The 512,366-nt window shown below is 45.6% G+C and overlaps 3 protein-coding genes and 2 long non-coding RNA genes across 8 annotated transcripts; 3 read left to right on the top strand and 2 right to left on the bottom strand.

Moving 5' to 3' along the window:
- Positions 1-56,349: 56,349 nt before the first annotated feature.
- Positions 56,350-63,996, top strand: LOC126934359 (uncharacterized). Its single transcript, XR_007718926.1, has 3 exons — positions 56,350-56,440; positions 60,027-60,183; positions 63,378-63,996. It is a non-coding gene; the product is annotated as an uncharacterized LOC126934359 (long non-coding RNA).
- A 52,901-nt stretch (positions 63,997-116,897) lies between these two features.
- Positions 116,898-250,076, top strand: TBC1D8 (TBC1 domain family member 8). 2 transcript variants are annotated; one of them, XM_050755043.1, is made up of 20 exons: positions 116,898-117,156; positions 174,233-174,343; positions 199,693-199,811; positions 204,896-205,124; positions 208,899-209,139; positions 219,177-219,384; positions 221,223-221,417; positions 222,166-222,342; positions 223,684-223,834; positions 226,102-226,316; positions 227,449-227,566; positions 230,025-230,310; positions 231,374-231,503; positions 231,648-231,746; positions 232,343-232,411; positions 237,544-237,784; positions 238,323-238,388; positions 247,253-247,342; positions 247,769-247,866; positions 249,035-250,076. In XM_050755043.1, exons 1-20 carry the CDS (start codon positions 117,030-117,032, stop codon positions 249,485-249,487), a joined length of 3,423 nt encoding a protein of 1,140 aa, XP_050611000.1. In that variant the 5' UTR covers positions 116,898-117,029; the 3' UTR covers positions 249,488-250,076. The 2 variants fall into 2 exon arrangements, with proteins under 2 accessions (XP_050611000.1, XP_050610999.1); XM_050755042.1 differs by having other exon boundaries at positions 174,233-174,388.
- An 825-nt stretch (positions 250,077-250,901) lies between these two features.
- RPL31 (ribosomal protein L31) lies at positions 250,902-255,368 on the bottom strand. Of its 2 annotated transcripts, none has more exons than XM_050755178.1 (5): positions 255,204-255,368; positions 254,720-254,826; positions 253,314-253,439; positions 251,265-251,377; positions 250,902-250,973 (listed from the first exon to the last, which is right to left on the bottom strand). In XM_050755178.1, exons 2-5 carry the CDS (start codon positions 254,824-254,826, stop codon positions 250,942-250,944), a joined length of 378 nt encoding a protein of 125 aa, XP_050611135.1. In that variant the 5' UTR covers positions 255,204-255,368; the 3' UTR covers positions 250,902-250,941. The 2 variants fall into 2 exon arrangements, with proteins under 2 accessions (XP_050611135.1, XP_050611134.1); XM_050755177.1 differs by having other exon boundaries at positions 255,008-255,229.
- Positions 255,369-255,949: 581 nt separating this feature from the next.
- Positions 255,950-263,884, top strand: LOC126934358 (uncharacterized). Its single transcript, XR_007718925.1, has 2 exons — positions 255,950-256,437; positions 261,559-263,884. It is a non-coding gene; the product is annotated as an uncharacterized LOC126934358 (long non-coding RNA).
- Positions 260,747-436,251, bottom strand: NPAS2 (neuronal PAS domain protein 2). Of its 2 annotated transcripts, none has more exons than XM_050755087.1 (21): positions 436,185-436,251; positions 354,216-354,269; positions 333,238-333,386; positions 325,889-325,980; positions 321,085-321,174; positions 310,625-310,745; positions 309,504-309,617; positions 295,125-295,243; positions 294,360-294,442; positions 293,537-293,643; positions 291,192-291,339; positions 288,568-288,652; positions 284,658-284,799; positions 284,050-284,159; positions 281,817-281,906; positions 277,323-277,469; positions 271,023-271,220; positions 268,840-269,030; positions 268,419-268,511; positions 264,033-264,213; positions 260,747-262,168 (listed from the first exon to the last, which is right to left on the bottom strand). In XM_050755087.1, exons 2-21 carry the CDS (start codon positions 354,245-354,247, stop codon positions 261,986-261,988), a joined length of 2,475 nt encoding a protein of 824 aa, XP_050611044.1. In that variant the 5' UTR covers positions 354,248-354,269; positions 436,185-436,251; the 3' UTR covers positions 260,747-261,985. The 2 variants fall into 2 exon arrangements, with proteins under 2 accessions (XP_050611044.1, XP_050611045.1); XM_050755088.1 differs by having other exon boundaries at positions 260,747-261,772; positions 436,185-436,244.
- Positions 436,252-512,366: the final 76,115 nt, after the last annotated feature.

Here is a 512,366-nt window from a genome sequence, read left to right as displayed (position 1 = left end):
TTTGGTTACATGGATAAGTTTTGAGTAGTGATTTCCGAGATTTTCGTGCACCCGTCACCAGAGCAGTGTACACTGTACCTGTCAGGCCTCTGAGCCCAACCCTTCACATATACATCCAGATGGCCTGAAGTAACTGAAGAATCACAAAAGAAGTGAAAATGGCCGGTTCCTGCCTTAACTGATGACATTATCTTGTGAAATCCCTTCTCCTGGCTCAGAAGCTCCCCCACTGAGCACCTTATGGCCCCCACCCCTGCCGGCCAGAGAACAACCCGCTTTGACTGTAATTTTCCACTACTTTTATTGCTCACACAGCTTGTTTGGTGGTCTCTTCACGGACGCGCGTGACAATATCCAAAATGTAGTTTTTTTATCCCTCACACCCGTCCCACGTATCCCCCCTCCCGCCCCTGCGGACTCCTCAAAGTCCATTATATCATTCTTATGTCTTTGCATCCTCATAGCTTAGCTCCCACTTACAAGTGAGAAGTGTAGTATTTGGTTTGGCACCTCAATTCTTAAGAAAAATTTAAGGAAGAGAAATTGCTGGGTGAGCAGGTGTGATATCTACTGAATTTTAAAGGCTTCTTCAATTTACTGCTAAATTGCCCTTCAGAAAGATCCTTTCAATTAACGTTCCTAACAGCAGCAGATATAATGTGGTAACCTGAGGAACTGATTCAAATTAGCTCAAAAGTACTCTCATTAATTTTTTATTATAGGGGCTGGACATGGTGGCTCACGCCTGTAATCCCAGCATTTTGGGAGACCGAGATGGCTGGATCACTTGAGGCCAGGAGTTTGAGACCAGCCTGGCCATGGTGAAACCCTGTCTCTACTAAAAATACAAAAATAAGCTGGGCATGGCGGCTCCTGCCTGTAATCCCAGCTACTTGGGAGGATGAGGCAGAAGAATGGTTTGAACCTGGGAGGCGGAGGTTGCAGTGAGCCAAGATCTCACCACTGCTCCGTAGCCTGGGCGACAGAGCAAGACTGTCTCAAAAAAAAAAAAGTTATTATAATAAACTTTATTTTGTGCAAGCCATTTTACAATGGGTGGTCTGTGGGTCTATTATAGTAGTTTTCCTGCAGTGCTAATACTATTTAATAGTACTAATTATACCAATTGCCAATTATTAATGTAGTAATACTAATACTGTGTGAGTTTTTTCCAAGATGTTTCAAAAATATTTGAACAATATATTTTATCTTAAAAAAAATGACATGGGAAACCGAGGCGGGTGGATCATCTGAGGTCAGGAGTTCAAGACCAGCCTGACCAACATGGAGAAACCCGTCTCTACTAAAACTACAAAATTAGCTGGGGGTGGTGGTGGGTGCCTGTAATCTCAGCTAACTGGGAGGCTGAGACAGGAGAATCGCTTAAACCCTGGACGCAGAGGTTGCAGTGAGCTGAGATCACGATGCTGCACTCCAGCCTGGGTGACAGAGACTCTGTCTCAAAAAGAAAACTGGTTTTTGAGGTGTGCCATCTGCATAGAGTGTGAATCTCTGGCAGCCCCTGCCCCAGTCTTTTATTATGCAGGCAGGTAGCTATTCTTGTGACTGATCTCTTTCCTGCTGTGCACATGCTAACATAAAAGGGAAGGTAGAGCCCCCATGGTGGGCATGCATGGCCCCAGGTTGCCCTTTCTGTCTGTGCGGCTTCTGGCATCACCCTGTGCAAGCTTCCAGCTTCCTTATTTATGTTTGCAGCTCGATCTTTCAGGCTGCTCTTTGTTAGAAAAGAAGTGATTTCTTGGGCTGCTTTTTGTTAGAAGGGAAGTTCTGCCATTCTCTCTTCCCTTCATGACCATTTCCACGTAGGATATAAGGCTCTGGCTTGCCTCCTACCGCCTCCTACAGCCCCTCATTTCCTTCCCCATATTTGGCAACCGGACCAGCATCCCGGATGACATAAACTATGCCATTGGTGGTTAGAAGGCTTGGGACATTTCTCTCTTTGCCAGCCTCAGTTTAACCCAGGAGGCAAAGATTATTTTCCTTATTATCTCTTCTGCATAGGATCTGCACTCAGAACTATTGAACTTCTCCAATTGGACTGCCACTCATACCTATGGGAAAGGGTAATATAATAGATCGTTGGCTAAACAACAGGGAACCCTATTCATATGCTGGAAAATGGGGACAAAAGGCTTTGATATATAAAACATTATTTCTACCTTGGTCTAAAATCTCACTGCCACCTACCTTAAAGCTATTATGCTTAATTGCTACTTTTAGAGAATTTATTCTATTAGGACAATTCCAAGCTCAAAAATATGCTAACTGGTGCCTTGTTAGCCACACAGAATTGTACCCAAAAACTTTCCAGACCAACTCACTATACAATTAAATTTTCTTTAGGTGTCCACGCTGCCCCTAAGTCATGCCTGAAGCAGCCCTGAGAAATATCGCCCCACCCTAATAACCCCCAGGAAAAGCTTATATTTTCTTTATGTTTTCTTATAATCTTATTAGATTTACTTATATTTTATAAGTAAAAAGACAGGAATGTCAGGCCTCTGAGCTGAAGCTCAGCCATTGTAACCCCTGTGACCTGCACATATATGTCGAGACGGCCTGCAGGAGCCAAGAAGTCTGGAGCAGCCAAAAAACCACAAAAGAAGTGAACAGCCATTTCCTGCCTTAACTAATTAATCCACCTTACGACATTCTACCATTATGACTTGATCTCCTGCCCTGCCCCAACTGATGAATCGACCTTGTGACATTCTTCTTCTGAACAATGAGTCTTATGATCTCTCCACCATTGCACCTTGTGACCCCTCCTCTGCTGACAATACATATCCACCTTTAACTGTAACTTTCCACTGCCTACCCAAGCCTCATAAAGCTGCCCCTCTCTTGTCACCCTTCGCTGACTTTCCTTTCGGACTCAGCCCGCTTGCACCCAAGTGAATAAACAGCCTTGTTGTTTACACAAAGCCTGTTTAGGTGGTCTTCTATATGAACATGCGTGACACTAAGCAATTCTAGAAGTGTGAGACCCCTAGGGTTAAACGTGAATGGGAGGAAACTTGAAGTTTCTTCCAAAAGTTGTATTTATTTTTCTGTTTTTTCTGAATGCAATGGAAACTGCAACCTGACTTTTCACAGGCCCCAGGTCATCCCCTTGCATGAGTTCAATCACTGGATCTTGCTTTTCAAAATTAAATCATTGGATCTGGAGCAAAAAATACAGGCCCCTCAACCTTTTTCCTTAAATTATAACTGAAGCAAAACTGCTACTGCTATTAATTGTAATGATCACTCCTTTTTCCCCCCACAACTGTCCTCAAAGCATCTACTGGCCCTGCCTTTGCACACTGCCGTCTACATTCTCATTGCCCCATTTCTCAACTAACCCTCCCCATCATGTCCTTTTCTAAAGAGCCAAGCTGGGCCCAGTGCCTCACACCTGTAATTCCAGCACTCTGGGAGGCCGAGGTAGGTGGGTCACCTGAGGTCAGGAGTTTGAGACCAGCCTGGCCAATGTGGTGAAACCCTATTGCTACTAAAAAATACAAAAAATTAGCTGAGCGTAGTGGTGGGCACCTGTAATTTCAGCTACTCGGGAGGCTGAGGCAGGAGAATCGCTTGAACCCAGGAGTTGGAGGTTACAATGAGCCAAGATGGTGCCATTGCACTCCAGTCTGGGCAACAAGAGCAAAACTCCATCTCAAAAATAAATAAATACCACCCTGGCCAACATGGCAAAACCCCATCTCTACTAAAAATACAAAAATTAGCTGAGTGTGGTGGCACATGCCTGTAATCCCAGCTACTCAGGGGGCTGTGGCAGGAGAATCGCTTGAACCTGGGAGGCGGAGGTTGCAGTGAGCCAAGATCACACCACTGCACTCCAGCCTGGGTGACAGAGCAAGACTCCGTCTCAAAAATAAAATAAAAAAATAAAAATCTAGTAAAGGCTTCTAAATAACCTTTAACTGGTAACAAATCACTTGGTTTGGAGGTGACTAACAATAGTAAAAGTTCAGACCTCCCGACTGAGCTCAATTCCAAAAGATTGTTCTAGAATACCCTGCTGTTAAAAAGGGAGACAAAAATATTCCCTCAGCAGCATAAATAAGATACTGTCAGCCTGGGCAAGACCCCCATCTCTACAAAAAAATTAAAAAATGTAAAAACCACAAAATACTGTGCAAGCATCCCATTCTTACCTCATTCAAATCCTACTCATATTTTCTCACTGTGAAGCAGAGGCTTGGCAACTTATAACTTCTCTCCAATAACCCACAGAGATGCTGATTCGAATGTCAATTGAGGTTAATTTTATGAAATACAAGAGGAGAGTTTTCCACAAACCATGGGCTTTGCAGTCAGGCAGACCCAGGTTCAGATTCTAATTCTACCATTTATTAGCTATGTATCTTCAGGAACTTTGAATAAGCTCTCTGAGCCTTAGTTTCCTCATTTCTAAAATGAAAAGTAAAATCTTCATGTTCTGCAGGATTGGTCAATCACTAAAAAAAAGAACAAAAAAAAATCTCGCTCATGGAATCATCATAAAAATTAAGCAAGATACATAAGTAGAGTTGTACACATAGTGGGCACTCAGGGAATGTTATTTCCCATTTCCTCTTAGACATTCTGTGGCAGGCCAGGTCTCGCTAATGCAGGCCTCCAAAACAACTGTTTCAGGACTGACTGGTTAAGTTAAATTTTGTTTTTTGTTTTTTGTTTTTTGTTTTTTTGAGACGGAATCTCGCTTTGTCACCAGGCTGGAGTACAGTGGCACAATCTTGGCTCACTGCAACCTCCACCTCCCGGGTTCATGCAATTCTCCTGCCTCAGCCTCCCAAGTAGCTGGGACTATAGGCACACGCCACCACACCCCAGCTAATTTTTGTATTTTTAGTAGAGATGGGGTTTCACCATGTTGGCCAGGATGCTCTCGATCTCTTGACCTTCTGAACCACCCACCTTGGCCTCCCAAAGTGCTGGGATTATAGACATGAGCCACTATGCTGGCCCAGGACTAGACATTTTCAAGATGGCAGCTCCATCTTCCCTTCTCTTCCAGCCACGTGTACTTTAAAGGGGCAGACAAGACGCTCATCAACTGGAAAGTTTATTTGCATAAGAAGATTAGGGTGGGATGACAAGCCATCCCCACACACTATGTAAATATTAAAAGCTAAAAAAGCCAGTGCCCTTGTACAAAGGCTGGAATGTAACAAAAGCCCACCAAGAGTTTTGACTAGTCTTTCCTGAGTCTTAAAGCATGACAAAATAACCAAGGAATTCTTAACAGGACCCATTTAGGATTAAACAAATTTTTTGGGGGCAGTCTGAAGAAACTCCCCCAGTCCTCCACAGACAAGTTTATTGGGGGTCTGAAGGAACTCCCCAAACCTCCATGATTTAGCAGGAGACATGATAAGGGTAATCACCCCAATACCTAGACCCATTGAGATGAAGTAAATTTACTGAGGCCCCAGAGGAAGGTCTTCAGGACTCAGACCTTAGTTATAGATTAAAAGAAGTTAATCACTTACGTCATTAGATGAACGCACACTTACATGTAGACTTACAGCTTACAAGGTATATAAGCTCTAGAAAACTTGGTAATTTTGAGTGGGTCTGGTGATAATTTCCAGGCGTTCACCCTGTAACTGGATGCAGAAATAAAAACTGCCTTCCTACACAGTTCATCTGTGTCTCCTTATTGGGTCACAAGAAATAGCACCCTGACCCTCGGTTTGGCCCAGGAATGATTTGAACAGGTTTAACTAGCACTCTAAACTATTAAGTATGTTTTTTTGTTTTTCTTTTTTTGAGACCGTCTTGCTCTGTCACCCAGGCTGGAGTGTAGGGGTACCATCTCAGCTCACTGCAACCTCCGCTTTCCAGGTTCAAGCAATTCTCCTGCCTCAGCCTCCCAAGTAGCTGGGATTACAGATATGCACCACCATGCCTGGCTAATTTTTGTATTTTTAGTATAAGAGATGGGGTTTCACCGTATTGGCCAGGTGATTCACCTGCCTTGGCCTCCAAAAGTGCCAGAATTACAGACGTGATCCTGTACACCCAGCCTTAAACAGTTAAATATGTATCAATCCTTTGTATTAAATATCTTAATGGTAAAATGTTAAAATATTAATGTGAATAACAGCTGGCATTAAATATTGAAATTCACAGGAGAACTCCTTAATCATTTTAATTAACATCTATTTATTTAATTTGTGCCATGTGATAAAATAGCTTTTTATGAAACAGCATTTTTTCTTTTTTTTTTTTTTTTTTTGAGACGGAGTCTCACTCTGTCACCCAGGCTAGAGTGCAGTGGCGTCAGCTCACTGCAGCCTCCACCGCCCAGGTTTAAGCAATTCTCCTGCCTCAGCCTTCTGAGTAGCTGAGACTACAGGCGTGCACCATCGTGGATATTGCGGGATCTGGCCAGCAGCCTGCAATGCAACGGTGCTCTTTCTTTGTTTCCAGGTGGATTGGCAGGTTGAGAAATAATAGACACACACAAGATAGTGAAAGCTGGGTCCAGGGGTGTCACCGCCTTCTGGTCCGGCAATGCCGCCAATGCACTGGCATTTATTATTAAGTTTAGTGAGGGTGGGGGTAGGTTAGTGAGGGATTTAGGGTCGTTTGATTATGAGGTGAGATGGTCACATGGGAATGAAGTAATTCTTTAACATAACATCTGTATACAGAAGTACAGTATACGGAGATAAGAATTTACAAGATACTACACGCATCAGTAATTTCTAACAGAGCCTTAAAACAGAAACACAGTCTATCCATAACCTATGATTAGCAAGATATTAATCAGCAGGAACAGTTGCAGCAAAAGCTGGTTACAAACAATGCATAGAAATAGGACGTGAAGATAGACAACCAGTTAGACCAGAAATTCTCAGAAGGGAGTATGCCTTAACCCTAAAGAGGCCTAGAAGAGCCGTGGCAAGATGAGGGCATTTATAGCCCTATCTTATTCATACCATCCGAACAGGAGCCCCTCATGCGTCCGTTTATAGGTTCTCCACAAGGGTTGCATTCCATTCCCAGAGCTATGAACATCTGCTTTTCTGGGATAGGAATCTTGGTGATGTGAAACCTCCCTGACTGCACGTCCGTTCATAGACTCTCTACAGGGGGAAACACATCACGTGCTGTTGGCTCATTCTGGCAGTCCAACCTGGCATTGTCTTTATACAATCCTGCATGCAATTTTGTATTTACAATAATCAGGAGTATTTCATCTTTTATTCCGTAGTAATAGTTTCAGGGGGTCTCCCTACATCTCCCCCTTTTCTCTGATTTAAATGAACCATAGCAATCATAGCTTGGCACTGATCATGATTGGATTGAAGAATATTTTCTCCAATTTTACACATGAACAATAAACCAATATCACAAATTATACACAGAACAAAATTAACGATAGTGGATCCTCCCAGAGATTTTACCCATTGAATGGGGTTGAGATTAGATAACCCCTCAGATATACCGTCTAAAACTTCAGCACTGGGTAAAGAGTTAAGTGTGCTTGAGAGGCCTCAAAAATCTCTTCTTTTAGCTTGTTTATGTCTAAACTTAAATTATCTTCACTTCCTTGTAAATGGAGTTTTACTGATTCCCAATTGTGAACAGACTGATTATATTGGAACGGAGTTATACAAAAATCAGAAGTATTCCAATCACATTGCATTTATAATCTATGTTCGAAACTCATAATTCTATCTCCCATCCATATAACAGTTTGTCTTAGATCATTAATTTGATTGGCAAATTTTTGATCAATACCTGACTGAGAATTCCACGTTGGAGTAGAATTTTTTTTTGCCATTTATCCACAAAATGAACAGTTTGAATAGATTGATGTCATGAAACTCCAGCAGCAGCAGCAGTCACAGTAACAGCAATCAAGCCCATTATTAATGCAATTAATGTAAAAATAAATCGTTTACTCCTTTTAAGAATTTTTTTTTTTGTAAAATATGGTTAATAACAGGGATAGAAGTGGAAGATTCTCAAGGCCTGAGCCAAATACCTTCTCTGGCTCTGACTATTAAAATACTATGATATTGATTAAAGGATGAGTCAATACAAGTATACAAGTAACAATTAACACATGTAATTATGTTGGTTTTTGAACTAATATGGATCTTTCCTAATAATAACATATATGGTGGTTTAACACAACTTTTAAGTGGCATAGTTTTATTGGACTCCATAGAGATAGTATATATATTTTGGGATGATACTCTTTTGTGAAATGTGGGGTGGGGGCAATAGGTTGTATGAGAGGTGCTGGGGGGACATTAGCAACGGGAGGGCATGTAAGTCAGCATAATCTTTACTGTCCCATCTTTGAATTGACCTTTTGACGATTGCCAAAGTGATATTTTTGGCTGTGTGGAAATAGTAGTGTAAATCAATCTGTTGTCTTAGTTTTCCAGGTGACAAGGTGGATTTATAACACTTTCTCCAGCCCAAACTGTCATACCAGTCATAGCTATGGTTAATCTCCATAATTCTGAATTTTCAGGTCCTAAGTGGAGAAAAACGAGCCTTGGCTTTGGAGGGGCAACCCCTGCCCCTTTCCACTTAAAAAGAAAAAAGGAGTTAAATCTACAATATAATAGGGGAGGGTTGTCACTGCTTTTTTGATAAGTAATATCATAGAGAAAATGTTGACAATCTCTGTGACCTTGAGAGCAATCATTAGTAATATGACCTCTGGGAGCCCAATCAGCAATGGCGTAGTGAGAAGAATTAAATAGCACAGTTCCTTCTGGACTAACACAATCCTTCCACATTAATTTGTCAGCATTTGAAGACAAGTTGAGAGGACACACAGGTCCTAAAGGCTTATACTGGGATGTGTGAATATAATCAGTGATTCCTGTTTTGATCTGCCTTAGAGGTTTTAATGAGAGCTCTGATACCAAGTGTCCTAAAGGAGGGACAGAGTGAACAGATGGTAGTGTGACTGCCCAAGTTTGAATATCTAATGAGAGACATCCACTGGTGGGTCCCAGGCACAAAGGTGGATACCTAAAACCTACAGTGATATTGAAAAGGGTTCCTTCTTCTGAAGGTTGGGAAGGACAATGATCATCTACAGAACCACGCATCCAAATACTATCATTAACATAGACCTCGACAGGAGTACCCATCCGTGGCATGGCTCGAATAAGAGGAGGAAAAGGAATATAGGCCCAATATGTATAGTTTTTAACAGTCTGGAGTGACAGAGGGTAGAAGGATCAGTGTCATCAGGAGGAGGCAGAGATTGAGCTGGATCTGGATCAGTGGAGACAAGTTTTTCAGGATGGCTGACTGGATTGTCTGTTGTAAAGGAGTTAGCGTGGTTATTTTCTCTCTTTTTTTTTTTTTTTTTTCTTTGATGGTTGGATGTGTTAGTTGTTTTTTGCTGTGGGGTTTTCTTCAGCAAATTTCTCCATCTCGTTGTCACATGCATCTTCAGGACACAATTTCAGGTGTCTAGCAGGAATCCAAACAGGCTCACCTGGGGAAACACAAGCATAGCCTCTTCCCCACGTTAAAATAGAAACTTTTGACCATATATTAGTTTGAACATCTTTCCACCATACTTCCCTTCTTGGTTTACTGTGAGATGGTTACCAGAGAAAATGTTTTTCAGCAGCAGTAACATAACTAGATTTAGGAATATTATGAAAATTTAACGTGAGCAATTCCAAGTTTAGTTGTATGTGAGGGGTAGACAATTCCTTAGCCCCTCTTTTTGTTTAAGTAATTGTAATTTTAAAGTTCTGTTACTTCTTTCTACAATAGCTTGGCCTTGTGGGTTATAAGGAATACCAGTAATACATTTAATGTGCCACTGATCAAGAAAATTTTTAAAAGCTTTACTACAATAGGCTGGACCATTGTCTGTTTTGAGCTCACTAGGAATTCCCATAACTGCAAAACATGAAAACATATGTTTTTTAACGTGAGAAGTGGCTTATCCATTTTGACAGGTAGCCCAGATGAAATTGGAAAAGGTGTCTACTGTGACATGCACATAAGCTAATTTCCAAAAGAAGGAACATGAGTAACATCTATTTGCCAGATAGAATTAGGAGAAAGGCCTCGGGGATTAACTCTAGGAGATGATGTGGGTGAGACAGGAACCTGACATTGAGAACAGTGTTGTACAGTTTGTTTAGCTTGTTTCCAACTGAGAGAATATTTATGTTTAAGACCTGAGGCATTAGTATGAGTGAGTTGATGAAATTGTTCTGCATCTGTAATGGCTAGAGAAAGTAGAGTATCAACTTTGTGGTTACCACTGGATAAAGGTCCAGGCAAATTAGTATGAGAATGAATGTGAGTGATAAAAGAAAAAAAAGGGTGCTTTCGATTTCTGACAGTTTTTTGTAACAAAGAGAACAAGGAAAACAGATTAGTATCAGCAATATTTTTGATGGTAGCTATTTCTATTGCCTTAGTGGCATGGACTACATAAGCTGAGTCAGAGACAATATTAAGAGGCTGATCAAAATCTTGTAATGCGGAGATAAGAGCAAACAACTTGGCTTTTTGAGCAGAAGTGTATGGAGTAGAAATGACTTTATCTTTTGGTCCTACACACCCTGCCTCTCCATTACTGGATCCGTTGGTAAAAATGGTAACAGCTGCCTCTAGTGGTGATGAATGAGTAAGTTTTGGTAGACTCCAGGAAGTATTTCGTAGACATTGAAAGAATTTTGACTTACGCAAATGATTATCGATAGTGCCAGTGAAGTCAGCCAGATTAGTCTGCCAGCACAAGGATGTAGAAAAGGCATTTTTAACTTCATTTTTTGACAAAGGGACCACAATAATGTTTGAATCAAAGCTGGAAATTTTAGTGATACATTAACTTCCTAACCCAATTAAAGTGGCCATTTGATCAAGATATATTGAAAGAGTTTTAGAGACTGAGTTAGGAGGAAATACCCATTGAACTAGAGAATCACTTTGTACTATAAGTACTGTAGGAGAGTGGATGGAAGGAAAAACTAAAAATTGTAAAAGCAAATGTGGGTCAATACGAGAAACTTGTGCCTCTCTCACTCTTTGTTCTACAAAAGACAACTCTTGTTTTGCTGGTTCAGATAGGGAGCGAGGACTGTTTAAATCTGTATCTCCCGATAAAGTAGCAATTAGATGAGATAATGCATGAGTAGTGATGCCTAGGGTTGGTCTGAGATAATTGATGTCACCTAGTAATTTTTGAAAATCATTTAAGGTGTTTAAATTGTCAGTACAAAGTTGGACTTTTGGGGGCTTAATGGAGCGAGCTTCTAGCTGCATTCCTAAGTACAGAAAAGGAGTGGCTTGTTGAATTTTATCAGGAGCTATGTGGAGTCCTGCATTGGCAACAGCTAATTTTAAAGAGGTAAAATGGACCGGGCGCGGTGGCTCAAGCCTGTAATCCCAGCACTTTGGGAGGCCAAGACAGGCGGATCATGAGGTCAGGAGATCGAGACCATCCTGGCTAACACGGTGAAACCCCGTCTCTACTAAAAAATACAAAAAACTAGCTGGGCGAGGTGGCAGGCGCCTGTAGTCCTAGCTACTCGGGAGGCTGAGGCAGGAGAATGGCGTGAACCCGGGAGACGGAGCTTGCAGTGAGCTGAGATCGGGCCACTGCACTCCAGCCTGGGCGACAGAGCGAGACTCCGTCTCAAATAAATAAATAAATAAATAAATAAATAAAAATAAAGAGGTAAAACATTGAATTAATTCATCTTTAGTGGGAGCAGCAATCAGTATATCATCCATATAATGAAGAATGTAATTATTTTTAAAAGTCTGTCAGATAGGTTGTAACACAGTACCGATAAACAACTGACAAATAGTAAGACTGTTAATTATTCCTTGAGATAAAACTTTCCATTGATATCTAGCTGTGGAAGCTGAATTGTTAATGGAAGGTATAGTGAAAGCAAATTTATCACTGTCTGACTTGTCTAAAGGAATATGAAAAAAGCAGTCCTTAAGGTCAATGATAATTAAAGGCCATTCCTTAGGAATCATGGAGAGGGAGGGCATACCAGGTTGTAATGCCCCCATAGGTTTCATAACTGCATTAACAGCTCTTAAGTCTGTTACCATCCTCCATTTTCCTGACTTTTTTTGTACAACAAATACAGGCGAGTTCCATGGAGACAAGGAGGGCTCAATAGTGTTTGCTTGTAGTAAATCATTAACAATTTCAATTAAAGCCTCCAACTTGTGTTTGGAAAGTGGCCACTGCTGTACCCAAACAGGTGACTCACACATCTATGGTGCAGGGACAGAGGAAGAGAAGGAGAGTGAGGGTGCTGGGACGTGGACTGGGGGGAAGCAGGATTCCAAACCTCTGGAAGAAGGGGTCCTGGAGTGTCGAAAGAAGTAGTAGGCTTAGAAGAGGGGAGAGGTCCAAAAGGATGACAGGAACAAGAAACAGGCCATTCAGATGAATGCCACACATCCTCCTCTGGCAGAGGGGGCAACAGCTTAGTAGAGGAAGAGTTAACATATACAGGTTCCAAGATAGGAGGCAGAGGGAGGGGATCATCACTAGATTCCTCCTCTTGGGGAGAAAACAAGGAGAGATCGAATTCCTCCTCCTCATCAGAAGGAGGAATAGTAGGGGGGTCAGCTACCCAAGGTAAAGGGAGTGGCTTACCATCTGCATTAACTTGTGGCAGTTGGAGAGGATCAACAGACTGAAAAGGAAGTAACGCAACACGAATAAGAACCCAGTCAGCCCAAACAGAAATAGGAAGGGGTAGGTTAGTGAGGGATTTAGGTTAGTGAGGGATTTAGGGTCGTTTGATTATGAGGTGAGATGGTCACATGGGGATGAAGTAATTCTTTAACATAACATCTGTATGCAGAAGTACAGTGTACAGAGGTAAGAATTTACAATATAGTGTGTGCATCAGTAATTTCTAACAGATCCTTATAACAGAAACACAGTCTTTCCGTAACCTGTGATTAACAAGATATTAATCAGCAGTAACAGTTGCAGTAAAAGCTGTTTACAAACAATCCATAGAAACCGGACGTGAAGCTAGACAACCAGTTAGACCAGAAATTCTCAAAAGGGAGTATGCCTTAACCCTAAAGAGGCCCAGAAGAGCCATGGCAGGATGAGGGCATTTATAGCCCTATCTTACCCATATGAACAGGAGCCCCTCATGCATCCATTTATAGGCTCTCCACAAGGGTGCATTCCATTCCCAGAGCTATGAACATCTGCTTTTCTGGGTTAGGAATCTTGGTGATGTGAAGCCTCCCTGACTGCACGTCCGTTTATAGGCTCTCTTTAGGGGGAGCACATCACGCGCTGTTGGCTCATTCTGGCAGTCCAACCTGGCATTGTCTTTACACAATCCTGCCTGCAATTTTGCATTTATGATAATCAGGAGCATTTCGTCTTTTATTCCATAGCAATAATTTCAGGGGGTCTCCCTACACATGCCAAACTAATTTTTTGTATTTTTGGTAGAGACAGGGTTTCACCATGTTGGCCAGGCTGGTCTAGAACTCCTGACCTCAACTGATCTCACCTCAACTTCACAAAGTGCTGGGACTACAGGTGTGAGCCAGTGTACTTGGCCTGAAACAGCTTTTTTATTATTTATTTATTTATGAGACAGGGTATCCCTCTGTTGCCCAAGCTGGAGTGCAGTAGTGTAATCACAGCTCACTGTAGCCTCAATCTCCCAGGCTCAGGCAATGCTCCCACCTCAGCCTCCCAGGTAGCTGGAACTACAGGCACATACCACCATGCCTGGCTAATTCATATATATATGTATGTGTTTGTATAGAGATGGGGTTTCGCCATGATGCCCAAGCTGGTCTCAAACTCCTAGGCTCAAGCAATCCACCCACCTTGGCCTCCTAAAGTGGTTGGATTATAGGCATGAGCCACCATGCCCAGGGTTGGGGGAGCTTATAAATATTTTTCTTCCCCTCCTTCTTCTCCTTCTCCTCCTCCTTTCTCCTTCGTTCTTCCTTCTTCTTTTTCCTATTTCTACCTTTTTAAAATCTGAGACAGGATCTTACTTGTCACCCCAGGCTGGAGTGCAGTGGCACCATCTTGGCTCACTGCAGCCTCCACCTCCCAGGCTCAAGCAATCCTCCCACCTCAGCCTCCTGAGTACCTGGGACTATAGATGTGCACCACCACACTGGCTAATTTTTGTACTTTTGTGTCGAGACAGGGTTTCACCATGTTACTGTTACTGGAAAGGGTCCTCATTCAGACCCCTCAAGAGGGTTCCTGAGTCTCTTGCAAGAAAGAATTTTAGGCTGGCCGGACGCAGTGGCTCAAGCCTGTAATCCCAGCACTTTGGGAGGCCGAGACGGGCAGATCACGAGGTCAGGAGATTGAGACCATCCTGGCTAACACGGTGAAACCCCGTCTCTACTAAAAAATACATAAAACTAGCTGGGCGAGGTGGCGGGTGCCTGTAGTCCCAGCTACTCAGGAGGCCGAGGCAGGAGAATGGCGTAAACCTGGGAGGCAGAGCTTGCAGTGAGCTGAGATCCGGCCACTGCACTCCAGCCTGGGCGACAGAGCGAGGCTCTGTCTCAAAAAAAAAAAAAAGAAACAATTTTAGGCAAATCCATAAAGTGAAAGCAAGTTTATTAGGAAAGTAAAGGGATAAAGAATGGCTACTCCATAGGCAGAGCAGCTCTGAGGGCTGCTGGTGTACTATTTTTATGGTTATTTCTTGATTATATGCTAAACAAAGGGTGGATTATTCATGGGTTTTCCGGGGAAACAGGTGGGAAATTCTTAGAAGTAAGGGTTCCTCCCCTTTTTATACCTCATAGGGTAACTTCCTGATGTTGCCATGGCATCTGTAAACTGTCATGGCACTGGTGGGAGTGTATTTTAGCATGCTAATATATTATAATTAGCATATAATTGTGTCTGGAGTTGGTTCCTTCCAGTGGGTTCATGGTCTCCCTAACTTCTTGGAGCTATGGACCTTCGCGGTGAGTGTTACAGCTCTTAAAGATTGCACGGACTCAAAGAGTGAGCAGCAGCAAGATTTATTATCAAGAGTAAAAGAATAAAGCTTCCACAGCGTGGAAGGGGACCTGAGCAGGTTGCCTCTGCTGGCTGGGGTGACCAACTTTTATTCCCTTATTTGTCCCCGCCCATGTCCTGCTGATTGGTCCATTTTACAGAGTGCTGATTGGTCCATTTTAAAAACCTCTAGCTAGCCACAGAATGCTGATTGGTGCATTTTACAATCCTAGACACAGAGTGCTGATTGGTGCATTTTACAATCCTCTTATAAGACAGAAAAGTTCTCTAAGTCCCCACCCAACCCAGAAGTCCAGCTGGCTTCACTTCTCAATCCCCCCTCTAAACAGGACACCCCAACTCCTGTTGGGAATTAGGCAATGACCACTCTAGCTACTTCCTGCTGGATAGGGGCAAAGAAGGGGCCCTGCAGTGGTAGTGTCCTCCAGAGGGGAACTCTCTAGGCCAGCCAGAGGGTCAGTGGGTTGGTCCGGGGTCCTCGGTAGAAGTTGTTAGTTGATCTCATTTGGGGTTCCATTTCTAAGACCATCTGTAGCTTGATGGCATTGATCCTGGAGGAAACAAATTTGACAAACAGGTTAAAAACACTGGGCCCAAAGGTGAGTAATAGCAAGATGGCTGTTACGGGACCTAGAAAGGGGAGAAGCCACGTTGCCCAACTCCAGAGGTTGGTATAAGAGTTTGAAAGGCATTGTCTGTTTTCAGAAGCCTTTTCCTGTAAATGCCGGACAGCATCTCATACTATCCTCAACTGGTTAGTGTAAAAGCAACACTCTTCCCCTAAGAAGTTCCAAAGTCCTCCTTTCTCAGCAATGAGGAGGTCTAGTCCTTGGAGATTTTGGAGAGTTACTGCTGCCAAAGGGTCTACTTGGGATTGTAGAGTAAGGATAGATTTTGTTATTTCTTGCAAACTGTCTGAGAAATCCTTGGAGAGTGTGTGGTAGTAGGATAATGAAGTAGATAAACCTGCTATTCTGGTTTCTGTAGCAGTAGCCATTCCTAACCCTGTAAGTAGGGTTATTAGTTGCATGACCCTGTGCTGAGGGACTTGAGCTTTGAGGGGCACGGATAGGGTCTGATTTCCACAAGATTAGAAGTCAGGATAATACATGTTACATTGTTAACTTTTAGCAAACTTTACTTTTGTTGAAAACCTTGTAAGTTTGGGATTTCAGTTATTCTTTGCTATTAATACAACCTCGTCCAGTCCATATTAACTTAGAATTGGTATAGACGTCTCCTTCATGATTCCGTAAGTACTTTAAGGTTCAGCTGAGTGCAAACAGCTCCCATGTTTGAGCATACCAATGATTAGGTAATTTTCCTAACTCTGCTGCTACGAAAATTTCCTTATCACTTACTGAATACCCATTGTGTCTTTTTCCCTTAATCACCTGGGAGGAACCATCTATCATGCTGTCCTGAAGAGAGTTCCTCCTCGATCAGGTCAGACCTTTGCATGGTAATTAATTAAGATTTAGATCCCCTGTTAGGAAACCTGCTGGGTTAAGGATTTTTGATAGGAAAGCTATAAGTTCCACTGGCTTCACCTCTCATAATGAGCAGTGAGGGTGATCAGAGGTCATTCTCATCCTTGGTTTTGCTGGGTTTGGGCCGGCTTCTTTACTACATGTTGTTTTATCAGCAAGGTCTTTGTGACCTGTATCTTGTGCTGACCTCCTATTTCATCCTGTGGCTTACAATGCCTTGACCTCCTGGGAATGGAGTCCAATAGGTGTCAGGTTCATTTTACCCAGACTTTATTCAAGATGGGGTCGTTCTGGTTTGAATGCCTCTGACATTACCGAGGCTGGTTTCCACCTCCTGCTCCCAAGTGATCTGCTTGCCTAGGCCACCCAAAGAGCCAGGATTACAGACATCAGACACCACACCTGGCAAAGTCATGTGCTTTTTGAAAGCCGTTTAGGAGATAGATATTAATTTGATGGTTTAGAGATGCTATTCTCTCACTAAATGTGAGGAGAGAGGCCATTTCTCTTACTGTCTCCTGTCTCCAAAGAAAAGGACGAAGTAAAAACTGAAAAATAACAGACTGATTGGGGCCACTGGCCAGGCCTGTAGGCTAAAGATTAACCCCCACCCTAATCACTTGTGCTATCTATAGATCACAGACAATGGTATGGAGAAATACTTGCCTTGCTTACCCCCACCTACTCATGTACCCCATGCTTGCTCAATCTATTAGGACCCTGTCACGTGGACCCCTTAGAGCTATAAGCCCTTAAAAGGGCCAGGAACTCTTTCCTCAGGGAGCTCGGTTCTTGAGATGCAAGTCTGCTGATGCTCCTGGCCGAATAAAACCACTTCCTTCTTTAACCTGGTGTCTGAGGGGTTTTGTCCACGGCTTGTCCTGCTACAAATGAAGCCAGTAAAGCACAGAGAGCTTTGCTGTATGAAAAGTGACCTCTGGATTGCTATACCTTTTGAATTCTTATGTCTACCTTTTATAGTTTTTCTTGGTCTTTCATTCCTGTTAGGTTGTTGCAAACCTCGCAGTTTGCTCTTCAAAGCTGAGAGGGCTGAGCAGCTTACTTTTTAGGATATTGTTCAAACAAGAGTGATGAAGTCAGAAAAGACTCATGGTTGATGGAAACTTAATTTCGTGACACTCCTTTGGCTGCTTGAGAAACTTTCCTGCTCACTCGTTGACCCCTTCCCGAGTTGCAGGTAACTGAGGTTACCGGATATTTGGCTTTTATACTGATATAAGAGTTAAGAATAAATAACTTAGACAGATAGCAAGGGTATGGGAGTCCTCAGTGAGACTTTTTTGGAGTGCCGTGGCATGATGTCAGCTCACTGCAACCTCTGCCTCCCGGGTTCAAGCGATTTTCCTGCCTCCACCTCCAGAGTAGCTGGGATTACAGGCATGCACCACCATGCCCAGCTAATGTTTTGTATTTTAGTAGAGATGGGGTTTCACCATGTTGGTCAGGCTGGTCTTGAACTCCCAACCTCAGGTGATCCACCTGCCTTGGCCTCCCAAAGTGCTGGGATTACAGGCATGAGCCACCACACCTGGCCAAGCAGTCCCAAATCATTTTCTAACAAAGAGCAGCCTGCAAGCTGGGAGCTTGCACAGGTAAATGCTGGCAGGAACTAACGACTAGACATTTTCTTTTTTTTTTTTTTTTTTTTTTTTTTTTTATGAGAAGGAGTCTCACTCTGTCTCCAGGCTGGAGTGCAGTGGCATGATCTCGGCTCACTGCAACCTCCACCTCCTGTGTTCAAGCGATTCTCCTGCCTCAGCCTCCCAAGTAGCTGGGACAACAGCCGCGTGAAACCACGCCCAGCTAATTTTTTGTATTTTTAGTAGAGATGGGTTTTCACCATGTTGGCCAGGATGATCTCAATCTCTTGACCTCGTGATCTGCCTGCCTTGGCCTCCCAAAGTGCTGGGGTTACAGGCATGAACCACTATGCTGGCCCTGGACTAGACATTTTCAAGGTGGCAGCTCCATCTTCCCTTCTCTTCCAGCCACGTGTACTGTAAAGGGGCAGACAAGACACTGATCAACTGGAAAGTTTATTTGCATAAGAAGATTAGGGTGGGGCAACGACTCTTCCCCACACACTATGTAAATGTCATACCTGATTGACCCAATCTATGAACCCTATGTAAATCAGATACTGCCTCCTCAAACTGGACAATAAAACTCAGCGCATTCACTACCAGCCAGTCTTTTCCACTCCAAGACCATTTCCTCTACAGAGAAACCTGTTTCTTTTTCTCTTTTCTTCTACCTATTAAACCTCCGCTCCTAAACTCTGTGTGTGTGTTTGTGTCCTAAATTTTCCTGGCACGTGACAACGAACCCCAGGGTATATATCCCAAACAACGTAACCACTTCAGTACCTAAGCTATAATCTTGCCTGATGTTAGCTTCATTGTTCTGCTTTCACCGTTTTGTAGAAATTGTCATGCTTTTCTTCTAACATTTTCTTTCCCGGCCGTTACTAACAAGGGATTCCCCTTTCAAAGGTAGCTTGACATTTAAGCAATAACTTTGGTATGAGGCAAGGAAATGTTTCATTGTCCCTTCAATTGGCTGCAAGGATCCTGGGAAGCTCAAAACGAAAGTAAAAGAGACAATTGAACCTCGACTCTCACTCATACCTGATTTAGGTGATATTTAGGTGAGACTTTGAACTTGAAATTGATGCTGGAATAGGTTAACATTTTGGGCGCATTGGGGTGGGGGTAAATGTATTTTGCATGTGAGAAGGACATGAATTTTGGGGATACAGAGAATGGAGAGTCATGGACTGAATACGGATTCATTCACATAGCCACTAACTATTAATACTTTTTCTTCTTTTTTTTTTTTTGAGACGGAGTCTCGCTCTGTTGCCCAGGTTGGAGTGCAGTGGCCGGATCTCAGCTCACTGCAAGCTCCGCCTCCAGGGTCCCCTGCCAACGTTTGTAATTGGAACCCTCACCCCCTATACCACTGAATGTGACTGTTTTTGAAGATAAGGCCTTCAACTTAAATACCCAAAGAGGTATTTCAGTTCAAATGAGGCCATTGGTGGAGGTAGGCCCTATTCTTATCTGACTGGTGTCCTTGTAAGAAGAGCAGCTTAGAACACACAGAGAGATATCAGGGTCATGCATGCACAGAAGGAAGACCATGTGAGGACACAGTGAGAAGGCGGCTGTCTGCAAGCCAGGGAGAGAGGCCTCAGGAGAAACCAACCCTACCAACACCTTGATCTTGGACTCCCAGCCTCCAGAACTGTGACACAATACATTTCTCTTGTTTAAGTCGAAGAAAGAGAGAAAAAAGGAAGGAAGGAAAGAAAGAAGGAGAAGGAGGAGGAAGCAACTAAACAGACAGCTCATATCCAAAAGTTACACACTCCACGTGATGTTGGAGCCTGAGTCTGAAGTGATGCTGCCACAAGCCAGGGAACACCTGGGTTACAAGAAGCTGGAAAAGGCAAGGAAGGATCTTCCCCTAAAGGCCTATAGCATGACACTGACTACACCTTAATTTCAGACTTCTAGCCTGCAGAAGTGTGGGAGAATACTTTTTTTTTTTAAAGCCACCCAGTTCATGGCACAAAAGATTCAATAGTCCATTGTGTGAGTGAGTCTACAAGAATTTCTCTACCCACGTTATTATTGACGGGTATTTAGATAATTTTCAGTTTGGGGCTCTAATGAACAGAAGAGCCATGAATATTCAAGTAAAGCTCTTTTTCGTAGGCATAAGCATTTTTCTTGCTGGGAGTAGAATTGCTAGGTCATAGGACACTTGCATGTTCAGCTTAAGTAAGTACTGGCAAAGACTTTCCCAAGTGGTTGTACCAACTTATACTCCTCCCCACTCCTGGCAGTGTGTAAGAATACGGATTCATTCACATAGCCACTAACTATTAATACTTTTTCTTCTTTTTTTTTTTTTTGAGACAGAGTCTCGCTCTGTCGCCCAGGTTGGAGTGCAGTGGCCGGATCTCAGCTCACTGCAAGCTCCGCCTCCCGGGTTCACGCCATTCTCCTGCCTCAGCCTCCCGAGTAGCTGGGACTACAGGCGCCCGCCACCTCGCCCGGCTAGTTTTTTGTATTTTTTAGTAGAGACGGGGTTTCACCGTATTAACTACGATGGTCTCGATCTCCTGACCTCGTGATCCGCCCGTCTCGGCCTCCCAAAGTGCTGGGATTACAGGCTTGAGCCACCGCGCCTGGCCTACCTTTTCTTCTTAAGCATTCTGGTTGGCGTGTGGTGGTGTAGCATTGTGCTTTTAATTTTCACTTCTCTGATAACTAATGAAGTTGAGCACTTTTTCATGTTGTTGGACGTTTGGTATTCTCTTTTGCAGAGGTCCCACTGAAGTCTCTTCCCCATTTTTGTATTCGCTTTCTTACTGATTTGTAGGAATTCTTTATATGTTCTACGTATAACTCCTCTTTCAGATATAAGTACTATGAATATTTTCTCCCACTCTGTGAGTGCTTTATTAATAGTTTCCTGTAATTACATTCCTGATTTCTTGTGGCCACATTTGTTGAACCAATATCTACAGGGCTTTGTGAGATATATGTAACATGGTATAGAAGCCAGCCACTTAAAGGGACTGGGGCCACATCAGTTCAGAGTGTGGGTCCAAACAATGCTAAGCATGTCTGGTTGCTGATATTACAGCTAAATCCTTAACAGCCAGCTCATTTTTCCTGACTTGTAACCTTTGCTCACTGGAATCCACCAACAGAGCTGATTTCCAGTGAAGCATGTTGCTGCAACTTCTATCAACTGAACCATAAACCCTAACTCCTTATTTTCAATGTCCCCTTTCTAGGCCCTTGTGGACTTCTGGGGCTAAGAAGAGTAACACCCAACTCTGTTGAAAACCATTGCCTTGGCCGGGCGCGGTGGCTCAAGCCTGTAATCCCAGCACTTTGGGAGGCCGAGACGGGCGAATCACGAGGTCAGGAGATCGAGACCATCCTGGTTAACACGGTGAAACCTCGTCTCTACTAAAAATACAAAAAACTAGCCGGGCGAGGTGGCGGGCGCCTGTAGTCCCAGCTACTCGGGAGACTGAGGCAGGAGAATGGCGTAAACCTGGGAGGCGGAGCTTGCAGTGAGCTGAGATCCGGCCACTGTACTCCAACCTGGGCGGCAGAGCGAGACTCCGTCTCAAAAAAAAAAAAAAAAAAAAAAGAAAACCATTGCCTTCTTCAAGAAAAGATAGTACTGAGTCCAGTTCACTCCATTGGTCAAGGACCCTGATGAGTTTTCCAGGCTGTCTCAGGCTTGGCTCTGCATTATGGTTGCGTAGAGGGTTGGCCAATTTTCTCAGCTGGCTCCAGGTGCTAAAGCTACCAATATGTCCTGTGCTGAGCAGGGGACTGTTTATGACACTGGACAAATGCAGCTAAGACAGTAGAATTTTTGGCCAGAAGTTTTTAACTGCTCATACTAGAAAGAATGTCCGTGTCTATATTCAGAGATCTTTGTACTATGTGGATGAGATGACTTCAGGATTCAATTTTCACTCATGAGTTTAGCTGATTAATATCACTAACAATAAAAGAAAGGTTCCTAATTAGCTGATTTCACTTAAACTGCTGGTCAACCCTGAAGATGGATCTCCCAGGTAGGTGTTGCCATTGGGTGGGTTCTACATGTCAGTGGCCTGCACCAACCAGGCCAGTCACTGATCCTACTAGATCTGAACTCTTTTGACTCTCTCACTTTTCCTTCCTTTCTAGCAATGAACACCTTCTGTTATGGGCTGAATTGTGTTCCACCCAAAATGCAAATGTTAAAGTCCTAATGCCTGGTACCTACAAATGTGTTGTATTTGGTGATAGGGTCTTTAAGTTAAAATGAGACTTGAAGGTGGGTCATAATCCAATCTCACTAGTGTCGTAAGAAGAGGAGATTAGGACACACAGAGAGACGCAAGGGGAATTCATGCACTGATAGGGTTTGGCTGTGTCCTCAAATCTCATCTTGAATTGTAGTTCCCATAATTCCCATGTGTCATGGGAGGGATCGGGTAGAGATAATTGAATCATGGGGGCAGTTTTCCCCCATCCTGTTTTCATTATAGTGAGTGAGATCTCACAAGATCTGATGGTTTCATAAGGGGCTTCCGCTTTGCTTGGCACTCATTCTTCTCCTTCCTGCTATCATGTGAAGAAGGACATGTTTGCTTCCCCTTCCACCATGATTATAAGTTTCCTGAGGCTTCCCCAGCCATGTAGAACTCTGAGTCAATTAAACCTTTTTTCTTTATAAATGACCCAGTCATGTGTATTTCTTCATAGCAGCATGGGAATGGACTCATACATGCATGGAGGAACGTGGTATGAAAACAGAGGGAGGGCTGGGCTCGGAGGCTCATGCCTGTAATCCCAGCACTTTGGGAGGCCGAAGCGGGTGGATCATGAGGTCAAGAGATCAAGACCATCCTGGCTAACACGGTGAAATCCCATCTCTACTAAAAACTACAAAAAAAATTAGCCGGGCGTGGTGGCAGGCACCTGTAGTCCTCGCTACTCAGGAGGCTGAGGCAGGAGAATGGCATGAACCTGGGAGGTGGAGCTAGCAGTGAGCTGAGACTGCACCACTGCACTCCAGGCTGGGTGACAGAGCTAGACTCCATCAAAGAAAGAAAGAGAGAGAGAAAGAGAGAAAAGGAGAAAGAAGGGGAGAAAGAGAGAGAGAAGGAAAGAAAGTGAAAGAGAAAGAAGGAAGGAAGGAAGGAAGGAAGGAAGGAAGGAAGGAAGGAAGGAAAGAAGGAAGGAAGGAGAAAGGAAAAGAAAAGAAAGAGAGAAAGGGAGGAGGGGAGGGAGGAAGGAAGGAAGGAGAGAAAGAAAGAAAACACAGGGAGAAGGTGGGTATCTGCCAGACAGGTCTCAGAGGAATCAACCCCCACTGGCACCTTGATCTTGGACTTCCAGCTCCAGAACTGTGAGAACATAAATGTCTGTTGTATTAGCCTCCTGGTCTATGGTATTTTGTTATGGAAGCCCTAGCACAGACAGCCAACACAAATGCAGCCAGGAGACCACTATTGTACTGTGCATGTATGCCACAGTTTGCCTCCAATCATGTTGCTCACCAAGAGGGCAGCATGATTATCAAGTAACTTTAGATCATACATACCTAGACCAAGTACATCATGGGTATAACAAGGCTCATTAGTTTCTCCTATGGGTATTGAGTTGGCTTTTGCAGAAAGCAAGCTACATATTTATTATTCAGCTTGTATTATAATTTAGGAAAACTTCTTACCTCAGCCTCTATATTGCTGGTGGACCTATATACATTTGTACAATCTTTTGCAAAATTAATTTGGTAACAGGCATTAAGAGTCTGAAAATTGTCAATATCCTTAGTCTAAGTTATTCCACTTCTAAAAATCAATCTTAAAGAAATCAGAATCAGGAAACCCTTGTATACGCGGTTTTCAGTAGCATTTATTTTTACCAGCAACAATCTAAATGTCCAGCAATAATAGAATAGTTAGGAAACCGATGGCCTCTCCACCCATGGGAACATTATGCAATCATTAAAAATGTTGTTTACCAACTATTTAAGATAAATATTGTAAATCCATACCATAGAATACTACTCAACAACAAAAAAGGAATGGACCATTGATATATGTAACTTGGATGAGTCTCAAGGGATTATGCTGAGTGTAAAAAAGCCAATCTCAAAAGATCACCTACTATATTATTCCATCACTTAATATTCTTGAAATAACAAAAGTTTGGAAATGGAAAATAGATTCGTGGTTGGCAGAGGTTAGGGATGGTGGGGGGCCGAGAGGAAGTAGATGGCATGAGGGAGCCTTGGGGTGAGGGAGCAGTCCTGTATCTTGATTGTGATGGTGGCTACAGGGATGTACACATGTGCTACCGAGAATGGTATGCATACACTGTAACCCTGCCTGCTTCCTAGTTAAGACCGAACTGTAGTTCCACAAGATCTTACCATTGAGGGAGCTGGGTGCAGAGTACATGGGAACTTGCCATACATTTTAAAATTAAATTCCTGTGAATCTGTAATGACTTCAAGATAAAAAGTTAAAAAAATTAACATAGCAACATTCCTGTGGCATAATGCTACACGCAAAAAGTAAAATAGACCAGGTGAAGTGACTCACACCTGTAATCCCAGCATTTTGGGAGGCCAAGGTGAGAGGATCGCTTGAGGCCAGGAGTTCAAGACCAACCTGGGCAACATAGCGAGACTATGTGTCTACCAAAAAAAAAAAAAAAAAAAAAAAAAAAAGCTGGGCATGGTGGTGCATGCATGTAGTCCCAACTACTCAGGAACCCAAGGTGAGAGGATCGTTTGAACCCAGAAGGTCAAGGTTGCAGTGAGCCATGATTGCATCACTACACTCCAGCTTGGGTGACAGAAAAAGACCCTGTCTCAAAAATAAATAAATAAGTAAATAAGTAAAATATGTAATATTATATGTGTGTATACCATATGTATATACACACTTTATATATGTATTGTATAAACATGTATGCACACATACATACTTAAAATTGTTAATAATCGTCTTTAGGTACTTTTTTCTTTTTATGTCCATGTGATTTCCAAATGCACATATATTATTTTTAGAAGGAAAAAAAATTATTAAAAGAGGTAAAGCATCCATGTAAGTTTGTGACTGGAATTTGTTCTTTGTAACTCAGACATCTGCCTATGTGTTCTTTTCCGAAATTTCCCGCATTTCCCAAACTGAAAGAAATGCCAGATGGGCCGCAGCGTTCTCCCTTCTGAGATTCGAGCTCCCTCCCTTCTAGCTCATTGACACAAGTCAACAGCAGCTCCAGTCCACTCTCCATGTGTGGAACACCACGAAACACAAGGCCCAACATTCTCACGCTCCCCGTGGTGCTGTCTGATGGTTCTTGAGGTTGGTCTGTTTCTCATCCCTCCCAAGTGGTTCTTTCAGGAAAACTGGGAGAGGCAAAGAAGAATGAGGCAGCTTCAGTGGAAACATCTGGTTTTCTGCCACTGGAGGAGTGGCACGCCTTCCTGTGCAGATGTTGGCACCCCAAAGCTCTCTATTTCTCCCCAAGGCCCTCCCATATTCCTCACACAATTATCAATTGTCTGAGATTTCTCTTTCTTTCTTTCTCTTTTTCTTTCTTTCTTTCTTTCTTTTTCTTTCTTTTTCTTTCTTTCTTTCCTTCTTTCTTTCTTTCCTTCTTTCTTTCTTGACAGAGTCTCACTTTGTTTCCCAGGCTGGAGGGCAGTGGCGCAATCTCAGCTCACTGCAACCTCCGTTCCCGAGGTTCAAGAGATTCTCCTGCCTCAGCCTCCCAATTAGCAGGGATTACAGGCACCCGCCACTATGCTGGGCTAATTTTTTATTTTTAGTAGAGACAGGGTTTCACCATGTTGGCCAGGCTGGTCTTGAACTCCTAAACTCAGGTGATCTGCCCATCTCAGCCTCCCAAAGTGTCGAGATTACAGGCATGAGCCACCGTGCCCGGCCTGCGATTTCTTTAACTTCCCCATTCAAGGCATTCAAAAGACTTGTCCAACCCTGTCAGAGTATGAGGAAGCCAGGGAGGTAAGCACAGGCTTCCGAGTCAGACTCAGCTGGTTAGTATCCCTGGCCTGAGAGTTAGGTGCAGCTGAGCAGACACCTGCCAAGTCTCTTGCATGCTGGGCCTGCGCTGGCCCTGCCGATGCAAAGGGAAAGACAGCTTGTCCCTGCCCTCCAAGAGGGTTCAGACTGCATGAGGAGGAGCCTGCTTTGTAAATGTGGGCAAGTTGTGATAAAAGAAAAAGTTTAGCCAAATTATATTTAAAGGAGTTTAACTGAGCAAGGAACAATTCACGAGTCAGGCAGCCCCCAGAATCACAGCAGATTCACAGAGATTCCACTGCAGCCATGAGGTGGAAGAAGATTTGTAGACCAAAAAAGGGGAAATGACATACAGAAACTGGAAGTGAGGGCCAGACGCAGTGGCTCACACCTGTAATCCCAGCATTTTGGGAGGCCGAGACAGGTGGATCACCTGAGTTCAGGAGTTAGAAACCAGCTGGCCAACATAGTGAAACCCTGTCTCTACTAAAACTACAAAAAAATTAGCCGGGCATGGAGGCACGCACCTGTAATCCCAGCTACTCAGGAGGCTGAGGCAGGAGAATCCCATGAAGCCCAGGAGGCAAAGGTTGCAGTGAGGTGAGATCATGCCATTCCACTCCAGCCTGGGCAACAAGAGGAAAACTCCATCTCAAAACAAAAAAAAAGAAAAAAAAGAAAAGAAAGAAATTGGAAGTTAGGTACAGAATGGCTGGGTTGGTTACAGCTTGGGGTATGCCTTATTTGAACACAGTTTGAACACTCAGCAATGTGTGAATGGCTGAAGTATGGCCACTGGAACTGGCCAAGACTTAGCTACTGTTACAGGTACCTACTACTAAGTTAGGTTTTCACTTGTGACTGCCTATTAATCTAGGTTACAGTTCATCCACAAGGAATCAAATATGGAGTCCTTCTCAGGCCATATGTAGTTCGTTTCAACAGTTGTTGACTGAAACGGTTTGGCTTGTCCCTACCCAAATCTCATCTTGAATTGTAGCTCCCACAATACAATTCCCTCGTGTTGTGGGAGGGACCCGGTGGGAGGCAATTGAAATCATGGGGTCAGTCTTTCCCATGCCATTCTCATGAGAGTGAATAAGCCTCCCAAGATCTGATGGTTTTATAAGGGGAGTTTTCTGCACAAGTCCTCTTCTCTTGCCTGCCGCCGTGTGAGACCTGCCTTTCACTTTCTGCAATGATTAGGAGGCCTCCCCAGCCACGTGAAACTGTGTCTATTAAACCTCTTTCTTTTGTAAATTGCTGTCTCAGGTATGTCTTTATCAGTAACATGAAAATGGACTAATACATTGACCCTCCTCAGCTTTGGTGTCCTCGCCTGGGTTACAGAGAAAACCTTCTCTCTGTGGGCAGGAGATTGATAGCACAAGGAAGGGGGCCTTGCTTGGGAACCCTTGCCTCTTCTTAAATGTGTTGATAATGGGGAGAAAGGGGTTTTTTGTTTGTTTGTTGGTTTGGTTTGGTTTGTTTGTTTTCGGAGATGGAGTCTCACTCTGTTGTCCAGCCTTGAGTGTGATGGTGCCATCTTGGCTCACTGCAACCTCCACCTTCTGGGTTCAAGCAATTCTCCTGCCTCAGCCTCCTGAGTAGCTGGAATTATAGGCACCACCACGCCCAGCTAATTTTTGTATTTTTAGTAGAAAAGGAGTTCTGGTTGGTCAGGCTGGTCTCGAACTCCTGACCTCAAGTGATCCGCCTGCCTTGGCCTCCCAAAGTGCTGGGATTACAGGCATGAGGCACTGTGCCCAGGGGTTTCTTTTTTAAAGGATGAATCTTTCTTTTGTGGAGTTTTAGGCATAAAACTGGTTCTACCTTTCTTCTTCTTCAATAAAACTCTCATTCTAGCCTTTAGATTACTTCAACAGGATACACCTGACATAAAATTCGCTTCTAGCACTCCTAAATCTTTCCCATGAAAAAGACTAAACCTATGATCGTGGATATCTGTAAACGGCCGTCTTATTCACGCAGTGGGGAAAGACCCTGCTGAGGAGAACCCGGAGTGCCATCCAGGGCACTAAATGGCGATACAAGAACTGAAGGCAGCTGTCAGTTGTAACTTGTGAGTTATGAACTCTTAAGTGGGAAACTCATAAGGAACTAAGCGGTTACTTCCATTTTCCTGTTGGAGGGAATTGTGAATTCTTTGACCGTCCTTGTCTTCACTTGTGTTAGAACTCCTTCAGTATGACCAAGGATGACTGAGGAAGGGCTCAGTGCAGGTCCTTCGGCATTGGTAGGGTGATAAACAGTGAGGCAGGATCTTCATGAGCCATCTCAGTGTATTGGGGAATGGGTGTGTGTCCAGGGCAGGCTGAGCACGGTGAAGACACAGGATCTAAGGCTGCTGGCAGTCTTTGAGTCCCCGCTCCAGTTACTAGCTGCGTGAACTGAGATCTGTGTCTCACTTTCCTTTTTTGAGAGTGGCAAGTTAAATAGTACCAATGTCAGAGGGTCACTGAAACTAGATAACCACTATCAAGGCTTGGCACCATCCCTAGTAGTACACAAAACTCCAGCTCTAGTGATGTGCCAAATCATTTCCTGCCTGAAGGTTTGTGGTCTGTCCAGTGTCTCCATGTCCCAAGTGCCTTCTGAACGTCTAAAGTTGTAACCATAGAACCAGCTCAAACCAATTAACCATTGCTTCAGCTGCCGCTATCGTGCAGAGCCAAAATCTACTGACTCTGCCAACTTCCTACAAAGTCATGTAGACCAGGCATGTGCAATGGGAAAACGCTTCAACCTCCTGATTGTTAGCACCACCACCCTGGCAGACCGGCTGCAGTGGCATCACTTGGACCTAGTTAGAAATGTCATAAAAACTTGACCCCACTCCCCAGAGCAGGGAGACAGATTTGAGTGTTGTCTCCTGTCTCCTTCCTTGCCAGCCAACTCATCATAAAGTTTGTACTTTCCTCAAAAGCCAGTGCCATAGGATTGGCTTCTACGCATGTCAGAAAGTGAGCCCATTGCTCTGTAACAACGGCTTCCGCATTCCCTGTCTCAGATTGGAAGCTCTCAAATGAATTGGTCTCAGGAACCCTTTGTACCCTTAAAAATTACTGAGGCCCCCAAAGAGCTTTTCTTCTATGTGGGTTATATCTATCAAGACTTACCGTATTAAAATTAAACATGATAAAATGTTAAAATATTTATTCACTTAAAAATTACAGTGATGGGAGGATTGCTTGAGCCCAGGAAGTCAAGGCTATAGTGAGTTATGTGATCCACTGCACTCCAGCCTGGGAAACAGTGAGATCCTGTCTCAAAAACTAATAACAATGAAAATAGTAATATTTTCCCCAAACAAAACACACTTGGGGTCAGGCACAGTGGCCCATGCCTATAATCCCAGCACTTTGGGAGGCCGAAGCAGGCAGATCACTTGAGGTCAGGAGTTCGAGAACAGCCTGGCCAACATGGTGAAACCCCATCTTTACTAAAAATACAAAAATTACCCAAGCCTGGTGGCTCATGCCTGTAGTTCTAGCTACTTGGGAGGCCGAGGCATGAGAATCACTTGAACTCGGGTGGTGGATGTTCTGTGAGCTAAGATCATGCCACTGCAGTCCAGTCTGGGCAACAGAGTGAGACCTGGTCTTGGGAAAAAAAAAAACAAAAGCATGCTTGATAGGAAGGGTAGCATTGCTTTACATTTTTGCAGTTGTCTTTCATGTCTGGCTTAATCACATCCATTTCTGTATTTAATCTGTTGGAATATGTTGTTTTGGCTGATGTATATCAAGAAAATCCAGCCTCACTTAGATATGAAGTTAAAAAGGGAGAAGTATTTTAATAGTCTTTTTATATAATTGTGGCTATTCTTTGACACAACACTAAAACTCAACAAGTATTAGTTTCCTTTTTTTTTTTTTTTTTTTTTTTTTTTTTGAGACGGAGTCTCGCTCTGTCACCCAGGCTGGAGTGCAGTGGCTGATCTCAGCTCACTGCAAGCTCCGCCTCCCGGATTCACACCATTCTCCTGCCTCAGCCTCCGGAGTAGCTGGGACTACAGGCGCCACCACCTCGCCTGGCTAATTTTTTTTGCATTTTTTAGTAGAGACGGGGTTTCACCGTGTTATCTAGGATGGTCTCGATCTCCTGAGCTCGTGATCCACCCATCTCGGCCTCCCAAAGTGCTGGGATTACAGGCTTGAGCCACCGCGCCCCGCTTTTTTTTTTTTTTTGTGAGATAGAGTCTTGCTCTGTTGCCCAGGCTGGAGTGCAGTGGCATGATCTCAGCTCACTGCAACCTCTGCTTCCCAGGTTCAAGTGATTCTCATGCCTCAGCCTCCTGAGTAGCTGAATTACAGGCGTGCACCACCACACCCAGCTAATTTTTGTATTTTTAGTAGAGATGGAGTTTCTCCACATTGGCCAGGCTGGTCTCAAACTCCTGGCCTCAAGTGATCCGCCTGCCTTGGCTGGGATTACAGACCAAAGTGCTGGGATTACAGGTGTGAGCCACCACTGCTGTTCCAAGTAGTAGTTTCTTAAAGGTTCTTTCTAATGAGGAATCTGAAACCATATCAATGAATGTTCATAGTTGATTACATTAAAATCCATTGGTCTATCGTGCACATTGTAGAGATATTTTATCATGCATGTTTTGGGATTATCATACATTAGTATTTGGAAAATATTGACTGTGATATGCAGATCTTCCAAATGTTGACACATTTCATTATACGATATCAAAACTCACATTTACTAATATCATCACTGATCTCATCGGAAGCGTATTTTAAGTATTGAGAAGCTGTCAAGCTCACAGGGCAGACAAGTTTTCCAAAATTCTAATTTTCACATGAATGCCTAAATGTTGTCATTGGCATCAAATACTGTCAGTAGTTTTCCTTGAACTGTCAAGCTCACTTTATTCATTTTCAAGAAAATGTTTGTTCAAATACCGGTATCTAAATAGCCATAGTTTATCTGCCAACCCACCTCCAAATAAAAATGATGTTCCATGAAAAAGTGGCTAATTTAGTTCAAAATTCAAATAGTTGTCGAAGTGCCTTTCTTTGAGACAACTATGGATGCAGAAGGAGTGCTTTATACATATTTCTCATTTAGTCACACAGAATATTAAGAAAGCATGTGCTCAGCCAGGCACGATGGCTCATGACTGTAATCTCTGCACTTTGCGAGGCTGAGGTGGGCGGATCACCTGAGGTCAGGGGTTCAAGACCAGCCTGGTGAAATCCCGTCTCTACTAAAAATACAAAAATTAGCCAGGCATGGTGGCAGGCACCTGTAATGCCAGCTACTCGGGAGGCTAAGGCAGGAGAATCGCTTGAACCCAGGAGGCGGAGGTTGCAGTGAGCTGAGATCGTGCTATTGCACTCCAGCCTGGGTAACAAGAGTGAGACTTCATCTCAAAAAAATATATAAATAAATAAAAAGGAAAAAAAAAGAAAGCGTGTGTTGAAGGGATGAGTTTTTTTAAAAAATTAATTTCATTTTATTTTAAATTCTGGGATACATGTGCAGGACGTACAGGTTTGTTACATAGGTAAACGTGTGCCATGGTGGTTTGCTGCACCCATCAACCCATCATCGAGGTGTTAAGCCCAGCATGCATTGGTTATTTATCCTGATGCTCTCCCTCCACCTGTCCTCCCGCTCCGACAGGCCCCAGTGAGTGTCGTTCCCCTGCCTGTGTCCCTGTGTTCTCATTGGTCAGCTCCCACTTATAAGTGAGAACACACCGTGTTTGGTTTTCTGTTCCTGCCTTAGTTTTCTGAGGATAATGGCTTCCAGCTCCATCTATGTCCTTGCAAAGGACATGGTCTCATTTCAAGGGATGAGATTTAATAAAATTAATAATTTGTACTGCTTCATCAAGAACATTCTTCAGTGAAATCGGCCTTTTTCCTTTTTTTACTGGGAGTGTGTAAAGAATATAATTGCCAGAACAACTTGATCATGCTGCCTTGATTTATGCTAAAGTAGCAGCAGTTTTACCCACCATGGCCATTGCACCGTCAAATGACGACACAGTCAAAAAAGGCAAATAATGTCTTACTTTTATTAGAAAAATAATTTCAACCTTATAGGCCTCCTGAAAGGGTCTTGGGTACCCCCCCAACTCCCATGGACCACATTTTGAGAACTGCTGCCTTAGACCTGAGATCAGCCACCCTCTTCTGTAGAGAACCAGATGGTGAATATTTTCGGCTTTGGAGGCCAGACAGTCTGTCACAGCTACTCACCTCTGCAGCTGTCATGCAACAGCAGCCCTGGATAATGTGTAAATGGAGGGGTGTGACTGTGTTCCAATAAAACTTTATTTACAGGGGGCACAGTGGCTCACGCCTATAATCCCAGCATTTTGGGAGGCCAAGGTGGGCGGATCACCTGAGGTCAGGAGTTCGAGAGCAGCCTGACCAACAGGGTGAAACCCCGTCTCTACTAAAAATACTAAAATTAGCTGGGCGTGGTGGCACATGCCTGTAATCCCAGCTACTCAGGAGGCTGAGGCAGGAGAATCGCTTGAACCCGGGAGGTGGAGGTTGCAGTGAGCCAAGATTGCGCCATTGCACTCCAGCCTGGGCAACAGGAGCGAAACTCTGTCTCAAAAAACAACAAAACAAAAAAACAACTTTATTTACAAAAACAGCTAGATTTGGCCCAGGCATTAGTTTACCTACTCCTGCTTTTGACAATCCCAATTGCTCATGGCCTTTTTTTTTCTTTTCTTGAGACTGAGTCTCGCTCTATTGCCCAGGCTGGAGTGCAGTGTCGTGATCCTGGTTCACTGCAACCTCCACCTCCTGGGTTCAAGCAATTCTCGTGCCTCAGCCTCCCCAAGTAGCTGGGACTATAGGCGCCCGCCACCACACCCAGCTAATTTTTCTGTTTTTGGTAGAGACGGGGTTTCACCACATTGGCCAGGCCCGTCTCCGAACTCCTGGTCTCAAGTGATCTGCTCGCCTTGGCCTCGCAAAGTGCTAGAATTACAGGCGTGAGTCACCGCACCCGGCTTTGCTCGTGGACTTTTAAGCCACAAATTGACTATTAATGTAACCTTGGTCAATCAAATAAGGGCACAACAAATCTATCCCATCATTCTTGTCTCACACAACTTCCTGCGCACACCCTCATTACAAGACCTACCCTATGCAATGCTATGCTCTGTGCCTGTCCTGACATTGCACTTGTCAGAGTTGTTGGCGTCAAGGACCCAACAGGAAATAGGTGGCACGTTCAAACTGGATGACTCGCGGGGAGTGTGGTCGGGGGATTACAGGGAATGATGTGCTAACCCCTGGTCGGTTACCACCTCTGGGCCCAGAGAAATAAAGGGAGGGAGGGAGGGAGGGGTGTCAGAATCTGGAAGGAGTCACACAGGATCAGTGACCTCCATTTAAGCTAAGGAAATAAATACCCTAACTGACTGTCTTGGCTGCTCAGATCGGCCGGCAAAACCCGCGCGGAAGCCAGGGGCCTGGAGAGCCTGCTTATACGGTCCATGAAGGTCAACCTCCCATGGCAGAGGGCAGGGCGTAGAAAGGTGGAGGGGGGCTAGGAGCGGGGCGGATGAAACATCTGTGGCTCGGCCATGTCCTGTGAGTGCCCGCGGACCAGCCTGTGTCCTCAGCTAGCTGGCCCAATGTGAAGTCGGGCACATGCCCCTCCTTACTGTGGGATCTGCAGCTCTTTCCCAGTGCCTGGCCCACTGTGGGGTCAGTAAAGTTTCACTGACAAAGGATGCAGGAGAATCCTGATGATGTGACTAGAGGGTGGGCCACAGAGCCAAGGAACTCTCAGCCACTCATTTATCCATCATGGGATCCCTTGAGCCTGCCTGCAAAGGAGATCACAGCACCAAAACTCCAGGCACCTGACCTGCTATGGCTGCTGCTGAGCCAGTGTTGAGTGGATCAGTCTCCAGCCCCTCCTCCACACCTAGCACAACTTGTCCAAATAAAGAGCTCGGTGACTAGGCTGGGCGCGGCGGCTCGTGCCTGTAATCCCAGCACTTTGGGAGGCCGAGGCAGGCGGATCAGGAGGTCAGGAGATTGAGACCATCCTGGCTAACCCGGGAGGCGGAGCTTGCAGTGAGCGGAGATCGCGCCACTGCACTCCAGCCTGGGTGACAGAGAGAGACTCTGTCTCAAAAAAAAAAAAAAAAAAAAAAAAGAGCTCAGTGACTAGAGATGGTGCGAGTTGTGATTCTTTCTGAATTTAAGTGTAAAAGCCTTCCTCAAACAGAAGCCATGGCAGGACTTAAGACTCTGGCAGTGGTTTCCAGATTTTCTTTTACCAGCAGAGGTCCCCATTCATGAGAAATCCTGTAAAGAACAGGAATATGAGCTGGGCACGGTGGCACACACCTGTTGTCCCAGCTTCTCAGGAGGCTGAAGTAGGAAGATCCCTTGAGCTCAGGAATCTGAGACCAGCCTGGCAACACAGTAAGACCCCAGCTTGGAAAAAAGCATGTAAACCAGATGAAAGGAGAGCTATCCTGGTGGAAGAGGAGGTGCCCAGGACCCTACTTGCTTTGCCTCCCCTGGACGAAATCCTTCAGGTGGCTTGGAGATGTCTCCATCATCCCACAGCTCTGAGGAATACGAGCTGAAACCCACTGCCTTTTGCAAAAAGTGACTGATGTTGTAAATGAACCTAGGAAAACCCTTATGGATTTTTTTCAAGCCCATAAAAGTAAAAATAAAAAAGAAATAATAGCACTCAGAATAATTCAAGATATTTTATATCACAAATAAGTCCCACTAGTTTTCATTTGTCATCTTTGACATCCTAGAACATGTTTTGGATGCCTATCTTCCACCTCTTCTTAACACTTTTCTTTTCTTTGTTTTTTTTTGAAATGGAGTCTCACTCTGTTTCCCAGGATGGAGTGCAGTGGCGTGATCTCAGCTAACTGCAACTTCTGCCTCCCAGGTTCAAGCGATTCTCCTGCCTCAGCCTCCCTAGTAGCTGGGACCTACAGGCGCCCACCACCACGCCCGACTAATTTTTTGTATTTTTAGTAGAGACAGTGTTTCACCATGTTGGCCAGGCTGGTCTCCAACTCCTGACCTCAGGTGACCTGCCCACCTCGGCCTCCCAAAGTGCTGGGATTACAAACGTGAGCCACCGCGCCCGGCCTTAAATTCTTAATTGATTTTTATTTTTACTATCCTTTTATAATTTTTTAAAAATTAGTACGTTTTTATCATCCTCTTTTTAATTTATTAAGACTTTAATTTTTATTTTGCCAAACTGGTGCTTGCACAGGAGAGCAAATAGTTCTAACAGGCTTATAATGAAGAAACTGCTGTCTCCCGACTTACTCTTCCCTACATGTTTCTCTTCCAAAAGGTAACCATTTTGAACTCTTTTAGCTGTTTCTTCTGGTATTGAATAACCTCCATGTTATCTAAATAATATATTTAAGAGCTTCCAGATAGCTGAACACATGAAGGTGCCCAGGGAGAGCATGGAAACTCCATCCCCTGTTCCCCGTGACCTGCCCTATGCATGTCTTCTACCTAAGTGGTTTTTTTTTTCTTTCTTTTTTTTTGAGATGGAGTCTCACTCTGTTGCCCCGGCTGGATGCAATGGTGCAGTCTCAGCTCACTGCAACCTCCGTCTCCCAGATTCAAATGATTCTCCTGCCTCAGCCTCCCGAGTAGCTGGGATTACAGGCGTTTGCCACCACACCCAGCTAACTTTTTGTATTTTTAGTAAGGACGGGGTTTCACCATGTTGGCCAGGCTGGTCTCAAACTCCTGACCTCAGGTGATCCACCCGCCTTGGCCTCCCAAAGTGCTGGGATTACAGGCACGAGCCACCGCACCCAGCCCTGGCTGTTCAATGTTATTAAAAAATCCTTCTAGCTTGAATTCTCTCCTTACTTGAATATTCCCTCCCAGATTTTTCCCCTATGTTGTCTTCTTTTTTCCCCCACTCTGTCACCCAGGCTGGTACGCAATGGAATGCATAATCTTGGCTCACTGCAACCTCAAACTCCTGAGCTCAGGTGATCCTCCCGCCTCAGCCTCTCAACTATTTGGAACTACAGGTATGCACCACCGTGCCCAACTAATATTTATTTTTTAAATTATCATTATTTTTTGAGACAGCCTTTTTATATAATTGTGGTTATTCTTTGACACAACACCAAAACTTAACAACTAGTAGTTTCTCTTTTTTGGGGATGGAATCTCACTCTATTGCCCAGGCTGGAGTGCAGTGGTGCCATCTCGGCTCACTGCAACCTTCACCTCCCAGATTCAAGTGATCCTCCTGCCTCAGCCCCTGGGGAGCTGGGACTACAGGCATGCACCACCACACCTGGCTAATTTTTGTATTTTTAGTAGAGGTGAGGTTTCACCATGTTGGCTGGTCTCTGAACTCCTAACCTCAAGCGATCTGCACACCTTGGCCTCCCAGACTGCTGAGATTATAGGCATGAGCCACACCATGGCCAGCCCTATCTAATTTTTGGATTGTTTTTTAGAGACAGGGTCAGCTGGGTCTTGCTATGTTGCCTAGGCTGTTCTTATACTCCTGGCCTCAAGGAATCCTTCTGCTGTGGCTTCCCTGCAGGTGTGAGCAACCGCACCTAGCCTGCCCTATATAGTCTTCGTTTAGATTTTCTCACTCTATTTAGCTCTATTTATCACACCTGATTAGACCCTCACAGCTCCATCTGCTTGCCTATGAAAAGTTCTGGTCAGTCCAATCTTGAGGTGTCCTTCATACTTGCCAGAGAAACCGTTGTCTACTTTCCCTGCTTCTTTTCTCAACACCCCGCAGCACACAGTGTACTGTAAACGTAGCATTGTATATGAAAAAAAAAAAGTAATAGATACAGAATTCCTGTTAATCCCAAGAAATGTAGGCACTTGATTTGGCAGGAATCACACCAGAAGGGTGAAAATTTCTTGAATGTTTATCAAAATCACCTGGAAGCTTTTTAAAACAGATTCTTGGCTTTGATGCACAAAGTAAACAAATAAACAAACACTGTGTTTATACTGCCCTTTCTTGATTTATAACTTTTAGGTATTATCTATTGACTTATTTTTGGTAGTTGGGATTTTAGTATCTTTATATGCCCCCTTTCTCTTAACCTTCCCTCCCTGTTTTCCCAGTGAGGTTCTGTCACAACATTTAGTTAAATCAATCACCAGCATTTAGATAATGTGATATGGCTCACTGCCAAACCAGATGATATGCCAAAATTATGGGGTTTTTTTCCCTCCAATAACCTTGTGTTTTTCCTGAAGTTCATAAGTGCATTTATTTTTATGTGCTTCTTCCTATGTACTTATCGCTAATATTAATCCAAATACTCAGATCTATCTAATTTCCCCATAGCCCAAGCATGTCAATGACTGACAATTGTATTCGTCGTTGCTCCTGCCCCCCTGCGGAGTTCCAATATGTATTTTAGGACTTTTAGACCTGGTTGTTAGCTACTTTCCTGGGACCTCCTTTGCTATTCTCCTGTTCTGAACCCCATTTCCTAATCTCATGTGCTCTTCAACCTCAACTTACCTCCTCATTTTGCTAAAACACTTCCTCCAGGATCTTCCTGGGGCCTCCAAGTGTTCAGACTCCCAGCTGTTTTTCTCAACAAATTTGTTTACTTCACATGTATCTCCTTCTGTGGCTGCTTAGCTACAATTTCCCCTTTTCTACTAAATGAGTTGTCCTCCACTGGACTAGGCTACAGGCAAAGAGAAGTGCTGAGCAAAAGGAGGAAAAGGCCTTCATAAAACCATTAGATCTTGGCTGAGCACTCTGGCTCACGCCTGAAATCCCAGTACTTTGGGAGGCTGAGGCAGGCGGATCACTTGAGGTCAGGAGTTTGAGACCATCCTGGCCAACATGGTGAAACCCTGTCTCTACTAAAAATACAAAAATTAGCTGGGCGTGGTGGCACGTGCCTGTAGTCCCAGTTACTCGGGAGGCTGAGGTAGGAGAATTACTTGAACCCGGGAGGTGGAGGTTGCAGTGAGCCAAGATCATGCCACTGTACTCCAGCCTGGGCAAGAAGAGTGAAGCTCTGTCTCAAAAAAAAAAAGAAAAGAAAAGAAAAGAAAACCCAGTACCTGATGGTGTCACTGCTGAATTCTACTAAACATTTAAAGAAGAAGTAACACCAATTCTTCAAAAAATCAAAGAGGAAGGAGTACTTCTAAATTCATTTTATGAGGCTAACACTATCCAAATACCAAAACCAGACAAGGACACAAGAAAATAAAGAAAACTAGAGGCCAATATCTCTGATGAACATAGAGGTAAAAATCCCCAACAAAATACTAGAAAACCGAATTCAACACCACACTAAAAAGATCATTTACCATGATTAAGTGGGACTCATTCCAGGGATACAAGGATGATTCAACATATACAAACCAATAAACATGATGATTTACATTAACAGAATTACAAATAAAAACCATACGATCATTTCAATAGATGATAAAAAGCATTTGAGAAACTTCAACCTCACTTCATGATAAAAATTCTCAATAAACTGGGTATAGAAGGAACATTGTCAAAACAACATGGACCATGTATGACAAATATATGTTATTCTGAATGGGGGAAAATGGAAAGCCTGTCCTCTAAGATCTGGAACAAGGCAAGTCCGCCCACTTTCACCACTTTTATTCAGCGTAATACTAGAAATCCTAGCCAGGGCAGCTAGGCAAGAGAAAGAAATAAAGGGCATCCAAATAGGGAAGGAAAAAGTCAAATTATCCTTATTGCAGATGACATTATCTTATATTTAGAAAAGCTCTACCAACAGTCCGCCAGAACTGATAAACAAATTTCATAAAGTTGTGGTATACAAAATCAACATACAAAAAATCATTGCATTTCTAGAAATCAACGGCAAACAATCTGAAAAACAAACCAAGAGACCAATCGCATGTAGGTACCTACAAAAAATACCTAGAAATAAATGTAACCAAGTAAGTAAAATATCTGTACAATGAAAAGTATAAAACACTGATGGAGGAAGTTAAAGAGGACACTGTGTTAGCCCATTTTCATGCTGCTCATAAAGACCTACCCGAGACTGGGTAATTTATAAAGAAAAAGAAGTATAGTGGACTCACAGTTCCACATGGCTGGGGAGGCCTCATAATCATGGTGAAAGGCGAAAGGCATGTCTTACATGATGGCAGGTAAGAGAATGAGAACCAAGCAAAAGGGGTTTCCCCTAATAAAACCATCAGATCTCATGAGACTTATTCACTACCATGAGAACAGTACAGGGAAAACTGCCCTCATGATTCAATTATCTCCCACTGGGTCCCTCCCACAACACATGGGAATTATAGGAGCTATAAATCAAGATGAGATTTGGGTGGGGACATAGCCAAACCATATCGGACACATACACACAAAAATGGAAAGATAGCCCATGCTCATGGATTGAAAGGATATTGTTAAAATGTCCAAGGTACCCAATGCAATCTATAGATTCAATATGCTCCCTATCAAAATACCAATGCCATTCTTCACAGAAATAAGAAACATCCTGAAATTTATATGGAACCATGAAAGACACCAAATAGCCAAAGCAATCCTGAGCAAAAAGGATTGCTGTCCCTTGGGCCTGCTGTCCCTTGGGCTTGTGTGCCTCTTCCTTCTGCTTCCGTCTGTATTCTTTCTCTGCAGTAACCCATAACAAAACAAAGCTGAAGGCATCACACTCCCTAACTTCAAAATATACTAAAATGCTATAATAACCAAAACAGCATGGCCTGTGTATAAAACCATGACACATAACCAAATGGAATAGAATAGAAAACCCAGAAATAAATTCACACATTTGCAGTCAACTCGTTTTTGACAAAGGCTCTAAGAACATGTACTTGGGAAAGGAGAGTATCTTCAATAAATGGTGCTGGAAAAACTGAATATCTATATGCAGAAGAATAAAATTAGACCCCCTCTCTCTCACCATACACAAAAATCAAATAAAAATGGATTAAAGACTGATATGTAGGCTGGGTGCGGTGGCTCAAGCCTGTAATCCCAGCACTTTGGGAGGCCGAGACGGGTGGATCACGAGGTCAGGAGATCGAGACCATCCTGGCTAACACGGTGAAACCCCCTCTCTACTAAAAAATACAAAAAACTAGCCGGGCGAGGTTGCGGGCCCCTGTAGTCCCAGCTACTCGGGAGGCTGAGGCAGGAGAATGGCGTGAACCCGGGAGGCGGAGCTTGCAGCGAGCAGAGATCCGGCCACTGCACTCCAGCCTGGGCGACAGAGCGAGACTCCGTCTCAAAAAAAAAAAAAAAAAAAAAAAAGACTGATATGTAAGACTTGAAACTATAAAACTACTAAAAGAAAACATAGAGGAACCACCTTAGGACATTAATCTGGGCAAACATTTTATAGAGAAGAATTCAAAAGCACAGGCAACCAAAGGAAAAATAGATCAAAGGGATTACATCAAGCTAAAAAGCTTCTGCACAGTGAAGGAAATAACAGAGTGAAAAGACGACCTACAGAAAGGGAGAAAATATTTGCAAACTATGCATCTAAAGGTTATGCAAACCATTATTATATACCAGAATATATAAGGAACTCAAATAACTCAATGGCAAAAAGTCAAATAATTGGATTTAAAAGTTTGAATAGACATTTATCAAAAGAAGATATACAAATAGCCAACGGGTATATGAAAAAATGCTCAACATCACTAATTATCAGGGAAATGCAAGTCACAACCATGATGAGATACTATTTTACCTTAGTTAAAATGTCTATTATCAAAATGACCAAAAAAAAAAAAAAAAAAATAGCAGATAATGGCAAGGCTGTGGAAAGAGGATAACAGTGATACACTGTTGAGAGGAATGTATATTAATACAACCACTATGGAAAAGCAGTCTGAAGGTTCCTCAAAAAACTGAAAATAGAGCTACCATACGATCCAGCAATCCTGCTGCTGTGTCTATATCCAAAAGAAAGGAAATCACTATGTGGAAGAAATAGGTGCACTCCCGTGCGTATTGCAGCAAAACTCACAATAGCCAAGATGTGGAATCAACTGAAGTGGCAGTCAACAGATGAATGGGTAAAGAAAATGTGGTACCTATACACAGTGGAATATTATTCAGCCATAAGAAAAGGGATATCCTGTCATTTGCAGCAATATAGATGGAACTGGGGGTCATTATGTTAAGTGAAATAAGCCAGGCACAGAAAGACAAATATTGCATGTTCTCACTCATATGTGGGAACTTAAAAAATTGATCTCATGGAGGTAGAAAGTAGAAGAATGATTACCAGAGGCTAGGAAGAGGGCATGGATGAAGAGAGGTTGGTTAATGGGCATAAACATACAGTTAGATAGAAGGAATCCATTTTAGTGTTTGATAGCACAGTATGGTGACTAGTTAACAATAATTTAATGTGTATTTCAAAATAGCTAGAAGGAAAGATTTGGAATGTTCCCAACACAAAGAAATGCTAAACGTTTGAGGAGATGGATATCGTAATTACCCTGATTTGGTCATTACCTATTGTATGCTTGCATCAAAATATTGCATGTACTTCATAAATGTGTACAATTATGTATCCGTTTGTTACAGTTTGTTTTTTAAAGGTAGATTTCTCTGGAGTGCCAGTATCTGGACCACTGGGAGACACTGTTACCTCTGTAGAGAGAGTAGCGAGACGGGGCTTGGGTTCTGGAGCAGCCTCTGCCTTTGGTTAGCCATCTGTCTTTGAGCATGTCTTCTCTAGCCTTCTGTTTATTTCTAAGGTGAGAAAATTAGATACCATGTCCTCTGAGAAGCCATGCAGGGCTTAAATGTGATATTTCATGTCTAGCGCTTGTCACAGTACCTGGCACACAGTGAATGCTCCGGCAATGTCTGACAGCTGCAAGGATGGTATTATCATCAGTCCTCTCCCAGATAACTGCAGCACTTCCTCCCTGGTGTTGCTGTTTCCACTCTTGCTTCCGTTTTCCACATAGTAGCCAGAGTGACCTTTGAAAAAACATAAATGGAACAAATGATAAAGCTTCTTTAACATAAAATGTATGATCACAATTGTGCAGTGAAGGATTAACTGGCCAGGTGTGGTGGCTCAGGCCTGCAGTCCCAGCACTTTGGGAGGCTGAGGCAGGTGGATCACTTGAGGTCAGGAGTTCAAGACCAGCCTGGCCAGCATGGCAAAACCTCATCTCTACTAAAAATACAAAAAGTTAGCTGGGCGTGGTGGCGGGCACCTGTAGTCCCAGCTACTTGGGAGGCCGAGGCAGGAGAATTGCTTGAACCTGGGAGGCGGAGGTTGCAGTGAGCTCTAATCGTGCCACTACACTCTAGCCTGGGCGACACAGTGAGACTTTGTCTCAAAACAATAATAATAATAATAACTTTCCCCAAAGAAGTGTTTGGTGGTTGCTCAGCTCCTGGGTGGTAACCTCTAAGCCTGGAATGTCCTGCCTGATGAGATAAGGTGCCTTTGTTTATCTGGGGGCCTTGGGCTACCAAGATCGTGTATGCCAACTGATATGTGGCTTGGGGGACGATGGGCCACACAGTAGCAGCTCGACTTTTGGAGGGCCTGGAGACTAAGTTCAGCTACCTGGTCAATCAACCACACCCACACGACTGACTCCCAAGCAAAACCCAGACACCAAGGCTCACATGAGCTTCCCTGTCTGGCAGCAGTCCGTGTGTGTTGTCATGCATTGTGCTGGAACAGTTAAGCACTGTCCATGGAATTCCAGTGGGAGAGACTCCTGGAAGCTTGTGCCTACTGTCCCTTGGGCCTCTGTGCCTCTTCCCTCTGCGTCATTCTGTATTCTTTCTCTGCAACAAACCACAACCCCCAGCACTTTGGGAGGCCAAGGCAGGCAGATCGTTTGAGGTCAGGAATTCCAGACCAGCCTGGCCAACATGGTGAAGCCCCGTCTCTACTAAAAATGCAAAAAAAATTAGCCGGGCATGGTGGCTGTCACCTGTAATCCCAGTTACTCGGGAGGCTGAGGTAGGAGAATTGCTTGAACCTGGGAGGCAGCAGTTGCAGGGAGCTGAGGTCACGCCACTACACTGCAGTCTGGGCAACAGAGTGACTCCATCTCAAAAACAAAAAAAAAAAATAGCCATGAATATAATCACTTCTGAGTTCTGCAAGCCCTTCTAACAAATCATTGAACCTACAAGTGGCCGTGGGGACCCCTAAATTGCAATGCTTTTTATTTATTTATTTATTTATTTTTGAGAGGGAGTCTCGCTCTGCCGCCCAGGCTGGAGTGCAGTGGCCGGATCTCAGCTCACTGCAAGCTCCGCCTCCCGGGTTCACGCCATTCTCCTGCCTCAGCCTCCCGAGTAGCTGGGACTACAGGCGCCCGCCACCGCGCCCGGCTAGTTTTTTGTATTTTTTAGTAGAGACGGGGTTTCACCGTGTTAGCCAGGATGGTCTTGATCTCCTGACCTCGTGATCCGCCCGTCTCGGCCTCCCAAAGTGCTGGGATTACAGGCTTGAGCCACCGCGCCCGGCTGCAATGCTTTTTAAATTTTTCTTTTTTGTTTTTGAGATGGAGTTTCGCTCTTGTTGCCCAGGTTGGAGTGCAATAGCGTGATCTCGGCTCACCGCAACCTCTGCCTCCTGGGTTCAAGTGATTCTCCTGCTTCAGTCTCCTGAGTAGCTGGGATTACAGGCATGCGCCACCATGCCCGGCTAATTTTGTATTTTTAGTAGAGATGGGGTTTCTCCACGTTGGTCAGGCTGGTCTCGGACTCCTGACCTCAGGTGATCCGCCCACTTTAGCCTCCCAAAGTGCTGAGATTACAGTCGTGAGCCACCACGCCTGGCCTTGCAATACTTTTTTTAAGTTAAAAATCTAACAAAGACAGAGTACTCACCCTTAATAAACAACCAACATGCACCTAATGTCTACCTGTTGAGACAATCTTGAGTAAGATATCTTTTAGAAAAATCTGATGAAAAACTTCCATTTTACGATATGTGAAAGTGCTTTGCTTTAGTGAGTGCTGGCGTTCCCCCTATTTTAGACTTACAGATCGTTTACTACCCTGTTTAAAAGCCCAGTGGCTTCTTGGTACAGCTGGTATAAAATCCTAACTCCTTTTTGTAGTTTACAAAGTCCGAATGACCCTGCCCCTGCCCAACTCTCTGACCTTGTGTGGCATCACTTGCTCCTTTCCTCCATGCTCTGCCCACCTTGGCCTTTCTGCGGTTCTTTAGACAGGCCAAACTTCCTCCAGCCTTGGGGCCTTTGTGCGTGCTGTTTCCTCTGCAAGGAGAGCTGGCTCTGTGTTGTCCTTTCGTGCCCAGCTTCTCCCAGGAAGTTTCTGGCCTTGAGAAAAATAGCCATCCCAACAGTCTCTGTAACTTGGCACATGCCTCCATGGCCAGCTAATTTTTTGTATTTTGGTGGAGACAGGGTTTCACCATGTTGCCCATGGCTGGTCTCAAACTCCTGAACTCAGGCAATCCACCCGTCTGAGCCTCCCTGAGTGAGGATTACAGGTGTGAGCCACGGTACCCAGCCAATTTTTGTATTTTTAGTGGAGATGGGGTTTTGCCATTTTGGCCAGGCTGGTCTCGAACTCCTGACCTCGGGTGATCCGCCCGCTCGGCCTCCTAAAGTGCTGGGATTACAGGCGTGAGCCACCACACTCGGCCCATCAGTACTTTCCTGATCACTGAGGAGTTTTCAAGGCTGAGTCCTGGAGGCTGCTCCCAAAGATTGTATGTCATTAACACTAGATGGCGTCAGAAACTGATCCGATGCACCAGCCAAACCTTGAACTCCAGGTCCGGAGCTCATCAGGCCCAGAAACCATTTCCCTTACTTTTATTTTAAAATTAAGCAAAAACAGAGTATCAAATCTAAGTAACAGCTATGTAACCTCTTCCAATATATAAAATACTCCTTGGAGTTAATCTGATGAAGGAAATCTATGGTATGTGAAGTTATCTTTTTGAATGAATTTTAGCTATCTCTAATTTTTTTCTCTTAAAAAATATTTTTAGGCATATGAAAAAGTTTTACTATAAAAAGCACCTACATGCCCGTCCCCCAGGCTAAGAAATCAAGAATATAGGCTCATGCCTGTAATCCCAGCATTTTGGGAGGCCAAGGCGGGTGGATCACCTGAGGTCAGGAGTTCAAAACCAGCATGGCCAACATGGTAAAACCCTGTCTCTACTAAAAATACAAAAATTAGCTCAGCAAGGTGGTGTGCACCTGTAATCCCAGCTACTCGGGAGGCCAAGGCAGGAGAATCGCTTTAACCCAGGTGGTGGAGGTTGTAGTGAGCTGAGATCATGCCGCTGCACTCCAGCCTGGGCAACAGAGCAAGACTCTGTCTCAAAAAAAAAAAAAAAAAAAAAAAGAAAAGAAAAAGAAATCAAGAATATAAATATAGTAGTCATCCCCGTGGGTATGTTTTTCCTCTCAAATTTCTCTCTCTTCCTGTTCCACATTTCCTACTCTGAAAAGACTAACTCTGTGCATGTCCATTTATAGGATCCCTGAATAAATACCACAGATACACCAGAAACCCATTGTACTGCCATTGCCTCTCCACTGAGGGACAGACGTCAGGGGAGCCTCTCTTTTCAATGCATTCTCTCAGTACTATTTAAATCTTTTTCATTAAAAAAGTAATATCCTATTCAAAATAGTAAATATATAAGCTTTGAAAATTGCCAACCTGTATGTGGATTTTAAAGGGGGGGGTTCTTTTTTTTTTTTTTTTTTTTGAGACGGAGTCTCGCTCTGTTGCCCAGGCTGGAGTGCAGTGGCCAGATCTCAGCTCACTGCAAGCTCCGCCTCTGGGGTTCACGCCATTCTCCTGCCTCAGCCTCCCGAGTAGCTGGGACTACAGGCGCCCCCCACATCGTCCGGCTAGTTTTTTGTATTTTTTAGTAGAGACGGGGTTTCACCGTGTTAGCCAGGATGGTCTCAATCTCCTGACCTCGTGATCCGCCCGTCTCGGCCTCCCAAAGTGCTGGGATTACAGGCTTGAGCCACCGCGCCCGGCCTAAAGGGGAGTTTCTTAAACCAGGCGCAGTGGCTCACACCAATAATCTCATCACTTTGGGAGACCAAGGTGGGAGGATTTCTTGAGGCCAGAAATTTGAGACCAGCCTGGACAACATAGTAAGACTCTGTCTCTACCAAAAGTTTAAAACTTAGCCGGGTGTGGTGGTGCAAGCCTGTGCACTTGGGAGGTGCACAGGAATGGGAGGCTGAGGCAGGAGAGCTTGAGCACAGGAGTTCCAGGTTACAGTGAGCTGTGATGGTGCCACTGCACTCCAGCCTGGGCAACACAGCAAGACTCTATCTCAAAAAATAAATTATAAATAAATAAAAGAGTATTTCTTCTCTTTTTTACCATCTGAAACCTCACTTGGTTTAAAATCCTTTTTCTTAAAACAAACAAACAAAAAAAACAGCTTTACTGAGACAAAATTCAGACACTATACAATTCACCTATTTAAAATGTATGAGTTGATGGTTTTTAGTGTAAAATTCTCTCTATTAGGGCTCATTACTGTGAACCCTAAGGGATTCTGGGTTCTCCTCCACAAAGGCACTCTGGCCCCCTCGGCTGGGCGGGTGTGAAGCCTCCACCTGCTTCCCTGCTTCCGTGGTCTTCCTTTTGAGCCCTCAATCGTCTCCCTCACATGCACACTGTCCCCCTCCCCTGCTGTGCAGAAAGGTCTGATGAAATATTCAGCAAACCACCAGGTGCGGTGGCTCATGCCTGTAATCCCAGCACTTTGGGAGGCGAAGGTGGCCAGATCGCTTGAGCTCAGGAGTTTGAGACCAGCCTGGCCAAGATGGGGAAACCCCATGTCTACTAAATATACACAAAATTAGCTGGGGGTGATGGTATGTGCCTATCATCCCAGCTACTCGGGAGGCTGAGGCAGGAGAATTGCTTGAAACCTGGAGGCGGAGGTTGCAGTGAGGACAGTGAGACACCATCTCAAAAAAAAAAAAAAAAAGGCAAAAAAAAAAAAACCAGATTCAGCAAACCTAGGGGTGCTGTGAGGAACTCAGGTGTTATACTTAATAAGCTTCTGTATTGTTTGAAAATTCTACAAGTAGCATGTCTCCTATTTTAATTAAAAAATATATTTGAAGTCTTATCTCTTCCCAGCATTTGTCAGTTCTAATCTGCGTATATGAAAAATACCAGGAGGAGTCGGAGGAAAGTGGAGCACCCATGCTTCCTGGAGGGCAAGCCCTGTCTCTTATTCTTATTTTTATTTATTTATTTTCTTTGAGACAGGGTCTCGTTCTGTCACCCAGGCTGGAGTGCAGTGTCGTGGTCACAGCTCACTACAGCCTCAGGCCCCCAAGGCTCAAGAGATGCTCCCACCTCAGCCTCACAAAGTGCTGTGGAATTATAGGCATGAGCTACTGCACCTGGCCAGACCCTGTGCCTTAGGTCTTGAGTTTCCCAAATTTTCCTTTCTGCCTTCACTGGTAATGGAAGCCCTCTCCATGCAATCATGCCCAGCACTGGCTATAACCCTGGGAGGGGCGCAGAGGCAGCCCACAGTTCCAGGGGAGGGGGCAGGCCCTGCTGGACGGGAAAGTGACTTGTTCCAAGTCAGAGAACAGCAGAGCAAGTTTCTGCTCCAACGTGAGTGCCCTTGAGCGTGCCAAACAAGCTTTCCCTCACATCTGGGTGTTGAGCGCAGCCGTCATTTGGGGCGCCTCGGTGGGCAGCCACCTTTGACAGGTTGCAGCCCAGGCCAGAAGGCAGGAGAATGCCGGAGAGAAAACGTCAGAGAGGACGCCAGGCCAGCTGGAGTCCTGCCTGCCTGTGGCCTGTTCCCCACCTGGAGACCCTCCCAAGCACCTCACATCCATGCACACACAGGACCCTCTCTAACCATTTTTATCACCTATTTCTCACTTCCTTTTTCAGCATTACATTCCCAGTGGCTCTTATTGTCCTTCGCAACCCCACTTGATGTTGAAAAGCTTTAAATCCACGTTAATGAAGCATAATAGTGATCCTAGGCGCTCAGTAGGGAGTTATTGATTTGGGGTGTAAAATACTAACGTGTCTTTCAGGGCTATTTCTGTACGTCATTAGAACGCAGCTCACAGTGTTTCCTGATGTACCAACCACACCAAGACCTATTTTTCTTTCTGGGAAAACATTCGGTATTACCACTAGCATTACTTTTTTCCCCCTTTTTATTTATTTATTTATTTTTTTTGAGACGGAGTCTCTTCCGCCCGGGCTGGAGTGCAGTGGCCGGATCTCAGCTCACTGCAAGCTCCGCCTCCCGGGTTCACGCCATTCTCCTGCCTCAGCCTCCCGAGTAGCTGGGACTACAGGCGCCCGCCACCTCGCCCGGCTAGTTTTTTGTATTTTTTAGTAGAGACGGGGTTTCACTGTGTTAGCCAGGATGGTCTCGATCTCCTGACCTCGTGATCCGCCCGTCTCGGCCTCCCAAAGTGCTGGGATTACAGGCTTGAGCCACCGCGCCCGGCCCCCCTTTTTATTTTTGTTGCATGTCCAGACACTCGATAATAACTGATATAGGTTGGTCCTGTTAATGCATCAACTGTTTCCATTTTTTCAGAGATTTTCCTGGTCCGCACAGATAGAGAGCTGTATTCTCACATTAGTATTCCACTGGCATGATGGTCAGTGGTACAATCTAAAGCCATACACTCAATGGCTCCTGTCCAATTTTGTCTTTGATGAAATAGAAATGTAAAATGTTGGTGAAACCCCGTCTCTACTAAAAATACAAAAAACTAGCCGGGCGAGGTGGCGGGCGCCTGTAGTCCCAGCTACTGGGGAGGCTGAGGCAGGAGAATGGCGTAAACCCGGGAGGTGGAGCTTGCAGTGAGCTGAGATCTGGCCACTGCACTCCAGCCTGGGCAACAGAGCGAGACTCCGCCTCAAAAAAAAAAAGAAATGTAAAATGTTTTGGCATGTCATTTTCCAAGCGTTTCTCTTTTTTTTTTTTTTTTTTTTTTTTTTTTTTTTTTTTTTTTTTTTTTTTTTTTTTTGCAGAAATACATGTTATTGATAAGTGCAAGGTCAGAATAAGCAATATTCTCCCTGGCTTCCAGCACTCCCACCAGGGGGCATCCAGAAGAAAAGGTCACCGTGCTCTTGGGAGCTTCTCCATGTGATGTCAATCAGCATGCACGCCTACTCTGAAGCCACACAAGGCAGCCACAAAGCATGTATAGCTGGGACCCAAGATTGAGCCCAAAAGCATGTATAGCTGGGACCACCGTATGTGTCACCAAATCTTTTCCTCTAAGCACACAGAGAGACCATATTGCATCTAGAGAAATAAGAGATGTGGTCAAGCGCAGTGGCTCATGCCTGTAATCCCAGCACTTTGGGAAGCAGAGGCGGGTGAATCACTTGAGGTCGGGAGTTCGAGACCAGCCTGGCCAACATGGTGAAACCCCGTGTCTACTAAACATACAAAAATTAGCCGGGCGTGGTGGCACGCACCTGTAGTCCCAGCTACTTGGGAGGCTGAGGCAGGAGAATAGCTTGAACCTGGGAGACAGAGGTTGCAGTGAGCCGTGATCATGCCATTGCACTCTAACCTGGGTAACAAGAGCAAAACTCCATCTCAAAAAAAAAAAAAAAAAAAGAGAGAGAGAGAGAGAGAGAGAAATAAGAGAGGAGTTCTGGCCAAGGAAATGTGGACAGAAGAGTGTGGGTGATGATTAGGGCCGGCCCCCAAAAACCTCTCGTGTGAGCGAAAAGAACAAGGAGTTTCACTCTTTTCTGACGAGTCAGCTGTGTACTCATTCAAAAAGTGTTAAGTTCCTTGTTTGTATAGTGTCTTGCTCAATAATTTGAGAAACATTGGTTTAAACTTGTTTATTTGTTGCAGAACTTCTCAGAGACTTTATTTATTTATATTTTGATTGATTGATGATTGATTTTTTGACATGGATCTCACTCTGTTGTCCAGGCTGAAGTGCAGTGGGATGATATTGACTGGCTGCAGCTTCTGCATCCCGGGTTCAAGCAATTCTCCTGCCTCAGCTTTCCAAGTAGCTGCGACCATGCCTAGCTAATTTTTGTATTTTTAGGAGAGAGAGAGTTTCACCACGTTGGCCAGGCTGGTCTTGAACTCCTGACCTCAAACGATCTGCCTGCCTCAGGCTCCAAGAGTGCTGGGATTACAGACATGAGCCACTGTGCCCAGCAGGGGCATATTTTTGTAATAAATAGCCAGGTCTTAGCCCATCACAAACAGCCGAACTTCGGCTAAATCAAGGCAGCCAACTGATCACATCATGCTCAAATGAGGCAAGTGCCTAGCAGTAGCCAATCAGGTGATTTCTCTGCTTTGCTTCATGTTCAGTCTATAAAAGTTCACTGCTCACACTTACAGGTGGAGCCCTTGGAACCTCTTCTGCTTATGAGTAATGCCTGACTCATTAATTGTTAATTGTTCAAATCAACTGTTACATTTATTTTGTCTGCAGTTTTTCTTTTGACACATTGCATATTAGTATTTTCCAAAGCCTTCAAGGCCCTAGACTGAACCAGCTCAAGACTAGTGTTGGGCAGCTGACACTGTGGCACTAAGCTCCAAGTGGCACTAAAACAAGCAATCAAAGAAAAAATAGATAAACTGGACTTCATCAAAGTTTAAAATGTTTATACGTCAAAGAACACTATTAGGACAATAAAAAGACAACCCACAGCATGGGAGAAAATATTTGCAAGCCATCTCTCTGATAAGGGACTAGTATCCAGAATGTATAGAAGACTCTGACAGATCAGAAAAAAAAAGACAAATAACCCAATTAAGAAATAAAATCTGGCAGCAGCAGTGGCTCATGCCTGTAATCCCAGTACTTTGGGAGGCCGAGGTGGGTGAATCACTTGAGGTCAGGAGTTCAAGACCAGCCTGGCCAACATAGTGAAACCCCATCTCTACTAAAAATACCAAAATTAACTAGGCGTGGTTGTGGGTGCCTGTAATCCCAGCTGAGATTATAGGAGGTTGAGGCAGGAGAAACACTTGAACCTGGGAGCTGGAGGTTGCAGTGAACCGAGATCGTGCCTTTCCAGTCCAGCCTGGGCCACAGAGCAAGACTCCGTCTCAAAAAAAAAAAAAAGGAAAGGAAATAAAATCTTCATTGTCCAAAGAACATATACAAATGACCAAGAAGAACAGGAAAAGATGTTCAAGTCATTAGTCATTAGGGGAATGCTAATCAAGCCCACAATGAGATACTGCTTCACACCCGCTAGGATTGCTGCACTGAAAAAAATGGACAATAATATGTGCCAGCAAAGATGTGAAGAAATTGGAACCCTCATAAATTGCCATTGGGAATGTAAAATGATGCAGCTGCTTTTGAAGATTGTCAGTTCCTCAAAAAGTTAAACATAGAACTATCCTATGACCCAGCAATTCTCCTCCTAGGTATATAACCAAGAGAAATGAAAACATATGTCTATGCAAAAACATGTGTAGAAATGTCCATAACAGTATTGCTAGTCATAGCCAAAATGTAGAGACAGCCCAAATATCCATCAGTCGATGAATGGATAAACAAAATGTGGAACAGCCTTACAATGACCAATGATTTGGCAATAAAAAGGAATGAAGTACTGACACATGCTACAACATGTGAACCTCAGAACAATCCGCTAAGTGAAAGAAACCAGACACATACAAAAGGAAGACACATATTGTATGGTCTCATTTGTGTGAAATGTCCAGAATAACAAATCTGTAGAAATATAAAGTAGATTAATGATTGCTAGGAGCTGGGGAAAGAGGTGAATGGGGAGTGGCTGCTAATGGGTGCTTGGTTTCTTTTCGGGGTGACAAAAATATTCCGGAATTAGATAGTAGTGATGGTTGTACAACTTCGTGAACATACTAAAAACCACTGAATTGCATTTATGGCTGTAATTGTAAAAGGGTGAACTTAATGGTACATGAATCACATCTAAATGATGATAATTTTTAAAATCATTAGAATAAATGGGGCACCAGAGCCACTGCCCATTTATTCTAATGACTTTAATGATTTATGCCTGTAATCCCAGCATTTTGGGAGGCCAAGGTGGGAGGATTGCTTGAGGCCAAGAGTTAAAGACCAGCCTGGCAACATAGCAGGACTACATCTCTAAAAATAAAATTAAAATTTCAGGCTGGATACGGCAGCTCATGCCTATAATTCCAGCACTTTGGGAGGCTGAGGTGGGAGGATTGCTTGAGCCCAGGGATTGGAGGCCAGCCTGAGCAATGGCAAGACCCCATCTCTACAAAAAAATTTAAAAATTAGCTAGGTATGGTGATGCACTCCTGTGATCCCAGCTACTCAGGAGACTGGCTGCAGCAGGAGGCGGATCACTTGAGTCTAGGAGGCTTCAGTGAGCCTTGATTGTTCCACGGCACTCCACCCTGGGCGACAGAGTGAGACCTTGTCAAAAAAAAAAAAAAAGGAAGGAAGGAAAAAAGAAATAAATAATAAAATTTTAGCCAGAGGCAAGAGATTGAAAAAAAAATTAATAAAGTAAATGGCAAGTAGGATGGCCATTAACACTGGCTTGCACACAGGACTCTTCATATAACTGGCAAAATATAAAATGGCTTCGAGATGAAAAATCAAAGCAAAATCAAAGCACCATTGCTCCGCTGCACCAATTTTTATTTTTATTTATTTTTATTTTTATTTTTTTGAGATGGAGTCTCGCTCTGTCACCCAGGCTAGAGTGCAGTGGCGTGATTTCAGCTCACTGCAAGCTCCGCCTCCCGGGTTCACGCCATTCTCCTGTCTCAGCCTCCCAAGTAACTGGGACCACAGGCGCCCGCCACCACGCCCAGCTAATTTTTGTATTTTTAGTAGAGATGGGGTTTCACCATATTGGTCAGGCTGGTCTTGAACTCCTGACTTCAGGTGATCCACCTGCCTCGGCCTCCCAAAGTGCTGGGATTACAGGCATGAGCCACCGCGCCCAGCCTAATTTAAACTTTTATCTAAACTCTTTAATATTTTTGCTGTGAAATCGCTAGATTCAGAAAGTTAGTAAAGAAAACTGGAGAAGGAGAACTATAGAATAGTAGGGAAGTGTTTCCTCTATGCAAACCAGGAGAAAAAACACGTCAATTATTTCGAGCAGCTCTTTGGGAGCGTGTGCAACCTATACCGTTCAGCAATAAATTGTAGAAAAATGGTGACATGAAAGATAATTCTGAAAAATGCAAACGTTGTCATTTAGAGCCGGACAATGTTGACCATTATCTGAGACCCATGCTCATGGAAAAGAGCAACAGTGACAAGTCCACCACCCGTTTGTTTTCTGAAATCCCCCCACGCTTTTGTGTTCCAGTAAAGTGCCAACCCTAATCACCAAGAACAGTCCTTCCCCATATGCTTAGATAAGACTTGCTGTCTACTCTTTCTCATAATGCCGTGGGCCTCGTGGATTACTCTCAGGGCTACCTGCCTTTATAAAACCCAGACCCCTTGTCCACATTGAGGCATTCCTCATTAGTGAGTGACTCCATGTTGCAACAGCCTAAATAAAATCTTCTTAATTGTCCAGTGCATTTTGTCTTTCACCATCATGTAATACAATACATCCTTTATTTTGAACATAAAGAAAGAGGTGTACAGTTTTTCTTACTAGACAATCTGTTCTTTCTGTCCCCACAAAGAAAATATTGAAAAAATATTTTAAAAATGTCCCTTTGGAGGGATGCCAAATATTCACCAGCTGAGGGTACCCACAGCTGGAGATGCCCTGACCAGTTCTCTCAGATAAGAACTGTGCCACAGCCTTCTTTGAATGAAAATTCAACCCCTTGTGGTGACCAATCAAGGGAGTTTTTCTTTTATTTTTTAAAGCAAAACCTCTCCAAGGGCATGACAGTTTTACATTTCTAGAGAAACCATCATTAATCCAATGCCCAAAGCTGGTTCTTTTCTCCCAGAGCTCCTCAAATACCAAACATCTAGCTTTGTTCAGTTTTTTTGGATATTAAGTGGAAGTGTGCATGTGTAGAACCGGTTTTATGCCAGGTGATCAGCTTTTTCATATCATTAATACATCTGATTTCTGATTTATTTTAATACAGTGACCACTCTATGCGTGTCACTTCAAGCCATTATAATAAATCATGGATGGTAAAAATACTCTGAGATGATCACAATTGAATAGCACATTGAACTTTCTCAGCAGAAACACTGTGGATAATGCATGCTTCAGTCTGTCAATGGGGTACATCACTGAATTGTCTGATACTTTCATGTAGCTGTTCCATTCCGGGATTCTTCCATAATCTGCTGGGCAGCCTCAGGAGCTCAACCTCAGGATTTCTCAGAATCTTTTTTTTTTTTTTTTTTTTTTTGAGACAGAGTCTCGCTCTGTCGCCCAGGCTGGAGTGCAGTGGCCGGCTCTCAGCTCATTGCAAGCTCCGCCTCCTGGGTTTACGCCATTCTCCTGCCTCAGCCCCCCAAGTAGCTGGGATTACAGGCACCCGCCACCTCGCCTGGCTAGTTTTTTGTATTTTCAGTAGAGATAGGGTTTCACTGTGTTAGCCAGGATGGTCTTGATCTCCTGACCTCGTGATCCACCCGTCTCGGCCTCCCAAAGTGCTGGGATTACAGGCTGGAGCCACCGCGCCCGGCCCCCAGAATCATTTTTCTTTCCCCCATGCTGAATCACTGGGGTTTGGGGAGTACGAAATGCTACAATATTGTACATGCATGGCAAATTCTTCTGTTACCTGTCCAAAGGGGATCCAATGGCACCCTGGGCTGGGGCAAAGGGATTTGGAGGTTGAACTTTATCAAAGAAGCGGCTGAATCTGGAAAATCAGGGGCAAGAATAAAAGTGTGATTCATCCTGGAAACTGCCTGGGGTCCTCCCTCTTAGTGGGTACAGGATACAGCTTCAGGCTTGTCTAACAACACCTGTTCCAGTGGTCGGAGTAGACAGCACACTGACTGCCACAGTCCTGCGGTCTGAAGTTTCCATTTTGCTGGTACTTTGGGGCAGGAGAGCCAACTCCCTTAGCATCAAGTTACTGCATGCTTACTGTGGAATGTTTGTGCTGTTGCAGAGGGAAAAAGCGAACTTTGCCCAGTGTCTCACCTATGAGTGCTATGAATGAGACGTTGCTTGGTGTAGCAGGGAGATATCTGAGCTGAGAGAGCTCAGCTCTGGTCTTCAGCTGTCAGTTTGGGGTTGTGTATTATTCTGTTTTCATGCTGCTGATAAAGACATACCCGAGACTGAGCAACTTACGAAAGAAAGAGGTTTAATTGGACTTACGGTTTCACATGGCTGGGGAAACCTCACAATCATGGCAAAAGGAAAGGAGGAACAAGTCACATCTTATGTGCAGGCAAAAAATCAGAGAGCTTGTACAGGGAAATGCCACTTTTTAAAAACCATCAGATCTTGTGAGACTTATTCACTATCAAAGAAACAGCTGAATCTGGAAAATCGGGGCCAAGAATGAAAGTGTGATTCATCTCATGAGACTTATTCACTGTCAGGAGAATAGCTTGCCCCCATCTATCTCATCCCCATCTTGTCCCCACTATCAGAAAGGACTTGCCCCCATGATTCAATTACCTCCCACCAGGTCCCTTTCACAACATGTGGGAATTTAAGATGAGGTTTGGATGGGGACACAGCCAGACCATATCAGATTGGGAGACTTTGGACAAGTCATCCCTTTCCTTCCACCTGTCTTTCTTCATCTATAAAATAAAGGAACTGGATCAAATGAGCTAGGAAGCTCCTTCTAAACCTAGTGTTTTTTGTTTTTTGTTTTTTTTTTTTTGACAGAGACTCACTCTGTCGCCTGGGCTGGAGTGCAATGGCGTGATCTCGGCTCACTGCCAACCTCTACCTCCTGGGTTCAAGCAATTCTCCTGCCTCAGCCTCCTGAGTACCTGGGACTATAGGCGCGCACCACCACGCCTGGCTAATTTTTGTATTTTTAGTAGAGATGGCATTTCACCATGTTGGTCAGGCTGGTCTTGAACTCCTGACCTCAGGTGACCCACCTGCCTCGGCCTCCCAAAGTTCTGGGATCACAGGCGTGAGCCACTGCATCCCCCAGGCTAAATCTAGCTTTTGCTCATCCATCTTTTTGAAAATGATGCAAAAAGTTTAGTTGATAGTGAACTAACAGCATTCTGTCTTTTCTTTTCTTTTTTCACGGACAGGGTCCGTCTGGCTATGTTGTACAGGCTGGCCTCCAACTCCTGAGCTCAAGCCATCCTCCTGCCTCAGCCTTCTGAGTAGCTGAGACTACAGGTAACAGAGTTCTTTCTGATATTAGGGTTAATATTGGGCCTGGATGTTTCTAGTGAAACTGCTTATCATTTTTTCACAACATATATATTGAGCATCTACTAGGCACTTGATAAAACAGTGAGGAAAATAAAGATTCCTACCCCACGTGGAACTTACATTGTAGCAGAAAAATGCAGATGCTAAACAATAAACACCATAAAAACAAGCTTATATAATAGGCAACAGATAATTTGGATAATTTCAGCAAAAGTGCCTAGCCAAGTGGAAACCCCAAACCAGTCTACTATGGAAATTGATTTGAATGCTTTGAATATTTTCATTGCTTTCTTTAACCAACTAACCAGATTGCCCAGCTGTGGGAAGAGGATGGGGCTGGCCAAGAAGCTTGGATTCTTGCCTTAATTACGAGTTTAGTTTGTAAGTAAATAACCAAATCAAGCTGGGTTAAGCAAAAAGGGGGAATTTATGCTAAGAATCCAAGACTGAAAGCTGGACTCAGGACAGAGACTAGGATACCAGGGGTGCACACTTGTAGAAAGCACAACAGGTTTGTACAAGGGCAGGCCGACACCCAAGGGGAAGACATCAGTTCAGTGTTTAGGGGCTTCACCAGCCTGGTGGGCCCTCCACAGGGGCTGAAACAGCCCTGGACACCTCCAGGGGTCTGGGTGTCCTTCTTCTTCCCAGGCCAGGAGTCCTTCCACCACATCACACCAGGGACATTCAAGCAGCTGATATTCCACATTAAGTACATTTCACTATTTATTATTATTATTTTTGAGACAGAGTCTCACTCTATCACCCAGGCTGGAATGTAGTGGCACGATCTCCGCCCACTGCAACCTACGCCTCCCAGGTTCAAGCAGTTGTCCTGTCTCAGCCTCCCAAGTAGCTGAGATGACGTGTGCCACCATGCCTGGCTAATTTTTTGTGTTTTTAGTAGAGACGGGATTTCACCATATTGGTCAGGCTGGTCTCGAACTCCTGACCTCAAGTGATCCACCCACACTGGCCTCCCAGAGTGCTGGGATTACAGGCGTGAGCCACCAAACCCAGCCATTTCACTATTTTTAAGAAGTTAGAGCTGTTACTATTTGGTTTTATAAATGAATATTAATTTGACTTTGCCATTTTTCTCTTCATATTTGGGGGTCAAAAAATTTTATTTCCAGGATTCAAACATGGTTTCTTTTTTTTTTTTTTTTTAATAGGATCTCACTCTGTCACCTAGGCTGAAATGCAGTGGCATGACCATGCTCACTGCAGCCTCAATTTCCTGGGTTCAAGCAATCCTCCCTCCTCAGCCACCCAAGAAGCTGAGACCATAGGTACATGCCACCATGCCTGGCTTATTTGTAGAGATGGGGGGGGGTCTCACTACATTGCCCAGGCTGGTCTTGAACTCCTGGGCTCAAGCCTTCCTCCTGCCTCAGCTTCGCAGAGCGCTGGGATTACAGACATGAGCCACTGCGCCCAGCCTCAACCATTTTTGAGAGCCCTGGAACTCATACAGGCTCTGGGCCCAGTGTGGCTGGCTGCTCTGAACCTGCCTCTCTCCCAGAGCCTGGAGCTCAGCACACCTGAAACCTTCAACCAACTCATTCTGATTGCTTCCTGCACCGAAGGGCCTCAGCTGAAATCCATCTCACTGTGGTCTCCGATGGTCAGATTTGATAAAGGGGCCAGGTAGGAACCTGAGCCACCTGGGGGATGGTTGTGACTCTCAAAGCAGACACACGTTCTCCATTAGCGGCCCTCCGAGGAGCCCAATTTCAGCAGAATCATTAAAAGTTGATGATTCTGCAAACGTCTTTTTGTCTGCTTTGGGGTGGCAGAAGCAGGGAAGTGTAGTTTTCCTCTGAAATGATGAAGCCCTAGGCAAAGAAAGGCAGTAAGACAATTCCATACTTAACCTTAGAGTGACCATGAAATTCAACACTGAAGACTTTTAAGAGAGATTCAGGAGGAGAGGAGAGCTCGGGTCACCACTGAGATACTTAAAGGTCAAGAGCTGGGGGAAAAAACCATCAAGAACTGCATTCAAATTAAATCAGAAGGCTGGGTGCGGCGGCTCATGCCTGTAATCCCAGCACTTTGGGAGGACGAGGCGGGCGGATCAGGAGGTCGAGAGATCGAGACCATCCTAGCCAACATGGTGAAACCCCGTCTCTACTAAAAAAATACAAAAATTAGCTGGGCGTTGTGGCGAGTGCCTGTAATCCCAGCTACTTGGGAGACTGAGGCAGGAGGATTGCTTTAACCAGGGAGTTGGAGGTTGCAGTGAGCCAAGATCATACCACTGCATTCCAGCCTGGTGACAGAGCAAGACTCCATCTCAATAAATAAATAAATAAAATCAGAGTGCAGAAGACCAGGGCTTAGCAGCAGCATTATTATTTTTTTTCCTCAAGAATTGAACCAGTCTCACTGTTTAGGCTTTGAGAGTTGCTTTGAGACACTGAACAACATCATCCTGTGTGAGGGCATCCTTCTCATCCAGCCCTGGCTGGGCTGGGGTACAGCGTCTCCTCTCAGGAGGCCCTCGGCCCCACTTGGGGAGAACTACAAGCTGCAGAACTGCAAAGGGCCCTAGATACACAGATAAGTGAGCAACGCGACTGAGGGGCTGCGAGCCTCTTGTAGTCGGAATTGATGCTTAAGCTGAGCTGGAGCTCCTGTTTCCTGATCCCCACCTGAGCTTTGCACTGACCACCCAAAACATGCATGTAAGTTGATTCATTTGGGAAAACTAGAGGCTGGGCACGGTGTCTCATGTCTGTAACCCCAGCACTTTGGAAGGCTGAGCTGGGAGGATCTCTGGAGACCAGCCTGGGCAACATGGTGAGACCCGTCTCTACCAAAAAGTTTAAGAAATTAGCCTGGTGCAGTGGCAGGCACCTACAGTCTCAGCTATTCAGGAGGCTGAGGAAGAATTGCTTGAGCCCAGGAGGTGGAGGCTGCAGTGAGCCACAGCACTCCAACCTGGGTGACAGAGCAAGACCTTGTCTCAAAGAAAAAGAAACCAAAAGAAAAACCATAAGTCCTTTCTTTCTTTCCTTCTTTTCTTTCTTTCCTTCTTTTCTTTCTTTCCTTCTTCTCTTTCTTTCCTTCTTCTCTTTCTTTCTTTCCTTTCTTTCTTTTTTTGATGAGGTCGTGCTTTGTCTCCCAGGCTGGAGTGCAGTGATGCAATCACAGTATTGCACCCTTGAATACCTGGGTTCAAGCCATCCTTCTGCCTTGGTCTCCCTGAGTAGCTGGGACCACAGGTATGCGCCACCATGCCCAGCTAACTTTTTTTTTTCAGAGATGGGGTCTCACTATGTTGTCCAGGCTGGTCTCGAACTCCTAATCTCAAACAATCCTCCTTCCTTGGCCTCCCCAAAGTGCTGGAACTACAGGACGAGCCCAAACTAGAAGTGATTTCTAAATTCTGAATAATATTTCTACAATTAATTAATTTGCTAACACAAACACTAGTTTAGAAACATAGTACTTAAAGTTGACTGTTTTTCTTTTCCACAAAAGTACAGTTTATGCTCAGTGGGTTTTGCCTGTTGACCTATTTCTCTCTGGTTATTTGTCACAGACCCACAGTTGTTTAACGTCACCACCGGATCTGGGAAAAATGGCTTATGGGCAGTTTCACGTCATAAAATCTTCTTGCTATTATTAAACAGAAAAAAACGCCCGTGAGCTCAAAGAAGGAGAGTGCTGTTCATGAGGTTGGAGGCATTTTGCAATGGGTAGGTCATAGCCATATGAAATGTTTGCTTCCTCTGTTTCTCTTCAGCTCTTTCCCTGGGCAGTTCTGTGTGTGCCTCTCCTCCTAGGTGAGCCATGCTAATTGTCCTCCCCTGAGAGAAGAAGCTCTAGGGGTCAGGAATGTCTCAGCTTGACATGGGAGGTGTCAGAATAAGGCTGTTCTTGTCCTTCTCTGTGCCCTGAGCATGTGGCAGCATGCCCTCCTCTCTTTTATGGAGTAAAAGAGCTGCGTGTGTGGTGACAAGGACACCTTGGGAACAGGAGGCTTTGATTCCACTCTCTGTTCGCCACAGACCACCAGGTCACCTTGGCAACCCCCTTAGCTTGCATTACTGTTAACTCCGCAGAAGCTGGAAGTGAAGCCGAAGAGGTTCCTATTTCACACGCCAGCCGGCTCAGTGGGGGCGGGGGCGGGGGCGGGGGCGGGGGCGGGGGCGGGAGTAGGAGGAAAACCTGAGGTTTGACAGCTTCCCACGGTGGGAACCACCACCCCTGACAGGAATCTACCACACTGGAAAACACCTGTGTTCCAGCCCTTCCGTGGAGTCTGACTGCCCTTTCCTCCCTCCTATTTTTTTTTTTTTTTTTTTGAGGCGGAGTCTTCACTCTGTCGCCCAGGCTGGAGTGCAGTGGCACCATCTCGGCTCACTGCAAGCTCCGCCTCCCGGGTTCCCGCCATTCTCCTGCCTCAGCCTCCGGAGTAGCTGGGACTACAGGCGCCCGCCACCGCGCCCGGCTAATTTTTTGTATTTTAGTAGAGACGGGGTTTCACCGTGTTAGCCAGGATGGTCTCGATCTACTGACCTCGTGATCCGCCCGCCTCGGCCTCCCAAAGTGCAGGGATTACAGGCGTGAGCCACCGCGCCCGGCCCTATTTTTATTTTTTTTTAAGACGAGTATTGCTGTGTCGCCCAGGGTGGACTGAAGTGGTGCAGTCTCAGCTCACTGCAGCCTCTGCTTGCCAGGTTCAAGCAATTCTCCTGCCTCAGCCTCCTGAGTAGCTGGGACTACAGGCGTGTACCACCACACCCGGTTAATTTTTGTATTTTTAATAGAGATGGAGTTTTGCCATGTTGGCCAGACTGGTCTTGAACTCCTGACCTCAAGTGATCTACCCACTTCGGCCTCCCAAAGTGCCGGGATTACAGGCTGAACCACCGTGCTCAGCCCCCTCCTCCTATTTCTCTGAGTATAGAAACTGAGGGGACTGAGACTAGAGGGAAAAGGGATAACAGAATTTCAATGACTTAAAAGCTGTAACTCCTGTCTCCCTAAAACGCATAAAAGTAAACTGTAACCCGATTGCCTCAGAACCACTTATTCAAGGCTTCTTGGGTTCATTGTTCCTCCAGACTGTGGTCTTTCATATTGGCTCAGAATAAACCTCTTTAAAATATCTTACAGGATTTGGTTTTTCTCTTAACACAGGAGATAGCATCAGATCCCACAGGTTGAGGGCTCAGTCCCCAAAACTGCCCCCTCACCTTCAGACACCAGTTGCAAGTCCGAGCATCTGGAACTTCTCACCAACTGGCTTCAAGTTGGGGTTCCTGCAACCCTGTCTTTGAGTTCAATTAATTTAATAGAGTGGCTCACAGAACTCAGGGAAACACGTTTACTAGTTTATTATGAAGGATGTTACAAAGGATATAGATGAAGAGATGCATAGTACAAGGTATAAGGGAAGGGGCAAGGGGCTTCCATGCCCTCCCCAAGGCACCACCCTCCAGGAACCTTCATGTGTTCAACTTTCTGGAAACCCTCTGAACCCTGTCCTCCTGGGTTTTTATGGAGGCTTCATTACATAGGCATGATTGATTAAACCATTAGCCATTGATGATCAGCTTAACCTTCAGCCCCTCTCCCCTTCCTGGAGGTTAGAGGTAGGGCTGAAAGTCCCAACCCTCTAATCCTGCCTTGGTCTTTCCAATGACCAGCTCCATCCCTAATATTGAGCTGTCAGTCATCATTAACACACAAAAAGATAGCACTCAGGAGATTTCAAGGATTTTAGGAGTTGTATGCCAGAAAATGGGATGAAGGCCAAATATATATTTCACAATATCACAGAGAGTAAACAGTTAAAATGATTCATGTGATGTCAGTGACTCGGGTCGAAAGCTAAACTGCTGCAACCATCAAGCCTTAACATGTGATAGTTCAAGGCAGACACTTTGTTTCTCTCACTAATAGTCCAATGCAGGAGTTCTAGGTCAGCAGAACTCTGCTCCACACAGTCACTCAGGGGCCCAGGCTCCTGGTAGCCCTGCCATCTCTCCTACTTGGCATCTAGAGGGGCTCTGATTAGTACCATCCCTGCCAGAAGGAAGGCGGCAAAGGGCATGGAAAGGCTTTACACACATGAGGGGCTTTACACACCAGGCCGGGAATAGGGACCTATCTTTCATTTCTACTTCCACTGGCAAGCATTTGATCTCATGGCCACTCCAGACTACAAGGGAGGCTGGAAAATGGACTCCAGCCTTGAGTCCAGGTAGAAAAGAGGGCCAGTTTTGTTGGACAGCCAGCAGTCTCTGCCCTGATGGCTTTATCAAAATGGAAACATTTGAAAGGAAAACTAGATCTCAGAGTTCAGTTTAACTCTCACACGTCCAGGACCTCTCAGACTTCCCAAAGCTGCCAGTAGAGGGCCAGGCTTTCACTCTGAGGACCGTCCCCTCTCCCAGCTTCCACGGATTCTAGAGCAGGGAATCAGAAGCCATAGGACCACATTCGAGGTTTATTCTTTGGATCAAGTATGAGCATCTGTGGCTCTATTTTTAAAGCTAAGTACTTCTTTTTCCGGATGGGTATTGGGGTAAATTGTGCTAGATATGCAGTTAAAGAAAGTACACTCAAGAAATAGATTTCCAGCCAGGCGTGGTGGCTTGCGCCTATAATCCAAGCACTTTGGGAGACTGAGATGGGAGGATAGCTTGAAGCTGCGAGTTTGTGACCAGCCTGGGCAACATAGTAAGACCTCATCTTTACAAGAAATAAAAATATTAGCCAGGCATGGTGGCACACACCTGTAGTCCCAGCTACTGAGGAAGCTGAAGCAGGATGATCCCTTGAGCCCAGAAATTTGGGGCTGCAGTGAGCTAGGATTGCACCATGGCATGCTGGCAAAAAAAAAAAAAAAATTCCATTAATAATGTTAAATGTTTTTTTACAGTTGTTGTGGAAGATAAAGCGCAGCCTGGCATATGCTCTTTCAAAGGAAGTTCTCAGGAATATCCTGTATATGGCACCAGACCTCAGACAATTCAGGTAGACAAAAACCCTCATGTGTATCAACCTACATAATGCTAGAAAAAAATCTTGAATATTCAAGGTCAGAGTATTTTTTAGAGGGTTTCTGTTTTTCCCTTATTTACAAGTTTGGCTTTTTCCTGATGTTCTATCAGTGACTAGAAATTGTATTAGTCCCTTCTCATGCTGCTATAAGGACATACCCAAGACTGGGTAACTTATAAAGGAAAAAGGTTTAATTGGCTCACAGTTCTGCATGGCTCTGGAGGCCTCAGGAAACTTACAATCGTGGTGGAAGGGGAAGCAAACACGTCCTTCTTTTGTTTGTTTTGTTTGTTCTCTCGTGAGAACAAACTCAGTATCACAAGAACAGCATGGGGAAACCACCCCCATGATTCAAGTACCTCCACCATGTCTCTCCCATGACATGCAGGGATTATGGGATTACAATTCAAGATGAGATTTGGGTGGGGAGGCAGCCAAACCACATCAGAGATCAATTTTGACTGTTGGAATTTTGGTGACATAGCAGAAGAATGACACTTTTGGACAAGTCTGGGGTTACATCTAGATATTATTTCCAAATTGCACATTATTTCAGGGACTTGTGACCCCTAATATTTTGGCTTAAGATATGGTTAAGAAGTGGCTCAATTTATAGTACCATGCACTTGGCTTCTATCATAAAACTCCATTAAAACCACAGTCTTGACGATTTTCAACTAGTCAGCCTCCATATATCAGGGGATGGATTGCCCAGGCTGTGGGTTGTCTGACTTTTGAAAACTAAAAATAAAATTCTAAGTCCCCAGCCATCTGAATGGATCCTTCCTCTCGACGAAGGGCATTCCAGAGTTAACCTGAAAAACTAGTTCAGGCCATGATGGAAAGGAGGGGTCAGATATACCTCATTATACCCTCCTCCCTGATGGAGTTCAGGCACAGCTGACCAGCATTAGCACGAAAACAGATCCTAAGACTGACAAAACAGACTTTTTGTAGCGATAAGAGATATCAAATTCCAGCCTAACTCTAGTATAGCATCACAAGACAGATAAGAGGCCCTGAAAGAAATTGAAGTATTTTACCCCCAAATTATGTTTCTTTGCCATATCTTGAAATAATCCTGCAAAGCTGTCTCTTGTGGGGAAAATCTACATTCTGAAGAGAATCCCCTTTCTTTTCCAGGCCTCTTTCTTGATCCAGGAGAGAATCAACTCTGATAAGAAACATCTACAATCTTTTCTCTCTGAAGCCTGCTACCTGGAAGCTGCTTTTGTGTAAGGGGAACCTTGGTTCCCATTTAAGGGGAACCATTTAGGGGTCTCCACAACCCCTTATCTTAACCCAGACATTCCCTTCTATTGATTCTAGATTTTTAGATAACCTCTTTCTACCAATTGCCAATCAAAGTCTTTGAATCCCCCTGTGACCTGAAAGCCCCACCTTGCTTCGAGTTGTCCTGTCTTTCCAGACCAAATCAGTGTACATACTACATGTATTGATTGATGTCATATGTTTTCCTAAAATGTTTGAAACCAAGCTGTAGCCCGCCCACCTTGGGCATATGTCCTCAGGATCTCCTAAGGGCTGTGTGACAGGCTATTGATCACTCATATTTGGCTCAGAATAAATCCGCAAATATTTTACAGACTTTGACTCTTTTTGTCGACACTTTATTTCTCTACTTTTTCCCTGTGAGGCCATTTTGTGGTGTTTTTTTTTTGGTGTGCTTCACACCCATGGAGACCAGGAAAGGCAAGATTACAGAAAATCAGTTCCAACTAGAGGTGTTGCTCATCAGTGGTGAAACATGAGGACAAGGAGGCTGGATCTAATGCTTAAATCACATCCTTGCACTATCCTCTGCACCTGCAGTGTGCTCTAACTTGCGAGTTGCAGCTGTGGTCAGAGCAGCTGTTTTAGGTAAAGGAGTGAGTTTGCTCTGCCTGGTCAGATACTCTCCTGCCCTTTTATCTGTTGAAAAACGCTCTGGAGATCTCATGGGAGAGGTAAAAACACTCAGGTGTAAAAGATTTCTAAGGTTTACTAAATATAAGCCTTCTCAGAGCCAACTGCTTGTAATCCCTGATGCCTCAAGCAGAAGGAATCAACCTCTGTTCTGGAAGCTGGTGTCTGTAAGTACCAAACTCCTTCAGTTCAGGGAATAATTCATGAGTAGGTTGTTCCTTAAATGCATGAAAATGGGTCTTACAGTTGGCAGCTTTTTCGCCTGTGCCTGAGGTGGGCCTCAGCCACAATTAATCCAGCATAAATGCAAATTGCAGAAAGCTCTTGACTTCTGTAGGCATGTTTCTCTGTTTAGGCAATTTTTTTCGAGGAAGAAGCTTGGGATATAACATCTTACATGGTGCAGTTTGCATGCACAAGGCTAGATAAAAAATGCCTCAACTGTTAAGCAAACAAACAGTTGGTCTTCTTTATTCTCTTTCCCTTTTCCTTTGTTCACCTTAGGCCGCTTAGAGCTTGTCTATACATGTCTTAAGTGAGGGTATTAAGGCAAAGGTATGGGTAGAAAGAAAAGGAAAACATGAGCAAAGTGATGAAAAACCAATAGAAAAATTTTGTGGGGAAGTTTTAATGGTTGCCACTACAAGAAAATCACCTGTAAATCTCTAACTTTTAAAACTGTAACTCTGTTTCCCATAAACAGTTAACTAAATGTTAACTCCATTTTGGCTGGGTGTGGTAGCTTGTACCTGTAATCCCAGCACTTTAGGAGGCCAAGGTGGGATGATCCTTTGAGACCAGCCTGGGCAACATATGAGACCTCGTCTCTACAAAAACTTTTACAAAAACAAAATTAACTTCATTTAACAATGTTTAGGCAAATTCCACTTAGGATAGCATCAAAAATAATAAAATACTTTGGAATAAGCTTAACAAAAGAAGTATAAGATTTGTATGCTAAAAATGACAAAATGTTGAAAGAAATTAAAGTAGGCATAAATAAGTGAAAGGCATACATATGATCATAGACTATAAGAGTTAATATTATTAAAATGGCAATACTATTCAAAGGGATCTACAAATTCAGTGCAATTCCTTTCAAAATCCTACCTGCTTTTTTTTTTTTTATGGAAATTGACAAGCTGATCTCAAATTCCTATGGAAATGCAAGAAACTCAGAGTAGTGAAAACAATCTTGAAAAAGAACAAAGTTGGAGGACACACACTTTTTTTTTTTTTTTTTTGAGATGGAGTCTCGCTCTGTCGCCCAGGCTGGAGTGCATAGCACTATCTCGGCTCACTGCAAACTCTGCCTCCCAGGTTCACGCCATTCTCCTGCCACGGCCTCCTGAGTAGTTAGGACTACAGGCACCTGCCGCCACACCTGGCCAATGTTTTGTATTTTTATTACGGACAGGGTTTCACCGTGTTAGCCAGGATGGTCTCAATCTCCTGACCTTGTGATCCACCTGCCTCAGCCTCCCAAAGTGCTGGGATTACAGGCATGAGCCACTGCACCTGGCCAGGACTCACACTTTCTAATTACAAAACAAACATAGCTACAATAATCAAGACTATGTAATACCGACATAGGCATAGACATGTAGATCAATGGAATAGACTTGAAAGTCCAGAAATAAATGTTTACATTATAGTCAATTGATTTTCAGCAAATGTCCCAAGACATTTAATGGGGAAATAATCTTTTTAACAGGTCCCATTGGTTGTGGGACAATTGGATACTTACATGTAAACGAATGAAGTTGAACCCCCTACCTCAACCACATGAAAAATTAACTCAAAATGGGGGGGAAAAAAGCCCATAAATTTAAAAGTTAAAACTATAAATTATTAGATGCATACATAAGTGTACATCTGCATGACTTTAGGTTTCTTACATGTGGCATCAAAAGTACAAACAACAAAAAAATAGGTAAACTGAACATTATAAAAATTAAAAACATTTGCTCTTCAAAGGACACCATCAAGAAAGCGAAAAGACAATCCACATGGGAAGCAATTTTTTGAAATCATATCTGATAAGGAATTTTGTTATTAATGTAACTCCACAAATTCATAAATTGAAGCCCTTGCCCCTAATGTGATGATATTTGGAGTTAGGGCCTTTAACAAGGCAATTGAGGTTAAATGACATGATAAATGTTGGGTCCTAATTTAATAGGACTGGTGTGCTTATGAGACGAGGAAGAGGCCGGGCACAGTGGCTCATGCCTATAATCCCAGCACTTTCGGAGGCAAGGCGGGGAGTAGGGGGTGGATCACTTAAGGTCAGGACTTCAAGACCAGCCTGATCAACATGGTAAAACCCCATCTCTACTAAAAATGCAAAATAACCGGGCATGGTGGTACATCCCTGTAATCCCAGCTATTCGGGAGGCTGAGGCAGGAGAATTGCTTGAACCCGGGAGGCAGAGGTTGCAGTGAGCTGAGATCGCGCCATTGCACTCTAGCCTGGGCAACAAGAGTTAAACTCTGTCTCAAAAAAAAAAAAAAAAAGAGGAGGAGGAAGAGACACCAGGGGTGCTCAAGCACAGAGAAAAAGGAGGTAATTGTCTACAAACCAAAGAGAAAAGCCTCACGAGAAACAAACCCTGCTGGCACCTTGATCTTGGACTTCCAGACTCTAGAGCTATGCTGTGAGAAAATAAATGTCTTATGTTTGAGCTGTGGTATTTTGTTTTGGCAGCCTGAGCAAATGAGTACAGACTTGTATCTAGAATATATAAAGAACTATTACAGCTCAATAATAAAATGAAAACCCAATTTAAAAATGGGTAAAGGATCTGAATAGAGGGTGCTCCAAAGAAGATCTACCAATGACTAATAAACACTTGAAAAGATGCTCAACAACATTAGCTATTAAGAAAACCATAATGGGGTACCACTTCACATTGACTATAATGGCTATAATCAAAAAGACAATAATGACCAGGCACAGTGGCTCACGCCTGTAATCCCAGCATTTTGAGGGGCTGAAGCAGGAGGATTGCTTGAGCCCACGAGTTTAAGACCAGCCTAGACAACATATGGAGACCTTGTCTCTACAAAAAAGTTATTTACTTATTTATTTATAGACAAAGTCTATCTCTTTTGCCCAGGCTGGAGTGCAGTGGCACCATCTCAGCTCATTGCAACCTCCGCCCCCTGGAAGGTTGCAATGCGAATCTCCTCCTAAGGAGCGACTCCTTGAGTCGCTCAAGCGAATCTCCTGCCTCAGCCTCCTAAGTAGCTGGGACTACAGGTGTGTGCCACCACACCTGGCTAAATTTTGTACTTTTAGCAGAGATGAGGTTTCACCATGTTGGCCAGGCTGGTCTTGAACAACTGATCTCAAGTGACCCCGCATGCCTTGGTCTCCCAAAGTGCTGGGATTACAGGCATGAGCCACCACACTTGGCCTCTGCAGAAAATTTAAAAATTAGATGGGTGTGATGATGTGTGTCTATAGTCCTAGCTACTTGAGAGGCTGAGGCAGGAGGATCATTCAAGCTCAGGAGGTCGAGGCTACAGTGAGCCATGATCACACCACTGCACTCCAGCCTGGGTGACCCCCCCCCCAAAAAAAAAAAAAGGCAATAACTAATTTTAGTAAGGATATGGAGAAATTGGAAGCTTCATACATTGCTGGTAGAGATGTAAAATAATGCAACCACTATGGAGAACAGGGTGGTAGGTAGTTCTTCAAAAAGTTAAACATAGTTTCTATTTGACCTAACAATTCCACCCCAGGTATATATCTTAGAGTAGTGAAAACATATGTTCCCAAAATGCTTGTACATGAATGTTCATAGCAGTATGATGCATAATAGCCACAAAATGGGAACAATCTGATAGAGTTCGAATACATGTCCCTGCCAACTCTCATGTTGCATTGTAATCCCCCATGTTGAAGATATAACCTGGTAGGTGATTGGATCATGGGAGTGGAATACTCCTGAATGGTTTAGCACCATCCTCTTGGTGCTGTCCTCATGACAGTGAGTGAGTGCTTGAGAGATCTGGTCATTTAAAAGTTTGTGGCATCTCCCCCCACACTTTCTTGCTCCTGTTTTCACAATGTGACACACCTGCTCCCTCTGTGCCTTCCACCATTAGTAAAACCTTCCTGAGGCCACCTCTGAAGCCAAGAAGATGCCACTACCATGCTTGTACAGCTTGCAGAATGCCAATTAACCATGCTTTATAAATTACGTAGTCTCTTGTACCCAGCACTTGACGGGTGGAACTGTCGAGCCTAATTAAACCCCTTCTCTTTACAAAAAAACTAGCCGGGCGAGGGTGGCGGGCGCCTGTAGTCCCAGTACTCGGGAGGCTGAGGCAGAGAATGGCGTGAACCCGGGAGGCGGAGCTTGCAGTGAGCTGAGATCCGGCCACTGCAATGGGCAAGAATCCGTCTCTACTACAGGTGTCTCTTTATAGCAATGCAAGAATGGCCTACTACACCATCCAAATGCCCATCAACTGATGAATGGACAAACAACATATGACATATGCATACAATGGAATATTATTCAGCCACAGAAAAGAATAGAGTACTACATGCTACAACATGGATAAACCTTGAAAACTTTAAACTAGGTGAAAGAAGCCAGACAGAAAAGGCAACATATTGTATGATTCCATTTGTGTGAAATGTCCAGAATGGACAAATCTGTAGAAAGCAGAATGGAGGTTGCCAGAGGCTGAGGTCAATGGAGAATAGGAGTGACTATTAATGGATAGAGTTTCTTTTAAAATAGTTGATGAAAATAGTCTGGAATTAGTTGGGGTGATGGTTGTACAACTTTGTGAATATACTAAAAACCACTGGGTTGTATAGTTTAAAAGGGTGAATTTTATGATTTTGAGTTGTTTTTCAGTAAAGCTTTTATTTTTTTAAATCCTCAAAAAAAAAATTGAAAACATAAAATTAAAAGCCTTTTCTTTTCTTTTTTTTTTTTTTTTTTTTTTTGAGAGAGTCTTGCTCTGTCACCCAGGCTGGAGTGCAGTGGCGTGATCTTAGCTCACTGCAATCTCCACCTCCCAGGTTCAAGCAATTCTCCTGCCTCAGCCCCCTAAGTAGCTGGGACTACAGGAACATGTCACCAAGCCTGGCTAATTTTTGTCTTTTTAATAGAGATGGAGTTTCACCATGTTGGCCAGGCTGATCTTGAACTCCTGGCCTCGTGATCCATGCGCCTCAGCCTCCCAAAGTGCTGGGATTATAGGCTGGAGCCACTGCACCTGGTCAATAGTATTTTCAAAATGTAGATACAGTAACCGACATATTTTGCCCACTAGGTTAAAAGACTTTGGAAAGTCTCCAGGCCACTTAATTTGTTAGATTTTCTTCCCTGGTCTTTTCCCCTTTAAAAAGTGATGAATTATGCATGATGATGGTTCCTTTCCATTTTTCTCCTCTGCCTAGAGCTGTACCCAGGAAGTGTGTTCTCAGCAAACAGCAGACTCTCCTCTTTTTTTTTTTTTTTTTTTTTTTTTTTGAGACGGAGTCTTGCTCTGTCGCCGGGGCTGGAGCGCAGTGGCCGGATCTCAGCTCACTGCAAGCTCCCCCTCCCGGGTTTATGCCATTCTCCTGCCTCAGCCTCTCGAGTAGATACAGGCCTGCCAGAGTATTTTTTTAGTAGAGACGGGGTTTCACCGTGTTAGCCAGGATGGGGTGATCCACCCGTCTCTGCCTCCCAAAGTGCTGGGATTACAGGCTTGAGCCACCGCGCCCGGCCAGACTCTCCTCTTAACACTCCCTCGTTCTGTTCTGAGGATGGCAGAGATCAAGGGGAATATCGGTCTGTAAGGTCCAGGGCTCACTTCCCTCTGCAGGCCTGAACAAGACACACTGCTTTTTTTTTTTTTTTTTTTTTTTCCCCCCCAACGATTATACCACATGGTCTCAGCCTCAAAGTACTTACATTCCCAGGCATGTAAAATGTGAATGATAATGTGTATTTCAGGAGGTAGGACTGGAGGAGCAGTAGGTGGTAAATAGATTTTTCAATGTGCATCATTGTGTACTGTTTGCATTTTTACTGTGTGTTGTGGATAGAATTGTGCTGTTCCCCCCACCAACCTCACCCACTGCCCCACATTCATACTTTTGGGGTTTGTTTGTTTTTGTTTGTTTGTTTGAGACAGGGTCTCACGCTGTCACCCAGGCTGGAGTGCACTGGCACAATCACTGCTCACTGCAGCCTCTACCTCCTGGGCTCAAGTGATCCTCCTGCCTTAGCCTTCTCTGAGTAGGTGGCATTATAGGTGGCACCCCCATACCCAGCTAATTTTTTTATTTTGTAGAGATGGGGGTCTCACTCTGTTGCCCAGGTTGGTCTTGAACTCCTGAGCTCCAGCAATCTGCCTGCCTCAGCCTCCCAAAGTGCTGAGATTATAGGTGTGAGCCATCGTACCTGGCCACCAAATTCATTTAAGTCTTAATCTCTGGCACCATTCCAAATATTTGGAGATAGGGCCTTTGAGGAGGTGATTAAGGTTAAATATGGGTGGGCCTTGATCCAACAGGACTGGCTTTCACTCGCATCGTGTGAAGAGACCACCAAACAGGCTTTGTGTGAGCAACAAGGCTATTTATTTCACCTGGGTGCAGGCGTGCTGAGTCCAAAAAGAGAGTCAGCAAAGGGAGATAGAGGTGGGGCCGTTTTATAAGATTTGGGTAGGTAAAGGAAAATTACAGTCAAAGAGGGTTGTTCTCCAGCGGGCAGGGGTGGGGGTTACAAGGTGCTCAGTGGGGGAGCTTTCTGAGCCAGGATGAGCCAGGAGTAGGAAATTCACAAGGTAATGTCATCAGTTAAGGCAAGGAACAGGTCCTTTTTTTTTTTTTTTTTTTTTTTTTTTGAGGCGGAGTTTCACTCTTGTTGCCCAGGCTGGAGTGCAATGGCACGATCCCTGCGATCCCTGCTCACTGCAACCTCCGCCTCCCAGGTTCAAGCAATTCTCCTGCCTCAGCCTCCCTAGCAGCTGGGATTATAGGCATGTGCCACCAGGCCCAGCTAATTTGTATTTTTAGTAGAGACAGGGTTTCTCCATGTTGGTCAGGCTGGTTTTGAACTCCTGACCTCACGTGATCCACCCGCCTCAGCCTCCCAAAGTGCTGGGATTACAGGCGTGAGCCACTAGGCCCGGCCTCATTTTCACTCTTTTTTTTTTTTTTTTTTTTTTTTTTTTTTTTTTTTTTTTGAGACGGAGTCTCGCTCTGTCGCCCAGGCTGGAGTGCAGTGGCCGGATCTCAGCTCACTGCAAGCTCTGCCTCCCGGGTTCACGCCATTCTCCTGCCTCAGCCTCCCGAGTAGCAACAGGCGCCCGCCACCTTGCCCGGCTGTATTTTTTAGTAGAGGCGGGGATTAGCCAGGATGGTCTCGATCTCCTGACCTCGTGAGCCTCCCAAACTGGGATTAGGCTTGGCCACCGGCCCCTCATTTTCACTTCTTTTGTGGTGGAATGTCATCAGTTAAGGCAAAGAACAGGCCATTTTCACTTCTTCTGTGATTCTTCAGTTACTTCAGGCCATCTGGGCGTAAAAGTGCAGGTCACAGGGAATACGATGGCTTAGTTTGGGCTCAGAGGCGTGACATTCCTGCCTTCTTATGTTAATAAGAAAAATAACATAAAATAGTATTGAAGTGTTGGGGCAGCGAAAAAAATTTTTGGGGGGTGTGGCATGGAGAGATAATGCACCACGTTTCTCAGGGCTGCTTCGAGTGGGATTAGGGGCTGTGTGGGAACCTAGAGTGGGAAAGGTGAAGTTGAAGGAGGATTTTGTGATAAGGGGTGATATTGTGGGGTTGTTAGAAGGAGATTTGTCATATAGAATGATTGGTGATGGCCTGGGTACGGTTTTGGATGAATTGAGAAACTAAACGGAAGATACAAGATCCGAATAAAAGAAGGAGAAAAATAGGTATTAAAGGACTAAGAATTGGGAGGACCCAGGACATCCAATTAGAGAGTGCCCAAGCGGGTTCAGTATAATTATTTGCTTGGTTGGCAAGTTTTGGGGCTCTATCCTTGAGTTTTTTATGTGGTCATATACCAGGCCAGATTGATTTAGGTAAAAACAACACTCTTCATTTAAGAACGTACAGAGTCCTCCTTTTTCAGCAGTGAGTAAGTCAAGGCCTCGGTGGTTTTGAAGGACAACTACAGCTAAAGAGTCAACTTGGGCCTGGAGTGTCAGGCCTCTGAGCCCAAGCCAAGCCATCGCATCCCCTGTGACTTGCACATATACGCCCAGATGGCCTGAAGTAACTGAAGAATCACAAAAGAAGTGAAAATGCCCTGCCCCGCCTTAACTGATGACATTCCACCACAAAAGAAGTGAAAATGGCCGGTCCTTGCCTTAAGCGATGACATTACCTTGTGAAATTCCTTTTTCTGGCTCATCCTGGCTCAAAAAGCTCCCCCACTGAGCACCTTGTGACCCCCACTCCTGCCCGCCAGAGAACAACCCCCCTTTGACTGTAATTTTCCTTTACCTACCCAAATCTTATAAAACGGCCCCACCCTTATCTCCCTTCGCTGACTCTTTTTGGACTCAGCCCGCCTGCACCCAGGTGAAATAAACAGCCATGTTGCTCACACAAAGCCTATTTGGTGGTCTCTTCACATGGACATGCATGACATGGAGGACTGATAAAGTTTGTGATATGTCTGTGATGCTAGCAGAGAAGTCATTAGAGAGGGTACGGAAGGTCATGACAGAGGTTGAAATGCTCGCTATTCCAGTACCTACCGAGAGCAATAGTAGAGGCAGAAAGTCCTAAACCGACAAGCAAGGGAATTAGTGGAATAACTCTTCTTTGTCATGTCGGTGTCATGAGGGGAACAGGGAGCTCTTTGGTCCCATTTGCAAATCGAATTTTGGGAGTAAGGAAAACTAGTGTGCATGTGCCCATCGAATTAGCAGGTAGGCACATGTAGGTAGAGGATCCACAGAGGAAGAAGAGGCCTTGTGCGAGGAAAAACTGGAGATGCAAAGTAAAAAGATGAGAGGGAGTGCTGAAAGCGGTGTCTTGTACCCAGACTCCTAGGGATCCAGCTAGGGCGGCAGCCGTCAGAGGTTGTAATGGGGACTGATGAGGTAACTGCATAGAGGGGGAGGTTCGATTTTCATGGTGTATGAGAAAACGTTGAGTATCTACAAGCAACCTTTCACTGTTATTCACGAGGCTGGGTATAAGTAAACAAAAAGAGGGCCTGGGAGGAGAGTCTGATGAGCAAGGGGAAGGTAGCCAAGGATGGAGTGAAATACAGGGTAAGTATCTTCCTAAGCAATAATTACTGCTAATGTTTGCAAGTTTGCCAGTATTGACAGAGGGCTTATCTGTAATACGAAGCTGGAAGGCTCCAATTGTTTCAGTGATGTGTGTAGTTGGGCTTTGGTGATGAAGAGTAAATGAACATCGAGAAGGTGAAAGGTTACCTAGGGGAATTCCAGTGGATCTTTGCCAAGAGATACATGAAGGAGCGGCTACAGGAATAGTAGTTTGTGTTGTGAGAGGTCCAAATATGCGGGGAGCAGAGTTGATATAAGGAGAAAGGTTTTTAAAGTAAGTGCGGAGGAGGGCGGCAGCTTGCTGATGTGCAATGTCTGGGGAGGTCCTGCTGGACTTGTCTAGAAAGTAAATGAGTTCAGGGGGGCAAAGGGGAGGGCTGTTAAAGGAAGTTTGGAGGTGTAAGGAGACAGGAGATGTTGCTCAGTCTGCATGTAAGGCGAGGACAGCTGTGTAGGCGCTGGAAGAAAAAAATGCAAAGCCAGCAGTTGTTCACTAAGGAGGGATTAGAAATGGCTAGGAGAGAATGGGTAAGGTTGACAGTGTGGTGGAGATAGCTGGGGAGAGGTAGAGGGTGGCATAATAATGGGAATGAGAATAAGAGTGAGTATAAAGTAAAGAATAGAACTTCTTCAGGGGGAAAGTGTGGGAGGGTCCCCTGCCAGCAAAGGTCATCTGTCCAGTCTAAGAGGGAGTTAAGAGTGGCGGTTTGGGGATAGCACCAAGAGATATCAGCTGTGATGGCTTGGAGAAACACTGTAAACCAGCAGTGTAAACAAGAGAAGGGCATTTACAAGTAGTTGAGAACAGTGAATAGGAGTATGACTAGACAGAAGATAGTAGGGATGACTAGTTTTGGGGGCTCGGTCCAAGTAGTGGCGGTGACTTTGTAAAGCCCTGTTTCAAAAAGTAGGGTAAGGACGAACAGACCTAATAGAATGAAGGGATGTATTCGGCTCATAAGGGTTATTACTGTTCTTCAGAAATGGGAGTGAGTTTAAGGGAAGTAGAGGAGAGTACTTGTGACTTCCAGGAGGAAGAGGAAGGATTAGGCTGGCTGTCCGACGGACACAGCTTTATTCTGGACAGTGAACCCAGTGGGGAGGATCCTGCAGGCGGGTGGCAGTTGGGGTACTATAGATGACTAAGTAGGGTCCAGTCCATTGAGGTTGTAGAGTTTGAGGGGCCAGATTCTTGACAAGAACTGATCGTCCAGCTAGGGTGTCTTCATATGGCTGGGAATCTGGAGTGGGCAAGAGAAGATTAGCAGCCTGGTGAATTCCCTGTCTAGCCTGCTGGAGGACTGACAGATAGTTGTCTAGAGGGCTGGTGTCTGGGATGAGGTTGGGGCCGAGCAAGAAAGTGCGTCCATATAAAAGTTCAAATGGACTGTACCCTGTAGCATCTCAAGGACAGGCTCTAATTCTGAGAAGGGAAAGAGGTAAAAGTACTGTCCAGTCCTTTTTAAGTTGGAGGCTGAGCTTGGTGATGTGTGTCTTTAAAAGACCATTAGTCTGTTCTACCTTTCCTGAAGATTGAGGATGGTAAGGGATATGAAGTTTCCACCGAATACCAAGAGCCTGAGAAACTGCTTGGGCGATGTGACTACTAAAGGCCAGTGTGTTATCAGACTGCATAGAGGTGGGAAGGCCAAACCGAGGAATTATGTCTGACAGAAGGGAAGAAATGACCGCGGTGGCCTTCTCAGACCCTCTACCCATCCAGTGAAAGTGTCTACCCAGACCAAGAGGTATTTTAGTTTTCTGACTTGTGGCATGTGAGTAAAGTCAATTTGCCAGTCCTGGGCAGGGGCAAATCCTTGAGCTTGATGTGTAGGAAAGGGAGGGGGTCTGAACAATCCTTGAGGGGTAGTAGAATAGCAGATGGAACACTGAGAAGTGATTTCCTTGAGGACATATTTCCATGATGGAAAGGAAATGAGAGGTTCTAAGAGACGGGCTAGCGGCTTGTAACCTACATGGAAGAGATTATGAAATGATGACAGAATAGAATGGGCCTGTGAGGCTGGAAGGAGATATTTTCCTTGGTCTAAGAACCATTTGCCTTGTTTGGGAAGAGATTGATAGATGGAAGTTTCAGCGGGGGAGTAGGTGGGAGTGGCCGATGTGAAGGAGAAAAACTGGCCACTAGCTGCTTGTCTAGCCACTTTATCAGCATAAGCATTGCCTAGAGCAATGGGATCTGATGCCTTCTGATGGCCCTTGCAGTGGATGACTCCAGCTTCCTTTGGAAGTAAAGCAGCCTTGAGCAGAGTTTTTATTAAAGAGGAATTAATAATGGAAGACCCTTGCATAGTGAGGAAACCTCTTTCAGCCCATATAACAGCATGGTGGTGCAGCATATGGAAGGCATATTTAGAGTCAGTATAAATAATGACGCATGGTCCCTTTGCAAGAGTGAAGGCCCAAGTTAAGGCAACTAGTTCAGCTTGCTGAGAGGTAGTGGAGGGGGGCAGAGTGGTAGCCTCAATGATAGATGTGGAAGATACTATAACATAGCCTGCCTTTGCTGGTGAGTGGTGATTAGGCCTGGTGGAACTGCCATCAATAAACCAAATGTGATCAGGGTGAGGAACAGAAGAGAAGGAAATATGGGGAAACGGAGTGAATGTCAGGTGGATCACAGAGATACAGTCATGGGGGTCAGGTGTGGTATCTGGAATAATGTGGGGGGCCAGATTGAAGTCCAGGCCAGGAACAATGGTAATTGTGGGAGATTCAACAAAGAGTGAGTATAGCTGAAGGAGCCGGGGAACAGAAAGTATATGTGTCGGGTGTGAGGAAGAAAATAGATTTTGGAAGTTATGAGAGCTGTAGAGAGTGAGTTGAGCATAGTTTGTGATTTTTAGGGCCTCTAAAAGTATTAGGGCAGGTGCAGCCACTGCACAGAAACATCATGGCTAGCCTAAAACAGTAAGGTCAAGTTGTTTAGACAAAAACATTACAGGATGTGGTCCTGGCCCTTGTGTAAGAATTCCAACTGCACAGCCCTGCACTTCGGCTGTGTGTAATGAAAATGGTTGGGATGAGTCAGGGAGAGCTAGGGTGGGGGCAGTCTCTAAAGCTGTCTTCAAGGAATGGAAAGAGGAGTGGGGGAAGGATTTAGGATCTATGGGGTCAGCTAGGTTTCCTTTTGTGAGTTTATATAATGGTTTTGTTAGGATGGCAAAACCAGGTATCCAAAGGCAAAAATATCCAACCATGCCTAGGAAGGAAAGGAGTTGTTGTTTTGTAGAAGGTGTTGGGGTTTGAGAGATCACTCAGACACGATCGGCAGGGAAAGCACGTGTGTTTTTATGAAGAATTATGCCGAGGTGGGTAACAGATGAAGAAGAAATTTGAGCTTTGGAGGGAGATACCCGATATTCTTTGGAGAATAAATATTGAAGGAGCAGGAGGCTATCTTGAGAAGATTCAAAGGAGGGGCTACAAAGAAGGTCATCAATATATTGAATAAGGTGAGAAGTGGAGGAGTGGAAAGAAAATAAATCATGAGAAAGAGCTTGGCTGAAGTAATGAGGGCTGTTCGGCCTTGCGGCAGCACAGCCCAGGTAAGCTGCTGGGACTGATGGGTGTCAGGGTCAGTCCAGGTAAAAGCAAAGAGAGGATGGGATGAGGGGTGCAGGGGAATAGTGAAAAAAGCATCTTTAACATCAAGAACAGAATAGTGAGTGGTGGAGGAAGGTATTGAGGACAAAAGAGTGTACGGTTTGGGCACTACAGGGTGGATAGGCAAAGCAATTTGGTTGATAAGGTGCAGATCCTGAACTAACCTGTAAGGCTTGTCTGGTTTTTGGACAGGTAAAATGGGGGAATTGTAAGGAGAGTTTATAGGTTTCAGAAGCCTATGCTGTAACAGGCGAGTGATAACAGGATTTAATCCTTTTAAAGTGTGCTGTGGGATGGGATATTGGCGTTGAGTGGGGTAAGGGTGATTAGGTTTTAATGGCATGGTAATGGGCATGTGATCGGTTGCCAGGGAGGGTTGCCAGAGATGTCCCATACTTGTGGGTTAAGGTGGGGGGATACGAGAGGAAGACGCAAAGAAGGCTTTGGATTGGGAAGAAGGATGACAATGAGATGTCACTGTAGTCCAGGAATAGTCAGGGAAGCAGATAATTTGGTTAAAATGTCTCGGCCTAATAAGGGAACTGGGCAGGTGGGGATCACTGAAAAAGAGTGCATAAAAGAATATTGTCCAAGTTGGCACCAGAGTGGGGGAGTTTTAAGAGGTTTTGATGCTTGGCCATCAATACCTACAACAGTTATGGGGGCAAGGGAAACAGGCCCTTGAAAAGAAGGTAATGTGGAGTGGGTAGCCCCCGTATCAGTTAAACAGGGGACAGACTTACCCTCCACTGTAAGAGTTACCCAAAGCTCAGCGTCCGTGATAGTCCAGGGGGCTTCCGAGGCGATTGGGCAGTGTCAGTCTTCAGCTGCTAAGCTGAGGAGATCTGGGAAGGAGTCGGCCAAGGAACATTGGGTTTTGGCTCCAGGGGCTTTAGCAGTGGTGGCGATGTGAGTTGGACAGTCTGACCTCCAGTGGGTGCCCGCACAGAGAAGCCAGGGCTTAGGAGGAATCCCGGGCTGCAGGCATTCCTGGGCCCAGTGGCCAGGCCTTTGGCATTTGAAGCAAGGCCCACGAGGATGTTTTGAAGGAGCCCCTGGGATCTGTGGCTTGGATGTTCTGAAGTTTTTGTACACTGGAGATGTGGTTGTGGGTTGTCTTACAGCGGAGGCAAGTAGCTATAACTCAGAAATGCGTTGCTGTCTGGCTACCTCCTGTCTATTATTGTACACCTTGAAGGCGAGGTTAATTCCTGTTTTGGGGTTTGAGAGCCAGATTCTAATTTTTGAAGCTTTTTTCTAACATCAGGAGCTGAGTGGGTGATAAAATGCATATTAAGAATAAGGCAGCCTTCTAGCCCCTCTGGGTCTAGGGCGGTAAAGTGTCTAAGGGTTGGTACTTAGCAGGTCATGAACTGGGCTGGGTTTTCATTTTTACCTTGGGTAGTTTAAGTTTGTCATAATTAACAGCTTTGTAAGCTGCCTTTTTAACCCCTTCAATTAGGCAGGAAACCATGTAATTTTGCCTAGCTATACCTGGGGAATCTGCCTAATAGTTCCATTGGGGATCTTCTCGGGGAACTGCTCGAATGCCTTCTTGGTCTGGCTCATGGAGCTGGCGGTTGTCAGCGTGAGATTGGGCTAGAGAAAAAACTCTTTCCTATTCATCTGGGGAGAGGGTAGAAGTCAGGATGACATTTAAGTCACTCCAGGTTAAATTGTAGAACGGAGTTAGATATAGGAATTCCTGTATATATTTAGTGGGATCTGATGACAAAGAGCCTAAACACTGGCTGATCTGGGAGAGGTCTGATAGAGAAAAAGGTACATGTACCCTGACTGCCTTCAGCTCCAGCCACCTCTCTAAGAGGAAATTGTTGGGCAGGTGGGGAAGAGCTAGTCATGGAACTAAACTGTAAGATGGACTAGGTGTGAAGAGGGGAGGTGATAGAAGGATTATAGGGTGGAGGAGCGGAGGCTGAGGAAGAATTGGGACTGAGCTCGGCCTGGCGACAAGCAGCCTGGGGAGGAGGGGAGAGGTCAGAGGGGTCTGTAGAAAAGGAAGACTGGAAAGACTCAGCGATGCTTGGGGTTGGGACTGAGGGGACAGGCGGGAGGGAAAGAAGGAGGATTTGGGAGGAATCGCATTGGGAACAGAGACTAGGGAAGGAAGGAAGTGTGAAAAATGCCTGGATGTCAGGCACCTCAGACCATTTGCCCGTTTTTGGACAAAAATTGTCTTGGTCTCGTAGGATGGAGAAATCAAAAGTGCCGTTTTCTGGCCATTTGGAACCATGGTCGAGTTTGTATTGGGGCCAAGGGGTATTGCAAAAGAAAATAAGATGCTTAGATTTTAGGTCAGGCAAGAGTTGAAGAGGTTTTAAGTTCTTGAGAACACAGGTTAAGGGAGGAGGAGGAATGGAGGGTAGAAGGTTGCCCATAGCGAAGGAGGCACGTTTAAAGAGAAGGGGGGAGACAGAGAAGGGGGGTGGGAAGCAGCCCTGGGCTGCAATGTGGGTGAGCAGCCAAAGCAGGTGTCCCCGCAATTGACTTGCCACCAAGGGAATGTGGGTGAATGACCAAGGCAGGCATCCCCACAGAGATCAGACACCAGTGGAACATGGGTAAATAATCAGAGAGGCATCCCCGCGATGATTAAACACATGGGGGGAAGGCTGCCTTCCCGAGTCCGTGACCGGTGCCGGAGTTTTGGGTCCATGGATAAAATGTGTCTCCTTTGTCTCTATCAGAAAATGAAAGGAATTGAAATTAAGAGAAGGGAGAGATTGAAAAGCGGCGCGAAGATTGAAAGGAGAAATAGGTTGAGGGATAGTGAGAGAGGTTGGAGAAGAGAGTCAAAAAGAGGCTGCTTACCAGATTTAAAATTGGCGAGATGTTCTTTGGGCTGGTCTGTCTGAGGACCCAAGGTCCTAGGTGGATCTTTCTCATGGAGCAAAGTGCAGGAGGACAGGGGATTGATCTCCCAAGGAAGGTCCCCCGATACGAGTCACGGCACCAAAATTTCACTCGCGTCCGTGTGGAGAGACCACCAAACAGGTTTTGTGTGAGCAACGAGGCTGTTTATTTCACCTGGGTGCAGGCGGGCTGAGTCCAAAGAGAGTCAGCAAAGGGAGATAGAGGTGGGGCCGTTTTATAGGATTTGGGTAGGTAAAGGAAAATTACAGTCAAAGGGGGTTGTTCTCTGGCAGGCAGGAGTGGGGGTCACAAGGTGCTCAGTAGGGGAGTTTTTGAGCCAGGATGAGCCAGGAAAAGGACTTTCACAAGGTAATGTCATCAGTTAAGGCAAGGACTGGCCATTTTCACTTCTTTTGTGGTGGAATGTCATCAGTTAAGGCAAGGAACAGGCCATTTTCACTTCTTTTGTGATTCTTCAGTTACTTCAGGCCATCTGGGCGTATATGTGCAGGTCACAGGGGATGCGATGGCTTGGCTTGGGCTCAGAGGCCTGACACTGGCGTCCTTATAAGAAAAGAGACAGACACCGGGGATGGTGTATACAGAGGAATGCCCAAGTGAGGACACGGTGAGCAGGCAGCCATCTGCAAGCCGAGGAGAGAGGTCTCACCAGAAACCAAACCTGTGGCTGCTTTGATCCTCTACTTCTGTAGCAGGATGAGCCGCAGATCAAACTCCTCAGACAATGAGTTAAAGAAGGAAGGGGTTTATTTGGCTGGGGTCATTGGCACGACTCCTGTCTCAAGAGCTGAGCCCCCTGAATGAGCAATTCCTGTCCCTTTTAAGGGCTCACAACTCTAAGGGGGTGCATGTGAGGGGGTCGTGATTGATTGAGCTAGCAGAGGGTACGTGACTGGGGGCTGCATGCACTAGTAATTAGATCGGAACAAAACAGGATAGGGATTTTCACAGTGCGTTTCTATACAATGTCTGTAATCTATAGATAACAGAACCGATTAGGTCAGGGGTCTATATTTAACTACCAGGCCCAGGGTGCGGCACCGGGCTGTCTGCCTGTGGATTTCATTTCTGCCTTTTAGTTTTTACTTCTTCTTTCTTTGGAAGCAGAAATTGGGCATAAGATGATATGACGGGGTGGTCTCCTCCCTTATTCCCTGCTTTTGAGACTCTCACTCATTTTATTAGTGGGAGTTCTCACTTTCATTTTCACTACCCATGTCTTCGTGCAAGACAGATTGATAGTGATTCATATAGTACACTTGGGCTGAGGCATTTTGGTGAACTAAGGTAGTGATGAAGCTTTTTATCATTTGAAGAAGTATAGCTAGCAAACAAGGGAGCAGTAAGCAGGTTCCTATTATTATTATTATAACTCCTATTATAAGAGTTTTAAATCCTCCTAGCTCTGGGAACCATTTTCCAAACATGGCCCTAGGATCAAATCCATGCCACACTTGCATGGGCACATGTGCCAGTTTTGTCATATCTCTAACTATGTCTCCAACTACTTGCCCTTGATCATCTATTTGTAGACAGCAAATTGGTAAGGTTAAATTTCCCACAGACCCCTCCTTCAGCTGCTAGCAAGAAGTCGAGAGCCAATCTATTTTGATAGATAGCATTTCTCATCTGAGTTTCTTGCCGGGCCGGAATAGTCAAGGCTCTGCCGGTTTTATTAGTGATTATTTCTAAGACAGCTTGTAACCGTATGATTTGGTTGATCATGTAAGTGGGGGTCCAGTATCCCCATGAGCCGTCTTGTGCCCAAATAGCAGGCCCATGATATTGTATAATTCTCTCAGGGGGCCATTCATCATCTTTCCTATTTCCTATAGCTATGCTTCTCTTTCCAGGGGAAGCATAGACAAGGAAACCCAGGAGTTCACCTGTTTTCATGGGCAGTAAGAAGAAAGATGGTTTAAGAGTGCCAATAACACAACTACCTGCCCACTGGTCAGGTAATTTGGCATAAGCTTTATGCCCACATATCCAATATAATCCAGTGGGGGCTGTCTAGTCCCCCGGTGAGACCCCGGGTGGGTCCTCATGGCTTGCAACTTTGGGAATTTGCTAAATGGATTCCTCTCTGTTTGATTTGAACTCCACCAAGTGACTGTTTTTGTGGTACCATTATACAGTTTCTGTCCCAGACAACTAAGTCATCCTACGGGGTGAGTGAATTCTTTTCCTTCTCTAACTATGCAATATTGTCCAATAATTGAGGCTTTTAGGACCCAGAAATTATCAGGGTGATTCTTTTGAGCCAGGAATTCATTAGGAACTGGGTCTGTAGGTACTAATTCGTGGGCTTCCTATGGCCATTGATCTCCCATTATAGTTCCTCCGCATACATAACATGAAGTGACATTGAGAGACTGGGCTACATGCTCGGCTAATTGCAAAAATGAATTTCTTGTTTTTCCTGGAATTTCTGGTACTGGTACATTGAGTTCATCATAGAAAGTTTGAAACACTGGCTCAGGAGAGTGTTTGTAAACTTCTCCTCAAACCAAGATATTTACTCGGGATCCAATCCAGCCCCGTCGATTCCTAAGGTCACACGCTCCCCTTTTTTCCAGCAAGGATCCAAGGGGATTGGTTATTACTAGCTCTAAGGGGTTACATTGTCCTTTAGTGCAGGAAGGGCCATTTTTTCCATTCTGATGGTGGACTAGATCCTTTTCATTTTTTATCCAAGTGGCCCAAATGACACAAGACCAGTATCCACATTCATTTCCACACAGTCCTAATTCATGACAAATGTACTTATTTTCGGTCATATGGCCTTTTTTCCAACTAAAAGAGCCACATCCCCTTCCTAACTTACTGTTATTAATGACAGTACAGGCATCAGATTTCAAGATTATGCATTTGGGCCCCCCTTTTTCTTCTGTTCTGGCTAATACTTTACTTGTATCATTTATGAGTCCCCACCAGTCTTCAGTCCTTAATCTTATTTCAAAAACTGTGGACATGGGAGGCTCAGAGAGGTCATAACACACAGCTGGTCAGTTGTTTCCTGGGCTACATACCTTGTACTGAGTGTCCTTACATAAACATGTTCCTTTTAAAGTTCTTAGGCATTCATAGTAACTATAGAACAGAAATATTGTTTTAACTTGTTGCCCTACATCGGTAACCTGATGTGTACACTGAGAACAGTCTTCCATGTGGGGAAAATCAGTGGAAGTATTTACAAGTCCAAATTATGAGAAAAATGAGTCCCATGATGATTCTTCTCATGCTTCGGCCGTGCATAGACCAGTCAGCTTCCAGGTGTGACTGGAGCAGGGCTTGTCGTCCTCCTCAGAGTCACTTGCAGGGGTTGTCCGGGCTCAGTTTTGCCTCCCAGGTTTCATCGGCTGCAGGTTTCACACGCTGTGGTGGATCCAGGCTGGGATTCCTTCTACCTTTATAGCTGTGGGGGTGGTCAGGATGACGGTCTGAGGTCCTTTCCACCGTGGCTGCAAAGGGACTATGTTCCAGTCCTTGATCCACTCGAGATCACCTGGAGAGAAAGGGTGAACTGGGGAGAATAAGCTGATGGCACACCTCATTTACCCAAGTTGAGATTGTTTGTGTAATTTTTCCTAAAGCCTGTAGCTGTCCCTGTAATTCAATTTCACCTAACTCGAGGAGTGCCTGGAAGCTCCCATAGTATAAGAGGAGGCCTATGATACAATATTTCATAAGGGGAGTATCCTGTTTTCTTAGAAGGAGTGCATCTAATTTTAAACAATACCGTAGGAAGAGCCTGTATCCACTTTAATCCTGTTTCCTGACATACTTTCCCTAAACTATTTTTGACAGTCTGATTCATTCGCTCCACCTTTCCAGAACTCTGCGGTCGGTAGGCAGCATGTAGCCTACCTGGAATCAATTCCAGGTGATTCCTAATGCCTTTGCTGTCTTTTGTACTGAGTCAGCCACAAACGCCGGCCCGTTATCTGAGCCGATTCGTAGGGGCAGTCCAAACCTAGGAATGAGATCTCGGAGAAGCACACAGGTTACCTCGTAGGCCTTTTCAGTTCATGTTGGATAAGCCTCCACCCACCCAGAGTATGTATGCACAAGAACCAGCAAGTACTTGTTATCTCCACATTTTGGCATTTCTGTGAAATCTACCTGAAGATCCTCTAAAGAAGCCACTCCATAAGCTTGTATGCCGGGTGGAACAGTGGGGCCTTGCCTCATATTGTGCTGCACTCCCCTTTCTGAATAGTGAATCCCAGGTAGCATACCTGCTGTCTGCAGATCTGAGCTTTCTTCTTGGACACCTTATACTCACAGTCCTCCAGGTGCTGAAGCAGGGCATCAGTCCCTTTTGCACACCTGACTACTGTGGAGTGTCCTAGCAGAAGATCGTCCACGTACAGGAGCAAGGGACAGCCTAGGTCTTTAGCAGGAAACTTTTAAGGAACATTTTTTTTTTTTTTTTTTTTTAGAGACGGAGTCTCGCTCTGTTGCCCAGGCTGGAGTGCAGTGGCGCGATCTCGGCTCACTGCAAGCTCCGCCTCCCGGGTTCACGCCATTCTCCTGCCTCAGCCTCCCGAGTAGCTGGGACTACAGGCGCCCACAACCGCGCCCGGCTAATTTTTTGTATTTTTAGTAGAGACGGGGTTTCACCGTGGTCTCGATCTCCTGACCTTGTGATCTGCCCGCCTCGGCCTCCCAAAGTGCTGGGATTACAGGCGTGAGCCACCGCGCCCGGCTAAGGAACATGTTTATGTAAGGACACTCAGTACAAGGTATGTAGCCCAGGAAATGACCAACCAGATGTGTGTTATGACCCCTCTGAGCCTCCCATGTCCACAGTTTTTGAAATAAGATTAAGGACTGAAGACTGGTGGGGATTCATAAATGATACAAGTAAATGTCTTTTTCTTCCTTAGAATAGGTAGGTACCAGGTCAGGTGGTTGAGGGAGTAAGGGGGCTGCTACCGATGCCCGGTAAGGGTAGATGCTGCTTTCTGAGTTTCTGAATCAGCTCGAGAGTTTCCTAAGGCCACTGAGGTGGAGGCTCGCTGGTGTCCCCTGCGGTGCATGACTGCCACCCTCTGAGGTTCCCACATTGCCTCTAATAATTGCAGAATTTCTTGTTGATATTTTATGTCCTTTCTGCCAGAGTTTTAGAGACCCTTTTCCTTATACAATGCTCCATGCACTAGGAGGATTAGAAAGGCATATGGAGAGTCAGTGTAGATGTTTACAGTCTTACCTTCACTGAGTTCTAGAGCCCGAGTCAAAGCAATGAGCTCAGCCTTCTGGGCTAAAGTGTCCTGTGGCAACGGTTTGGCTTCAATGACAGCATCCAAAGTTACCACCGCATATCCTGCACATCCTTCTCCTTGTGGGTTAATGAAGCTGCTCCCATCCACATATAACTCCCAGTCTACTGATGCCCATGGCTGGTCCCGAAGGTCGGGTCTGCTAGAATAGACAGAGTCCAACACCTCTACGCAGTTTTGCTTGACCGGGCTCTCTGATACCGGGAGCAGGGTGGCGGGATTTAGGGTGTTACAGACTTCAATAATTATGCGGGCATTTTTACATAGCAAGCTTTGGTACTTGGTTAATCTAGCATTTGTTAGCCAATGATGTCCTTTGGTATGCATCAAAGTTACCACAGCACGGGGGTCCTTTATATTCAGGTTTTGCCCAAGGGTTAGTTTATCTGCTGCTTGTGCTAACTTGGCTATTGCTGCCAGGGCTGTTAGACATGGTGGCCAGCCTTTGGAAACCCTATCTAGTTTTGAGAGATAGGCCACTGGCCTTGGCCAGGACCCACAGTCTGGGTTAAACCTCCAACTGCCGTTTTTTCTCTTTCTGACACAGAGTGTAAAGGGCTTTGTCAAATCTTAGGGCTGGGGCCAACATAAGTTTTTCCTTTAATTTACAAAAGGCTTGCTGTTGTAGAGGCCCCCAATCAAAAGGCTCCAAGTCAGCCCCCTTTGTAACCCCGTACAAAGGTTTGGCTAGTACTACAAAGTTTGGAATCCATAATCTGCAAAACCCCACACCTCCTAGGAATTCCCTTACTTGCCTTCTGGTTTTAAGTTCTGGTAGGCTGCAGATGACCAGCTTTCTTTCTGACCCCAGGCTGTGCTCCCCTTTCTGAATAGTGAATCCCAGGTAGCGTACCTGCTGTCTGCAGATCTGAGCTTTCTTCTTGGACACCTTATACTCACAGTCCTCCAGGTGCCAAAGCAGGGCATCTGTCCCTTTTGCACACCCGACTGCCATGGAGTGTCCTAACAGAAGGTCGTCCACGTACAGGAGCAAGACGCAGCCTAGGTCTTTAGCAGGAAACTTTTGCAGGTCTCGAGCCAGGGCCTCCCCAAAGATAGTAGGTGAGTTCTTGAACCCTTGGGGAAACCGGGTCCAAATGTACTGAGTAGTGACACCTGACTCTGGATCTTCCCACTGAAAGGCAAACAGCTTCTGGCTCTCAGGAGCTATTCTGATGCTAAAGAAAGCATCTTTTAAGTCCAGAGAGGTAAACCAGCTGTCCTCAGCCGGCAGCAGCCCTAACAATGTGTAAGGGTTAGGAACTGTTGGGTGCAGAGTCACTGTAGCTTGGTTGACCAAGTGCAAGTCCTGTACTAGTCGGTAGTCCTTGGTCCCTGGCTTAGGGACAGGCAGGAGATAGGTGTTCCATGGAGAATGGCAAGGAACTATAATTCCATAGGCTTTCAAGCATCTGAGATGAACCTGGATTCCTTTGAGAGCTTCTCTGGGAACCGGATGCTGCTTTTGTCTAATTGATTGGGCCCCAGGCTTAACTTCTATGAGTACAGGGGCTTGGTTGACCGCCAGTCCTGGAGGATTATCCTCTGCCCATACTCGGGGCCATCACTTAGCTAGAGCTGGTTTTATCTCTTGGCCTGGTTCAGTTAGAAAAAGTCTGCATTCTTCTTCCCGGGGGACCATAAGGGCCATGATGGCTCCTGTTCCTGGTAACTTTAGCTGTAAAGAGCTCTGTTTTGTAAAGGAGACGGTGGCTCTCAGCTTGCTAAGCAAATCTCTTCCCAGCAAGGGCAAGGGACAGCCAGGCATGTACAAGAACTGGTGAACTATCTCATGTCCCCCCACTGAGCAGGTCCGTGGTAGATAGAAAGCCTTCTTAGTGGAAACTCCTGTTGCTCTGATTATATCAATGGCTTTCTTGGATAAGGGGGTGACCGGGGTGGTTACTACTGAATGTTCAGCACCAGTAATGACCAAAAACATAATGTTCTTGCCCCCAATTGTAATCCTAACCGTGGACTCCTTGGGGGCACTTGAGCCTGGTCCCCTTCAGTCCAGTAGCCCTTCAGCCAGATTGAACAAAGCTCCCTTGTCTTTATCTGAGGTCTTTTGTTCCAAACCACCTTGCTCTTCCTTCAGTTGGGGACACTTATCTTTCCAATGTCCTATTTCCTTACAATAGGCGCATTGGTTATGTTGCAAGCATGGGCGATTAGACTGGGTATTCTTCCCTGAACCCCCCTTTCCCTCTCCTTTTGGGGGAATTCCTTTAATGGCCATGGCCAGTAAGTCGGCATTTCGCCTAGCCTGGCATTCGCCTTCCTTACGGCTTTCTCTGTGGCTTGTTGCATCTCTATTCACAAACACTTGATGGGCTATTTCCAGTAACTATGAGGTATTCATACCTGCAAACCCAGCCTGTTTCTGTAATTTTCTTATATCTTCTGCGCTTTGACTAAGGCCATGTTAATCATGCACTGATTTTCATGGCTATCTGGATCAAAAGAAGTGTACATACAATAAGCCTCATATAGTCTTTCATAGAATTGGGCTGGACTCTCCTCTTTTCCTTGGGTGACCTCAGAGACCTTATTTACATTTGTGGCCTTTTGAGCCCCTTTCTTTAGACCTTCTATTAATGCCTCACGGTACCGTCTTAGCCTCTCCATGTCTGGTCCCTCGTTCGGGTCCCACTGGGGGTCTGTTCCTGGCAGTTGAATTCTTACATATTCTTGGGGGTTTTGGTAATTGGCTGGGACGTGCTCCTCTAGCCACTTAGTTACCACCTGGAGCACCCTTCGCCTTTCATCTGTATTAAAGAAGTACATGAGCAGCTGGTGACAATCAGCCCAAGTAGGATTATGATTCTGTATAATAGTTTGGAGCAAGTCAATTAAAGCTTGAGGCTTTTCATTGTAAGATGGAGTATTCTTTTTCCAATTGAGGAGGTCAGCAGAGGTGAAAGGTTGATACACAAAGGCACACCTTTCCACCATGTGTCTGTTCTCGTCTACCCCAGTATATCGCTGCTCTCTCAGGGGCATTTGAATTCTAGTCTTGGACCCTAAGCAAGCTGCCAAGGGAGGAGTTTCTCTCGCGGCTTCACTTCCTCTCTTGTCTACTCTGGGTGGTCTAGGGGTGTGGTCATCTGGTGGAGGTGTAGGTGCTGTGGGCTCAGGAGTAGGGAAAACTTCCTCCCGATAAGGAGCGGGTATTGGTGGTACCAGTTCCTGCCATGATTCTTCCGGTGTTGGGTCGGACAGGACTTTTGGTACCGACTTCCCTCGGCGGGTGGAGTGAGGACCTTCCTTAACTAACTGTCCCTTTGCTGCTAGTGCTGCTGCTGCCTGTCCCCTTAACCACTGTGGGGATCCAAAACTAGCTGTCACCAAGAATCTACATATGGGAACTGATCAGGGTACCCTGACTTACAGGTTACCCTGTGCCATACCTTCGAGACAAGGGACCTGTCCAGGCTTCCTTCTGATGGCCACCCCACCTCTACTGCTGGCCAGGCTATCTCACACAAAGTTCTAAGTTTTCCTGGTGTCATGGTGACTCCATAGTCTCTCTTAAATCCCTTTTTGAATTTTTTCAACATAGTTCCTAGTAGGGTGGGCTTACTTTGTGCCTGACCCATATTTCCTTGAGACAAAACACCACGCTCACACCACACGCACACCACAAAACAAAGAATGGGTAAAAAGGGCACACACACACTTTTACAGTTTATGCCAAACCAGAATCAAAGCCAAAATCAGAGTATCAAGAAATCTAAGCCAGATCAAAACCAAAACCAAAGTATCAAGCAATCCAAGTCAAGTCAAAAACAAAAACCACAGTGCTGGTACAGGCGCACCGTGGGTGATCAGACCACTCTTCCATTCAAATGGAGTGGGCAAGTTCTCAAGACTAGTCTTACCAAGTTTCAGATGTCTGGACTCTACGTACCAGTTCCTTCCCGGAGTTCAGCCACTACGTTGATCCTCCACAGGGGCCTGCCACACACTGCTGTGGCGGGGCGTCCCACGGGGGCAAATGCCTACCCGGGAGCGCTCTCAGGATCCGCCTCGCTCAGGCTGGTCAGAGTCCCCTGCAAGGATGTTCCACAGGGCAGGCTTAAGCCACCTAAGGAGATGCCTTGACCATTTGCCAATTACCTCACTTCCCGGTCAGGGAACCAAGAAATGTAGCAGGACAAGCTGCAGACAAAACTCCTCAGACACTCAGTTGAAGAAGGAAGGGGTTTATTCGGCCAGGGGCATCTCAAGAGCCGAGCCCCGAGTGAGCAATTCCTGTCTCTTTTAAGGGCTCACAACTCTCAGGGGGTGCGTGTGAGAGGGTCGTGATCGATTGAGCAAGCAGGGGGTACTGACTAGGGGCTGTATGCACCGGTAATTAGATCAGAACAAAACAGGATAGGGATTTTCACAGTGTATTCCTATACAATGTCTGTAATCTATAGATAACATAACCGATTAGGTCAGGGGTCGATCTTTAACTACCAGGCCCAGGGTGCGGCGCCGGGCTGTCTGCCTGTGGATTTCATTTCTGCCTTTTAGTTTTTACTTCTTCTTTCTTTGGAGGCAGAAATTGGGCATAAGACGATATGACGGGCGGTCTCCTCCCTTACTTCAGGACTCCAGAATAATGAGAAAACACAAGTCTGTTGTTTAAACCACCTCGTCTGTGATATTTTGTTCTGGTGATCCCCAGCAGAATTAACACACCATGTGAACATGTTTTGGCTTTGGTTTTTCCCCAGTGAGATTACAGTGATACAAAAGAATTTGGCAATCTAATTTTAAAACATGGGAAGACAATGAATGAGATGAGGTAATATATTGCTGATCATCAAATGGATGTAATAGCATGCAGTCTTTTTATTCCTGCTCTCAAGCACTCCCCCTCCAGGGGCCCTTTCTCAGCCAGGCCCCCTTGGTGTTGCTCGTTCCGTACCTCCCCCTTCCCTTGTCCCACCTTTGACACCTCAGCTTGGGGAGGACGCCTTTCCCACTGAAACCGACCCCACTGGGTTGATGAGAATTCCGTTCTGGTTTCTGGCCCACTTTCCTGTTGCTGAAAGTCATGCAGCACTAGATACTGACCAATTTGCATTTTCTTTGTAGTTGGGATTAGCATGTGAGCCACCACGCCCTGGTAATTTGCATCTCCATTGTACCTGCAGGTAGAATTTCTGACATTAGGGCTACAAGACTGTTTAGGAATTGATTTGCAGCCAGGCACAGAGGCTTACATCTATAATCCTAGCACTTTAGGAGGCTGAGGTGGGTGGATAGCTTGAGCCCAAGGAGTTTGAGACCAGCCTGAGCAACATGGCAAAACTGCCTTTTTACAAAATATACAAAAAATTAGCAGGGGGTGGTGGTGCACATCTGTAGTCCTAGCTACTCTGGAAGCTGAAGTGGGAGGATCAGGTGAGCCCCGGAGGTCAAGGTTGCAGTGAGCCAAAATTGCGCTACACTGTACTCCAGCCTGGGCTACAGAGTGAGAGCCTGTCTTTTTAAAAAAAAAAAAAAAAAAAAAAAGTACAGGTGCAGTGGCTCACGCCTGTAATCCCAGCACTTCGGGAGGCCGAGGTGGGCAGATCAACAGGTCAAGAGATCGAGACCATCTTGTCCAATATGGTGAAACCCCGTCTGTACCAAAAATACAAAAATTAGCTGGACATGGTGGTGCACACCTGTATTCCCAGCTACTCAGCAGGTTGGGGCAGGACAATCGCTTGAACCCTGGAGGCAGAGGTTTCAGTGAGCTGAGATCATGCCACTGCACTCCAGCCTGGCAACAGAGTGAGACTGTCTTAAAAAAAAAAAAAAAAAAAAAAAAAAAAAAAAAAAGGCCAGGTGTGGTGGTTCATTCCCGTAATCCCAGTACTTTGGGAGGCCAAGGGGGGTGGATCACGAGGTCAGGAGATGGAGACCATCCTGGCTAACACAGTGAAACCCTGTCTCTACTAAAAATACAAAAAAAAATTAGCTGGGCATGGTGGTGGGTGCCTGTAGTCCCAGCTATTTGGGAGGCTGAGGCAGGAGAATGGCGCGAACCCGGGAGGCAGAGCTTGCAGTGAGCTGAGATCTCGCCACTGCACTCCAGCCTGGGCAACAGAGAGAGACTCCATCTCAAAAAAAAAAAAAAAAGAAAAAACAATTGATTTGCATTTCTATTGTTCCTATAGATAGGATCTCTGACATTAGAATCATAGGCTTTTTTCTTTTGAGATAGGGTCTGCTCTGTTGCCAGGCTGTAGCGCAATGGCACAATCATAGCTTGCTGCAGCCTTAACCCCCAGGGCTCAAGCTATCCTCCCGCCTCAGCCTCCTGAGCAGCTGAGACTAGGAGTGTGTCAGGCCTCTGAGCCCAAGCTAAGCCATCATATCCCCTGTGACCTTCATTTATACATCCAGATGGCCTGAAGCAACTGAAGATCCACAAAAGAAGTGAAAATAGCCTTAACTGATGACGTTCCACCATTGTGATTTGTTTCTGTCCCACCCTAACTGATCAATGTACTTTGTAACCTCCCCCACCCTTAAGAAGGTTCTTTGTAATTCTCCCCACCCTTGAGAATGTACTTTGTGAGATCCACCCCCTATCTGCAAAACATTGCTCCTAACTCCACCACCTATCCCCAAACCCTATAAGAACTGATGATAATCCACCACCCTTTGCTGACTGTCTTTTTGGACTCAGCCTACCTGCACCTAGGTGATTAAAAAGCTTTATTGCTCACACAAAGTCTGTTTGGTGGTCTCTTCACTCGGACGCACGTGACAGTGTGCACTACCATGCCTGGCTAATTTTTAATTTTTTGTAGAGATGAGGGCTTGCTATGTGGAACAGGCTGGTCTGGAACTCCTGGCCTCAACCATTCCTCCCACCTCAGTCTCCCAAAGTGCTGAGATTATAGGCATGAGCCACTTAGCCTGGCCAGAATCATAAGGCTTTTGTTTAAGGATCATTTAAGATGTTTTTCAGACAGCAAATCTCGCAACCAGTTTGGAGAACCCCAATGCCCCCCAAGAGGAGCAGGATCAGCCTGAGAATACAGCTTCTTCTTCTCCCTGCCTCATGACTTCACCCTGTACTCTTCAACCAATCAACAATCTCCATACTTTGGGCCACTCCAAAACCCTTAAAAACTGTAGCCCCAAACTCCTCAGGGAGATGAATTTGAGGTTCCTCCCATCTCCTCATTTGGTGACCCTGTGATCAAACCTCTTTCTCTGTTGTAAACTGGTATCGCCGCATTTTGATTTGCTGTATGCATTGGGCGACAAACCTCTTACAGTTACACCACGCACCTGGAAGATGGTCTGGTCTTCCTCCAGAAGCTTAGAGAAATCACTGCTTCAAAGACGAATTTTAACACTGGGTCTTTCCTTTTTCTCATTTTTGTAAAGTTGGTGAAAATTGGGCCCATCTCATGGGTGTAGAGAGCTCTCCCAGGAAACCTTTTTGTTGTTATTTTTGTTGACTGATTGAGTCTAATTGTCAGAGGCATTTGAACCAGAGCCAGCCCCATTTTGAATAGGGGCTGAGTGAAATAAGGCTGAGACCTACTAGGCTGCATTCCCAGGAGGTTTAGGCATTCTTAGTCACAGGATGAGATAGGAGGTCGGCACAAGATATGGGTCACAAAGACTTTGCTGATATAACAGGTTTTGGTAAAGTTGCCAAAACCGGCCGGGAGCGGTGGCTCAAGCCTGTAATCCCAGCACTTTGGGAGGCCGAGGCGGGTGGATCACGAGGTCAGGAGATCGAGACTATCCTGGCTAACATGGTGAAACCCCGTCTCTACTAAAAATACAAAAAACTAGCCGGGCGTGGTGGCGGGCGCCTGTAGTCCCAGCTACTTGGGAGGCTGAGGCAGGAGAATGGCGTGAACCCAGGAGGCGGAGCTTGCAGTGAGCTGAGATCCGGCCACTGCACTCCAGCCTGGGAGACACAGCGAGACTCCGTCTCAAAAAAAAAAAAAAAAAAAAAAAAAAGTTGCCAAAACCAACAGTTCTCGGAATTGTCCATCTTTTTGCTGAAAAACTCATGAATAACCCAACCCTTACTTAGCATATAATCAAGAAATAACTATAAGTATACTCAATCAAGCAGCTCATGCTGCTGCTTTGCCCAGGCAGTAGCCATTCTTTTGTTTCTTGACTTCCCTGACAAACTTGCTTTCACTTTATGGATTCTCCTCGAATTCTTTCTTGTGCACGATCCAAGAACCCTCTCTTGGGGTCTGGATTGGGACCCGTTTCCTGTAACATAATTAGCATCTCCAACCAGAACAGGAAAGAAGATAAAACCCAATCTGTTTCTTCTACTTAGTTGGTTTGGTTAGAAAAAGAAAGTCAATTTCTGTAATTGTGTGTTTGAAAGGCTGGTTCCAATAATTAGAATTTTTAAAATGTTTATATCGATTTCATCTTAGTCATTGTTAAGGTATAATTTTCAGCCGGGCGCGGTGGCTCACGCCTGTAATCCCAGCACTTTGGGAGGCCGAGGCGGGCGGATCACAAGGTCAGGAGATCGAGACCACGGTGAAACCCCGTCTCTACTAAAAACACAAAAAATTAGCCGGTCGCGGTTGTGGGCGCCTGTAGTCCCAGCTACTCGGGAGGCTGAGGCAGGAGAATGGCGTGAACCCGGGAGGCGGAGCTTGCAGTGAGCTGAGATCGCGCCACTGCACTCCAGCCTGGGCCACAGAGGGAGACTCCGTCTCAAAAAAAAAAAAAAAAAGGTATAATTTTCAGAAAGGTAAAATCATGACTCTTATGCAGACACAAACTGAAAATATGTCAAAGATTTAGTTAACTCATTAATTATAAGGGCACATGTAAAATGTGGTAATTAATAAGATATTATAAGCATTAGAGAAACTAGTTCTAGATTGGCAATTTTATACATTGCTGGTACAGGTGTGGAACTGATTAATGTCCAACAGGGCCATAAACTATAACCTGTGGGATTATCTGTTCCACTGGACAGAAACTAGTTTGCATTCCCATGAGACAAAATTCTACAAGTTAATCATTGTCCCTACAGACTTGAAAAATAGCTCTGACAACGGAATGTTAAGCCCAACCTGCTGCAATGAGTGAATGCCTGGCATTTTAGTCTGTTCAGACTACTATAACAACATAGCTTAGACCAGGTAGCTCATAAGCAACTGATACTTATTTCTCACAGTTCTGGAGGCTGGAAAGCCAATGGTCAAGGTGCCAGCAGAGTCCACGTTTGCTGAGGTCCTGCTTCCTGATTCATGGATGCCCATCTTCTTCCTCTGTCCTCACCACATGGAAGGGGCCAGGGATCTCTCTGAGTGCCCCTTTTAAAAGGGCACTAAGGCGGGGCGTGGTGGCTTATGCCTGTAATCCCAGCACTTTGGGAGGTTGAGGCAGACGGATCACTTGAGGTCAGGAATTTGAGACTAGCCTGGCCAACACAGTGAAACCCCATCTTTACCTAAAATACAAAAATTAGCTAGGTGTGGGGGCGGGCACCTGTAATCTCAGCTACTCGGGAGACAAAGACACTAGAATCACTTGAACCTGGAAAGCGGAGGTTAGAGTGGAGACTGCACCACTGCACTCCAGCAGTGAGCAACAGAGCGAGACTCCATCTCAAGAAAAATAAATAAAATAATAAATAAAGGGCACTACTCCCATTCCCAAGGGGGCTACTTTCACGACCTAATTACCTCCCAAAGGCCCCACCTTCTAATACCATCTCATTGGGGATTAGGTTTCAACGTATGAATTTCGGGGGGGTCACACACACTAAAATTGTGATCTCTTTTGCCCATTCCCGAGTATCTAAAACAACGCTCAATCCGTTAGGACGGAGGTTTAAGGGTGTGCCAAACTGAGAAATAGGAGCTGGTGTCACCAGAAACCCAAACATTCATTGTAGTTATTAGGCAATGAGGAGGAATCTGTGAATGTTGATGACTCATTTTCCCTTGCCACCAGTAACTGAAATAGAAAATTCAATGTTGGCCATCTGTCGTCTTAGGAGTAAAGTGAGGAAATTATAGGCCACGGTCCTTGTTGGGAACAGGCCCCCCAAAATCTGGCCATAAACAAAATCTCTGCAGCACTGTGACATGTTCAGGATGGCCATAATGTCCATGCTGGAAGGTTGTCGGTTTACCGGAATGAGGGCCAGGAACACCTGGCCCACCCAGGGTGGAAAACCGCTTAAAGGCATTCTTAAACCACAAACAATAGCATGAGCAATCTGTGCCGCATGTTCCAGCTGCAGATGACTAGCCAGACCCACCCCTTTATTTCGGCCCATCCCTTTGTTTCCCATAAGGGATACTTTTAGTTAATCGAATATCTGTAGAAACAATGCTAATGACTGGCTTGCTGTTAATAAATACGAAGATAAATCTCTGTTCGGGCTCTCAGTTCTGAAGGCTGTGAGACCCTTGATTTCCCACTTCACATCTCTCTATTTCTGTATGTGTGTCTTTAATTCTTCTAGCACCACTGGGTTAGGGTCTCCCCTACTGAGCTAGTCTCGGCAGGTCCTCTGAAATAAAATTAATCATTCCTACCTCTAAACATTATTTTTTCCCTAAACGTATCCATTTCTAAAATTCCTTTTCATGATTTAAAATTCTTTAAAAATTTTACTTTTCTTGGCCCGGTATAGGGCTCATGCCTGTAATCCCAGAAATTTGGGAGGCCGAGACGAGTGGATCACTTGAGCCCCGGGAGTTTGAGATTGGCCTAGGCAACATGGTGAAACCCTGTCTCTACAAAAAAAATACAAAACTTAACCAGGCGTGGTGGTATGTGCCTATAGTCCCAGCTGCTCTGGAGGCTGAGGTGGGAGGATTCCTTGAGCCTGGGAGTTTGAGGCTGTGGTGAGCTGTGATCATGCCACTGCACTCCAGCCCTGGTCAGCGTGAGACCGTGTCTCAAAAAAAATTTTGTATTTCTTACAGTACATAATTTTATGACATATTGTTCTTTAAATGTATAATGAAAAACAACAGCCTCCTGCTTCGTTCCCTCCCACCTCATGCCTATGCCCTACAGCCAACCTCTTTCAACTTTTTTCTCAAACTGTCTGTCAGAACTTCAAGTTCTTCTGAACCCAGTTCCTCTCCATCAGAAAATCTCTCAAGTTACTAACTCCCCTGGTGCCCTGGGACTTCCTGCTTCACACCAGATCTGGAGCTTTCTGGCCTTTTGCAAGGCTGTTGTGCAGAGATTCACTCGCCTTGACCTTGTTGGGGGAATTCCCTTTGACTCTGTACTGTGTTGAGTCCTTTACTTTCTGGCTCCCATTTCCTTCCTTTTTTCTTGACTTACTCTCTTTTTTTCTTTTTATTTATTTATTATTATACTTTAAGTTCTAGGGTACATATACACAACGTGCAAGTTTGTTATGTATGTATACATGTGCCATGTTGGTGTGCTGCACCCATTAACTCGTCATTTACATTAGGTATATCTCCTAATGCTATCCCTTCCCTTCCTTCCACCCCACAACAGGCCCCATTGTGTGATGTTCCCCTTCCTGTGTCCAAGTGTTCTCATTGTTCAATTCCCACCTATGAGTGAGAACATGTGGTATTTGGTTTTCTGTTCTTGTGATAGTTTGCTGAGAATGATGGTTTCCAGCTGCATTCATGTCCCTACAAAGGACATGAACTCATCCTTTTTTATGGCTGCATAGTATTCCATGGTGTATATGTGCCACATTTTCTTAATCCAGTCTGTCACTGATGGACATTTGGGTTGGTTCCAAGTCTTTGCTATTGTGAATAGTGCCACAATAAACATACGTGTGCATGTGTCTTTATAGCAGCATGATTTATAATCCTTTGGGTATATACGCAGTAATGGAATGGCTGGGTCAAATGGTATTTCTAGTTCTAGATCCTTGAGGAATCACCACACTGTCTTCCACAATGGTTGAACCAGTTTACAGTCCCACCAACAGAGTAAAAGTGTTATTATTTCTCCACATCCTCCCCAGCATCTATTTTTTCCTGACATTTTAATGATCGCCATTCTAACTGGTGTGAGATGGTATCTCGTTGTGGTTTTGATTTATATTTCTCTGATGGCTAGTGATGATGAGTATTTTTTCATGTGTCTGTTGGCTGCATAAATGTCTTCTTTTGAGAAGTGTCTGTTCATATCCTTTGCCCGCTTTTTGATGGGGTTGTTTTTTTCTTGTAAATTTGTTTGAGTTCTTTGTAGGTTCTGGATATTAGCCCTTTGTCAGATGAGTAGATTGCAAAAAATTTTCTCCCATTCTGTAGGTTGCCTGTTCACTCTGATGGTAGTTTCTTTTGCTGTGCAGAAGCTCTTTAGTTTAATTAGATCCCATTTGTCAATTTTGGCTTTTGTTGCCATTGCTTTTGGTGTTTTAGACATGAAGTCCTTGCCCATGCCTATGTCCTGAATGGTATTGCCTAGGTTTTCTTCTAGGGTTTTTATGGTTTTAGGTCTAACATTTAAGTCTCTAATCCATCTTGAATTAATTTTTGTATAAGTTGTAAGGAAGGGATCCAGTTTCAGCTTTCTACATATGGCTAGCCAGTTTTCCCAGCACCATTTATTAAATAGGAAATCCTTTCCCCATTGCTTGTTTTTGTCAGGTTTGTCAAAGATCAGATGGTTGTAGATGTCTGGTATTATTTCTGAGGGCTCTGTTCTGTTCCATTGGTCTATATCTCTGTTTTGGTACCAGTACCTTGCTATTTTGGTTACTGTAGCCTTGTAGTATGGTTTGAAGTTAGGTAGTGTGATGCCTCCAGCTTTGTTCTTTTGGCTTAGGATTGTCTTGGCAATGCGGGCTCTTTTTTGGTTCCATATGAACTTTAGTTTTTTCCTATTCTATGAAGAAAGTCATTAGTAGCTTAATGGGGATGACATTGAATCTATAAATTACCTTGGGCAGTATGGCCATTTTCACAATTTTGATTCTTCTTATCCCTGAGCATGGAATGGTCCTCCATTTGTTTGTGTCCTCTTTTATTTCATTGAGCAGTGGTTTGTAGTTCTCCTTGAAGAGGTCCTTCACATCCCTTGTAAGTTGGATTCCCAGGTATTTTTGAAAGGAGCTGGGCACATTCCTCAGCCCCGGGCTAAAACTCCCTGAGCCCAGTACAAACACATCCCATCCTCCCATCCCACCACATATCACCATATATCTCTCAAACTCCCTGAGCCCAGTACAAACACATCCCATCCTCCCATCCCACCACATATCACCATATATCTCTCAAACTCCCTGAGCCCAGTACAAACACATCCCATCCTCCCATCCCACCACATATCGCCATATATCTCTCAAACTCCCTGAGCCCAGTACAAACACCACCTGGAAAGTCTCCCATAAGGAGACAGCCATTCAAGGTTTTACTGAAAGCGTGGGAACCAAAAGAATTCCTTTGTTCCCCTGTAACTCTCGGGCTATAAAAAGCAAACGCTCTCATTGTTCGGGGCCCTCTTTGTATACTGTGGAATGCAGGGACCAGGTTCGAACTTGTAGTAAAGATCCTTGCCCCGCTTGGCTTTGACACTGGACTCTGGGGGAACAAACGGTCTGGGCATAACATTTTATTCTATTTGAAGCAATTGTGAGTGGGAGTTCACTCATGATTTGGCGCTCTGTTTGTCTGTTGTTGGTGTATAAGAATGCTTGTGATTTTTGCACATTGATTTTGTATCCTGAGATTTTGCTGAAGTTGCTTATTGGCTTAAGGAGATTTTGGGCTGAGAAGATGGGGTTTTCTAAATATACAATCATGTCATCTGCAAACAGGTATAATTTGACTTCCTCTTTTCCTAATCGAATACCCTTTATTTCTTTCTCCTGCCTGATTGTCCTGGCCAGAACTTCCAACACTATGTTGAATAGGAGCGGAGAGAGAGGGCATCCCTGTCTTGTGCTAGTTTTCAAAGGGAATGCTTCCAGTTTTTGCCCATTCAGTATGATATTGCCTGTGCGTTTGTCATAAATACTCTTATTATTTTGAGATACATTCCATCAATACAGAATTTATTGAGTTTTTAGCATGAAGAGTTGTTGAATTTTGTTGGAGGCCTTCTCTGCATCTATTGAGATAATCATGTGGTTTTTGTCTTGGGTTCTGTTGATATGCTGGATTACGTTCACTAATTTGCATATGTTGAACTAGCCTTGCATCCCAGGGATGAAGCCCACTTAATCATGGTGGATAAGCTTTTTGATGTGCTGCTGGATTTGGTTTGCCAGTATTTTATTGAGGATTTTTGCATTGATGTTCATCAGGGATATTGGTCTAAAATTCTCTTTTTTTGTTGTGTCTCTGACTTGTTTTATTTTCTTCAGTATTTCCTGAGAAAGTACATTTGGTAAGTAAAGTTTTTAAGGTGTCTGGAATTGTCTTTATTTTACTCTCATATTTAATTAATAGTTTAGCTGGGTATAGAATTCCTAGTTTAAAATCACTATCCCTCAGACTTTTCTTTTTTGAGACACAGTCTTGTTCTGTTGCCTAGGATGAAGTGCAGAGGCACAATCAAAGCTCATTGCAGCCTCAAACTCTTGGGCTCAAAAGATCCTCCCCCCTTAGCCCCTCAAGTAGTTGGGATTGCAGGTGTGTGCCACCATGCTCAGCTAATTTTTAAAGTATTTTTTAGAGATGTGGTCTTGCTAAGTTGCCCAGACTCATCTTGAACTTCTGGGTTTAAGTGATCCTCTTACCTCAGCCTCCCAAAATACTGGGATTACAGGTGTGAGCCACTGAGCTTGGCCACCCTCAGATTTTTGAAAATTTTATTCCACTGTCTACAGTGGAATAAATTCTTCGGCCGGGCGCGGTGGCTCAAGCCTGTAATCCCAGCACTTTGGGAGGCCGAGATGGGCGGATCACGAGGTCAGGAGATCGAGACCAGCCTGGCTAACACGGTGAAACTCCGTCTCTACTAAAAAATACAAAAAACTAGCCAGGCGAGGTGGTGGGCGCCTGTAGTCCCAACTACTCGGGAGGCTGAGGCAGGAGAATGGCGTAAACCCGGGAGGCGGAGCTTGCAGTGAGGTGAGATCCGGCCACTGCACTCCAGCCTGGGGGACAGAGCGAGACTCCGTCTCAAAAAAAAAAAAAAAAAAAAAAAAAAAAAAATAAATAAATAAATAAATTCTTCAGTGTATTCCACTGTCTACAGTGAATACAATTCTGTAGACAGTGGAATACAATTCTTCAGTGTTTTACTGAGAATTGCAATATTGATTTGATTCCTAATCATCTGTTTGTGATCTTTTTCTTCTTTTTGGAAGGGTTTAGGATCTTTTTATCCTGGATGCTCTTCAATAACCCTGTCAAGAGTTTTTTTTTTTTTTTTTTGATAGGGTCTTGCTGTCACCCAGGCTGGAGTGCAGTGATGCAATCAGGGCTCACTGCAGCCTTGACCTCCCTGCTCAGGAGATCCTCTCACCTCAGCCCCCTAATTAGCTGGGACCATGATTGAGTACCACTAATAAACTTTTTTTTGTTTGTTTGTTTTTTTTTTTTTTTTTGGAGATGGGGAGTCTCACTCTGTCACCAGGCTGGAGTGCAGTGGTGCGATCTCAGCTCACCAAAACCTCTGCCTCCCAGGTTCAAGTGATTCTTCTGCCTCAGCCTCCCAAGTAGCTGGGATTACAGGCATGCAACACCACGCCCAGCTAATTTTATAATTTTAGTAGAGATGCGGTTTCTCCATGTTGGCCAGGATGGTCTCCAACTCCTGACCTCAGGTGATCCACCTGCCTGGGCCTTCCAAAGTGCTGGGATTACAGGCGTGAGCCACCGTGCCCAGCCTGTATCTTCTTTATAGATGTTCACACTAAGGAGAGCAATATAATTCAGTGAGGTGTTTGTCAAAGGAAACTTAAGAGGAAAAATAAATGTTTAACAGACATAATTGTATTTATCACAGAGTTATAATTGGTGAGTTTCAACTTTTATACTCTAGGGTTGCCGCCAGCCACAAGTGGTGATTAAGCAATTAAAATGTGTCCAGTGTGAATGAAAAATGAAATTTTATTTTGAAAAACACTTCATTACTTTACATTTAAATCTAGAGACATGCACAGTGGCTCACACCTGTAATCCCAGCACTTTGGGAGGCTGAGGTGGGCAGATCACCTGAGGTCAGGAGTTCAAGACTACACTAGCAACATGGTTCACTCCATCTCTACTAAACCAAAAATCATCTGGGAGTGGTGGTGGGTGCCTGTAATCCCAGCTACTCAGGAGGCTGAGGCACGAGAATTGCTTGAACCCAGGAGGCAGAGGCTGCAGTGAGCCAAAATGGTGCCATTGTACTCCAGCCTAGGGTGACAGAGCAAGACTCTGTCTCAAAAAAAAAAATAAATAAAAATAATAGATAAATAAATTTAAATCTAAATAGCCACACATGGCTAGTGGCTACCATATTGGACAGCAGAGTTCTAGAATCTCACAAATTTTCCTTTTCTTCATTTCATAGCATTTTCTGTAACATGAGGGGAATTAAACATTTGAGCTTTCACTGAAGCTATACACTAATGTGTCATCTTAGTCCACTAGTGTTGCTATAAAGAAATACTTGAGGCAGGGTAGACTGAGTGCGGTGGCTCATACCTGTAATCCCAGCACTTTGGGGGGGCCAAAGCAGGCGGAGCGCCTGAGCTCGGTAGTTCAAAACCAGCCTGGGCAACATGGCAAAATCCCATCTCTACTAAAAATACAGAAAATTAGCTGGGCATGGGCCGGGCACAATGGCTCATACCTGTAATCCCAGCACTTTGGGAGGCCAAGGTGGGCGGATCATGAGGTCAGGAGATCAAGACCATCCTGGCTAACATGGTGAAACCCCATCTCTACTAAATATACAAAAAATTAGCCAGGCGTGGTGGTGGGCACCTGTAGTCCCAGCTACTTGGGAGGCTGAGGCAGGAGAATGGCATGAACCTGGGAGGTGGAGCTTGCAGTGAGCCAAGATTGCACCACTGCACTCCAGCCTGGGTGACAGAGTGAGACTCCGTCTCAAAAAAAAAAAAAAAAAAAAAAAAGAAAATTAGCTGGGTGTAGTGGCAAGCACCTGTAATCCCAGCTACTTGGGAGGCTGAGGCAGGAAAATCACTTGAACCCAGGAGGTGGAGGTTGCAGTGAGCTGAGATCATGCCACCGCACTCCAGCCTAGATAACAGCAAGACTCTGTCTCAAAAAAAAAAATACTTGAAGCAGGGTAATTCATAAGGAAAAGAGGTTTATTTAGCTCACAGTTCTGTAGGTTGTACAGGAAGCATAGCACCAGTATCTGCTTGTGGTGAGGCCTCAGGAAGCTTCCACTCATGGGAGAAGGCAAAGAGGGAGCTGGCGTGTCACATGGTGATGGGGGGAAAGAGACAGAGGAGGAAGTGCCAGGCTCTTTTTTACAATCAGATCTTGTGGAAACTACTAGAGTAAGAATTCACTCATTACCAGGAGGACAGCACCAAGACATTCATGAGGCATCAGCCCTCATGACCCAAACACCTCCCACTTGGCCCTGCCTCCAACACTAGGGATCATATTGTTACTGAGAAATCAATAGGCTGACTGCCCAATATGCATTGGGGCCAATACCATGGCATTAGTTTTTGAGAAAAGAAAAGCTCTGGCTGGGTGCAGCAGTTCATGCCTGTAATCCTGGCACTTTGGCAGGCCAAGGTGTGTGGATTGCCTGAGTTCAGGAGTTTGAGACCAGCCTGGACAATGTGGTGAAACACCATTTCTACTAAAAATACAAAAAAAAATCAGCCAGGCATGGTGGTGCACGCCTGTAATCCCAGCAACTTGGGAGGCTGAGGCAGGAGAATTGCTTGAACCTGGGAGGTTGACGTTGCAGTGAGCTGAGATTGTGCCACTGCACTCCAGCCTGAGCGATAGAGTGAGACTCTGCATGGAAAAAAAGAAAAAGCTTTATTGCAATTCGACTGCCAAGGAGACAGGAGAAATGCTCAAATCTGTCTTGCCAAGCAGGGTTTGGGTTGGGTTTTATTTTTATTATTTATTTATTTATTTATTTATTTATTTTTGAGATGGAGTCTCACTCTGTCACCCAGGCTGGAGGGCAGTGGTGCCATCTCAGCTCACTGCAACCTCTGCCTCCCATATTCAAGCAATTCTCCTGCTTCAGCTTCATGAGTAGCTGGGATTACAGGGGCACACTGCCACGCTCGGCTAATTTTTGTATTTTTAGTAGAGATGGGGTTTCACCATGTTGGTCAGGCTGGTCTTGAACTCCTGACCTTGTGATCTGCCTGCCTCGGCCTCCCAAAGTGCTGGGATTATAGGTGTGAGCCACCGTGCCTGGCCTGGGTTGGGTTTTATAAGTATAGGGTAATGAAGTGTGATCTGATTAGATCTTGCAATGAGATGATGCCAGGAGGCATGATCTGACTGAATCCTGTCATGGGGTGATGGCAGAGCTCAGTCTGATTGGATCCTGGATTCTGCCGGGCAGCGTGGCTTCTTACTTTAGTCCCTATTCCTTTGAGCACTTAGGTTCCTCCTGGGGTTGCAAAGCTTGGTTCCTTTGGGCGTGCTCAGGTTACCTGTCCTTCAACCTGGGCGTCCACGGCAACTAATAAATAACTCAACTTTATTACATGATAGTTGAACCAGACTGCTCTGATGTGGTTACAAAATTTCAACCTGAGATATGGAGGAGACCAATATCCCAACTATATCATGTCCATAGACTACACATGTTATAACATAATTGGGACATGAATAGTTTTACAGAGATTTCGGTAATTAGGGGGTAGATTAAATAATACGATAATCAACACATACTTAAAATCTGGAAGAAAAAATATGTTAACATCAATAGGTGTGATGAAGTGAAAGAGGAAAGGACACAATATAGTTTGGTGAATAACAATCAGAAATCAGACAGGTAAGAGGATGTCCTGCTCTTACTGGTTCAGTGGTGGCTGAACATGCAAAGAAAACATTTTCAGGTCAAATCCTGGGTTCTCAGAAAGAACAGTGTAATTTGTACCTTGGGAAGATTCCAGTTTATGAAGGTCCTTTTAATTGATCAAAATTCTTTTCTTTCTGCTTAAGGAGCTTATGATTGAAATAGAATGCAGATTCTGTATCAGCTGAAGATTAGTAACCTTTCAGAACTAATTAGAGAACATTCCAAGGTTTTGTCCTTTGATTTAATACTATTATGGTGTAGGGGTTCTTAGTATAGGTTCTCTGAATTATAAAAAAATGAAACAAACTGGTTGTAAAATAGGGAAATAATTTGGAATAGGACAGGGCCATTTGTACATTCCCTACCGTAATTTTCCTTGGCACATGTGCAGACTCACAATCATTGCCATTTGTTATGATTTTTCAGATTCTAATGTGTGTGTGTTTTGAGATGCAAAAAGAGCTAAAAAGGAAACCTAAGATTTGCTTTTCCCTGCCTAGTTCCGCCCCCTCATCTCTTTTGGCCTCTCCTTGTCCTTGTTTCTCCAGAGAGGAGTGCCTGGCCTGGGTGCAGCCTGGAAAGTCTTGGGAAGGGTATTCTGAGGAGCTGGATGCTAGCTAGACTTTTGTTGGAGCCTTTCAAATATGTTGACATAATATAAGTACGGAGATAGGGAAATGCAAGCAGAGGTTGGGTGAACTGCCCTAGACGACAGACGGTTGGCTGTAATTTACTTTAAACTATGTTAGCGCCGGCTATCAAATGACATATATGTGCATGCTCACTGGTTTCAATCCACATTCTACAGACAGCATCAGATACCCTAATCCCAATAACGAATGCACACTCCTGAAGCCGTTAGAGCACATGTAATTAAATGCCTACACTTTTAGCAGGGGGTGGTGGTAGGCACCTGTAATCCCAACCACTCAGGAGGCTGAGGCAGGAGAATCACTTGAACCCTGGAGGCAGAGGTTGCAGTGACCCAAGATTGCGCCACTGCACTCCAGCCGGGGCGACAGAGCAGACCCTATCTCAAAAAAAGCAAAAATGCCTATACTCCAGCTGTCTTTCTCTCCAATCGATGACAAGGATTTTGTTAATTATCCCAAGGGATGTTGGAAGAGTAATTTTATTGGTGAAATTCATTGCATTCGAGAAGGTAGGTTGGATAAAATTGGTTGGTAGGCCGGGCATGGTGGCTCACACCTGCAATCCCAGCACTTTGGGAGTCCGAGATGGGTGGATCACCTGAGGTCAGCAGTTTGAGATCAGCCTGGCCAACATGTATTCTCTCCTAAAAATACAAAAATTAGCTGGGTGTGGTGGCAGGTGCCTATAATCCCAGCTACTTGGGAGGCTGAGAGAGGAGAATCACTTGAACTTAGGAGGTGGGGGTTGTAGTGAGCTGAGATCGCACTACTGTACTCCATCCTGGGCAACCGAGTAAGATTCTGTCTCAGAAAAAAAAAAAACAAAACAAAAACAAAAAAAACTGGCCAAGTACAGTGGGGTCACTCCTGTAATCCCAGCACTTTGGGATGCCGAGGCGGGTGGATCACGAGGTCAGGAGTTCAAGACCAGCCTGGCCAAGATGGTGAAACACCATCTCTACTAAAAATACAAAAATTAGCTGGGCATGGTGGTGGGCGCCTGTAATTCCAGCTACTCGGGAGGCTGAGGCAGAGAATTGTTTGAACTTGGGAGGTGGAGGTTGCAGTGAGCCAAGATCACGTCACTGCACTCCAGCCTGGGCAACAGAGTGAGACTCCGTCTCAAAAAACAAAACAAAAACCCAAAACACTGGTTAGTAGCAAGGCCTTTGTCCCTCCCCCTCCTGGAATGGTATTTGAGGCTTGACCTAAATGGGCCCATGTCCAGCTTCTGACTCAAAGCATTCTGGTTTCCTGGTGCCAACCATGAAGTTACTTCTAGGATACAGTCAAATTTTTACTTTGGCTAAACATTTAATGCAAGTTGTGGTCAACGACCTGAGACTTCAGGAGCTTACAGAACAGGATGTAGGGTTATCTTGGGCTCTCTTTCTAATAAATGAGTTAAAAAAATTTTTTTTTTAAATTTTTGGAGGTACATAGCAGGTGTATATATTTAGAGGGTACCTTTTTTTGGGACAGGGTCTCGCTTTGTCACCCTGGCTAGAATGCAGTGGAATGAACATGGCTCACTGAAGCCTTGACCTCCTATGCTCAAGTGACCATCTGGCCTCAGTCTCCAGAGTAGCTAGGACTATAGGCACACACCACCATGCCCAGCTAATTAAAAAACTTGTGTGTGTCTGTGTGTGTGTGTGTGTGGAGAAAGGGTCTTGCCATCTTGCTATGTTGCCCAGGCTGGCCTCAAACTCTTGGGCTCAAGTAATCCTCCCACCTCGACCTCCCAAAGTGCTGGGGTTACAGGTGTGAGCCACCATGCCCGGCCTCTAATACATGTTTAATACATGTTTGAGTGTGCTGCAAAATTTCAGAGACTTGCTTGCATTTTTTTTTTTTTTTTTTTTTTTTTTTGAGACGGAGTCTGGCTCTGTCACCCGGGCTGGAGTGCAGTGGCGCGATCTCGGCTCACTGCAAGCTCCGCCTCCCGGGTTTACGCCATTCTCCTGCCTCAGCCTCCCGAGTAGCTGGGACTACAGGCGCCCGCCGCCTCGCCTGGCTAGTTTTTTGTATTTTTTAGTAGAGACGGGGTTTCACCGTGTTAGCCAGGATGGTCTCGATCTCCTGACCTCGTGATCCGCCCGTCTCGGCCTCCCAAAGTGCTGGGATTACAGGCTTGAGCCACCGCGCCCGGCCAGACTTGCTTGCATTTTAACAAATGACCTATCTTGAGTATACGGTGGTGATGAAGGGGACATCTACACCCTCACTTATTTCAAACCAGTAGTGGCTACTGACATTTAGCAAAAAAACCCTAGTGGTTACACATAACCAAACTAACTGTTTGTTTGCAATAAAGATTGAATGTGGAGAGGTCATTATTTCTGAGTTGCTATTATCCTTTCCTGGGGTGCTTGACTCTCAATGTGCTTGCGAGAATGCTGGGGAAGGTCCTTCAGTCTGCAGGATACAAAAGTGATTTCAGAATTGCAGACAGAGGTGAGACATGTCACAGGTACACCCAGGGCTAGGGTTGGAATAACCCAGAGGTGATTAAAACAGTTGCTATTTAGAAGACATGCACAGGACAAGCCTGAGGTAGGTGTATGACTTAGGTTACTTTACTTAAGCCTTATAATATCTTAGTGAGACATAGGTATCCCTGTGAAGAAACTGAAATTGTAAGAGATTAAGGAACTTACCTGTGGTTGCACAGCTAGGAGCTAGGAAAAGGAGATTTTTGAATCCATATCTGCCTCCTTTGAAGCCCATGTTATTTGGATGATGGCTCTAATTTTTTTTTTTTTTTTTTGAGACGGAGTCTCGCTCTGTCGCCCAGCCTGGAGTGTAGTGACTGGATCTCAGCTCACTGCAAGCTCCGCCTCCCGGGTTCACGCCATTCTCCTGTCTCAGCCTCCCCAGTAGCTGGGACTACAGGCGCCTGCCACATCGCCCGGCTAGTTTTTTGTATTTTTTAGTAGAGACGGGGTTTCACCGTGTTAGCCAGGATGGTCTTAATCTCCTGACCTCGTGATCCGCCCGTCTCGGCCTCCCAAAATGCTGGGATTACAGGCTTGAGCCACCGCGCCCGGCCTATGGCTCTAATCTTTATTGAAAGTAATGCTAAGGAAAAATATAGATGCCACTCTGCTTCCATTAATAAGACTGAAACCAATTTAAACTGTTCATTAATGGAAAAAGCACTGGGCTGAGATTTGGAAAAGCCTAGCAGCAAATCCTGGTTCTGCCATGTAGGGGATATGTGATATTGGCAAGTTTCTAAACTTTTCTGTGGGCTGAGTGTTCTCATCTGTAAAATGGGACTAATTTTAACTTCCTTTTAGATTTATTGTGAGAAATAAGTGAGACATCTGTTGAAAGTACAAGCACAGAGCTTAGTATATAGTAGTCCTCCATCAGTGTTCTTTTCCCCTGGGGGAAACTCATCCTACTACGACATAAAGCCAGGAACCAGCATTTATTTATTTATTTTGAGACAGTCTCGTTCTGTCGCCCAGGCTGGAGAGCAGTCGCGTGATCTCGGCTCACTACAATCTCGACCTCCTGAGGTCAAGCAATTCTCATGCCTCAGCCTCTCGAGTAGCTGGGATTACAGGCGCCCGCTACCATGCCCGGCTAATTTTTGTATTTTCAGTAGAGACAGGGTTTCACTGTGTTGGCCAGGCTGGTCTCAAATTCATGACCTCAGGTGATCCACCCCACTTGGCCTTCCAAAGTGCTGGGTTTACAGGCGTGAGCCACTGCACCAGGCCTACAATTTTTTTTGAATCCCAGGAATCTCTCACAGTGCTGGTCTGTTTAACATATTCAATGGCTGTTTCTTGACTTTGCAAATCCCTTGAAACTTGTTAGCTTATTCCTGGGCTGCTTGTGACTCATTTTGAGTGTGTTTTGCACCCATTGGATGGAAGGCACTGTGGCAGAAGGTGTGAATACAACACCCAGGGCTCCTTCACTGCCTGTTACCTTACAACTGAGCTGTCAGAAGTGGGAGAGAACCTGCAGCCTGGGCCAATGATCTGCCCTTCACAGCATTCATGTTATAAGAGGAAATACAAAATCATGATTTAGACAAGCAGTCAAGCTAGAAATGTGAGCCAAAAGTCAACCAGGAAAATGTGATAGCAGTTTTCAAAAGGAAATCAATAATATCAAAAGCATACATTTAAAAAATTATTTTAAAGATTAAAAAAATTAAATCAATGAAAAACCAAAAACTACATTTAGTAGCTATCTGGACACTAATAGAAGCTTGTAGGTAACATAAGTGACAATTCTATTAAGAACTAAAGAGTATTAATTACGGGCCGGGTGTGGTGGCTCATGCCTGTAATCCCAGCACTTTGGAAGGTCGAGGCAAGAGATCACCTGAGGTCAGGAGTTTGAGACCAGCCTGGCCAACATGGTGAAACCCCATCTCTACTAAAAATACAAAAATTAGCTGGGTGTGGTGGTGCGGGCCTGTGGTCCCAGCTACTTGGAAGACTGAGCGTGGAGAATCGCTTGAAGCCAGGAGGCAGAGGTTGCAGTGAGCTGAGATCATGCCACTGTACTCCAGCCTGGGCGACAGAGAAACAGTCTCCAAATAATAATAATAATAATAATAAAATAAGAGTATTACTTGTGAAGGAAAACTAGAAATGCCTTATCATTGCTTTTTTGTATTGGGTCTAACATTTTCAGAATATTTACCTTTTCTTCCCCATTTCTCTCTCCTTTTCCTTCTTCCTCCTCTGCATGTAGGAAGGGAAGGGCAAGGGGCTGGTGATGCTGTCTGGAACAGCTGACATGGGCAGGCTGGGCTGCTAGGACAGAGACCTAGGAGCCAGGTCCTGGATCTAGGAAAAGAGGTCCTGGCCCAGCACCACCCCTCACCCCCAAGTGGAAGTCATCATCACATGGATAGGCTTTGTGTGTGCAGTTTCCTTCCCCTGCACAAGGGATTTTTGGTATTTCTCGCCAAACCAATGATGAGTTGGGCCAGTCACCTGCCAGTTGAGTTCATGTTAACTACAAGCAAGCGCTGACAGTGAAGTGTGGAATGAGTGGTGCGCTTTCATCTCTGAATGCTTGCCATCCCACGGCAGGACGTGCAGCGTGCTCGTCCTTCTATGACCTTTCTCAGTCTGCCAGTCGCCACGTGAGGGGGACCACAGCAGGCAGATGTCCCTGCGGTTTGGGTGCTCTCAGAGGAGGGAGGTGTCCTAGAGGTTGGGTCTACTTCTCAAGGTTTTGCCAAGGTCGAAGGGACTAGTATCTCTTCTCGGGGCCAGTGAGTATGTTTAGTGGGGTGTTTGTATCCTGGATAGGAGAGCGAAAGTAACTTTGAAGGTCATTTTCTCTGTATTTTATTTATTTATTTTTTGAGATGGAATCTCTGTTGCCACGCTGGAGTGCAGTGGCGTGATCTCAGCTCACTGCAACCTCTGCCTCCCGAGTTCAAACGATTCTCCTGCCTCAGCCTCCTGACTAGCTGGGACTATAGACGTGTGCCACCATGCCCAGCTAATTTTTGTATTTTTGTACAGATGAGGTTTCACTATGTTGGCCAGGCTGGTCTCAAACTCCTGACCTCGTGATCCGCCTGCCTTGTCCTCCCAAAGTGCTGGAATTACAGGCGTGAGTCACCACACCCCGCCTTGAGGGTCCTTTTCTCTTATCTCTCCTTTTTTTTTTTTTTTTTTTTTTTTTTTTTTTGGTAGAGATGGGGTCTCATTATGTTGCCCAGGCTAGGCTCAAACTCCTGGCCTCAAGTGATCCTCCTGCCTCAACCTCTCAAAATGCTGGGGTTACAGGTGTGAACCATTGTCCCTGGCTTCTCCTTTTTCCATCTTTCAACTACAACAAAATATTTTCAACACCCTACTAATCCTTTTCCCTGTCGTCTTACTGCTAAAGAATAATTTCCAAAAAGTTAAAAGTGTGAGTCTCATTGTAAATATAAAATGAACATGGATCAAAGATTTTATTCAACTCATTCATTAATGAGGCAATCAGTACAATGTTAAGATTAGTTCAAAGGAGAATTCGAAGAACAGATATATAGGTATAGACATGGGTATTAATCAGGAATGCCAAGTGAATTTGCTAGTGGACGCAAAACTAATTAATATTCTATAGGATATCTTTATGGACCAAAGTTTATTTGCATTGCTTTGGACAGGAGTCATGTGCATTATGATCTGTTTTCTACAAGTTACCTTTTAAGGTATTCAGCGTTTTCTGTATATTCATAGTATATTAAGAAACATTGGCTGGGTGCAGTGGCTCACACCTGTAATCCCAGAATTTTGGGAGGCCGAGGCAGGTGGATCACCTGAGGTTAGCCTCACCAACATGGCAAAACCGTCTTTACTAAAAATAAAAAAAAAAGTTAGCCAGGCGTGGTGGCGTGTGCCTGGAGTCTCAGCTACTCAGGAGGCTGAGGCACGAGAATTGCTTGAACCTGGGAGGTGGAAGTTGCAGCAAGCAGAGATCACACCACTGCACTCGAGCCTGGGCAACAGAACCAGACTCTGTCTCAATTAAAAAAAAAAACAGAAAAAGAAAAGAAACATCACCACATTTTCTAAAATATTTTAATCACTCCAATATATAACACACTAAATCATGAATCCCAAGTGAGTGTATGCATATTCATAAATTTTGCTGAATCTTTTTTTTTTTTTTTTTTTGAGACTCACTCTGTCACCCAGGCTGGAGTGCAGTGGCCGGATCTCAGCTCACTGCAAGCTCCGCCTCCCGGGTTTACGCCATTCTCCGGCCTCAGCCTCCCGAGTAGCTGGGACTACAGGCGCCCGCCACCTCGCCCGGCTAGTTTTTTGTATTTCTTAATAGAGACGGGGTTTCACCGTGTTAGCCAGGATGGTCTCGATCTCCTGACCTCGTGATCCGCCCGTCTCGGCCTCCCAAAGTGCTGGGATTACAGGCTTGAGCCACCGCGCCCGGCCGCTGAATCTTTCTTTATATATTTTTTTTATTCGAGACAGGGTCTTGCTCTGTCAGCAGGCTGGAGTGCAATGGTGCCATGATAGCTCTCTGCAGCTTAACCTCCTAGGTTCAAATGATCCTCCTACCTCAGCCTTTGAACAGCTGGGACCAGAGGCATGCGTGCACCACCACACGTGGCTAATTTTTAAATATTTTGTAGAGATGGTGTCTCTACACCACCTCGGTGTTACCGAGGCTGGTCTTGAACTCCTGGCCTCAAGCAATCCTCCTGTCTCTGCCTTCCAAAGTGCTGGGAATACAGGCGTGAGCCACCATGCCTGGCCTAACCTACTATTTCATCCTCCTTAGTCTAACACTTTAGAATCCATTCCCATACACAGTTCTCAGCTTCTTTGCAACACATATGGGCAAGATTTTTTTCCAGCTTTGGTGGTATATAATCTATTTCCATCCTCCCCTTCTCTGGCTGACCTTGCATTTATCTTTCTGGGCTCTGTAGGGAGTTTATTCTTGTTATGGTCCTGGAGTCAATGAGGTACATCAGGGGCAAGTCTGGAGGAGAAGAGGCATCCATGTGGGAGGCAAAGGCCCCAGTCAAGTCTTGAAAGGTCTTAATCTAAGTGAAGGCGAATTTCCTTTCACAGGGGAGGCAGGGCTGCTTCCGTACACAAGGGAGCTTTGGGATTTGGGAATTTGACTTTGTCTGTCCAAATGTTCCTATCACAAGTCTATGGTCCTACTCCTTCCCAATCAGTGTCCTAATCTTAGCAAGAGAACTTGCTGAGGTTGAGCACTTAACCTTTGCCACAATTCTGTAATCTGTACAATTATATTTAGTATCTGAAGATGAACTTAGTCTGTCCCGTGCCTACCCCAGATAAATGGTTCTTTGAATTTCAGCATATCTATCTTAAAATGAGAATTTAATACTTCATGCTTATCTTTTCCGTTGTTCAAAAACTCTCCAGAGCAGTCAGAAACATCCATTTCACTCTACAATCTTTATAATTATTACTGTTGCCATAGCAATCAAGTGCAACAGCAGCAAAAGCCCCCAAAGCTTTGTGGTCCATCTGCCCCTCACACTACTCCCAGTGCTAACTGGAGTAATCCTGCTGCCCCTGTATGCCATGGGTTACTAGCATCCGTTTTGTTCCCTATGCATGCATGAATCTGCGTGTAACCCAGCCAGAATCCCCGTTGAGAAACTGTTTCCTGGGGTCACTCCGCTAACAGACAGGGTCTTGGTAGGAAATGCAGTCCATCTCCGAAAGGTTGAAGAAACTTGCTGCTCAACAGCTGTGGGCAGAATTACAGAGGCAACTGCATTAATATGCTAGGACGGCTGTAACAAAGTACGAATAGTGAGGTAGCTTAAACAACAGAAATGTATTATCTCCCAGTTCTGGGAGCTAGACATCTGAGATCAAGGTTGTCGGCAGGGAAGGATCTGTTTCAGGCCTCTCTCCCGGCTTCTGGCAGTTCCTTGGCTCGCAGCAGCACAACTCTAATCTTCTCATGGTGTTCTCCTTGTGGATTTATCTTCCCAAATTTCCTCTTTTTATAAGGACACCGGTCATTATGGATTAGGGGCCGCCCTAATAACCTGATTTTAAGTAATTACATCCGTAATCATCCTTTTTTCAGATAAGGTCACATTCTGAGTTGCTGGGAGTTAGGACCTCGAATCTGGGGAGACAAGTCAACCTGGAACCCCATCAAGGGTGATGAGCACATAGAGATGAGCAACAGCGGGAAGTGGTTAGGGCTCTGCTGGACTTCTCCACCCGCTCCTCCAGATCCCCTCTTCATCCTCCTCCACCTTGTTGCGTGCCTGGGAGGCTGACTGCCACAGACTGCAGCCTGCGCTCCCTTGCCTCCTACTGGCTTCTATTTGACTTGGGTAATGGCACAGGCAGGAGGTGGGAGAGAGAGAATAGAAACACAGTCCCTCATAGTACCCTCCCATGCCTTCCCAATGACTTTCATATCCCTCTCCGTGCTTCTGTCATATTTAATATTTGGCAGATGAGAGCTGAATAATGTTTAAAATATGAGTGAGTGTGTGTGCACCGTTTCAGAAGTTTTTGAACATTTAATAATAATGGCTGATGTTGAGTACTTTGTACTTACTACAGCATGCTCTTGATAGTTCCTAAAAGGGAGGCACTCTGATTATCCTAATTTTAGAGTTGAGTAAACTGAGGCTCATTGAGATGGTATCTTGCCCAAGGTCAAGATCACACAGCTAAATTAGCAGCAGTTGCAGGATTCGATTTGGGGCTGTCAGCCACCAGAGGCTGCTCTAAACCACAAGGTCATCTGCAGTGATCCATTTACCAGACATGACCTCCCCTACTTGACCTCCTGTCAAAGTCATATTCATTTTCAAGTTCTAGTCTAGCAACAGCTGTTCTGTGGGACTTGCTCAACTCCCTCCCTGACCACGCGGTCTGCATACTGCTCTCTGCTCACTGCCCTCCCTTCGTTGCCTCCTGTTAGGAAACCTACCGCTCTTTCCTGACTCATTTTCCTACCTGTGAGTTCTTCAGGGCAGACAGGTCTCCCAGTTCATCTCTGCGATTCCCGGGCCTGGCAGTGTGTCTGCGCCGGAGGTGCCAGTAAATGTCTCTGGAAGGAATGTTTTCTTACCGTCCCTGACTGTTCCATACGCCCTGGTGCACCCTAATAGTCCCGGTTGCCACTGACTTCCTTCCTCAGTTTCATTCAGAGGCTATCTGTTAGTGGCTGCCAGTCCTGGACCATGTTCTCTCTCCTGGCCTCTGGGTGGGCGTTCCTGTCCCCCGCCCACAGGGTTCTTGTCCGCCAGCTCTGGTCAGGGTTTCTGAGCTGCTTCCTTCTGGGGGCGCTTCCCTCAGTTCCCAGGCGTCCTGGGGGTGGGGGTGGGGTTGTCAGGATTGACTTGACTTCCAGTTCAGTCACGTTCTGTCAGGGATGTTTTGATGGGGTCTTCTTTTGCCAGGTAGGGTGTTGAATGTAACTGCCTCCCTGTGGAGATCTTTGGAGGTCCCCCAGCCTGCTCCAGGCCAGCCACCTTGTGTCTGCTTCCACAGCATCCTTGAGGAAATACGCATTTAAAACCTGACCTCTACATTCCCTGTAGCTTCTCTTCACATCGCCTACTCCATGTTTTCCAGCTTTTCAATTTCTCTCGGAACAAAGGTTTTATTTCTAGGCAGGGCACCAACCGTGGTGGCCCTACTATCGGTACCACCAGGCCCCTCGAGGGACGTCCAGAGCTGAGTCCGGTCTGATGCTTTCTTTAGGATCCCAAACATCGCTGCCGCCTCCGCAGCGCCGTCGGATCCCTGGGGAGAGCATCCAAAATGTGAACCAAGTATTAAAAACATTGGAACATAACTGTTTTTAATTCTTACGCTATTTTTTGGTTATTTGTAATTTTTGTTGCTGTTGCTATTTTAAAAACCCAGCGCACTCAGGTTTTCTGGCGTGCATTCTGCCCCCCGCCCCCTATGAGAAATGCCCTCGGTGGGGCAACCTGCAGCTGCGAGAAGGCTTTTTCCCTGTTCCTCCTCCAGGTCTCAGGTCGAGGTCATGGACCGCGGCTCTCCCGAGTTCGCCTTGGGAGCGCGGCGGGGCGGGAGGGAGGGAGCCTGGCGCAGGATTGGACTTCCTCCCTCCACTCCGGAACTGCGCGCCCGAGCGCCTGGGACGCGGAAACCCGGGAGGCGCCGCGGGAGCCGCCGGGTGGGGGCGGTCGGGGGCGGGGCCGAAGGCTGGGGCGGGACCGGGGGCGGGCGCGGGGCGGGGCCACGTGAGGGCTGCGCTGGGTGCGCGGGGCGAGCTGCGCCGGCTGTGCTCCGCGGGCTCTCAGAGCGCTGGGCACCGGCCGGGCTGTGGTCCTCGCGCGCCGCCGCTGCCGCGTCTCGAGCGGGCTCGGCTCACAGCGACCGTCGGCCGGGGAGATGTGAGCCGGGGCCGGCGGGCGCGGCCGGACCGCCGCGATGTGGCTCAAGCCCGAGGAGGTGCTGCTGAAGAACGCTCTGAAGCTCTGGGTGACCCAGAAGAGCAGCTGCTACTTCATCCTGCAGCGGCGCCGCGGGCACGGCGAGGGGGGCGGCCGCCTCACCGGTAAGTGGCGCGCCGGGGCGGGCTTGGCGGCCGGGCCCGGGGCCTCGCACCCCGCCGGGCCCGCGGCCCCCAGTCCCGGGCTGCGTCGCCAGAGGTGATTTCTTGGGAGTCGCGGGGCCCGGACGGCCCTGCCGCGGGCTTGTTTTCCTTTTTTCTGCGTTTCTCCCGCGGGTTCCCGTCGAGGTCGTGTTAGAGGGGCTCCCGGGCGCGTGCGTTTTCCGGGCGAGGCAGGTGTCTTCGCCGCCTGGCCCGGTGAGCTGGAGGCCAGACTCGGCTTGGGAATCCAAGGAGAAACGCTGGCTGTAGCGGGGCCGCCCTGGAGCAACGCGGCTGCTGTGCGGGGCCAGGTGATAGGGGGGTGCGCCGGGCCGGCCCGGACTCGGCCATCTGGAGGCGCCGGAGGCTCCAGGTGGTGTCGCGGCTGGGGGCGCGCGGTGATGCGCGCCGGGCGCAGCTCTGGAGGCCGCGGTGAGCGGGAACTGTCTCCACGCCCGGAGGGGAAACCGAGGGTGGGCGAATCGCAAGCTCGTGATCTTAGAAAAATTGAACAGGTGAGTTTATTCCTGTCTTTCAGTGTCTTACAAGGAATGGTAGGAAAAAAAACTCAGGCTCGTAAAGTTGATGAAAAAGACAAAGCATTTGTTTTCAAAAAGTTATAATCCAAAGCTCTTTGAAATCTTGACGCTGGCTTACAGTAGCTAGGACACCTGTTTAAACAGGGCAGTGAAGGAATAGTTCGACTTTTTCATTTGTATCTAGGGGACTTATATGATTTTTCTTTACAATTTTGGAATCTGCATAACAGGGACCTTAGATCTCCTGTCTCATTCCTGTTCTACTGACAAGACAGAGACCGGAGAAGTCAAAGGACCTAGTCCCCGGGTTAGTGGTTGGCGGATTTTTCTGCTCTCAGACCACAGTAGGGAAGGCCCTTCTGAGGTTGATTCTGGTAGGAGATGTACGTACTAACACGCCTGGAAACCGCAGAACCAAGTGCAAAGGGACTGGCTTTTGCTGGACTTTAGCTTCTGAGAAAGCTGGCGGTTGGTTTTGTTAGAGGAGGGCCGACTTACACGGAGACCGGGTGAGTGGGTGGGAGTTGGCAGGACGCTGCATGGAGGGAGCTGTAGGCAGCTGAGGGTTCCCCATGGAAGGGGCAGAGGGTAGTTAGGATTCTGAATGGAGGCGGGTAGGTGTAGGGTGCTTTGGTAACCAGTGGTCCTGTTGAGTGGCAACAGGGACTCAACTTGGGCAACTTGCGCAGCACGTGGGCCTGCTCCAGGAGCTGTTTTGAGCTTTGGGGGAGGGAATTGTGCAGGAGGCAGGGGCCACAGTGGCCTTGTTGGGCCCCGTGAGGCACCATGGTGCTTAGTGCCCAGGCTCTCAGGAAATGGAGGTGGGTGGTGCCCTGGGAAGAGGCATCAGAGGCGAAGAGGCAGGAATTTGTCGTCCCTCCTTTTCTTTGAGGGCTGTGTATCTTTATTTGTGGTGCATTTAGCAGGGTTCCTGGTCTATAAATGTTTCATTTAGTAGAGAGTGAGGACAAGGCCTGAGGATTTGTGAAGCCAGAAGCATAAGGACAGTTTGTCCCATAAACACTCATTCATTCACTTAGTTATGTGCACATATGTAGAATACTCTGTTCGCTGCTCTGGAAAGAGGCCGGAGAGCAGGCGGTGAGGGCCGGCTGCCTTCCCGATTCACCATCTAGTTAGTGGGTGAGATGGGTCCAGATATGGAGGGCAGAGCTGGCCCTTAGGATGCCTGGTCTGGCTTCAAGCCCGCTTCCTGTCCAGAGGGTTTCTGACTCTGTTGTCCAGAGTCTCTCTGTGATGAACTCAGTGAATTCCCTCCCTGTTTCATTCCCAAATCAAGCAGGTCCCGTGTTTGTTACTATACCTGTGGCTTTGGCATTCCTTGGTATTTACTTTGGTTTGGACTTACTGTGAATGTGCAGAATTTTCTTATGCTTAAGGGCAACAAGATCAACCATAAAGGAGGAAAAGTCTACAAAAAGACAGAGGACACTTGATGTATTTCTTGGAGACCCTGTTGATTGGGAAAGGATGACATCTGCAGCCAGACACTTTACCTTTGAGCATTTAGCTGGGAAGCCAGTATGGATGAAGCAGTGCTGACCTGCCCCGTGTACTGTGGGGGGCTGGTCTTCATGGGGCCACTTAGAATGGTTGTTAAAGTCAAGACCCATGGAAAACAGGGCAGCTCTGTGGTGGTGGCGGGTTTTGGAAAATGTGGAATTCTGATGTGGCAGATGTTTAGCAATTTAAGAGTTTAAAACCTAGACTGAGTTTCAGAAAGGAATGGGGGCTACAGTGATACACATTCTGTGCGGTTGTAGACTTTTGTTTGGAGGGAAGCAGGCAGTGGTGGCCTAAGGGGGATTGGAAGTAAAATGTAAGAGAGCAGTGATCAATAAACGTCTCTTTTCCTTTATTGTGATGCTGAATTTGTATTAATAGGAGTCTAGGCAGAGGAGATCTGGTGGTTGAAGTAATCTGAATTGCCTAACTTCAGAAATACTATCCGCTTTTGTTTCCTTGAGGATTAAAATCGGCCCTCCTGCTTACATACATGCATATACATGCTCTCTCTCTCCCTCTCTCTTCACATCTCCAGGTTTATTTTTCTCCTTAGTTCCTTCTCACTTTCTCATACAATATACCACTTTATTTTTTTCATTGCTAAATTTCCTGTTCTATGAGGGCAGAGATTTCCCTGTGGTAGTGCTCAGTATATTTGCTCAGGACGAATGGATGGGTGACTATATGCATGGATGATGGATCCCACTTTTTTCTTAAAAGTTGGGTGGGAGTAGAAGCCCAGCGTTTTGGACTGATTGCCTGGAACAGGAACATCCCCTGTCTCTTCTCAGCTTCCTGTTTACCTGGCAGTCTGACCATTATGGAAAGCTGGAGGGGTGTGGGTGGGAAACACAGTAGTTTCCTCCAGTCTTTTTTTTTTGTAGCTCCCTCTTTTGAGGGGGACGGATCGTCACACTAACTTCTCTGGTGGCCAGAAAGGGCGGGTGCAGATGTGGCTGCCATTGTTAACCTCCTGGGCTCTGAGCATTGCTAGGAAGGTGCCCATCTTTTCCTCAGGTTAGAGCATAGCATGGCGGAATTCAGGATTATGAGATGTTTCCAAACTTCTGCTTGCAGAAGTGATTTTGCTACTCGGGAAAGGAAGTAAAGTTACAGTCTCCAGCCACTTGTAACAAGTTCAGCCAGCTCTGGGAAAACAAAGAGCTGGAGATGTTAGCATGTGGGAAAGAGACTGCAGAGAAAGAACACGCAATGTCGCTGCCCCCTCTCCCAGGGTCTCTGAAGCACTTCAAGTGAGTGGGGTAATAAGGAACTTAAATAGCTCAAAAGCCAAAAACCTAATAACCGGATTAAAAAATGAGCAGAAGACGTTAATAGACATTTTTCAGAAGAAGACGTACAAATGGCTAACAGGTACATCAAACATGCCCGGCATCACTAATCATCAGGAAAAGGCACATCAAAACCATGAGGAAATACCGCACTCCCGTTAGAATGTTTATTACTTGTTTATTTAATTAATGTTTTTCTTAGAAAGGCTATTATTGAAAAGACAAAGGAAAGGTGTTGGTGAGGACATGGAGAAAAGGGAACGCTCATTTGGTAGGATTGTAAGTTAATATAGCCACTATGGAGAACAGTATGGAGGATCTTCAAAAAACTGAAAATGGAACTGCTGCATGATCCTGCAGTCCCGCTACTGGGTATATATTCAAAGGAAATGGAATCGGTATGTTGAAGAGATACCTGCATTCCTGTGTTTACTGCATCACTATTTACAATACCCAAGATACAGAATCGACCTAAGTGTCCAACGAGATAAATAAAGAAAATGTGAGATATATACAACAGAACACTATTCAACTATGCGAAAGAATGAAATCCTATCATTTGTGACAACATGGTCTCAAACTCTTGACCTTAAGCAGTCCTCCCTCCTCGGTCTTGGCCTCTCAAAGCACTGGGATTATAGGTGTGAGCCACCGTGCCTGGCACATTTGCAACAACATGGATGAACCTGGAGGAGGACATCGTGTTAAGTGAAATAAGCCAGGCACAGAAAGACAGATACTGTATGATCCCACTTATATGTGTAATCTTAAAAAAAAAAGTTGGTGTTATAAAAGCAGAGAGTAGAACAGTGATTACCAGGATGGGAGAAGATGGATGGGGAGAGGTTGGTCAACAGGTACAGAGTTGTAGTTAGATAGGAGAAGTAAGTTCTGCTGTTTTTTTGCACAGTAGGGTGACTGTAGTGGTACTGTATATTACAGGATAGCTGTGAGAATGAGAAACTTTTGAATGTTCTCACCACGAAGAAATGATAACTGTATGAGGTGATGGATATGCTAACTACCCGAATTGGATAATTATATAACATATGTGAGTATTGAAACATCAAATTGTACCCCATAAATATGTACAGTTACAGTGTGACGATTGAAAAATATGATGGGGCCGGGCGCGGTGGAGTAATCCCAGCACTTTGGGAGGCCGAGACGGGCGGAACAGGTTAGGAGATCGAGAATCCTGGCTAACACGGTGAAACCCCGTCCTACTAAAAAATAAATAGTCCCAGTACAGTTGGCGGGAACAGTGTGAGATCCGGCCACCGCACTCCAGCCTGGGCGGCAGAGCGACTCCGTTGAAAAATAGTGAGTGGGATAAACCTTACTCTAAAGACCAAATAGCATTAGGAGATATACCTAATGTAAATGATGAGTTAATGGGTGCAGCACACCAACATGGCACATGTATACATATGTAACAAACCTGCACGTTGTGCACACGTACCCTAGGACTTAAAGTACAATACAAAAATAAAAGAAGAAAAAGACCAAATATGACCACCCAGCTGTGTCCTCTGAAGGATTTGATTTTTCAGTGTTTTATTGCATGTATTCCTGTATAATCTTGCAATTCTTTTCCTAAATTGACTGACAATTTAAAAGTTGTAATTTGAAAAAGTATTGATGTTTTCTGCTTTGCAACGTGGTTACCTTAAGCCCCCGTTCCTGTCATTGCATTTGTAGTAGTGATAGGCTAATTCCCTAAACAGTTAGAGTGAAGGGAGGAAGTATGGTATAGTGGAAAATAGTGTAAAATACAACCTTTGGAGTCAGGGTAAGTAAGTCTGTTGATTAAGAATCTGGACTGAAAGGCTTTTTAGTTTATCCAGTTTCTTTAAGCCTTACTTATAACTCAACCTTAAGAAAGGGACAATAATGAATCTTACTTTGGAGGGTTAGAAACTGTTTTCCACAGCAGCTATAGCATTTTTCATTCCCACCAGCAATGCACAATGCTTATGATTAAAATAAGGCTTAGAATGAAAATTAACAGTATACCTCAAGGGCTTAATTGTGCTTGGCACCTAGTAGGTTTGAAAGAAGAAAAGCAAAGTACAATTTGAAAAACTGAATAATGAAGGCTTCTGAGAATAAAGGTGTAAACACATTTGCATTGTAGTAAAGGACATAAGAAATATTCACTTATCTGTTAGTGCAGCATTTAATATGTATAATTAAAAGATGGAATATTTAACAGCTTGGGCTGAGTATTGCTCAAGAGGAAGGTGTTTTTGTAGAATTTGGGCACACGGCTACTCTGCCCACATTAAATCAAATCTTAGTAAAGGGAGCTTCACCTTGTTTCAAATGTTGATGTGAATGCTCATGCTGTGCCTCCAGTAAGTCACCTACTGCCTTTGGAAGAGTGTCCTAATGACTGGGGGAGGAGAAACTGACAGGCTAAGGATTCACGTGGGGTTACAAGGCTTGCTCAGAAGGACTCTGTCAGAAGGTTGGAAACTGATGAAACCCAGCATGGATGTTGCATTTCTTGGCTAGTCTGTCTAAGGTTGGCTGGAGTCCTGCTCATGTAGCTGAATTTGTTGGCGAATTTTGTCTCCTCCAACAGTGAAAGTCTTTGACTCAACAGGGCAGCCTGTTATATTCTATAGCAGTCCTAGATGTTGGCTCTAGAGTCTTACGTGCAGTGGTCTTTTTTTTCTTAAAAGCACAATAGGGAAGAAACCACAAAGAAAGGAAGTAGTTCGATTTTAGAAGCATAAATCTGAAAAATTAAGTTAAATAACTGATGTATCTTTAGGGGCTGATAATCTATTAATAAAAGCCTTGAGGTTTCCAAGAGTTGCATTTAGTGAGAGCATAATAAGGGCAATGTATTTGTAATTAGATAATCAAACAAGGCACGGATTGTGTCACTCCAGGAAATAATATAAGGTACAAATTGTGCAGGCGGTGGGATACTGGAGGGTGGCCTTTTCCGCCTAATTGGAACTCCTTAGGAAGAGCTGACAATTATTGAGAGGCTGGTAGCTTGTAAAGAATTCATTTACTAGCAGTGAAGGCAGAAGGATTTTCCGATCTGGACTCCACATTCTAGGTGGCATTGGATAAAGGAGAAATTTATTTTATTTTTATTTTTATTTTTGGAGATGGAGTCTCGCTCTGTTGCCCAGGCTGGAGTGCATTGGTGTGATCTTGGTTCACTGCAACCTCTGCCTCCTGGGTTCAAGGGATTCTCCTGCCTCAGCCTCCCCAGTAGGACTACAGGTATGCGCCACCACACCCGGCTAATTTTTTGTATTTTAGTAGAGACAGGGTTTCACCATTGTTGCCCAGGCTGGTCTCAAACTCCTGAGCTCAGGCAACGCACCCGCCTGGCCTCCCAAAGTGCTAGGATTACAGGCGTGAGCCACCGCGCCCGGCCAAGAGGAATTTATTTAAAATGAAAGTAAATCTGGTAGTTTTTTCAGCATGGATTTTTTTCCCCTGTTTTTAAAAACTTGTATCCATGGTATTAAAAAGCAGCCGTGAGCATATTTTAATCACTGCCGGGGGTTGCAGGAGCTGCCCCTGAACCACCTCTTGGTTTGCTTCTCTTCCACCTTCTCTTAAGCACAGACCCCGCAGCATGTTGGCACTTGTCTCTCCAAGGCCCCTCATGCTGGTCTCCTCCCCCATCCCCAAGCATCTGGCTAATTCTTGTGAACCTCTGGGGCTCAGTCTGAGCTCCACTTCCTGGAGATGTACCTGAGCCTTCCCCTACTCCCACCACTGTAGTCATGAAGAGGCTCTTTGAGGCTCTATCTGTTTACGGTGAACCAGATCCTGAGCTCCAGGAGGGAAGTCACAGGTCTGTGCCCCTCTCTGCCGTGCCTTTAGTGCTGATGATTCTTGTCACCAGAGCACTCTTGATAAATATTTGTTGAATACATGGATGTAGACATCAAGTAGTACAATCTTAAGTAGATCAAGTACAAACTTCATGTAGATGTCATGTAGGAGATATCAAGTTGTACATACCAAGTAAAATGGATAGATGTGAGCCTATGCAGTTGAGAAGCGTTTTGTATGTATCATCCTGGAAATGGAAATTATGTAGAATGCAGGAATAAATCAGAGTGTTGTTCTTAATTGTCTTACGTCAGCGCTGTGTGCTGTAAGGACTAGCAGTAGTTTGTGGCTGAACCAGCCCAGCTGTTAGGACTACCTATTGATGCCGCGAGGGGGCTCACGCCTGTAATCCTAGCACTTTGGGAGCCAAGGTGGGTGGATTGCTTGAGCCCAGGAGTTTAAGACCAGCTTGGGCAACATAACGAAATTCTGTCTCTACAAAAAAATACAGAAAATTAGCAGAGCATGGTGGCGCGTGCCTGTAGTCCCAGCTACTTGGGAGGCTGAGGTGAGAGAATCACCTGAGCCTTGGAGGTTGAGGCTGCAGTGAGCTGTGATCACACCACTGCACTCCAGCCTGGGCATTGAAATGAGACCCTCTCTTGGTGGGCGGTGGGGTGGGGGTGGTGGTGAAATAACTACCTATTGGTAACCTTGATGTAAGTGATTCCATGCAGAACCAGATTTATTCCTCTAGTGTATCACCAGCCAGCAAACACGTATGTATGAATTTGAGTCATCCATATAACATTTGGTGAGTCTTTCATTCTACTGGATTTTATTATTTTCCTGCTTCCTGCTTTTTACTTAAAAAAAAAAAAAAAAAAAAAAAAAAAGGAAAGGTGGCTGGGTGCGGTGGCTCATGTCTGTAATCCCAGGACTTTGGGAGGCCAAGGTGGGTGGATCACAAGGTCAGGAGTTCGAGACCAGCCTGGCCAACATGGTGAAACCCTGTCTCTACTAAAAATACAAAACTGAGCTGGGTGTGGTGGCAGGCGCCTGTAATCCCAGCCACTTGGGAGGCTGAGGCAGGAGAACCATTTGAACCTGGGAGGCAGAGGTTGCAGTGAGCCGAGATCTCGCCATTGCACTCTACTCAGGCTGACAGGGCGAGACTCTGTCTCAAGGAAAAAAAAAAAAAAAAAAAAAAAAAAAAAAAAGGAAGGAAAGATCAACAATAAAATAGTGCGTTAATAAGTTATCCTTATCCTTATGAAAAGGTACTGCATTTTGTGGTTTTTTAGTTATGAGCTTTTCAGTGTGTATAAGCGTATTTAAGGTAAGTTGTAGGTAATGGAGCAAACCCTATATATATACCACCTGTAACTAAAAAAATAAGAGTATATCCTATGCCTGAGAAGATCCCTTTTGTGTTTTCCTGATTACATCTCCCTCCCTTCCTTGCGCGCACCGCTACCCTGAATTATGTGTTAATACTGACTTGCTTTTCTTTATAGTTTTAACACATTTATATGTATTCCTAATCAATACATAGTTTAGTTTTGTGTATTTTTGTAACTTTATTACAAAATATACTTTTATTCATACTTTATGTATTTTTCTGTCACTTGATCACCCTGCTCCCTGCATTGTTTTTCTCCCTTTGAACCACGGTAGCCACCATAGTTCATTCATTTTCATGGGTGTGTAGTAATCCACTGAGTGAATATATTATTATTTATTCATTCTCCTGTCCGTGGATATTTGGTGGGATACTTGGGAGTTGTCTGGAAAGGCCTATAGATCTAGTTGTTTTAGTAGATAAAGCTGCTGTGAACATTTTTCTATTGTGTTCACACAGATAAAACATTTCTTTTTTTTTTTTTTTTTTTGAGACGGAGTCTCGCTCTGCCGCCCAGGCTGGAGTGCAGTGGCCGGATCTCAGCTCACTGCAAGCTCCGCCTCCCGGGTTCACGCCATTCTCCTGCCTCAGCCTCCCGAGTAGTTGGGACTACATTTGCCACCGCGCCCGGCTAGTTTTTTGTATTTTTTAGTAGAGACGGGGTTTCACCGTGTTAGCCAGGATGGTCTCGATCTCCTGGCCTCGTGATCCGCCCGTCTCGGCCTCCCAAAGTGCTGGGATTACAGGCTTGAAGATATACATTTCTGTAGAGAATATTTCTGAGTGACCTTGTTGGGTGTATCTATCAGGATGAGTTAGGTTATGCTGCAGTAACAAATACCCCGACACATAAATTTATTTCTCCATCATGCTGTATATTCAATGTGAGTCAGCATGGGTCTCCTCTGAGGGAGAACTGGGACATTTGTGAACAGCCCTAATACTGAGTCATAGCAATGTGCATTTTCAACCTTTCTAGATAATTCCAAATGGTTTCCAAGCAGAGCATGGTGGTGCACGCTTATAATCCCATCTACTTAGGAGGCTGAGGCAGGTGGATTGCTTGAACCCAGGAGTTTTAAGTTCAGCCTGGGCAACATAGTGAGACCACTGTCTCTAAGAAAAAACTTCCTGCAGTGGTACATCCTTGCTAGTGCTTGCTATTGTAAGAGATATTACTTTTTGCCAATCTGGTAGGTATTTACATAGTATCTTAGAACCACTAAGATGCTATTTCTCATTATTACTAATTGGGATGAGAATTTTTTATGTATTCATTGAGTATGTGTTTTTCCTTCTGAGATATACTTGAGTCGTTTGCTCATTTTTTTCTGTTGGGTTATCTTTTTCTTTAGTGTTTTTTTTTTTATGAGCCTTGTGTGTGTGTGCCTTCATGTGTAGTTTTTCTGTATTCTTTTTCAATTATATGTATTTTTTTTTAAGTCAGGCTTTTATTTTCCTTGTAGGTTTTTTGAAGAACTCACATTTGTTAATTTTCATGCAGTCAGATGTGTCAGTCTTTTCCCTTTTGTTTTTTTTTTTTTTTTTTTGAGACGGAGTCTCGCTCTGTCGCCCAAGCTGGAGTGCAGTGGCTGGGTCTCAGCTCACTGCAAGCTCCGCCTCCCGGGTTCAGGCCATTCTCCTGCCTCAGCCTCCCGAGTAGCTGGGACTACAGGCGCCGCCACCTCGCCCGGCTAGTTTTTTGTTTTTTTTTTAGTAGAGACGGGGTTTCATTGTGTTAGCCAGGATGGTCTCGATCTCCTGACCTCGTGATCCGCCCGTCTCGGCCTCCCAAAGTGCTGGGATTACAGGCTTGAGCCACAGCGCCCGGCCTCCCTTTTGTTTTAATTAATTAATTTACCTAGACCTTTTCTGGCAAGATCTTTTTCCTTCAGAGTTTGTTCTTTTTGTTACGTGTTTAAGAAGAGCTGCTTGGAGGGGAATCTCTAAGATGATGGTGAAGGGAAATCCTGGGACGTCAGTGAGAACCTCCCTCCTTCCCTCCCCCAACCCAGCGTTCAGTCTAGATTGGAGCCTGGCAGGAGGCTGCAGGACAACTTCTAGGAGAAAAGAAAGTGATAGACTGTGCAGTGTGTTTGCATGTATTGAATGAAGATCCGCACATCAGGGGAGAATTTGTGGATAGATTATCCATAGATGGAAAGCTGAGTAAGCCAGAAATTCTGGGATAGTTGTTAAATCTAGGGAAAATAAAAAGTTGTGTAGGGTAGAAAAAGTATTGTAGTTTTACTGCAAAACTCAGCTCTTGCTAGTGTTTTTGTGGTTATAATAATGTAAATATTGACTCATGATGTAACCAAAATTATTGCATAACTGGAGTGTGAGTGTTGGGTGGCGGGTGGTAGTCAATGAAAGGGAGCTAAAGCCTCCACTTCTGAAAGTTGACAGCTAATGCCTACACTAAATATCCAAGAAGTAGGCCAGGCGCGGTGGCTCACGCCTGTAATCCTGGCGCTTTGGGAGACTGAGGTGGGTGAATCATCTGAGGTCGGAGGTTTGAGACCAGCCTGGCCAACGTGGTGAAATCCTGTCTTTACTAAAAATACAAAAATTAGCCCGGCATGGTGGCATGTCCCTGTAATCCCAGCTACTTGGGAGGCTGAGGCAGGAGAATTGCTTGAACCTGGGAGATGGAGGTTGCAGTGAGCCGAGATTGTGCCATTGCACTGCAGCCTGGGGGACAAGAGTGAAACTCTGTCTCAAAAAAAAAAAAATGTAGTAATATAGATATGTTATTTGGAGATGTGAAGGTGGATACAAAAATAATCCATTAAGAGATGGAAGAGGTTGCCTTTGGGGAGTTGGTAAGTGGAAGCAGCAAGGGATAGATAAGGGGGCTGTTTGTGTGTTTCATGAGCCTTGCAGAATTATATCCTAATTGACATGCACCTGTACCGTTGGTATAATGCAGACAGAATCTAAACTCAGGGAGACCTTGGCATTTTTTCCTGGTTGGCAACTCTATTTGGGTAGTGGCGATCATGAAGGCATTGAAGCTGTGTCCCCTCATTACCTAAGGGCTGTGATTTTCCCCGGACGCCTGTGTGTCAGCTATTTGTCCTCTCAGTGTGCTATATTTAGCCTTCAAAATGTCTAGCATGCGTGGGGTGTGTCATTTCACAGAAGCTTTTAAAACTATTTTCAGAAACGCATCTAATTTAGGTACTTTTATTTGAAATTAAAGGTATCTATTCTGGATTTTATTCCCCCTCTCAATAGAGAAAATAGGTTTAGAGTTGTAAGCTCCTGATCTGTCTTCTTTCTCAACTTTAAAGAGGGGTTCTGTGACCATAACCCACTCTTTATAGGGTCTCAGTTTATTAACCTCAGTTGATTAACAATAGCAATGATTGCAATAAAAATAATAAAAGTTTTTGCTGTAGGGGAGGTTTTATGCTTCAAACTGTTATGTTTTCTAGGTATGTTGGTTAAATCAATGAAATTACTGGTAGATAAAGCAGCAGAAAGAAACCCAAAGAGCGTTTTATTCCGCAGTGCCAGGCCCGGTGCTGTCATGCAGCTTATAATCTGGAGAGGTGGAGTTTGTAGTCGTGGGGGTGGAGTGATACTAAGCCACGAAACACTGAGTTACCAATGGCGGTGAGTGCCAGCAGATGCGAGAGAGAATAAGAAGGAAATGAATTTGGGTTGGAACATCAGGGAGCTGTCTCTGAGGAGCCATGATCTCCACTGAGACCTGCATGGTGTGCAGGAGGGTGGTAGCTGGTGAGAAGTTGGGAAAAGAGCCCTCTGAGCAGAGGAAATGGCATGTGCAAAGGTCCTGAGGCCTCCGAGAGTCTGTTTTGGACGAGTTAAGTCTGGAATACCTGGGAGTTGTCTAGAAAGGCTTATAGAGGAGGAAAGGGCAGAGGGGACTGAGGCACGGACAAGGGGCAGGAGGGCCTCAGCAGTGTATTTTCCCTAAAGCCAGGAGGAAGTGTATGTGAGGAGGAGGGGAGGGGTCTGCTCTGCATTGCAGTATGGAAAAGGCTAGGAAGACCTTGGAGACCTCAGCCACGGCAGCTTGGGTGCAGGGAGATGTGGCATGGGAGCGGGCTGGAGACCGGAGGGTGGATTGGAAGTAGGGATGGCGGATGAAGGCAACTCTCTCAAGGTGGGATGTGGTGGTGGTTTTTTTTTTGATATGTATTTATTATTTGTCAATGAATGGAGTCTCTGTTGAATGCTGGATCCACAAGTGTAGATTTGGGGCCGAGCTGCTGGGTCTTGAGACGGGCCGGGGAGAGATTTGAATAGGTCGAGGGAGTAGATCAGGCCTCTAGGTGAGGGAACCTCAGGAGCCAGTTCCTGAGGAATGTAGTTTTAGAAATGAGGTTAGTACTCACTACTGCAAAAAACAAACAAACAAACAAACAAACAAAAAAACGTGAAAGATTCTGTCTCTGACTACCTGTGACATATTAAGAAATGTGTTTCTCATTTGGCCTCTGCTTCTTCCTCCTGGCACAGAGCTCCTAATCCTTTGGAATTTCTTGGGTGATGGGAGCATCTTTTGTTCTAATGAGGTGACTCTTGGTGGGCTCCTGGGTGGAGACTGGTCACCAGCAAGAATGGATTTGAGGCCAGGCGCGGTGGCTCATGCCTGTAATCCCAGCACTTTGGGAGGCCGAGGCGGGCGGATCACAAGGTCAGGAGATCGAGACCACGGTGAAACCCCGTCTCTACTAAAAATACAAAAAATTAGCCGGGCGCGGTTGTGGGCGCCTGTAGTCCCAGCTACTCGGGAGGCTGAGGCAGGAGAATGGCGTGAACCCGGGAGGCGGAGCTTGCAGTGAGCAGAGATCGCGCCACTGCACTCCAGCCTGGGCGACAGAGCGAGACTCCGTCTCAAAAAGAATGGATTTGAAGCTTGGGGATTTAAGACCCACCTCCATCCTCTGGGAAGGGGCAGGGGCTAGAGATTAATGATGAGTCATGCTCAGGTGGTGGTAGTGACGCCTCCTTAAGAATCCCTGGACTCTAGGGTTTGGGGAGCTCCAGGGCTGCTGAACACATGGAGGGTGTTCACCACCTGGGTGGTGTACTGTGCCACCCAGAGAGGGCACAGAAGTGCCGCGTCCCCTCTAATACACCTCGCCCTGTGTATCTCTTCATCTGGCTGTCCTCTGTGTCCTTGATCATATTCTTCATGACATAATAAGCTGGGAAATGTGTTTCTGTGAGTCATCCCAGCAAATTATCAAACCTGAGGAGGGGGTTATGGGAACCCCTGACTTGTAGCTGGTTGTTCAGAAGTGCAGGTGACACCCTTGGGCTGGTGATTGAAATGGGGCCAGTCTTGTGGGACCGAACACCCTGCACTCATTCCAGGTAGTTAGTGTCAGAATTGAATGGAATTGTACAACACCCGAGTGGCGTCTAGAGAGCTGGAGAATTGGTTGGTATGGGGAAAACCCCCCATCTATTTGGTGTCACAAATGTGAATAGTAAAGGATAATGTTTTTTCTTTTACCACCAAAACAGTTAACTAAGTGGAACCTGATATGATTTGGTTCTGGGTCCCCACCCAATTCTCATGTCGAATTGTAATCCCCAGTGTTGGAAGTGGGGCCTGGTGGGAGGTGACTGGATCATGAGGGTGGATTTTCCCGTTGGTGCTGTTCTCATGGTAAGAGTTCTTCCAAGGTCTGGTTCTTTAAAGGTGTATGGCACCTTCCCCCTCTCCCTGTTCCTCCTGCTCCGGTCATGTGAAGATGCCTGCTCTCACTTTGCCTTCCTCCAGGAGTAAACACTCCCTGAGACCTCTCCAGCCATGCTTCCCGTACAGCCTGTGGAACCGTGAGCCAATTAAACTTCTTTTATTTATAAATTACCCAGTCTTAGGTATTTCTTTATAGCAGTGAGAGAATGAACTCATACAGAACCCAGGCCTGTTGGCTTAGCACTAGACAGTGATGTTTTCACCTGGCAAAAAGAGTTCTTTGAGGAGACTGTGGCAACTTAAAAATGTAATGTTACTTGTTTGGCATTTCATGTCACATGGAGCCTGCATGTAGGATGCCCCTATACTGTCTTGTCCGGGGTAAATGCTGGTAGGAATCTGATGTGGCTCCACTCAGTATGTTTCTCAGCTTAGATGTATTTAGTATTTTGTTAGAAATGATACTCTCAGGATTCAAAAAATATCTGTTTCCAGAAGGACAATACAGGTTAAAAGTCATTTCAAATCTCAGCACTTGGGGAGGCAGAGGTGGGCGGATCACGAGGTCAGGAGATCGAGACCATCCTGGCTAACACGGTGAAACCCCGTCTCTACTAAAAATACAAAAAATTAGCTGGGCGTGGTGGTGGGTACCTGTAGTCCCAGCTACTTGGTAGGCTGAGGCAGGAGAATGGAGTGAACCCAGGAGGCAGAGCTTGCAGTGAGCGAAGATGGCGCCACTGCACTCCAGCCTGGGCGACAGAGCGAGACTCTGTCTCAAAAAAGTCATTTCAGTGAATTACATAGGCTGACCAGGAAGTTGGGCTATCCTGAATTATTGGATAACTTTCACAGGATTTGAGATAAATTTGTGGCTCATTGGTTGGGATGTTGGGAAGTTTTAATAAAGAAATGTAGTGGCATTCTTAAAATGGGATTTTCTGTCTGGTGTTGTGGCTCACTGCTGTAATCCCAGCACTTTGGGAGGCTCAGGTGGGTGGATCCCTGGAGGTCAGGAGTTCGACACCAGCCTGACCAACATGGTGGAACCCCGTCTCTACTAAAAATACAAAAATTAGCTGGGTGTGGTGGCACACACCTGTAATCCCAGCTACTTGGGAGGCTGAGGCAGGAGAATCACTTGAACCTGGGAAGCGGAGGTTGTGATGAGCCGAGATCGCGCCATTGCATTCCAGCCTGGGCGACAAAAGCCAAACGGTCTCAAAAAAAAAAAAAAAAAAAAAAAAAGAAAGAAAAAAGGGATTTGCCTAGTGATGAATGGTTTAGAAGCAGCTTCTGGGCTTTCTCACTTCAAAAACAGTGTTTGCATGACAGAAACACTTTAAAAAGACAAACAGCATTGCACAGCCTCAGATGGAGATGTAGGTATTTTACCCACCACGGGAGCACATAGAGTTAAATGGGTTCTGAGTGTCTGTTATATTGCTGTTTCGTTATTATAATTAAAAATAAATGTGAAATGTAAGCAAGGCATTAAGATTGCTTACAAAATACGTAGTTCGTGACCGTCCATCATCAAGGATGATGGCAAGGGTTTGATGACCGTCCATCATCAAGCCATGGCAAGGGTTTGGCTGGAGTGAAGGTTCAGACTAGATCTTGGTAAATCCAGTGTCCCAAAACTGTATGTGTGCACAAATGTGCATACTTGTATCTTTTTATTTTAACCTGTAGCTTCCCTTAGATTTTTTTTTTTTCCTTTGAGATAGCCTTGCTTTGTTGCCCAAGCTGGAGTGCAGTGGTGCGATCTCGGCTCACTGCAAGCTCTGCCTTCTGGGTTCACACCATTCTCCTGCCTCAGCCTCCCAAGTAGCTGGGACTACAGGTGCCCGCCACCACACCTGCTAATTTTTTTGTATTTTTAGTAGAGACGGGGTTTCACTGTGTTAGCCAGGATGGTCTCGAGCTCCTGACTTCATGATCCATCCGCCTCGGCCTCCCAAAGTGCTGGAATTACAGGCATGAGCCACCGCGCCCAGCCGCTTCCCTTAGACTTTTGAGGTAAAGGAAGGCTTTGATGCTCACTAAGGTTCCAAATTTGGACCATGTTTAATCCCAGTATAATGTAGCTGCCTGTTAATATGGGGATTTGGTTCTCTCTCAGTCCTTTAGAACACCTGAGGCGGGATAATTTATAAAGAAAATCATTTTGCTTGGTTTGCAGGTCTACAGGCTGTACAGGAATCATGGTTCTGGCATCTGCTTCTGGTGAGCCCTCAGGAAGCTTCCACTCATGATGGAAGGTGAAGGGGAGCCGCTGTGTACACAGATCACATGGTGAGGGTGGGGGGAGGTGCTAGGCTGTTTTTAACAATCAGTTCTTGTAGGAACTAATAGAGTGAAAATTCACTCGTTACCTCCAAGACAGCATCAAGCCTTTTGTGAAGGATCAGCCCCCATGGCCCAAACACCTCCCACCAGGCTCCACCTCCAGCACTGGAGATCAAATTTCATCATGAGTCCAGGCCAGTGGCTCATGCTGTAATCTCAGCGCTTTGGGAGGCAGAGGCTGCCCGATCACTTGAGTCCAGGAGTTGCAGACCAGCCAAGGCAACATGGTGAAACCCTCTCTCTACGAAAAAATACAAAAATTAGCCAGGTGTGGTGGTGCCTGCCTGTCGTCCCAGCTACTTGGGAGGCTGAGCTTGGAGGATCACTTGAGCCCTGGAGGCAGAGGTTGCAGTGAACCAAGCCAGGGTGACAGTGAGACCCTTCTCAAAAACACAAAAACCAAAAAACCAAATCTCAACAGGAAACCTGTATGAGACGAACATCCAAACAAAATCAGGTTCCAAAATCTACATGAAGAACAGACATTGCTTGAGGGAAAAACGGCAGCAGAAATCCGCAAGCTGCCCGTCTTTTTGCAATCTGCTCATGTTATCAGGAGGGCCTGGGAAGTGAGGATCCCTAGAGAGCTGGGAAATTCCAGCCCTTCCCTGAACTCAGGCCAGGGCCTGTGCTCCCAGATGGCGGGCAGTTGGCTTGAATTGTTCCCCGCTCTGTGTTTGGCCAGTGCATACGGCTGAATGTGATGAATTCACGCGACCTGCTCCTTACTGCCACCTGCGCCTCCACGTAGAGCATCTGAGGTGGCTTCACAGCCAGGTGAGGCCAGCAGTGATCACGCCTACATTTGGTATATTACATGGGGGATTACTGTTAATTGAGGTTGGTGGTGGCATTTTTTTTTTTTTATTAGTTGAGCTACAATTCTGTTTTCTGTTATTCAGATGGCTTGTAACAAAAAGGTCTGTACTGAGGAGATGTTGTTTTGTCTTTCAGCCTTTTGGTTGTCTTCATTTAGCCAATAAAACATTTAAATTTGAGGAGAAGAGGGGTTGGAGAGCCTCTTGTAGAACTGGAAGGTTCTATTTGACAAGATGTGTATCTCACTGTAATAACGGCTTTTTCTTTTTTCTTCTTTTTTTTTTTTTTTGAGTCGGGGTCTTGCTCTGTTCCCCAGGCTGGAGTGCAGTGGTGCGATCTCGGCTCACTGCAAGCTCTGCCTCCCGGGTTCCCGCCATTCTTCTCCTGCCTCAGCCTCCCGAGTAGCTGGCACTATAGGCGCCGCCACCATGCCCGGCTAATTTTTGTGTTTTTAGTAGAGACGGAGTTTCACTGTGTTGGCCAGGCTGGTCTTGAACTCCTGACCTCGTGATCCAACCGTCTCGGCCTCCCAAAGTGGTGAGATTACAGGCATGAGCCACTGTGCCTGGCCAAAAACGACTTTTTCTGTTTGGTTTTAACTTCATGTGCAACCTGGAAAGCCAGATTTCAACATTCTGTGTTAATAGCAAAAGTTAAGTTATGTTGTGGACTGAATGTGTCCCCCTGTCCCCTAACTTACTGTGTTGAAGCTGTGACCTCCATTGTGACTATATTTGAAGATAGTACCTGCAGAGAGGTAACTAAGGTTAACTGAAGCCATAAGGGCAGGCCCTGATCCTATAGGGCTGTTCCTTTTATAAGAAGAGGGACAGTCACCAGAGAGCTTACTCTCTCTGCCATGTCTGCAAGCCAAGAAGAGAACCCTCACTAGACATCACATTTGCTAGCCCCTTGATTTTGGACTTCCAGCCTCCAGAGCCATGAGAAGAACTTCTGCAGGTTAAGCCACTCAGTCTGTGGTATTTTGTTATAGCAGCCTGAGCTAAGACAAGTTAGAATCATAAAATGTAATATAAATTTGTTTACTTTCTTTGAATTACAATTTATAAAGACTCTAACTTAGGCAAAGCCAGAGATCAGATTAGTATTGATGGTGCCTGAAATCATACTACTAAGACTCAAGACCAGATAGAGGACCCAGAAGTTAGCATCCATTTATACCAGACAGATCATTAGAAAGTCTCTGTGTGGGCCGGGCGCGGTGGCTCACGCCTGTAATCCCAGCACTTTGGGAGGCTGAGGCGGGCGGATCACAAGGTCAGGAGATCGAGACCACGGTGAAACCCCGTCTCTACTAAAAATACAAAAAATTAGCCGGGCGCGGTAGTGGGCGCCTGTAGTCCCCAGCTACTCGGGAGGCTGAGGCAGGAGAATGGCGTGAACCCGGGAGGCGGAGCTTGCAGTGAGCTGAGATCGCGCCACTGCACTCCAGCCTGGGCGACAGAGCGAGACTCCATCTCAAAAAAAAAAAAAAAAAAAAAAAAAAAGAAAGTCTCTGTGTGTGTGTGTCTGTGTGTGTGTGACAGAGAAAAAGAGAGAGAATAGAGAGAGGGAGTGCTATGGGGTGAATATTTATGTCCCCGCTCCAAATTCATTGTTGAAATTCTAACCCTGATATGATTTGGCCCTGTGTCCCCACACAAATCTCATCTCAAATCGTAATCCCCACGTGTCGAGGGAGGGAGGTGATTGGATCATGGGGGTGGTTTTCCTCCATGCTGTTCTTGTGATAGTGAGTGAGTTCTCACGACATCTGATGGTTTTAGAAGTGTTAGATAGTTCCTCTTTCACACACTCTGTCTATCCTGCTGTCTTGTGAGGAAGGTACCTGTTTCCCCTTAGCCTTCCACCATGATTGTTAAGTCTCCTGCAGCCTCCCCAGCCATGCAGAGCCGTGAGTCAGTTAAATCTCTATCCTTTATTAATTGCCCAGTCTCAAGGAAGTTCTTTATATTAATAGCAGAGTGAAAATGGACTCATACAACACCCTAAGGTGATATTACTGGAGGTAGATTCCTGGGAGGTGATTAGGTTGTGAGGGTGGAGCTTTCCTGACTGTGATTCGTGCCCTTAGAAAGAGACCCCAGAGAGCTCCCTCTCCCTATCCACCTTGTGAAGACGCCATCTGTGAACCCCCCTCCCCAGACACCAAGTCTGCTGATGCCTTGATCTTGGATTTCCCAGCTTCCAGAACTGTGGGACGTAATTTTATGTTATTTATAAGCTATTAGGCAGTGGAGATTTTGTTACAGCATCCCAAATGGACTAAGATAGGGAGAGAGAGGGGAAGGGAGCGAATATCTTAGAGACTTGAATGGCAAGTGGACTCACACAAAAAGAGATCATGATCCCAGAAGCATTTGGCAGTGCTCATTCTAATATGCTGTATGATTAATATATTTCTATATGCATTTCTGAAAAGTTTTATTTAGAATCAGAATTGTCTAAGTTAGATAATTTTCTTACTGCTTACATTTTCAGAGAGATGTACTTTTTTTTTTTTTTTTTTTTTTGGAGATGGAATCTCGCACTGTCACCCAGGCTGAACTACAGTGGCTCAATCTCAGCTCACTGCAGCCTCCGCCTCCTGGCTTCAAGCGATTCTCCTGCCTTACTCTCCCGAGTAGCTGGGATTACAGGCGCCTGCCACCACACCCAGCTAATTTGAGATGTACATTTAAGTAAAAACAAACTTAAAAATTTATAGAAACATCTATAAATTTGAATAAGATAGTAGTATTGCAGATATAAGAATATTTTTATTGCAAAGTAAAGACAGAGATAGTGGCTCATGCCTGTAATCCCAGTACTTTGGGAGGCTGAAGCAGGAGAATCACTTGGGCCCAGGAGTTCAAGACCAGCCTGGGCAACATAGGGAGACTCCATCTACAAAAAATGGAAAAACAAAAAATAAATTAGCTGGGCGTGGTGGCATATCCCCATAGTCCGAATTACTTGGGAGGCCAAGGCGGGAAGATCGCTTGAGCCCAAGAGGTCAAGGCTGCAGTGAACTATGTTTATGCCACTGCACTCCAGCCTGGGCTGCAGAGTGAGACCCTATCTCAAACAAAACAACTTGGTCAAAATTGTCAAACACAAAACAGGGAGGGGATGGGGATTTATGTCTTCAAAAATGTCAAAGTCATAAAAGAGAGAGACAGGTTGTGTTTGGAAGAGTTCTTTATTAAAGGAGACTAAAGAGACCTGGTAGCTCAATGTAATACGCAACCACAGAATACATACTGTCCTGGAGGGAGCAGGTGCTATAAAAGACATCATGGAGTCACCCGGCAGCATGGAGATATGAGGGGCAGATACAGGTATACACGTGTAAGATCCACTGGAGTTGACGACTGCTCTTTTGTGTAGGACAGTGTCCCCATTCATAGGAATAGGCTTCTCCTCAAATGATTTAGAAAAGATGTGTGTGTGTGTGTAATTATATCATATATCATATTGTATCATTATTTTGAGAGGAAGAAATACAAAAAGAAAAATAGCAAATGATAGAGTGAATGGGGTAAACTGTTCACAGTAAGATGAATCTGAGGCAGAGAAGGGATGAGTGTTCTCTGTCTTACTTTAGTTCTTCTAGTTTTCCTTTAAGTTTGACTTTATTTCCAAATAAAAAGTGAAATGAACATGCAAATCCAGTTTAAGTGTGAATCCGGAAGCACCCATCCACTTTGATTGAAGTATTTTTAGTCTGTATTAACAAAATGTAAAATACACCTATGACAATTTTAAAAAAAACCTTTAGGAAATTTCTGCAGAAAAATAACTTTATTGTAAGTCTGAAACTAACCACTCCCAGCTTTTCTTGTTGAACAATTATATTTGGAACCTTGTTTTTTTTTTTTTTTTTTTTTTTTTTTTTTTGAGACAGAGTCTTGCTCTGTCACCCAGGCTGGAGTGCCTTGGCAGGAAATCGGCTCACTGCAAGCTCTGCCTCCTGGTTCATGCCATTCTCCTGCCTCAGCCTCCTGAGTAGCTGGGACTACAGGCACCTGCCACCTCGCCTGGCTAATTTTTTTGTATTTTTATTAGAGACAGGGTTTCACCGTGTTAGCCAGGATGGTCTAGGTCTCCTGACCTCATGATCTGCCCACCTCGGCCTCCCCAAGTGCTGGGATTACAGGCGTGAGCCACCACACCTGGCCAGAACCTTTTTTTTTTTTTTTTTTTTTTTTTGAGATAGAGTCTCACTCTTGTTGCCCAGGCTAGACTGCGATAGCACGCTGGGCTCACCACAACCTCCGCCTCACCTCCCGGGTTCAAGTGATTCTCCTGTCTCAGCCTCCCGAGTAGCTGGGATTACACCATGGCCTCCCAAAGTGCTGGAATTACAGGCATGAGCCACCGTGCCTGGCCTGGAACCTTGTTTTTAAAGAGGTAAGGGAGCCAGGCTCAGTGACTCGTGCCCATCGTCTCAGCTACTTGGGAGGCTGAGGTGGAAGGATCCCTTAAGCCCAGGAATTCAAGACCAGCCTGGACAACATAGCAAGACCCCATCTTTCTAAAAAAAAATAAAGAGGTGAGGTTTCCCCAGGGGTCCTGGGTGCCACACCCAGCAGGGCAGGTTGTGTATTATTTCATGTGTATGTAGGTATTTTATCTAACCCCTTCCTAAAATTAAGTGACTTTAACACAGGAGTTTTTGATACGATGTTTATGCATTTTTGCAGTGTTAGGTTGGGGCTTGATTGCCGTCAATAACAGTTAGATGTTAAGAGAATGAAGATCTTGGAAAAGAAGGCCATTCAACAGGTGTTTACTGTGTGCTGCTGGGCGCCTGGCTCTTTCCCAGGCATCTGGATGTAGCAGTGAACGAAACTAGATCCTACCCTCACGGAGCTTGAAGATTACTCTAGTGATTAATCTGGGATTGGAATTCTCAAATATCCACCACTAGTCCTCCTAAATGTGTCAGCCTGGGCATCATTTTAAACTTATTTCGTTAAAACAGTTAGGGCTGTTTTCACTGAACCACAAAAGATTGACTTTTGTAGCTCTTGCCTTTGAACATGGAAATATCTAGTCAAGGGGGTTAGGGCCTTTGAGCCCTGTCTTTTAGTTTCCTGCCTTCTTTAGCTGTGTCATCTGCAAGCTCTGTGACAGGGCCAAAAGCATTGGGACGAGGAACTTCTGCCCCTGGAAGTCTTTCTGGCCCCTTCTCACCACGGTCCGACGTAGTGAGGGGAAGCACAGCTTGGCTTAGCCCTCTGGGATCCTGCAGTGGGCCTCGGGGTGCGGGCACCTGTCTTGCAGGCCGGCCCTGCTAAGCCACTGAAGTGTCAGCACAGCTGGCCCGGCGGACGCTCTCAGGCCTCCCCGGCTCTCACTCCCTTTTAGGAGGCAGCTCAGCAGCCTTCCGGAGGCGACTGGAATGAAGTGGACTCATTTTCTTAGTTAAAAATAACCCCAGCAGTTGTGGGTTCAAGTACCCCAATGGTAAGACTGGCCCTCGACTCATCGTTGGGACGCCTGGTCATCGTGGCTCTGAGGGTCATGGCCGGATGAACGTCGTTGCTGGGATCTTGGAGCCCACCAGCTCGTACCCCTTTTTACAGATGAACAAGCTGGGGCCCAGGAAAAGGTCCAGTGACCGATCTGAGGGAGGATGCTCTTGCTTGATTTCACTTACTTGACTTGGGCTAGCCCTTTCTAGCAAAACTAGAAACCCCTGAAACGTGGGTGCCTCTGGCTGCCTTCTTCCAGCCCACCTTGGCTCCTCCAGACCTCTCCAGCTACTTTTGTTCTGGGCAGGAGACTGTTGAAACCTTTGTTTGTTTAATGGTTTAAGTAACAGATACTTGAAAAAATTGTGGTCAGGGCCAGACAACGTGGCTTATGTCTGTAATCTCAACACTTTGGGAGGCCAAGGCCGGCAGTTTACCTGACGTTAGGAGTTCAAGAACAGCCTGGCCAACATGGCGAAACCCCGTCTCTACTAAAAACACAAAAAAATTAGCCGGGTGTGGTGGCGTGTGCCTGGAGTCCCAGCTACTCTGGAGGCTGAGGCATAAGAATTGCTTTTATCTGGGCGGCAGCGGTTGGCAGTGAGCCAAGATCGCGCCACTGTACTCCAACCTGGGCGATAGAGCAAGACTCTCTCTCAAAAAAAGAAAAACAACTGAAACAAAATAGAAAAAACCACATAAAAACTGTGGTAAATATACATAACATAAAATTTACCATTTTAACCATTTTTAAGTGGCATTGCATACATTCACAGTGTTGTGCACCCATCACCACTAATTTCCAGAACTTTTTATCTTCTCCAAATGAAACTCAGAGCCCATTAAATAGGTAACTCCCCCTGCTCCCTCCCCCTATGGTAACCACCATTCTACTTTCTGTCTTTATGAATTTGACTATCCCAAGTTCCTCATATAATTAGAATCATACAGTATTTGTCTTTCTGTGTCAGGCTTATTTCACTTCGCATAATGTTACCAAGGTTCTCAAGATTCTCGGGGAATATTATTTGAGGCTAAGGATATTCTATTGTACATGTATGCCACATTTAAAGAATTCATTGATTCATGTGAGGGACCCCTGGGCTACTACTTCTGCCTTTTTGTTATTGCAAATAATGCTGCTGTGAAAACAGGTGTACAAGTATTTGTTTGAGACCCTGCTCTCACTTTTGGGTGTAGACCCAGAAGTGGAATTGCTGGATCACATGGTGATTCTGTTCTTTTTTGAGACAGTCCTAGACTTTTGCACTTGATTCTTTGTCTCTCCTGGCCTCTGAGGACTTGACTGCCCAGCTAGCATTGTACTGAATTTGCTGGGCCTGAGGCCCTTGTCAGGGGCCCCTGGCTTCCTGAGTACCCTAAGCCTAGCTCTGAGACCCTCATTCCTTTCCCAGGAAGCTTGAGTGGATAATTGAAGGAGAGCCGAAGCTTGTTTAGAGGTGCATTGCAATTGACTTAAAAACAAAGAATAAGAATTAGAATTTGATTTGGGGCATTTTCAGGTTTACTGTTCAGTCATTTGTTTTGGATTTCATGTAGTTTTGTTTTCCATAACTAAGATATGGAGTGGAATGCTTAATCTGTATTTGGTAGATTTTTCTAACATGTTCTCAGTTACATGTATACCTAAGGGTTATTGGGGGGAAAGAATAGGACTCTTAGGAGGTGGAAAAGAAAAGAAATCTTGTCCTTATTACCTGAATGACCTTGGGCCTTGGTTTCTTATTTTGTGAAAGGGAGTTAATAATATGTAACTAATGAGAATGTTGTGAGTAATTGGGGAAAAAATGGATCTGAAGTATCTGGGACAGTGCTTAACAGCCAGTGTGCTCAGTTAACATCAGTCTATCCTTACCTGTTTGTGGTTCTGGAATCATTATGTAAGCTGTGTGTGTGGTCCTAGGCTCCCGAAGGGTGGAGCAGCAACAATGGGAAGAGCTTGGAGCAGGACTCAGGAGCTGCAACCCTCACATGCTCCACCAACTTCCTCCAGGCTCAGGTTCCTCACCTATCCAATGAGGAGGTTGGACTCATCTCTCTGATTTCTCATGGCGCTAAAAGGTCAACAAGGCTGGGTGTGGTCACTAAGCTTATAATCCCAGCACTTTGGGAGGCTGAGGTGGGAGGATCCCTTGAGCCCAAGAGTTTGAGGCTGTAGTGAGCTGTGATTGTGCTGCTGCACTCCATCCTGGGCAACAGAATGATACCCTGTCCCAAAAAAAGTGTTAGATTTGTGTGTAGCCTTCTTTTGATTGCAGAGTGCTTTCTTTTCTACATGCTGATGTCTGTTCTCTACACACGGTAGACCCATCTCCTCAGCAGTGTATGAAGTGAGTTGAGAGATGGAAAAGCCCAGACGTGGAGTTTTTGTCATTCTAAGATCTGCTGCTTTAGGGCCACATGGAGATTGACTTTCTTTCTTTTTTTTTTTTTGAGATGGAGTCTTGCACTGTCACCCGGGCTGGAGTGCAATGTCGGGATCTTGGCTCACGGCAACCTCCGCCTCCGGGGTTCAAGCCATTCTCCTGCCTCATCTTCCCGAGTAGCTGGGATTACAGGTGCCCGCCACCACGCCTGGCTAATTTTTTGAATTTTTAGTAGAGATGGGGTTTCACTATGTTGGCCAGGCTGGTCTCAAACGCCTGACCTCGTGATCCACCCGCCTCAGCCTCCCAGAGTGCTGGGATTACAGGCGTGAGCCACTGCACCTGGCCAGGGGCCTCAATTTCTTAACAGCTTGTTCTCTGGCTCTAGCCCAGAATTCCAATACCTGTGAGGAGTCAACCCCCAAGCCCTTGTGACCTGGCGCCATCCACATCTGCCAAGGAGATGAGAAGGTGGAAGGGACATTGGATGTGATTTTTGATTGCTCAGAAATAGAATTAAACTGTCTTCGAAGAATTGGACAGAAACTCTTGTTCCACTCCAAGACCTGGCCGTTTTCTACAATTGACCTTGTGTGTCTTTATTACTTAGTTACCAATCTTCATTTTCTCCAAGGAAGAACAGCCAGGTTAGCTTGTAATGTCTCCTTCTTCCAGTCTTCCTATTTTTGAGAAACGTTTATTGCTTATTAACATTGCGGTAATAATACCATATGTTTTCATATTGCATTACATTTTTCACAGGGCTTTCACCTACTTTACCTCTCACTCTATATAATCAAGATTTATCTAGGCCACCTGGTTACCCCATTTTGCAATTTGAGATCCAGTGTGGTCATCTGATTTGCCAGGCTGTTGGTAGCAGGGCCCTGGTATCTGTCTTTTCTTTCTGTGATGCTGGTTAGTCACCAGTGGTCGCTCAAGAAGTATTTATGGCAAGGACATATGTACCCAGCAGAGATGCTTGTGGTAGAGAATTCTTACCCTCAAGGCATTTGCTATGGTTCGGATATGGTTTGTGTGGCCTCACCAAGTTTCATGATGGGATTTGATGCCCACCCAGTACTGGAGGGTGGGGCCTGGTGGGAGGTTTTTGGGTTGTGGGAGTGGATCCCTTACGAATGTCTTGGTGCCGTACTCACGAGAGTGAATTCCTGCAAGAACTGGTTGTTGAAAAGAGCCTGGCACCATCTGCTCTCTCTTGGCTTTCTCTCCTGCCGTGTGCTCTCTGTATATGCCAGCTCCGTTCATCTTCCACCGTGAGTGAAGCTTCCTGAGGCTTCATCAGATGCAGATACTGGTGCCATGCTTCTTGTACAGCCTGCAGACCTGTGAGCCAAGGAAAGCTCTTTTCCTTACACATGGCTCAGCCTCAGGTGTTCCTTTATAGCAACACAAATGGACGAAGACAGCATTATAACCTAATAGGGACTCAAGGGGAAGGAGAATGGAGTTCAAGTGTGTTCCTCTCGGTAATGCTAATAGTTTTAAAATATCTGGTGGATGGAGGAAGAGCTGAGAACTCAAATGAAGTTTGGGAATGTTTCTGAATTTAATGTATGGATATTGGTTACCCTGCCTCACCGTGGCATTGAGGAAAGGTAATGGTTTTTAAACAATGCATGTAGCTATCCCTAAGTCTCTGATCTCTACATTGTATTGCTGCACTGTAAAGGTGCGTCTGTACCTCATCTCTGCTAGCTATTTCACACTATTGTTAGGTGTAGAAAAACAGGAAACATTGCCTAACATGCGTTATTTCTAATCTTGAATGCTTGTGGTTTGTAGCTTGGTTTTTCAGAGGATCATTGATAGTAAGGGCACGGGGCTGACCCAGGACTTTCTTTGGAACAGAAATAAGGATTTTTAAAATAAGTGACATTCTAATAAGTTACACGATACTGTGCTTTGTGGAAATAAAATTTCTGGAAGGAGGCCTGTGTGTGTCTGTGTGTGAGTGAATGTCTGTGTGTATCATTTTCTCAGATTCCTGACTTTGCAAGTGTTTCATACATCTGTAAGTATTTTATTCATATCTGCCTGCACCAGACCTGGAAAATGTGATTTTCTTTTTTTTTTTTTTTAACCATTTTTCTTGTGTACTCTTAGAAGGGAGTGGCTATGAATAGCAGGTTCAGGAATGTGGGATTGTGTTGTCAGAATCTGAACCCTGGCCCCGGCTGCCCCCTGGGCTCTGTAGGTGCTGCTTTGCCAGACTGCTCTTGTTGGCTGGAAGTGATGTTGGCTGGAGGAGTGGCCGGAGGCTGCTTGATTGTTTGGATGATTTGTCTCCCATTTGTCATGGGAGACTGCTTGTTTTTCAAACAGGCATAAAAATATCATTTGCTCAGAGGAAATGGATTCACACACAAATGTCACGAACCTTGGTGATCTTAGATTGTTTATCCGTGGGATAGTTTGGTTGTTGAAGAGCTTATTTCTAAGGCACATGGGAAGGTAAGGGCTCTGACTCACTTGGTGGGTACTTGGCCTCCTATTCTGTTGTTGTAGGAAGCCCTATCACATCTCCAGATGCTTCGAAAGAGGATTCCTGGCCACCCAGCCTCTTCATCACTCTCTGATTGTAGTATTTTTTCGACAGCTTCCTAAGTAATGAACTGCAAGTACTTCTGGCAGCTGATAGACCTGGGCTGTGTACCAGTACAGGGACCGCGTCCCTTGGGGAACAAAGTCACATTTGTTCTGGTCCCTGAGTTCCGGGTTGGCTTATGGTGGGCTTCAGAGATGATGTTCTCTGCTCTTGGGGGATAACCCTAACTGACCTCATCATTTCAGCTGAGGGTTTACTTAGATTCCTTGCCACATCTTCTCAGCCAGCTGAGTGTACTGTATTCACAGCAGGTTTTTTTCTCAAATTTGAAGTGTTGTTTTTTAGTGTTGGCATTTTTGGATTTGGAGACTAGAAATGTGGTAGTTTTCATCTTGGTTAGCCTGCAAGCAACCCTTATAGAGCTGTCTACTTATAGCTGTCTCCAGCAGTGATTTTTAGGAAATCTGAAGCAGTTATTATAGAGCCTTGAAATAGGAAGTGAGCTTGTCTTAGTCACCCACTGCTTAGATGCCCTGTGTAATGATGACACTTTTTTTATACATGTGTGTACAGAAAGAGAAGAGGTTTGAATTCTTTTTCTGTTGGAGATTGTAATGAATCCTCCACCTCCTCTCTTCTGCTGTTTCTGGAGGCCTCTGACCGTGAGTTTGTGTCGGAGATCCAGTGGCAGTGGGAGGGAAGCGCTCACTGGTTGGCAGGAGGGTTTATGGCTTCAGTTCTTGCTCCAGGATCCTCTTGCTGAATCTAAACAACCAGCTGTCTATCAACGAATCCAGGGACAGGACAGCACAGCAGAGGGTGGAGATTGAGTCCAAGCACCAAGCCCATGGCCGACGTTTAATCACTCGTGCCTACATAATAAAACTCTGGTGAGTCTCATTACTCTAAACACCGAGGTTTAGTGTAGCTTCTTGGTTGGTTGGTGAGTATGCTGATGTGCCAGGAGGGGGATGCCCCCTGACCCACAGGGGGAGGCCATGGAAGCTCCCTGTCGGGGACTCTGCGGACCTTTATGTGTTTTCTGCATGTGACTGTTCCTGAGTTGTATCTTTGATCATAAAACTGTACCTGTAAGTATATATAGCCCCCAAAAAACAAACAACTGACTCCTCTTTTTTTTTTTTTTGTAAGGTAGACCTACATCTGTGACAGTATACTGGTCTTTAAAGTGATTTGTTCCAGTGTGTGGGAAGCACATTCTGTCTTTGGAGTAGTGGTGAGACTCAATCACAGGGTGTAACAGCCCAAGAACACAGCTTACACAGATTGTCGCGGGGGCAGGTGAGATCAGGTACACGACTTAGCCATGCACACTGGTTTGGAGCCTGCTTGAGAAGTTGCATCTTGGGGCAGTGGCTCCACAATATTTTTGTGGTTGTGGCCTACTCTGAATACTGCTAGAACTGTCGCTAAGCAAATTAGCCACAGTGCTAATTTGCACCATATACAACCACTGAATACTGCTGGAAGTCCTTGCCAGAGCACCCGGGCAAGAGAAAGAAATAAAAGGCATCCACATTGGAAAAGAGCAAGTCCAAGTGTTCCTGTTGGCTGACAATGTGATCTTCTATCTAGAAAAGCCTAAAGACTCCACCAGGCTGGTCACGATGACTGTTGCCCAGGCTGGAGTGCAGTGGTGACCATAGCTCACTGTGGACTGGAACTCCTAGGCTCAAGTGACCTTCCTGCCTCAGCCTCCTGAGTGGCTTGGACTACAGGTGTGCACCGCCATGCCCAGTTTCCTGCTCTGTTTTATGTATATATTCCTAAGACTTTTACCTGCGTGTTTTGGTAAACACAGGCACTGGCTTGACACTGTGCCATGCCTTTCGCCTTTGATTGGCAGCTGCTTACATACCCACATCACATTGCTGTGCCACCTGCTGGACCTGATTTTTTTTCTCCAACAAATATCACCATACAAGTCTATATTCCCGGCCGTGGCAAAGCACATTTTACACCTTGATCAGTGTTTGACACCAATGTGAAGGGCTCACAGTGGTGTTGCTCTGAACTCTGCACACTGTTGAAAAACACAAGTGGATCTGTCTTCAAAATTTGGGGGAACTGTTTTGTTTAAAAATTTATTTTACAGCCTTTAATTGAAAACTCAAATAGTCGAAGAGTTCATTTTGGTTTCATGCACAGTATTACATTTATGCAACCAAGCTATCAAAAGGACTGGCTGTCCTTGGGAATGAAACTTAACAAAACCGTCAATAGAGTATTATTTGAAAAGATTGTTTTCAGTCATGAACTAGCTATTTAAATGAGAAAACAAATGTAATGATGCTTTCTGTCATGATTTTATAAATAAATGTCAATTGTAGGAAATTGGAAAAATAAAGGAAAAAGAAAAACTCATAATCCCACAGTTAACCTTTTTGTATTGATTTCCTGGCATTATCCATGCCTTTTTTTTTTGAAATGGAGTCTTGGCTGGGCATGGTGGCTCATGTCTATAATCCCAGCACTTTGGGAGGCCAGGGCGGGTGGATCACGAGGTCAGGAGTTCGAGACCAGCCTGGCCAGTATAGTGAAACCCCGTCTCTACTAAAAAATACAAAAATTAGCTGGATGTGGTGGCGCATGCCTGTACTGTAGTCCCAGCTTCTTGGGAGGCTGAGGCAGGAGAATCACTTGAACCCAGGAAGCAGAGGTTGCAGTGAGCCGAGATCATGCCATTGCACTCCAGTCTGGTGGCAGAGCAAGACTCCATCTTGGGGGCGGGGGGGAAAGAAAAGAAATGGAGTCTCGTTGCGATGCCCAGGCTGGAGTGCAGTGGCGTGATCTTAGCCCACTGCAACCTCCACCTCCCGGGTTCAAGCGATTCTCTTGCCCCAGCCTTCCAAGTAGCTGGGACTACAAGCGCCTGTCACCACACCTGGCTGATTTTTGTATTTTTGGTAGAGATGGGGTTTCACCATATTGGCCAAGCTGGTCTGGAACTCTTGACCTCAGGTGATCCACCTGCCTTGGCCTCCCAAAGTGCTGGGATTATAGGCATGAGCCACTGCCCCTGGCTGCATTTTGTTTATATAATTGAACTCTGTATATCAGTCCTGTGTCTTTTCACTTACTGGAATAATAGCCTTATGCTATGGTCTAAATGTTTGTGTCCCTCCCACATCCATATGTTGAAACAGAATCACTGACAGGATGGTATTAGCAGCTGGGGCCTTTGAGAAGTGATTACGTCTTGAAGGTGGAGCACTTAAGATGGGATTAGTGCCCTTACAAATGAGACCTCAGAGCGCTCTCGATCCTTTCACCATCCTGGGACACAGCTCTAGAAGGCACCATCTTTAAACCAGGAAACGGGCCGTCACCAGACACTGCATCTGGGATGTGAGTGCCCATCCCTCTCCCACTCTCTGCTGTGTGACCTTGTAGCAGCTACAGAGCCTCCCTGAGCCCTGGGAATAGGACTGTGTCCACCTCTAGTGTGGCTTTAAACAGAGGCAATGAGTGGGTGGAGCTTGTCGCAGTCCCTGGCACGTGTCATATGTCTGATACGTGTTAATGATGGGAGGGACTGAAATGACATGTTCAAACAGGCACAACTGATAACAACCTTATAAAGGGTAGAATAGAGTATTACTTTATAGTTTTGTCAACAAAGTCCTTTGGAATTCTTTTTCTCTGACTTATTTTTTTCTATTCCTCAAAAGAGCTCTTTAGTGATATGAGATACTGTAATATGTTTTCTTAGGAAAGAGGGAGGTTTGCCCGTTCATAGGATCTGTTAGGTTAGGCTCTTCAATGTTATCATGCTGCTTGTGAGTTCAGTATTTCTAGGCAGCTGAATTTAATAGGGCTAAGGAGTTTAAAAAAAAAGAACATAAAGACACCCTGTAATGATTGCTGCACATCCAGCTGTAGTATAGGCATCGGCTCTCAGCTTTCAGGTGTCATTGCCCCACTCAGACGTGCTTCTGGGCGTGAGAGTGTGCATGTGTACATGTGCCGTGCCTTCTGAGTACTTTCTCTCGAATGGCCTTATGTCCCTAGCCCGTGGTTGTGAGCCAGCTGTTGTTAAGGCCAGACATGAGTCACTGCCCATGGGACCCTTGGCTCTGTTCAGAACTTCCTGGGACTTTGTATCCTACCCAGTGTTTCTGCCACCAGGTTGAAACTGAGATCGACGTCTTTGCCTGGGCCTTCTATCCTTTTGCATTTAGCTATTTGATGAATGACACTGACAGGTAGTTTCTACCTAAACGTAGGCTGGCTTTTTCCTGCCTGTACTTTATTTTCTCCTAGGCAGATTTTAGCGGGCCAATGTATCGGATAACAAAGGCCCCTGCTTAGTTGTACAAATAATAGGATAGACACAGTTGTTCGTACCCTTGGCCGCACAGGTGAGAGCCTGGAGAACTGTCAGTAGCCCAGGCCGGACCACAGACCGCTAGCATCTCTGACATTGGGATTTCAGAAACTCTCCAGGGGATTCCAGAGCTCAGGCAGGATTGAGAACCAGTGGAGCAACCCACAGCGCAGCCTAAGATGTGTTGGACACCAGGAAGGGCGGGCACCAGGAAAGCCGGGCACATGAGAGATGGTGTGAGTTGGGAGTGGTGGCCAAAGAGGCAGAAGGATCAGGATGACCCTCCAGCGTGTTGTGGGCAAGTTATGAAGGGGGTCTTCATGCTGCCCTCTGTCCTGGTCTGAGGAGCTGGGTTTTGAATGATGGAGTGTCCTTGTTGCCACCCCCACCTCGGTGTTGCTGGTGGTGGAGTCGGGGACCCTCTCTGCACTGTGGAGAATGGACCTGGGGTGACGGCGTGAGGGAGATCTAGCTTTCTTGGGCCCCTAGGTCACTTGGATTATTTTGCCTGTTCCGTGGAGGGAGCATCTTCAAATTCATCACTTTTATCAGCAGGAGAGACTATTACCTTCATGTTGCAGATAAGAGAGCTAAGGCTGGAATATTTGATTGGTGTCCCTTCAAGGACCTGCTGTAGAAGAATTGTCTGGATGGGGGCTGGATGCAGTGGATAAAGAAGAAAGGGGCAGCAGGTGCCTTCTGCTTCTCTGTAGTTTTCAAGGTGAAAGTCACTAGAGAAGTGAAATTGCAGCTTAAGGGCAGACACAGTGGCAGAGTCAAGAGCCTGAGGGAAGAGGGAACAAGAGAAGATCCTAGAACAGTGGTCCTGGTCTTGGCTGCACAGTGAGTCATGGAGGATCCTGTGACAATGCCCGTGCCCAGGCAGCACCCCAAACCAATGGCATCAGACGCGAGTGGGGCCCAGGCCGACTCTGCATTGCAGCCAAAGGTTGAGAACCCCTGCTCTAGAAGGAAATCCAGGGAGTTAATGCAACCACATCTAGAAGGAAAGGAGTCAGAGGTGTTCTTATCTCTTCTGAGCCTGGTGGGAGGGGAAGTAAAGGAGTAGAGATGGGACACTTATAGCAGGGAGGTGGGTACCAGGTAAAGTGTGGAGCCATCCGTAACTAGGGTGGTTTGTATCTCACTCATATTGTTCCCCTGTTGGCTGGAGGGGGCTTCATGTTGGGGAGACATGGAGGGCCAGGGGGACTTAGTTGTAGGTTCATGTGGAATAGCTACTGGAAAACATGCATTGCCCATGGTTCTCCATATGGGAACTGCCTGAGGAGCCCTAAAAATTCTGAGGCCTTCTTGATTTCATTCTCAGCTAGATTGTTATTGGTGTGTAGAAATGCTGTGATTTTTATATGATGACTTTGTAGCCTGAAACTTTACTGAATTCATTTATCAAATCTGAGAGTCTTTTGGTGGAGTCCTTTTTTGGGGTGGGGTGGCGGAGACAGGGTCTCAGTCTGTCATCCAGGCTGGATTGTAATGATGTGGTCACAACCTCCGCCTCAACCTCCGCCTCCCAGGCTTGAGTGACCCTCCCACCTCAGCCTCTCAGGTAGGTGGGATCATAGGCCGTGTGCCACCACACTCAGCTAATTTTTGTATGTTCTTGGTAGAGACGGGGTTTCACCATGTTGCCTGGGCTGGTCTTGAACTCGTAGACTCAAGCAATCTGATGGCCTCGGCCTCTCAGAGTGCTGGGATTACAGGCGTGAGCCACTGTGCCCAGCCTGGTGGAGTCTTTTTTTTTTTTTTTTTTTTTTTTTTTTTGAGACTGAGTCTCACTGTGTCACCCAGGCTGGAGTGCAGTGGCGTGATCTGTGCTCACTGCAAGCTCCGCCTCCCGGGTTCATGCCATTCTCCTGCCTCAGCCTCCCAAGTAGCTGGGACTACAGGGGCCCGCCACCACGCCCGGCTAGTTTTTTTGTATTTTTAGTAGAGCCGCAGTTTCACCATGTTAGCCAGGATGGTCTCAATCTCCTGACCTCACGATCCACCCGCCTTGGCCTCCCAAAGTGCTGGGATTACAGGCATGAGCCACTGCGCCCGGCTACCTGGAGTCTTTAGGCTTTTCTAGATAGAAGATCATATTGTCAGCCAACAGGTATAATTGGACTTGCTGTTTTCCAATTTGGATGCCTTTTATTCCTTTCTCTTGCCCAGTGGCTCCGGCTAGGACTTCCAGCACTACATACAATTGCATTTGGACCCCCAAAATTTATACAAATGAAAAAAAAAAAAGTGCTGAAATCCAGGCCCCAACCTGGCCCATTAGAACCCAGGGCTCTGGAGATAGGGCCTAGGGTACGTGGCAGTCTGGGTGTGTTGCCAGGCACTCCCCTCCCCACGTTGAAGGGAGCTCAGTCCTCACTCATTCGTGACTTTGTGGTTGATGATGAATGTGATACGAGTGGCATTTGCTATTTCAGGAACTTCAGCAAACCAGCATTGTATTCATGTCAAGGAGAAGGAAGTTACTGAGAGAAGACTTTCCAGTGTCCCTGCAAGAGGCTGTCCTCCCACCCCCTTCCGTATGGAGAAATTAGAAGGAGGTCACCCTTTTTAAAGGTTAAAAAAAAAAAAAAAAAAGGGCTGGGCACTGTGGCTCACGCCTGTAATCCCAACACTTTGGGAGGCTGAGGTGGGTGCGGATCACGAGGTCAGGAGATCGAGACCATCCTAGCTAACATGGTGAAACCCCGTCTCTACTAAAAATCCAAAAAAAATTAGCCGAGAGTGGTGACGGGCACCTGTAATCCCAGCTACTCGGGAGGCTGAGGCAGGAGAATGGCATGAACCCAGGAGGCAGAGCTCGCAGGGAGCCAAGATGGCGCCACTGCACTCCAGCCTGGGTGACAGAGTGAGACTCTGTCTCAAAAAAAAAAAAAAGTTCTGCCACCTAACCAACTGTCATAGGCTTTGAACATATGGGTGCCTCCCAGCTGAATCTGCCCTTTATTGGACTCAGATTATTGACAGATCAGGGCAATAGGTAAAGTAAATAGCAATGTTAATGGCTAGTAAATAGAAATTGGTTATGAAATCCACTTTGGGTCCAGAAAGATGGGCTGGGTGAGATGGTCAGTCTATTGTGGGAGGCTTTGGAGAGCCATCACGTTGTATATTTAAAGCTCTCTCACTCTCTGTGTGGAAAAGAGCCAGGCCCTGAGTTGGGCATTGTCTCAGTTTCTGAGGGCTGATTCCCCAACTAGGTGGCTTAAAACAACAGAACCACAGCTCTGGTGTCCAGAAGTCCAAAGTCAGCTTGTCCACCATGCTCCCTCTGAAACATGTAGGGGAGTTCTTCCTTGCCTTTCCCGGGGCTCTGGGGGTTGACTGGCATGCTTTGGGGTTCCTCACAGCTGCATGGCTCCATCCCTGCCTCGGTCATCACATAGTGCTCTCCCCGTGTGTCTGTGTCTTCAGTGGCTGCTTGTGACAACACCAATCACATTGGATTAAAGGCCTGCCTTCTCCAGTATGACCTCATCTTAAATAACATTAAATTTCACTTCTCGGCTGGGCGTGGTGGTGCACATCTGTAATTTCAGCACTTTGGGAGGCTGAGGCAGGTGGATCACTTGAGACCAGGAGTTTGAGACCAGCCTAGCCAACATGGCAAAACTCCATCTCTACTACAGATACAAAAATTAGTTGCGGTTGGGCGCGGTGGCTCAAGCCTGTAATCCCAGCACTTTGGGAGGCTGAGACGGGCGGATCACGAGGTCAGGAGATCGAGACCATCCTGGCTAACACAGTGAAACCCCGTCTCTACTAAAAATACAAAAAACTAGCCGGGCGAGGTGGCGGGCGCCTGTAGTCCCAGCTACTCGGGAGGCTGAGGCAGGAGAATGGCGTAAACCCGAGAGGCAGAGCTTGCAGTGAGCTGAGATCCGGCCACTGCACTCCAGCCCCAGCAGCAGAGCGAGACTCTGTCTCAAAAAAAAAAAAAAAAAAAAAAAAAAAAAAAAATTAGTTGGGCATGGTGGTGTGCGCCTGTAATCCCAGCTGCTGGGGAGGCTGAGGCAGGGAGAATTGCTTGAGTCCAGGAGGCAGAAGCTGCAGTGAGCTGAGATTGCATCACTGTACTCCAGCCTGGGGGACAGAGGGAGACTCTGTCTCAAAAAAAAAATTCACTTCTTTTAATTAATATTAGCTGACATCACACCTGCAATGTGGCCCTATTTTAAAATAAGGTAACATTCTGAGGTATGGGGGATTAGGATTTCAACTATCTTTTTTGGAAGGGGCGAGTTGGCACCTTCCAAAATTCAGCCTGTAAGAGGCAAGTGGGCCCAAGGACTTTGCACCTGCTTGTTTAATCTCCACGCAGACCAATGTGGTGGGGATGGTCCCCGTTGGACCCACAAGGAAACAGACTGAGAGAGGTGAGGCTGCTTACCCAAGCCACACAGCTGATACAGAGCAGAATGAGGATTGTGACTCTAGAGCAGTGTACAACTTCTGTAGGTTAGACCAAACATAGGTTCTTTTGTGACTTCCTTGGACTGGAGTCCATATGTCTTTTGGGCATTCTCAGGGCCCTTGTGGACATTACACATCTGAGTGCAACCAGTCAAATACTAAGATAGTACTTCCCTGCCTCCTCACCCGTTACGAGAAGGAAACTTGGAAACATGAAGTTGGTCTGATTTGTTGAAGAGGGTAAGATTTGTGGAGATTTTTCTTATATTCATTTTTGTTTCCATTCTGATAGCTATAACAACTTAAGCATATTTTAAATGGAATCAAGAGGAGGTTTTTAGAGCTTTGGTAATAATCAGCACCCTGCCGAATGCTGCTGGTCTCCTGGAATCCTTTTATGTTGTCGGTCTTACCGGATGAAGACTTGCCCCGTCTCTCCTGGTGGCTGGCCTCACTGGCGTGTGCGTGAGATCCAGGTCATGGAATGTCCGGGGTCCTGGTGGTGATGGCCCAGTTCTATCACCACCACTGTTCCTGTTCCTGCAGAATAAACGTCAGAGCATTTTGCAAACAAGTACTGTGTACTGGTTTGTCTCAAGGATCCAGAATCTTTTTTTTTTTTCTCTGAGGTCTTGCTTTGTCACCTAGGGTCTGGGGTGCAGTGGTACAATCTCGGCTCATTGCATCCTCTGCCTCATGGGTTCAAGCAATTCTTGTGCCTCGGCCTCCCAAGTAGCTGGAATTATAGGCATGGACTACCACCCCCAGCTAATTTCTACATTTTTAGTAGAGACGGAGTTTCAGTGTGTTGGCCAGGCTGGTCTTGAACTCCTGGCCTCAAAGATCCACCCGCCTCAGCCTCCCAAAGTGCTGGGATTACAGGCATGAGCCACTGCTCCTGGCCGAGATTCAGAATCTTGAAGGCTGCAACTTCCCCTAAATGGAAGGCATTGAACAATCAGATTTCAAGATCAGAATTCCCAGTAGAAAACTCCTCCTAATAAAGAGACGTCCATGAGTCTGAGGAAGTAAATTGCTCCCGCTAAGGCTCCTCCACTCCATCTTATTAAATTTTAATTTCGTTTGTTTTTTCTAATGACTGGCTCCATGTCTGTTTTTCCCACAGGTTATCTGTTTGTGGATGTTGGTGGAGATGCATCTTGGGGTCAAAAGGACAGATCTTCTAAAGATAGATTGGGTGACCGCCGTCTGTCATAATGTGTGATAGCCTTAGAGACAGAGTGAGCTGTCATTTTATCCTTACTCTTCCCTTTTTTCCTTGTCTCTACCTTGGATACTGTCGGGATCCACACGTGGCTGAGACCCGATCCAAAGCTTTCTTGGTAGCTGGAGAAAGCGACAGGTTCTGTGAAACAGCCCAGTTGGCAGTGTTTTACAGACTAGCTCTATGTATTGTCACTGTATGGGGAAGTCAGACCAGGGACCGTGGGGCCAACTGACTTCCTTATTTCCATGGGGTGGGACCCCTGTTCTGAGTGTTTGCCTTCCTTACCTCTAGCTTGCCCTACTCTCCTACTTTCTCTGCTTTTTAGAATTAGTGTTTAAATTCCCATATGTCTGACCCTACAGAAGAGAAGACAGTGTCTGAGAGTGCACTTTTAGTACCTGCTGAAATGTCTGCACTAAGTCCTTTTTAAAACCAGAACAAAGTAAAAACAAAAAGAAACCGTTTAATCCCTGATACAAATTTAGTTACTGACACAGTGTCTTCTGCCCAGTCCAGGATGAGATTAGTAGGGTACTGTAACAGAACCATGTAACTGTTGTGTTGCAAATTACTGAAAGAGAGTGGCGTATGGCTGGCTTTGAGTCATCGGATTTCAAGATCAGAATCCACAGTGAACAAAATTCCAGGTACTTGGAGCATACGGAAAAAGTTTCCTGTGAGTTTAAACAACTGGGTTCTTTGAATTTATTCTACTGAAAGGGCTAATTAAACAAATATTTATTGAGGGCAGAGCAGGAACCAGGTATGCCAGGTGCTGGGAAAGATAAAGGATCTCAGCCCTTACCCTTGTACCCCCTTATATGTGCACTTATGAAAGCTTCTGTAGTTTGTAAACATCTGACATTTAGTTGTAGCAAAATAGGTATTTTATGCCTCTGTTGTTAAAGATAGAAATGTTGACATAAAAATCAATTAAGTATGAGCTTTACAGCAAAGGTTGTAAAGGGTGTTGGAAACAGTCGTGCCAAACACTTTTGTGCTAAGCCTGACTGCTTTTGGTATACCTGCACACTTTCAAGATGAATGGAACCCACTGTGGCCTCACTGGCTGCAGTTTGCAAATGATTCATCCTTCCCCCAGGGGAGGATTAATCAACTAGAGTGTCCTGAGCACATAGTGGGTGTTCGATAGTTGTTTGTTTTAGGAATTGCACGAGAGTTGCTGTCTTGAAATGCATGTAGCTTGGTGAGCCTGATGAAGCAGGCAGACTCGTTCCTTTTCAAGATTTGTTTGCAGTTTTACAGGCTCCCTAGGGAGCTCTTTTCCACGGGAGGAGCCGGAATCCACTGCAGAGCACCGTTTTTTATTTTGATCTTGAGCTTATGGAGTTGTCTTCCTTCAGTGACCCCTTTGCCTCTCCTATTGATTTCCATTTTGCAAAGGAGGCACTCTGGCCTTGTCTTATTTATAGGTTTTTCTCTGATCCATGAGTGCCTTCAAGCTCCATTTCCTGCCTTTTATTATGTACAGGGCCATTAAACAAGAGTGTGGTTTGCAAGGTGGAGGCAGAATTGTGCCTGGAACAGCATACAGGGCTGTCAGGCAGCAGGCGGTATTTGTGATTAAATCTGGCTGGGAAACTGATTTGTGCATCATGGGCTGTGAGTCTCACTGAACGAGTTTAACAGCCTTTCTGCAACTGTCTCTGAGCATGAAACAAGAAATCTTAGTATTTCATGTTCAGTCTTGTATGTGTTTTGTTGATTTTTTTTTTTTTTTTTTTTTTTTTTTTTAACTTCCAATTCTGAGTATCCTGTGTGGGAACTGAATTGTCTAAATTTATGGCTAGTAAGGAAAGAGGCTAGAAGGACACATACCAGTTGGTTATTGCTGAGTGGCAAGATGAGCGATTAAGCTTAGTTTTCTTCTTTGTGGTTTTATATGTTTTCCAAAATTCTTTAATAAAGATGGATTAATTTTGGAATCCGGGAAAAATTGCTTTTAGGAGGACAAATTGAGATTAGACTTTATTAGGGCGGGTTTTTGGAAAAAATATTCTTTATAACTGGTTCTGTTGATGTGATTTTGGGAGTACAGGTAATACCTGTTGGGCTTGTTAAAATGGGGTGTCGAAAGTGATACGTTATTCAGACTCAAATGGGAAGTCTTGTGTTACAGCCTGCACGGGTATCAGAGCTCACTGGGCTGTTAAAGTACTTGACCCAAGGCAGATACTGTCTCAATGAAATGGAGAAGTAGTCAGAAATGTTTCAGCAAGGGTTCTCTTGACATAACAGAAACTGGCAAGAGAGTGCTGCCTGTGACACAATATAACAACATAGTGTCATATTGTTCTAGTCTAATTGCGTTAGGGGCCACTGGTCTCTAAGGGAGGAAGGTTTGGGATTAAAATGGGCTTGTCTGCAAAGAGCCCAACAGAAAGGTAAGGGTGGGTTACACAAGGTTGGAACTGTCAGGACCGTGAGTGGCCAGTACCGTGAGCAGTCACGCCTCCATTCATGGCCTCTGGGAGACTGAGAGTGGCACCTCAGTGTCCAGGGAAGAGCTATGGGTAATCCTGGATTGTCCTGCGTTTGGCAGCGGAGGTGGAACAGGCTGTTCCAGTCTAACCCTGATGTCTCTGGCACCTGGCATTTCATTTGAAGACTGTATCAGATCTGAAAGCCAAGCTCTTTGTGACATCTTGATTTTCCTTCTCCCATTATGGCCCTAGCCTTTCATTTTATAGACTTGAATCATCTGTTCACAACGAGAAGTGGAATCTTAATTGCTCTTCAGAACCATCATGGCGGGAGACCACCTTAGATCAATGGATGGCCAAGTGGATAGATGCGCTGGGGGTGTTTTCACAGAACTGTATTCCTTAATGCCACAGCAACAAGTGTGAGAAAGACACAGCAGTGACTGGGTTTGGAACTGGCTGCTGTGTTGCTAAGGATTCTTGCTGTCATGTGTTTGAGCATGATATCACCCTGCTTGGAGGCCCAATACAACAGGACCCCTACGTTCGGTCTGAGGCAAAGCAGATGACTTGGTCCCCATCCAGGCGTTATTTATGGAGCAGCTGGAAGACTGTGTCAGGGGTGAGCAGTGAGGACCCAGAGCACATGTATGTTCAGATGGATTTAGGATTCATTGCTTGGGGGATGAGGTTAGGAAAAGTTGTTTTTCTATTTACATTAGAAGCCCAACTGCAGAAATCTCTGACCACTAGAATTTCACAGGTTTTTTTTTTTTTTTTTTTTTAAACAAAACAAAACAAAAAACTGTGGTCAAGTACACAACATTTGACCATTGTAACGATTGTTAAATGTACACTTTGGTGGCATTGTGTGCATTTGCATTGTTGTGCCACCGTCACCACCAGACATCTTCGGGATTCTTTTCATCCTGCAAAACTGACTCTCTGCACCCAATAATTTTCAGGTTCTGAATGAAGACTCAAACCAATTTCTCCCTCCTTTAATTCAGTGTGAATCGGACAGTCAGTCCAGGCAACGTAACTCGCCCTGGACACCTGAGGCTAGCAGCCACACCCATTGTTCTCTCTTGGTTTCCTGAGAAAGCAAAGGACCCTTGTGTGGATGTCGTCATTCCCACGTATCTGGGGGCACCATGTGCAGGTGACTGCTCGTTCTGCTCTTAAGAATGAGGGCCAGCATCCTTCCCTTGCAGTACCCTTGAAATGCTCCTCCGGACCTGCACTCGCGCACACACTTAGGCATTCGTGTTGTGGATTCGGCAGGCTTGTTCCACCAGCCATGATGGGCACAGGACCACCCATGGTGTCTGTTTAGTTATAAACAATGAACTCGTCAGGTTGCCACTGCTGGAGCATCCTGCATGGTATGGTTGCCCTGCGGCTTTGCCCGCTGCTCTGCTGCACTCCCTGAAAATAGCAGTCGTTTCTTGGTTTAGTGGGAATTTGTGGGGATCATAAGAGTTCTCATTAAGAGTGATACTGAATTATAAAATGCTTTGTAAAAACAAAATTCAAAAGTTGGGTAATTTGGATTATTAATTTTACTTTGAATAGGTAGATTTCTCATGTTGACAATGCAAATTTCCCCAGCATTTTTCTTTTCTTTTTACTAGTCGTTAGAAAGGACGTCATATGGTCTTTTTTGGTTATTTGTGACTTTTCATGAATAAAAGTTTTCCCTTTGTTCTGGTTCTTTTTTTTTTTTTTTGAGATGGAGTTTCGCCCTTGTTGGTTGCCCAGGTTGGAGTGCAGTGGTGTGATCTTGGCTCACTGCAACCTCCACCTCCTGGGTTCAAGTGATTCTCCTACCTCAGCTTCCCAAGTAGCCAGGATTACAGGTGTGTACCACCACGCCTGGCTAATTTTTTTTGTATTTTTAGTAGAGATGGGGTTTTACCGTATTGGCCAGGCTGGTGTTGAATTTCTGACTTCAGGTGATCCACCTGCCTCGGCCTCCCAAAGTACTGGGATTACAGACGTGATCCACTGCGTCCGGCCTGTTCTGGTTCTTTATTTGCTTTTCTCTCCAACCCTCAAAAACAGTGACAGCAGCCAAAGCAAACAGCCCTAGCATGAAGACAGCTATCTAGTGCAGATGGTTTCCCCACAGTGGCTTGTGGTGCACTGTGAAGGTGCTGTCACAGTTTAATGGCTTGTGTATAGTAAGAAGTCCTTCTATTACTCCAGGAATAACGTTTTCCATCATTGAGCTGCTCAGATGTACTTCTTCTGGGCCCAAAGCTGTTAGGGAAGGCATACTTTAATGTGGGTGGGAGTGGGGCGGGGAAGAGGGAAGGGTGTTACTGTTTTTTTAAGAATGGGTTTTATTATGCTATGGTGCTATTATTGGTAAGAGCAGAGCACTCGGCCACCACTGCCTGTGGTTAGCACAAGGCCCAACACAGTAGTTATAAAAACCATTAAGCCATGGGAAGGCTTCTCTGAGTACCCCTGTTTGCCCTGAATCAGTAGCTGTCATTTCGTCTCAGACTTAGTACCATCCCTGTGCATCAGATCCAGCCAGAATGAAAGAATTGCCGTACTATTGCTTAGAAGCAAATTATTAGTAGGCCTCTATTTGGGCCCTAATTATAAAACTTGTCACTCGACATCTATCTCAGCCAGAGTTGTTATTCTAAGAGCCTAAAAATAGGAGTGTTGTGCTCGCGGAGACGCGAGGAGGATTTTCCTGTAGCGCCAGACAAGCCATATGGAACTGCTGCGGAAGGGAAAGCAGGATGCACGAGGCAGTGGCCCCGCAGCCCTTGAGTGGGGCCTCGTTCCTGGAGATGCAGCAGAGAATTTGCCGGTTCGGGTTTGTGGAGGGAAAGTCAGTCTGAATGTAGATAGAACGAGGTTTGTAGATGATGTAGTAGTTCTAAAAATAAGTGATTGCCTGTCTCTAACCAGTCCTCACCCAGTGGGCTCTGAAGCCAGGGCAGGGGAGGCCCGGCATCATCTCTCAGTGCTCAGGGCCTCAGCTGCCTCATCCCATTGGCAGAAAGGTGGTGGGAGGATCAGATGAGAAAACATGCACGTGGGGTAGGAAGGACAGCAGTATTTTTTTTTTTGTAATGACCCTGCTCATAAGTATTGCCCAAAGGCCTCCTTGTGAGTTACCTTCAGCTTCCTTATAAAAGGACAGACTAAGTAGGGCTGTACCCTGTTGTGGGAGCATGCATTAACATTTTGCCACATAGTTGCTTTCTCTATGTGTATATATGTATATATTTTTGTCTTTGACCCGTTTGAAATTTGCAGACATGTTATCCAAATTTCTGATAATGTTGAAGGCATTCTTTGCCATGTTAACCTTTTTTTGTTTGCCCATCCAGCAGAAACTTAACGGGTAATCCTTTCTTTCTGAGTTTTCTTTTCTCACCCCTGTCTTCCCCTTGTCTGCAGAGTTGTGCCAGGGCCTCTCACTGCCCTGCCTCCCAGCTTTGCATCTCCTCTATGGTGCTGGTCCTTGGTACCGTGGGTGGTTCCACCCTTAGTGCTCTAGTTTACCCCCTGGTTTCATGCCTCTCCACCGCCCCAACCTTGGGTTCCTATGGTGGCAGTTTGCATTTGCACAGATGTGGGGGGTTACTCTGCCCCATTTCTCTGCAGGTGGGCACTGATTGGCTTGAGTTTCCTTGACAATTTTTAAAGAAATCAACTTTATTTTTTAGAACAGTTTTAGATTTGCAGAAAAATCGTGAGGATAGTACAGAGGGTTCTGGTATACCCCATACCTGGTTTTGGCTTCTGTGCTATTGACAACTTGTATTGGTATGGTATATTTGTTACAGTTAATGAACTGATATTGTTACATTATTGTGGTAGGCTGAATAAAGTCTCCATCCTGTGAATGTTAGGCCCCCTGTGACAAGGGAGCATTAAGCTAGTAGATGGAATTAAGGTTGCTAATCAGCTGACCTTAAAAAGGGGAGATTATCCTGGAGTAATGGTGGGCGGCGGGGTGGGGCGCCAATGTGATCGCAAGGGTTCTTATAACTGGGTGAGGGGATCCGAAGAGAGGACCAAAGAGTTGGTAGCGTGGGAAGAACTTGGCCTGATGTTGCTGGTCTTGGAGATGGAGCAAGGGGCCCTGAGCCAAGTAAAGTTGTGGGTCTCAGAAGCTGGAAAGGGCAAGCAGACGGAGACTTGCACCTGTCACCACCTCGACCCTAGCTCAGTGCGTTCTGTATCAGACTCATACATTTGTTTTGTTTGAAGCTATTATGGTTGTGGTAGCTTGTTATGGCAGTGGTAGAAAATGAATACAATTATTATTAACCAGAGTCCGTGTCTTATTCAGATTTCCCTCGTCTTGTGTTCCAGGATTCCATTCAGGACATCACATTACATTTAGTTGTCAACGTGGCGGGGACAGTTTCTCAGACTTTCCCTGTTTTGAATGACCTTCACAGTTTTGAGAAAATGCTGGTCCTGTGTTTTGTAGAACGTCCCTCAGTTGGGATTTATCTGATGTTTTTCTCGTGGTAGATGAGGGTGATTGGCTTTGGGAGACGAAGACCACAGAGATAAAGTGCCATTCTCATCAATTCATACCGAGGGGACATTCTCCCCTCCCCTCTTTTTCTTTCTCTTGTTTTATTTTTTGAGACAGAGCCTTGCTGTCTCGCCCAAGCTGGAAATGCAGTGATGATCATAGCTCACTACAACCTCAAACTTTTGGCTCAGGTCATCCTCCCACCTCAGCCTGCTGAGTAGCTAGGACTACAGGCACCTGCTATCATGCCAGGCTCAAGGGTACCTTCTGTCAACATGACTTACCTTTATGGATGCTGTCGTCAGTCACCTGGCTGAGGTGTAGTACTTGTCAGGTTTCTTCAATGTAAAGTTACTTCCCCCACTTTTCATACTGTGGATTGTGTGTGGTTAGCATTCCTTACTTTCTGACACTGTAAATGGTTCCAGGCTCATCTTGTATATTTCCTGCTCCAGTTCCAGAAGCAGCCATGTCTCCAAGGAGCCCTGGTTCCTTTTATTGGAGCATGGAAGTAGAAACCAAATCTGCACCCTACATGTGCTCATTGCTTCTAGACCCTCTCAGAGGGCAAGGAATTTTTTTTCCTGACAGAGCAAGGAAATACATCTGTGTGAGTTTACTTTTGTATATATGCATCTCTATAGATATTTCTCCATGCAACTGTATTAGGATTCTCCAGGGAGACAGAACCTCTAGGATATATATCTTTCTCTGCCTTTTTTTCCCTGTCTCAGCCCTCAGCCAGTTGGATAGTGCCTGCCCACAGGGAGACTGGATCTTCTATACTTAGTCCACGGATTCAAATGCTTGTCTCTTTTGGAAACACCCTCACAGATATCCCCAGAAATAATGCTTTACCAGTGACTGGGGTATCTCTCAGCCTAGTCAAGTTGACACCTACAATTAACCATCACAGTAACCCTTTGTATCTATAGTGAGCTGAACCTGAGTTCACACCTGTCTCTGACTCTAGTTCATTACCATCTGGATCATTCTTGCCTCTTTCCCTTGCCTGTCTGTAAGCTCCTACTGCACAAGTGAGAAACCTGGCTCTCACGCTCTGCCTATCCCTTTTCTTAAGGGTTCGTTTACAATATACCGATGCTCCTTAGCTTATGATGGGGTTACATGCCAATAAACTCATCCTAGGTTGAAAATATCATAGTAAAAAATGCGTGGAATACACCTGACCCTCCAAACATTGTAGCTTAGCCTCACCCACCTTAAACGTTCTCAGAACACTTAACATGAGCTTACAGTTAGGCAAAGTCTTCTAACACAAAGCATATTTGATAACAAAGTGTGAATATCTCATGTAATATATTGAATACAGTGCACTGTAGAGCACAGTACCGGTTGTTTATCTTTGTGATCACGGGGCTTACTGGAACCTGCAGCTCACAGCTGCTGCCCAGCATCACGAGAGAGTGCCGTGCCTTGCACCACTAGCCTGGGAAAAGGTGAAAGTTCAAAATTCAAAGGATGGTTTCTACCGAATGTGTATGGCTTTCATACCATTGTAAAGCCAAAAAAAACCGTAAGTGGAACCATTGTTAGGCGGGGACCATCTGTGCATGCGAAGTAGTTTCAGGGTTGTTAACCTGTGGCCCATGGAGTCCTGTACTTGTGTATGGTTCTTTGCCTTCCTTTCCACAGACTCCACTTATTTCCACAATTACTTAGGGCTGTCCCCTATTTCCCTCACTCCTCGCACTGAGGCTGTTTCATACATGTGTAGTACAGTCAGGTTGCTGGGTCACGTCCTGCATTAAATCCAGGGGTCCCCCTGACCTCCTAAAGGATTTATTTTTAAAACTTGCAAACATTAGGGTTTACTCTTTGTCCTGTAAAGTTCTGTGGGTTTTGACAAACACAGTGTCATGCATCCCCAGTCACAATATTATACAGAATAGTTTTCATTGCCCTAAAATTCCCTGAGGTTTGACTAATTTAACTTTTTCCCTCTAGCAACCACCTGTCTTTCTACTCTTGCTATAGTTTTACCTTTTCCTTTTTCTGGAATAAGTGGAATCATACAGTATGTAGCTTTCTTAGGAGGGCGTCTGTCCCTTAACAATATGCTTTTAAGTTTGCTGTGTGTGAAAAGTCATGGCTTGATAGATTTTTTTTTTAAAATCACAGGATAATACTCTACTGAATGGATCTAACCACAGTTTGGTTATCCATTCACCTATTGAAGGACATCTTGGTTGCATCCAGTTTTAGGTAATTATGAATAAAGCTGCCATAAACATTCATATGCAGGTTTTTCTGTAGACAAATGTTTTTACGTCAGTTGGGTAAATACCTAGGCACGTGATTGCAGGGATCATACGATAAGGCTGTGTTTAGTTTTGTACAAAACTATCAAATGATCTTCTAGGTGGCTGTGCATTTTGTATTACCCTCAGCAACGAATGAGTCCCTGTTGCTACACATCCTCACAACTGGTGTCATCAGTTTCTTGGATTTTAGCCATTCTATGAAGTATATAATGGTATCTTGTTTTAATTTGCAATTTCCTAGTGACAAAAGATGTTGGACATTATATATATATATATATATAAATTTTTTTTTTTTTTTAATTTGAGTCAGAGTCTGGTCTGTCGTCCAGGCTGGAGTGTAGTGGCACAATCTAGGCTCACTGCAACCTCCGCCTCCCTGGTTCAAGCGATTCTCCTGCTTCAGCCTCCCAAGTAACTGGGATTACAGGCATGTGTGCCACCACGCCCAGCTGAGTTTTGTATTTTTAGTACAAACAGGGTTTCGCCATGTTGGCCAGGGTGGTTGCAAAACATTTCATACGTTATTTGTCATCTATATATCTTCTGTGGTGAGATATCTATTCAGACTTTTTTGCCTATTTTTAATTGGGTCATTTGTTTTCTTATTGTTGAGCTTTAAGCATTCTTCGTATGTTTTGGATATAAGTCCTTTATCAGACGTGTTTTGCAAGTACTTTCTCTCAGTCAGTGGCTTGTCTTTTGGTACTCAAGTGTCCTTTGCAGAGCAAAAGTTTTAAAATAAATTCCAATATCAAATTTTCCCCACAGATTGTGCTTTTGGTGTTATCTCTACAGAGTCATCGCCATACTCAAAGTCATCTAGGCCTTCTCCTACGTTATGTTGTAGAATATATATATATATATTTTTTGAGATAGAGTTTTGCTCTTGTTGCCCAGGCTGGAGTGCAATGGTGCGATCTCGGCTTACTGCAGCCTCCACCTCCCGGGTTCAAGCGATTCTCCTGTCTCAGCCTCCTTAGTCTCAGCGCATGCCACCATGCCCGGCTAATTTTTGTGTTTTTTGTAGAGACGGTTTCATCATATTGGTCAGGCAGGTCTTGAATGCCTGACCTCAGGTGATCCTCCCGACTCAGCCTCCTAAAGTGCTGGGATTACAGGCATGAGCCACTGCGCCTGGCCAGTGTTGTAGAAGTTTTATAGTTTTGTGTTTTACATGTAGGTTTATGAGCCATTTCGAATTACTTTTTGTGAAAGATGTAAGGTCTGTGTCTGGGTTCATTTCTTTGCATATGGATGTCTAGTGGTTTAACACTATTTGTTGAAAAAATTATCCTTTTCCACTGAACTACCTTTGCTTTTTGTCAACGGTAAGTATTTAGTAAGTATTGACTTACATATCTGATCTATTGCCAGTATCACAACACTGTCTTGATTACTGTAGCTTTTTAGCAAGTCTTGAAATGGCAAAGTGTGAGTCCTCCAACTTTGTTCTTCTTCTCCAGTATTGTGTTGGCTTGTCTGTATCTTGACATTTTTGTATCAACTTTAGAATCAGTTATCAATATTTACAAAATAGTGTGTGGGATTTCTATTGGGATTGCATTGAATCTGTAGATCAAATTGGGAGGAATTACATCTTAACAGTATTAAATCTTCTAAACCATGAACATGGAATATCTATCTGTTTAGATCATTGATTTCTTTCATCAGAGTTTTGTAGTTTAACACAAATAAAGCCTGTGCATATTTAGTTAGGCTTATGCCTAACAAAAATACCTTTTACTGTTGTCAGTGGTAATTTTTTTTCCCAAATTCCAGTTGTTCCAATTCCAGTTGTTCTAGTTGCTGGTATGTAGGAGAGAGGTTATCATATTAACCTTGAATCCTGCAGCCTTGTTCTACTTGCTTTTAGTTCCTTTAGATTTTCTTGCTGATTCTGAGATTTTTCTACAAAGACAGGCATATCATCTGTGAACAAAATTTTGTTTTTTTCTTCTCTCTCTCTCTATATATATACATATCTTTTATTTTCACTTTTTATCTTACTGCATTAACTAGAACTTTTAGTATGATGTTGAATAGGAGTGATGCAAGAAGACATTCTTGTCTTGTTCCTGGTTTTAGTGGGGAAGTATCTAGTTTCTTATCATTAAGTATGATGTTAACTGTAGGGAGTTTTTCTGTAACTGTTTTGTCTTAATTGCTTCTTTCTTTCTCTTTCCCTCTCCCTCCCCTCCCGTCCCCTCCGCTTTCTCTTGTCAAGAAAACAAAAAACAAAACAAAAAAACAAAAAAAAAAAAAAAAACCAACCAAACAAACAGGATGCATGTGCAGAATGTGCAGGTTTGTTACATAGGTATGCGTGTGCCATGGTGGTTTGCTGTACCTATTGACCCATCCTCTAAATTCCTTCCACTCACCCCCGACCCCCCAACAGGGCCCCTCTCTGTGTCCATGTGTTCTCATTGCTCAACTCCCACTTACAAGTGAGAACATGAGATGTTTGGTTTTCTGTTCCTGCATTAGTTCGCTGAGGATCATGGCTTCCAGCTTCATCTATCCCTGCAAAGGACATGATCTCATTCCTTTTTATGGCTGCATAGTATTACATAGTGTATATGTACCACATTTTCTTTATCCTATCTATCATTGATGGGCATTTGGGTTCGTTCCATGTCTTTGCTGTTATAAATAGTGCTGCGATAAACATACATGTGCATGTATCTTTATAGGAGAATGATTTATATTCCTTTAGGTATGTATGCAGTAATGGAATTGCTGGGTCAAATGGTATTTCTGATTCTAGATCCTTGAGGAATTGCCATACTGTCTTCCATAAAGGTTGAAGTAATTTACATTCCCACCAACAATGTAAAAAGCATTCCTATTTCTTCACAGCCCCGCCAGCATCTGTTGTTTCCTGACTTTTTAATAATTGCCGTTCTGACTGGCATGAGATGGTATCTCATTGTGGTTTTGATTTGCATTTCTCTGATGATCAGTGATGTTGAGCTTTTATTCATGTTTGTTGGCTGCGTAAATGTTTTCTTAGAAGTATCTGTTCATATCCTTTAGCCACTTTTTGATGGAGTTATTTAGTTTTTTCTTGTAAATATGTTTAAGTTCTTTGTAAATTTTGGACATTAGATCTTTGTCGGATGAATAGATTGCAAAAATTTTCTCCCATCTGTAGGTTGCCTCTTCACTCTGATACTAATTTCTTTTGCTGTGCAGAAGAGCTTTAGTTTAAAATTAGATCATATCTGTCAATTTTGACTTATGTTGCAGTTGCTTTTGGCATTTTAGTCATGAAGTCTACGCCCATGCCTGTGTCCTGGATGGTATTGCCTAGGTTTTCTTCTAGGGTTTTTATGGTTTTGGGTTTTACATTTTAGTCTTTAATCCACCTTGAGTTAATTTTTGTATAAGGTGTAAGGAAGGGGTCCAGTTTCAGTTTTCTGCGTATAGCTAGCCAGTTTTCCCAGCACAATTTACTGAGTAGGAGATTCTTTCCCTATTGCTTGTTTTTGTCATGTTTGTTGAAGATCAGGTGGTTGTAGATGTGTGGTGTTATTTCTAAGGTTCTGCTCCATTGGTCTATATGCCTGCTTTGGTACCAGTACCATGCCATTTTGGTTATTGTAGCTTTGTAGTATAGTTTGAAATCAGGTAGTATGTACTAAAAATAAATACATTTTTAGTAGTATTTTCAGCTTTGTTCTTTTTGTTTAGGATTGTCTTGGCTATATGGGGTGGTCTTTGATTCCATATGAAATTTAAAATACTTTTTTTCTAATACTGTGAAGAATGTCAATGGTAGTTTAATGGGAATAGCATTGAATCTATGACTTTCTTTGGGCAGTATGGCCATTTTCACAATATTGATTCTTCCTATCCATGAGGATGGAATGTTTTTCCATTTGTTTGTGTCCTCTCTCGTTTCCTTGAGCAGTGGTTTGTAGTTCTCTTTGAAGAGATCCTTCACATGCCTTGTTAGCTGTATTCCAAGGTATTTTATTCTCTTTGTAGTGATAGTGGGAGTTCATTCATGATTTGGCTCTCTGCTTGTCTATTGTTGGTGTATAGGAATGCTTGTGATTTTTGCACATTGGTTTTGTATCCTGAGACTTTACTGATGTTACCTCTCAGTTCAAGAAGTTTTTGGGCTGAGATGGTGGGGTTTTCTGAATATAAAATTATGTCATCTGTAAACAGAGACAACTTGATTTCCTCTCTTCCTATTTGAATTGGCCAGAACTTCCAATACTATGTTGAATAGGAGTGATGAGAGAGGGCATCCTTGTCTTATACTGGTTTTCAATGAAAATGCTTCCAGCTTTTGCCCATTCAGTGCGATATTGACTGTGGGTTTGTCATAAGTAGCTCTTATTATTTTGAGTTATATTCCATCAATACCTAGTTTATTGAGAATTTTTAACATGAAGGGATATTGAATTTTATCAAAGGCCTTTTCTGCATCTGTTGAGATAATCAGGTGGTTTTTGTCTTTGGTTCTGTTCATGTGACAGATTGTTTATTGATTTGCATATTTTGAAGCAACCTTGGATCCCAGGGGTGAAGCTGACTTAATCATGGTGGATATGTGTTTTGCTCTGCTGCTGGATTCGGTTTGCCAGTATCTTATTGAGGATTTTCACATCGATGCTCATCAGGGATATTGGTCTGAAGTTTTCTTTTTTTGTGTGTGTCTCTTCCCAGTTTTGGTATCAGTATGATGCTGGCCTCATAAAATGAGTTAGGGAGGAGTCCCTCCTTTTCAATTGTTTGGAATAGTTTCAGAAGGAATGGTACCAGCTACTCTTTGTATTTCTGGTAGAATTCAGCTGTGAATCCATCTGGTCCTGGGCATTTTTTGGTTGGTAGGCTATTAATTACTGCCTCAATTTCGGAGCTTGTTATTGGTTTATTCAGGGATTCGACTTCTTCCTGGTTTAGTCTTGGTAGGGTGTATGCGTCCAGGGATTTATCCATTTCTTCTAGATTTTCTAGTTTATTTATGTAGAACTATTTATAGTATTCTCTGATGGCAGTTTGTATTTTTGTGATGTCAATGGTGATATCCCCTTTATCATTTTTATCCCCTTTATCATTTTTCATTGTGTCTATTTGATTCTTCTCTCTCTTCTTTATTAGTCTAGCTAGCAGTCTACCTATTTTGTTAATTTTTTCAAAAACCATCTCCTGGATTCATTGATTTTTGTTTGTTTGTTTGTTTTGGAGGGTTTTTCGTGTGCCTATCTCCTTCAATTCTTCTCTGATCTTAGTTATTTCTTGTCTTCTGCTAGCTTTTTGGATTAGTTTGCTCTTGCTTCTTTAGCTCTTTTAATTGTGATGTTACGGTATTGATTTGAGATCTTTCTAGCTTTCTGATGTGGGGTTTAAGTGCTGTAAATTTCCCTCTTAACACTGCTTTAGCTGTGTCCCAGAGATTCTGGTACGTTGTCTTTTTGTTCTCATTGGTTTCAAATAACTTCTTGATTTCTGCCATAGTTTCATAATTTACCCAGGAGTCTTTCAGGAACAGGTTGTTCAATTTCGATGAAATTGTATGGTTTTGATTAATTAATTAATTATTATTATTATTATTATTATTATTTGAGACGGAGTCTCACTCTGTCGCCCAGGCTGGAGTGCAGTGGTGCAATCTCAGCTCACTGAAACCTCTGCCTCCCGGGTTCACGCCATTCTCCTGCCTCTCAGCCTCCCGAGTAGCTGGGACCACGGGCGCCTGCTACCACTTCTGGCTAATTTTTTATATTTTTAGTAGAGACGGAGTTTCACCATGTTAGCTAGGATGGTATCAATCTCCTGACCTCGTGATCCGCCCGCTTCGGCCTCCCAAAGTGCTGGGATTACAGGCGTGAGCCACCACGCCTGGCTTGATTGATTTTCTTGATCCTGAGTTCTAGTTTGATTGCACTGAGAGACTGTTTGTTATGATTTCAGTTCTTTTGTATTTGCTGAGGAGTGTTTTACTTCCAGTTATGTGTTCGATTTTAGAACAAGTGCCATGTGCCACTGAGAAGAATGTATACGCTGTTGATTTGGGGTAGAGAGTTCTGGAGACGTCTACTAGGTCCGCTTGACAGAGCTGAGTTCAAGTCCTGAATATCCTTGTTAATTTTCTGTCTCATTGATCTGTCTAATACTGACAGTGGGGTGTTGTAATCTCCCACTGTTGTTTGGGAGTGTAAGTCTCTCTTTTTTTTTTTTGAGACAGAGGTTCACTCTTGTTGCCCAGGCTGGAAAGCAGTGGCGTAATCTCAGCTCACTGCAACATCCGTCCTTGGTTTCAAGCGATTCTCCTGTCTCAGCCTCCTGAGTAGCCCCCGCCACCACGCCTGGCTGATGTTGTATTTTTAGTAGAGGCAGGGTTTCACTATGTTGGTCAAGCTGGTCTTGAACTCCTGCCCTCATGTTGGGGTCCGCGTGTTTCCTAAACAAAGGAATGAACACACAAGACAAGACAAACATGGCGGCCGCCTCGAATGGCGCGCTCTGCTTTATTTTATACAGTCGTTTGTGGAATGTTGCCAAGTCACAAGACACATTGTTGTTTTTCTGACCTTTCCCTGACTTTCTGGATTTTCAAGATGTTTACACATAAACAAGCACCCAACGCCCTGCTTCGTTCGCGAGAGCAGGACTCATGGGGAACACCCTGTTTGCGAGCACGTAGTCCTCTACACCTCAGGTAATCCGCCCGCCTCAGTCAAAAGTCCTCACATATAACTTTGGATCCCTAAAAATGTAACTGCTAATAACTTACTGTTAACTAGAAGCCTCACTGATAAAACAGTTGGTTAACACATTTTTGTGTGCTGTGTGTATTGTATGCTGTGTTCTTACAATAAAGTAGAGAAAAGGTTAAGAAAATTATAATGAACAGAAAATATATTTACTCTTCAGTAAGTGGAAGGGATCATCATAAAGGTCTTCATCCTCATCATCTTTATATTGAGTAGTCTGAAGAGGAGGAGGGGGTTGGCCTTGCTGGCTCGGGGTGGCAGAGGCAAAAGAGATTCCACAGGTTAGTGGACTCATACAGTTCAAACCTGTGTTGTTCAGGGGTCAGCTGTACACACATGTACATGTACAGACGTGTATTTCCTGGCTGTGTACACTGAGGGGACCTGGAGGCACCCCATTTGCAATAAGCACACCTGGCTTCCACATACTGGCTTTTAAATCCCATTCTTCACTAAAGAAACCAGAGTTTCTTGGAGAAATGGTGGCTGAGAGTAGTGAAAGTACAAGATGAAGCTGGAATTTTTTGTTGTTCCAGAAAATATGAAGAACGATGGGGACATATCCAAAGGACACAAAAACCTGCTTGAAGGGGTTCCCACTGGCCAAACCTGGGACAATCAGAGCATCAGAATATATAATAGTAATAGATTATAACCCATTGAAAAAAGGAGAAAAACATGAGGCCATACTGATATAATTAAGTGAATAATGAAATATTTGATGAGGAATAGGAAATTGCGTGGCTTCAGAATACTTCTCCACAGAATGCTTGGTAATTACAAAGGAAAAAGGAGTAATTTTATAGTGCAGAAGCCTGGCAGCCCGTATGTGAGTGAAGTGATCAAAGCGAACATTACCAAGAATGGGACAAGTAGAGGTCGTCTGCTACCTGATAGGATGTGGTGAAAAGAACACAGCATCACTTATGATTCTTGCCGAAAATATATAACCTGAATCTAATCATGACCAGGCCTCAGACAGACCCAGACTTTGGGACATGCTACAAGAAAAACTGGCCTATAGGCCGGGCACGGTGGCTCAAGCCTGTAATCCCAGCACTTTGGGAGGCCGAGACGGGGCGGATCACGAGGTCAGGAGATCGAGACTATCCTGACTAACACGGTGAAACCCCGTCTCCACTAAAAAATACAAAAAACTAGCCGGGCGTGGTGGCGGTGCCTGTAGTCCCAGCTACTCGGGAGGCTGAGGCAGGAGAATGACGTAAACCCGGGAGGCGGAGCTTGCAGTGAGCTGAGATCAGGCCACTGCACTCCAGCCTGGGCGACACAGCGAGACTCCGTCTCAAAAAAAAACAAAAAACAAAACTGGCCTACAAAGCTTCAAAAGTGTCAAGGTCATGAGAGTCAGTGAAAGACTTCTCCAGATCCACGTAGTCCAAAGAGACTTGACAACTGAATGTGATTCTGAACGGAATCCATTGTAGCAAAAGGACGTTATTGGGACATTTGGCAACATGTGAATGGGTCTTATGATTAGATGGCGGGACCATATCAATATTAATGTTCTGAATTTGATGGTTGTGCTGTGGTTATATAGGAGGATGCTGTGTTTGTACTAAATATATGACGGGGTGTTAGGTAAGTAACTTGCCCCCAGTGATTCAGTTTTTCTTTACACTTGAAGTTGTTAAACTATATAAAAATAGACATAGTAATTGCTCATGCAGCTGTGGCCCTTATTCAGGGCCTATTAGTTAAGGGTAATGTGTAAAGTAAATTGAGGACCTAATCTTCTCAGCCATCTTAGCCATCTAGATTCCCAGGCAATTGAGGATCAGGATGCCTTTTTTTTTTTTTTTTTTTTTTTTTTAAAACCAAGATCCTGCTCTGTCTCCCAGGGTAGGGCGCACCGGCATCATCACTGCTCACTGCAGCCTTGAACTCCCTAAGCTGAAGCTATCCTCCCACCTCAGCCTCCTGAGTAGCTGGGAATACGGGCACTCGCCACCATGCCCAGCTAATTCTTTAATCTTTGTAGAGATGAGATCTCACTGGATTGCCCAGGCTGGTCTTAAGCTCCTGGGCTGAAGTTATCCATCTGCCTCGGCCTCTCAAAGTGCTGGGAGTACAGGCATGAGCCACTGCACCCAGCTTGGGATGCCTTTTTTGTTTGTTTTGTTGTTGTTGTTTTTTGCCTGACATTGATTTCTGATGCCACTCATTACAGCAAAATGCTAATCCTGCACTCACATTTCATGCTTTATGGTCTATAAAAGACTTTGATAGGTTTTCTTTTCTTCTTTTCTTTTTTTTTGAGTTGGAGTTTCGCTGTTGTTGCCCAGGCTGGAGTGCAATGGTGTGATCTCAGCTTGCTGCAACCTCCACCCCCTGGGATCAAGCAATTCTCTTGCCTCAGCCTCCTTAGTAGCTGGGATTACAAGTGCCCGCCACCACGCCCATCTAATTTTTTTGTATTTTTGGTAGAGATAGGGTTTCACCACGTTGGCCAGGCTGGTCTAGAACTCCTGACCTCAGGTGATTTGGCCTCCCAAAGTGCTGGGATTACAGGTGTGAGCCACCATTCCCAACCGGTTTTCTTATTTACATCCCACAGTACCCTGGAGCAGGCAGGGATTATTCTGCCATATTGGAGAGGAGGATAATGATGATAAAATAATAATACTGGGTGACATAGAGTACTTTTTATGGGCTTGTAATAATTTAAGCACTTTGACTATTGGATACTTTAACTCATTTAATTATCCCAATTACCTTACGAAGTAGGTAGCCTGTGCTTATTTTATTTCAACAAGAAATCCAGGGCACAGACAAGTTAAGTGATTTGCTAAGGCCCCACAGATTGAAAGTGGTGGAGCCAGGGTTTGCATCAGGCAGTCTGAGTCCAGAGCCCCTGCTTATTTATGTGCTGGGTCAAAGCGCCTTGGCTAGGCTGGGTGACTGGTTTGGGGCCCTTCGTTCACTTCTTCATTGATTCAGCAAAGGAGTGCTGAGTGCCTGTCAGGGGCAGGTCCTGCTGCAGATGCAGACAGAGCCCTTGGCTCCATGGAGCTCAGGCTTTGTGAGGCGAGTCGAAGAACTGGACATGAAACTGTCTCTGCCAGCCCAGCATGGAGTCCAGACAGCGACCACATGCCTCGCACACGAGGAGCTGGCCAGCCCCGTGCTCACAGGTGCACTTTCTTCTCTTCTCTTCTCTTTTGAAGGTCGCCTGGTCGGCGCTCTGGATGCAGTGTTGGATTCCAATGCACGGGTCGCTCCATTTCGAATTCTGCTTCAAGTTCCCGGCTCCCAGGTTTACTCTCCCATAGCATGTGGTGAGTTACTGACTGGATCAGACGTTTACTGGGCCATAGCCACTGGTGAGTTTTGTTCCAGTTGGAATGTTCCAAACCTTAAGGTGTAAGCATGCTGAGTATCTGCATGTCGGTGAAGCTTGAAGGTAACACCTTTGGATAACTCCCTCATCTGCTTTCAGGAACTTAACTCCCCTCCCCTCCACTCCCCTTCCTTCCCCTTCCCTCCTCTCCCTTGCCCTCCTCTTCTTTCCTCTCCTCTTCCTTCCTCTCCCCTTCTTCTCCTCCCCTCTCCTTTCCGCCCCTCCCTCTCAACCTTTGCTTTGCCCTCCCATCTTTTTTTTTTTTTTTAAAACCATCAAAAGTACATAAAGGCTGTAATCTTGGGCAGCATAGCTTGGGCATGCCAGGCTTTCGATTGGTGTGTTTCTTGGTGCTCATATATTGTTGATAACGAATCGAGCCATTTTCTTCTTAATATTGTTTCTGACTTAACACATGTGCTCCTGAATGCATACACACATTGTGATGGTGTGGGCAGATTCTGAGGGCTGTGTCTGACTCAGGGCAGTCTTCTCCTATTGTGATGGTGTGGGCAGATTCTGAAGGCTGTGTCTGACTCAGGGCAGTCTTCTATTGTGATGGTGTGGGCACATTCTGAGGGCTGTGTCTGACCTAGGGCACTCTTGACCCCATGTTCCACCTTTGCACTGAGGGAATGAGTCACTGGACAGCTGGGGGCTGAGAGACGGTGGAAACCACCTGCTCATCTTCTCCCTCTGGAGTTTCTGTTCCTATCACAGGCATTACCTGGTGCTCTATCTAACCACTCAGGTTCCTCTTGGGCCAGGAGTCATCACTTGAGAAGACCCTTTTATTAAAAAACAAAACCAAAATGTCTTTTTAAAAAAAAAAAAAAAAAAAAACCAAAAGTAATAAATGCTCATCTTCCAGAAATGAAAAAGTAGATAAGAAAGAAGGAAAAAATAATCACCTGCAACCCTTTATCCATAGCTCATCTTCTTTCTGCATATATACGTGGTGTGGTTTTTTAGTTTTGTATCTTCTCATAGCACCTTATTAGTTACTTAAACTTTCAAAATCACCTCTACATGTTCTCTAGCAACATTTAAATTAAAAAAAAAATTAAATTTCATTTTATTGAGATGGAGTCTCACTATGTTGGCCAGGATGGTGGTCTTGAACTCCTGATCTTCAGTAATCAGCCTGCCTTGGCCTTCCAGAGTTGCTGGGATTACAGGCATGAGCCACCACGCCTGACCAACATTGGAATTCTTTTTCCTTGAAAGTACAAGAAAGTGTGAAGAGAATTCACATTCATATCCCATGGATCCAATGCTAATCACTGTTAACATCTTGGCATTTTTTTTTCCAGTTTGTTTTGTTTTTTAATTAAGACAGATCGTTCTGTATATGCATAAAATGACAAAGATGATGCATGCTCGGTAGAAAGAAATCAGACTGGGAATGGTGGCTCATGCCTGTAATCACAGCACTTTGGGAGGCCAAGGAAGGAGGATCGCTGGAATTCAGGAGTTCAAGACCAGCCTGGGCGACAAAGTGAGACATGCATCTCTGCAAAAAATTTAAAAATTAGCTAGGCCTGGTGGCATGTACCTGTAGTCTCAATTACTAGGAAGGCTGAGGATTGCTTGAACCCAAGAGTTCGAGACCACAGTGAGCTATGATGGTGCCACTGCACTCCAGCCCTGGGTGATAGAGGGAGAGCCCGTTTCTTAAAAAAAGAGGCTGGGTGCGGTGGCTCACGCCTGTAATTCCAACACTTTGTGAGGCCCAGGCGGGTGGATCATGAGGTCAGGAGTTCAAGACCAGCCTGGCCAAGATGGTGAAGCCCCATCTCTAGTAAAAATACAAAAATTAGCCGGGCATGTTGATGGGTGCCTATAATCCCAGCTACTTGGGAGGCTGAGGCAGGAGAATTGCTTGAACCCGGGAGGGGGAGGTAGCAGTGAGCCGAGATTATGCCAGTGCACTCCAGCCTGGGCGACAGAGTGAGACTCTGTCTCAAAAGAAAAAAAAAAAAAAAAAAGAGAGTGTGTCAAAGAAATCAGCTAACTGAAAAATACAAAAAAGGTATCTATCTCCTCAAATCCCAGCCACCCAAATTAACCTCTAGTTTCATGAGGTGAACATCAGCCCAGATAACTTTCTGAGACATTTGGACACACAGGGATAGTGGAGAAGATGGACAGAAGGACTTTTATAAAAATGCAACTCATGTGTCAGTGTTTTTATAACAAAAGTACTACATTTACTTGATTTCAATAAAAGGAAGTAAACTGAAATGAAACCAAAGATATGTTAAACTTCAAATAAATGTTTCTTTAGTGCAAGAGAGATTATTTTCTAAAAGGTTCAAGTAAGGTTAAGGGAAGAGATTTTTGAAAGCATTAAAAGGTTAGAATTGTGGCTTTTGAAAAACAATGTTTTAAGTCTGATAGTGTTCACTGGCTCCCCACCCTCTGAGTCAAGGGTGCCAGCATTCTTATTATCCTCCCTGCTTTCCCAATCTCATTTAAAAAAATTTTATTATTAGTTTTACATTGTACTTTCCATTCTATCATGTAAACTTACTTTATTGTTTAGCTCAGTTCTCACTTATACATTGATTTAATGCTTTTACTCAGGTATGGATTTCCCAATCTGGATTTTTTTTTTTTTTTTTTTTTTTCCGAGACAGAGTCTTGCTCTTGTTGCCCAGACTAGAGTGCAATACTATAATCTCAGCTCACTGTAACCTCCACCTCCTGGGTTCAAATGATTCTTCTGCCTCAGCCTCCCAAGTAGCTGGGATTACATGCATGTGCCGCCACGCCCAGCTGATTTTTTGTATTTTTAGTAGACGGGATTTCACTATGTTAGCCAGGGTGGTCTGGATCTCATGACCTTGTGATCCGCCTGCCTTGGCCTCCCAAAGTGCTGGGATTACAGGCACGAGCCACCGCGCCCGGCCTGTGGTCAAGTTGTTTTGATCCTCATTTCATTTTGTTAGGTTCCCAACATCCTTTTAACCTGTTATCCATTAGCTCATCTGTGAGTGCTTGTTTTATTGAACCCATGTTCTTCAGTTGTTGGGGAGCATGAAGCACTCGTGAAAATTTTCTTTTCTTCCTTGAATGTTCCATTCTCGTCTTGCATAGAATCTCTTCTTTGGAACCTTCTGTTCTCATCTGTTCATTTTCTTTTGCAGTCGAGTGTTTGCTTGTTTGCAGGGCTCTTTCTCCTCGTCTTGCTCATGCTTGGGCATTGTTATCCCAGACGTTATATTGGCACTAACGTAGTGTGACTTTAACTCGTGTTACGGGAACAGGGCAAGGAGGACTGGCATCTCGCTAGACGAGACATGGTGGGTGAGGGAGTAGGATCCTCTTTTTCACATTTCTTGCAGATTTGGAGCTTTTGATATGAGTATTTTCTCCCAGCTATGTTGGCTTCTGAGGAGTTATCAGGGTGGGGAGTTGCCCACATTTCTGCCCTGTTCCTGAATCCATGCCCTTTGTAACCACAGCCGTACCACATTCTTTTTTTTTTTTTTTTTTTTTTTTTTTTTTTGAGATGGAGTCTCGCTGTGTCGCCCAGGCTGGAGTGCAGTGGCCGGATCTCAGCTCACTGCAAGCTCTGCCTCCCAGGTTTTTACGCCATTCTCCTGCCTCAGCCTCCCGAGTAGCCGGGACTACAGGCGCCCGCCACCTCGCCCGGCTAGTTTTTTTTTTGTATTTTTTAGTAGAGACGGGGTTTCACCGTGTTAGCCAGGATGGTCTCGATCTCCTGACCTCGTGATCCGCCCGTCTCGGCCTCCCAAAGTGCTGGGATTACAGGCTTGAGCCACCGCGCCTGGCCCATACCACATTCTTAATGGCCACACAGCATTCAACTCTGTGGCTGTAGCTCAATTTACTCATCCAATCCTTTATTGGATACTTAATTGGCCCTGATTTTTTAATAGTTTAAAAGCATTTAAACTATTATAGTTTAATAGCGAATACCCATTCACGTCCACTTTTTTCAGGACACTTCACAGTCCCTAAAGTCCATTTATTTGAAATGTTTGTTGCCTGCCGTGTACCAGACACACGCTTGATGTCGGGGATTCTGCACCGAGTGTGTGAGGGGCAGTCTCCCTGCACCCAGCTTTTCAGGACCTGGGGGAAGGCAGATAGCAACATGAATGACAGGTGCAGGTGGGCAGAGGGCTAGGGAGACCGGAGAGGAAAGCGCCCTTGCAGAGCACATCCTGAGGAGTGGCTGCACGGAAGGGATGTGTGTGTTTCTTATTTTTGAGACAGAGTCTCACTTTGTCACCCAGGCTGGGGTGCAGTCATGCGATCTCGGCTCACTGCGACCTCCACCTCCAGGGTTTAAGCGATTCTCCTGCCTCAGCCTCCTGAGTAGCTAGGATTACAGGCGCATGCACCACCATGCCTGGCAAATTTTTAAATTTTTAGTGGAGACGGGTTTTCACCATGTTGGCTAGGCTGGCCTTGAACTTCTGACCTCAGGTGATCCTCCCACTTCTGCCTCCCAAAGTGCTGGGATTACAGGTGTGAGCCATCGTGCGTGGCAAGATGTCTGTTCCTAATGCGTTCTGTGTTTATTGCCAGATTGCCTACCATGATGTTTGCGCCAGCTTCCCTGGGTCCTCCCCTTCCAGCAGTGCAGGAGTCCTGAGCAGATTAACTCCTAGAACCTCCTTCTGTTGAGCTGAGATCGGCTTCTTTTAGTTCCCCCTGGGCACAATTTCTGCCTCAGGCCTGACCCGGGCCAGGCCTGCAGATGCGTCACTTTCTGCTGCCATCTTGCCCACAGAACATCTCCTGAGTAAGAATTTATTCTTTCAGTGCACTTTTCTTGAGTTAAGGAAGAGAGAATTGTTGAGTGTATTTCTGTCATGGACCTGGGGTATCAATTTAGATCCTTAAGCCTCTTCTGGGAGTTCCTTGGGCATCTTGCACTGTGTTATTGACTCACCATAGTTAATATTTTATTGTGTCTTGAGCATTGAGCCAAGGCCCCTGCCCAGGGCTACAAGTCTCAGATAAAGCATAAACAAAAACTGTAGGAAGGGCCTGGGTGGCCCCAGGACACGGGTGGGAACAGGAAGAGTGGCCTGCACGAGTGATTTATATGTCCACTTGAGTTTGGCTGCTTGCACAGCAGGATGGGGAGACATAGGGAGGGCCTTTGGGGATAAGTTTTTTTCCTTTTTTTCTAAGCAGAGATAGGTAGATACCTTCATGGGTGAACTACATTATTATTTGGCAGAAGCTACCTGTGGCTGACTGTGGTTGGAAGGAGAGATGAATTGCTCTTATTTTTAACATGGACCAGGGAATCCCAAGGCTTTGTGAAGATCACCGGCTTCAGTGGGTGGAGACATCCTAGGAGGCAGTGGTTGTGAGTTGTTTGGGAGGTTGTGGGCGGTGTGATTCGGATGAGAGCTGAGACGTCCCCTCCCCGACTGCCTGTCACCTGCGTCCTCCATCCCGGCACTCATCACCAGCTCTCCTCTGACTTGATTTTTGTCTGCCTTTTCCTTCATGGAAGTAAAGGTTCTCCGAGAGTCATACTTGGGACCTTCTGATGCCTAGGACAGAGCTTGACATGTCGTGAATGCTCAGTAAACCATGAGTGGGTGAATAAGCGGGGAAGTATGGGAGAGAAGGAGAGGAGTCTCAGCAGTTAAGCCTTCTGTATATAAAGAGAGTGAAGGTAAGGGATGCAGTGACAGGTGAGACTCCTTGGGCGCTTTCTGCGGAGCCAGGCCAGGGATATTCCAGGCAAGGCATGGGCCTGCTCACCACCCACATGCAACGGAAGAATCTGAAAAACAGGGATTTTCTTAATTTCTTTAAAAAACAAATGTTTGTGTTATAAAATACATATAACAAAATCGACCATCTTAACCATTTTTAAGCGTCCAGTTTGATGGCATGAAGGACATTTGCCATATGATACAACGGTCACCACCATCCGTCTCCAGAACTTTTTTCATTTTCCCAAACTGAAACTCTACCCGTTAAACACTCACTCCTCACTCTGCTCTCCCCAAGTCCCAGGCAGCCCGGATGGGATCCACGTTCTGTCTGTGGGAATTTGCCTACTCGGGCACCTCCTGTTAATGGGCTCGAGCAGTGTTGGTCCTTTGGTGACCACTCATTACAGTCAGCATCCTGCCTTCACGGGTCCCGCCTATTGCAGCAGGTGTCAGAAAGTCCTTCCTTTTTACAGCTGAATAATATTCCATTGTAAGTCGGCTTTCTTTTAGAAGTCAGCTCTCTCAAATGATTGGGGTAAGTAGAAACAAGGACGTGTTGTGTGGAACCAGGAGAGCAGAATCCTAGGAGCTAATTCCTAGTCAGGTCATGGGGAGCAGGAGTGCTGGGAGGGCCCGGTTGCCCAGCCTGGAGGAGGGCCGGTTTTTGGCTGAATTGATACCTATCTTGTGCAGAGCCCTCCGGGTCCCTGGATGAACAAGGAGACTTCGTTGCCATTTCTGTGTGTCTGATAGTCTTAGTCATGGCTCTGTCCTGTGCTTGAAAAGTCCAGGCTGTTGGAGGCTGAAAGTTACCTATCATGTTCCTATGTGAGATGTCAATGTCTTGTGTTCTTTTTGGTAGGTAGTTCCCAAGGTTACCAACTGCATTATTCACACATACTTTTTTGTTTGTTTGTTTTTGAGACAGAGTCTCTGTTGCCCAGGCTGGAGTGCAATGGTGTGATACTGGTTAACTGCAACCTCCGCCTCCTGGGCTTGAGCAATTCTCCTGCCTCAGCCTCCTGAGTAGCTGGGGTTATAGGCACCTGCCACCACACCGGGCTAATTTTTATATTTTTAGTAGAGACAGGGTTTTATCATGTTCGTCAGACTGGTCTCGGACTTCTGACCTCAAGTGATCCACCTGCCCTGGCCTCCCAAAGTGCTGGGATTACAGGCACGAGCCACCACGCAGGCCACACATTTTATTCTTTACCATGACCCTGTGCATTGAGTGCATTGTTCTTGCCCAGTTTTCAGGAAGCAAAAAGAAATTACAGGCAAGAACTGCAGGACTTTGAATTATCTGCCTAGATCATTCTAAGAATTGAATTGGTTATGCAATAATTGGACTCCTTTTCCTGTAGATTGAGGCACGAGGTGGACCGTCTCCTCTGGTTACTGGAAGAGGACTTCCTGATTGCCTTGCTTTGAGGCAGCTAGGGTGGGGGTCCTCCTGAGAGCATGGGGCGGGTCCCAGGGGGCCCACTTCAGGGTTGCCTTTCGTGAAAAACTCGTCAAACCTTTGTACAGATGGCCTTTTAATAACACTCACGGCTTTGCAGATCCGAGTTTGGACTCTGGGTTGCTCCAGTAGTTTGTTGGCTCTGTTTTTGGTAGCTTAAGTGCAAGGTTTTTACGTAGCCAGTAAGGTCTGTCCCATGGTCTTGAGTGAAATGGGGAGCAGGAAAACAGAAAAGAAGGAAAGGTGCCACATTGTAGCGGGGGCGGGGGAGGGTCAAGAGACCACCTTATCTGGGCATCGTTGGGGGGGGCCAAGGGTTCCAGCAGAGCAGGAGCTTACCTGGTGGGCAGGGGCACTGCCACATCTTGGGAGGGAGTATGTGTGTAGTTTGAAAAAACTTACTTAATAGTTTAGATTTGGAAAATGGAAAAAACATCCTTTTGAAATGTTAAAGATCATTAAAGCAATTTGTGATATTTTCATAAATCAAAATGTGGCATATGTTTTAAAAAATGGAGAATAGCCGGACACAGTGGCTTGCTCCTATAATCCCAGTACTTTGGGAGGCTGAGGTGGGAGGGTTGCTTCGGGCCGGGAGTTCAAGACCAGCCTGGACAACATAGCGAGACCCCGTTTCTACAAAAAAATTTAAGAAATTAGCTGGACCTGTTAGTGCTCCTGTGGTCCCAGCTACCCCGGAGGCTGAGATGGGACAGGGACTGGAGAGTTGAGACTGCAGTGATCTGGGATTACGCTGCTGCACTTCAGCCTGGGCAACAGAGCAAGACCCTGTCTCAAAAAAAAAAAAAAATTGGGCTTTCCAGTTTAAACAATCCTTTCCTTTCCCATAGTTTCTTCATTTGTTCCTCTCAACATTATATTGGTGCTTTGACTCTGACTCTGAAGAGGGAAGGAGCAAGCCACAGGGAGTTCAGGGACTTGCCAGGGCTGCTTCAGGCATCGGCGACACCGCGGGTGTATCAGGTGCTGGCCCTGACAGAATGTTCTTTCAGAGCGTTCTTTCTGACGCACACTCTCTTATCCCTGCCCTTGACCGTAGCTGGCATCTTGGTTTTCTTGCAGTCGGCATCACTGTTTGCTTTGTCTTTGGAGAGAGAATTTTATTGAGGGAGGAAATGTTCCAGGGTGGATCAGATTAGCATCTCTGTGAACTTTGTACCAGGGTACTGAAGGAAGTGCCAACCCCATCTTTTTTTTAAGAACAGAACCCCCTGGGTGCTTCAAGGAAAGTCCTGGAAGCAACCTAGCGGGAGGGAAGACAGTGCTTTTCTCTGGGTCCCCCGCCCTGAGGTCAGGCGGTGCGAGTTGTCACACTTGTTTTCGGTCACGCTCGGGGTGCTGCGGCTCACATTTGTTTTCTGTTATGGAGTTACTGTCACCAGGCTCTTACTGTTTTAAATAAAGTCATTTTGCTTATGCTCAAATAATTACACTCACCCAAGGCATTCTTCCCTTAGGGTTGTTCTTTATAGTTATTTAAAAAGCAGGGACATGCTGAGTCTAACTTGTAGATCTAGTAAATGCTGACATTAAAAATGATGTTAAAAACTATTTTTAAGACTGGACCTGGTTGGGGCTGGGCACGGTGGCTCACGCCTGTAATACCAGCACTTTGGGAGGCCAAGGCAGGTGGATCACGAGGTCAGGAGATCGAGACCATCCTGGCTAACACAGTGAAACCTCGTCTCTACTAAAAATAAAAAAAAATTAGGCGAGGTGGTGGGCGCCTGTAGTCCCAGCTACTTGGGAGGCTGAGGCAGGAGAATGGCGTGAACCCGGGAGGCTGAGCTTGCAGTGAGCCGAGATTGTGCCACTGCAGTCCAGCCTGGGCGACAGAGCGAGACTCCGTCTCAAAAAAACTAAAAAAAAAAAAAACAAAAAAAACAAAAAAAACAAACAAAAAAAAAACCAGACTGGACCCAGTGACTCAAATGCCTTTAATTCCAGCACTTTGGGAGGCTGAGGTGGGAGGATCACTTGAGGCCAAGAGTTTCAGACCAACCTGGGTGGCATAGCAAGACCCTGTTTCTACAGAAAAAAAAAAAAAAAAAAAAAAATCAGCCAGGCGTGGTGGAGTGCACCTGTAGTCCTAACTACTCAAGAGGCCAAGGCAGGAAGATAGCTCAGGCCTGGGAGTTCAAGGCAGCAGTGAGCTGTGATGGCATTCCAGCCTGAGTGACAGATGAGACTGTGCCTTTAAATAAACAGATGAATAAACCCCCCAAAACAAAAAACTGGTTTTTAAGCCTGGAATCAGACTCTTCTCTAGTATCTTACAGGTTACAGAACCGGTTGCTAACTTCTGCATAAAGCAGGACTCGATTAACAAGGAAACCGTCTGGAGAGGATCTTAGCAGGCGTCTGTCTAGTTTAATCCCTTTCATTTTTAGTAGATGAAGAGACATTGACTGAGGCTGTGGGTTTCAAAAGGAGATGACTCTGGCAAATGACTTTTTATTAAATGATTCTTTAATGATTTAAAAAAAAAAATCACAGGGAATGAACACGGAGGCACCACTGTGCTGCCTGGAGCCCTCCTTCTCGGCCAGTTTTGCTGGTCTGACCCCAGTGGGTGTGCCTGCCTGCCTACTCTGGTCTCTCCCATTCTGTGAGGTCCCTGGGGGCCCACTTCAGGGTTGCCTTTCTCTGACTTCTGTGACATGTGCTAGAGCCTTGTATATCTGAATTGCCTGGGGCTGGGAGTGATCCTGATCAAAAAAATAATAAGGAAATTCAGGGAGTACTTCTGCCCTCTTTTCTGGCCCCGCATTTTCACTTCTGATTATATTTTCCTCATTGGTAATAGTTAGTTATCCATATTTCTTCCTTTTTTTTTTTTTTTTCCTTAGAAAGGTTTGTTTTTCATCTTTCTTTTTTTTTGTTGTGAAGATTTTCAAACATGTTTCAAAGTAGGGAGGAGAGTGTAAGGAAACCTGCAGAAACCTCATTGTGTACATGCATGAGAATTGAAGTTTTGCCCTTCTTGAGTTATTTCTTCATTGTTACTGGGTTGTCATTGCCTCTAAGGCTTTTCAAGTAAGTGTGAACATAGAAAGTATGTGTGATGATAAAGAGAAATAAATAATGAGTTCATATTTACTTTTCCAGTTCAATTGTAAAACTAGCTATAACTTTGATTTTGTATTTGTTTTTCTCTTCTCTTATACTGAAAATCTTGATTTCTAACAATGTTCACATAATCGTTTGTGTATCTAGTATATGTACACACACACCATATCTAAATAATACCAATATTGCTGTTAAGAATGGTTGAATGAGATCTTAAGGTTTTGCAGCTCTATATGGTGTTAGAAAACATTTAACTATAGGTTACTTCCTTTTATTGTGTTTCACTTTGGTGTACTTGGAAGATACTGCATGTTTTACAGATTTAAGGTTTGTAGTAACCCTGAACTGAGGAAGTCTGTTAGCACCATTTTCCCAACAGCATGTGTTCACTTTGTATCTCTGTCACAGTGTGTAATATTTTCAGTCGTTCAGACGTCTCATTATTATTACGTCCGTTAATGGTGATCTGTTATCAGTGATCTTTGTTGTTACTATTGTAATTGTTTTGGGGTGCCATGAACCATATAAGATGATGAACTTAATTGATAAATGTGTGTTCTGACTGCTCCACCCACTGGCCCACCCTCTTCTTGGGCATCCCTATTTCCTGAGACACAAAAGCACTGAAATGAAGCTGGGCGCAGTGGCTCATGCCTGTAATCTCAGTGCTTCGGGAGGCTGAGGCGGGCAGATCGCCTAAGGTCAGGAGTTCGAGACTAGCCTGACCATCTTGGAGAAACCTTGTCTCTACTAAAAATACAAAAGTAGCCGTGCCTGGTGGCACACGCCTGTAATCCCAGCTACTCGGGAGGCTGAGGCAGGAGAATCGCTTGAACCCGGGAGGCGGAGGTTGCAGTGAACTGAGATGGCGCCATTGCACTCCAGCTTGGGCAACAAGAGCGAAACTCCATCTCAAAAACAAAAACAAAAACAAAAAAACTGAAATTAGAGTAATTAATCACTCTCCAATGGCCTCTAGTGCTCAAGTGAAAGAAAATGTCTCACGTCTTTCACTTTATATCAAAAGCTAGAAATGATGAAGCTTAATGAGAAAGGCATATAAAAATTGAGACAGGCTGAAAGCTAGGCCTCTTGGGCCAAACAGTTAAAGTCGTAAATGCAAAGGTAAAGTTCTTGAAAGAAATCAGAACTGCTACTGCAGTGAACATGTGAATGATAAGAAAGCAAAACAGAGTTAGTGCTTCTATGGAGAAAGTTTTTGTGGTCTATCTAGACGATCAAACAAGCCACAGCATCCCTTTTAGCCAAAGCCTAATCCATGCAAGAGCCCTGACTTTCTTACATTCTGTGAAGGTTGAGAGATGTGAGGAAGCTGCAGAAGAAAAGTTTGAAGCTAGCAGATGTTGGTTCGTCAGGTTTAAGGAAAGCAGCCATCTCCGTAACAAAAGTACACGGTGAAGCAGCAAGTACTGATGGAGAAGCCGCAGTGAGTTATAATATCTGGAAGATCTAGCAGAGCTCACTGATGAAGGTGGGCCATGCTACACAACCGACAACCGATTTCAAAACAATGTAGATGAAAGCGCCTTCTGTTGGAAGACGATGCTATCTAGGAATTCTATAGCTGGAGAGGAAAAGTTAGTGCCTGGCTTCACAGCTCCTCTTGATAGGGGCTAACGTGCCTGGTGACTTCAAGCTGAAGCCAGTGCTCATGGACCATTCTGAAAATCCTGGGGCCCTTGAGAACTATGGTAAATGTATTCTGCCTGTGCTTTATAAATGGAACAGCAGAGCCTGCATGACAGCACATCTGTTGTTAGCATAGTTTACTGAATATCTGAAGCCTACTGATATGATTTGGGTACTTCGTCCCCTCTGAATCTCATGTTGAAATGTGACCTCCAGCATCGGAGGTAGGCCTGGTGGGAAGTGTTTGGGTCATGGGGGCAGATCCCTCACGAATGGCTTAGTGCATAGGTCCCCAACCCACAGGCTGCAGATCAGTACCAATTTGGTACCAATTTGTGGCTTGTTAGGAACTGGGCCGCATGGGAGGAGGTGAGCGGCAGGCAGGCGCACATTCCTGCCTGAGCTCTGCCTCCTGTCATATCAATGATGGCATTAGACTCTCATAGGAGTGTGACCCCCTGTTGTGAACTGTGCATGCGAGGCATCTGGGTCTAGTGCTTCTTATGGGAATCTAATCAATGCCTGATGAGGATCTGAGATGAACAATTTCATCCCGAAACCATCCCCCATGGTCTGTGGAAACATTGTTTTCCACAAAATCGGTCTCTGGTGCCAAAAAGTTTGGGGATTGCTGGCTTAGTGCCATCCCTGGTGGTGAGTGAGTTCTTGCTCAGTTCACAAGAGATTTGGTTGGCTAAGAGAGCTTGGGGCCTCTCCTTTCTCTGTCTTGTGCACTTTATCTCCCTCCCTCCTTCTCTCCCTCCTTCTCTCTCTCTCTCTCTCTCTCTCTCCCCTACTCTCTCCCCCCCCACCCACCGTCTCGCCCTCTCTCCCTCACTCGTTTTGACACACCTGTTCCCCCTTTGCCTTCTGCCATGATTGAGGCCTCTGCTTCTTCCTGAGGCCTCACCAGGAGCAGATGCTGGTGCAGTGTTTTCCATACAGCCTGCAGAACTGTGAGCCAAATAAACCTCTTTCCTTTATAAATTACCCAGCCTCAGGTATTCCTTTATAGCAATGCAAACAGACTTAACACACGTATTGTTGAGACCTAATGCTCAGGAAAAAAAGATTCCTTTCAAAGTATTACTGCTCATTGACAGTGCACCTGGTTACCCAAGAGCTTGATGGAGAGGTACAAGGAGATTAATGTTGCTTTCATGCCTGCTAATACAACGTCCATTCTGCAGCCCATGGGTCAAAGAGTAATTTTGACTTTCAAGTCTTATTATTTATGAAATACATTTCATAAGGGCTATAGTTGCATAGATAGTGATTCCTCTGATTCATCTGGGCAAAGTAAATTGAAAACCTTCTGGGAAGAATTCACCATTTTATTTTATTTTTTGGTTTTTAAAATTTGTAGTCCCTTTATTTTAGGTCTTTAAAAACACTTTTAAATTTCACACAGCAAATTTTAAATCATATAAGGAAGCATATCTGAACTTAGTGAATTTAATCTGTGTTCTTTGAAAACTTTTTTTTTCCCTGCAAACTTTTAAAATGAGACTACAGTAGTAAATTACTTAAAATTAAACTGGGGAAAAGCACATGCACACTTTTCTCCATTGTTTACTGCTCTGATCTAGACCTTAATTAAATTTCTAAAATATGTAATACCTTTCATCAACTTAAATTCTATTACCAAATATAATGGTTAGTGTTATAGAAAGTTATTCTCCAAATACCCAAAGCTTTACATTTACTTAATATCTGAGAAAATATCACCTACCAATCAATAACAATTAACTAAAGAATGATCAAATTTCTAGTCTCCTTTACAGGACCTAATAACTCAACCAGGCCTTAAGGCCTATGCTAATTTAAATTTCCTATTATTGACTGAGACAAACCCCCAAGAATTATATTCAGAATTTACAAAGATATTCTTAGCAATGTATCTATTACAGGCTTAAGTGCAGTCTTTTAGAATTAAAAATCCAAATTTAATATGTATATTTACCTCCTGGGGTCTTTCAAGTCCGTATTATTTAGGCTTATATAGATAATTATGGTAACCATTTTTAGGTTTGTAATTGTTTGATACCTGGATGATAAAGGCAGAAATGTAATTCTCAAGTCCTTGAAATTAATGTAATTAAAAGCTTAGCTGACTACAGAATAGGTGAGGGTTTCTTAAAAATCGGATTTGTTGACTGGGCATGGTGGCTCACGCCTGTAATCCCAGCACTTTGGGAGGCTGATGCAGGCAGATCACCTGACGTCAGGAGTTCGAGACTAACCTGGCCAACATTGTGAAACCCCCATCTCTACTAAAACTGCAAAACTTAGCAGGGCGTGGTAGTGGTCACCTGTAATCCTAGCTCCTGGGGAGACTGAGGCAGAATTGCTTGAACCTGAGAGGCGGAGTTTGCAGTGAGCTGAGATGGCGCTGCTATACTCCAGCCTGGGTGACAGAGCGAGACTCCATCTCAAAAAAAAAAAAAAAATAAAATCAGATTTGTTTTAAGACAGTTTTCTCATTACTGGTAGGATCGGTTGGTCACACAAGATATTTAATAGTATTTAACATAACCTGGCATAGAAAATTGGTTAAAACAATTTTTTTTAATTAGGTAATATAAAAACCCAACATGAACTTTATGCAAGATTGGAATGTATCTTCAAATTCAGGCTTTTCATAAAATTGTAGGCCGGGCGCAGTGGCTCATGCCTGTAATCCCAACACTTTGGGAGGCTGAGGTGGGTAGATCAGCTGAGGTCAGGAGTTCAAGACCAGCCTGGCCAACATGGTGAAACCCCATCTCTGCTAAAAATACTAAAAATTAGCCGGGCGTCGTGGTGGGTGCCTGTAATCCCAGCTACTCAGGAGACTGAGGCAGGAGAATCGCTTGAACCGGTAGGTGGAGGTTGCAGTGAGCCGAGATCACGCCATTGCACTCCAGCCTGGGCAACGAGCAAAACTCTGTCTTAAAAAAAAAAAAAAGTAAACATGCTCTGTATATAAATGATGTATTTAGTTCCTTGTGTCCAAGAATGTTATCTATAAAATGGAAAGCAATAAGAATAGTGAATGATAATTTAATTTGCAATTCTAAAAACATGACTTGAGAAAAAAAATCCCATAAAACTTGGTTCAAAGTTTAACTGCGTATGTTTAATACAAATCAGAGTGTTTAAATTCACAATACAAGTTCTATCAATCTTGGCATTTTTATATTATTTGTATGAATATTATCAATTTTATTGATATTATTAACAAATACTACTTTCAGTGTACAGATGCACCTTATTTTCTAGTTATTTGTTTGTTTGTTTTTTTGGGACGGAGTCTTGCTCTTGTTGCCCAGGCTGGAGTGTAATGGCGCGATCTTCGCTCACTGCAGCCTCTGCCTCCCAGGTTCAAGCGATTCTCCTGCCTCAGCCTCCTGAGTAGCTGGGATTACAGGCACCCACCACCACACTCAACTAATTTTTGTATTTTTAGTAGAGACAGGGTTTCACCATGTTGGCCAGGCTGGTGTCAAACTCCTGACCTCAGGTAATCTGCCTGCCTTGGCCTCCCAAAGTGCTGGGATTACAGGCGTGAGCCACCGTGCCCAGCCAAGTTATTGTTAAATAGTAGATAAGGTAGATTGTTCCCTGAAGTGCTAAGTTATCATCCAGTGGGTTTATTTGCCGTTGTTCCTTTTCTGCCTTTTCTTGTTGGCAAAACATATCCTGTGCTGCTTGGTGCATTTTCTCTAGTTTTACCAGAGTCAGAGATTTTACGGGTAAAAGTTTGAGTTTACATACCACCACTGTAGTTACATCTTCCAGAGACGACTACCTTTGTTTTGGAAGATATTCCTGGAACATGGACTTTACTTCCACCATATCTGAATTGCTAGATACAGTAAGTTTTTTCCTGAAAGTTCTGGTCTTTTTTCTGCAACTTTGGACATCCAACCCATTATTACCAAGATGACCGAGAGTTCTTGACTTAAGCCTACAGAATTAGATGCATCCCTTCGCAGGTGTCTCAGCTGCTGCTGTAGGTCATAGTCAGGATTTGCCATCTTAGATGCCTGAGGCACATTTGTGATTCTTGGAAGGAGGTCAAAATACCAACATTAGTAGGAGTTTGGAAGAAGTTGATTCTCATCCTCATGGATGACTTTGAGGGCTTCAGGGGTTCAAGGCTTCAGTGGAGGGAGTCACTGCAGATGTGATGGAAACAGAAAGAGAACAGGAATTAGAAGTGGAGCCTGAAGATGGGACTGAATTGCTGCACTCTCATTAAACTTGAATGAGTGAGGATTTGCTCCTTATCGATGAGCAAAGAGAGTGACTTCTTGAGAGGGAAACTTCTGGTGAAGAGGCTGTTGAAACGTTGTTGAATGCTTCATACATCACTGAAATAACAACAAAGGATTTAGAATATTTCATAAACCTTAGTTCATAAAGCAGCAGTTTGAGAGAATTGACTCCAAATTTGAAAGAAGTTTTACTGTGGGCAAAATGCTATCAACAGCATCTTCGTGAAAGGGAGAGTCAATCGTGCAAGAAACTTCATTGTTGTCTTATGTTGAGAAATTGTCACAGCCACCCCAACTTTCAGCAACCAGCACACTGATGAGTCAGCAGCCATCAACATTGAGGCAAGACCCTCCACCAGCAAAAAGATTGACTTGCTAAAGGCTCAGATAATCATGAACATTTTTTTAAAGCCATAAAGTATTCTGTAGGTAAGGCATGTACTTCTTTTTTTTTTTTTTGAGACGGAGTCTCGCTCTGTCGCCCAGGCTGGAGTGCAGTGGCGCAATCTCGGCTCACTGCAAGCTCCGCCTCCCGGGTTCACGCCATTCTCCTGCCTCAGCCTCCCGAGTAGCTGGGACTACAGGCGCCCGCCCCTGCGCCCGGCTAATTTTTTCTATTTTTAGTAGAGACGGGGTTTCACCATGGTCTCGATCTCCTGACCTTGTGATCCGCCCACCTCGGCCTCCCAAAGTGCTGGGATTACAGGCGTGAGCCACCACGCCCGGCCGGCATGTACTTCTTAAAAGACATAATGCTTTCACACACTTAATAGTCTACGGCGTGCCGTGAACATAATTTTTTATGCATTGGGAAATTTAAAAACCTGTGAGTGACTCACTTGTGATACTTGCTTTATTGTGGTGGTCTAGAACCAAACCCACAATATCTCCAAAGTATACCTCTCCTTAATCTCAATGTCCCCCACGACACTCTGTGAAAACTGTGTTCTTCAAGCTTGTTCCTCTGTGATTGTCACCACTGTTCTCGAAGAGAGAACATTTTACTCTTCCCATGCAGTATTTGGAACAAAATGCCTTAAAGGCCAGCACAGGACATTGTCATGGCTGTATGTCTACTTATAAGAGAGGAGGATTCATTATTTTAATAGACAGCTGGTTGTTTAGCTTTAGCAAGGTGCGTTTGGTGTAAGAACGAAGTCGTAAACACTCTGCCAGCCACAAAGCACCTTCCTCCCAAAGCCACTGGCTGTATCTCCAACACCACACAAATACATGGTCAGAGGCCACCAGAAACAGCAGGAGAGAGGAGATGGAGGATTCATAATTATGCAATTGCACACTTAATAGACTACAGTATAGTGTCAATATAACTTTTTTTTTTTTTTTTTTTTTTTTTTTTGAGATAGTCTCGCTCTGTCGCCCAGGCTGGAGTGCAGCGGCACTCGATCTCCGCTCTCTGCAACTTCTGCCTCCCGGATTCAAGAAATTATCTGCCTCAGCCTCCCGAGTAGCTGAGATTACAGGTGCACGCCACCACACCTGGTTAATTTTTGTATTTTTAGTGGAGACTGGGTTTCACCATGTTGGCCAGGCTGGTCTCAAACTCCTGACCTTGTGATCTGACCACCTTGGCCTCCCAGTGTGCTGAGGTTACAGGCATGAGCCACTGCACCAGGCCAGTATATGCACTGGGAAGCCAAAAAATTTGTGTGACTTGGTCTATTGTGATATTTGCTTAATTTCATGGGTCTGGAACTGAACCCACAATATTTTTGAGGTATTCCTGTACCTATGTGTAATCAAAACACTGTTTAATTGGTTATTTTTTCTGTGCAATTATTTTAATAACCCAATAGTTAACTTTGTCCATTTTTTTAAGAATTGATTTTTCCCCCATCTCGATTTAATCTAATTTAAATACCATATTTTTCATTCCTAAAGATTTGAGTTGAGTCTTTTTAAATGTCGTCCATTTGATTTGGCTTCTTAACAGGCTTGTGCCGCCTTCTACGATTTGAACATGTGGAGTATATTTATTTTTATTTTATTTTATTTTTTTATGTTTTATGTTATTTTTGAGACATAGTCTTGCTCTTTTGCCCAGTGCTGTGATCTCGTCTCACTGCAACCTCCACCTCCCGGGTTCAAGCAATTCTCTTGCCTCAACCTCCGAGTAGCTGGGACTACCGGCGCCCGCCACCACACCCAACTAATTTTTGTATTTTTAGTAGAGATGGGGTTTCACCATGTTGGCCAGGCTGGTCTCAAACTCCTGACCTCAGGTGATCTGCCTGCCTCGGCCTCACAAAGTGTTGGGATTATAGGCATGAGCCACTGTGCCTGGCCTTAGAGTGTAGCTGTTTTATGTCTTGGTCTACTGACTGTATTTTTTGTGTCATTTCTGACTCTGTTTCTACTTACTGATTTTTCATTTGATCATAGATCATGTTTTTCCTGTGTCTTCTATTCCTGCTTTTATTTCTGAAAAGTGTGTCTACTGGTACTAATACAAGGACATTTAAATGACCATTTCAGTTATAAATTAAAAGGCTATTTTACTTTTACTGTCAGAGATTAAGTTTGTCTGTTTTTCACTTTTAGGACTCTTTAATTTCACTTGAAGGCAAAAAAAAAAGCCAAGGACATTTTGTAAAAAGAAACATTTAAAGCTTATTTTCTTTTTTTTTTTTTTTTTTTTTTTTTTTTTGAGACGGAGTCTCGCTCTGCCGCCCAGGCTGGAGTGCAGTGGCCGGATCTCAGCTCACTGCAAGCTCCGCCTCCCGGGTTCACGCCATTCTCCTGCCTCAGCCTCCCAAGTAGTTGGGACTACAGGCGCCCGCCACCGCGCCCGGCTAGTTTTTTGTATTTTTTAGTAGAGACGGGGTTTCACCGTGTTAGCCAGGATGGTCTCGATCTCCTGACCTCGTGATCCGCCCGTCTCGGCCTCCCAAAGTGCTGGGATTACAGGCTTGAGCCACCGCGCCCGGCCAAAGCTTATTTTCTTAAACTGTATAGTGAAAAATATAACTGACTAAAAACCTTGTAAATCATTATGATGGGATGATCATTGAACTTTTTATATGTTCTTGTAAAGATACTGCTTTCGACTTACAGATTAGATGTTACCATATCCACTTGAAGAATGTCAGCTTTCTGAAAATCAAAGGCTTTTTGTTCTAACCCTTTCCTTCCTTCATTTTTAATTTTTGCTTGAATTCTTTGATCCTGAGTTGCCCTGCACAGGGTGAGTGTTGAGTGAGATTTGGGAATGACACTGCCATGGCAGTTGACTTTTAACTAGCTCTTTTGTAGTCTGTATGGCTTTTAGCCCAGGCATTTAGACAGTAGATGGTTAGTGTTTGGCCTGTAGAGAAGTGTCCTGTCATTTCAGAGGAACAGATCTGAACTAAGCACACAGAATGCCCGTTTCATTGTTGATTAAGACTTAGGTGGCGGAGAAGGCACTTAATTCAGTTGGATATTGACTGTGCAGAGAGAAGCAGCTGCTTTTGAAAACAAGCTTGGATCAAGTTCTTTGTGGCAGTGTCCATGCAGAAGCTGTGGGCATAGACAATGAGATGCTTGTTTTATTTCCTGAAAATACCTCTGGGAAAAACCTAAGAGAATAAACATTGTGTGTGCGTTTCAGTGTGACTCAGCCACTGGGAGCTTCCATCCATGACGCTGTCACAGGCAGAGCCAGGCCCGAGTCAGATGAACTGGCTTTCGGGTTGGTTATTTTCTTCACTTTGCTATTCTCACCTAGACAATTAAAATACTGGCAGTTACCTTGTAATATTTTATGGAGGTAAATGACATTATGTGTATGGTATATGGAACAAAATTCCTGACACTGTCAGGCATCCAGAAAATGTCCTCTGTTGACCTTCTCTGGTTGTTCCTAAGTCATCAGTGTTGTTCGTTTTGTGGTCTTACCTGAGGTTCCTAATACTGAATTTTAGTTTTGCAGAGGGATTTATAACTCTGACTTTTGACTTCTTATGTGGGTGAAGTTTAAGATCCACTGGACTTCCATTTTCTTAGACAATGAAAAAGTATTTTTTTGAAAAATTGGGGGTCTTAATAAGACAGGCATAATTTTGCTAATTGGATTTCCATGACAGTCCACAATCTTCCCATACATTTTGGTTTTAGACAGCTGCGTTAGCTTGCTAGTGCTGCTCGTCACCTCTACCTCCCGCCCCCTACACACATACACTGAGTGGCTTAAAAAACAAGCATTTATTTCTCACAGTTCTGGAGACTGGGAAGTCCGGCCTCAAGGTGCCAGCAGGGTTGGCTTCTGGTGAGGTCTCCTCTCTCCTTGGATTGCAGACAGCAGCCTTCTCTCTGTATCCTCACGTGGCCTTTTCTCTGTGGATGCACTAACCTGGTGTCTCTCCTTACAAGGACACCAGGCATGCCAAACTAGTAATGACCTTATTTAACCTTATACCTCCTTAAAAGTGCTATCTCCAAACATACTCCCATTGGGAGCTGGGGCTTCAACATGAATTTTGGAGAGACAAAATTCAGGCCACAATAGCAGCTCTCCTCTGTCTTGGTTTTGGAAAGTCAGCAGAAGCCGCAGTGAGAACATTGCTGTGGTACTGGGTTAATTTGTAGGCTTTTTATCATCCTGCGTCTTCAATGGATGACACATTCTCACTTTCTTGTTTTCTCTTCTCTACCCTTTGCACTGCTTGTATGTCTACAATGCAGTGGCTTTCAATCTTCTTTTGACCATGACCTACAGACAGAAATATATTCACATGGGTGTGCATAACTCGAACATATTTTACAAATCAGTAGCTCTCCTTAGGAGTTTGCATGTATTCTGTTTTGTACTATTACGATTTTTTTTTTTTTTTTTTGAAGAAAGGTATTTTGAGATGTGCTACTTTATGTAGTTTGAAAACCGCTGCTGTAGTGTAGTTTCAGGACCGTGGTATGTGACATCTATTGAAGGACTTTCCCTTTTAATCTTTTGCGGTCACGGACGTGTGGTCGGCTTGCATTGATTTGTGGAATTCGTGGAACCCATCGTAAGACTTTCCTGTAGAGGAAATTACAGTCTGGAAAATGTCCCTGCCATTTGGCAGCTTCTGTAGGAAATAGAAGCCAGTAGGGTGGAAAGGTTTCATCAGATTGATTGTCTTTGCTGGGAGAAGCATACAATTATGTCTTATATTCAGGAGCAGGGTAGATTGGAACAAAACCTCACTATGACTCAGTGATAGATTTTTTTATTGTGTGGTTTTTTTCTCTTTGAAGGTGTCGGTTGGTTTTTGTTTTAGAATTATCTTTCTCTATGATAAGCTCCTTCCCAGTAGGTAGAATGAATTTTTTAAAGAATAAAAGTCTAGTTTTTTGATGACGTTGTCCCAAATCTTAATTCCATAGGGATATATTATGTTGGGGCTTGATGATAATTTATTCATGTTATCTAAAGTTATCAGTTGAGGAAGACACATGCGGTTAGCTGGGTTAGCTGTTACCAGTTAATGGTGTTAGCCTCTGTGAGCTTAATAGCAGGATAAATGATCAACTGTATCAGGTCGCCTGAAAGGATGCATTTAGGAGGATGGGAGTGGAGGGAGAGAGCTTGCTGTAAGTGGAAGCACAGAGTATCTCTTTTAATGCCCAGCCATAGCAAGAACTAGGTCTGGGGATGATGTAAATGATACTTAAAAATTCAAAATTCAAATGTGGCCGGGCGCGGTGGCTCACGCCTGTAATCCCAGCACTTTGGGAGGCCGAGGCAGGCAAATCACAAGGTCAGGAGTTTGAGACCATCCTGGCTAACACGGTGAAACCCCGTCTCTACTAAAAATACAAAAATTAGCGGGCGTGGTGGCGGGCACCTGTAGTCCCAGCTGCTGGGGAGACTGAGGCAAGAGAATGGAGTGAACCTGGGAGGTGGAGCTTGCAGTAAGCCAAGATCGCGCCACTGCATTCCAGCCTGGGCGACAGAATGAGACTCTATCTCAAAAAAAAAAAAAAAAAAATGAAATGTAGCAGGGCCAGGTGCGGTGGCTCACGCCTGTAATCCCAGCACTTTGTGGGGCCAAGGCAGACAGATCACGAGGTCAGGAGTTCAAGACCAGCCTGACCAACATGGTGAAACCCTAGCTCTACTAAAAATACAAAAATTAGCCAGGCGAGGTGGTGTGCGCCTGTGGTCCCAGCTATTTGGGAGGCTGAGGTGGGAGAATCTCTTGAACCCAGGAGGCAGGGTTACAGTGAGTGGAGATTGCACCACTGCACTGCAGCCTGGGCGACACAGAGAGACTCTATCTCCAAAAAAAAAAAAAAAAAAAAAAAAAATTCAAATATAGCTTTTTATAGAAGGACCCCAGAGTACTTGCAGGTTGTAGAGAGTCATTTCATGCCCTGGTTTGCCCTTCATTTGACATGATTTTGGACAAATACTTGAGCCTCCATTTCCTCGCTCAGTCTTCATCACACATCAGTGAGGCAGCATCTGGAACAGACCAGCACCACAAAGGCGAATCTTCCCCCCGCTTTAGTTCGTCTTTGTTCCTGCAGCTCTTGGTTCTCTCTTCTTCTGGATCAGTGAGAGGGCCCATGAAAACAAACAGCAAAAAATCGAGGTCCCATAAAGTGCTCGCTTTTCAGCTTATTCTTCACTTGTTTTTTTTTTTCTTCAGTGTTCTGAGTAATGGGTTTTATTGTAATAATAAAGGATAAAAGACTTAGAAAGAAAAGGTCTTAAAGTGCCAAGGAAAAGCAGAGCCCTGGGCTACCCCAGGTGCTTGTGCAAGATGATCAGCGTGGGTTGAACCCAACTTAGTGATGCGATAGAGAAGACACCATTGTTGACCCACTGGATTTAGAGAAGGGTGTTCTTGTGGCTGACACCTACACCCCTGCCACCTGGGGACACTGAACAGGGCAGGGAGACTTAAGCCAGCGGCAGGTAAACCAGATGTACCCCTAAGTCGGGTCAGCGTGGCATGTGTTATAACCAGCTGAGGAGCCAAGCAGACGCCCTGGGCCTCAGTGCAGGTGGGGAAAGGTCAGAAGCTTCGAGAGAGTCATGCTGGGGAGCCTGGAGTAGCTGGGTTTGATTTTGTTTTAAAACAAGCTTTCCCAGTTGTAAGAGGGATGGGGAGCCTGAAGGGCCAGGGGTTTCGTGATACCGCGGGAACCCTCCCAGACGGCAGGAAGAGGAGAGCAAGAGGACCGGGACCCTCACCTCAGAGGAAGCTTCTGCACCTGAGTGGGCTGCTCCTTGGGCTTCTGTGATCCTTGGAGAGCAGGACACAGGAGGTGGGGCTGAGGGGCAGTAGGGCAGGGTCACTGGCCAAGGGCTCTTGGTGCAGGGACAGGGGAGTCATGGCCTGTGAAGAGAGACCTCGGGCAGAGAGAAGCGTGGGCCCTCCCAGCTCTAATGGGAACACTGGCTTTAGTGATGACTGAAGGATACTGCTTTGGCCAATGCCTTGCCCCAAAATGGGGAAAATTCAAAATAAGCACTATTATTTTAAACTTTCATTATTCCTTATGAACTATTCTATTAGATACTTCTTTTTATTCCTTCCCTAAGTGTCTGCTCAGAACAACAGTCCTCCTACAGATAGATGTTTTTCATTCCATGGACCCCAATGCAGCCACAAGTCCAGAGCCAGTCCCCTGGCACCTTCTTGTGTGGGGTGTTTATGTTTACATTCCAGGGAGAGAAAGGCTGCACATAACATGCGGAGAGAAAGATGACTGAGCAAAATGCATGCCTGGCTTTTTTTTGTGTGTGTGTGTGTGAGACAGAGTCTCGCTCTGTCACCCAGGCTGGATTGCAGTGGCGTGGTCTCGGCTTACTGCAGCCTCCTCCTCCCAGGTTTGAGTGATTCTCCTGACCTAGCCTCCCAAGTAGCTGGGGTTAGGGGCGCCTACCACCACGCCTGGCTAATTTTTGTATTTTTAGTAGAGATGGGGTTTCATCATGTTGGCCAGGCTGGTCTCAAACTCCTGTCCTCAAGTGATCCACTCACCTCGGCCTCCCAAAGTGCTGGGATTACAGGCGTGAGCCACTGTGCCTGGTCCATATCTGGCTTTTGGGTAAGTGGTGGGTGGCTCTGGGCACCATATCCCTCTCACACTGGCTAGATGATTCAGCTCTGTTGTTTGTCTCATTTCTTCGAGGTTGGAATATCTCCTGCTTCCCATTTTGGAAACCTGCCTACACTAGAAACACCTGATGCCCACGTGTTTTTGTTGTCCAGGACCGTGTGTGCTTCTAGTCGGTGGACCTTGTTGAGCATCTGCCGTGTGCCAGGCCCTTCATGAGGAGCTGGGAACAGTCCCTGTGTCAAAGTGCCTGTTATCCAGTAGAGATGATGAGAATAGAGAGGAAATACAGACAACTAAAATGACTAAGCTTTTTGCTTAATGCTTTAATAATGTGATGATTAGAAAACATTGTCATCGAAAGAAATGAATTTACGCCTATGATTTAATGCCTTTGTGTTTCTGTTTTAACATGTACTGTCAGACCTCTTTTTATGTATGTTTTTCACGGCCACTGCTGTAAATGCTGTGAAGTACACATTTGTAAGCTGTAAATTTCCTAGGCCCTTGCTTGTTGTGTTGCAGCAATGTTGGGTGCAAGTGGCAGCCCCTGGGGCCTTCAGCAGAGCCCTGGCAAGAGGCTCTTTCCTCCATGGACTTGGGCTTCGGCACCTCTTGAAGCGACTCTTCTTTTCATGGGAGAACTTTGCAAGGCCGCTCAGGATCGGTCTGCTGTTCTGGGCTTGTTCCATGCTGGAGTAGCTGAATAATTAGAAATGTTTCTGTCGTTTGAGTGGAGATGGTCGGACTTCTGTGCGTTAGTAGGGTGGGTAGGATGGTCACAGAACCGTCCCAGCAGTAACTCACTTGGCCACCTGGCCCATCCGTGTGGCAGTGGGAGTGATGCTTGCACATCCCACTGCGACGGGGAGGGGCACCACAGCCCCAGTGGGGGTGCCTTCCATTTCATTTGGCAAACTGTGGCCCAGGGTATGAGAGCCCAGATGTTTTAATAACATCAACACGGGGATACACACAATATTTAGAAAATGAGTTCATGTTCTAGGAATTACTTCGATTGCATTTTTTAAGCTCTGTATCTTTTTCTATTCGAATCCAGGTGCAACATTAGAGGAAATCAACCAGCACTGGGACTGGCTGGAACAAAATCTCCTTCACACCTTGTCCGTCTTTGATAATAAAGATGACATTGCCAGTTTTGTCAAAGGGAAGGTAAAGGTAGGTGCCTTGAGTTTAACGTTTCTCCCCATCTTTCCATCTTTTTTCCTTAAGACATTTCGAACACTGTGGCATACTAACAGTGTTTTCTGCTAACTGAACTTCTTGGCTTAATACGTAAAGCCAGATAAGTTTCATTTATCACCTGTCTTAACTTTGTAGTCAGTCTAGCAAAATACACGTGACATGTTAAAAAAAAGACTTGGCCGGGCGCTGTGGCTCACTCCTGTAATCCCAGCACTTTGGGAGGCCATGGCGGGTGGATCACGAGGTCAGGAGATCGAGACCATCCTGGCTAACACGGTGAAACCCCATCTCTACTAAAAAATCCAAAAAAATTAGTTGGGCGAGGTGGCGGGCGCCTGTAGTCCCAGCTACTCGGGAGGCTGAGGCAAGAGAATGGCGTGAACCCGGGAGGCGGAGCTTGCAGTGAGCCAAGATTGCACCACTGCACTCCAGCCTGGGGGACAGAGCGAGACTCCGTTTCAAAAAAAAAAAAAAAAAAGACTTTATTCTCAGGCTTAGTTTTTGTTATCCTTTACAGGAGTGAAGGCCCTTTTTTATCGCCGGAAAAAAAAATAATGTTCAGATTTATGTTTTTGCAGAGCAACACATTATTTGACTTCTGAAATCACCATTTTTTTTTTTTTTTTTTTTTTTTTTTGCAGTTGTGACATCTTGTCACACTATTCTGTTGGATCTACCACTTTCCTCCTGCTAGAATGGATGTTTATTCTTAAAATATGTAAATTAAATGTAATGAAAGCCAATTAAGTTTTGAGTGGGCAAGAGAGGAGTATTTTGGGAGGTATCTGTGATACTTCCTGTGAGTTACAGTCTTATATAACTGGCGTCCCTGCAATAACATGATGGGTAATAGGTGCTTTCAAAGCCCCATTGGCCTGGGAGAGATAGTTTCTCATTCTAAATTTAACTCTCTCATTAAATACTTTAACACATTAGCGTGTGATACACTTTACCTTCCTTAGGGTAAAACCTCCTAGCCCTTCGATTTTGTTTTCTGCAAAAAGCTTGGCTTTCTAATACCTCCAGTGCCATGGCTTTTCGTAAAGGGTGTCAAAGCAGATTTTTGATTTTGGAGGAACAAAATCTTTTCCTTCGGGGACTGGGGGATACTTACGGGATCTGGTGAAAGGGAAGGCATCCCAAGTCCAGCCAGCTTGACAATGTCTTCTTGGAGTTATACCTGGCCAGTGGGGTTAGCGGGTGGACTGGGCCATGGTGGGCTTGGGTCGGCCCTCATCCTGGCCCAGCCAACTGTGGCTCACTTTCCTGGGTCATATCACACTTGGGTAGCTACAGAAAGGCCCCATTCAGAGCTATTTTTCACATTTACCCCCACCTGTCTTGGTCTAATGCAAGTTGTAGTGGTTCTTTGATTTAGGTATTGCTCTTCTTAATTTGCAGGAAGAAAATTAACTCTTGCTACAGTGATTTTTAAACAGTTTCTATAGAATAAGAAAACTTGTCCTTGACTCTCCTAGATATCATGGCTGGGATCCTGGAAATTACACTGACAAAAGATGAACAAGAGAAAAACAGAGTTTATTTTTGTTGGTTGTTCTTTTGAGACAGGGTCTTGCTCTGTCACTCAGGCTGGAGTGCAGTGGTGCAATCGTGGCTTACATCAGCCTTGACCTCCCAGGCTCAAGTGATCCTCCTGCCTCAGCCTCCCATGTAGCTGGGGCTGCAAGCACACACCACCACACCTGGCTGTTTTTATTTTTTGTAGAGACGAGGTCTCATTATGTTGCCCAAGCTGGTATCGAGCTCCTGGGCTCAAGTAGTCCTCCTGCCTTGGCTTCCCAAAGTGCTAGGATTACAGATGTGAGCCACCACGCCCAGCCAAACTGACTTTATTTGAACACAGAAGCATGCATATGTGTAACAGAAGCTCAGTGATGAGTAACTCACAGGGGTGGTTAGCACTTGGGCTTACATAGCATCTCAGTGAAGAACAGTGCATTTGTAGAAAGGCGACAAGACTAGAAAAGAGGCCTTTAGGCTTTTGGGGCAGCGTTCTGTGTGGGAAACGCGTGGAAGCTAAGGATTAGTTGAGTGAGGTTACGTAGATTCCTCTCAGGGCTGTGTCTGGACTTGGGAGGGTCGAGAGCTGTTTCTGGTGACTGAGAGTCAAAGTCCTCTTTCTGGTACAGGAGCAGGACACACCTTGACTAATGGACCTTTAAAAACAGGTCCTGTTTTGAGGCAGATGTCGGGGGGGAAGACAGCCTTTTTGGTGTTTGCTGTTTCTCAGTTTTCTTCAGCTCAAAATAATCCTTATGCCAAAGTGGCATATTTTGGGGTGATATATTCTGGTCCCTGACACTTTGAAGCTAAAATGCTTTGAAAAGTAAGTCCTGAGGAGGCAGGGCTGGGGAGTGAGGGGCCTGCCTGGCCTGAGCCTGGGAGCACAGCGTGACATTTGATCTCCCTTTCCTCTGGCCAAATCCTAAGGATCTGGGAATGGAGGCCTTCCTACTCATATCCTGAACCTTTGACTCTAGAAAACTTTGAAAAATCCCTGTTTCAAGCTGTGCCTGTAACCAGAAGCCATACTTCAAGGAAGGCAAGGGTCAGCATGGCCACCCTCACGCCTTCACCGGGAGCCCTTGGGTCCCACCCTGCAGCTGTGCCTGCTGCCTGTCTGCTCCGGAGCCTTCATAAAGACCCCTCCACGCTCACTTCCAGGGCAAGGGGAGAGCTCAGCACTCATTATATATTAGATATGCTTTTCAAAAACACTCATCTCTCTTAACTAGTACTTCATTCGTGTATAATGTCGTGTTAAATAAAATGTGGGAAACAGAGAAAAACATAATGAAGAAAATGAAAATCACTTGAAATTTCATCAGCCTCCAGATTTCTTTTAAAAATAATTTTAGGCCAGGCACGGTGGCTCACGCCTGTAATCCCTGCACTTTGGGAGGCTGAGGCGGGCGGATCAATGAGGTCAGGAGATCAAGACCATCCGGGCTAATACGGTGAAACCCCCTCTCTACTAAAAATACAAAACATTTAGCCGGGCGTGCTGACGGGCACCTGTAGTCCCAGCTACGCGGGAGGCTGAGGCAGGAGAATGGCATGAACCCAGGAGGCGGAGCTTGCAGTGAGCCAAGATCGCACCACTGCACTCCAGCCTGGGCGACAGAGCGAGACTCCGTCTCAGAATAAATAAATAAAAATAAATAATAGTTTCAAATTACATTGTTATGTTAACGTCAATGCTCAGGTTTCAGTTTGAAAATAGCTTATGTAATAGTGCAGGGTTTGACAAAAATACCCAAAAAGTAGTCTTGTCTTGAGGGACATCGCTTTTCATGAGACATACCTACCTACCTAAAAAAAAAAAAAAGAGGGGGGAATGTTAATAAACATAAATGATAGAAGTGTGTGTGTGTATATATATGTATTTTTAGAGATGGGGTCTTGCTGTGTTGCCCAGGCTGGAGTGCAGTGGCTGCTCACAGGTGCCGCCATAGTGCGCTGTAACCTCAAACTTTTGGGCTTACATGATTCTCCTGCCTCAGCCTCCTGAGTAGCTGGAATTTGAATCCTAAATGTGTTTTTACAATCAGGTAGCATATGTGAGGCTTGGGGCCCGCCCAGGAGTTCCTAAACAGCTGCTCATGTGAAGGTAACAAGAAGATATTCTCAGGGAAGGATTTTGCAGCAAGCTCCCAGGGATGGGAAATCAGATTTCTGATGGTAGCAATGAGTTGTCAATTAGGAACAAATAGGCCACAAGCGTGAATTCTAGGCCCTTCTACCACCACCCCAGATTATGAAGGACACTAATTGTTACTCATTTTTGGCAAAAAAATCGTAGATTTAGATGCCTTGTTTTCCCATAAACCCAAGTACTTTGGAGGTTATTTATGACCTTGGGAACCTTGGCCAATATCCATTTAAGACTGCAGAGTGAGCCACATGGTCAGGCCGGTAGTAGCCTTAAATACCAACATTTTTGAACCTAATGAGGAAGATCTTCATGAGTTTTTCCTCAAAAGAGTAACTTTTTTTTTTTTTTTTTTTTTTGAGGCAAGATCTCACTCTGTCATCCAGGTTGGAGTGCAGTGGCACAATCTCGGCTCACTACAACCTCTGCCTCCGGGGTTCAAGAGATTCTTGTGCCTCAGCCTCCCACGTAGCTGGGATTACAGGTGCACATCACCACACCTGGCTAATTTTTGTGTTTTTAGTAGAGATGGGGTTTTACCATGTTGACCAGGCTGGTCTCGAACTCCTGGCCTAAAGTCATCTGCTCACCTCAGTTCCCCAAAGTGCTGGGATTACAGGTGTGAACCACCGCACCTGCATGCTCATAGGACTAACTTTTATCTCAAAGTTGGGTAGTTCTTTGGGATTGATGCCGAGTTCATGGGCCTGAGGCAGTCCTTTTATCCTCATATGCCTGTAGGGAAAATTTAGAAAATGATGTTTGCGGCAGGGTGCAGTGGCTCACACCTGTAATCCCAGCACTTTGGGAGGCTGAGGCGGGTGGATCACTTGAGGTCGGGAGTTCGAGACCAGCCTGACCAACATGGAGAGAAGCTCTATCTCTACTAAAAATACAAAATTAGCCGGGCATGGTGGCACATGTCTGTAATCCCAGCTACTCGGGAGACTGAGGCAGGAGAATCGCTTGAACCCAGGAGGCGGAAGTTGTGGTGAGTTGAGATTGCGCCATTGCACCCCAGCCTGGGCAACAAGAGCAAAAATCTCCAAAAAGGGGAAAAAAAAAATCATTTGTTTGAGAACTGGGCTTAGAAGTCAAATGCTTCACCCAGAGCCTCATGATCGGTAAGTGGCTGAGTGAGAAACTGGTTCTTGGGTTTTCTGACCCCGACTGCCATTCCTTTTTTTTCTGCTGTAGCTGTGTGTCTGGGTGGCTGATGGATGACACAGCTGAGCCAGTCTCCTCGTCAGGTGTGTCTGCCATTAAAGCAGCGCATGCTTCTCGGGGGCCTGTGCGTCTCAGTCCCTCCTGCTTCAGATCCCTTGCAGCCCCTGCCTTCCCATTGCCGGCTCACTGAGCAGGGACTGTCATCTCTGTGTGTCAGGCTCTGATAGCCGAGGAGACCAGCAGCAGGCTCGCCGAGCAGGAGGAAGAACCCGAGAAATTCCGAGAAGCCCTGGTGAAGTTTGAGGCCAGGTTCAACTTCCCCGAGGCAGAGAAGCTGGTCACCTACTACTCCTGCTGCTGTTGGAAGGGCAGGGTGCCCCGCCAGGGCTGGCTGTACCTCAGCATCAACCACCTCTGCTTCTACTCCTTCTTCCTGGGCAAGGAACGTAAGTGAGGCCTGGCAGGCTCTTCCCAGATAAAGTTGGCCCTCGGGACTCAGCGCTGCTCCCAGGAAGGGCCATTAATAGGAAGAGTTGGACAGATTTAAATAAATGGTGGAGATGACACCGGGTGACACTTGATTACTTATATATGCTACTACTAGCAGGGGATTACATCTGGAGAATTCACTTTTTCTACTGCCTTAAGAAACATTCTGTATAGTTCACTTTACATAGCCACTAAGGGGTTTTTACTTCTGTAAGTTTAGAAAACATAGTGTTATCACTGATGGCTTAATATTTCTCAAAGTGTAGAACGTATTCTTGCTTTTTTTTTTTTTTTTGAGGCGGAGTCTCACTCTGTCACCCAGGCTGGAGTGCAGTGGCGCCATCTCGGCTCACTACAAGCTCTGCCTCCCGGGTTCACGCCTTTATCCTGCCTCAGCCTCCCGAGTAGCTGGGACTACAGGCGCCCACCACCTCGCCCGGCTAATTTTTTGTAATTTTAGTAGAGACGAGGTTTCACCGTGTTTGCCAGGATGGTCTTGATCTCCTGAGCTTGTGATCCGCCCGCCTCGGCCTCCCAAAGTGCAGGGATTACAGGCGTGAGCCACTGCACCCGGCCATATTCCTGCTTTTTAACAAAGCAGGCCATTAAAAAAATTCCTGGCGCTGAAGGTCAGGACTGCCCCTTGGAAGACTGGCTGGATATGCAGTCGCTTCCAGAAGGGGAATTCTTCACTGTCTCCTTGAGATTCATGCACTGATTGACGGCTCACGTATTTATCCAGTGGCAGGAGCTGTCCTAGGCAATGGGATTCGCAGGTGAAAAAGCGAAGCCACAAGTGTCAGTTGTATATTGAATGTTTAAAAAGTCGTTCCCACGGAAACTTCTTCCAGAACCAGATACTGTTGTAAGTGCTCATGTCGGGTAGTATGGAAGCTGCATACGTGAGTGTGTAATTTTGGTTTCTTTCTTGATTTACATTTCAAGTTGAACCAGTGAGAGGAGCTTCTCTTGGGGGGTCTGCTGTGGCTGGCTTCTGGCACGTGGCGTTCCGTTCCCAGCTCGCCAGCGTTGGTTCTGATGCTCTAGGATACACACCCTATCCGCACAGCCCTTCCGCACCCTCGGGGTGTGCCCTGACCTAACCTTAGCCACCCTGTCTTCCTTCTCTTCCTTCTCTTTGAAATGCTTTTCAAAGTCCACCTGGCTTTCTTTCCTTTCTCTGTACTTAGCCTGTTGGAAACTCCTATTCATCCTTAATCCTTCAAAATTCAGTTCGGATTTTGTCACCTCCAGAAAGCCTTCCCTGGTCCCCATATTGTTTGTACCGTATTTGCATTTTTATGCTCAGTCCCAGCAAGTCAGTGGTCGCTTACTCATATGCACGTCTGTTTTCTCTTTGTGAACAAGCTCCTTCAGTGCAGGGTGGGTTCTCCACAAAGGAGATGCTTAATGAATGAAAGTTGGTGGCATAGGTGGAGCATATATACCTGTGTATAAAAGAGCTTTTATGAAACCTGGTAGAAGTAGCTGGAGAAGTTTATTGTCAAGCCTGATGCAGAAATATGGCCTTTAAAATTATTAAAGCGCTGAAAGTGGTATTGCAAGATAAACGGAAAGAAATGGTAAAAATAAGAACGTCATTCTCTATTTGAAAAGGAAAATGAATTGTTTTCTGACACTTATTAGTGATTGTCACTAAACCTTTTTGTGTTAGGAGGGTACAATTTGGAAAAAATGGGGCACGGTGGAAAACCCCGCCTCTACTAAAAATACAAAAATTAGCCAGCCATGGTGGTGCATGCAGTCCCAGTTACTTGGGAGGCTGAGGCACAAGAATCGCTTGAACCCCAGAGGCGGAGGTTGCAGTGAGCCGAGATCACACCAGTGCACGCCAGCCTGGGTGACAAAGCAAGACTCCGCCTCAAACAAACAAACAAAAAGATTTAGGAAAAATAAATGATCCCTCATATGTGGTGACATTTCTGATTTTCAGGTGTTGTGCATGCCTCTCTGATGACAGCAGGCCGCCAGATGTTTAGACTTTCTGTTCTCTTTGCTGACTCTGTATTGCCAGCCCTGGCTACCGCTGTTAGAAACATTTCTGAGACTAGACCAGGTGTTTCTAAAATGTACCGTTTGTACTATGTTACTTTTTTAAAGTTTCATAAAAACTGCTTATACTCTGTCTTGTAAGACTCTTGCAACTGTTATTGACAACAGGCTAAACGTTACGTCCATTTCTCTCAAGGAGATCATGAATGATCCTCATTTACACACCTCTTTTTCCCATGGCTTACACTGTGAATGCTGTTTTTGAAGGAATTTATGTAGATTCAGAAACTTATGCATAACTATTGAAGTTTAAATATTCTTGAGAAGGGTAAACGTTGTTAACTTGGTTTTTCAGAATAGTGTTCCTTTGAAACATGCGGCAGCCTTCAGCTTGGGAAGTTTTACTTAAATCTTTAAGAAAACCATTAGAACACGAGTTGGGTTTTGACCAACAGCTGTCAGGTGGTCTGTGCTCTTCTTTCCTGCTCTGGTTTAAAGGTATTTACACCAGCAGTGTATAAGCGTTTCCTTTTCTCCACAACCTCCCCAGCATCTGTTATTTTTTGACTTTTTAATAATAGCCATTCTGGCTGGTATGAGGTAGCATCTCATTATGGTTTTGATTTGCATTTCTCTGATGATGAGTGATGTTGAGCTTTTTTTCCCATATGCTTGTTGGCCGCATGTATGTCTTCTTTTGAAAAGTGTCTGTGTCCTTTGCCCACTTTTTAATGGGGTGGTCTGTTTTTTACTTGTAAATTTGTTTAAGTTCCTGATAGTTGCTATCTCACAAGGATATTAGACCTTGTGAGATGCATAGTTTACAAAAAATTTCCCCTATTCTGTAGGTTCTCTGTTTACTCTGTTGATAGTTTCTTTTGCTGTGCAGAAGCTCTTTCATGTAATTAGATCCCATTTGTCAATTTCTGCTTCTGTCGCAATTGCTTTTTGGCATCTTCATCATATAATCTTTGCCTGTTCCCATGTCCAGAATGGTATTGCTGGTGTAAATTAGTTCAACCATTGTGGAAAGCAGTGTGGTGATTCTTCAAAGAACTAAAAATAGAACTGCCATTCAGTCCAGCGTTACCATTACTAGGTGTATATCCAAAGGAATATAAATCGCTCAACCATAAAGACACATGCATGCATATGTTCACTGCAGCACTATTCACAATAGGAAAGACATGGAACCAACCTAAATGTCCATCATTGGTAGACTAGATAAAGAAAATGTGGTACATATACACCATGGAATACTATGCAGCCATAAAAAAGAATGAGATCACGTCCTTTGCAGGAACATGGACTGAGCTGGAGGCCATTATGCTTAGAAAACTAACGCAGGAACAGAAAACCACATACTGCATGTTCCCACTTACAAGTGGGAGCTAAATGTTGAGAACCCATGGACACATAGAGGGAAAGAACTGACACAGGCACCTACTTGAGGGTGGAGGGTGAGAGGAGGGAGAAGATGAGAAAAAATAACTAATGGGTACCAGGCTTCACACCTGGGTGATGAAATAATCTGTACAACAAATCCCCATGACATGAGTTTACCTATATTACAAACGTGTATCCCTGAACTTAAAAAATTTTTTTAAAAGGCATTTACACATTGGCCTAAGGAGAGCTTTGGATAGTTGCTTGCTGACACACTCAAGTTTGGCTCCAATTTCGTGGTATGATATGTATTTCACCCTTTTCTCTTACAGTTAAACTTGTAGTTCCGTGGGTTGATATCCAGAAATTAGAAAGAACGTCCAATGTCTTTCTGACGGATACCATCCGAATCACCACGCAGAATAAGGAGCGTGACTTCTCCATGTTCCTGAACCTGGATGAGGTGTTTAAGGTCATGGAGCAGCTGGCCGATGTGACGCTGCGAAGGCTGCTGGATAATGAAGTCTTTGACCTTGACCCGGATCTGCAGGAGCCAAGTCAGATCACCAAGAGGTGAGAGCGTCCGTTGTAGTGTCTCCCACCCGCACAGGGGACCCACAAGCCGTGCCCAGCCCTTCTGTGCACGTGCTTTTGTTAGCCTTGGTTATGTTAGATTTAAATTTCCCTTGTGGCTTAATCCAGATTTTCCTGTGTCGTTCATCTCGACAGAGACATGACAGAAATGATGATTACTCATTTACGTAGTGGACTTCGAGTTTTCAGATATTATTTCAAAATTGATTTTCATAAAGAATGCTTTTAGAAATGTAGTGTGGGTAGGGCCGGGCACGGCGGTTCACGCCTGTAGTCCCAGCACTTTGGGAGGCCAAGATGGTAGATCACGAGGTCAGGAGATCAAGACCATCCTGGCTAACACAGTGAAACCCCATCTCTACTAAAAATACAAAAAATTGGCCGGGCGTGGTGGCGGGCGCCTGTAGTCTCGGCTACTCGGGAGGCTGAGGCAGGAGAACAGCGTGAACCCGGGAGGCGGAGCTTGCAGTGAGCTGAGATCTCGCCACTACATTCCAGCCTGGGGGACAGAGCCAGACTCAGTCTGAAAAAAAAAAAAAATGTAGTATGGGTAGCTGCTTAATAGAAATCTGTGGAGCACTGTGCTTTGCTAGTGAACATTAAGACATTTTGTCTTTTTTCTTTCCTTTTTTTTTTTTTTTTGAGATGGAGTCTCTTTCGCCCAGGCTGGAGTACAATGGTGCTATCTCAGCTCACTGCAACCTCCGCCTCCCAGGTTCAAATGATTCTCCTGCCTCAGCCTCCCGAGTAGCTGGGATTACAGGTGCCCACCACCCGCCCAGCTAATTTTTGTATTTTTAGTAGAGACAGAGTTTTAAACATGTTGGCCAGGCTTGTCTTGAACTCCTGACCTCATGATCTGTCTGCCTTGGCCCCCCAAAGTGCTGGGATTACAGGTGCGAGCCACTGTGCCCAGCTGACATTTTGTCTTTTCACAGGAAATTACTTTGTAGAAAACATTTTCAGGACAGCTGGACCTATTTTTGGTGCCACTTTGTCATCAGAAATATGCCTCTCTAATAGTGTCAGTACGCTGCGTGGTTTATTTGCCACAAATTGATACTAATCCTAGAGACTTGTGAGGTAGTTGTTTGAATTGTTTGTTGCTTTAAGGAAGTTCAACTTTAGTATCCAAAGTTTTTATTTTGAATTTTTAAAGAACCACTAGTTATTTTTTATTATCTTGGTGCAAAAGTAATTAAAAGTAGAGTGATCTTAGTGTCTAGCAATTCCAGTTCTGGGTATGTACACTAAAGAACTGAAAGCAGGGGCTCGGAGCTCTTTGTATGCCCATGTTTGCAGCAGCATTATTCACAATCACCAAAAGGTAGAAGCAGCCTGAGTGTCCAGCAAGAGATGAAAGCCATCAGCAAAATGTGAGCTGCACAATGGAATATTACTCAGCCTTGAAAAGGAAGGAAATCCTGACACACGCTACCACATGGATGAACCTTGAGGACATTATGTTGAGTGAAATAAGTTGCAAAAAGACCAATACTGATATTAAAACGTGATTTTTCTGAGCTTTAGTCTTCCATACTTGGCCTGGATGATATGCTGCTAAGTTCCTTCAAAGCTCTAAAGTTAGTGTCCAGTAATAATATAAAGAAAGTGTTTTTTTTTAAAAGACTGATTATTCTTTAAATCCATACACTGTCCTCTGTCTTTTCTCAATGTGTGGGGTAGAGAGTGTCCCTTCATTCGTGGCCTGTCATGGCGGCATGCTGAGGGTTTGATGTGTTCTGAAAGAATTCAAAGCCCCTTCCTGCTGTGTCCATTTGTTTTAAACAGATCACGTGTAGTCATGAGTGAGGTAAAATCAAACACAAGTGCTCTTGATTTTTTAGGTTAAGATTCCAAGGAATTTCCCATGGTTTTGTGTCACCTCTGATAATCTGAGATGGAGGGTGAGGGGGTGCTTGTTGCCCCCTGTGAAAGGACACGCTTGGGGCCGTGTCCTTTGGGGTTTGGACTCTGTACCTCTCAGCCCCAGGCCCCGTGATGGTCTCTCTGGCTCCATCTTAGGAGCATCTGTTTTAAAAGCAAGACAGTCCAGTACAGTAGGTGCCCTGCCCTCCTGTATTTCTTCAAATGCCTCTGCAGTCGTTGGTATCTGAGTTCTTTTAGTGCAGCTTACAAAGATATCTTAAAAATGGAAAAGTCACAGTTGCAGGAAGCCCCAAAGCAACAAGCCTGGGTTGCATGAGTTGCTAGAGGGCTCACAGGAGCGCCATGTAAAGCTCCTCCCCGTCTCCCTGTGTGTGCGGGGCGTGTGGGCGTGTGAGTGCAGCCGTGTAGTTGCAGGAGTCGGAGGCCTGCTAGCAGCTCGTCTGGCCAGCCCCACGGCGCTGGGATTTCAAGTGGTCCCTCACAAATCTGCTGATATCCCAGTACAGCTCCACTTCCCGGTGTGGTGGTTTTGGTTTTGGGTAGAAGGGAGGCAAGAATACATTGAAGGTCTGTAGCACCAAATCCCTTGTGGTACGAGAACCGGTTTTGGAGAAAAGCTATCAGTTGGCAGCCTTCATTTACATTCCAGAATTCAGGGAGATTCTCCAAGACATTCCCCGTCTGTCTTCTGCCCTGGGAAGTATCAGAAAGAAGAGGGGACAGGAAAGGCTAAAAAGGGCCTGGTGTTGGCCAGCGCCGAGCTGCCAGGGTTCCTGCAGGTGCGTGGGGTTGGCCCTGTGGTGGGGCTGCAGGCTTCTGGGCCAAACTGTTGACTGCAGGTTCAGCAGCTTTCTCAAAAAGTGAAAGGCATGTACCTTGCCTCCCAACTCCTGGCCAGTTCTCGTTTGTAGCGTTTGTCATGGAGATGTGGGCCTGCGGGTATAAACAGGTAATGACTCAGTCTTCTTGAAGCCCTGCCAGGAGAGCCCAGGTTTGGAAGCTGAGGAAAACAGTCTCTTCACGCTTGCTCCCTGGCTCTCTCTGGTTGGTCCTTCCTCCCCTCCCCTCCCCTCCCCTCCCCTTCCCTTCCCTTCCCTTCCCTTCCCTTCCCAGATAATGGCTGCAGAAAGGTGCCCTTGGGGTCACGAGCTGGGTGAGCCTCAGGTTGCCAGTTAGTCACGATCGCCATGTGTGGCCACTCCAGCAGGACTTACGGCCCCAGTGCGGAGCTGCTTGTAGCTCCCCTGGGAGCAGGAAGGGTCAGGGTGCATTGTTACCCCCGGTTGACTGGGCTGGTTGGAGTTGCCAGGCGTGGGAGTCACCCGGCTCAGCCCTCACAGGACGCAGGGCAGGCCCTGGGCCAGGGATCCCCACATCATAGCCGCAGAGTCCAAGAGGGCAGAGTGACTGAGGAGCTGCCCACAGAGGGAACAGAGGGAGGGAAGTGGAAAGGAAAAAAGGTGATAGATCCTGAAATCTCAAAACAGAAGAGATGCATCCCGAAGTTGGAAATGGTGGGGTGAAAAAAAGTGTATTCAGCTATTTTTTGTCGGGGAGGGTGGTTGGAGAGTGATGGGCTTCATTAAATCGAATTGCAGTCTGTTTCGACTGGCTGGAGATGCTGGAGGAGAGCTGAATTAAAGCAGTGTAGTAAATGGAAACTGTTTCCCACGAGGCGGGCTGTTTCTGCTGGTCTATAAAGATGAATAGCGGCTGCACAGAGGCAGGTGTCCTCAGCAGGGAACCCTGGTCCCCCATGGCTTGTCTGGTTCTGAACTTCTTGGTCTGGCTGGATTTGCAGACCCTCTTTGGCCTTCCCCTTTTCCCCCCTCCCCCCACTCTCCCTTTTCCTGCTCTTCTCCCTCAGCTCCCACTAGGACCACTTCTGTGTAATTTATTTGACTTATCATCCCTCTGATTCTAGCTCGAGTCCTCCTCTGCCTCAGAGTCCTCTTGGCCCACTTAGGACATCTCCCAGGGGCTCCTGCAGCCTGACACCCCCACCTTAAAAAAGAAGGCCCACGTCTCACCCTCTACAACCCCAGTCCCCAAGCTGCTCTGTGGTTGTCAGTGGGCTGGCTTAGGTGCTTCTGTCTAGAACAGGATGGGAGGAAGAGGACGGAGGGAGGAGCCTTTTTCTGAGGGTCAGAGAGCCTTACAGATGCTGTGTGTTGTCAGGGTCCTGGTCTCTTAGGGGCTCAGTGCAGACACATTTCCAAAGGAGTGAGGGGCCGTTCGTACCATCCGCCTGTGCTGGCGCCTGACAGGTGAGCCTAGTGGCCGTGGGCTGCCGTGTGCCTTAGCAGCCACATGGCAGCTTCATCCACATTTCCTTAGGACTCCTGAGGGGTCACAGAAGAAAGGTATTCTGAGTGAACACACATTTGAGAAATGAAATGTTTTGTATACAGACTTGGGCTTTGAGAAAAAGCACATGGATCTGGCCTCATTTTTAGATTCAAGAAATTCTTGAATCTTGAAAGCTTGATATTTTCCTGATGTGATTTAATTAATTAATTAATTGGAGGGGGATGTGGAGTACAGTGGCGTGATTTCAGCTCACTGTAGCCTCCACACCCCAGGTTCAAGCGATTCTCCTGCCTCAGCCTCCTTTGTAGCTGGGATTATAAGTGCGCACGACCACGCTGGCTAATTTTTGTATTTTTAGTAGAAATGGGGTTTTGCCATGTTGGCCAGGCTGGTCTCGAACTCCTGGTTTCAAGTGATCCTCTCACCTCGGCCTCCCAAAGTGCTGGGATTACAGGCGGGAGCCACCTCCCGGCCATGGGTCTCTGGGCAGGGGAACGGGGGGACGCATCACGTAGAGCCACTGGAAATCCTTGTGTGCTCCTTTATGAGGCAAACTTACCATAGAGGACCAAGTTGGCCCTCCCTTACCCAAGAAAGCAGGAGCCATGGCTCTTGGCTTTCTGTCTGGTGCACACATGGGAAGTCTCTGCATGCTGAGCATGGGAGAGCCAAGCTGCCCCGGCCTGTCACGCAGCCTGAGTTTGGGGAAGTGTTAAGCCTGGAAGTAAAGTTAAGCCTGCTGACACACAGTAGGCTCTCACATGCGGGCTGAATGACCAGAGGGAGCGAGAGGTGGCATGTAACTCAGACAGGGTTCTTCCCAAAGCATTCTAGTGGGTGGATGGGGGGGGAGAGAGAGAGAGAAAGGGAAACCTATTTTGCTACATCTTTACCAAAAGTAGGAGAGACAAATATAATTCTGGATTTGCAGAGAAATAAAACAATATACCTTCTTGGGTCCTCTTAGGGATTAAGCTGAATTTTTTAAAGAATGTGTAACTAGTCTCGAATCTTCTGCATAGTTGTCATGCATTATTGCACATATTAATTTTAGCTTCAACAACAAATCTGATGTTTGTTGTTCCAGAGTCGGGTTGACCCCTATTTATTCCCTGCTTATTTACAGTCTCATCAATGGCATGTGTTAAGATAGGGTGGTTGGGCCACGCGTGGTGGCTCACGCCTGTAATCCCAGCACTTTGGGAGGCCGAGGCAGGTGGATCACGAGGTCAGGAGTTCGAGACCAGCCTGGCCAATATGGCGAAACCCCATCTCTACTAAAAATACAAAACTTAGCTGGGCATGATGGTGGGCACCTGTAATCCCAGCTACCTGGGAGGCTGAGACAAGAGAATCCCATGAACCCAGGATGCAGAGGTTTCAGTGAGCTAAGATTACACCACAGCACTCCACAGAGTGGAGAGCACAGCACAAAACAGAGTGCAATTGTGTCTCAAAAAGAAAAAAGGTGATTGGTGGCACCTTTTCTGGCTAGTCTTAGCTGTAGCTCTCTCTTAGAGTGATTGCTGTGGCCTCTGTGTGCAGGCACTGGAGGGTAGATGTAGCTGGGGTAGCTAGGATAGTCTCCATCCTCATAGGGGTGCTTCTGCAGTGACCTACAGGCTTGTGTGGCCACCTTCTGAATGTCAGATCGTCACCATTGTCTGTTCTTTTCTATGGAGGAAAAGTGAAGGCACTTAGGAAGTACTGGAAAGTCTGAGAAGCACGCTGTGACCAGTGGCTTTGTTTTTGATGTTGTTCAGTAAAAGGAGTTGATATATTTAGCATCAACACTAACATCTGCTTTGAAACAGACCTAAAGGATAGGATGGTCTTGTTCTGAACTTCATAAAGAACTGATTTCTCATCTTTTCAAAGTCACTATATCTTCATCTCAGTTATGCTGGAAATTTAACTATCTTGTATGTAACACATATTTAACGAATGGTGAAATTGGAAGACAACTTTCTAGTAGGGAGGAAGGAAACTAACTCAGATCTTAGGAAAGTCCCCCCTGCTACTTACTTTTTCGTAACTTGAGGTTTCTGGTCTCTGGCTACCCAAATGTGCAAAAGACAGATGTCTACATGGAAAGCTAGGAAAGCCCTGAAAGGGGAATGGAGACTGTGTGCAGTGTGCCCAGGCTGCTCCGAAGCCACAGAGAGAGAAGCCGATTGAACTGAGGGAGCAGCAGGTGCACTGTGTAGAACAAAATGGTTTAGTTGCCTCAGATACCGGAACACCTTTCTTCTTCTTCTTCTTCTTTTTTTTTTTTTGAGACAGAGTTTCGTTCTTGTTGCCCAGGCTGGAGTGCAGTGGCGTGATCTTGGCTCACTGCAACCTCCGCCTCCCGGGTTTAAGCGATTCTCCTGCTTCAGCCTCCCGAGTGGCTGGGATTACAGGCGCCGCCACCACGCCCAGCTAATGTTTGTATTTTTAGTAGAGACGGGGTTTCACCATGTTGGCCAGGCTGGTCTCAAACTCCTGACCTCGTGATCTGCCCAGCTCGGCCTCCCAAAGTGCTGGGATTACAGATGTGAACCACCATGCTCAGCCTGAAACACCTTATTCTTAATTTGAGGGATTCGGTGCAAAATAAATGTAAATATAAGTCCTCCCACACTTCTGGTGGCTCAGTGCAAGCTTCTGTGATTTGAATACTCCCCATGTGTTCACTTTGACTTCAACCATGTCCTAAGGGGAAAGAGATGCCCTGCTAGAAAGGAAGGCTGACAGGTGAACTCACTGGCGACTAGAACCACGTTTGTGAGATACTTGCAGGGAGTAAGGGTTGATTTTATTTTCATCAAAGCCAACATGGGCAGCATGCTCTGAGGACAAGGGTGGAAGTTTTCCAATTTAAATGCATGGGACATAGTCAGCTTAGGGAACTTGGGGTCCTCTTGAGGGGCCTTGCCTTCCATTCTTGCAGTGTGTGAACTGGTAGAGCGTTCATAGTGCCTTTCCTGTGTTCTCCCAGCTCCTCTCTGGAGCAGCTCAGGCGCCCATGGGAACAGTAGTCCATGTTGTATCGGGCACTTAAGGAACTGCAGCTTTGGCCCCAGGAACTGGACCCATTGTGGTCTGTAGAATTTAATTTCTCTGTGTGTCCAGAGGACTTTCTGGGCATGTATGTGTCTTCTCTTTTTGAGGGCTTGATAGTAAATTCCATGGATTGTGCCATCTCTGTGTGACAGCTGCTGCTTGTAAAGCAGATGTGTGATGGTGGACATGAGAACTAGAAGGGGCTGCAGAAAACGCATGTGTCTGGGAGCCCAGCCTGGCCATGGTTGAGGTGAGATCATATCTCCGGGGCCTCACAACCAGATCGTGCCTGAAAAGCTCACTTGAGCTGTGTGTAGCCAATTCCAGAGTTGAGAGTTTACTATCTTGCATTTATGGCATTTATGTAACATTTTAAAAAGTTGTACTTTCCCCTAAAGAAAATAGCTAAAGTTGTTTTTTAAAGCTAATATGGTAGTCATGTAGAAAATGTCAGCAAAATAAAATTGGAAAGTGGAAGTCCCACTACACAAAGACAGTCACTATTAACACTTGAGATAAAGTCCTTGTACACATCCCTGTCTGGAAATTTTAAGGTATTTATGTAAAGTTAGGATCATACTGTAGGTACTATGCCTAATTTTTCTTTTACTATGTTGTGGGCATCATTTTAGATTCACAGGGATCCCTTGAAGCAGAGAATTCAGACATTATTCCCATTTTGTAGCAATCAAAATGAGATACAGAGAGTCTCATTCGGGGTTACAGAGTACATAAGCAAGCCAAGAATTCGTATTCCTGACTTCAAGCGAGTGCTAATTTCATCCTTATATTTATAAGGAACTTTATAAAGTGCAAGAGAAAAATCTTTCCCTCTCTCTGTTGGAATTCCCCCTTACTAGAATTTTGCAGTATGACGTAAATTGATCAGTATTTCCAAACATTGTGATTTGGCTGCTTTCTTTACTGGTTTTAGAGCCAGAAATCAGGATGTGTGGAGTTGCCTGGGGGTTAGGATCCTGCTTTCCTCATCAGCATTCTCTCTTGTCAATACTGATGTGATGCATGAGCCACTGCACCCGACCTGGATTCTTAAAATATATTTTTAAAAAAGATAATAACTCATGTTTATTGATTACTTACTGTGTGTCAGATACGCATCTAAACATTTTTTTCTTTTTTTTTTTTTCAGTCGGGGTCTCACTCTGTCACCCAGGCTAGAGTGCAGTGGCGCGATCTCGGCTCACTGCAACCTCTTATCCCCTGGGCTCAAGTGATGCTTTCATCTCGGCCACTGGGGTAGCTGGGACTACAGGTGTGAACCAACACACCCAGCTAATGTTTGTATTTTTTTGTAGAGACGGGGTTTTGCCATGTTGTCCAGGCTGGTCTCAAACTCCTAAGCTCAAGTGATCCACCTGCCACGGCCTCCCAAAGTGCTGAGATTACAGACATGAGCCACCGTGCCTGGCCGCATTAAATTTTTTAATTATTTTTTTGAGATTTAATTTATATACCATGTAATTGTTATACATCCTTTGAAAGTGTACCATTCAGTGGTTTTTACGATATTCACAGAGTTGTGCAACTATCACCACAATCAATTTTAGAACATTTCATCACCCCAAAAAGAAACCATGTACCCAGGAGCAGTCACTTCCCGTTTCTCTCTCTTCCCCCAAGCCCTGAGCAATCACTAATCTATTTTCTGTCTCTAGAGATTTTGCTTATTCTGGATATTTCATTTAAATGGAATCAGGCAGTATGTCGTCTTTTTGTGTCTGGTTTATTTCACTCAGTATGATATGTTTAAGGTTCATCTCTGTTGTGGCACACATGAGTACTTCATTTTTTACGGCTGAACAATACTTGATTGTATGGATACGCTACATTGTGATTATCCATTTATCAGTTAATGGACATTTGGGTTATTTCTACCTTTTGGTTATAAACAATGCTGCTAAGAACATTCGTGTGCAAGGCATACATTTTCAATTGGGTATATCTGCCTAGGAGTGGAATTTCTTGGTCAAGTGTTAAGTCTGCTTTTAGCCTTTTGCGGAGCTTCCAGAGTGTTTACCAACATGACTGCACCATGTTAATTCCCATCAGCAGTGCAGTAGGGTTCCAGTTTCCCCACATCCTCCTCACCACTTGTTATCAAACTTTTTGAAACTTGGATTCTTAAGCAATTGTTTTTCTGGTAATTCTCAGAGTTACTCAAACCAGGAAGGAATGCTTATTTGGCCTGTGAGTTTATTAAATTACTTCTGTGCAGAGGCAACACGTCTGCTCTGTGTCCTTGTTCTGAAGGTTGGCCGTGCAGTTAGAATGTGGGATGCCCACGTGCACCAGCACAGGACGTGCATGGTGCCTTTTTGTATTCACTTAAATACAAATTGTGCCAGTGGCTTTAAAAGTATTTTCTTGGCTGGGCGCGGTGGGTCACGCCTGTAATCCCAGCCCTTTGGGAGGCTGAGGTGGGCGGATCACCTGAGCTCAGGAGTTTGAGACCAGTCTGAGCAAGATGGCAAACCCCATCTTTACTATAAATACAAAAATTAGCTGGGCATGGTGGCGCGTGCCTGTAATCCCAGCTACTCGGGAGGCTGAGGCAGGACAATCACTTGTACCAGTGAGGTGGAGGTTGTAGTGAGCCGAGATCGTGCCACTGCACTCCATCCTGGGTGACAGAGAGAGACTGTCTCAAAAATAAAATGAAACAAAAAAGTAGAAGTGTTTTCTTTGGTAATCTTAGATGTCCATTTACCTTTCCTATCTCTTCTTCTTCTTCTCTCCCTGTCCTTTCGCAGGGATCTGGAAGCCAGAGCACAGAATGAGTTCTTCCGGGCTTTCTTCAGGTTGCCGAGGAAGGAGAAGCTGCACGCGGTTGTGGACTGCTCGCTCTGGACGCCGTTCAGTCGCTGTCACACCGCGGGGCGGATGTTCACCTCTGACAGCTACATCTGCTTTGCCAGCAGAGAAGACGGCTGCTGTAAGATCGTCCTGCCACTCAGAGAGGTAGACCGGCCCTACTGTCTGCTTCCTGAAGCGGCCTTTTGTTGTTTGAACCCAAGGTTGCTCGCTGTGAGATGGAGTGTGGGAGGGGAAGTTCACACGGCACGGCTTTGCCATCTACAGATGGATGACTACAAGGCTGGGCTTTTTTTTTTTTTTTTTTTTTTTGAGACGGAGTCTCGCTCTGTCACCCAGTCTGGAGTGCAGTGGCCGGATCTCAGCTCACTGCAAGCTCCGCCTCCCGGGTTTACGCCATTCTCCCGCCTCAGCCTCCCGAGTAGCTGGGACTACAGGCGCCTGCCACCTCGCCCGGCTAAGTTTTTGTATTTTTAGTAGAGACGGGGTTTCACTGTGTTAGCCAGGATGGTCTCGATCTCCTGACCTCGTGATCCGCCTGTCTCGGCCTCCCAAAGTGCTGGGATTACAGGCTTGAGCCACCGCGCCTGGCAAGGCTGGGCTTCTTGAGGGAGGCATGGCCTGAACTGGACCATTACCCATTCGGCCGTTACTTTTTCTGCTGTTGCTATGGCATCCTGAAATTTGCTAACAAGTGACTGCTGAAAACAAGGGACTCTAACCTCTACATTATTGATAGAGCTATTATTAAAAAGTGCGTGCCTGGCAATTAAAGATTTTTCCAGCAGCTCCTAGGAATGAATCCTCCCCTTTCACTCACCAAAAAAAAAAGAAAGGGAAAAAAAAAGCAACCTACAAAAAGCATCACCTTTTAAAAATAAATGGTAAATTGACTGGCTTTTATATGCTCCTGGAACTTCAGTTAAAAATTCTAAAATGCTTCCTTTGACAGGGATCAGGTCCCTTCTTCCTATAAAATACTGCAGTTCTCTTTCCGGAAATGGGGGCTCAGATTATGTTCAGACTGAACAGCTCAGTCCTTTGGCTTCAGGGCAGCAACTCTGGTGAGATGGTACCCACAACTCTGTTTACACGTCAGGACCTCCAGATTCTTCTTTCTGATAAAAAACGTTCTGAGCATTATTCTTTGGAAAAACTCAAAACTCTTATTTTTTTCTTTTTCTTAGAGAGGAGGGTCTCACTGTATTGTCCAGGCCGGTCTCGAACTCCTGGGCTCAATCGATCCTCCCACTTGGCCTCTGACAATGCTGGGATTACTCCTTGTGGTCTCCTGCCTCCATGTTATTATTCTGTAGTAGATGTCTTCATTTTACAAATATTTTTACTTATTAATGGAGCAAGAAATCTAGAGGCCAATTTACGTGCTTCAAAAATTTATTTTGGTAATGTGTACCTAACCAGAAATGACATTTTAACCATTTTAAGTGTATGGCTCAGTGGCATTAAGTACGTTCACATTGTTGTGCAACCATCAGCACCATCCATCTCCAGAACTCTTTCATCACTGACAACGGAAACACTGTCCCCATAAAACAACTCCCCTCTTCCCCTTCCCTCAGCGCCTAGCAACCATCCTTCGACTTCCCATCTCTATGAATTTCACTCCTCCGGGTACCTCATACAAGTGGATTCATACAGGATTTGTGACTGGCCTTGTTCACTTAGCATAATGCCCTCGGGGCTCATCCATACCAGAGCCTCTGTCTGAATCCCCCTCCTCTTCAAGGCTGGGTCATACTCCGTTGTGTGGATAGACCACACTTTGTTATCCAGTCGCCCCTTGATGCAGCCTTGCACAGCCTCCCCTTGTGGCGGGGGTGAGCAGTGCCACTTTCTCACCTTTGCATCATCTCCTTTCTGCAGTCATTGTGCCTTGCCCTGTGTTTCGGGACATCTTCTGCATATGTAATAACATGCCTGCCTTCCTCCCTCCCTGCTGTCCCTGCATGTTGCCTCTGGCGCAGGTGGTGAGCATCGAGAAGATGGAGGACACGAGCCTGCTGCCGCACCCCATCATCGTCAGCATCAGAAGCAAGGTGGCCTTCCAGTTCATCGAACTCCGGGACCGAGACAGCCTGGTGGAGGCGTTGCTTGTGAGGTTGAAGCAGGTCCATGCCAACCACCCCGTGCACTACGACACCTCTGTGGATGATGACATGGTATGGTCTCTCCGGACCCTGATGATCCCCTTCTTCATGTCTCAGGCCGTGGTCTCCAAAGGGGAGTACACATGAGGAGACCCATGTGGGGACGAGAAGAATGTGGGGCCTGTGCGTGGTCTGCTGTCATTTCTGATGTGCCGGGCGTCCTGAGAGGGTGTGGGGAATTGCCCCACAGCTTGGAGGGGGTGACGGGGACACCACTCACAGGTGAGAAGGGTTGCTATCCCTGCTCCTGAGGTTCAAGGACGGCCTGATTAGAGGCACATGTAACCTGCTAAAAGAGGAGCTTCGTCGGCCCTGAGGTTGGGAAGCTGCACAGGTGGCCCCGGGGTGACTGGGGCCTGGTCTCCTTTCTTCATGTATCTTCTTTTTCTCAACCTCTTTTCACCCAAAGTAGTGATGGGGAGAAAAGGAGGTGCAGCCTCTCTCTACCCCAGGGCTCTTTTCTCAGAATGGCCATCCTCCTGTCCATAAGCTGAGGGGAGGCTGGGCTGCCCATTAGGAACTGCATATGGACCCAGATACGGACCCGGGCTCTGGGGACAGGGACAGCCTCCCCCGGAGCATGAGGTGGGACTGTGTCTTCCTAGGAACCTGTCTGGTCTGGTGTCAGTCTCTCTTCCCCTTGAGTCACTGAAGTCTGCTATGCCCATGCATCTAAAGGCAACACAAAGACTGTCCCCTCGACTAAAGCCATGATTTTCTCCTCTTTTCTCTCTGTCTCTCTATCTCTTTTGCTGTGCAGGCATCACCCGTGTTTCATTCAACAAGCATGTGTGGTGATCACAGGTTTGGGGATCTTGAAATGGTGTCTTCTCAAAGTAGCGAGGAGAGTGAAAAAGAGAAGAGCCCGCTGCTGCACCCCGATGCCCTGGTCACTGCCTTCCAGCAGTCAGGCAGCCAGAGCCCCGACTCCCAAATGGTGGGTGACGCCTGGTGCCCAGGCTGGACCACAGAGCTGAGCCGTGGGCTTGGGGGGTTGCCCAGCTGTTTAAGTCACCATGGAACCTGACACCTGACCTTGGGAAGCTAGCGCTGCTCCTCCCTCTTGTTCTCATGGGTGAAAAGTGAAGAGGGGTCCACTGAGGTGGTCAGAGGACTGAGGGACAGCTCTCCCACCCACCCTTTGGTAACCCTCGGGCAGCTCTCCGCTGTGGGGCCTGGGGAGCTGCCCGCGCCGCCCCTTGGGGGTCCCTCTCCTTCCAGCCAGTGCTGTCTGTGTGCCCCTCATTCCAGCTTTCCTTTTTTTTTTTGTCTTCTGGGAGAAGGGGTCACCAGTCTTTAGTTTTACTAAACTGGAAGTATTTCTGCTATATTTACTTACAGATTTCCTCTTTGTAGGGAGAACTTGAGGGAAATGTCACGTATAGTCTGGTAAAGATACTGCAAGTTGTGCTTTGAAGTGGGGCCACGGCAGGCAGGGTGCTGCACTGAACCACGAGCACCCGGCAGTGGCCGTGAACCTGTTACCCCGAGCTGATTTTTGGTCACTTAATGGCTCCTGTAAAATCTGTTGTTGGTTTTATTTATCCAAAACTGAGCCTTCTCAAAGTCTTTACACCCGGATCCTTAATTAACTTTTGTTGACAAAACATATGAGAATGTTAAATATATGTATTTATTTCTGCCGTTACTGGAGAATACAGATAATCAAAAGCAAATATAAATACCTTGTTTAAAAGGCACTAAACGTTCCTGCCACCTAGGGGCAATTTCAAGTATTTTCAGTTGCCTAGGGAAATGGTATCTTTCTCATTCCTGTTAATGAGAACAATGCAGTTTTTTTCAGGTTTCGGTTTTCCCTCTGGCTGTCAGGAAGCTCAGGGGAAGTTGTGATACCCCTGCACTCCCCTTTGCCCTCCGAGCTGACCAGTGTCTTTTCGGCAGATGCAACATCCTGAGAAAGCTTCCCCCAGTGTCTCCTTACCCACCCCTCCCTCCCATCTGATTTGGGCTACTTTAATACTTGGATTTACATATCCTTGTTATCAACCTTGCTAAGGAAATTGTATTTTATTTGTATAAATGCTCCCCTGGGCTCTGAGTTCCTGCAGGGCCGTCCTCTGTGTTACTCATCTCTGCGTCCTCTGTGCCCCTGGTAGAGGTTCAGAAATATTTGCGGCTTGAATACAAGTATCCTTGCCCGTTGCTGTTGGCCCCTCGGTGAGCAGAGGCAGTACTTCCTCCACCACCAGTGGTGCCTCGGTGGGCGGGGGTGGTGAGGATGGACCTCTTCCTACATTAAGAACATTCCCATTTCCAGTCCAGAGAACAGATAAAAATAAGCCTGTGGAATGACCACTTTGTGGAATACGGCAGAACCGTGTGTATGTTTCGCACAGAGAAGATTCGGAAGCTCGTAGCCATGGGCATCCCTGAATCGTTGCGTGGGAGACTTTGGCTCCTCTTCTCAGGTAAGCGCTCTTGGTGTCTCTAAGCTACTTGTTCTTTTTGCCATGGACACAGGAACAGCCCGCCCAGCCCGGAGCAGCGCATGTGTTTATGTGCAGATGACATGGTTCTGTCCTTGGGTCATTCCTGTGATTTCCCAGCTGAGGACTTCCACCTGCTGTTGTGTCAGCTGTGGGACCTGGGTCAGGCTGCCTGGGCCTCTGGGCTGTGGCGTCCAACTGGGTTAATGTGAGGTCTGGGCACAGTGACGGCCACTCCTTTAAAAATGCCTTCACGAGGCTCTACATAGTGCTGAGAATTCGATTCAGAACCCCCTAGAAGTGAAGTGTCTGTAGTGTGTGAGCTCTGAAGTAGATGAAACAAAAAGTCCTCACCCACTGTCAACTGGCTGGGCTGCTGAAACACATCCCTCAGAGTCTGGCTACCATGGGTCCCTCCTCCAGTGAAGACACGTAGCGGGCACCAGAGGCAAAAGTGCAGATTTCCCTTCTGTTCCATTTCTTCTGTTCTGCTGGACCTATTCAGGGAGGGCCTCTTTTAGCCTCAGAACCCTGGGGCCTCTCCCTGCACCTATTGGAGAACGCCTGGGAACCCTCATCAGGACATTTAATGGTAGATGGGCTGAGCCTGGGACCAAAGTTCCCCAGGGACATACTGGGTAGGCATTTGTCTGTCCCTCCATATCAGCTGTGAGCCACTTGCTCCTTGGGGCAAAGGAGCTTGGGCCCGAGGGCAGGAAGGGAAGGCCCTGCCATTGGAGTGTGCCTTTGCTGCTCCTCAGGGTGCTGTGGGAGGCCAGGTGAGAGGGTCCGTTCCCCAGATGACCTCATTGGCGCTCTTGTCAGCATGGAGGCGCCTGGAGGCTGGGCTGGGTACCTGTGCCCTGCTCCGTCACTCTTCCTGGGACTGGAAGCATCCCTTGTCCTACTTCACCATCAGCCTCTTACTGGTTCCTTATCTACCCCCCAACTTTGTCCCTCACTTTCCTCTTCCCTGTCTCCTCGCAGCCCCCAACCTCCTGCCTGAGATGCCCGGACACAGCCCTCATGCTTCCTGGCACACTCACTGTGTTGGGTGTGGTCGGTGTTCACTGATGCTGCCTGCACCACTGCGCCCCTCGTCTCCCTCCTGCCTCCAGGCCTCTGTAGCTAACTTCCAGAGGCGCAGCATTGAAACACCTCCTTTTAAAAGTGAAAAATGTCTTCTGTATTTTTGTATATAAAAATAACAACATCCATTCATAGTTGAAAAATAAAGGCATGGAGGAGCAAGCAAAGACAGTGCTTCCTTCCTCAGAATCGTACCACCTGAAGGTGAGGCCTGTCACTGCCCAAGGCCTGCATTCTCCTAGGTCTCTTTAACGCATATGTGCGCACACACACATGCATGCACAGACACACGTGCACACACATGGATATGCACACACTTTTCATAAGGAACGCATTCATCCCTCCATCTTGCCCGCCGGTGAGGCCTGGGCTGTAGCTCTGGCTGTGGGTGGCTGGCGCAGGAGTTTTCTGGGCTCCGTCCTGCTGCTGCAGTTTGTGCATCTCAGATGTGACTTCGGAGTTTGATGTGGGCGCTGTGCTGCTGGCCCCTTCACTTCCTCATAGCTGCGCCCCCTCATGTGCCTCACGCATCGGTGCTCAGTGTCATTTCTTGTTGAATTAATGCATGAAATGTGCGTGTGCGTGTGCATGCACGTGCTCGCACACTCCTGTTACTAGGGAATACAATGTGTTAGAAGTATATTAATACAGTTATTTCTGTTATGAGCTTTCTCCCCTTTGCTCTGTAAGGTTATTCTTAGAAAAGCCATACTATTTTTTTTAATTTCTGTTTTTTGGACTAGGCTACATGGCAGAAATGAAGTCCTTACTCTGTCGCCCAGGCTGGAGTGCAGTGGTGTGATCTCGGCTCACTGCAGCCTCTGCCTCCTGAGTTCAAGGGATTCTCCTGCCTCAGCCTCCTGAGTAGCTAGGATTATAGGCACCCGCCACCACGCCTGGCTGATTTTTGTATTTTTAGTAGAGATGAGATTTTACCATGTTGGCCAGTCTGGTCTTGAACTCCTGACCTCAAGTGATCCACCTGCCTCGGCCTCCCAAATTGCTGGGATTACAGGCGTGAGCCGCCGCGCCCAGCCAATATTTTGTTCCTCAGTAAGTAACGAGATCCCACTGGGGTCCCCTGATGGGACCAGCGTCCTCTTCATCATGACACCATCCTAGTAATCATTCCCCCTTGAAACATTGCTTTTAAAACTCAGATGCTGTGACGGACCTCGCCTCACACCCTGGTTACTACGGGAATCTGGTGGAGGAGTCCCTGGGGAAATGCTGCCTGGTAACAGAGGAGATAGAACGAGACCTGCACCGCTCCCTGCCAGAGCACCCCGCCTTCCAGAACGAAACGGGGATCGCTGCTTTGAGGAGAGTCTTGACGGCCTACGCCCACCGGAACCCCAAGATTGGATACTGCCAGGTGAAAGGGGTGTGCTCTGGGGCGCCGAGAGTCTTTAGTTGGTGTCTCACATTGACCTTCCCAGGGTTTCATTTCCATTCCCAGTCATCCGGTCCTGAGTGTTGTCATGTGAAGGCACTGTACTCAGTCCCTTTCCGTAAAGAAAGTATCAAATGAGGGCCAGAGGGACTCATCTTCTTATAATCAGCGAATCATGAGGTCAGGAGATCGAGACCATCCTGGCCAACATGGTGAAACCCCGTTTACTAAAAATACAAAAATTAGCTGGGCATGGTGGCGTGTGCCTGTAATCCCAGCTACTCAGGAGGCTGAGGCAGGAGAATCACTTGCACCCGGGAGTCGGAGGTTGCGGTGAGCCGAGATCGCGCCACTGTACTCCAGCCTGGCGACAGAGCGAGAGTCTGTCTCAAAAAAAAAAAAAAAGTGTACCGAGTTCCTGAAAAGAGGAGCATGCATGTGTTGTGGTTGTTGGTGGCAGAGCAGATTTGGTCTTTGACGCCCCTCTTGAGCTCAGACATAGGAGGGCATTAATAGAATTTCTAGACCTCTACAGAAATTACAGGAATTATTTAAAATGGCAGCACTATTTGGGGAGAAAGAAGATGATCAGGGCAGATCCCCTTCCTTTAGGACACACGAGTGGAGGTGAGATGTCTGCTGAGCTTTCCCGAGCTAAGGGTGTGGTCCGCAGGCACAAAAGGAAAATCAGTCCATTAAAGCAGCAGCCAAACCCAGCACAAGCCGGGATTAGTGAAGCTCTTGACATTTAAACATTTAAGATTTCAAACTTTGTTTTCCTGTGAATAAGCAAAGTCAATGAGCGAATTAAGTTGTGTGTGTGTCTGTTTGAAAAAACAGAGAACAACCCTAAGACTTGCACCACAGCAAGATTCCACATTGCTAGATGGGGACCGGACCTGAGTGGTGGCTGATGGCTCAGCTGGGTGTGTCCTGTGAGGACAGTGTTGATATCATGGTCATTCCACTGCACAGTGTCAGTGTGGCTGGTGTACACTGGATCTCTCACCTATGAAATCTTTACTTCTGTGGGTTGGTTGGGCTTGGATGCTTGTAACATCTCTGTGGCATCATGTGGGCTGGTCAGTAACTGCCCTCCTTGACTCTCGAGCAGTCCATGAACATCCTGACCTCCGTGCTGCTGCTGTACGCCAAGGAGGAGGAAGCCTTCTGGCTGCTGGTTGCCGTGTGTGAGCGGATGCTGCCTGATTACTTCAACCACCGAGTGATCGGTAAACAGACCCCCTCCTCCTCCTGTGTACCTGGGGAAGAGTGACAGAGCCTGGGCAGGATGTTTCTCATCGGTCCTGTTTACAGAGTCTGTCAGTACCACTCCGCTAGTCTGTTTGCAAACACAGTTTGACTCCTGAATTTGCAAAACGAACTCGGGAAGTTCTCTGCACAGTTCTGACAATGTAGTGGAATAAAGACCTATAGAGTTGGGATTAAAACAAACACGTGATTTTAGATGGATAGCTGAACTTACAAGAAGGGAAGAAAGATCCAAGGCCCAAGAAACGAGTCAGAAAGTGAAAACCAGGGTGGTTTTCCACGGATGCCATGGGCTGGAAAGGGAGGGTGGGGGTGTGGGGGGATGCCTCTCGGTAGCCCAGGGAGCTTGTTCAGAGAGGAGACCCTTGGTTCCCCTAGAGAGAGGAGGTAGGTGGGACGGAACTAGAGACCCTCAAGGCCCTTGTGGTCAGTTAAAGGGCAAACTTGGAAAAGTCCCCCACTTCCATAAGGACATCCTAAGAAAGCTCGTTGGCTGCTGTCTGGACTCTGGGTAACCTGTGGTCTTGCAAAACTCCTGTGCTGGGTACCTGACTTTCATGTGGTTGAGATTTAAATGTGTGCTGTCTCTCTGGTCCGGCAACCTCCTAGTAAACAATACAAAAACGGCTTTGGACTGGTGATACTCTTAAGGACCCTTCCTAGTAATTCAGATGAGAGATAGAGCTGGCCTAAAATTAGGGTGGCAGCCCTGGGAACAGAACCAACTTCAGACAGAATTTAGCAACTGAGTGGATGTAGGAGCAAGGCAGGAGGAAGGCGCCTTCGAAGACTCTGCCCTCAGGACTGAAGGGTGAACCCTAGGAATAAGGAGGGGCAGGTGGGTGGTGTGGTCAGCTGGGAAGGCGGTGATGGCTCTGTGCCTTCTGGCCCAGGTGTGCCGTTCCCTGAGCCTTCGGCCGTGCACACCAGCTCCTCCGTGTGCCTGAGTGGCTAGCTGGCTTGCTTCCCTTGTTACTTTGTGTTGTGGGAAGCGGCATAAGGAACAGAGCAGCAAGGAGTAATTAAAACCTCGGCGTCATTGAGAGACATGCTGTCAAAGCCACTGTTGATGATTGTTGCTATGTGACAGCTCATATGCAACAGTGCCAACTAGACCGTCTGCGAGAGTGCACGTGCCTGTGTGGACACTGCCCCAAGACAGGAGGGGACCTTTGGAACACATGCATTACCCCAGCAAGTTCTCTTCTGCACCCTTCAGTACCATAGGCAACAGCTGGTACTGAGTTCTGTCAGCACGAATTAATTTGGCCTACTCTTGAACCTTGTATAAATGTAATCATGGAGGACGGGGTCTTCTGTGTCTGGCTTCCATCACACAGCAGAGTGTCTGTAAGAGGCAGCCATGTTGTTGGTGTGTTTGTAGAGCTTGCCCCTCTTTGTTGCTGAGTAGGATTTCACTGGTGTGCTTGTCCAGTCACCTGCTGATGTGCATTTGAGTTGTTTCCAGTCTTGGAATATGATAAATAAAGTAGCAGTGAGCAGTCATATAAGTCTTTTTATGAATATATACTCTCATTTTTCTTGGGTATTTACCTAGGAGAAGAATTGAGGGGTCATAGGTTAGATGTATGACTTACTAAGAAACGCAGTGTTCCAGAGTGGATGTAACATGTTCATTTGTCTCATACCAGCACTGTAGGAGAGTTCGGCTTGCTCCACATCCTTGCTAACACTTGGTATTGTCCATCTTTTTAATTTTAGGCATCTAGTGGGTAAGAAGTAGTATAATTATGGTGGTTTTAATTTGCATTTCTCTGATGATTAATGATGTCTCTTTGCTTACTGACCATTTGTTTATTGACTCTTCTGAGTGTTCAAATCTTTAGCCTCTTTAAAAAAGGTTGGTTGTTACCTTCTAAGTTGCAAGAGTTCTTTCTTTTGAATATAAGACCTCTGTCAGGCATATGGATTGCAAATATTTTCTCAAAGTTTGAAGCTTGCATTTTCATTTTATTAATGGTGTCTTTTGTAGAATAGCAGTTTTAATTTTGACGAAGTCCAGTTTACAATTTTTTCTATGGTTAGTACTTTTTATGTCATAAGAAATGTATTTTTCTTAAATTTTCTTCTAAAAATTTTACAGTATTAACTTTTATATGTAGGTCTATGGTCTATTTCAGATGTGTTTTTCTGTATGGTGTGAGGTAGGGGCTAGTGTTCCTTTATTTCCCCCATGCCAGTGTCCAGCTGATCAAGCAGTATTTTTTTTTTAAGGCTATTTTTTACCCATTGAATTACCTTGGTCTAAATGTCAGAATCAATGAACTAAGCATGGATGCTTTTCTGGACTCAAATTCCATCTCTTTGTTCTGGTTACCTCAGAGTGATTTTAATTTCAGACTGACCTTAGAGAGTGAGTCTCACCCCAGCTAGAGCCCTGTGGCCTTCCTTTTCCAGGGGCACAAGTGGACCAGTCTGTCTTTGAGGAGCTCATCAAGGGTCACCTCCCAGAACTGGCGGAGCACATGAACGACCTCTCAGCCCTGGCATCCGTCTCTCTCTCGTGGTTCCTGACCCTGTTCCTCAGCATCATGCCTCTAGAGAGTGCGGTGAATGTGGTAGATTGCTTCTTCTATGATGGCATCAAAGCCATCTTCCAACTGGGACTGGCTGTGCTTGAGGCCAATGCTGAGGACCTGTGCAGCAGCAAGGACGATGGCCAGGCCTTGATGATCCTCAGCAGGTGGGCCCCGCTGCGCCTCTGTGGCCAACCAGAGATGGAGGAGGCAGCAGCACATGCCCAGTAGGGCTATCCGTGGGGAAGTTGTTTTTTTTTCTATCGAGACAGAGTTTCACTCTGTTGCCCAGGCTGGAGTGCAGTGGCACAATCTGCTCACTACAACCTCCGCCTCCCAGCTTCAAATGATTTTCCTGCCTCAGTCTCCCAAGTAGCTGGGACTACAGGAACCCACCACCACGCTCGGCTAACTTTTGTAATTGTAGTAGAGACAGGGTTTCACCATGTTGGCCAGGCTGGTCTTGAATTCCTGGCCTCAAGTGATCCACCCACCTCGGCCTCACAAAGTATTGGGATTACAGGCGTGAGTCACCGCCTGGCCCCTATGGAGGTTTTCTGTTCCACTCTGCCTCTTGACATTCTGTGGTCTCCCCGAGCCAGTTTGCCAGTTTGCCATGTGGCACTGTCCCAGGCATGGGGTGAAGGGTGACATCGTCCCTCACTCCTTTCCACAGTGAGAGAGTCCAGGAAGAGCAGGGCCGTAAATGCTTTTCTTTAAGAAGATTAAATGTCTTGCATTTACATGGACTCAACAGTGGCCTTGAACAGGGCTTGGGGGGCACCAGGCATCATGGGCGTCAGGCAGCCAGCTAGAGGATGCAGACATTTTCTGCGTAAGGCTAGTGAGCAGCAGTGAGGGAAAAGGCCCACTAGGATGAGCACCAGAGCTGGGCTTTCTAGGAGCTGAGGGCAAGTCAGATGACATTGAAAGAGGGGGTTCTTTTTCAGAGCATGATGGAAGCTTAACCTTGCATGTATGCGCATAATGTTGGGCTTACTTCACTGGAGAGTTTTAGGCCTGGAAAGCCACCTGTGGAGCCCGATGCACAAGCCGGGCTTCATGGCTGCCTCCCGCTTCTCTAAAACAAGCGGAGCAGCTGCAGCCTTGCCCTCCTCCCAGGTGTTGGTGTTTGAAGTGCCCTGGCACGTCTGACACTGTGAGGGCAGCACGTGTTGTGTGGTACCCGAACGAGGATGGACTTGGGTGTTGACGGGGCGGTGTGTTCAGGTTTCTAGATCACATTAAGAATGAGGACAGCCCAGGGCCCCCAGTTGGCAGCCACCATGCCTTTTTCTCCGACGACCAGGAGCCCTACCCTGTGACTGACATTTCAGACCTGATCCGGGATTCCTATGAGGTAACGGGAACCCCCGTCCCATGCCCTGTTGTAGTCCCCAACCCCCTGGGAATCATGACAGGGGGGAGGTTCCTGGGCCACTTCCTGTTTCCACACTTTGGATGAGCATGGGACTGAGCCAAGTGGTCCCTTGTTCCTCTGCAGAAATTTGGAGACCAGTCTGTGGAGCAGATCGAACACCTGCGTTACAAGCACAGGATCAGGGTTCTCCAAGGCCACGAGGACACCACAAAGCAGAACGTGGTGGGTAGCAGACGCCTCACGCTGGTGCTCACGGTATTGGGGAGCCAACCTGGAAGTGTGTGTCCTTTTTGGTCACGTCATTAGAATGCCAGCTTTGAAAAATGAATTTTGTTTTTTGCATTATATTAACAATGTAGGGGTGAAGTAGTGTAGAAACAATGTGGGCTTTGGAGCCAGGTGGTGTACTCAACACTGTGAGCCTGTTTCCCCCATGTAAAATGGGGATAACAGTGCCTGCTGCGCAGTTAAATGAGGTTGGGGTCTATAGTGCCTAGCACAGGGGGCCCGCAGGGGCATTAGCTGGCGCTCAGAAGGCTCCTCCTGCTCGTGCTGTTTCTCTGCTAGCTTCCTGGCTTCCATTAGAGCTCAGTAGGTTTGTCCTTAGGCACTGATGTGTGAACTGGAAAGAAAGTGAGGATGAAACACCTGGGAAAGATACCTGGAAGTGATCTTTATGTCAGAAAAGAGCCTTTGCAGGAGGGAAGCTGGTGCATGGGCCCCTTAGGTCCCTTTCAGGAGGAAGAGTCCCCTCCTGCCCTGACTCCCGGGGGTGCAGGCCTAGACGTCATGCCATTGCTGTTTATTCTTTCCTCAAGCTTCGAGTCGTTATCCCGGAAGTCTCAATTCTTCCTGAAGACCTGGAGGAGCTCTATGACTTATTCAAGGTATGCAGCTCTGGGAGGATGAGGGGTTCCAGGCCCTGAGCTGGCCCGAGCTGTGGTGTCCAGCCTGCCCAGGGGCCAACATGCAGCTGCTTGCAGGGCTCTGCGGAACAGAGGCTGGAGCTGCCCCCCTTGAAGCTGTCTTAGCCTGCCTACTCACTTTTACCCAGAAACCTCTCTCCCCACCCTCCGCCCTGGAACGTGGGAGGAGGGAGCCGGGGTGCTCTTTGGGCAGCCCGGCAGGCCTGGCCTCGCACTGAAGCAGCTGCACTCTGCTGGGAGGGCTTCGTTGCTGTGATCTACTCTGCTCGCTGCTGCTCTGAGTGCAGGCTCTGGGTCCTAGTCCGCAGGAGATGAAACGGTGACCCTTACTGAAATCATCACCTGATACACTTTTTAATTACTTGTGACCCCACCCCACAGTACATGCGTGCATATTTTCATATTTGTGTGGCAGGTATGCATGCAAGTTCATATTCTATTATTCCTTAACATTCTTCCATGTTGCTGTGTAGTCTTAATCATTTTAAATAACTCTACGATCTGTCATATAGCTAATACTTAATATAGTTAATGAGAATTTTAATATTTGGATATTTACCTGGAATCATCCTGCAAAGAACATCTTCAGGCATGTTTGCTAGAGTTTTCTTGCTGAAAACAGTGAATGGAAATGAGGAAGAGAGGCAGGCACGGTGGTGGACTCTTGCTACCCTGGCAGAGAAGGGGAGGAAGTGCAGTGGCAGAAAGCAAGCCTGGCAGGGAAAGGAGTGCGGCTGCCCCAGCTTGTCCTGGTGGGGGCTCCGTGCCCCTTTCCTTCCTGAGCTCAGGTTCCCGGCACGACTGAAATGAGTCAGCACAGTTCAGGGCTTCGGAGGCCATGGAGCAGGCCTTTCCCTGCAGTCACTGACGGGATTGTTGGGCTGGTTGGTAGGTTCCTGCGCTCCTCATTCCTAATGAGCAGGATATGTGGTGAGAATTAGCAGGCCGCTTTCTCCTGTAAACATCATGTTTGCACGTTTTATTGTTTCCTTTGATGTGTGAAGGCAAAATATGAAGTCACAGGTTACTTAGTATCCCAACCCCCCAGCCTTATTTTGGCTTTTGTCAAGGAAGGAAAACAGGGAATATTAGGAACATAAAAGTAGGCAAACAAATTATGTGAGTTTTGGCTTGTGTTTTTTGCCTTAAAAAGACTTTTACTTATTTAGGGCTAATTGTTCTCAAGTTGAGAGAGTAGGAACCTTCACATGCCGGAATTTATGTAATTTAAAGGATGGCTTTAAATTCGCAATAAAAACAAATTTCGTTAAGTACCAGCCACATCGTTCATGTTTCATAGGAAAGATTAAAGAAGGCCTTCAGAGCCAACCATGCTTGTTTCCTGTTTCTGTCCTTCCTATGAAGGATGAACAGTGTTGGTTGGTACTTGAGAAAATGTATTTTTATTGTTAGTTTAAAGCCATTCTTTAAATTACATAAATTCAGGTCTGTGATATCTCATTTTCTCTCAAATTGAGAACAGCTTCATTACTTTATCTCCGCAAGTAGGATGTGAACAGTATAAATACAGACTTGGTGCATAAGCTACTCCTGGAAGCATGGGACCTGAAACAGTGCCTTGTGTATTCCACAAACGCGTTCATACTGCTAAGCAGTGAAATTCACCCAATGTTGCTGGGTTATTGTGCTCTAGAGAGCATTTGGTCTCTTCAGTGTTATTTTGCTTCCTTTCATGTTCTGCATAAGACTTATTTTCAAAGTTTAATTGAAAGACACAAAGCTAAATAAAATAATACCTACTCTTACCATTGATAAAAGAAAAAGCTTCTAAGCAAGAAAGGAAAGTGGCTGGGTGCAGTGGCTCACACCTGTAATCCCAGCACTTTGGGAGGCCGAGGTGGGCAGATTACTTGAGGTCAGTAGTTCGAGACCAGCTTGGCCAACATCGTGAAAACCTGTCTGTACTAAAAATACAAAAATTAGCGGGGCGTGGTGACGCGCACCTGTAATCCCAGCTACTTAGGAAGCTGAGGCGGGAGAATTGCTTGAACGTGGGAGGTGGAGGTTGCAGTGAGCCAAGATTACAGCCACTGCACTCCAGCCCTGGAGACAACAGTGAAACTCTGTCTCAAAATAAATAAATAAAAAATTTGAAAAAAAAAGGAAAGGACCTATCGTGCCCCTATTGCCCTCCCTGTACAGGTAATTACAGTTAACAATTTGCATATCTTTCCAGAATTTTCCCTCTTATGTCTGTCTATACACACATGCCTACAATACATACACACACACTTTTTCTTTCCCACATAGAAGTGAAATTATGGTATATATAATGACCTGCAGGGTTTTTTTTTTTTTGTTTCAGTTGACCATATATCATGAACTTTGTTCTATATGAGAATCTATAGATCTTTTCTCATACTTTTTTAGTGATTGCAGTTTCCTTGTAGGGCCGAACTCTGATATATTTAATCATTCATCTCTTGAGTGACATTTGTGTTGCTTCCGGTTGTTGCTGCTTGACATTGAGCACCTGTGCATTTCCTGGACCCCAGTGCTGCTGATTCTGTAGAATGTGTTCCTTGAAGTGGAACTGTTGGCTCATGGGTGACGTATATATCCAACTTCAGTCAATACTGCTAAAGCATTTTTAATTTTTTCAAATGCTAGTTCCGGCTGGGCACAGTGGCTTATGTCTGTAATCCCAGCACTGTGGGAGGCCAGTGCAGGTGGATCACTTGAGTTCCAGAGTTTGAGACCGGCCTGACCAACATGGTGAAATCCCATCTCTACTAAAAATACAAAAATCAACCAGGTGTGGTGGCATGCACCTGTAATCCCAGCTACTCGGGAGGCTGAGGCAGGAGAATTGCTTGAACCTGGGAGGCAGAGGTTGCAGTGAGCCAAGATCACGCCACTGCACTCCAGCCTGGGCAACAAGAGTGAGACTCTGTCTTAAGAAAAAAAAAAAAAAAATTATAGTCCCACTGATGGTGTCTAAGAGGACTCATTTCCCCACACTCCACACCCACCCAGCATTTAATATCATGGATCTTTTAAAATTTTCTAGTCCAGTGGAAAATTGCATTTCATTTTAATTTAAACTTGTTTTCTCATTAATGAGGTAGAGTGCCAGTTCATGTTTATTGGCTAGTTGTGTACTCTTTGAATCACCTGTTCATATCCTTTGCCTATTTTTATAGTGGTTTGTTTTTCTGTGGGATTCTACGTAAACTAGTATTTGTCCTGGGCCTGTGCATTACAACCATTTCTTCTGCATTTTATGGGATGTTGATGTGACAGTCTACACGACTGTACATAGAAATTCATGGTGTGCCTTGGGTTTTAAGGAACAGAAATTTATGAGACCTTTATTTCACACTTAAAAGTTCTTGTGGTTATTTTCATGATTCTGTAATGACTGTTTAAATAACACGGCTGCAGTAAATATGACAGTAAAATGATAAATGGCATTTTGGTCTCTATTTGAGGATACGAGCTTGCAGACTATGGCATCTGACCTTGTTTTTGTCCCATCCTGTGGACAGAGGTCAAGAACCCTGCAGTTATTGGGAACTACTTCAGACTTGTGAATTGGGATGTCCAAAAAGACGATGTAGTCATTTAGTATGGGTGGAAATGATGCATTCTGAAGAGGATCACCTGGTCCTCAGTGACAGGGGTAGTTTTGTTAGTTTTCAGTCTGTTCCCAAGACTTCAACTCACCTTAAAAAAAAAAAAAAAACTTTAGGCCGGGAGCGGTGGCTCAAGCCTGTAATCCCAGCACTTTGGGAGGCCGAGACGGGCAGATCACGAGGTCAGGAGATCGAGACCATCCCGGCTAACGTAGTGAAACCCCATCTCTTTTAATACAAAAAAACTAGCCGGGCAAGGTGGCGGGCGCCTGTAGTCCCAGCTACTCGGGAGGCTGAGGCAGGAGAATGGCATCAACCCGGGAGGCGGAGCTTGCAGTGAGCTGAGATCCGGCCACTGCACTCCAGCCTGGGTGACAGAGCGAGACTCCGTCTCAGGAAAAAAAAAACTTTATTTAAAAAATTGTTAATGTATTCATGTGGTTCAGAATTCAGAAAGTATTAAAAATATGCAATAAAAAGTCTCATTTCCACCTTTGGGGTCCTCTCCACAGGTAGGCAGGGTTATTAGTTCCTTCTGTATCCTACAGATCTGGCTACTCCTTTTTGATTTTCAAATAATATGGTTTTGGGCCAGTTGCAGTGGCTCATGCCTGTAATCCCAGCACTTTGGGAGGCCAAGGTGAGTGGATCACCTGAGGCCAGGAGTTCGAGACCAGCCCGGCTAACACGGTGAAACCTTGTCTCTACTAAAAATACAAAAAAATTAGCTGGGTGTGGTGGCAGGCACCTGTAATCCCAGCTACTCGGGAGGCTGAATCGTTTGAACCTGGGAGGCAGAGGTTGCAGTGAGCTGAGATTGCGCCACCTGGGTGACCAGCCTGGGTGACCAAGAGAGACTCCATCTCAAGAAAAAAAAAAAAAAAAAGCGCTCTGGTTGCCCAGACTGGAGTGCAGTGGCACGATCTTGGTTCACTGCAACCTCTGCCTCCCAGGTTCAAGCGATTCTACTGTCTCAGCCTCCCGAGTAGCTGGGATTACAGGTGCACACCGCTACACCCAGCTAATTTTTTGTATTTTTTAGTAGAGACAGGGTTTCACCATGTTGCCCAGGCTGGTCACAAACTCCTGAGCTCAGGCAATCCACCCGCCTTGGCCTCCCAAAGTGCTGGGATTACAGGCGTGAGCCACTGCGCCCGGCCAAAAAAGTACAATTTTAAGTGAAAATATCAGAATAAAAACTGTGTGTCTTCTATAATGAAAACTATGTTAGCTGAACTGTACATTTAAAAAGTTAAATTGGTACATTTTACGTTATGTATAGTTTACCACAATGAGAAAAAAAAAAAACCAGAAAAAAGAAAAATAAACCAACGTCAAAATTACATGTTCATGTGGGCAAGGATGTCAGGGTAACAAGGGAACACTTTTACATACCCAGTTAGAGTGATGAGATTGTAGTAATTTATTATTTGTTTGTGTTACAATGTGGCTTGTTCAAAAAGTGGTAAGAGCTCCCTTTCCCCGTCTTGTCTGAAGAGAGAACACATGATGAGCTGTTACTGGGAGCAGCCCAGGCCCACGGCCTCACGCCACGACCCCAGCCGGCCCTATGCCGAGCAGTACCGCATAGACGCCCGGCAGTTTGCACACCTGTTTCAGCTAGTCTCGCCCTGGACCTGTGGGGCCCACACGGAGATCCTTGCTGAAAGGACGTTCAGGCTCTTGGATGACAACATGGACCAGCTCATCGAGTTCAAGGCGTTTGTGAGCTGCCTCGGTATGCCTCTGTGGGATTTCGCAGTGAGGTGCTTTGGGGGGTGGGTCTGTGAACAGAAGACAAAGTGGATCTTCGGAGCAGGCAGATGCACACAGTGTAACACTTTTGTGACTGGCCTGACACGAACTTAGGATTTTGAAATACCACTCATCAGGCTCCTCTCAGGATCTACTTTCTGAAGGGGGATGGGAGAGGGGCCCAGGCTTTCTACATACGGGGCTGTTTACCTTGCTTTCCTTGGCACCCACGATGTGGTGGTGGCTTGTTGGGAGCCATGTTCCTAACTTTAGTCCATAAAATTAAAATGTTTTGGAAGGTATGAGGCCAGACAACATTCCCAAAGTTCCTTAGAGCTCACACAGTCAGCAGCCCTGCCTTTAACACTTTCATTGCTGCCATGGTGTGTGTCTGGGGCAGGAGAGTTGCGGGTGGCAGGTGTTGACTTTCCCGACTGTTCTCTCCACAGTGAGTTTGTGTCCTGACAAATGGACTTTCAGCATTGGCATCAACTCACTCTCTCTTTTTAAAAATTTTGCAGATATTATGTATAATGGAGAAATGAATGAGAAAATTAAACTATTATACAGGCTTCATATCCCTCCAGGTAAGAAAGTCCAAGCAGCAAAATCAGACTGTGCTCTGCTTAAACACAGTACCAGCTTTGTGCATGATTCTGAAGCTCTTCTGTTTTTGAAGTTCACTTATGCTCGAGGCAACAGGTGTTTCTCGCTTGGGGTTTCAGGCCGCAGGTTTGAAGTTCTGTGCTGCACAGCTCTAGCAGGAGCTCCCAAACTTGAGTGTGCACCAGAATCCCCTGGAAGGCCTGTTTAAACCAAGTTCCTGGACCCCCGCGCTGGGTCTGAGGACACCTTCAGAACCGCTGGCCTGTGGAATGTGTGTGAGAGCCAGACTCTTTATTTTAGGCTACTGAATCTGAAGAACATTTCATGTTTCTAGTGCATCAGACCATGTTTTCTACAAATTTCAGCTCTAGTAACCAGGAAAAGGAAGCCATTTCGATATCTATGAGATCAGACTTGACGTTGACAGGAACAAGACCAAAGAAACCTAAAAGGTGTTCCTTGGATCTTAAAAACTAGTAGAGATGAATCAGAAATCCCAGAGGGCTCTGACCCCGCAGTGCTGTGGTTGTGGTTGTGGTTCTGGTGTTGGATGGTGCCTGGGGAGGCTGGTGGGTGCTGAGGGGGTTTCTAGGGCCATGATATCCTGGTGGCTTTTTCAGCTATTAATGCACATACACATTCCCCTTTATCCACTGTACATATGTCCCAAGCACCCCCGCAACTCCCTGTGGATGCCGGAAACTGTGGATAGTACCAAATCCTATATACACTAGATTTTTTCAATCTGATCACCGAGATGACTAATGAGTAACAGGCAGGTAGTGTAGACCTTGTGGAGATAGTGGTCAAAGGGAGGATTCACGTCTGACCTGGGATGGAGTGGAACAGCGCAAGATTTCAAAATGTTACTCAGAGCAGCGTGCAGTTTAACACTTTGGATGAGGGGGGACTATGGTACAAACATTGAGGATGCATCTGGACATTAGTTGTGGGCTTTCTGGGTCTACTTCCTGGATGCAGCCCTTACTGAACTGGCATCTGATACCTTAGGCATGCACGCTGTCCCCAGTGAGCATTCTGTGCTGGCCACACAGTCCCTCCTTGACCTCCCCATTGACAATGTGCACTATTATGACTTGAGTGCAAATTGTTTATTTTATTATTTATTTATTGTTTCCCTTTCTCTGTCAGCTGATCATAAATGCAAATTATTTAGCATCACTGATGTTTTCTGCCCTTTATGCCAATATACATTGAGTTTTAATTTATCCTTATTTTTCACAAATGTTTTTCTAGTAACATAAGAAGGCATGCGTAATTGTTGATCTTCATCATATCATCATCATCGTTATCTTTCTGTAATTGTCATTATCTGTATCTGGCATTCTTAAATAGAATATGATTGTTTTTATTTTACTCTATTATTTTATCTTGGTTTGGAAATAAACATTATTTTGGAATAATTTTAGATTTATAGAGAAGTTGCATAGATTAGTACAGATAGCATTTCACCCTGATACATTTTAAAATTTATAATTGGCTTTTGAATTATCTAAGATTGATTTTTGATTCTTCATCTAACTTTCTTTTTTCTTTTTTTTTTTTTTGAGACGGAGTCTCACTCTGTCGCCCAGGCTAGAGTGCAGTGGTGTGATCTCAGCTCACTGCAAGCTCCACCTCCCGGGTTCATGCCATTCTCCTGCCTCAGCCTCCCGAGTAGCTGGGACTAAAAGGCGCCCACCGCTACGCTCGGCTAATTTTTTGTATTTTTTAGTAGAGACGGGGTTTCACCATGTTAGCCAGGATGGTCTCGATCTCCTGACCTCGTGAGCCACCCGCCTCGGCCTCCCAAAGTGCTGGGATTACAGGTGTGAGCCACCACACCCAGCCTCTTCATCTAACTTTCTAATGAATTACTACTTGTTTCCAAGTAAGTTTATTTCTAAAAGACATTTTAATTACATTGATTTATTAAAAGCATTTGTACCTTCATGGTTTCAGAAAATCAATTGTTCAAACCTTTTTGAACATATCTGATTGTGATATTCATACTGTGTGACTCCGAATTTAAATCAAGTTCAATGGAAATTAAGACATGATGTATTTTAGTGTATGTTTCATATCTGAATTTTTGATGCAGTTAAAAAAGCCTTAAGAAAACGACAAAAAAGCCTTAAGAGTGCAGACAGCCTAAAATCTCTATTTTAAAACATCATTTTCCTGAGGCCATGCAGACTCATATCTAAGTTCTTATCATTTAAATAGACTTAATTCTAACAAATACTTACTTTCATAATGAAAAACTTTAAAGGTGGGACAGACATACTAGTTATGAAATGAAAGTTTACAATCACAGATCAGGAAGTATAATGAGATTACATCAAATGTGAATTTGTGTGCCTAAAGAATTCTCTTCACCTAAGTCTTACTATTTGCCTGTCGAAGAGGCAAGGGTAGAAAACGTCAGTACCTTGCTGAAACACCCGCCCGTGTAGAGCAGGCCCGGCCCTCTGCCAGGGTAACATAGGAGACGGGTGTCTCCTGTGAGCTTGGTTGTGAAGGCGTCTGCTGCAGCTCAGGAAGCAATGAAGAGCCGAGGCCCAAGGCCTCATCCATTTCCAGGAGGGCTCACTTTATGGGCTCTTGGCGATTGTAACACTATTTAGCACAGGAACTAGGAAGGAAATATTACAGATGTGATTTGGTACCATGTCAGGTAATACACAGATGAAGAGTATTCCAGAAGATGATGAAATCCAACAGTTTTCACTGCAGATCGATAAGCCCTATGGATATTGGTCATTTTGCTAAATTATACTAACTGGACTTTCAGAGGAGAACTTCCTGGGAGAACTTTATTTTCCTTGGAAAGAAACATGATAACAAACTTCTGAGAAAGTTAACATTGAAAATGGACACACAAAAATGAGACAATTTGGAGGTTCTTTTGTAAGTTTGTATACTGAGCAGGCCTATGAGTTCCTTCTGCGAACTCTGAGATTCAGGGAATATGCTCTTTTATTCACAGATAGGCTGAAAGGTTTGCCTGCTAGCATGAATCCACATTAAAGGATGTCCTTAAAATGTTGACTAATAAAATTGGAGCTGCTCCAGTCTTTGTGTTCAGCTTTCTGTGAAGGAATAGAGGTTTCCTTCTGAGGTCTTATACATAACCAAGTAATCTGCTGTCTAAAGGATGAGTTTTGTCAAGAAGTTGAGTTAAAAGGAGAAATCTTTTGAATAATTCCAATTTGCAGTTGGTTAAGGGTAATTATTGACTTTAAAAAAAGCATTTAAAACGTTGAAAACCTGAATGAACTTAATTGATAACTGAAAGAGCACATGACGTTATATTAACACATACTGAGAAAACAGGAATTCAAAGCAAAAACTGAACTTCGAGAAAAAGGAGGTCACAAATGCTTCATTAGTGATGTTGAGTCAGGGTTATAATTTGAGTTCTCAAACATAATTATAGATTAGTACAGCAATATTGGTGTATGAATGAGGGAAAGCTTTGTTCTGAAATACTTTATATGAAAAAGTATTGATTGGATTCCAAATCTAGTCCCATTAGCCAAAAAAATTGTCAACATTACATTTGTCAGTGAAAAAGGGGTTGATACATAGAATGAACATGTGCTTGAGGCAGAATTGTGAGCACTGGAGCCGTTCAGATCCTCTATAATGACTTTTTACCAAGTAGAAAAAAAATGCCATTTGCTCTCCGCTGCTTGTTCAGTTTCTCACTGATGGTGACAGTCTGTTTTGAAGAGATCATCGTTTTGAAGACCTAATTGGGGATTGCATGTAGCTGCTTCACTATTAGTATTAGGATGAAAACTAATATTAAAGAGTCCTGAGCGTGCCAAGATTTTGGTAACATCTTATCCTTTTTGTCACTTGACCCTATCTCGCCTGTGATAAGGTGATGTACCATGGATATCTGTTAGAATGGATCTGCTTTCCAAACCTATGTAGTACAATTGGAAATATACAAGATCTTTGCACAGCATGGTCTGCGTTGCCAAGGGTATCTACAGAGTAAATGGTAGGTACTGATAAATATATACTATTGTGTGCCACATAGGGACGTTCTAGGCAAGGATAGACAGCATGTATGATGGTGGTCCCACAGGATTACAACGAGACTGAAAAATTCTTAGCAGTTAGCAGAACACCATAGCAAAACACATGACTCATGTTCTTGTGATGATGCTGGTGTAAACACCTCTATTGCCATTGTATAAAAGTCTAGCATATAAAATTACATACAACACCTAAACTGGGTAATGATAATGAATGTTATTGGTTTATGTAATTACTATACTATTTATCATTATTTTAGCATGTATTCCTTCTACTTATTTTTTTAAAAAAAAAAGTAAACTGTAAAACAGCCTCACGCAGGTCCTTCAGGAGCTATTCCAGAAGGCACTGTTATCACAGGAGAGGACAGCTCTGTGTGTGTTACCGCCCATGAAGACCTTCAGCTGGGACAAGATGTGGATGTGGAAGACACTGATACTGACGATCCTGACCCTGTGTAGGCCTAGGCTCATGTGCGTGTTTGTCTTGGTTTTTATTTATTTATTTATTTATTTATTTTTTGAGACGGAGTCTCGCTCTGTCACTCAGGCTGGAGTGCAGTGGCCGGATCTCACCTCACTGCAAGCTCCGCCTCCCGGGTTGACGCCATTCTCCTGCCTCAGCCTCCGGAGTAGCTGGGACTAAAAGGCGCCCACAACCGCGCCCGGCTAGTTTTTCGTATTTCTTAGTAGAGACGGGGTTTCACGGTGTTAGCCAGGATGGTCTCGATCTCCTGACCTCGTGATCCGCCCGTCTCGGCCTCCCAAAGTGCTGGGATTACAGGCTTGAGCCACCGCGCCCGGCCTGTCTTGGTTTTTAACAAAAAAGTTAAAAAGATTTTTTTTTAATAAAAAGTTTATAGAATAAGAATATAAAGAATATAAAGAAAATATTTTTCACAGCTGTGTTTTAAGGCAAGTATTATTACAAAAGAGTCAAAAAGTTTATAAAGTAAAAAGTTACAGTAAGCTAAAGTTAATTGATTATTGAAGATCAAGAAGAATATTTGAAAAATGAACTCAGTGCAGTGTAAGCGTTTATAAAGTCTGTGGCAGATGTGCAGTAACGTCCTAGGCCTTCATATTCACTCACTACTCACTGATGTGTCCAGAACGGGTTCCAGCCCTGCAGCCTCCATTCATAGTAAGTGGCCTATATAGGTAGACCATTTTTTTCCTTTTATATCATATTTTTATAACACCTTTTCTACATTTAGATATGTTTAGCTACACAGCTACCATTGCGTTCCAGCTGCCTACAGTGTTCAGTACAGTAACATGCTGTACAGGTTTGTAGCCTAGGAACAATAGACTTTATAGGCTAGGTGTGTAGAAGGCTACACCATGTAGGTTTGTGTAAGTCCACTTGATGATGTTTGCACAATGACAAAATCACCTAAATGATGCATTTCTCAGAACGTATTCCTATCATTAAGTGACACATGACTATAAAATAATAGATTTCACAGAATATTTGCTGTGGAGAAAAACCTTACAAGCATTATGGAATGGGAGGTGTTTAAAATTAACATCAATAGGACCAAAGATAGAGAGCATGTAACTACTGGTTGCCTAAGAGAGAAGTTTGGCACTCAAGTTATACCCACTCTCTTGATTCTTCACTTTTTGGTCAGGCGTCTCTTATGACTATGCTAAGAAACAATACTGAAGATAACTCTGTAAGCTCTTGCTTTTAAGAATGTGCCAATATGTCAAGGTATCTGCTGGAACCCAAGAAACTGAGGGATGGTTACAGTGTTCTAAGGACCAAAATAATAATGGGAATGGCCCAAACGGCATAGGGGAAGAAGGCTCACCAGGTGAAATGGAAGCATTTTGGCTAAATGGTGAATCTAGCCAGGCTTAAGAGTCTCCCTCAGAGAAGTCATTCTAAAGACTTAGCTGGAAGAGATAATGATTTCAAAAATGGATGATGTGTTGAGGAAATTTGCAAAGGTCAGTGTCTCACAGGGCACAAAAAATGGTAGTTTACATTCCAGTTTAACAGTTAGGCAGTCCTGATATCAGCTACATCAGAAATTATCCCAGACATGTTTGATTCAATGATGGGCAGCTTGGGCTACATGAAACATCTGTTCTGGCTTTGGACTGGGATCCTGAGTTAAAATGCCATAGAAGATTTTGAAAAATATGGAAACATAGAATATAAACTTCCTTAAAAACAAACAAAAAACTTGTGAAATTAAAAGACTGCCTTAGATCCTTTTCAACAAAAGAAAACTAAGTGATAAAGATTCCTGGTATCCAAGTCATCAATAAGCCACTAAGAAATTGGATGTATGATCCCTGCCTCCAGTAGCTGTTGCATCTCAAGTGATTTTTCTTACAGTAGATCATTGAGAAACAAGTTAAGATACCTTAGTTGATTTTCCTATCAATGACTTGGCTGTATTGGAATTTCTAATTAATCCAAATGCAAGGCCTCGCTGCTATAATTTGATGGCTGTTTTCAACCACTATGGAGGGATGAGAGGAAGGCCCTATACTGCTTTTGCAAAATAGGCATGGTGGAGATGGGATTATTTTGATGATTACTGTAATGTCTCAGCTGCATCTGAAGGCTAGACTGTGTTCAAAGCCGTATGTGAACTCTTCTACTAGAGAGAAGACCCTTGTGGTGGAACTGGCTTTTCGCCTCCACAGGCATCCCATTTAGAAAGTGAGGAAGATGGCAGTGGCAATGACAATGATACAGAAAATGAAAACATACAGTATGTAATGAAGGTCCCTAAGTCCATAAAGGAGAGATCTTCCTGCTGGTGGTATCTGTTGGAGCAATGAAGTTACCTACTACCTTCACACAGAAGTCTGAGATGGGGGTTTCAGAGGACCAAATGTAAACCCTTTATCTGATTTTAACTTGTGTAGTACTTGAAGTGAGACACAATGAACACTTTAATAGAAATTGCCTCTCAATCCATTTATACTCTTGAATTACAGGTTACATATATATATATAGGAATGTAAAAATAAGGTCATGTTTAAACAGTCCAAATCTCCCATGTGAGAAGACTGAAAGGATCGTTAGATTGCATGTATTCTTAGTATTTACTGTTTCCCATAACGCATAGTATCCTATCCTTCTGATCATCAAAAGATCATGGAATGAGTATTTTCAGTGAGTTCCATGTCCAGGTGATGTTCTCTGCATATGCCGTGACGGCAGAGGTTGGGAGGCTCCGCTCTGGGAGTTTTTTGGCCCCTCAGCTCCTTGTCACTGTTAATACTTGCCTCCTTTCTGGACACTTGCCCAGCCCCTGGATTAACTGCTGCCTTTCTATGGCTCCCATCACATTTTGTTGGTGACTTGTATACACATTTCTACTTTGTGGTACGCCAAGCTCTTTGGCATCCCAGCACTGGTTCCTGGGAAATCCATTTCCATCCTGACTGCCCCAGGTACCATTCAGGGTTTTCACTTTTCCTCCTGTTGAGTTTGAGTGGATTCTTACACGTGCCACTGCACAGAATTCGTTTTGGGCAAAGTTGGGAAAAGTAAGGGTAGCTTTCTAAAGCTTTGCTGCCATCTTGTGGAAGCTTGTTGAATCACAGCTGAATTTTGCCTTTGATTTATTTTCAGTTAAATGGTTTACGAATAAGTTCCAAACCTTTTAAAATATGGGGAACCTTCCCTGTCATCCCCCTGATAATTGTTATTTTGTAGCAGCTTTATTGAGGTATATTCATGCACCATGCAAGTCACCCATTTAAAGTGTACAATTCAATGGGGTTTTTTTTTGTATATTCAGAGTTGTGCAACGATCACAATTTTAGACCATTTCATCACCCTAAAAATAAATCCATTTTCCCCAGCCCTAGGCAGCTTTCTGTAGATTTGCCTGTCCTGGACATTTCATATAAATGGAATTGCTGTATCATGTTCAACTTCTGTCACCTAGCATGATGTTTTCAAGACACATCCATGCTGTAGCATGTGTCAGTGCTTCATTCCTTTTAATGGCCAAATATTCCATTGTATGGGTATGCCACGATTTGTTTGTTCATCAATTCATTCAACATTTGGGGTTTTTTTTTTTTTTGGCTACTATGAACAATACTACTATGAACAATCTGTGTACAAGTTTGCATGTGAACACTTTCAGTTCTCTTGGGTGTATATGTAGAAGTGAGATTTCTGAGTCAAATGCTAACTTTAACTTTTAAAAAAACTGCCAGACTGTTCTAAAGTGGCTGAGCCAGTTTACATTCCCATCGTCAATACATGAGGGTTCCGGGAGTTTTATTTTTAACATCCTTAAAAACACTCCTAATACTAAGATGCAGATTTGAATTCACTGAAGCTTTTCTTCAACTTTTAAAAGAAATTGTGTAAGTACAGCAGTATGTGTTCATTATAGAGAAATACTACCTGAGAAGTTTAAAATCATTACCAATTATTCCACCATCCAGAGACTTAGTATTTCTAGAGTACTTTATATGTGCATGGATATATTTTAGTTTTACAAAATGGGATTTCACTATATATATTTTTTCCAAATTGGTATTACCAGTGCCCTATGAATGTGTATGTTGTTAATTACAACAGTCTTCACATACCTCTGGGAAAAGGCACACTTGGTATGGGGGACATTTTATTTTCTCTGGGTATCCAGAACAGTGCTTGGTGTGAGTTTGGGTTCATGGACCCTGCAAAAACTAGAGTCCACAGGCTGGGAGCTGCTGGCTTAGCGTTTAGTTGCCTAAAAAGCTACCTTGCTGTCAGTTTTGGTAAGGCACAAAATTTGTTTAATTTAACCTCTTTATCTTTTTTTAAGCACTCACTGAAAATGACCGAGACAGCCAGTCGCCATTGAAGAATCCTCTGTTGTCAACGTCAAGACCCCTGGTTTTCGGGAAACCCAATGGCACGTACCTCTTTTCATTGTTGCTTTCCTCTGGGCATACCACTGCAGTGGCAGGAGGCACGGAGGTTGCCCTCACCCCTCTTCTTGTAGCAGCCCTGTCTTTTCCCTTCATCCAGTGAATTACCACCAAACTCACTGCCTTTAGAGGCCAGAAGCGCTCTGAGTGGGGGTGTTGCTGGGTGGCTGCCCCTTGCCCCCACCACCAAGTTACTTCCTCCTGTTTGCTGTTTCATGCGTCCTCTTAGAGCAGAAGTCTCCCAATTACCACCAACTGGCTCTCCAGGGGAATCTCTTGCTTTCCAGTTTTGTACGGAATTCGCTTAGTGGAATTCCTCACCCCCTTGCTTCCCTCTCCTACATAGTTTCCTTTTTGCTTTCACTGAACTTATTTAAATTAAACTACATGTTGTTTTCCTTTGTTTCAAGGTGATGCAGTTGATTATCAGAAACAGCTGAAGCAAATGATTAAGGATTTAGCCAAAGAAAAAGATAAAACTGAGAAAGAATTGCCCAAAATGAGCCAGGTATGGACTTTCTTCAGTGCAGAGAATTAATTTTCTTTTAATTTTTTTTGAGACAGAGTCTCGCTCTGTTGCCCAGGCTGGACTGCAGTGGCCTGATCTCTGCTCACTGCAAGCTCCGCCTCCCGGGTTCATGCCATTCTCCTGCCTCAGCCTCCTGAGTGGCTGGGACTACAGGCACCCGCCACCTCACCCAGCTAGTTTTTTTGTATTTTTTAGTAGAGACGGGGTTTAGTCATATTAGCCAGGACGGTCTCGATCTCCTAACCTCGTGATCCACCCGCCTTGGCCTCCCAAAGTGCTGGGGTTACAGGCGTGAGTCACTGCGCACGGCCATACCCAACCATTTTTCTATTCTTGGAATGATTGTGTAGCTAGATTCCACCTGAAGCACCTGTCCTCACATTACATATTCTCCATTTCAGCAGCAGTGTCTCAGATTACACTGAGAAACCAGGCATTACTGTTCCATTTCATTTTACATTTAGATACTGCATGGCCTTCCCACCATAGGACACGCCCTAACTTTATAGCTTTCAGCTGTTCCCAGCATTTTCCTATTATAAACTCTAGCTTAAAGATCCCTACAGATAAATCTGTACATTACTGTGGTTTTTTTTTTTTTTTTTTTTTTGAGATGAAATTTCGCTCTTGTTGCCCAGGCTGGAGTGCAATGGTGCAATCTTGGCTCACCACAACCTCGGCCTCCTGGGTTTAAGCGATTCTCCTGGCTCAGCCTCCCAAGTAGCTGGGATTACAGGCATGTGCCACCACACCCGGCTAATTTTGTATTTTTAGTAGAGATGGGGTTTCTCTGTTGGTTGGGCTGGTCTCAGACTCCCAATCTCAGGTGATCCGCCCTCCTCAGCCTCCCACAGTGCTGGGATTACAGGCATGAGCCACCGTGCCTGGCCTGCTGTGGTTTCTTGAATTGCTTTGTTAAAGGGTGTGCACATCCTCTAGGAAGGTCTACCCATTTCCAAGTGTGTGCTGAAAGTCCCAGGAACCATCACCTTGTTTTCAGAGTGGAAGGGCAGAGACTACCTTTTCTTATATTGTGTGTCTTCAAAAGTACTGTCGTTTTCTCAAAGGTCGCAGGTATCATGTTAAAAAAAAAAAGGGACACTTCCACCCTGGTTCTGCTGCTACATAAGACTTATTTCAATTTCAGAGAGAATTTATCCAGTTCTGTAAAACTCTGTACAGTATGTTCCATGAAGATCCAGAAGAAAACGATTTGTACCAAGCCATCGCGACAGTCACCACGCTGCTGCTGCAGATCGGAGAGGTGGGGCAGCGAAGCAGCAGCTCTGGAAGCTGCTCCCAGGAGTGTGGGGAGGAGCTGCAGGCCTCAGCTCCTTCTCCTGAGGACTCGGTTTTTGCAGACACTGGGAAGACACCCCAGGACTCCCAGGCATTTCCAGAGGAGGCACAAGCGGACTGGACTGTCTCCCTTGAACATATTTTAGCTTCACTTCTGACTGAACAATCATTAGTAAACTTTTTTGAAAAGCCACTGGACATGAAATCCAAACTTGAAAATGCCAAGATCAATCAGTACAATCTCAAAACTTCTGAAATGAGCCACCAATCACAGTCTGAACTTAAGCTGAGTAACTTGTAGCAAGATAGCAGCTGCTATGCACACTGGAGTCTGCCATACCAAAGCACGGACCAGACTGTTTCTTGGGGTCAGCCCTAAACCGAGATTTCAGTCTACTTTACAAATGGGGCATCTGGATAAACAACCTGACAAACTGGCCAGGGGAACCGACACAACCCTCAAGCATTTCTATGTATTCTCTGAGAATTGTCAGCGCCCTAGGGTATCCATTGGTTCACTTGGTGCCAACTTGCAATTTTTACCAGATTGGCTGAAATGGGCACTTCTACTGTGATGCTAGTGTGATTTTGCTCAGATGAACACGATGTATCATACTAACCAAGAAGCTGAGAGAGCTCCATACTTTCATTTTTCACTTGGAATGATAATGGGAGAGGTCAGGAATCAAGTTCACGTTCAAGATCTAAGGGAGTCCACTATCTGTGCAATTGTATTTGGCTTTTTTTTGCACTGTTTCAATGCTGGTAATTGAAACCATTTTAATATATTTGGTTGTATTCACTTTATATGTCCTTCCAAAAATGTTGTGTACAAACCATGCTTTCAATGTTGGCCTCCAAGTTTTTTAATAAGAAACTTTTTGTATTTACTTGGTCCTTTTCTTTTACCTTGTAGTTAAGTGTCTTAAGCTGTAGATTGTGGCAGTGAATGAGTAAGCAGGAGACGTTGCTGCTGCCCATCCATGGTTTCTGGGTGGTGCAACACTAGGTACACTTCTCAGCCCCACCTTGGGGGTGCCCTCCATCACCAGTGGGGCTTCAGAGACCTCTTTATGGCAGCATTTAACATACAGCTTGCAAATGCTGGTGAAACAATCCCAGCAACACTGCTTTAGGACTGAACTATTAATACAAATTTTTGTTATTGATACCTTAAGGAACTTTACTTCTGAACCTTGGCTCCAGGTACAACAGGGCCATTACAAATGAGTTAAAATATGCATCTGGTTATCTCACCAAAAATCAATTATTTTAGAAGACAGCTATATTCAACATAGATGTAGGCAGAAACTTAAAAGACGTACTGCCACATTAATTTCATTAAATTTAAGATGCTACAAATAGTATGTCATTTTAAAGTTGTTTCCTAAAATGTTATGATGCCAATGGCAAATGGATTCTACATCCTGGTTTCTGGAAAAATGCTTATCTTTGAATTAGCAAAACATACAAGTAGAATCATTAACAATATGCCTTCAGTATCCCAACTACCCAGAACAGTGGTTCTAAAACTAGGTTGCAATTTGAAATCACCTTTAAAAACCTGCCTAGACCCTGTTCACAAATCCAACCCCAGGGGATGGGGAGAAAGCAACACAGGCAATCAATGTGGGAAAAGCTCTTCAAATGATCCCATAATTAGGATAGGATATACAAGCACATTATGCTGCAACTAAAAAGAACCAAAACAAAGTCAATTTTATAACTTTATTTGATGTATTTGATGATCAGCGATTAGTTCTCATCCACATTAACTGTCTGTAGATCTGTAAAGAAAATGACAGTCAACTTCCACACCCACATCACATTTCATATTTCAACTCTAAAAACCTTTTGTAGACGGGTCTGGGCGTGTAGCATTCTATTTTCCACAACCTTTTTACATCCCAGATATGGGCCAGTTCTGCATTCTTTAGCATCTTCCCACACCAACACACAATTTAAAAAGGGTACAATGATGTGTGTCACCCCTAGCTTAACAGATGAATTCACATTTTAACGGAGGTAAGGACATTTTTCTAATGAACTTAAATGGCTTTATGGGATGGAGAACTTACTTTTGAAAGTGGTAACAGGTACATAGGTAACCAAAGTATAGAGCTTATTTGGTGAATCTTCATCCTCATTACGTTTTCTGGACAGCCGCACACGGATTCGGTATGGGACATTCCTAATAAAAACATAATTGTGTTGCTAAAGTCAATGCCTCCTTTCAACCAAGCAGCCACTAGCTGTGTTCACATATCTCAGATCCCTGCTTTTTTTTTTTTTTTTTTTTTGAGACGGAGTCTCGCTCTGCGGCCCAGGCTGGAGTGCAGTGGCCGGATCTCAGCTCACTGCAAGCTCCGCCTCCCGGGTTCACGCCATTCTCCTGCCTCAGCCTCCCGAGTAGTTGGGACTACAGGCGCCCGCCACTGCGCCCGGCTAGTTTTTTGTATTTTTTAGTAGAGACGGGGTTTCACCGTGTTAGCCAGGATGGTCTCGCCCTCCCAAAGTGCTGGGATTACAGGCTTGAGCCACCGCGCCCGGCCAGATCCCTGCTTCTAATGCTGTCCTTTGCTCTACTCTGACCAACCTAGAACTTACCAGTTCCCTGGAAAATGAAACATAACCCCCAGATGAACATTAAATGCTGTTACCACAGGAGGGATGCCTGTTTGAAGATATGTTAAGGTAGCCACCATTGATATTCAACCAAATAATCCTACGCAGATATCTGGGTCCAAATGTGTTAGTCTTTTATCACCAGAAACTTGTTATGTGATTTTTGTTACATTAAATTGTGAAGGCCAGGCGCGGTGGCTTAAGCCTGTAATCCCAGCACTTTGGGAGGCTGAGGTGGGTGTATCATCTGAGGTCAAGAGTTTGAGACCACTCTGGCCAACATGGTAAAACCCCCATCTCCACTAAAAATACAAAAAATAAGAGCCAGGCGTGGTGGCTGCCTGTAATCCCAGCCACTTGGGAGGCTGAGGCAGGAAAACAGCTTGAACCCAGGAGCTGAACGTTGCAGTGAGCTGAGACTACACCACTGCACTTCAGCCTGGGCAACATTAACTCCATCTCAAAACAAAAAACACTGTTAAAAACTCTGCCACAGGCGCATATTCAGTTTATCTCCACATGCAATCCCCTTATCTCATCCTCTCTCTAGCATCACAGCTGATTCTCTTTCCTCTATTGATCTTAGGATGTGCCGGGTATTGTTCTAGGCCCCGGATTCCTATAAACTCAGGACCTCTTTTGGCTCCTGTAATCCCATTCCTCTTATCCCAAGGCAGGCATCAGAGGACACCTCTTCTGCTGCACCCTTAAATGTCCACCCACAGAAGAGCTAGGTCTCAGGTCCCTGTCTTGTTCATCTCACTTAATCCTAAGTTTTAAATACCACACAGATGGAGACAGTCCTCCCCGCACCCGTTTCCAGAATCAAGTAGTCCACACTGTCATCATTCCTCTAGCTGCCCTTCACTCCACTTCTGGCACCTCATGACATCCTTTAAAGCACAAGCCTCCCCTGCTTTCTGGTTCCACTTTAGAGCAGGGTCCCCCAACACCAGCACTAACACCTGGGCTAGGCAATTCTTTGAGGGAGCAGCCCCATGAATTGTAGGGTGTTTAGTGTCCCTGGCCCATAGTATCCCTCAGTAGTGACAACAAAAAACACTGCCCCTGCCACAACCCCGAGGAGGACAGGTAAACTGTCCCAGGCCAAGAACCACTTCTCTCATGGTGGACTTGCCTTGCTGTCTAGAGCTACCCTACATGGTCAGCCCTCACCCCTCCCTCCTCCTCCACTGGGCTCAGTCATTTATTCCACCCTACCTGCACTCACCACCCTGCTCCCAGATCCCACCAAGCTTCCTCTCTGTGCAATGCTCTTTCCCACCCTACACTGCTGGCTCCTTCACTTGGGTCTCAGTTCATAAGCCATTAAATTAAGGGCTTCCCTGCAGATACTACCCAACCTAAGTCACAGTCACAGTATTTTTTTTTATACTTCCACGTGCACTAACCAAATTACTGAACTGATACGGGCTCTTGTAGGGTAAGTGAAGCTGGTGTCATTGCAAAAGTTCACCTTCAAATACAGATAACTTTAGCACCTTATTCCTTTGGCCCAGACAGCTTTGTTGAGCCTGGTATCAATGCGCACATCTGGAGTTCCCATCTCCTTCATGGCAAATTTCCGAATCTCTTTGAGTGCCCGAGGGGCACGCTTCTTGAAGCCCCTACGATTCAAACATAAAGTGAACAAATTAAAGGAGCATGAAATTAGGTACATGTAAGAAATCCTCAATGTCGTTGATAGGCTCCTGGAAACTGGCCAGTGTGCTTCAAGCTCAGTGAGGACTTACTGTAGATGGTATGTCCTCCTAAAACCAGCCTAAACCAAACCTTCAACTAGGCAGTAACAAGCTTTTTTTCCCACCAGTGTGTAATGCCCAGCAACTAGCATAATACTTAGGACAAGAAGATGCATAATCCACTTTCTGAAATCCTCAAAATATTAAATTTGATTAAATGTCATGTCTTAAGACAGGACGTTTTTGGAACAGATCATTCAATGCTATTAACTTCATCTATGCTTAAAGAGCAGGGGCCTGAAATGTGCAGGCAGGTTTCTTCTTGAGTATGATGAGGGCAAGTTAACTCTATGAACGCATCAAGCAAGTTCACTTCACTTAAATACTTAAACATCCAGAAGTAAAAGGTAGTAGAAATAACAGCAGTTGGCAATCCGTTGTTCTTCACACAGCTTATGTAAGCAACCTATTGGTTACAGCTGACGGTATCTAGTACTACAGAGAAAAACCAGGGAAAAGAGAAAGCATTAGGGAAAGGGGCTGCAGGTTTCTCTAAGACGGCCAAGGTGGGCCAGGTGTGGTGGCGGGCTCCTGTAATCCCAGCTACTCCAGAGGCTAAGGCACGGAGGCGGAGGTTGCAGCGAGCCGAGATCGCGCCACTGCACTCCAGGTTGGGGACGGAGCAAGACTCCGTCTTAAAAAAAAAAAAAAAGGGTGACATTGGACTCAAGGTCTAAAGGCAACGAAGCATTTATTTGTGGAAAAAAAATTCAGGCATAGGGAAAAATAAAAGAGTAAAAATTCAACAAAGCAGCTACTTTGAAACAGAAGCATGCCCGGTATGATTAAGCGGGTCAGCCAATGTGGGATCATGGCAAGAACTCTTGATTTCTAACCTAAGATAGACCGATGCAGGATCTGAGAATAGATCCCTCCGCACGTCTGGGTAGGGAAGGGAACAGGAGCAGGGAGCTGCTACTGTCAACATTCCGGTAAGAATGGGGACGGTCAGAAAGACCAACGCAGCTGGTCAGACGGTGAATGTATTCGGAAAGCAGAGCCCACAGGATTTGTTAAATTGCCAATGAATGAAATAGGGAAGGCCACAAGAGGAAGAGATTGGGGTGGAGATGATTCGGCGCATCTCTGAGAGTGACAACCAGACGCATGAGTTCGAGCCCCAGGGCGGCTACAGGGATACTCACACTCCATGGATGCGCTTGTGAATGTTGATGGTGTATTCTCGGGTCACCACCTCGTTGATGGCAGAACGGCCCTTTTTCTTCTCGCCACCCTTCTTTGCGGGAGCCATCTAAATGCAGGCGACAAGGAGGCTCAGAGCAGAGTTGAACAAGCTCAAGCCAAGTCCTCCCTCCCAGCCTCACGCGGTCACTCTCGGGGCGCTTCCAGGTGCTGAGAGTCTGGCCAGGCTAAGTCGGTCACCCAGTGGCCTACGCACCCGCGCCCCTCAGACACCTCCGACCTGGAAATACCTGCCGCCCCGGCTCCCCTAAGCCCGGACACTTTCCTCCTCAGGCTTCGGGTGCCCTTAAACGCAGCGTGTATTCCCATTTCCCACAACCGGAGACCCGGGCTAGCTCGGGAGAGATTTTGCGGTCCCAGTTAACACAATCCCAAAGGAGGATGGGGCCGGATTCCAGAAGCCCAGACTCCGCCACCCATACTCACTCTGCCGGGTCCAAGCTGGAAAGGAAGAGCGCGAAGTATTGTGGGAGAAGCAAAGCCGCAGTTGCAAGTACAACTTCCGGGTCGCCAGGCAAGGGGGTGTGGCTAGGGAAGGGGAGAGACGAGGCTGTGACGTCAGCGGCGCGCGCAGAAGTGGGGACAGCGAAAGGGCGTCGGGGCGGGGCCGCGCCTTTGGGCCGCGAGCTCGAGTCCAGCTTCTCTCTGACGGAGTCCGTCTGGCTCCGCGGAGGAACTTGCGTCTCGTGTCTAAGTCTTCGGATAAAACCAAAACCCAGGCCTACAGATATATGGGAGCAGGGCCAGCGAGAGGGACTTTCGTTTGTTTTCCGCATTCATTCATGCATCCGACCAACACTGACTGAGCCTGAGTCGAGCGAGGTACCTGGCTGGCGGTCCCAGAGTCACTAAGACGCAGCCCGGCGTTGGAGGTGCTTGCGTCGAGCAGGGCCGGCACGGGATTGCCAGTCGTTGCTGTCAAGGGCGGTGGAGCCACAGGCCTGTCGCGTCGTCCGGGTGCATGGGTGACCGAGTGGGTTGGATATGACCCGAGAAATGACAGATGTGAGATGACACGACAGGGAGATCTGAGGAGGTCCCCAGAGAACGGGGAACTGCGTGTCACCAGCCTAGAGATTCGGAGACAGTCAGTTGGATCTGTGGACCCATGTCTTCCTTTTTCTTGACGAACTCCCTTCTTTCACAGGAGCGCACCATTTTTAGTGGTTTCGTAAGATGAGTACACAAGCTAAAAAGTTTCTGAGCCCTCAGATATCTGAGAATTTATTCAACCCTCAAATTTAAATTCTGGCTTATATGGAATTCTAAATTGAAAAGAATTTCTCCCCAGCATTTTGAAGGCAGGTTTCATTGTCTTCCATTTTTCGGTGTGGTTGAGAAGTGATGCGTTATTTTTTTCTCTCTGAAAGATTTTAGGATCTTCTCTTTAAAGCTGTGAAACTTCATGATGATGGTACCTTGAATTTAAGGGAAATTTCTCAGGACGAAAGAGCTTGATGTCCCAAGCTGAAAGGGTCCACTTAATGCCTGGCACTTTGGTGAACGGGAAAATGCCCGGACCAAGTCACCCCTAACCTACTAACAGAGTTTTCAGCAGTGGACATGTTTCAGGACCTCACAGACAAGACTGGAGGCAGGCAATTTCTGGGCTGGAACAGGGACTCTGATCTCATGAGGAATCTTTGCATCCTGTATCAAGGTAGATGTTGCACTTGCAGGTTTCCCAGCAGTCCTGAAAGGCAAGAGATGGTGTTGGACAAGCAAGCCTCCCCCTGTGCCTCTTATCAGACTCCAAAGGCCTTTCCAGAAACCTCCTGTAGCTTTCTGCCTGTCATTGGCTAGAACTAGGGACTCCATTTCAGTTAGGCTGGGAGAGCACATACCCGCCAAAAGCAAATGGGATTGTCATCATTACTTTGGCCTAATGATGAGTTGTGTATTTTTTGGGCTGGGCTAGACACATTGCTTTTTTTTTTTTTTTTTTTTTTTTTTTTTTCTCTGTGTGTGTGTGTTTTGAGATGGAGTCTCTCTCTGTCACCCAGGCTAGAGTGCTGTGGCGTGATCTTGGCTCACTGCAAGCTCCGCCTGCTGGGTTCACACCATTCTTCTGCCTCAGCCTCCCAAGTAGCTGGGACTACAAGGCACCTGCCACCACTCCTGGCTAATTTTTTGTATTTTTAGTGGAGACAGGTTTTCACCATGTTAGCCAGGATGGTCTCGATCTCCTGACCTTGTGATCCGCCCGCCTCGGCCTCCCAAAGTGCTAGGATTACAGGCTAGACACATTGCTTTTAATGCACGGAAGTGGGGTTCTGTTAACAAGGAAGAAAAGGGGCTAGCACAATTTGTTTCAACCGAATGGTGCTTGCTCTCATCTCCTTTCCGCCTCCTCTTCGTCTTGCTCAGGCACCCTAAAGCCTGCCTCAGGCCTTTCATACCTCAGGGCCCTTTTCAGATCATTGTTCTGATCCTGGCTCCCTGCAATCACTCTCTGAAGATGGGATCTTGCCCCTTCTATCCCAGCACCTAGAGAGGGATTAAGGGACAGCTTTCTAGGGTACCATCCGTTAGAGGTAATAAAAGTGTTACTGTAATAAATCAGAAGTCTAGTGCCAGCTGACTCAAGTTTCCGTATAACTGATAAAATGTGAGTAGATCCTACCTCTTGTTGAAATAAATAGACCCCTCCAGTGGGAATCTACAAAACGTCCCTCTAAGATGTCAACTCTCCTGCCTCACATAAAGGTTGAACAGAGGTATAAGAAGGACTGTTAGGTTTGAGGACTGAAAATCATTTGCCTGCCTGGAGTTCTGCAGACGCTTCCAGCTTCTCTTTCCCTCCTAAGCCCCAGGGACCAGGTCAGTGACTGCTGGGCCTCAAAGAGACCAGAACCACATAATATGAACTTTATAACTCTCTGGTGTTTGTTAGCTGGGCTAATCACTCACATGTTTTTACTTTTACTGATTAGCAGAGAATCCTTAAAATGAAACAAGATCTGAATGCTTCCCTGTGGGGGCAGCAAGAAAGTAGACAGGTTGCATTCCCGTCCACCAGCTTTAGGGGCGACAAATCTAAGGGGCTAGAGGAGTCCTCCTTGGCAGTTTCATGCTGGACTGAGCTCCAGAAAGGTCCAGTGGAACTTTCCAAGAAGCGCCGCCGAAAGATTTTTAAAAGGAAAGAGGCGTGGTGGTGAAGAGGTGCTAAAGAGGTAGTGTGGGTAGCCCAGGCCTGGGAGGTCAGTGTGGAGGCTGTTTCTGTGACCCAGCTTAAATGGGGCCCAAATGAGGCAGCAACTAATATGACAGAGAGGAGAGGAATGGCACAGGAGGTATTTGAAATTAAAATCAACAGTTCATAACTGACTTCATATGGAATGTCAGTTTAGGTGAAAATGCTGAACAAAATCACATTAGAAAAGTAGACTACAGTATAATATATATTACATTGCAGAAATCAATGTGATTTCATGACTGGAAATGTTTTCAGCTCCATCACAACAGGATGACCCAGTAATAGCAACAGAGGCAGCACTTGACCCAATACCAGCTCTTAGTCTTACTCTAGGCGTCTAGATTTTAATCTCTTTTTTTTTTTTTTAACTAAAAGGAATCAGGACTCCTTGGAGGTAGTTGTCTCCATGCTTTGAGATAGGAAAAATAAAAAAATCAATCAATCAGTATGGGCCTTGACTGTATTGTTCCCAGAAGGAAATCTGGAGTCTGATTTCTGACGGGCAATGCTACAAAGAGAAAAGAGCCAAACATAGGAGCCGGCTCTCGGCCGGGTTGTACCAATTTGAGCATGAAATAAATAACAATGGTCAATTAGAAAAGTTGAGTTCATAAAAGGCCATGAGTTCCTGTCTTCATGCTTAAAATAAAACATGACATATAAAAAAGGTAATTGTAATTTTAAAATGAGTCAATATCATAGATGTGCCTAAGTGTGGTTAGGCAAAAATTCTACAAGAGTTGTTTTCTTTTTTGTGTGTCCAATGAGCTTTTTTCTCCAGAAAAATAAAGCTGTTTGTATGCATAGTATGAAATTCATGCATGTCTGCCCAAAAAGCTGCTAACAGGTGTCCCTAGAGGATGCAAATTAGTTATTTCTCTGGGACAATAATGGCAGACTTGGAGACCTTCAGGCTGTGCCTACACAAAGTGAAGAGGGAAACCAAAGCAGTCTTGTACCAAAACAAATGTTACCAGATAATTTAGACAAGAGTGTGAAATGTCATGGCTTAGAACAGTTGGCTAGTTCCCCATGTTGCATGCACAAACAACATTTTAAAATTAATGTAATGAATTTTAGTTGAATTAGAGACAGTGGAGACATTTTAACTTAGTTGAAAAGACCATAAACAGTGTACTCCCAGTTCACATTTCAGTCATTTCACATGAGCCAAGACTTTATAGTTTTCCAAATAGGTCATGGTCTTTCTGGAAATAGGACAGGGTTGCAAAATAGCCTTTTAATGAGCAAACTTTAATGAATCAAAAGTTTAGGGATTAAAATTCCCATGATGAATGTGGGTTTAAAGAAATATTACACAATAAGAGTTTTCTGAGTTTATCCAAATTCTGAACACGTGTAAGATTTAAGCAAAGCTAAATCAAATTAGTAGCAAGGCACACTCTGCCCTTTTTAAATGACTTCCAGCTAGAAAATCCTAGGACGATAAATATGCTGTCCATTAAAAATATTGTTCTGCTTAAAAATATGCTGACAGCAAATTAAAATACAAATTCTTTTACAGACAAATCAGATCTAGAAACCTTTGCATTTATAAAACATGTAAAAATAGTGAATAAAGTTTCACAGCATTTTTAAGAAGCGGGTTCATTTCTGGTTCTTTTAAAGAGTAAGTGTTCTAGTGTGCGCAAAATATTTTCACTTACCTTTTTCTCAGGATTAGAACAATTGTATGCATAATAAAACTTTTTGGATGTACTTATACGGCACCATCTCTGCCATCCAAAACCGATCCTAGTCATAGAACTGGGAAGAGCCATCCGCATTCTACACGGGAGGAGTAGGAGCAGAGAGCCATAGCAATGCAGCAGGGAAAGAACTTTGCTCTCTTGGGCCAATGCTTTTGGAAAGGGCATTGCCATTGCAGTGGTTCTCAACCACAGTACACCAGGGTACCCTCCTTCAGCCCCATGAAGCCTCATGATGGGTTGGCTGTCTGTAGTTGGCAGAAATCTTCTAGATGCTGCGGCTATGCTCCCACTCTCAACATGGCATATGTGTACACATCTTATATTGAGACACACATATGCTGCCCACATCACTGATATCTAAATGTTGGTGGCGAAACCCCATGCAATTCCGGCTGAGTGAGTTTAATGATGGGCTATAAATGAGAGCTTTGGTGGAGAATGTCTTGGTCGCCTCCATGGATTTTACCTGTGTCAAGATTAAGATGTTGGCGGGGCATGGTGGCTCACGCCCGTAATCCCAGCATTTTGGTCGGCCGAGGTGGGCTGATCACTTGAGGTCTGAAGTTCGAGACCAGCCTGGCCAATATGGCGAAACCCCATCTCCACTAAAAACACAAAAATTAGCGGGGTATGGTGGTGGGTGCCTGTAATCCCAGTTACTCGGGGGGCTGAGGCAGGAGAATCACTTGAACCAGGAGGCAGAGGTTACATTGAGCTGAGATTGTGCCACTGCACTCCAGCCTGGGAAAGAGAGAGAGACTTTGTCTAAAAGAAAAAAGAAAAGATTGAGATGTTTCCAGAAACTTTTTTTCTGTTTTGTTTTGCTGTCACTTCTACAGTAAACCATTGTTTTTCTGGCACAAACTTTAATACAAAGATCAGAACCTGACAGGCCGATGCAAATACTGCAGCTCAAAAAGCTGAACGCCTCTGCCTGACTTACTGATTGCTTGCTTTCATCTTTTCCGTATCTTTGATTATCCTTGAAACATCTTGAAATTAGAAAAAAAGAATTACTGGTGAAAAGATGTAGGCAGGGATGTATAACAAGGGACAGAGGAAATTGTACAAATTTGTTAATTTATTACAAAATTTTCACTCACAGAAAAACACAAGAAAACTTTTATACTTTTATATTTGGGAAAGGAACTGGTATCTCAGATACAAAATAATTTACACATAAGCCATACAATTTTATTTTATATAGAAATAGGTCATTATTACAACGACTGTACAATTCACTACGCTTCATCTTATAATTACATAAAATCTTTTCTTTAGAAACATCTCAACAAAACATACAAAAAAAGCAAAGTGCATTTTGAAAAGGAAAATCCAATTCTCAGTATTCTCATGAAGATATGTAGAAAGATGCAGCATTCTCACTCAAAGGGCCAGCACATGGTGGGGTCTCCTTGGGGACTGCAGTCCCCCAGGCCTGTCTGGCTTGTGAAACCTCTCCCCTCACAGGCTTGGAGTTCTCAGCAGAATTCTGGAATGTTGGCTGGCATGATTGTGCTTTGCTTTGAGTCCACCTTTGTAGTTGCAATCAATGAAGTAAACAGGAAACAGTCCAGTGTTTTATTTAGGGGCTAAAAAATCACCACCAGCATGGCATGGGGTGAAAAGCCTCATCCCATTAGGGTTTAGGCCAGAAAGTGTGAATCTGTAGCTTGGTTAATAACAACCAGCTTCTCTGATTGGTGGGCTGTTGTTGTTACTGTGGTCTCTGAACGAAGCCATGAGACCTTATTATTTTTAAAAAAAACAGAAAGTGCCTAAGTTATTTCCTCTGTGCAGCTGTGCAAATTAAAACAAAAACAACCATTTAAAAATAATGAAAAATAATCTCTTTATTCTCTCTCTCCAACAGATCTCTGACCCAGTCCTTCTCCAATACAAAGGAAAGATGATCAAGAGAGTGAAGGCCAGCTAGCGCAGATGGGCGGGCCGCAGGTGGCTAGAGCAACCAGTGCACTCTTGGGGGATGCAGCGAGATGCGCCATCTCTGAAGGTAAACCGACCAACGATGCCTACACGGGGCACCTGGTTCCTGTCCAGTATGGCTATAGAGTGTGCCCAAGAACCTCGGAGGCAAGAGAAACACGGTCAGTATTCCTGATCATTTCCACTGCAGCAAGCACTGCGCTCCAGAGATGGTTACCATCCAGGAGTTCTGAAACATATGCAGTGTGCACAAAAGCCAGGGGTTTAGTTCAGACTCCTCTCCCCATCTCCTGTGGCCACCCCCCTCATCCATTGGTTAAAGCTGATTGTGTCCCGACTTCAGTGCCGGGGCACTATCGGGGCGGCTGCTGGAGGCCTGATGACTCAGACAGACTGCTGACCCTTCGGGGAGGACGTAGGGGCTGGGGCTGTGCTGGGGGTGGTTGGGGGTAGCCCAGGGTCCCTGGCTGTTGTGAGTAGGTGGAGAGAAGTAGTGAGTCCTGCTGCTCACTGTGCAAAGAGGTTGGTGCCTGTACCTAGAAAAAAAAGAACAAAGGGCTTCAGAGGTGGTTCTGATGTCTGCCCCTCAGCTGTCTTACAGGGCAGGGTGGGGCATGCTGCAGATTGAGTTAGACTATAGGGCTGTCTTTCTTGGGGGGTCATGTGGGGAGAGGTGGCTTTGGCAAGACCTGGGGGTGTGGTGGGGATGGGGACGAAAGGAACCTTAGGGTGAATTCTGAAGCTAACTTCTCCGCCAATAGCGGGGGCACCTTCTGGCCCAATCAGCCTAGGCCTGTGGCTGTGGGGAATGGTTTCATAAACACGTGCACATGATCTGCATTATAGCCAGAATGTTTCTGGATGATGGAGCCTGAGGCCACATGCAGATAGTTGACAGGGCAGAATCCAAACACACATACAATTTGCACAATTTTCACTGCTGGTCCCTGATACCGTAGCTACCTCCAGATTCACCAGCACCTACTAGGAGCATTTGATTGGAAGTTTAGAAGCTTCAACTGGCCAAAGCCTGACTTTGGAAACTTCAATCTTACCACCCACTATTCCCTTCCATGAAATCTCCTCCTGCAAGTAACCCAGCACCCCCCTGCTCTCAAAGCTGCCCAGGCACAGCTGCCCTGAACTTTTGCTCAGGCTGTCTGGCTGGAACACTGTCCCTTTATCTTCACCCTCTCCCACACTTCAGGCATTTCCTGGACATCAGACTCGGCAGTGGATGCCTTCTGAGCCCTCCCTCTTCTCAAGTCCCTTCCTCCATGGAGGCTTCCCCACCACAGCACTCCCACTCTTCCCAAATCCGAGCCTGACTGCACTCTGTGCTAACCCACCTTCTGCACCCCACCCCGAGGCCCCTAAGGGCAGTGAGTGGGCCGAAGAGCTCTCTGTATTCATAGCCTGCATCTTGTATGCAACAGGTGCGTGCAAACTTGTCTGTTGCTCATTTCCCATCCAAAATCACTTCTGGGTCTCGAGAACTGACAAGATCTGCAAAGCCAAAGTCTGAGCTGACTCCCACTATGCGTGGGGTCAGGGAGATCCGAAAATTACAGCACAGATGGCTTAGCAGCATTGGAATTAAACTACATTCTAGAACTTCAAGGACAGCTATCTTCATCGCTATCTACAGTACTCAAGAGGACTCAGCCTCTGCTCATTCTCCATGGCTTTGCAGGTGCAGGTGGAGCTGCAGGCCAGGGAGGAAGCCCCCTAGGACACAGAAGGGCTGGGTGAAAAGGGGCACCCTGCACATGGGCAAGGGAAGGCCAGGCCCTTCTGGAGCTTGGCAGACGCAGACGTGTGGCTCCCAAGTGAACCTGCAGACCAGTGGCTCTCACCCTCCCTGCTTTTGGCATACTTGGCACTTGCCTGAAGTGATTTTTGCCTTCTAAGTAGTGACCACATGTAAATGAGCTCCAAATTTTCCTGGCAAGCCCAATTTCACACATCACTGTATTTACTAAGGCAGGTTAGTGGATCTTTAACTAAATGTGATTTAACTTTATGTTTATATAGGACTTTATAAACACACTGAAAAGTCCAACATAGTCATCAATGTTTTTTGACTTCTGCTCTAAAAACTATGAACATGTCTAGATGCAAATCCTTGAGTAAAAACTACTTTTTTAAAAAGGAACCTTTTCAGCACATAATCACATAAGGCATAATAGCCGACTCGTAATTTCACATACTCCATAGATATAGACTTCATAACCTTTAAGCATGAAAAACAATCAAATGAGAATCTTTCTGGGGCTTACTTCTATACTAGGGATAGAACAACCTTGAAAGCAAGGGAATAAAATATCTTTGAGACTCGGGGTACGGAGTGTGGCCCGGCTCCCAGGCCTGCACGGGGGCCCCCTGGGCTTTGGCACCCACCTGCAGGTAGTGCTGTGGTGGCTGCTGCCGGGCCTGTGCGGGCTGCAGGGGTGACGGTTGGGAGGCGGGGAAGCTGGGGTGGAGCACTGCCTGCCCCATCAGCAGGACGGGCATCGGGGTGCTGCTGCTGTTGACAGGGTGTGCATCTGGATTTGGAAACACGGTCTGGCTCTGTGCGTACCTGTTTCATGTGGGAAGGAGAAAACAGGTCCTTTAAGAAAGCAGTATTGATATGACACCCAAAGCATGAGCAACAAAGAAAAAAACAAGTAAGTTGGACTTCATAGAAACTTTTGGCCAGGCACAGTGGTTCATGCCTGTAATCCCAGCACTTTGGGAGGCTGAGGCGGGAAGATCACAAGGTCAGGAGATCAAGACCAGCCTGACCAATATGGTGAAACACCGTCTCTACTAAAAATACAAAAATTAGCCAGGTGTGGTGGGTGTCTGTAGTCCCAGCTACTTGGGAGGCTGAGGCAAGAGAATAGCTTGAACCCGGGAGGTGGAGGTTGTGGTGAGCAGAGATCATGCCACGGCACTCCAGCCTGGGCAACAGAGTGAGACTCCATCTTAAAGAAAAAAAAAAGAAACTTTTTTGCATCAAAAGACACTATCAACACTATCAACAGAGGGAAGAGGCAGCCCACGGGGTGGGGGAAAACATTTGCATATCACATATCTAATAAGAGACGGATACCACAATATATAAAGAATGCCTACAACTGCACAACAAGAAACCCAAACAACCCAATCAAAAAACGGGCATGGGGCTGACATTTCTCCAAAGAGAAGCTAGAAATGGCCAACACACACATGAAAACATGCTCAGCATCACTAGCCATTAGGGCAAAGCAGATCAAAACCAAAATGAGATGTCCCTTCACACTCATTACAATGGTGATTATCAAAAAACCAGGAAGTAACAGGTGTTGCTGAGGATGCAGAGACATTGGAACTTTAGTGCTCTGTTACTGGGAATTGTCAAATGCTGCAGCCACTGTGTTAAATGTTGGCTCTGTGTCCCCACCCAAATCTCATGTTGAATTGTAATCCCTAGTGTTGGAGGTGTGGCCTGATGGGAGGTGATTGATCGTGGGTGGGGACTTCCCCCTTGCTGTTCTTGTGACAGAGTTCTCCCTAGATCTGTTTGTTTAAAAGTGCGTAGCCCCTCCCCCTCTTTCTCTCTCTCCTCCCGGCCATGTGAAGTTGTGCTTGCTTCCTCTTCACCTTCTGCCACGATTGTAAGTTTCCTGAGGCTTCCCAGAAGCAGAAGCCTGTACAGCCTGCACAATGGTGAACGAATTAAACCTCTTTTCTTTATACATTACTCAGGCTCATGCATGTCTTTATAGCAGTGTGAGAATGGACTAATATGAATGTATGGTAATTCTTCAAAAAATTAAACACACACAATGACCATTCTACCATATGATCCTGCAATTCCACTTCTGGGTATATACCCAAAAGAAGTAAAAGCAGGAACCTGAAAAAGATAATTGTACATCCATGGATGTGTATAATCATATTTTGGTTTATTGTGAATAAACCACTATATAATAAACAATTATTATAAACCATTATTCACAATAACCAAAAGGTAGAAACAATCCAAGGGTCCACTGAGAGAGGAATGGATTAAAAAAGTGGTTTGTCCATACAGTGGAATATTATTCAGCCTTGGAAAGGAAGGAAATTCTCACACATGCTACAACGTAAATGAACCTTGAAGACATTATGCAGAGTGAAATAAGCCTGTCACAAAATGACAAATGTTGTGTGATTCCTCTTATATGAGGGCTCTGGAGTTGTCAAATTCTTAGGGACAGAAAGTAGGATGGTGGCTGCCAGGGGCTAGGGGGAAGGGGTATTGGGGGTGGGTGTCTAATGGGTACAGGATTTCAGTTTGAAAAGGTGACGAAGTTCTGGAGCTGGATGGTGGCGATGGTCACACAACTGTGTGAATGTACTTAATGCCATGGAACTACACATTAAAAATGGTTAAAATAGTAAAATTATGTATATTTTGCCACAATAAAACATTCTTAGGCCAGGTGTGGTGGCTCATGCCTGTAGTCCCAGCACTTTGGGAGGCCAAGGCAGATGGATCACTTGACGTCAGGAGTTCAAGACCAGCTTGGCCAACATGGTGAAACCCCGTCTCTACTAAAAATACAAAAATTACCCAGGCATGGTGGCACATGCCTGTAATCCCAGCTTCTTGGGAGGCTGAGGCAGGAGAATTGCTTGAACCTGGGAGGCGGAGGTTGCAGTGAGCCAAGATCGCACCACTGCACTCCAGCCTGGATGACAGAGCAAGACTCCATCTCAAAAAACAAAACAAAACATCTTTTAAAAAAGAAAGAGATGGTGATGATAATGGTCCACTAACAAGGAGCAGAGAAAGGCCACTTAGGAACAATCTGGGGTTACGGACAGGAGCAAATGTCTAAAGAGACTGGAGAGAAGTCTGCTTTGCGTGATGTTTTTGGAGGTGTGATTTCGCTGCCTGGGGTCATCTGTGACAGGCAGTGGGGGTTCCAGACTTCCCCTGAGGAGGCAGCTGTGTGTGTGGGAGGCAGATCCTGACACGCCCTGGAGGGTGGACCGTTAGGTCATGTCTGGAAGAGACAGTCAGGGAGATGGGGAGGGTATACATTATCGATTTGACCAAAAATGGCAGTTAGAGTTCCCAGAGGAAAAACTTTCCATACTTGCCTAGTTCAGGGTGTTTTAAGCATCTCTGGAAAGTGATGTAACAAGAATTTTTGCTTCCATTTTCCTTCTTTTTTTTTTTTTGAGACAGTCTCGCTCTGTTGCCCAGGCTAGAGTGCAGTGGCACAATCTCGGCTCACTGCAACCTCCACCTCCCTGGTTCAAGTGATTCTCCTGCCTCAGCCTCCTGAGTAGCTGGGATTACAGGCACGTGCCATCATGCCTGGCTAATTTTTGTATTTATAGTAGAGATGGGGTTTCACCATGTTGGCCAGACTGGTCTTGAACTTCTGACCTCAGGTGATCCGCCCACCTTGGCCTCCCAAAGTGCTGGGATTACAGGCATGAGCCACTGCGCCCAGCCTATTTCCACTTATTTAGATCATTTAGGAAGAACAGGTAAAATCCGAAAGCAAAACCAGCCCACTTCCCCCCGCCTAATGATAGACATGAACGGAACTTTACAGACAGCTCCCCACCACCTGCAGGTCCCTCCTTACCGTCCTGTGACCAAAGGGAGGGTCAGAAAGTCTCAGGGGCAGAGGCTGCCTAGAAAGTTATCCTGAGGTGTGGGGAGATCCCAGACAGGGCCAACAAGGTGGACTTTGAAGATTCAGGGAGCCAAAGGGGCCTGTGGCCTGGAGTTAGCTGGCCTCCAGCCCCACCATCTGCACTGTGTGGCCTTCGAGAATGTAATCGAACCCCTTGAAAGCCCAGCCTCTTCACTGGTTTAAAAAAAACAAAAACAAAAAACAAGCATGTGCCTACACCCTAGGGATTTTATCGGGATGAAATGAAATAATGAACATACAGACCCTGACCCTCAGAAAGGCAGGAACCATCTGCCGTTCCTCTCAGTGCTGGCTGAAGGAGGGCACAGAAGAAGGACTTCCAGGGAGAGGGGCCTGGGGGTGCCTGCGAGCCCTCTACATGAGGGCATCCCAGGCCTGATCGGCTAGCACCGTCCTGGTGAGCTCTGGACACGAAGTCAGCCAGTGTTAATATGAAGCGGATGTCTGTGTGATAGCTCTATTTCGGCCTCATTCCCAAGGGCCAGAAACTGTTTTCCAGCAACTTTTAAACTATTCTCCCCGTGTCTCCAGTAACCGTTGTCCCCAGGAATTAAGTAGCTGAGTAAAGCTGCTCTGGTCCTGTGAGTGCTAGTGGAGAGGAGGGTGGAGAAGGGAGAGCCGGGGCTGCTCGTCTGGGAGGGAAGGGCCCAAGGACAGTGCCAGAAGCACAGAGCACCAAGTGTGCCTGCGGAATGTCAGCTGGAGCCTGGGGGAGGGTCCTTGGGAAGGGGGATGGCGATGTCAGCTGGAGCCCGGGGGAGGGTCCTTGGGAAGGGGGATGGCGCTACACCCTCCAGGGATGTCTCCAGGGGTGAGGGCTTCAGACCTGTAATGAAGTCGGAAGATGATGGCAAACGGCAGGGTGTGAATTGTTTCATTCAGTGCTGCTCTAAGCATGGAGCACGGAGTTTTTTTCTGCTTAAATGGGACACGGTAGAAGAAAAGCTGAGGGGCAGTGTCCCCTTCACAGCTGTGGGCACACTCAGACCCTGCCTTTAGTGCAAGGCTCATGTGAGTGCTGCTGGCCCAGGCGGGTGAGGCTGGCCAGCCTGGAACCATTCCGCCAGCGCTTGCCTCCTGCCTCCCGCCAGGGTCCACGTACTTGACTTGCCGTCCCGTCCTGCTGACCTCCGAGGGCTGCCTTGCGTCACAGGACCCGGGCATCATGGGCTGGATGGGCTGGCTCAGCAACAGCCTTTAAGCAGAGGTGGGGAAATAGGAAACTGATCAGCACCTGAACCACAGACCCACTGGTCGTGGCAGCACTTGCTCAGCCTGCCTGGACCCTTTATGGTTGACCCTAATCCCCACTCCCCTGGCTTCATTCTCAGAGGATGATGGACGCAGTGGGTAACTTCCCCTGGACCTCAGGACCCCAAGCCCTGTCCTCTGCTTCCTTCGCTGAGATCAACTGTGGACACTTTAGAATCTGTCTGAACTCTGCCTCCGTCTAAAGCAGAAAGCTGAAATGAATGGGGTAAAATGATGGCTGGGTTATCCTTCAAACAAGGGCAGTCTCGTACCTGAGCTGCCGATCATGGCTGAAGTCTGGGCTGGGCTGGCACTGGCTGGCATCCTGGGAGGTGGAAGCAGGTGTGGTCAGATTCAGACTTGGCGGGAGCACAGCTGTGGCGCTGCTGAACGGGGACACTAGGCTGTTCCCAGAGCGGCCGCTGCTCTGCATTAGCTGTGAGCTTCTCATTGGCTTTGGACCCTGGAGCATCATTTCAATGAGAAAGGTAAGACTTGGACGCAACCCTGGGGCCATCTCTCCAGGAGACCTCCCAGTGTCTCCTCCTTCTTCCTACCCTTGCCTTTCCTCTACATCAGAACCTCCCAGCTACTGAATTGCTTTGATCTTGTGACTGTCTTCCCCGTTGGACTGTATTTGAATCCCTTGGGCCTAGGACAATGCCGGACTCCAGGCAGGCAAGTAGCAAATGTGCCTCGAACTGATCTACTTTCTGCTTCAAATTCTACTGCAGACATGTGGTCCTCCTGGCTGTTTCTGCAGCTCACCAGGTCTACTCCTGCCCTGGGCCTTTGCACAAGCTGACAGCTCTGTGGAATGCTCTTCCCCTGACATTGACTGGCTCATTCTTTCACCCCCTCAGGTCTTGACTCAAATATCATCTTCTTCACGAGGCCTTACCTGGCTACCTCTTTACACCTCCAGCCCATTCCCGGCCCTCACCAGCATTCCTGTACCGTTGGACATACTCTAATTTTCATATGTTTGTCTCTTTCCTCACTTGGAACAGAGATTCTTTTTTTTTCTTTTCTTTTTTGTTCACTGCTTTCCCTCAGTGCTCAGAATTTCGTGCCTGGCACGCAGTGAGCTGAGTGAAGTAATAAAGGAGTGAGGAAGTGGGCCTGCACCTGCTTTGGGTTCTCTGTCTGTTTCACTGATTGTCCATTCATCTGATAACACAGTGCTCTCATTCTTAAAGTTTTTACAAAATTTTCCAATATCAGACAGTATAAATCCTTCCTCAGTTTTCTGTTTTCCAAATTTTCTTAGCTCTTCTCACCTATTTTTCTGATGACCTTTTAAATCAAAAGGCTGCATTTTCAAGCAAAACCCTTACATTTGAAGAAAGATGTCCTAAACACTTCCACATGTGTCCTTATCCGTATTGTGCTGCAGGTTATCTAAGTTCCCAGATTCTCTACTGAACTGCAAGCTCCTTGAGGCCCGGAGAGCTCTTGCTCATCCCTGTTCCCTGGGTCTTGGTGAACTCAGGAGCTCAGCTGACATTTACCAAAGCCACGAGGGCATGGGAATGTGAGGCTGGGGGAAAGGCTGCCTTCCCATCTGTCATCCTCCAGGAGCGCTGCTCCAGACTTCTCAATTCCATTCAGTTTGAGTGCCATTTATCTGCTGGCAATTTCGTCCAACTGCAAGGTCACTGGTGGCTTGGAATAGGTGGAAATGGCTGCAAGGGTTTGGCAAGTAGTCTGGGGGGCCTGGAGGAGCAGGGAGGCCTGGAGGGGCAGGGAGGCCTAGAGGGAGCAGTAGGGGCCTGGAGGAGCAGTGGGAGCCTGGAGGAGCAGGGAGGCCTAGAGGAAGCAGTGGGAGGCCTGGAGGAGCAGGGGATGCCTGGAGGATCAAGGGGCGCCTGGAGGAGCAGGGAGGCCTAGAGGGAGCAGTGGGAGGCCTAGAGGAGCAGGGAGGCCTAGAGGGAGCAGTGGGAGGCCTAGAGGAGCAGGGAGGCCTAGAGGGAGCAGTAGGGGCCTGCAGGAGCAGGGGGCACCTGGAGGAGCAGGGGGTGCCTGGGACAAGGGACAGTGAACAGCAGTGGCTGCTCACATGGGTAATGGTTAACACCAGAGTAGATGGCGAGGACTGTGGATGTTGAGTGTTGGGACATTCAGCTGCCAGTGGCTCTCTGGGATGGCCATATCTGCCTCCAACCCTAAGTCAGCATCAAAGGGGAACGTTTCAGCTGAATGATATCTTTAAGCACAAGAGCAAGGGACTGAGGTGGGCGTTTATAAGACACAGAAGGAAGCCAATACAACTTGGGGTTTCAAAGTGACTTTAACAGAAGAAGAAGAAGGCTCACTCCCAAATCCACCCGCAGTCCATAAGGGAACAGGGCAGCAGGCCTCAGTTCACGCAGGCTGCAGCAATCAAGTATGTCCCAAACTGCAAGAGGGTGTCTGCTCTAGAGGCAACGAGTGAAGCTGGCAAGGGCACATTTACCTGGGTTGATATCACACTTGATTCTCTGAGCAGGTGCTGGCTTGTGACCTGGGCAGAGGAGATCTGCCCTGGAAGTTGGGGGCCCGTCCCGAGCTGGGGCTGAGTCACTGCGGCTGACCTTTGCTGTAGCTGCTGCTGAGCCTCGGGTCGCTGGGTGCTACTGAAGCTCAGGGATACAGCTGGCTGCTGCAGGAACATCTGGGAGAACAGAAATGCTGGTGAAGTAGGGGTCATGGGTACCTCACCAGTGTGCACCTTCTTTGCATTCCCTGTGCCCAGTAAGAACTTTCTTGCTCTGAGCTGCCTAGAAATAGTTCATTTACTCCACTGGTGAACATGAAGCACCTGTGATGCCCCAAGCTCAGTGCAAGGCACTGGCCACAGAGCCAGGGGCTGGAGACACTCTCTGCCTTCATGAAGGTTACAGGCAAGTGACTGAGGCCTAACAGTGTGAAAGCTGTTTAGACCCAGATGTTCTCTAAATAATGTGATGTACTTGTTTAGAGTCTAGGTTGGCTTACCAGCTTCTTACTAGAAGGGAGCGATACCTGGTGAGTGGAATGCATGATGCAGTAATGATAACATTGCATCATGATAATAGGGGCAGGGGATGGCTCCCCTGTGGCCTGGGCCGCATTGTCCCCGCAGTACAACCAGGCTTTGTATTTGCCCTTCAATCTCTGACTAGTGACTAGTGTCTGTACCCACGCTGCTGTTGAGAATCTTCCACCCAGTGCTCTCAGCTGAGATGGCAGATCTCTCTCATTAATTAAGGGACCACATTCCCAGGCAGGCCAGTAAGCATGGATATGATCGCATAACATCAAGTCCGTGCACTTTAATACTATGTTCAAGTTTTATAATCATCATGATCATCTCTGTGTTTTGTTACCTAAGATGTCTCAGAGACATTTAAAAGTCCACGGTATATTAGCTTGGCGGTTTTAATTTGAAAGATTTAAGAGACTTTGGGGTGTTATTGAGAATCCCGATTTAGTTCAAATAAGTTTGGTGTATTTGATTTAAAACAGTTGTTTACGCCAGGCGCTGTGGCTCACGCCTGTATTACAGCATTTTTGGAGGCCAAGGCGGGCAGATCACTTGAGGCCAGGAGCTTGAGACCAGCCTGGCCAATGGTGAAACCCCATCTCTACTAAAAATACAAAAATTAGCCGGGCGTGGGGGTGCATGCCTGTAATCCCAGTTATTCAGGAGGCTGAGGCAGGAGAATCGCTTGAACCTGGCAGGGGGAGGTTGCAGTGAGCCGAGATTGCGCCTCCAGCCTGGGTGACAGAGAGAGACTCTGTCTCAAAAAATGAATAAATAAATAAAAGTAAAACAGTTGTTTAGGTGCTTAGAAAGATTTTACTTCTTAGGTTTGTAAGTCTGCCTTGTTAGCTACATAAAATGTTTGAAAGATTCAGATAAACTAAATGTGTAAATGAATAGCTTTGGTAGATAATGTTGATTATTCACAATCAACTTATCAACTCATTGAACATAAATAAAAATCTAGTGAAAGCATTGCTCTTTTTAGACCAAATTAGTACATTCATGAATAAAAGAGAATCTGTCAGTGGACTCCAAAGTTTTAAGAAAGACAGCTTTTGTAATTTTAATAATAATTTAACGAAAGACCTGAAACTGGCTTTTTAAACAAAAATACCTCTTGGGTATTAAAAACATCAGATGGCATTGTGTCTGTCATGATTCTCAACGTGCTGTTCCAGTCCATCAGGCCCTTAGCTTGCAGTTCTTTAGGGGGAAGGCTGTCTGGCTCCCAGCCTCTGATGTTTTTCACCCCATTCCTGTACTCAGTGCGGTCCCACCTCCTATGCAGTACAGGACCGACAGGCTGACATCTGCTGAGTGTCAGCGCAGGTTTGGAGAGGCAGGCGAGGATCCCGCCCTGCAGACGTGCTGGGGAGACTCATGGATCAGTTCGCTCACACGTCTGCTTCATGGGTGGGGTCGAGCCATTTACCAGAGGCCCGAGATGGGCAGATGGCTGAGCTGGGGCTGGGTTCTGATCTTTCTCCATCCCACGGGACCTCCCCAAACTCCTCTCATGCCCCACCCACCACAGAGAAGCCTGCAGTTTTGAAATGAGGACTCCTCGTCACTTTAGAAATTAAGAAGAATTTTCTGGGTATCCATCATTTTACACATTTTGAGGATTCATGTTTCATGCAGTCCCAGCTCCCTATTAAAACAAGACTTGTTTGGCCAGGCGCGGTGGCTCAAGCCTGTAATCCCAGCACTTTGGGAGGCCGAGACGGGCGGATCACGAGGTCAGGAGATCGAGACCATCCTGGCTAACACGGTGAAACCCCGTCTCTACTAAAAAATACAAAAAACTAGCCGGGCGCGGTGGCGGGCGCCTGTAGTCCCAGCTACTCGGGAGGCTGAGGCGGGAGAATGGCGTGAACCCGGGAGGCGGAGCTTGCAGTGAGCTGAGATCCGGCCACTGCACTCCAGCCTGGGCGGCAGAGCGAGACTCCGTCTCAAAAAAAAAAAAAAAAAAAAAAAAAAAAAAAACAAGACTTGTTTATAGCACATAGGGGAACATATACTTCATCACTTCAGCAAAAACCTAGTAGTCAAACCTAATTACCATGCGTTTTTCTGGTAGGAGACAATTTACCTTTTGATTAGATTTTGAATAAATTCAGCCTTTACTGATGACAGGCAGTATAATTTACCTTAAAGCAGACCTACCTTAGCTCAAATTCCCACCCTACCATTTACTAGCAGTATGGCCTTGGGCAATTTTAATAACTTTTCAAAGCCTTAGTTTCCTCATTAGTAAAATAGTGACATTAAGAGCACATACCTTATTAAGGACTAAATGAAGTTAATGCATATAAATGACCTGAGACATAGTAAGTACTGAATGAATGTCAGATACTAACATTCAAAATGAAAAAAGGAACTTTTTCCTCCTTTGCCTTTTTGGGCATATAAAAACTGTTTGATAAATGAATGAATGGAATAAATGCATGTATGAATGAATAAACATATGAAGAGCACTTTCACTCAGAGAAGGGCAAACTATGTCTGCTAGTGTTATTTATGTAACAGACTGTAACAGACAGGGGTGCTGCTCTGTCCCATCAATGCATATCCTCTGACAGTAGAAACCCTGTCCTGTTTATCTTTCTGTATCCTCACAGTGCTTAACCACATGCCTGGTAAATAAAGGGTGTCAGATGGATGGATAGATTAAAAGATGGATTGAAGGAAGAAAGGGTGGGCAGAAGGATGGATAGAAGGGAGCGTGGCTGAAAGAAAGGATGGACAGATGGTGGCTGGATGGAAGGATGGAAGGACGGACAGATGGTGGCTGGATGGAAGGAAGGATGGATGGATGGAAGGATGGACGGATGGTGGCTGGAGGGAAGGATGGATAGATGATGGCTGGATGGAAGGAAGGATGGATGGGAGGATGGGTAGATGATGGCTGGATGGAAGGAAGGATGGATAGATGGAAGGATGAACCAGTTGAGGAACACATTTGCCATTGCTACAGGTGTCCTTCTAGGTATTCCTTTGAGCAGCCAGCAGAGGGCGCACATGCTCTCAAAAAAAGCAAGAGGCAGCCTTGGAGGGGGCGATGGGCCTTTCAGCACAACAGCTCCTCCATGTAGCCCCATTCATCACCCCATCCAGGTGCAAACACCAACAGCCCTACAGGACTTCTTCCTCATAACCCAACGTTTTTTTGAAAAAAAAAAAATAGTAAGCATCACAGGCACATATAGCCTCGATGAAAGTTTTGAAGCAATGAAGTAAAAGCATCACAAGTCCACTGAGGTTGGGATAAAGGCCACTGGCGGGGGGACTGGTTCCTGGTTTGCTGCTGTGCACCATAGTTCTGTAAGGCCAGCCTCCTTCCCCAGAAAGGATTATCAACAATAAAGTTGATAAAATATCTGTTTATCAACAATAAAGTAGAATTTTATGGCTTAAGGGGATGGCATCTTAAAAGGGCTCTGAGGTCAACTTTATGGAAAACGTGGGGGAAAAAAAAAAAAAAAAAAAGTTCTCCAAGTGGGGAAAAGTTGTGGGAGAAAACAAACCAACAACTTCTAGTTTTCAAGAACAAACCAATCCTACACTCACAGATGATTTTTCATTAGTGTTATCTGCTATTTCTACAAATACTTGTCATTACAGTACATTTGAGAAGTATACGAAATAGACAAGTGATATAATGAAACCTTGGCATCATCATTAGGTTTCAAAAATCATCTATGTTTTGTCATTGTTATCTATCCCTCTACTTTTGGGGGTGGGCTGGAGTCATTTGTAGTTGCTTATTCTTCACGCTTGAATCGCACAGTTTAGTTTTAAAAAAAAAAAACAAATATCACACTTTGGAACATATTTCTTGAAGTCTTACAAAAAAACAAGGCAGACTCCTTGAGGAAACGTCCTCTGTCTTGACTATCTGTGTGGATTTCCATGATCTCTGGAAAATTCCACTGCAAAGATAAGGCCTCAGGAATGAACCCAGCGCAGGAAGGCACCGGAGGGCGCGATTCCCACGCCGGCCGCTCAGAACATCCCTCGGTGCACTCTGGCATAGGTACTTTAGGGTTAACCAAAGGCATGGGTCACAAGGAGGAAAAATACTTTGTTATAACAGGAGTGAAAGCAGTAACTTTGGTGCCTGTTATTTTAAAATTCAGCCTTAATGTTGAAAAGGCAGGAAGTAGAAAAACTCCAGGCACTGAGGGGGATGTTCATACGCCTACCTCAATTTTAGCAGTTTCTGGCTCGATTTCCCCCTTCCTGTTAGTGTAAAAATTCCATTAAAGTAATTGGAGTCAGGCAAGCGTTGGGCTCCCAGTCAGGCCCTGGATCAGTGAGAAAAATATTCCAGCTGGGAAGGCGTAAGGAAAAAGCCACTTTTTACCTATTCTGGTAAAAGGTGGAACGGCAGCTTGGTGACTCCATTTCTTTTCACAAGAAGGCTGAGCCTTTTCCTGGTCAATGTAAGGGTGCACCGAGGAGGCGGGGGAGCAGCAGGGCTCTGGCATGGCCCAGGCTGTCTGTGTGAAGCCTGCTCAAGGCGCACACACCACGTCTTGAGGGGAGCGGGCGGGGAGGTGGCCTGTCCAGGGCAGGGCTCTTTTCTTTAAGGTGGGCAGCCACCTCTGAAAGGCTTGTGCAGGGGCAGGAAGGGGAGGGACAGTGAGCCTCTAGAAAGCCACCATGAGTGCCCCTGAGGGCCAGGTGGAGCTGCTGGGACCTCAGCAAGGCAGGACAGCCAAATGAGCATCTCCCTAAGCCCCCAGACACCTGCACCAATGCGTGTTCATCTCAGCGTGCCCTGGCTCACCGCGCTGGGCCCCGACAGAACCCGCCTGTCTCCTGTGGTAGGTGTGGCTGCACTTCAAGAGCTGTGTGGCCAGGGGAGGGTCTGCGTACATGGGTGATGGGGGAAGCAACAGGGACAGTGCTCCGGCAGAGATGTTATTTCTGCTTCTTTCTGTCCCTTCTAAGGGTCTCCAAATGCTTAGCGCTCTCAGGGTGGACGCCAAGGTTAGCTAGAGTTACATTTACAATCAAAGGCTGGGTCAGAATCAGGCACTTCTGAAGATACACAGTCCTGGACTAATATAAGTAAAACATTATATATTATTAAAAGAGATCCAATATAAAAAGATTTTCCTCCAAAACAAAACAAAAACCAAAACATAGACCTCTCCAAACAATTCTAGTATCTGGGGGTCACAGTGAGAGCTGCTGCTGCTGGGGCTTGCGGAGCCTCCCTGCTGGCACACCACAAATGGGGTGCCACCCAGCTCCCTCTGCAGTCTCCAGTAGGCTGTGATATGGATATCATCGTCTCCCACATCTCCCTGGATGCCTGCGTTGGATGAGAAACAGCAGAGCTGCTTCCATCTCCTCCTGATGGCAGCCTGGGCTGGGAGCTAGGAAAGCAAAGTTACAGAGGCGCAGGGAGGTGCTACCCAGGACCGAGGCAGGCATCCATGCAGGGCGGTCCAGCGCCAAGTGCACAAGTGCAAATGCAGGTGGAGGCAGCGAGTACATGGGCCTGCCAGAGTGAGGGGCGAGGGAAGACGACATCAGGGGTGTGGGCTGGAGGCAGGGATGAGGACCGGGATTTGTTCCTTGTCCTTTACGGAGACTGCAGTATGCTTTCATAAGCAAATGGGGGCTTGGCAGGGCAGTGCACAGGGCTTGGGAGGAAGTCCTGGCTGCCTGGAAATGGTGGCAGGACCCCTCCCCACACGGCAGCAGGGACAGAGGCCAGTCTGGGAAGGGGATCACCTGGACGTTGGAGTCCTGGACCAGGCAGAGCTGCTCCTGGATCTTGTGGAGCTCTTCCTGTTGCCACCGGATATTGGCCTGCAGGATCCGTGTCCGCTGCTCTAGCTGGTCTTTGATGGTCTGGAACATGCTGAACTGTGCCGAAAACTTCAAGGTGGAGCCGAAAAACATAACCAGATGAAAGAGTTATTTCAGCCTTGCAGGCAGATCTTGCTGCTGCTCAGTCTGTACACTTCATTTCCGTCCCTTAGCCATCTTTCCCAGCGTCCCTAAGGAGCCCGTGGCTGGGTCCTGGGCAGTGAACAGGGGCTGCAGATGAGGTCTGGACATCCCCGGGGCCCCTGTGCCAGTCTTTCTCAGGCTGGCTATGACAGCAGGCCCGCCTGAATCTGCAGACCTGAGTTACTGCCCTGCAGTCTGGGAGGGCCATAGAATCGGGACAGGATTTTGTAAGCAATGTTTACAAACTGATATTCCAAATTTGGCGAGATGAACAAATGGTTTTGGAGATGAATGTCAAAAGCAGGGCATCAGACAGTCCCTTGTCCCCCTCATTTAGGGCATAGCAGTTTGTATGTGACAGCGTCACAGGCATTTTTGGGTCTGGTCATGATCCTAAATCTGATCCTGGCTCTCTCCAAACCAGCCTGGGATCATAAAGGACTTATTCCCCTCACCCTCCCCACTCCAGGCTTACTTGCTACTATGCACGTCTCCGAAATCTGTGCAAAAAAAGAACAAAACAATCCCCCGGTCTTTACCCCGAGGGTCCCCATCTCCAGTGTGACCTTGAGGTAAAGACAGGGTGATTGTTTTGGGCCTCCCCTTCCTTTGGACCCTTAATCCTTTCTGGGAAAGGAGGCTGGCCTTACGAAACTTGCAGGTGGTCTCTGCCTCCTGTCCCGTCTCTCTCAACACAGGCTCCTCTGCTTGCAGGAAACACTGGGAGGGATGGTAGGAGGGGCCTATAGCCCCTGCTCTGGGCTTTCTGGGGCTGTGACTCCCGTATCTTGAGGCAAATGAGTTTGCTAGATTCATTTTGTTTTACTCTCTCTCCCTTTTCACCATGACTTAGCCTCCACTCCCTCAATCTCTAGCCCACCAGTCTCCCTAGTCTGTTTCCTGCCCACTGTCTTTTGCAAATGCCCCCAGGGCCTCTCTCTTTTCCTCTGCCCTTTGACCTCCCAGGCACAGAGAAGCAAGGAGACCAGGAGAGTTGAGAAACAGATAGGATGAAATAACTGAAAGCATAGCTCCTGAGGCAGCGAAATCATAATAAAAAGAACCAACAAGAATAAGAATAGCAGGTGCTGACATTTGCAGAGACCCTCAGGTGCCAGCTGCTGCCCCAGGCAAGTAGAGGTATGTGTGTTACACTTCTTCACATGCCACCGCAGGAGGCTGCACCCTGCTGGAAGTCACACAGCGAGATGGTGGCAGCACCAACATGCAAATCCCAAGTCTTAGGAGCTAAGCGCGGCCAACAAGTTTTGCCTACAAGACATTCCCACCTTGACCAGAGCAGCTTTGACCTCAGACTTCCTTTAAAAGGAAGGTTCTGTTGCTATCCATGCATTTAAAAATACCTGCACTGGGCCGGGGGTGGTGACTCACGCCAGTAATCCCAGCATTTTGAGAGTCCGAGGTGGGCGGAATCACCTGAGGTCAGGAGTTGGAGACCAGCCTGGCCAACATGGCGAAACCCCATCTCTACTAAAAAATACACAAATTAGCCAGGCGTGGTGGTGGGCACCTGTAATCACAGCTACTCAGGAGGCTGAGGTAGGAGAATCGCTTGAACCCGGGATGCGGAGATTGCAGTAAGCCAAGATTGCACCACTGCACTCCAGCCTGGGCAATAGAGTGAAAAAAAAAAAAAATATATATATATATATATATAAATTTAAAAAAATACCTGCGCTATCCCAGACTCACAAAAATCCCAGTCAGATTGTGACTAATTAGACAACTCTGCGAGGATTTTGAGAGAGAATTCGATGGAGAAAGCAAACGAGCGATTGCAAGTATTTAACGAAACCCAAAAGCTTCTCTGGCGGGTTCTACAAAGTTGGGAAACTCAGGGTTGCCCCTTCCACCTGCAGTGGAGGCGGCTCATGGGGGCCGAGCTGGCTTGGAAAGGGAGCGGCGACGGGCTGCGTTAGGAGGTGGTAGCTGCCTCTCACGTTATTCTGATTTTTTCAAGGCCTGCCAGACACCCCATCACGGGGCCCTCCTTACCTTCTTGATGGTGATGTTTTTGATAAAGAGATCTACTCTAATTTAAAGACATTTTAGAACCACAGTATGAAGAAAGAGGCTTTTTGGAAAACCACCAGTGACCCAGATAACCACTCCTCAGATTTTGGATTTCATTTTTTCCCTCCTTTCCCTGAAGGGTGAGGGGAGTGAGAGGAAAAACCCCAGAATCTCATTGTTCCACACGCAGTGGGTATGGGAAGAACTGTGTGGCTTGGAAAGTCAGTATTATGCAGGGATGTCTTAAAGAATACAGTTACCGGCTGGGTGCCCTGGCGCACGCCTGTCATCCCAGCACTTTGGGAGGCCGAGGTGGGCGGATCACCTGAGGTCAGGAATTCAAGACCAGCCTGGCCAACATGGTGAAACCCCGTCTCTACAAAAAAATACAAAATTAGCCAGGCGTGGTGGCGCATTCCTGTAATTCCCAGCTACTTGGGAGGCTGAGGCAGGAGAATCGCTGGAACCCAGGAGGCGGAGGTTGCAGTGAGCCAAGATGCTGCCATTGTACTCCAGCCTGGGCGACAAGAGCGAAACTCCGTCTCAAAAATAAATAAATAAATAAATAAATAAATAAATAAAAGAATATAGTTATGATTAAATATAGTACATATGGCAGACTAAGAAGTTCAATAGATGAAAAATCAGAATTCCAAAAGGGACTGCACCACCCCCTTGTGTCTTATAAACACAGACATTCTTTATAATGCAAGACCCAGAAGTAAAGGCATCTTCATGTTATGCCCCCTTTGGATTAAAAAGTTACTGATTTCATACCAAATGTGTCTTGGACATGTAAAGAGACAAACATTATTCAGGGCTTTTTTTTTTTTGGCCTAATGAGGGTGAATATAGGCAGTTTGAATGAGTAGGTTCCAGAAGCCACTCCTCAAGCCTCACTCTAGCAAGCAGCACGCCTCAGCATGTGTCTTACTCCAGGAACGCATGAGAGAGCCCCGCTAAGAGGGCATATGTTCCAAAATAGTTTTCATCAGTGGTGACAGATGTGTGCCAAGACAGAGAGGGGCACCTGCTGCTGAACCGCCATCTGGGACGCAGCTCTAGCTTGTGGCCATGGTCTGGGTAGAGCTAAGTCTCCTATGAGGGAAGTGAAGTCAGAGCTCAGGCCTGGGCACGGTTTGTCACTCCCCGTGTTCATTACTCCCTGCTGAAGTACATCCCTGCTGTCCCCCTGCCGCACCATCTGGCAACCTCCTACCCACCTTTCAAGGCCAACTCAAGCGTCACCTCCTCCAGGAAGCCACGTCAGACTTCCCTGGGCAGAATATTTCCTTCGTGGTTCTATAAAAACGCATGCCCTGCCACGGCGGCGTCTCTGTTTACATGCCTGTCTCTCCCTTTAGTTCTGAGCACTAAAAGCAAGGGCTGACTTCCATCTTTACATCCCTAACACCTCGCTCACTGACTGACCCAAATAGTAACTCACCGAATGTTGTTGAAACAAGGATGGAATTACTCAGCAAAGCCGTAATCCCTTTCTTTTCTTTCTTTTTTTAAACAAATGTGATATTTATAGTGCTGGACTCACGGGTTTTAGATCCTTTCAGTCTTTCTGTGACATGCAGCCCAATTCAGACCTTTTCTAAAATACCATGGCCAATTTGGAGTCGTAAAGAACAAGAGGAATGTGGAAAAGTGGCAAAGAGGTGAACAGAGACTGTTAAAAGAATTAAAAAAACAAACCCTGGACTTTTGCAGCAACTTGGATGGAGCTGGAGGTCATTCTTCTAAGTGAAGCAACTCAGGAATGGAAAACCAAATATCATATGTTTTCACTTCTAAGTGGGAGCTAAACTATGAGGCTACAAAGGCGTAAGAATGAAATACTGGACTTTGGGGCTGGTGGGAGGAAGGGTGAGGGGCGTGAGGCATAAAGGACTACATATTGGGTGCAGTGTACACTACTCGGGTGACAGGTACACAAAATCTCAGAAATCACCCCTAAGGAACTTATCCATATAACCAAACACCACCTGTTCCCCCCAAACTACTGAAATTTAAAAAAAGAAAAACCCAGACACCGGAAAGAAGAACTTGGAGACGAGAGGGTGGGTGTGGGGGGAACCTCAGGGATGGACACACGCCACATGCACATCAGGAGGGACATTCCCCCACGTCAGGGCCTTGGTTGGTACCCAAGTATACAAGACCGTCAGCACAGCACACTGCGGGCTGCTGGCTTGAGAGCGGCTGCCCTGCTCTGGGTCCCAGACTCACCTGTGCCATGGGAGCGGGTGTGCTCTGGAGAACGGTCTGAGGCAGGAGCTGCTGTGTGAGGTCGCAGGACGATGGGGAAGGCAGAGGGGCCTGTGGGAGAGAAAGGGACTTTGTTACCACTGCTTCTGCCGTTCCAGGAGACAGGGATGCGGTCTCTTGGTCCAGTGGGTTCTCTGCGTTCCACACTGGGGTGAACAGCTGAAAGTCAAGACTTCTAGAAAGTATAGGTGTCTGTTCCCCGGCTGCACTGCTTCCCATGCAGGGCACACGGGCAGAGCCCCCGCACAACCGGTGCAGGCTCCCGCCCCACCACAGTGTGCTCTGCCAGGCTGCTGCTACCCGCCCAAGCCTGGTAGCTCAGCTCCATTTCCCTTCCCTTGCCTGCTGTCCTGGACTCCGCCCTGGGTGGATTTGGTTGCCCTCCTCCCAAATGGATTAATTCTTAGCGGTGTCATCAAGCAGGACGATGTGCGTGGACTGCTACCATGAGCTGGCCTGTGCGTCCGTATCTTTTCTGCTCAGTGCTGATGCAGATGGACAGACCATGCGTGTTTGTCCAAGAACTCATCCAGGCAGTGAGGACTGGGGCAATTTCACCAGCCTCTGTCCAGAACGTTTTGAGAGACTCCGGGGAAGCGAGCTGAGTCACATCTGTGTTCCCTGATCACTCGGGTGGGTGGGGGAGACAACGTATAGAAATAAGAAATGAAACGCTCTGCTTCACGAGCCAGTGGTTTTTTTTAAAAGAACAGTGAAAGGACTCGTCTGAAGTTATTCCGACACGGCCCCTAGTTGCTAGGGTCTATCCAAAAAAGCAGCTCAAATAGAAAGTGTCACCCAGGACAGCACTGGGAGGAAATGTTACCAGAAGACCTTGTTTCAGTGAGAAGTCCCAGGCACAGGGCTGAACCAGAAGCTGGTCTGGGCCCGGTTTCCCTGCACGGCTGGGAGGAGAAGGAAGCACTCTGGGCCTCCACTGTTGGCAGAGTGAGTCACACTGGACAGCAGAGTCTGGAAGAATGGCAGGCACAGCTTGCAAGCGCATCTGGAGGTGGCTGGAGAGCAAATAAGTGGTCTTTGCCATGTTCTACTTGAAAATGAAACGCACTGCCCAAGCTTGTCAAGCAGGGTGTGCAAAGCCTTCACGGAGACAGCAGGCAGGAAGGTGGCACGTTCACTCCATCTCCAAAGTGACAGTGAAGTGTGGGTGGGAGGGGCTTGGCAACTATCTGGAGGTGGCCCCTAAAATTCCTGGGTACTTCTCCCGTCTAGAAGTGGAGGTCTAGATTCCTCTCGATGGGTGAGGTCGGGACTGCTTTGACCAAGAGGTATGGCTGTGGTGACACTATGCTGACTTCCATGGCTAGGTCACAGAGGGCTGCATGGCTCCTGCCTGCCTCTCCAGATGTCTCCTCTTGGAACCCGGAGTCCACCACCATGCCAGGAGCAGCCTAAGGCTTGAGAGGCCTGTGCAAGTCGATGACAGAGGGCCTCGGATGAGCCCAGCTCTCAGCCACCCAGCCTGGGTGCCGGACATTCATGTGCAGACACCATCTGGAGGAGAGGGTTCTGTAGCCTAGGCCCATGAGACCCCCGACACCAAGGAGCAGGGAAGTGCCATCCCCATGATGCCCTTTCTGAATTCCTGACCCAGGCTCCACGAACTTGATACACGTGGTTGCTTTAGGCCACTAAGTTAGGTGTAGTTTGCTACCTGGCAATAGATGACCAGAGTGGTGCATGCCACCGACTTGACACATGGCCAGTGCACTTTCTCAGGGCCATGCATCCCCTGACGTTCTGGAAGGATCTGGCACACGTTGGGGTCGGGTCCCGCCTGATATGCGCAGAGGTATTTTTGTTGCCACTGAGCTGCTCAAACATTTACACCAGCATGAGAGGGGATTTGAAACAGAAGAATCCTAATTGTGTGGCCTCAGGGGCTCTAGGGGTATGACGGTATGACTCCGGGTTTGCAGTTTTGCCTTTTACCCTTAAAATTCACTTGGATTTTGTATTCTATGGATATGCATCCATGTTAATTTTGTCATGCAAATGTTTAAAATTAGTTGCCAATTAAATTACTCAACTTCCCACCCCCATCTGCCACCCTACACTCTCAATCCCTAAGTAAGAGGATCCTCTGGGGAGACGCAGCACCTCGCCTGGGGCTCTGCAGCCCCCACCACACTGTAGCATACTCCCCTGGAGGAGTCTGGGGTCACACACTTACCGGCATGGTGGCTGCCTGGCTGAGCCCGGGGACAGGTAGCTCTTGGGGCAGGGTGGCTGATCTTGGCAAAGCTGGGGTGCTGGCCTCTGCCATCAGCTTGGTGGGAGTGGCTGTAAGAAAGCAATGAATGACTTTCCTAACTTAGACGTACTTAGCATGCACTCATCCGAAGAGGACACCCATGACAGTGGTGTGCTAACACAAGAGCTCAGTTGGGATCGCTGATAAAGGAAGTCCACCATGCAGGTTTGAGGTGAACCACAGAAGCCCAGCCTGGCAGCAGGTGGGAGAAACCACAAACACTCCCCAAACTTCATTTCTGCCGCTTGGTCCAGTGAGCTGCCCGATCAGATGCCTCCCCAGAATTACTAAAAGCAGCCCAAGGATCAGATCTGTGCACCACCCACTCAAGGTCTTTGCTTGGCACTGAATGGATACCAGAGTGTGGAGACGTGATCAGAAGGCAGGAAGTCTGGGAAAGGAAAGGAGTATAAACTGCACGGCAACCTCTGTCGGAGGCACAGACTGCCCTGGGACCCTCTGTGGGGCTGTCCCTCTGGTCCGATGGGGTCCCCCGTCCCACTCCCCATCCATGGACTCGCACTCACAGGTGGGTTCTGACATGGCTGTGTGTGAGGATTTGTGGGAACTTCTTGAGGACGCTGATGGCGAATGACTGGTATTAAGGCCCGAGGCACCCACGTCGAGTGCGTTAAAGTGCTGCCGAGGTTCCAGGCTTGAGCCCTTGTCCTGAAACACACACATCAAACAGTCCTCATGTCAGCATCCAGAGGAAAGAATCACTGGGCGTGACTTTAGTTCTAAGTATGTTGACAACCTCAGAAGCTGCTGAGACAAATACCATAGTTGTTTAGGGACGATTCCAAAGACGCTTGGGTAGTGTATATACATACATGTAACCTAAAGCCCCAGAGAGGCTTGCAGCCGAAAAGCAGTGTTTATTACCCTTTCTTGCCTTTGGTTTTTATTGTTTATGTTTTCATAACTGACTTTGCATTTAATTTTGTCCTCAACATTGTCACCTCACCACCCAGCATCTTGACTTTCCAAGAAGAGGGAAAGAGTTCTAGAAATAAGGTTGCTGCTGGCAGTGGATTGTAAACTCATCCAGTGGGACAGGTGCCTTTGGACCTTCCTGGGTCCTTCCCACGCTTTCTCCTGTTACTCATTCTCTGCAGCCTCAGTGTCCCCTGGAGTGGAGAACCAGTGAGGGCAAGGGGTCTCCTGTCTTTCAACCTCTTGCTCCTGACTGACCCTGGCTCTCAGGATGTCTCTGCCTCAAATACAGTGTGACAAGAAAGCAGCTGTGACAGTCTGACTCCGAGGGACCGTTTTTCCATCCTCTGTGGCTTAGCTCTTATAGGCACATGAAAACGGGTTGTGTTGGGGCTGGGCGCGGTGGCTCATGCCTGTAATCCCAGCTCTTTGGGAGGCTGAGGCAGGCGGATCATTTGAGGTCAGGAGTTCGAGACCAGCCTGGGCAACATGGTGAAACACCGTCTTTACTAAAAATACAAAAATTAGCTGGATGTGGTAGCAGGCGCCTATAATCTCAGCTACTTGGGAGGCTGAGGCAGGAGAACAGCTTGAACTTTGGAGACAGAGGTTGCAGTGAGCTGAGATCATGCCACTGCACTCCAACCTGGGCACCTGGGCAACATAGTGAGACAAGGTCTAAAAAAATAATAATAAACAAAACAAAGGTTGGGATAATTTTTAAGCTAAAGAAGAAAACAAAACAGTGACTCCCCTCCTGAGCCGCATTCCTACCCAGTCTTAGAAGAATGGAAACTGCCAGCATCTCTGGGCTACGTCAACGGGCTGGTCTGTGTCCCACGGCCTTGGGTATGAAATCCCATGCGTGCGTCTGTGTGGCTGTTTTGTCTTTTGTGTCACGGCTGCAGTGGGGGTGGACGCTGTGCGCCTACAGTAGGGCTGAAGTGACTGACATGTGACCTACGGGCCTTTGTGCAAAACAGAAATACCACATGTGGCTGGATGTGCTGAGGTAAATGGCAATTTGGGGACCTCGCTGCTTGGTTACAGTTTCCCTTTGACCAGGCTCCTTAGAGCGGGGTCCCTGGACCACGGCTCTTTGTGAATTACGTGTTCCTAGTCAGCAGAGAAGTCGGTCCAGGAAGTGAGAATAAGCACGGAGGAACTTGGATGCCCATTTGGCGTCTCTGCACATCACATCCACACACAGGAATCTGCATTTTACAAATGCACTGGACAGTGACAGACAGCAAAGCTGTAAAAACCAAACTGGTTCAACATCACAGATAGTTTGGGAGCTCTGGTGGGAGCTTTTACTTTAAAGGGATTTCTTAACCCAGTGCCCAAGACTGTGTTTGTATTTTTATTATTATTTTTTTTGAGACCGCCTCTCACTCTGTTACCCAGGCTAGAGTGCAGTGGCACAGTCTTGGCTCACTGCAAGCTCTGCCTCCTGGGTTCAAGTGATTCTCCAGCCTCAGCCTCCTGAATAGCTGGGATTACAGGTGCGCACCACCACGCCCAGATAATTTTTGTATTTTTAGTGGAGACGGGGTTTCTCCATGTTGGTCAGGCTGGTCTCGAACTCCTGACCTTGTGATCTCCCCGCCTCAGCCTCCCAATGTGCTGGGATTACAGGCATGAGCCACCGCGCCCGGTGATTGTGTTTGTATCTTTACATATGTGCATTTTGATGAGAAGACATTCTTTCACAGGGCTCCAGGACTCCCCAAGGATCAGAAACCTCAATGATAAATTTCTGACTGGATGATACACACTACGCCTGTTCTTCAGCCATGATGTATGGTGTGTCTAACATCTGCCTATTAGCAGCTGAGTTCCCTCTATGACATGATACATAATGTATAGTGTGACAGGGCTGGGTAATAAACACTTCCATAAACAATGTCAGCTGCGTCCTATCAGCGCGCTGGTCATGAATCGCCATGGAACACGCCACCACACGACACAGCAGCCGGGGAGGCTCTGCCAAGGCACCCACTGCTCTCTGATCTTGAAAGGTGATTTCTCCTTCCTCCCAACTTGGCCCTTCAGGGGTAAGAGATGCTTCTGTTGGACCACAGACAGCCTGCAAGGCTGGACCACTGCTGTGGCACTGGCCTCTGGCCCAAGGCTCTGGATTTGGGGTCACTGGGCACCCTGGAAGTTGAGCTTCACCAGTTCTAAGAGGTACTCCCCTCTCCAGCACTCACATTTGAACACTTCTGAAATTAAGACGTGTCCTTCCCTTGATGAAAAGAAACTCTTGTTTCAGAGACTGGTTGGCAGCAATTTTTCTCTCAGTGGGAGAAAAAAATCACGTGGAGGCCAGGCACGGTGGCTCACGCCTGCAATCCCAGCACTGTGGGAAGCTGAGGCGGGAAGATCACTTGAGGTCAGGAGTTCGAGACCAGCCTGGCCAACACAGTGAAACCCTGTCTTTATGAAAGACACAAAAATTAGCCAGGTGTGGTGGCGGGCACCTGTAATCCCGGCTACTTGGGAGACTAAAGCATGAGAATTGCTTGATCCCGGAGGTGGAGGTTGCAGTGAGTCAAGATTGAGACTGCACCACTGCGCTCCAGCTGGGGCAACAAAGCGAGACTTTGTCTCAAAAAAAAAAAAAAAAAAGAAAGAAAAATTCATGTGGATCTTCCAGCTGACAGCTTCCTTAACTTTGATGAAATACAACACTCCCTCCCTTTCTTGCTTTTTTTCCTTTTCTCCCAACATTTATGTCTGCTTTAAGAATGGACTCTGAGGAACAGGGCTCTGGTCTACTTGCAGATGGTCCCCAAGGTTCCCAGGAGCTGTGGACCAGGAGCAGGGACAAGGAGACGTCTGGCTAGGCAGAGGGGAGCAGAGGGCTCAGTGTGGAAGGAAGGACAGAAGGGGCTCTGTGGAGGGAATGCCTTTCTAAAGCAGGGCTCCCTGACCCCGAGCTGGCTCCAGCATGATGTTCACCAAGACCCCTGAACACAGAAATAGAAAGCATAGGTGACGGGGGGATGGTGTGCGAGGGCAGCCTCCCCATAGGGTGCCTGCATCCTGGAGGCAGTGCCATGGCCCTCAAGCAAAGGAAGACCAGGGACTCTGGAATTCCTCCACAACCCAGCGGGGGAGGAAGGAACTCCCCCGTGTCTTATCTGTGGAGGAAATGCCGAGTGGACTCATTGGAGCCATGCTTGTAAGGCTGGAAAGTCGCCGAGCCATGCTTTGAGTCCAGGGGCTGTGTGTAACCCAGCTCTGCAGGCTCTTTTTTTTTTTTTTTTTTTTTGAGCTAGAGTCTTACTCTGTCATCCAGGCTGGAGTATGGTGGCACAATCATAGCTCACCACAGCCTCCATGTGATGGCCTCAAGGGACCCTCCTACCTCAGCCTCCTGCATAGCTTGGATGTGTCCTTCCATTGATGAAAATAAGCCCTTGTTTCAGACACTGGTTGACTGCATTTTCTCCCTAGCCAGCCTTGGCTGTATCCGTCTAGCGGGGATGGCCATACCTTCAGTGCTGAGGAGTGGAGGGCCTCGGATGGCGGGTCTTCCAGAGCCAGCTCCTGCCTCCTTTCCACCCGGACGTCTGCATAACTGCACAGGAAATTAAGAGACCACGGTGGAGATGGGGCATTCCAGGACGGGACGACACCCCCTGAACAGACTGCAAGGTACATCGAGGTTCTCTAGGTAACCCTTGCCCCCTACAACAGTCAACACAGAGAAGCCTGGCCTGCGACTTGTTGGAAGGAATGAGCGTCGTTCTCTGCCTTAAATTCCACCTGAGTGACTTACAATATGACGTTCAAAATCTTTTTATTTCCAGGATGTCTTTATTCCCCTCTCATTTACTATTCTTTTTACTTCCCTGAAATCTCCAATTGTAATTGTCTTTAAAAAACCCATTTTCGTCTATGGGATAAGCTTCTGCCTTTAAATAATTAGAAGCCTTTCTTAAAACCTGCTCAGTCTGGACCGTGCATATGGAAGAGTGACACAAAACTTTTTTAGTAGTTACATTTCTCAGAAAGTTTCCTCTCAAACAAACACAGGAATAGCCAAATCCAGACCGTAGATGAGCCCACAGGCCCACTTTTCAGGAGTGTGGGTAAATCCACTCAACACAGTGATGCCTAAGTGATCCCGTGGTACCTCTGCCCTGGGTGTGGAGACCCCGGGGTAAGAGGCCTTGGGAAGTGATGTGGCTCCTGGGCCTCCGGAATGCCTGCCACCTGATTCATTCACTCTGTTCTCTCCCTCCTTTCTCTGAGAGTTTCTTCCAAGGATTTGAGAGGTGGAGGATGGAGAAGAAGAGCTGGTAGAGGGCACAGCCTAAAGAGCGAGGGGTCAGAGCTGCCCAGCCTTCCCTGGGGGTAGGGGGCCCTCGGGCAGAGGACCAGGCTGGGTGGCAACAGGCGGCTGCCGTGGAGTCAGACACCACTGCTGCTGCACGCCCAGTGGCGGGCTGGGAATCCAAGATCAAGTCCCTGAGCAAGGGCACAAAGTGTGGTCAAGTGGGATCAGGGTCAGTGGCTGCTGAACGCTAGTGTTTCTCCCCGCTTCTGCATGTTAAGGAAGAATGCCTGGTTTGGTGACCTGATGTATGTATGGTGTGTGTGTGTGTGTGTGTGTGTGTGTGTGTGCATAGTGTCTGTTACATATATATAGTCATGTGCTTATGGGACATTAGTGGTTCCCAAAGACTGGAACGCCGTATTTGTACTGTACCTTTTCTGTGTTCAGATGCGTTCAGATGCACACTTACACCTGTGCTATGACTACCTGTAGTGTTCAGCACAATAGCATGCTGTACAGGCGTGTAGCCTAGGAACAATACACTATACGGTATAGCCAAGGTACCACATCATCTAGTGTGTCCAGTACACTCTATGATGTTTGCATGATGACAAAATCACCTAATGACACATTTCTCGAAACATCCATTATCAAGCAGCAAGTGACTTGTATAAGAAATGCATATGAAATTTAAAGTAGGTTTTTCTAATTTTATGGAATATTATGCAGCTATAAAAAAGAATGAGTTCATGTCCTTTGCAGGAACATGGATGAAGCTGGAAGCCATCATCCTCAGCAAACTAACACAGGAACAGAAAACCAAACACCACATGTTCTCACTCATAAGTGGGAGTTGAACAATGAGAACACATGGACACAGGGAGGGGAACATCATACACCAGGGCCTGTGGGTGGTGGGGGTGGTAGGGGACAAAAGGAGGGAGAGCATTAGGACAAATACCTAATGCATGTGGGGTTTAAAACCTAAATGATGGGTTGACAGGTGCGGCAAACCACCAAAGCACATGCATACCTGTGTAACAAACCTGCACATTCTGTACATGAATCCTAGAACTTAAAGTTTTTTTAAAAAAAAAAAAGGCATGCTGTCCTTCCAACTTTTCTTTCTTTGCCCTTCTCCAGGGCTTTTCTGGAGGCCAGCTTAAAACTAATTTACGTTCTTAAAATTTCTGTAGTGGGGGAGAGGACCATTTTCCCCTTCATCCTTGGGAGCAGAGACCCACAAAGGCGGCGTCTATGAAACCCTGGCCACGCTGCATCTCTTTGAAGTCCCGCTCACCCGCCCTGGGTGGAGGGCTCCCTGAGGCCAGCGGGGACCTCCCGGGAACCTGCGCCCACTGGCAGTCAGGCTGTTTTCCCAACACTGCCTCAGTTGCCAGCAGGGGTTTTTAAAGCATTAAAAATAAAGGGGAATATGTGTTTGAGTTATTTAGAGGTAAAATTTAAATTTTCTACTCAAAGCAGGAACAAGGGAAGGCTGTGGGTTGGATGGAGATGGGAAAATATGTAAGTAGGTCAGTGAAGCAGTCACTTACTAAGTAATATCCTGGCAGCCTGCGAGAGTCCATGAGGCGTTCAAAGGGGCCTGACTGAGAGCTTGAAAGGAGTCTCAGCCCTGGGAGGGCAGAGCCAGTGGTGCCCGGAAGCGAGCTGAGCCCTGGGAATTGTGCTGTTAACGGCAGGGGATGGCCTGGGCTTGATCCTCGAAATGGAGAACACCTGAGTGACTGCTGATCTGACTCGGCCATCAGGGGCCACCCTGTACCCCGCCGAGGTGTGGCAAGGACGCAGCCGCACCCCTGCCCGTGCACGGTACCTGACCACCGAGTGTGTGCACACGATGAACTCGGGCTTGGAGTTCCACTGGTGGTAGGTGATGTAGTAGTGAGTCTGCAGCCAAATCCACTGCTGACCTTTGGTCAGAAACCGGTAGCAACACGACTTCCCTTTGCCAAACTGCATCACTGTGAGTAGAAAGTGGATTCTGCATATAACCAATGTTAATATAAAAGTGATCCTTTCCCCCGGAGTTGTTAAGATCAGCTTTCAAAAGGACGGCACCAAACATGGCTCGTTTCCCCGGTTGCCCTGTATTTTAAGTAACTATCAGGATCATGGTACACTGCCATGAATTCTTAAAAACAGTAGAAGAGTGATCCATATACTTTCCCAAATGCTCAGAAGCTTAACGAGATCCTCAAATAAGGGCAGATGCAGACGGATTTTCAAACTGCAGGTTTAATGAAACAGAGGCCCAGGTTTGCCTGCTGCTCATCTTCCCGCTGTAGGCAGAGCTGTCTCTGGAGCTGCAGGAGCCCAGGGGAGAGCATCCAGAATTGGCCCGAAAACAGACCTGCCAGCCAGCAACCTCTGGACGGACTCTGGGGCTGTCAGTCAGCAGTTCATGCTCAGCTGACACGGTTCTCAAATAAAGAGTCGAGGACAGATGCCTCCACCCCAGGCTTCCTCCTTCCCCAGAGCCGCTTGGAGCCCCCCATCGTGATGTCTGCGGGTGGCTCCTCTAGGGGTGTCCGGAGCAGAATGGAGGCTGACGGTGTATCAAGCCTGGGCAGGGCAGAAAGATGGACTATGGATTCAAGGAAGAAGAATGATTTGGGTTTTATTGCCATAGTGCCTGGAATTTAGCACCTCTTTAGGTAAATGGTTAAGAGAAATCTCAACTAGGAAATTAATGCTACAGAAGGGCACTGCCTTGGAGAATGTGACTATCTGAAGAGGAGAGAAGCCCAGCAGATTGAGGGCGTGGCCTCCACAGAGCAAGGACCTCTTGCCCAAGCCATTGAGAAGCCTTTCAAATGCTGAATGTCATTCTTCACTTGGGGACCTGGTTAAAATAGACACCCTGGTTGAGTAGGCCTGATTCTACAAGTGTGGCATCCTTCCCATGATGCCTATGCAGCGTGGTCCTAGACCACACTCTTGAGGAGCAACGAGTTACAGTTTTAATGATTAGCTTTAAATTCTAACAGCCGATCCAGATGGAACTCAAGCCTATTCTTCCTTCCCTCTCCACAGAAGAGAAAGTTCTGGCCAGACACGGTGGCTCACGCCTGTAATCCAAGCATTTTGGGAGGCCGAGGTGAGCAGATCACTTGAAGTCAGGAGTTTGAGACCAGCCTGACCAACATGGTGAAACCCTATCTCTACTAAAAATACAAAAAATTAGCTGGGCGTGGTGGCATGTGCCTGTAATCCCAACTACTCCGGAGGCTGAGGCGGGAGAATCGCTGGAACCCGGGAGGCGAAGCTTGCAGTGAGCTGAGATTGCACCACTGCACTCCAGCCTGAGTGACAGAGCGAGAATCTGTCTCAAAAAAAAAGTTCTCATGGGTACTACGGTGAGGCATCTTTTAAAGCACAATGTTAGTGGTCAGTTCATGCATCAGGATCAACAGGTCAGTGTTCCTGTTTAACGTTAAGAGTTGGCACTGAAAATACAGCTTTAAGTGGTTCATTCTTGAAGCCACTTGCTAAGTGAGAACTTGGACAAGCTTGTAATTCTCACTCGCCCACATCATAAGTCCCATCTCCCATATATTTGCTAATGTGTTCCCCTCTTCTGTGGGAAAGAGCCTTCCCTGAACCCGAGCTGTGAGGGTCCTCTTGAGTCTCCCAATATGCTGTGTGCATCCCCTTCAGTGCACCAACCACATCCCACAAAGTCACCCATGGCTGGCTTTCCCAGCAGACCTGCCCTGTGGGACAGCAAGTAGGTACTGATCGCCCCCATCTGCCGGGCTACTCAGTATCCGGCCTACGGTTAGTGAGCAATACATATCTGCTGATGAAAGAACAGTTATGAGAACCCGGTATTTTATCTCTGAAATGCATTACTTAAAAAAAAGTCCCTGCATCACCTTAGTTTCTTAATTAGGGTTAAACAGGGCGCCTGTCTGGATGATAGTGGGAAGGTGCTAGGGTTTGGGGCCAAGTGAATTCCAGGTGAAAACCTGACATGGGGGTAGATGCAGATAAGGGGCCTCCACCATACCCCCAGATCATCTCAGAGAAAACCAAGTTCCCCACCTTAAAAAGAAACCAGGTAACGAGCAGAGATATCTGGAGTCCCAGAGCCCTGCTGCCGGGCCTCAGTGGAGTGAACACAAGGCCCCCATGCCTGGGCTGGGCAGTGGTACTCACGGTGCTGGTGGCACCTGGCCAGGAGCTCCAGGTCATCGATGTGGTAGTAGTCATAGCCCGAGGTTCCCAGCACTTCAAAAGGCAGGTATCCTATGATTGGAGGGGCTCTGCACAAGGACAAGGAGGACTTGTCATCAGGGAGGAGATACACCGCAGGACTCACCCTGGTGGCCATGCCTGTCCATACTGATCAACACGGAGGCCTCATTTCTCAAGAACGAGGGGAGAAACATAACTCTGCAATGGTCAAAACCAGAGAGGCTGTGTTTTCCAAGGGGCTCAGCTTTTTTTTTGGCCTATAGATACTCCTTTCCCTTGGCATAACTTGGCCCAGATAACAATAAGCTTTATCACTTCTGGGTAATTAAAAACAGCTACAGATTGGATCAGCCCAACACCAAAGTGTAATATAAAATTAAAGGGTGGGGAGGGGCGATTTGGAGTTCTTCAACTGCAAATAATGTTACAAAAGAAAAAGTAAATATTGGGCTCAAGGATCAAAGGAGGTTGGAAAAAATGAGATGAGAGATTTCTCTCACACTTGCTGCTGCCTTCCTGGGAGCTGGAAAGGGCCCCAAGGGAGGATCATCCCAAAGATGGCCCGGGGCTGAGGCATCAGACCCGAATACAGAACATATTCACGAAGGGGCAGATGCAGCTGGAGAGCATCCACCCACCCTTGGCAGGGACGACTGTTCCTAGCGCCAGAGAGTCCTTCTCCTTCAATGGACCAGGGCCGACTCTTCTCTCCCAAGGAGAGCCTGGCTCACGCAAACAAGACTTGAGAAGGGCCCAACCCAAATATGTTTTTCTTTTCTCAAACCTGTGATCCAGAAATAAAAATTTCCATTCCAAGCTATGCCTTGAAGTGAATTCCTCTAAAGGTTCGTCAACTATGCACATTTCCTGTATTGGAAGCAGAAAAAAAAAAAAAAAAAAAAAGTTGCTTGGGTGCCAGATGCTCACCCTAGGTTTGTTCAAGAGGAACGCATGGTGGGTAACAGAAGTTAAAATCGTTTTGAGCAAGTCTCCAAGTCGTGTTGGACTGAAACTCATCATCTGTAGCTAATTTCGGTATTAGCTGATACTAAATTTATTTCACAAGCTGGGGAAAAATACCTAGGAGCCAAAATGTCACACCATCCCTTCCCATTATCGAGAAGTGTGGCAAACATGTGGAAAATGGCTTTTCATCGGAATCTGAATTACTCATTTAACTCAAGAGTCATGCCATCGATGTTGAAGCAATCACAGACGAGAAAAGGCAGACAAACCCCCAATGCTCTGACACTCGGTTCTCACCCAGGCCTACCCCGGATGGTCTCAACGCCGGCGTGAAAGGTGGGAAGACGTACGGTTATCAAACAGCAGAACAGCAAGTGACACCGCCTTCACACAGAACCATTTGCAGGAAACAGGGCAGGGGAAAGGGCGTGTGTGCAGGCACAGAAGCCAGACACTTCGATTTTCAAAGCCAGTGACAACTTCCCTGCAATGTATTCCCTCCCCAAAGACCATTAATTACATACAACAAAATGTGAGTCAATCATAACAGCTCCGCACAATGAACCGCCTCTCAGATACTTGCCTTTAAGAATTGTGGTGTTGCCAGACGAACGGTGGCAATGAAGCAAACCTCCTTTCCTAGTGGCACCCGGCAAGGTCTTGAAAGGGTGTTGTCAAAACCGTTACAGGAGGGGCTAGGCACTGGGGGGTTGGGAAGAAGAGGACACACAGATTAGCCCTGTCTAGTGACATCAGCCAATTCCTAGCTGGCACTTAACCGTAAGCCAAGCGCTGCCCCCAGGGTTTATGTAGAGCATATTAACTCATTTCATTCTTACAACAACTGGACGAGGTCGGTCATACTATTATTCCCATTGCAAAATGAGGAAACCGAGGCACAGAAGGAAGTAACTGGTACAAGGCCAAAAAGCTTGCTGGAGCCCATGCCGGTCACCAGCACTCAGCACTGCCTCTCACTTCCACTAGCCCTATGGCTTATTATGCTGGGAAAAATAGTCTACAAAATGAGAAGACAGGCCGGGCACAGTGGCTTACGCCTGTAATCCCAGCACTTTGGGAGGCCGAGGAGGGAAGATCACTTGAGGCCAGAAGTTCGAGACCACCATGGCCAACAAGGTGAAACCCCCATCGCTACTAAAAAAACAAACAAACAAACAAAAAACAAAAATTAGCTGGGCATGGTGGTGTGTGCCTGTAATCCCAACTACTTGGGAGGCATGAGAATCACTTGAACCTGGGACGCGGCGGTTGCAGTGAGCCAAGATTGCACCACTGCACTCCAGCCTGGGTGACAGAGTAAGACTCTGTCTGCAAACAAAACAAACAAACAAACGAGAAGACAGCCTCGTTCTGCAGTAACGGTGTGAATACTCCAGCCAGTGTTTTCAGGTGAATTCCATAATCAATATTCCTGATACTGATGGTCCCAGGCAAAGTAGGGGTGTCTCAGCATCATTGACACCCCCTTCCCACCCCTGTCTTGGCTGGCGCACCTGGGGTTCAAGGGCCTCTGTCCTGAAACTCCCCCTTGGAAGCCCAGGCTGATACAGGGGCTGGGTCTGGGCCACTGAGGAGACGGGGCTCAGGATTTAGGGTCATCCCCAGAGGAACATAACGCCTACAATGAAACTTGCTAGTTTCCTAGCAGGGCCCAGGTGACAAAATCTGCTCTCACGCATCTTCTTTCGTCTTCTCACACATCTGGGAGGGCATTACTGTCCTAGGCCCAGAAAGGTTCTATAATTAACCCTAGGCACTCAGAAACAACAGCAGGGATGCCATCAAGGTTTTGGGCTCTAGGCCCAGGGTTCTAACAGGGCAGAGGGGGGATGGTTCGAGGCCCACACCCATGGGCGCCCATCATGACGACAGCCCACACCTCCAGTAGCCTCGGCAGAGTCTTCTTGGTGTGACTCGGTCCCTACCTCCAGGGCAACTGTGGAGAACCAACTGACCTTCTAGGCCAGAGAAAAAGTTAGCTACTTTCAGATGGAGTTTTCCAGGTGGGATAAAGAACCCTGTTAAATAGGAGAAAAGCCGATTTACTACGTACGTGGAATTCTGAAAGTTGGCCACGCGTGGGGTTCCCTTGGGACCCCGGGCACCGCTGCCTGGGCCCTAAACAGGTCAGCTAATTCAGAAACTCTGGGGTAAAGCCCAGGCACCGGCCTTCTCAAAGGCTCTGCAGGTTCGCCAGCGTGCAGCCAGGCTGAGGATCCCCCGGGCTGATAATCCATGCTGCATTTTTAACAATTATATCCTGCACATTCTGAACTGAAATATCATGATGTTCTCCAAGTTAACGAGGAACATATCGAGCATCAGAAAGCTAAATCATCATAAAATGAAATCTGCAAGATTTTCTTTGGATTTTAGCTTTCCAATCACTTTTTAAAATATATATATATATATATTTATAGGTTTCTAAAAGATTCTATAATGTGGTCTTCTCTCCACTAACATGAATAAATTCATTTTACCAAACATATTCTCTGAATTCATTCACATAAATACTAATGTTTCCAAACATGAATATAAAGTGGGCAAAATAAAAAGCAGTGGTCTCCGGAGAGCTTACATCTGTCACAAGTTGGCTTAGGCTATTGCAAATGAATTTGTAAGATGAGCCAAGAAACTTATCAAAGGGAAGGAAAACAATTCCACATAAGGGACGGGTCTACAGATGTGAACATCTGCATAATTGAAAAAAAGAGAGACATTTAAAAACTTCCCAGATGTGAAATCCTCTCTCTGCTTGAATCTAAGAGATGTTACCCAGCCAGATAATGACTAATAAAATTCTGACTCTTTCAGAATACCAAGACCTTCCAAGCAAACTTCTGAGGACCTCCCAGGAATTTCAGAGAAGGCCTCCCCCTTAATCTATCTCTAAACCATGCAACTTCTTTGTACGATCCTTTCAGCTGTTACATTTCTGTGCTCTGTCAGAAATGCCTTCCCCCGATTCACTGTGAGGAAGAGAAGGGGACAGAAAAATATTGTGAAGTGGGCAACGCCTGCCCCAAGACATCCTAGCCCTGGTTCCTTCTTCAAGGGCAGCAGCGACCTGGCCCATGGACATCAGGTGGATGTATCACAGAGCTTACTGTCGCCCTGGCTGCTCCCCAGTGCAGTTTTATCTGCTCTTTTACAGCATCTAAGTCTTTCAAGATAAAAATGCACCCCCAAAAGGGAAGTTTCATTATTGCTTGTAGCCTGCATTGGATAAGCTAGATATTTTACAGATGTCCAGAACGGAACAACTTCTCTCTTCAAGATGCCTTTTCCACCAAAAAACTTAAAAAACTGAGGGCATGATCAAGAGTGATAATACATCCAGGATGAATGTTTTAATATAGGCCAAGCAAGAAACCTTGGGGAAAACTAAGGCAAAGAAGATCCTTTGAACTTTTTGCCAGTTGCATTGGAAATAACTTTTCCCCGCAGTACGAGTCTTCCTGCGTATTCTGGAGGCAACACAGGCGCAAACTGCTGCCCGGGACTTCATAGTCATATTCAGCACTTAGAGCAACTTCTCTGGCGCTTTGAATCCCAAGGTACTTTAAAGACATTAATTAATGATTCAATTAGTTGTTTCAATCTAAGTAACAGAAAGAATATATCTAATTACAACTGCCTTCCTGAGACTCTCAGAAGGATTAACCACTAACTGCAGGAGCGGCCCTGTTTTCTCAGCTCTCTGACCACTCACAATACACAGAAAAGCAACTCATTCTTGCCACATTTTCCCCGCTAGGGTCGTCTTACTCAAAACTGACCTTACTCTTGCCAAAAGCTAAATATCTAGCCTTCCCCATGGCAGGAACTGGGGCTCTTTCCCTGTCTCCACCTCTGAGCAGGTGTCCTGCGCACAAGTGCTCAACATGTGTTTATCAGATGAATCTCCCATGAGATGGCCTGGCTCATCTCCAAACCCTAGCTTAAGGTCCAGTTCGGGAAGACGCCATCTCATCCTTGCCAGCAACTAGCACACAGGCCTTGGGACCCCAAGGTGGCTTCCCTTCTGCAGTGTGACCCACCTTGGTGCTGCTGGTGGCCTGTCTACTCTGCCAGGTGTAGGAGGTGCCCGTAGCACATGGCCTGGGTTCCACTGGCAGGCAGGTGAGCTCACTGCCTGACTGATACATTAACACTGGTCAGCAGGAGGCCAGGTCAGGGAAACTGCTGCAAATCAGCACATGGCAATCACCACTCTGTGATGGAAAACACAGCAGGTGCATGGCGTGGGCTTCTACTTGTGGAGACGCAGTGCTAGCTTGCTTTTTCAGACAGAGTCTTGCTCTGTGCCCCAGGCCTGTGCCACCAGGCCAGGCTAATTTTTGTATTTTTAGTAGAGACGCGGTTTCACCATGTTGGCCAGGCTGGTCTCGAACTCCTGACCTCAGGTGATCCACCTGCCTTAGCCTCCCAAGTGCTGGGATTACAGGCGTGAGCCACCGCACCTGGCCTCGTGCTTTCTTGATGGTCCTCCTATTAAAACAGTCCACAGGTTATCATGTCCTGAAACTTTCATTACACTCTCTTAACTTCAGAGACCCTGAAGAAGTTTTCTCTTGGGCTGGTATTCCTGGGATTCCAAAACCAGGAGAGTCCCAGGGACTCAGAATGAGTCATGTCTGCCTCATTTGGAAGCACCCAAAGTTGGCTTCCAACTCTGATGACAAAGGTGAGCTCCCAAATCAGCATGATGAGGAGAAAAAGATGACTACGAGGGCAGGAAGATCTCAGGTGGCAGAGAACTTTTTTCAGAAGGGCTCAGGAAGGAGCAAGGAAGATGCAGAAATGGTAATAGCATTAGTTAACAGCAAGGGAATATAAATAGAAAGAGCTGGAGAGAGATGTCTGGCTCTGTTCCACTGAGTTACCAGCTCAGTCATCAGCACAATTAAGTATTCTCATCGGAGATGACCTGCTTATGATAAATTAGTTGCAATGGCTGGAGGAAAACATACTAATCTTCCACAAGGAAGTGACAAATAGCTTTCTCGGCACTTCTCGAAACAAATGCAAAACAAGGCTGACAGGTGTCTGGGAAGAGACGAAACTATCAGTGATGAGGTTTCGCTCCAGGAAGAATAAAGTTGTTACGTCCCAATCGTGATAAACATCCAAAACATTCAGGCTATGGCTTCGGAACGCTGAGGGGAAAATAACTTTCTGCACATTCATGAGAAATCATCTCCCACTAATTAAGCACTATGTCCAGACTCTTATTTTTTTTCTCTTCAGTGTGCTTGACCCAATGTGTTCTGAATAGCCAGGTGACTAGGTTCTCAGGAGAGCAGCGTGATAATCCTGCTTACTTCTTGGCAGGGGCACTGCCTACCTTACCCAGGGCACATTTGATCCTTTCCTTTCTTTCAGTTCTGTTTTGCATAGAGAAGAGCAATGTTGGAGAAAAGGCAGGAAACACAAGAGAGAGCTGGGGCTTTGCGATTTTTTTTTTTTTTTGAGACAGGGTCTACCTCCTTTGCCCAGGCAGGAATGCAGTGGTGCAATCTAGGCTCACTGCAACCTGGACCTCCTGGGCTCATGTGATCCTCCCACCTCAGCCTCCTGAGTAGCTGGGACCACAGGTGTGAGCCATCACACCTGGTTTTTTTTTTTTTTTTTTTTTTGAGACAGGGTTTCACCATGTTGCCCAGGCTGGTCTCAAACTCCTGAGCTCCCATTATCTGCCCACCTAGCCTCTCAAAAGTGCTGGGATTACAGGAGCCACCGTGCCTGGCCTGGCTTTGCAATTTACTGGATTAAAAAATGACTCTAAAGGGAAACTACATGTCTTACTCAAATATTTCTTCTTCCCTCCAGCAATTATTAATGAAAATGAGTATTTTTAGGGGCCAGAAGGGTGTGATGGTGTTGAGAAATATCCACTAGATGGTTGGTGTGGATGGGCCAAATTATCTGTACGTTCGGGAAAGCGAACTTTCCTCATCCCTGTCTTCCGAGTGGATCTCTCACGCACATTTTTATCATGATTATGGGACAACTTGTATGAACGGTGCCCCCACTCCCAGACTGAAACGAGCAGAAAGCCTGCCCATTCCTCACTGTTCCATTTCAGTATGAAGCCTAGGTGTCTGTGTGGGATGATGCCCTCGGGGCACAATTTTTTTCATAGTGATTTTAACTCCTCTGCCATCTCTCTGGCATCACTGACCCCCGCAGGGGAAGGACGGCCTGATTCTTTGCTGGGTGGAGGGGACACTCTGCTTCCCACTCTTCGGGTCCTGAGTAGATGAGACACTCCTTCCATGAAGCCGTCCACACTCGCGTCTCCACTCCCCGTGAGGTCTGGCGTGCCTGCGCTTTGTTCTCTTTCCCGAGGCATCTCAATTAAGCTCAGCAAGGAAAAAATTCAAACCATCCCAAAGCCATAAAATGAGGCAACCTCCAGAAATCCCACGGAACATACAAAATCGAGTGTTGTAAGCTGCAAAGCCTCCACTTCTGCCAGTATTTCAAATCTGGTTGTGCGGTTAGAGGCGAGTAGGTAAAACGAGGGCAGGAAAACTTTTATACTCTGGTGTGTGGTTTCTGGAAAGCCCAGAGTGGAATGTTTGCCGAGGGTGACCTATTTGGAACCACACCAGCAACTTTTGAAATACTGCTTTCTGGATTTGTCAGACGCACATCTACATCCAAGTCTGGAGGAGGAGCAAAAAGGCTCAGAGAAAGGACTGCCTTCTTCTTGCATGAAGTTACCTTTCAGGATCTGGAAGCCTGCACATTAGGACCCCGGAAAGCAAAGACCTTTCCCCATGTCTTTGAAAATCACCCGTCCAGTTTCTTTCCACTAAGAGTGGTCGGGTGGGGCTACAGGACCTGGGTGCCTAGGGTTTGAGAAAGGAGACACTATTTTGCTGGCGAAGCAAGAGACGGAATGGTGTATTTGTCTGAAAGCATCTCTCTTTTGTTGTTGTTGTTATTGTTTAAAATATCTGTTACAAGCAAACATAGCCCTAAATAAAATCATCTCGTTAAGCTCTATTCTGGAAACAGTCGATGAGAGGAAGACAAGGGCTGCTCCTACCAGTGGTCCATGCCAGTGCTGCTGGCTGGCCAGGTCCAGCGTGGGCTTTTCATGGGAAGAGAATGGGACACGGGGTTACACATCCCAGCTCAGAGTCCTCCAAGAAGCTTTGCACAGACTGGGTTCGAAACTGTCCTCAAGTGAAACTCTTCTAAAAAAGACTACTTTCTTGTCCCGTTTCCTGACACATATTTCTTCACATTTATTAAAAATCTAGGTTAAAGATGTGAAGTCCTGTCTTCCCTCCCCTGCCCCCAGAACATCTGTGGCGAATGATGAAGTCCTAAGGAGTGACCAAAATGTGCAAACATTGAAGTAGGGGAAAATTCCACTTGGCTGAAGGACCCGAGCAATGGCTGGTGTGTTTACACTGCCAAAGTGAATGAGGGCAGAGGAGAGGGGGGCATCCTCCACTGGGGAATCTGGACATGTTCCGTTGAAGAGTGTAATGTCACCTCATTCACCAGAGCAAACGGGCTTTGTTCCTCCCTTCCCCTCAAATTCCTACGAACTCACCCCCTTAACGTTGTGTACAGAGCCTGACAAATCCCGGGTAGCCATGTGGGCGAGCAGACAACCAGATGGGATCCTCGTCTGTGTGCTTCAAGGCTCACCGAGAGCCCTCTCCGGCTCAGCCTCACCCTCTCTCCTCGCCCTGGAACCTACACATCTCTCTTTGGTTCGGGGCCTGAGGCTTCCTGTTGATGTGATTTTTGAGTGGTGGCCCAGGGACTCTCTCAGCCTTGGGCCAACTCAGTTGATCAGAGGAGCAAGAAGAGAGTGTTAGCCATGGAATACTATACAGCCATGAAAAGAATGAAAATATGTCCTTTGCGGCAACATGGATACAGCTAGAGGCCATTATCCTAAGTGAATTAACACAGGAACAGAAAACAAAATACCACATGCACTCACAAGTGGGAGCTAAATATTGAATACACGTGGACATAAAGATGGGAACAGTGGACGCTGGGGGCTGCTGGAGGCTGGAGGGAGGAGGGGAGGAGGGAAGGAGGGGGTGAAGGCTGAGGGGCTGCCTACTAGGTGCTGTGCTCACTGCTCAGGTGACAGGATTATCAGCGTCTGCGACTGCAAACCTCAGCGTCAGGCAGGGTTCCCATGTGACAGACCTGCACATGTACCCCCTGAATCTAAAATAAAAGTGAAGCTGGGTGCGTGGCTCATGCCTGTAATCCCAGCACTTTTAGAGGCCAAGGCGGGAGGATTGCTTGGGCTTAGAAGTTTGAGACCAGCCTGAGTAACACAGTGAGACCTCATCTCTACAATAAATAAAAGAATTAGCCGGGTGTTACAGCATGCGCCTATGGTCCCGGCTACTCGGGGGGCTGAGGTGGGAGAATCTCTTGAGCCCAGGAGGTGGTGGCTGCAGCGAACCATGATGGCGTTACTGCACTCTAGTCTGTGTGACAGAGTGAGACCCTGTCTCAAAAAAAAAAAAAAAAAAAAAAAAAAAGGCTGAAAATATTTTCAAAAGAGAGACAGGATGTCAAGAGCATGTGGCGGGCAGTCCTGGGTTGGGACATCAGGTAAGGGGGCTACTGGCCTCCAAACACCCAGGCAGCTGAGTTGAGATGGGGGCTTGAAGGTGGTGGCAGGCACAGAGTGGGGAGTGCACAGAGCCCACCGGTGAACGTCCCCAGCCACACACGGCTGCTTCAGAGGCCCTCAGTGTGGACAAATCACAAGGCACCAGAAGTGACACACTCCAGTTTACCCGGCGCGCACCCACCTGTGTTCAGTCTCCACTTTGGATTTAAGGCCGAAGAAGTGGCTGCAGCTCTTCTGCCTGTGAGTACCCTCTACGCCCAGAACGCACTGTGGAGCTGGTCGAGGAGACAGCTCTGTGAGCTCCTAGGGAAGCTCTCTAAGTCTCCAGTCTGGTCTGAACCCTGCTCTGCTCTCCACCAGCTGTGTCCCGGGGCCAAGATCAAGCCTCACTTTAGGTCAATCTATTTTTACCCGCTGCTTATTTAGGTGCTGGGTAAGGACTATGCTAGGCCCAGGAAGCGGGCACAGTGAGTAAGGGTTGCTGTCCTTCCCATTCCATTATTTATGCATAGATATAAAAAGGACAGGCATCAAATAAGAATGTACCACATAACACTCCACCAACTAAACTGCTCTGCAGAAATGCTGAGACTTTTCATGGTCACGGACCAAGGTGGGTTTCCTAAATAGTTCATTAAGGTGTGAGCAAGTGTCCTATAAAAAATACAACAGCTAGGCCGAGGCGGGTGGATCAACTGAGCTCAGGAGTTTGAGACCAGCCTGGCCCACATGACGAAACCCCGTCTCTACTAAAAATACAAAAATTAGCCAGGCATTGTGGCACATGCCTGTGATTCCAGCTACTTGGGAGGCTGAGGCAGGAGAATCGCTTGAACCCTGGAGGCAGAGGTTCCAGTGAGCCGAGATCGCGCCACTGCACTCCAGCCTGGGTGACACAGTGAGACTCCGTCTCAAAAAAAACCAAACCAAACCAAACCAAACCAAAACAAAAAAAAAAACCGATGTTAGTGGTCACTTTTCTTCTACACATATTACATATTAATATTACATATTATTTTTTCAACTTTTGCCACACCTGGGAACTTGGAGCTTGGATAAGTTGTATGGGGAAGCTTGTGTAATAGCTATGTTTTCTAGTTTCTTTTTCTTTTTTTTTTTTTTTTGAGACACAGTTTTACTGTGTCACCCAGGATGGGAGTGCAGTGGCACAATCTCTGCTCACTGCCACCTCCACCTCCCAGGCTCAAGCAATTCTTATGCCTCAGCCTCCTGAGTAGCTGGGATTACAGGTGTGTGCCACCACACTCAGCTAATTTTTGGATTATTACTAGAGACACGGTTTTGCCATGTTGGCCAGTCTGGTCTCAAACTCCTGACCTCAGGCAATGTGCCCGCCTCTGCCTCCGAAAGTGCCGAGATTACAGGTGTGAACCACCGCACCCGGCCCCCACTTTCTGGTTTCTGTATTTGATGCTTTGACATCTGGGGCCTTGCTGGTGCTGGAGGGACTACCTCTCCCAGGGTTAGCTAATTCCTAGGGAGGACAAAAATCACCTTCCAGGTACCTTTCATATGCAAAAAAACCCACCTAGAACCCACACCCCAACCAGGTCCTTCAGGCTCTCATGTTCTGAGCCCTGTCCCCTGCCTTAACCAACCCCACAGGCATCAGATAATTAGGGACAGCTCCTCCCTCCCAGAGCCCACTAAACTTATTCAAACTCACCAGTGCTAAGCCTGCCCACCCTCTCTCACCCATTCTTCCTCTTGGAAGCTACAGTAAAGGTTCCCTCGGCCTCCTGACCAACCCCGGTGCTTCTCTGTGTGGCCCTGCATGGTGGGCCGTGTGTGCCTCCTGTTCCCAGGGACCCGAGAGCGTGAACCTTTTCCTTCACGACAGTCATTTCCGTGACTGTGTGTCTTCGTGTTTCATTAAAACACATCTCAGGTGGCCTTCACACAGCCTGGCATGTAGGTGCAGGGCATCTGACATGCATAGGCACAGGCATCATAGGCATCGTGGACCAGCAGAATGCCAGGAGGCTGGAGCAGGCCTGTGTCTGTGTGTTTCATTCCAACACAGATGTGTGAAAGGGAGCAGACACTGGGCTCTGGGTTAGAGGGTCTGGGTGTGAATGTGGGCCCCCGACTTCCCACCCACACATCATAGATGCAACCCTTCTCCGTATCCATTTCCTCCTCTGTGAAGATGGGATGATGCCATAAACTACCTCAAAAGGCTGTGGCGAGGATTACATGATCAATGCAAAGCCTGAGCTCTGGGCCGGGTGCTTAGAAAGCATTCCTAGGGCGAGCTGTTTTTGTTACCTCGTTGTTCAATGTTTATTTAGAAGTAAACCTATGAAGTCAAATTTGAGTTCTTATTGTAAAGCATATCTCATAAGTCATGGTGGTTAAATATTGGCAATTTTATAGGGTGCTTTTGTTTTTTTTTTTTGAGATGGAGTTTCACTCTGTCATCCAGGCTGAAGTGCAGTGGCACGATCTCGGCTCACTATAACCTCCGCCTCCTGGGTTCAAGTCATTCTCCTGCCTCAGCCTCCTGAGTAGCTGGGATTGCAGGTGCCTGCCACTATGCCCAGCTAATTTTTGTATTTTCAGTAGAGACGGGGTTTCGCCATGTTGGCCAGGCTGGTCTCGAACTCCTGACCTCAGGTGATCCACCCGCCTCGGCCTTCCAAAGTGCTGGGATTACAGGCGTGAGCCACTGCAATCTGGTCTTTATAGGGTTTAATCTGAGAAATTCATTTGTCTCTGACAATTTTTGCTATCTATTTTAATCCCAGTTAGAATGATATTTCATGTACTCCACAGTTACACGGGGAACTCTTGTCTCAAGAAAGCCCCTTGAACGCTAGTTTGTAGAACAGGCTCTAGAAAGCCACTCTGCACTCTTGCTATCAAATTTTCCACATTCAGTGCTATGTGTTTATAGCAGTAATAGTTTCCACACACACAAAAAAAAAACCTCACACATAATTTCCACACATTCTTTCAGGCAAACAAACACTATCTCAACCCACAGTGAAAGCAGAGTCTTGCTAGTTAAAAAAAAAAGCCCCAGGTATTCAGAATGAAGCCTGCCTATTTCCTTGAAATCCTCTAAGATGTGGTAAATGACGGGATGCTTCAAAGGGATATTTGGCAGCATCTTAATGAGATCGTGGAAATGTAAATTCACAAAGGATACAACTGCTGCTCACCAGTCAATCACAGGCTGGTTTTCTGCATTTTTTTTGTTTTGTTTTGAGACAGAGTTTTACTCTTGTTGCCCAGGCAGAGTGCAAATGGCGCGATCTCGGCTCACTGCAACCTCTGCCTCCCAGGTTCAAGCAATTCTCCTGCCTCAGCCTCCCGAGTAGCTGTGATTATAGGCACCCGCCACCATGCCTGGCTAACTTTGTATTTTTAGTTGAGACAGGGTTTCTCCATGTTGGTCAGGCTGGTCTCGAACTCTTGACCTCAGGTGATCTGCCCGAAGTGTGTGCACTGTTGCCATGGGGCAAGAAGGGGCAGCATCCTATGATTCCCACAGTCTTGGTGCCCTGAGGGACAGGGTGCCTTTGCCCTTTGCCCTCTGTGCACGTGGCCATTGGGGTATGTTGCCATCGCAGTAGCTGCCATTATGGCCAAAGCACATCAGTTTGTAAAAATTGTGGTAAAACACATATAAAGTTTACCATCGTAACCATTTTTAAGTGTACAGTTCAGTAGGGCTAAGTACATTCGCATTGCTGTGCAACCATCCCCACCATCCACCTCAAGGACTCCTTTCATCTTGCAAAACTGAAACTCTGTCCCCATGTAGCAACTGCCATTTCCCCCTCCCTCCAGCCCCTGGCACCCACCATTTCTGTCTCTCTGAATTTGGCTATGGTTCCTCATATAAGTAAAATCATACAATATTTGTCCTTTGGTGGTTGGCTTATTTCACTCAGCGTAATGTCAAAGTTCTTCCATGTTGCAGAAAGTCAGAATTTCCTTTCTTTCTAAGGCTGAATAATATTCCAGTGCATGTATATACCACACTTTCTTCATCCATTCGTCCACTGATGGACACGTGCGTTGCTTCCACCTTTTGGCTATTGTGAATAATGCTGCTAAGAACACAGGTGTGCAAATATCTCCTCAAGTCTCTGTCTTCCCTTCTTTTGCGTACATACCCATATGTAGAATTGCTGGATCATATGCTAGTTCTATGTTGAATCTTTTGAGGAACCAGCACACACATGTAAAGCAAATTCCAAATCACTGTTTACATTAACTCAATGATAAAGTTGTCTGGGAGGAAGGCCACTGCATTCTCTACAGAATGGCACTGGTATCACACTAGGGCAGTGCTTTTCAAAGTCCATGGCCCCTGGAAGCAGAACCCCAGGGCACTCCCCAACTGCACATTCCTGGGCCCTACCCTCCGATCTCCTGAGCTAGACTCTTCAGGCCAAAGGCTGAGGATCTACCTCTTAACAAGTTGCCTCACCCAAAGAACCACTGCACCAGGGTTAGTATGATGCTGGGTTCTCTACAAGGATGCCTCTTAGGTCAGTTTCTTTAACTGAGTAGCCCAGCGAGCTTCCATTGACTCCTTTGTGTGGTTCATTAAACATTCATTTCAGCCGGGCGCGGTGGCTCAAGCCTGTAATCCCAGCACTTTGGGAGGCCGAGACGGGCGGATCACGAGGTCAGGAGATCGAGACCATCCTGGCTAACACGGTGAAACCCCGTCTCTACTAAAAAATACAAAAAACTAGCCGGGCGAGGTGGCGGGCGCCTGTAGTCCCAGCTACTCGGGAGGCTGAGGCAGGAGAATGGCATGACCCCGGGAGGCGGAGCTTGCAGTGAGCTGAGATCTGGCCACTGCACTCCAGCCTGGGCGACAGGGTGAGACTCCGTCTCAAAAAAAAAAAAAAATTCATTCCATGAAGTTTGGGCAAGCCCGTCAGATGTGTAGGATGAGGCATGGTTAGGCCTTGGCTTCATGTGACTTTGCCCACATGTAGGGGACCACTTGGGAGGATGGACCTCCCGCCACTTGCGAACACCTTAAGCCCTGGATGGGTCTGTTCCCAGAAGGGCCTCCCAGTTGGCCAAGGAGCCCACCATCCAGGCATAAGTCCTGCACCCTGGACCTGAAAATCATGCTGGCAGGATTACACTAAGTTTTAGCATCTAGTTGGAGCCTTTTGAACAAAGCATGTATATTTATGCAAATAACATACAACAGAGGACCATTTGAGGTGGAAGGAAAAATCCTGGTTAGCCTCAACGTGAGGACTTGGTGCCATTACTTTGGCTGTTCCTAATAGAAACCCTGGCACTCATTTGACTGAGGGGACAGACCCACCACGTCCAGAGTGAAACAGCGGTAAAGAACGCAGCAGAGTTAATGCTGTCATCTTCTGTTCTCTGCATCTCCCCCTCATTCCTGCAGCTCATCTTTCTGTTTTTGATTCCTTTGGTATTTTTCTCATTTCCTCTTTTTTCCCCCATTCCCTGTCAACACTTTTTTTTTTTTTTCCCATCTTTGCTGCTTTATGAAATGTTAGCTGTTTCAAAGTGACTTGTTTTGTATTGTTTGGAGGAGCCCAGAAAACAAAACGCAGGCCTTCGTGAGCTCAGCCCATAACCAAGTCAGCTCGGGACTCGGTTTCTGAATTCCTGGCCTCAGACCTGCATTCCCATTTTGCAGGGCTCAAAAGTGAAAATAAGTGTTCTAGTCTAGTTCAGAGTTGTTGTCTCTGCAGTCAGAGTTGAGACAATTAGGTATCCGGGTAATTTCAGAAAATAAGACTTTGCCGCTTGGCTTATCCTGTTTGATAATTCATCCAATGCAGATTGCTGGCTCATTGTCAAATGATCCCTTTGCCGTGCATCAGGGCCACAGTGAGCAGAAGAGCTACGGACCAGGTCTACTAAAACACGCTCACAGCAGTACCGGAGGGGAGGGAAAAAGTGCAGAAGGCAAGGTTATGGATCGTCAGGTCACCACGAAGGCCTGTTCGGCAGAGTATGTAGGCTGAGCCCGTTCTGTATTCACTGTACGTTGTTTCTCACAGTACAAAATGATTGCATCAGCCTGAAGATAAATAAACGAATAACGTGTGTTTCAGTGGGACCGTGTGCACCGGCACAAACAGGTGTGGGAGTGCGTTCCTCTTGAATGGGAGAGAACATCGATGAGCACAAAAACACATCCTGGGAACTTGAAAATTCAAAGGCAAATGTGAAAAGCACACGTTCTCCCTCCTCCTCCCTGGGCGATTCTTAATGCCCCCATGTGCACGTTTGCATGAGAAAAGACACTGTCACAATTATATGACAATTAAAGCTTACCATTGTTGTAAGAGCGAAAATTTCCTACAAATTTTATGTATTCATAAGTTGGAAATTCCTTTGGGTTCAAGCTGCCTCTGAGAAGATGGCAATAAAACTCTAAATCGCTGTCAGCTGGGCCGTTAAAGGAAGAAGAGGAGAAAAAGGGGTCGTGAGCATCGCACAGACTCTGAACAAGTAGCGTCTCTGTGAAAACTCTTATGGGATTTAGTCTACACATGGCCAGGCTAGTTCTCTCATTACAACTGACTTTTGGACCTGGTTTGTAACCCTTGCTGCCCAGGGGTTTCCTTCCATCGTTCATAGATATTTTGCATTCCATACATGGACCCAATTAGTCTTAATTTGCTCCCAGATGTCTGTGGTTGGTGATGTCAGCATTGATTAGTTCCGGCTGTTTTCATACGGTGTATTAAAATAAAGCAGCTCATATAGAGCTGCTCCCTTTAATTTAATCTTTTTGCTTTGAAGTAAAATCAGATGTACGACAGGACAGATTATTCATGGAAAATGGACTCAGGCTTGCACTGATGCAAGCAGCTTTGCTACCTCATGCAATTGTGTATGCTTCATTAAGCGACACGTGGTTCATGAGGCATCGAGGTTAGCCTTCTACCTAGGTTGCCAAATATTTTGATAAAAACTTCCAAATTCCACAGAACACAAAAATGTATATAAATAACCAGGTGAGAGCCTCAGGAGGACAGAATTTGCATTTTGGACCTAATGATTCAGTTTTCAGTTGGTTTCTTGATATTCTATGAATTTAGCATCACAGTATCCTCCACGATGAGCTGATTCCTCACCGATGTTTGCACTGTTTCTTACTAAAAGACTCTCATGTAAAAAAAAAGAGGAATCTTGTCATATACACAAAATAAATTATTATTCTTGAGTTCTCTGCTTTCAAATTTTCCACATAAAAGCCAAATGTCTTACATATTCCAAATTCCAGTTTTAGCTTTAAACCTAAAATATACCTCTAAGGATCTTGGAAATGTTCTGAGTCATGAGGAAAATTATTCTTAAAATTAGTTCTCCCTTCTTAATTCATTCTAACCTCCTTTCAAAAGCAAAATTCTCATCTTTCTAGCTTGTAAAACCACAAAAATTAAACTTACATTTTAAGTATTCTGGGGAGGGGGAATCCGTCACAAGCATATGGGAAGAAAGGATTTTATAAACTTCTGAATGTTCTTGTTCTGGGAGGAAATTTAACAAATTCTGATCCATGACATCCGACTGAAAAAGAAAATAAAGGACAAAGGTACACCCTCAACAAAGATGAAAAACAAAAGCAAAAACAAAAACTGAACATTCACAATGCAGAACTGGTTTCTGAAATGGAAAGTTCAATATCTGATTTTCTGTGGACACTCTCAGTTTATCACTCCCTTGTTTTAAACAGTTACCTAAAAGGTTGTATGTGTTCAAATGTGTATGTGCTGTTGTCTGTGGGCCCAGGAGGGAACTAAGAGTGAAGTCAGACAAATGTAGGAAGGACTGAGTCCTCCTCTCGCTTGAGAAGTGCTGTTTGCTGACACTCCTGTGCTTTGGCTCGGGTGCCATGGCCCCTGTGCACACCCGGTACGAGGCCAATCATTTATTTAAATGGCTCCAAAGAGCCCATGGCATTCCTTTCCTGACCCTTAGGGCAGCAAAGGGCTGCCTGTCTACTTCTTAAACGTCTTTAAGTTACGGAACTGCGCGTGTTTTTCTGAGTACCTTGGCACTGTAGCTACAAAATAAAGATAAGGTAAAGATTGAGTGCTGTCCAACAGAACTATCTGTGATGATGGAAATGGTCTGTCATCTGCGCTGCCTGTAACAGGAGCCACTAGCCACACAGTTACTGAGCACTTGAAACATGGCTAGTGAACAAGGGACTGAATTTCAAATTTCTTTTTTTTTTTTGAGACGGAGTGTTGCCCTTGTTGCGCAGGCTGGAGTGCAATGGTGCGATCTTGGCTCACTGCAACCTCCACATTCCGGGTTCAAGCGATTCTCCTGCCTCAGCCTCCCAAGCAGCTGAAATTACAGGCGTCTGCCACCATGCAAAGCTAATTTTTTGTATTTTTAGTAGAGATTGGTTTCACCGTGTTGGTCAGGCTGGTCTTGAACTCCTGACCTCAGGTGATCCACCTGCCTCAGCCTCCCAAAGTGTTGGGATTACAGGCGTGAGCCATCAAGCCTGGCCCATTTAATTTGAATTGAAATTTAAATAGCCACATGCAGCTAGTGGCTATCATATTAGATATGCAAGTAAGAGCTCCCAGTGGACAGAGGAGACAGGCACCTCTCTCTTCCTCAGTTTCCCTCAATAAACTCATCCACTCTCAGAGCTTCAAACACAATCTGCATACACTTTCAGATTTGAATATCCAGCCAACTCTCTCATGAGCCAGCCTCAACCTTCCAACAGTCACTCACATGCACCCTGGGGACCACAGATGCACACACGTCCCGAACATCAGCATTCTTTCCCACCCATACCATCTCCAACCCTTGTGTTCGCATCTCCATCAATGGTATCATCGGTTGGTCACCTGCCTGTCCCAGATACTCTGGTGGCATCTTTGTCTCCTCTCCTTCTCGTCCTTACCCTCAAACCAAACAGTGTCCAAATGCTGACCATTTTTCTCCCTCAAATTCTCTGCTCCACCCACTTCTATTTCTCCAGCCTCCACCCTAGTCCAGACCCCTATCCTCTCTTGCCTGGGAATGATTTGGCTAAACTGGTCTTACCACATCCACTTTGGTGCCTATCCAATTTGTTCTCCATCAGCAGTCAGAGAAGCTCACATCAGATCAAGTCCCAACTGTCCCTTGGCTTCCGACTGCTCCAGGAACAAAGCCTCAACTACCCAACACACTTTCACGGCTCTTCACAGCTTAGCCTCCGCCTGCTCCGGCTCCCAGCATTTCTCTAACCCTTCCGAGCCTTTTTCCTCCAGTTTGCTCTCTGTTCTCCCTCTGAGCCTCACCTGGGCTATTCCCTCAGGCAGGAAGATGCTACACCCTGCCGTTGTGTTTAACAAACCCCTGTGCAATCTTTAGGTCCCTGCTTTGAAGTCACTTCCTCTGAGAAAGACCCAGGTGACACCCTCCACCCCCACTGATGATTTCAGGGCCTCTGAGGGGACAATGACCGCCTTGATGGGACATCAGGTGACTAGCATCACGGCAAAGCAGGTGAGAGCTCAGAGCTCAGGCTCGAAAGCAGGTTCTGGCCCTCCATGCCGCATTTTCCTCAGTTGCAAGATGAGGAAACCATGAGGGTTCCATGAGCTCACTTGCCTCCACTGCTGATAAAACAGTACATGGCAGACATTCAATAAATGCCAAGAGTGATCAGGCACTGAATGACCAGTTACAGAATGACGACAGGGGCACCTGCACCACGGTGACATTTTCCTGTACAGCTATGTGCTGACTGGTGCGCTCTGCCTCCCTCCCTCCACCGGGAGCTTCAGGAGAGCAGGGCCCAGTGCCTTGTTCACCACCACATCCCCGATGTCCAGGACGGTGCCTGGCCTTCGATAAGACTGCACTGACCAGCTGAAAGAATGGCGTGGCCAGCACTATGACAGGTATTAAAACAAGGTGCCCAGGGAACACTGCGGATGGTGTGCTGCCTCCAAAATGACAGGGTAGAGGAGACTCCTGGGGAACAATTCCCAAAAGGAGGAATCCTTGAGTGGGAACCGGGGGACAAGACAGGGTCTGCCAGACACGGTGGGAAGGTGCGCCAGATAGGGGGTTCAGCGTGCACAGAGGCATGAGGTGGGCACCCTGACAGTACTGCAGGAAGGTGGGGAACGACAGGGAGGGTGAGAAGCCACGAAAGAGGAGGTCGCACAGGGAAGCAGGGCCCAGATGAGAGAGGCCGCAGAGGAGTCAGGGCTCGACCCTGTGCCAGGAGGAGCCACGAAGTACCCGAAGGAAGAGGGTGGCCAAACTGCTCGTGTATTTTAAGGAGATCCTGCTTGTGGTTTGGAGGGAGAGAGCACTGGAAGTCAGGCTGGAGACGGCCAGGGTCTCAATAGAGACAGGGGAAGGAGTGGAGAGGAGCAGACAGAGTCCCAGGCAACTCATCAGTATTGTAGTCTAACCAATGCTTGCTGAGAGCCACCACGTGCCAGCCGCCGTTGGGCACGGGGAAGACGCGTCGGGAAGCAGGCAGAACCCCTCGCTGCCTGCAGTCAGTGTTCCGGTGGGGGTGAGGACAGTGGACACGGCTTGGCGGCTGATCGGAGGACGGGAGGAGGGAAAGGAAGGACTCAGCGTGGCTTCCAGGCTCTGGCTCGGACCCACCGGCCTTTATCTTTATGGACTAAACTCTACCAGGATCGTCTCTCATCTATGCTACCATTTCTCATTCTGGCTTTCTCCAAGTTTCTTCGGATGTTCTGGTTTTATTTTAAGCCCATTCTCTCTAGTTTTTTTAGAAGATGACTCATGTTCACAGATGACAGTAGTCTTTCTTCTTAAAGATATTTCAACTACTTGAAAATGAAAACTAAGTGACTCCATGGCCTCTTCTTGGAGGGCTCCATCTGAAGCCACTTCCCCTGACACTGGGTGTGGCAGAGAGCAAGGCTGGGTGGCTGCCTGGCCGGGTCACTTGTGTGAGAGAACTTTACTGATATAGGTCCCAGGGCCAGTATCAGGCCACAGGTTCTGCACAGAATAAAGATGAATGCTGGATGCAAGTAGGGGCAGGTATGATATGTGGGAGGTTGCGAGGATGATGAATTAACACACAGAAAGGGCTCCAGACTGTGCTTGGCTCTTGTATGTATTTGCTAGTACGTTGCTATTACGCTATTTCCACATGCGGAAAACCAACACAAACAATGATCATTTGAAAGTTTAACCCTAGTGCTTACAGGAGAGAAGATGACATCTACAGTTGAATGATCCCCTGAATGAGCTGAGTTCTGTTTATTAAAATAATAGCAGTTACGGAGACAAGGGAGGGAATGCGCCATCCACAGCCGTCTTCACAGCTGAGTCCCACGATCGGGAAGGTCACCTGCCTGTGGAGGTGGGCGGTCCCCTCTCCCAACTGCCTGATGGGCCTTGAACCAGCAGCACCAGTGCAGTGACACCCAGCTGTGTTAAATGAGCCTGTACTAAAAGCACACTGAGGCTGGGCTGGAAGAGGGCTCGATGGACACTTCCTCCCAGAGTGTCCCTGAGGCACTCTGGCGGTTTTGGCTTGAGATCTGTGCTGGCTGCAGCGAGAAGAGGGAATGGTGAGCAGCCCTGGAGAAACTTCACCTTGAGAAAAGAAGGGCTTAAGGGAAGTCACTTGGGGCTCTGGTCTCCCTAAAGGACCGGGAAGTTGGAGGCATATTTGATCCACTTAGATTCAGTTTAGATTCAAAGTCAAATGGCCATACAGCTAAGCTTTCAGAAGGCATTGTAGAGAATGGCTTTGACTTTGTAATAGTAAGAATTAATTGCGATATAAAAGGTATGAATTATACAGAAAGAATCTCTGTTCATCAAAATGCCCTAAAAAGGGGGGAAAGGTAAGCCACAAAGTGAGACAGGATATTTGCAACACATACGTCTGTGGTATGGCCCAAAATTAAGGTTCTAAATTATATGCTGCCTTGGCATCTGGTAAAATTGGAAGGGCCTCAAATGGCCTAACTGCAGGCTCCCTCCCCACACAGATGAGGGCCCCCAGCCAAACCCCTTTCTTATCACGGCGGCAGGTACAGTTTCTGCTCATCCCTGAGTAGCAGGTTGTGGAATTATTCAAACAAGTGAATCACATCCTCTTGTGGGGACCGGGGGTCACCTCACCCTCTTGTTACTGCAGAGCCTGCCTCCCATAGCCTCTGCTGGTTCACTCTCTTCCCACGTGCAGCCCCCTGTGGCCCTGTGCGGTCCTCCTCTGGGCTGTGAGTACCTGTGACTAATTAACTGCTCTTGGCCTCATCCAGTGTCAGCTGTGGAGTGTTCAGACATCCCCATTACCCTAGAGTGGGGTGAATGAGAGGCAGTTAAAACAATACCTGCCCACAGCTTGTGTCCGGATCGCAGAAAGCAAGCCTACTCATAATTGCAAGAAAAAACCCAATCAAAGAGGAGGATGTCCAAATACCTGAGCAGGTAATTCAGAAAAGATGGAATCTAAATAGTTGACAAACATACAGACACTCAATCTCATTGGTAACTGAGAGAAAAGCAACGTAAAACTCCATGAGACACCTTCATGTACTAGACTGGCAAAAACAAGAAGTCTGACAATGCCAAGTTCTGATGCCACAGCACTGCGACGTCTCCACCTTGCTCGTGCAGGGCGAACTGGTGCCACCGCTAGGAATCATTCTGGCGTTATTTAGTCAAGGTGGAGGCAGAGCTTCCCTCAACCCAGCCATTCTCCGCCTAGTCAGTCCTCCAGGGATGCTTGCAAACGTTCATCAGGAAACACTACAGGATGTTCACGGAAGCACCTTCCAAGAATTCCTAACTGGGATGAATGCAGGAATTGCAGCACATTCCTACGATGGAACAGTACCCAGCAATAAGAAGAGCCCATAGCAGCTACATTTGCCAGTATGAGGCAGGCGCATCGCACAAACGATGCTGAGCAAAAGGAGAAGTCACAGGAGTCCATTTTCAATGATTCCATTTACATACAGCGAAACAAAAGGCGACACTAACTTAAGAGTTTAGCAGTGAAGTCAAAGTTGGTGAAACTACAAAGGAAAGCAAGCAAACAACGATCTTAAAAGTCAGGAAAATGGTTGCCTCCAAGTGGAAGGTGGGGGTGTGATGAAAAAGGGGCAGACAGGAGCTTCTGTGGTCTCAGCCGTGTTCTATTTCTTCACCTCAGTGACAGCTGCATGTATATTCACTTATCAATTTAATACTGCACGTATGTTTTATACACACATCTGTATTTATGGTATATAAAAATCAAAAGGCATTAAAAAAAATGTTAACTACAGGCCTGGAATCTTTTAATCCATGATCGACTCTAAGCTGCAGCCACACCTGTCAGGGCTCTGCTCCGACCCAGAGACACCTCTGACAAAATGACGTGGATCGGGTGGGAGCTTCCAGCAGGTGAGGGCAGGGTGGGGTGGGAAGGGCAGAGGGAGGCTTCCTGAAAAGCATGTCTCATGGTCTTGGCCTTGCTGCTGTGTTTTGTGGTAACACAGGCCAGGGGCTTTGGCTTTCCTTTTCTGGGACCTCCTCCTGCTGTGCCCCTTCCACAGGAACTTGGCTCCAAATCCCATTCTGGTTTTGTACTTTCTTCTCGCTGGGGCTTGTACCTGGCGAGCCAGCATGATATGGAGGTATTTTCTGGCCTGCAGATTTCTCCAGTTTTAGGAACACTTGTGCCTTATTTTCCTTGGGGAAGGTAGGGTTATCCATGCACATAGTTCTCACATCCAAGACACGCCCCACCCGTGGCAAGCTGCTTGCAGTTGCTCATAACCCCAGTTATGAATTCAGTCCCTCGTTCAATGAACACTTAGGCACATGGCAAATGTTCAGGGCTGGGGATATGATGTCTGCCTCAAGAGCTTAGCACAGTCCAGCTCATCAGACAACATCGCATTTATGAACAAATCAGAAAGTAACCAGGAAGCTAACTTTCAAAAAGTCAAAAAAAAAAAAAAAAAAGCACAAACAGGAAACACGGATTATGCCTACTTTTGGTCTCTCATTTGGTTCCCTCAGCCATACTCTTTCCCCATTCTGTCCAAGGCACGTGACTCATGCCCCTGGCATCTCTCCTGCAAGGTTTTCATTCCAGAAGCTCCCGTGAGCCCTTGGCCTCCATTGTATGCACGTCTGTCTTGCTCATGTTCCTTGCCTGTGTCAATTCTAGACACCAAAATGTGCCGGTGTTGCCACTACTGAAAAATTCTCATTGTTATTGTTATTTTGTTTTTGAGACAGGTCTCACTCTGTCACCCCAGCTGAGGTGCAGTGGCGTGATCTCGGCTCACTGCAACCCCCTCCTCCCAGGCTCAAGCAGTTTTTCCACGTCAGCCTCTCAAGCAGCTGGGACTACAGGCACACGCCACCATACCTGACCAATTTTTGGATTTTTCGTAGAGACAGGGTGTTGCTGTGTTACCTAGGCTGGTCTTGGACTCCTGACCTCAAGTGATCCACCCACCTCAGCCTCCCAAAGTGCTGAGATTACAGACGTGAGCCGCTATGCCTGCCAGTTCCCATCTTAAAATCACTTTGCTTTGAGCTATTTTATTCTCTTTTTTTCTCTGCCAATTTGGTAAAGAAAGTTCTAGGCTATGTCATCAGAAACTGCTGTACAAAAATCTATCACACGAGCTTCTGTTACCTCTGAGATGCTGGCAGTGTGAAGGAAACAGAGAGAGACTTGAAGCCCCACAGCCTGAGAAGTGGGAAGGAATTCTGGCTGCTCTTGTCCCCTTAGAATGGCTCTCCAATCCCCAGCCACACAAGGGGCGTGGGATGGGACCCTGGCAGGCCAGCCTGTGCTTGGTGTGACACCAAGAGGGGCACTGCTGCCGGGGTCCCCAGCCTCCTACCCTCTGCTACCCTGTGTCCCGATCTCCATGAAGAAGAGCCGCTTCTTCCTCGAGGACTGACCACCACCTCTCAGCTCCTCATTCTCCCTTTCGGAGCCCCACACCCTGAAAACATCCAGCTTTACTGTGTCCTGTACAGGATTCTGAGGAGTGGTTAAGGACCAAGCTCTGGAACCAAAGTGCCTGAGTTCAAATCCCAGCTCTTCCCTGGCTGGCTGTGGAACCTTGGGTACATTGTTTAACCGCTCTGTGCCTCAGTTTCATCATCTGTGAACTGGGTAGCTACGTACTTCATAGGATCCATAAGGATAAGGAGAGCAAACATAATACAGCCTCGCTCCGGGCTGGGCATGGTTCTGTGCGCCTACACATACCAACGCATGTGAGTGACTCTTAATGGGTGCCTGCTACACTGTAAGTGCTCAGTGTTAGTCACGCAAGGTTTAATGGGTGAAATCTCTCGACAAAATTGCAAACTCCAAAGGAAAGACAACCTCACAAGTTTTGAAATGTTGCATCATCTGTGGAAAGGACCTGCGCTCACAAGGAGTCATATTTAATCATTAAGTATGCATCTAAATAAACCAAACCAAAATCAGAATTCCTAAATGATGACCCAAATCCTGGGCACCAGAAAGACACCAGAGCAGAGTGGTGACCAAGCTGGGTTCTGTAGTCAGCTGCCCCCAGGGTAAGCCTCGCTCTGCGCCTCACTGCCTGGGTCACTGGGGCTTCCTCGCCATAGTGGAAGTCATGGAGGTCTCACTCCCAGATCCGCTCCTCTGCCCAACCAGCTGTATGCTGACTGCACCAGGGAAGTGTCCATCCTCAGCAGCCTTTGCCTACCCACTTGCAGAGGAGGATCCTGGTGAAAACTGGACAATGAAAGCTAAAAGTAAATTGCAGTTAAATGTGGGGGCTGCCCGGCCCAGGCTCACCTGCACCAGGGAATTGAGGGCTGACTCCGTGTCTGGGCATGGGTATAGACACAGACTCTTAGTTTGCATTCGAGTGGGTCCAGCATTGATAAATCAGAGTCGGGTCATTTTTGGCCCTTGTAGAGTTAGAAAATAACTTATGAAAGCGGTCCTAAATTGCTCCGTAATTTCAGGTCGGAAGAATTTGCCTCTTACTTTCTAAATCCTGTCCGCCACGTACAGCAACTGGGTCATCAGATAATTACAAGAGCGTAAAGCAGAACAGTGCAAATCCTGTTTACCCAAACAGCTCTGGCTCCTGTCTCTCATTCCCAGGTCAATAAGCAGGCCACGTGTGGTTGCTTTCAGTCAGTGCCTACCACTGCCGAACCCTTGCCATTCAATACAAAACACAAGCGCCCTCCAAAGAAGTACCCCAGCTCCTCTTCTGTCCTTAGACACGCTCAGATCAGCCCAGCTTCTCTGGGGTGATGATGGGGGTCATTTCTGTATTAATGGTGGCAGCCCTATCACTGGCCTCTTGGCCAGAGATGAAAATCAAGGTGCAGCTGCACCCCCAGCTTCCTCCTTCAGGCTGAGCGAGGATGAGCCTCTTCTGACAGCTATCGAGAAGAGAGAGCCCCCCTGCTCCCCGCCACCAGCCTGACGCACCCTTGTTTTAGGAAATGGGCTGGAACACAAAGGGGAGACAGATTAGGTTAGATGAGGGCCTAATGGGAAGGCATCTGCTTAGCAACATAAAAAATGCTTTTGCGGGCCACGGCTCAGTGAATGCAAAGAAAAATGTAGGCAGCGCTTTGATCTGCACACAGCATCGTTTGCAGAAACGGTGGGACGAGGGAGTGGCTTCCAGGGAAAGGTATGGCCCAGGATGATGTGGGCCCTGGGCCACCAGCAGGGCAGGGCTCATCACCCCAAGGCAGATGGAAGCCGCCCATGGAACAAGGCCACACTGCTCCCTGGGCAGGTGCAGCTAAGGAGAGGGAGCCACAGTCCTCCAGTATCATCCTGGCCCAAGCTTTCCTATGTGGGAACCCGGGGCACGCTTTCCCCTTTTCGTCACATAAACTGAGTGCCCATCCATGGATGAGCAGGTGCGGGGGGTGCTGGGGAAGGTCTGGGCTGGACAGAGGACAGAAGAGAGAGGACGTTTCGTTCTTGTCCATCACACTTGCTGTTCCTGGTACAGCTGTCATTCTCACTCAGGCTCTGTAGGAACAGGCAATGGTGTGGCAGGAGATGGGAGCCTGGTCAGATGCCCATGAAGGAGCCTCAAAGGTGGCTCCTCCACCAGCCAGGTACAGACCCATGAGTCACTGAGTCAGGGCTTACCAGAGAGCCAGCAAGGCTTATGCAGAGAGGAGGGAGGGAGGGGGGGAGGACAAAGGCAGAGGGAGGAGGGAAGAAGAAGGGAAGGAAAGGAGGGAAAGAGTGGGGAGGGACATCTGTCAAGGCCTGTGACCATACCACAACCCCTTCTGCCATCCTGGAGCATCCATCGTGCACTCCTGGAATGCAAAGCCGACCCTCTCCAGGTCCACCCGGACACTCCTCACTCCCCAAGGCCTTCCAAGACATCAGTCTTCCCAGAGCAGTTCAACCGCCAGGAACCAGCCGTGCTGCCGAACCCTGACCACCACTAAGTGTTGCTACCCACCTGCAACCTCAGACAGGTCCCAAGTAAGCCCCAAACCATGTTTCAACCCAAGTTATCTGTTGTCCTCTCCCTGGATCAGCTGTCAGGTGACCCTGGATGTCTGTCAGCCTCCATGATGGCTCTGAGCTCCACTAACAGTGCTGTGACTCTCTCATCAGTCCCCATTTCTGACCCAGGAAAAGAATCTGTAGCCACAACTCCCACTCCAGGCCTTGCCTATTCCAGGATGGCACACGTCTGCATCTGCCCTTTTCCTGGAAGGCTCCTGGGACCTTGACCTCGGCCTGGTCCTGTCCCCAAAACTCAGTAGTCCTTTACTCTCCACCCCCTTCTCACCTGCAGCCCCCTGACACCTGCACCACCTCCCATCTGAGATCTAATGACTCTCAACAGAAACATGATAATGTGAACCGGTAAAGGCCACTGGAGCAGAAACTCACCGGTAAATGCCCAAGGAGAGGCGTGATACTGTCAGAGACATAGATGATGCTGCCGTCTGTTGTCACCGCGATAATGAAGCCATCTAATGCCTGTGGAAAATGCAACATTTGAAAGCTCCTTAGCAATGCTTTTATGGAGCAGCATGTCACCGAAGCAGAGGACACTATTTCAGGACACTGGCTTTGTTTTATAATCCTCAGAATATTTCCATGAATAACCTCACGGCACTTCTTGGCCTTCCACGGAGGACAGCTTCTTACAGAGAATGTGTCTGGCCCAGGAGAAGCATTTGCAAAAGCACTACAGGATCAGTGAAAAATGTGACCTAGTGGCATAATAAAATAACATTTAGCCATGGAAATTCCCTAAGTAGGTTTAATGATAAGCACATTATTAGCCTGACTCAGAAATACCACCGTTGCCATTAGAAAACATCAGCCATAGCTGATGGTTCCCATCTCCCTACCCCTGCCATCACTGAGTTCAATGGTAAACATTTGCCCTGATAAAGACATCAGACCTAACAGATGCATGAAAAACAGAAAGTGTGCCTGTTGGCCGAGGTGGGCCTCTGCTCACATTCATTGCCACAAGAGAAATGCCCACTGAAGGAACTGCTTGTAAAGAACATTCACATGATTCTACAGGGCTGGGTGGGTGTGGGGGTTGTGTAACTCAACTGGATCCATAAGCATTTCAGAATGTCTGAAAAATTCATGCATTTGAAGTCTCTACTGAGTGCCTACTCTATGCTGGGTACACTGTCCTGGGTGCTTGTGATATAACAGGTTGAAGGGGGACAATGCTTTCTCATAAAGCAGACACTTTTGCTCGTTTTTTTTTTTTTTTTTTTTTTTTTTGAGATGGAGTCTCACTGTCGCCCAGGCTGGAGGGCAGTGGCATGATCTCGGCTCACTGCAACCTCCGCTTCCCAGGTTCAAGCGATTCTCCTGCCTCAGCCTCCCAAGTAGCTGGGACTACAGGCACACGCCACCATGCCCAGCTAATTTTTGTATTTTTAGTAGAGAGAGGGTTTCACCATGTTGGCCAGGCTGGTCTTGAACTCCTGTCCTCAAGAGATCCGCCTGCCTCAGCCTCCCAAAGTGCTGGGATGACAGGTGTGAGCCACTGCGCCCGGCCACTTTTGCTGGTTTTAGATTATTTACTGGGATTTATTTTGGTGTGGGTGCTTGTAATGCTTTCATAAGATGTATCTGAAAGTTGATTTCTAAAACAAAGACGACATAATTCAGCAGAGAATAGGATCATAGTGGCAACTGGCTGTCTAGGTGAAGGGGAGGAGTGCCAGTGAAGGGGAGGAGACTAGAAATGAAGCCTACCTCTCCAAGTCTTTAAGGGAATAATAGGGCCAGGGAGACTTTCACTGGAAACCTGTCACTGTCGATTCACTGACTTTTTCTTTGAAAGACTATCTTTCCCGAATCTGGAAATTTTTCCGCTTAGGAAAAAAAGTGAAATATGTGCTTAGAAAGCTCTGGAAACATGTTGCATGCACTCAACTAGATGGTCACATGATGTCTGAGAATCTGCGTGGACGAAAGGGCGTTCATTCTTTCACGTGAGGAGGGTGTGGTTAAGTGTGTGGCAGCAGGAACCCGGGAGAGGCCAGGAGCAGTGTGTGAAGGGTACCTTTGTAGCATATGCCGAAATGGGAAAGAGTTCTTTCAACCAGGAAAGTTAACACTAGACTCATTTATTATTTTACACTGACAGCTGGCAGGATTTAGACTGAAGAACAGATTCAAGTATGTTTCTTAAATGGACCTCATCCTCTTGGATGACATCAGTGGTTCTCAACTGGGAGCAATTTCGGTAATGTCTGGAGGCATTTTTGGTTGTCACCACTGGAGTGGGTGGTGTTGGCATCTAGTGCTGCCAAATATCCTGTAATACGCAGGACAGCCCCCACGACGAAGAACTACCAGGTCCAAAATCACCATAGGGCAAGATTGCGAAACGCTGGGTTAGATTTGTGAGTTACGGTAAACGAAGCAGTACATCCCAGGAACTTTTCCTTCCCAAGTATTTTTCTAAAAATGTTTTGAAGTCATCTTGGCAGCCCTCTAGGAGGTGAATTTTTTTAAGGGGTAAGGGTACTGTTGATGACATCAGTGAGACTTTTCTGGAAAAAGCAGATTGGAAAGCTGGGTAAAGCCAGGGCAGTGCAAATGGTCTTGCACAGTGAGCCCATGTCCCTCCTGAATGTCTAAAGCAAGCGGGTGTTAAAAAGCTGAAGGTATTTATAGACGGAAGATAACTTTCATCAGCTCATTGGCATTTCCATCAACTCTATGAGAGCTGCACTGAGTCACTGCTTTAAGAAAGCTTGCTATGGTTCTGGAAGTCCCATCAGTAGCATCTGAAAGGGATTCAACAGCAAGAGATTGCAAAGTGCTGTGCCTCTCTCCATGGAAGGGTGATTTTCACTGGGGTGTCTCCAAAGCAGCCATAATGGCTCAGAATTCGATACCCGCCCCACACTAGAGGGAAATGAAACCTTCCCTTTCTGCTAATTCCTGAATCAGCTGGAACATTTCTTGTGTTCTCTGGGACAACCTCTGGGCTAAGAGATTGCTTTTCTGATTAAAATTCAGAAATTCCACAAGCTCCCTATTCCCCGGGCCACAGGCACTTGGTCTCCTCTTGAGTGAAATTGTTCCAATGCTGGTAGCCACAGTCTTTGCCAGCTGATACCTTCCCAGCTCAGCTGGTCTGCAGCCAGGTCAATTTTGTTTTTTCAAACTTCACAGCTATGTGAGTCCCCCTGGAGTCTGGTTTTGTGCCTCTTTGAGAGAAGATGGAAGAAGATGGGAGTCACATCTGGAGGGCATTAGCAGTTCCCTAGAGACATGATGGATGGGTTCTCTCCTGGGCTCTGTCCTCATTTTAAAAAGGGAACATCCTGGCCACTAAGACATGGCACCTGGATTCTTCACAGTCTCTGAAAAAAACAGAGGGAGGTGCAGCTGGAGAGAGACCCATGCTATGGGAAGGTTGCACCGGACAATGATGACATCACCCTGGAGGCTCTCCGTCTCCCGCAACCACAGCTGGGGCTCAGGCCATCAGGAAGGAGATGCTAGAAGGCTCCAGTCACTCAGCACTAGGTCTGTGTCTACTGAAGAGCCACAGGTTGGAAGAGAAGCCTGACACAGTCAGGGTCAGCAGTACTAGTTGGTGGACTTCCCAGACCACTCACAGCTGCCATTCACCCAGAAGGCCTGCTGGTTGTGCAGCTTAATTTCAGATCCAATTCATTCATCTAGCATGATTTCCTTTCCACCGGCTTCTAGGAGTCCACACCGGGAGCAAGGAAAAGCGCATAAAGACTATACAAATATCAATCTTCCTTGTCTAGAAATTCCAGTCTCCTGAATCTCAGTCCTGTCTTCTAGCCCCAAAATGTATTCATTTTTAACTTTACAAAAGCCCTATTTCCTCAAATACTTTTGATAGTTTGAAACTCACTGGGAAAAAAAAAAAAAAAAAAGGTTGTGCTACAGGCTCTTAAAAAAAGGCTGCTGCTATAGGGTTATGTGTTTTAACTACTTTTCCATAAGAATTAAAAGATAAATCGATTTATGTAAATTAGCATAATGATACATTAATTCAACATTTCACAAGCTGCTTTAAATTTAACATACTTAAAAATGCATTGCTTCTGCAGAAAGTTCTGTATTTTCTTTAAATATAGTTCACATGTAGATTTAAGTATCTTTCATCTTATGCAAATGTTCATTAATGCGTTTACATTTCATAATATTTGGACATCTTCATTCTGGCATTTTCTTACTCCAGTACTTTCTGTTTTCTGCAAGTTAATCTATGTAAATTGAAGTTTACATCAGTCTTATATAGGCACATAAGATATGAGAGAGAAAGATTTATCCCCAGAAGCCACTCTCCAAACACCCTGCCAGGAACCACTGGTCACAGCCAGCATCTAACTTCCCTTTGCTGAGCTCATCTGTCCCAGTTCACCTCTTCTTGGTTGCAGGCCTGGATATGCCTCCCTGGAGCTTTTTCTGCTCCACTGCCATGTCCATATACTCCAAAACTTATCCCAGGTGAGAAGCCACAGCACCTTGGCAGCTGTTTCTGTAGAGGCTTATGCTCATCTGTACTGAGGAGTTTCACCCATATACAAAGATACGATGTTGAGATCAGCCAGGTTTTCACAAATACAGCCCTATAGATGAGTACGGGGCCTCTGACCCAGAGGGAGGAACATGAGCATCTCACTCAGCACAGAAAGGGCGTGAGCCGGATGGGGAGGCACGGGGTCCCTGTGGCTAACATCTGTACGCCATGTGGACGTAATATGAGTTCAAGTTCAAAGCATATCTTTAAAAGACAACTTTTAATTTCAAGACGTGTTTCTACTAAGAGAAAACGTATCATCATAGCAGTCTAAAGAGAAGACTCTGAGTCAAATGACAGTGTCAGCTGATTCATCTTCCCTCTGTCCTTCCCCTCTCTCTACCCACCTCGAACCCACCCTTCCTGACTCCCTAGCAAAGTGTCCTCTGGTTGTGACACCATCAAGGGGCTCATCCTGTGGTCACTGTAGTGAAAGCACGTGACCACATTCAATTTTGGGACTCTTGTTGACGTGGCCCACAGGCAACAGCAGGCAGAGAGCCTCAGGGAGGGCATCTGTTTCAAAGCCAAGTCTTCCCTGGATCAAGAACGGTAGTTTCCTTTGGGCACAGGGGCTTATCTGCAACAAGTAGCTACATTTTCACTGGCAACTGTTGAAGCGATTTTGAAAGTGCGTTTCACCTCCAACATCAGCTGGGTGAATTCTTCATTACTGAGGAATGAAGGCTTCCAGTCCTGCTGAATGTCACAGATTTCCGTTTGCGCTGAGACTTCTAAAAAAGAGACACAAATAAGCCTTTATAGTCAATGGCACCTAGAAGTTGGAATTAACAGATGAAGCACATGTTACTTCTGTGTAATTTTGTGTAAACTTCTGTGTAGTTTAATTTAAGAAGCCAGCATAAGGAAATATGTTACCCTGATTTCCAAGGACTGGGAGCTTTGAATGTTCTCACCTCCCTTAATGAGGCTTTAGGGAGGATCATCCCCCACCTTCTCTATGGCTGGGGTGCCTGCCCTTGCAGGTGGTACCACGGCCCTGAATGTCTACATGATGAACTCTATCGCCAACAGTTGGAATTAGGTAGTTGCCACCTATGAAGGCAACAGGAACAAACACTGGGATGGTTGTGACACCTTCCTAAGTGGCTTCTTCATGGTCCAGGTGAAGCAAAACACTTCACAGACCTGGGATTTAAAAAATTCCAGAAACATCTTAGGCATGTGGAAAATAACCCACTGTGTTATACAGAATGTACCATATTTTTCCGCACTTCCGTTACTGAAATACAGTGCGCTATACCCATACACAGAATGTACTCTCCTCAAAACTTTTAGGGGTTAATCTACAGTTCATCCATTTCATGCAACTGCCTTGTACTGAAGACATTATGCGCATTTATAAATTCAAATAGTCATTGGCCTACAAGGGGTTCCTTAAATATTTTAGTTCTGCATTTTTACAGAATGTTTTGTTCTATTATTAAATTATTTCTGATAAGATAATTACAGGTAGCTCAAATGCAATATCAAATACGTTTGTTTTTCCTTCTGTTTATCCTCCATCTTAAACCAACATTTTGCTCCATTTCATGTAGTAATAGGTTTCTTCAGAGACTATTTCCTCGGTGCTAAAGAACATAAGACTCGTATCTCAGAGAATAAAACTAACCGTTTAATAACTTCCTGGAGAATGCAAATGGTCCAGGCAGATAATCCATCAACTTTAAGCCAGGAGAAAGATTTCAAGGCTCTCTCTTTTGTGCTTGTGTTTTCGATAATCTCTTACATGGAGCATGAGGAATGCATTCTGCCATTTGAATGAATGAATCTGAGTGAATGCAGCAGCTACTCATGAACAAAGGATGTAAAGAACTGAGTTATGGCCGGGCGCGGTGGCTCACGCCTGTAATCCCAGCACTTTGGGAGGCAGAGGAGGGCAGATCACGAGGTCAGGAGATCGAGACCATCCTGGCTAACATGGTGAAATCCCGTCTCTACTAAAAATACAAAAAAAATTAGCCACGCGTGGTGGCGGGCGCCTGTACTCCCAGCTCCTCGGGAGAATGAGGCAGGAGACTGGCGTGAACCCAGGAGGCGGAGCTTGCAGTGAGCCGAGATCGAGCCACTGCACTCCAGCCTGGGCGACAGAGCCAGACTCCGTCTCAAAAAAAAAAAAAAAAGCTGAGTTGTGCACGTGACCCTGTAAACCCCCACTTGTTCTGAAATCCAACGTTCCCAGCAGTGCTCGGCTCCACCAGGAAGGTTCCTTCCTTCAAGATGTCAGACAGAACAAGTTGCTGCTGCTGTTATACAACGTTGGATTTTTGTCTTTGTGATTTTAAAGCGGCACAAGAGAGCCGCTGTGAGCCTTTGGTAACTGAACACTGGAAGAAACCCCGGAGAGGAAGCTGTGCTGGTGGTCAGGCAGCCAACGACACTGAGAGGGCCCCTGGAGGAAGGGCCGCACTGTGGGGACACACCCAGTGCCAGGTGTCGTACGTACATGGTGGAACGCAGCACGGGAAGTAGAGGCAGGTGCTACATGCACATCTTGGCCAGAATCTGTTCTGTGGTGCTGGCCGAGACGAGGAAGAGAGGGTGCAACTCCCACCTCTTCAAACAAATGGTTGCCACAGTTTGGCCACTTAGAAAAGAGAGGGACGGAAGATGTGCTACAATATTAACCTCACAAATGCCTTTCCTCTTCTCCCCAATATGCATACTCAACTGTCAGACTCTTTTGACCACGAGGATCAAATTGCAGATTACCTGTCTGTCTAGTAGAGGAGTCTTTGTGGCAGCCCAAATTTCATTTAGATAGAGATCCACTCAACGTAACGGTGAAGGAAAAGGAAAGACCCACTTCTTTAACCTCAGTAATTTTTAGATCATTCTGTATGACTGGGTATTTTGTCAACGCTAGCATAATAATACCGAAAGCAGCCATCTCATTCACTTTGTATTTCAACAATTGAATTAGTCTCCTTGGAAGTGAAGGTTCAGTTCATAGCATATTAAAAAAAATATGTTAGATACGATGTCTCAAATCAAGGAAAAAATGTTACACTGGGAAATAAAATTCAGTGTTACGGTCAAAGTGGTTTCCAAATTTCCAGGGAAACAAAACCACCTGAGAGCCACTTTTGTAGGAAAACATTGTGATTAAGAGCCAACCCCCAGAATTCTACTCCGGTATCACCTATAGCCATTTCCTAGCGTGCTCAATTCCCGACGGCTCCTGGTATATCTGAGTAATAAGCAGTATATGTTTGAGATGTATGTGCTCAAATAAAATCCTGGAAAATGGGGCAGAAATTCCACAGCTGTCCTGGGTAAATATTACCCTGTTCAACAGGGAAATTTCTCCTTATTCTACAGCTCTCCCCACCTCACCTTCCATCCATGAAGACAGACACATTAAAGAGGTGTGAATGAGGAATGGGATTTAATAGTAGGAGAAAATTTCATTAGGTCAGCTTGAGACTCACTCAGGAAGAGGATAACGCGTAGGCCAGCCTGACCCTGGAGAACATTTAGATGGATGTAGATAAGGATGTCCGATATGTCCTGCTATTTACAGACTTTAGGGATGTCTATCTTACAATAGCTACTGTTACAACATTTTGCTACAAAGAATCGTGATCAGATTCTCATTTTGATTTGTATTACTTGTACAGTCCAGGATTACAATTTATTTCCCAAGCTGAGAAAACAAACAATGCTGAAAGATTATTGGGGAAAGAGCTAAATAATTATAGCAACTACTTAGACCTAATCATCTGTCCTTACTTATCATGTGGTCTGCCTTTAGCATGAAGGCAGGAAGCATGTTGAAATTCATAGTTCTTAACCCTCACTGCACGCCGGAATCACCTGGGGAGCTTTAAAAATGCTGATGCCTGGGCTTTACCTGACCACCTGCTGGTGAAAGGCTCTCCACCCTCTACAACAAACAGCCCTGATTTGCAGTGTTTGCCCCTTTCTGTGGTGTAGATATGCCTACCATGGCTGATTTCAAGCTACCAACTTTGGCAAAACTCCTGAAAATTGAACAATCTTCTCTTGCAAGCTGGTATCCCAGTGTGGTCCCACCCCTAGAGATCGTGACATATTGGTCTGTGTGGGGTTACCTGGTAATATGTAGTTTTCAAAAGCTCTTCAGGTGATTCAAATATGCACACAAGGTTGAGAACCAGTAGTCTAAATGGACACACTCAGGAACAGCTGTAGTGCAGCTGTGGTATAAACAGCCACAAGAAGCCCTGCAGATCACCTCTCGTGGAGGAGCCATAGAATGTAGCGCTAAAAAGCTGGGGTCTGGAGACAGGCTGCTGGGTTTAGATTCCATGTTTTCCTGGCTGTCTGAGTTGGATGAGTGACTTGACCTTGTGTGCCTCATCTGTGTGATGGAACTAACTCGAAGTGCTGCCATGGGCCGGGCGCGGTGGCTCACGCCTGTGATCCCAGCACTTTGGGAGGCCAAGGCGGGCAAGATCACTTGAGGCCAGGAATTTGAGACCAGTCTGGCCAAAGTGGCAAAACCCCATCTCCACTAAAAATACAAAAAATTAGCCAGATGTGGTGGCACGTGTCTGTAATCCCAGCTACTTGGGAAGCTAAGGCAGGAGAATCGCTTGAACCTGGGAGGCGGAGGTTGCGGTGAGCCAAAATTGCCCCACTGCACTCCAGCCTGGGTGACAGACCAAGACTCTGTCGCAGAAAAAAAAAAAAAAAAAAAAAAAAAAAAGCGCTGCCACGAAGAGGAGCTTTATGTAGAGGAGTTCCTGTATGTAGAGCTCGTAGAATATTGCGCAGCTCACAGCAAGCCCTGCATGGATGCTTACGGTCAGTATTCTCTACTCTGTTGCAGATGTCTGCAGAGTTCATGTCCATTTGGATTGCAAGTAAAGTGATTGCTTTGCTTTTTTGCTTTAGTCCAAGTTTTGCTCTAACAACTCTATTTCCCCGAAAAATGTTCCATGAATTTTCTGCTTTCTTTTGAGCACGAAATCAGAGACGGGTGAGATCCTGGCATGATCCTGGTTGTGTTTAAGCGGGTTGTGAGGACTAGACCTTCGTCTTATGAAAAAGGCGAGCTGAAGCAGGGCTCTCCCGGTGTTTGGAGGCTGCATTTCTGCTGACTGATCCTTTCCAGGACCCAGATTTGACAATTCTGTCATTCCACAGTGGACAGAGCCCGGCATAAATGTCAGGCTGACGAACTTGATCCCAGCTGTCCTATTTAACAGCTGTCCTGCTTCTCAGTGGCACTGACCTAGTTTGAGTAATTTGCACAAAATATCTTGGCAATCAAACCAACCTGCTATTTCACTTGGCTAAATCATTATTTAGGAAATATAACCATTTTGATTAAATTATCAGGGCGATCAAATACTGCTGTAACACTTCATTCCAATCCTGCTTGATTGGTCTTCCCTGACTTTTAACAAAAGCAATTAACATGTTCTTTACTCTCTCCTGGGCAGCTTTGGAAAAAAATAATATGAGGATGTATCATTACTGTCACATTTTTAATAGGTAGATATGATCATCAAAGAAATAATAAAAGAATAAGAAGTATAATGAAACTTTCTGATGTCCCAGCCGCACCCTCTTTCATGAAATCATCTTGTCTAGGAAAATGTTCAGTGGAAGAGACACATCACTGCCTGTGTGGAAGAACTGTAATTATTTCCTCACGAAGTCTGACATTTCTGACTTATTATGTTTGGTGTCATGATTAAAGAGAAAAGAATTCTGCTCTTCCTGCTTGCTAATAGGTTCAGAGCCCTCTCCACTATTCTGTGACTTTTTGTAACATCCTGGGTGACTGGCAGGGTAGGTGCGATCACACTAACAGGTAAAAGGGTTTGAAGGAGAGGAAAAGGGAGAGAAAATGATTTGAGAAAGACGTGAGTTCAAGGATGGGTTCAAGCGGCATATGCAGGCAATCATGTGATGGAATATTATACACTAATGAAAGGAACCAGCAACAGCACTGGAAGAATGGGAGGAATCTCTAAACATCATGTGCATAATTCATGGTTCCATCTGAATAAGGCCCCAACAGACAAAACCAACCTATGGGGTTAGAAGTCAGCACAGAGGTTCCTTCTTTTGGGAAAGCAGAGGAAGACAGGAAGGGGCTTCTATTTCTTGATCTGAGTCGTTGGTTCCCTGGCTGTGTCTGCTTTGTGATAATTAATTCAACTGTATAGTTATGATATGTATAGTCTCTGTATGTGTTACTTTTATAAAGTATTACAAAGTTAGAAAAAGAATGGAGTGGCAGGATAACTGGAAATCCACATGCAAAAGGATGAATTTTCACAGCCTACCTTACAACATCTACAAAAACAAACACAAAATGGATCAAGTATCTATGCTTAACCTAGTTTAAAATTATAAACCTCTTGGAAGAAAACATAGATATAAATCCTTATTACCTTAGATTAGGCAATGGTTTCTTAGATAGGATGCCTCAAGCACAAGCAATCAAAAGAAAAAAATAAATTGGACATTAACAATTAAAATTTAAAACCTTCGTGTGTCAAAGAGTATCACTTGAAAAGTAAAAAGACAATCCACAGAATGGGGCAAGATACTTTCAAATTCTATACCAGATAAGGGTCTAGTATCCAGAATACATAAAGAACTCTTACCATTCAGGCATAAAAAGAAAAATCAATGATTTAAAAACGGGCCATGGATTTGGACATTTCTCCAAAGAAGATATATAAATGGCCAATAAACACATGAAAAGATCATGAAAAGGAAAACATCATTAGTCATTGGGAAATTCAAATCAAAGTCATATAAGATACCACTTCACACCCACTAGGGAGATGGTATTAATAATAGTTATAATAGAAAAAGACAGTAACAAGTGTTGGCAAGGATGTGGAGAAATTAGAACCCTCATACATTGCTGCTGGGAATATAAATTGGTACAAGCCACCTTGGAAAACAGTTTGGCAGTTCCTCAAAAAGTTAAACACTACCATTTAATGCAGCAATTCCCCTCCTAGGAATACAAACAAGAGAAGTGAAAAATATATATCAACTTACAGATTTGTACATGAATGTTCACAGCAGCATCATTCATAATTTCCAAAAATTGTAAACAACCCAAATATCCATCAACTGATGAATGGTTAATCAAAATATGGTATTAATATATCCATACAACGGAATACTGTTGGTCCATAAAATGGAATGAAGTACTCCTGAGTGCTAAAACACAGATGCTAAGTGAAAGAAGCCAGATACAAAAGACCACATACCGTATGATTCTATTTGTATAAAATGCCTAGAATAGGGGAATTGATAGAGACAGAAAATAGATTAGTGGTTGGCAGGATCTGGAGGGAGGGGGAAGAACGGGAAACGATCGCTAATGGATACAGGGTTTCTTTTCCGGCGTGATGAAATTAGATAGCGGTGACGGTTACATCACCTTGTGAATAAGCTAAAGACGCCTGCACTCTACACTTTAAAATGGTGAATTTTATGGGATGGAAATTATATCTCAATAAAAACACAATGAATGTGACATTAAGAAAATTCATTCTTTTCACTGTATTTTTTCATGATGTAGCTTCAAAGACCAAAGAGTTCGAGGGCAGTGGCAGAGAGGGACGAAAAGACCCACACGGTCTGATCCCACAGGAAGTGAGTACTCAGCCACCGCGTCTGTTCAGCATTGAATAAAAGACACTTATGCCAGGGAGTTTTGATCAAGATGTTGTCACTATGAATGCCACACTGCTTCGGCTGGGTGCTGCCTGTGAGGTTGTTTTGGATTCTCTCGTCTGGCTTATAATGCAATTGGGAGGTGTGTGCCCTCTCCCCACCTAGCCAGAGATGGGCTGATAGAGGGTGGAGTGCCTTTGAAATGGGAAGCCCTCAACTGGTAAGGCTGGGCCTGGCTGGGGAGACAAAACCAACCAGGCAGCCCAGATTGGTGAAGTCATCACCACATGGACAGGGCAGGGAGGAAGAAAAACAGAGAGAAGGGTGACCTTTACCATTGTGTTTCTGCAAAAATCCGATGACCTTTTCCAACACGGTGGTTTTGTCCATTTTCCGTGTGTTACCAGGCAGCATGGAACTGAGCTCTTTGATGAGAACATTGAACTGGTCCCGACGCTTCTTCTCAGACTTGTTTCGAGAAGCTCTGTAAACACAAAACGAGCAGGTTACTGGAACATTCCACGTCACAAAGGCTTTGCGATGAAACAGAAGCACTTTCTATTAGAGCACATTCTATTGTGATCATCTATCTTATCAAAAACCTCTTTCAAGAAGGTCACACTGGCCACATTTCCGAGGCAGGAGGATAGAAAATGTTTTGCTAGACTCTTGGCCACAAAGACAGACGGCATTAATAATCAGTGAGTTCTGACTCAGACGCAAAATCTTATACAGATTAACTCTGAGGCCGGATGCTGCTCACTCGGACTTCATAGAGCTTTCGCTTTCAGAGAGCAAAGGACACACTGCTGACTGAGATGGCTGCGCTCGGAGAGCCCTTCCTAAGACTCAAACCATGTCCCCTTCAATCCAGACCACCCAGCCCGGTTCCGGGGCCCAAGGGGTGGCCAGGTGTCCCATGTGCCACCAGCACATATGTCCTGGCCCCTGCTCCAAAGAGCTCATCGCCCTGTTCAGGGAGGCAAGACGCACCCTGCCCACAACAGCCAGGGCTGTGCAGACCCAGGGCGGACACATGACAGGTACTGCCCATGGCTGTCAAGCTGCTAAGAGGAGATGAACCCTTTTTAAAATGACATGGAGGAAAGTTAAATGCATATTACTAAGTTGGAGAAGCCGGTCTGAAAAAGCTACACACTGTATGATAGCAAGTATATGACATTCTGGAAAACGCAAAACTACAGAGACAACATAAAGCTCAGTGGTTGCTAGGGGCTAGAGAGGGAGGAAGAGAGGAGTTTTAGGGCAGTGAATCCACTCTGTATGACACCGTACTGGTGGATATGTGTCATTACACGTTTGTCTAGACTTGGGAGAATGTACAACACAAAAGTGCACCTTGATGTTAATTCTGGGTGGTAACAATGTGTCAGTGTGAGCTTATCAGCTATAACTAAGGCACCACTCTGGTGGGCGATGCTGACAATGGGGGAGGCTGAGTGTGTCTAGGGAGGGTCCAGGGGGACATGGGAACTCTCTGTGCCTTTCACTCAATTGGTCTGTGAGCCTAAAAATGCTCCAAAAAATAAAGTCTATTTTAAATAAGTGACACCCTGTGCTGCACACCTGTAGGAGAGATCAAAGTGAAGCTGCTTCGTTTGAGGGGAGGGGCCTCCTCCAAGCCACCCAAGCACCTCTGAGGACCCTGAGATCCTCAGGAACTTGAGTAGGGAGTCATGGCTGTCAGGGATGCTCTAATTAACAACCAGCAAGGAACACGTGACGCAGAAAGCCCTCCGGAGAAGTCCAGAAGCAGCGTTACTTGAGGGGCCTCCATCTTCAATGACATGCCACAGGCCCTTCATCAACAATCCATGTATTTGAAGGTGATGCAGGGCTGAGAAAGCTGGCTCACTCCTCCCCAGTTCACTGAAGACAGACTTGTTGCAGAAGTCCGCTCTCAGAGAGAGAACAGGGGCCCCAGAGGCCAGGCCCATAAAACACTGCTGCTTTTCCAGGCACCTGGGGCCCGGGATCATGGTTCCCAGGGGAGCAAATCCTTCACCGGGAGGCTCCTGGCCAATGTGTGGTCAGGACAGAGTGTGCTGCTGGATTCGGACGCACCTCCCTTGGAGCAGGTATAAGTATCTATAGGTAACAGTATCAATAAAGACTCTGCTTCCCAGGACAGCCCTTGGACATAAAGGGACGTATTTCTAAAACCCTTTCCCTAGACACCACGGGGACCCTAACCACTCAGTTTGCCCCTGCCTAATTGCACACAACCTGCCTTGATTTCAACACACACGTTCACAACCCATCTTTTACCTGTCCCATCTCAGTTTAGGCTGTTTCCTGATAACATGTGGGCAATTCTTCAAAGCTCAGCTAATGTGCGCGGTCACCACCCTTTACCTAGGGGTCTTTTCCTGCCTCTCCCCTCCTCCCTGTCTGTTCTTGGATTCTAGATTAAGGGACTTCTACAAAGGCCCTGTCCCTTGCCGAGCCATTCTCTTTACCTGCGCTCTCTCACATCACACACTAACTGCAGGCGTGGCGGCAAGATGTTGCGGCGTCTTGTTGCTAGTCCAGGCTAAAAGACCATGTTCAAACACACGGGAGAGAAGAAAGGAACCCTTTAACTTTCCAAGTGAGTGTCTATGCATTATAAATAATTTTTTGGCCTAGATTTTAAAGAGTGACATGCAACCTCCTTAGCCAAAAAAAGCTCTGTTCCTGTCCTAGTTTGCCCATTATAAATTATTTGTGAGCCGATAACACCCAGCTCATTACTGCTCTGTTCTCTTCTTCAACGGGTGTAATGACGACCAACACGGCCTGACAGCAACTCTGACGAAAGCTCCCATTGTTAGTGACAGAGACACAAGCTTGTTTCCATCCACCTCCGGCTGGGACACACTGTGGTGCCCACTGGAAACCGGTCGCTGTCAGCTGGTTCCGCTGCTCTCAGGCAAGAGAAAGAAAATGAGCCTGGAATGACCTTATTCCCAAAAAGAGGGTCCTCTCGGCAGGCCCTGAGACCACCACACACAGACACTGGGACGAAGGTTTTGAAAGACACCCCAACAACCAAGCTTTGGTTTTTGGTTTTTGAGAGAGAGTCTCACTCTTGTTGCCCAGGCTGGATTGTAGTACTGAGATCTCAGCTCACTACAACCTCCGCCTCCCAGTTCAAGTGATTCTCCTGCCTCAACCTCCCGAGTAGCTGGGATTACAGGCACGTGCCACCACACCTGGCTAATTTTTGTATTTTTTAGGAGAGATGGAGTTTCACCATGTTGACCAGGCTGGTCTCAAACTCCTGACCTCAGGTGATCCACCAGCCTCGGTCTCCAAATGTGCTGGGATTACAGGCATGAGGCACCATGCCTGGCCAGGCTTTGGGGATTTAAGGCATTTTTTAAATTCCATAAAATTCATCCATTTTAAGTGCATAGTTTGGTGTATTAATTGGGTGACTACCACCAAAATCAAGATAAACAACACTTCCCTCTTCCTAAAGAGGTTTCTCCTGTGTCTTTGTGATTGACCCGCCCACCCCCAGCCACAGCCACAGGCAACCACTGATCTGCGGGTAGTTTCACCTGGTCTAGAATTTAACAGCCCTGGAATCAGAGTATACAGTCTTTTACTTTGATTTAGCATGACGTTTTTGAGATGCATCGTGTTGCTACACATATTAACATCCCATTCCTTTTTCCTGCTGACTAGTATTCCTGTGTATGAATATGCCACAACATCTGGTTCATTTCCAGCTTGGAGGTAATAAGAATAATGCCATTCTGAATACTCTGGTACAGATCTTTGTATAGATAGAGGCATTCATTTCTCTTGGGTGAATACAGAGGCATGGAATTGCTGGGTCATCTGGTAAGCGTATGTTTAACCTGATAAGACAAGGCTGCACAAAGCTGGCTACACTGTCTCTGCTTTTCCACCAGCAATGTATGAAAGTCCCTGTTGCTGCAATCCCTGTCAACATTTGGTGTTATGAGTGGTTTTTTTTTTTTTTTTTTTTTTAACTTTAGCCATTGAAATGTTATGGCTTGGATCTGCATTTTTCTGGTGACGAGTGATGTTGGACATCTTTTTACATGCTTAATGGCCATTTATGTATCTTATTTTGTGAAGCATTTGTTCAAACCTTCTGCCTATTTTCCAATTGGGTTGTTTGTTATCTTCTTATTAAGAGAGAGAGAGAAATAATAAAAGATGAGAGAGAGAGAATGAGAGAGAGAGAAAGAGACAACAAGAGAGAGAGAGAGAATAAGAGAAAGAGAGAGAATAAGAGAGAGCAAGAGAGAGACCAAGGGAGGGAGGAAGGGAAGGTATGTGTGTGTTTTAAATATACATGGATATTGACTTTTGAATGCAGGGCCTTCTGTTATCTGTTCTGAAGCGTCCATCATCGGGCATCTTGGGAGTTTGGGTCGGGTTACACAGGTAACATTTGCTGGGCACTTACTATGTATGTAACGGGCACCATGTTAAGAGCTTTACATCCATTCATTCCTTCAATCCTCATGGCAACCCTTTAAGGCAGGTACTATTGCATTTCCATTCCAAGGGGAAGGAGCACGGCACTGAGAGGCCGTGTAACTCACCAACATCACAGGTCTGGGAAGTGGTGGCACAGGCTGCCCAGGGCCCACACTGTGAGGCTGTGCACCCTCCTGCCACTTCCTACAGCTCCCTCCAAATCACTGTGGCATGATCTGTTATGGACCTATGGACCCAGTGTTCTGGGAACACAGAACTGAGAGTGACTAATTCTGGCTGCTTGAGTTTATAGCACAAAAACTAAGCACACCATGCAGAGAAACAGTGCCACACACTAACAGGAGGCTGGTGTTTGCGTTCCCTCTTGGGGAAGATACTGCAGGAAATCAAGGGAAGACTGTGACCCTCACTTCCGCTCCTAGGAGGAGCGGCCTTTCCACACTGCGGTGGTCATCTGTGGTGGTAGGATTTCTGTTCACCAAATATTTCCAGTTTGTCTTCTAGACACAGTAGGATTGCGCTTCCCTGCCCCTTCGCTCGGCCAAGAACATGTAGGCACAAGTGCCATGTGTTGGTTCCCAGGGAGAAGCATGAAGAGTCAGTGCAAAATCTGCCTCATTCCTTTTTCCATTCACCTCCCTTGGTGATGGGAGGTGAAGCCTCTCTCAGCCTGGGTCCTTGGGTGAGGACACTTTTCAACAAGGGCCCAGCAGCTGTGTGATGAGCACATCGGCTTTAATGAGATTTGGGGATTGTGTGCCACACAGCACAACTAGCCTATCTGGATACACATAGTAGGGGATTGAGGCAGAAGGGCACCCATGGGTGGAACTCAAACATCCATTTATTAAATGCAATACAGACAGACCTCCAGGGAAGTGGGGGACAGGTTACCTTCCAGGACCCGTAATAACGGTACATGTTTATAGGGTACAATGCAATGTTTAGATGTATATATACACAACATGGAATGATTGAATTAAGCTAATTACCATATGTGTCACTTCACTTATTTGTGGTGAGACATCTGACATTTACTCTCCTTACAATTTTGAAATATACAACACTGTATGTTGTTATTAACTATAGTCACCCTGCTGTGCAACAGACTTCAAAACCTGATTCCTCCTGTCTAACCGAAGCTTTTTACCCTTTGACTAACATCTCCCCACTCCCTCCCCCTTTGACAGGGCCTCTTCCACTTCTGACTTGAGGGTTCTCTGGACCAGGGCAATGAGAGACAGGAAGAATATCCTTTGTTCTATATTCTCTGATTTGCACCTTCTGTGCACAAGGCGCTCCATCAAGCAATATAGAGGAGGCACCAGGAAAGAGGTCTTGGCCCTCAGCTAAAAGCAGCTCAGTGTCTAGAGGAAGAGACTGAACTCACTCCTCAGAAGCTGGTACAGGGTGTGCAATACACTACCGCCCGGTGAGAAGTTCCAACGAATTGTCAAGGGTGTTCACCAAGGAGGGAGCCCAGCCAGAGAGTCCCCAGAGGCAAGCATATGAGATAGCTTCGAGGGGTGCATGGTCAGGAGTGGAGAGGACAGCCCAGGGGAAAGCCAGGTGGTCAAGTTTGGCAGCAGAGTCGGGCTCAATTGGAGAAGGAAAGGATAGGGTGGGGAGGCAGGGGGAGGCTGATGACACAGCTGTGAATGGCAGACCAAGCAAACCTGGTCTGAGCTTTTGGATGAGTGGGGACAGGGAAAGGAAATGAAATGAGTCCTCAGAAAAGGATGAGGAACCCAACTTAATGGGAAGTGAGTAGAGACAGGAAGGGTCCAGCAGGTTCCTCCACCCCAAAGCACAGCACTGCACTGCTGCTCCCAGGCGACCACAGCAGGGGATGCAGGGAAAGAGCCAAGTGAGGTTCAGTCAAATTTCATTAGTCTCGAAAAAGTGACGCTGACGCTGGATGCTTTAAAACGTTTGTTTTTGGCCGGGCGCGGTGGCTCACGCCTGTAATCCCAGCACTTTGGGAGGCCGAGACGGGCGGATCACGAGGTCAGGAGATCGAGACCATCCTGGCTAACACGGTGAAACCCCGTCTCTACTAAAAAATACAAAAAACTAGCCGGGCGAGGTGGCGGGCGCCTGTAGTCCCAGCTACTCGGGAGGCTGAGGCAGGAGAATGGCGTGAACCCGGGAGGCGGAGCTTGCAGTGAGCTGAGATCCGGCCACCGCACTCCAGCCTGGGTGACAGAGCGAGACTCCGTCTCAAAAAAAAAAAAAAAAAAAAAAAAAAAAAAAAACACGTTTGTTTTTTGTTTTTCCTTAAAATTAACACACAGCGAGCCTTTTTCTTCAGGGGCACGGTTCTATGCGTTTTAGCACATGTATAAATGTGTGGAACAGTCATCACCATCAAGACACGAGACAGCTCTCTACAAAACTCTCTCAGCCCTCCCCTCCCCAAAAACCCTGGCCAGCTCTCCTCTGTTCTCCATCCCTATGCTCTCTTTTCGAGAATGTCATAAAAGTATAATCCTAGAGCATGTAACCTTCTGAGCCTGGCTGCTTCTACCCAGCATAATGCCTTTGAGATTTATCCAACTTGGGTCTGTCAATACCGTGTGCCTTCTCGTTGGTGAGTAGTTTTCTACTGTGTGGGTGTTCCACAGCCAGTTTATGCATTCACCCATTGAAGAAATTTGGATTGTTTCCAGTTTGGGTAATTATGAATAGAGCTGCTATGCCCATTGGTGTACAGGTTTTTCAGTGAATGTGTTTGTATTTTTCTGAAGAACCCAGGACTAGAACATCTGGGTCATATGGAAACTACATAAGAAACGACCTAACTGTTTTCCAGAGTGGCCATGCCATTCTACCTCTCTACCAGCAATGTAGGAATGATCCAGTGTTCTACAACCTTAAAGGGAATTAATACTATCAGTACTTTATATTTTAGCTAATCTAAGAAAGTTGAGGTGGTACATTATTAGCGGCTTAATTTGCATGTCTCTAATGGCTAATGGCAGTGGACATCTTTTCACTTTTTTTGACATCTGTAGACCCTCTTTGAGGAAGCATCTGTTCATATCTTTTGCCCATTTTAAAATTGGGTTGTCTACTTCCTTACTATTGAGTTTTGAGAGTTGCTTGTATTTTCTGGACACAAGTCTTTTGTCAGATATGTGATTTGTCAGTATTTTCTACCCAACTATTGCTTGCTTTTTCATTCTCTTAATAGTAACTTACAGAGTGAGTTTTTAATTTTGATGAGGTCCAGGTTAACAATTTTTTCTCTTATGAGTTGTACTTCTGGTGTTAGGTCTAGGAACTCTTTGTCTAATCTTATAGACTACAAAGACTATCTCCTATCTTTGTTTCTTATGATTTTATAGTTTTATGTATTTTACATTTAGATTTATAATCTATTTTAAGTATTGATTTTTATTTCATGAATAGATGTTGCATTTTGCCAAAGTCTTTTTCCTCATCAATTGATATAATCATGTGATTTTTCTTTTATAACTTCATAACATAGTGGATTACATTGATTTTTGAATTCTGAATAGCCTTGCATTTCCTAGATAAGCTCCACTTGATCATAATTTAAAAAATATATGTATATATAGTTGGATATAGTTTGCTAATGTTTTGTTGAGAAATTTTGTATCTACACTTATGAAAAATGCTGTTCTGCAGATTTCCTTTCTCATACTGTCTTTGGGTAATGCTGGTATCATAAAATAAATTGGAAAGTACTTCCTCATCTTCAACTTTCTGGAAGACTGTGAACAGAACTGGTGACATTTCTTCTTTTAATGTTTGGCAGAATTCACCAGTGAAATCATCTGGGTCTGGAGATTTCCTGTTCAGGTTTTCAAATACAAGTTCAATTTCTTAGTTATAGGACTCTAGGTTTTCTCTTTCATCTTTTGTGAGTTTGGTAGTTGTGGTTTTTAAGTAATTGGCCCATCTCATCTAAGTGGTTGGATTTTATGTGGATCTAATTGTTCATAGTATTTCCTTATGGCCCTTTGAATTTCTCAGAATATCTAATGATACCCCTTCTTATTCCTGCTATTGATAAATTGTGCCTTTTTCAATCCCTTGACAGACTTACCAATTTTATTGACTTTATATTATTTTTATTATTTTTTTTAGATGGAGTTTCGCTCTTGTCACCCAGGATGAAGTGCAATGGCATGATCTCGGCTCACTGCAACCTCAACCTCCCAGGTTCAAGCGATTCTCCTGCCTCAGCCTACCAAGTAGTTGGAATTACAGGCACCTGCCACCACGCCTAATTTTTGTATTTTTAGTAGAGACGGGGTTTCAGCATGGTGGTCAGGCTGGTCTCGAACTCCTGACCTCAAGTGATCCCCCCACCTCGGCCTCCCAAACTGCTGGGATTACAGGCATGAGCCACTGTGTCCGGCCAATCTTTTAAAAAGCCACCTTTTAGTTTAGTTGATTTTTCTGTATTGTTTTTCTGTTTTTAATTTTACTACTTTCTGTGTTTATATCTAATTTCCATCTTTCTTGCTGTGAGTTTATCTTACTTTTCTGTTTCTAGTTTCTTAGGGTAGAAGGTTACTTGTTGATTTGAGACCTTTCCTTTTTTTCTAATATGAGCATTTAATGTTGCAAGTTTCCCTCTAAGCATTGCTTTAGCGGCAACCCACTAATTTTGAAATGTTATATGTTCATTTCTATTCAACTAAAATATTTTCTAATATCGTTGAGACTTTCTCTTTGACCCATGGATTACTACAAAGTTCGTTGTTTAATTTCCAAGATGTGGAGATATTTTTCCTGCTATCTTTCTGTTTCTACTTTTTCATCTGAATTTATTTACATTTGTTTTATGAAGCAAGGTTTGGTCTACCTTGGTAAATGTTCAATATGTACTTGAAAATATGTGTATTCTGCTATTGTTGAGTGGAATGTTGTACAAATACTCATCAGATTCTGTTGGCTGATGGTATTTTTCAATTCTTCTATATCCTTGCTGAAGTTTACTCTACTAGTTCTATTCCTAAGAGGAGCATATTAAAGACTCATCTAACTTCTTCAGGTTGTGCTTCATGTACTTTGAAGCTTTGTTTTTAGGTGTATACATATTAGAATTGTTATCTGTTCTTGGTGAATTGATCCTTTATCATTATGTAATGTCACTCTTTATTCCTAGTAAATTTCATTGCTCTGAAATCTATTTCATTTAATATTAATAGAACCATTCTGGCTTTCTTTAATTAGTGTTTATGTGGTATGTCATTTTCCATAGTTTTACTTTTACCCTCTATCTATACCATCATATTTGAGTTAACTGTCTTGCGGACAGCATATATTTAGGTGTTTAGGTTATTGAAAAAAAAAATCATTGCAACAAAATCTGTTTTTTAGTTGGCATATTTAGACAATTTGTATTTAATGTAATCACTGATATGCTTGGATTTATATCTTCTGTTTTAACATGTTTTCTGTTTGTTCATTCTTTGTTTGGGTTATTTCCCCTTTCCTGATTTCTTTTGGATTATTTAAACATTTTTTAGTATTCCATTTTAATTTATCTATTTCTTTGCCCTCTACATTTCTTTGTATGACTTCTAGTAATAATTTTAGGGAGTGTAATATATAAACTTGTCTTTTCAAAGTCCACGTAGAATATTTTATTATTTCAAATGGAATCTAGAAACTTTTCACTATACAGCCCCCTCTACCTTCCCCCCTTTTTTATGCAGCAATCGTCTTATGTGCTGTCTATACATACACTGAATACCCTATCAGATTATGCTGTTTTTGTCAAATATTTACCATTTCTGTTATTCTTCCTTTATTCTTCCTATTCCAAGTTTCTATTTAGTGTCATTTCCTTTCTGCTGAAAAAACCTTTAGTAACTCTCTCAGAGCAGGTCTCTGGACAGGAAGTTTTCATTCATTTGAGGATATCTTCATTTTGCCTTCATTCCTGAAGGATATTTTCACTACATGTAGAATTCTGGATTAATAGCTCTTTTCTTTCAACATTTAAAAAATATTGTACTCCTATCAGAAGGCTTCCCTGGTTTCTGATGAGAAATCCATAGTGCTACTAAAATATGTTCCACATGGCCAGTCTTAGACCTTGGGTGGTGGTCTATTCTGAAGTTCAGACCTGAGGGTCTACGGTATGCTGCTTAAGATCAGATCCGTGCAGATTCAGCTCAGGGGTCAGCGCAGAAACTCACAACCAACTTTATAGAGTCACTTTCCTGAGCACCTCCCTCTCTGAAATCTGCCCAGTACCTTCTGGTTCCCAGGCTCCCTTTCTGTTCCATTGGCCAGAAAGCTGGCTCTATTTATCCTGCGCTGCCTCATACTACCTACATCTGCGCTTTCATCTGGGGCCAAGCAGTAGGAAGATAGACAGCAAGGGGGAAGAAAGCAGCAGGGTTTCATCCCACCCTCTTGGAAGTGTAGCTGCTCTGTCTGGAGAGAGGTTCCCCACCCTCTGCATAAAAGTTTTCATGTGGATTCTGATTGTCATTGCTGCTCCTGCTGTGCTGCTGTTGGAGGATTGCTTCCAGGATATAAGGAAATAGAGAAAAAAACAAAAAAAGGACAGATTTAACCTTGCACAATCTGAGCATTAGGAGACCTTGTTCCTGCTCCTTAAGCCAGTATTAGAGCTCTTGGTCCTCTCTCTGTCAGCAGAGGCCCACTTCTGGGTGTGGGGCATTGAGTCTATGCTAGGAGATATTACAGGGGAAAAAATGGTGAACTCGCTGCTGGTTTGGTAGTGCTTCCCCAATCTGCACCCTACTATTTACTCTTCAGGGTCCTCAAATAGCTGTTTCATGAATTGTGCTCAGGCTTTACAGCTGCATTCATTGTAATGGACAGGACGGAGTAGGCTAACTCCATCTTACCAAGATCCAAAACTCTCATGTATCTTTTCATATATTTTTTAGTGAGTTTGTAAAAGACCCATAGGAATCAAAGGGTGGGAACACAGAATATAAAAGCCTGGTGGCAGGGGCTGTTAATAAGATCCTTTTGCAGAAAAGCATATGGGGTGAGCTGGACTATAATTATAAGAGACTCTTGAAGAAACATATTTCTGGGTAGTTCTTGCAGAACAAAGAGAATGACAGATGAACTGGGCAGGCCCTTCTTCCCTTGGTATTAGTGTATCACTCTGGAATGAGCTAACATTAAAAAAGCATCAAAAGGAATCCGCCATTGCACATCAACATGGAGTTTTACTAACCCAATAAAACTACTGTCCTATGCTTCCCTACCCTCTGAGAGGAGATGTGCGCCTCAGGCGTAGCTCTCCAGAACTCTGGAATTCCAGAGGAGGGTTGTACTTGCAGCTCAGGATCCAAGTGAGTCCTAGCACAGCAGCCCCACACTCTTACAAAGGGGCTGTGTCTATGGTATTTCAGGAGGGCCGAAGGAAGAAGAGTCACCACATAGTGCAAGGCAGGAGAGGGCCATGGTTCCAAGGCAAAGCGCCATGCACACGCCCACACCCACACCCACACCCACAACCCCTCAGGTTTCTCCCACAGGTGGAACCTTGGAGGATTCCAAGGATCCCTTCTCTGAGAGGATTTCGTAAGACAGATGCATATTATATACACCATACTCAACGCTTCTCTCCCCTCCTTCTTGGTGAAGAGATGACACAGGTGTGCACACTAAGTGTGCAAGACTGGACTTCACACCCAGCTGCCCAAGAGGCATGACTGTGGCTGGGATGGGGATCAGGTCCTTCTGAGGGGCCTGTGGCACAGAGGAGGAAGGAAGATGCTCATTTCCCATCCTGCTGGGCGAGGCCCTGTGCCAAGAATAGTTTGAGCATGCAGGTGAATGTCAACATGCACCCCTAAGTTTGTGTCCTTGGCCCTCTCTCTTCCTTAAACTCACAAGAACATGCATAGTGGTCCAGGTGCATTTTATACATCACCAAAAGTCCTATGTTTCCCTTGGGAAAAAATAAAAAACCATTGAATTGGAATTCCTCATCTTTGAGCTGGATCAGGAATGAGGATAAAAAGCAGTAAAAAGAGAAAAGAGGGGGAAAAAAACTACCATTCCTAGCAGCCTCTTCCTTTTAATCCATTTCAAGTGTGGACTGCTCTGGCTGGCAATATCTTCAGCTTATGCATCTCTGGCATCCATTGGGAAACTATCCATAACATCTATGAGGCTTCCCTGCTACTAGGATGCTTTTCCTGGTGCCTCTTCCCAAGGATGCCATCTTTTAAACTGGCTCCACTAAGTCTAGTTCTGTTAACTGAGTTAACAGAGACATCCTGATGGGGGAATACAGAAGATGCTCTCTGAATCAAACACAGTTGATCAAATGGAGTGAAAGTTCATAAATTAAATGCTTTCCAATCGAGTTGGAAAGCTATGTTCAGAACTGCTGAAGGAAGCACCAGCAGGCTGCCTTGCTGCCAAAAAGAGCTGGTGTTTGAATAAGAGGCACAGTGGTAGCTATGCAAACAGATGTGCAGTTCTCTGAAGAGTGACTTCTTGTCCTTGGAGGGTCTCTATGGTGAGGAGCTAAAAGCATTCTATGAGGCATCCTATTTTCATGTTCCCAGTTCCGACCGGGAGATGAAGAGTGGTGGAGGGAACAGGAGAATCCAGACGATTTGGCTTGGCTGAGATGAGCATTAGACAGGCTTCAGAAGATGTGAGTTCTCATCCTCGTTCTGCATCTAAGCCAGGAGAGAGTAAGCAAGGCACTCCCAACCCCACAGACCTCAGTTTCCTCTTAAAAAACAGTGAGGACATTGATATGGTGATTCTGACATACAGCATTTTAAATTCTCGGAAGCTCTCTTATCAAAAGATGGGTTCTAATTCTCCTTCCCTTGAATATAGGCTGGCTTTGGCTATTGGCTCTTAATGAATAGATAGCAGCAGCAGTGACAATGTTTGACTTCCAAAGCCAGGGATTAAGAGGAGATGGAGCTTCCCTATGACACTCACCCTTGAATGCAACCACGTGTTGTGAGGAAGCCATATCTCCATAGGGAAAGCTACTTCTAGTGGACGTGCTGGTTGAAAGCCAACATCAACCAAAGGTGTAGGAGTGAGCGCATCTTCAGAGGGTTCTACCCACCATCTTTGAGCTACTCTGGCTGATACCACCTGGAACAAAACAGGCACTCCTCGCCAAGCCCTACCCTAGTTAAAGATCCATAAGCAAAATGAATGCCATTGCTTTAATCCCTCACACTTTGGGGTGGTTTGTTACATAGCAACAGAAACCCAGAATAGTTCATGCCTAAACCAAAGACTCACTGATACCCAGGTTTCTTCTAGATGGGGAAATCTGGCGTATCTTACCTGGGGTCACTAGCTCTGCATTATAGGATGGGACAGGAACTGAAAAGGGTGCAGGGCTAGGCTTCTCAAATCTGAGTTTTATAAACGGAGCAAACTGAACCTTTCTAGAAGGCATATCAGGACTAGGCCTTATCCTTCTTTTGTAGTCTCCACAGTGCCTAAGACTGAGATTGTAGAAGGAACACAAATTTCTGGTAGAACTGAAATATACCAAATAGGTGCTCACAGTTTTAAGAGGCAACTGCAGCATGTGATGCTCAGTGAAGACAGTGCTGACCATAAAAGGTGAACTTTTCTAAAGAATACATTAGAGCTGGTCATCCACATTAACAAAGAACATCTGTGAACATTCCTATTAAAACAGAATGGAAGCCGGGTGCTGTGGCTCACGCCTGTAATTCCAGCACTCTGGGAGGCCAAGGCTGGTGGATCACTTGAGGCCAGGAGTTTGAGACCAGCCTGGCCAACATGGTGAAACCCCATCTCTACTAAAAATACAAAAATTAGCCAGGCATGGTGGTGCATGCCTATAATCCCAGCTACTCGGAAGGCTGAGGCAGGAGGATGGCTTGAACCCGGGAGGTGGAGGTTGCAGTGAGCCGACATCGTGCCACTGCACCGCACTACAGCCTGGGCAGCAGAGCTAGACTCTGCCTCAAAAAAAAAGAAAAAAAAAAAAAGAAATTGAATGGAAAAGTATGGAAAAGGCTGATAGGGAATATGCTATAGTATTAACAGTGGCTATCTCCAGGTGCTCTGATTATAAATGATCTCTGTGGCTGGGCAGGAGAATCGCTTGAACCCGGGCAACGGAGGTTGCAGTGAGCCATGATTGCGCCACTGCACTCTAGCCTGGACAACAAGAACAAAACTCCATCTCGATAAATAAATAAATAAATAAATAAATAAATAAATAAATAATCTTTGCTTGCATCTTTAAACATTTCAGAATTTTTCAAATGTTGTTTTGGAACTTTTTATGTATAAGAAAATGTAAAATTATAATGGGAATACAGCTGACATATCTATTGCCTGAGATAGTGTTGGTCAATGGGTCTTCTGTGGAAAATCATGAAGAATTACTCGAAGAAAGGGGAAGGACCATGCCAGAGGAGGTTATTTCCTTGCTGCTATGTTTTTATTTTTCAAGATAATTTTTTAAATGCAGGATTGTATGATTTTTGGTTATTTGCTCATTGCAGTCTTAGCACCTTTAATATGCTGAGAAGCCCTGACATTCTCCACGAGGGAGAAACAGTAAACATACACTCCACGATTACTTTGGGGGCATTTCCTGGGATTAATATTCTCCAGAATATATTTTGGGTAACGTTGGCATAAAACAAGGTCCATCTAAGGTCAGTGCAGTCCCCCTCCTGTGCCCAGGCTTAGAGCCTGGAGACAGGTGCATAATTCCTCACTTCCATAACCCAGGCAGCATCCCTGCACACTGAGGCCACGGGGTTTGGAGGCATCACTGGGCTCAGAATCTCAAGAATTTTGGTGTAAGAAGAAGACATGAGGCTGGGCATGGTGGCTCACGCCTGTAATCCCAACATTTTGGGAGGCTGAGGCAGGTGGAACACTTGAGGTCAGGAGTTCAAGACCAGCCTGGCCAACATGGTGAAACCCAACTCTACTACAAATACAAAATTAGCCAGACATGGTGGCGGGTGCCTGTAATCCCAGCTACTTGGGAGGCTGTGGCAGGAGAATCACTTGAACCCAGGAGGCAGAGGTTGCAGTGAGCCGAGATCACACCATTGCACTCCAGCCTGGGCAACGGAGTGAGAGTCTCTGTCTCAAAAGAAAAAAAAAAAAAAAAAAAAGATGTCATCTGGCTATGTGGGGAGAAAAGTCACCCCAGCAGGGCGGGCTGATGCTATCCTCATCTCATGGAGAACTTGGGGAACTATTGCAGAGACTTAGCAAAGCGTCTGGGGGTGACTGAGAGCAGCTGAGGCTGTCTATTCTCCCGAGAAGCAATGGAACAGCTTTACTCTTAACCACAGTTAGCAGAAAGTGTCTGGGCCCAAATGGGAAGCTGGCCTAATTTCATAGTGACTCTTAGTTAACGGTAACACAGGCACCGTTTAATTGGAACATGATAGTTAGGAACTTGTCACCAAAATTCTAAAAAGAAACGTTTAGCCTTTTCTAAAGAAAGGCAGCATTTTCAAGTGGTGCATTCCTGATCATCTCTTTTCAATTTAAAATTTACTGAAATTATTGAAAAGGCTTCAGTAAACTGCCTTTTGCCTCAGATGCCCCCAGAGAGGTTCTGGATCTCCTTGAGCAAAGACATTTCCAAGTTTCTAAGCCTGCCAGGCACCACGCTTCTCTGACAACTCCTCTGAGCCAATCAAAGAATGCTAGCAGGGTAAAAGCCAAAAGCCCCCAGCAGAGGGAGGCCCCTTTTCCATTCCACCGTTTACTGGGCCACAGGAAGAATTAGCATTCTGCCTGCAAGCACAGTTCTACTTTCCCCTTTGTTTTGAGAACAGAATCACTCATCTGGAAATTACAAGGTAATATACACGAATCGCATGTCCTATTACCTCCTGCATTCTCAAGATGCCATTCTCGCGATGCCTGCTGCTGCCTTAACCATCAAACAAAACAAAGAGGAAGCCTCAGAGATGTGTTACTGCCATTTTTTCCCCCGTGTGGGAGCTTATGATGATGTAAGTAAAACCCTATCCAAAGCCTATGAAAGGAAATCACAGCAAAATTAGCACGACAGGCTCCAGCTGGGGGAGCATCAGCCCACTGTCCAATGCTGAGGGCCCGGGGTTCTCACTGCACTGTGCCTGCATGCAGGGGCACTCTCCGAGCGTGCACGGGGCTGGAGTCCTCCACAGGGGCTACAGCCTTTCTGGGCACAGCTTTGCTTTCAGACCCACAGAATTTATGTCCAAAGAAATGGTACAAATGAAATGAGAACAGTCTCTCTTCTTTGCCATATTCCTCTCCCTGAAAGAGCAACTGGCTGAAAGGGTTGAGCTTACAAATTTCGATCACCATCCTGTCTTGGCCTAAAACAGACTCGGCAGCAAGTGTTTTCTTTTTCTTCTTTACGCTTATTTTCATGAATGCATCTCTAACTCACCCAACAGCGCTCTGAGGGCGGGATAATGCTATGTATCCTCATCTGTAGCATCCACTTGCTCACCACATCACTTAGTTAACAGACACAGATGGGATGGTCTCAGCCATTCATTGGTCCATGTCATTAAACGACCCTATCCTTTTCCTCTACCCTGGGGGACCAGAAGAAATAACCAAACGTTCTGAAATATCTGCTTCTGCAAAATGGCACGCGCAGGCTTCTTGTTTGCTGTGTTTGAACTCTTTCCTCTCATCTGAACCACTTTGTTGACATTCAGACTAAGAATTAGAGTGAAAGAATCATAAAATTGTTCAGTTGATGCTTCAGAACCAGCATCTACTTTATTAAGAGCCCCAAGAATCAGTGAATCTGGCCTGACACTCTCGATTCTCACAAACAAAGGCAGCAGAGCCATAAACTCACCTTCTACTCTCCCTCTCTCAACCAAAGGTATAGGACTACGGAAACCACCTCACAGCTGACTGGAGAGAGGAGGTCATGGACTCATTTAACACTGGATTAAAGGAAGAGGTGAATATGAAGCAGTTTCTTCCTAGCCAACAGGTGCTCATTTCTGTCAAGAAATGGAGTAACTTTGCAATACTGCAAAGTTAGACAACTGCTCTCTTTGGAAAGCAAGAATTCCTATCAGAACTTACTGTCTTTACCCCTTGGGAAGGTGGTGACTCAAAAGGAGTGGCTTCAAAAGGAGTGACATTCCACAGAATGTCATAGACGCTGTTAGGAGCCCAGACTTTAGAAACAGATGCGCGCATTTGAATCCCTGCCTGCCGCCGACTGGCTGTGCGATCCCTGAGCCTCAGGTTTCTCAACTGTAAAATGGGGCTAAGAATAACCTAGTTTATGAGGAGGTGTTGTAAGGCTTGCAGAATGACTGCATGTAAAATGCTCCAGGCAGGCTGTGAGTGCTTTGCAAATTTTAGCTTTCCCTATCAGCACTGGGTACTGCACTGTGCCAGCAGGTTAGACGCAGCTGCATTTAATTTCTGCAATGAGTAGCTACTATTATCACCCCACTTGACAGAAGAAACTGAGGCTAAGAGAGATTTAGTGACTTGCCCAAGGACAGACAGTAAACAGTGGCAAGAGTCAAAGCCAGGCCTGTCTGATTCTAACCATGTGCACTTCCTGCTACCCCACACTGCTTCCTGGGTGACCATACATGCACGTGCACACATACACACACACACCCTACAATACTCTTTCACAGCAGAATTAGAAAGACATGCTTGTAACTGGAACACAGAAGAAGCTGTGAACTTCATTATCTAGGGATTACAAATATCTCTCAATCAAGCTGTTTTCTTCTTGAGTACAAGGACTATATTTTTGCATCTTCCCTAAAGAATAGAGCACTCAGTTCTGAACACACAATAGACACTCCATTAATACTCTCTGGATTTACACGGAAATTCACGGAAGAAAGTGGAACTGTGCCCTTGTTTGGAATACTTGATCAAACAACCCAAATATACCATGAATTCCCTAAAGCATCGAAAGCCTTGCCTAACACAAAGCATGTTTTCTGGAGACAATGAGAGTTTTGATCTCAAGCTAAACATTTCTAATCTCATCAAAAATAGTGGGTGAGTGAAAACAATTCATGCCAGGCCTCCAGGTGGGATTAGGGGAAGGGCCTCCCATGTTACTGCTATAAAAACTACTTTGAAAAGAACACAATCTTAGGGGGTGTGTGTGTGTGTGTGTGTGTGTGTTCCCAAGTGTTAGGAGGGGTACTGCATCCTTGCTATTTCTGGGTACCACCAAACGCTCTAAACCCCTTTTTCCATCTGAGGACAAGGGAGGAGTGTGGGCCCCAGCCTCACTACACAGGTCTCTGTGCAAAGATTTCCAAGCAGAGAAGTTTTGGGGTGGGGGAGGTATGCTAATGGCCCAAAGCAAATGGGGAGGGGAATGAATGAAAAGAAACTGCATACAAACTGATTTATTTCTAGGAACTTTTAGCCCAGATTTTTTTGGCATGTCTATATTTGCTGATTTCTGCGTATGGTAGAGCCTAAACATGCATTTTTATCTCTTCCTGATTTAGAGGTAAGCAGTGCAGGAGAGAAGCAGCGATAAGACTAGAAGGGGTTTGGAGGGTGATATTAAAGATGACGACAGCAAAAGTAAAACTCCTGTGGACTCCTTAGTCACGCTAGAATACAACTCTGTCTAGTCAGCCAGGTAGATTGGGTTTGGTCTTATATGAAGAGCCTCTTGTGGTGTGGGGATAAGAATAGAGTCTAAGCTCAAAGAAGTCTGTATTGAAGTTCTCATTCTGCCACTTCCTGGAACTTTCTGATCTCTGACAACGCACTCAACCTTGTTGAATTTTAGTCTTCTCACCTGTAAAATGGGAATAAGAATGACACACACTTCAAAGGAATGTTGAGAAGATAAAATGAGATGATGCACATAAGAGGACTTAGCTCAGTACTGTGGGCACCCAGAGAATGCTGGCTACCACTGCTGTTCTCTCCATCATTTCTAGTAAGAATGCCCTGCGCTTGAACCCAGGAGGGGGAGGTTGCAGTGAGCCAAGATCGTGCCACTACACTCCAGCCTGGGCAACAGAGTGAGACTCCATCACGCACAAAAAACATTGCCCTGTAAATGTGCTATTGCAAAGTGTGCTGCATATTCACACACATGTAACGATGAATACTTAAAAAGTGCTACTCAGTGTATTTTGTAGCTAATTTCCAAAATAACCAGTGAGGAAAGCAGGACAGACATTATGACCCTTGTGTTTGCAGGTGAGAAAACAGAGGCTTTGAGGGATGAGGGGTCAGTTGGAATTCATCAGCTAGCACAGGGCAGGCCAGGAATGCAGCTCACATCTGTCTCCAGTGCTGCATCCATAGCTACGCTGGAGGAAACCAAAACACCCCAGAGGGAGGAATTCTACTCTGATCTAGTCTATTCATCTGTTGCTTGGGACCCAAGTGGATTTTGCAACCCTTGTAGGTTGTGACCTACAGTTTGCAAAGCACCTGGGTCCAAATGCCAAGTGAAGGGCCCGTCACTTCAGCGGGGGAGTTCTTTGTACTGATGCTGGTGTGAATTTTTATTGCAGAAATTTTCAAACATATGCGAAAGTAGAGATAAGAGTACTATGAGTTCCCAGTGCCGATCTCCCAGATTCCTGAGATGAAGGCTGTTCTGCCTATACCTGTGGCCATCTCCTCTGCTCCCTGATTTAAAGGGAATATTGGGGGAGTTTAAAACAATCCAGACTCCCCCTATGCCTTGCAGGCTCAGGTCTGGCAGGTCTGGGGGTGGCCGGGGATTTGTGGTTCTCATGGCTGCCTCCCTAGGTGACATGGAAGGACAGCTACCCTGCAGCCACAGAGCTGGGTGGTACCTGGGGGCACTACCATTTGCAGGTGACAAGCAAGTAGTGGGTTCTGTGAAGGGAAGTGGGCAAACCCTTTAGCTCTGCAGGCTCATGAGGCTGTCACAGAGAACGGAGAGCCCTGCCGCACACACGTGGTGGCAGAGGCAGAAAGGGGTGAGATCACAGTGAGGAGGCTGGTCCAGTGGGGCTGCAATGAAGGGTGTCTCCAGAGAGGGTGTCCCCTGCTGCCGAGGCTCTGTGGCTGGGCCTCCACCCGAATGACCTGCAGTGAGCCACTGAGGAGCTTCCTGCTCACGGTTTTTTCCCCAGAGCATGGCACAGGGACTGCTGACTCAGGTGAATCGTGTGAAACTGATGACATTCGACTGTTCCTGACCCGCTCCACGTCACCGTTAGGATTTCACCGTTTAGGCATTCAATACATGTCCAATGAAGGAATCAACATAGACAGGTTATCAGTGGCTCTCACGTGCCAGCTGCCAAATTCATATTTCTAGTTGACCCAACCACAGTGCAAGGTGTCTATGACATCTCCAATCTACAGCTGAGGAAACTGAGCTAATCTACGTACACAAAAGTGCTTAGCACAGTGCTGGGTGATGACTGCGTGCTCACTGTGTGGCAATGATCATGATTATTATCCAAAGCCAGACAGAGCTCCGGCGACCGAGTTAGGACTTGAATCCAGGCCCGCTGGACTCCAGTCAGCCTGCCTTGTCCAGCAGTGTCTGTCCTGGAAAAGCAGTAACCAGAAGCCCTGAAAGATGACCAGTGTCAACAGGGGTACAAGGGAGCATGACAAAAACCCAGACCACTCAGCAAGTCCTAGACAATGTGTCATTTCACACTGAGGGGCAGGGCTGAGCGAGCAGTCTAGAAGGCTTCTCACGGAGCACTGCAATATGTCATGGAGACAGTGTGTCCTGTAGCTGCCTGTCTTGCTGGTGGCCTCACCTGCACAGAGTGAAAGCCGGCGAGATTCTGCCAGGCAGACCCTTGGGGGTCAGAGGGCTCTACTGAGGAGGGGGACGGCTGCATCTTACCTCTTGGCTCTGTCTTTCTCATCTTCATCCATGAGATTTTCTATGCAGTTTTTCCTGTAAAAAAAAAAAAAAAATTAATTAAAAAGAATGGATAATTACCGTCTGCTTCTAGATCTTTCTTAAAAGTCTTTCAGGTTGTCATCATTTCGGTCTTAGCCCAGCGGTTCTCAAACTTGTTGGTCCTGGCACCCCTTTACACTCTCAAAATGGACTGAGGTCTCCAAAGCACTCCTGTGTATGTGGGTTAAGGCTGAGAAATGTTTAAATGCACAGGCACTCATTTCATCGGGCATCGGAGCAATGAAGTCATCAGATGTCAAGCAACTTCTGGAAGAGTCAGAACACTCATGTTGCGTACACTCATGAGACAAGGAGAGCTCTTTTAAAAGGAGAAATAACGAGTTAATTATATTTTGAAAAAATGTCTTGACCTCAAGGACCCCAAGGGTCTCCAGACCACACTTTCAGAACTGCTGTCCAGACTTGCTCAGTGAAGCAGCATCTGTTCCTCTCAAGCCTTAGGTCACACGCACCTCCCAGCGGCCGCCTGGGATCCGTTAGTGACGCCACAGCAGGCATTGTTCACTCCTGCTTGCAGGACCCCAGTAGCCTATGACATCCTGAAGGAGAGGGTTTGTTTATCTGTCCATTCAAACCACACAAGCTCCTCTGACAGGCGGCCTGGAAGAATCAGCCCCAAAGGAGTGTCATCCGCAGTTCCTCCCTTAGGGCATTTACTCTCCTTGAGACAGCGAAGGTGCACAAAGGTGAAAGATTAAGTAACAATCCGGGAATGTTCTTCCTCACCGCCTGAGCCTCTATTCTCCCAGGCCACTGGCTTGATGCTTCTCAGGCCCACAGACCCAGCTTCCCCTCCTACCACACACAGGCCTGGGTTCCCTCCACCCCTCAGAGCTGCACAGCCCTGGTTCCTTCCTTCATTCACACGTTTCCCAGAGCCCCACCTGTCTGGGGTGCGCCCCCAAGCAGAACCATTCTCAGGGAGCTCGTGAGGTCGATGCCAGCTGTGGGGGGCTGAAGGCTGCGGTGGCTGGGAGGGCAAAGTGTGGTCGAGGTAAAGGTGGGGACCATGGAGAAGCTGAATCACCGTTGCCCACACGCTTCTCTGCTCAACACACAGGGTCCGCAGCCGGAACTCCCAAACCCACACTTCGCAAATGCACCACCAAGGACTCTTAAAATGTGAAGTTTCAGATAAAAGTTTTCAATGGAGTCAATCAATCTTTCTCTGAGCTCATTTAGCTTTGTGATTTTGGTCACCTACGTACACAAACATGGGTCTGAGCCAAAGCAAAGATGAATTCTGCAGCCACAGCCCCTGTTTACAAAATGCCCATGCACTCAACAGCAGGCGTATTCCACCATGGACTAGCAAGAAATGCTGCTTAGAAGTTAAAGCCTGCATCACAGTTCAGTCAGCGTTAACACATCTGCAAACAGGCCTGTGCTTAATGTTTTCCAGATGGAATCTGTTCAAAATTTTATGTCAATTCATCGAATGATGCCCTACCCCAAGCCTGTGCTTCCAAGGAGAATGGTGGCTGACCAAAGCCCCGGCCGCGCTGTGTTCTTTACCAGGGTCCCCTGGACAGAGCTTGTCCACAGGAGGGCTAGCTGCTGCTCCTCAGTCCACTCTCCTGAGCTCCTGGGATCCTGTTTGGATGACCAGGGTTGCTGAGTCATAAACTAAACATCTAAAAATGACTAACGGCTATTCTTTATCAACCACATCTTCTGTGATTTGTATGTTTATCCTGCAGACATTTCCTGAATCTACAAAACCTGGATGCTCTACACCCACTTCCTGTTCTTCAGCATCCCTCTCATTTCCCTGTCCCGTTCCTCTCACTTGACCCCTGGCTAAGCCATTCAGCTGAGCTGCACCCAGTGTGAGAGGGCCCCTAAGCTGAGTTCTCACTGCACCTGCCACAAAGGCTCCGTGCTGATATTTTTACTATTTTGTCACCTCTGCTGTCTACCATGTTATTTTTTAACTTAAAAAATTGCGATGAAATCCACCTCACAAATTTACCGTCTTAACCCCTGCTGAGTGCACAGCTCAGTGGCATTAAGCACACTCATACTGTTTTGCAACCATCACCACCATCCATTCCAGATCTCTTTGACCTTGCAAAGCATAAGCTATCCATTAAACAAGAAGTCCCCATTCCCCTCTCACTCCAGGCTTGGCAACTGCCCTTCTACTTTCTGTCTCTATAAATTTGACTATTCCAGGTCTGTCATGAAGGTGGAACCAGACAGTATTTGGCTTATTTCACACAGCATAATGCCCTCAGGGTTCATCCATGTCACTGCATGGGTCAGAATCTCCTTCCTTTTTAAGGCCGAGTGATATCCCATTGCATATGGAAATGCAGTGTTTTGCTTGCCCATTCATATGTCCATGGACATGGGCTACCTCCACCTCGGCTGCTGTGAGCGTGGGTGTCCATCCTCCCTTGCGTTTTAGAGTCATCCTTTTACTTAATAATAGGATCTGGAAACAGCTTGAAGGCAAACAAGGAACAGGATGGAAGGGAAGAAAACAAGTCCTCTGAGATCAGGTTAAAGGAATCACAGAGAAGTCTGGGGGTGACAATGACTCTTATCAGCCGTATAGTTTTCAGTGAGAAGGATTTTGAGCAGCTATTTTTTTTCCTTTTGATCACAGAGTGCCAGAAAACAGAAAAGGAGCTTAAATGAAAGCAGAGGAGATTTTGTTTGGAGCTGAGACATAATGGTTGAGGTGATTAACCCCCAGAGTGAACAATGGAGGGATGCCGTACAGCCTTTACCCCAGATAACCATGTGTCCTACGTGGCGTAGACAGTCACGAGGTGTGTGAATCAGGGTCCCAGTAGGAAAGCAGACGGCAGGTGGGAGCCTCTGAGGAGCGTTGATTTACAGGGGGGGCTCTTTGTAAAGGTGTGGGTGGGGAGTAGGGAACCAAGAGGGACAGTGTGGTTACCTGAGGTGGGGAACGGCAGAGCTGTGAATACCTCTGAGGGGAAGGGACAAGAGGGAAATCATTTCCCAAACTTGGAAGGAGTGTGTCCCATAGGAGGTGGCCTTCAGTGAAGGGACAAGAAGGGAGCCAAGGGAATAAACACCTCACTCTCATTCTCCACCCACCCTCTGATCTCCTGCTGCATCTCCTTTAGCCATGTCCACAGGATCCTCCGCACAGGGGAGCCTCAGGGAAGTGAGAAGGGAACACGCCCGGTAATATTCATCTCTCGGGGCTCTTCCAGTTCTGGGTTTCTTGGGTTTTCCTAGAACACAAACTCTCAGGAGTCTTTTTAAGCTTTGTAACATCCCCTCAAATTTGAAATCCAGGCATCTGCACCTAGCAACTGACCACACAAGAAATAATAATCAACAATAACAATAATTACAGGAGCCTGATGAAAAGAGAGGCTGAGAGGGGTTCCCAGGACAACCTGAGCAACAAAATAGGTGACAACCATATTGATCATAGCCTGTGCAACAAACTACTCATGAGTCTTATTTGTTTTATCATTCCCCACCTCAGGTAACCACTCTGTCCCTCTTGGTTCCCTACTCTCCACCCACACCTTTACAAAGAGCCCCCAAATAAATAAATGGGGAGGTAGGAGGAGGGAGGGAGACAGCTTCCTCTTACAGAAGATTCCAATTAATAAATGCAGAAGAACAATGGCAATAGAAAATCGCCATCATGCCCCATGCCTGTAATCCCACCCCTTAGGGAGGGAGAGTGGGGAGGATAGCCTGAGCCCAGGAGTCTGAGACCTGTCTGGGCAATATAGTGAGACACTGTTCTCCACAAAAAGGAAAAAGAAGAGAAGGGGAGGGAATGGGAGGGGAGGGGAGGGGAGGGGAGGGGAGGGGAGGGGAGAGGGAAGAGAAGAGAAGAGAAGAGAAGAGAAGAGAAGAGAAGAGAAGAGGAAAGAAAGGAAAAGAAAAGAAAGAAAAGAAAATCACCATCAGCATACCATAGTAATCATTGTTGCAGGCAAGATCCACCGATGGATGCTAAAATTAATGGGAAAAAGCTTGGGGAGAAACAGGATATTTGCAGAGTTTCAAAGTATTGCTCTCAAGATATTTATTAATTACAAAACAAAAACAATTTACAGGGAAGAAGGTTGGCAGACACCACTTTCACCTACTGGTCAGCATTAACATCACCAGTGTTAAGCCACATAGAAGTCTCTGTGGAAATAAGCACTCATTCCTCTTGGGTGTGTATATCTAGGAGTGTCATTCTTAGAACACACGGTAGCTGTATGCTTACTTTATTAAAAACTGCCAAGCTGTTTTCCAAAGTGAGTGTACAATTTTATATTTGCACTAGTAGTGTACAAGGAATTCCAGTGGCTCCATTCTAACATTTAATATTGTCTTAATTTTAGTAATTTACGTGGGTGTGTTATGAGATCTCATTGGGATTTGCATTTCCCTGAAGACTAATGATGCAGAGCACTTTTCACTGGCTATTTAGATATCTTCTTTTGTAAGATGTCTGATTCTTTTGCCTACTTAAAAAAAATTGGACTGTTAGTCTTCATCATACTGATCATAGATGTTTATCTCTTCTGGGTACAAGTACTTTGTCAGAAAATATGTATTGTGAACATTTTCTCCCAGGCTGTGGGTGGCCTTGGTTGCTTTTTGGATGGTGTCTTGTGATGAGCAGTTTTAAATTTTGGTAAAGTCTAATTTATCAACTTTTTATTTTATGGTTAATGATTTTTGTATTCTAAAATACATTTGCCACCTCAATGTTGTGAAGAATTATCCTATGTTTTCCTCTAGAAACTTCATCACATAGCTTTCACATTTTGATCCACAGTCCTTTGCAAATTAAATTTTATGTGTGTGTTGGACAGGGCTCAGACATTATTCACCACCTCCCACCCCCACCACGCCCCCAATATGGACATCCCTGTTCCTCCAGAATAGTTTGTTAAAAAGGCATTTATTCCCCTGTTGAATTGCATTAGCACTTTCATCAAATAGTGTGTGGTCTTATATGCATTATTTATGGACTATATTTAGCTTCATTTATCCTATGTGTCTCAACTCTGCAGGACACAGTCAGGATGTCTGCGGAGTGAAGACACATAAGATAAACTTAGTAAAAAATAAACTTCATTTTTAAGAACAACTTTAGATTTACAGAAAATGCAAACAGAGTAGAGAAAGTCCCCTTATCCCCACACCCAGCTTCCTGTTACTAACATTTGACATTGGTATGGCACATTTGTCACAATTAATGAACCAATACTGATACATTATTAAGAAAAGTCCAGGCTGGGTGCCAGTAGCTCACACCTGTAATCCCAGCACTTTGGGAAGCCAAGGCGGGTGGATCATCTGAGGTCAGGAGTTTGAAACCAGCCTGGGAAACATGGTGAAACCCTATCTCTACTAAAAGTACAAAAATCAGCCCATGTGATGGTACATGCCTGTAATCCCAGCTGTTCGGGAGGCTGAGGCAGGAGAATCGCTTGAGCCTGAGACGCAGAGGTTGCAGTGAACTGTGATCACGCCACTGCACTCCAGCCTGGGCGGCAGAGCCAGACTCTGTCTCAAAAAAAAAAGTCCATAAGTTTTAGACAAACTTGCGCTCAGATTTCCTCAGTTTTTACGTAACGTCTTTTTTCCACTCTAGCACTCCATCCAGGACACCACAGCACGCTTTGTCAGCATATCTCCTCGGACTCCCCTTGGCTCTGCGAGTTTCTCAGGCTTTCCTTGTTTTTGAAGACTTGACAATTTTGAGGAGTATCTGTAGAATGTTCTTCAGTTCGGGTTTGTCTGATGTTTTTCTCAAAGTCAGGCTCAGAATACAGGTTTCTGAGACGTAGGCCCAGGAAGTAAAGTATCCTCCTTATCACATCATGCCGTCAACATGGCTTGTCACTGTGGATGCCAGCCTTGGCCACCTGGCTGAGGTGGTGATAAACTCACTCATAAGACGTATGTTAGTTACATTTACATGTAATATGTACAAGGTGTTTTCCTTCAACTTTCAGATCTTTTTTATTTTTTAGGTGAAGAATGTCTAAATTTAAAGTGGTAGATTCTGTTATTAAGCTGAAAAATTTACATGATTTTCCCTGTACTTTTGGACTTAGATATATAATGACTGGATCTTTTATCAGATTAACAATTGGAGTCATTGCTTTACATTTAGAGGCCCTTCATCTGGAAACATATCGAGCATTTCATTTGAAAATATAACTGCTCTGTTGTTTAAACAAACTTAATTCTATGTTTCCCAATTCCACCACACCCTTTGTCTATTGTTATGGCAGTACCACATTATCTTAACTCCTAAAGTTGTGCAGTCATTACTGACATAAATGTAGGGTCGGCCTTCCAACTTTGTTCTTATTCAAGTTCGCCTTGGCCATTCTAGGTCTTTGCACAGCCACATAAATTTTAGAATTAGCTTGTCAATTTCTATAGAAATACCTGATGCAGCTGGGTGCAGTGGCTCATGCCTGTAATATCATTGCTTTGGGAGGTTGGGGCAGGAGGATTGCTTGGGAGCAGGAGGATTGCTTGAGGCCAGGAGTTGCCTGGGCAACATAGCAAGATCCCGTCTCTACAAAAAGTAAAAATTAGCTGGTCATGGTGGTGCATGTTAAATGCCTTTTTAACATCCCTACCTACTTGGGAGGATGAGGCAAGAACGCTGCTTGAGCCTGGAGTTCAAGGTTACAGTGAGCACTAGCCTAAACAACAGCATGAAACCCTGTCCCTCAAAAAAAAAAAAAAAAGAAAAAAAAGAAAAAAAAAGAAAAAAGTTTGATAGCTTGATGAGATTTTGATTGAGAATGAATTGAATTTGGAGATCAATTTTGGGAAAACTGACAACAATGTGCAGGTCTCTGATCCATGCACCATGTGTACCGTCTCCTTCTGTTTGCCTCTCCTCTTGGGCTCTGTGATGAGGCAGGAGAATGTATTTGCCAAAGCACAAATGTGCCATGTGCATATGATATACGGTGATTCAACAGATACTCCCTGAGTGCCTGTGCAAGGGGGAACACACTGTGAGCAAAGCTGGTACTCTCATGGTGCTTACACGAGGTGGGGGATGCATGGTCAGGGGAGTTGGGGAAAACTGCAAGCAAGCAAATAAGTAAACACAGAGCCTGTTCTTTGGTTATCACTGCAGTGCAGGAAAAGGTGAAACCTGGGTGGGACGGGGTTCGGGGAGTCCTGCTCTGATGTTTTAAGGAGTCTTGGAAGACCTTCTTGATGAGATGCTATGTGAACTGTGACCTGAAGGGAATGTGGGAGTCAGCAGTGAAGGTGCCTCCCCCAGACAGCAAGGAAAGCGAGGAGCAGCCAGAGGCCAGCCCAGGGATGGCGTTGGTGAGGGGAGGTGGAGCCAGGGGTTGAGGGGCATTGTGGCTTTTGCTCTATGTGAGATGGGAAGGCAGTGGAGGTTTTGAACATGAGTGACAGACACCTTTCTCAGAGGACAGCGCTGAAACTTAAATGAAGTTAAGTTTGCAAAGTCTGGCCTGCAGCAGACAGTCAAAAACAGGTTCTCTACTTTGATGGCAAGGATTAGGCAAACTGCATCTTCCCCCATTTCATGATGGTTCGCCCAGCCCTGGTATGGTTTGGCTGTGTCCTCAGCAAAATCTCATCTTGAATTGTAGTTCCCATAATCCCCACGTGTCCTGGGAGGTCATTGAATCATGGGGGTGGTTACCCTCATGCTATTCTCATGATAGCAGTGAGTGCTCATAAGATCTGACGGTTTTATAAGGGGCTTTTACCCCTTTTGCTCAGCACTTCTCCTTCCTGCCATCATGTGAAGAAGAACGTGTTTGCTTCCCCTTCCACCATGATTGTAAGTTTCCTGTGGCCTCCCCAGCCATGCGAACTGCGGGTCAATTAAACCTCTTTTCTTTATAAAGTACCAGTCTCAGGCAGTCCTTTATAGCAGCATGAGAATGGACTAATACAAGCTCCTTACCCATATTAGGTGCTCAATAAATGCATGAGGAATGAAGAAAAGGAAGGGAGGAAGGGAGGGAGGAAGGAAAGGAAGGACACAGCCAGGGCCAAACCCCTATCTGAATTCCTGTGCCACTACCTGACATTCACTCCCACAAACCTCTCCACGATCACAGTGGCTCCACAGTAATAGTGCTTACAAAATACATGTGAAGGTACAATTATATCCCAGTGACTAAAATTAAAAATAAAACTTCTGCATGTGCAGGAGCCACTGACTAAAGGGAAAATCCGCTCAGACAGCACTGACAGCCAGGGCTCTTTGGGAAGGCCCAATGGGTCCCTCACCAACCCTTGGCAGCTGCCAAGTTCTGAAAAAACATAATCTCATTTTGTCTCCGTCAGTTCTGTGGGTGGAATGGGCTGGCTATAGTTATCCTCCACTCATAAATCAGGCAGCACCACTCCCCAGCAAGGCTAAGTGGCCTGCCCACAGACACAGGCTTGGGGACAGAGCAGACCCTGGGCTCTGCCTCCTGGCACTGACTCAGGAAGCCTTTCTCCACCCACTGCTGCTCAGAATAGGGGGTTTCCGACTTCAGAGTCAGTCTGATTTAAATCTCCATTCCAACCTACTTGCTCTATGACCTTGAGCAGGCCCCTTAAACCTCATGAGCCCCTGTTCCCCTCATTCCTAACACAATGCAGCTAACACCCACCAGGCAGCGATTGTACAAGGTGCAAACGGGAGGCAGGTCGCAGGTCTGTGTGCAATAAAGGGCCCAGCATGATGCCTGGGGCACAGAAAGCTCTAGGTGAGTTCCATTCATCGCACACCTGCCTCACCTAACTGTCCTACCCCTTATGTTCACACTGTGGCCACTGAGCCCCTGCCAAGGGAGGTGACACTGAGCTTCAGCCTTTCTTATCTACTTTGAATGTCAATGAACACATTCTCTGCACAGTAAGGAGGTCACCAGGGGTGAAACAGACATGGACTCTGGGGTCACACACACCTAAGGTTTCAGAGAGAGGCTCCCGAACAGAGACAGAAAAGGCCATATTGGTAGGAAGAGTGCCTTACAGCCAAGAGACACCTGCAGGCGGGGGCTCCAGCTGAAGCCTGAACCTGCCCCACCCCTAGGGACTACCTGTGGCCGCTGCAAACAGGACTGCGAGGACCACTGAGCGGGAGCATGGGGGTAAGGAGCTCTGCCAGGCCCAGTAAACAGACCAGCTGGGAATCTAATCAAGCAAGGCCAGTGGAGCACTGAGTGTGGGAGCAGGGGGTCGCAGGGAGGAGGGCTGGAACTCCCAAGGGAATTGGCAGACAGCCACCCCTGCTGCTGGCAGGCAGAGCTAGTGGGGCACAGTGGGTGTCAGAGTTCCTGGGTCCAGCATCCACATCTGTGAAGGGGAGAACAGCAGTGGTGGCCTGCGGTCAGGTGACCCAAACTGAGACCGACCCAGGCTTTGCCCTTCAATATCTCTGTATAACCTTGGATAAGTGTGATGCTCCCAGCCCTAGCTCCCCAACAGCAAAGTGAGAGAACAGAAGGGCTTTTCTTACTGTGTGGCTGTGAGAAGGCATGAGAGAATCCAAAAGAAGCCCCCAGCACAGTCCCCGGCACAAAGAAATCATCACAAAATTGTAGCTGCAGAATTCTAATTACACTATCAATAATGATCATGAATTAAAGGGCTCACAGTAGAAATTGGTGCTTAAGCCCAACAAATGTCTTTGGGAGAAACAGGATAATCATTCCCTTCTACCAGTGTTGAAAACATGTGTGTGTATATGTGTGTACGCATGGTGGAAAGACAGACACACACACGCTATCTAGAATACTGGACTAGCTAGCGATGACCTGTATACAGCACCCTTGACCCAGTAACTCCATCTTAGAGAAAGACTCCAGCTTACATTTTAAAAGGTACCTTGCCAACAAGACTGGATGTTTGGCCTAATCAATGAAGACTGCTTCCAACAAGGACATAACCAAGCACACTCCTCCACTCAGTCCTCACCAGAGGACTCGACGGCCATAAGAGCAGGACTTTACCAGCTAGAAACGGCTGTCCCCATAGACCCTATCTTGCTGTCGCCTGTGATCAGCACCCAGCATCCACTGCCCAACGCTCTGCCCACGTCAAAGACTCTTCCCTGTGAGACCAATGGACTGCCCAGAACAGGCCAGGACATTCTTTTTTTTTTTCCCACGTTCCTTTTCCTGGACTGGTTCATTAACCCCTTTTCCTATCCCTTTTCTTTCAATGTTAAATGTTACTTCATTTATTGTGCAATGTTTAATCTATAACATTTATATATTGATTAAGTGTACTATTATGCATGGTTTAGCAATATTGACTGACCTGTGGAGTGGCTTGAGCCTGTGTGCCGGCGGCTCTGAACTCCTGAGTGAATGGGAAGTAGTAAGGGGAAGTTCCTCCTTGGGAACTCAATGGAGCTTCCAGCTTTTGTGATTGAAATCACATCAGTAAAAGTCTGACCTTGTGGAAAGACACAAACGTGCATGGACCTGGTTATCACTGACCCTGAGCCGCTCATAACTAAACAGCAAAGCAACTGACCACTGTGAGGTTGTGAGGTAGGAGAGAAGGGAATGGAATGACTATCAGGTGAAATGACTGGGGTTTTCCTTCACACAGCAGACCCTCAAAAAAATCTGTTGACTCTAATTGAAGCAAAGGACAAAAGTGAAGCCTGCAAATGACATCTATGCATCCGGGTGAAATTTCTGCCCCAAAGGCTTTAGAACATTCTTTCTCACAGCCATCTACCACAAAACTGATTAGAATTCTGGCCCCTGGCGAATGGGGGACCTGGAAATGGCAGCAGGATTATTTTGTCACACCATATCTGCCCTGGGTCCCAAGTGCGTCAGCAGTGAGACAGAAGACTAATGAGTCATACAAGTGACAGGCTCCCCCAGGGACTAGTAGCTCACCCCGGTTCCAGAGAGGAGGGCCTCATGCAGCATGCATGGAAAAACATGTTACTCCACTCATGCAGGAGGTGGCGACCCTTTTCGCTAAAGGGCCACCTGGTAACTATTTGAGATGTAGAGCATCCGCTCTTTGTTGCAACCACTCAACTCTGCCTTTACAGTGCAATGCAGCCATAGACAATATGTAAATGAGTGGGCATGGCTGTGTTTCAATAAAACTTTATTTACAAAAACAGGTTGTGGGCCAGATTTGGTCCCCAGATAGCAGTTTGCCAAACCATGTTAAAGAATCACTGGAATCACTACTAAACTTTCCTCTTCAGTGTCTTTTAATTTAGAATTTTTGTAAAGTCTTTATAGGCCCACTGGGTCACTCTGTATCATCATGAATTTTCCCTGAAATGACTACCCCGAGCCTGTTGGGTTGCAAGGCCTGTGTTTTTACAAACATAAAATCATGATGTTTTGAAATTGGCTGAGAAGTGGTTTGAATAACAGGTCCCAGGTTAGCTGGAAAATCCTAACGCTCCTCCCCACTATACCAACCAAGCCTGGTAGAATTTAATCAAAAGAAAAAAATACTGAAAACAAGAACAAGTTAAAATCATAAGAGGCAAAACCAAGCACACACATCTCCCCAATTGATGGGGGTTTATTTATTGCCGACAGAGTGTGCACCTTCTGTCCTCCCAGCCAGTCCCTGGTGAGCGGACCTCATGTCGTTTTTGGATTATCGTCTGTATCGCACACATGGGAGCTTGGTAATGATTTTTCCTCATTATGTTAAGGAATAAAAAGCCTTTGAGAAACAGTTGCTGATGAACTGCGACGCTCACTTATCTTCCTTTGTCATTTGGGGAAGCTAGGAAATAACTTCCATATTTTGATTCTTCCTCTCCAGGGAATAGTTTTTGGTGTTGCAATGATTCATTCAGTGGGAAAAGATACATTTCTAAGGCCAAGCGCAGTGTGGCTCACGCCTCTAATCCCAGGACTTTGGGGGGCTGAGGTGGGCGGATCACTTGAGGTCAAGAGTTCTAGACCAGCTGGCCAACATGGTGAAACCCTGTCTCTACTGAAAATACAAAAAATTAGCCGGGTGTGTTGGCACACGCCTGTAATCCCAGCTACTCAAGAAGCTGAGGCAGGAGAATTGCTTGAACCTGGGAGCTGGAGGCCACAGTGAGCCGAGATCAGGCCACTGCACTCCAACCTGGGCGACAGAGCGAGACTCCATCTCAAAAATAAATAAATAAAATAAAAAATAAATTTCTAAAGGAGATGGACAGTGAAAGCCTGACAGCCAGCAGCTCCTGCAATCCCAATTCCCCTCCAACTAAGTAGTTCTCATTGCATTCTGGCACATTCTTTGACCTGGAAATGGCAAGGCGGACAGATCCAATCCTAACAATAGCCCTCTCCAGCCTTGTCCCAAGGAGCCGGGTCTCATGGTGCTTGCTGGAGCCTCGTAGAGCCAGATTGCTAGAAGAAACCAAGACAAGACTCTCACGAGCATCATGACCATAGGCAAACACCACCACGAGCGTCTAAAAAGCCAAGCTGAAGCTTTATCTGCTTGTTACAACCATGGTTCCTCCTTCATGCTTTTCTTTTTCCAAGAATCTGATGATTCATTATTCAGAGAGAGGGTGACATATGCAATGAAGGAATGAAGAAAGTTGGAAAATTTGTTATTAAGTAAACATACAATAACATTGTTTGGTCAGCAACGAATTCTCAAGATAGAAACGAGCATGATATCTGGATGGAAGGGCCCTCCTAACACGCCATATTATTCTTGCAACCTTTGACATTTATGTTGCAATCGCTTCAGGTTCCTTTTAGGGCGCCTCTCTATCAAGAGTTCAGATGGCACAGTGTAAACCTGAGTCAACTGGAGACTCTGATGGGTGACAGTGTGTGGTCAGGGTGTGGACGATAGATGCCTAGAAAAATCAGCAAGAGGGGAAAAGGAGATTTATGAGTCATGCTTGGAGCTGAGTCAGTGAAAGCCTTTGTTGGAAACCGCTGTTCAGCTGCCACAGACAAACTGAAATGAATCCACAAAATACTGCTCCAACCGGCATCTCCCTCCACGGAACTGTTCCCCAAGTGCTCCTTTAGGTTCCCCAAGTGCTCCTTTAGGTTCAGAAACGCTCCTCTTCACTGTGCTCAAGTTTGCAAGGACAGCAAAAGTAGGTGCGCTTGAAACAAGAAGTCAAATTAGTTTTGGACACCTAGACTGTGGAATCTTGGGTTTAACATCAAGAGTTTCAAATAACATTTCATCAAAACGTAGGAGGTTTCATGTGAATTGCTAACCATAGGAGGCAGCAGAATGAGTTTGGGAACCAGCCAGATCTAGGTTGAAATGTCCTCAGTGCTCTTGCCTTCACTGGTATGGTGGCCTCGGAGCCTAGGCAGGATGACCTCATCTGTAACCTGAAGTGGAGAGATCCACTTTTCACAATCGATAGGAGAATCTATTGGGACGCTTCAACTGGTTAATTGCCTCCCCTTCCACAGCACAGTGGTCAGAAATGGTGACTTTAGAACGAGAATAGGCGGGACCTTCAGAGCCGCAGGTCATATGCTCACGCGTGTCCAGTGCTGCACACCTGGTTGGTAGGAAGCACCCTCATGTCGCACCATCTTCCTTCTCCTGTCATCCTCACTTTTTTTTTGAGGAGTCTCGCTTTGTCGCCCAGGCTGGAGTGCAGTGATGTGGTCTTGGCTCAATGCAAGCTCCGCCTCCCGGGTTCACGCCATTCTCCTGCCTCAGCCTCCTGAGTAGCTGGGACTACAGGCGCCCGCCACCACGCCTGGCTAATTTTTTGTATTTTTTAGTAGAGACGGGGGTTTCACCGTGTTAGCCAGGATGGTCTCGATCTCCTGACCTCGTGATCCACCCTCCTCAGCCTCCCAAAGTGCTGGGATTACAGGCGTTGAGCCACCGCCCCCAGCTCATCCTCACTTCTTTTACTTACAGTTTAAGCAGACAGTGCACTGCCGGCCCTCCCTGTGCAGCCAGGGACCTCCTGCCCACCACCCCTGCTGACTCAGCCAGGGCCAAGCCAAGCTCATGGACTACAAGGGGCCCCGCAGGGAGCAGCCAGCACAGCACCAGCAGCTAGGAGCGCTCTTCCTTCATGCCCAAGACTCTCTCATGATGTCACAGATTTAACATATTCACTGCTAAAGTATCTGTGATGTTAGATCCTCCTCCATTCTTTCCACTGTCACTATCATGCAGTTCAGCCGAACCTGGAAGAGGCACGCAGGCAGAAGGAATGGTTTGTTCAAAGGCCCCGGGGCATGAGAAACTGGGGCGTTTGGAGCCCCTCAAGTGGCTCTGAGTGGCTGGCTCCTCACTATATTTGGGCCTGATAATCTGAGGGTACAGGGACACCTGTGGTACTGCCCACAGCACCTGCACCTCTCCCTGCCCCGAGATTCCCCATAGGCTAGGGTCCCTGGGAAGGCCTGCACAATTTTGTGTGGAGGTGCATTCAGGGGTAGAAACTATCAAGGAGATCAATGTTACTAACTTTGCCACCCCTTCTCTGCACCCACCTGTCCCTATAGTCAGAGATGATGAGGGGCCTGGGCTGGGCCCTGAGGCCAGCTGAGAGCTCGCACTACCTCGGAGCTCGGACTGCTCCCTGGACACAGGCAGCCCACTGTAGGGGCCCGACATGCCTTGCAGAGGCGCTATACCAGGGCTGGAGCCTAACAACCCTCAGAGACGTGACCTTGTTAGCTGTCATCCCGGTGTGTCACGCTAAGACCTGGCAAAGCTACACACCTCATCAGTATGTGCACAGAAGCAGGAGGGTGCCCATCTCACTCCTGATGAACCAGGAACTCACCACTGCACACTGCCAGGAGGACGGTGTGCAGGCGAGGAAAACCTCCATAAACCTCGATCCTTCTAGTTGTTCTACATATCCCTCCCCGCCCCTGAACATGCCCACCCCAGGTTCTCAACCTCAGGGGACGTCTCCATAGCATCTACACAAATCTACACAATGATGCATTAATACGGAAAATGGCACTAATTCACCATTTTTAAAAAGTCAATTAAAAAGTGAAAAGCATTGAGATGTATCTGCTAGGTCACCAAACTGACAGGCTGTGGCTTCTCTTTTTAAAATCTGAGTTGTCTGAAAACCCTGGTTGGTTGGGTTTGATGCAGGTCCAGCTGGGAATTTGGGATCTATTGGTGATTGCCGCCCGGCGAGGCCTTTCTCCCACCACCTTGATACAACTAGACCCTAATCCACAGAGTGAACCAATCCTGGACATGCCTCTCCCAAAACCCCAACCAGCCCAACTTCAGGATATCCGGTCTGGTAAAAATGTGTGCGTGGATCAAATACACAGGAACAAAACCAATGTCAGGAAGACCAACCAGTAGGCAGAGAAGCTGGGATGTGGGGATCACAGGTCAGTAGGGAAAAAAAAACTGGTGAGGACAACTGGTCTCCTCGAATGTCACACGGCGAAGGGCATGTCTCTGCCTGTGCTAGAAGAGCCACTGGATACAGGGTGAACCTCGACAAACAGAGAGCCCCATGGCAAGCCCTTCACCAAGAGCTTACAGCTTTCCCTAGTGAGGAGCTTAGGCAATGTAGGGTTGAATATTTCCATTTTCCCTCTTCAAACACCAAGACTCAGAGTCCCATACAGGTATTCAATAAATGTTTGCTGAGTGTCTAAAGAAGAGCTACTGCCTTAATTGAGTGATCAACGTTACCATCACTGGTAACGGGACATGTAGAAATGACCAACTTTTATGTCATCTCTAGGTCATTTGGGTGTTGCCTCAGCAGGACTAGAAATCTCCAGTTTCTCAATGTCCATTCAGATATTCACGTTGTAAATTAAGGATGTTTTAGATCTCTCTCCTTACACCTGTCACTCTGCCTCTGAATAATGCTGAAGAAACTGCAAGAGAAATGAGAAGTACATATTTTTCTTTTTAAAGAGACTGAGTTCCTCCTTTTGCAAATGTCTAAAGTGGCCCCAGTTAAGGCACAATTCACCCACTGGCCCGACTCCTCCTCCAAAGCTCTGGGTGGTGGCTTCAGGGTGTCAAGGAGAGTCCAAGACACGTCCCCCTGAGTCAGAAGTCATGGCATCAGAATTAGAAGGCCCAGGCCCAGGATACAAGGCATGTTGCTACGCACAAAATCCATGAGCTGGAGAAATAAACTATGCATGAAGCTCTGGCTGGTGGTTTTCTTGTACATTAGCTTATTTAATCATGACAGAGTCTGATCTTAACTATTTTCCTCTGAACAACTCTAACAGACACTATCTTATGCCCACAGGCAGCAATATAGTAATATTTCAGCAAAGAATAAAAGCAGTAAATATGGGGTGGGGGGATAACGTGTACATCTACTAGCACTTCACATGGTTCCAAGTCCTAGCATTCAAACCCTCAGATGACAAGCTGCCAGTCTGTGACTTTAGCCCCATCCTTATCATGTCATCCCCCCTCCAACACCTTCTACCCTACTAGTGTATCTTCCTCCGCCCCCATGGCTCATTCCCATCCTCTTCTGTTTCTGCCTCACCTTGGCTTTTGCTGTTTTCAACCCTCCCCCACTGGATGGTAAACCCCTCAAGCACAGGCATGGGTCCCACCTTCCTGGCATCTCTGCAAGTGGCTGATGTTCTTCGGGCTTAGTATAGAACATGAAGAGCTTCCATTTAGGAATCTGTTTAAAGCTTGGAAAGAAGCTTGGCATTGGTTCCCGCAATAATTCATCTTAATGCAGGATCTCTTCAGGAGAGGCTGAATATGGGCTGCAGGATGCCCCTGTGCTTGGACCTGGGCTCAAGCCATCCTGGGTGCTGGGCCCCAACTCTGCAAACTAATGGCGAAAAGGGCAAACAGATTCAACCACACTCACTCAGAAGACTGCCATCTGTATGACTCGGAAAGCAACTTGTTCTGCCCAGCCCCTCTGGACAAGGCTAAACAGGCTTAGCCTGCTGTGGGCAAACAAGAAAAGTAGGTCAGCTTGACAGCCCAGTTCTTCCACGGTGATGAACTAATGATGCGAATGCAGGGCCCGTCCGCGGAGAGGGGCGGTGCCAGCACCAGCCCAGGCCCTCGGCCGATCCCAGACCCAGCCTGGGTGGATCATGCCAGCCTGTGGATGGCAGACAGAGGACCTGGGTAAGAGGAAAATCCAGAGAACACTTGGTAAGATGGCTTAAAAAAACAAAAAGAAAAAAACTGCAGAAAAACAACAGTGTAAATTGACACACTGCCATTTCCCTGTTATTGAAGAAGCATCAATTCATGTCTGTATGGTGCTGTAATACTTGCACAGGCTGCTGGGCCTGCACGGGTGCGTTCTGGTGATAATTTGCACGAACACTGCTGAGAAACTGTGGTGCTACCTCCCAGCTTGCCTGCATGACGTCCTCTTCCCTCACCTCTCTGTCAGCCACTGGCAATACCTAGAGGCTCACTGGGGCCGAGGACGGATTTGAGTCAGTGGTTGAGTGGTGCTGGGACTGCTGGGTACAAGGCCCCATGCTACGGAGGAGGCCCCTGCTCTGTTCCTGCTGTTCCTGGGCTGCAGCTGTCCAGATAGAAAGACTTCCACTTCTGGCCTCTCTGGCTGAGAAGCTGGATAAAATATGGAACACTTGGAGGGAATTTCCCTGAGTCTTGGGTGATCTACTTATAGGAGCTAGTGTCTGGATTGGGGTTGTCTCGGGAGGGCCCAGCCCAAACCTGGAGGCTAATGCTGGGGTCCTCAGGAGGCCAGGTCCTGCTCCCTAGAGCTCATATGAGGACAGGACCCTTTGCTCACTCCCCAAACAGCTCAGGAGCAACTGGGAGTTAGTCTAGGGGTCCCAGGGTAGTTTCCCAATGGAGTAGTAGCCTCGCAGCCCAGGCCAAGGAGGAAGCGAAGGACTCTGTTCAAATGCAGTTATGCATAATATTTACAGCCCTTTCTTGCAAAATGCTGGACATTCTTCCTCTTTATGTCATTTTATAACAAACGTATTAGAAGGTTCTGTCAATCAACATTTTAGAAACATTCAAATCTAAAAACTCATGACGCTGGGAATGTTTACCCCACCTCTTCCAGGAAATGACCTTGTCCGAAAGTTTTCTCTTTGGCATTTTTAAGAACCGAAGGACAGAGCCGACCATCCTTCCTTCCTTCTTTCTTTCTCCTGTTCCTTGGCCTTTGTTCATGAATTCATCCAGCAGCTGTTAAAGGAGATGGGCAATCTACCATTCATGAAGAGAGGCGAGGACTTGCGCATAACAGTCCTGAAAGATCTTGGCTTCTCATCATGACTGTTGCTTAACTAGCTTAGGTAAGTTCCTAACCCTCTCTCTGCCTCAGTTTCTCCCCTTCACAGGCCATCTGTGAGACCTGAGAACACAATCCCTTAAAGCAGCTAGAATGTGGGACAGTATAAAAACTCATTGAATTGTTAGCTCAGGTGGTGGCTATTCTCACAACGCAAAAAACAACTCCAAAGGCATATTTAAATGCTTCTACGTTTAAATAACAGATCCTAACCACGGACACCAACTATCTTCATATTTAAATTCCCAAGATATTCACCAGCTACCAGGGAGCCTGCAGAGCCAGTCCTGTTATGTGTGGACCTCGCGATCCAAAAGGTTGCCAGATAGGGGACCTCAGCTTGTGTAACAATATTTTCCTGAAGAGCTGACGACGAACAAACTTGGGTAAATTGAATCATACTTTAAATGTGCGAGCGGCTCAGGGCCCACTAATTGGAGGAGTGTGGATTCCCACCTACCCTCACTAACGAGCCTTCTGCAATGCAAAACTCCACGCTGCCAATTAGTGTGCTTAACAAAGTATCATACACCTGGTTTCCAGGCGACCACAACTCACTTTAATTTTGAAATTCGGGATAAAATAGGGAGAAGTTTGGATTTTTAAATTTTAAATAAATGATTTTACATGTCGAGCCAAATTTAACAAAGTTGAAAGTGAAATGCTGTTAAAATAAATTGGCTAGCCGGGCATGCCTGTAATCCCAGCACTTTGGGAGGCTGAGGCAGGCGGATCACCCGAGGTCGGGAGTTCGAGGCCAGCCTGGCCAACATGAGGAAACCCTGTCTCTACTAAAAATACGAAAATTAGCCAGATGCCTGTAATCCCAGCTACTCAGGCAGGAGAATCACTTGAACGTCGGAGGCGGAGGTTACAGTGAGCTGAGATCACACCATTGCATGCCAGTCTGGGTGACAGAGCGAGACTCCATCAAATAAATAAATAAATAAATAAATAAAAATAAATAAATAGGCTATACATTAGTCCTACGTACTATTCAAAGCATTTCTTGGAATGCAACAGCATTATCTCAAAGAACGTTCCATTCACTTGATTTACTTAAGTAAGCAACTCAGTATATTTAATAGTGTTATATTCCTATCTTTACCTAAATAAAGCACGAAGTTTTCAATTCCCAGAGTACACTAAATTATGGAGTTCATTTAAAAACTATCAGATTCTTTAGAACAGAACTAAATAATCATTCCAAGGCCACATATATACTCTTGCATGTTATAAATTTAAACAGAAATTTCATTTTTGCAACCTATTTGGAAGAAAAAAACAAGGAAATAAATTAAAAAGTATATGTCTGATTTAAATAAAAACATTAACAATTTTTCTGCTTTTGGAGAAGCAATACATATTCATTGTAATTCATTCCCTCTTTCATTAAGAATATAAAGGATCAGCTGGGCGTGGTGAATCACGCCTGTAATCCCAGCACTTTGGGAGGTCGAGGCAGGTGGAGCAGGAGGTCAGGAGATCGAGACCATCCTGGCTAACACGGTGAAACCCCGTCTCTACTAAAAATACAAAAAAAATTAGCTAGGTATGGTGGCGGGCACCTGTAGTTCCAGCTACTCAGGAGGCTGAGGCAGGAGAATGGCGTGAACCTGGGAGGCTGAGCTTGCAGTGAGCCGAGATCGCATCACTGCACTCCAGCCTGGGTGACAGAGCGAGACTCCATCTCAAAACAACAATAACAACAACAACAAATATATATATATATATATATAAATATATATATATATATAAAGGATCTTAGGCCATTTTCATTAAGGAGAGTCAAAATGTCTCTTTATTTATTAAAAAAAATATTTTAAAACAAAATGGCAGAAGTACTAAGTCCTTCTAACTCTCCTAGAAATATTAATATTTTCTCTTGTCTTTACCTATACTCTCACTAAATCACTCCTTTGAGCCTTTCCTCCTTCACATGGTTTAAACGGTGTATTCTGCCTTGCTCTGGAGTAACTATGTTCATGTCTATGTAAGAAGGACCCCAGGCAACTCCCTCTGAGGAATGCTCCATCTCTGACCCAAAGCTTGCGAACATTTTGAGGTCATAAAAACTTCTATTAACGATAACACCACCACAATCTTTCTCAGCCTTGATCACAAGCAGTGAAGTCTTAATAATGTGTGTATGTGAGCATGTATGTCACATGGCATCACAGCAGGATGTTATGGTAAGACAAGGGATACTTATCCAAGGGGCAGGAAGAACTGGTCCGTATCAGAGACGGTGGGGCTAGTGAACTGTACAAGGCATACACTGTCTCTTATCTTGGTTGTAGAAAAACAAATGCAATAATTTTTTTTTAATCTTCTGAACGTACTTTCTGAAGGTCTGCTTTCTGCTAAGTTCCTCAGTGCCCTTGAGACCTCCTATGTGGTCAACGGGAGGAGATGAGGGTGTGACTTGCATTTAGGCAAAGAGAAAGGAATTGAATTCAAGAACAGCCTCACAGAAACTTAAAATACTGACAAATATAGGGGTTTCACACAAAAGCAAGCAGCTTGCAAAATGCCCCACGGATCGCAGCCACAGCACTGAGTTTGGAAAACCCCATAATCCAGAATCAGGGTCAAGTTCTCTCGAGCACCTGCCCCCAGTTTTGGAGAGCATTTAAGGGACAGGACGTGAAGAGAGGAGTCTGGCTGTGCTCCCCACGGAAGCAGGAGCTGCTCCTCTCCTCTTTCTTCCCACAAACTCACCAGATGCTTCAGGGCCCTCTCCAGGGGTGAAACAGAAACACTTCTCTGTGTGGGCTGGGGCCTAACCAACAGGAAGGTGTAATGAGAAGATGGGAACTGTGGTGCTGATCCATCACTGACCAGGTAGGTGGCCTCGGGGGAGGCACCAAACTTTTTTGGACTGTGTTTTCTTCATTAGGTGGAATAAGAAGGAACTTTTGTAAACTATGAAACCTCATATAAATATGAGGTTTTATAACTGCCTGAAGATGGCTGTTTAGCTCATGTACTATTCTGGGAAAGAATGGCCTGCACAGGTGGCTGTACAGGTAAACATGGATGGGGAAGGGTGCTAAGAACCCATGGAGAATGGGAGCGCTGGTTACAACAGAGCATTCTCCATCTGTGACTGTGCCATGGTGACAGATCACAGCCATTCATGCCGGTCCTCTCGGCTGCAAGCAGCGGGCACATAAATCTGAAGCATCCCACAGCGTGTGGCTACCTGAAGTTCAGGTTTATGCTGCTACCGTGTGTGGCTCCGATATACAGCTCTGCAAATGAGTCAGCAGGTCGGGAACCTCATTGTCCCACTCCAGTCAGATGCTGATGTCCTCAGTTAGGAATCTCTGGGCTGTGAACCCGCCCTGAACCAGCAGCTTTGCTTGCACCATCTCCGACCCAGTTCACCGATAGCCTGGCATAAACCCAGTCACTGATGACAACATCTGGCCTTGGTGGATCTCAGCCAGACATCTGTACTTTGGACTAGGGTCAAAGATAATCATCCTTTTATTTAGAATTTAACACGAAAGAAGTAAAATAGCTACACTTGTGGGTCATCTGCTCCTGTGGTTTCTGGATGCAAATTCTTCCTCTCGCTCTGTAGATTCCAGTCCATGGTAGACAATGGCGTGGGGCTATGTTTCCAGCATGGGAGAGAAGTGATTTCAAGTGATTGCCTGCTGGTTAGGTCAGTTTCCTTTTCTTACAGATGAAAGCAACTTCCGCCCCGAAGACCATCTGACTGTGTCAGTTTCTCTTCTAAAAAGAAATTCAGGTGAAAGGAGTGGGCCCCTCCCCTAGCCCAGCCAAGGAGGAACAGGTCTGAGAACAGCCACCAAACAGTTTGAAGTCTTCCACAGAGAAAGTGCATGGCATGTGTGTGCATGCATGTGTGTGTGTGTGTGTGTGTGTGTGTGTGTGTGTGTGAGAGAGAGAGAGAGAGAGAGAGAGAGAGAGAGAGAGAGACACTTCACCCAGGCAAGGCAGAGGTCGTTGACCATACAACTCTAGCAGGCCACCTCGCTTTGTGATGCATAGCGGCTCGCTCTCTTGCCAGCAGGAAATCAGTCTTTATAAAGTGTGTTTGCGGGGACCCCACCTTTTTTTTAAGTCAAGGAAAGAAATGGTGGTGGTTACGCAAATCCACACATGTGGCAAATGACACAGAATTCTACATGTCCTTGTAGCAGTGCCGCCTTCCTGGGGGTGATATTGTGCTATAGTGATGTAAGATGTTGCCACTGGGGGAAACCAGGTGGTGGGTACACCGAACTTGAACCTCTTGGTGACTTCCTTTGAATCAATAATTATTTCAAAACAAAGAATAAAAAAAGAAAGGGAAAAGTGAATGACAGGCTGAGCCATGCAGTGAGGATTCCCACGGCATCAGGCTTCAAGCTGAGGCACGGGGTCTCCCCAACCCCAGCAGTTTCAGCACATCCAATGTTTACTCAGCCTGGGCTCTGGGCAGGGCACTGCGGGCACATGAGGGAGGTGGTGGATGTCACAGAGAGCTGAAGCAGGCCCTGGGCCTGGAGGAGAAGGCCCTGAATGGGGCACATGGGGGACCGGCACTGTCCGTGGCGTGTGGAGTGAGTGAAGCCCTCTGCGCCTGGACTTCCTCCCCTATCAAATGGCTGAACAAACCGGTGATTGTTCTGAAGATAAAATGAGGAAAAGCAGCTTGAAGTGTCTTGCAAATAAAGATCAACAGCAGCACCTTTTTTTTTTTTTTGAGATGAAGTCTCACTCTGTGGCCCAGGCTGGGGTGCAGTGGTGTGATCTCAGTTCACTGCAACCTCCACCTCCCAGGTTCAAGCGATTCTCCTGCCTCAGCCTCCTGAGTAGCTGGCACTACCAGAACCTGCCACCATGCCTGACTAATTTGTGTATTTTTAGTAGAGATGGGTTTTCGCCACGTTGGCCAGGCTGGTCTCAAACTCCTGGCCTCAAGTGATCCACCTGCCTTGGCCTCCCAAAGTGCTGGGATTACAGGCCTGAGCCCCCACGCCCTGGCCCATCAGCACTTCTGAAACTCAGATGGGCACACAGGTCCCCTGGGATCTTGCTAAAGTATGGATTCTGACCAGGCGGGGGTGGGGAGGGGAGACGCTGCATTCCCAGCCAGCTTCCAGGTGAGACAGATGCTGTGGGTACACCACTCACACTGAATGGTGAGGATCCTAGGCTCGCAGGCACCAGTCATTAAAACAGAAATCCCTGTTGGGGCCGAGGTGGGGTTGGAGGGACACAAAAGGTCATCTGTTTCCACCTAAAGCTGAGCCACCAGGGGCCTTTGTCCAGATGCCCAGTCCACACCTTAGGCCAACAGCATCAGCATCCCTGGGGTGGGGCCCAAGCGTGGCTTTCTTGTGCCACCAAGTGAACCCCACATGTCCCTGGGGTGAGAACTGCCGCTCTCAGGCTTGAGTGCGGTACCTGACAGGCGCTCTACAGTCTCCTGCACTTGCTGTTTTCTTGGGCGGCCTCTTCAACCTCCTACTAATTGTATTTATTAGTCAGTTTTTCCTGCTGACCAAAAATACTGCTCTCCCTCCTCCCTGCTGTGCTCCTGGAGCTTCTAGTCATTTCCTCTTGCCATATGTCCAGGGGTCACACAGAATGACAGCCCTCAGATTATTGTTTAAATTGAGGTAAAATTCACATAACATAGAATTAACCATTTTAAAATGTACAATTCAGTGGTATTCACTGCATTCATAATATTGTGCAACTACCACCTTTCTCCGGATTCAAAACCTTCTTATTTCCCCGGAGAAACAGCCCGTACCCACGGAGCCATGCTCTCACTCCCACCTCCCCTAATTCCCTGTCTCGAAGGATTTTCTGTTTCTGGATATTCAGAGAGAGGAGGGACTATATGACCTTTTGCCACGGCTTCTCTCATTTAGCATCATGCTTTCGAGGTCCCTCCACATTCGGGCATGTTTCAGAATTTGCTTGCTCTTTAAGACTGAATAATATTCCTATATATACATATGGTAGCACATTTTCTTCATTCATCCACTGATGGGTGCTTGGGCTGCTTCCATATTTTGGCTATTATGAATAACGCTGCTGTGAACATTGTTCATAAGTTAACATAAGTTTCTGTGGGGACATATGTTTTCATTTCTCTTGGGTATAGACCAAGGAGTGGAAGTGCTGGGTCATATGGTAATTCTATGTTTTAACGGTTTGAGGAGCCACCAAACTGTTTTCCACAGCGGCTGCACCAGTTTACATCCCTACCAGCCATGTACGAGTGTTCCAATTTCTCCATATGCTCACCAACACTTGTTATTTTCTATTTCAAAAAAATTTTTTTAAATTAAAGCCATCCGAGGGATGCAGTTGGCCCTCAGATACTGGAGCAGAGTGACGTTGTTCCCCCAGACGTCCCCCATTTTCAGACCAAATATCTTCAGTTGCTCCCCGCTTCTTGACTGTCAAAGACACCCTGAAATGTGGTCTTCAGAAGTGGGCCCGGTGTCCCTATGTGGAGGGACCAGTCCTCAGCCATACAGGCCACCAGTGGCCAACCCCAGAGCTGACTCTCCTGGCCACTGATTCGGGGTCTCTCTCCTTGAGTGACTGCTAGGACACACCTTGTTCCCTGTTGACGGTTGTTTTTTAACCTAAAAAAGGGAAACCGTTTTGCAAAGAACACACAGCACCATATCCAGCGTGAAGCACGATATTAAGTAAGGCCCAGCCACAGTGAGCACTGTGTCTAAAGAGGGAATCAGGAGGCTCTGCCATTTCCCACAACATGATTGGGCCTGGAGGACATTACGCTAAGCAAAATAAGTCAGACACAGAAAGAAAAATACTGCATGATCTCACTTACATGTGGAATAATAAAAAAAAAAAATAGAGATAAGAGAAGAAAATAATGGTTACCAGGGGTTTGGGATGGGTGGAAGAAGAGAGAAAAGGAGGAAGTAGAGTTCAAAAGATACAAAGTAGCAGATGAGTGGGCTAAGCAAGGCTAGAGGACCATGAGAATTGTAGTTAATAACATTGTAGGGCATTAGGAGCTGTTGTTAAATGAGTACATTTTAACCTCCTCTTGTCACACACAAAAGTAACTGTAACATGATGGATATGTTAATTTTCTTCACTATAGTAACCCTTTTCCTGTCTATACGTATCCCATAATATGTTGTAAACCCTAAATACAATAAAATTTATCTTAAAATACAATTATCAATGAAGCAAATGATTCATGTTTAGCAACATGTGCCCTGGAGATCTATTGCACCTTCATGAAAATATTTAGAAGGCTTTTTTTTTTTTTTTTTTTTTGAGACAGAGTCTTGCTCTGTCACCCAGGCTGGAGAGCACAGTGGGGTGATCTCGGCTCACTGCAACCTCCGCCTCCCAGGTTCAAGCGATTCTCCTGCTTCAGCCTACCAAGTAGCTGGGATTACACTGTGTGCCACCATGCCTGGCTAATTTTTGTATTTTTAGTAGAGATGGGGTTTCACCATGTTGGCCAGGCTAATCTTGAACTCCTGACCTCAAGTGATCCACCCACCTCGGCCTCCCAAAGTGCTGGGGTTACTGGCATGAACCACTGCGTCTGGCCAGAAGGCATTTTCTTTTAAATAATTTACGATGCCTTAAAAAAATTAGTGGTGAACATTTAAAACCCAGGTTATATTATTTGGACTCAGATGAATTTCAAACAAGTAAACATCTCCCCCTTATAGTTGGGTATCAGTGAGAATCTACAAAATCAATGCTACCAAAAGTAGAAAACTTTCTTTGCACACAAAACCGTGAAGTTACGTTGATTCTGTTAGCAGATAACTGAAGGTGTATATTCTTACTGAACCTAATGTACCACACAGGGCCATTTCAGCTGATGGTTCAGCAAAAGGAACCAGGTGATCCTCTGGAAGAACAAACAAAGTAGCCAAATCTCTGGGCGCCTTTTCTTCTTGCTTCAATGTCACAGAGGGAGCGATTCTTCTCCAGCTTGTTGCTGTGGGTCTTTCTCATGTCCTTGTCCAACACTGGAAAGAGGAACTGCTGGTTTTCCAGGTCCTCAGCTGTTTCCAAAGCAGGCCATTCCATTGTGGGTGACAGTCTCCTCCTGGCCTGCAGAGCCCTTGCTTAGGCAGAAATATCAGGGAACGCTGCTTGCCTCACTCCTGGCTCCTTCCCGAGTTCCTCGGAGAGTCCTCCATATTTTTTTGCCTTCTGCCCAGCTTTCCCTAGTGTCTGGAGCCAGGGCCACCGATCCTTGCACGGCCACACTCACGGACCTGGTCCCTGGAGGCTGTCCTCTGTGACAGGCAGCCTGTCTCAGCTGCTGCCAAAGCACCTTCCATGGACATTGGGCAACTCTGACTCGTCACCACTTTGTGCAATCAAGGCAGGAGTCCATGGGGCCTACAAAGAACCGTACTCTGGTCTTAGCTATACCACATGTAACTGATCAATTCTGCAGGCCCCAGACTGTAAGTTTCCAGCACTTTCCATGTAGTGTTTCAGCCATGTTTACTGTTTGATAATTTCATTTTCCTTGGTCCCTGGTATTGTACAAGGGAAGGTTCTTGGTATTCTTACAAGGCAGTACATGAAATGAAATAAAAAGGATGCATTGGCTGAAGACACAGCTGCACTTGAGCCAAACGATGGGATTCCCTAAGGGGGATGCCAAGACGAGCTGCTTGGGTGATGAGTCACGCCATATTCAATTGGCCAATGAAGGTTGGAACAGTAAGTCACAGGGTGCAAACATATCAGAAAAGGCGCATGGGGCTGTGTAAAATGGGTACTGTGACACTCACAGGATACTCGCAAGTGAGAAGGTCCCCTGTGAAAACCCTTGGGGCTGTGAGCCCACCTGAGGGGAGGGGAAGCTGAAGGCTGCTTGGCCAATGCTTGCATGGCTCCACTGTAAAGAAAAACAATCTTTAGAACCAACTCCTCTAGAAAGCTCTCTTATTTCAACCATTTCTTTTTTCCTTTTCTTTTTCTTTTGAGATGGAATCTCGCTCTGTTGCCTAGGCTGGAGTGCGGTGGCGCGATCTCGGCTCACTGCAAGCTCCACCTACCAGGTTCACGCCATTCTCCTGCCTCAGCCTCCTGAGTAGCTGGGACTACAGGCACCCGCCACCTCGCCTGGCTAGTTTTTTGTATTTTTAGTAGAGACGGGGTTTCACCGTGTTAGCCAGGATGGTCTCGATCTCCTGACCTCATGATCCACCTGCCTCAGCCTCCCAAAGTTCTGGGATTACAGGTGTGAACCACCACGCCCAGCCTATTTCAACCATTTCAAGTATAGCAATTCCCATGAGGATCTCACACTGCCCTGACTGCCTCAGCAGAGTTAACTGAACATAACCATAAGCTCTCCCAGGTGGCTCGGTCATCAGGAGGAACTTGATCCATGACGTTGATGGAGAGGGCCCCAAGGAGGGTGACTGTGGGCTCCAGAGTCAGATGCCCTGTGAAATACCAAACCTCTTTGGTTCTTCTACCAGCTTTCTATCATGTTTCTGTCCTTTCTCTGGTCCATGGGAGTCACCTGCATCTCCTGGTGGCTGCAGCTCTTGTTCTTTGCAGCATTTCTTGAACCCTGAGCACTGAAGGGCAGACGTCCACCTCTGCATGTCTGAGTTAAGAGTCGGGGAGTGCTCTCGGGGAGTGCTCTCTGCCTTCCTTAGGAGCTTGGTGTGGATGGCTCTGGGACCTGTTTTCCAGACAGGTGAGATGGCCAAAGACATGGGATTAGGCCTGAGCCACCATCACATGCACGCCCCTGCCATCAACAGCAACAAGCACAAGGGACCTGAAAGACTCCCTTTGCCACCAGCCACACACCAGGCCCACATCTAAGCTCTTCATGAGTTACCGCTGATGGGGAATCACTGATTTCAAGGCTATAGTCTCTAAATACAGCTGGGTAGCCGAATTACTTGGAGAACAACTAAAATACAGGTTCCTGGGCCCCTAGGGCAGCTGGAAACTCTGACATACAGCCACATGGAAAGGCCAGGTCCAAAAGGAACGCAGATACCTGATTCTGTGTTCTCCTGAAGCCCTCTTAGAAGATGTGGGAAGCAGCAGCACCGACAGTCACGAGGGTGACGGGGCCCTGAGTGGCAGGCGTGGGGACCAGGTCATCACTGCATTTCTCCACGCAATGTGTTCTGGCCCCACAAAATGACACCAGCCACACACCTTGGTTCAGGAGCTGTGAATACTCTGTTTACCCTGGAGAAAGGTTGCTAAGTGAATCTGTGGCTCCCAGGTGCCACTACAAATACCAGATAAGGGGAGGAGAGAAACAGCACCAGGGAGGTCCCAAAGCAGGTCTCTGTCTGATGTCAGCTGTCTCTGAGCAGGTCTGCTCTCATTTACTCAAACAACAAGAAATTAGAGTGGCAAAGGTACAGAAAAGCAAATAATTCCATCCGCTGGAGTGTAATGGGATAACAGGATTTATAGCGTTTTTGAGGCTAAAAATAGCTTAAGAGCCCTCACTTCAGAACTCTGAGCACTTCACACGGTTTTAACCCATCCTCCCATTTCCCTTCTGTGCTAATATCACGTGGCTTGAAGTTTGCTTTCTGCAGTATTTGATTCCATGTGGGTGTTTTTTCCTCATCCGTCTCCCCTTTTGTTACTTCAAGGGAAAAATAACCCTGGGGAAGCTTTCATGCCGTCTGCCATTGTTCTGCGTTTAAGGAAAAAAGTGCATGCTGCTTAATCTGGGCCTCGGGACCAAGCAGGCTGGCAAATTCCAGAAACTTTAAATCTTTGTTAAAAATGCCAAAGTAAACGACCTTCGGTCTACAAAGCTAAGGGAAGGCAGCCCTGCCTGCGCCTTTCAAGCCTGGACAAGCTGCGCGTCCAGGAGCCGCGCTGTGTAGGAAGCAGCTAAGGAAAGCGACTGTCTCATCCCTCCGAGAGGCCAACGCTGGGGCGTCATGCTCACATCCGTGTGATCCCTACATGCTCTGTGTGTGTGTGTGTGTGTGTGTGTGTGTGAGCTTTTAATTTTTAAAAATTTTATTTTTAAGATTGTGGTAAAATACACATAATTAAAAATTTGCCATTTTAACTGTCTTTAAATGCACAGTTCCATGGCATTAGGTCCATCTGCACTGTTGTGCAACCATCAGACAGAAACTGCACCCACTAAACGCTAACTCCCCATTGCCTGCTTTCCCCAGTGTTTGGTAACCACCATTCTGCTTTTTATCTCCAGGAATCTGACAACTCTAAGCGACTCAGGTAGGTGGAATCATGCAGCATTTGTCCTTCTGTGACTGGCTTATGTCACTTAGCATAACACCCTTAAGGTTCATGCATGTTGTAGCATGCGTCAGAATTTCCTTCCTTTTTAAGGCTAAGTAATATTCTACTGTATTGTATGGATAGAGCACATGCGCTTAAGCTTTTCATCCTAAAAATGATAAAATATCAACCTGTCATATGTCTTGGATTCCACACTCATTTTCAATAAATAGAAACTTAATAGATCCAGCATGAGGCCCACCAGATTCATCGGAGCCCATCCGCCTCCTTGGGTCCTTGGTGTGGGGCCTGGCATGAGAGGCCCTGGAATTCCAGGATAGGAGACAGCCTGGAGGAAACGGCCCCGGGTTCTGGGCATTCTCTGCCTTGGCCACACTTTGCAGGGCTGTGAGAAAACTGATGTTTACTTCATTTTATCTTTTTTTTTTTTTTTGAGATGGAGTTTCACTCTTGTCCCCCAGGCTGGAGTGCAAGTGCAATGGTGTGGATCTCAGCTCACAGCAACCTCTGCCTCCTGGGTTCAAGTGGTTCTCCTGCCCCAGCCTCCTGAGTAGCTGGGATTACAGGTATGCACTACCACACCTGGCTAATTTTTGTATTTTTAGTAGAGACAGAGTTTCACCATGTTGGTCAGGCTGGTCTCAAACTCCTGACCTCAAATGCTCTGTCGCCCTCAGCCTCCCAAAGTGCTAGGATTACAGGCGTGAGTCACTGCACCCAGCCCATTTTTATCTTTTTAAGTGGTAATTGCTATATGAGAATTCTCAGCTTCTTAGGTGAAGCAGAGACTATGCCTTCACCTTGTACAAGGCAATGTGGGGTGCTCAGCATATGGCAAAATCAAACATGACCAATCATTCCACTCCATCATGTGGGTTATACTCTATTACTTTCCTCTACTTGCTCAACAATTAAGAGTTGGTTATATACACTTTGGAAGGCCGAGGCAGGCGGATTGCTTGAGGTCATGAGTTCGAGACCAGCCTGGCCAACATGGCAAAATCCTGTCTCCACTAAAGATAAAAAAATTAGCCGGGTGTGTTAGCATGCACCTGTAGTCCCAGCTACTCAGGAGGCTAAGGCAGGAGAATCGCTTGAACCCAAGTGGTGAAGGTTGCAGTGAGCCGAGATCACGCCACTGCATTCCAACCTGGGCAACAAGAGCAAGACTCCATCTCAAAAAAAAAAAAAAAAAAAAAAAAAAAGTTGGTTATATATAAAACTGCCAGCTGAAGAAGGGCTTCTAGAAGCCCCTCTTATTTTTCAGGTTGACCAAAATGGAAAGACATTTCTGTCTTTAAGCCTTTAAAGCTATAGACAGTTATGATGGGGAGGAGCAGGGCAGGTATGACGCTCAGGTATGATTGTGGCTGGGATTTCCAAGCTTACTTGCGCATCCATTAAACCAGTGCAGCAGCCCTGCTCAACCTGCAATCCTAATCCACTCATAAATGAATCCCCTGCTCCATTATTATGATAGTAAACACTTTATAATATTCTAGTTATAAAATCTTTTTACAGAGAAGATAAAATGAAATGGCGTTTGAACAAAATGTAAAGGAGAAAATACAGAGGCTTAAAGGACTATATATGTAGCCGAGTTGGCATATATTTGGGGGTTTACTTTCTGGGCATATTTCCATTAACTGTGAAATTTGGAGACAGGTTAAAAAAAGGGATACAATATATAGTGCTCTTGTGAGATTCAGTATTGTTGTGTTGAGTAAATGAATCATACTGCAAACTTAAGAAAGGTAGCTTGTGTGTTTTCATATATATATTTGATATATATTTGAAAAAATGTATATAAATATATGTATATGTATATATATGTGTGGAGATATATATATATATTTTTTTATTTTTATTTTTTATTTTTTTTGAGATGGAGTCTCGCTCTGTTGCCCAGGCTGGAGTGCCAGTGGCACACTCTCGGCTCACTACAACCTTTTCTTCCCGGGTTCAAGCAATTTCTGGCTAATTTTTGTATTTTTAGTAGAGATGAGGTTTCACCATATTGGCTAGGCTGGTGTCAAACTTCTGACCTCAAGTGATCTGCCCACCTCAGCCTCCCAAAGTGCTAGGGTTACAGGCATGAGCCACTGCACCCAGCCAGTTTTCAAACAGATTTTACCTGGCATTCATTTATTCATTCATTGAACCAGGAAGTCTTTGGTACTTACTAGAACTTAGTCTGTTAGTCGCAATAGATATGCAGATGAATGACACCAGTCTCTGCTCCAGTAGACAAATAGGATCTCAGGATGCCACAGAAGCACCAAGGTGGTAGGGGGTTAGAGAATCAGGGAGGACTTCCTGGAGGTGGAGGCTCAGTCTTGGTAAACAGAGTTAGCAGACAAGAGACAAAACCTTTCTGGGCTTCTCATCTAGTGTTCAGCTCTAGAGTAAGGCAGTAAGAAGTTACCAAAGACCCACCATGCTGAGGATGGCCACTAGGTTCTAGACGTTTCTAGAAACCATTTCCTTTGAAAAAGGAATTTATAAATAGCCTTAGTAGGAAAAGGGAGACAGCGAACAAATACAAATGAAACCCCAGAAAATGGTATCTATCTACCATGTATTTGGCTCCTACAGTGTCCCCTGTTTTGGTGTTTTAGATCCATCATGGTTACTCCTTAAACAAAATAAAAGTTTGTTATTATGATTCCCATTTTACAGCAGGAAACACAAAGTCAGAAAGATTAAATAATATATTATGATAATGAATTACATTTGAAGACTTCCTAGGTTGCAGGCATGGTTCTAAGTCGTTTAAAATATATTATCTCAATTTGTCATGTTAGTAACCCCATAACCCCTTTGTCCAGATGAGGAAACTGAGGCACAGTGAAATTAAGTGACTTGCCAATGCCCATTGGTTAGTCTGTGAAGAGCAAGGATTCCCAACTAAGCAGTCTGACACCAAGTTGCACACTTCTGACCACAAGGTCATCAACAGCCCGTGCTCTTGCAGCCACAGAAAGCGTACTGGTGAACACTTATACAAAACACACTTGCTGGTGATGGCTTCCAGTACAAATTAATTCTTCACTGCTCAAGCTGCTGATGTAAAAGGAGAACTCCTCTAGTGCCATTAAACGCTATTTAACTTGCTGTGTTTCATGTTTGTTGTTGCTGTTGCATTTCCAAGACTACCTGCTGCTTGAAATGTGCATTTGGACTGAATGTGTAAATGGATGGAGTCAAGATATCTGCCTTCCCCCAAAGGGTCTGCAGCAGAAGATCTATGAAGAGTGGAGTGAGGTCCCGATGTGGAGTGGAGAGACTTTAAGTGTCTAACTAAATTAAGTAAGTGTTTCCAAGGGTAAGCTACTGCATTGTCTTTCAGCATGCAGAGCTGAATTTCTAGTGTTTCAAAGGGCAAATCATGAGCAGGCTGAAGACAGCAGGAAAAGTTCAGTGGAGCAAGGCTGGAGCTGGAAAGGTGAGGAGGGGAAGGCCTGGATACAGGATGCTCTAGAGAAGAGTTAAGAAGAGGTAGGCAGGCCGGGTGTGGTGGCTCATGCCTGTAATCCCAGCACTTTGGGAGGCTGAGGTGGGCAGATCACTTGAGGCCATGAGTTCAAGAACAACCTGGCCAACATGGAGAAACCTTGTCTCTACTAAAAATACAAAAATTAGCCAGGCATAGCAGCACGTGCCTGTGATTCCAGCTACTCAGAAGGCTGGGGAATCACTTGAACCTGGGAGGCAGAGGTTGCAGTGAGCAGAGATTGCATCACTGCACTTCAGCCTGGGTGACAGAGCAAGACTGTCAAAAAAAAAAAAAAAAAAAAGGAAGAAGAGGTGGGCAGCAAGCATCCTAGCTCAGGATCTTAAAGCTAGGCTGAAAAACTCTTTGCAAAGTCAGATATGGTAAATATTTTCAGTTTGATGGGCTACCACAGTGGGAAATTAGCCAAAGGTAATGTGAACGGGTGTGGCTGTGTTCCAATAAAACTTTATTTACAAAAATAAGCTATGGGTGAGATGTGGCCCACAGGCAATGGTTGGCCAACTCCTGCCTTAGAGCATGGCATTGAAGAGAAGGCAACAGGTTGCCCAGGGCAGTGTGATGGGACACCCAGGCCCAGATGGGAGAAGGCTGTCAGAACAGCATTAACAGGAAAGCCAGAAGTCACTGATCTTCTGAATGATAAAGAACTTGACTGGTCCAAAGTCCAAGGTGCCACTAGAGGCCACACAGCTGAATTCAGAGGTGAGGAAGTGGAAGCATTGACTCCCCACAGGAATCTTCATCTGGATGGGACTGAAGCATCAGCAGTTGCCACAAGCATATCTGTTGGTACATGCATAGCTCCTCACACCGTAGTGCTGGCTGGGGGTGTGTGCTCAACTACAGACAACATGGAAGAAGGGACCTGCGTATGCCACCCTTAGTAGAGGAACTAAGCAGGGAAGGCCGGGTGTGGTGACTCACACCTGTAATCCCAGTACTTTGGAGGCCAAGGTAGGAGGATTGCTTGAGCTCAGGAGTTCAAGACCAGCCTCGGCAACATGGCAAAACCCCATCTCTACAAAAACACAAAAATTCACCAGGCATGGTGGTGGGCACCTATAGTCCCAGCTACTCAGGAGGTGGAGGTAGGAGGATCACTTGAGCCTGGGAAGCAGAGGTTGCAGAGAGCCAAGATTGTGCCACTGCACTCCACCCTGGGCAACAGAGCAAGACCCTGTCTCAAAGAAAATGGGGCGTGGGGTGGGAAGTAAGCAGAGAAGTTGGTCCCTGTAAGAAAAAAGATGGGGCCCCTTGGCCTTAACAACACAGAACACTTAGAAACTGCATGTGATTCCAGCGTATACCCTGGACAGCCTCCTGCTGAAGTCAGCTAAAAAGGATAAGAGAATAGGAAACTTCTGAATAACTGTTGAGCTGATACGAAAGTCAGGACTCTGCGGGGGCCAAACACAGAGAGGAAGTGGGGTCCCGAGAGTAACAGGGTTGAACTAGCATGCTCATAGGAGGTGAGCCCTGGCTCAAGCCTTTGATGTTGTGTGGATGAGGCAGGAGGCCAGAGATGAAGCCCATCCTTGGAGGGGAGGGGTGTGCCTAAGAAGAGACCCTTGCATAAAGCTCGACCTCAAAGGAAGGCTGTGCTCAGTATTAATGGGCATGAGGAATAACCCCACCCACGCGGAAAGGACAGGAAGGGAAAGTGCCTTTTTCAATGCCAAGGAGAAAGATAGCCTCTCCCAAACAGTCCTCGCCCAAACTGACCTTCACATAAGGTTCAGGCCCAAATTCCCACCGTGTGGTTTGAAAATCCTTAAGAGATCACTTCGAGTGGTTTCAGGTTGACAGCCCGCAGGTGTGTCATAGAACAAACACAAATCCTCTACAGAGGAAAGTAGCTTTAACCCAGGCTTCAAAAAATTCTCACAGATCAAGTTCCAAGGATTAGAGCCCAGTCAAAATTCACCAAATGTACAAGGAAAATGGTCACCCTGGATGGGATCCAGTAGAAACAACAAAGAACAAAATCAGATTCACAATGACTTCAAATACTGGAGGATCATATGTCAGTTATAAAATAAGCATGTTTAGACCAAGCATGGAGGTTCACACCTGTAATCCCAACACTTTGGGAGGCTGAGGCAGGTGGATCACTTGAGGTCAGGAGTTTGAGACCAGCCTGGCCAACATGGTGAAACCCTGTCTCTACAAAAAATACAAAAATTAGCCGCGTGTGATGGTGCATGCCTATAATCCTAGCTACTCAGGAGGCTGAGGCACAAGAATCGCTTGAACCTGGGAGAAGGTTGCAATGAGCTGAGATTGCACCACTGCACTCCAGCCTGGGTGCAGAGTGAGATTCTGTCTCAAAAATAAAAAATAAAATAAGCATGTTTAATACGTTTAACGACATAAACATGAGGCTTGAAAATAAAAGCAAGGAAGAAGGGATTAATTTTAGAAAATCAAGACCAAGCAAACTTGAAATTTGAGAAAAGAGCCCGGGCGCGGTGGCTGATGCCTGTAATCCCAGCACTTTGGGAGGCCGAGATGGGCGGATCACGTGGTCAGGAGATGGAGACCATCCTGATCAACACGGTGAAACCCCGTCTCTACTAAAAATACAAAAACAATTAGCCGGGCGTGGTGGCGGGCGCGTGTAGTCCCAGCTACTCGGGAGGCTGAGGCAGGAGAATGGCATGAACCTGAGGGGGCGGAGCTTGCAGTGAGCCGAGATTGCGCCACTGCACTCCAGTCTGGGTGACAGAGCGAGAGTCTGTCTAAAAAAAAAAAAGAAATTTGAGAAAAGAAGAAAAGATAATTTCTGGAACAAGAATTTATTAATTTTTTAAAAAACCCAATAGACTGGTTAAAAAGAAGCTGAGACACAAGTAGAGTGAGAATTACTAAAGTTTAACACAGATCTGAAGGAATTATCCAGATTGCAGAATGCAGAGACAAAAGACAGAAAATATAAAAGGGAGAGTAAAATCAACAGACAGTGATCTAACATATGCAAAACTCAAGTTCTAGCAAGAGATATTCGAGGGAATGGGGTCTAGGAAATATTCAAAAGAAAATTTTCCAAAATTAATGAAAACCACCAATTCTTGGATTCAGAAAGCCTAACAACCCCAAGCAGAAGAATTTAAAATGTATCTATTCCTGGAGACAATCATCATGACACTGCAGATTACCAAAGTCAAGGAAATGATCTTAAATGCAGCCAGAGAAAACGCTGATCATCCAATAAGGAACAATAACTGGATAGGCAGCAGGACTTTCAAGACCAACCATGGAAACCAGACAACAAGAAAAGAATCCCTTCAATGTGCTGAGAGAACATCACCACCACCCTAGATTTGTATACCCTGCAAAACTATCTTTCAAGAATTAAGATAAAACAGAGATATTTTAGCTGATGAAAAAAGTTTGCTATTAACGAAATCTCACTAAAGTAAATCTAAATAATACCCTTGAGGCAAAAGGAAATTGTCCCAGATGGGAATTTTGAGAGGCAAGACAAAAAGGTGTGGAAATACAGTGTGCTTTATAGAAAATAATACTGGGTAACAATAACATGTAAGTAATAAATCATTCTAAGGTCTTCATATTTGGGAGGAGAAAAAATAATCACAATTTTTCATTAATTAAATTGAAATTTTAATTTGAAAGAAAGTTCAAATTAGTACAGGAAAAATGTGATAAAGGGAAAAAAGCAAAGGCAGAAAAAATGGGACAAATACCAAGTATAATATAAAATAGTTAAAAATAAACAAGTACTTTAGCTGAGCACAGTGGCTCATGTCTGTAATCCCAGCACTTTGGGAGACCTAGGTGGGAGGATCATTTGAGCCCAGGAGTTTGTGGGACTGGCCTGGGCAACAAAGTGAGACCTTGTCTACAAAACAAAAACAAAACAAAACCAAAAGTACTTTAGCAATCATAATAAACATACAATCTCTCCAGTTAAAAACATTAAAGGGTCATCACATAGGATTTTTTAAAACCCAGCAAACATTGTTCTCAAGAAACATATCTGAAATCTAAAAACAGAAAACCTAAGAGTCAAAGAACAAAAAACAAATACCAGGTAAATACTAACAAAAGGAATCTCCCATACATCTGTTAATATCAGACAGACTTTAAGGCAATAAACATAACTTACTAGCTTATAAGCATAACTTTGACATCGGAGAGGGTCACAAAATAAAGATAAAAAGTTTCCATTTACTTGGAAGAAATGATAATCCTAAACGTACATGCACCTAATAATATAGCCTCAAAATACATAAAGCAAAAAGTACCACACCTCAAAGAGAAACTGACAACTCTATCAGAGTCATAAATGTCTGACATATCTCATAAGTGATACATCAGGCAACACAACAATTAGGATAAATAAAATGGAGCAGCACAGATCTAATGGACAAATATGGAATATTTTACCCAATAATGGGAGAATAAACATTCTTTTCAAGCACACAACACACAAATATTGACCATTTAGGAAGAGGCTTTTTTAGGTCACAGTAGACTATGTTTCAGTCCTCCTAACAGGGGATTTGGACCATCCACTTCAAATTCAGCTATTTGTCAGGTGATCAAATATTACATTGGCTACAAAATAAATTAACCTGTAAATGACTGCTTTAAAATGGTGTGCTTTATGTCACCCCAAAGAACAAGAATTGTTTTCCCCAGTCACACACCTCACTGGACTGAGCAAATAAACAGCAAATCAGAAACAGAATAGAAGCTACAACCCCTAAAATGACCATTGGGAACCTAGATAAAAGATTCACTTCACCCCAAATCTTGGAGAATGATGATTTGTTACTTGCTAGAATGTCAGTAAAGTAAGAGCAGGAATCTTTGTTTTGTTCACAGATGTATCATCTAGTACGTAACAGCATTTTATAAATACTTCTGAATGATTGGTTGAATAAATGAATGAAGATCCTACACTACTACTAGATGTTCTTTGCCTTTCCCTGTGGCACTGTAATAATTCTGAATATTTTGTGATGTATACGCTATTTGGCAAGTGAGTGATCTAATCATCCCACATTCAGGTTCAGACACGGTATTTCGGAAAGAAAGCACCCAACATCTGCGTTTTTTTGGGTTCCTGATGCCAGGTTAACTCTGAGACTGCTGGACAAAGAAAAAGATGCCATGATGGACATATCTAGGCTTGCTCACGGCAGCAAAACCTGCTGGGAAAAGCCGAAAGAGGGTAGATAAAACAAAAATGAACTGAGCTCTACTTCTCTAGTATTTTTCTTACAGGGAGGGGAATAAAATCACACAGTCAACAAATGACTCATGAGTAGCCTGCTCTTGACAAACTGTGTCAGGAGTATCCGAGGAGAAAAGCAGAAGGTGAATAAGAATGCTTTACCCTGATCAACTGTTCTCTCCCCATCACCCCCCGGCCTCAACTCCTCTGTCACAGTGCTCACTCCACTTCCAATCTTTCAGGCCTCACTGATGGCACAGCTGAGGCCCCGCAGAGCGCGTGGCCAGACAGCTGCAGGGACCAGCACCAAGTGATGGGCAGAGCAACCGTCCATTCATAAACGGAAGAGCTGAGCATGAACATTGACTGAAGGGGGGCGGGTCACCCTGGGCTGTCAGGCTGAGGGTTGGGTCCTGGCTGGCGTCAAAGTCATTGAAGAGATGGGAATAAAGAGATATCAGGGCCAGGGTCTCGGCAAGCACTTGGGATTGGTAACAATGTTAGCTGGAGGTAGTTCAAGGTTTCCATCTGCAGTACTGCTTCAGGTGTGACCTTCTAGAACTTAGAGAGTTTGGTCCAAACAGGAGTCTGCTTGTTCCCAAAGTCAGCAGTTGTCCATCCTGGACAGAGCTCCCTGAGTTTCCAAGTCAAATGGAAGCATGACTTCCTGCATGTGTGTTGAAGATCCAGTCAGTAACACCAAGCACTTGGAATTGCCCCCTTTCCAAATTCTTCTCTGAAATGGGGTCAGAGGGTGGATTTTCGACGAGGGTTCTGAGTGTTTAAGAGCTTACCTTCTTATTTTAACTAGAAGTCAGGATGGTGATTGGTGTGGCCAGGTTACCCGACTTAAGCAAAGGTGTCCTACAAAGTAGAATATGTCAGCAGTCACTGGCCATGGAACCAGGTGAATCGTGTGAGCTTCCAAAAGGTCAACAGTGCAGGGAGCAGTAGTCTAAGAACACATAGCAGGTAAGCGGGGCCTCAGTTCCACACATGCAGACAGGAGTCCAGGTTACATTCCCAGTACAGAGGGAAGGTTGGACACGCATCCAGAGGAGCATGCTGGCTCAGGCGGCAGCACGACCTGCTTCCTCCCAAGGACTCCCAACATCGTGGAGAGAGAACAGATTCATAGTTGAGTTCAGGGTTCTTATGTTCAAGAATATTCCAGTTCAACTAATTACTCTGTATTAGCAGTTCTCAAAGTGTGGTCTGGTGACCCCTTGGGAGCTCATGATGTTTTAAGGGGATCCACAAAGTCTAAACTATTTTCATAATAATGCCAAGATATTATCTGTCTTTCTCAATCTCATTTTCTCACAAATGTACGGTGAAGGTTCCCAGAGGACACTGGCACATGATATTTGCCTTCTGTGAAGCTGGACATTGAAGAGATTTGCAAAAATTAAAACAGTGCTACTCTTCTCACTAAATTATACTGTTTGGGGAAACATAGTTACTATTTTTGTGTTAAAATGCAATGCACTTATTATTTTTAAATGAATTAATAAACATTTTTAAATGTTCTCAGTTTTCATTTATAAGGTGATAAATACTCATAGATAAACCCACATGAACAAAACCTCTTTGGGAATCTCAATAATTTTGAAGAATGTAAAGGAATCCTGAAATCAACAAGTTTGGGAAATGCTGCTCTAAATTTTCAACATAAATCCTTGGTTTCAAATGTTGACACTTACCAGAAACACTTAACAGTCACTTTAAAGACGAACGGAGTGTTGTGCCCTATTTTTTCTTTGTTATGTAGATATACAAGCAATATGAAAGACTTGGCAACCATTTTTCAATGCCATGCTCATTGGTGCCTCAGAAATGGCTCCACAGTTTCAAGGCAGACACTTCCCACGTGTCCCAAGGCACGGTTCTCATGGATTTTTTATTCCAAGGAGTTGTTGGCTGATCGAATGGAAACTTAATGCTGAATCCAGCACCATTAAATGTGGGAGAGGCTTTATTTATATCCAAATATTATTATATCACACAGTTTTGGAAGAGATCAGGGAAATTTGTGAGCAATTTAAATATACTAATATTTTATCCTGATGGACTACTCAGTCTAGAACTTAAGGTAATTTGGTAAACAACTAAAACAATAACCACAAAATGTTTTTCTGACATTCAGATGAGCCCTTTTCCTCTACACAACCAACACACAAAACAACAAGCCGAAAAGATAAAAGATATCCCACATGGGCTCTGAATTATGTATAACTCCCAAAGAAACAGGATGCTAATTCATAATAATGTAAGTCAACCAAATTCCCACCAAGCATCTAGCTACTGATAGCTCACTGCATATCCCATCTTCATGACGTCTCGGCATAATGCTTTCACAATTAGACCAGTCTCAATATGACAGAAATATTTTCATTCACATTTCAGGCAATTTCCAAGAGCTGAGTCGTGTTCAGCTTGGATTTGGCAGTGTGACAAATTAAGGTGTGCTTTAGGTCCAAAGCTTACATTCATGGAGGACACCGTCCGTGAGAGAGAGAAAAGGAGATCTGCAGCAATCCTCACACGACAAAGTGGAATGCAAGGAAGGCTATATAAATTATATACATATATACATTAGCGCTCACAGATGGAAAAAACTAAAATAAGAATGGTCAAAATGGCAAAGATGTAAAATATTTGCACAAAAAAACATGTCTTCACCATTGTGTGAAAATGGTCCAACTGTATTTAAGGATGCAACTCCTTAGCATTTATTTCCCATTCCTGTGCTTACACTTGTAGAAAGATAGAAAAGCTATTTAGAGTCATTCTCATGCCATTCTGACCCATTAGATATAATTCCCCATGAGCAGCTCAAGCTGGGCTTCACATCCCTCTAGTATGTTGAAAAAAGCAACCACTCCTCCAAACATGGGGTACAGATCTGTGGGCCCACGGGCTGTGTGGCCACTGATATGCACATCTTTCTATCTGTCAGGATCTCTTTCTCTAAGACACAAACAGCAACTCAGGAAAGGGCTCACAGGTAACTGCCTGTGGCTCCCATCAAACCAACCAACCAGCTAATCCACCAAGCAACCCACCATCAGAGTGGCGAAGAGGAAGCAGAGTCTGGCAGCCGTGGCCCTCTTTTGCTTGAATGGAACCAGGGTGACTGACCACCCATCTCCTACACCTGTGTGAGATGCTCCAGCACTCGGGATAAAGGGTCATTATGCTAAGTGCTACTAGCTGTAGACTAGCCCCTTCTGCTCTCGCTCTTATTTTAGGAAGCGAGAAGGTGGGGCTGTTGTTTCAAAGTAGGCTTTCAGAGGCGTCAGATTAACCAAGAGGACAGGTGACTGCCATGGTGGCACTGCTGTGCACGGGCTAAAGCTCTTGACACGGAAGTGAAGATACGTCCTTCCTCTCTAATACATCTCATTAGAGAGAACACAACCTTATAGCAAGGAGGAGCTTACTCCTTCCTGACCTGACACCACCATTTCACGAACAGCTCTGCACACAGCTGTTACTAATGCTGCCAAAAGGCAGGGTAAGAAGAGGGTCGCTCACATACGTCCCACTCACTGCCATGTCTAGTCTGGGGAGGACACAAAATGGGAGGCGTACACGAGCAACTTCCAGAAAAGGAAGAGCTCATTAAGAGGAAGTGGAGCACTGTCTGTCCCTTTCCACACAGAATCTAAAGCCAAACTATGTGCAAAAGCCAGGCCCAATGTGTGTTTCAGGTGCGAAAAAGGAACAGCAGTGTGCTGACTTGCTGGAGAAACTATACCATGGTACGTGTGGATAACCTGGGCAAACCTGAAAACCTCTTCTAGTCAGTCTACTGAGAGCTCAGGAAGGTTATGGTAAGGGAAGCTCTGGGCAGTGACCATCAGGCAGCCGCTGGATCACCATGCCCTGCACCTCCAGAGCTGACCACAGCCTCCTGCACTGCCAAGCTATGGTTAACACCAGCCCTTGATTTGAAATAAAAATTAAACTACGAGGCAATGAAATCTTCCAACTTTGCTTTTCAGACAAAAGCAGAAAAATAGCCCGATGAACATCAGCTGTTTCTGATTTAGAGGCAAAAAAAAACAAAACAAAAAACAGCAACCAACCCTCAGTAAACATTACCAAAAATGCCAAAACAAACAACATTTACATCTACAGAAATGACTGAACTTACTGCATAGAAGCCAGATCCCTTTCTGAGGTCTGTCTGAGGAGGAAGTTTTGGACAACAAAACCACTATGTGTTTGTGAACTACGCACCTACTTAGCAGCAGCTCTGACTCTAGCTTTCCTTGGTTGAGATGTATTCTTTTAATTTTTTTCCTTTTACCCATCCAATAGGTTGTGAGAATGCTATGATGATAGTTTCCTTATCATAAATTATTTATCCACAATCTATTTTTAATTACCCGTTATCAATTTTAATTTTGACATAATGTAGTTTTTGACAGCATTTTAAGTACTACATATATACATACATAGGTACATGTATGTGTATACACACATATACACACATTCTTTTAACACAGATCCCTTAATACAAAAAAAGTGACAATCTCTGTTGACATCTTCCCCAGTCCACTGGGTTGGTAGTCATAGGATGGTGCAGAGAGGTAATCTGTTTACACTTCTTTTTCTTGATACACATACCAACAGCCAGACCCAGAAAACATGCTAAAAAGCTTTCATATCTGTTGTGAAAATGCCAAGCATTGCAAAGTGAAAACAAGGCAGAGTATGAATTGCAGGACACACTCTTCTACCCAGGGCAGCCTTATTCAATACCTATAGAAGAGGCCCCCAGGCGTGTGATCAAATCTCGCCCTTCTCAGACATGCGTCTCCAGCCCAGGCCTCCCTCCTGTGTTCCAGAGCCCTGAGCCCACCTGCCCCTCACATGACTGCCTGGCTGACAAAGAACTCTCAAGCTGCACAGGCCCGAACCGGAACCTTCCATCTTCCCTGTCCAAGGCAGCTCCTCTCCTCCCCTTGTGTTTCTTATGTCAGAAAAGGAAACCTCTGTTCTCCCCGACATCCCACCCATCACAATTCTGTCAGTTCCAGCCTCAGAATCTACCTTAAATCCATCCCATTCTCTGTCTGTACTGTGAGTATCAAGCCCAAGCCAGCAGACTGAGCTACACCCCAAAGTTTTCCAAGTGTTCTCCCTGATTTGTCTCCTGCTTCTCTCTTCAATGTGTTCCTCAAGGGTAGACACAGTTATATTTTAGAAATGCCAATCAGATCAGGCCGCTGAGCAGCTCCAAACCCTTCAGTGCCTCACTCTTCACGAAAAGAGTCAGGCTGGGCCAGGCATGGTGGCTCACAGCTGTAATCCCAGTGTTTTGGGAGGCTGAGATGGGAGGATCTCTTGAGGCCAGGTGCTCCAGACCAGCCTGGGCAACAAAGTGAGACCTCGTCTTCAAAAACAAAATAAAAAAATTAGCTGGGGTTGGTGGTGTGTACCTGTAGGGAAGCTGAGATGAGAGGATCGCTTGAGCCCTGGAGTTCCAGGCTGCAATGAGCCACTGTACTCCAGCTTGGGCAACAGAGCGAGACCCTGTCTCAAAACACAAAACAAAACAAACAAACAACAACAACAAACAACAAAAGAACCATGCTAAGTCCAAGGGGGAGGAAGGAAAGTAAAGGACAAGCCTGGAAAGTCAGAAGAGCTCAAAGAATGATGGGGACACATCAGAAGCTAGCCGGAAAGAGCTCTCCCCGCCCAAATCTGGAACAATCTGAGAACCCAAACTGTAACTATAATCCACTGAATAAAAGAAATCTACAAACCCATACTGATGCAGAGAATAAAGAAAGAATGAATGGATGGAGGAGAAGGAAAGCTCCTCCTTCAAGGAGACTGCCAACTAACACACTTAGAAGGGAGGATGGAATTAGAAACTTACCATTTGGCAACCCCCATAGTAATGTTTCAAGCAAGAAACATCAATGGATACAAAAATAGTGGGTGAGGCTTGAGGAGAAACAGTATATTTACATAGTCTCCGAATATCTCCCACAACATAATAAATAAAAGGAAAAATAGTTCAGTGGAGAAACCTGGCAGATACTGCCTTAATCAAGCGATCAAAGTTAACATCACCAGTCATGGGACTAATCAACGGCATGGTCGTCTGATACATTCCTCACTCCGATATTCCTGCCAAAAGTACCAAATCTGAATCTAATCATTAGAACACATCAGACAAACCCCAACTGAGGGTCATTCTATGAAATCAATGACCTGTAATCTTCCAAAACGTCTAGGTCACGAAAAACAAGTGAAGACTTAGAGAACCATCCCAGATGGAAGAGACTAAGTACCAGAAGACAACAAAATGCAATGTGTGACCCTGTATTGGATCCTGAATCTGTAGAGGACATTATTGGGACAATCTGTGGAATTCCAAAGGGGTCCCGGCATTAGAAAGAAATACTGTATCAGTGTTAATTGCCTTCTTTTGATGACTGAACCATGGATACATACACAGGAAGGTATCCTTAAGTCTCATATCTGCAATTTACCTTCAAACGGTTTAGTAAAAAACAGTAATATGTTTATAAATACAGAACATGATAGGCAACTGTCATCAAATGTTAACATTCTTAGCAAAGACTATAAGGAAGCTAGTGGCCCTATTCTTGCAACTTTTCTCTTAAGTTTGAAACGATTCTAAATAAAAAGTAAACACCAACCAACCCACTCACCCTTACCACTTTCCCGCTGCACTTTTGGCAAAATTACCAGGGCCTTGGTGATCTGCACCTATACCTCTAACCACCCCTCAAGGAACATTTCCCATCCTCTCCACCCAAGGTGTCCTTCTATGCTGTTCCCTCTACCTGAAAAGCTCTCCTTGCTCCCCTGGCATCACTGGTTCCTGCTCCCTTCCCACCATTCAGGTCTAAGTTCAAATCCATCCACTTCCTCGGAAGGGCCACCCCTGTCCCCAGAAAGGACCAAACTCCCCATCGCAAGGTGATAGTCTACACTGGTTTAGGTGATTATCCATTTAACGCCCATATACCCCACTACTCTATGAGCTCTGAGTTTGACTTGTTTTCCTCACTTTCAATTCCCAGGGCTGAAGCATAGTTTCTGGAATAAACGACTGAACAAAGGATCTTGACCACAGAGACTTGACCTGGCTTCCACTGTTAGAGGAAGTGGCCTTTCCATCACAAACGCATGCTTTTTTTTTTTTTTTTTTTTTTTTTTTTAGATGAAGTTTCACCCTATCACCCAGGCTGGAGCGCAGTTGCCTGATCTTGGCTCACTACAACCTCCACCGCCCCAGTTCAAGCAATTCTCATGCCTTTCAGCCACCTGAGCTGGGATCACAGGTGCGTGTTACCATGCATACCTGGCTAATTTTGTATTTTTTGTAGAGACAGAGTTTCGCCACGTTGGCCAGGCTGGTCTTGAACTCCTGACCTCAAGTGATCCACCCACCTTGGCCTCCCAAAGTGCTGGGATTACAGCCGTGAGCCACTGTGCCCGGACAAACGCATGCATTTTTATTATTTTACTCCAACAACTTATATTCTTGAGGCCTTGATTATGCAACCTTACTTAATTTTACTAAACATCTTATTGAACAGGAAAATTACCCCATGAAGGCAAGGGCTGCTATGTTTAAATCCAAATAAACAGGACAGGGCGTGCACACTGACGTGTAACATGATCACCCTTAATGACTTAAACAACTGATGTCGGTAATTAGGACTATTTTCAGAGTACAGAGAAGGTGATTAAAAAAATAAAGTAGGGAGTAATTAATTTCACATAATAGTCACACTGGGACCTTTTGTGAGATCTGACATTAATGATGTATTTCTTTTCTGTAATTAATTTTTATGTGCAGTCCTGGGAGCTCCCCGCCACCTTCTGAATTGCTCCTTGCTCAGCACCCCTAACTCTTCCAGCCCCACCAGGTCAGGCCAGCCTTCCCCATAAGGAAAGGGAACACAGAGACCACTGGAAACAGAGACCCTCGCAGCAGAAACTTTAGTGTGACAATGTTTTCTCTGCTCAGCGAGGAAATTAAAGTAACTAAAACAAGTGAAAGTGCATGCAGGAAGGAGTACGTTTTTCTCTGCAGTTTTTTAAGCATTAAAGCAGAGGACAAAGGGAGAGACAAGGGCAAGAGACTCGAATTTCAGTCTAACCATTACCACCGTCTACCAGCCTGGCAAATCACTTTCTTTCTCTACGTCTCACTGGTCATGGTTTTAAAATATGGATAGCATCCTCATCCCTGAAGGCAGAGGCTGAGTCAGATGGTCTGTAGCTTTCACAGTGAGAAGGAACTACAAATTACAGCAAAGTCCCTGATATGATGCAAAAGAGAGGCAATAAGACCTCTTTTCCATGACTTAACCCCTAACCTCTTTGTCTAGGCCTATCATGCAAACAAACTGCTTAACACTGAATCATGTTTTATAAAGAGCTGCATCATTTCTTTCTCTTGAGTACTGACTTTTTCTTCCAGATTCCTAAAGAAAAGGATGTTTTACAACCAGTTTTCCAACTTGCCTATAGCTGATGATGGCCAAATACATAAAATTAAGGCAATGTGCTTGTTCTTCAAAGCAAGGAGGCAGCTTGAGCTCTCCGAAGCAGATGTAAGAGAGACCAAGTGTTACAGATCACAAAATACATACGTGGTTGCTTCAGCGGGACAAAGAGTCACTTGGTGAGAACTGAAGGAAAGCGAAGTTCCAGAGTCAAGTGTGGCCTGCCTGTAGCAGACGCTGGGTGCACAGAAACACTTGCTGTGGCCACGCAGCCCGGGTTAACAGGAGCGTGTTTTCACGCCACCCATTTGCAAAGCCTTGGCTAGGCTCCCACTCTTGGAGGCAGCGGCCTTTCACAATTAGAACCCTCCTTGAAACACATGTCTAGTGACCTGTCCAATGGTTACCAAGTCACTGCAGTGGCCTGCTCTGGCCTGTTCCTGAATACGGACCCAGGAAGCCCCATGGTGACATCCAAGGGCAGCCATCACACTGAATGACAATCCACTGGGCTCCTCTCTCATTAGCCAGCTCCTTGACAGCAAGGACTGGGCTTTCTATGTCCATGTCCCTGCCATCTACTACATAGAAGGGCCCAGCAAATGTTTTCAACAAATGAAAGCTCAGGGGCGATCTCAGGGAATGATAATTTTTTTTTTTTTTAAAGGAGTTTCACTCTTGTCATCCACGCTGGAGTGCGATGGCGTGATCTCGGCTCACCTCAACCTCTGCCTCCTGGATTCAAGTGATTCTCCTGCCTCAGCATCACGAGTAGCTGGGATTACAGGTGCCCGCCACCACGCCTGGCTCATTTTTGTATTTTTAACAGAGATGGGGTTTCACCATATTGGCCAGGCTGGTCTCCAACTCCTGCTGTCAGGTGATCCGCCCGCCTCGGCCTCCCAAGTGCTGAGATTACAGGCGTGAGCCACCATGTCCGGCCAGAAATGACGACATCTTAAGCTTGTGCTTGGACAGCCTGTCCTATCTGTGCTGCACCAGCCGCTCTCAATTCTGGCAAACATGCACCCCCTACCACTCTCCATCACCTGCCCCGCTTCCTCAGCCAGGTGCTGTCTTACTGCCTGCTCTGAAATTTTTAAATGACTCATAACTTATCTGAAAAGGTCAGGGTGCAAGCAGAGTGGACATCTCTCTCTCTCTTCTCATGTTGGGGTCCTTCCCTGGCACCACAGGTGCTTCATTTTGATTCACATGGGTTATGATTCTGCTAAACACATGCCCCTGCCCCACCCCCGCCACACACATTCTCTCTACATCGCTTCCGATGTCCGAGCTGCTAAAGCAGATGCAGTGCACTTGCAGTGTGCCACATGGCTTGAATTCTGTGAGCATTATTTCCATTTCTTTTCTTTATAAACATCAAATTTTGAAAAATCAATTTCAAAGTCTGAATGAAAAATATTTGTTTTTTACCCTGAGTCTTTACTAATTTACTTCCAATTAGATCTAAATGAACATTTAAATGCTCATCAAAGAACACTTCTTCCACACCCAACCAACAGGTAACACAGGTGCACTCTAACTGGAGGTGCACAGAGGACCGGGGGCTTGTGAGAAAGCAGACAGCATTGGGAGCTTGTGCTCACAAATGCGGACAGAGATGTAATGAAAGACAGTTCTCAACCAAAATTAACTACACGTTTAACTCAGGAAAAGAAAGGTGACTAATTAGCAAGCAGAATTAAACATGTGACACTTAAATCCTAATGGATGGTCTTGTCTGATTTTTACTGGGCAGTTACATGCCACAGGGAGAGTTACCTGTAATTGCCAGACAGAGCTGGATCCATTTTTCTGTTTTGGTTTTGGATGGGTTTCTCTCAATATGTCAATTTTAGACAAAGCTCCTTAATTTTGCTTAAGTAGGGCTCTTAGCTCCAATCCCTCTAATAAAAATTTATTACTGGAAGACGTGATAAGCGGAATGTGTTTGGGGGGAGGGGGGTTATTTTGAGCAGGGGTTCTCAGAGGAGTCCTCGGGAGAAAGCAGCATGGACTCCAACCCTTACCCTAACCTTCACCTTACAAGCTGAGTGGGCTGAGACCCTCTATACTAGGCATTGTATACTTTTCCTCCAAGAGTTTTGGGGAAAGTTGGTTAAGAGCCAGTGATTCATCAGACATGCAGGAAAGTTGAAGCTGGTGCTACCATCTGCCAGCCCTGTGAATTTGGGGAATGGGCCTGGTTGCCTCACTGCTGAATTCAGCCCCGTGCCTGGCACATACTACGAGCTGTCACAACTTGATAAAAGAATGGATGAAAGGACAGATAGAAGGCTGAATGGAGGGAGATAAGCATGAGACTAACAAGAGGGCAAAGACTTTCCATTTTGATTAGGCTCTGAAGTGCTTTCTCACATCTGGATTGTGGAATAAATGCATGATGGGTCAACAAGGAGGTAAAAACAGAATCTGTAAGAACTAACACAAGCCAGTTGGAATGCTAGTGCTTTTCATGGAGACATGCAAACCTTCACAAATAGGATCCAAGAATGAGATTCCAAAAGTTGTGACATCTGTCACTCACTCTTTTCCCCCTGAATCTCAGGTGGTTCCAGCTTTACCCACAGTCGAGGCCTTCATAAGACAGGCTAATCAAGTTAGGAGGGCAATCACAAAGGGCAAACAATGACTCACTGAAACCCCCAACACTCAAACGGGGTGCGCATTGAAGTCTGAGGAGATAATGTCAGGGCAAACAAAAGTAGGGACCCAGTGGATAGTGAACTTAAGGATTAATACCCCCAAGGCAGAAATATGGACACAGCATTGTCAAGAGAAATACGAGCCACATATGTAATTTCAAATGCCTATGAGCCGCATTTTAAAAAGTAAAGCTATATGGGTGAGTATGATTTTGAAAATACATTTTATTTCACCTAATATACACAAAATGTTATTTCAACATATAATCAACATTAAAAAATAATAGCAGAGCTTGCATTCTTTTTTCCTACTAAATCTTTTAAATCCAGTATGCACTTTACACTGACAGCCCATCTCGCGCCACGTTTCCGGGTCTAGCAGTCAACATTTCAGGGTCTCGACAGTCACACTGTGCACAGCTGTAGAGAGAGGTGAATGCCTGCACCAACACTGGGTATCATCAAACGAAGCAGCAGGTTTGGAGTGTACCCCCTTTGTGGGGCTTCACTTATTTTGGTCTGCGTTTATTTCCTGTGGATTCCTGCCATCCAGTTTTAACAAGGCTGTCACTCATAGTACTTGTCACCTCACTCCCAGGGTGAGCACCTGACCCTGGCCTCCTACTCATAATTCAGGCTTATGCTGGAGTCTAAGAGAAGGGCCTTGTGACCAGGCAAGGTCAATTCGAATCTTTCCCGAGGACTGACATATGAAAGCAGTGGGGGGAAAACGCTTTCTCTGTCCCCTGGTGTTGCTAGGATAGATTCTAGGTCTCTCCCTATCATAGAGACCTAGAATCATAGTCCGTCTCAGGATGGGGTCACGAAAAGGCAAAGAGGCCCTGGTTCAGGTCTCTCTCTCTCTTGCTTGGATTCAGCCACCTACTCCACTTCCTTCCCAGTAGTTGCTCTCAATTCCTTAAGCCACTTAGGGTTGGGTTTCAGCCACTCCCACAATTCCAGCCCATGGCCATGCCCTCCCACTCCACACCTAGGAGCCTAGCTCTAAGGCTACATGCCAGGCCACAGAGAGGTCACCAGCCAGACTTAAAGGCAGGACTTCATTTTATTTTTTTTGCAACAGGCTGTGTCCAAAAGCCTGTTGTCCAGGCTGTGTCCAAAAGCCTGTTGTCCAGGCTGTTGTCCAGGCTGCAGTGCAGTGGTGCAATCTCTGCTCATTGCAGCCTTGACCTCCCAGGCTCAGTTGATCTCCCAACCTCAGCCTCCCGAGTAGCTGAGACTAGAGGCACATGCCACCACACCCTGCTAATTTTGTGTGTTTTTTTTTTTGTAGTGGGCTGAAGCCATCTGCCCACCTCGGCCTCCCAAAGTGTTGGAATTACAGGCGTGAGCCACCGCGCCAGGCCCAGGACTTCATGTTTTAAGTTTCATCAATGCTGCGCAGCGCTTGTTCCCTCCCTGGGTTACCGCTTGGTTTTTCAGATCTGCGCCCTCACACCTCCACCCAGCCAACAGATGTGAGCCAGAAGGCTGAACGGCTCCACCTGGCTGCAGACGCCCCTGGGGCTCCCCTTTGTTCTCCTCCATGTGTCCACTATCTTACTTCACTTGCCCCTCCAGCATCCTGCCTTGAGAAGCAGAAGGGTGCCATGAGTTTGCCTTTTCACTACAGGATCTAACTGGCCTCCTTGTGAACCATGTGAAAAGCCTATTCTGAAACACTGACCTTTTAGAATCAAGTGAACACAAAAAGAGACTGTTCCAGGCTGGAGGTTACAAACATAAAGATGATCATATCCTCTGTCCATGCATGAGATTCTCACTGGTATTCCCAGCATGACAGCAAATATGTACTACGTTCACCCAGGAAAGAGCCACTTAGGACACTGGTGAGCTACTCCTTAGGGGGTCGTGGAAATAAAGCCCAATCTGGCCTTGACTCCATCGTAGAGCACGATTTACTGAGCGAATTCTAATAAATGTAAATTTAAATTTACACACAATGCTGTTCTTTTCAGAACCAAGATTCATTAGCCTAATACTTATCAACTCTTCCTCCTGTTTAGGTCTCGTTCTCTCCTATACAAGATTCCGACAGAAGCTGAGAGGTGCCTTCTGGTGTTTGATCCATACATTCCCTTGACAACGGTTTATTCACTGTAGTTACAATGGATAGTCTTATGAAATCTTAAATAGCTGCCTTGAAAGTCCACAGGGGTGTAGACCGGGCTCTTCACTCTACCTCACGTGATAGAAGTTTATAAGATAGGGAATTAAAATCCACCGTTCAAATTATTCTTGCTCCTCTTAGGAAGTTCAGCATGCTAATTTAATGCTTAATTTTTTCAGGGCTATGGGAAGATAATAGTGAAATTCATATTGAGCCATTAGCGGGTTTTTTTGTCTTTTTTTTTTTTTAAGAAACCACTGAACACCCCTGCAGAAACTAGTGCTAACCTACCCAGTCTAGTGCCTGTGCAGGGGGCAGGCAGAAGGGGTCCATAGTTGCTATTTTGCTTATTTTCCTCCTGTAGCTCTGGACGGTGCAGGACACCAGGGCAGGGAGCAGGGCCTGCCATCTCTCTCTTGAAATGCAGACGCAGGGACTCCGCTGTGAGTGCAGGAATCCCCTCCTGCAGTGCTCCATCACAAGCGGTCTCATTGTCTCCCTTCTTCTCCACTCTAGCTAGACAAGGACAGGTTCATGGGGCCAAAAGGGATATGCTGTGCTAGCCAGGGGTCCCTGCATTGACAGACGCAGATATCTGTAAAACGTAAAACGAGGTCCTGTTCTTATGCCAGTGAGCAGAGTTCCATGGGGGAAAATTCTTGCCTCAAAATGGCCGGACACCCATTCCTGGAGGCTTTCAAAAACTTTTTTATTTTTTATTTTTTTTTGAGATGGAGTCTCGCTCTGTTGCCCAGGCTGGAGTGCAGTGGCATGATCTCGGCTCACTGCAAGCTCCGCCTCCCGGGTTCACGCCATTCTCCTGCCTCAGCCTCCGGAGTAGCTGGGACTACAGGAGCCTGTTACCACGCCCAGCTAATTTTTTGTATTTTTTAGTAGAGACGGGGTTTCACCGTGTGAGCCAGGATGGTCTTGATCTCCTGACCTTGTGATCCGCCCGCCTCAGCCTCCCAAAGTGCTGGGATTACAGGCTTGAGCCACTGCGCCCAGCCAAAAACTTTTATTTGCTAAACCCAAGGCAAATTATCTAACCTGCTGGAATCTCACTTTCTTCTGTTCAAAATGGGAGCACAACCCCAGCGGCCTGATTTGGTTATTGCAAGAACCATGTAGCTAACGTGAGACTCCCTGAACAGCCTCCTCCACCAGGGTCTACCTGTAGCAGCCAATTGCTTTCCTTTCTTTTCCTTCACTAAAGACCATTTTTGACTGTGTTCCCATCTACCACACACCTTCCCGATATAAACAAGACCACTCACTCATTCAAAAACCCAGAAGACCCAGACAAGTAAAAACTAAAAATGTTAAATCTTCCATGGACTCATGACCCCAGACAACCACTATTAATATTTTGTGTTTTCATTCCTGGGCATGGGAGCATTTGACATAGTTGAGATCATGCTGTAGATATAATCTGGCATATTCTCCTTTTCACGGAACATTCTATGCATTTCCGCATGTCACTCTGTAGTCTCCAGAAACTACGCTTTCCATAGCTGCATGTGATTCCAGTCAGTGGGTGCTCAGGGTTTATTTAACCACACCAAGCTTTTCAGGAGTCTTGGCTTCCAACGTTTTGCTAACATGAACAACGCTGGTTAGTAAAGCCTTTCCTTGAGTTGGGTTTATTCCCTTGGGAGCAGTCCCCAAAGCAGAATGATGGCGTTCAGGAGTGAACACGTCAAGGGCCTTGATGTACGCTGCAGAAGGCTTTCCCTGTGCTCATACCATACGTAATGCTGCGGAAAGCCCATTGCACATCCCTAGAAAGTACCTTTCAGGATTTTTGATTTTTTAAAATTGTGGTTAAAAGACATACAACGCAGAATTTACCATGTTAACCATTTTTAAGTGTACAGCTCAGTATTGTTCACACTGTTGTGTAAGCTATGTCCAGAACTTCTAATCTTGCAAAACTTAAACTTCATTCCTATTAAATGATATCGCTCCATTCCTCCCTCTCTCCAGCCTCCACAACTCCCACTCTACTTCCCGTCTCTGGATTTGACTATTCTGAGTACCTCATCTAGGTGGAATCACACAGTGTTTGTCCTTTGGGACTGGCTTATTTCACTTAGCATAGTGTCTTCAGCATTCATTCACGTGGTAGCATGGGTCAGAATGTCCTTTTTTTTTTTTTTTTTTGAGACAGAGTTTCACTCTTGTTGCCCAGGCTGGAGTACAATGGTACGATCTTGGCTCACTGCAACCTCCACTCCCTAGGTTCAACTGATTCTCCTGCCTCAGCCTCCCGAGTAGCTGGGATTACAGGCACCCGCCACCACGCCTGGCTAACTTTTGTATTTTTTGTAGAGATGGGGTTTCACCATGTTGGCCAGGCTGGTCTCGAATGCCTGACCTCAAGTGATCCTCCCACCTCAGTCTCCCAAAGTGCTGGGATTATAGGTATGAGCCACTGCACCTGGCCTGTCTTTCCTTTTTAAGGCTGAAGGATATTCCACTGTATCTATAAACCATATTTTGTTTATCCATTCATCCAGTGATAGACACACTGGTTGCTTGCATCTTTTGGTGACTGTGAATAATGTTGATATGAACATGGATGTACAGCCCTGTAACATTTTTTTGGATACCTTGATTGATACAAAATGATCTCACCCTTTTTCTTTGCACATTCTTGACTTCCATTTTCCTGTTAACCATATATCATTCCTTCCTCTTTTGTACCCTCACATGAATGAATGCCCTCTGCCAGAGAAGAGAAAGGATCTCAACTTTTAGAGGCTGAAGACTTGGCAGAAGAGTTTGGCAGAGGACAGGAATCTACACTTGAAACTAAATTTGATGCAACCTATTCTTGGCCAGAATTTGAGAACTTGATTACAGTATTAGTTTTAAAATTTGTTTATTTTCCTTATACTGAAGATGTTAATTCTTTTCTGCAAATTCCTCTAAAGGTTAATGATCTTTACATTTTGATTACCTTTTTATGAAGTATATGAGTTTAACTCAAATCTGTCAGTATGTTCTTTAGTTATTTCATTGAATCAAAATTCCATACACTCTGAATTTCACAAATGTTTCTTTTTCTATTTTCTCTTGCTTTAAAAAAAAAGAGTTACTGTTAGATCTATCTGGAGTTTAAGTTGGCTATATAGGGTAAAGTGAGATGTAAAATTTTATATTTTGTTTTTGAAAAAGTCTAACCACTTTCCCTGACCATTACAGCATAATTTCTCCCTCGCCAGTGACTCATGATGCCTCTTTTAGCCAACATCAAATTCTTACAGACAATAGGACCCCTGTGGGACCAGAACCACGCTGTGTCCATTCCTCTCCTCCCCAACCTCTCTCCAGTTTTTCAGGATCTCTTTGTTACAGACTCTAGCCCTGAGAAATCTGCTGGTACCTGAAAACTTCCACAACCTTGCTTTAGAACAAAGTAAAGAATGTAACAATTCAAATTTCTTCCTACAGAGAGTGAGGAAATGCATTATGGCTTTTTGTAAATATAGAAAAGTCAAGCCTATCGTTTCATAATAATGTTGTGATTAGAATATGGTTGAGGCAGAGATTTTTCAAGCTGAAGGAAGCCCAGGATGATCTACCTGGAGTTCTGACCCTATGAAGAACCTGAAGACCCGGGAGGTGAAACCAGCTGTGCAAACGCTGCAGCTAATGGTGGCAGGGCTGGAACTCACAGCCCTCGTCTTTGCTCCAAGCCATGATCCTCCCACGGTGACCTGCTGCCACTGTCCTCCCCTTTCTTGGATTTATTGGTGCAACAAATAGGCAGGGAGATGACCATTTAGCTAAAGACTCTATTTAGGGTATCTTCATTACTTCCATTCACACACTCAGCTACACAAAACTAAAGCACACAACTATCACCCTAAACCAGAGAAGAGAGAGCTGACTTTAGACCGATGCACCACTCTGGTCAGAGAGATGCTTCCAGCGGAATGATCTAGATAAAAGGCATCTTGCTTGTGGAGCAACCTTTGAGAAAGGCAACCGATTGCCTTCCACTTCCCAGCAGTTCTATAAACTTGGGTTACACCTAGATTTAAGTGTGCAGGGAAACCTGTATTCCTGACATGAATGCACAGAAAAGGTGGCTGGATGACCTGCGGCAATCTGCCCTGTGCGCTGGCTGTCCTCCTGGCCCACGCATGACAGGCTGCGCCCCACGGCAGGGATTTGGGGACTCAAGGCAGAGAACATGTCAGGGCGATTTGGGACAAACCACCACAATATTTTCCCCAAATAGAATTATTTTAACCACCGTACAGCCTAAAATTAAGTAGAGAGAGTCTTACTGGACATAATGAAAAGTTTCTTGTCTACTTGAAAGTTAAAACTAAAGTAATTTCCAGCTGCAGATCCATGTATTCGTTGACTAGGGGGTAATGTCCTCTTTAAGCATCTCTAGCTCCTTATTGTTGAATTGTGCAAGTAATGCTCTCAAGCACCCACAAATGTATGCTGAAAAGATCACTTTTTCAACCTATGAGGGCACGTGTGTATTCCTCTCATTCAATGGGGTGCTTCAGAAAAATAATGTGTGCTCTAGATGCGGAAGTGATCATTCCATGCCAAACTGTGTGGTTCAATTCAAGGCTCTGGAAATTAAATTCTCTTTTCACTTCCCTTTCCTCCTCCTTTAAATCCTCCTTGTTTTATGAGTTTCCTTGGATCCCAGAAAGGCAAACACTCAAGGCTTCATCCAGATCTTGCCTGTAAGATTTGTGTCTATAAGAACTTCCCACTGACATTACCTCTCAAGTATGATACAGGAATTTCTTCTAGAATACTGTATGATCCTGGAAGATCACGCCCTAAGAAAACCGGGGCCTATGGGAAAAGCAGGGCTGGGCAGACGACTGAGGACCCATGGGACTTTGTAACCAGGGTCTTTGCAAAACTGAAAACAATCCCACTAAAAACATGAGTCCAGTCGAATCTCCCAGGCCCAGCCATGGCATCATGATGGCCCACCCAGTGCAGGCTCCTTCCCTGGGCCTCTGCTTCCTCCTTTAAAGGGAAAGTCCTTGAAAACATCCACTTCTAAATGACGCCAGATTTGTCAACACTAAAAATAAGGTCCAGGGGTCCCCCTCTGCATTAACTCTTTTCTTTCCTCTTCCTTTAAACACAGGAGGACATATTTTCACAGCGTCTTTATCTGTACTTGTAGCTTCCCCAAACATGGTAGAAACCAAAGTGGTTCTCGAGGCCACTAAATTAGCCACTTCTTGTACCAAAAGGCGGCCCTTCTACACTGTTCTTGGCTTTTTCCTAAAGGTCTTCATGTACTGTGAAGGCATTTTGATTACAAGTGTAATCAACACTGAACATTAACGTGCTAGGAGAAAAACCTCACTACAACCTTTGAGTCCTACAGACGTCACACCTGGCCGAGTTCCCCATCAGCTCACTGGATTTATAAAAAAAGTATTTATTTTCATTGTGGTAAAGTATACATAACCTAAAGTGCATAATTTTAACCATTTTAAGAGACAGTTCAGTGGCATTATTTTACCACAATGAAGAAATGGAACTCTGCTAAAAACTAAAAAAGAATTCCAAGATAAGAAGATAGTCATAAGTTATTTTTACTACCATCATCCCCCTTGTTTATTTTTAACCTGTCTTTTCTCAAATTTGGCTTTATAGATAGCAAATCAGTCCCAACAGTATCACCAACAGCTGAGAAGAAACTCCAGGAAAGAATGGAATGATTGTTGTTATTTCTCATACTCCAAAAGCTTGAAGGGTTCTGAGCTAAAAGCATATATAGTAAGTGGTTCTCTTCCAGTCCAGGTTTATGTTTTGGGGAGACACAAGAGAGAAACTAAGCGCCTTGACAGCATGCAATGGAATCTTCTATGGTTAAGGCAGGCTTTTGGTGGATGATTGATGGCCCAGGTCCAAACTGTGGCTGTGTGACCTCAGGCAGATGGCTGAACCTTTCTGGGCCTCAGTTTACAAGCTATAAACTGAGAACAGCATGAGTAGATGAGTTAACATATGTAAGGCATTTTCAACACTTTATGGCACATATAAGTCCTCATTAAATGATACCTAGTATTGTTGAAAGGCCAAGACCCTGCAACCAGGATATTTTAGTTGAAGGACCAACTAATATGGCATTTTTATTGTGTGCAGTTAAACATCAAAGTGTTTTAGAATTCATAAAAATATTTTAAATAACTTAAAGACATGAATAATTGTTCTTTCCGTGACAAAAATAAATATTCTTTTTTTAACTTAAAAAGAAGGCTTATTGTTATTCTCGGTAGTCAATGGCACAAGACTTGTTATTAGGAGAAAAAAATACTCTTGACAGCTTTGACTTAACTCCTACACACAGCGGATGTCATTTAATTTAAACATACAAACATACACAAAGACAAGAGAAGAAATGCTTTTTTAAAACCATCCCTTCTTCAAAAATTACAGATGTCTTTCAAAACCCCACATCACATTTTTAGAGTTTATTTATAAAACTTAAATACTTTAAACGCATTTTATGTAAAACTTAATGCCTTAAACTCTGGAAACTTTTTATTCGTATATTCTAGCAAAGTAAAAGATTCCAGTGTCTCCCTTGACTACCAATGATGTTACCACCCTAGAATTTTCCCTAAATGTTGGAGAAAACACACAAGAAACATATAAGCAGAAAACCATGGGGGAGGGGCACCACCTTCAGAAAACCACACGTGGGCCTGCAGGTGCTGAAACCATGGGCACCGAGGGCTGGTCCACATGGCCAAGCCATCTGGGCACTGCCTCCATTCACCTTGGGCCCCAACACAGCACCCAGGGCGGGGAAGCCACAGCACTGAACTTGCAGGAGTGGCAAGAAACTGACCGGAGGAGGGGTAGGTCCCTACAGAAATTCAAGAGTGGTTTGGAATAATCCATTCCTGGCCAGAAAACCCTCTGCCATGGTGAGGAACCAGGTCAGAGCTGAGAACAGGTGCATGATGACATGCAGGAGAATATTTTACTGTCGGGGAGTCCCTAGATGACAAAGACAGCTGGTCACTACCAAAAATGGGCTAAAATCTGGGCTAGAGCTTCCCGGTTCAATAAAACAACAGCATGCCTCTCAGAGAAGCAGTTCTCTGATGTGAATCCCAAATTGAAGGAAGGCAGTTAGGAGCTCACAGCACACAGACACTGCACTGTCAACAAGCCCCCTGCCCAAGTATGCAACTTCCCACCGGGGCTGACATTGGATGGCTGCAGTGTGGCCCCAGCTGGCGTCCACTGGAGCAGTGTGAGTGCCTGAGTGCATCTAGTTAGCTACCTGGCTGGGTGGCTCCCATGCTAACCTATGCCAACCAGTGTGCTGGGTCTGTTGTTTGTTCTTAGCCAGCGCTACACTGGCACTGAGAGACTGAACGTGCAAATGGACAATGGGCAGACCGTATGTTAAAAATAGAACCTGATCCCTGGCCTGCAGCAACCTGTACAGGAAGTTAGCCCCTCATCTACAATAATCAGCATGGAGCCAGCCTGCTCTAAGTCAGACTTGGAAGAAGTCAGACCTCTATCTCCAGCCGCCATCCAGGAAGCCAAACCGTAACAATCAGCCCCAACCGGCCAGGACTTGATTAATAAATGACAACTGTCTTAATTCCACCGCAATCCACTGCTTCCAACTTAGAACCAACCAGAGAGAGCCAAACATGCTCCCCTAACCGACCACACAGGAGGCCCCACTGCTAGTTAGCCACCTGCAGCTCCTCCACGCCAATAGCCTCCAATCAGGGCATGCCTGGAGCCTTCCCTCTTTCCACCGTGAGGCTTTCCCACCCCCTGCCCGCCTCTAAGTCTCTGCCAAGCACAAGTGCTGGTGGCCGACACCCTCACCAGTGCAAGCTCTGGATAAATGGCCTCTGTTCTCATTTGGGTGGTCTTTGCTTATTCCCACAGTACAACGTCTCTCATGCCTGCCTCACCCTTGACTCTCTCTCTTCTTCTCTAACGAAAGTGGCACAAGGAAAAGTAATTAATTTCAGTGAAAGAGTCAACTGTTCCTCTGGAAAGAGGTGCAACTAGACACGACCAGTATGAACGATCACAAAACACTCTCGTCTCACTTTCTCGTACTAAGGATGACTCATCTGGACAGCATCAATATGAAATACTCACTGATCTAGATTTCAAACAACCGAACGTTCCCCTATATTCATCTGGTGACATAGGAGCTAAATGGAAAAGAAAAATATGAAGGGTTTGTTTCAAAACGCACTCTGCAGTCGATGCGTATCAGTGTGGTACCCTACACCTTTCATAGCTGCAGAGTTGGTGGGGAATCATGCAGAAAACTGTTCAGAATCATGGGTCCCTCCTCCTCGGTACCACTGGAGGCTAACTGAGCAAAGAAAGGTGAACTTTTCTGTAGCATTTGAGTGTACTTATTTCTTCTAATCCTCTGAAAATTGGTGTTCCAAGTATAAAATATATGCTTAAGGAGATTTATCAAAACACTTGCTGATCAGAACCCCTGACTCTCCTAACATCCTGGGCAAGGGTCCTTAGGGTCCTTCCTAGCTCTGAGCCTCCCCCCAACCCCATAGAGTCCTCCTTCAGTGGTACCCCATATCCAGCACAGAGCTGAGCATGGTGGGAGCCTGGTACTTGCTGGGCAAATGCTCGGTAGATAAATCGCTTCACTAAGTATGGGGCTGATGACACAAACCCTATTCTTAATTGGGTCAGGATTGAAGGAGAAATCGGGTGGCCAGGCTGTGAGCCTGCAGACAGTGAGAGCTGACATGGCCCTGGGAGTCTGTGTACTATGGGTGACCCAGCCCTATCAGGGCAGTCATCTTCACCACCATTTCTCTTCTCATCTCCTCTTGGAGTATCTAATCCTCCTAATCTTCCATTTCTGTCTCCTTCTGAGCAAATGGAAGACATGCGAGCTGGAATTCCTTAGTTCTGGAATGGCTTATCAGGATACCATCTTCTCATTTTCCAAACCATCTGAACAACTGATTGATCGGTGAGATAAAGGACATTCTGAAAAGGAATTATTCCTTCCTGCCAGAGTCCTTTCTAAACCTCATTCATTTTCCTTTACAAAGAGATCCTTCAGATATCTTTATAAATATCATCTACTTCCTTGAGAGAAATGGAAATTTTTCTTAATCGAGAAAACGTTAAAGTGAATACTGAAGTTTGGAAAGCATTTTATGTTTCTTCTGCTTAACATAAGTGTTAAATAACAGAAAACAAGGATCAGAGCCATTTCAACAATGAGCAAATATCAGTATATAGGACAAACTATCTCAAAACATACTGAAAACTTACAGTGAAAATTTTTCTAAGCAGACTTTTACCTGAGACTATCAAAACATTTTCCCATAACGGAGGCTCTGATTCCCTGTTTATCTAAAAATGTGCTTTTTACCTGCCCCCTCAGCCTCCAAAACTGTATTGCTGTCTGGCTGTAATCTGATTTTAATGTGTGTGCAATGCTGGGGGCAGGGGAGGCTTTATAGCCAATGATTCAAGCTCAAGTAGAGACTCTGGACCTTGATCAGAAAATATATGAAATTCCCAGGTGAGGCTGATCAAAAGTGGGGACACCAGGGAACAGATACTAGCATTTTTTTTTTTTTTTTTTTGAGACATAGTCTTGCTCTGTCGCCAGGCTGGAGTGCAGTGGCGCAATCTCAGCTCACTGCAACCTCTGCCTCCCGGGTTCAAGCAATCCTCCTGCCTCAGCCTCCTGAGTAGCTGGGACTACAGGCATGCACTACCATGCCCAGCTAATTTTTGTATTTTTAGTAGAGACGGGGTTTCACCATGTTGGCCAGGATGGTCTCAGTCTCTCGACCTCATGATCGGCCCGCCTCAGACTCCCAAAGTGCTGGGATTACAGGTGTGAGCCACCGCGCCTGGCCGATCCCAGGATTTTCTGCTCCTCTCAGGAATAGCTTAGGACAGAGTTGCTTCATTATAATAGAACTGTACTTTTCTGTAAAAAGAATCCAGCTACAAAACTGGCTGTTGATGCACTGAATGTCTCTGCTGAAAGAGGGAACACTGGTGCGGCCACATGGAGCCTCCTGCTCTCAACCATGCACCTGTGGGCTGTGCTGACCTGTCGTCCGATTCCTCAAACACATCAACATATCCCAGAGACCAGGACATAGGTTTCTCTAGACCAGTGAAGAGCTCAGTTATACGGACCTGCTTTTGTGAAACTGTGCAGGGTCTGAGATGCTGCTCACCTTGCACGACTGAGGACTTTATATAAGTGAACACTGCAGAAAGAGGAGGCAGCCGGGTCAGGCAAAAGAGCCCTTTCTTTACTGACACTCACACCGTGACTAACGGCCAGAGTAACTGCAGCACCAGCCCCCACACTCAGACCACAGGCAAGGTGATGACAGTCGAAGGAAATTTTCTATGTGGGCGCAGGCGAAGTTCCCATTGACAAGGGATGGCACACAATGCATTCTGTCTACGTGCAGGAGTAGCTGCCTCCCTCCCCAAACATAAAGAAGGGAGAGAAACCTTTAGCTCCTTGGAGATGGGATGGAAAGGATCCTAGGTTCTTACCCCAACCTTTTAAAGTGTAAACAAAATATCTCCAGGGGTCAGAAAGCCTCATGAGTCTGGGCTTTTATGACCTAGAGTTGTCTATGTGATCTGGGCTTCATGAACCCTTTGGACATGTAAATACCTAGGAAGACATGCTCCAGTCTTCCTGGCACCTGGGGGCTTGTGTGTGTGTCTATGTGTGTGAACATGTATGTGTACGTGTATGGTGTGCATACATGCACGTATGTGTGTATATGTGTACTGTGTGAATGCATATGTGCATGTGAATATGCTATGCATGCATGTGTATATGTGTCTACATGTATTTATGTGTGCATACGCATGTGTGTGCATGTGTATGTGTACATGCACTTACGTATATAGTATGCATACATGTGCAGTTATATGTGTGCACTTTACATATATATTGTATACATGCATATATGTGCATGTGTATATGCTGTGCATGTATGTGCATATGTATGTGTCTTTCTGTGGCTGTATACACGTATTTGTGCATGTGTATGCATGTGTGCATATGTATATGTGTGCATGTGTGTATGCATGTGCGTGCAAATGTATATACACATATGCAGGTATGTATGCATGTGGTACGTGTATATGCATGTTTGTATATGTGTATGTGTAAATGTATTTTTGTGTGTGTAGATGGAATTCTGGAGGGTCAGTCTGGTTATTGAATGTTCTAACCTTTGGTCATTGGTCACATCAACAAGTCACCAGCCCCTCTGGCCCCTCTACACAGGGCCAGATCTTAGGCACACGCATAGGGATTATGCTTGATTTCTTCTTTTAACACTTTCTCCAAATTTTTCATAGGTATATTTGGCATGGGCATACATAGTCACTGTAGAAAATTCTCTTTTTTTTCTTTTGAGACAGAGTTTCACTTTTTCATCCAGGCTGGAGTGCAGAGGGGCAATCTCAGCTCACTGCAACCTCCGCCCCCTGGGTTCGTCAAGCAATTCTCCTGCTTCAGCCTCCAAAGTAGCTGGGATTATAGGCTCCCACCACTATGCCTGGCTAATTTTTTTGTATTTTTAGTAGAGACAGAGTTCTGCTATGTTGGCCAGCCTGTTCTTGAACTCCTGACCTCAGGTGATCCACCTGCCTCGGCCTCCCAAAGTGCTAGGATGACAGGTGTGAGTCATCGTGCCCAGTCTACAAAATTGAACAGTAACAAGTAATAAGCACTGTTTGCTTACTACATGCCAGGCACAACTGCAGGGCTTTGCATATGTTGTCTCCGTGAATCCTCAGAACATCCTGAAGCAGATCCTACAATTATCCCTATCATACAGAGGAGGAATGGAGAGCCTGGATTGAAGCCACTTTCCTAAGTTGCACAGTGAAGGAGAAGTGGAGCTGAGATGTAAACCCAGGCAGCCTGACTCCAAACTTGACTGGTAAGCACCGTGTTCTAGACTTCCTCATGCTTATATTTAGACAGATCATTCTTTTCACTTTTTCATTTTTTATTTTTAACTAAAATGGAATCAAATTGTTGTTTGCCCCTTGCTCTTTCTCTTCGCACACGTGACCTTCTCCGATGGAGATGGTTCTCAGGTTCCCTGCCCCACCACCATGAAACTGATGACTTCACAGGCATCTGATGTTCTCTGACAGATCGACTCTGGAATTCCAGATTCGAAACCCCAAAGCCTCAGGAACATGAGGTTGTTGTGGATTAAGATTTAAAAAAAAAAGTGGGGGCTGTGGAGAGAAGACTGTCTGGGGTATAAAGTGGCTACCAGAAGAGTGCATTAGAGGGCTGTGAGGAACCCGGGTCTGTGAATACAAGTGGATTTAATAAAATGGTGCATCTCAAGGACTTACAAATGAATAATTTTAAAAGGTTGGTCTCCGTTCAAATGAACAGAGGCTTCCTGTCCTTCAGTGCAGTTCAATAAACACGGATGGAGCAAGTCTACTCCACAGCAGCTCCTGAAAGACGGGAGAAAAAACAGGTGGTCCCTGCTCCTGGGAACTGACAGTCTTCACTGCAGTTAACTGAAGGAGAGAGCCACACTGGTAACCCTGGAACTGTAAAATCTAGATACTGCCATGTAACAGACACGCAGGAGGCTCTGTCGGAGCCCAGAGGACAGACATCCGACCCCTGTGGGCAGGCTCTTAGAAGCCAGAGCTGTCCGAAAGGGTGAACAAGGATTGGCAAGCAATGATGGAAGGAAGGGTGTTCCAGGGCAGCAGTAACAGTACGGGCAAAGGTCCCGGGGCCCGGAGAGGTGAACGGAGTAATGCCACTAACATCTGTTGTTCATGTAAAGCATAAAATTCCCTGAATATAGATGAGAAAAATCTGCCTTCACACACTCTGCATCTACTAACCATGAGCAATTTTCAAGTCAATCCTAAATTCCATCAAAAAGAAAAAAATGTTATTTAAACATAGAGTAGCTGTTTACGGTTCTAAGAGTGTCTATAGAAGAAGATGGACTTCAAAAGTGAAGCACAGGAGGGTGGATCACCTGAGGTCAGGAGTTCCAGACCAGCCTGGCCAACATGGAGAAACCTCATCTCTACTAAAAATACAAAAAAATTAGCTGGATGTGGTGGTGCATGCCTGTAATCCCAGGAGAATAGCTGGAACCCGGGAGGCGGAGGTTGCAGTGAGCTGAGATCGCACCATTGTACTTCAGCCTGGATGACAAGAGCGAAAATTCATCTCAAAAAAACAAAAGAAAAATGGAAATCTATAGTTAGGTATAACAGAGAATAAGATATTAGGATCAATATAGCCTTTTACAATCTAACTTTTAGACTGTCAGATCCATTTGGGGCCTCAAGTAATCTGGATGAATTATCTAATCTGCCTGAACTCAAGTGAATTCAGGCTTCTGCTTTAGCTGAAATAAAATCTCCTTGGGATGCTAGATCTGTCCTAGAACATTAATAACTCTGGAAGGATGGGGACCCGCTGCTGTATGGCTCTAGTGTCTGTAAGCGATGTAATTTACTGGAAATAGCAATGTGAGTGTGGCCACCAGATGAGCCACACTGAAGTGTTCAAAGGTATTCTTGGTTTTAGTTCTTGATCCTGAAAAATCTGCCCCAGAACTAAGAGGAGCACCTTGTTTCACAATTCACAGACCTCATCTCATGTTCTTTTCAAAGTTCTTTCATATTTCTGACCAAACATTTCCCCATCTGGGAAAATGGAGGAAAACCCCATTCCTCCCAAACCCTATATACCTCTTTCCTCCAACACTATACATGTGGCCTGGGGACTTGCCTTCATGACGGGGCAAAGCTGCAATGCCATAGAACCCAGGGAGGCATTGGAACCAAAATGCAAAAAAATTCCGTGTGTACGGAAAAAAGAAGAAGGGCATTCAACGGTAGAACCACCTCTGACCTGCATAATGGGAACTCGGAGGTACCCCTTGAATCGCTAACTCCTGACCCTGTTACTCCACGGCTGGTCTGACAACAGGTCATCCCAACCTCACCCTCCCCTACCATCACTGTCCCCAGGCGCAGGCGTGAGTGGCCATGTCTTCCAGCTGAAAAGCCTTCCGAAATCAGTTTCAGTATTGTTTCCTAGAACTCTCTGAAACGATATACAGCCCAGCATAATTCAGACAGGTGTTATTCAAGGATTCCAGGTGGGGAGAAGAAAACAAAACAGAAATGACTCGGGTCAGGGTAATATGCTTATTCTGAGAAGGCACTAGGTGGCTGTTCCCACCGCTCTGGTAGGGGGTGGTACACATCGAAGTAAGGTCTAGGGCAAATTTGATTTTGTGTGTCTATATGTATGTCGATCCAATTACTTTACTGATGTTTATGTTCAGATTTTGCTTCTGTTTTCATAAACGGTGGCAGCAGGAAGGTAGACAAAGCGAAAGTAACCTAACCCGGCTCCTCACTACCATCTCGCAAACAGCGCCTGGCATCCCTGCTTACAACCAAGGCCGGTGGCGGGAGTGGGGCTGGGATGCTCTGAACTGCCCTCAATTAGTTAAGTGGATCACTTTGGAGATACTCCCCAGCAGTCAAACTGAGCAACAATGACTTACAAAACCCTGTTATTCAAAAGTCTGTAATATCTTGCTTGCATGTATTTCCTTTATATTACGTTGAGTGCTGAGGTCTGTGCTTAGGTATGGATGGGAAAAGGGGCAGGAGGATATGTTTTGGGGTGATCCTGAATGACTTCTAGGAGGCTTCCCCATAAATTCAGTCCATCTTGGGTTTTCCAGGCGCAGAATGATGAGACCAAGGTGAAAAGGTGTTTTACAAATGTGGTCCAGGAGGCTGGCCCCTACCTTTCCCTGCTGGCTTCTAGGTTGAGCTCAGCTGAAGAAAGATGTACCTGACTCCAAAATGAGGAGAGACATAATGAGTGTCCTGATTTAACAATCCTTATTACAGCCAGAGAAACAATTTTGGAAAGCTGGTTCGCTACTAAAAGACAGCAAGGAACAGAATAATGATTTTGTCCTAAAAAAAGATTTTCCTGCAAGCGTTCCTCTTTTGTACCCTTTCACACACAGCCTCCTCCTCCAAAGGGTGGAGTCGAGCATGGACACCAAACAGGAGTGGTTTCCTACCCCGGCATGCACCCAGCCGCCGCACGGTGACCTCCTGCTCAAGAAAAAACTGCTGAAGCTCAAGAAGGCAGGCTCAGATGCTGGATTTGGTTTACACACATCCCATTTTCTTCAAAGCAACATTTCAGAAAAAGTAAATAAAAACGAGCTGTTCTATTTCAGGTTCTTCTCTGAACAGTGAAATTCAAGTTCCTGCTCTGACTGTCCTCATGCCAGTCATTTAACTCACCTGCGCCTCGGTGGCCTGTATGGAAAATGGGAATAGCACAGTGCTTCCCTCCAGTGACTGCTGTCAAAGCAGATGAGCAAACTCGTGTCTGTAACAATGACTGTCGAACACAGGGTTCCCCATTCCCAAATGATCCTTGGACCTGACGATATTTTTACTTTGCCTCAATCGTTATGGAAAAATGATAAAGTGGCCGGGCGTGGTGGTTCACGCCTGTAATCCCAGCACTTTGGGAGGCCAAGGCAGGCAGATCACTTGAGGTCAGGAGTTTGAGGCCAGCCTGGCCAACATAGTGAAATCCTGTCTCCACTAAAAATACAAAAAATATATATATATATTAGCTGGGCATGGTGGCGCATGCCTGTAATCCCAGTTACTTGGGAGGCTGAGGCAGGAGAATTGCTCAAACCTGGGAGGCAGAGGTTACAATGAGCCAATATCATATCACTGCACTCTAGGCTGGGCGACAGAGTGAGACTCCATCAGAAAGAAAGAAAGAAAGAAAGGAAGGAAGGAAGGAAGGAAGGAAGGAAGGAAGGAAGGAAGGGAGGGAGGGAGGAAGGAAGGAAGGAAGGAGGGAGGGAGGGAGGGAGGGGGAGGGAGGGAGGGAGGAAGGAAGGAAGGAAGGAAGGAAGGAAGGAAAGAAGGAAAGAAGGAAAGAAGGAAAGAAGGAAAGAAGGAAAGAAGGAAAGAAGGAAAGAAGGAAAGAAGGAAAGAAGGAAAAGAAAAATGATAAAGGGATAGCCAAGGATGGCAATGTTATGGGATTGAAAAGTGTGGGTGAGAAAATCCTGCAGTTGACCCTGACCCCGCCTGGCATACACAAGAAGCACTATTAAAAGTTGGTCAAGTAAGTAAGCAGTTTATTCTCCTTCATAGGCATGAATGAGCTCTGTGCGTTCAGTCTGTTTATCTGAAAAAAGTCAGATGTCCGTGCCTAAGAGAGTCAGCTGGTTCCCAGAACTTAAGTGGACGGTCCGTGTCCATCCTTGTCCTTGTTTCTCCCTATACCCAGCTGCCTCTAGCAACCAGCCTTCCTTATCTTATGCCACTCATGGCAGAGAGCAGATTGCGGAGAGCACACAGAGAGATAAGGCGATTCAGGCAGAGCGGGCAGTCGGCTGTGGCGTGACCCTCGTAAAACCTCTGGCTGGAGAGTGCGCCGGCTGAGCCCAGAAAGCCTGGTTCTTACGGACTCTCTGGAAGCAGGGCCTGAGAAACCCCTGATTCTCCAGGTGAGGAAGCCTCTCCAGGGCTCATCAGAGAAAGAGAAGCACTGAGCCACCAGGAAGGGGTCAGCAGGTCTGTTCGGTGCCAGGCAAGCTCCAGGACTCAGCAAAGGCCTCTTTGCTTTCGGAGCCTCTGGTTTTTATCTGGAGAAGGTACACCATGTTGTACCAGATGATCACTGGGGTTCTCTCCCTCCATCTCAAACCAACGTATTAACCAGAATTGGGAGTGTGTCTCCAATCTGAAGAGTAAACTCCCGGTTCCACTGAAAACCAGGCGATCCCTACTCTTTAGAGGATCCTGACATAGGAGACAAACAACAGGATCCTTTAAGAACTGCGGGAGCTGAGCCTCCATTCTGCAAGCCAAGCCTCTTTAGAAAAAAAACAAAAGGCCACACGAAGTAGCACACGTCACATTCATCATGGCAAAACAGCCCCACACATCCCATAAAAATCTCAGAATCCATGGGCTACACAGAGGCTATTTGATTTGGATTGAAATATCAGACACAAAAGGTTATCAGGGTACTTTGCTCTTAGAAATGGCAAAAGCCTTCAAAAGCACGCTGTGCAGCCCCAAGCAACTGCCAAGACATTCTGAGTGTTTGGCTTCTAGAGTTGAAGTATTTCACTTCCTCCACTTTATGTCAGCTCTCAAGAGAACACTGGGATATGTTGGGGTTTTAATTGCTAGAATGTACCTTGTCTGAAAAAACCAAGTACTTCATTCAAGAAGAAAACACCTTGAGGCTGGCATTTACCCAGCTGGGTGTGCAAGAGCTTGAGTGAACTGCACAGCACAAAATAAATCAATAGCAGTACTTTTCATTTTTATGAAACTCTAACAAGCATTCTCTCCTCTTGATTCTCATCCTCAGTATCAGTATCTCCCTTTCACAGATGAAGAAACTGAGTCATGGCGTTTATGCAACTTGCCAAGGTCACTTAGTCACAGTGACCATATCAGGGTGTCAAAGCTTTCTGCTATGGGTCACGTGCTGTCCTCGTTACACCATTTCAAAGTGCCCTGGCCCATACGGCGATGGTCACTCACACACGCTGTGATTTAAAATCTGGTCATAGGGTGCTGCTGGCACACCCATGGCGCAGGCTGAATGTTTTTATAGGTGTCTCATATAAACAGGCTGCAATAGATGCAAGAGCTGCCAAAGTCTGAGCTGTTAGACAACAGACATCGCCTCAGGGAAGCACATCCGAATGATACCACCCAAAGAAGTACCAAATGGGCAACGAAATGCCGTTGCTTCATAGAGATATGTGCTTAGACACATGGCACGAGGGAAACACAAGGAGATTTTGTACGAAGAGGTTAGATAGCTGACCACTTTGGACAGCTAACTTATGCAAACACAGTACAGCTTCCCAGAAACTGGGAGCCCAAGAATTAACTATTCCTTTTAAAATTTAAGTATGGTGTCTCCTGCACTAGGAACCTCCACTGTTGCCTGGGTCTTTGCCAGGCAGGGGCCAACCCAGGTCTCTTAAGCGGGCCAGCAGCAACGTTCTCGTGGTGAGAATGCTACTAGACCAGGCACGGCGAGAGGAGAGAAACCTATTGTGCAGTTGGAAGACTAACCAACAACTCCCACTGAGGGACTGTGTATATACCAAACAGCACAAAGCCAAACAGATGTGGAGCACACTGGAGTGCACCACCTTGCTGCCCAAGAAATCCCCATTTTTCACAGAGCACCAGGAACATGACTCCCTGAACTGGTACAGCAATAGCAGCAGGCCCTGGCTGAGGAGGAGCCAACAATTGCCAGGGCAGGTGCAGCATGGCAACTGCCAGGTAAGTGCTTAGAGCAGGTTTCTACAGAAATCAGGGGACAAGGATGATGAATGACCTGCCCAGGGCGGGAAGGCAGATACAGGTGGCTCAGGGTGCGGTGAGTTTCTTGAGACTCTCTTTGAGGGGCTCATATCTGTTGTCTGGCCGTCAGGAGCCAGCAGTTCTTCTCTCGTTCTCTCCATGGAATGGAGAGATGCAGGGGATTCAGCGGGGATCACAGGCCCAGGCAGAGCCCAGCTTGGTCATGAGAATCACACACACACACGGGGACAAGAGCAACGATGCCAGCAGCTGGAGCCTTGCCAGGAAGCACCCCAGGAATAACTGGAGAGCAAGTTAAGGACTTGGGGCCCTGTGAGCTGAGAATCAGCATGCTAGGGGGTAAATGACAGCAAACGAAGGCAAGAAGAGCATGGGTTTGCAGGTTTGAGAGAATGGAAAAGCCAGGAAGAAGACAAAATGCAGGATAGGGGCCTATTTTCATCAAGGCCACCTTGAACTCCAAATCCAGGGCTCCTGTGCTTCCCCTGGACAGAGTCTCCAAAAGTGGTGCCTTTTCAGATCAAATGAAAAAAGATTGTATTTTGCTTGAGAGATCATAAAACCTCAACAAAACTGCCATGCAAATTGGCTGTGAATGAATTTCTCTCTTCCACAATGCTACGAAGGGGAAAGGGGGGAGGCCATAAAAGGAAAATTCTCTCTGACCATTAAGGAGGCCTTGGAGAGGTCACATAAAAACTTCCATCTGTTTTTGGTCATTAGATGAGCTGAGATGACAGAGCTGCATAGCAATCGTTCTCAGCAAGGTTCCAGTTGACACATCCGCCCCCACCCTACCACACACCCCACAACTTGGGGTTTAATGTTTTCCTCATATTTGTTATTAGATCTTGATCTCCAGGGAATTAGGCATCTTTTGCAGCAACTGATGATACCGTATGCCATGTCTTTCGTAGACAACACAAACGGAATTGTTGACGTGGCAAACTAAGATCTATTTTTATATTATTTTTATTTATTTATTTATTTATTTATTTATTTATTTATTTATTTATTTTGAGACAGAGTCTCGCTTTGTCACCCAGGCTGGAGTGCAGTGGCGCAATCTCAGCCCACCACAACCTCTCCCTCCTGGGTTCAAGTGATCCTCCTGCCTCAGCCTCCCAAGTGGCTTGGATTACAGCTGTCACCTCACCTGGCTAATTTTTGTGTTTTTAGTAGAGAAGAGATTTCACCATGTTGCCCAGGCTGGTCTCGAACTCCTGATCTCAGGTGATCCACCTGCCTCAGCCTCCCAAAGTGTTAGGATTACAGGCATGAGCCACAGTGCCTGGCCCAAACATAATATTTGGTAGATCAATGTAGCAGACAGACTGGTTTCCCCTTGTCCTCACTCCAACCCACCTCCTCAAAAATCCTCTCTACCTACAAGATAATGTTTCCACCCCTCTCTTACTGTCAACACTCTGTCAACAGGCAGTGATCAGCCCTGTTTGCCCCGTGACCTATGTGGACCTATGATGCTGTCTGCTTCTAAAAGGTCTTTACCCTCCATGATAGAATAATGGAAAATTGAAGCCATCAGGTTCTGAGATTGAAAAAATAATGGACGGATGTTTCTATGTAACACTAAAGACAGATCTGACTTCTACTGATGGGGACTGTTTGTGAAAATACTCCAAAAGGACTCCAGTTCATGTCGGAGAATCATGACTAGCCGCTGGGTTGGATGAAGCTAGAAACCATCATTCTGAGCAAACTATCGCAAGGACAGAAAACCAAACACCGCATGTTCTCACTCATAGGCGGGAACTGAACAATGAGAACACTTGGACACGGGGCAGGGAACATCACACACCCGGGCCTGTCATGGGGTGGGGGGAGGAGGGAGAGTTAGCATTACGAGATATACCTAATGTAAATGACGAGTTAATGGGTGCAGCACACCAACATGGCATACACATACATATGTAACAAACCTGCATGTTGTGCACATGTACCCTAGAACTTACAGTATAATAATAAAATAAAATAAAAAGAAATGGAGTTAACCTGTCTGAATTAAGGAGAAAACAAATGTTTGCATTTGTATGCCAAAAATATAGACATTCATAAAAATTAATAAAAAATGGAGGCATTCTCATTTCTTGGTGATCTCGAAGTTTCTTCTACCATCTGTCATGTTACTGCATGTAGTTTGATGACTAATAATTCTATTCACGTTAGGATATTTGGGATGCCTCAATATATGCAACAAAGACCAAAGAGCTATGCTGGCTGCCTCATGATGTCCCTGGGAAGTCTACTGATAGGTTTTTTTTGTTTGTTTGTTTGTTTTTTTTTTTTTTTTTTTTTTTTTGCTTTCAAGGTATTTTTTTGTGTGTGGTCTCTATTGACTCTGAGAAGGTTTTTTCTTTTGTCATCTTGCCTTTTCCTTTCCTATTGGAGGACAGCAGGTGGTGGGTGTTCCTGGGCTATGCACTATCACTTAGGAGTGAAAAAGTAGAAGGATGATCAGAGGTCCATGACCAAGAGTGGTGCTTTTCAAATGTGCCCTTGCCTGAAGGGTGATTAACACTTCTTATGAGTTTTATCCATTTCATTTGCTTTCCTCTGTTCTCTAGCAGAAATGAAAAAAATTTAAGTGCATTCCCCTGGAGAACTGGAACAAGATGAGGATGCCCACTCTCACCACTTCTATTCAACGCAGTACTGGAAGTGCTAGTCACAGCAATCAGGCAACAGAAAGAAAGTAAAGGCATCCAAATAGGAAATGAAGAAGTCAGACTCTCTTTGCTGTTGATGTGATTCTATAGCTAGGAAACCCCAAAAAACTTCACCAAAAGTCTCCCAGAACTGACAAATGACTTCAATGAAGTTTCAGGATACAAAATCAATGTGCAAAAATTAGTAGCATTTCTATGTTATTTCACACCAATAATGTCCACGCTGAGAGCCAAATCAAGAACACTGTTCAGAAGCTCTCGGATCAGGCGAATGGACCACTTGAGGTCAGGAGCTCAAGACCAGCCTGGTCAACATGGCAAAACCTCGTCTCTATTAAAAATACAAAAATTAGCCAGGCATGGTGGTGCATGCCTGTAGTCCCCAGCTACTTGGGAGGCTGAGACAAGGAGAATCATTTGAACCTGGGAGGTGAAGGTTACAGTGAGCTGAGATTATGCCACTGCAATCCAGCCTGGGCAACAGAATAAGACTCTGTCTCACAAAAAACAAAAAAATCAGTTCCATTTGCAGCCAGTTGCAGTAGCCATTAAAATATAAAATACATAGGAATACAGTTAACTAAAGAGGTGAAAGATCTCTACAATGAGAACTATAAAACACTGCTGAAAGAAATCATAGATGACAGAAACAAATGCAGAAACATTCCATGCTCATGGATTGGAAGAATCAATATTATTAAAATGCCCATACTGCCCAAAGCAATCTACAGATTCAATGCTATTCCTATCAAACAACCAATGTCATTTTTCACAGAACTAGAAAAACCTCTTCTAAAATTCACAGGGAACCAAAAAAGAGCTTGAATACCAAAGCAATGCTAAGCAGAAAGAACAAAGTTGGAGACATCGTATTACCCAACTATACTATAAGGCTACAGTAACCAAAACAGCATGGTACTGGTACAAAAACAGGCACATAGACCAACAGAACAGAATAGAGAACTCAGAAATAAAGCCACACACCTACAGCCATCTGAGCATAAACAAAGTTGACAAAAATAAGCAATGGGGAACGGACTCTCTCTTTAGTAAATGGGGCTAGGTTAGCTAGCCATATGCAGAAGAATGAAACTGGACCCCTACCTTTCACCATATACAAAAATTAACTCAAGATGAATTAAGGATTTAAATATAAGGCTTCAATCATAAGAATCCTAGAGAAAAGCCTAGGAAACATCACTCTGGACACTGACCTTGGAAAAGAAAGTCCTCAAAAGCAATTGCAACTAAAACAAAAATTAACAAGTGGGACCTAATTAAACTAAAGAGATTCTACACAGAAAAAGAACCTATCAACAAAGTAAACAGACAATCTACATTAGTGGGAGAACATATTTGCAAACTATTCATTCAACAAAGGTCTAATATCCAGAATCCATAAGGAACTTAAACAACTGAACAAGCAAAAAAACAAAAACCATATTAAAAAATAGGCAAAAGACATGAACAGACACTTCTCAAAAGAAGACATACAAACATGAAAAAATGCTCCATATCAGTAATCATTAGATAAATGCAAATCAAAACCACAATGAGGTACCATCTCACACCAGCCAAAATGGCTATTACTAAAAAGTCAAAAAAAACACATGCTGGAGAGGCTGTGGAGACAAGAGAAAACTTATGCACTGTTGGTTGGAATGTAAATTAGTTCAGCCACTATGGAATGCAGTTTGGCGATTTCTCAAAGAACTTAATACAGAGCTACTAATTTGACCCAGCCATTCCACTACTGATAGTAGTATCTATCCAAAAGAAAACAAATCATTTTACCAAAAATATATATGCATTCACATGTTCATCACAGCACTATTCGCAATAGCAATTGTGATTCCATGTCCATGTCTACTGGACATGGAATCAAGCTAGATGCCCATCAATAGTAAACTGGATAAAGAAAATGTGTTACATATATACTATGGAATACTATGCAGCCATAAAAAGAATAAAGCCATGACCTTTACAGCAACATGGATGCCATTATTCTAAGTGAATTAACACAGAAATAGAAAACCAAATACTGCATGTTCTTGCTTATAAGTGGTAGCTAAACACTGGGTACTTGTGGACATAAAGATGGCAACAATAGATACTGAAGACTGCTAGAGGGAGCAGGGAGCCAGGAGATAAGGACTGAAAAACTAACTGTTGGGTACTACACTCAGTACCTGGGTGATAGGATCATTCATACCCCACACCTCAGTATCATGCAATATACTCAGGTAACAAACCTGCACATGTATCCCCTGAATCTAAAATAAAAGTTGAAAAAAAATTTGAAGAATACAGCAAATGCACTTCTCAGCTATGTCTCATGCAATGTACGAAGTGTTTACATAACTACTGTACGTTCAGAGAACTGAATTTACAACCTGTCTGACTGTAAATCTGATGGATTTTAAAAGCAACAAAGCTTCTTAGAACTGCTGGAGGCAGCCTACCATCTGACTGGATTGAGAAAGACCTGGAAGGCCATCTCCTCAGGGTTTTCTCGGAAACATATCACTGGAGGGGTGTGTCTCCCAACACCATTTCCAGAAAATCTTTCAGGTTTACTGCAAGGTCGATCATATCCACTTAATTTTCATAGACAACCTCTATTTCAAATATTTCCTTTGCATCTTCATGTACCATCGAAACACTCCAAAAACAAGTATAATTATTATGTAGCCAATAAAATTTAATTTAAATTTTTAATGTCATGGAAAAATGCTTACGTTCAGGTTAAGACAAACAACCAGAATAGAAAACTATAAACGGTATTACCTTAAACATGTAAAAATGCATTAAAAAAAGATTTAAAAGCTGGAAAATATCTTGTGTTAGTTAAGAAATGCAGACAAGGCACCCTTACACACTGTAGATGGGGCGGTTAACAGGCATAGCTTTTTTAGTCCCCAATTTGGCAGCATCTATCAATATTTCAAACAGATGTGCCTTTACCCAGGAATTCTAATAATCCTTGACCTAGAAAATCTTGAAATGTACACAAAGATATACAAATAAGGAAGTTAATACAAAAACTGTAATAGTGAAAAAGTGAGAACAAAATTCAATAGATTGTTTATTAATAGGGATGGGTTAAATAATGTCCTATTTGTACTTCTGAATAATACTCTGTAGCCTTTAAAAATAAAGAAGGTATGTCATAAAAAATCCATGCCACATTAAGTTGCTAAATAATATACATACAATGAGTTGTTTTTATTTTTTTATTTTATTTTTTTGAGACACAGTCTCGCTCTGTTGCCAGGCTGGAATGCAGTGGCAGGATCTCGGCCCACTGCAACCTCCGACTCCCTGGTTCAAGTGATTCTCCTGCCTCAGACTCCTTAGTAGCTAGGATTACAGGCATGTGCAACCACACCCAGCTAATTTTTGTATTTTTAGTAGAGACAGGGTTTCACCGTGTTGTCCAGGATGGTCTCGAACTCCTGACCTCATGATCCGCCTGCTCGGCCTCCCAAAGTTCCGGGATTACAGGCATGAGTCACCACACCCAGCCTTAGTTTTTAAAAGTGTATGTGTGTGTATACATAAATGCACCAAAAATGACTAGCAGAACATGCCCCATGGTTATCAGTCATTACCTCCTGAGAAGGGTGGAGAGTTATGGGATGCTTTTGGCTACAACAGAAAATCTAATTCACCTTGCTTCATCTGGTAATGGTTTCATGATCTCACAAGTGTTCGAAAACAGACTCTTCTTTGTGTAATTCAGAAGGTCAAGGGCACCACAGAGACCCCCCTGCTCCCTGCTCTTCTTCACCTTTGCATTCTTCCACAGGTCAGCTGAGACCTGGCCCAGCCCCTCTGATGGCTGATGGCTGCCCAGTTTGCAGGCATTACGGCCTCATATCACAGTAACCAGTGGAAGGAAAGAGCTGTTTCCTTCCTTGCCTCTTTTAAGACCAGGGAAACTTTCCCAGAAGCCTCCCAGTAGCCCACCCTCACATTTTATTGGCTAGAACAGGGTGCACATGCTCACCCTGAGCCAGTCACTGGCAAGGACAGCAGCCCCACCCTCACTTGCATGGCCAATGAGATAAACCTCCTGAGGCAGGTGTGGGTTTGCAGTCTACTGTACAAAATCCACTTTCTGCTAGGCAAATAAAAGCTGACGGAATGATTACTGGGTAGGCCATAGGACAAAGGGGATTTTTTTCTTTCTATTAGAAATGGTTCTGTAATATTTGAAAACTTTTACAAGATTATATCCATGTGCTTTTTAAGATAAACTATTATAAAAATATTTTAATACATCGAAAAAACACTGAACAGAAAATATATCTTGAAATTGTGGGGGGTTTTTTCCTTCTTTTTCATCTTTTCCAAAAACTATGTACTTTCACAAACAGAAAAACAATAAGTTTTTCAGATGACCTCGAGCTCTGAATATTTTACCACCAAGGAACTCAAATATCCTTCATAAAACTGTGCATGTCATTTTTGGCTCAAAAGAGGCTAGAAGAATCACACCACTAGGTTCTGTCACCTTGTCACCTGTCTGCCTTTAGATGGGCCTGTGTTTTCTGGACGCCTGGATGATTTTCAGTGGTCTGGAAACATTATCTGCCATGGCCTTCAGCAAAGCAGCAAAGTCCACAAATTGGGTCCTGGGGCCCAACCTCTCAGCTTCAGCCTCCATCACTACCCCATCCTGGTACTCCCACGCCTGATGCCTTCCTCTCCCTCTCTCCTCTCCATCCTCACCCAGGCCTGCCTTGGCTCCAGCGGTTCCTCTACTTTTCCTTCCCCCGAAACATCAAACTGCCATTGCCATTCTCTTAGAACTTGGTTTTCAAGATTTACTTTTAGGGAGCGTGGAAGGCAAATGGTAGCAGAGAAATCGTCTTTGCAAATAACACATGGAATCCCAAAATATATTTTAAAAAATCAGAGTGACGTTGGTTGAAGTGTTTTCAGGGCCACCCAGGTGACCCCTCCTAATATCAGGGTGAAGGACACCATTGCACTGAAATATCCATCTCTCCTAGACGGCAGGAGGAAGCAATTATCTCAGAGTGCGAAGCATAAAAGGCACCCCAGGTGAATTCCAACACGCCCGGCACTAGTTTCAAGTAACTCGTACTGTGGTCAAAAGATGGACCGATGGCTTTGATCCTAGAAAGTGACCCACCATGGAAGAGACCAATGCCCCTCAAAGGGGAGAGCTGTTTGTCCTCTCCACTACATTTTTAAAGAGCGCTAGATTGCCGCTAGCAGTCTTGATCAACAGAACCTACAGCTTAAGTACCAGGAACAGCTTCAGATGAAAATATCCTAGGAAGGGCTATCAACAAAGCAAACCAGAAGCCAGGGACTGCAGGAGAGGGTGGAGATAAGCATGCTCCCAATAATTCCATTTTGCCTCTGATTAGCTTCCACAGCTGCCTGCCCTCCGGCCCTGGCCCGGTTCTCCACGGCCGGCCTTGGGTTTGCTGGTTAACCAAACTGAATCTCTGATTGGTGAACTACATGGAACATATTTGAGTAACCTCCTCGTCCTCCTTGCTTTCCAGCCTCCTCTCTCCTGTCAACGGTAATAAAAGCAATCACTTTTGTTAGGCCTAACACACGTCCTTGACTGGTAATCCTACAAACTCGGCAAGGTTAGCATCATTCGCACTGTTTTTCTGACAAGGACTCTGAGTCTCAGGGTGGTTAAAAATTGCCATAGCTGAGCTGGGAGGCTACCCCAGGTCCGTCTGACTTCAAAATCTGCATTTTATTTCTTGCCAAGTCACAAGGCTCTCCATTCAAATATGACTACAGGTCAAGGTCAGCGATGTGGGAGCCCTACCAGCAACTCTCCTTTCCTGGGCCCCTTTCTGGCCACCACCCCGGAGAATGGCATCCCAGAACCTCATTTTCAGTTTATAATCCCTCTCTCTCTCCCCTGCACCTCATCTTGTTAGCTCCTCAAGGGCAGGTACACCCCATCTTCTTATTTTTGTATCATCTGGGCTCTCCATGTGGTATATGCTCAGTAAACATGCTGAACTGGATGGATTCAATGCATCTCAGAACCTTGCCGCGTGCAGCATCCGGCAGCTGTGAGAAATGCAGCTCAGGTCCTCTCCCAGGCATCCTGAGTTAGAATCTGCACTTGCCAAGGGCCCCAGGTGATTCCAGGGCACTGTGATATCCAGCATCCTCCATCTCCTTATACACAGATTTTTTTCATACCAGTGTAGAGGATCAACACTCTCCTTTCTATTCTGAACCATCAAATGGAACCACCCATTGTTTTAAGACTTACAAAAGTTCAAGTGGTCTCTGGGGGAACTTTACCTAAGAAATGACTCACAGTTAATTCAAGTGAGAAGCAGTAGTGCCTTAAAGACTGCATTAAAAATTCCCCCTTTAAACATACGCTCATATTTAATACATGTTTATTTAGTGCTCTGAGATACTATTAATCATCAACACCTTGAGATTTAAAATAGAATTACTCATGGTTAAGTACTCCATTAGCATTCAGAAATTTCTAACCTTTGGATAGTGATCACCAACAATTCAGCTCATTTCTCACACCTATTTACTGAGCATCTATTCTGAACAAGGCCCCATCGGGATGAGATGCTGTGGGGAATATGAAATGTGACAGTCCCTGACCTCACATCTTTGCTACAAATAGAACGAGGATCAGGAACATGCTAATCAGACATTTCTGTAAGCAAATAATGCACCAAGTACCACATCCACTATTTAAATGTGAAACTCAATTAGATGCTTGCTATGATGCAGCCAATTAAACCGTTGGCATAAAGCAGCCAAGAATACTGAGTCACTGGGCTATTTTCAACACCTCGAAATCTGACCTCTCTTGGGAAAGAGTTGCACCGTGCATGGAACCAGCATGGGACAGTGTCGTGATCACATTGGGAGAACCGACGGTTCATGTAAAGAACAAAACACATGCTCGTTTTAAAAATTAAGAAAGAAGACTTAGCCCTTTGGGTTCTTAAGGTTCAAAAGCAAGATTCTGAAAAAATGAACATGTAAAGATGGTTATATTAAAAAGTATATGCATGTCTTATTATTTTAATTTGAAGAAATTAACTTTCAGTCTTTAACCTAGTAAGTTGCAGTGTTGAGTGAGCTATAAAGACTACCAAGAGTTAAGAAAGATTGTTCAAAAAAAATAAGGTGAATTCAACTTAAACATGGCACACGTCAGGTGATATGTGTTATCTTTGACAATTTTCATCATTTGCATTATTAAACAGCCAGAAATTTTTAAAAGGGTCCGAACTGTTCTAAGAGAACCAAATGAGCTTAAAAACAATTGTTGTTTTCTATATAAAGATCAATTCTTCAGTCACCATCTGACCACTCTCTTATCAGACCACTAATTAGTAAAGCTTCACTTGGTTCTTTTTGGCGTGTTTAACTCTTTGGGAGGTAACGTTTTATTAATAACATATTTCCTCTAGAATGTATTTCCTTCTTTCACCTCCACAGGAGCCCCTCTGGGAAGCAGTGAGAATAAAACCGATTCTACATTTACGCACAGTGGGGCAGACCGGCAAATAAATAGAGGCATCGATTTCCAAGAAGCAAACGGCTAAAAGCAGCGCATTTACAATTCTTCTAAGCCACACTCCACATCTCCCTGTGAGATGGAAGATAATTACTGAATGTCTTTATGTTGCACACTTTATTTTTAACTAAATCTTTAAGGAGACTGCTGAGAGATACCAATACTTCTACTGGTCCTGGTTTAGCGCTGTAATGAAACACTGAATTTTTGCTTTTGTAAAATAGGGGCGCAGGTCAGGATAACTCTTTCAAACATTACACTATTTATTTGGGGGTTATTTTTGGCAAACTTTTTCCTTTAAGGACATCTTAGTGGCAGAAAGATGGAGCTAGTGTGTGCGCTTGATGTGAACAGTGCCTCCCAAGGAGGGCAGCTCTGTGTTTAATGCAAGCCATAATTAGTTGGTCAATTCACTGATGGGGACCAAGCTACAGTGAGAGTCACAGAGGTGCTGGCAGAGATTCTTGCTGGGAACTACTTTAGAACTAATTACCTGGGAAGTCCAAACAGGAAAAACCTTTCTATTAAGGAAAATAAGGTTTGGGTTCTAAACGATCAAGACGGTTTACCTCGTCTCTGCTGACTAAGTTAATTTAATAAGTGCTCAATGTTTTACCTGTGAGAAAACAGGCTAACCACTTTAATGAAGTTGGGGTGGATGCCAAAGCAACGGATAAAGACGAAACTCCTCTCCGGGACCCTCCTGAACACCTGTTGAACTCCAGGGCTTCTAACTTTCCTACGAACGCCTCCCGGATACAACCTCGGGAGTGCTTAGCCTTCGTGGACGTGCATGTGTATATTCAAGGTTTCCATCTTGCTTAATCAACAAAACTAGTTACTAATTATTTATGAATCACAGGGCTGAAACAAACTTTCTTACCTTGAGCAATTAAGGAGTGGCAAGCAGAGGAACGGGACTGGTTTTGAATTTAGCCCCGCGGTGCCTGTCCCTTCCCTGGTTACCGACCTGCCCAGCTCTTTAGAAAGGTCAAAGGTGCGTCCCTCCTCGGCTGGGAAAGGGGCACATCTCCCAACAAAACCACACGCAGACATCCAACCTGGGGAGCTCCGGGGTGGGGGTGGGGGGCAGCGATGCGAGGAGCCAGGCTGCACCCTCTCTGCGCGCACGGGGGTTTGGGGCACCGACTCCACACCCAATCCGGCCCGGAACCAATTCCGACCCAGGGACTCCGAGAGACCGCGGGCCCAGGGCGCGCATGCCACACTCTCCCGGGGTCCAGCACGCTTGACGTTTCGGAGGGTCGCGCGATGGGGCTCGAAGAGAACAGCGGGAAATCCCCAAAGCTGTGGCCCTGGGGCACGATCCCTGTCCACCCTGTCGGACACCCCGAGGACCCCTAAATTCCGAGGCTCGGGTGCCCAGTCCTCTGTCTTCTGCGTCGAGACGCGCCCGGAGCCCACCGGCCCAGCGGTTGCTACCTCCTGCAGGACGCGAAGCCTCTAGCGGCCTGACGGTGATGGGGGGGACCCACCTCTCCGCGCCCCCGCGTCCGGGGTCCCCGGCGCCGCGCAGCCTCGCGCCTGAGCGCCCCTCCGCCCCCGCGCGTCCTCCACGCTGGCAAGCAGGTGACCGAGTCCTGCGACCCCGCGCGCACGTACTCCCCACCCTGGGTCCCCCGCGCCTCTAGGCGCGGCCCCTTACCTCGGAGCGGGCCGGAGCGGCCCCGCGGGGCCGGGCGCGGACTGGGCCGGGGAGACGCGCCTCCCGCCGCCGCTGGGAGACGAGGCGGCGAGCGGGCGCGGCGAGCTCCTCCCGGGCGGCGGCGGGAGGCGCTGCTCTCGCTGCTGCCGCCGCCGCCGCCGCCGCCGCGGCTGCGGGTCTCCTAGCTCCGCGGCCGCCGCTCCTGGGCCGCAGCCGCGCGGGTCCCTCGGCTCCTGCGAGAGGCCGGCTGCTCGCGCGGCAAACTCTTCCGCACGCAGAGCCGGCGGGGAGAGCCGCCTCCGCCTCTGCCTCCTCCCCTGCCTCCTCCCTCCACCCTCCTCCCTCTCCACCTCCCCCTCCTCCCCCCCTCCTCCTCCTCCTTCCCCTCCTTCCCCTCCTTCCCTCGCCTGCCTCCGCCTGCGGGGTCTCTCCTGGCCCCGACCCAGCCTGGAACAAGCACCCCGCGCGCGCCGCAGGCAGACGGATCCCTGGACCCCTAGACCCCCAGCTTCCCTGGGCGGTGCAGACACCCTCGAGTCCCCAGGCCGCCGCCGCCGCCTCTGCTGGGCTGCAAGGGACGCGCAGCGGGGTCGGGCCTGGGGCGCAGGGTCGGGGTTGGGCGCCGGGGCTGGGGGAGTGAGGAGTTGTGCTTCCAGGTGAGCCGGCCGGGAGGAGAGGCAAGTGGAGTAGAGGCTGCCAGCCGAGGTCCCATTAAAGTTGTCACTCGGGGGGAACAAGGAATCTTCCGCCCCCGCCTAGTGTAGACCCTCGCAGTGCGGGCTGCCACCCTGCTGTCCCGCGCCGGGGGTGAGGGGGGACGAGCACGCGACTGTCACCCCCCCCCCACACACACACACTGTCCTCCAAAGGCAGGGCTGCGCGCGGGTCTCGACCCAGGACACAAAGCGCGTCTCTGCAGGGACCACTGCGATTTCTCAGTGAGCTGCGGGGGCAGGTAGGAGGCGGGGGGTCGGGGGAGATGCGGGCGAGCGGTGCTTGGCGGTCGGGGGAGATGCGGGCGAGCGGTGCTTGGTGGAGGACAGCAGCGACTGCTGGGGAGGAATAACCGGTGCCTGTCCTAAGGCGAACGTAGCTGGTCCGGAAAATGGGTCAAGGATGGAAAGGAACCGGCTAATTGCCCCCCTCTCCAGCAGGGGCACGTGGGGTGTGGGGCTGCGGCCAGCAGCGGGCACTCGGAGCTCCACTCTGCCTCTCCCTCCCCTCCTCCGCTGCCCTCCTCTCCTTTTGCACCAGTGCAGGAAATGTTCCACTGACCTACATATTTTTCCAAACATACGTGACCTTTTTTTTTTTTTTCCTCTGTGGGAGGAGACAGGCGAGAATCCAAGAAAAAGAAGCTGGAGAGAGTGGCGCGCGAGAGAAACAGGGAGGATTTTACCAAGGCTCCCGCAAACGCCAAGCGGAGGGGAGGCAGAGGTGCAGGAATAGTCCCCGGGTGCCGGGGCTGCTGTCTGGTACTCTTCGGGGCTCCAAGACAGAGCCGGGTGAAAACCGGAGACCGTGAGCCCCGCCGAGGTCCGGAAACGTGGCCAGTTTCCCCTTCACCCGGGCGGCGGCGTTCACAGCGGGGGGGCGCCAGGGTGGAAGCCCCGGAGAGGGAAAGGTCCCCTGCACGCCCCCACGAGGTCACCGCTTCCCTAGCCTTAGGTGCCTGGCCTGGCGCAGCGCTCTGAGCGAGGCAGCCTTTTCCGGACGTCTCTCAGTCCCTGGTACATTCCGGCAAGTGGCCCTGGAGGGAAAGCGCCCCCGCTGGCCCTTTTCTGTCATACTCGATTTTGTGGCCAAAAGGGGTCTCCAAAGCGCGCCAGGCCCCTGCGGTGGACTGGGGGTCGCCCCCGACGCGGTTCCTCTCGCTGTCTAGTCCTCTCCCTCGAGTTTGAGATGTGCCCTCTCCCGCGCAGATCCGACCAACAGCGCCTTATTTGGGCATGCAACCCCACACCGTCAATTAGATCAAAACGCTCACACAGAGCTCCTTTCTCCCCCCCGTAAAGTAGGTCATTCTCTTTATTTCCTACTTGTAAATTATTTGTGTCTAATTCTCCTCCTGAAAAATAATCAGCTGCAAGGAGCTTTGAGCATCCTAAGAGCAGCTGTTATTCTCAGGCTTGCTTCTGACTTGGAGGGCTTTTCAAGAAAGAGGAGGAGGCATTTGGCCCGTCATGGTTTTGAAGTCCCTCCGTTTCCAAAAGAAGAAACTTTTTTTTTTTTTTTGATGTATTTTATTTTGTTTTGTTTTTCTACCCCATCCTTTTCCTCCAGGCAAGTAGGTTTCACGCCGCCTTTAGAGCGTGGCCATGACTAATATTACTAAAGGATGAAATTGCGTACTTCTAACCGGGTTTAAAGCAGAATTTAAAGTCACCTCCCTTCCTTTTTTGCTTTGGAAGAGATTCCAACTCCCTTTTCCTACTCCCTTTTGGGAACATGTTGAACAAGCATTAAATGATCTTTTAGGAAACCTGGAATGTCCTGTAGTAATAACTCATCAAATAATTCTGCAGTGCAAGAAGTATTTTTGCTGTGGTCTCTTTTTCTCTGTTGTCCAGTAGATGCCCCTACTAAATGTGGTTTCTGCTTTTTTAGTCTTGGAGATGATATGTATGTGGTTGTCGTATTCCAAACTCCATCCCGTGTCCTAATGTTAATCCCACCCAGACGAGAAGGATACCTCTAAGATAGGCCACATATCCTATCTGACCATAAGGCAGAGTGGATTCTGCATCACAGAAGCCAGTTAGACTAGGCCCTTTCCCCGACATACAGAAGAGAGCTGCAGAGGAGAGTTGACCCCATGTTCATTCTATGCATTTGACAGTTCAGTTCCTTTTACTGACATCTGTTGAAGGCTTCCCATGAGTCAGGCTGGGCTTGGTCTGTGAAGGATCAAGGGAACATTAAGGTAGTTTCTATACACAAAGGGTTTACAATGTTGAGGCAGGCGTAAACATGAGCCAAATAGGGCTAGAACCAGAGAAGCCCTCCAAGTCAGGAGCAGATGCCCCATGGGTGCTGAGGAAGGACTCAGGATGAGCTTCCTGGAAGAGGTAGCATTGGTGCTTGGACTTTTCGTTAACCAAATAACAAAGCCAAGCTACAATAGATCATAATCCATGCATTGTTCAAAATGTGCAGCATGGAGCAAAAGAGCCATTTCAAAACTGCATTGCCAGTTTTAGGACATTCTCACTCGGTTCCAGTCATTGGGCCTTTAAAATAACATGGCTTTACAGATTGAATGTTGCCTTGATGTATTCAGGAACCCCAGATATTTTTCAAAGAATCCAAATGTATGGAAGGGAGGATCAAAAGTTTTTTGCAGTCAGTTATATCAGTCTTTAGAGATATCAGTGAAATAATTCAAAGTTCTCACAGTCAAATTGGATATTCTTTTCCATCATAGAAGTTGAATCTGTGGCACATCCTAATTTTAAATATGGATACATTAAATTTTCAAAATATGTATTGGGTGACTATGGGTGTTTACTTGTGGTATTACATAAGGGCAAGAATGTGTGGGCTGCTATACGAATTACGGCACTAGCCCAGGGCTTGGGACTCTTGTTGGGTGTATATGTTCAATGACTTCAGCACAAGCTTTGGAACAGACAATAAGAACAGGGTTCCATGCCAGATGTTAGCACGGTTTTTCTAGTTAATCACAAGGTGGGAAGGCCCTCTTTCTTCATGTGAATGTCCAGAAGCCCATTTGTGGGTTCTTACCTCTGATGATCAGTTTTCACTTCAAAACTCAAAAGAAAAAACACAATGCCACGCACCGTTGGATAGAATAACATTATGCTAGAGAAGAAAATTGTAGCAACCGAGGCAAAGGGAAGTTGGGTCAGTATAAACATGAAGAAGAGGACTTAGAACCCACTAATTGGAGAGTGACTCAGAGGCCAGGGCTTATGAAGAGTACCTTTGAAAGCAAGACTGAGGAACGCCTATCCTGTGTTTCAAATATCAAGATTAGGCCAGTTACAGTGGCTCATGTCTAATCCCCAGCACCTTGGGGGGCTGAGGTAGGCAAATTGCTTGAGCTCAGGAGTTCGAGACCAGCCTGGGCAACGTGGTGAAGCCCCGTCTCTCAAAAATAAATAAATAAATTTTAAAAAAGAACCAGTGTCAAGGTTAGCACCTTGATGTGCTGGTTCTGCATAAGCTTCATAGAATAGAACAGTGCAGGAGGCAGCAGGCTCTCACCCTCCCATCTGGGCCAGAGGATGCTACCAGGAGACAATCAAGGCCTTGTACAGCCTGCCTGGTGGGGTTAAGACTTGACTTGGCTTTTGTGCCTATTAGATCATGTGGTTGGCAAACTAAAGAATGAAGTAAGATTTCCTTACAAAGACCGTGTGGAGGAGCCAGGGAGGAAAACTGGGCTGGAGGAGTCTGGAGGTGACAAAGCCCTAAAGCCTTACCACAAACATATACACACACACGAATCTGAAAAAGAGGTGAGATTATTGCCAATACGGGCACTTAAGAATAATATTTCCTTATGCTTAGGCCCCCCCTGAGGAAGTTCTTTCGTGTCCATTTTCTCTAACAATAAAGTGTGATTTTAGATCCTGTCTACTTCTAAGAGGATTTTCATAAATAGACATTATTGTTTTGAGCCGCTTTTGACTCTAAAAAACTGAAAGGAAATACAGAAAGGTCCCATACACCCCCCGCTCTATGTACAGCCTCCCCGACTTTCAGCATCCCCTCCCTCAGCGCTAAGTTTGTTATATACATTGACACATCATAACCACCTAGAGTCCATAGTTGACACGAGGGTTCACTCTTGGTGTGTTTGGCCAAATGTGTTATGACACAAATCCACCATTATAGTGTAATAGTGTAATACAGAGTAGTTCCACTGCCCTAAAAATCCTCTATTCTCTGCCTATTCATCCCTTCCTCCCCACTAACTCCTGGCACCCACTGATCTTTTTATTGTCTCCATAGTTTTACCTTCTCTGGAATGTCATAGAGTTGGAATCACATGGTGTGTAGCCCTTTCAAATTGGCTCCTTTCAGTTAGTAGTATGCATTTAAGGTTCCTTCATGTCTTTTGTGGCTTGATAGCACTTTTTAAAAAAAGCATTGAATACTATTCCATCATCTGGATAAGAGAATTTTTAAATGATATTTTACTTAATAATATTTTCAGGAATAAAAGGTGACATTTATCTAATACTTATATGCCAGGTGTTTACATTACCTCATTTCATCTTCATAAGGTCCTATATAAAAAAGTGTTTATTTCCAGTTGGCAGATAAGGAATCTGACTTAGAGGCTCAAGGTGCCCTCAGTCCCTTGGCAAATGCGAGGCAGAGCAGGACTTGAACCTGACTCTGATGACTGCCAAGCCTGGACTTTCTCCCACCCAGCCCAGCACATCGCCACATCCAATGCCAACACAAAGATATTCACGGCGTCATTCACTCCCCGTGAGATCTTGCTGGGTAACGAACTGATACCAAAGCAGCGTTACACACTTCTTGTCTCTGTTTTCTTTCATCCTCCCCTCAATGCATCAGTTATTAATATCTTTACTCCATTCTTAAAGCGGCTGGCTTCCAAGTGCTTGAAATAGAATTCCAGGATAAAGGATGGGATTGGTAAAAGAGCAATACTAGGTCCTGATTCGTATAAGGAAATGAAGTCAGTGGGTCGATACATGGGTTATTGGCACACTGGCATCTCACCAAGGGCACTGTTTGGACTTTGGCAACACACTGGATGGGAGTGTTCTTTCGTAAACATACGCAATCTTCAAACCAGCTCTGGGCTTCGGGTTGGGAAAGGATGCAAGTTCCTCTCATTAAATGGAAAGTTTGGGTGCAGGTCAAGCATGCCCTAAAGCCTTAGCACAAACATACACGCACAAATCTGAAAAAGAGGTGAGATTATTGCCAATACGGGCACTTAAGAATAATATTTCCTTATGCTTAAGCCCCCATGAGGAAGTTCTTTCATGTCCATTTTCTCTAACAATAAAGTGTGATTTTAGATCTTATCTACTTCTAAGAGGATTTTCATAAATAGACATTATTGTTTTGAGCCGCTTTTGACTCTAAAAAACTGAAAGGAAATACAGAAAGGTCCCATACACCCCCCCGCCCCCCATGCACAGCCTCCCTCCTGGCCCAAAAGATTGGGACCAGTGCAGGTCAGCCCAAGGCAGGGGCTTTGCTCAGCTGTTACCTCTGGTCATCCTACTGGTTAAGGTAGTGGCTGGGGATGTAGCCTTTCTCACTGGAACAGGAGTTCCAGTGAGTTCCAGTGCTCAGCTCAAATTGTGAGCGCTCCAAGGAGGTATTTAAATGACCCCATCCCAGCCAAACAGCCATCACGAGGGAACCTACGGAAAGCAGAAGGGACACTGATTTCCGAGCATGCGGAAAATAGAATGAAGAAAAGTCTTTTGTGTACCAGGGTGCTGGGAGTTGTGGGGAGAGGAAGGTGCGAGGGCAGCAAATGTGGGGGAACTGTAAATGTACCAGAAGAATGGGAGGTGGTGTTTAGCTCCTGCAATTAGCTGAGAGGATTTCAGAAGTCACTGTGGAGTTGGAGCTAAAGTGCATTGAATGTAGAAAAATCCATTTCAGCTCTTTCAGGTGTTTGCCCCCGGCCCCCCTTGGTGGAGGCTCAAACAAACTTGAGATCTGCACTTTTCTAACAAGTGCAAGGAACGCCCTTTAAGAACAGGGCCGAGAAACAGCTGTGTGGAGGCTGAAGCAGCCATTGTCTTTAGTTGCTCTCAGCACCTGCCCGTTTAACTCAACTATGAAGAAGCAATTTAATGTGTTTGCACATATCTGTTTGTAAGAGCACATACACCCTAAGTGGGCACTTCCAGTCAGTTTCACAGTATGGTTTTCTTCTCTGTCTCGTTTAAAAATTCTCTGACTTCCATGCAATGCTGTTTGTTCAGTTTCTACATTAACAAATGCATAATCTGCCATTATACTTTGCCCAGGAAGAACATCTAGCGACATGAAATTCATTACACTAGTTCACTTGAAGTGAAAGCTAATTATAGAACAATGTTCTCCAAGGAGCTATTTATAGCCCCTCCCAAGTAGACAGCAGACAACGCATTTCCTGTATGGGTAAGGGTTGTTTTATTAGTATGTTTTGTTGAAAGATTTTGGTGAGAAAAAAGCTTTTCTCAGTGGCCCCAGTTGAGCACTTGTGTGGACAGTGAACACAATTCCATGATAAAGACAACCTCATTTGATGTTGTTAATCACATGTGCTATTACATGTTGCTTCAGATTTCTTCCTTTCCAGTCAAATAAAGGCTTTAAAAGACACTTTTATCATGGCAACTAGGCTTGATTGTATTTTTACATTCCAGACATTGGTAATTAAAGTCACCTTTCCTTTCTCTTCTTGAGTTCCCGATGGTTCAGGGTGCCTGTATCCGGGATCAGTTATTAGGGCTTTTATTTAAAGACTTGTCACTTGAGAATTTAAAATGCCAATAAGTGACATTTTGTTTTCTTGACTCTTCATAATTCAGAGTAGTGGTTTTCAAAGTATGTTCTTTGGAAGAACAGCATCGGGATCACCTGTGAACTTGTTAGAAAAAACAAATTTAGAAGCACCACCCTAGACCTGTGGAACCTGAAACCCTGGGGAACCAGCCCAGCAATCTCTGTCAAACAACCTTTCCGGAGAGTCTAATGCCTAGGAAGTTCATTCTAGATCCACTGGTTTATAGAGTTGGTGATGAGGCTAGTGGGGGTTATTCAACAACTCTCTCATGGTTTGCACTAATTGTATTGATCTTCCTGTGCCAGGCCCTGGGCTAAGAGCATTAACTTATTTAATCTTCACACCTACCCGCTGAGGGCAATTTTCTTATCATCCCATTTGACAGATGATGGCATGGAGGCCTAGAGGTGTGGAGTTACTTGCATAAGGCAACATGGCTGGTAGGGAGCAGAGCCAGGTTGGACACCTGGGCCTCTCTGCCACCCACACCTGTGCTTTGAGCAGTCCACAGTTATGCTAGCTTGAGGGGATACTTAGTTAAGTGATTGATAAGAATTTTAAATAAGCCTTCCTCAATTTTCTCCCCATTTCTCAATTCTCTGGTCCCTTCCCTTTCTCTCAGTATCTGTTGGTCATTTCTTCTCTCTCTTGCTCTCACTCTTTCCCCCTCCCTCCCTGATCCATTGACATAAGTACTTTAACATATGATCATCCTATCATTGATCTCTTTCTCATTAGCTTCTCATCACAGTCCAGAGTCTAGAACAGTGTTGAGCCACGACCTTCTGACTTCAGGGTGTGTGACAAACCAGTTGGCTTGATATGGCTGTGAGATAAGGGGAAGCTGGCAGGGTGGGACATTGAGTTACAGGCATCGTATAACTCCCTGTTACTGCCCCTGTAATGTAACTCCCCCTGAATTTACAGGGGATTTATGAACCACAGTGAGCTGTGCCTGCCACAGTGCAAAGCAAGTTCTGTGGGCATTGTTTGAACTCACTGGAGCTGGTAGTCTAAGGGAAATGACACTAACTTGGGTCACCAAGTCAAGAAGTAGATGTCTGTACTCTAACATAAAAACAAAAATATTGGTATAGGACATAGATGACAAGTGTAAAACATGAAGGAAATAGAATGAGAGCACAGAAATACACCCTTACATTTATGATCAATTGATTTTGACAAGAGTACCAAGACAATTCAACAGGGCAAAGAGTAGTCTTGTCTTGTCTTTTCTTTTCTTTTTTTCTTTTTTAGACAGAGTCTTGCTGTATTGTCCAGGCTGGAGTGCAATGGCGTGATCTCAGCTCACTGCGACCTCCACCTCCTGGGTTCAAGCAATTCTCCTGCCTCAGCCTCCCTAATAGCTGGAATTATAGGCGCACACCACCATGCCGGGCTAATTTTTGTATTTTTAGTAGAGATGGGGTTTCACCAAGTTGTCCAGGCTGGTTTCAAACTCCTGACCTCAGCTGATCCGCCTGCCTCAGCCTCCCAGAATACTGGGATTACAGGCGTGAGCCTCCACCCCCAGCCAAGAGTAGTCTTTCTAGCAAACAATAGTACTGGGACTGGATATCAAGACACAAATGAAGTTGGATCTCTACCTTGCATCATGTTCAAAAATTAACTCAAACGGATCAACTGCGTAAATATAAGAGTTAAAATGATAAAATCGTTAGAAAGAAAATGTAGGCAGTAAAGCATCATGACCTTGAATTTGGCAAAGGATTCTAAAATTGGCAAAGGACTCTTGTATAACACCAAAAGCACAAGCAACCAAAGAAAAAGATACATTAGACTTCATCAGAAGTGACAACTTGTGATGATACTCTCTAGAAAGTGAAAAGACAGCCCATGAAGTGGGAGAAAATATTTGCAAAGCATATATCTGATAAGGGACTTGTATCTGCAATTATAAAAAAAAAAAACACTCTTATAACTCAGTAATGAAAGACAAATAATCTCATTTTAAAATAGGCAAAAGATCTGAATAGACGTATCTATCGTGTATAGAAAGTGTACGCTTGTCCAAAAAGGACATGGAAAGGTGCTCAACATCATGAGTCATTAAGGAAATGTGAATTAAAACCAAGGTGAGATACCACTTCACATTCATTAGGTTAATAAATAAAAGAAAATTGAAAATGACAAGTGTTGACGAGGATGTTGAGAAATTAAAACCCTCATACACTGCTGGTAGGAGTGAAAAATGGTGCAGTCACTTGGAAAACCATAGGACACCTCTTCAAAAAGTTAAACATAGAGTTACTGTATGATTAGGCAATTCCAGTCCTAGATCTGTACCCAAAAGAAATGAAAACAAATGTTCACACAAAAACTTGTACAACTGTTCATAGCAGCATTATTTGTAATAGCCAAAAACTGGAAACAGCCCAAATGTCTGTCAGTTGATGAACAGATAAACAAAATGTGGTATATCTATACATTAGAATATTATTCGGCCATGAAAAGGAATGAAGTACTGATACATGTCACCACACAAATGGGTTTTGAAAACATTAAGTGAAAGAAGGCAGTCACAAAAGAAGACAAATTCAATAACTGAGGATTCCTTTTATATGAAAGTCGAGTAGGCGAATCTATAAAACAGAAAGTAGATTTTTGTTGCCTATTTCCTGGGACATGGGGACTTGGAATGTGATGGGTAAAGGGTATGGGGCTTTAGGGGGTAATGAAAATGTCCCAAAATTGATTGCAGTGAAGGTTGCATGACTGGGAACACGCTGAAAACCATTGGGTTGTACACTTTACATGGGTTCATTGTGTGGTATGTGAGTTATGTCTGAATAAGGTTATTAACAGACAAATGAAAAATATAACCAACTCTTCCTTCTTGAAGCTTTGTTCATCCTTCCAACGTCATGCTTCCTTCACGCCCAGGCCTGACCTATCCTTCTCCTCCTCCTCATGCCTCTCCCCTTCTTCTTTTGCTTCTTCCTGCTGCCCCATAAGTGAGCACGTCTCCAAGGTTCTATCTTTAGTCTCTTGCTCTTCTCTTTCTCTCTGGGGAGAGCCCAGCCCTGTGGTTCTTTTCCAAAGTCTCTCTCATCTGTACCTCTGATCCTGACAGCTTCCCTCAGCTCTACTCCCACACTCCCAACTGCCTGCTGATATTTCCATTTGGACGTCTCCAACTTATCTTGTCTAACACTACATCGATTCCTTTTTCCCCCTTCTCCCGACCCCAGCTCTTTCTCCCAACCTCAGTAGTCCTATTCATGAGGTTACTTTTGTCCCAGTTATCTGAACTTGAAGCTGAACTCTGCTTTAAACTCTCTCTCCCTTGTCTTCCCCGTTGTTCAGTCACTGAATCCCAGTAGAGTCTTGCTTCCACCTCCTGCTTTCACTCAACTCTTCCTTCCCATTCCCACTGTCTCTGCCTTCTGCAGTTTAGCCCTAATAAGGAATATTCACTAACCTGCTTACTGGTCATAGTAGCTGCAGAATATGAATTGTAGAAGAAAAAGGATGTAGATATGCAGCTGAAGGGAGGGCTTCAAAGTTCCTGCTGTGACCTCCATGCTGGAGGTTTTGCAAGAGAGTTGCACAAAAGAAGATAAAACCCAAGGGCCTGGAGAGAAGCCTGTTCAAGAAGGAGGTTGTCTTGGGAAAATGGAAAGACACCCAAGGGAGTGGGTTCAGAGAGCCCCATTAATAGGCCTGATATTGAGCCAGTGGACACTGGCACCGCCATACTGGTGGTTAACATGCTAAACTATTTCGTACCGGTTGCTAAACAGCCACCGTCCTGAGCCCCTGATGGTCTCCCACCTTCCTGCTGATCCTGTAGGACTCCCTGAAACTCCCCACCACATGGCAATCAGAGGCCCAGGGCCCTGTGGATGGCTGTGCAGTGGTATGGCTCTGACTCTAGAACTTCTGGCTTCTCCAGTGGCTGTCAAATCAAGTCCACACTCCCTGGCATTCTTGGGGTCTGTCTTTTTTTTTTTTTTTTTTTTTTTTTTTGAGATAGAGTCTCACTCTGTCGTCCAGGTTGGAGTACTGTGGTGCCATCTCCACTCATCACTGCAACCTCCACCTCCTGGGTTCAAGTGATTCTCCTGCCTTAGCCTCCCTAGTAGCTGGGACTACAGGCATGCACCACTATGCCTGGCTAATATTTCTTTGTATTTTGAGTAGAGATGGGGTTTCACCATGTTGGCCAGGCTGGTCTCGAACTCCTGACCTCAAGTGATCTGCCCGCCTCAGCCTCCCAAAGTGCTGGGATTACACGCATGAGCCACTGCGCCTGGCCCTGGAGGTCCATCTTAATCCAGCCATAACCCAGCTTTCTGGTCTATCTTCCTCTCCTCCCTACAGTGAGGTCCCTGGACAGTATGGACTTTTGCTCTCCCAACACCACATCTTTGCGTTTGCCTTTCTTCCCTTCTCAGTCTGCTGAAACTCCTCCTGCCCCTTGAGGTCTTGATCATGTGCTACCACTTCCAAGAAGATGTTGCTGAGTCCTGTCAGAAGTAGCGTTTCTTCCTCATGGCACACGTATGTACACATATATACATATGTACATATTCTTGTATTTTTATGTCCATGTATATGGTCAAGTGCATAAAAATGGTTCTATCAGTTAAGATTGTTTTCCATACAGAAAAAGAACTCTGCTTCCAGGGCATGGGCCTCAGATGCCCTCTCTACCTACCATACTTATGAATCTGGTCAGTTCATCCAGCCTCATGGCTGGAAGTTCTGTCCAATCCATGGGCCACTGGCTCCCAGATGAGTAGCTCCAGCCTTAAATACCCCATTGCCTACTTGGCAAAGTAAACTTCCTAAGTCCTAACTTAGGCAGTGGGAGAATGGCGTCCAACATATGCAGAATTCACAGCTTTTCCCTGCTACACTTCATACTTAAATGTCTCTCTTAAATTAAACCTCATGTGCTTTGAGTTGTAAGCTCTAGTGTGTCTGTGAGCAAAATATTTTAACAGCTTCCATTTTTAATTTTTATTTTATTTATTCATTTTTAAAATTTTTATAAATTCAGGGAGTACAAGTACAGATTCCTTACAAGCATTTATTGTGTAGTGGTGAAATCTGTTTTTTGGTTAAAAAAAAGTAGTGACAGTTCTAGCTTTCCTGAACTGGTGAGCAGAAAGGACATTTCACGTACAAAGTCAATGTCTAGTTGAAATAAGAGAGAATAAAATTGCAGTGCCCTATCAGGGGCTTCCAAGTGGACAAGAGCTCTCATTTTATAGCCTAGATCCCAGTCAAGAGCTTCAGAGTTGGTTCCATTCCAATGACATCTCCTGGCATTCTCTGGTTCAGAGAGTGTTCCTGGCTGCCCTTCCTCCCCTCTGCAGCACAGCCTCATGGCCTTAAGTCCTGCACACAGGGATATTTGGTTGCATGATAGAGACGTGGAGGCAGTTTTAGGAAGATTTGAGTTCTTGCTATGTGCCGGGTGCTGTACATGTTGACACTTAATGCTCACAACCACCTGTTCAGGCCAGTACTTCCCTCTTTAGCTGATGAGGAAACTGTGGCTCATAGAGATTCAGTGAGGTTCCAGATGCCATCCCCCATGTACGCAGTAGGCCTGGAATGGATGGAGAGTTGTGCATGGTGATTATGCATGCAGCCTCCTGTTGAGGTCCCGTCCCTGATTCCCTTGGAGAAGTTTCCCACCCCCTGGCTCCCCATTGACCGCCTTCCTCCCTCCCTCCTGAGCCCCTGGGAGTGCAGGGTCTCGACGCATCCAGCCACCTGACCACCTTCTCCCCTCCTCACGGCATCTATCCCCTCATTGTTCTCCAGGGAGGCCCGTTTCCCTCATTAGTCTCCAGGGAACTGTGGTCCAGCCATGCCACCTTCATGTTCAGTTCCACACCGTTCAGCACCACAATCACCTGGGGCCATGTGGGATGTCCAGGTTCAGATACACTCATGCCAAGATTCTAGCAGAGGCAGATTGCAAATGGTTAGAATTCCTGTTGAGTTCAAATGAATGAATTGAAAAGTCCCGGAAGCAGCACTTAAATCCCGCCTTAATCACTGAGTGAAAGGACAGCAAGTTGGCTGGGGGTGCGGCAAAGAGGGATGAGAGGCCACTCAGGGCCTCCATGTCAGATCTAAAAGCAGCTGCGGATGCCTCGGAGTGTCCCGTTGCTGTGCAGCGAGTCTGTGCAGATGTCCATGGTGGCATTGCTTTTTTTTTTTTAATGTCACCTTATGCCTCCTCCTGATCCTTGTCATCCAGGCTTGCCTGTCCTGTGTCCTGGGCCTTTAAGGCAGTCTTTGTTTCCTACCAGAGGAGAATGTGTTGTGGAAAGTTATCCATGGTAAAGGAATCCTGTTCACATGTTGGTGAACTTGTGTATGACCTCTGTTAAGTACATAATGGGTTAACCAGGGCTCTAGCATTCAGCTGTGCAGGTAGTACACTGCACAACTCAGGGGATTCGTCGCATAGACTCATGAACCACTCAAAATACCCTAGAACTTAGGAAGCCCTTAGGGTGATGATGCAAAGGGTGGGAGGTTGGTACCTTTGCATGAGGACTCTGGAAGGGATGATATATTTTGCAGGAGGAGACAAGCATAACCTATGGCAGGATCAAGAGCTTTAGAAATAGGCCCACCTGGTCTTGGATTTCATTGTCACCATATCACCACTGAGTGCCTGGATCACCCAGGCAGTTTACTCAACTTCTCTGACTCTGTAAAAGGGAGGATGGGGAAGAGTTTTCAAGTTTGGAGTAGGGGTGGTGAGAGCTAAGTGAGATGATATGAGTGAGGCACCCTGCAAAGAGGACACTGACACATGTAACTCTCTTTTTAAAGACGGACTTTTGGCAGCACTTCCTGTCCTATCATGCGGGCAAGCTCTTCCTTCATTCTCGGTGCTGAGGCGGCCCCTTTGGCTCTGGTCATCAGGCCTCTGCTTCCTGCATTATTTCAGTCCTTCCTCTGTTGGGAAAGGGAAAAAAATATTTCAGTCCTTCCTCTGCTGGGAAAGAGACCCATCTGAAGGATTCGTCATCACCTGAATCCAGATACAGAGAGCTTCGGGCAGTTGTGCATGTGCGCGCGCACACACACACACACACACACACACACACACACACACCTTTATTGTGATAAAATAGGCATAATAAAAATTTACCATTTAAATCATATTTTTGTGTACAATTCAGCAGATTAAGTACATCACATTGTGCAACCATCACCCCATCCATCTCCAGAAGTCTTTTCATCTTGCAAAACTTGAATTCTGTACTCATTAGCACTAACTCCTCACTCCCCCTCCCGCAACCCCCAGCCCCTGGCAACCCCCGTTCTACTTTCTGTCTCTACGAATCTGACTACTCTAGGGGCCTCATGTAAGTGGAATCATACAGTGTTTGTTCTTTTGTGATTGATTGACTTCACTAGGATGTTGTCAAGGTTCATCTATGTTGTAGCACGTGTCAGAATTCCCTTCCTTTATAAGGCTGACTACTATCTTATTGAACGTATAGACCACACTCTGCTTATCCACTCATCCATTGATAGATGCTTACGTTGCTTTCCTCTCTTGGCTACTGTGAGTAGTGCTGCTATGGTCATGGGTGTACAGAGAGATCTGTTCAAGTCCTTGCTTTCAAGTCTTTTGAGTATATACCCAAAGAGCAATGGCTTGATCACATAATTCTATTTTTAAATTTTTGAGGACCTGCCATACTGTTTTTCATAGGGACTGCACCATTTTATATTCCCACAACAGGGTATGAAAGGTCCAATTGTTTTCCATCCTCTCCAACATTTGGTATTTTCTGTTTTTCTTAAATAGTAGCTATCCTAATGGGTATTATAAATATATTTTAGAAATGAATAATGCATGCCTTCTTGTAGTTTTCTTGATTTCTTCATGGTCACCTCCTTAGATTGCTGAGGGCGGAGAGATGGAAATTCCTCCATCTTCTCAGAAGTGGTGGGACAGAGGAGTCCCCAGAAGTGCACACCTGACTCAGTCTGTCCTGAAGACAGGGGGACAGTGGGGTGAGAGGAAGCACAAACTAGGTTCAGTTGTTCCTCCTGAGTGAGGCTCCAGGAAGAGCTCTGAAGGGGATAGCCCCAGAAGACAATGATTTTGTCTTGCAGATGTGTCTTTAGTATCCCCATGAAAGCAATGTATGTTTGCACATTTTTTTATTTGGGCACAATTTTGGCACTCCACTACCTCCAAGTAATAGAATTGCTCTTTCATTCAAAGCAATCATTGGCAATCTAGTGCTGGTCTTTTCTTCTTTTCTCTCTCCTCTCCCCTCCCCTTCCCACCCTCCTTTTATTTTTTTTTTCATAAAATGGATGCTGAATTATCACCATAAAGAAATAAAGAGGCCAAGAGCAGCCTGTCCCCAGCTTGAAGAATCCTGACACACTGCCGTTAAGGAATCGCCATACCAAACACCAGAGGTTTATGTGGGCCATGCGGCCTGGGGAAGTTGCCTTCTCAGATGAGTGTGGCCCAGGCTCCAAGCACAGCATCCCCTGAGACGGTGCCTAGAACTGACTCTTGTGGCAGGACTGGGCCATCTGACAGCAATCATCTGCAATCTGTCCTGAGCTACCTGCTGAAGAACTCTGCCACTTGGAACCCCAATGTGGCCTTTCCTGCCTCTGCTCCTGATACCATCTGGCTCTGTGTCCCCACCCAAATCTCATCTTGACTTGTAATCTGAATTGTAATTCCCATATGTTGGGGAGGGACCTGGTGGGAGGTGATTGGATCGTGGGGGTAGTTCCCCATGCTGTTCTCACGATAGTGAGTGAGTCCTTGTGAGATCTGATGGTTATATAAGGGGCTCTTGCCCCTTCACCTGGGAGTTCTCTCTCCTGCTGCCTTGTGAAGAAGGACATATTTGCTTCCCTTTCTGCCGTGAGTGTAAGTTTCCTGAAGCCTGTGGAACTGTGAGTCAATGAAACCTCTTTCCTTTATAAATTACCCAGTCTTGGGTATTTCTTTATAGCAGTGTGAAAACAGACTAATACAGTTTCCCAGACTTTTCAAACAGCCCTCTCTCCCAGCCGCACTGGTAGCCCTCAGGACAAAGAACAGGAGAATTCTGCACATTTCCATTGGACTAGAAATGACGTGAAGAATAATGCAGGAAACAAGAGGATGAGAGAAGACTGTTCACTCAGTAACCCCTGGCTTTCCTGGCCTGAGTCACCCTGAAAGCCCTGGAACCCCACCCTTCCCTCCACTGTCCATAGATGGAGGATTTGGGATGTGCACCTTCACCGCATGCCCGCTACAGTAAGCATCCTTCTTCTGGTTGCTGTGTCATTCAGCAATTATTAAGGATCACACCTTGACTTTTCACCCACGTTAGTTAAAAAGATAGATCAAAGCAATCGAGAATGCGTGATAGCCATAGAGAGAAGATAGCAGCAGGCAATTTTTAAAAATGAATTTTGATTTAAATCCTGACATACACCTCCACAACTGCCTGCACTTCCCACTTCCTAACAGTCGGATCCAGGAGAAGGTTACAAGGACCGCTGGGAAATAATAGTTCTCCAGCTCCTTCATGTGCAGGGCCTGAGCTACCCAGTAGGGCTTCTGTAATAAAGAAGTGGTGTTTCCATCTGAGTGCCGGAACCAACGGGAACAAGCCCCTGCGTGGGTGTGGGAGTCATAGCTGGGCTCTTGGGCCGAATTTACATCCTTTGTCTGCAATTAGCCCGTCGCTCCTTCTGAGAACACGAATAGTTCACTCTGTCATAAATGGGAATGCTGTTCTCACCCCAATGGGAGGGAAGATGCCCAGAAACATGTTTAATGGGTTTTATTTGATACTTAGAAACATTGCAGTGATTTTCTGTTTCCAAAAAGGACATGTTGATAACTTTTCCATATGGTAGTTTTCTGCTGTGACTGCTAGTGGCTTGGCAATTTTGAATATTAAATTCCGAACGGTAAGCAGAATTCCATCCAGTTTTAAATCCATAAGACCAGTTATATTTGTAGAGAAGTCATTACTTTTGTGTTTGTTCATATTGAAAAAGTATCTCTCTGTCACTGCTATGGTCCAAATGATGTGTCCCCTCTGCTTCCAAAATTCACAGTTTGAAATCTTTACCCCCAAGGTGGTGGTGTTAGGAGGTGGAGCCTTTGGAAGGTGATTCAGTCATGGGAGTGGAGTCTGCATGAATTAAATTCATGCCCTTACAAAAGAGGCCTGAGAGAGACTCCTGGCCCCTTCAATCCTATAAGGACGCAGTGAGAAGGTCTATGAGCCAGGAAGTGGGTCCTCATCAGAAAACCCTACTGGCAGCCTGATCTTGGAATTCTAGCCTCCAGAACTGTGAGAAACAAACATTTCTGGTTTGGGTTTTTTTTCTTCTAAGAGACGGGTCTTACTCTGGAGTGCAGTAGCATGATCATGGCTCACTGCAGCCTCGACCTCCTGGGCTCAAGTGATCCTTTCACCTCGGCAACTGCCATCCCCCCATCCCCTTGTCCCCCCTCCTCAAGTAGCTGGGACTACAGGTGCACCACCGCACCAGGCTAATTTTTTTGTTTTTTGGTGGAAATGAGGTCTTGCTATGTTGTCCAGGCTGATCTCGAATTCCTAGGCTCAAGTGGTCTTCCCACGTCAGCCTCCCAAGCAGCTGGGAATACAGGTGCGTGCCACCATGCCTGGCTAATTAATTTCTGTTGTTTATAAGCCATCAGTCTATGGCATTGTGTTATAGTAGTCTGAACAGACTAAGACAGTCCCCAATCCCACAGCTATCCCATCTTCTCAGATGTGGCTCCAGGCTCATGAAAGCCCTGGGGGACGGACTCAAAGGCACCCTCAGAGGCCTGTGGTTCTCATGGTTCACAGTCTCCGGCATCACATTTCCCCACGCTACCTTTTCCAATTCCAATAACATTCTGTGCGTCAGCGTTGCCAGGGCAGATGCAGCCAGGCCCAGGATAGAAACCTTTTTTTCCAGGCAGAGATGACTCTCATGCAAGCAGGCCGGCTTCCCTGCCCAGCAACAGGCTGTCTCACACAACTGAAAGATTCAAAATGCCTTTTCCTAAAAATATCCAAGAAGACTCTTACAAAAATTGTTTAGTATTGCTTGTTTTTCTCTCTTACGGGTGGTATTCGTAGTAGAAGAAATTACATTTATGCACTTAATAGAGATAATGAAGATGATCTTAAGAATGGTATTAGCTCTGGAAATAACCCAAATATGGGTGATGTCTGATATGAAAGCCTATCTTCAGCCTGAGATTTCTAGAACTTTTGAATTGATTTACAACCCTCCCATTAGAATTGTGATTTTCATTTGTAAAAGGCAGGAAATTCATACATGTCAAGCCTGAATGACCCACTTAATGTAAACGATAAATGAAAACCAGCCTTTTCAGATGCAACTTCGGCACAACCCTTCACTTTTGTGACTTTTTTCTTTCTTCTGTGCCTCTGTAAATTAAGCCATTTTCAGCTCAAGGACTGAGGCAAAGGGATGCTTTTAAAAATCTTGTTTATATTTATTTATGCCGGACACTAGGCATGCCATAACATACCAACCTGCTGATGCCAGGTTATAACTTTAAGCAAATCACTTCACAAAAGCATTCCTAGAATGGTTCTCTGGGGAAGGGCTTCCCTGGTACATTTTATCTCAGGGATCTGTAAAATGTGACACACTATATGGGTCTGGGTTCTTATTTGTAGGTAAAAGAACCGTCTCTGTTTAAGCAGAGAGTTATGAGGGATGGAACCAGCCTTCAGAATTGTTGGCAAGGATGCAAAAAGGCTCTACGATAAAATCACAGGAACAATGTCCAAAATCACCCCCACAGAGCTGGGTACCAAGGAGGCTGCTGTCACAGCAGCCCAGGACCGAGCTGCCTAGGCCTGGACTGGTACCAGCCCACAGAGCTGGGTACCAAGGAGGCTGCTGTCACAGCAGCCCAGGACCAGGCTGCCTGGGCCTGGACTGGTACTTGCAAGTGAATCTGCCCTCTCTCCATGCAAATCATTTCAGAATCCAAGTTGCCTGTGCTTGCATATGATCTGCAGTTCCTAAGTCTCACCCTGATCCCTAGTTGCCAAGAAATCTGGAAAATGTAAACTTGAGCTTTCCAGCTCCTTCTGTGCAGGAAAGTGCATTAGAGTGGGAGAGGAATGGAGGTTGAAAAAGTCAACTCAAAGTAGCTACCACATGTGAAACAGAAACAGAGTGGCACATGGTGGGGAGGGTGGCTGGGAGAGATGGGGAAGGAACAGACAACACAAGCTGGGCAAATGAAACCCACCTTTCAGCTGCTTTGGACAAGGTTTAGCCCCCGGAGAATACAGTTTGAACCAGTTAGTGGAGAGGCTAGGATTGGTCAGTGATCAGAGTATCCTGGAGAAGTTTAACCAGCACAGTGCCTAACGGGTCTGCTGGTGCCTCTTCAGGTCCACCTTACAAGGTACACTGCAGGCAGGTCAGAGAATGTCATTACCAGTTGGGTCTCCTGTCTGGGGAGGGCTCATGGCCTCTTCTCTCCCTATCAGGCATCCAGAGGCCTCTGGAGTCCCCCATCCCTGCCTCACCCAGTCCTCCCCTATGTCCGGGTCTTCTCCTGGGTGGCCCTGGCTCTTGGAAGGTGGCAGGTGCTTCTCCTCCAAGCTGGGGCCCAGTTTGTGCCTCCTCATTATCTGAAGTGGAATGTGCAAGATCAGGCGTTTATTTCCATGTGTAGCTTGAGAAAGCCGTCTCGTGACAGTACAGCTATTCCTTTTATGTTTGCTTGTCTCTTTTTAGTTGGCTTTCATAAAAATCACCAGAGAATTGTGGATATATTTGAAAGAGGCAGTAATAACAATGGCCTCATTGTATTTTTACTACGCTTTTGCATCTGCCTATACAACCATCTTGTGGGCTAGGTTCAACCATCTTCAACTTATAGATGAGGAAACTGACATTCAGAAAGGTTAAGTGACTTGTATAAAGTAACACAGCAGCTCCAGTCCAATCACTGTCTCGTGACGCTCACGTAGGAGGTTCTTTCCTCAAATACCTCACTCTCTTGATGGAAAGATATGAACAATAGAAGCAAATGGGAGGCTTGCTATTGGTGAGGGATGTGTGTGAGAGTGTTTGTATGTCTGTGTGAAGGGTTCATGCAGATTTTTATGAATATTACCTACATGTACAGACTGTATATTAATCCAACCACAGTGCATGGCAGGTAGGACGTTGCATTTTCAATTGAGATCTTACACCGCGGCAAGTTATCTGTCATTATTCTGTTGCTCTACCTTAACAAAGCAAGGATGGTGGCAGGAGTCAGGCCAGGACTGTACACATGCTTTTTATGTGCCACATGGGACCCACTGGCAAGAGGCCTGCAGAGAGCTGATGCTCCAGGGAGCTAGAAAACACTGATCAGTACATGATGAGGTCAGAGGCTATGAAGCATCTCTCTGGAAGAATGAATATTGCCTGACTTTGCCTGCTAACCCTCACCCTGCACTGGCATTTCCATTTGTCATCTCGTGTCACTAGTGAATTAAATGATGAAGGGGACTGTGGGTCTTAACCAAGGTCCTTTAGCGAGTGAGTAGCCTGAGGGACCTGGTAGGTAAGGTGACTGTCTCTGGACGAACCCTGTGGGCACAGGTAGCACCATACCTGTGTTACTCCCTGGAAGGAAGGACCGTTCGGCCAGGGGCAGAGGTTCCTGAGAAGGGCTAGTCCCCGAGGAAAAGGGCCGAGAGTCAGAAGGGAGCCTGGCAGGCATGGCGAGAAGCCGTGGAGGGGGAAATAGGGAAGCAGAGATGGTGCCAAGTTCACTCATCTATGTAGCATCCTTCCCTACGGAGTGCACATGACACTGGGGACACTGAGCTGCCCTTTACCAAAGGACTCTTGCTTTTGAGAGGGTTCTACTAATTATGATATGGACTATGACAATGATAATAACACCTAACACGTGGAGAGTCATATTAGCCAAGGCCCGCTCTCAACCAGGAGGGCTTTATCTTATTCTGCCACCTACAGAGCACATGCAACTGCGGGACCTCATTTGGTCTGCATGACAGTTTCTGGAGGCAGAAAGATCAGGCTGCTGCTGGCTTTTTAGTGAGAATGTCTAAGGCTCAGAGAAGTGAGACTCAACCTTCCTGCTCTGCCCCCCACCCAGCACTCTTTATTTCCATAACGCCAATGGTTTTGAGCCAGAGGCACATTATATTAATGCAAAGGGACGGAAAACAGTGAAAACAGGGCGGGGGAGGTACAGAGTTCCCCATCCCCCAGCCCCACCATCCAGACCCAACAGCTCACTCCCTCACCCTCCTGCAACCAGACACAGCGCACAGCACATCTTCCTGACCCAACTCATGGGAAGCCTGTTGGCTCTCTCAAGTCTTCTGCCCATCAGCAGGTGGCTTCCTGTGTTACGTCCTCCCCACCTGCCCGTGCAGAGTCTCCACTGGCTTTCTGCTACCGTAGTGCCTTGTGAGGAGGCCACCTGACCGTGCCGTGGCGGGTGACAGACCACTTGCCCACCGGCTCCCAGTGCAATTGGAAAACAGGTCGGAAGATCAGCCACCCGACAGTCCCACACTCTGTGTAACACACTGTTTCCTGGCCCCTGAACGTGGTCCTGATCCCCGCTCCATGCTCCTGTACACACACCAAGAAAAGGTGGCCCCAACGTCGAGATCATTGCTCTCATCCAGGCTTTAGGTATTCCAGGAATTACGGATATCACAAGTCCCCGATGCTCCGGGACCCAAGGCAAAACTCATCAATTGTCAGAGAAAGGGCAGACACCGTGCTGAGCCTGGAAAGTCCGGGGGGATTTGGAGAGGTGTGGTGGGAAATGTCCAAGTGTTTTTGAAACTCTTCATGTTGTATTACAGGTTTAGAGACTATCAGAAAACAGCGTTAATTCTATTAGTTTTCTAGGGCTGCTGAAGTAATTACTAAAAACTGAGTGTCTTAAAACAACAGAAATCGATTTTCTCACAGCTCTGGGGGCTAGAAACCTAAAGCTACACTGTGGGCAGGGCCAAGCTCCCTGTGAAGGCTCCAGGCGAGGAGCTTTCCTTGCCTCTTCCTCGCGGCTGGTGATTGCAGGCAATCCTTGAAGTTTGGGGCTTGTCGAAGCATCTCTGATCTCTGCCTCTCTTGTTGCACAGCGTGCTCTGTGTTTGGCTCTGTGTCCAAATCTCCCTCTCCTTTTTTTCATAAGGACGCCAGCCATATTAGTCAAGGCCCGCTCTCATCCAGGAGGGCTTTATCTTAATTTGAGTGTATTTGCAAAGACCCTATTTCTAAATAAAGTCACATTCACCGGTACCAGAGGTTATCGCCTACCGGTTCAGATGATTCTCCTGCCTCAGCCCACCACCACGCCTGGCTAATTTTTGTATTTTTAGTAAAGACAGGGTTTCACCATGTTGGCCAGGCTGGACTTGAACTCCTGACCTCGGGCGACCAACCCGCCTCGGCATCCCAAAGTGCTGGGATTACTGCGTGAGCCACCACATCCAGCCAGCAATAGGAGTATTCATTCAGGGGTGATTGGAGGTAAACATAGTATTTTTAAAAAATAATCTCCTCACGAGAAAGTCCTTATCATTTGACATTGAATGGAAAAGAAAAAACAACAGAGAAAAACCTGTCACTGATGATAGTGAATAGAGCACTTAATCTGATTTAAAAGTCCTGTGTTTCTAACTGCTTACTTGGCTAAGAAAAGCTCTTTAATGCATTAGGTTTTATATTCAGCAGCCTTAAAAGTAAGATAAAGAAACTGTACAGCACAGCATCCAAATACACAGTGTTTTTCAGTTTCAGCGATTTCATAATTTCCCTTTAATTTAAAGTTAATTCCCTTGTTTAATGGAGACTCATATTTCTGATTTCAGATTTTCTTTTTTTGAAGGAGGGAGTCTAAATTATTCTGTTTGCACAAGTGGACAACATTCCTTTTAAAAGACCAGAACTGCCAAAGACTAGAAGGTGTATTCTGAAAACAATGGCTAGATTCAGCAGGACTTGCAACAGACCAGCCATAAGGATGGGAGAGGGGACAAGGTGGGGCGATTCTTTGGGCTCATGGAATGCGGCACTCCATTGATAATTTGATGAATAAATGAACCGCAGCAGACAGAAAGTAGGTGCCACTGTCTGAAATGAAGAAGACAGAAGGCACGGACTGGAGCAGGAGTGGAACAGAAGACGTGAGCTTTATTTTGTAGATAACGATCTCCAGTCTCTAGAAAGATGACACTGGGGGGTGGAAATGCAAAACTGAGATTTAGCAGTGAGGTCAGGGTGAGGGTACCAGTGCAGGAGGCATCTATGGGAAATAACAGTTGAAATCATGGGAGCTGATGCAATGTTTGATAGAGACTATACACAGAAGAGAAGTTGGTTGAGCATAGATATACACTGGAAATTGTCCACCTTTAAGAGTTAGTGAGTACAATGGTCTGAATGTATGTGTCCCCTCAGAATTCCAATGTTGAAACCCAGTGTGATAGTACTAGGAGATGGGCCCTTTGGGAGGAGATTATATCATAAGGGTGGAGCCGTCATGAATGGGATTTGTGCTTTTGTAAGAAGAGACCGTAGAGCTAGGTAGCTTCTTCTGCCACTCGAGGACACAGCAAGAAGTTGGCTGTTTGCCACCTGCAGGAGGGCCCTCACCAGACCCTAACTATGCCAGCACCTTGATCTCAGATTTTCAGCCTGAGATCAGGCTAGAATAGATTTCTGTTGCTTATAAGTTGCCCAGTCTATGGTAATTTATTATAGCAGCTCAAAGAGATGAGGACAGTGGGGCAAGGAGGGCTGGAGGAGATGAATGAGATGATGGATCAGCGTAAAGGTTAGTGTCTGAGCTGGACTTTGGTCAGTGGTAGGATGACCTAGCTAAGGCTGTCCAAGTCCAAGACCGGACACAGCTCCAGTGAAGCACATGGGGCTTGAGGATGGATGCTGCAGGAAGGGCAGGGAGGACACGGCCGGCAGAGCAGAAGGTCCTCAGTATCCTAAAGTTCTGCAAGAGTGGAGCTGGAGCTGCAGTTGGTGCCTCAGGCATGGCTACCCCGGGAGGCATGAATTGCACATCTTGGGGTGATAGTGGCGGGTGGCATGCTGGAAACCAGTGAGAGAAAGGCATCTTGTCAGTCTTGAAAGAAATTTGAGTAGCACAGCTTTATGGTTTTAAGAGCCTGGGCTCTAGAATCAGATCCGTGTTCCAATCCCAGCTCTGCTATGTTGGCGACCTTGGACAATTTTTTGAAGTTAGTTGATGTTCATTTCCCCACCTGAAAAATGGTAAGAAGCTATGAACTGACACAGACCATGCGACTTCATATAAAGTGACTAGTCCAGTGTCCCAGGCACAGGAGCTGTCCAGCGAATGTTGGTTATTCACAACAGCAATAGCGATGGAACAGTTGTGAAGGCAGGGACGCAGATTTAGAAGACTGGTCCGGCTAGAACAGGACGAGTTCTGGAGCCTCTTCTTTGGCTGAATGTTGTTGAGATTACATGTGTTGCCTGGAACCATGGCAGCTATCTTGGGTCCGTGAGGTGACAGGCCTGAAATCCAAGTCAGTGTTCAGAGAGTGGCAGGGCCAGGAGACAGAGGGGGCCTGCGTGTTTGAAGATGAGTTGAGCTGCCAAACCAAGCCACCTCCTGTCTGGGACCTCCTCGTTAAGTGAGATAACAAACGCCTATGCGTGAGCATCCTAACCAGCACAACACATGAGAGATAGTCTGCACGGTGGTTCCCATAGCGGGCTTCTCTGAAGAAAAAAATGCCATGATGTATAGACTCCTCCCTGCCTTTTATATTACTGTGCTATCATCTCTCTCAGTAGAGAGAGATGGTGAGGGTGGAATATGTTGGTTGTTCACTAGATCAGAATTATGGGGTCACCACTACGAAGCAATTAAATGCAGAGAGCACGCTACACTCTGTCTGTAATGGGGACATGGGGCTGGAGGTTAGGATTTGAAACATATGGCCAGTGAGCTCCCACTGCATGGAATCCCTCTCCAGTTTCTCTTGATTTTACCACCTAAATACCCCTCTCACCTGCCCGTTTCTCTCCCGCTCTGCTGTCACCACTGCAGTCTTTTACCAGGGCAACAGCGATAGCCTCCGTTGTCATTGCTAACTTGGGTCTAGCCTTGGCCTCTCTGGTTTCTTTCTCCCACTGCAGCCAGAGTGAGCTGTTAAAAACACACACCTGATCGTTCATTCCCTGCTGAAAATCCTTCCCTGTGTTCACCCCTTCAGACTCCAAAATTGCTCAGGATACAGGTTTAACCCCTTTGTGGGGGGATCGCCCCTGGCTGCCCACCTGCCTCTCTGCTCCTCTTCCAGCAGGTCCAGGACGCTCAGCCACACAGCCCTTCCCTTAGCTCATGGTGGTCCTCTGGGCTCAAACTGTTTGCATATGCTGTTCCTCCCTTCCAGAAGCCTGTTCCCACCGACTCTGCCTGGGTAACCAGCCCTCGGAACTCAGGCCTCGCTTCCGGAGAGCAGCCTTTCCCAGCCGCTCCAGCAGGCTCCTCACACCGGACACAGCTGTGGCTCCTGCTGGCTCCTATTTAATCGTGGTTTCTCCCACAGAACCTTAAGCTTCATGAGAGCTGGGTCTCTGTGTATTCTGTTCATGTCATCTCCTCGGAGGTAGCACGGAACCATTTTGGAATGGATGATTGACATTGATTTTTTTGTTGTTTTCACTTTTTTCTCCTCATGGTTACCTGATCTTACTAAGTTCTTCTCTCCTCTTGAGTACAGAGAAATCAGGGAGGGTGTTGTGGTGTCAGATGGATTTGTAAGGATGGGGCTGGGGAGGTCAACAGAAAGGAGACAGCCCACGGTGGGGAGCATGGATGAGCAAAACCTCCAGTGGAGACTGTGTTTACAGACAGGCCCCAGCAGTGGACAGAAACCTGCCCCAGTCACTGGGACAGTGGGTACTTCAATTGTTAGTTCAACAAAGTACCGTTTGTTGCATTTACTCTGGGACTGGTGTAAAGAAGACATGGAGACAGATGAGTAGGCAGCTGATGGACAGCTGTAGTCGCTGGCGCTCGGGGCACTCAGGGAGGTGCACCTCACCCAGGCAGGAGGCTGTGGGGAGTCCCCAGACTCCCCCAGGAGGCATCATGTTTAAGGATGTGGGAGGGGAATGCTGGAGAAGGCACAGAGCCTGTGAGAGCCGGAGCGCTCTGCACTGTATGGGGCTTGCCAGGTTGAAGCAGAGAGCTGGTGTGGAGCCAGATCCCGAGGACCTGGTGCTGAGGTGAGCTCTATCCTGACAGTCATCAGGAGGCCCTGGATAAGCCCAGGTGCGGAGGGCCGTGGTCCCGTTTGCAGTTTATTTCTCAATGTTGCTGCTGGAGCAGTTGTAGGGGGTTGAAGGGTGGCCTCCCCAAGCAAGGCGTCCATGCCCCAGAACCTGTGCTAGCTTATTTGGGGAAAAGGGTCTTTGCAGGTGTGATGAAATTAGGGATAGTGAGACGAGATTGTCCTGGGTTATGGTGGCCCCTAAATCCAATGACAAGTGTCCTAATAAGAGAAGGGGAGAGGAGGCTAGGCATAGTGGCTCACGCCTGTAATCCCAGCACTTTGGGAGGCCAAGGCGGGTGGATCACTTGACGTCAGGAGTTCGAGTCCAGCCTGGCTAACGTGGTGAAACCTCATCTCTACTAAAAATACAAAAATTAGCCGGGTGTGGTGGCGGGTGCCTGTCATCCCAGCTACTTGGGAGGCTGAGGCACGAAAATTCGTTGAACTCAGGAGGCAGAGGTTGCAGTGAACCCAGATCATACCACTGCACTCCAGCCTGGGTGACAGAGCAAGACGCTGTCCTCCTCACTCCCCGCCCCCCAATAAAAAGAGAATGGGAGAAGAGACATAGAGGGGCGGAGGCCATGTGAAGTTGGAGGCCAAGATGGAGCTGCGCAACCACAAGCCAAGGGACGCCTGGAGCCACCAGAAACCAGAAGCAGAAAGGAAGGGTTGTCTCCCCTCTTGGCCACCACTCGGAGCCTTCAGAGGAAGTATGGCCCTGCAAACACCTTGGTTTTGGTCTTTTGGCCTCCAGACTTGTTAGAGAATAAATTTCTGTTGTTTTAAAGTCACTTCGTTTGTGGTACTTTGTTACTGCAGTCCTAGAAAATGAGCACGATGATCTTTCCAAAATAAAAATCGACAGGCACCACTCCTCTGCGGTCTCACAGGGCTCAGGCGTTCTCCGTTTGTGCAAAATCAAATCATGTGCCTGGACCTACATGGCCCTTCCTGTCCTGCCCTCCCCTGGCTCCTCTCACACCGTGCTCCGAGCTCTGGCTTCAGCCCTGGTGGCTCTGTCAGACTCTGTATTGCCCCTGGGCCTTTGCCTCGGCAGTTTCATCAGCCTGGAACATTCTTCCCCACCTGGCTCCCAACCTGCCCTCCCCAAAACCTCGCTCTGCCAGAGAATGAATGATCCCTCTGATCTCAGCTTGGCTGTCACCTCCTCCAGGAAGTCCTCCTCCACCGCCCAAGCCAGTGAGGCTGTCAGGGCAGTTGTCACAGGGTATTGAAGTGTCCTCTTTTGAAGTCAGTTCTCAGAGAATGTCCTGCCTTGTTCCAGTGTAATCCTGGGGATGTAGCCCAGTATCAGCTGTTCAGTGCACTCGGTTATTATTTATTGAAAGAATGGCTCAGATGTGGGCATGACCTGAGTTAAAGATAACGGTGCTGGGGCTGGGGAAGAGGGCTGCAGCAAGAGACGTGGGGAAGGAGGATGAACGGTGCGTGGTGACCGGCTGGGGGAGGGTGTGAGTGACAGTGGAGGCCACCCTCTGTTGTCTGGCTCATAGCCAGGGGAGAGTGATGTCACTCAAACAGGGAAGATAAGAATGGCAACAGATTATTGATTTGGGCATATCAGCCAAAAATACACAGAACCCTCAATTTCTGCACAGTGGGGGAAATGACTTTTTTCCTTGGGGCATGAGAGGAGCCACTGCCCTCAAGTAGATCTCTTCCTGTTATAATGCCAGGACCACATGCGTCTCACACTGCAAGATGAGACTCAGAGGCAGCTGGTAGCACAGGTCAGGAAAGGCACATGCAGAGGTAGCATTCCCGGCCTACAGGCAGTGACTGCTAGCGTTCCAGGTCATAATGGGTCCAAACAGATGTTCTCAAGTTTTGGCAAACTAGGAATCTTTAAACTTTGAGTAATTGAGAGCCATCCAAGGATGGACAAAAGGTGTAGATTCATGAGTGTCCTGGGTGGCAGAAAGCCCCCGGCTCATCTTAAATGTAGTCACAGCCTCGCCCAGATGGCCCCAGAGTCTGCCGCAGGCTTTGGTTGACTTGTCTCCTTGTCTGGACCATGCCCTGCCCGTGCCCGGCAGGTTGGATAGATGCATGAAGAAGTAGGGAGAGACCTCTGTCATGTTCTTATGCCCATATCGTCTACTAATCCATTAATGTTAAATTAAAAAAATAAATTAAAAATGTACACGCAATGGAGTATTATTCAGCTTTAAAAGGGAAGGAAATTTTGCCACCGATTAGAACATGAATGAACCCTGAGGACATTATGCTAAGTGAAAGACGCCAGTCACAAAAATACAAATATCCCATGATTCCATTTGTACAAGGAACCTAGAGCTGTCAGATTCATATACAGAGAATAGAACGGTGGTTGCCAGGGACTGGGAGGCGGGGAATGGGGAGTTAGTGTTTAATGGGCACAGAATTTCAGAGCAGGAGTGTGAGAAAGTTCTGGAGAAGGACTATGATGATGGCTGCCTGAGCTTATGATGGTATTGAATACCACTGAACTGTACACTTGAAAATGGTTAAAATGGTAACTTTCATGTTATGCATATTTCACCACAATAACAAAATTGGAAAAAATATGTAAAACTTTTTCCGAAGAGCTAGAATGTACATGCTTCTACCCAACATTTGCCAGATTTCCTTAGCAAGCTAAGGAGACAAAAAAAAAAATCACTTTGAGCATTGCAAAAGGAGAGCCTGAAAACTCCCTACACTGTGTATAGAAAACATTTCAATGTAGATGGAGAGAAATGAAAGGAGCAGTTGGATCTGGGAGCAGGACAAGGGAGACACGGATGCACCCAGACCAGCACCACTCTTTGCCCCACAGCATGCTGCAGAGATGGGAAGTTAATACCAATTGACTTTAGTGTTTATCTATTTAGTGTTCATATCTATGTTTAAGTTGATGTCTTTAATATTATAATTATTTATTTTTAGAGCTACGGAATAGCTGCATATAGTTCTCATCCCATGATGTGGGCTTGGACATTCTCAAGTATTCCCTCTGTGGACTCAGTGAAGTCTGGAGCAAGGATGTCCTCTTGGTGTAGTTCCGGGCTCACCTCACAATCACAGTCTACCAGGGCCCTCCAATAAAACTGTTGGTGGTAGGCCGGGCGCAGTGGCTCATGCCTGTAATCCCAGCACTTTCGGAGGCCTAGGCGGGTGGAACACCTGAGGTCAGGAGTTCGAGACCAGACTGACCAACATGGAGAAACCCCGTCCCTACTAAAAATACAAAATTAGCTGGGCGTGGTGGTGCATGCCTATAATCCCAGCTACTCGGGAGGCTGGGGCAGGAGAATCACTTGAACCCGGGCAGCAGAGGTTGCGGTGAGCCAAGATCGTGCCATTGCACTCCAGCCTGAGCAACAAGAGTGAAAAACTCTGTCTCAAAACCAAAAAACAAACAAACAACAGCAAAATAAAACTGTCAGTAGTGATGGAAGCTATTCAATATGGTGGCTATCAAACACTTGAGATGTGGCTAGTGAGACCAGGGAACTAAATTTGAAATTCTATTTAAATTTAAATCTAAATAGCTATATGGCTAGTGGCTACCATTTTTAACTGCCCAGACTAGATTTTAAATCCAGAGTGAACATGCCAGGTAGTACCCGCCTTCTGGAGCTGGGCTAGAACTCTCCAGATGGCTCTGGCCTGGCTGTTGTCTTTTACATGGGACATAGTGAGTTGGCTCCTTCTTAGAAGAAGGTGCCTGACTATGTAGGGTGGGGCCCAAATAAAACACTGGGCAGGCGCAGCAGAGAATAGGCCAGCCTTTTAAAGAGGCTCTGTGAGAGGATTAAGCGCTGAAGAACATAATGGGAGTGAATTTTTTTTTCTCAATGTTCCAAAAGCTACTAGTACTTAGCAAGGATCATTCCAGGAGTGCAGGGGAAAAGTGAATTGATTCTATTCCATGGATGTCTCAGGACCTCAGGGCTTACTTTTCTCCCGGACCTGGAGTTGAGAAGGACTGCTGTAAAGATAGGACTCTGTAAAGTAAAAATGATGCGCTGAATCCAACCTTCTTTTTCCTTCCAAGGACATCTTTCTTGAACCTACAAAAGCATAGTAGGTGTTAGATGGAGTGACAGCCTATGGTAGACCAAGTCCTCTGATATAGGTCTTGCTCAATGACTGTTGGTATATAAGAAAAAGCCTTTATTTCATCATCTGGGAAAGCAGTTCTAACCAGTGTCCAAGCCATGACCAACTTTATTTTCTTCACCATTACCCACATCACCATCACCCCCTCCTCATCACTGTCTCCACAACACTAGGAGGGACCTGATTTCCTGGCCAACCATGCCAGGCCCCACATGTGTGGGTTAAAACAAACAACCTTTAAGAGCCTACAAATACACACAGGTACAGAGAATATAGGTCATGCTTGGCACACAAAACCTATTCTGAGAACTTATGTGTAAATCAACTCATATTTTTAAGGCAGTACATAGCTTGCATTTTTAATAGAATGCAGAAAGGTACAAGCAAGAAAAGAAATATATATGATTCAGAAAATATAGAAATAGAAATGCAATAAAGTACAGATGAAAAGTTCATCTCTTTCCCTTCTTCTTCAATTACCTCTTCAAAAAGCCTATTTTGTTTTCTTGATTTCTTTCAGAACTTAAAGAAACACACCTGCAGGTATGTATATATGTTCACGTTCATGCACACACACTCACACACATAATTTACAGGGGGTTCAAAGTATACAGGCATAAGGACTGGCTTTTTCATGTGCTTTGTAAGGAGATTTTTACTCCCAGCACACTCAACACCTCTCCCTCTTTGTCCTGGCTATATAGCATTTCCTTCTATAATGTTAAGGGTTAAATTGTGTCCCCCACAAAAAGATATGTAACTCCAGTACCTCAAAATGTAACCTTATATGTAGATGGTATTTACAAAGTAAGTAAAAATGAAGTCATTAAGTGGCCCTCATCCAAAATGACTGGTGTTCTTACTGTGAACAAAAGTTCTTTGAAAAAGAATTTGGAAGAAGACGACTTTATTCTAGTAAACAGTTTGCAAACTAGGAAAACACAGCCTTTGATACGAAACAAAAGTTTGTTCCAGAAAACAAAAGGAAGACAGGTTTTACAGCAAAAGTTCTTGCCCAGGTTCCCAATCAGGTCCATTTATGCAAATGAAGGATTAAGACTCATTTAGTTCTGATTGGTTGACACAGCTGAGTTCTTATTGGTCAATGCAGCTGAGTGCCGATTGATAGATACAGCTGAGCCCTGATTGGCTAAGGCAGGTGAGTGCTGATTTGTTGGTTATGGTGAGCTCTGAAAGTCCCAAAGTTTAAAAGGTGTGGGTTTTTGGGAGAAGAGAGAGTACATGCATGACCTCTAGTCAGCAAATGGCTGCTTGGCGCTATTTTAAATTTAGGCCCAGTTAGCCACTTGAAGAATTGGCTTTTTCAGGTTCAATTTGTTCACATGATAAAAAGGGGAACTTTAGACACAGAGAGAGGGAAGTTGATCTGAAGAGCACAGGGAGAAAATGACTGTCTTCAGGCCAAGTAGAAAGGCCTCCGAAGAAACCAACTCTGCCAACACCTTGGTCTTGGACTTCCAGCCTCCAGTACTGTGAGACAATAAATCTCTGTTGTTTAAGCCACCCAGTCTGTGGTACTTTGTTAGGGTAGCCTGAACAGACTAACGTATATGGTGCATCATAATTTATTTTACTAATCTCTTTGATAAACACTTTGAATTCGAAAGAATACTTTTAATGCATTAGGTAATTGGAAAAAACCCCATTTAGTAAGTTGGTTTTTTTTTTGTAGAACAAATAATTATTTAGGGGGTGTGAATACTTATCCATTCATTTTTCAGACTGGATTATTTGCATTTCAACACGTCAAGCTTTCTTAAAGTGAGTCCACCTATAAACCAGATGCCTGTGCAAGTAGACAAAGTACTATTACAGATATTTCATATGTCATAGTGAGATCATGAGTGAAAGAGAGTCAGGTGACATTATTAGGAATATTTTGGTTGCAAGTGACAGACACTACACTTAAACCAGTCTGAGAGAACAAGGAAACTAATTTTAAGGCTCTGTGTCTTGCAGGATCTAGGGATAGCTGGACATCAGGGCAAACAGACCAAGGACTCAAACACCCTCAGAACATTCTATTGCTAAATTTAGTCCTGCCCCTCTCTGGAGATTTGATCAATTGTCCTCTCTTCTAGAGATCAGTTTCCTCCACTTTTGTGGCCTGGCTTTGAAAGGTATCTGAGGGGCTCAGCTTGGATCAGGTGGTCACGCCAGGACATACCCTGGTGCATCTTGAGAGAAGACTCAGTATACTAATCTGACAGCAACCTCGGGCACAATTTGGATGATGGGAGTAGAGTAGCATAAGGATGGGGGCTGGGGACTGTCAGTGTAAGGGGGGTGATGTTTGAGTGGCCATCACCTAGGGTATCCTCATTGTTTTGTTTTGTGTGGTTTTTTTTTGTTTTGTTTTGTTTTGTTTTGTTTTTTGCGACGGAGTCTCGCTCTGTCGCCCAGGCTGGAGTGCAGTGGCCGGATCTCAGCTCACTGCAAGCTCCGCCTCCCGGGTTTACGCCATTCTCCTGCCTCAGCCTCCCGAGTAGCTGGGACTACAGGCGCCCGCCACCTCGCCCAGGTAGTTTTTTTGTATTTTTTTTAGTAGAGACGGGGTTTCACCGTGTTAGCCAGGATGGTCCTCCTCGTTGTTTTTGATGAAAATTTCCTGGAAGAGGTGGAATTTCAGCAGTGCCATCATTTGGAGAAAACCTAAGGCTTTGTAACACCCACCCCAAGGACTCTGGTTGTGCCATTCTCTTGAGCCTTAGAGAAGACTCCCTAACTAAGTGGAGTCACCCTTGACAGGTAGAGGCCACCAAATGTGCCTGTCCTCTGCAGCTGTGCCATCTTTCCAGGCAGAAGCAGAACACAGCAGGCATGACTGCCGAAACAAGACTGGGCTCTGCCTGCAGGAAAATCCGGGCTGTGGTGGTGGCTCAGTGCCTGCCAAGCAAAATACCAGTGAGGAGATGTCGCTGGCATGCAATTTTAAAGAATCATTTGACTAGTACTTGAGGTTATTTAGAAAAATACCTTTGGTCACATGCTTTCCAGAATGTTATGTACTTGAAATGAATCATCCCTACCCAGCCCAGAGCGATTTAATTACAATCCCCTCCCGTGTTACTTCTTTTAAAACTTGACCTTCTTTTCTGGTTGCAATTCAAATTCGGCAAAATATCAACTTGGTTTTCTTTTTTGGAAGCCGAGGAGGAATCTTTCTATAGCTGAACAGTTTCAGACAGGAAGAAGGGACCGAGTTCCACAGTGAGAAGCCTTGCAATACAGCAATGACTGCAGATTACCATTAATAACTGGGAAAATATCATTCGTCTCTGAGAGTTGTAAGCTAATTTGTCTCAACAGTGTACCCAGCTTGTAAGCAAAAACAAACATCTAAGGTAATACAAACAGACCAGGTTCCTAGTAATCTGGTGAGATTATGCCAGCCACACACTCTTGATGTGTGTGTCTCTAGGCGAGGGTCACTGTTCATACACAATGCTGGGGCTTTAGGGGTGACGCACTTGATGTGAGTTTTGCTTTTCTAAATCTGAGCATCCTCACTGGCTTGTGTTATTGTATTTGGAGAACCACCCGTGCCAAGGGTGTGTCCTCTTAAGTAAGCACCCATAGTGAGGCACCTCTTGCTTGCCTGAGCGCTGATGCATTGAGTGGGTAGAAATGCCTGCCTGCTGTCAGTCCTAAGGTTGTTGCTTCTGCTGGGCCCCGGATCCTTGTGGCCCGACATGGGCTGTGGAGACAGACAAGCCTGCAGTCACGTCTTTGCTCTGCCATTCACCTAAGCTCTCTGAATGTTAGCTTCCTCACTGGTTAAATGGGGATAATAATAATAGTGCCGACATCATAGAGCTGTTGTGAGGATTAAATGAGATAATCTATGTGTCTGCCGCAAATCAGGAGTTCAATAAATGGCAGTCTGTTCTGTAAAAACCACAACATCAGCTCGAATTGGAATCAAGTAAGTCTCCAATAAAACAAAAATCAAAGGTTTCCAGTCATAAATCATAAGAAATAGCATTTTAGACTGATAGAATGCTGTTTACTTTGCAGTGCGATCACTTCCATTAGCTCATTTTATTTTTCTGCAACCCCCATGCGAGAGGCAGGACAAGGATCATCAGCCCAGCCTGTGGATAAAGCAGCTGAGGCTCAGACAGCCTTCATTTTTCCGTGCCAAGTGCCAAGGGCAGACCCGGCCTGGGATGGTGCCCTATGAGTGTGTGACTAATGGCACACAGGCCATTGCAGCAGTCTAGGCCACAGAACAGAGTGGCCAGCAGGGTGCAGAGTGAAGAAAGCATCCAAAACAGCAAGATATCCGGACTAGATTTTAAGCTCCTGAGGGCAGTCATTGCAACTTGAATTTTTTCACAAACATCACAGTTTGTAGCCTGGACTCTGCATATGGTAGACAATGTGTACCATTTCTGCTCGTAAACCATGCCTAAGTTGCTCCGGTCAGCCTTTATGACTGACTAATCACACTTTAAAAGTTATAACTCAACCAAAGGCTTATTTATCTGAAGTACCAAAATGGGTTGTGCAGATGATTTAATAGAATGACCTTTGACCCTCAACCTGCAGATGATCAAGAACCAGGAGAACAGGCTCTGGGGTCAGACTCGGGTGAGTTCAGGAACCCTCTGAGCCTCAGTTTTCTCATCTGTAATGCAGCGTCAGTAATACTCACCTTGCAAGGCTGTTTGTGCAATTGAGAGAAAGTGAATATGAAATGATTGGCACATGATAGAAGCTTAACAACGTCGATCAGTGTTATTCCTTTTTAATCTGCTTTTTTGTTTCTGGTAGTCAAATTGTTTCCATCTCTGAATCTGAAGCAAACATTGCATGATTCAATAACATGTTGGACAAGGGTCTCACTCTCATTTTCTTTATGTTCCAAATTAGTTGTTACATCCAGGAGACATTGATCCTAAATAACCACATTGTGGATGTCAGTCAGGTGTTGATCAAAACCTATTGTTCTCGAATCAGCTCTCATAGGGTGAGAGTGGGAAAGTGGGAGAACTCGGCCAGGAATGGGAGAATGTTCAACTTGGCCATCTTTCCAGAGAGCCACTGTGGGTTCCGTGGGATCCAGAACCTTCCATCCTTTCCTGGCTTCCATCCCAGACCCCGTCTTCCCCAGGTCTCATTCTTGCTCACTCCCTCCTTTCCAAGAATCATGCTTGGGAGGGGACATATGCTCACCGGGGAGGGCACTTTCAGCTGTAGGACTTGACACTCTTGTTTTCTTAGGTATTTGAGACAGGAATGTTATTCACAACACCCAAGAGGGGAGTCCCCCCTCAAGTGTCCATCAGCAAATGAGTGGATGAACAAAGTGTGGTCTATCCAATGTGGCCCATACAATGGAATATCATTCAAGATTTGTATATCATTTTAACTTTTTTTTGGGGGGGGTGGGGGACAAGAGTCTCTCTGTTGCCCAGGCTGGAGTGCAGTGGCACGATCTCGGCTCACTGCAACCTCCACCTCTCGGGTTCAAGCGATTCTCCTACCTCAGCCTCCCGAGTAGCTGAGATTACAGGCACCCGCCACCACGCTGATTAATTTTTGTATTTTTAGTAGAGGTGAGGTTTCACCATGTTAGCCAGGCTGGTCTCAAACTACTGGCCTCAAGTGATCTGCCCACCTTGGCTTCCCAAAGTGCTGGGATTACAGGCGGGAGCCACTGCACCCAGCTTCAATTCTACCTACCCAGAAGTGAGATTGCTGGGTAATATGACAATTCCATTTTAATTTTGAGGGGAACTGCTGTACTGTTTTCCATAGCGGCGGCACCATTTTACACTCCCACCAACAATACACAAGGGTTCCCACTGCTCCACGCCTTTGCCGGTGCTTGTTATTCCCTGTTTGTTTGTTTGTTGTTGTTTGTTTGTTTTAATAACAGCCATCTTACTGGGCATGTTTTAGAGGATTCTGAGCAGGAGAATGATGAGATCTGCTTTGTGTTTTTAAAGGCCACTGTGGGGAGAATGAAGTCCTACCTCACTGTGCAGGGTAGGAAGTCCTCATAATTTACTATCCCACCAAAGATAATTTTGAGAATGAGGCCTCCATGTGTAAGTACACAAGGACAGTGTGCCAGTTATATTGTTCTAGTCACAGCAGACGTGTGGTCAGTTACGTTTGGGAGGCAAGAGCAGAGCAGCTCTGGAGGCCTGCGAGGAGGCTGTCGCAGGGAGGAGTGAGGGCGGTGGAGAAGGGTGAGTAGATGCCTCTACAACAGAGGGGTTGAATGCCAGGATTGATTACTCTAGTGAGAGGGGAGCCAGGATGGCAATCAGGGTGGGGAGGCAGAAGCCACTCCCACCCCCAAGCAAGGAGAGGAAAGAGAAGGTGGTGTCGATGACTCTGAGGCCCCCATGGGTCTATCCTACGGGTGCTGGAGCCAAAGAGAGGTCTCTGCAGTCACTGCCCCTGACTGTCCCAAGGCTCCCCACTCTCCCCACCCCCATCTCTTACAACCTCCCATGGCTGAGCTGGGGGCTTGCAGAGCTCAGCCTCTTGTGACAGAAAGGACAGAGGGGAGGGACTGGGGCTGGCCCCATCCAGGCTCAGCACTTGGACTGGGAGAGCCTAGGTAGACAGAATCAACAGGTCTGGATGACTGCGGGTGTGAAGGAGACGGCAGTGGAACTGAGAGGAGGCCAGTGATTCTAGACACAGCTCTGGGTGAATGGAGTTGCTTTTCCTGAGGTGGGAGGTGGGTCGGGAGAGCAGGGAGAGTTGGTTACAGGGGTTCACCCTACCCTAATCCATTCAGCTGCATGTTCGTTTTGTGCAGTTTTCTGTTGAGGTTTTTTTTTTCTTTTTTCTTTTTTTTTGAGACAGAGTCTTGCTCTGTCACCCAGGCTGGAGTGCAGTGGCAGATCTCAGCTCACCGCAAGCTCCACCTCCCAGGTTCTCACCATTCTCTTGCCTCAGCCTCCCGAGTAGCTGGGACAACAGGCACCCACCACCACGCCCAGCTAATTTTTTTGTATTTTTAATAGAGACAGGATTTCACCATGTTAGTCAGGATGGTCTCAATCTTCTGACCCGGTGCTCTGCCTGCCTTGACCTCCCAAAGTGCTGGGATTACAGGCATGAGCCACCGTGCTGGCCTGTTTGAGTTTTATTTACATAATAAAGTGGTAAATTAAAACAAGAAGGGAAAGAGGGAAGGAAGGAAGGAAGGAAGGAAGGAAGGAAGGAAGGAAGGAAGGAAGGAAGGAAGGAAGGAAGGAAGGAAGGAAGGAGGAGGGAGGGAGGGAGGGAGGGAGGGAGGGAGGGAGGGAGGGAGGGAGGGGGGGAGGGAGGGAGGGAGGGAGGGAGGGAGGGAGAGAGAGGTGGGCTGTTTGGACGCTGAGGGAGTCTAATGTAACACTTTTCTCTGTGCCCCTGACAGATTGAGACAGATCAACACTGTAGTTCTCCATTCTTGGGCAAGAGAGGCCCCAGGCTTTGCCTCAGTGATGACTGGGAGCTGAGGACGGGGGAGGGAGAAGGAGAGAGGTGCTTCCCCACCCAGGCTGTGAGACACTCAAAGAAGGGTAAAGGGGGCAAAGACAGATCCAGGCAAAGGAGAAGCCAGAATCATTGGGTCCCACAGGAGAGGGGGAGGCAGCAGCTACTGGAACCCTGGCGGCTGGGTGAAGACAAGCAAGTAGGTGAGGGCAGCTGGCCCTGGGGAGGCTGAGGCATCAGGCTGGGGCGGGGCAACCTGCAGTGTATTGCCCATGGGCCGTGGAGCCTGTGGCTGCAGGCCGTCCTCATTTGGGAAAGTTTTGCTTCCTCTTATTATTATTATTGTTATTTGGTTTTTAGTAGAGACCAGATCTCACTATGTTGCCCAAGGGGGTCTCAAAATCCTGGGTTCAAGTGAACCTCCCACCTCATCCTCCCAAAGTGTTGGGATTACAGGTGTGAGCCACCGTGCCTGACCTGCTTATTGTTTTAGAAAACATTTTTCTTAACTTTACATTTTAAGCAGAACTTACCACTAAGTCCTCATGTAAAGGACATTGAGTTACACATGGCACAAGGCCTTCGTCATCAGTTTTGCAGAAGATTTCAAGAATATTCAGTTTTACATTGTTTATTGTTTTTTCATATATCCCCAACTAAAGCTAAACTTGTATTTTGGACAGCGTATAACCCAGTGCTGAGTACGTGGCTGGCCTGTTGATAGAATGAAGATTTATTTTTACCTATTTTTTAAAAAAATGTTTTACTTGGGATGATGACATTGGCACTTGAGAAAAATGAAGCTCCCAAGATATGCTTTGCTGGGGAAGCAGGTAAGCCTTTGTGGGAAGAGCTTTTCTAATCCCCTGAAAGCAATCTATTTATATTCTAAAATCCAAGTTTTTAAGGAAGTGTATCATTATTATAGCTTGCATAACTACAATTATGTCAGAGAACTATTTCTACTGCCCTAGAATCATCTAACCATGTTCCGAGGCCTCCATCCTGACAGGTGGAGTTTGCAAACCAAATTTCTCTCTGCATTAGCTGTGCACCGACTTTCCTGTAATTCCTATCAGTGGCCTCTTTGTTCTAGGATTGTGCAACTGGATAACACAGGGGAGTGATTCTTGCTTACTTTCCCTCTTAATAATTGTGAATGTGGCCTTTCAAGCCTTGAAACTCATTTCCTCTCCTGGCTCTCATTGCCCGTGAGACAACCACAACCTGGACATCATCAGCTCAGCTCGAGGGGAGGCGGCAGAGAGAGGCAGAGGGGAGCACCTTCCCGTAGACCCACCCTGCCAGGCTGTGTGGGCAGAGGGCGCTGTGGAAACTGGGCAATGCCAGCCTCCCAGAAGGTAGGGTTTGGAACACAGGCAGAAATGCAGGAAAGGGCAAACTGTCCCAATGAAAGCACTGTCCAAGGAGGAAGGGGAGTTGATTGAGAGGAGGCAGTTGAGAGGGAGAGATTGCTGTAGGCTGAGGCGACCAGGAAAGGACAGGGCTGGCCTAGGGGAAAGGTGGGGTGAAAAGCCAGGAGACTGTCCATTGGTAGGAGCAGAGGGTGGGGGAGTGGTGAGAGAGAAGGGTGGAAAGGTCAAGGCAGGTGCAGGCAAGATTGTAGAGAGCCCCATGCCGGATGAAGGAGTTTGGACTCTGCCCCCAATTAAGTGGTCACCAGACCTGTGGATTTCACAAATCACTGATTTTTTTTTTTTTTTTTTTTGAGACAAAGTCTTGCTCTGTTGCCCAGGCTGGAGTACAGGGCCTGATCACAGCAGCCTTCATCTCCTAGGCTCCAGTGATCCTCCTGCCTCAGCCTCCTGAATAGCTGGAACTACAGGCACATGACACCACAGTCAGCTAATTTTTAATTTTTTGTAGAAATAGGGTCTTGCTATGTTGTCCAGGGTCATCTTGAACTCCTGGCCTCAAGCAATCCTCCCACCTGGACCTTCCAGTGTGCTGGGATTATGGGCGTGAACCACTGTGCATGGCATGATTTTTTTTTGGAGAAGTAGAGCTAAGGTGGAGAGGAACGAACGTGGTTGCCAACTTAATTTTTCCATGAGACACACAGCGAACCCCCATCAACTATCAGCCTGCTGTCACAAATGAGGAGAAATCTGAACACCCTTCAGAAAACACAGGAGGAGCAAAATGTCGAGCTGAAGGAGAATACCTCTGCAGAAGGACAGCTGGCAACCTTATATCTCGCGTGTGCCCGAGACTGAGAGCATAATCTCAGGCTGGTGTGTTACACAGACAAGCTCCGCCAGGGCCGTGGGAGCTGTGGGGCTGTGTCTCTAAGTGGGGGCCATAGCCTTGGGTTCCCAGGCAGACTGGGGGTCAAATGGGCTGAGTACTGGAGTGGGGGGTGGTCAGGAGACAACTTGGAGGCTGCTGTCTGAACCTTTTTGCCCCAGAAATCCCATCCTCTAGTGCAGCTATCACCCATGTATACCCTTGTGTACCCCTAGATTGTGAGTGGGCTCTGACTGCTCCCCGGCTTCTACCTCCTTCCCTGTAATCCATCTTCCACATAGCAGCTAGAATGGGCCTTAAAAAAAGTGCATGCATCATGTTCCCTACCAGCGAACACCTTCCATAGCTCTCCAGTGGGGGTAGCATAAAGTTCAACTCCTGGCCCTGGCTGGAGGCCCTTGGAGCAGCTTCTGTCTGCAGCTCTGACATCAAAGGACCCCCCAGCTTGCAGGGATGTCACTGGCTGGAGGTAGTTCAGCTCTCTAGGGAGCCACGTACTGGGCCATCGTGTTCTCGGTTATGCTCCTCCTCTGTCGGGAGCCAAGAGCCTCCTGCTCTTGGCCCCATGAACTTCTCCTGATGGTTAGGACTGGCTGACATAGAACTCCCACCGAGGGTTCTTCTGGACGCCCCTTGCTAACGAGGCCCCTGCTGTCTTCCTCACATCACTCGTGCTCTTCCTTCATGGCATTTACCATAGTTGGGGTATTGAGGGTCCCCAAGCCCATCCCTACTTTTGAGATCTGGAAGGATGCACAGGACTTGGCATATAGTTGTGTTAACAGCTAAGATTGATGACAGTGACGTAGCGAAGATCCACAGCTGGATCACAAGGGAAAAGAAGCAGAGTCTGCAGAACACATGGGTGGTTTCCCGATGCTCTCCCTCCCCTGGGGGTCCCACAATGCACACGCCTCCCCCAGCAGTGAAAATGCAGCAGCACGTGTGTGAGGATTCTGCCCATGGGAGCTCAGTAGAGACTCAGCACCCAAAGTTTTTCTTGGGGACTGTTTATCTAGGCACCCTCTGCCTAGCACATGCCAAAATTTCACACCCCTAGAAGGAAGGCAGTGTTCAGCCTAGACCATATTGTTTGCATAGCTAGGCACAAGGAGTCAGCTCATCAGCTAGCTGTTGACTGGGAGCGTGCTGGGAGCCAGGTTCCCAGATGCCAGTCAGGGGCCACCTTGCAAGCAGGTATGCTTGGTTCTCTTTCCTGTGCCATTTGTAATGAGACCTTTATCTCTCGGTCTCTTTGGGTATGGCCTGTTTCATGTACTAGGCTGTCAGCAGTGGGAGGGCAGGACCCCCGTCTGCATTATCCATGATTCCTAGCGTCAGGCACACAGCAGGACTCTGAGAACTTAAGAGCAGAGGAGTGTCTGCAGGGGTCTGAGTCCTAGTCCACTACTTCTGATCCATGAGACTTAAAACAAGCCCCTTAGCTTCTCTTGGCCTCAGTTTTCTTTTCTGTCACAAGGGGATAATCATAGTCCTTCCTTACAGAATTGCTGTGATCGCTGTGTTGCTATTATTTGTTCAATGGATGCAACCTGAGACATGGGCCTGGACTCAGTTGACAGATACAGAAATGGAAACCCAGAGTGAATTCCAGAGCTATTTATTAGGGAGAATTGAAAAACAAACAAACCAAAAGGTGATTAGTCTTGGAGGCCCAGGAAGGAAGAGAATGAGGAGAACTGAAGTTTTAGGTCTGAGTGGTTAGAAGAAAAGACATCAATAAAAATGTGGTTGTTGAGTTTGGGACAAGGACAGATGTTGATAAATTTTGACCAGTCCACCATAGTCCTCATTCCTAACCATCAGCCGTCTGGTCATCAATAGACCATGTAGGTTCTCAGTCCCCTCTTCTGGAGGAGAAGACTGGATTTGGGAGGAGGCCCTTATGAGAAGTGTCCCGCCCTGTTGGCGTGTGCTAGAGACCCTGGTCTTTGCCTTCTCTGGCCACTCATCCCTTCTTCTTCCAGGGACATCCACCCTGCCCTGGCCCCTGTTGCTGCAGTGGCCATGTTCTGCTCCATGGGACCCACCTTGGTCTTGCTCACTGGATCGGGCACCTTAAGGTTGGTTGGCCAGAGGACTCTGACCTGTGATCCTGGTCTGAAACGATGAGCTGGGCTGCGAAGGTTCTTTTCACAGGAATTTGGAATAGGGCTGGTTAGCAGTAAGCTTCCAATTATAAGGGTGCAGTGGGGCTGATGTGGGGGCCAGGGCAAGCCTTTGAGAGTCAAAGTTATGAGGAAGCAGAAATGGCCGTGTACAGGGCGAGGATGTGAGGACAGCCGTCAAAAGACCAAGAGAGAGACACCCCTTAGCTCCGCTTTGGGCTCGGATGGTTTATCGAACCAGTTTCAGTGCATATGCATTTTAGAACCTGAGACAATTTAATCAAGCCACTTAGAGTTTGGCTTCCACACTTAAACTTGAATACAGACTCTGTCCCATGCAAGCTGTGTGACCCCAGGCAAGCCCCTTAAGCTCTTTGAACTTCAGTTTCCTTAGTTGTGTAATAAGGGGAATAATATTGCCAACTTCATAAGGTTATGGTGAGCCCTAAATGAAATCTGGCTTGTAAATGGCTAAGCACAGTTTCTGGCATACTGTAAGTGTTTAAAAACGTTAGACAGCATTACAATATAGTCATGCACAGGGACGTGATCTTAGAAATGGGCTGTGAGGTGATTTACCCTTGTGTGGACATCATAGAGTGTACTTACAGAAACCTAGATTGTCTAGCCAACTACACACCTAGACTATGTGGTATGGCCTATTGCTCTGGGGCTAACTTGTACAGCATGTCACTGTACTGAATATTGTAGGCAACTGGAACACAGTGGACAGTCGTATACTATATAATGATGCTTTGGTAGATGACCATATATGAAGGTGTCCCATAAGATTATGCTGGAGCTGAAAAATTCCTATTGTCTAGTGATTTGTGTTATAATTGCCTATGGTATTTGGTTCAGTAACATGCTGTGCAGACTCGTAGCTTAGGGGCAGTAGGCCATATCACATAGCCTAGGTATGTAGTATGCTGTACCATCTAGATTGTGTAAGTATACTCTGTGATATTCACACAACAACAGCATTGCCTAATGGTACATTTCTTGGGATGTATCCCCATTGTTAAGCAATGCATAACTGTATTTGCATATCTAAATATATCTATACATATCAGGTACTATGCTTAGTACCTGGGTGATGCATAATCTATACGTCAAACCCCTGTGACATGAGTTTGCCTATATAACAAACCTGCATATGTACCCCCTGAACATAAAAGTTAAAAAAGGCTGGGCATGGTGGCTCACGCCTATAATCCCAGCGCTTTGGGAGGCCGAGATGGGTGGATCACGAGATCAGGAGTTCAAGATCAGCCTGGCCAAGATGGTGAAACCCCATCTCTACTAAAACTACAAAAATTAGCCGGGTGCAGTGGCAGGCACCTGTAATCCCAGCTACTTAGGAGGCTGAGGCAGGAGAATCGCTTGAACCTGGGCAGCGGAAGTTGTGGTGAGCTGAGATCGCACCACTGCACTCTAGCCTGGGTGACAGAGTGAGACTCCGTCTCAAAAAGAAAGAAAAAAAAAAAAAAAAAAAAGAAAAAGAAAAAGAAAAAAAAAAGTTAAAAAAAAGAGAAATTAGGGCATGATGAAAAAAAATCATAGAAACAGAAAAGACACAGCAAAATACTGTGTAGAAGATTAAAAAAAATGGTACATCTGTGTAGGGCAGCTCCACTATAATCTTATGGGACCACCGTTGTAATATGTGGTTTGTCATGGGCTCAAATATCATTATGCAAGGCAGGGCTATATTTTCATAACTTTATTTTGTGATGTCAGTCAGGTGGCTCTCTGTTTCTGACCACAACAAATCAAAACACTGGCATGATGGATGAATCTTTCCTTGTGAGAAGGATTCTTCTAGGGAAATTACAGTTCTTAGTGCTTCAGCTTCCAGGGTCCTTCCACCTTACCTGTGTAGAATGCATACTGGCATTTAGCAGTATTTTCCTGACAGCTGATGGCAGTCAGCTCTTTCAAAGCATTCGGAATTCTATTTCCATGTTTTAACTGCAGTTAGAATGCTTCCATCAATTTCCACACAGTCCATTTGGTGAATTTTACAGTTTCTCTCTGAGTCTGACTATACATAAAGGATGGTAACAGTCTGTGAAAGTCTCTTTAACAGATTTAACACGAGATTTTTTGACCAACGGAAGTGTATTAATTCCCATAATACTACTTAATGTGTGTTACAAGTGTCCGTGATCTATTTAGCGTTTAGAAAAATGGAAGCCTTAAGAGAGGAAGCAGTGCAAAAGGAATAGCACAGAGCAGAGCCTTCCAGAGCCATCAGGTCTGCAAAATCCATATATTCCCTCCCACTGCCCGGAGCCGCCCTCCCCAAGTTAGAGACACCAAGCCTCCTTCATCCATTTGGCAAAGTATCTTCCTGCCTCTAAGATGAACCGTTCCATTAAAGTTGTGATGAAAATGACATTTCTTCCCATCAAAGAATTTAAACTTGTTTTAATGATAGAGCTTTTAAATGCATCCAATGAAATAAGACTCGGGGGACCTGGAGAAGTGCATTTTCTCTCAGCATATTATATTCTTATTACAGCTTCCTCTCTCAAATCTTTTTATCAGGGGAGTTATGCACTCTTTGGTTAATACAATTGAATATAACCTTTTGACAAAAACATAGTATTTTAGGTTGTGGATGAATGCCTATGTTAAAAGATTGATTTTTTTCTAACACCGTCTTCTGATTAAAGTGGACCAGCCATTTTCTCTCTCCTGGGCTGTTGCATCTGGCTTCCTGCAGGTCTTGGTTATTCCTGTCTCTCTCCCCTTCCCAGTTATCATCTACTCTGATGAGCTCTCAAAAACTGAATCTGATGCTTTTGTTAAGAGCTGTTGCTGGCTTCTCCCTGATCGGGTTAAAATCTAGCTTCTTTAGCACATCTTGGGAGGCCTTCAGGGCTCCTTCTCCCTCCAGCTACCTTCTCCCTGCCCTTGGCCGTGCCTCCATCCTGCCAGCCACCTTCAACTTGCTTCACTCCTGGTTAACTCCGGTCCTCAGTACAACTCTTTTCTTTGTTTATAAAGCCCTTCCTGTGGTTCTCTGCCTCTCAGGTCAAGGCATCCTTTAAATTGTTCTAACTCTGACACCAACTACTTCTTCCGCCTTTCTCCTGGGCGTGTTGTTTACTCCTCTCTCTATAGCACTCATCTTGCTGAGACTGTAGGTCTGGGGACAGAGACAGAGTTGACATAGAATCCTGGGCAGGGCTGACCCAAAGCAAAATTGTGAAGAAAAGCCAAATATTGTCTTCAGCTTCTCCTCACCTTTCTTTATTATCACAGTGATTGCTGTTCTTTTTTTTCCCTTTATTTTACCACTTTATTGAAATGTAATTTACATACCATAAGTTCGTCCCTTTAAAGTATACAATTCAATGGATTTGATTCTAGTAGACAGATAGTCCCTGACTTATCATGGTTCAACTTAGCATTTTTTGACTTTACAATGGTGCAAAAAGTGATACATATTCAGTAGAAACTGTACTTCAAGTACCCATACCACCATGCTGTCTTTCGCTTTCAGTATTCAGTAAATTAGATGAGAGTTTTATAATGTGGCTCTGTCTCCAATAATGATTGTCTTCAAGTCTATTTTGTCTGATATTAGTATTGTCACTCTAGCTTTCTCATCTTCCCTCCCTTTTACTGTTTGTATGTTTTCCATCCTTTTACTTCAACCTAATTGTGTCTTTCCATCTTAAGTGTGTCTCTTATCAACTAGTTGGTTAGCTCAGTTGGTTAGAGCGTGGTGCTAAAAAAGTATGTCTCACTATGTTGCTCAGACTGTTCTCAAACCCCTGGCCTCGAGTGATCCCCCTGCCCCAGCCTCCCAAAGTGCTGGGACTACAAGCATGAGCCACTGCACCCAGCCCAAAGTTTATCTTTGATATGTCTCTCACTGGGGCTGCAGGAGGGATGGGGTGGATGTGGTGGTGGCAAAGGGCCTATACATCTATTAGAAGTTAATTGTTAAGTACTATGGAGTGCTGACAAAACTTAGTTCAGCGTACTGCCCTCCTGGCAGTATGTGAACTTCCCTTATGCCCATCATAGAACTTTACATAACTAATGGAATCTCAAAGATGATCTTGTGCTATGTACCCACTTTCAAATGAGAACCCAGGGTAACAGGAAAGTTATGTGCTCAGAGTAACACAGTTTGACATAGAGGCTAACTCTCATACCCTGTAGTATGTCGTTCTCCCCAAATTTCCCACTATTCTTTTTCATGCTAGAAAAGGCATGGGAGACCAACATGTGGATCTCTATTTGTGGAGGACAGCCAAGGACAGAGGTGGATAGGGCTTGGGTTTAGAAAATAAGAGTTCAGGTCTGATTCTGCCACCAATCAGACCTGATTGGGTAGGTGATAACACCTACCCAAGTGAGTTATTGGGAGGATTAAGGGAAATAATGTATGTGAACCCCACATGTATACTCTTAGCAGCCACAAGAGTGAAAAAAAAAATTATAAAAGACTATGACTTTGGGGTTTCTTTTTCTTTGTTTTGTTGTTGTTGTTTGTTTGTTTTCTGTTTGTTTGGTTTCTTTGTAAAAACTAAACTCATATAAGAAAATGTCTTTTAAGGCAACACATGAAAAGAGAGAAAAAAAATTCCCTTAGGTTAAGAAAAAAGGTAGTATGTTTTAGTTCACCCTAGCTATGGACAAATGAGTCGCAGCTCATCTTCATGACTGAGGATGGAGTTAGGAGCCGAATTAGAGAATATTCCAATAGAATTTTAGCCCTCCCTCCTCTTTTAGACTTGGAAAGCCTGAGCAGATGGAGAAAGTATGTTTGGTTTGTGCACTTAATTACCTCATTATTTTGCTTCTCTCTTTTGTTACATATTAAGCATCGAGCACTGTAGTAAGATCTGAGTAGTCAAGAGTGACTGAAGACCCACTCTCAGCTCTTAGCTGTTCTAGATCTGCAGTTGATATCACTGAAAGAATTTTCTGTCTGTATTAAACATAAACAAACTCATGGGTGGAGTAGCATGACAAAACAGATCCTTGTTATGGGCTTAATTGTCTCCCCTCTAAATTCATGTGGTGAAGTTCTAACCCCCTGGGCCTTAGAATGTGACTATTTTTGGAGACACGTTCTTTACAGAGGTAATTAAGTTAAAATGAGGTCATGAGAATGGACCCTAATCCAATATGACTAGTGTCTTTACGAGAAAAGGAGATTTGGAGACAGACATACACAGGGGGAAGACCATATGAAGGCACAGCAAGAAGACAGCCATCTAAAAACCAAGAAGATCATGCCTGTAATCCCAGCACTTTGGGAGGCCAAGGCGGGTGGATCACCTGAGGTCGGGAGTTCGAGACCAGCCTGACCAACATGGAGAAACCCCGTCTCTACTACAAATATGAAATTAGCTGGGTGTGGTGGTGCATGTCTGTAATCCCAGCTATGTGGGAGGCTGAGGCAGGAGAATTGCTTGAACCCAGGAGGCAGAGGTTGCGGTGAGCCGAGATTGTACCACTGCACTCCAGCCTGGGCAACAAGAGCGAAACTCCGTCTCAAAGAAAAGCCAAGAAGAAAGCCCTCAGTGGAAACCAACCCGACCAAAGTCTTGATCTCAGGCTTCTAGCCTCAAGAATGGAGAGAAAATAAATTTACATTGTTTAAGCCACTCAGTCTGTGGTAATTGGCAGCCCAAGCTAATCAATACAATTCTCCCCCAGGACTGACCGCTGGGGAGATTAGTACTGCTGTGGTAGGTTAATGCAGCATTAACCTGCAGAGTTTAACTCATATTGAAATGTTAATAAACATCTTTGTGTTAGTCAGGGTTCTGCAGAGAAACAGAGCCAATAGGATATGTATAGATACATATGAGAGAAGACTGATTATGGTAATCAGCTCACACAATTATGGAGGCTGAGAAGTCTCATGACCTGCCATCTGCCAGCTGGAGACCCCGGAAAGCTGGTGGGATCATTCAGTTTGAGTCCGAAGGCCCAAGAACCACGGGGGGCCAATGGTATAAATCTCGGAGTCTGAAGGCCTGAGAACCAGGAGAACCAAAGCCTGAGGAGAGGAGAAGATGGATACCCAACTCAAAGAAAGAGAATTCTCTCTTCCTCCACCTTATTATTCTACCCAGGCCTCAAAGGATTGACTGATGCCTGCCTACTCTGGTGAGGGAGACCTTCTTTACTCAGTTTATTGATTCAAATGCTCATCTCTTCCAGAAACACCCTCACAGACATACCCAGAAACAACACTTTACCAGCTATCTGGGCATCTCTTTGCCCTGCCAAGCTGACACGTGAAACTAACCATCGCAGTATTATGGTGCTGGGAACTGTAAAAACAACATTTTATTAATCTAGCTTTATTGTACCCAAGGCTGCACGTCTCTCCCACCGCCTTGCACATGTGAAGGATGGAACAGAGCTTCCTGCTCCTCTCTAAAGGAAAGACGAAGCGTTGGTGCAGGAATAGAACAGACACTCACCATCAAACCCCGAGTTATGACACAGGGTTCGAAGCCTGCGCACGCACACATACACACACACGCACACACAAAATGCTACAAGGTTAAAGGAAAAGAGATAATGCTTACATTTAATATAATTATTGTTATATAGAAACAATAAAGGTTATAAATTCTATGTATGGAGAAAAGAGTGGAAGGAAATATAGTACCTCACACCATTTTTTTTTTTTTTTTGAGATGGAGTCTTGCTCTGTTGCCCAGGCTGGAGTGCAGTGGCACAATCTCTGCTCACAACCACCTCTCCCTCCTGGATTCAAGCGATTCTCCTGCCTCAGCCTCCCGAGTAGCTGGGATCACAGGCGCCCGCCACCATGCCGGGCTAATTTTTTGTATTTTTAGTAGAGATGGGGTTTTGTCATGTTGGCTAGTCTGATCTCCAACTCTTGACATCAGGTGATCCACCTACCTCGGCCTCCCAAAGTGCTGGGATTACAGCACTTTGAGCCACCGTGCCCGGCCCACACCATTTTTGGTAATTGTTTTGGAAGCTGGTATTACAGCTTATTTTTTTTTTCTTTTCTATTACCTGCTTTTCTGAATTTCCCATATTTTCTATAGTAGGTATATTCACTGTTCTAATAGAAATAAAATCAATAAATAAACTGTATCTTTTTTGAAATAAAATCAATAAACTGTGTCTTTTTAAAAGATCTCAAGTTTGACAACAATTTCTGGGGTGTACAACTGTCTGTTCCCACTTCAGCATCTTTTCTCAGATATAAATCAAGTAAAATAGGAACCTAAAATTTTTACATTATTCAGATCTGGATGATTTGAATCTTACGATGATTCTTTATACTTTCTAAGAAAAGAAAGCATTTACAAAGTAAATTTGTACTCAAACCAGTTCAGTGACTAGTCTACTTTAAAACTCAAGTTGTTTCTAAGTACTTAAAGAAACAACAAAACCCCTCTACTTTAGCAGTATCACATCTGCATATAAAAAATGACCTCTTGGCTGGGTGTGGTGACTCACACCTGTAACCCCAACACTTTGAGAGGCCAAGGTGGGCAGATCACCTGAGGTCAGGAGTTCAAGACCAACCTGGCCAACATGGCAAAACCCTGTTTCTGCTAAAAATACAAAAATTAGCCAGGTGTGGTGTCTTGCACCTGTAATCCCAGCTACTCAGGGAGGCTGAGATAGGAGAATTGCATAAATCTGGGAGACGGAGGTTTCAGTGAACTGAGATTGCGCCACTACACTCCAGCCTGGGAGACAGAGTGAGACTCAATCTCAAAAACAAAAACAAACAAAAAAACAACAACTATTTCTGACATATTCATTAAAGGGATGCTCAGAGAACCCCTTCATAGCAAGACTTGATCTTCTGTTACTGTATGCCTAGAATATTAGCAAACATGCATAGTACAGTTTATAGCCACTGTTCTAACAAACAGTTTCACATACATTTACTCAATGTGGCCCACCCGAGTCCTGTGAGAGAAAAACCATTATTACCCCCATTTTTCCATGAAGGAAACTGAGGCACAGAGAGGTGAAATAATGTAGTAAGTGATGGAGCTGGGATTTGAACCCTGCCAGTCTGGGTCCCAAGCCCTCTCTCTTAAACTGTCCACTATGGAGGGGACTTGGGGTAAGAAGCTCTCAAAGCTTTGGCAATGTGGCTTGTTGCCAGGACCTTACCTCTTCTCCTTTTCTCCTTGCCGGTGAGTTAGTGAACCTTACTCTTTGCCAGGTGGGAGTGTATTGAGGTAGAATGAGATTGCTAATTGCATGTCCCTGAAGACGGGAAAACTGCTCTGTTGGTAGCAGTATCAGCTCCTGCCCCATCTCCATTGTTCTTTCATTGAGATTTCTAAAATTCAGCAGGACTCAGTTGAAAGTTTCCATCGGTTCGACTGAACTCCGATCACATGCCTCTCTCTTCTATTCATTTTCTAATGACTTTCTCAGGTTAGAGCCACCCGATTTCACAGAGAAAAAGTTGGTAGCCTTGTAATAAATCTTGGGAAAGTGTAGAGAAAACACTCCCTTGCTGCCTTTGGCAAATTGAATAAGCAAATAAGCTCATGTTCTTAGAAGAAACTCAATTCTTAGAAACTCTTCCCCTTCACACAGCTGTGAGGACAATTGCAGATTAATTAATTGAAGTGCATTGGAAGAGATATATACTAGAGAACATTTTCCAAAGATGGCTTTGTCAGGCTTTCAAATTGAAACCGTTGATGGAAAAGTCTGTTTCAGTGACTAGTCCATTGAGCAGTCTTCTCATTTGTATGCACGGGAAATCCCAGCAACCCATCCGCTAGGCTGGTCAAGAGGCTGCTGAGACGTTCTTTGCCACTCGCTTTCTCCTCCGGTGGAGGCCTGAGACACAGAGACAAGTCTAGGAGTTTCTTTGTTATTTATCTTTGATGAAGATCTTTTCCACAGCCAGGGAAGTGTCCCAGTTTATGTGTGGGGTCAGCCAAGGTTAGTCCAGATGGCTGGCTGGGCAGCTGATTCTAGTGTCTCCAGTCTTGGGTGGCTGTGGCTGGGATAGGGAGGGCAGGGCGTCAGGGTCCTCCCTGAGCGTTGTGATGGAGGATCCTCTACCCTGTGCAAGGAAGTCAGCCAGAGATTAGACTCTAGAGCAGTGTATTCAATTGGGATAAGGTCAGAAGCCAAAGAACAGACTGCCATTTGGGAGAGAAGGACCAGGAAGCCAGGTGCAGAGTTATTGGCCTCCACTTTGCCTGTGGTTGGTTTACTGGGGGAGCTGCCTGAATTGTCCCTTGAGTCTGTGGTCTGAGATATCAGCTGAAAGGTTGCCTGCCCATTTCTCTGCCACCGGAAAGTTCTGGGGCCCACACTTTGGCCCCTTTTGAAGCTCTTTCCCCTAAAGGAAGCCAGCTGAAGCTGTCATTGCTACTTCACTGTTTCATATTTCCTTTTTATTCTCCCCTGGCTTCTAGCACCCAGTGACTGGTGATGAGGAAGGGAGGTGCTATGGAATCACAAGGGCTCACTTTTTTATCTTTTAAAGTATTGCTTTCAAACTTTAAAAAGAAGAGAGAGAACACCCACTGTATAGCAACCTGTCAAGCAGCTTGCGCCCGGGACAAGGGTTATGGCACCTCAGCCCATTCATGAGCCCTGAGGTTCCCAGTGAATTCAGAAGGCCATGTTGACTGACACACAGGAAGGGAGTTTAGGCTCCATTGCCTAACCTACTACTCACTGTCTATTTAAACTTTCTGAGTCTTAGTTTCTTCAGTTTCAAAATGAAAATCAAAACACATACCCCACAACTTTATCGGGTGGAATATGACATTTTAAAGTGCTATGAAACTACAAATAATTATTCAAATGCAAACAAGAGCTTGTCCTTATAACAAAGATCATAAAGCACTTGTATTTGGCTATACAAAGATCATATAGTCCTTCTTCTTATAACAAAGATCATATAGCCCTTGTATGTGGATATCTGATACTAAAATCCATGTGTTGAATACTGACCATCCTCTGTCAAAGCTCAGAATTTTATTGAGCCTATACTAAGGAAATTCTGCAGAGCTTGTCATCCAACTGGTATTTTAAATGGTCACCTTCATCCCTCTGTAATTGCTGGGAAGTCATATCCAGGAACTGTCATGCTATATTCATTTATCCCACAAATATTATGAGTCACTTGCTCTGCAGTCCCATGCATTTGATTTTATAGGGTGAGCAGAGCTCATCAACCCCTTTGTAAAACTTCCAGGAAGGAGGTGCAGTGAGGCTCTGCAGAGTCTTATTTATTTGAGCATCTCCAGCACCCAGCACGCATGTCTGAAAAATAGCGGACGCCTAGGAATCTGATGGATGAAAGGATGAGTCAAAGTACTGGAATGTACTAACTTCTTCCATTGTCTCTGTAGGATGTTTTCCAAGAGTCTACAACTGCCTTTCATTACTTTAAAATAGGAAGATAGATTATACCTTGTCACCAATGGAAATCGGTGAAAGTGAAACTGTGGACCATGCAGGCTTTCAGAGGACAGGGTAGCTAGTTATTACAGGAAAGGTTTAAGACAACAACAACAGCAACCCTGAAAAGTCTTGGCTTGCTTTCCATTCCCAGGATCAAGTCAGTGATGAATGACCATGTTCTAAACGAAGGCTGCCGCCTGTGTGGTAATTCTTGCATCTGGGCCGAGGTGCTTTCCACAGTATGCAGGAGTATCTGGGACTGCCCAGGGGAAGCAGAGACCTCCTTGAGGGCCTGCAGCTTTGAGTCCCCAGGGAGAAGGTTGTGATGAGGAGTGAGAGGACCCAGACATTTCTAGGGACAGCAAAGGCCAGTGCCCAGTCCTACGGCGAGGATAGGATTCCCTGCAGTAATAATTATGTGGTAATGATTCGCTGATGAAATCAATGTGGAGTCAGTCCAATCTCAAAACATTTTTGCACCTGACCCGTTAAGGACTTGGAAATCTATTCTTGTGCTTGCAGGATATCCAAGGTCTTTCTCTCCCTTGTGTCTTCCTTTCCTTCTTTAACCAGGATTCCTTTTTCTCAGGGTTTCAATGTCACTCATTGGTAGCCCTTATGCTGAGCCAGGTGCTGAGCAAACAGAGATGTAGGAAGCAGAGTCCTGTTCTCGATGGGCCTCCAGTCCAGTCAGGGAGGAACTCTTCATGGATAATTACAAGCATGAGAGGGTAGGCATCCTAAAGCTGATTTGCACAACGCGTTGGGCAGGGAGTGGTTTGTATGCTAGACTCAAGGGAAAGAGGGTGGCTTCCCAAAGAAGACAGCCCCTGAGCAGGGCTTAGCAATCTGCCGCGGAGATAGAGACTGGGCGTTCCAGGTTGAGGAAGGCCATGAGCAAACGTGGAGGGGGAAACATTGAGAAGCCCAGACTAGAGCCAATGGGTGAATGCGAAGATAGCACAGGGAGAGGCAAGGCTTCTTGTGTCCGGAAGAGCAGATATTCCTCACCTGTTCTGCTCGGGAGCTCAAATTTCATTCTGTAGGCAATGGGGACTCATCAAAGGTTTTTAAGAAGGAGAAAATTATAACCAGGTCTATAATTTGCAAGATCATGACAGCTACCTCAAGGAGGATAGATTGGGGGTAGGTTGAATAACAGGGAGCTGGGGGTGTAGAAACCTGTTAGGGTGAGGTTGCAATTGTCCACATGAGAAATAGTGAAGGGAAGAGAAGCCAACACTTATTAAAGCTCTATTATGTGTCAGGCTGGGCATACTAGGTACCTTGACTGGCTACCTCATTTAATTCCCAGGAAAGCCCTGCAAAGAAGCTATTATTGTTGCTACTCTAGCTATGAGGAACTGAGAGGTACAACTGTGCCAAGGTCATGCAACAAGAAGTGCACATCTCTGCCTCTACAGGGGCCACTGGCTGGAGCATGGGGTGGTAGAGACCGGGTGAGAGTGAGCTGCGTGAGAGCTGCTGGAAGAGGGAGAGGGAGGCATAGGGCAGGACTAGGGATGAAAGGCAGGGGTGGGAGGGCAACAAGGACTTTTAGCTTAAGGAGGTGCTTGGCAGGGGTTCAGCCAGTAAAAGGGACCAAGAACAGATTACTGTCCAGACAGTAAGAGCTTATTCTGCCATACATTCTCAGGTACACATCTTTATTACTACCAAACCGCATTATTTCTGATGAGGTATTTTTTTTACATAAATACTTTGAAATCTGACGTCTAAAGCAAAACATAATATGCTAAGTCAATAACACAAATGTTGATATTTGGAAAAATATTTTAAATAGGCTTTGCTATGATTTGACATTAGCAAAATCATCAATAAGTCTTTAACTTCCTCTTCTATGTGCTTGAGTTTGTGTGCTCAGTACTAACTCCTTTAGAAGTTGTTGCACTATGGTTAAATAATATTAAATTAGTCTTAATTTTTTAAAAAAGTTCTGTTCAGGGAAAATAATGAGAACTGTTAAAATAAATAACAATCTCACTTAAACTTACGCTTGTTTTAGAGTTTTATATTAACTCTCAATGAATTCATAGATTTTAAAAATATTTTCAATTTCACTTTCTAACATTATACAAAGAAGTAATCACACTAGTAATGACTCTGCTTGGTTTTGTGAAAGTTTATTTTGAATATTCTATGTTATTGTTTATTAAAACAAACTTTTCATCCACATGAATTGATTGGGTTGAAGAAACGCACCTGTCAGCAACTCAGCTTAACCCTTGGAAATTTGGATTTAGCTGTGTATTTACTGTATTAGTTTGTCTATGCTTATCATGCCTTGTATTCATCTGGGTTCTCCAGATAAATGGAACCAACAGGATATATGTCTATATATAATATTTACTACAAGAAATTGGCTCCCTTGGGTATAGAGGTTGAGAAGTCCCAAGAACCACAGTCAGCAAATTGGAGACCCGGGAGAGCTAATGGTTTAGTTTCAGTCTGAGTCCAAAGGCGTGAGAACCAGGAGAGCTGATGGTATAGGTTCCAGTCTGAGTTTGAGTCTGAAGGTAGAAGACCTCCACCCTAGCTTGCAGACAGCTGAGCAGAGAGGAGTTCCTTATTGTTAGCAGGAGGGTTAGGCTCTTCATTCATTTAGGCCTTCAACAGATTGGATGAGCACCACCTGCATTAGGGAGTGGTAGACTGCCTTGCTCAGTCCACCAATTCCAATGTTAATCTTGTTTAAAAACACTCTCACAAACGTACCCAGAATGTTTGACCAAATTTCTGGGCACCTTTGGCCCAGTCAAGTTGATGCATAAAATTAACTATCACAAAGGCATGGCCCACATGTGGGCCTAAAAAATGTTGTGAATCAAAGACAAGTAATATTGATTCCTGGGTTTTGACAAGTTGAAGTTGATAAAGCAGCAATATTAAATTTCACTTAGACAATAAGACAATCATATTTTCTACCATATGTTAATGCTAATTCTGAAAAACATTTCAGCCTCCTTATGACTAAAAGTACCCAGATATCAAAGGGCTAGCAACTGTTACTCTTTGTCATTGCCAACGCTTGTAAGTTTTCTGAATCCTGTTTGCTGAAATTGCTGGCAAATTTCAAAGAACTTTTACAGGAGAATCCCAGCATTGCCAGGGAGGCCTTGGAATGTCTACTTGATACTTTTGCAGAAGTTAATATATCAAATAATTTATATTCTGCTCCAATAACCTAAGAAGTAATAAATTGAGAAGGCTATTCTTTGAAGGAAGTAGAAAAAGTCTGAATTATACAACAAATTTGACTGTATTATTGTTTACATTTTGGTTCTTATATTTTCTTCAGTAACATATAATTCAGTCTTGCAGCTACTTTCACAATTAGAAATTAAGAAGGTAGCATTTACATGTTAAATTGACAGAAGGATTGATTACTCTTTGGGTCGATGGAGAGAACGGAGTCTCGTCTTTATGAAATTTCTCCTCCTTTATTGTCATGGAGATAAGGCACCATCCTACAGTAAGTATGCCAGGCCTGTGATTTAGAGCCAGATTTTAAAGAAAAAGGAGCTGAATTTGAAAATTCAAATGCAGGGTTTTTTTAAATTATTATTTACTAATGTCATATTGATTTTTTAGACATAAACCCAGATCAATGTCCATGATTGATATCATTGAAGTTCTGGACTTGGGGGTCTATATTAGTCTATTCTCACACTGCTGTAAAGAACTGCCTGAGACTGGGTAATTTATAAAGAAAAGAGGCTTAATTGACTTATAGTTTTGCATGGCTGTGGAGGTCTCAGGAAACTTACAATCATGGTGGAAAGGGAAGCAAACACATTCTTTTGCACATGGCAGCAGGAGAGAGAAGTGCAAGCAGGGGAAACGCCAGATACTTATAAAACCATCAGATCTCATGAGACCCACTCATTATCATGAAAACAGCATGGGAGAATTGCCCCCATGATTCAATTACCTCCATCTGGTCCCACCCTTGACACATGGGGATTACGGGAATTTCAATTCAAGGTGAGGTTTGGGTGGGGACACAGAGCCAAACCATATAAGGGCCCTTCATAGCTCCATGGTCCCGATGTCATAAACTGACTGCAAATGTTCATTTGTACCACAGGTAGCTCATGGATGAAGCCATTGATTGAAACAGGACAAATAAGAGCAGAAACAGATTTGGGGAGGAAGATAGTTTGGGACTTGGATTGCAGATGCTAGTGGAAACACTGTTGAATTGTCTAGCAGGCCCTTAAAATCTGGGTCTGGAGTGCATGAATGAACACCAGGTAGCTAGTGGATTTGGAAGTTGTTAGTTATGATTCTAAGATGGCCAGGCATGGGGCTCATACCTGTAATCCCAGCTACTCAGGAGGCTGAGGTGGGAGGATCGCTTGATTCCAGGATTTTGAGACCAGCCCGGGCAACATGATGAGACCTTGTCTCTACAAAACATCTTAAAAAGTTAGCCGGAGTAGTGGCTCATGCCTGTAGTCCCAGCTACTGAGACTGAGGTGGGTGGAGGCTGAGGTGGGAGGATTGCTTGAGCCTAGGAGGTCAAGGCTGCAGTGAGCAGTGATCACACCACCGCACTCCAGCCTGGGCACCAGAGTGAGATCCTGTCTCAAAAAAAAAAAAAAAAAAGGCATAGATAGGCTGGCAAGATTTTTCTGCAAAGTACCAGATAGTAAATATCTCAGACTTTGTGGGCCAGAGAGTCACTATAGCAGTTCTTCCATTGTAGTGCAAAAGCAGCCACAGGAAATATGTAAATGAATTGTATGTTGCTGTGTTGCAACAAAACTTTTTATTTTAAAAACTGAGGTTGGAATGGGAGTAAGGGAGAGGACAGCGAGGGTGGAGTTTGGTCAGAGGTCTACTCTAGACCATGGGAAGGAATGAAACTATGAAAAGAGCATGTAGGGTGGACAGTGTCCAGATGAGAACCTGAGAAATGCCTATGTCTAAGGCAAAGGCACAGAAAAAGCCAGGGAAGGAGAGAGATGCATTTTGAGAGGAAGAGGGAACTCAAAAGCTCAAGTGCCCCAGAGACTAGAGGTTGGTGTTTTCAGAAGGAGGTGTGTGCAGTGATGTTAAAATACCTCCCGAAAGTTCAGTGGGACAGGCATTGAGAAGAGACTGTTGGAATTAGTGATTAGGATGGCATTTCTGATTTTGAGAATGCAGTTTTATGGGCAGTATGGACACTTAAGCTCATGAATGCAGGTGGTTGTCAAGGTGATGGGTGGTGGGGTATATACGACAGCAGTGGGGGCAAGGCAGGCTCAGGGGGAGGCTGGGAAGAGAAAGGGTTTCAGGCTTGGAAAGATTAGTAAGTCGGGAAGACTGAAGAGAAGAAGCCAGCACATGAGGAGATTTTCAAGACACCAGAGAGAAGAAACTCTAAATGCAGCAGTTCCTGGAGGGGATGCAGTCAGGACCCTGTGGCAGGTGATACGCCGGGCAAAGTGCCCATGAAGCCTCATTAAGTGCAATTACAACAGCACAAAACAGATATTTGTATCAGACACTGCTAGAAGTGACGCACCATCCTTTCCTCCCTGCTTCCTTACTAATAACCCCTCAAGTTTGCCCAGGGTAGCAATGCGCCCAGCAAGAATACTCACACTCTTGAGCTGCTCTTGAGCTGCTTATCACACTCTTGAGCTGCCAGGGGTGTCCTATGGCCCAGATCTGACCAATGTGTTGTTCACAGATGTCTACAGGGTGGGGCTTTGGAGTCAATTGTTGTTTATCCTAAATTTTTAAAAATAGAGTCAGCTGGCACTACCCTTTGCCCTTTGCTCTTCCTTCTTTCTTTCTTCCTACAAGTAAAGCAGCCATCTGGTGGCCTTGAGGATAAATCTCCACTCGCTACAGATAGTAGAGCAGGAAGAGTCAAGGGGCCTGAGTCTTTGAATAGCAGCACCAGCCCTGACCTCTCTATCCCTGGACTCCTTCTAAAGTGAGAAAAATGAACCTCAAATTTGTTCACCATTGTTTGTCTGGTTCCTATTATGTGGAGCCAAATGCAAACTTGACCTCCTATTCTGTACCCTCCTGTTTTTCCCCAGTGGAGGAAATGGGCTCAGACAGTTCAACTAACTTCACCAAGATCACTTAGGCCCTTGAGACTTGCTATGCAAAGTGTGGTCCACGGACCATCAGCATCAGCAGCACCTGGGAGCCTTTTAGAAATGCAAAATCTTGGGCTCCGCTGCAAACTTACTAAATCAAAATTGGTTTAAACACGATCCCCAGCGGATTCACATGAAGTCTGAGAAGTGTTGGCCTGGATAATAAACAACAGAGCTAGGATTAGATCCCAGGTCTCTAAGACTCCAAAGTTCACGCTCTTCTTCTGAAATAGGAGGAAATGACAAGATACCGATGTTTTCTGTACAAATACGAATGTCTGTTGAGGTAGAAAGAAAGGTCGCTGAGAAAGTCTGTGGCAGAGGGCCTCAGTCTTCTCAGGATGAGGGAGTGCTAGAATGTTCATTCACCAAGCAGAACTGCTCATCTACTCTGTTCACCTGGTGCTAGGAGTAAAAGACCATCTCTGTCTTCAAGGAATTCAAAGGTAGTGGGTAACAATATAACCCACTGGTTACACTTGGTCATTATAACAGTAACCAATAATCATAATATTATGATAAATACAGTAGTAGAGTCTTGAAAATGATGGAACAATACCCTGTTTCCTAACGCCACATCTCAGCCCTTAAATTTCTTGAATTAAATGGAATTGTATTCCATCAGTGACTGTGACCACAATGCCCCGAGTTAAAGGAGGCACAATTGTTAGCGGATTGATTTAATCAGTATTGAGACACAGCCTGGGCTAAAGTCAGGCCTGAATTGCAGAAATTACACTGAGCTGCTTAATTTACCTTTATTTTTGTGTGGAGCAGGCACTACTCAGTACAAGTGGTTATTTCAATGTAGAGAAGAAAGGTGAGTTGCAGAGGGCTGAGAAGGGGATAGGCTAAGGGGAGCTGAACAAAAGGTTGCAGTTTCTTGTGATCAAGAAATTTTATTTTGCAATTGGCTAAGGGAACTGCAAAGAAACAAGTGCTGCCTAGGCAAAGTCTCCAAGTGGTGACTACTAAACTGATAAAGCTTATGTTATTAATGCTGCACAGAAGACAGCTTCATGCAGCTGAAAGAGCTCACTACTTAATGCCTAAAGACTGGGTTTGAAGGTTGGGTTTGTGTACCAGCTCTGCCGTTTATCTTGAGGCTTGTCTTAGGTTGGCTTCCCCATAAAGCGGACACCAATGCCAGATTTGTGCACAAAAATTCACGTGGGAAGTGAGATAGGCTAGGGAAGGAAGCCAATACAAGGTTTCTTTTTCTTTTCTAAATTTTTTATTGTGGTAAAATATGCATAACATAAAATTTACCATTTTATCCCTTTTTGAGTGTACAATTCAGTGGCAGTAAGTAAATTCACATTGTTGTATAATTATTATTATTCTCATTTTTTTTCTCTGTCACCCAGGCTGGAGTGCAGTGGCACGATTTCGGCTCACTGCAACCTCCGCCTCCCGGGTTAAAGCAATTCTCTACGTCAGCCTCCCGAGTAGCTGGGATTACAGGTGCCCGCCACCACGTCCAGCTAATTTTTGTATTTTTAGTAGAGATGGAGTTTCACCATCTTGGCCAGGCTGGTCTCAAACTCCTGACCTCAGGTGATCCACCCACCTAGGCCTCCCAATGTGCTGGGATTACAGGCGTGAGCCACCATACCTGGCCATTGTTGTATAATTATTACCACTATCCATCTCCACAATTTCCCAACATCCCAAACTAAACAACTCCCATTCTTCCTCCTCCAGCCCCTACTTTCTGTTTCTATAAATTTGACTCTCTCTCAAGACTGGCAATACTATGTACCTCATGAGTATCTGTTTGTGTTTGATTGATTTTATTTAGTGCAATATTTTCAAGGATCATCCATTCAAGGTACATTGTGGGCATGTGTCAGAATTTCCTTCTTTTTTAAGGCTCAGTAATATTCCTGTATTGGTTTTCTTGGGATACTGTAACAAAATATCATAACCTGGGTAGCTTTTAAACAATAGAAATTTATTTGTCATAGTTCTGGAGGCTGGGAAGTCGAGGATCAAGGCCTTGAGTACTGAGGAGAAGATAGCCATGGAAAGATCTGGAGGGAGAACGTCCTGAGCTTTTGAGCACAGCAACTGATAAGTGCAACGTCCCTGAAATTAAAATGCAGAGAGAAGGTCAGTGTGGCTAGAGCATAGTGACTGAGGGGAAGAGTAGCTGGAAATGAGGTCAGAGCATGGTCAGGGGCCAGATGAACCTTGAAGGCTATCTCAAGAGGGTTGGCGTTTTTTTCTGCTTACAATGGAAAGTTATTGGTTGGCACAGGGCTGTCTCTGACTGCTGGATGAAGAATTGACTGCAAGGATGACAATACAAGCAGAGACCTGTCAGGAGCTTGTTGTGGTTGTCCAGGTGACAGATTGTGATGGGGTAGGACAGTAGCAATGTTGTTTCTCTTTAGTTCAAACAGTAGGTAATTTACTAAGCCAAATTCCTGCTTTTGGTCTTCCCAGTCCAGCCTCCAGTGTTAAGGCTGCAGAAATTAGTTTTCTGGTGTTAGTCAAAGTCTCTACCAGGTGGGTCAGGAAGAAGCCTCTTTTCCATGGAACTAGAAGCAGCGTGTCTGAAGCACAAAGAGCAGTGGCATGTCATGGATGTCATCAGTCTTGGCTTTAGCAGATATTAGACACTGTTTCCCATGACTCCTTTTGAAAAAAAAAAAAAAAAAGGTTGAAATACAGTCTGAATCCAGGACAGTGCGGTGGATTCACTGCTGGTTGGACAGCTCCACCGGAGAGTGCTGATTTATGATTCTGTGAAGTCCTAAGGAGTCTCACTGCCTGTTTGTCCTCGTCAACACTCTCATCAGGGACTTGAGAGAAGCTCTGGAAGTTTGTTTATCCTCTTTGCAAATGCCATAGGCCAGGAACGATGAGTCATGGGTTGGAGGACAGATTCACTCTTCAAAGGTCTCAGCGCTTTATATCCATGTTTGTGCCTCTCTGCTCCATCTCTTGGTAGGTAGCCAGCATAACATGCATAAGAATCAACCAGAATGCTGTTTTAAGTTTTTAATATGGTCTGGCTCTGTGTCCCCATCCAAATCTCATCTTGAATTGTAATAATATGGGCAGTTCCCCCATGTTATTCTCATGATAGTGAGTGAGTTCTCATGAGACCTGATGGCTTTATGAGGGGCTCTTCCCAATTCACTCAGCACTTCTCTCTACTGCTGCCATGTGAAGAAGGACGTATTTGCTTCCCCTTCTGCCATAATTGTAAGTTTCCTGAGGCCTCCCCAGCCATGTGGAACTGTGAGTCAATTAAACCTCTTTCCTTTATAAATTACCGAGTCTCAGGTATTTCTTCATAGCAGTATGAAAACAGACTAATACAGCGCTGGTGATTTCCGCTCCTGGTAGGCTTTGGGGAGGTCAGGAACATGTGCTTTTAACGAATGCCAGTCAGATTCTCCGGTAGGTGGTCTGGAGTCCACATGTTGGTTAACCCTACTCGATGCCATAGCATTGTCACACAAGGTTTGTAACTGCTTGTCCATGTGTTCTCCTCCCCACTAGTCTGTGAGCTCCTTCTTTACCTATTGCCAGTGCCTAGTATCTAGTGCCTAGTACCGATACACAACAGAGCTAATCAATGTTGTTGAAAGATCAGGCTGGAATATTGTACTAAAACCAACAAAACTACATTTTAAGGGGATACAAGTAAAGACCATTTAAGATGAACAGCTCAGTTGGATAAATACAAAATGGGGAATTCTTGGCTTGGAAACTTTTCCTGTGGAAAAGAGCCAGGGCTTTTGGCTCAATACCAAAGGCTGTTAAATAATAGCATATGGTAGCATCAGAAAGTTGAGAGCCCTTCATCACTGAAGATAATCAAGCAGAGAATATAATGAACCCAGGCATCCTATGTCATATAAGAAAAATTTCCCTTTCCATTTCTGTAAAAGTGACCTCAGTTAGGTAGCCATTCTTTCTTAGCTAGAATGATGCCATCTCCTTCTGGGTCATGTTTTTGCTTCAAAAATTCCTCCCTTATGGAACATATGTAGGCCCCATTTATTGACTCCTCAGCACCTGTTTCTTCCTTCTTCCTTATTTGCAGAATTCTACTTTTGTTGGGGAGTCCAGCCTTCCTCCCAATTTCTTAGGTGTAAATAAAAATCAGGTGAAGCCAGTCATGGTGGTCCCATTCTCTTTATCCATGATTGATTTAGGCCAGGACATCTGACTCAACTCTGGCCTGTGAGATGTAAGGGGAAGTCTCCTGGAGGCTTCTGTGAATGATTCCCTCATTCCTGAGAGAGATAGCAGGAAGAGATCTTTTCTTCTTCCTTTGGATGTCATGACATATGATTGCCAGATCTGGGAACTGAGGCAGCCTCTTTCTCAGAGGGAGCTACATTGAGTACAATGCTGGCATTCGGAGAATGGCGGAGCAGAAAGATGGAAGGCTGTTACTGAAAGAACCAACACTAGAACACCTCAACTTCTCAGCCATCTTTTGAATGAGTTAGTAAATGCCTTCGTTGGTCAAGCCATACTGAGTTGGGTTTTCTGTTCTTTGTAGCCCAGACATCCCAGCAGATGCACAAAACACCCTACTACATACAGTGTTGCCAGACTAACTTTCATAAAAGGCAATTTCGATCATGCCACACCTGATCAAAAACCTCAGATTTCCCCCTCAGTTTCCAATGTGTTTAAAATCAACCGCTCAAGACTTGCTTTCCAAGGTAATTTGTCTCCTGCACTGAAATCAAATTTAACTTCCTGATATTTTGTCCATACGGTTGTTCCTGCATGGGGTTCCCATCCTGGGATCCACTTCCCCTTCACCCGTCTTTGTTTGTTGAAATGTTACCTCTAAGGCACCTTGCCAAATCCTACCTTTTCCATGGCAACCTTTTATGGTTAGCATTCCTTTCTTTCTGAACACCACCCCCCACCCCATTGCTTTTGGGCACCTCTCTTAGCACTTAATATATTCTTCCATGTTGTATTATTACTTATATAGCTTTCTTATTCTGCCTACTGGTTGGTGAGCCCTGGGCACAGGGACCACATCTTGCTTGTCTTGGCAGGTTCAGCAGCTTCCAATTTGGTGCTTCACACAAGGTGGAAGTTCAGTAACCACTTGTTTAAATGCTGTAGTGGGCAAGACACCAAAGGTCCTTCCCAATTCTAAAGCTCTGTGGTTTCTGTGCCTTCAGCTTTCTAATTTTGACTTAATTATTAAAACAGAGAAGCATTGTAACCTCTAAGTAAGAGTGTGAAATGGCTCCAATCGAGTTTGAATTCGTTAGAAAGACAATTCTCGAAACTTGGTCCTGTTATGTTTATGTGTGGATAATCATACAAAGGATTTAAAATTCCTAGGCTTCGGTTTCCCCTCTATTAAATGGGGATAATAGTGGTTACCTCATAAGGTTGTTGTGGGGACTAAGTGCAATGAGTTATATGTAGCAACCCCTTCTAAACGTTCACTCGCATCCATGTCTCTTCCTTCTGGTTTAGCTCTTCCTTCTGGTTTAGCTCAGCTTTGTGCAGCCAGGAGCATCTCCAAGGGAATTCGCTAGTCCAATTCCTTTGTCGGTGGTGAACTGAGGCTTGGAGGGAATTGTGGCTGATATGATATGACGAAACATCTGCTTGGGACGTTCTTGCAGAGGCTGCCTCATTCGTAGAAAGAGACCCAGAGGAAGAGTCAGCCTCTTCTACTGAGCAGTATCATCTTGAGAATGACAGTCATATTGTGACTGCAAGGGGACCCCCAGGATGGCAAAAAGCGATGGTGGCTTTGATGGTACTGAGTCACTGAATTAGCCAACTAGGAGTGATCCTACTTTGGGACTTCTATGATGTGAGGTAGTAAACCTTCTTTATTGTTCATGCTATTATTCAGAGCTAAGTTTTCTATGACTGCAATTGAAAGCAGTGCCTTACACATGGTATGTATTCCACGAATGTGAAGTTGTGCATCATTTAGTCCTTTCCTATTACTTCACATGAGAACATCTGAGAAAACTGGAAAGAAAAAATACTTAACTAAAATAGTCTTGAATAAAACAGCTTTTATAACTTGACAGTTCTTTTTTTTTGTTTTTGCAGAGCTTGCTGATGATGAAATAAAAAAAATCGGTCAGAGTAAAGGCTAGAATAGGTGATAAATGCAACCCATCTGGTGCTATAAGAAATATTGAACATACCAAGAAAAAATACAAATAAATGTAAAGGTTAACTTCATGCCAATATTATCTACTGGAACCTGATGTCTTGTTAAAACTGTAACATGTTTTATTTTCATAAGGCACAGTGAAAATTGAACTTGAAAAATAGAAATCCATGGGCTATTGTGGCCCCATGGCAGAAGAAATGAATGCCCATTTAGAATTCTTTACCTAAACATTAGCAGATAATGTCTGAAGGATGGAGAAAGAGGATTCAGAAGCCCAGCAAAGACCCTCTGTGCATAGTTGGAACAACAAAAACAACTTTATTCCGAGCATCCCCCTGGTTCAAGCCTGAGGTGCCTGTCACTGGCTCCTGAATTCCTGACTTCCAGCAGGCAGGACTCCCTCCTTCTGCGCTCAGTCTCAGGGCTGCTTCTCTTACCAGCAAGCCAGGCAGTTTACCCATTTGCAACAAGGCCCGCCCATCAGCTCAGTATGCATCAGTGACTTGGCCTCCAGCTCTCTAAGTCTGCATCCAGAAGCTTCCCAAGTGTCTTGCTAGGAGGCCACTGAAGGTTGAGAGCCTCCACGTTTCCCTCCCTGGGTAATGAGGTGAACTTACCATCCTTTCATTTGGAATTTCGGTGAGCTGAAGGCAGATCTCTGCTGCTGGAGAGAGCTTGGTGGGAGATTAACTCTTGAGGTAGCGCCTGCTCTTCATATCCCTCCTGCCTGATAGACACACTGGGAACTGGAAGAGGAGTATGGTAGTTTCAGGTAGTCATTCTAGAGTTGGGGACCGCTGAGGATCCTATAGAGCAAACGTTTTCTGTTGTACCAAGACTATTTGTAGTTGGTTTGAGAGCAGAGTGTTTTCAGCTAATACTCCCCAAACAGCAGTGGGCCCCGTCTCAGTTCCTTTGGTACCATGCCCACGTTTCTGTTCTAATACCATGTCGTGACTGTTGAAAGGAGCTTAGGCTTTAGAGATCTGCCAATCTGTGCTTGCATGCTGGCTCTGCCACTTACCACCTGGGTAACCTTAAGTTAGTTACTTACCCTCTCTGAGCCTCAGTTCCCTCCAGTCTGATACTGAGATTATAACTCCCAATTAGTAAGGCTGGGGTGGGTTGAAATGAGATAAAGTGTATAAAATGGCTTGCATAGAGTTGGTGCATGGTAAGTGCTAGAGAAATGGGGGAATATTATTACTTCCCATTTATCACATTGTCTTTGACGTGGTTTCATACCATCTGCAGAGTTTGATGACAAGCTTTTGAGAACAGGAACTCTTCATCTTCTATTTTCAGTATCTAACCCTGTACCTGACTCATAGGTATTGCACAACAAATACGTTTTGAATGAATGGAGAAAAGACATTCATGAATCTGAAATTTCCACTCTTCTAAATGTAGAATAATTGAGAAACTGTGTTTCTGTACACTTTTTTTGTTGTTGTCTTTTATGAGATGTATACATTCACTTTCAGTTTTCTCATTGAGGCAACAGTTTGAGATGACATGCCAACTTCATACTGTATAATAATCATATAGTGAAGTGAAATATCTGCACTACTATCTTAGTCTGTCTCCATATTTGTTTTTGTTTCCATAGTTGTCAGGTCAAGCAAGAGGACACTATGGTAATAACCCCCACATCTCAACGACATGGCAAGTTGCTTTCTCACTCATGCTATATGTTCAATGTGGGGCAGCAGTGAGGGTCATAATGATAGAGATTCTGTCAGAGCATGTAGAGGAAGGGGAAGGTGGTGAAAGATGCAACAGCTCTTAAAACTTCTCAGATGGCGCATACATCTGACTGGGTGTGGTGGCTCACGCCTGTAATTCCAGCACTTTGGGAGGCCGAGGCAGGTGGATCATGAGGTCAGGAGTTCAAGACCAGCCTGGCCAAGATGGTGAAACCCCATCTCTACTAAAGATACAAAAATTAGCCAGGCATGGTGGCGCAAGCCTGTAATCCCAGCTACTTGGGAGGCTGAGGCACAGAATTGCTTAAACCTGGGAGGTAGAGGTTGCAGTGAGCCGAGATCGTACCACTGCACTCCAGCCTGGGTGACAGAGAGAGACTATGTCTAAAAAAAAAAAAAAAAAAAAAAAAAAAAAAAAAGTCATCAGGGGGCATACATCCTTTGCCCTTGAAGTTTAGTGGCTGACACAACTTGTATAGCCAGGCAATCCCTTCTTGAGCCCAGAAGGAAGAAAGACAGAAATACTTGGTAAATGGTCTGAGTGGCTCCACAGTTCAGGAAAGCAGAAGTCACAGCTGCAAAATGAAGAGCTTTTGCATAGAACATAAGAGCTTTTACAATCATTGGGAGAGCTGGAGAGTGGAGGTAAGAGAAGCCAATCTCCAAAATCTCAACCTGCAGCACTACAACCGGGGAAAAGGAACTCACTGGGAAGCCCCTACAAGTCCCAAGAAACCCCAAGAAGCTTCTGAAGACCACCAAGCCTGCAGCATCTAAAGAAGCTGCCACCTACTAGGTCCACTGCCTACATTTTTCAGGCAGGTGATGCTTACCTGGAAGCTGCCATGAACCTCCTACCTGCTGGCTGCCCACACATCTGCCTGTAACTTCCTCCTAGAATAACTCCCTCTCCACCTCCTGCTCCTCTCAGTGGCAGACTCTACCCTGCAACTGCATAGGGAAAGTGATTCTGGGAGATGCCATTTTGCATCCCCCTGCCACAGAGGCCACAACATGTTAACATCAGACAATGCAGCAGTTTTAGTTGTCAGAAGGATGATTAGCTGCTTCAAGTTTGAGCCTGTCACCTAGGGACTGTCATCTCTGAAATAACCAAAGAGATTATAGGGGCAGAGTCAGAGGATGAGGGAGGGTGCAGATCCAACACAGCAACATGATACTAGCAAGAAAAGTTCTGCTAGACAAGAATACTCCAGGGTGATGAAAAGGAGCTGCAGCCAGGTTGCTCATGTGAGATATTTCTCTATTTCAATTCTCATTAAAGGTAAAGGACCACCTCCTATATCCTCACTCCTGCTACATGCAAGGGGAAATGAACTTCCAGAGTATAGACAAGGGGGACGGTAGGGTGAAATGGGTTGGAGCGGGGCGGTGTGTGCTTGGGCTGGGTGTGTGGGCAGCAGAGACCCAGATCCTAGTCCATGCCCTGCTAACTGGCCATGTGACTTGAAGTGGGTCCCTTCCATTTTCAGGGCTTTTTTTCCTACATTGAATTTAAAGTGTGTTTCTTGTAAACAGCATATAGTTGGGTCATGATGTTTTAGCCACTTTATCAATCTGTCTTCATATTGGTACATTTAGATTATTTACATTTAAGGTAATTATTGACAAGTTAGCACTTATGTCTACCATTTTATTATTGTTTTTAATTTGCTTCCTATGGTTCTTATTCCTCTATGTCTTGCTTTCCTGTGATTATGTGAATATTTTTAGGATTCCATTCTGATTTATTTATAGTTTTTTTGAGCATATCTGTATAGTTGTAGTGGTCACTCTGGTTATTATCTTAGCCTACTGTATCAATGTTTCCATTGCAAGTGAAGTGTGGAAACCTTATTTCCTTTCAGGTCCCCTTACCTTCCCCACATTGAAATATCATTGGCCTGAGTATTAGATGTTGTCATAACTTTTGTTTCAGTTATCAAATTATGATTTCTGAAACTCAGGAAAAGAATTATCTATAGTATGTACCCATATTTATTCTATTTCTGTTGTCCTTTTGTTTTCCCAATGTTCCAGGCTTCCCACTTCTGTCATTTTATTTGAAGAACTTTCTTTAGTCAGTCTCTGAAGATAGGTCTGCTAATGACAAATTATCTTAGTTTCCTTTGTCTGAGAATGTCTTTATTTTCCCCTTTCATTACATAAGGGCAGTTTTGCCATATAGAAATCATGGTTGTCACTTCCTTTCTTTCAGCCCTTGAAAAATGTTGTGTCACTGCCTTCTGGCCTCCATAGTTTCTGATGAAAAATTCAAATTGATGCTTCCCTGTAGGTAATATATCATTTTTCTCTAGTTGCTCTCAAGATTTTTTTTCTTTATCTTTAGTTTTCAGAAATCAAATTGTGATGTATCTTGGCGTGGATTTCTTTGGTTTGTCCTATTTGGGGTTTTCTCAGTTTCTTGATTCTGTAGCTTAATATCTTCCACCAAATTTGGGAAGTTTTCAGCTATTATTCCTTCAAACATTCTTTTATCCCAAGTCTCTTTTCTTCTTCTGAAGATCCAATGATGCAACTAAGTTTCATTTTTTCATGAGGCTCTTTTCATTTTTTTTTGCCTTTGCTATTTTCTCTCTGTTATTCATTGGGTAAATTCTATTGCTCTGTCATCTAGTTCACTGATTCTAACCTTTGTCTTCTGCACTCTACTACTGAGATTGTCAGGCAACTTTTTCATATCTGTTATTGTATTTTTCTATAGTAAAATTTCCATTTGGGTTTCCCCTTTCCTCCTCCCTCCATCCTTCCCTCCCTCCCTCCCTTCCTTCCTTATATGACAAATGAAATTTTATATGTATATATATGTTTACTGTGTACAAGATGACATTTTAAAATATGTATACACTGTAGAATGGCTAATTCAAGCTAATTAACACATGCATTACCTCACATACCATCTTTTGTAGTGAGAACACTTAAAATCTACTTTCATAGCAATTTTCAGGAATATAATATATTGTTATTAACTGTAGTCACAATGTTGTACAATAGATCTCTTGAACTCTTTCCTCCTATCTAGCTGAAATTTTGTGTCTTTTGACCAATATCTCTCCAATCCCCCTGAGTTTCTTTTTTTTTATAGCATCTATTTCTTTGCTGAGATTTTTATTTTTACATTCACTTTAAGAGAGTTTGTAGTTGATTATTGAAACATTTTTATGAAGGTGGCTTTAAATTTCTGGTCAGAAAATTCCAACATCTGATTCATCATGGGGTTGGAATCAGTTCATTGTTTTTCTTACTCAAGCTGAGATTTTTCTGGTTCTTGGTACAGTAGGTGACATTGATTGTGTCCTGGACCTTTTGTCTATTATGTTAGAAGACTCTGGTTATATTTAACTCTTATATTTTAGTAGGCAGTCACCCTGTTTAGATTTAGCATGGGAGTACTGACCTACTTCTAAGGGCTGTGCTTCCAATGAGAGTTAAGTTTTCTGGGCATTTTAGCTTTGTATAGCTGGTGTGCTGAGGCTCCCCCGGGTCCCTGCTGAGGTCCAGCCTGAGGCGCTGGAGGGTCTCTTGGTTGGAGAGGGGAGTTGCAGGCTTGCAGGGACCAAGAGGCTTCCCAGGCCAGGTGCTTATTGTAGGGTCCCACCTACTGATGCCCTCTAGCTCCCCTGGTGCCTCCACAAAGAGGCTTCCTGAGCCAGACCACTTATTATGTTGTGGTTTTCCCTTCGCGGTCCCCCTAACATCCATCTCTCAGTAGGTAAAGGGAGTGTCGGACCTGTGGGGAGAGACTATATCCTTGCTGCATAGTTCCTGGGGCTCTGGATCACCCTACCTGCCAGCAGTTTGGGACTCATCTGATATTGGAGAAACCCCCACTTGGTCTAGGGGAGGAGTGATTGCCTTCTGTTGTTAGGTTAGGCTGCCTCAGACATGATTTCTCCAGGAAGCCTTTCAGATCCACTTCCCCACATGACTCCTGCTTCCCCAGCATCCTCTCCTCCCCCTGCCTGACACAGGACTGCAATCATTATTCCCTCACCTCTTCCTCCCGTCATGCTGCAAATTCCCTGAATCAGAGGCTGTACCTCAGCAGCTCTGTGGCTCCAGTGCCTTGCAAAGTGGACACCACTCAGGGGGCCAGGATAAATATGACCAGATAAACACAGAGTAAAGTCAATCATGGAAGAAATATCTGAGTTTTAATGTAGCTTCTTGCAGATAACGTCTTCCCAAAGGACTGAGAGCACAGGGATTGAAGACACCTGAGAAGTTGTTAGAAAGGGTATGTTTCAGAAATTAGGCCTCTTGTGGCTCCTCTAATCTCACCAAGGAGGTAATCACTAGCTTCAGGACACTTAGACGAGCGTGGCCTGGCTTATCATAGGCCTTAATGTATGACTAATAGGGTTCAGAATTGGCCTTTATGAGGAAACTGGCTTCCATTTAATTTACTTCATGTAAAGATAATTTTTTTTCAGCTCACCCTCTATTTTATCTCTCTAGCAAGCATCTAACATGTCCCTACATCTGAATCACATGCTTCAGAGGCACTCAGAGCTGGAGGGAACGTAGAGACGCTTGCTTCTGGCCCATGCCTTCATTCCCCATGTCTGAGGAAAGGACATGCCTGAACTTGCTCCCAGGGGGAGATGCGCCAGGGACTAGAACCTACATCCCCTTCCTGGACCAAGATTTCCTGCAGATCGTCCCACCACCGCCTTATCTTTTTGGTATAAATGTGGCCAGAAACTATTTTTAAAATTTCTTTTCAAATTTTTTATTTTTTATTTTTATTTTTATATTTAATTAATTAATTAATTTATTTATTTAGTAGAGACAGGGTCTCATTATGTTGCCCAGGCTGGTCTTCATCTCCTGGACTCAGACGATCCTCCTGCCTCAGCCTCCCAAAGTCCTGGGATTACAGGTAAGATCCACCACACCCAGCCACAAGAAACTATTCATCGCAGGAAATAAGAACACAGAAAATTAGCAAAAGAAAAGAAAAAGCCACTTGTAACTCTATCACCCAGAGGTGACCATTGTTGATTACAATACGTATTCCTCTTTTCTTCTTTTTTTGAGACGGGGTCTTGCTCAGTCACCAGGCTGGAGTGCTGTGGCGTGATCTCGGCTCACTGCAACCTCTGCCTCCCAGGTTCAAGCGATTCCCCTGCCTCAGCCTCCTGAGTAGCTGGGACTAACGGTGCACGCCACCACGCCTGGCTAATTTTTTGTATTTTAGTAGAGACAGGATTTCACCATGTTAGCCAGCCTGGTCTCGAACTCCTGACCTCATGGTCCACTCTCCTCGGCCTCCCAAAGTGCTGGGATTGCAGGCATGAGTTGCCGCACCCAGCCCACATTCCTCTATTTCTAAAAGCTACATTTTAGAATTTAAATTAGAGTTATGCTAATCATCCACTTTCATATCTGTTTTAGAAAAATTAATAAATTATTTGTGAAAATGTCTCATGTCATTCACCTTCTACAATAGAACTGTTAATAGTAGGAGAATAATCCTAGTAACTAATTTGTATTGAAGGCCTAATACATATCAGGGAATTTTCTAATGCCTGTGCTTCTCATCTTAGCCCCGCTTTGTGGATGAGGATGTAGAGGCACAGAAATACTAAGTACTTGCCCAGGGTACACCGCTGGCAAGGCCCAGGCAGCCTGGCTTGAAACTCTGGGTTCCCAGCCTGTCTGCACCTCTTACCTAGGCATGTCATCCAACCACTGTGGATAGTTAGGGTGCTTATAATTCTCACTCCAGGTAACAACACTGTTTCCAACGACTTTGTATGGACATGCTTGTATAAATTTCTGATTATTTTTGTAGCACAAATTCCTAGAAGTGCAATTGTCAAATTGACCATTTTGAAGAGTTTTGTTATGCATATGCCAAATTCTCCCCTCTGAGGCATGAGAGCTTGAGAATGTCTTTGTCACTCACCCCTCTGGGCTGGGAAGGCACAGCTTGTCACTTTTGCAGTTGTCCCTAAGACTAGTGAAAGGACGCTGTGATGGTTAATAATTAGGTGTCAGCTTGATTGGATTGAGGGTTGCCTAGATGGCTGGTGAAGTATTGTTTCTGGGTGTGTCTGCGAGGGTGTTGCCAGAGGAGATTGACATTTGAGTGGGTGGACTGGGAGCGGAAGACCCTCCCTCAATGTGGGTTGGCACCATCCAGGTGGCTGCCAGCCTAGCTGGCACAAAGCAAGCAGAAGAAAATGGCTTGGTTGTGCTTGCTGAATCTTCCAGCTTCCTCCTTCTTCCAGTGCCAGACACTTGCTTCTGCTCCTCCTGCCTTTGGACATTAGATTCCAGGTTGTTTAGCCTTCAGACTCTGGGCTTGCACCAGTGGCTTGCCAGGGGCTCCTGGGTATTTGGCCACAGACTGAAGGCTGCACTGTCAGCTTCCCTGGTTTTGAGGGTTTGGTACTCAGACTAAGCCACTACTGGCTCCTCTTTCTCCAGCTTGCAGATGGCCTATCGCGGGACTTTGCCTTGTAATCATGTGAGCCAGCTCTCTCTGATAAACTCCTTCTCATATATACATATATCCCATTTGTTCTGTCCCTCTGGAGAATCCTGATTAATTCAGATGTTCTCAGTAACCAGTTCTACAAGAAGCCGGACCCTCGTCTTTTCAGCAAACCTCCTGCATTCAACAGATATCTCAGGCCAGGCACTAGGAACATGAGGACCAAAGCATAAAGGCTTGTAAACAAATGGAAGCAATAGACTAGAGTGTTTTCATCAGTTAAGGGTTTTTCTGTGTCACTCTTCATGCAGGTATATCGTCTTACCCTGTTAGGTAGGTATTATTCTTCTCATTTTCCAGATGAGGAAACTGAGGCTTGAAGAGCGTGACTTGCCATGTGCCTGCTGGAAAGAAGCAATACCCAGACCCCAGGTATCTGACGCCCACACTTTCTGGGCTCTTAACTATTGCTCCTACTGCCAGGGACAGTGGACACAGGATGGAAGCAGGGACAGGGGCCGAGGCAGAGGCAGAAATGAAGTGGGTATCTGTGAGTTGCTGGCAGGACAGGCAAAGGCAACCATTTAGGCAATTGTCTGGGGCCCAGCATGAACTGGCAGGCCCCAGGCCTGAAATGTGGGGATGAGTGTGGAAGGAGAGTAGCCACAAGGGAAGAATCTGGAGGGGAGATCAGGTCACCAGTGGTTGGGTTATGGCTGTCTCTCTGGATGTCAGTCTAGTGAAAAGCTCATTTTATTAGACTGCAGCCTCTGCAATTCCCCTCGATCACATTTGTGTATGAACACAGGTATGCCAGGAAAGTGGTGGTTGTCCAACTTGCATGATCTATTGCAGTAGTCTGGGTGAGAAACTGCTTCTGGTTTCTCCACTTTCACTTTCCTTCCTGGTGAGGTCATCTCTCACTTGGAGGTAAGGTGACCAACTCAGCCAGGGTTGCCTGGGACATTCTGCTTTTAGCACTAAATGCTCTGCATCCCAGGAAACCCCTCAGTTCAAGGCTATTTGGGGAACAACCATTTTGGGGGCCGGGAAGCAGAGCAGCCAGTTTCAGAGCGGGACGGGTCTGGGTCGGTGCAGTTGCAGCCAAGAACAAAGGGACTGGTCTCAAGCCAGTCTAATCTGGATGGAATCCAGTGATGGGGGTAGGCGTTGAATGTGAAATCCGTGCATCAGGCTTCATGAGGGCAGACTTGGGTCTACTTGTCCTCAGCTGCCTCAGCAGTGCTCCGCTAAGTGTAACCCATCGGAGCTGCCTAACTAAGATCGACTTTGATTTTCACAGTTGCTTCATGTCTGCTCACTGGGTCCACATGATTCCTAGTAAAGCCTTTTCAGTTTTCCACGGTTGCTGTGACACCTCAAGTGACCTCCCCTTTAGCCCTGAGTTCTATGAAGGTGTAACGTATCTTACAGTAGGTGAAGACCCTCACGTGACAAGTGCATAGAAAAATAAATTTTGCAACGGGCCAGAAAATGGAGCCTCAGTCTACTCTTGCGTGTGTCTGGTCCCCTGCTCACAGTAGATAGGAACACACATATTTTGGTTTGAATTAAACTCTGGAGAAATTTGCAGCATTGATTACAAATGTGAGAAATGTGAGTGGATGCAGCATGGCTGTTTGCCTGGGCCAATTCTGCCCCAGTCAATGATCTGAGGAAGGAAGAAGGGTTACTTAGCACAGCAGCAGCGCTTGTTCCATGGCCTTCACATCCTCCCTAAGTATCCACAAAGCAGCCCCTTCCTTGGTTGTGCTCTAGAAATACAGAATAAGTAAACATTCAGGTGTCCTTGATGGAATGATGAATAACTTTCCACCCTGAATGGGGAAGGGGCCAAGCTGGCCCTGTGGTGCTACTGCCCAGAGAACAGTGGAGGAAATGGGGATCTCTCAACTGTTTCAAACACAGGAGGGATTGATACTTAATTTTTTTTGAAAAAAAAATTTTTTTTGAGACACAGTCCCACTCTGTTGCCCAGGCTGGAGTGCAGTGGCGCAATCTCGGCTCACCACAACCTGTGCCTCCTGGGTTCAAGCGATTCTCCTGCCCTCAGCCTCCTGAGTAGCTGGAACTACAGGCGCCCGCCACCATGCCCGGCTAATCTGTGTATTTTTAGTAGAGACGGGGTTTCGCCATGTTGGCCAGGCTGGTCTCCAACTCCTGACCTCAGGTGATCCACCTGCCTCAGCTTCCAAAAGTGCTGGGATGACAGGCGTGAGCCACCGTGCCCAGCCGGATATTTAACTTTGAACTTCCATATTGTATTAGAAATAAAGCATTAAATTGTTAATTCTTGCTTCTCTATTCACCTGTGACCTTAAGGTGTTAGGGTCTGTGGATGAATCAACCATTTGGACTCTAACATCTGCTCCTTTATGTGCAGAAACACAGGGAGAGAGTCAAGCCAAGTGCGGCTCCCCTACTTGGCCAATGTGAATAGTGAAGTGCTGTGTGAGTGGAAAAGCAGTTAGATTTCCCAACT

This window comes from Macaca thibetana, chromosome 13 (genome assembly GCF_024542745.1).
Source record: "Macaca thibetana thibetana isolate TM-01 chromosome 13, ASM2454274v1, whole genome shotgun sequence".
NCBI lineage: Eukaryota > Metazoa > Chordata > Mammalia > Primates > Cercopithecidae > Macaca > Macaca thibetana.
The sequence above is the reverse complement of the archived record's forward strand: the minus strand, read 5'-3'. Positions and strand labels throughout refer to the sequence as shown.

Coding starts and splice junctions, on each gene's coding strand:
- RPL31 (XM_050755178.1), bottom strand. CDS start 254,826: ATGGCTCCCGCAAAGAAGGGTGGCGAGAAGAAAAAGGGCCGTTCTGCC. Junction 253,440..254,719: donor CACAAGCGCATCCATGGAGT/GTGAGTATCCCT, acceptor TTTGAATCGTAG/GGGCTTCAAGAAGCGTGCCC. Junction 251,378..253,313: donor GTCTGGGCCAAAGGAATAAG/GTGCTAAAGTTA, acceptor TGTTTTTATTAG/GAATGTCCCATACCGAATCC.
- TBC1D8 (XM_050755042.1), top strand. CDS start 117,030: ATGTGGCTCAAGCCCGAGGAGGTGCTGCTGAAGAACGCTCTGAAGCTC. Junction 231,747..232,342: donor ACACCACAAAGCAGAACGTG/GTGGGTAGCAGA, acceptor TCTTTCCTCAAG/CTTCGAGTCGTTATCCCGGA. Junction 232,412..237,543: donor AGCTCTATGACTTATTCAAG/GTATGCAGCTCT, acceptor TCTTGTCTGAAG/AGAGAACACATGATGAGCTG.
- NPAS2 (XM_050755087.1), bottom strand. CDS start 354,247: ATGGATGAAGATGAGAAAGACAGAGCCAAGAG. Junction 294,443..295,124: donor CAACACCACAATTCTTAAAG/GCAAGTATCTGA, acceptor CTTCCAATACAG/GAAATGTGCATAGTTGACGA. Junction 281,907..284,049: donor GCCAGGCAGCCACCATGCCG/GTAAGTGTGTGA, acceptor TCTCTCCCACAG/GCCCCTCTGCCTTCCCCATC.